This window comes from Neofelis nebulosa, chromosome 11, assembly GCF_028018385.1.
Source record: "Neofelis nebulosa isolate mNeoNeb1 chromosome 11, mNeoNeb1.pri, whole genome shotgun sequence".
Lineage (NCBI taxonomy): Eukaryota > Metazoa > Chordata > Mammalia > Carnivora > Felidae > Neofelis > Neofelis nebulosa.
In genome coordinates, this window is record NC_080792.1 from 17,537,148 (window position 1) to 17,967,288 (window position 430,141).

Genomic DNA, 430,141 nt, shown 5'->3' on the forward strand with positions numbered 1-430,141 from the left:
AGGCGCCCCACGAGATTGTGTTTTCAACAGCAGGTCTGTCGCTAAGGAGAATGGCAGAGATGTGATGCCTTCTTGCCACTGGGCATCGTGTTCTGGAGGGGTCTGGTTTGGGATGTGCAGATGGCTGGCTTGTGTTAATATTTCAGGTTATCTTACTGTTCCGGTGCCTCCCCAGCCACACTTCTGATAAGCCCCCTATTAGTGGAGGGTTTCAATAGATTCATAGTTAAAAGAATGCCAAAAGAAGCAACAGTCATTTTCTAGTTGTAAAGTGCTCTCTTTCCTAAGTATCCATAGTGTTTTGTGTGTGTGCTGGGCATGTGTTCGGCTGGAGGCACGTGGGAGGAGCCGGCCACAGCCCGGTCGGGCTCGGTCCTTTCAAGTAGGCTCTGTTCTGCTGACCTTGGGTGCAGAAGTGACCAAATTGGCATTTTCTCCCCCACTTAGATCTGCAGATGCCACTTGGGCTTAAACAGATTAAAACAATATATCAAAAAGATGCAAAACCTCTTCTGCCTCCCAGCCACAGGGTGTGTTTTCTGACTCTTTGCTGTAGCAGCGCTGAAACCCTTCTAGAGCCTGCTTGCGCTAAAACTGTTTGGTTAAGAGCCTCCGGCAAGATGGGCGCCCCGTTTGTCTGCGTGGTCACGTGAGCACAGACTTGCACTTAGTGATGCAATGAACAAATATTTACAAGCGCTCACTGTAGCACCAGATCAAGAATGATTCAAATTCTGCTTTCCACGAGAGGCCCCAGCGGTTCCAGCTAGAAATCATCTCAGAGGCTTTTGTCAAAATTCACATGTTCTTGATCGGATTTGCCCTTGAAAAGCCAGTCTGTCCGCTTCTATTTTAGGGGAAGGAAGTTTCCATCTTAGTAGCAGAAGCAATTCTGATGGGTAGCTCACCTCCACCTTCCTCTCCATTACATCACTTCCCCTTTCTGCGTCTACTTCCAGGAGGAGGTGAGAAGGCAGCGACTACTTCCCACTGGTAAGCAACCCACGGTATTTTCTCTGGCGTCTGTGTCAGTCTTGGGGGGCTGTCATAACAAGGGACCACAGACCGCGTGGCTCAAATAACAGAAGTGTATTGTCTTCCAGTTCAGGAGCCCAGAGTCCTAGATGAAGGTGTTGGAAGGGCCCCAATCTCAGGAGGTGCTGAGGAAGGGCTATGCTCCGGGGGTCTCTCCTGGCCTGGCCTGTGGCCGCACGACTCTGGTCTTTACGTGGTGTTCACCCCACGTGCACATCTGTGCCCAGATGTCTCCCATGTAAGGACACCAATCGTATTGGATTAGGGCCCACCCCAATGACCTCATTTCACTTGGTTAAGACCCTGTCTCCAGGGGTGCCTGACCGGCTCATTCAGAGGAGCATGCGACTCTTGATCTCAGGGTGGTGAGTTCGAGCCCCACATGGGGTATAGAGATGACTTAAGTAAATAAAAAGTGTAAAAAAACAAAACAAAACACCACTATCTCCAAATAAGGTCGTGTTCTGAGATCCCATGGGTCAGGGCTTCAACATATGAGTTTTTGGGGAGACAATTCAAGCCATAAGTGTCCCTGTCTTTCACTTCCCACATTCCTGGCCGCTTGCCTGGGCGAGGAAGGGCAGGCCAGAGGAAATAAACACAGACCTCACGGTGGGGATCAGCCCCTAGGAACTATCCTGGTTCTCTTGGAGCCCATCCACACCTCCAGCCCTCATCATTCCCGGAGAAAGAGCTTCATCTGGGTGCCTCAGTTTCCTCTCCCACGGTCTTAGAGGAATCTCTCCCCTTCTCAAAAACTGGAAAAGTAAGCATCGCCATCAGTAGCCACTGAATCCAGGGCCCAAGGGACTCTCCCTGCCCCGGCCCCCCCATGGCGTGACCCCCCCACATCCTAACTGAGCAAACCATCCCGGTGCCCCCTGGCTGCCCACCGATTTCAAACCGTGCCCCACCTTAACAGTGCTCATTCACGTCCTTTCTAGAAGCCCCCCTGTGCCCACATTCTGATACGCTGCGTGGTGGACTCATTTATTTTGTTCAGTGTTGATCTTCCCCATTGGAGTGTGAGCTCTGTGAAGATAGAGATCTTCGTCTTCTCTGTTTACTGCGGGATCCCTAACTCCCTGAAGTGCCCGGAACATAGTAGATGCTCAATAAACACTTGCTAAGTCAATCATGCCCAGATGTTCACGGAGGATGCTGTTTTCGGACTGTGATTTGGATCGTAGCTGCTTTCCGGTTTCTCTGTGTATCAGATATACTTCCGTATACTTCATTCTTTTTGTTCATTTCGGCAAGTTGGAGGATGAGGATTAGAGAAGACCCTCTTCTCCCCTCCCCCTATTAACCCAATTAGAAATGTGCTAACTCACCCGCCCACCCTCTTCGGCCTCGCAGCACCCCGAGGCCACCTCCTCTCCCATCCGGCTCCGGTTGGTTCTCCCCACAGGAGGCTCACCAGGTAAAACGCTTACCTCACTTGCGGCCTCCGGCCTCTGCCAGCAGCCGCTCCCAGCCTTCGTCCCCCCAACACCCTCTTTTGGTGGGTCTGGAAGCGACCCGCCAAACCCCGGCCTCGATCCTGTCTCCCCGTCCACCTGCTGATTCCAGGATCCCGAGGGATCCAGAGGCACAAAAAGGTGGACTTAATCTGGGCAGGGCCACCTCCTTGCCCAATTCCAGGGGCCGCCGTTCACCCAGGAGAAACGGGACCCTTGTCCCCCGAGCCGTGCCGCGGGCCCAAGCTGTGCCCTTGCGAACGGTCCCAGCTATATGCCTCCGACTCCGAGATGAGCCTCCCTCTGAACTCCAGACCCAACTATCCACTCGCCTGTTCAACGTCTGCCTCTGGGTTTCCAACTGGAGTCTCAAACCTTGTCTGCCCGACACGGAGCACCTGGCTTGACCAGAGCTGCTGCTCCCAGTTTCCCTCATCTCAGACAGCGGCAGCCCCAGCTGCCCTTCTAGGTCAGGCCCCGCACCGAGCAGTTATTCTGGTCTCTTCTCTCCCCCCTCAGGCACAGCACGTCACCCATCACCAAGTCCCATTCCCTTCCCTCTGAGTGTATCCAGAATTGCCTGTACCCCTGCCTTCTCGGCCCAAGGCTCCATGATCACCCGTCTGGCTTTCTGCGGAGGCCTCCTGGCCGGTCTCCTCAATTCTGCCCTTGAGTCCACCTCAGAGCGGCCAGAGTGACCCCAGGAAAACCAACATCCTAAGATGCTGTCTCCTCAGGACCCCCCAACACCCCGACAGCTTCCCATCTCCTGAGCGTGAAGGTCCGATCTGTTGCAGAGGCCAGCAAGACCCCACGCTCTCCCCCAAGCCCCCCGTCTCACCTCATCCCAGCACTTGCTCACGCAGGTCCAGCAACACTGGAGTTGTATTCTTCGAACACTCCCGCCTCAGGGCCTTTGCGCTTGCTGTCCCCTCTGTCTGGAATGTTCTTCTCCAGACACCCACCACCTTCTTCAAGTCTTTGCTCGAAAGTGATCTTCTCGGAGTCCTTTCCTGGCCACCTGCGTTTCAATGACTTCCCCTCCCTGATTCCCTTATCCCCCTTCAGGGCTTTATTTCTGTAGCTTTTAACACCATGTGACATAACATACATTTTACGTGTTTTAAACTTGCCTCTCTCCCTCGCACCAGAATATAAGTTTCCAGAGGGCAGGATTTTTTTTTTTTTCCTGGTTTATTCGTTGCTGCATCCCAATAGCTAGAAGATGTCTGGCACACAGAAGACCCTCTGACGAACCTTTGTTCGCTGCGCGAATATCTCCGACCCATCCCTGTGGCTGTTCTCCTCTGTAAACCTGAGTCATTATTGTAACGACTAAGCTTTCGCATATATTTTTAGCTCAGAACAACTATTTACCTGTAAATATCTCTCTTAGTTGTAATAGAAAAATGAGTTTTATAAATCATTTTACTCTTCCCTGGGAGAAAATAGCACCACACAACGTCACCTAAAATGACCCCCGGCTGGAAATGAACTAGATGTCCCCCTGTTGTTGATATTAAGAGAAAAATGAGAAGAAATCGTGCCACACGATGGGTTTATGTCATAGGCTTTTTCAGAGTTCAGTTTTTACAAGTCGTTTCACACTGTTTTATCAGTCCCGTGCTCAGAGGCCCCTCCATTAACCCCAGCCATCCAGTTTCTTAAGGGGGGGGGGGGGGATGAAGCAATCAAAGTTGTAATAACTTGGCTACACATCTCTTTGAAAAACTCTCACTTTCAAGCACCAGGCGCCCTCTCTGACTGGCAACGGTCCAGGAATTACCGACAAGCCCGTCTGCGTTACCTTCATGCCATTTTCAGGTGAGCGTGGCTTTGATCATCTTTCTGGAAGAGGTGAATTTTGAGCAGGGCATCAAAGGAGGTGGGGGACCAGCAGGGAGAAGAAAGGAAGGGAGCCCCCATGGCGGCGGGGGGCGTCTCAAGAACCCAAGTTCAGAAGCAAGGAGAACACCGGCCTTGGGCGACCCCGAGCGAACCTGCCTGAAAACACAGGAGCTGTTCCACTGAGAGAGGGAAGGAGAGGCAGGCTGGGGGCATGAATGGGGGCAAGGTCTTTGCAGATTTTGTGCGGGAATCTGGGCTTGTTTTCGAGGCTTCACAAGGCGCCGGAGGCGTAGCTAGGGACCCAGCCTGAACAGCTAGAACTTGGGGAGTGTAGTGCTTGCCCAGGAAGGAGGTGGGAGAGGAGCAGAGAGGAGGGCACCTCACCACGTGAGGCAGCCAACACGCAGAAGGCACCAGGTCACCTGAGCCCCGCAGGAGAGCGGGAAGGGTAGCCACTGGCTGAGCTGGGGGCTTCCCGGCAGCCTCTGCTGGGCAGATGAGTTTCACCAGCGGGAGCCACTGTTTACCGGGAGTCCCGGCTACTTCTCAGAATCAAGAGGCCACAGAGAAGTTCACCCTGGATAACCGATTCACTTGGTGCTGCTGTGGCTCTCCAGGACGCTGTCCTGCTTTGTCATTGCTCCAGCCTGCCCTCACGTCTGGGGGCGCTGGCCATTGTCTGATCCTCAGGCTAGCTTTACCTAAAGAGTAATCATTTTTAAGAGGCGAGCAAGGCATTTTTCTCTGAATTACTGGAACAATCCCTTCCACGCTTCCCTTTCACTGGATGTTTTTTTTCCAAAAACGTCTCTTGGTACTCTCCTTATCTTTTCGACCTTTAGTCAAGAGTCATTTTCTCCGAGTATTGTTCTTCACTCAACAACGAGGTTCTCAGCCTTATCTGGGCACTGCAGCATCAGGGGCTTCAGAAAACATAGACGCTAGGTTCCACCCCCCTCCCCCCACCCCCCAGACCTTCTGATTGAATTCTTCTGGGGTGTAGCCCTTGCAGGGGGATTTCTAGACTCACTTTCAGTTACTTTGGGTGGCGGGATGTGATGCAACCCTACTCAGGAGACTGGCCCACAGGGACCCCTCGCTTATATTCAGGGTTCAGTGTGTTTTCCAACACCAGCAAGCAATTCGGCAACACCAGCTGGATGTCCTACTATTTAACTAAATTCTGGCTTTATCTACACGGAGACAGCATCGGATCCCACAGGTTAAGAGCTCAGCCCCACAAGACGGACTGTCGATTGGAGGTCCCAAAGCCCTCACCCCCGCCTCGGGTTCCATTCATTTGCTAGAGCTGCTCCCTGAACTCGGAGAAGCATTTTACTTACTGGATCGCCAGTTTATTATAAAAGGATATAACTTAGGAACAGCCAGATGGAAGAGACGTTTAGAGCAATGTATGGAGAGTTGGGCGTGTGCAGTCCCCATGCCCTCTCCCGGGCACCCTTCTACAGGTTCACCAGCCTGGAAGTTCTCCTAACCCCATCATTTTGGGGTTTTATGGAGGCTCCATCACATAGGCAAGATTGATTAAATCATTGACCGTTGGTGATTGATTCAACCTCTAGCTTCCCCGAAACACACCACCCACCCCACCCCCCGGGAGGGGGGGAGAAGGTGGTAAAGGATAGGGCAGAAAGTCCCAGCCCTTTACTTACAAGGCTCGTTTCCCTGGAAACCACCCATCCTTAGACCGCCTATGGGCTTTCCAAAAATTACCTCATTAAAATAACCAAAGACGCCACGGGTGGCTCCCCTCTCTTCGGAAATTCCAAGGGTTTGGGGAGTTCTGTGCCCACCAGCGACAGACACAGGGACAAAGACCAAATATATATTTCTTATTCTAAATCAGTATCACAGAGTTGCACGTAGCTATGGCCAAAGCTTATCAGGAGTACCATCCCGACCCTGCAACTTTCCCTGAGATATGATAGCATAAGTGACCAGTACAACACCCAAGAGGACACCTCTGAGTGCCGCCGCCCTCAGCAAAGTCATCAAGGAGGCACTCCAGGTCCGGAATTCCCTACAAGGAAGGCAGTGACTTGGGTAGAGAACATTCCGGGAAGCAGCCCACACTCAAGCTTATTTTTCTGAAATTTCCGGTTCCACCAAACTACAAGTGGTAGGCAAGCAATGTAAGCAGCACTTTCTAAAAGTGAGAGAGTGTCTTCTGCGCAGTAAGGCACCGCCTGTGTGGCTGGAGATCAGGGGACCAAATGCTCACCTGTCACGAAACACTTGCTTTGTTCAGAAAGTCCCCCTTTGGGGTGCAGTGTGTTGCGTCTGGGAGAGGTGAGTCTCCCAGACTGCCTGGGAGAATCACCTCTGCCCTCTCCTTCCATGGATCGTTGGAAAGCTTGGCCCCAGGGGTGGTGGACCCGGAGATGTGGAGGAGAGATGGGAGCCCGACAGGAAAGCAGAATAACACCATCCTCCATGTGTATACAGCTGTCAATTCTTGACAGTGTAGACTATGCCATTTCAGCTTGATGACAGTGAGGGAGGACAGTCGTTCCGGCACCCGAATGCCTCCTTTCTCAAGATGATAGCTGAGTATGGAGAGGACGTTCAGTGAGTTGGCGGCGCTCATTCGTGGCTCAGCCCCGGGACCACCCCCTGAGATCAGATCTTCAGCTTCATCCATCGCTCCGCCTTCCAGGCAGGTGTTTTGGGTGATATACCCCAAAGAGAAGCCTAAAGCCCTAGCTTCTCGTAGCCCTAGGATCCTCTAAGAAGAATATCAAAGCAGGGGCGGGGTGGGGGGTGGGGGCGGGAGGGGGGTGGGGAGACTCACAAAGGAGACCACCCCCAGACCATCCTAGCTGATCTCTCCATTTTGCTGGGGTCCCACTGTCACTGCCCTCAAGCTGGCCTCTGAGGTCACTGGCCTCAGTGCTTCAGGTATGTTTATTGCCTTCACGCAGGGGGTGAGACTCAGAGACCTCCCTGGATGGGTCACCCCATTCGTCGGCATTACATCTTCCAGGGAGCTTGTGAGATGTTTCCCCAAAGAACCTTAGTGTGTTCTATTTTTATCCTTTTATCTTTACTGCACAACAGCTCGAGGGAATTGCCACAGTTCATGTAAATATATGTTCATGTAATTATAAACATAAATATATGTTTATATTTATACCACGTATGGATACACACGCTGTGCAGTCGGTCCTAAGTGCACAGCACGTGAGTGGGCGATTCAAACGTCACTCTGCCTTCTCCCAAAGTTGTGAGCCACCCCTTTCTCACTTTGTCTAAAGCTGGATGCTGGGCCTGACTGCCCGACAGTCCTCACACTTAGCCGTACTGGGGTCCGGGTCAGGGGACTTTGCCTTTCGTACCCTTCCTGCAGCTCTGATCAATGAGATCTCGGCAGGAGTCTCTAGGAGGGGCTTCCAGGAATGTTCTTCCAGAATCTTCCAGGGGATCAAGCTCGACTCCCTGGGAAGATGGCTGAGTAGGAGGAGCCTAAGCCCTCCGACAGAACATCCACATCAGTGTCAATAACCCAGAAAATGACCCAAAGAGAACACACTCTCCGCAGCCAAATGTACAGAAGAGGCCACCCTGAAGAGGCTAGGAAGGGCAGAGACTCGAGGGACTAGCCACAGGAGGGAGGGATGTGATGGACGCCGGGAGGGGAGAGGAGCAGACCCCCTCCTGCCCAGGCCCAGGGGGAACCAGCACAGAGAAGACGAATCCCCATAACGTTTGGCTTTGAAAACCAGAGGAGCCTAACGAGCAGTAGGGCTTATCACCAGGAATTTTAAAACCCAGCAGCTCCAGGAGAGCTGGAGGTGGTAGGAAACTGAGTCCTCGCCCTTAAAGAGACAGCACCGCAAACAGCCCTACAGAGACACAGCATAGAAGCAGCGGTTTGAAAAGCACCCGGAGTATTCCGGAAGGAGATTTACTTACAAAGGAGATTTGTTTCCTAATCTCGGAGCATGTGCTGGAGACACAGGCACCTCGAGGGGACCGCTCCAAGAACAGAGGAGCTGGTGGTGCCATTCCCTCCCCCTGCACCCAGCCTGGACACAGGGACACCTGCGGAACGGGCTCAGCAGGAACAGACTCCCCAGACTTGCTAAAAGTGCGTGCCCTGCCCCCACGTTCACACACACACACACACACACACACACAATGGAATATTACTCAGCCATGAAAAAGAATGAAATCTTGCCATTTGCAATATTATGGATGGAGGTAGAGAGTATGGGTGAAGCTAAGTGAAATAAGTCAGAAAAACCAAGCAAACAAAGAAAAAAAGAGACAAACCAAGAAACAGACTCTTAACTATAGAGAACATATTGATGGTCACCAGAGAGGAAGTGTGGGGGGAATGGGTGAAATAGGTGAAGGGAATTAAGAGTATACTTATGATGAGCACTGAGTAATGTAGAGAATTGTTGAATCATTATATTGTACACCTGAAACTAATACAACACAGTATGTTAACTGTACTGGAATTAAAATTAAAAATAAAAGAAATAATAAGGGGATTGAGTTAGCAAGCAGCTACCCTTTTTTGTCCTTCAGCCTTTAAGTTTTCCTTCCTGGAGAATGAAGTTGATAGCTGAAGCCCTAGCAACCACATTGTAACCATGAGGACAGGAAGGCATGGCCATCCAGAGAACCCAAATTGCTAAAGACATTGTAGAGCCGCTGCCCCAGTCCTAGGCTCTTTGCCTCCTGATTGTTTTTCTAAATGTTATTTATTTTTGAGAGAGAGAGACAGGGGGCAGAGGAGGGTCAGAGAGAGAGAGAGAGAGAGAGAGAGGATCCGAAGCCTGATACAAGGCTTGAACTCATGAACCATGAGATCATGACCCGAGCCAAATCAACTGACTGAGCCCCAGGTGCCCCAGCCTCCTGAGTTTGTTATTAAAGGAGAGAAAAACAAAGTTCCAGTTTGTCTCTCTCGCTTGTTACCTGATACATACATTTTATGTGTGTTTCTCCTATTTAAAAATAAGTTTTCCGTCATTCAAAGCAGAGGATCTCGTTAATACCTTCTCTTACAACTGCGGTGCCCAATTTTGGCAGTGCATTCGCGTCACCTAGCGTGCTTTAGAAATGTCCGTGGCTGGGTCCCACTCAGAGACTCCCGTGTCATTGTTCTGGGACTTGGCCTGAGCACTGGGGTTTTCAAAAAAACCCTCAGGGTGATTCTAAAGTGCAGCCAAGGTTGAGAACATTCTGCTGTTCTCTTTTCCGAGGCAAGAGGGACTGGTTGATTGATTCTCGTTGCTGTCTCATTAAACACTAATAAATGCCTCAGTGGGCCAGGCCTGTAGCTCCAGGATTCAGCAGAATTGCCAGGGCCTGGGCGGGCATTGGTGGTGGTGGTGGGGGGGGGGGGGGCGGTGTTCAAACACAGGCTGTGGGCCCCACCCCCAGAGTTTCTGCTTTAAGGGGTCTGGGCTGGGCCAGAGAATGTGCATTTCTAGCAAGGTCTTAGGCGATGCTGATGCTACGGGTCAAGGGTCACAGCTGAGGTGTGGTTTCTCTTGTCCCTATGCCTCCCCCTTTTGTGACTTTTTCTGGTTCTGCCGCCCCACTAGGCCCCAAGTGCTGTGTGGTTTGCTTTATTCTTCAGGCTCTGTTGAGAGCAGAACGAAACATTGGTTTCCTTTTAAAAGACCTTTAGGTGGTAGCACCCTAGACACCTATGCCACGACTCTTCCCTCCTCCTTTGTCTGAAACACCTCCGTTTCCACTTACATGTCACCTCCTCCAGGAAGCCTTCCTTTGAGCCCCACGTCTATGCCCTCAGAGCCCCTGATACCTCTATCTCCTTATCCTTGGGTGCAATGGCTTCATTGATTCGCTATTCTCCTAACGACGGAAATACGTCTTCTCTCCACATCCCCGGGGCCTGGCATGGGTGGGGACTCAGTAAGTATCGTCCCTGCATGAAGGGTAGGCGGGTGGGGTGGGGTGGGGTGGGGTGGTGGCTTCAGGCAGGTTGGGCCTCGAAAACAGTAAGGAGGAGCTGGGAGGGGTCCCAGCCGAAGCCAGAGCAGACAGAGGCCCCGGTGTGTCCCTTGTGACCCGAAGACGTCCCTGCCAAGCTCAAACCCGCCCTCTGTCCACCCCTCCCTGAGACCCTTCCCTGCACCCGCGTGGTCGCATCCCTCCTCGTGTTCTCTGACTCCCAGCCCAGCTCTGCCCTTGCTTCTCTCTTGCTCACCCTGCAAACATACTTTGCTGTGTGGGCCATTTGCTGTTATCGGACTGACTTCAAGATTGGTCTTCGCCAGCAGCCCCTCTGAACCTAGTGTCCTCCCTACCTCTCGTCCCGAAGTTCCCAGCCGAGAAGGACAGCTGCTTTAGGGCCGTGGTTCTCGACGGCGTGGGATGTTGTCCCCATGGGATATTTGTCTGCGTCTGGAGACATTTTTGGTTTGTCACAACAGGGAGGATTCTCGAGGCATCCGGTTAAACGTCCCAGGGTGCTCAGGACAGTCGCCAATAACAAAGAATTCTCCAGCCCAGATGTCTGCGGCTGCGGTTGGAGAGACCCTGGGGGCGCGCTTCCCTCCCGCAGCCTCAGGGAGAATGTGGACGGCACCCCCGTGTGCCCGTGTGCCTGGCAGTTCTGGCTCAGCCAGCTGGTGTTCCGTGGGGTCAGTCAGCCTGTAAGTCACAGCAGTCCCCGGGCTGGGCCCAGAGAGCCCCGGAACGCTGACCTGGAGGTGATTGAAATGGCAACAAAGGGCCAACCTAAGAGCAGGCCCCAGGGCACAGAGGGAGCTGAGCCGAGTGGGGGCCTCTGTCCTTGCCTAAGAGACTGCCAGCCGCTGCCTTTGCAGGAGAGCTTCTTGGAAAAGAAGACCCTGAAATCTGGGGACAGGGCCGAAGGGAGGAAACTTCCAGCAGCAGAGAGCATCCCAGTGGCACCAGCTTGAGTACTAAGAGCACAAGCATCCATCACCACGAGGTACTGGAGAGCGGAGGGCGCCCCACCGGGGGGCCTGTAACAGACTAGACAGCGTGGCTCACAGTTAACTCCCGTGGCTTAAAATCAGAGCTCCTCGGGCTTTCCGAGGGTGGAGGACGCTCTTGGCCATCAGATGACAGCTCATCCTAGCCAAGGGCATCGATGCATAAACTGTCATTTGCCGGCTTCACAGGTTGAAGAATCACCCTGATTCCACCGCTGGGCCCAGGATCCGTCCTTAGGACGCGAGAAATGGCAGCATCTCAGGTTGGCATCTGGCACGAGACATCCACAGAGCAGATGTGCAGATGGTTAAATACAAGGTGTTTGGCAGGAAAAGAGGCCAGTGGATGCCAGAGACAGGCAGCTATGGAATTGTAACAGGACCAATATTGGCCACAATAAAATATTGATTGGTGGAAATATGGTCCAATGAGTGGGGACATGGCCCTGGAGACACGCATAAGATTTTTTTTCAAGTTTATTTATTCTGAGAAAGAGAGAGAGAGTGCACGTGTGTGCATGCACATGCACGAGTGGGGGAGGGGCAGAGAGAGAGTAGAGAGAGAATCCCAAGCAGGCTCCACGCCGTCAGTGCAGAGGTGGATGTGGGTCTCGATCGCACAAACTGTGGGATCATGACCTGAGCCGAAACCAAGAGCTGACACTTAACCAACTGAGCCACCCAGGCACCCCCACGCATAAGATTCGTAACTTCACCAACCACTTATTTACCTGACAAATATTTATCGCAAACCCACCACGTGATCAGCACTGCTCTGTGAGCAAGGATAGAGCGAGGTCCCTGTCCCCATGTGCCAGACCTTCTAGTAGAGACGTAGAACATAAGTAAATAAGAAATGTCAAGAAGGAAAGAGTGTTATACTGAAGGCAAAGTCTTCGCTGAAAAAACAACTTTGAATTGAAACAGGAATGAGGTGAAGGAACGAGGTATGCATATATCTGGGAGACAGGGTCTGGATACAGAGAGCAGTAAGTGCAAAGGTCCTGAGGCAGGATTACGTTTGGCATATTTGGGGAACGGCAAGGGGGTAGGAATGGTGTGGAATGAGCCAGAGGAAGAGAAGGAAAAAGATGAGGTCTGCCTGAGAGGCAGGCATGGGATCTTATTCCCAGTAGGATGGGAAGCCACTGAAGGATCTCGAGTGGGAGAGTGACACAATCTAATTTAGGTTTTAAAAATGAATCAGCTTCCGATGGAGAAAATAAATAGGCATAGTCAACACGCTCATTAAAGTAACAATCAGTCATATTCCCTTGCCTTATCAGATAAATGATCTACGTTTTCATTGGTCTTGATCAGAGGTCAGCAAACTTTTTCTATAAATGGCCAGATAGAAATATCTTAGGCTTTTTGAACCATACGGCCTCTGTCATAACTACTCAAGCTTGTCATCGGAGCATGAAAGCAGCCACAGACAAGATGTAAATGAGTGAGCCTGGCTGCCTTCCAGGTGACGACCATCCCAATTTGCTCGGAACTAAGACGGTCAGTTCCCAACTGGGCCAGTCTGGGCCAATGGGAACGGTTGTAAATGCCAATAAAACTTTATTTATTAACACTGAAATTTGAATTGCATATGAATTGCACATGTCATGAGATAGTATTCTTCTTTTGACTGCTTTTTCAATAATTGAAAAACACAAAAATCGTGCTTAGTTCTTACAAAAGCAGGCAGCCATCTGAACTTGGATCCACAGGCTGGAGGCTGTCAACCCCGGGCCCTGATGAGCCATCAGCAAATTGTACGACCGTGAAAAAGTGATGGCCATCATGCCTGCCCACCTCACCTGTCCCTCCTCCCTCCTGCTGCCAGGGACGCCAGCCCCCCAGCCCCTCTCTAGCCTAATCTCGGCTTCCTAATCACACTTCTGCCACATCAGACAGCTTCACGCTCTTTGGCTGCTCCAAACTCTATCTCACTAGGACTTCACACATGTCAACTCCCTTCCCTGAGAATTCTTCCCCGACCTTTCCATCTGGAGAATGGATAGCCTCTGCTCGGAGTAAAGTCTACATATGAAGTCCTGCGTTAGACTTCCTCGTACATACCCCCTTCGTTTTCTCCTGCCCCAAAGGTTGACCAGCAGCCTGTCCTGGCTTAGAGGGAAAGCTCTACCCCAAGGGGAACACACAGCTTAACCGAGTCAATCAGTCCTGTGGCTCCGGGCTCCAAACTGGAGATACAGGGAGGAAGGAGTCACTTGTTGGCATGTAGAGAAACTGAAATGACACCACGCATGTCAGGCAAGTGGAGGCCGTTAAGTAGCGGGGGCCATTGAGACCCCAGAATTAGCAGAAGATATGAGAAAGTAGTTATAGGTCAGCAGAAACGGTGGGTAAGGATGGACAGAGATATGATAACAGGGAGAACAGAAAAAGGGAACAAAGGAATCACCTTAATGGAAGAGGCTTAAGTTACTTCTAATTTTTTTTTTTAATGTTTATTTACTTCTGAGAGAGAGAGAGAGAGAGAGAGAGAGGAGCAGGGGAGGGGCTGAGAGAGAGAGAGAGGGAGACACAGAATCCGAAGCAGGCTCCAGGCTCCGAGCTGTCAGCACAGAGCCCGACGCGGGGCTCGAACTCACAGACCGCAAGATCGTGACCTGAGCCAAAGTTGGAGGCTGAACCGACGGAGCCACCCAGGCGCCCCAGAGGCTTCATTTATTTCTAGAGCCTTGGGGGAGACCAGACACCCCAGTCCCTGGAGCACTCATGAATCCTGACTATCTGCCACTTTCTACGAGGCCCAACCTGGTGACCGGGAGCTTCTGGGGGATTCCCGTCCCTTTCGTGCTGTGTGGCCCCTGCCAAGAAATTTTCTGCACCTCAGTGCCTTATATCTAGCTGGTACTTCAGAAGCGCTGCCGTAAGAATGAATTGCTTGAGATAATCTAAGAAAATATCGCTTCTTGCAATCAAAATTTCCTGACACACGACCTGCATTTGGGGGTAGTCTGTCGCCACCTCCTTTTGGTTTCGCATACAGCGGCCCTTTCCCTGTTTTACCCAGTCCAGCATTACCCCTCCCTCCAATGGCTGAGATGGCCTGAGCTCGTGCAGAGATGTAAGCGAGACCTGGGAATTCTCAGGCGTAGGGCTCAGGGAGAGCGACGGTAAACACAGCATCCGGTGCATCCAAATAGGGGGAGATGACCTCCGACTTCTTTGCACCCAACTGGAATTGGAAGCCAAGTGGAAAAGTGAGACAGGGGGCGCTGCTTAGAAGACAGGCAGCCTTAAGAAACAGGAAGGGCTGTAATGAGCTTTTGTCCGGGCCAACTGTGCCAGCGAAGAGAAAAGGAAGGCACTTGTTCTCTAGGTGGAACCAGATTAGTTCTTGCCTGGTCCATTTAACAGGCCAGTGGACACTCGCTAGAACCACGGCTTCCGCTGCTCCCTCCGTCCCCTTCAAGCCTTTGAAAACTGACTTCTCAAAGATAACGCCCAATTCTGCTGTCAGGGAAGCTCTGAACGGAGTCAAGTGGGAACGCTGGGGTAGCAAACTTGAAACCCTTTGGGGCGCCTGGCGCTCTGACGTGCAGGGGCATATCCTACCACGAGGGGGCAGTATTCCCAAGTGCAGGGCATATCCTACCACGAGGGGGCAGTATTCCCAAGTGCAGGGCATATCCTACCACGAGGGGGCAGTATTCCCAAGCGTGGCCCCAGGCTCAAGGGGCGGGCGAACAGGAGGATATTCACTTCAGCCCAGGTTGGAGATCCACCTGCCGCCCCCCGCCCCACCCCCACCCCGTTCCTTGCTTCTTTTCCGTGAAAGGTGATTGGATGGAGGCATTTCTGAGAGGGAAAGTCCCCACCAAATGGATTCCAGGCTCATGATTCAATTGCTCTCCGGAGCAGAGAGGGGATTGCTGGGGAATGACTTGGAAACTTGAAGGTACCTCAAGGTGGAAACTTGTCGTGGTGAAAACGTCCATCCCTCACTTGCCGAGGTCCCAAGTTGCTCGTTAATTGGGCGGCTGTCCGGAGCGTCCGAGCGCTTCTGCGCTGGGAGCTGGTCTCCTTCTGGCGCTTGCCTTTCTGACCTGTGACCGGCGGTATTTCCTTCCTAAAGGCCCCCGTGACACCCCACACCTACCTCAAAGAATCTGAGGCTCGGCTCTGCCGTTACCCATTTGCCCGTCTGTGTCCTCACTAGGTTGCCAGCACTCTATTCTGGAGGAAGCATCTTATTTTTAAATTCCCAGAGACTAGCATAATGCCGGACACATAGTAAGAACACGGGGCTGAATGTTGCTTGAATGAGTGAATGAATGAATGAATGAATGAGTGCATGAATGCCTTGCTCATCTGTGCATCTTACGCACGGTGTCTAAGTATTCTGAGTACACAATAAATTTGTGTCACGTCCATCTTTTCTTTCAGGACACGTATGGTGACCCTGCCGTCTAAAGTAGGCTATCTTACGACCAAGCCCTTTGGAATTTTCAGAGGCCGTCTACTTTTTTTTTTTTAATTTTTTTCTAATGTTTTATTTATTTTTGAGACAGAGAGAGACAGAGCATGAACGGGGGAGGGGCAGAGAGAGAGGGAGACACAGAATCCGAAGCAGGCTCCAGGTTCTGAGCTGTCAGCCCAGAGCCCAACGTGGGGCTCGAACCCACGGACCGTGAGATCATGACCTGAGCCGAAGTCGGACGCTCAACCGGCTGAGCCACCCAGGCGCCCCATACTTTTTTTGTAAACCCGGATGGGCTTTGGAACCTTTCCTTTTCCTTCAGAAAGCTTGGAAGGAAACCGGGATGTCAAAGAGAAGCAATGGCACACCTTGGGTGCGTGGATTTGTACCCGGCAGCTTCCTCCAGCCTGTCCCAAGGGAGGGGAAACTGAGAGTGGACATTCTGCGGTGGTCTGGGACGAGGCTTTGTGTGGTGGGCCAGGGGGTAGCAAGGGAGGAATCAGCCTGATGGCCTGGTGGTGTGAAAATCAACGCCGACCGCACTGTGGAAGACAACCGGCTCACAGCCTACCCAGCTCCTTCCAGAAATACAGATTCCTCAGACACCGAATTGAAAAGTGCTCTACCCCATCCCCCAACCCCTGCGAGGGCCCCGTCAGCACTTCCTATGCTGTTCACCATGCTCCCCCGTTGCAAAGCAAAAGTAAAAAACCTTTATGCGCTCGGCACAGCCACCCGGTGTGCAACAAAGTGCCCTTTATCTATAGCCTGTTGGCAACTGTATCACCAAAATAAACGTGAGTGATTATTTTCCAAAAAGGAGTATAATGTCAAAGATTCAGTGTGTCTGAACCAGGGCCAGTGGGAACCAAAGGCCCTGTTCGCTCGAATACCTGCTCTCTGGTTCTGTGATGTTGTCTAATATGCTGAGGTCTTAAACGTCTTCGTTGAGACCACTGTCCAGCTGCTAGATTGAGAGCAGAGAAGGGACGCAGCCTCCTTTGTGTCCCCAGAGCTCGGTAGGTTACCAGACACAAAGTAACCAGTCAACCCACATCTTTCCAGGGAACGGCAGATGATGTCGGGAGCGGGGGGAGGCGAAGGTGGACCCATCCACCAAATTCTAGAATATCACACTCGGGAGGTCCCTTTGAAACCTAAAGGAGACAGTTCTCAGAGGAATAAAAGGAAAGGGGACTTTACAGGGCCTCCAGTCCCTCGTTCGGCAAGTACTGCTTGACCTCTCTTTGTGCTTATTCTTGGCAGGCAGTAGAAACACCAGAAAACACCACAGGCATGAGGTGGCGAAGCCTGGGCCCAGCTCGCCCACAGACGAGTTGACTGGCCTCGGGCACGTCCCTCAACCGTTCTGGGCTTCAATTTCCTCATTGGAACAAAGCCGAAACTGGTGTCCAGTTTAACATCCTAGTGTCTTCTGATTCAAAAACCACACCAAGTGGAAAAATTAAGAATTAAAAAAAAAAAAAAGGTGGGGCACCTGGGTGGCTCAGTCGGTTGAGCGTCCGACTTCGGCTCAGGTCACGATCTCTCGGTTCGTGAGTTCAAGCCCCGCGTTGGGCTCTGGGCTGACGGCTCAGAGCCTGGAGCCTGCTTCCAATTCTGTGTCTCCCTCTCTCTCCGCCCCTCCCCTGCTCAGGCTCTGTGTCTCTCTGTCTTTCAAAAATGAATAAACATAAAAAAAAATTAAAAAAAAAAAACCACACCAAGTGGAAAATATAGATTTAAGAAGAGTGCAGGGGAAAAAAATGTGTCGAAGAGCCAGTTCACAAAACTTCCTCTGGGGGCGGATGGGACATGGGACAGGCTCTAAGCGGCAACCAGCACATTCGCAGGTCACGTAGGACTAAGATGAAGCTCGTTGGCATGGCTCACAGGGTAAGACCTGTGTCCTGGGGAAGAAGGCACCTCAGCGCGGCCACCTGGGCCCTCTGCCGCCTCTCAGCTCGAGTGTGACCTTACCTGCATTTCCAAGTGGACCCTTGCCTCGTACAGCCTCTACTGGGAGTCAGGAAGTGTCCCCTGGGAATGCTTTATTGGCGAACCCTGCAGGAATCACGTCCCGGGCAGTAGGGGGGAAGAGAGCAGAGCCACAGAAGGATGCACAGTGAAAGATTTGAGCAGTGGGGTGGAGGGAGACAGGGCTCTCAAATGGGGAGTGGGGGCGCCTAGGGGGCTCAGTCGCTTAACCGTCTGACTCAACTTAGGCCCAGGTCGTGATCTCACTGTTCCTGAGGTTGAGCCCCACGTCGGGCTCCGAGCTGACAGCGCTTGGGACTCTCTCCCTCCCTCTCTGTCTGCCCTTCCCTGGCTCATGAGCTCAAGCTCTCTCACTCTCTCTCTCTCATCATAAATAAATCAACTTCAGAAATAAAATGGGGAGTGGGTTTGCCTTCTGTGTGTTCCTTAGAGATCTATAGGAAACGGTCCCCAATCTCAGATGCAGAACTAACCCAGGCAGGAATCATAATGAGCCACTTGGTGAGCCAACGGAGGAGAAAAGATGTAGAATGTCCTTCCGTTTGCTTCCTGTTTAATTTTGCCTGAAGAAAATCTCAGGGCAAGTGGGAATGAGGGACAGGGGTGCCTGAGGCCATCTCTGCATTGTCCCTGAGCCTGGGAATGGCCCACATCCTGAGACTCTGGGTCGGGATGTGCCACATCAGTCGGCCGGGTCACTCCGCGTCTGGGCAGTTAGGCCACCCCCCTCTGGACCCCGACACTAACTCTGGGATGTTCCCTCCCTTCCACTTCACGATTATGGTGTTTCGCTGCTTTTGACTTTCTCTGCATTATGAACTCTCCCAAGGAAACACTGTCATATGAGTCATCTCTTAGTTGACAGGCTGTCCCTCAGAGTCCCTTGACAGAGCAGACAGGTGACCAGCTTCTACCCAGCCTGGGCTATGAAGCAGGAGGTCCTGTGGAGTAATCAGGGCAAGGAGGAAGGCCACAGGTAAAGGACAGACCTTCGGATTTAGGAGACCCATGTTGACCTGCGGTTGCCCTTCTAGAAAACTCCAGGGCCGTTCTCAGTCTCAGCTTCTCACTGGTGGAAGGAACTCCATGCCTGTCATCTTTGCCGTGTTGCACGGATGGGACGAAATAGTGTGCGAGGGGGCGACCTGTATACCCCAGAGCCCTCGATCATCACTTCCTCAGTGAGTGATCTTTCCAGAAGGACAGACGAAAGAATGTCAGTGTATTAATTATTTCGGGGTGGGGGAGGCTGGCTCTCCTCCTGACAGTGGATGATGCCAGGAGGGAAGACGAAGGTGGAAGGAGAGGCCGGCCTCCTCTTTGGATGGAAGTTTCTCGGGACCTTGGAGCCGTTACAATGTATCATTGGTGTCTGGACTGCACTCCCCGTGGTGCCCTCCAGCAAGGGGCTTGGAGTTGTTTGGCACAGTTGGGCTCCTTGCTGGAAAGGATGTCAGACACATTTCACTTAAAAGTATCCGCAGGGGGGCGCCTGGGTGGCGCAGTCGGTTAAGCGTCCGACTTCAGCCAGGTCACGATCTCGCAGTCCGTGAGTTCGAGCCCCGCGTCAGGCTCTGGGCTGATGGCTCGGAGCCTGGAGCCTGTTTCCGATTCTGTGTCTCCCTCTCTCTCTGCCCCTCCCCCGTTCATGCTCTGTCTCTCTCTGTCCCAAAAATAAATAAAAAACGTTGAAAAAAAATTAAAAAAAAAAAAAAAAAAAAAAAAAAAAGTATCCGCAGGGCCTAGGGCAGAGCCAGGCACGTGGTAGCCTCTTAATACATATTTGTTTGATAAATGAATGGTTGAATGATCGAATGACCTTGTTTCTGAAGGTTGTTCCAAACCTTGCAGTTGGATTAAACATATACGAGCTCGTTTAGCCAAGTCTCGGGGAAAGAAGCTTCAGGCCCGCCCAGAACCCACTCCTTACTTTAAACGCCTCTCAGAGAAGAAAAAGAGAAAAAAAAAAAAAAATACAATGTGTTTCAAACAAGAACACCCAGTTGGTCCAATTTTCCCAGAAGCTGCTTGGGTTTAGAATGTTCAGATTCACTATGGCAACTCACACCCAGTTCATGTGTAATTTCCTGATGGTAATTCATTGAAACATAAGGAAAAAGAACCTCGCACGCGCGTGAGGTAATCAGCCTCGACCGTGGTGAAAATCCGTAGAGATCGAACACGTCCTAGAATTTCGGGAAGGTCAGTGAAGCCACGTGAACGTTTATTAGAAGATTGCTTTTGTGTGATGCAGAGTGAGGAACGCGCACGCCTTAATTTTGCTCCTAGAACCCTGTGGTTTATATAATCCTCGATTTGACCCACTTTTTGCTTCCACATCTCACACTTCGCTCACTATTCAACTCAACACGCACGGGTTGAACAACGACCGCACGCCTGCCCTTGTGGGGGGTGCTCTGGGGAGCACTGCCCTATTTTTTATTGACTCCAGAAATCAAGAAAATTCATCCTCAGCTAAAGTATTGAACAACAGTGCGTGAGGGGCAAAGTCTGGGTGATGTACGGGCTCTGAGCGCCAACAGGCCTGAATTCGCTCCGGGATTCCGGACTGGGAACACACACTGCTATAACATAAACCTTCTTGCCCAAACCGGACGGATGCCAAGGCGTTTATCGAGCGGAGGGCTGGCCTAACAGTAGCTATTTAGTGTGATAATGGCGTTTGACAGTTTGGACACAAACACCATTGTCACACTCCACAGCTCTGCTAAGGAAAATCTGTAGCCACGAAGGTGCTAACATCACCTCCACATTCCACCATTGCCCGTGGCCACCATCAGGGAAGCTTCCCAGCTCCACAGAGTGACCTGAGCAGAGAAAACAGGGGTCACGACCGGGGAGCGTCTTGAGCAACAGGAAGACAAAGGTGTCAGGCTTCTGTCGGGAACAGTTGAGCAACCAAAGGGACCCGCTGCCTTGTGCTTGGTTACCACCCCTGCCAAGGCCTCCCGCCGGCAGGAATGAGACACCCTATGCAAGTGGATGGGAAATCTGTTTGCATCAATTTGCTAAGAGGGTTAAGAGCCAGAGAATCCCTAGCAGGAACTGATTTTAGGAGACAAAGACTCCGTGGAAGACCGTATTATAAACTGTAATAATACGACAATAGATCAATGGGTCCTCCTCAGCTCTTACCTCCTCGTCGATCCCCATCCGTTGCCAGTAAATCCTGCAGTCTAAGGAGATTGGCATTATTTTGCATGGGGATGTGGCGTTTGAATGTGCTGTAATTCACTCTCAGGAACATGTATCGGATGCGAAGGCATCCGATGGTGCTCAGGTTTTAAATCTTATTCGCCATAGTCATTTTCCACCGTAGTAGTGGGTGGGAGATGAAGGGAGGTAAGGAGAGGGGGGAAATGGAGAGAGAGGAACTGTTCAATTTTTTGTTAATAATACTCATTTTCTAGCAAAAGGGAGCCTCCTATGAATAAATCCCTTCTGTTTTCCTGTTAAAAATGGTTTCTAACTGCTATTTGAACTCCTGCCCACGATGGAGAAGAAGAGGAAATAAACCATTTTCACCTAATCCTTTATTTTCCCCCAAATGCTAGGAAAGGCAAAGGTTGGGGGCCGGTTTCTTTTTTCCCCCAGGATAACTGAGTGGTTACCATTTGGCCAGAACCTTGCTGTGGCCATAAAACTGCCTCCTTTTTAACAACTGAATATGCACCCTTTGGCATTTTTTTTCGTAAAAATGGCTCTTATTCATATGCAGACCACGAAATCACCCTCTTCAACCTAGAATGTGCATTAGCACATTACAAAAGTCTCTCAGTCTCCATGGGATTGGAGGTTGAACCCTGCCTCCTTTTTTCCTTACCTTCTTGAGTGTGTTGATTTGCTTACCCTCCTGTGAAGCGACTGACTTCTTCTGGTTCAGTCCGAGACTCTCACTTGCCCTGACAGGGTGCGGTCATTTGCAAGGTAGCAGGAATGTGCCACATGGCCCACTGGTAGCCCTGCTCTCTTCAGACGGCTTTGCCATGACTCACACCGAATACAAACTCTAGAAGTCCAGATGGCCCCAGTCACGCCAACTCTTGGCACTCTGGGCACAGCCATGGTGGACACGCTCTTGTCATGAACTATCTCGGGTTCCTCCCCCATAGTCAGGCTCATCTGCTCTGGCTTTGCCTGCGGGACTTAGAACAGAAACCCCCACTTCCCGGCCTCTCATGGGATGTTGTTGACCGTGACAAGAGACTCCAGAAATGTCCTGGCCTCAGTTAGGAAGAAGCACTGGGAGGTGAACTGGAAGAGAACTTGCAGAACTCTCCATCTGGCAAAGGCTTGGACCCATTTCACCTCTCAGGCTCTTGCAGCGGGGTCTGAGCGTGTCTCCACTTTTCCGGGTGGCCCCCGTGTGCCTGAGGCGTCTCCACAATCTGCAAAAGACAGAGAAGGGAAGCAAGAGTAAACAGGGAAGAAGAGAGGAGGAAGTTCACGCGTTCCAGGTAAAGCTTGCCAAACCGCTTTCTATTTACCAAAACTTCTATTTCTTTGGTCCAAGAAACTGTCTCAAGGAAAAAGCCCTTGAATTTGGAGAAAAGATTTTCTTGTCTACCAATGTGTAGACAACCTGTAAGGTTGTCCACAGAGGCACTGTGTACAACAGCAAACATTACAAGCAACCCAAATGGCCAATGAGAGGAAAAAGGTAGGTAATATATGTATAATATAATCTGGTCATTGAAGGTGACATTGTAGAAAAACGGTTGCTGACTTGGAAAAAGAATCAAGGTATTTTATTGAATGAAGCAGGTAGTCTCCTTTCAGTGACAAGTGCATATAAGCCTGGGGCAAAAACATCAGATGTTAACCCTCGTTATCTCTGAGTGGTGGCATTCTAGTTTGGCTTTTTCGCCCTCCTTTTTGCTTCTCTGCCTTTGTTCATTTCTGCAATCAATGTGGTACTTTCATAATGAGAACACTAATTAGAATTCAAACAATTTTTTAAAGATTTTCTTTCTTTCTTTCTTTTTTGGCGGGCTCTGTAATAAAAATTCCTTCTTGCAAAAACACTGTTCTGAAATTGGGAGGTTAGAGCTTACGGTTCTTTGGGGACAAGCTTTCAAAGTTAGTGCTGTGCAGAGAGAGAAGCTTCAGGCTAATTTCCTGGCAAGTTATTAGTGAAAGACTTTATTATGCAGAACAACAATTTTATCGTCTCATTGCATCCATCGAAAAACACGTATTTATTGAGTGCCTATTATGTTCTCAGCCTTGTGAACGATTTTTAAACATAGTTAGAATGGCCCTCATCTTTCATTATTTCTTTGTTTCTGTAGGAGCGGTTAACATGTCAATTGGCAAAACAGTATAAACAAGCAAGTAGAATGTTTTCAGGTTTTTTCAAATGCCATCCAATAATATACCATAATTGAAAAAATTAGCAGTGGTTAATGCCAGGATCTACTTGGATCTTTTTTTTTTTTTTTTAATTTCAAAGACATTTCTCATTGGGCAGCTTGAAAAAAAAATCTTTTGTTCTAGTATTTTCAGATTTAACAACTGCCCTTAAATAGTACCAGCTAATAAAGAACAGGATGTTTAGAAGCAGGTTGGGAAATGATTACACCTGTTACTTCCTGTAAAAAAAAAAGTAATGCATGAGGCAAAGACGTTGAATGTTATTCAGGGTAACGTGTGCAAATGCCAGCAAAGTTTTCTGCAGCTGGAAAGGCCCTGAGGGGGGCGCCTGGGTGGCTCAGTTGGTTAAGCGTCCGGACTTCGGCTCAGGTCATGATCTCATGGTTCGTGGGTTCGAGCCCCGCATCGGGCTCTGTGCTGACCGCTCAGAGGCTGGAGCCTGCTTCGGATTCTGGGTCTCCCTCTCTCTCTGGCCCTCCCCTGCTCGTGCTCTTTCTGTCTCTCTCTCGAAGATAAATAAAAAGCATTAAAAAAATTAAAAATAAAATAAAAGGCCTGAGGGATCCTCTTCTGGAGAGAGGTCACGTGTGAAGCATTCCTAAATGGCTATTAAAATTAAATTTCTGTGCAGTGTCCCCCTCTCTTGTTCCTCACCATCCCAACCTGGACTGAACGTCTAGACATTTTTAGTTGCTGTGGTCAATTCAGAATGCAGTTTTCCCACTGAGCCCGGGGTGTGAAACACAGGCTAGCCTGGGTTTGCTCCCTTTTTTTATGTGATGGATTTCTTTTCATAAATGGGGAGGGCGAGTTCATTAAGGAAGAGGCCTTTGCAACTGTAACTATTCGTTATGCCTTGCGACTCCTTGCAAATTGTCTTAGATTCCAAAGTACCAGATAGACCCCAAAACTCGCCATTCTTTCTCACAACGGATCTGGGTGCGAGCAGCTTGTCTTTGCTTTTAGATTTTGTTTCCCACGGGCTGAGAATGTTCTAGAGCCAACCCCAGAGGACTGAGTGCTTGCTGGGTCTGTGAAGTGTCACCTCACTGCAAACCTAACCCATCAGCATTAAAACCAAACATTTCTTTAAAAGCAAAAGATAAATGGAGATGCTTTTTCTGAATTCCGAATTCACAATTACTGTCATTTCAAACAGACGTGTTAAAGGCATCAGCTTGATTCTTTTAGGCTGTTATAGTCTAGATAAAGGCAAAGGAAGTCAGTATCACATACCTGAGCCTTGTCATTTTGAAAGTACATGGACATTTTAAAATAGAATGTTCTTGTCAACAGAGAGCAAAGACCCATTTCTTTCTTTCTTTCTTTCTTTCTTTCTTTCTTTCTTTCTTTCTTTCTTTCTTTCTTTCTTTTTTTTTTTCATTGCAATCCATCTACAAGGGAAACATCTGGAAAGTTCCTTATGCCTGCATTTATTATCCACATTTATTGCCCACCAGGAGTGAGGGAAGGATCATCGGGAAAATTCTCAGGCAAGTTGGGGTCTCAACAGGCTCTTTTTAAAGAGAATTGCGGAGGCTTGGGGATTCCTAGAAACCGGTTTTGTTTCTGTGCAAGCGTCCAGCTGTTTTCAGGGCTGTCCAGGGAACCGTAGGCTGGACAGAACGACTCTGAGACTGGCGTTCCAGAAGCACCAGAACGAAACACGGGGAGCCTTGCTGGCATGCTAGCCCCAAAGCATGGGGAAGGGGTGGGATTCCTGGCCAAACCCCCTCATTCCAGTTATCTTGCTGGTGGGGTCTTGTTTGAAGGTCTTGTGTTATTGTTAAATCAGACCATCATAAAATAGGAAAGGGCTCCGTGTTGGCCCAAGGACACAAAAGTCCAGGCTGCCTCTGGGCCCTCGACTCCCCCCTAACTGCCCTTTCCGCTGCTGGAACCCCCAGAAAGGTCCGGCTTTCTCGGGCTTTCTGGAGAAACACAATCATCACTGCAGACAAATTCAAATAGGCTGTGGTTAGGTAACACTTGCCGCTGCTCAGGTGCTGTGCGGGGTCTTTGGAAACCCCTGGGACTCGGCACACCTCTGTTTCTGAGAGTCTGTGGCCCCCCCAAAGAACAGCTCGGTTCACACAGGGGAGTTGTTAGGTGCTCGGGGAGGGGACGCTTACCTTCCAGTCCGTGTCTGTCTTGCCTGGGCCTGGGCCCGGGCCCTTCTCTGGCCAGTGGACGGCACCTTCCACCCCCCCCCCCCCCCACTTCTGCTGGGCTGTGCCGGGCCGCCTGGGCGCAAGCCCCGAGCTTCTGTGGGTTTTAGGTCTTTCCCTCTCCCTTTATGGGATCCGGGGTTTTAAAGTAAACAGTTCTCTCTCTTTCTGATAAGTCACATTAAATTATTGATTGGGAGGCAGGGAGAGCATGACCTTAGCCCACTAGGTCATCGTCACCTTTGGTCAAACACGCTAAGCCAGACCGGAAAGCCCAGCGCCCGCCTCTGTCCTGTGGCAGCGTGAGCTACAGGCAGAAACGGAGGCCGTCGGGGAAAGCCGGCCCGTGGTTCCTGGTGAACACAGGCTTCCGCTCAGAAACCCCAGCGTTTTACTCTTTCCTTACAGGAAGACTGACGTTTATGACATTGGCGTCTCCTCAGATTTCTTAGCGTCAGAGAAGCCACTTGGTTATAGGAACCTATTAAATCAGAAGATATATTCTTGACTCATCCTACTTGGAGCTCTTGACCGATATTTGGCAGCCAGGCTCCTTCTCCTCTCGCACGGGTCATTTCTGACGTAGTTCCAATCTATTTGTTCACGCCAACAATTATTTATTAAACTCCTCCTTATCTGCTAAGCTCTGGTAATGCAATGGTGAGCCAGACTGACAGGGTTTACAGACTGGTAGGGGGGACAGTAAAGTCAACCACCGCGGGGGCTGCCGTCGGTCCTAAACGTAGTCTGTGAGCTGCTATGATTCTTATTTTTAAAATTCGTTTGTTTTTCATCCCCGTATAATGACCGTATAGTGTTGTATCAGCTTCCAGTGCACAACATAACGACTCAACGATTCTGCACATCGCTGCTGTTACTTTTAATGCCTCTGATCATTTCTTTCCCTCCTCGGGCCACGTTGTCATTCTGCTTTCTTGAGCTGTTTGTCACCCTCTCTGGTAATAAATGCAACGTAAAATGACGGCTGGTTATCCCAGTCCGAGCTCGCGGCGATCTGAGGCACTGTGCGGCCTTAAGTACTAGGTGTTTTCCTTTCCCCCTCCCCTAACTCTTAGATACCCCCCGTTTCTTTCCAGGTGAAAGCGAAGATGCTGTGGCATCGTTTCCTCTAAGAACTGGTCCCAAGAAGTGACCCCAAAGAGCTGCCTGCTGCTGGGTCCTGCCACTGCTCCCTAAGTGCCTGGGGGGGGGGGTCCCCTCCCCTGGTGGCCCGAGACCACCTGGGGTCACCCTGCAAACTCACTCCTAGAAAAGACCAATCTTACCCAGGAGGGCTGAGGGGTTTGGCTGTGACCTTCCAAAGGCCGACACATTCCTATGGCAAAAGCCCAAATACTCATCCCGAGATGGGAAGCTTCCGGAGGCCCGTGGAAATCGCCAGGGCCTGTGCGCTCCGGCTTTGTTCCACGGCTATGGCGGCAGCGTGATATTGTTAAGTTTGTGTGGCGGGCACTGCCTGTGGTTAACTTGCTTCTTAGTTTTCAAACTGTTCTCCTGGTTGCAACGATCGTATTTCTTTTCAGAATCACTGTTGGTTTTTCTCCTTTAAAGGGAAACGGGTTCCCCCAGAGCCTCCCATGGAGACATTCTTTCAAAGGGCAGGACAAATCCCTCTCACTCCCGAGCTTCACCGCAGAAAACATCCGGGTCGTTTTCACCAGCTTCTCTGGTCCATGCAAGTTGCATTTTTGCCGGGACGGTTTTCCCTTTGCTTGGAAAACCGTGACGAAGACGGATGTTCAACTTTTAGATGATTTCCTTGAAATTCCCAGGCATGGCATTTGCAAGGATTCTGGACTTCAGAGAAAGGATAAATTATGTCCTATTTACAATCTTTAACAAACTTCTTCCAGCAAATGACACAATCTCCACCTCAGCTGCCTTTAAAATTGACTTAAAAATTTTTTTTTTGTTTTATTTATTATTATTATTTTTAACGTTTATTTATTTTTGAGACAGGGAGAGACAGAGCATGAACGGAAGAGGGTCAGAGAGAGGGAGACACAGAATCCGAAACAGGCTCCAGGCTCCGAGCTGTCAGCACAGAGCCCGACGCGGGGCTCGAACTCACGGACCGCGAGATCGCGACCTGAGCCGAAGTCGGCCGCTCGACTGACTGAGCCACCCAGGCGCCCCTAAAAAATTTTTTTTTTAAATAAAAGGGGATGCATTCTTTTAAGATAAGATAGACTGAATCCTGCAAGGTTGAAGTTCAACTTGGCATGTCTGCCTCCCTAATGTTTGTACTCGGATACAGGCCACAAGGCAGGGCTTCTGGAACAGTGAAAAACAGAAGCAGGTAAGTGTCCCCTGGCGACAGCTGGAAAGACAGACCCCACCCCCTGTGGGTGACTCCATTTTCTTCTCTTTTGGCCAGGAGCAGCAGACTTTTGGAAATGGAAAACAGCCTTCCGTTTGAAGAATGCCGAATTTTGCCAGGAGGGAAGCAGAAGTTTGGGAGCTGGAAATCCTGGGTCTCGTGTGAGATTCTTTGCCATGTGGCTTTCTGCCTTTGGACAAGACACTTTATATTTCTGGGACATTAGTTTCCTCCCGAGGAGCAAAGCTGGGAACACTTACTTGCTTGTCATTCGCTCTGAAACCTTAGGTGAAACAGATGAATTGGTTTCTATTAATGAGTAGAGAAGATCAAAGATGGATAGGCAGAGAGCGATGACAAAGGGCGTGAGCTGTTGGACAAAGTGGCGCTTTATTGGACTAAGACAGGAAGAGATTGAAGGAGTCGAATTTACCCGGTGTGGGAAAGGACCAAGCACAGAGGGACGGGAAGGATGCCGAATTGTGACAGCCTCAGATTTACTATCTAGAGAATCAAGATCGTTTTCAGACCAGTGTCACGGTCCAGGGCCCCAGTGAAAACACACAGTTCTGACAGCGAGTACTGGTTTTTATCACTTTAAGTCCCACGCAGGTCACTTTCTCCCACTAAAGGTCCCGCTCTCATGGTGGAAACAGGCTCAGAACTCCAGGAGGCGTGGGGGGCAGGAGCCTGTCGGGAGTGGGTGGAAGGCTAAATTAACACTAATTCCCTAATAGCATCTCATATGTAGCTCGTTTTCAAATTTCCCAAGTATCTCCAAACTCTTTTGTAGAGCTTCTTTTCTTTTCTCCTTTCTTTTTTGAAAACTACGATCTGGTCAAGACTTATGCCTTGTCTTTGTTTTTTTTCCCCCTCACTGCTTACATGACAAAACTAATCTAGATGCTCACAGCCACTGTCAAATGGTATGTTTCCATGATAGGTTTTCCAGGCATTGGCCACTCCTCTGGGACTCCTAACGAGAGAGGCCCAGATGCAGACCCTTTAAGCCTTTTTAAAAATCTTTAGGGGAGTCTGGGTGACTCAGTCCATTGGACACCTGACTCTTGATTTCAGTTCAGGTTGTGATCTCACAGTTTGTGAGATCGACCCCCAAGTCAGGCTCCATGCAGACAGTGGGTAGCCTGCTTGATATTCTCTCTATCCCCTCCCCGCCTCTGCCCCTCTCCTGCTCGTGCTGTCTCTCAAAATAAATAAACATTAAAAAAAAAAAAAATCCTTCAACCTGGCTTCCCTCCGCCTCATGAAATTGAGCAAATACTCTCTAAGTAAATCTATAAACATCAAGCAAGAATCTCCAATGAGACCTCATTCACTTATTCATCAAAGAAAAACTTGTTGAAGGCCAAAATGTTCTCAGCACTATCCAGAATAATGCCAAATATTCTAGAGACTGGATATACAGCAGCGAAAACCAAGCAACCAACACTATCCACTGAAATACCTTCCCTTGTGGGGCGCCTGGGTGGCTCAGTCGGTTAAGCGTCCGACTTCAGCTCAGGTCATGATCTCGCGGTCCGTGAGTTCGAGCCCCGCGTCGGGCTCTGTGCTGACAGCTCAGAGCCTGGAGCCTGCTTCGGGTTCTGTGTCTGCCCCTCCTGTGCTCATGCTCTGTCTCTCAACAATAAAAAAATGTTAAAAAAAAAAACAAAAAGTGAACCCTGAGGACACCAGGGAGAAGAGCAATTCCAGGCAGTGGAACCTGCGTGCTTGGGTGTGTGTCACAGCAGGAGGAAGGTCCCTACGGCCAGCGTGGTAGGGAGAGGGGAGCGTCCGACATCCCTTACCCTGTGGGATCCAAAGCCGCCTCCGGGCAGACAGTGTTAGAACTGAATCGTAGGACATCCACCTGGAGTCTGAGAATTGCCTGGTGGTAGGGAACTCCCCCCCCCCCCCCCCCCCCACACACACACAAAACACACTCATACACACTGCAAACTTATGGCCAGGATCTTAACCCCACACTTCGGACAATCTCAAATGCACTCCAGGTTCAGAGTCTCTGCTACAATTTCTTGAAGGTCAAGGCCCGTTCACAAAGCAATATATATACTTGCATGGCTTCCTCGAAACGGAACCTCGGCAGGAAATCCTGAGCCATTTGGTCAGTGTAGTAACCCGCCCTCTGCCTCCCTCGAAGTCCAGGGTCAGGCTGAGAAGTCCGGGGGAAGATCCTGGGTACGTGTTCCTTTTATGCACTGGGGCCGGCGTGCTCACCCCTGAGCGTGTTTCTCAGAGACCCCGCTTTGAGGGAGAGTTCTCTAAGGGCCACCTCCCCCTGCCACACACACACACACACACACACACACATCCTTTTGTGCAGGTCACTTTCTCCCCCTTTTCCTCTCCTTGCTCCCTACCCCCCAGGGCCTTTCCCCCCCCCCCGCTGGCTGGCACAGGGTGGCCTTCGAGAGCTTTGACCTCCAACCCCGGGTCTCCCCTGAGGTCTGTCCACAGCACCTCCCAACCAAAGCTTCTCTACTCTCATCGTTTCCTCTTCAGCCCGCACCCCCTCACCACCTGGCACACTCAGGTTTTAATAGAATCAACCCAAGAATTACTCTAAATGAAAACGGAGTTTAAAGTGATTTTTTTTTAAATTAAGGTACTTTATTTGCCTTCCATCCTGGCTGCAGCTGCTTCTGTCGCACCTTCAGACGCGAGCGGAGTCGGCATGCGGTTTGTCTCGAACGACAGAGAGACAGAAGCCAGAACTCACTCAGCCAGGTGCCCAACTAGCTCTTCGATCGGTGGTCTTATTGTCACACTTGGACTCCTGAGACGGCTGCATGCTGTCCCCCTTCATTCCTCTCCTGTTCTTCTCTGTCACCTCCTGAGGTCGAAATGTCAGGCCAGGGGATCCGTGTGGTTACAACACAAATTCGGTTCAGGAGAGCTTGTGCTGAGCGCCCATCCTGGGCCTGGAGGTGGACTTCCTGGGCACAGGAGACAGACTGCCTGTGACTGCTCACATCAGAAGGGGGGCAAGGCCTCAAGGAGCCCCCCGGTGAATTCGAGACAGGGCTTTAGAACTGCTAACTCACCCTGTGTTCGAGGTGACATGCACACGAACCCCGCAGCGACTGGTAGGGATGGGACCCCGGGGTCAGAGCGGTGGTCTCGGACCAAGGTGCAGCCAGCCCTCCACGGGAGGGAGGCAGTTGTAAAGCCCGGGCCTGGGCTTAGGCCAGGTCATGCACTCACAAGCACAGATCCAAGCATTGCCCGGCCGTCAGGCTGAGGAGAAGGGCTTAATTCAGCCAGCCGTGGGGAGCTGCTGGACCCAAGGTAGCAATGAGGAGACTTTATCTGCTAATGGTGGGCACTGGGGATGATGGGAGGAACAGGGGGTTGTGGGTGTCACACGGGGCCGCTCAAGCGCTCCTGTTGTGAGCACAAGGCATCCTGGGAGGCACAGGGCTTTGTGGGAATTACACAGGGCTGAGCACCCGCCGTGGGCACAGGGCACAATGGGAGGAATGGGAGGTACCTCTTTCATAGTCTGCTTGGTATGTAAGTGGGAAGGGGAGGGAGGAGGCGGACCCAAGAAGCAGGAGTAAAATGCGAGTAGAGGAATTGGAAAGGAGTGGGCAGATAGCAGTCAGGGGTCTTTGTCCCGAGAAATGTACAAGTAGTGGTTAAGAGCAGGGGGTTTGTAGCCAGAGAACCTGAAGTTTTGAGTCCTGTTTCTGCCCTTTCCTCTCTGGGTGAACTTGAGCCTAAATCTCCTAATCTGTAAAGTTCAGATAATAACACCTACCGTTCCAGACTATGGCCAGGATTAAATGAGATGATGTACACAAAATGCTTAGTATGCAGTGGATAAATATTTACTACTCTTATTAAGCAGGTATTACAGAAGAAAGCTTGAGAGGAGAGACCCTCAGTTGGTTTGGGGCGGTGGTGGGTGGGGGTAGAAATGGTTTATCATCATGGGTGACCACGGGTCTATTCCTTAATGGCTCCTGCCTTCTCTGCAGCTGGGACCTTAGACACCAGTTGCTGAAAACTGCCTTCCTCACTTGGCTAAGGAAGAGAGACCCTTGGGTCTGAGGTTTGGAGCCAGCCTAGAGGGCAAATCGGGGTATTTCCCTGAGCCCCGAGGAGTCCCCTCTACCCGAGTCTCCCAAACAGCCAGGGCAAGTTCCAGATGATAGAGGAAATACAGATCACGTGGGGGCGTCCTTACCTGTCTGTTGATACCTTTTTCCTCCTCCTGTTGCTCAGATAGTTCCTTTGGCCCTTGAGAGGGACAGCCTGGGAGCCCCAGACACCGTGTGGAGCCTTCTCAAACTCTCCTTGCCTTCTTTAGCTGCCTGGATCCCAGCCTGGACTGGATCAGAAGTCAACAGGACAGCCATGGCGGCCACAGTCCCCAGTGCCGGGGTTGGGCTCTCCTCCCTCGTTCTGCCCCGGCTTCCCTGTCCCTGGTTAACTGGCCCAGAAACAAATTCATGATCTTCCATTGCTTTACTTGGCCTGTGATAGGCAATCTTTTTGCACATCTCTCAGTTACGAAATACAACAAAACATCACACCCCTTCATCTACTCGTATCTTCCTTCCTGGCTTCTGTAAAGCACTCGGTTGTTTTTGCTTTGCAAGAAAATATGTAGCTGTGATTGTTTCTCCGTGACAACAAGAAATTTTTTATCGCTAAAATAATATTTGGGTCCTTCTATTTTGTTTTCATGCTTCTGCATAGAAAATAACTTAAAATTTGTTTTAATGTTTATTTTTGAGAGACAGAGACAGAGTGTGAGTTGGGGGGCGGGACAGAGAGAGAGGGAGACACAGAATCCAAAGCAGGCTCCAGGCTCTGAGCTGTCAGCACAGAGCCTGTCGCGGGGATCAAACCCACAAGCCACGAGATCACGACCTGAGCCCAAGTTAGACGCTTAAATGACTGAGCCACCCAGGCGCCCGAAAATAACTTTTTATTTCGGTGACGAGTTATAACGTACTCTTGGAAGACATTCAAAATGGCAAACTCAAAACATGCTGTCCCAACTATGCAGGTCACTCCGTTGAGGAGACACCATGACCAGCAATGACGGAGCGCTCGTGCGCACACGCGTGACCATTACATCCTATCTGCCACCTGCCGCCTGTCCAAGAGCAAGGACGACGTGATTAATCCTAAAGGCATCCTAATTTCAGAGATGTTAAAACACGAGGGACAAAAGTGTGCTTTAAGAGACAAAACACAATTGCTTTTGCAAAAATATGATAGCTTGGCAACCCGTATTTTTCATTCAATATTCTCTCCTCAACATGCTTCCGTGTCAAGGAGTATCCGTATCAACACTCTTAAAAAATAACCTTGGATTCCATTTTATTTCATGGTGTTCCATTGGCTGAATTTATTATTCGCCAAAACGCTATTTTGGAGTAAGTCAGGGGCTCCCTTTTTTTTCCCAGAATTATTAACAATGATGCAAAGACCATCTCTACAGGTAAATAATTGCTCACAGCTTTTGTAATTTTTACGACTTTGATACATACTGTGCGATTAATGTTTAGTGTGATGTCACTCCTTGCTTATGAGATCTTAAGTGTTACATGGTGGGAATCACAAATTTGTTGTACCTATTGACAGTTTCTCCTCAATTAGAAATGTCAGATTTAGTAAAAAAAAAAAAAAAAAAAAAAAAGCACACAATACCCAAACTTTAAAATTTTAAATTAAATTTTAATTTCAGATGAATGTTTAGTATACATATGTCCCATGCAATATTTGGGGCATATTTATACCGAAACTTATTCATTATTTATCTGAAGTGCAAATTTAACAATATGCTGTATTTAAACATTTTTGTTAATGTTTATTTGAGAGAGAGGGAAAGAGTGTGAGCAGGAGGGGCAGACAGAGAAGGAGACATGGAATCCAAAGCAGGCTCCATGCTCTGAGCTGTCAGCACAGAGCCTGACGCAGGGCTCGAACTCACAAACCGCGAGATCATGACCTGAGCTGAAGCAACCTCCATTTCCTACAAAAAAAGCAGGGAATAACATCATGACTCTCCTCAGTCTTGCTACCTAAAACAGCAATGGGCTGATCTACAGAAAAGGTTTTTATGAACTGCAAAACTCCAAACTTTATAGTCTGAACGTCACGGTAGAAGTCCCATGATGCCAGAAACGTAGACATACTGAATCTTCCCGGGTTTGTGCTGCTGGGGTTTCTTCTAATAGTCACCTGCCCAGCACCCCCCATTCACCCCTTGCGCCCGCAAGTAGAAAGCTACTCCACGGGCCATCAGAAAAACACCCACGGCTCTTAGGAATGGTTCACCTGAAGGCGGGGCACGCAGAAGACCAAAGAACACTGGAGAAGTCATTTCCTCCCAAAGCTTTAAGAACAGCGTCCAAACAGATTCTTATGTTTGAAGACCAGGATTTTAATGAGACCTGAGTTTATGGGGTGTCTTCTTCAATCCAGGTTGTGTAAAGGGCAACAGAAAGTAGCCAATAACCTAGCTGAGAGTTTGGAACGAGGGGAAAAACAGATCAATTGACTTAATCTCATGTGTATTGGGTATTTTTTAATATTTATTTATTTTTATTTATTTTTTAAATGTAATTTATTGTCCAGTTGGCTAACATACACTGTATACAGTGTGCTCTTGGTTTGGGGGTAGAGTCCCGTGATCCGTGGTTTCATACAACACCCAGTGCTTGTCCCCACAAGTTCCCTCCTCAATGCCCATCCCCCATTTCTCCCCCTCCTCCACCCCCATCAACCAACTTGTTTTCTGTATTGAAGAGTCTCTTACGGTTTGCCTCCCTCCCTCTCTGGTTTGTAACTATGTTTTTTCCCCCTTCCCTTCCCCCATGGTCTTCTGTTAAGTTTCTCAATTTCCACATGTGAGTGAAAACAGGATATCTGTCTTTCTCTGCCTTATTGTGGCTGAATTTGTGAGCAGGGGGAAAATCCCAGCTAGCAAAAGGAAGATAGGCTGTCAGCATTCTGGTGAAGCTGTGATATCCCAAGGGGGCCAAGGAGCGCTAAACACTAGGTTGAACCTTCACAACTGCCTGCAGCAACTGTCCGGCTTGTGAAAATTTATAAAAATGTGTATAATCTGGGGCCAGGCAATGCATTCTTAGCAGCACGCAAAGCCTAAGACCAAGGATTTCTAACATTAGAGGATTAAAATGATAAAGTCAAAAGACAAAAAAAAAAAAAAAAAAAAATAGCAGTACAGCACTCGACTCCATTTCTTCTGTTTCCAGAGCATTCCTCGAAATCCGGATTGAATAATTCAACGTGAATATTAGGAAGGGATACGAACACGGAGTTTACAGAAAAAACAGGCCCATGAAAACACGGTCAACTTCACTTCTGACTGTAGAATGTAGATGATGTATCAATTCTCAGTGAGCAGCTAAGCAAAAATTAAAAAGCTGGTCAACATCCAGTATTGGTCAGGCCGCTCGCAGCCTGACCACTCTCAAACACTGTTGCCGGAAGTGTTGATGGTCTGCTTTTTATTTTATTTTTTTATTAAAAAAAAATTTTTTTTTTTAACATTTATTTATTTTTGAGACAGAGAGAGACAGAGCATGAACGGGGGAGGGGCAGAGAGAGAGGGAGACACAGAATCGGAAGCAGGCTCCAGGCTCTGAGCCATCAGCCCAGAGCCCGACACGGGGCTCAAACTCACGGACCGCAAGATCGTGACCTGAGCCGAAGTCGGACGCTCAACCGACTGAGCCACCCAGGCGCCCCGATGGTCTGCTTTTTAAAGGATAACTTGACGATATCTGTTAAAATCGCAAGTACCTCTCTCTTGGTCCAGTAGTTCTGTAACTGCAGATTTACCGCACAGGTATATTCACAAAAGGACACGAAAACATGGATAGAAAAATATTCACCGCAGCACCGTTCATAAGAGCAACAAATGGAAGCAAACTATCTATGGGAGACTGGGTAAGTAAATATTGGAGCCCTATGATATGACAACATAATAGTAGAGCTATGTCATGTAATATTGTGCAGACATTTAAACCGAAAAAGGAAAAGACTAGAAATTCGGGTAGGGATGATGACTAGTGCCGTGCTTCCCGAGTCCAGAATGTATCAGAATACATTTGGTATAAATAAAAAGGACCCGAAAAAAAATACTTAGGTGCATGTTGTATATGTATTTATTGGGTGGAAATAGTTTATTTTTCTCTTTCTTCCTTAAAAGACACAAAGAACTTAACTGGTGGTGGGCCTGCGGGGAGGGGCTGGGGCAGGGAGGTGGGGTGGGAGGCTTTTGCATTTGGGGTTTTACCTTGCTGTTCTTTAATTGCTCGGAGGGTCGGAAGCAGAGCTCCAAGGCCTCTGAACCTGGCAACAGATGCAGGAGGACAGGGTCTCTCGTCCGAAGCTGAGAACAGAGGCAGCAAGACATCAAAGAACTAGGATCTCTGTATAGACAAAGGCCGGGTTGGCTTGATGCGAGAGGTCACGGTGAAGCTGCAAACACCAGCAGAGGTGACCTCCAAGTGGAAGCAGAGGGCTTTGACCCTTGGCAGTGGGGGGGCCGCTCAGAGCTGGAGTTAGGGGAGCTTTAACTTGATCCAAAAGGGAGGCAGACAGCTCAGCGTGTTAGCAGTAAGTGTCGGGGGCGTCAGGGGGATGTACTTGGAGGCCTGACCTAGTCCTGGGGTCGTGAAACGGTTCGTCTAGGAAGCCGTGTTGGGCACGAGCCGCTGAAGGAGGCGTGGGAATTGTCTAGGCAACAGCAGGGACTGGAAAGATACCAGGTACAGGGAACAGCATGTATGAACGTCTGAGACGGAGACCAGAAGGTGAGCCGATGGGGTTGGAGCAAATCCACCGGAAAAAGGCGCAGGATGAGGACACAAGGTAGGCAGGGTGCTCTCCCATGGGACTTGGGAAAGCAAAGGTTTAGGGTTCATCGTTAATCCCAACAGCACTGGGAAGCTTTGGGCTTTTTCTGGGTTTTTTTGCTTTTGTTTTTGTTTTTGCTCTGGGAAGCTTTTACAGGGTGTTCATTTTACCAAGACAGGATCACTTAGCAGGGAGAAGAGGGGTGCGGGGAAGGATAAGAGAGGCAGTTTTGAGGCTCTGGTGAGGCCCGCTTGGGGGGGGGATGACCGCGGTGGGGACAAAAGAGCTGGTGCCACGTTGGGTAGAAGTTGATGGGTGTCCCTTGGGATCTCTGTTTCAAGAGGATGGCACCAGGTAGCACGACTTCCGTTCCGAGCTGCCTTGCAATGTGCTCGTGGGGATGGGCACCAAACGGGAAGGGGGGGGGGGAAAGATGCACAGATCTGAACACCGGTCGTGGGAGCTGCAGACTCTCTGAGACATCGGCCTGCAGCCCACATCCCCATCTGTGCTCCTGGCCTCCCTCTTCTCCCTGCTGACTAAGTGATCCTGTCTTGGTAAAATGAAAACCCTTTAAAAGCTTCCCAGTCGAGCCTGAATACACAGAGAGGGTGATTATTTTTACACATCAGCACTAGACTTCAGGGGTGACCAGCCACTAGAATGAGAACTGGTGCGTTCTGGGGGGTTAATTTCCTTTGCAGATATTGATTACATTGTTCCCCCCACCCCCCCATTTGAGCCTCATTCTTACTCTTCACCAAGCGTGAAGGACAGGACTTTCCCTCGGCAAAATTGTGAATTAGGAGAACCTGAGTCCCCCGGCTTTTGAAAGTTCTCTCCTGCCTTAAGTACATCATCCCTTCCGAGTGGCAGACGTGGGAAGCCTCAGAGAGGCTGCCAAGGCCTGAAAAGCCACATGCACACCAAGCCTTTGAATATATGTGGGTGCTGTTGTGATTGATGACATCGGCATTTATTGCAATGTCCCACTGAATTCAACATAACTTTGGTCATTATGCATTGTCTTAACCAATAGATTGGAAAAGTCTAACCTGTTATTATGTGGGTGGGGGGTTCTGTGGGTTTTTTTTTTAAGAGGTCATTAGACTTAAGAACTACTAGTCTAGGGAGAAGGATCTGGTATAGTAGGCCGATGTGTTATTCATTCCGTAGTTATTTCACGCTTCCTGTGTGCAGAGCACCATGCTGAGCCCTAGAGATACTCATGAATGAAACACACATAGCCTCTGTCCTCAAGAAATGTACAGTCTTGTGGGAGACAGAGGTCAGTCAACAGCAGTTAGGGACTGGCACACTGGCGAAAAGCTGGTTTTAAGTAGCAGATTAGGTTGAGTTTTAGGACTCAGGGACGTGATGTCCTTCCTCCTTCCTCGGGGATATGGATGTTGAAAGAGGATCCTTGAGAGGGGTATAAACATTAACACAAAGGTCTCCGTTCCTGCTGGTGGGATTTCAGGAAAGCCATTTAAATAGCTAGACTGGAAGACAAATCAGAACCTTTGCTAAAAGAATAAAATATTGTCCAGAGTATACATGTTAATAACCAATATCATCAACATACTACCCAGTTAGTGTCTGATATTGATTTATAGGCTGTGCCTGTGTGGGGGACTCTGTCTCCATATATTTAAAGATACACGTCTGAGAATTGCACCCGATGCTATTAGAATGTCAAAATAATGCTTACTGGGTCTGGAATGATGCTAGAGATTGGTGGCTATTAGCCGGTTGTTGGAATTTGAGCCTGACATGCACAGCAAGGAAAGCCCAGTGATAAAATTACCAATAATGGAAATAGAATCCAAAGCATTTTTTTTTTTTTTTTTTGTAGTGAAAAAGGATTTGGGACCTAGCTGACTGGGAAGAGATAGCACATGAGAGTAAAGCATCACGTGTTGCTGGTGGTAATAATACACGGTAGGGGCTTTCTTACTTAGACCATCAAGATCCTTCAAAAATCATTGAAATCGTCCTGAAGGGTATTCTTCCTAATTGATATGACTCAAAGTGTATTTTTGTCATTAACGATTATCGTGTTGGAAGGTGTTCACAATACTCCCACTGGGGACCTATGTGCCAAGGCATGTGCTCCCGAGGGAGGCTCATCTGAGTACCATTAAGTTTGGCTTGATTGGGAGAAGCATCCAGACCTTCCATAAGCCTTCTGTGTCTGCATTCATCCATTGGGTTGGTGTCATAGCATACTTGAAGGTGAAGGAGAATGTTTCAACCAGTCATCGTAAGGCGGAGAGGCCAGTTTCTCTGAAAGTCATACAGCCTTGCTGTGAGGCATCCCAGATCAGTGGAGGTCCTCTCTGGATGGTAGAGACTTTGCTCCGTGATGAGTTTCCCCCACCTGGCTGTCCTCAGTTTTCTCAGTGGTGACATGCAGAGACTGGTTGACATAAGCCTCCTGAAGCTCTAATATTGGGGTTTTCTGATTCAGTTACTCTGTGGCCAGTACAGTGCGCCTCTCACCCTCTCCTCCTAGCTTGCCCTTCTCCTCCCATGAATGTCGGTCGCATGGGGTGGCCAGGTTGGGCAGGGAGGATTTGTCACACAGAGAAGATCGAGATGCATTAGGATCCCTTAGCTGTTTACAGACAACGGTCCGTCGCTCGGTCATTCTCTGTCGGGGAGACAAGCCGTATCTTCACCTGTCAAACAGCATCGGGCAGGTAAGGGGTCAGTTCTGGCCCCTGACGCTTCACTCTGGTATCTAAGCCGCGACAGAGTAGACGTGGCTAGAAAATGGCCTGACGCTGAACAAGGGTAACAGCCAGCCTTGTCTTTAGAAAGCTAAGGAGAAGCCTGTCTTTGCTGACCAGAAGACCAGAAGACAGGGGCCAGAGGCCGTTACAGGGGCTCCAACACATCAAACCACCTTTGCAGGCTGTAGTGAGGGGAGGGGGGAGGCAAAGACGGAGACCTCCTCTCTCGGACCTCACGATCTTTTTGGACAAACCAGACCCCTGCCAGTAGGGAGAGCATTAATCATTGCTGGCACCTCACCAGGCTGTATGCGAGAGAGTCAACAGGCTATCCGGGCGTGGAGATCAGCAAACCTGGGCAAGTGCCTATGAGCACTTGAGATTGACTCACATGCTTGGATGTGACTCCCCCTCAATGAAATGCAAACATATCTTGGCACCAGCCTTAAGGTCATTGTGGATTCGGGGCATTTCTGCTGGCTTCACCCTGGCAGGACTGAGAGGTGGGTAGAGCTGGTCTCAGAGCTTCTCATGTCTCTTGTGGCAGCCACATTTCTTCTCCTGGGCAGCTCCCAGTGCCTTGAAGCTTCTCTACAGGCACCAGAAGCTTCTCTACTATCCACCCCACGCAGGCAACCCTCTTGCCTCTTGCCCACTGTGGAAACGTACTAGCTCGGGGCGCATGGCTGGCTTAGTCGATTGAGATTGAGAAATCGACTCTCGATTTCACCTGTAGTCATGATCCCAGGGTCATGGAATCGAGCCCTGTGTTGTGCTCTGCGCTGAGTGTGGAGACTGCTTAAGATTCTCTCTTGCTCTCTCTCTCTCAAGGAGAGAGAGAGAGAGAGACAGAGAGACAGAGAGAGAGAGAGAGAAATCTAGCTTTCTACAGTGTTGGCAAGGGTATGGGGAACAGGCACCCTCATCTACTGCTGGTGAGAATATAGACCAGTATGGATTGCAAAGCAAATTATCAGGTTTACAAAAGCCCATATCTTTTGACACAATTCTACTTTTAGGAATTTCTCCTACAGATGTGCCCCAAATCGCAGTATTGCTCACATAGAAAAAGATTAAAAACATACCAAATATCTATTAGAAAGACACTGGTCAAATAACATAAGGTATATTCATAGAGAGAAATATTCTGGGGCCATTAAAATAATGTCAGGTGTATTGGTGTTTTTTTTTTTTTTTTTTAAAGAAATCTGTGAATCAGTCTCAGAGATCTATTGTTCTGTTCAAAGTGTTAGTAAAAAACCCAGAATGCTTGGCTGTGTGTATAACCTGTTTCCATTTCAGTAGAAAAGGGAAAAGAGTTAACTATGTCTTTATTTGTCTGGCAGGATGTCAGAGAAGTTGCTCGTGGAGGTTGCCAGGGAGGAGGGCAAGAGATGCCTGGGGTTTGGGGAACGGTAGAGACATCTCGGCTAAGCCTTCATCTCCAGAGGCCCCTGGTAAGTTCCAGTATCTGGGCTGAGAGTATGACCCACTCATCCCTTAGCACTTCAAAGTAGACTGAGCATTGTTCCAGCAATAAAACAGAATGAGAAAGGATCAGATAGCAAATCTGGTAAGATTTCTGACACTACGGGGGGGTTGATATTAAATCGATGTGGCTCAAAACTGGAATTATAAAAGGCAGCATGCATCAGTTGGTGGGGGCTGGACGGAGAGAGGGCACATGGTGGGATTACTGTGTATTTCCGTGGCATCCAGTGGCTCCCTGTTCCCTTCAGGGCACGCGGCTCCCAGGAATGTGTGTGGAAGAAAGAATCACCCTCAGAATTACAAAAAGCACCTGAATCTGGTTCTCCGCTCTGCCACTTACTGGCTGTGTGACATGACTAAGGCAGCTCTCAGACCCAAGTGTCCTCATCTACAAAGTGGCTGTGGTGTTTCAATGAGACAGCATATGGCCAAGGATTTGTACATGAGTCTGTGAGCGAAATCCGTGCCCAACGGAGACAAGCGTTTCTCTACTTCTCCGCCTTTCCATAGGCTTTTGGGTTTTCCCTCTGGTTTAAGGATATTAAATCACTGGCACCTTTTATTGTAAGCTGTCTTCTTTAGAAGTTGGTGACACGTGGCTACCAACTTTGTTTTAGAACGTGGTAACACGCGTTTTCCCTTGGCTGGCACCGATGCCCTCTTCGTCTACTGTGCACCCCAAGTTGACGATGTCCGTTTCCTTGCTATTTTGTTCATTACTCTCTTTTGCTAAATGGATGTAATTTGGCCTCCTCTCTCCTTCCCAGCGTAGGGGAGATGCTTATCTCTAACTGGGTGGCTGCTTTGAACCATTCACAGAGGCCTTCACTGAAAGTGGGGCCCCACGTCCCATTCCCAAGACAACCATTGTTAGTTCTCGTGTAGACGATGAACATAGGCACAGGTATGTATGGTTTCGCCACCTTTTATTTATTTTATTTATTTATTTATTATTATTTTTTTAAACATTTATTTATTTTTGAGACAGAGAGAGACAGAGCATGAACGGGGGAGGGGCAGAGAGAGAGGGAGACACAGAATCCGAAACAGGCTCCAGGCTCTGAGCTGTCAGCACAGAGCCTGACGCGGGGCTCGAACTCACAGACCGCGAGATCATGACCTGAGCTGAAGTCGGCCGCTTAACCGACTGAGCCACCCAGGCGCCCCTCGCCACCTTTTAAATACAAATCCACGCCATAGTATCTAGTATTCTGAACCTTGCTTTTTTATTTCACAATGTATCTTCGAGATCACTTTGTATCAGTGCACAGAGAGACTCTTGACTCTCTTTCTTCGGTTGAGTAATAGAACATTGTGAATTGTTAAAGGAGTTGGAGTTTTACAGAGGACTGGACATATTTCAATAACAGAACCTTGAAAAATCTGCCCAAGTTGGCCTCAAGGGAGAGTAAAGGGAGATGATATATAGGCCAGCTGCAAACAATGATTTTGAGGGGACATTATGTTTACACCCCGTGAGACTTCTCCGTGGACCCCTTCCAGCCACCATGCATTCTAGGGGCAGGGTGGATCGTAATTTGTTTAAATAGGTCCCCGGATCCCTTCACCTGTTGCAGGTTCCAACAACCCTGCCATGTGATTCCCTACCCCAACCTGGAGCCACGTGTTTGGTTTGAGTCGACCTGCAAGGAAATTCTCCAGAGCACACCTCTGGAATTTTCTTAATCCAAACACGGCCCCTGCCTCTTGGAGGCCATTGTCCTTAGAACTCAAACCCTTTTGGCAGCTGAGTGCCCCAAAGCCAGACTGTCTGCTCCCCCTTGCTGGTGGCCTGAACTTGTTCGTCTCGGTGTGGGATTTGGGGGGCAGTCTCTTCACTCGGTCTAAGAGGGCTGGGAAAGGTGGAGTCCCAGGTCCTCCCGACAGGCCATTTCTTCCAGCGGCCTTGCTCTCGTCATTTTAGGGACCTTCTCCTCCCTCTGCGTCTTCAGGGGCAGAAAGCTAACTGTGGGTTCCCTTTGAGGTTGAGTTCCGGCTCCATGTTGCTTAGCGCCTCTTATGGAAGAAGGAGACGGTCTGTGACAGCCCAGGCTTTGCTTATGCAATAGACCAGAGTAAGAAACCTACAGGTTTGGTTGACAGACTGAGGGCCTCTGAATTCACTGATCTGTCTTGGGTGACACCCTCCGAGAAGCCACAGCAAACCCTGACTCACTGTAAGCACCTAGAAGAAAACCTGATGCCTATTTGAGGGGGAGCAAAGAAAAGTCAGCTGCTTTTCAGAGCTCGGAGCACAGCGGCCCCGTTCAGCTAGCAGGACGCCTGGTCATCTGACACTCGTCTGTCCCTGGGTCAGGCTAAGGGCAACACCAGGCACTCCCCCAACTATTGCAAAAATACTTGAATCTCACAGATGCTGCGGACAGACCAACGAATGACTTGACTTGGTTCTGAGGCACATGGAGTCCATCTGAACGTCTCCCATGCTGGAGTTCATTCTGATGCTGCACATACCCAGAAGCAGAGGCAGAGAACTCCCAGTAACCTCCAGAAAATCCAATTTCTGGCGATGTGCGACAAAACCACTATTTAATAGATGCAAATGTCAGGCTTGGATATTTTTAGGCTTTCTTGTCAGTGCGTGAGTCATTTGGAATGACAGATTGCTTTCAGGTGGAGGGGGGAGAGCAAGGATCTTCTCCGAACCCCATTCCTTCGCTGATTTATTGCGTACCTTTGACTCTCGTGAACCCTCTCGGCAATATTACAGGAAGCCGCCTGGCACTGACACCGCATCACAAATCAATTTACCAAATCAGTGAAACAGAACTGCGGCTCAGTTCCCTTTAAGGAAAAAGCAAGTACGAAGATCTGGTCGTGCCCTGTCTGCTCTGCACACGTTTCAAACTCTCTCTTTTTGGTGGCCCCAGACCCTGGAGGCTTTCGCTCGGGAGGCTCTGCTGGCCCTTTTGCCCGGGGAACAGGTGAGGGAGAGTGACAGTGTGACAGTGCTCGGTCACCCTGGCTCTCCTCTCTTTGCAGCGGGAGAGACGGTCTGAATAGTCCAATCAGGTAGACCTGGGGTCTGTGACTTCCACAGCTGTGCCTTCAAGTGATGCCTCTCAGCTTTTGCTGCTACATCATTCGATTCACTTGGGGAGATTTTTAAACTACCCATGTCTGGACCTCGGTCGCAGAGATTCTGTTATGACTCATTAGGGGTGACCCCACCCGCACTGTCCTTTCTGAAGGGAAGGGGGAGGAAGGGAGGGAGAGACCATGAAGGATTCCCATGGGAGCCCATCGAAGGAACGGACGAATCTTGTTATCGGTTCGTCCCCAGGTCCTGGCCCATCACTTGGTACCAGAAAATACTCCAGAAAGAACCAACAAGAGGCTGAATGGATGGTTGAGAATGGGAACTAGAAAGCTTTGAAGACAAGCAGGAGGCCAAACAGTGTGGTGGGAAAACGGCTTCGGGGGGAGCGAGCTCTGATTTAGTGCCGTCATTTGCAAACGGGGTGCTTTGGGTAAGAAGCCCCCCTCTCTGACTCTTAGTTTTCTCATCTGCAGAGCAAGGGGTTCGGAGCAGATAGTCTCTAATGTTCCTTCTCTGTTTCCAAAGTCCTCTGAGTAGATGGTTGCTATGCCTACCCATGGCATTTGGCTATTTTTATTACACCATGTGATTCCAGTCAGCTCTGAATTGGCTTAAGCTAGAGAGCGGTTGTCCTTGAACAAGAAGTCTGGGGCCATCAAAAAGAGGTTGCTTGGTGACGGTTTGTGCAGCGACGACAGACACCCAGTGTAAGGGGAGAAGGCAGGGTGTTCCAGAACATTCTCTGAGGCCCATGGTAATTCCATGGTGGGTGGGTGGGGGTGGGGAGGGAACACACAAGCCCGGAGCATTTCTTTTCGATGTGAGCTGCAGGTGTGCGGGTAGAAACACGGAGGCCCAAGCTGGCTTCAGAGACTTAAAAGTCCAGGTTGACTCTTCTCCTGACCCAACTCCCTTCAGCATTGCCCAACTCTCTCCAAACACTGCTCCATGGCTGTTTATGTGCAGATGAAGGAAAGCTCTCTGTTGACTCTATTTCCAAACCCTGCCTTTTGGAATTGACACAAGAAGAGGGCAAACTGCTCGCCAGGGTTGACCATCCAGTCAGCTGGCTCCAACCCCCTCTTCCAGCTTTCTGGCTCTGTCTCCTCAAACAAGCTACGGAAACAGACATCGATAACGCAGATAAAAAGCAGGGCCCCATGGGCTTTGAACCCCAAGGCCAAAAGGCTTATTGCAAACGGGTCAGCTTCTCTCTGTGGCTTCCAGCCCCCAGGGGTGAAAGACCAAAGCTCCCCTCCTTCCTTCCTTGAGACCCTCCCTGCTCACGGTTGGGTCCCCATGGGTGGGGGACCCGAGCGTGACCTGTACTTTCAGGGATGCTCCCTCGGTGCTCCAGGTGGCCAAAGCCTCAGGTCTGCTGTGGCCGCAGGGGAGAGGAAGGCCGTAGCTTGGGACACATGCCTCCATCAACGCAAAGGCAGTATTCCATTCCGGTTAAATGCGCAAGCTCTGTAACGAGAGTGCTCGGTCTATCTCTTACAAGTCCTGTGACCTTAGATGAGATTTTTCTTAATCCAGTCATCACTTTCCTTCTCCCATCTGAAAAATGGGAATAATGATGCACCTGTCTAGAAAGGCTGTTCAGAGGATTGAATGTGTTATTTCTAGGAGCGCCTGGGTGGCTCAGTTAAGTGTCCGACTCTTGTTTTTTAAATTTTGAAATGTTTTTATTTATTTTTGAGACAGAGAGAGGCAGAGCATGAGCAGGGGAGGGGCAGAGAGAGAGGGAGACACAGAATCTGAAACTGGCTCCAGGCTCCGAGCTGTCAGCACAGAGCCGGACACGGGGCTCGAACTCACGAACCGTGAGATCATGACCTGAGCCGAAGTCGGCCGCTTAACCGACTGAGCCACCCAGGCGCCCCTAAGTATCCAACTTTTGATTTTGGCTTAGGTCATGATCTGGAGGTTTGTGGGTTTGAGCCCTGCATCAGGTTCTGTGCTGACGGCTCAGAGTCTGCTTGGGATTTTCTCTTCTCTCTGTCCCTCCCCCGCTCATGTGCATGCTCTCTCTCTCTCTCTCAGAATAAATAAAAATTTTAAAATGTTCTTTTTTTTTTTAATGTTTATTTTTGAGAGACAGAGTGTGAGTGGGGGAGAGGCAGAGAGAAAGGGAGACACAGAATCACAAGTGGGCTCCAGGCTCTGAGCTGTCAGCACAGAGCCCGACACGGGGCTCGAACCCACCCACGGTGAGATCATGACCTGAGCCAAAGGTGGAAGCTTAACTGACTGAATCACCCTGGTGGCCCAAAATGTGTTATTTCTAAAGCAGCTTAGAACACAGCCTGGAAGATGGGGTGTCTCCAATAAATTAGTGGTTCTCAAACTTGAACACGAATAAGAATCTTCTGGAAAGAGTGCAACTGTAAATAGAGTCTGTAGGGCTCCACTTTCTGGGAGGCTTTGGGTGAGGGGTTCTTGGCTTTTGTGGGCACCGCCTGGTCCCTGCTGTGCCCGTATCTCCCAACCAGGCAGCACGACCCTGCTTCCCCGGCTATTGGCCCTGGTTGCCTCGTGGCCTGAGTCTTCCCAGATGGCTGTCTCACGTGCCCTGCAAAGTCCTTCCTCTTGACCAATCGATGCTTCAGATTTCAGCTCAGGCAATATCTCTTCCAGGAAAACTTCCTTACCTGACTTTTGGGACGCACCTCCGGGCAGGGGCACAAGCCCGTATTTGCCATTGCCAAATTCAGTTTTTATAAATGTGAAAGCAACCTCAGTGGGGGCAAAAACCTCATTTGAAAATCTGCATTCCAAAAATACACCTGGCCCCAAGAGCTTCGGATTGTGCATCTGTAGCACATTTTGCTCTGATTATTGGCTTTCTCCTTTGCCTTGCCACTAAATGAAAATCCTAAGGGCGAATGTTTGGTACAAATAATGATCAATTAGTATTTCTGGGTTGAATGAACGAATGCATGCATGTTTTTTTTTTTTTTTTTTTTTTGCAGGGAAATGGTCTTTCTTATCCTCTGTGGCATTCTGCACCACTCCATGATATTTGTGGTAGGGTTTGTAAAATTAATTTCACATGGCTCTTTGGTTCTTCCTCCTTGGGACCGGGACTGTAATTGGGTAGGCTGTCCCCAGGTTGGGATGGGTAGGGCCTGGGAAGAATGTGTTTCAAAGAGCTAGACTCTTCCATTCTCCATTTATTTGAATAGGGTTTTGATAAAGAGGGAGCATTTCTGGGGCATTGGCATGTCTTTCATAGAAGAACTTTCCAAGACTGGGGAGGACGAGTCGAAGTGTTCACTCCTGAGATTCTCTTTTCCTTCTTCTCCCCCAAGAGAAAACTCTACCTGTATCATACGAAAAGGAGAGGGGGCGCCTGGGTGGCTCAGTCAGTTGGGCGTCCGACATCGGCTCAGGTCACGATCTCACAGTTTGTGGGTTCGAGCCCCACGTCGGGCTCTGGGATGAGGGCTCGGAGCCTGGAGCCCGCTTCAGATTCTGTGTCTCCCTCTCTCTCTCTCTGCCCCTCCCCCACTTGTGCTCTGTCTCTCTCTGTCTCTCAAAAAATAAATACAAACATGTAAAAAAAATTAAAAAAAAAAAAAAAGAAAAGGAGAGGATACTCCACCAGACCCGCTCCTCTGGACTTGATAAAGGTCAAGAACTCCAGGGCAGGAAAGTGGGACAGATGCCTCGGCAGCTTCCAGCTGAGTTATTAGACAAGGAGAGGATGAGGAGGCCCAGACAGAGTTATGAGAGTTCTGGCTCCCAGTGTCCACGAGCTAAAGCATGCAGGCCTTTGGGATATACTGTGACAATGTGTTTACATTCTAAGTAAAGAAAAATGGGAGAATTATTAGACAACTTAAGTCCAAATCTCACCTTGGTCCAAACTGCCTTTGACCATGTGCAGAGGTTGCAAATTCACATGCTTACCTGGGCCAGGCAGGTACTCTAGGTGATGAGTTAAGTGGGCCAGATGGAGTACAAGAAGGAGTGGAGGGGAGTGTGGCCAACTGGAAGGTTTCGGCCCCTATTCAGCTCCCATCCGTTGACGGCAGGCCTTCGACTTTTTCATGAGAAATTGGGAAACCTGACTTTTGGGCGAAATGTTCCTCTTAAAAAAAGTCCTGGGAAGGCCAAGTAAAGTTCATGGGTAGTCAAACCCATCGCCATTTTGCAATGTTTGTTTCCATACGTTCCGGGTGCCGTATCTCGGGGAAGTCAGGCGATCTTGGGGAAGTCGGTGTGTGAATTCCTAAAATTTTCTGATCGCTCTGAGCTGCGTGGAGGCTCTCATTCTCCTCTGTAGCTCCTCACTCTACTCTCACACCAAAAGGCAGAGTAGGCTCCCCTCCTCCTTTTCCAAACACAAGGGCATTTTACCCATGCCCTTGGTCAGCACCCAAAAGAGACCACTGGGAAGCCGGCAGAAGTCACTTGCGGGGCACCTCTGCTTAGACGGCCCCGTGTGGCCGGGACGCCTGCAGGCCTCGAAGGAAACGGCCATCTCTCGAGAACCACGCACAGTGTTGCTTATGCCATGAGGCTTCAAGATCGTGTCTGAAAGGACGGGAAGCAGGGCGAAAAGGCCACACGTTCATTCCCTACCGTTTTAGGCAACCGGAGGTCAAGGCGGCATGACTCTCTTAGACCATTTTCGGGTTTCGGTCTTTTGCTGACCGTCTCCTTGTTTCCTCTCCTGTTCTCTTGCCAGAGACCCCACATGCCTTTGTTTTTTTTGCTTTTGTTTTTGTTTTTTTTTAACAATCAACCGGGTCTGCCTTCAAGGTCATGTGGTGGAAGATGCTGGTCAGCCTGGCCAACATTTGATTGTGATTCGGGGGGCGGACAGACGCAGGAAACAGTGAGCGTTCTCTGAACTGAAATCCACAGACAACCTCCAAGCTCGCTGCAGCCAGCAGCTTCACCCCACCCCCCAGATCGCTGTCCAGCTCCTGTTATTCCAGATTTCTTGAGCATCCAAGGTGCGGAGAACGCGGATAAAACCCTAGGCTACCCGGTTGCTTCTGGTGATGTGTAGGAAGGAGACCATTACGTCAAAAACCACCACAAGAGGCAGAAAGGGGCCAGGAAGGATGGAACTTCATTTGGTGGGGGTGCCAGGAAAGGTTTTGCGGATGAAGCAACATCAGAGATGGACGCTGAGGTCCGGGTAGAGCTGGATGTGTGTGGGAAGGTCACTCCTTGTAGGGAGGACAGTGTGAACCACGGCAAGAGGGGAGGAGTGCCCGGGGTGGGTGGGGAGATGCTCTCTGGGAGTGAACAGAGGGGCAGGAAGGGAATGTGAGTCTGGAGCCTGACCCTGGCTTGGAGTGCTTGGCTGAGGAGTTGAGATTGTCATCATGGGTGAGCACCGGTGGCTGTTGAGGGATTTCTGCAGGGGGACGCGGTGACTAGCGCTGAGCCGTGTGCCAACTGGATTGGGAACTGGGAACAGGGCGAGGAGGAAAAGGGGTGTGCAGTCAGGAGGTTACTGTCCTCACGGGGAGAGAAGTTTCTGAGGCTGGGAAGGTGGAGGTGAGGGTGTCTGCACCCTCCTGAGCTGGTAAGGGTGTTCCTGCTGTCCTCTGCCCCTCCGCCTTCTCCCGAGCCCTCACTCTGGTCAGGTGTTTGCCCCTGACTCCCCCCAGAACCTCTGCTGTTGAGATCACCAGGGACGCCCGGACGGCCACTTCCAGCGGGCATGCCTCAGTCGCTTCTTGGGGATCTTCCAGCAACACGGATCTTCCTCTACTCACGATGGGGTTACGTTCTGATAAACCCATCATGAGTGGAGCGTATCATTAAGTCAAAAATGCATTGCTACACCTGACCTATGGAACATCAGAGCTTGGCCCGGCCTCCCTCACCCATGCTCCGAACGCTGACACGAGCCTGCGGTTTGAGAACCAGGTGTTGACTGTCGCATGCGACGCGCCGACCCCGGCGCTGAGGTTGAAGAACAGGACGGCGTGTGGGGACAGACGGTTGTCAGTGTGGCGGTCATTGACCCTCGTGCTCACTGGCTGACGGGGGGCCAGGTCACTGCCCCCCTGCCCAGTGTCACCGGAGAGGCCACCGCATGTCACTGGCCCGGGGGCATGATCGATATTCTAACTTCCAAGTATGGTTTCCACTGAATGCGTGTGCCTTTTGCACGATCGTAAGGGTAAAAAATCAGTAAGTTGAGCCACAGTGAAGTCGGGACTGTCTGTAACGGACACACACAGTCTCCCCACCTTCATAAATAAGGTCTCTCCCTGTTTCTGGGACCCCACCGGCTCCCGGTTTTCCTCCCACCTCTGGCCACTCCATTCCTGATGGTCTCACCTTCCTGTCCCGGGACCCTCCTTTGCAAAGGCTCGGAAGGGCTTTAAATTCCGTCAACATGCTGACGGCACTTACGTTGGCATCTCCAGCCCGGACCCCTTCCTGAACTTCTGTGTTCAACTTTCCACTTGACCTCTTCTCTGGGCTAACAGTTGTCTCACGTTCGTATATTGCAAGAGGGCCTTGACCTTCCTCCCCCATCCTGCTTAGAGTCTCTGTGTTTCTGTTCTTCGTCCCCACGTGTGTTTCCCCATGGAGCCACGTGGCTCACCCTCCCACCTCCTTGAGGTCTTCACCTTGACCCACCCCCGTCTAGGCTTGGACCCTCCCACGCTGCCTTCATCCTTCCTCTGCTCGCTTTCCTTTCTTGCCTTCAACGTTTAAGGTCACGTGCATTTTATTTGTGTACGTGTTTCCCGTTTGTTTGCCTCCACTAGAATATACGTTTCCGGATGGAAAGGATTTTGGTTTTGTTTCGCTTTGAATTGCGGTATTCTTCCCCCCTCCCGACTCCCCCCGAGTATGTGGCCCATGGAGCAGTGGCACGTGCCTGTTTGCCGAATGAATGAGTCAATGGAAAACTGAACTTTTTCCCTCTTTGGACTTGGGGAGCAAAGCCACGTGGAAGGTCAAAGACGAAGTTCCAGTGTGGATGCCTGGAAGACACCAGGGTACAATTCCCAGAAATGTAGGAACAAGGGAGAAGTTTGAGAGTGGTGTCAGTTTAGACTGGGGCATGCTGAGATTTTGGATGTGAGAGTTGAGGGCTCTGGGTCAGGCTGGGGGAGGAGGTAGACTTGGGAATTGCCCACACAGAGGTGATGACTTTAAGCCATGAGAGGAGGAGGAGGAAGACGAGGGGGAGGAGGAGGAGGAGGAGGGGGAGGAGGGGGAGAAGGAGGTGGGTGGGGTGGTGGGGGGGGAAGAGAAAGAGAACCAAGACCAAATTATTGGGGAACATCATTCAGGGGAGGAGAAAAACCAGCATGAATAGTTAGGGGGAGAATAATCAGGAAGGTGAAATGTCATGGCAATCAAAGAGCATTTAAAGAAAGAAGAAACGGTTGCTAGTGTTGAACACTGTACAACAAGGAAGAGTGAAGACTGGGGAAAGGAGAGAAGCGGCCACCCCGAGACCTGCTGTCCTATTGCCCAAATACCCCGGATGGCCTGAGCACCAGGCAGGAGTACTGTGGGAACTGGTGGAGATTTTGTACATAGCAGAGCGGTGCAGTCAGAGCTTTGTTGGAGGCAGGCTAACAAGAGTACAGGTTGGCTGGCAAGAGGAGAGAAAGAAAGAGGACACATTCTAGAAGGGTAATTCAGCCATCCCAACTCGAGGAGTTCTGGAGTCCAACTTCAGGGTTGGTGGCTTCAGTGTTTAATGCTCGTAGAGCAAGCAAATGACTGGCCCGAGGTCCCTGGGGTCCTTGGGTTGCCCAGACCCTCAGGTTGGGTATGACCATCGCTCTTCCCATGTCACCAGCAATGGGTATTTCCCAATGCCATGGCCCAGCTTCCACAGCTAATATTTGTCCCTTATTGATCCAGTCGCCAGCCTGGTTATTTTTTAACCGGAGTCCAGGGTTCAAAGGCCTGACTTCTGTTTAAACACTCATTACCCTGGGGAGGGCATGTCCCTCTGATAATCTCAACTGATGAATAAGCGAGGATCTTCTAAGTCAATATAGACAGCAAAGAAGGCAAGAAGGGGTGAGGACAGAGGGGGAGGGGTTGGGGGTTGGGGGTTGGGGGTTGGGACAGTGGAAAGACCCTACTGGCAGAGGAGCCCTTAGAATTTAAGAGAGCTAAGTAACTAGGACTGGAAGGACCAATCCCAAACGAAACCCAAACCTTCTGTCACAAGTAATATTAAATATGTTATAAGAAATCCTTTATCAAATAGAAAGTCTAAAAAATATAACAACATCCTGGTGGTAGGGGTAGAGAAATCCTTCTTAGGGGTAGAGAAACCGGCCCTCAGGCTCTGGTCTGTTCCGGCCTTTCAAATCTGTCGGACAAAGGGGGGGTTTGTCTTGTCCTGGACGGTATCCGGAAAACACGCACTTGCTTTTGCGGGTGGAGAGAGCTCTGTCCTGTGGGCAGGTGGAGGCAGTGTGGCTTCCTTTGAGGGCCTGGGGTGGGGGCTGCTGCTGAGAACAGGCTGGCTTTTCAGGTGTGTGTCCCTTATGAATTTTACGGCCCGAAGCATGGCCCCCGCCCTCAAAAGTCCCCCTCTACTCGGTTTGCCGATGGCTAACGGCCATCGTTTCAATCTTTGCTCCTTTTCGTTTAAGCCAAGCAGCACCTCTGGAATTGCTTAAGGTGAAAATACTTCTGGTAGGGGTCATGCGTTCGGTCTTATCAATCATCTACATCTTGGTGGAAACGAGTGTGGTGGTTCTTCCCTCCGAGAGGTTTGGCGGAGGGGAGGCAGAGGGGCAGGGGGGCGCAGATCTGGCTGAATGGAGGCCTGCAGCCAGACGTTCTGGGCTCAGATCACCCCTTCGCAAGTCTCTTCACCTCTCAGTCTGTTTCCTTGTGCGCAACTTGGGCCTACTGACACCGGCCTCGTTAGGCTGACGTAGAGATCTATGGTAAGTACCCGTAGTCTTATCCTGAGAGTCAACCGAGGACTCCAAAAGCTTGGCAAATGGCAGCCAGGCCACCATTCCACGGGGAAATTCACTCTGCAAAGGGATGCCGGAGGCCCAAGATACACCAGGGCAGCATTTGGCTTCTTGTTCCCAGACTCCTTCACCTTTCCTCTGGGCACCACCAGAGATTTCCCAGCCTCCTTTGCAGTGGGCAAGTGGGGATGTCCCCCCTCCAGACTGGGCCCTCCTGCAGTCCTCCAGCCTCTGCTTGTGGGCTACAGACGACCGTGCCCCAGGGGATGGTGGACCCATGAGGGGAGGTGCCTGAGTTCCGGGGACTTTGGGAGCCGAGTGTCCCCTCTAAACTACACAGGGCCATGGGGAATAAGCCTTTATCTTAGTAAGAAGCCGCTGGGGGGGTTCCTTGTTACAGCATTAACTTGCCCTGACTGATAAAACTCCTGTCTCCTTCCCTCCTCAGGATGCATTCACGAGGAAGGGGGCCGGGGGGCTGGGGGGGGGGGCAATCCAGACCACCCTCTCCATCTTGAGGCACTGATGACCGACTGCAGCCAAACGTGCCTGGATTTCAACCTGTAAGTTCAAGACGATCGCTGCATGTAAACAACAGGCACGAACATCCTGCAAGGTGATTGCATCTGTTTGAAAAGTGGAGATTCTCATAATATATATGAAACAGGGGATACTATTTGGATATTAAACTGTTGTCTTTTTCATTCATGATGACCTATGGCTTCCCACCCATAGGCTTAATGGGTTTTATGGTTCTAAGGCCGTGTAGACACCTGCTAGAATTGAAAAAGTCACCGTAATAAGTCGCGTGCTTCCATTTCTATGAGATTCAGGAACAGGCGAAAACTAATCTATGGTGGAAAAAATTCAGAACAGCAGTTACTGGGGGATGGGGGGAGGGCACAGGAGTGGAGATTGACCAGGAGGCGACATGAAAGAACTTCCCGGGGCAATGAGAATTTGGGTTACATGGGTGCACGCCTTTGTCTAAACCCAGTGAATGTACACGTAAGATTAATTTCATCGTATGCGAATTTTACCTCTGTTAGAAAGGGGACAGCATACCCAAAATGGAGTCACTTGTGCCAAGACTTAATACCTGATTTAGGTGCAGTCTCATCCCCTCCCCGCACTCCCAGGAACGTGACCTTTAACCAGCTAACCTGGAACTTCCTGGGTCAGCACTAGGGGGTAATTCACGGAGACCCCTTCTGTTGCCCTTAGGAGGGTGACTTATCTGACACAATGCATTCTTTGCTAATAATGTCCTACCCCACCCCCCACCCCCCTTTAAAACCCTTCCATTTTGTACCGCTCCTTGGAGCTCTCTTTGTTAGATTGGATGCTGCCTGATTCATGAGTTGTTTAGTAAGGCCAATTATCTCTCCAAATTTACTCTGTTGAATTGTCATTTAACGCCTCCAAAGGAAAAAAAAAATGTAAATGATAAATCTAGTTAATGACAGGCATGCTGAAGGAATCGGGGCGGGGGGGAGACAACGGTCCCTGCAATTTACTTTGCAGGGCTCCAATAATCACCATGAATTAAAGGATCGGTAGAGAGGACTAGGTTGAGGCAAAGAGTGAAACGCAGCGGCAGAACTATGGGGTGGGGGTACCGTTGTTCACTAGAAAACTCTTTCAACTTTCCTGAATGTTTTCGTAACAAAATGTGGGAGGGGAAAAAAAGTCGTGCTTTGGGACTCAAGGCTGACGGTCCTTTAAGGAAAATGACATTGCCACGTTCTGATAAGAGGCAGATTTTTGTTCATTTTGATAAAAATGCATTTATTGTGAGATAGAAAAAGCATCTGATAAGAGGCAGATTTTTGTTCATTTTGATAAAAATGCATTTATTGTGAGATAGAAAAAGCACGAGTGGGAGAGGGGCAGAGAGGGAGAGAGAGAATCCCAAGCAGGCTCCACGCTCAGCAAGGACTCCGATGTGGGGCTCGATCCCATGAACCGTGAGCCCATGACCTGGGCTGTTTCGAGAGCCGGACGCTCAAAATGACGGAGACATCTAGGCACCCCGGTTTTTGTCCGCTCTTAAAGCTTCTCTAATCCAGAGCTAAATCTAGACGATTCATAGCTTCTACCTTTGGCTTGTATTGTTATTCAGTCTCCCCAAGGCCAAGCAGGACTGAAAATGGTTAATATCTGAATTCTGGGAACTCTGTGTACCACGTCCGTGGCAGGATAATACTTAGAAATTGCCCCAAAGTATACCACCCCTTTAATCAGAGGGATGTGCCTCTCACACATGGCTCTCTTCAGTGCCTCATCTATTTGATATGGGAAACAAAGGCAAAAGAAGACATTGAATTGCCTTACAGCTTACAGCCCACGGACGTGTTCTTCTTCCTCTACGAACTCAATTGCCTTGATGTTAATTCTTTGCTAGAGGCAAAAGGCAGTCTTAGCTTAACATTATCCCCACCTCCAGGATCCTGTTAAGTCTTACCATATAAAAATTCCTTGGTCTCTACCCCCCGCTCTTAAGATATAGGTCAGTGATCAACTCCAAGCATATGGCCCCCTGATATACATCATGATGAAGGTTCTACTAGACAGTAGCAGATGACCCAGGCCCTTCAGGGTCCTGAGAACTTTGCTTCCAAAATTCCCGAGACTTACCCTCTCCCTAACCCCCTCTCAACTTGAGGGTATACAAACCCGCCACCCATCACAACCCCAGGGCAGCTCTTTCTGCCCAGGGGTCCCCATGTGCTAATAAAACCACCTTTTTGCACCGAAGCGGTCTCAAGAATTCTTCAACCGTTTGCTCTGAACCCCAAATCTCCACATCACGTCTGTCTTGGCGTGCTGTGTGCCGTGTCCCACACCCCTTCCAAGCTAACTTGTCTGCAAGCCAGCTGCGCCCTTAGGGGGGAAACAGAGGCTCTCCTCAAACACTGAGGCAAAGCAGAAAAGCTTTGGGAGAAAACCGGTGCCCTCCTCTCCTGCCACTCTGGCCCCAAACCCCGGTCTCTGTCACTCTGTATCCTGTTCGAATAGGGAGCAAAGTGCCCAGGCGGCAGAACTGGCGATGGGGGCCTCATCCATGCGTGAAAACCGCAAGTTTGCTGGGCACCTGGCTGAGAGTGGGGTCAGGTCAGAACAGGCAGCTCACACTTCAAGAAGTCACTTAGGTGGACGCATCTCCCGTGGGGCTCTGCAGAGGGGCGGGCAGGGGTGGGGCTGGCGGAGTTCACCTTTTTTCCTGGTCTGGCCTGAGACAGTGCCACAAAGGGAAGCTTCCTTCTCACGAAGTCCCCACCCGTGGGCGTCCCCCAGGTCGTGACAGGGTCCTGCAATCTACTAACCAAGGAGACTGGGTCTTCAGTAAACTCCCCAGCAAGATGTTTTCCCGTCCAAGTCCCATAAAGACCTGCTGAGGGTCCGCCGCCTGAGTTCTGTGGGAACCTACCACTTCGTGTTCTCTCCGAGGTGAGGGATCTGCAGGTGGTTTTTGCGCTCTTACACCCGGGGACCATTGGCCGTGGCCCCTTCAGAGGCAAACCTCGGGGATGAGAACTCTCGGATCCCCGGCGCTGGGCACCGACGCTCCTACTGGGGGCTTTTGCCGTGACCGAGGGGCTCAGATCGCTCCTGGGCTTTGGCGCAGGTCAAGAGCTTATTAACCGAGCAACCGTGTAACGGATACACGAGAACTTCTTTCTTTATTCCACCCCTTGTCTTTTTCTCTAAGAAAGAACATCCGCAAGTCTGGAGCTGTGCCCCCCACCGGCACCTCCCTCCCTCGCCTGTGTGCATCCGGCCGGAGGAGGCAGGCCTGCCCAGCAAGGTGCCGTCTGCTGCTAAACTGAAAAAGGACTAAATTATGTCCTGCTTGGATGTTACCTCCTGGCAGTCCCTGAGGGGACAGGCGAGGGCCATCAAGAGGAGGCTTTTGTTCTAAAAAGGAACCTTTTTTTTTTTTTTTTTTTAATTTTGAAAGAAAACATTTTTAATGCTGACAAACACTAAAGGTTTAGAAAAAAATACAATAAAAAGGAAACGTTTTTGAGGAGGCTACCGTTTTAACCGGGAATTGACAGGAAATCTGGAATCTGATAGCATCTTTCTTCTGAGAACCTCTCTGGGCTTCATTACTGAGTCTTAGTAACTCACATTAAATTGAGAGTTGGTTGCTTAAAACCCAGGGGTAAAATATGCCCCGCTAGGGATGGACTCCTATGAATCATGCAAGTGTAAAGTCACTAATTCTCAAATTTAATAACAAGATGACAGATGGCTCAGAACAGATGCGCATTCCAGCGAGCGTAAGCCTTGTGCTTTGGGCAGACTTTAATGATTTTTTAAAGGTGTGGGGCTTTGAGGGATATTAAGGGAAAGAACGTCCTATAAATCTGCAGGCATTTAAAACCCCTGAAACAATTAAGACAATGCGTTCACCAAGAAGCTTCAAATCAAATCAGACAACCCGTAATACTCGGTGTAGAAAAACGTTCCAGCTTCCATAATTCTTTATTAAATATTTGACAAGTTGTATCACTTCTTTACAACGACTTCATTTTGTCACATTACTCTTTTGCTGTCAGGAAAACAATCTACAATTTCTCTTCAGATCTCTTAAGAAAAATGAAAAGCAAAAAGGATTTGTACTTAAAACTTTTCCTGTATCAAATTCAACCATATTTTAAAGCGATTCTGATTGTGAAAAGGAGCGTTATCCGTAAGTTGTCTTTAAAAAATTTCCAAGTAGTTTGGTTTTTAGTCACTGTATCAAATAGTACTTGGCTTTGTATTAGGAGGTGGGGTTTATAATAAAAAGTTACGAAACATTGAGAATTCATTTGGAATGCTTGAAACTCTTTTCACCTTAAAAGTCACTGTTGTTTTCATGTTTCATTTGGTAATAAATCCTGAATTAGGGAATGACAGCATATTAGCATCATTTTCCTGGGGTGCTCTCAGGCTCCGAGGGTCAGAAATCTCAGGACACGGCTTGGAGAAAACTGTAGAAGGACTAAGCTCTCACTCCCTTTCGAAACCAGATTGCTCAAGAAAGGTGTAAAAATGCTATACAAATATATACATATATATTTGGACAGCATACGTACGTATGTATGTATATACATATCACATAAGTAGTAGTAAAGGGAAAACAAAGTCACGCGAAGTTAACATGAAGGAAACCGTGACAATCTAGGTGAAATCAGTCTGAGTAAGAGGGCAAGCTGGCTTATACAGGAACACGGATGTCTGCAGACACAGGGTTATGGTCATCAGAAAGGCTTTCAATGCTCTGACACAAGGTTGGGATGCAGTACACAGAGGTCTGTCGCCAATGTCGTTAGGATTCCCATCGGAAACGTGAAACCGACAAACAAGACACGCACCTTAAACATGCGTTACTTTGCGCGTAACGCCTTTCACAAAGGACAGATGTCTAGGGAGAAGTTTTACTGGAAAATTTCATACAAACAGAAAGCGATCCTCTCCTGAAATAAAACAGTATACAAGCTCACGTCCTAATGCTACAGCATTGTTTCTGACACACTGAAAGCACGCCGGGGTGGGGATGTGTGTATGCAAGTGTATATACACTATTCATTAAGGCTTAGATAAATTAAAAAAAGTGGTCCAAAGTATATCACATTTTCTTCCCAGTTTTAAAATCTAAAGTACAAAGTGGAGTTTATCAGGAGTTTTAAAAACGCATCTCAGACCTGAAATTGGCAGTTTTGACATGACTTATCAGGATGTACCCCAAAGCCTGAATGAGACAGAGGTAGTGCTCAGATCTCCTGGGGGCCAGGGAGGGAGCAGGCCAGACGGTTACTCTGCACAGCAGCACCCCCTACTGACGAGGCAGGAAATGACACCGGACAGCGGTGACCTCTCCCTGTCAGGACACGGGGCGTGGAGTCAGCAGAAAAGAAAGAGGGTGCCTAGCACAGTGGGGAGGGGCTTGGGAATTGACGAACCCACGCTGTCTATAGATTTTGAAAGTTCGGAGGTGAGATACAAGACTTAGGAAAATGCTCGAGTCGGGTGTTAAACAATTAGTAACTGTTGGGGCAATCAGTAATTTGCTGCACATGAACGTGGCTTTCAAGAGAGCCGATCTGGATCTGGCAAGATCAAACAGCAATGGTACACGCTGTCTATTTAACAATGTGAGATGTAGAAAGTGGTTCAAATATTTTGCAAAATCATTTCTCCGAATCTGTCACTGCATCCTTATGTGGGAGGAATAACCCATGTCAGACGCTTTGGAGCATCTGTCATCTGACCATCAGGAATAGCTCATGTTCGACCAAAGGGCCTTGTAAACAAAAATTAAAGAAGCATCTTACATTCTTGTGATCTGGTACAGAATATAGAAAAGTCAATAACGGAAAATGCGTTAAAGCGGAATACAACTTTGAAACAGACAACTGCCTCATTGTCTCCTGTTCCAGAGGCAGCGGTGGAAAAGCAGCGCACTATGGGAAGCCAATCCAGACTTTCCAAATTCGCCTTCAGGCCAACAAGGCACGGGGATCGAAATCCTGTAGTTGTGATAACTCATGTCCATCATGCAGTTGCCCTGGAACCAGCTTCTTAACCTTGCGGCAAAATGACCCATAATAATGGTACCTTCTTCAGGAAACTTAAAACAAGCCAGACTCGGGGAATTTTTAAGAGAACGGGGGGTGGGGGTGGGGGGGGTACCGAGACCTTGGACTTGGGAGCAGGGCCACTGCTAGGGGTAACAGGAAGAGGTGGCCCACCCTCCCTGCCAGGCCTGTGGGTTCCAACGGTGCGTTTTCTTAACCACCACCTGTGACTCTGTCCTGGAGGCAAGGGACAGTGGTTGTCAGGACTTGGAGAAAACAAGATCTACGACTGTTTTAGACAGAGTGAAGCATCAAGAACTGCTGAGATTGAGGGAACCTCGTGTGTGGATTAAAAGCAAAACAAAACAAAAACAAACCCCAAACCCAGCACTATTCAGCCGTTACTGCAATCCAATATTTAGTGGTAGGTGAACTGAACCGTCATTCACAAATACGTCATTCAAGTATTCAAAGGGGTCCAGTTCGATAATTCTTATCTGCTCCTGGTACAGGAAGTAGCTTAGGATGGGTTTTTCTTTCACATTTTTAACACTTTGCCTAATTTGCATTTACTAAATGTTCTGATTTTTTGAGTATACAGTTTGCAAAATGACAGAATCCCAGTTCTTCAACTAGAATCGTAGGCTTTCTCCCCTATAATGACATGATCACTCTCAGAATCCATCCAAGCACTGGCTTTGGCGTGAGTCTAACAAGAAAGCCCTCTGGACAGTGAGGGGTTACACAAAGGGGGTTTTTTGCCATGCGACACTGGTTATATTGACTGTAGGGGGGAAAAAAATCCCACAAGTAGATAAAAATAATAAGCAATGTTATTTTTTCTGATTACTCGACATCTAAGCTCTCTGATCACTGTTGGGTATTTTTAAATCAATAGGAAAGGGGAGCCAATCCTCAGCTCTGCAGAAATCCTTCTTCTCTCAGACACCTCCGACCTCTGCACCTCTATAAGGCAGTTAGTTCATTTATAACCACAAACGTTCCTGGTTTCTCACGAGCCACCCGGAGCTGGGGAACAATGAATTTCTTACACCAAAAGGTCCTTCTTCCGTAACAAACGGGGAGGCCCTGAAACCACAATTTTCTGTCTTTATCTACGAGTGGCAAGGGATCACATCTCTAGAGTCCCCCCACTTGCGACGGGGTTTAGAACAACACAGGTTAAAAGGACAGCAGGGCTGAACTGCCCCGCTGCCTCAGGCTTTCTCTCAAAACACCAAGGAATCCCGCAACGAACGCTCACAAGTGCCAAAGGATCCCGACGGCGCGGAACCCTCCCCCAGGGCACCGCCAGCTTCGCAGCGCGACCGCGGGGGCCAAGTCAGAGAGTTCCTGCTCACTTTTAATACAGCACAGAACAGACACAACTCAGGCGGTACACAGTATTGAAGCATGCAACGTGTCCTAGGTGACAAAACCCGGTGAGGCGGAGTGCGCATTAAATTAATCTTGCTAGCGGGGTAGAAATCACAAAACAATTGGTGAGGACAGGTGTGTAGGCTCAGCTTTACATCCAGGTTTTATACACCAGCAGCCAGATTCACAATGGATAGATATTGCACCAGAAAGATGTGTGCAGGGAGAAGAAATCATCATCACATTTAATGCCTATGATTTACAAACAACGACCACCCATCAACAAAACCAGATACGACCCCCAGGGAGAACATAAAGTGCCTTCAGAACTGGTGCAGTTGGAACAAAAACTGGTTATTTAGCTACCGCTAGCCAACGCGTACAAACGGGACACGACACAGAGCTGGTTTCCACAGTTTCAAATCAAGCGAGTGTCGAGGCCCATTCAAATGTCTCTACGACGAACAGCAAAGAGTTTGGAAAAGGTAATGAAAGAATGGCTGTACAGCATCACGGAGGGTTAAGTGATTTCTCTAATGAGAAAGGACAGTCCGACCCTGCCTCCGATGTGTTCTAGCACACGGAATTACTTCTAAGGAATAACGGTGTGGTTCCTTCCTTCAAGCCAACACCAAATTTGTCATGCTATGTTACAATTCTCTCAGCCTGGAGCTATTACGCTAAATTTGCACACACACACAAAATGTAATATCCAGTTTGTTTTCCATTCTCTCAGAGTATGGAGAAAAGTAGCATTATGTCTAATGTTCTATTTTAAATTCTCTCAAAGTACTTGTCCGTAGGTATCTGGACCAAAAAAAAAAAACAACAACAACAGTCTTTCAATTCTAATAACATAGGGAGTGGGGGGGGGGGGTCAAAGTACTTCAAAAATAAAAATGTCACTGACATTAAACCTGGTATGAAATTCAAATACAAAAAAAATATGCTCACTTTTCCAAGTACACGAGACATCTTTAATTGTAATGAAATAAAATCTGAAGATCGGTCTAAATCATTTTAAAAAGTAAACATGAGTTGTAATACTATACCTGTAGAGTGATTAATCCCATTCATTGTCATTATAAAGTATGTAAAATATTTATTAAGGGCTTTGCCTACAGAGGCACAACATAAATAGAATAAGTCCTCCTGAAATGTTATTAGTGTACACATCAACCAGTTGATAATTCGTGGTGGAAAATGCAGGAACGCGGCCTGGGACCGGGCTCCCGCATCTGAACCTGGGCAAGTCGCGGGTGGAGGCCCCGCCCCGGGAGCCAGGCCACCATGTGCGGCCGCTCTTCCACCTCGGTCTCTGCAAAGTCAGGTGTTGGGCAAATGCAAAAGTGCAAGCAGGACTCGCTCGATGAACAACCACCCCGAGGAGGGGGGAGCTTAATCCACCCCCTCGAATCCTTGAGCGTTTTCCACGGCCATGAGAAGTTTCTCTCGTAAATCTTCGAAGGTTTCATACGGAGGTAAGTCAAGGCGATTAAAGCTGCAAGAGTAACAGAAAGAACAGGTAAAAAGGCAACCTTCTTGCCCTACAGTCACAACGGCATTTCCTAGGTTTGCCTAAGGAGGCATCTGGTACCTGAGCAAGAGCGTGCAGAGGTCTTCACCAACCATTCTGACTATCAACAATAAATGCCAGCGATGGGGGCACCTGTCGGTTAAGTGTCTGACTTCGGCTCAGGTCATGATCTCACAGTTCGTGGGTTCGAGCCTCGTGTTGTGCTCTGTGCTGACAGCTCGGAGCCTGGAACCTGCTTCGGATTCTGTGTCTCCCTCCCTCTCTGCCCCCCACCTCCCTGCTTGTGCTTGCTTTCTCTCAGAAATAAATAAACTTAAAAAAAAAAAAAAGGCCAGCAATGAAATCGTCCACGCCAAAGAGGCTGCAGAACCCACGGGGGAGAGTAAGGAATTTTCTGGGGTCACTGACATCCGTGCCAAGTTCCAAACCCTCGAACACAAAGAACTGACATGTTAGGGATGAACCAAAACCAAGGCTGAGTCTATTTCGAATGCTCTCGCTTATTCTTATTCTGTGCTAGCTCCCAAGCTAAGTGCTTTTCCCGGTGGTAACTCAGGTTGTTTTCATCACGGGCCTCTGAGGCGGGTAATGGTTTCTCTAGATTCAGGTCCTGGAGCAGAGAGGAAACGTCAAGGGGCCCGAGCTCTCATTCCCAGGAAACCAGGCGGCTGGCGTCTCCCGAATTCCAACGCTAAGCTGCCTGCTCAAAGCAAAGGCGAGCAAGTCATCGACATTTGGAGTGGAAAGCCGCATTTACAGCAAGCCTCCAAATATCTAGAGGCTTCAGCCTGGCGACAGGGAAGCCTTCAGACAAACAGTGGCCTCCGTGGGCGATGAGGCACACCCGTCTATGAGAACAGGTTCAGATACTGGCTCTGCGATGTGACCTTGGGCGAGCTACCTTACTCTGAAGGCGCTCGTCTGCTTTTTCTGTGCAACGGGGAAACCGCTCCCAGGATGCCAGGAAGGTCAAAGCAGAAGGCATGTAAGGTGTTCCTCGCGCCAAGCAAGTGCCCAAAGATGGCGACCATAGTTCTCTGTCACTCACCTCTCATCACTGAATGCCTGCATGGGGCACAAGGCGTTAGAATCGGTACCCATGGGGGTGCCCTGCTGACACGTACCGGTCATGAAGATGGCCACGTGCACTTGCCAAGGCTAGTGACGGTTGGAGTAAGAGGGAGTGAATGTGCAGCACGGCAGTCACCACTGTTAAGTACTCTTGGTCTACTACCTCAGTGAATGCTAGCAATCACCCCTATTCTAGAAAAGAGGAACGGAGGCACAGAGAGGTTAGGTAACTCGCCCAAGGTCACGCAGTAAGTGGGAAAACCAGGACTGTGCCCCAGGCTGGCTCCAACACCTGGCTCAGACCGCTGTGCCGCCCCAGCACTGAAAACTCCCTCCTGGCACTGACCTATGATTCCAAACATGAACAGCACGAGTCCTTATGTTTCAAAAACTAACAGTTATCAGCAGCCAGTAGAAGCGGACACACATCCACGGTGGGCCCTTTAGAGACCCTTAACATGTTTCACAAGACCCACCGAGCACTCAGACTTTTAAGTCGCTAAACGCCAAAGTTACAGCAGAGGACAACACGAGGCTTCTCAAACTGGACTTCCCAGAAGCCCAGGAATCCTGAAGACTAAGTCCAAAAGGGTTTTCAGTTTGATAATGGTCTCAAACGTTACCTTACCAGCTGTCACCACAGAGCTCCACGTTTGCAGACTGCACTTAGAAACAGCCTGTCACATGGGGCGCCTGGGTGGCGCAGTCGGTTAAGCGTCCGACTTCAGCCAGGTCACGATCTCGCGGTCCGTGGGTTCGAGCCCCGCGTCAGGCTCTGGGCTGACGGCTCGGAGCCTGGAGCCTGTTTCCGATTCTGTGTCTCCCTCTCTCTCTGCCCCTCCCCCGTTCATGCTCTGTCTCTCTCTGTCCAAAAATAAATAAAAAAACGTTGAAAAAAAAAAAAAAAGAAACAGCCTGTCACAGAGGCGCCCGGGTGGATCCGTCGGTTGGTTAAGTGTCTGACTTCAGCTCAGGTCATGACCTCACGGTTCGTGGGTTTGGGCCCCGTGTGGGGCTCTGTGCTGACAGCTCGGAGACTGAACCTCTTTCGGATTCTGTGCCTCCCTCTCTCGCTGCCCCTCCCCTGCTCACACTCTGTCTCCCTCTCAAAAATAAATAAATATTTTTTTAAAAAAGAAAAAAGAAAAAAACAAACCCCAAACCCCAGCCTGTCACAGAAGCTGACTTTAGTCTGACCCGCAGTTGGTCTTACACAGTCCGGGGCCTGTGATCCCTACGGGGCCTAGTGATGCATTCTCGAGGATCTGTGACCATCTTTCTGTTGTGTATGACCGTTGCTTCCAATTATCGTGATGGTCATAGGAGTTAACGCATCTAACGTGCTCAGGACAATACCTGGAACACAGTAAGTGCCTGGTAAGTGTCTGATGAGCCAGGAGCCTCGCTGGCTCTGACCTGCCACTGGCCAGCTGAGTGGCCTCCATATTCTCGGTGGGACCCGCTTCCTCATGTGGAAGACGTGTGGGCTGCCTGAGGTCATTTTCAGTCTCCAAAGAGTGGGTGGGTCTGTGAGTCTTTGAAAAGTATAAATATCCAAGCAGTGATCTTTGATGGGACAGTGAAATGAAGCCCTTTCAGTCATTTCATCTGCGAGGTTTATGAGCTCTCTGGGTAAATCGGGTTTTTATCCTGAAGCTTAATGGTCGATTTAACATTTTCACAAAACCTGGACGAAATCAGACCTATCTATAGCTAAACTGGACGGTGGCACTGCTGCTGTGGGCAGCCGGCCAAGTGCAGTCTGGGGGCCAGGCTGGGAGCAGAGCCACCCAGAGAAACAGGCCCACCCCTGCCAGCCGGTGCTGCCTGCAGCCTGCCCTCTTCTTCGCCGGGCGGGAGTCTGAGCATCAGCAGGCCGACGCCTGTCACTTGATTTCTGGGACCCACACAGGAGCAAAGAGGCTCCGCTAAGAGCCCACTGGGCTGCTTCCCTCCCGTGGGCAGACCTCCGTCCTCCCTAGGGAAGGGCAGGGGTTTTACACTCTGTGTGCCAGGGGCTCCCGGGGAGTTCTGAAAACCCCACAGCTCAGGCTACGCCCCAAACCAACTATGTCCAAATCTCTGGGGGCAGGACCCCGGCATCAGATTTTCTGAAAACTTCTAAGAGGTTCCAACGTGCAGCCGATACTGGGAAGCACTGAGTTCGGAGATCGTCTCTGGGCAGCACCACGTTTCAGATGTGATCCAAGCACACGGACTCGGAAACGGAAGAAAAGGTCAACAGTAAAGACGTCTGTCCACAGGGTCACGGAGGGACACAGGCCGGACGCTCGAGCATTTGGTTCTCTTCAGAGAGTCTCCAAAGAAAGCGAGCTGCAGCAATAAAGGCAGCACATCTAATGCCGTGGTTAGTGTGCAGATCCCGATTCTGGCGGAGCTGAGTTCCAATCCTGTGCTCTGGGAGTCTGTGAGCTGTGTGACCCTGGCGCAAGCATCCTGGCCGCTGATGGGGATGCCGGCATCCCGTGAGGCCGCCACCGAGACTCACCAGTGCCTGGCCCACACAAGACGGCTGTGCCGGTAGTTCAGCCCTTACTCCCACCTAGCTTTACCAGCCCGTGAGCTGGGGAGTTCTGCATCAGTCCCAGTGGTCCCAGGGCTCAGCGCAATGCTGCCTGCCTTCCAGACGCAGGCTATCATAACCCAGAAAACTTCACTGGGCTCGGACACTGTTTGGAATCCAAGCTCCAAACCACCAATGCGTTCTCCCTCGAGAATAAAGGCAGAGGATCACGGCAATCACCGCTTCGGAGAGCCACCAGCTTTAGGTGGAGTCAGCCTGCTTCCGAGCGTCGGATGGGCAAGGACCATGTTCACTGCATTCAGAGCCCCATGACTGGTATAAGCGGGGAGGCTTTCTCTCCAGCAAAGGCAAGGGAATCGAACGACCTCCCTCGGCCAATTTTCCGCAAACGCGCTTTCAGGAGAATTGCCGCCTAGTGGGCACGTAGAGGGCAGGGGGGAGTTTCCCCACGATAAGCATTCCCGGGCTCCCTGCAGCCCCTGGCTCTGGAAGGCCCCCTGCTGGTGAGGAGAGCAAGGCTGTGCGGCCCACCGTTTCCAGAGGGGCCACCTCCACCCGCTTCCTAAGAGCAAGACACGGAAGTCTGTGGGCGAAGCCGACGCCGGGAACGTCGCGCCTGGCTTAGCAAGAGCGCCCTGAGAGCTGCTAAGTGTCCTTCTTGTGCCGAGGGTTTAGGGGAGCCTTCGGAGACGGCGGGGTCCCCTCCTCCCGGCCCCCGCATCCTGGAGGCTGAGGGCTGCTGCCTCGCTCCCACCCCCGGGGGGACGTGGGCCTCTGTCAGACCTCTCCGGCCCACCAGCCACCGTCGTGCTGTTGCTCAATTCCAGAGCCTTACGAGGTACGGATGGTCATGAGAGGTCTTCTAAAACAGTGTTTCTCCAGGGAGTTTTAGCCCAAGTTCTGGGAATAAAAACCATCTTCAGGTTGCAGTAAAAACCCAGTCTGTCAACGGGGTCTGAGAACAGCCATGACCTTGTACGGTGAATACACGGTGCAAGGTGCGATCCGTACTTCTGGAGTACTGAGGAAGGATGGGGTCTGGGGGCGACGCCCACCAGCTTGGGGGGTGGGGATTGGAGAAGGAACGCCCCCCAGCATGGGGGGGTGGGGCCTGGGGACAGAGGTACCCGCAGGGGGGTGGGGATTGGAGGAGGAAACCCGCCCCCCAGCGTGGGGAGCAGTTAACCCTTTATGAGCCAAACACACCGGGTCCATTCAGACCATGGTTTGAGCTTTACCAGCCATTATTCTAGAATCTACACTTTGTCCGCTATCCGTGAGCAGGCAACATGGCACTCTGTAACCTCCAGCCCTGCATCGGCCCCACCTGAGCGTTTCAAACACGATGTGTGGACAACTGGGTGTTTTTGTCACTCACCACGTGTGAGCTCTGGGCAGTTTTTCAGGACTCCCCCATTGCTCTATTGTAAACAGCTGAGGACCATTGGAACCTAGGCGAAAAAAGAGAAATAAATGCTAAGCGTGCTCAAGGTGGGAGAGCAAAGCTGAGGTGGGGCCTGAAGGAAAGGGAAGGAGGTGGGCGAGCGTCGTGCAGGAGACGGAAACACCGTCCTGGCTCCGGGCAGCACTGAAGCCCGGCTGTCGGGAGTTACAGGGGCCTGCACAGCCTCGCACAGACCCTGCACCTCCTTCAGAATGGAGGGGCACCAAGTTTCACAGCAAGCCCCAGTGCAGCCGGCTGCAGCCTTTCAGCGGAGCCCGGAAAGCTTACACTTAAAGCACTGGGGGGAGGGGGGGCGGTGAACTCCAACCTTAAAGCAGAGCAGAAAGAGTGATTTCCTAACATCTATATAGTAAGCTCCAAGGGATTCTGTCTCCTGGAGGTAAGCAGTCCTTCAAGATACACCAAGATACGAAACGAGAGAGAGAGAAAAACGGGGCCCCTGGGTGGCTCAGTTGAGCGTCTGACACTTGATTTTTGGCTCAGGTCATGATCTCAGTCATGGAATCGAGCCCTGCACTGATGGCATGGAGCCTACTTGGGATTCTCATTCTCTCTCTCTCTCTCTCTGCCCCCCTCCCCAACTTTCATGCTCAGTCTCTCTCTCAAAATAAGCTTTAAAAAAAAAACAACAACACAGACAGACCAACTTTTTTCTGTACTAAACCCAAAGCCCTCTCCCCACGAGTCCTTTGACGGGACCTACGGGTGACACATTCTGGGAGGCAGAGCCGTGCGGGGCCGCCGCGGAAGCCTGGCTGCAAAGTCACAGGAGGAGAACTGAACCCATCGGTGCCCCGCTCACCATAAAGTTCGGCGAACCCATTCATGGGTACTCGCGACGTCCCCGTGACAAACTGCAGTAGCCGGATCCGCTTCTCCGCGTCCATGAGCAGCACGGCCTGGGAACGGAGGCAGAAGGTCGTTACACTGCGTGGGGCACCCGGCCTGGGCTGCGGTAACCCAGACAGGCCAGACGCAGTCATAAATACTGCAGCGTAAGACCGAGACCGCTGACTGAAAACAGTCTGTTTTTTATGGGCCCCAGAGTACCGCCTGTGTGATCTCAGAGAACGAGAGATCGCAACGTCTTTTTCTTCTTCTGCCGACAGGTCAAAATAAATGAAATACAAAGCAAACTCTTTGGTGGCACGGAGCTCAAGCTTCCGTGGGCGAGGCGTGCCAGCCCCCCCGCGGGCCGATCATACACCCCCAGTGTTCGAGAAGCGCCAACATCAGGAGGCCAGGTTAGGAGGGGAGATTTCAGACCCAGACAGATCCTCTAAAGGTAACATTTTAGAAAAAGAAAGGACAGCAGAGGCCAGGTCAGGCCTCTAGAAAAACCCGGGTATGCTACGCATCTGAATTATGACAAGAATTGTGTAGACGGGCGGACTGGGCTTTGAAGATCCTGCTTTTAAATTTTTCTCTCTCTTCAGTTGGTTGAGCGTCTGACTCAGGTCACGAGTCTGGTTTAGGCTCAGGTCATGATCCCAGGGATCATGAAATTAAAGCAAGTTTTGGGATTTCTTATTTCTGGAGGTAAATAAACAAGCTTTCCCCCCCTGAAACTGTTCTTTAGAAGGCAGTTTATGGTCTCTTGCCTGGACTTAACTCACTCCTATTTCGCTTCTCTCCTCAGCTAAAGAAAAAGCAAACGTTGGCCCTAAGACAGTACATCAAATTTCATTTGCATCCTTGACTGAAGGATATAAAATATCAAAATATTTGTTGGAATTAACCAAGAAAGGGGAAAATGATTTTTTAACCAAAAATGGCATCTTGGCACAATCTCAAAGCATGCTTTGCCCCGAGAAGCTTCCCATTCTCATTTATACTTTGGTGGACCAGTTCTGGCTCTCGAATCCAATTACCGACTTCATTGTACTCAGTGGGTTCCTCACATAAAGCCGCTTCAGTCAGGCGGTCAGGGAAGGACAAAGTACTTTGATAAGGATGGACCGTGTGCAGGATAACTGCTCACCAGAGTGATGGAAACACAGCAGGAAGGGCTGCTTTCTCCCCCCAGTGGCCCAAGTGCCAACAGAGTCTTGGGTTGCAGAAGTAGGACCACGGGAAGGCAGCACAGAGCCCTCAGGCCCAGGCCAGGCTGGGGAGAGGGACCGCCCCAGCAGCCACGGCCTTACCTTCCAGAACCACTGAATGACAGGGTGGTTTGGGCAATAGCCATTCTTATAGATAGAATGTTGTCTCCAGTCGTTCACGTCCACGTCGCCAAGGCCGCACATCAGCAACTAGGAGAGAGAAGGACCAGATGTGAACGGGCGCATGTGAAGGCCCAAGAAATCACCCACGGAGGAATGGCCTTTTCTCAACACCAGCACTTTGCCATGGGTAAAGCAGGTACGCCAGGAGCTCTTAAAAACAGGTGATGGGGACACCATTCTCCTCCACCTCAGGTAAGAGGCGGCGCGGGCAAGGAGGGGGACCCGGTTCTAACGCGTGTTCAGGCCACAGCCGCTCACGGTGCAAATGCCACTCCACGTCTGTCTCTTGCCCACCCCTCTAATCCGAGCTGGGTGTTCAGATTTCCTCGGGCTCCATTTACAGCTGCTCATTACTCCAGCCGTCTTCCCTTCGGAGAGGTTATGTGTCTCCATATCTGAAATGTCTCCCAACCCACAGGAGGACTTTACGGCAGCCAGAGCCCCGCTCAGTCGGCTTACTGACCAGAGCTGTGTGCATGCGGACCTGTCCTAATGTAGTGACCGGGGCAGTGACCGGGGCTTAGGGCTCGTCTTACTACCCGACCCCCCCAGCAGGAAGGATCCCTGGGCACAGGAGCACATGACGCTCCTGCAGAGGCACCAAAGAAAAACGGAAGGAGAGCTAAACCAGACGCCTGAGAATGGATCCTAGGCGTGACCGTGCCCAAACCTTGTCGGGTAAACGTGGGAGGTCATGAATTGCTCCCTGCCTCAGTTTCCCCACCTACTAAATGAGGGGATTACAACATATGACTCAACATCATTGGCCTTGAAGTTTCTATTTCAAGATAAAAGAACAGAAGGCTAGTCTAGGAGAAATGCTTCGCTGGATGTGGTGGCCTGGACAGACGGGGGACAGCGTCTCAGCGGACACGGTCTTCCTCCTTCTATTGTTCTGGGCAGAACGAAGGGTGAGAGATTCCTAGTTCTCACCTAGGTCAACACAAAGAAACTGAAACAATCCTGTACCAATGGCCTCCTGCTACTGCCCTGGTGTCTCCCAAAGTTCTCCCTTACTCAATGTGCACCATGTCAAGTCCACAGAGACACTGTTCCACAGCCCCTGGTGCTCGCGTCCTGGCCAAGGCCCAGTTCAGCTACCCCTGTGTGGGCGGGAGGCCCAGCCAACGGGCCGTCTCAACCGTGACTCTCTCAACAGCAATTCTCCTTACCCTGTGCACCTGGCCACGAACCCACCTCAGCTCAGCAGGCCTCTACTTGTCCCGTGTGTCCCAGAACTGCCCTCTCCTGGGTGAGGAACCGACAAGGGACTGCTTTTGCTACTCTCTCCTCTAAGGTCGACAAACACACCCCGTGAGAGACATATAGTGCAATCCATCTAAGCTCACTCCCTAAGACCTTGCGGACCAGGAAATAACATCTCATTGGTGAGGTAGTGAGGACCACTTTAAAAATACCTACTTTACAGAAAACGTTTAAAACACAAACCTCCAGCTCATTTTCATCGAAAATTTTAATCAAATCAATAGGAAGCAGCTCTGTGAATCCCTGAAAGAAAAAAAATCACCGTCAACACCTTTTTCCTTGAAAGAGACAAATTTCACAGAAAAAAACAAAGCAGCCAGGAAAAACATATCGTTCGCTGGTGATTTATGTGTCAGCGATAGTATCCGGTGACTGCAGTTCCGACACGAACAGCACAGTCACAATAGAAACGTCTTGAAAAGCAGGAGGACCTAGAGGGTTCGGATATTTGAGTAATCTCAGAAACCCTTGGAAAATATGGGTTACTGGAGGCAGGCGAATTCCGGAAGCCATCTATGACAGAGCGATGAGTGCAATGTGTCCTAAAACGCCCAAGCCACAGACGTGCGAGAGAACGTGTTTCGAAACAAGGTACGGAAGGCACAGAGAGGCGATACAAGAGGAGGTGATGTGATCCGGGACAGGAGAGAGGAGCACAGAGACTCGGCTCTGGCTCCCGGTTCGCACCGACCCCTGGAGAGCTCCAGAGTGGCCTGCTCCCTGCTGCTGGGTCTTGTGGGCAGCACCTGGTTCCTGGAAGTGGGATCCCTTGGGGCAGGGCCAGGAACCTGCCTCCTGGGTCTCTGACGTAAAGAAAGCATGAAACTCGCTGCCCTCTTGTACGTCTAACTCACCCTGTCATGCCGCAAGTCCCTGAATCTTGTGAGTGGCCTAGGGCTCTACTTGCTGCTGTAGGTGACCGAGCTGGGGCAAGCCAAGGAGGGCATCGCCTAAGGACCCCGCACTGGTTCGGTGTGCACCTGGGGCGTGGTCTCGTGTTCTCTTTACTAAAGCTGTTACCAAGGCTTCAAAAGGAATTTCGCTTTTGGTTCAAGTGAACCATTTTTTAAAAAAAAAAACCGATGAATCCCCCCCACCCTCCGCTAGGGGCTCGGGAGCACCGCTGACATCACGGATTTGGATCTGAGGAGTGTCTGCTTCACCCTCTAACAGGGTGAACGCTGGCCCAAGACGGCTCGGTGTTAAGATAGAAACCCAGCCTAAGCAAAGGTGTTTTACGTGTGCCTGGGTGGAAGTCTGTGAGGAATTCAGGCGGAAGCATAACAGGAGAACATCCATGAAAAGAAAGGGTGGCCCACGGGGTGAGCCGCGCAGGCCTGACCTTTCTGCCGCGCATCCCCACTCCCTCGCCATCTTGCGGTGTGCAAACAGTGCCCCCGTGCCACCCCACGGAGGAGAGCCATCCTCTCTCAGGCGAGGATTGGCGGCCCAAGACTTACCTCCAAGAAGGCGTTCATTTGCTTCTGGACCCTGTTCACAAACCTCCACTGGATGACTAAGCTGCAGGAGAAATGGGACAATTTGCATCCACCCTCGTCACCACGGGCACACATTCGTTTCTTCACACCTTCTCACAGGGGGAGGGGAAAGTGGAGAAACCCCACTTTTGATGGGGGGCAAACGGGAGGGTCTAGAGTTGATGCATTCATTCTTTCAAGGGTGACTGGAACATGGGTGGGAAACCTAAAGCCTGAGCATTTCAAAAGTAATTCATTCCCTCCAACCAAGCCTTAGTTTACCAAAGTTGCGTATAAATGCGACTATGTGGAGAAGTGGGATAAAAAAGGCTGTGGAGTACGGATGTATATGTGCATGGTACACGTATACACACGTGAACTCACATATACACACATCCACGTATACACAAGCATGTACATATATTTTCATTTTATTTTTTTATCTTAAGAGAGGGAGAGAGAGAGCGCGCGTGCGCATGCAAGTGAGCGGGGGCAGAGAGAGAGGGAATCCCACACAGGCTCCGCACTGTCAGCACAGGGCCCGACGTGGGACTCGAACTCACGAACCTCGAGATCATGGCCTGAGCCAAAGTCGGAAGCTTAACCGACTGGGTCACCCAGGCGCCCCAACATGTACGTTATGTTTTTAAAAGGAGTACTCAGTACAACATATCTCGTGAGACAGTTCATTCTGGAAGCGCTAGCCAGTGTACTGGTTTTCAACGACACATAACTTACCAGCAAAATGATTTACACTAACCCTTTAATACCAAAATTTGGAGGCTTAATGATAAGACCTCCTTAAATAACAGAAATCCACTGAAACCACCTTCTCCGTGACAATGTTTAGTGCACAGCAGAATTTACTGTTAGGTGAATCCACTTTAGACTCCGGCTCAAGTCCTGGAAATAGCACGAGGACCTTATCGGAAAGGCTCTCCCCTACCAGATGGTACCCTGGCAACCCTGGGCCGTCGAGGCCCAGCCCCACTACACAGCCACTGCTTGGCCACATCAGGCTTCCCCGCACCTGCTGTACGCATCAGCCCGAGAGCCTTCGTGCACTGGGGGAACCCATGTGTCAGGGGGCAGGTGGAGATTTTAACCATCCTGTCTTTTCCCACCAAATTTGAAACTTAAAAAGAACTGCAAAGGATGATGTACAACATGCATGACAATGTCCACACTCTCAGGCATCTGACCCCAATCCCCTTCAGGGCAGTGTTTTATTTATTTATTTATTTATTTATTTTTTTCAACGTTTTTTTTTTTTTTTTTTTAATTTATTTTTGGGACAGAGAGAGACATAGCATGAACGGGGGAGGGGCAGAGAGAGAGGGAGACACAGAACCGGAAACAGGCTCCAGGCTCCGAGCCATCAGCCCAGAGCCTGACGCAGGGCTCGAACTCACAGACCGCGAGATCGTGACCTGGCTGAAGTCGGACGCTTAACCGACTGCGCCACCCAGGCGCCCCCAGGGCAGTGTTTTAAAAAACCCATTCAAAGCCTGTACCTTCAAATGAAGACAATGGCATCCGCCAAGGTGTCACCCTGCCTGAGACTGTTCGAGTTCGGAATAAGTGTGCCAATTAATGTGAACAGGTAAGGACCGGGGTATCTTACTTCTAGTTTTTTTGTTTGTTTGTTTGTTTGTTTTTTTAAATTAAGCGCAGCAAGCTTTTAGCTTGTGAGGGGAGAAGTCTGCTACTTAACAGCGCATGGTCTGTCAGGGTCTCTAGGCAGAGGCTCCGACACTCTCCGTTTCTTGCTAATTAGGAAGGACAGGTTTTTCTTTGTAGAGGACGCTAAAAGATGCCAAGACTCTTGACCAATTCTCCAAGTTCAAGTCCTCTGACCGACAATTACGCTGAGAAGAGAGGAGGGAACAGGCTTGACGTAATGGAGTCCTGAATGCAGGTACGGGGCTCAGGCCACGGCTGCAACCGGCAAGAACCAGAAAGTAGGACCCGGGAACCAAACACCGGTCGGCTGCACTGACCCTCTTCCCTGCTCTGGGGCCAGCAAGGAGGATCCCGGACTTGTGTGCCAGAGGCAGACACATGTACCAAAGAGGGAAATGTAACGTGCCCAACAGACAAAGGCCTTCTGACGGGCAGAAATGCCCTAGGATGACTTAACAGTTGGATTTCCAAAGGACTAAACACGGTGTGCCACCAACTGAGGCTGAGAGTAGGTTAAGAAAATTATAGCTATCAGAAACAATTCATTATGTTTGCACATATGAATTTTCCTACCCATTTTAACTATGTTCTTACATTTTTATTATGGAAATGAGGTCGAGAGAGATGCAATATTTTATTTCTGGTTGTTCCTAATTTTACCCCACTGGCTGTTGACACTACGGTTCATCACTGCAAATCTCAATTTTAGACCACATACCCACGTACTCCCATGGCGTGTCTGCTGTATTACTCAATACCGTTTACTTTTTTCTTCTTTTGTGGCTCCTTTATACAAGGCAGCTCACTGAAGTCATGATACAAGTCAAACTTTCCAGCCTATAATTTGACTTCCCATTAGCCCAAGCCAGAAAGGAACTCATATTGTTGAAAAGTATGTCCCCGACACGCATGAGCTGTTTTGGCAAGGGACACGAACCAAATATGCCATTCAATTTAATAAAAAGAAGAGACTGTAAATATGTGTATACGTACTCAATATATTCCCTTTTGTTTTCATTTGTTACCATTATTTCTGACCCATTGGGCTTCAGATCCACTTGATAGGTCTGTAATTGCAAAGATAAGACAACGATCACCATCGTGAAATTATTCTGCACATCACTAATAACATCTTACTATAAAAGAAGATAAGCAAAATTCATTCGGAAACATTTCCCAGCAAACGGGCTCTGTGTACAAGAGATTATCTAATGAGGCTTTTATATTGTTGAGATGTTACACATTTAAAGATGTTATCATCAAAGGTGAATTATTTTGCGGTTATTTATGAGTTTTAATTGTTCTCGTACATGACCAACAATGGAGAAGAGCAACATTTTTTCATCTGCTATCATTCATTTATCAAGAAATTAATTAATTACATTTAACAGAAATGACAGGGTACGCTTATCAAGACTACAGAGATCCAAGTTCGAATGCACTTTGTTTCTGAGAATTCGATTTTATAATCATAAGAAAAGATGCATGGAGTTTCTTTCAAAAAGGCAAAGCACAGGGCCTTAAAAAAATAAAAGCAGCTTCAGAAGCAAGGTTGAGGGATGGATTTCCCTGCTGTTCTGAGAGGCCTTGGCCTTCTGTGTGCATCCAGACACATCCTCATCCACTGCCTGGGCAGGCTCCCTCCCGCAGGGCCACCCAGGATTTTAAGGGCAAAGAGGCTGGAAGCAAGCGTGGCCTTTTCTGCACTTCATGCCGGCCCTAACTCAACATCATGGCGTATAAAGCACTAACTAGCAGAAACCAAGGGAGGAGGGGACTTACTATTTTATAAATAAAATGCTTACTCTTATAAAAATTTTAGGGGGGGGGGAGGAAAAAAAATACCACCCCCAAGTCCCATATTCAACGACAGCTACGTTGATGTTTTGCTGGGATCCCTTTCTGCCTTTCACCCCCCCCCACCCCCATGCATAACTGGCTATTTCTGAGAATGAGCCAAGCCTGCGGAAAGGGTTTTCCAGAGTTAAGTTTCCAGGTCACATCCATCACAAGGGATAGATTGCAATCTGTAATGAAATCTTCTGCTTTGGCGGAGGTCCCCCATCAGTGAGGCCTCACCTCCAGGCCACACACACCCAGGGACAGACTGAGCCTCTCTGGCCCCGAAACTCAGACCTTGTTCTCTGGATTATGCACTTGATTACTGCTCTTGGTCATGATGAGATAGCTTTTTCAGTCAAAGCACATTGGTCATCCATTTTCCTCTCTTTTCTACTTCTCTTTCTTCAGGGAGGGATCTGGTGTCTCTATCACATGACTGAACTCCATTTTCTACCATGTTACTTCAGCTCTTTATTGTCCGCGATGTGGATTTTAATTGTTACTGAAGTTTTAAGTTTTCTTCAAGCTCTTCCTTACTTCCCACTTCCCCTTCTCCACGGCCATGGTCCTGTCTCCCTGGTTCTCCCTGCAGTTGTCTGCCCCTGTCCCGTAAGTGCCACGGCAATCCTCGAGGATGGTGGACGGTTATGTGTGTGGTTGAGATGGGCACGTTTCTTAGAAGACAACCTTTTCAGTTCTTTGACCGCTCTCTAGAGGTTTGTGGACAGTATTCATTTATCCTGCTATATTTTGTAATAAGCCCCCGATGGCTTTTCTTTTCTCCATTTATTCCTCCTCGAAGACTGCACTGCTGTTCCCTTTCAGTGATGGAGGCTCCCCATCACATTCACACCAAGCAAGTCAATACATCCAAGCCCAGTTCTTGGGACTGAGAGGTCTTACGCACAGTTCAGCAACACTAAGGTAGAATTTTTTCCGGGGGCTGCAGTTTCCAGAGAGTCCTAGAATGAGAAGATCAACCACAGGGAGAGAGAACGGGGCATGAAGAGGAGAAAAACACCTCTGGGGCCTCCAAAAGGAACACGTAGTGAGGAAAAAGAGCAGCCAGCCAGCAGGGCTGACTGGAGAGAAACAGTTCTTCCCCACTCTGCTGGTGGGAGTCTAATTACTTCAACCTTTTGGGAAGATCATTTAGCAACAGGCATCAATTTTAATGGGCACAGCATTCCCTGTCATAATACTTTTAGAATTTATACCACAGGGAAAAAACTGGTCAAATGTACAAGATGCATACTCCCAAGATTATGATCATTATGCTGCCTGTGTAGCAAAATAATGAAATAGCCTGCACGCCTAGCGATGGGGCCTGGTAAAAAAAATGCACGGTCTAGGAAATGGAATTCGGTGTAGCCACTTTAATGGAATACATCGACATCTCCTGACATGGAAAGGTATCTGGGATATATTCAAAGCGTATATATGCATCGTACAATTCCATTGTGTAAAAATAAAAAACCTTGTGTGCATGTGCTTACAAAGAATAATTCTGGAAGAACATCAAAATTTTAATCATGAACCTTCTCCAGGTGAGAGGAACTATGGGTGATTTTTATATATAGTTATTGTAACGGTTTACTACTTAAATTACTGTTTTATAATCAGATACATGAATATAATTGTTGTGCAAAGGGAAAAAAAGAGAGGGATCATGCTGTCTGTGCTAAGTAAGGAGGTCAAGCAAGCAGTGAATCTGTGGGCAGCTGTCTGGTTTCATGGTGAATTCTTTTTAATTTTTTTACTTTATTTTTTTGGGGGGAGGTGAGGGAAGGAAGGAGAGAGAGAGGTGGAGAGGGGGAGAGAGAGATAAACACGCAGAATTCAAAGTAGGCTCCAAGCTCTGAGCTGTCAGCATAGAGCCCAACGTGGGGCTTGAACCCATGAACCATCAGATTACAACCTGAGCCAGAGTCAGATGCTCAACCGATGGAGCCACCCAGGAGCCTCTTGTGGTCGATTCTGAGGGCGGGTGTCTCTGGGAGGCAGTGAGGGTGGTTTTCGGGTCTTGCTCCCAGAGCCTGGCAATCGGTGTCTGAGCCCAGGCTTTCGGTGTTCAATCTCCGTCCTGCTTGAGCTCCTCACAGACAGCACTTTAGTGGGTAGTAGGGGCTGCCGTTACCATTCCACTTTTTAAACCGGCTTCCACGGGCCAGACGCAGTTGGCTTCCTGTGGTCCAGGCACAGCGTTAGGCTCGCCACAGGGGCTATCACTAAACTATGCCAAAGAGGCACGTGCCATCACCTTCATTTTCTCACCGAGCAGGGGACTCCGCAGGAAGTGGAGAGAGCCAGGGTCAAGCCTAAGTTCATCTGACTGCGAAGCCCACACCCCGGGGGTGGCACCTGCCTGACCCTCTGCCCGGAGATTTCTCGGGCCAGCCTCCATCTGTGCCCATACACATCTAACCAGCGTCTTGAGCTGCTCTGTTCCCGGAGCTCCCCCCACTTCACACTAAGTTCAGACATGGTGGCTCCAGGAGGGCAGGGACTAAATGTGCTCTTGACTACTTTCTCAGCCTTTTTTCAAGCTCGACCCCTGAAGAGCCCCTTGAGACCCCCTCCCTGCCCCTTTCTTCCCATTAAATCTTAATAAACAGATTCACAGTATACCTCTGGTATATACTGTGTGGCCTTTTGGGAGCAGGGCCACAAACCATTGTAATGGCTGAGACTCTCTTGTTCTCTAGGAACTAGATTTTACCCCCTCCGGGGTGTTATCCCTTCAGTTGAGAATGTACACCTAACGTATGTCTGGCCCCGAAGAATTTTCCTGCAGGCTGCTGCCCATTCTGCTCCCCTCCCTCCTACACGGCTTTGTTAAGAGTCCACCCTTCCAGCGCCTCTGCAAAACCACTGGATCAGATGCTAATTTGCTGAGCAGGCGATGAAGAATTGCTACTCGTTGCAGCTCTGAAAAAGTGACCTCTCCTGCGGGGTATGGGTGCACCTTGTGCAGAAGTGCATGGTTTATTCTTCCTGCTTGGCACAGGAGGACGGCCCAAGAACTGAAATTTGTTCAGTGGCAACATTCATAGGAGGCCCCAGAAACCAGGGGCTCCAAATTCTCGCCAGCCAGGGTGTAACGACAGCAGCTGCAGTTTCTTTCCATGAAACGACGGCTGCCACCCAGCTTTGCGGCCCGATGTTTCCAGTTGTGGAAGGAAAACACGGCGAATGGCACCGAGGACGGCCCGCCGCGTGTGCACTCTGCTTGGGTGGTAACTTCTCGCCGTTGAAGAGAGTATTGTGTTTTGGCACAAGGGAGGCACGAGCTTCCTCTTGGGTTCCAATAAATGGCGACGAGTGGTGCCCAGTTTTGCAGAGGGCCGGGAGAGGGGAGAGGCTTGCACGTTGGTGGAGGCCCATGCTGGTTCAGTCGCTGTTTGGAGCGTCCGCTCAGCACCAGACGCTGCGCGGGTGAGCACACAGTGGTGAGCAAAATGTACACCCAGTGCTGCCACCAGGCTGCACTCAATGCCGCCACCGAATCACACAGATAAACGCACAGACATCCGTGCTACGTGCCACAGGGAGACAGGGACATACTCTGAAGGATTATGGCCGGGGGTCAGGGTCGGTTCCCTTGAGGAAGGGAGGTTTGAGCTGCAGGTAGGAGGCTGTATGTTCCCAAAAGATGCAACACCATGAGCAAAGGTCCTGAGGCGAGAAGGGACCTGGTGTGCTCAAGAAGTCCAAGGAGACCAGACCCAGAGAGCATGAGGGACAGCTCTGTGATGCAAAATGCCATCTGAAGACAGAGAAAATGGGGCAAGGCCACGCAGGACCCTCATGGGGCCAACAAAGAGCTGGATCTTTATCTTTCTGGCAGAGGAATGACACGACGATTGGTCCATCCCAAAAAGACCAGTCTGCCATTATAGGAGGCCACGCTGGAGAGAAAAGCCCAGCTAGGAGTCTACGAGACGAGACGGTAGCTTAGACGTGGGTGTTGGGGTGACGGGAAGGGAAGGACAGACGGATCTGAGAAGTATCTCGGAGTTGGAATGAACAGGGCTAGGGGAGGGACTGGAAATGAGGGATGCGACCAGTACGTGGCTGCTTAATTCCCTCTAAATTTCTTCCCAGAATGCAAAATAGGGAACACGAGTTCCCCGTTAATCAGGTTAGCACTCTGAAAGGGGAAGGCAGTCGTTCAACAAACAGGGCACCTGATCTTTCTCCCTCTCATCTTGTGAGTCTGTTTTCATTACTGTGTTACTCCACCTGATGCAGTCCTAAAGTCAGAAGAATCGACCACCTCAGAGGAGGTCTGAGAATTGTTTTTAATGAATAATTGATAGGGGCGCCTGGGTGGCGCAGTCGGTTAAGCGTCCGACTTCAGCCAGGTCACGATCTCGCGGTCCGTGAGTTCGAGCCCCGCGTCAGGCTCTGGGCTGATGGCTCGGAGCCTGGAGCCTGTTTCCGATTCTGTGTCTCCCTCTCTCTCTGCCCCTCCCCCGTTCATGCTCTGTCTCTCTCTGTCCCAAAAATAAATAGAAAACGTTGAAAAGAAAAAAAAAAAATAATAATTGATATGAACTATAATGATAATCAGAACGTTTATTAGAAGACTACTTAAGAATCCAAACGTCTTGTGCTTGGTTTTTGTTTATTAGGTGGAAACAGTTCCAATTTACCTGTAACCAAGGAAGCTTTCCCAGTGCATCTCTTTCTAACTCTGGCATAGCTAATGTCTTCTGAACTGTGTTATTTAAGTTAGTCATATGGTTTTCTATAAGTGGATATAAGTTTTTTTTTTCTGTCGACACACAAGATTAAGTCTTTCTGGGTTCCTTATTTCTACTCCTTCCTTCATGTGTTAAAAACGAAAGGAAGACAGTTCCAGGATGATGATCCACGTGTTTACCCTTTGAAAATTGGCAGTTAAGACCCTTAAATAGGTCCCGCTTAAAAAACGAAGTCATAGCAATTTCTTCTGTTTTCTCACACTTGGAGTTTCTGTTACTGATAACATTATTAACTAAAGAAGAGAAAAGAAAGAAAGAAACTAAAGAAAACTAGGTTAGTGCTATTCATTCATTTGCTTGGTTAGCATTTAGGAGACCTCCGCTGCATGCTGAGCACTGGAAATACCAAGATGACGTCAGGTTGAGGTCGGCTCACAGGACACAGTAGGTGGGTAACGATCAGGGGACCCGCTGAGAAGAGTTACAGGAGAGAGGGGGGTGAGAATGCGCAGGAAGGGGGACGGCGGCGCACAGACAGCGATCAGGCTCGGAAGCATCTCTGGGGACAGGGTTATAGGCACACAACGGTTGTCAAGGTGAGCAGACAGAGGGGTCAAAAGACAAGGCTAAAGGTGGGCAGCACTGGGTCACAAGCTATGCTTTAAAAAAAAAAAAGGTTTTAATTTAGACTGAAGGTCACAAGATGGTCAACAAAGAATTTTTAAGTGGAAGAATTACAGGATTGTATTTGCTCTCTAAGGCTGTGAACCCAAGAGGGCAGGGACCTGATCTCCTAGCTTCACCTATAAAACTGAGCACAGCAATGTATAAAGCCAGAGGCATTTTTTTGAGAGCAGAGTATACTTTTAATAACCTCTGGAGCAGTAAGGGAAATCAATTTCATTTTCTATCTGACCATCCTTCAGACGGGCTCCACGTCTCATGAATTTCAGGGTCATGTACATTTGGTCTGAGAGATGAGTTACGATCTCTGGGCTTTTGTGAAATGACAGCTACCAGGGTCGGATAATACTATTGAGAAAACCTCCCTAAAAGCACTGTTATCACCAGGGACAAATCAATCAAATGTTTCAGGTTTAAGACAAACACATCCTATGGAACTTTAAGATGAAACTGAAGGTTCCAAGGAGGCACCTGTAGCTTTGATATTGACCTTTATGATTAATTCAGCCTAATGACCGTGTGGGCGCAAAGCAAGATGGGAATGTTACAAAAACCTGAGCCTGCTGAGCCCCAGCAGACAAATTTCACCACGACGGCAGAACCGTTAGGCAGAGAGACCACCCCAAGGCCCCCCAGACATCAGCTATCCTGGTCATGTACTTACACCACTAAGTAAACACACTATTTTTCTGAAGTACTTAAAATTCTAAAACCAAGACCCAAACATTCACGTTCAGATTTGCTTTAGGTGAGAAGGTGTGCTTCAGGCCCCAGAGGCCTCAGAATCAATCTCTAACTTTGCTGGAAGACAGAACAGGCAGGATTTGGGACTTAGCTTCCTGGAAGGACAAGGAGGTACTGATATAAAGAGGTGCTTAATTAACTAATATCTGAAGCTCTCCGAGGTGGCTTCAATGGTCTAGTGAAGGAGTCCTGTCACAGCCCTTCTGTGAAGAAGCCAAGACCCTGAGAATCAAAGAGGGATTCCTGGGGATGCCAGCACCTACCTGTCCAAAATTTTCTTCATCGATACAGAACATGAGGTCCAGTTCAGTGGGATCATTTTCCAAGATCCATTTCAAAGAGTTGTAATATTCACTATCCTATGGAAATGACAGAGAAATTAAGTTCTCCCCAAATACCAATGCATTTGACTTCTTGAAATGATTAAGTCCTTCTAACATGAATCCATTCAGAATGCTCAAGAATTCTATTAGTCGCTAGCATGTTTCCTGCCCTGCTCCAAACCTCCTCTTCCCTTCATTTTAAAATACAAACAAACAAACAAACGTTTTGGTAGTAACAGGGGACTGCAGTTGAACCCTGTCCTCTGTAAAGCACAGAGGAAGCAACCTGCTCTGGGTTGGCAGAAATAAGATCATAAAGTTGAACATGTAGAGAGCAATATACTTCCTACCTTTTTTTTTTTTTTTTGCATTTATTTATTTAGAGAGAGAGGAAGTGCAAGAGAGGGAGGGGCAGAGAGAGAGGGAGGGAGAGAATCAAAAGCAGGCTCTGTGCCTGTGCACTGTTAGCACGGAGCCCTATGTGGGGCTCTATTTCACAAATTGTGAGATCATGACCTGAGCTGAAATCAAGAGTCTGCAGCTTGACCAACTGAGCCACTCAGGCGCTCCAATATACTTCCTATCTTTTTTTTTTTTTTTATTATGAAATTTATTGTCAAATTGGTTTCCATACAACACCCCGTGCTCATCCCAACAGGTGCCCTCCTCGATACCCATCACATACTTCCTATCTTTTAAGGGTAAAAACATCAGAGGAAAATAGGAAAGACAGAGAATGTTCTACTTAAACACCGATGGCTCAACACCCATTCCTGTGCTTTTGCTGTGCTCTCTGCAAGTCCTATAAGCAAACAGGAAGGCTGCTCCGGTGTCAAAGCCAGAACACAAGACCCAAGGGCTTGGATTCCTCTCTCTGGGGCAGGCCCAGGAGCTGCTGGGGAAGGACAGGACAGGCTCGGAGAATGTGTGCCCCAACTGTCAACCAGTGGGATAAAATTTAGACTCTGAAAGAAATCTCTACATTCCTTGCCTCCACATCATACCATAATAAAAGCACAGTGCACAAGTTAAGGTAAAAGCTGAAAAGAAATGTGGCGGATAGGTCTAGCAACTTGCCCACGGAAAAACCAGCTGAGGGGGTGTAAGTGCACGGCCGGATCAGCCTCTCCGTTCACCCAGAGACTGATGAGAACAGCAACTCCCGCTGGTAGGTAAGAAGAACGTGGCTCGTACGCCTAGCTATGGAAGAGACACGGTCACCACCCCCCACAGCAAGGCCAAGGGCTTGCAGATGCTTTCTGATCCAGTGACAGAACGTGAGGGCAGAGCTGCAAATGTCCCAAACGGACAGAGCCTCCTCATGGCCCCCGTGGGTGTGCCACACCCTGGCAAACTCCCACACCCTCGGAGCTGGGGGTGCAGGTGCGGGTAAACAGAAGCAAAAGGTATGTTAGGAGAAGGGTGTCACTTTTGTTTTTGCAGAAAAGCCTTTCAAACCCTAAAATGGTCGGCCTAGATATAGTGCCTTGTCCCATCATTGTCTAAGTGGCTTCCTCCCCTCTCCTCCGTCGGTCACTTCCACATCGGGGGTGACAGTAAATGTTTTTCCCTTCATCTACTTTTTGCCCCATCCCCTTGCCATTTTTTGAGACCAGAAAACAAAGGGACAGCGGATGAATCTCTAAACATCCACAGTAGCAATTTTCGATGGAAAGCAAGAGCTGCAGTGAGGCCCCCCGACGACCTTGGGATTTAATTCGGTCAAACCAGTTCCGGGTGAGTGAGGGAGCTGAGACATGGGTCTACCCACCTCAAGCACCACGGTTACAGGAAATGTGAACAAGAGTTTACTTATCAGAAAAATTAGGGAGATCAATGAACTTCCTGAATAAGTCAAGAACGCTCCCCGTTTCCACTGAATGGCAACACCCACAAAACATCCCTGCTACTGCAACATGGTCCCAGCTACAGTTCTCGAAGGCACGGTGGCCCCTGGGAGTGATCTGTATTTACTCACCACAGATTCCATGTCATTCAGGGTTATCTGCTTTCCCAGCATCATTTTGTAAAATGGTCTAATGAAGAAACCTACAATGTGGTGGAAAACCGTGGGTTAGCTCCAAAGCTTTGATACTGCTGTGCATCAGAGCGTGAAGTCCAAATTAAACTTGCCCTCAGGTTGAATGAGAGGCGGGGCCTGGCCTGGGGGGAGGCGGGGCTCAGGAAGGGGGGCAGCTACACCAGTAGAGATGGTACAGCAGGGAGGGGTCAAAAGGCTCCCGGGAGAGGAGAAGGGCTTCCTCAAGGCCAAGCAGGAGCCTGCAGAGCAAACAAGGCACAGGAACGGGAGGACCACAGAGCACCGGAAGGGGCGGGGCCGGGACTGAGACTAGCCAGGGGTGCGCCTGGGCTGGCGCAGGGCATCCTGGGGAGGGCAGGCCCGAGAAGGGAATGGCAAGCACAGCCGGCAGGGGGTGCTGGAGAGTCAGGCTGCTGCCTGGGTGGACCCAGCGGCCAGGAAAAAGCCAGCCGAAGATTTCATCTTCAACTGCTTTGGCAGTAATCGGGAGAAAACCGGGAAGGGGGCAAGCGGAAAAGAAGGGGACCACTCAGAGGCTGTGCAATCTTCCAGGGGACGGGGGATGAAGGTCTAAGGTGATGGCAGCAAGGCTCCACCACCACTCGTGTGTCCCACAGGGACCCCAACTCGCCTTGCCCAAGGGCAAGACGGCATCACCGACTAGCTCACGCGGGGCCCCCCTTCTCCCCCTCCACCCCGACCTGCTGGCCCATCTGATCTGCCACCGGCCTCTGCTGCAGGTTCCGACTCCTGCTGGAAACCCGCACAAGGGTGTCGTGGGCTGACCTGCAGGGTGCACATGCTCTGCCCACAGGGGCACTGACGTTCTGAGCATCACCCCTCCACCCCCACCCCCACCCCGTGCGCGCTCTGGCTCTTAATTCCTGAAGTAGTAGGTTGTCCCTTTAGCCGCAGTCTCCTCCACTCCCTGACTTGTTCCCGCTACTCCCTCCACTGAGCCTTGGCTCCAAAGCGATCCTAGCTTCTACACACTTAAATCCTACGCCACCATCGAGGCTGTGTGGGCACAGCCTGGTAAACACTCCCTGACCCTCCAAGCCAGGCCACCTTCTCCTTGGACTGCTCGCCGTTCTGTCTGCTAGTGCCTTGACTCTTCTGGTCCCCCCACCCCCAAAACACACACAGAGTAGAAGTTCACTGAGGTCAGGCTGGTATCTTCCACTTTCTATATTTCCCTGCAGCAACCAAGCATGTCTTCTCACTTGGCAGAAGGTAACTCAACTGACCTCTCAGAAGGGGGAAATAATCTATAGCATGACTCCAAGGTTGCAAATGAAAATATATTTATGCATACCATATATATGTTCATATATTTTGCATATACATAAATAATGACTGCAGTTTCCTTCCAATCAGAAAAAAAACTCTCTTTTCCCAACCAAAAATAAGATCTGCAGCGAGAGGATCAAAACCATCTAGCAATTACCAGCAAAAATATATTAAAGGAAAAAGTTCTGAGGGGACATCAATTATTTACCGGAAGGTCTAAGGTTCCATAAACATAATTAACACAATTCTTTGGTAGAGAATCTCCTTTTCTACCGCAATTACAACAACCTCAAATCTTACTCTCTGCCTTCTGTCCTCAACTGTTTCACACCCAAATTGCTCAGAAATATTTCTGACTCTCTTTCTTCACCGAAGATTTCTGTAATGCCCCCTTACAGGCACTTTTGAGGTGACCAAATGCGAAAGAAGCCTCTACTATAAGCCTACAGACCCAGCCAGGGAGGGAGCCGGACTTCTAACTTTGACGGTACGTTGAGTTTCTTCCATGACTTACATGCTCTAAATAATAATGAGATTATTCTGTACCATCTGTTTCAGTAGTGATCCCAGGGTCAAGGTCTTTGCCGAGTTATGGCATTGCTTTGAAATTATTTACAATCTCTTCACATTCAAAAATAATAATTTGGGGACAAATGGAACAATAGCAGGATGCTGGATGGATTAGATCATTTTAATTAACTGTTCAATTAGCTTTTCCATCTGTCACCAAATCTACCTCTTGCTAAAAACAAAAAACAAAAAACCACAAAACAGTTGTTCTGGAAAAGAGAAAATGTCCAAATACAGAATGTTTTGGGCTTCACACTGTAAGTTTAAAAAATTTTTGTTTTAACTGTATAGATACTATGTCTTCAGTGCTCAAATTAGCCTGACACCAGGGAAAAGCATGTCTTTTATGGGCAAACCATAAAAACAATTTATTGAATTACAGAGGGTCAGTGAAACATTTGCTTAAGATCGTGATGTGAAAGATCCAAAGCCTAAATAAGGGGCCGCAAACAGCCCTATCCTGTTTTGGTTACTTCGTGACATTTCAGTAACTTACCATCTAAAAGTTTCCCGTGAAACACTGCCAGACCAGCAACTCTTCCGATAAAAGTGAAGTAAGACAAATGGTCTTCATTACAGAGGCCTGAGTTGGGATTGATCTGAAGTGTGTAGTTGTCCCTTTGGGGAGGGAGAGAGAAGAAAAGTGCCATCATACTTTTAAAAGAGGAAATCCAAGAATCTGAATTCTCCTCTGCCATCCGTCATCACACGTCCCCAAGACACTTGCAAACGTTCTCTACCCAACGGGAAAAGGCATAAGCTAGAACGTGTTTAGTTAGCCCCTTTGTGACCGATTAAGGTCTACAAGAGGAGGGGCACGTGCCCTAACTTACACCATTAGAAACTGTTGATATTTGGCCATTTTTGCTGTACAAAAACGTCAACTTCATACGGGTCAGCCAAATATCTTGGGAGGATGAGAAACACCATATAACAGAGGGGCTGCACGTGGATTGCCAATGGCAGGAGTTCGGTGGCTTGTCTCTGTGAGGGAGAGAATTAATCCCTTTGAGAGGCTTTGGTTTGGAGATTAAAAATTTTCCAATGGTACCGACTCTTGGTCTGACCGCCCCTGTGCCCTGAAAGGCCCCGAGGGCACTGGTAGCAGTATTTGGCTCTCTCAACAACGCAAACCTCAAAATGCTCACATGTATCTAATCAACCTTCCTTGGTCTCAAAATCTGGAGGATCGGTGGCTTTCAAACTGGGCCCCACAGATTTCCCTGGGGGTCTCTGTGGGAATGTGGGTGAGAGGTAAGGGTCTCGCCTCTCCCCACCCCGCCCTCCACTTCAATGGTTTCATCAATGTCACGTAGGGGCTTTCTCACGGGACTTGGAACAACAAGAAACAAAATGGGAAATTCCTGGCTACAGAAACCGAGGTCACCGAAGCTGCCTTCCGAAAGAGCTCCCAAGAGTAGAGCACCAGGTAGACGGTGTGGGAGAACTCAAGTCCCTCAGAGCACAGGCTGCCTTCCAGCAAAGTCAACAACTACTGTACTGGGGTCTCGCATCTCGCCTCAGCCTTTGGAGACTCCACAGCCTGGAAAAGGAATGGCTGGCCTTGTAAGTCATTAGTGTTTTTGATCCTGAAAAAGCAACTACATCTGCCTCAGTTTCTATGTTTGACAAGGATGAAATCCTAGTGCAAGGGAGAATCTGTTTCTGCCCTTATTGGGCCAGGACATGGTCCTTTGGATCCCGAAGAACGGGTCCTCAAAGTTCGCATCATTTGCCTCTGAGTACTGTACCTTCAGAAACCGTTCTTGTTCGTAACATGATGATGAGTTTCTGAAAACTGACAATGACAGATTCTCCTGAATCAACATAACGTTACACATGAAAATTGCCTCTTGCTCTTTACCGTAAGTACCCAGCACATTTTCAATTTCAATGACATGAATCCAAATGACAAGAGAAAACTCATTTTTAGGTGTTCACAGAGTACATTACTTCGCCACGTAGAGTCAGAACCTGTTCTAGACTTACAGGGGGCGGGGGCAGGGACTGAAATCAACGGGTGTTAATTCATCTGGAATGACTGAGCCACATATTCTTCCATTAAGTTTCAATTCACTGCGAATAAAACTGTTTCAGTGGCGGTGGTGGGGGGGGACACATCCTGAGTGCACGCGGCATACTTACGTCGCAGAGTACTCGAAAAGCCCGTAGTAGGGGTTGAACATCTCTTTGGACAGTAGGAAGAACCACTCTCTGGCCACACCCCCATAGTCAAGACCCTTCTCCGATTCAAATTCGATCCACAGTCTAGCTTTCAGGACATCTGGTCTTTTCACAGACATGATTCTCCGATAGGACTCTTCAAAGATGTTATTTCTGTGAAGTTTCATCTCAAACCTATTCGGAATATCAGCCTACACGAAAGAAGAGAGCAAGCAGGTAATCATACAGTAAATATACACCTTACTTTCTAAAAGAAAAAACAACAACAAAGAGTAGAAATGACAACAGCCTTCAAATAAACAAGCTGTGACAAAGAGTTTCCAATGACGATCCTCCCCTTTGTGGATTTTCTTCACCCAGACAGCAAGCCAGCCGTCAGACTGGAGCCAGCAACACAGGAGGCACAAGAGACTACGCCGAGTAGAGGACAATCATCCCCTCCCCCCTTTATGAACAACTGTGGGGGCACTTCTCCACCCACCGGCAACTGAAATATGGTCAACTCTCGATATCGCTTCTGTCAAAAAAAAGAGAGGTTAGTCCGGGTAATCAAAACCCGTAGAACAATCCCCACCTGGTCGAGGTGAGAGCATGCTCAACCCTGGTAGGGCTTCCAGCTGGTAGGTATGATCCAGGATGCCTACAGGGCTAATTTCTGTTGCCACGAGAAGTGGGACCTTGATTATCATGCCACGTTCTGGGGAAGCATCCCAAAGGTCACAGTTCATAAATACGAAAATGAAAAAGCACTCGACTCAAGTTGTGAGTAACCGCTGCCTGGCAAAACGAGGGCCAGGGCTGGCCTTGCTACGACAGTGGATTTGCATCTGGCAAAACGAGGGCCAGGGCTGGCCTTGCTGCGACAGTGGATTTGCAGCGGGGAAGGGGGGCGCACAGGAGATACCACGGTGGAAGTGCCCGGGTGAGACAGGCTAACATCCACAAAGTTCCACTACTATCAGGGGAAATGTAGGTTCCTCACAAAGAAACACTACGTAATTTTATGTGTGCATATCTGAGTCATTTCAAAGGCTAGTATCCATGAGCTACTTGAATCGGAATGCTGGGAGAACAGAGCCCCCAAGTGGGAGCTCCCCGCGGTGGAGACTGTGTCTCCCGCCTCTTTGCATCCCCGGTGCCTTGGCCATAGCTGGGGGCCCAGGAACACTGTGGTGATAGGAGTTGTGGCCAATACCCGCTTCTTCCCGAGGGAAGCCAGGAAATGAAGGCCAGGGCAGGACCCATGAACACACAAATTGAGGAGACAACAGGGAAAACCTGTACCAGAGAGGTGAAGTCAGAGAGTAAAACAGAAGACAAAATGTTGAAGAACTGGGGAAGGTGTGTCAGTAGAAAATATAATTTTGTAATTTAAAACCACCTGTACAAACCTCGTCGGGTTTCCCAGTTTTGTAAAAATCTTACAGGGTTTCCCAAGAGAGAGTTTTAGTCTGAAAATTACACTTGGTCTTAACATGCCAAACATCACAATTTAGTATGGTAAATTCTATTTGTGTTATAATTAAAACTATAGTTTTGAATTTGAAGGGAAGGATGAGAACATTTTTCTAAGTAGGGTCTAGGTTTTATCCCAATGACCATAGGCAAATACACAGGCTTCTCCAGGTTTTTTCGATTAGGTTCTGAATTATTTTATATCCATGACAATCATCTCTATCTTTTCACGTATTACATAAGAAATGACCATTCAGGTGATTTGATATGTAATACTAAGTTAGTCTTCACTTACCATTTCTCTTAAAAAGAAAATTCAGATTGAAGATCCAGGTGGATCAAAATGCAATGGAGAAAGGAAGGTGATATTTTTAGTAAACACATAAAGGTAACACACAAGTCGTTCTCACTGAAGTAACTTTGGTAACTTACAAATGACTAAAACAGCATTTTTGGAAGACATGTTGTTACTCACAGGTTTCTTTAATTTCTTCCTAAAGTAGTCATATTTCTGCTTAAATTCTCTGGAGTAAGGAACAGCCTGGAAGATAAATTTATAAATACAGATAATGTAAATAATACATTTGAAATTTTATGTATACTGAGCCAACATTCAGAGAATTTTATGAATCATAAACCTTAAAACTCTCGCTCTCGAGATTATCACTGAAGTTTATATAATGTCTACATAGCACATGGGAAAATTCTAGAAATGACTGAGGCTAATCAGCATTGAGTGGGGGGCTTTCACCCCTGAAAACAACTGTATTGATATTCAAGAAATCATTTAGGGATATGCCCACATAAACCAAATACACTGTCCACGTGACTTTTGTCTAAATGGGAGTCAGGGTGTAATAATCTTTGTTTTCATTTTTTTGCTGTACGTTTCGATAACAGTTATTGACTATGATTCTTTAACACAAAACCCCAAATGACCGTATAGAGGTCATTTTGAAAAGACTAATCATGCTTTTAAAAACCATGGGGAGGAAATAAAAGGAGAAGGCAGGCCAGTGAACTTATACTGTTAACAAAGAATATAAAATCACGTAGACAGCATTATGGAAAACTCCTTGATTTGGGAGTCAGAAGGTTTGCCTCTTACTAGTTCGTAGTCTTGGGCAGGGATTTCTTTAAATCTGAACGGCTCATCTCTGAAGCCGAGTGATGGTACCAAAGGCATTGCGCTCGATAACTGACTTAGCTATTGTTACTCAAAAGTTCTGGAAATCTCTTCTGGCGAAGTAATAACCTTTTAATGTAGTCATTTAGATACTCTTTACGTGCTATGTTGTAAAGTAGCTTACGATATGTGAGAGCCAGAGCTCTGACTTCTGGCTATTGAAAAGGCTTATAATTTTTTCATGAAGGAGAAAAGACTGGCTTTTGCAGACACGTGGGCATGACTATGACAGCCTCGTATCCAGAAAACCTTGCTGCTTTTTTAGCAAATAGTATGAACTTGGGCAAGAATAGTTCTGCTGGTATCATTTTGGGCTAAGTTAATAAAATACACTGATCCATAGTAGAGTATCTCCAGACTCCAAGCCTTATACCTTACACTTTCGCAAAGAGAAGTGAGGAACAAAAGCTTCCCTCCTTCGTACTATTTTAAGACACAATCACACAAACAATAAGCCAAAACAAAAATAACCACTCTTATAGAAAACAATAATCATGTCCGTGTTCTGCTTTGTAATCCAACAGCGATAAAGACAATGCATTTATATATCCCAAGAACATTCTAAAGACAATTTACGGGACCTGTGGCCTTACTTTTAAGCTATTCTTCATTTGATTTTCCACTGAACGCTAGGTTTGACCACATATCCTATTTATTTTGGGCTGTGTTTAATCTGATGAAATCATGTGTGAATTCTGATTCTAGAAAAGGTAAAAATTTTGTCAATATCTGGACAGCCACCAATATGAGGAAAGGATAACAATGTTCTGAGATAAGCCAGTGAAGACGTTATCATATTTTTTGCTCCACCAACACTCTATCCCATCACAGACTAAGATTTTCTATAAAGCTTATTCATTCTTTGGTGGTTCCTCTGCTGTCTCATTCAACAGGTATCTCTTGAGCGCCTGCTCTATGCCAGGCATTCTTAGGTGCTAAGGAAATAATGGCACATCAACCAAAGATTTCTTCCCCTGTTCCCTCCTGGAGCTTTCAAGCTACTGTGAGTAACAGGGAGTAAGAAAGAAATGAGTGCATAGTGGTAAATGCTATGAGACTGAGCATCACTGAGAGAGAGTTCCTGGTAGGCTATTTTGTAGGGATGGTCAGGGAAGGAAGCTCTGAGGAAGGGCTATCTGGGCAGAACCCAGAGTGGCAGGAGGGAATAAACCATGACTGTGAGCAGTGAGTGGACTGCAAAGAAAAGTGTCTGGCTGATGTTCTTAGCTGTGGTTAACCGTGACAGAGGGACATTAAGCTGAGAAGTTATGTCCTTTCATTATGTCATGCTGGCTTTGGAAGACCTGACTTGTAAGGCAGACTCCAGCTCCAGCTAGCCCTGTGATGTAACTTCCCGACTACGGAATTTCTTCCCAGTTAAGCAGAAGAAACAGACTAGATGAATTCGAAGGCTCTTCCATTTCCAAAAATCCGTGATTCCCGGCAACTGTTTTTGGGTTTTGCTTCCCTCCTGGAAATGTTACAGAAAGGCTTAAAATGTGAGTTCAGGAGTCTTAAGTGACAGGGGGGAACGTGTTTTAAAATGTCGCTCCCAGCCTGTGCTCTCTGCTGTCTTATCTGACTTGTAACCTGGGGGGTGCTGACTGTATGTGGGTGGAAATAAGATGCTGAGATATTTCTGCTCCTATTGTGTCAAGTCGGTGCTAAATTTTTTCCTGTCCTTCTAGTCCAGCTGATGCTGCAGCCCCTTAAAGAAAAGAACTCGTGTCTGACATGGAGACTGGTGAGGCCGGTTACACTTGGGAGCTCTGGTCCCACTTCTGATATTTTCTGGAACGAATGGCAACACAGTTAGCCTTGTGAGCTTCTGACAGATGGGGAATAGCAACATCTTCCCTACTTTCCTGAGGGGCTTGCTATGAGTTTCAAGGCAGCTGATTATGAAGTTCTCGGGGAAGTACAAAGCGTTACACAAACATGAGATGGTATTCATAAGAGCAGCGAGCATGGACAGCACTTGGTCAACGCTTTCGCTGGTGATGCTTGTAACACAGAGAGCATACTGACTTAGAGTAATGCTATGCTGAGCTGCCACAGACAGGGACCCCACCCCGCCCCCCATGCCCCTAATCTGGGTATTTTTAAAACTTGGGAAAAAGAGAAACTCTAGGTTCCAGATAAGCAGGAAGACTTAAAATTAAAGAAGCGGGCATTGGACGTGACTTGGTGCTTGGGCTGGGGCTTTAATCCTTACGCTGGGACACAGAAGTTGGCCTACGGTCTGTATGACCTAGGGAGTAAGAACAGAGTTCCCTGTTTAAAAACCTACATCTGACATGGGGACAAGAAAGCGCTACCCACCAGCCCAGGAAAGTTGTAAGGAAGCTTACCTTCTGTCCAGGACCACAAACGAGAGAAAAACAAAAAGAAACAGACCTGTAATGAATTCATACTCTATGCCTACACCAAAGCGGGTATGAAGTCCACAGTTACATTAACTGGGCCTGCATGATCCCAAGCTAAGAAGTTAACAGTAAATACAGGTCAGGACTTATAAATGCCTCATGGTGGGGGGGTGGGGGGGGTGGGGGAAGATGAGCGCACACACACAAATCATACACTGAATTGGTTATAAACTGCACTGAACTACTGCTGAGGAAAGTCTACAGACATAACATGTGGGGGGATTTAGTGCCCCTATGGCCAGAGATAACAGAATCATCTGAAAGAGGATATGGAATATGCATCTGAAGAATGATCAGACGGCTGAGTATGAATAAAAAAATAAAAAAAATTAAAAGAACATGATAGAATAACAATAACTGAAAAGACCGAGCAAATTTAAAAACACCCAATAGAACAATGAGTGATTAAACACGATTACTGAAACCACAGACACAATGACCTGGGAAAGGGCTGATTATGAAAAGCTTAAAAAAGAATGAACTGGAAGAGCCAAGCCCACAGTACAGCCACAAGAGAGAGACAAAACACAAAGAGCGAAGAGGTGAAGACAGAACATAAAAGAGAATCACATACCCAGGAGGAGTTACTGGTACAGATAACCAGGAAGAACGGCAAAGATGTGGTATATGAAGAAACAACTGCTGAGAATTTTCCAGGATGGAGGAAAGACACGGGCCCCATATTAAAGGATTACAGTGAGCCCAAAGCAGAATAAAGAAATCCACACTGAGGTTCAGGACAGTAAAATTATACAACACCAAAAGTCACAGAGGAAATTCAAAACTGCCAGAGAAAAGGAGGATTTACCCACCCCAAACCAAGAATCAGATTGATAACAAGTTTCTCAACAGTTACGGGGGCCAGAGGGACAAGAAAGAATATCTCCAAAGTATTAGGAAAGGAATTGTTAACCAAAGGCTTCTACTATGGCTGACCTACCATTTAACAGAGAGGGCAGATAAGCCCTCTCCCTCAGACTGAGAGTTTCCCTGCTCTCGAGACAGTGCTGCCCGAGCAGAGGCTCTCAAACTTGAGCAGGCATCACAATCCCTGGAAAGGTTTGTCCAAATGTAGATTTTGCTGCCCCCCCCCCCCCATCTCCCCCGCCAAAGTTGCTGATTTTCAGTAGCCTGAGTTGGGACTCCTAAATTTGCATTTCTAACAAGTTTCCACATAATTCTGATGCTGCTGATCTGTAGACAAGACTCTGAGAACCAGGAACTATACTTCATTCAGAAGAAAACCTGGAAACAGCAGGTGCAAGAACCAATGGTGGGCAAAGAAATTCACTTACATGTAAGTGAAATAAACAAGCACTAGCTGTTGAAAAAAAAGGTAAAATGTTAATGACTGTTTTCTAAAGTTTTCAAATGTCACTGAACAACGCAAAGTGAGTGGGAAGAGCGGCGTGAGAGTTCCCTAAATCTCATCCTACTCAGGAAGAGAGAGTGATTAATTTTGACATTAAGGGTGTTGGTTACAAATTTTAACATAAGCACTAAGGAACAGAAAATACAACTTCCAAGCAAGTATAGAAAGTGAAAGAAAATAAAGGGTACTTTATCAATGTAATAGAAGGTTAAAAAAAAAAAAAAAGAGAGAGAGAGAGAGAGAGAGAGAGAGAGAGAGAGAGAGAGAAAACATAGCTAAAGAGGGGAAAAAGACATACCAGGCAAATACTAACGAAGAGAAAGTGAATGTCCTTGACGGACAAAGCCATGCTCACTGTGGGAGATTGTGACAGTCCTGTCTTGGTTAGACAGAACAGCCAGGATAAAAAGCAGTGACGGAAACGGATAATATGCTTGAGCTAATGGACATATAAAGAACTTTGTACCCAACAAAGACAGAATACACATTCTTTTCAAACACAGAAAGAACATTAATTAAAAAAAGGCAAGCTGACAAGGAAGTTTCAAATATCTGGTAATCAATATTTCATAGTATTCTCTGGCCACAATGCAATAAAATTAGAAAATTAGTAAGAAATGGACAGGCAAAAACCCTTCCATACTCCTGGAAACTAACAGCACATTCTAAATAGCTTGTAAAGTCAAGGAGAGAAAGAAATCATGGAAATTACCAAATATTCAGAACTGATGACAACCAAAGCCAGGTGTCTACACTAAGTCGATAATTACCTAAATACACATGCTCTTACTGAAAGAAGTATCTCTACTACTAATGAAAGCATAAACATGGCTCTTTTGTTAATTAAAAAAAAAAAAGATCTCTCTTTGGGTCAAATTTACTTGGACTTATGATGCTACGCAATTTTCAGTAGAAATCGGTAAGAACTGACAGCGTTTGAGTGAAGGCAGATGATCAGTAAAACGACAGAAATATCTCAAAAGGTTTCAGAATTATGTCAAAAGTCCTCTGTTGCTCGAAAACAGCATTGATTCTTGAATACCTTGTTTCTCATGACGTAGAAGAGAAAATAGGACTCTAACACACCTTCTTGTGAATGTGAAAATATCAAAAGGAAGCCATGGTAAGGCAGGTGTTGAAGGTACATAAAAAGCAGCTGTTTTAACTCAGGTATGATTGGGCACTTTGCGTCACACGGCAGCAAAGCAGCTGAACAAAGCCAATAAAGAAATCAACAAATTAAGGGGATGTCAGGTATTAAGGTGGGTTTGCATGATATTACCTTCTAGGATTTCAAACGGACTTACCTTTGTAATTCAAAACATAACGTGAACTGAATCAGATTAAAGCCACAAAAGTAGTATCTTAAACACGCCTGCTGGCCTTTTAGCTCAGCACTCAATATACTTCAGTTCCTTTTGCTCCTCCAGTTTCTAACAGATTCCCAAGTTTGCAATGCTTTGCTGACCCCACACACTTCCTGTAATTCCAAATTAGCTCCCCGCACTCATATCCACATGGACCAAAGACGCTGGTACGTTCCCTGCAGACCATGACCCATTCGACAGTCTGCTCACGGGTGTTCAGTAGCAAGTGACTGTTACTGCTCAGGGACAGGGGGGTTCTCGCTCTTCCTTATGAACACAGCGTGCGGCAGTATTTTAAAAGGGGGCTCTACCTAGCTTCCTCTCGCACCCGGCGTGTATGCGGACACTGTGAGAAAGTCAGTGGGTCAGCAGAGACAAAGGTTCTTAACCCTGCCAGCTCCAGAGGTTGGCTACAACCTCACCCAAACTTTTACAGACGTTCCGCGCTGGAAGAGATTCAGAATACAGCTTCAATCTGTTAGTGTACATTTACCCCGCCCCCCCCCTCCCCTTGGCCCCAAGAAAGGACAAAACTCTACAGATATAGGGCTCGGCTTCAGATAGAAGAGAGGACGTTTTGATTGTTATACTTTTAATCCACCTTTTTACAAAGGGGAAAACAATGTTTAGTTTTGGTTACCATTAGCAAAGCACTTTCTCTTCCTTTATAGTGAAAGCTCTTCGAAGAGGCAAATGCAGACGTACCCCCCGCCCGGGAACTGCAGTGAAGAAGAGAGGGGGGCGATGCTAACCTAGTCAACCATACCAAGCCCAGAGCACCAGGTAAGCAGTAATATACAAGGAATATGTGCTTAGGGACGCCTGGGTGGCTCAGTTGGTTAAGCGTCTGACTTAGGGCTCATGGTTTGTGAGTTCGAGCCCCGTTCTGAGCTGTGCTGACAGCTCAGAGCCTGGAGCCTGCTTTGAATTCTGTGTCTCCCTCTCTCTCTGCCCCTCCCCCCCCCCCCCACTCTCTCAAAAATAAACAAACATTAAAAAAAAAAAAAAAAAGAAAGAAAGAAATATGTGCTTAGATGCAACCCAAGTTTTACACTGAAGAGTTAAGAGGTTGAGGATACTGACCGGACCAGTAATAGCTGGATTCTGCAGTCTTGGGTCTTCCCACTGAGTAATTTTGCTATCTGAAAATGTTAAAATAAATAAATAAATAAAAAACAAAAAAATCAGCGTATTAGTTCAAATCTAGTCTACATCAAAAATGTCTTAAAAAGAATTATTTCTGGATTTTGCAAGAGCTGTCCAATCTCTCATACTGGTCCCCCAAATAAATCCCTTAGTGTTCCAGGGTTAGAAGAGAACATGGTATGTAGCACTCCACCCCTCATACTGTTTAGTTAAAAACACGCCATCAAAAAGGCAAAACTAAAGCAAAACCATTTATTCACACGGTTTTTGGCAGGAAATCTGCCAAAATTTCAGTTATAAACCCCTGTTCTCTCAAGGATTTATAACTTGATCTTGATGTTCCTTTAACTGAAAAAGGGCATAAGAGGTCTTAGTCCCTAAAAAGTGAAAACACACACAGGATTTGTCTCATTTCAAATACTTTTTTCTTGGCTTGTCGTGTTGAAAAAACCCATTTTCAATGAAGAACCCGACAATGAACCCATGAATAATCCATGACATGCGTCACCCATACGCACGCAAAAATCAAGGCAACTACGGCGGGCCAAAAAATGAGATCAGCTACAGCAGAGGAAGACTGCAGAGGAAGGTCTCCCTTTTGGCCAAGTTGGCAAGAGGAGATTTCCTTCTTCTAAGTGAGTCAATGTCAGCAAGACTGTTCAATGCTGCCTATACAACCACGTCAGGGGGGTAGGTGATAATGTGCAGTAGCTGCTCTGAATCACTTGGGTTTTGTGACTGTGCATGATTCAAGATTTTAGGAATTACTGTGGCGGGGGGGGAGGGGGGGGCGGGGAGGGACTTGCGTGAAAGATACAGGGAGGGCAGACTAGGAGAAAATGGGTTCTCCCTGGAGTTTTAGGGAATCTAAGTTGGCTAAAAAAAAAAAAAAAAAAAGGAAATTATTTAAGAATACGGATTCTGTTTATTTCCTGTATACTCTGAAAGAGGACTGAGAAGAATAGCTAATAAACTCAGTTTTAATGACCATACCAGGAAATTTTCCAAGTCTGACATAATTATTTTAATAAAAGGAGAGGTAAAGTTTTAAAATGAAACTACCAAAAGGCATTCTGGGTCCCTTACCTCCTGAACGGAAGACTCTGGAAAGTCAAAGTTGCCATTGTGATGGAGAATGGGAGAAAAGAAAACCAAATAAACAGAACACAGCTGAGTAACGGCTCCCTGGACTACAATCCCATCACCTGGATACTGTCGAAGCGGAAGTGAATCAATGAGCACCTACGCGTGGTCCGTCCAGACTGGAACGTCAAGCCACTGCCTCTCCCAGTGACCTCAAATCCAACTCTACTAAAACTGAACCCATCATTTTCCAGCACCCCAAACCCTTCCTGTGACTCTGTATTCCCGAATGCCAGTATCAGTGCGCTCACTGTTCAAACCCAGCGCTGGCCCCACGCCCATCCCCCCTTGCCATTCTCCTCTGGTGCTCCCGAAACCGTCCCGTCTCACTGAAAAAGCTGCTTTCTGGAGGGCGCATCTCTTCCGTGGACTACTCTCTATGCTTCCCTGGCCTCGGTCTCACTCGTCCCTGTTCAAGACCGCCTTTGTGGTTCTGCCAGATGGATCTTTCTAAAGAAAGGATTTGACCATTGTCACGCCCCCTTCCAGAAAATGCCTCAGGACCTCCCTCCTGCCTGCAGAAGGGACCCAAGCTCCCGTCCCTGGCGGGCACCCTTTGACCTGTGTGCCACGCCAGCCTCCTCTGCATGCTGGCCACGTGCACCCTAAGCACAGTTCTCTGACCGTGGCAGAGTCTGCAATACCTTCATACGCTCGCACGTTCTCTCCTTCCCGGGGTCGCTCTCCACCTGGCTTTCCTGGATACGTCTAACTCCTCATGTGGGACCCACCTGAAAAATGATCTGTCCCTGAGGCCCTCCTGCAGACATCCCAGAGCCCTAGTGCTCAGCCATGCACTGAGCAGGTATGGTCTTTGCTTCTGCATCTGCAAAACTGGTTCATTCCTCTACGCATCACTTTTGAAAATACCTCCTGGGACTAGAGGTATTTTCTAGAACAGAAGTCCCTCAAGGACAGGGGCTGGTGTTACTCATCTCTGCAGCCCCCTCTGCACCATGGAACACACTTCCTAGAATGTGACAGGAGCCTCGTATGTTATGTTTCAAATGACTGAACGAATCTGATGGCGAAAACAGATTCCCTCTTAAAACAGTCTAAGCCTTCAGAACCACGCAAGTTTCTGTGTGGTTATAATAAAGAACGATTTTGCAGCTAAGCATTGTCAATATGTGAATGTGCGGTGGCCGTTTGCTCATTTTTTTCCTAAAACTTTTGAATCTAAACTCGCTTTTGGTCCTCCAACATTGTATTCCAAATAAAGGGACAAGAATGAAGGAGAAGAGGGAAAAAACCACAGTTAATTTATAGCTATGATTAACTGGTTTGGTAAGACTGGTGGCAGGAAAGATGAAGGCAGGATTTTACAGCCTCATTGGAGTTTTATTTTCTCTTCTAGCTTTGTATCCAAGACACCTGTGGCCATGGACTTAGCCGCTGGACACACCTGGTCTTTAAGAAGAACCACAGAATCCTTGAGAGAGGTAGAGATTCAGGTCAAGATCTGCCTTAACTTTACTCCAGGCTGGAGACAGGGGCTACAGAGGTCCAGACTTGGTCTCTTCTGAAACTACCTCTTTAAATTTTTTTTTTTTTCAACGTTTTTTATTTATTTTGGGACAGAGAGAGACAGAGCATGAATGGGGGAGGGGCAGAGAGAGAGGGAGACACAGAATCGGAAACAGGCTCCAGGCTCTGAGCCATCAGCCCAGAGCCCGACGCGGGGCTCGAACTCACGGACCGCGAGATCGTGACCTGAACTGAAGTCGGACGCTTAACCGACTGCGCCACCCAGGCGCCCCCTGAAACTACCTCTTTAAGATGGCTGAGTATTTTTAATCTTAGAAATGTGTGACTTCTTAAAAGAGTTTTATGAAGCAGAAAATAAATAGCCTCGTTACTTAAAAGACAAGTCTACTGCGGTTCTTTGTCATTCATGCGCAGTCACACGTCCTGATCACGATGGAAGGTAAGAGGACTGTGAATCTCTCACACGCTGTGTGCACGTGTAAAATGCTACACGTACGGATGACCTGGTTCCTGTCCTGCACGCAGGACAGCAAAATGAGGTGAACTTTGTTAGAAATCAGATAGGACACGGGGCGCCTGGGTGGCTCAGGTGGTTAAGCGGCCGACTTCGGCTCAGGTCATGATCTCGCGGTCCGTGAGTTCGAGCCCCGCGTCGGGCTCTGTGCTAAGAGCTCAGTCGGGCTCTGCGCTGTGCTCTAGATTCAAGCTGTGCTGACAGCTCAGGCTAGAGCCTGTTTCAGATTCTGTGTCTCCCTCTCTCTCTGCCCCTCCCCTGTTCATGCTCTCTCTCTGTCTCAAAAATAAATAAATGTTAAAAAAAAAAATTAAAAAAAAAAAAAAGAAATCAGATAGGAGAAAACTGCTTAGAAGGAGAGGCTCATTTGGAAGGTGATACATTCCTAAACGGCACCTACAAGGTGATTAAATGCATTTTGGAGTACCCCTGCTGGCTTGAGAAAGCTGCTTAAAAAGACAGGTGTTCCTGCACTTTTCACAGACTGCATTTTGGTGAAAAAGCAGATGGATTTATTTTAATGGATATGTACCCTACTTTATAGCCTGTGACTGAGCAAACCTTGACAAACCAGGGAGAAATGGCAGAAATGTTGCATCTACAGCAAATGAGGTGATCGTAAACATAGCTTCTGCTCGCCTAATTTCCACTCTTAGTATCTGGTTTGGAGAACTTTTCTGTATGGTCGAGGCAGGGCAAACTTTCGTCTCCAGGTAAAGCACCACAAGGAGCACCTCTTTTTGTAGCTTAGATCAACCAGGCTCTGTGCCAGGCCTACACCATCCCCAGGAGCAAAGGGAAGCCTTCTGCAAGCTGTCTGTTCTGGCGAGAGGAATGTGGAGCGAGGGAGCTGTGCGTCTGGAGGGACCGGCGGACCCATTAGGAGTAAGGAACTGCCGAGGCATGCAGCAAAATCACCCTGTCCTGCCTCCTGGCAAACAGAAGGGGGTCAAGCCTCGGGCTGGAGGCACAGCTGCTTCTCTAAGGCAAGTTCTCTCCACCTGCTGACCAAGGACATCAACTTCCCCATGTCTTCACCACTGACCCTCCACGAATTAACATCATGTCACCATTTATCAAGCATCTACAACATACTATGGTAGGACTATGCACACCACTAGAAAAGCAGCCTGTGATCTTTATTGCTTCTAACGTCCACTAGGACGGCCCTCTGTGGTAACATTTTTCTGGTTTGGGGGCCCTTGCATTAAGAGTGTTTATAAAATTCTTCTCAGGTTGACCTGAACATCAGATCACCGGCTAGAACGTGGCCACAAGGTTGTGTGAAATGTTCTGTGCATAGCAGACCGAGGCTGTGTTACTGGTTAAGGCCTTATTTGAAGAGAAAGATCGTTATTATTCGTACCTACCTTTGAAAACTGAAACTGAAATGCATAAAAACTAAAAGAGAAATTATTTTCTGGTTTTGGTGGGAAAAAGAGGTGTGGCCCCTTCCTTATTTTAACAAATCATGTATGTGATGAGTAGAATTATAAAGACATATTAGAGAAAAAAGTAAGGTTAAAGCAGTTATGGTAGCAATTTATGCTCACTGTAAAATTCTGGAAAGCAGGCAAACCCTGGATACTTTTACTGGTCAAAGACAAAACTAAGCCTACGTACCCTTGAGATACCCGATTTTTACCAAAGGGTTAAAAGGGCAGCCCGCCCCCTGATCCATTTAAGACTTCCACTTTTGGTGTGATTGTGAGCCGCTGGGGTTCTTGCTTAGTTTATTCAGTTCCTGTGCCTCAAAGTGAAAGTGTACAGGACACTCATTCAGTAACCCCCAGAAGAGGCACAAGACCTAGGAGACAGTGGCACTCCCCATCCACGAGGAGTCCTTGTGGCCAGATTTCCCACCAGTGGCTCATCAGTGTAGTTTGGGTTAGTTAAGAGAACGTGAGGCTAGAGAAACCCGGCGTAGACTTGTGGTTCATGAACCAAATGAAAATAAAGATCAAAATACTACCAACTGCACACATTTGTAAATATAATTGAAAACTTCTTTTAAATACGTATTTTTCAGAAGTTTTAAGGGATACGCAAAAACATATATGCTCCCCTGGAGAACATGTCACTTCAAAACGACAACAACAACAACGACGACAACAAAAACAAAAAACCCACTGCCTAAAAGCAAAACCTTTATTAGTTTAACTTTTAGTTGAAATGAGAAACCACGCATTTATTCATAGGTGATGGAGCAAATATGCTATCATTTCAAGATACGAACTGTGTATGTATTAGTGCGTTGGGTGCAAAGAAGCATGCCATGAATAGAAAATAAGTCAGAATGGGCTTCTTGCCATAAGACCTTTGAAAGCAGTGTTTAAGAAACTTAACATGCTGCTTCAAGCACTGCTCACACAGATTTTCGACTCAATCATGACTTCTAAAAGCTTATTTTCTATTACTAGAGTGTATTTATTAAAAGCGCAGAAATCAAGGGGTTATCTAACCCCCCCAATTTTTTTAATAAAAAAAAAAAAGTTAATAGGCCACAAGATCAAATCGGGTGAAAGCCTGATGGGCTAGTTTAAAGCAAACTTAGATGAATGCACAGTACCGTACGAGGGCACTGATTCTCTGGGATCATTCTCTCCACATAACACCTGGCTGCCTAGACAAAGAGTGAAATGACAAACCTTTCACTATAATATTTGAATGACTCCCTGCCCCCCCATCCCTTTACCTGCAATGCCTACGTGTCTATAAAAGAGTCTACTTACTATGGTCAATATAAAACGTTCGGCCATCCAAGTGAATTCTTTCTTCCCAACCAGGCTGGTATTAGAAGGGGAGAAGGTGGGGGGGAGAGGGAGGGAGGGAGGGAGGGAGAGAGAATCCAAACATTAGCTAACAGTTCCAAAAATCAATGGCTAAATTTAAACACTCTAGGACACACTTTTTATTCTTCTCTTATAGGGGTGCAGTTTTAGGTTATAAATAAACTACAAACATTTCAAGTTAACTCTTGACCACATGTTCACTAGTCTTAGAAACCTTCACTCACTGCATGATGAACGGGAAACAGGGGTTCATATTTCAAAAGCTTCAAAGGGAAACTTCAGCATTCCATGCAACAGTCGAGTTTAGGATTGAATAAGCTCATTTAATTAAATGAATATTTACTGAGGACTGAAGGGAGGAGGGTTAATTTAAAAATGTCAGAGAGATGCTTTAGCCCTGTCACCAGGTGGCTGAAAGCCCTCATACAGAGATTCTCTGGTGTGGGCTCTACTATTGGGACTCAGGAACTAAATGGATTTGGGTATTTTTTCCAAGGTAAGGCTGGTGTGCCCTCATTGTCTCAACTGTGCCTACTTGCTATCGGAAACTCAGGAGTCCAACAGATCAGGACAACACGTTGCCTTTCACGTCTTAGCTGTCTCCGGCACTCTCTGGGTTCTTTCCATCTAAACCCAGGAGCCAAACAGATTCGGAGAGAGAGGGATATTTGTATAAAACCTGCTGAGTAAAGACTGAGCCCTACCTTTTCTAGATTCAAGTTGTGTCATAACATACCACACACCAGGCCAACAGAAAAGTTCTTGTGTTTGGAAGATCACCATCAAAGAACTCCCAGCACCCTCATTCTAAAAGCGTCTCAAGTCCTTGTCCGCCCCTGCCCACCTTCCTGCCCTTGTAAGGCTTTTGGACTTGGGGAGGGCTGAAAAGGACGTATGGCGCAAGTTTCGTTCAAAACCCAAATAGCTCAACTCCAACTTGGGCCCCCAAAGAGAATAAACTGATAAAAAGTTAAATTTATAAAACAGTCCTCAACAAGGAAGAAAAACAAGAAGAACAGGGACTGCAGGCTAAATGACTTACAGAAATGCTCTGTGATTACTTAGGCCTTTTTCTCCCACTGTTTTTAATGTGTCCATCCCAGTGGCTAAATTCGCAGTAAGGACAGAACTCAGTGGTTGCTGAGTTACAGACTAAATGCGCACTGCTCAAACTGTCATGTGTAGAGAATGTCCCTTACATCCTAGTTACCGAGTCTACTTTCTACTAGCTGCTAATAATACTGAAACCTCTTTCACAAGTACTGGGCATAAACTGTATGTACTATCAGAATTCAGCCATGCACCCATTCCTATTAAGAAACTACAGACCAGCGGGACCCCAAAAGCCTGGACAAAGGGAAGGCCTACAGGGGCTCCCCATCAACACCGGGCAGATGAACGGATACACATTTTCGGACTTGTCCACGCGTCTCCAGTGTACTCACAGGAAGAGGGCCAAGGTCATTGGGGTTTAAAGATGCCTTTGACCGCATATGAACTGGAAATTTCAGGCGTGGATCTTCCTGCAAAAAAAATGGACAAGGCAGAAGACGTTAAGAGTGGTTCTGTGTGTGTACTCACTGGTTCCTCCCCTTCTGGAGCTGTGTGTTCCAAGGCAACCAGGCTGCGCGTGCAGGGATCTGCACTCTTGCCTGCATGGGGGAGGGGAGGACCTTTCTTGGTGTAGGGAGGCTGGCTGACCAACTCGCAAGAAAGATTTTACTCTTCTTGTCCTTGGTGAAAGCAGGATGGTGAGAAGATTTAAACAAAAGGTTAAGCATTTTCCCTGAGACCTCGAGCAGGTGAAGAGGAAAAGTCCCCGCAGCGATGTTACCATGGAAACCAGAATGGAGGGCGCCAGTGAACGTGAGGCTCTACTCTGCAGAAGGAATAGGGACAGTGGTTTGAAAATCTCTCGGGTCTTGAGCTCTGTGTGAGGGCAGCCAGCCTTTCCAACGGTGCCTGGGTTTCCTGCTGCCCGCCCTTCTAACTCCTTGATCTAGAGCAGAGAATCTGAATCTGGGCTGACGGTCAAGTCATGTTTTGCCCATACGTAGATGGCCTCATCACAAAAACTTTCATATCCCTACTAGAGAACTTTCCTGAGAGTCCTGATCAAACTCTGCAAATTAGACTCCCATTTACGTCCTAATATTCAAAAGTTTGCCAAAGATTTTTCTTAAGGGGTATGGCTCATAAGATACTACAAAGAACCCACGAAAGAGAAATATATGTACCCTGACATCTTGGGTCGTGCTTTCTGACTTAGAAAGAACAGGCAGATGGATCATCTTGCAACTACCCTGCTACGAGCTGGGCACAGGATCTCTGTTGCTTCAGATGAGGAAACTGAGCAAGACAATGAGAGCATGCCCGAAGGCTCCGACCCAGAGTCTGGGAGCTGCCTCTCACTTACACAGACTCAACAAAAATGCGATGGAACGCTGAGAATTCCTATTTTCAACTCCAAAGATTAGAAAACAAATAAGACTCAGAATAGGACATTGTCAACCAAGTAAGCCTGAGATTGAAAACAAAACAAAACACCCAAAAACCAATTTCAATTACATTAAAACCTTTGTTGCTGTCAAAGTACTAAAAGGTTTTCTGCCTCAGCATTTTCCTAAGTCAACAAGAAAATGAAATAATCGGTATAAATATTGGAAAATAATAACTCACTTTGTGACTGATAATGGGTATGAAAATGTTCTAAAAATGGATTATGGGAATGGTCGCACATGATTGTTCAATGGTCTAAAAACCACTTGACTGTGTATTTTAAACAGGTGAACTGTATAACATGTGAATTATACCTCGAGCACGCTGTTAAAAAAAAGTCCCAAGTCAACAATATAAACTGTTAGTATCTGGATTACAACAAAGTTATAGATAGATTTTTTAACTGGCAAAATCTACAAAAAAACAAACCCCAAATCGAAAACTAAAGCCAACCTTTGCTTTCTATTAACTATAGCACACTACTACGAACTGAAGAAGTAAATCATGTTAGCGGTTTATGATGGCTATGGACCCTGAACCTTACGGATATCCTTTTTTAAAGGGGAATCAGGGGCATGAAACAGGCCCAATATTCCCTTGTGTACTGGGACACATACAGGACAAACGAATACACTAAGAGTTTGGATTTATAAGGTCCAATTAACTGATAATTTGGGTAAATATTTGTGATAGGGTGAAACTTGGAGCTCTAAGCTCCACAAAAGCCACCCGCTCAGGGATAGCTCACAACCACAGGGCCCCCGCCCCCCCCCCCCCCCCCCCCCGCAACCTCCCTAACCACCCCCAAGCCACTGACTATGCTAGCTTCTGGACACCGCACACAAGACCGGCCGTGCCTTGGAATCACACACACACACAGGCTACTGTGAAAGACAATCGGTAAAAAGCTGGTGATTTAAAGCACACACAAACAGAAAGAAGAGGCTGAAATGACAGAAAAGTGCCAGGGGATGGGGGCGAGGAGCATGAAGTATAAAACTCAATCTCACAGGTCTGCTGAAATGGCCTTGCATGGAAACCCAGACTCGGTAGAATGGGAGGGTTAGAGGCCCTCGGGGTCACATTATTTCATTACACCATCACAAGTCAGAATGACGGCAGCACTCGCTGCCTTCCACCAGGCTCTCAGGGCTAAATCTAGAGGGCACTATTGAGCCCATCCTCCCAGCATGTCCCCTCAACAAGGAGGTAGGCTCCCCAAGGTAATGGGGCAGGTAACAGCAGCCAAGGCCTCGCGAGACTGTGACAACTTTAGGGAGGACAGTAAGAATGCTGTTTCAAATGGTAGAAATAAAAACGAAAATAAATGAATAAAATACGCAAACCCCACTGGGTAGTTTCTCCCTGTCCCCAGGCACAGGAAAGCACATTATTTCACCATTTCACAACTCCTTCCCTCAATACAGTTGGAAGAGTTTTTAAACAGAAGGCGAAGACCATCATTTTAAAAAAGGGGCGGGGGGGGGGGGGCGGTTTCCTAGCAGAATTATTTAGAAACTTATAAAATCTGGGGACGCTGGCTGGTTCAAAAACCAGCTGTGGTTTTTTTCCCTTCCTGGAAGAGGTCAGCAACCATGCCTAGGCTACGCTGAGTCTTATTAGTTTGGACCTGGGTAGAAAACAAACCGGCAACTTCATTAAGGTACATTCTTGCTTGCTACAAAAATAAGCCAACGCTTTGTCCTGTAAGAGGCAGAGATACACTCTTACATACATGCTTCCGGCTGCTTCCTTAGCAGAAGAATGAACGAGTGAAGGCCTCTCGTAATCTCCCCTCGGGCACTTGGTGGCCTCCCGCATGCGTCCCTGGCCCTGCTGACCCAGGTAGAAACAGACTGATGCTCACTGGATGTGGCCTGACTTCATCCTAGACAGACCGCTGGCAGGCTGCCTGCATTAGTTGTGTTTGTGAAGGCTGTGTTTTATAAATAGACTTCAAAGGGAATTTTCCCCTATCGATGCATACAAGGGAAACACTGGCCTGTGTCTTTTCATGTTGCTGGTTAATCAAGTGCACCCAGGCTGATGGGGGCAGAAGTGGTATCTTCATTATTCTCAACCTGACCTACCAGTTTCTCTTCCTGTTTCCACTGCAGTGTTCACATTCTACGAATAGCTACGCTGTTCTCTTTAAAAACAAACAAAGCCAACCCCACACCAACTCCAAACAGATTCTAAGCTGAAAATTATCTTTCCCCTTCCCTCCATCTTTTATCATAATAAACCAGCAATGGGGAGAGTGGCTTCCACACAGAGCATTGTATACAGGCCTTTGTTTGGGGCGGGGGGGGGGGGGGGGTAGGCAGCCGTGTGCCGGGGCGTCTGACTGTAGGGAGGAAGGGTAGTAACTTGTGGAATTCCCAGTTGCTACCTTCAGGGTTTTCTACAGCGACAGCAGCGACAAAATACTGTTTCAACGCATTAAAATTTTAAATCGGTGCCATCAGTCAACACCAAGTATCTTGGGTCGAAGGGGGCAACTGGAAATTCAAACTGGGTTTCATTCAGCACCGATGCGGGCAATAAATAAAGCCAAGTGCTATTTAAAATAAAAGCTGTCCAGCGGCAGTCACAGTGCAGTTGTGGCGTGAGAGACTGAAAAGGTTAGGAGGCTGGGCTGCTAAGCTAGTTCAAATGACTCAAATCACAGCTTATGCTGGCAAGCCACAGCGGCTCCATACACTAATCCGTCTACTGCGACAGTATTTACCCCTATTTCTGGAGCTCCCCTGGCTGGCCGAGGGCTGGAAAGCCCAGCGGTGCTGGAGTGAGTAGATCACCGGCAGGAAAGCCGAAGGTTCTGTGTCCACGAGGGCAAAGACCTAATACCCAGTCTCTATTGTGTCTATTTGGGCACCAAACAGGTGCCCATTGTTCACTCTCAATGTGCCCCCCCAATCTGTACTTAAAAGGACCTTCAGGCTAAGAGGCAAGTCAAACAAAGCAACATGCTAGCAGATGCCTCAGCAGGGATCAGGAGCTTACTACATGAATGTCACCAGATCTAAATGACAGATTCCCCTGGCAGGCCACTCCTGTACCTCCAAAGAGGAAGAACTTTTAGAGTGGTTCTCACTAAGGAGTCTTGAGAATGTGTGGGGAGCATTTCTGGTTACCCCCCCCCACTCCCACCCCCAGCAGGGTGACGGGGAGGAATAGTGGCTTCAGGCTTTTCAGTGACAGGAGCCACGGACGCTAGATGCCCGGCAATAAAAGGCACGTTCCTGCCCCCCCGTGCAGAGAATGTCCTCGTAGAGACATGCTGCCTCACGATCCACTGGATTTTAGAGGGTGAGCCCTCTAGGGACTAAGTTAACATACACTGCGGGCAAAGTGTGAGTGACAATCCAGGTCACTTTGGTTCAGGTGTCTTTCTTAACACAATGTTTACTGCTCTACTGACTATACTACACTAAGGGTCTTCTCTAGAAATGGGGATTTTAAAGCGTGCGTTCACTGTTAGCCCAAGCTAACAACCACCCAAACTCAACCGGCTTTCACATAACGTCAGTTCTAAGCACGGATGACAGAGGTCAGAGTTAAGCTCTGTATCCAGAGAGTGAGAGAGGGATAGGGACAGGAAGGGACAGGGACAGGAAGGGGGCAAACCTCCCGCAGCATCGGAAATAGAAACAACAATACCAAGTTTGGTTTCATCATAGGTCCAGAGATCACATGACAGAAACAAACCGCTCACTTCTAAAAGGACTACGTGTGGTGTTAAATAAGGCACCGCGAATTCAGCCGAAGAAATGAAGAAATGACAGAGGCACGGAAAGTTCTACACAGGCACCTCTGATTAATCTCGTCATGCTCACACGGAGTCTTTCTCCTGGGGGATTCAGGGGCACGTGGAAGGGGAACAGGATGAGAACAGTCAATTTTGACAAGATGCTCACAAGGAGGGGCCATCAGATTTACAGCCGAACTCCTCAGCGCATCTCTTGACCCATAATTAAAGGACAGAAAACGCAGCACAGAAGTGCGAAACACCGACCCGATGAGGACGGTACAAACTTAAAAGGACAAACCAAATGAAGATGATCATGGCCCTAAAAATGCAAAAAGAAACTGATGGAAGAAAAATGATTAGCATGCTTAGAAAGAGATTAGGATACCTGATACAAGGACAGCATCGCGAGAAGTGAGGCAGTAACATCAAATCGCTGGCACTGGGGGGCACGACCCTTTTCCCCAACTACGGCAAACTGTCGGGCTCAGTGAGAGATTTCTCTGCGAGAACTACGGACACCGAGGAAGGAAACCCAGGAGTCCATACCAGACCTCGGGAGGAAAACGGAACCAAAGAAAAGCAGCAGCCTTACCCACGTTGTAGTCTTTGTGTTATGGTCAATGAAGAAGGGCCGGCCGTTTGGTGCTATCCTCATTTCCCAGCCGGGTGGCAGGAAGCTCTGTGTGACTTTGTGTTGTGGTTTAGGGGAGTTGTAAGGTGATGGCTGTGGGGACTGTGGATTGGAAAGGGTATCTTTCACAGCCCGACGTACGGGTGAATCCTTGGCACCCTAAGGAATAATAACGAGCATTAGAATTCTTACCACGAGCTAGCCCGGAGGGGTCAAAATGTACCTGGGCATCAACGAACGCCCGTCTTTGGAGAGGGACGAGGGAGAAGCTCCAAAAACCTGCTTTGGTCATTCATTTAACTTTGAAACCACTCTAACTTTCAAGGTTTTTTTTTGTTTTGTTTTGTTTTTTTTGGTTGACTAAACACACAACGTTAAGTACTTATAACCGAGATCCGTGGACAGCTATTCAGCACACACCCAAAATCTTGTTCTCTGTTGAACATGACGGATGGAAGGTTTACAGAGGCTGAAAAAAACGCATGCCCCTGCTCTTAATGAGCTCACAGTCTAATGCGGAATGGGTTGGCAGTTTTCAGAGCACAGAAAGAAAAACCTGGACCAACGGAGACAGCCACTCGGCCTTGCATGGCTGCTACCCGCTGAGAGCCCATTTGGACGAGATCACAGCCACTCCCAGTCATCAGCATCCTAAACCCAGGGGACGGACCCACGGCCATCTCTACGACACAGTCAAGTTCGGAGCTTCCAACATTTGCCCTCCGGCTTCTCTCACTCTGATACTGGTGATGTTAAGGGACGGCACGGACCCCACACACACAGGAGAGAAGCACAAGCAGGTGCCCAGCAATGGTTTAGGGACGCGAATGTGCATCGGAAACACGTATGCCCATACAATGACAGGCCCTACGGTCGAAAGGAAAGAAAATGACCAAAGCAACGGCTATGTTTTCAAACGCAATGTAAAGCATGGGTACTTGAAAGAGTTATTATGCAGTCAAGAGTGAAACGCAACAAGAATGGAGCAAGTTCGGAAGAGAGGCGCCCGCTTCCAGCACAAGGGACCGTGGCGGCAGCCGAATGAGAATGGGAATCAGGTGGGAGCCCACGGATGCGGACCAAGGCGAAACAGAGAAGCGTGAAGTAAGGCCGCACGAGAACACCCCGCGCCACGGACACAACGGCTGATCAGAGAGGGGACAGGGGCTGCGAAACTCAAATCCAAGGGAGGCGAGAAGAGAGAACGAGAAGTCCCGGGGACAGAGCGACCCGGTTAGACGAGGCAGCCTTCTCACCTCCAGTGGGGCAGATAAGGTTACAGTCGGCGAGCTGAGGCTACGGGGCCGGCGGATCTGAGGCTCGATTAGGTGGTTGTTACTGTTTGTGGCGGATCCGGACGCACCATCTTCTGCGAGCTATTTTGGAGGCAAAAACAAGTTAGCTTCGTAGGAGGATCCCCTGTGCATGTGATTGGGAGCGTGGACCCAAACAACAACACAGCCAGCAATAATGAGAGGTCTGGCCTCTTCGAGTGTGGAGGAAACGATTACACATAATAATGGGGGCAGGGATGGGGAAACACATCCAAAGGAAATAGAAATGAATCACTAGCCCAGCCTAAAAACCAGCCGCAGAAAGAAAGGGGGCTGGGAGAGAAGCTCTACTGTGACAGGCCCTTACTTTGAAAGTATCTTTCCATGTCACAGCTCAAAACCGCATCTAGGGATGGACCGATCTGAGGACCGAATTCTTCCTTCAGGGCGGTATTATGCTTAGAGTAACACGTTTTTTGTGGGGAGGAAAGATTTTCTCAGACGCGGGTTCTTTAGAACAACACATTCACATCGGGAACCCTGAGCTCATGTACACTTTGGCTCCCGTGGCCTGTGATTTTAAGTTGTAGGACGATCTGCATACCTGCATGATAGGTCGAGTCCAGGTTGTGGTTCGATTGTTATGATTGACATAGTATGTGCGTCCCTTAGCATCTTTTCGTTCTTCCCAGCCTGAAGGTAGGCCCGGCGTGGTATGTGCATAGGCCACTGATGGCTGTTTGTGTAAGAAATCATTATTATTTAATATCTTGCATTTGCTTTCCGATCAGTTTAATAAAGTCATATACACCCAGAGAATTACTTGCTCTAGACCAAGTAAGTTAATTTGACCAAAACATTAGTGTCTGGAAAAAAGGCAACGGATTTCCAAAGGCTTCACGTCTACTGTGAAATGAACCCCACGCTGCTAGGAGGTCCAAAAATCTTACCTACATCAGTTGTAGAGCCCTGAAGACTGAAACGTCAAGGGTTGTTGTTGCTAATGTGATCGTAAGAGAAATATACAATCTATTTCAGCTACTAAATTTTACTGTCAAACCGCATGTTACCCAGAGGGATTGTCCTGAACATTTTTTCCTCCGTATAGTTGCCACGGTGATCTTCTCCTAATTCCTAACCTCTTCATCGGCCTAGAGCCCTTCCTCTATAGCTTTCAGGGGAAAGAATACAGTCTCCTCTCTAAGAGGCCTGTATTTGCACCAGGGCATAGAATCAGGAGGACTGACCAGGACAGCAAGTGGCCAGGCAATGTAGGTTAGAATTCCAGAGGGTCCCCATAACCGAGGCAGCGTCTGCTCCCGTCCTCCCCTACGGCGGGTCTCTCTCTGAAAGGAGAAAAGGGGCTCCTGGCTGGCTCAGTCGGTTAAGTGTCCGACTCTTGGTTTCAGCTCAGGTCATGATCTCACGGTTCGTGAGTTCAAGCCCCACGTCGGGCTGTGTGCCGACAGTGCGGAGCCTGTGTGGGATCCTCTCTCTCCCTCTCTCTCTGCCCCTCTCCTGCTCATGCTGTCTCTGTCTCTCTCAAAAAAATAAGCTTTAAAAGGGTGCGTGAAGCACACATGGATCCTGGGTTTAGAGACATGTCCAGCAACAGAGTGACTGTATTTGGGCAGTCCAAGTTAGATTGCAAAAGGACTCCGGAGACACTTTTGTCTGTAGGAAGCAGTCTGAGAAGTGCCCTCTGGGTGGAGACACATCGGAACAACAAGGATGCCTCAGTGACTCCTGGAGGGAGGAGATGGACGTTTGAGGTGAGGAAGTCCTGTGTGTACGGAGGCCGCACAGGAGATCTGTAACTGAGAAAGGGGTGCTACCCTGAGGGCGGGGGCTCAGAGACAACAAGCCAATCGTGGCTGCCGAGACTCCTGGGAGAACGTACAAGAAACAAGAGGCCAAGCATCAGGAATAATCTCTTTCATGAGGTGACAGAAGGAAGCTTCTTCTTTTTGGGAACGGTCTTCCCTAATTAGGATCTTGTGACCGACAGGTGTTTTACCAGGGGCATACGGGGGTGAGGATGTCAATCTTAGCCCATCTCTTAGCATACCTCCGCGTGTGCATCCGATCGTTCACGTCCACTACCAACACTGTGCCTTGGCAAAGAGGATGGTCAAAAGCACGCTCAGTGACACTGCCACGTAACCTGGGGACCTCGGTGAATGAGGCTGAATATTCTGCTTCATGAGCTTGATGGCACGTTCTAGAGAAAAACTACCTGAGCCACGGAGCAGCTGCCTCAGTGTTTATTCCCAAAACGTTATTTACCGAGCAAGGCAAGAGTATTTGTAAGAGGACTTTCTGCTAAATCTGTAGCAACTATTTTCTTGGCATTCTTCCAGATTCGGTCCTGAAGGCTCTACAATGGTTAATTCCAAGACTGTGACCACATGGGTTCTGGATCTAGGTGTGGGGCCACCACAAGAGAGAAAGGGACATCAGCACGCAGACTCGATCCTTCCATGAGTATTGAAGACACATGACTTCACCTACAGCCTTCCCTACCTGAGGCATCAATTCAAAAGAGCTATTTCTACGGCTACTTTTCCCCGGGGCACTACCAAAACTGGACTCCGCTGAACTAAGTTAGAACCCACATTGGAACCTAAGTGGTCAATTCATATTTTTGGCCAATGTGCTATCAATCTAACCTCCTGCTGCTTATATGACGACCAAAAATGCTTGGGTTAAACGGGAGACTAAATGGAATCGGCTTTCCTCCTCCCTACCGAGTTAATTTGTGGGAGAGGAAATCAGATAGGCACTCAGAAAGCTCTACTCTGGAAACCATCAGGATAGCGTCAAAGTTAGCGAGTCCCCAGAAAGGATACTTATGAGGAGACTCATAGAAGAACTTGGATGTGCCGTGGCTAATCTCAGAACTGAACTCTAAAGCTGCAGAACCTCCAGCACCAGGTTCCTTTCACAGGTCCAGTTAATGGGACGAATCGGTTTCTGGAAACGAAGAGCACAGTGCAGGAGAGAACACTGAATTTGATTAACGTGTTCATTTCACCTTCCATTGAGAATTGAATTGGTGCCCTATCATCTAGTCCCATTTATGTGTGATGGTGCTATTAAATTCTTTCTTTATAGATTTCCTTCTAAATGACCTTGGAGAACAACTTGTGCCAGCAAGTCCATTTGTGACTCACAGCACTGCCCTCACCACAAGCAGCAGGGGAGGAGGCAGGACTCAGCTCTTCCAGACAGATCATGCAAGAGACCCAGCCCTGGAGCTGAAATCAGACTTCTGTTGTGAGAGAGAGAGAGAGTATGTGTGTGTGTGTGTGTGTGTGTGTGTGTGTGTGTGTGTTCACATGTGCATGCCATATGACCTCAAGGGACAAGTTCATTAATCAAGAGACAAGTTATAAACTGTTAGCTTAATTTAACAATTTCACAGCGTTTCATCTGAAAATACTATTGTGTTTTGGCATTGCCCAATAGCCAGTTAACGATGGCTTCCCAGTGGCTCCATTTATTTCATTAAGACGAAGAACTCAATTATGGATAAACTGTAAAAGTTTCAATATGCTTTTAAAGATGGCAAACAGTTTCGTACGATCACAGATTCTCCAAGATTTGCTCAAACCCTGCTATACCGTTACCTCAGTGTATTTTTAGGTACGTTATATACAGAAAAGTCCAGAAGGACTGTGCTATTCCCCTCCTTTTATCTCAGGGAGGGTTCCTGCTTGGCCAGCTGGAAAGGGACACTGGTGCGTATCATTTGTGTATATACGCCAGTGTGTATTCATAAACCAAAGGGCTGTAGTTCCACAGGTGAGGATCAGGGCTTGTTCATTAATGCACTTGTTCATAAAAGCACTACCATGGAAAAAGAGGTACGGTTAACACAACGTGGTGCATTGTGCCCAAAGGGTGGGGCGTGGGGGTGGGGCTGAATGTTCACTAACAGGGGAAGATTATATAAATTGAGGTGCATTCATATCACTGGATATTATCCAATTATTACCATGTCCCAGAGGAAGGACCGTAAGTGACAAATATCAAGTTGCTAACTGATGTGTGTAGAAGATCCCAGTTGTGTGTGTGTGTGTGTGTGCATGCACGAGGAGAGGGTGTGTAAAAGGGGGAAAAACTTGGTAAGAGAAGGAACTGGAAAAGATACTTTCAGAGCTGTCTCGATTTCTAATAGCCATCAGATAAGCTGGTTTATTGCAGCCGAATGATCACCAGATACGTGGGAGGCATGAGGGTAGGTGCAACACTTGGGAATGACTACTACTCAAGCCCTTAAAAATAAACAAATCCGAACTCATATTTTTAATTCACTGCTGGACGAGGGGGAGGGCACAGGCAGGAAGAACACAGCAGTGGCAGGGGCCACAGGACCTCGTTCAGATGGGTCACTCTGCCCTGCCAGTTACCTCTCACCATGGAGCCCAGTGCTCTCATAATTCGGTGCATCCTGCCACTTAATATCCTCAGCTATCACAACACTCCAACACTAATGGCAGATCCCATGGCCCATAAAATGCAAAAATGGATGGTAGAAAATGCTCATTAGCCCTGGATTCTATTAAAATTACTTAATGAAACGGTTCTGTCCACCTGGCAGCAATTCTGCTGGAGGCTGAGCCTGGCCACCTAGCACATGACTTTCACATACATCACAAGCTCGCTAGCTTCCACCGGGCTTGGTTTTGCTGACTGCCCATTTGATTTTCCTGTGTGCAGTGCTGAGCGTTACATTCTAACAATATAACTTAAGTTGGTCTTTTAAGTCCACATCCTGCAGAAAACCAGCAATTGTGTACGTATTTAAAGGTATTCTCGGGCGCCTGGGTGGCTCAGTCGCTTGAGCGTCCGACTTCAGCTCAGGTCATGATCTCAAGGTCTGTGAGTTCGAGTCCCGCGTCAGGCTCTGTGCTGACAACTCAGAGCCTGGAGCCTGCTTCCGATTCTGTGTCTCCCTCTCTCTCTGCCCCTCCCCTGCTCATGCTCTGCCTCTCTCTCTGTCAAAAATAAATAAACATTAAAAAAAATTTTTTTAAAGGTATTCTCAAGTAATAAGCAGTTATAACCAACCTAACAAGGGTGACACAATTAGGAAAATTCTTCCAAGAGTCACAGTAGCTCAAAGCATAAACTATAAGCTAGCCTGTTGTCTGGGATCATGCAAAAAACAGGCAATTAAAATACATAGTCCTGTTCAAGTTACCCATAAACATCAATACCAAAAGTTATTTAAAATAATGAGCAAGAGTAACAGATACTTGGCTTAGAGAAACTAAATTTTAAATTTCTTCATTATATTCCCTCCTCTCTCTCCCCCTGAATTATACGAATACTCGTTCACTCCTGTGAACAGAGCTCCTTGTAGCAGAGCAAGATTCACGCTCACCATACACAAATCTAACCCAGGGTTTAAAATCTGGTACAGGGAGCGGACGGGAGAGGTTGGCTGTGCGCACATCTGGGAATCCACAGGGACAACGGCATGTAGTTCCTGTGGCTTCCCTATCCTCTTCCAACCAAATTATTTTGCTCGGGCATTCTAACAAATCAGAAAAGCTTATCAGAAGTACAAACACTCAAGACAGAGATACATTCTAGTATATGTGCTGCCGAAACGAGCATGGCAGAAACACACTCCAAATGGTCAAATTAAATGCACTTAATCGAACCTTGACAGTATTCCTAACAAAACGATAGGGAACTAAAAATCGTCTCACCCAGTACCTCTGAACTACGTGAAAGTGAATTTCACACGTATAGCTCCGCGGCACAAAGAAGCTGATCTTACCCAAAAAAGAAAAAAGAGTACATTCACCATTGTGCACAATGTTAAAAACCAACCCACGGTTTTGTCGTGAATGTCTGATCAAGGGTATCATTACCGTTGGCTCCTCACCACCTGTGACAGTTGATGAACGCGCTCTCCTAGCTGGGGCACTTGGCTGTTGAATGACAATTTACATCAGTGAAATGCACTTAGGGAGACCACCCACTGCTTACTGAATCAGGAATCGCTGGTGATGCAGCCAGTAAGGCAGGTGATGTGGATCTGAATCCCTGAAATCCACCCTATTCAAATAAAGCTGAGCAACCACTCACTGATGACCAGAAGAAAAAGAGAAACGCAATCGCCTTCCCACCCAGAGAAGGCTCCGCTTGCAACATGATTCGGGTAAACAGTGAACTGACAACCTCAGAAACGTGAGATGTATTATTCGAAAAAAATTGAAAACCACCATGGTTTTGCCCCTACTGTTAAATAACTAGCGGATTCTTAAATCTGCCAAACTCGTAATTTGAATAAGAGGCCACTGGTGATCAGTGAGTTTACAGCTTTACAGGGTACAAGGCAAGAGGGAGGAATCAATAGTTTCCAGGAAAGTGAGCTTTTTGGGCAAATAAAATTGAAACTGATTTTGAAAAGGAGAGAAAGTGCCATTAATTCATCAAGGAAAGTCACGGAATCATCAGATTGAGGCGGATCCCCTCTCCAAGGATATCACAGCTGATTATTCTGGTTTTGGGGGACGCCCGTACTAAAACCATCCCAGAAAGCATGCGCTTGTCAAGCTTCTGATCAACCAGCCCATTCTATGTGCACCACAAACTCAGTCTGCCGTGTTGATTACTCACTTAACCAGTGTACTCATGAACCCGTTCTGTTACCATTAAAGACTAAAACCCAGGCAACAATACCCTTTGTAGTAAAAATATACACGACAGGGTAGATACCATGACTGCAAAAACTCTAAGTACGATCTTTTTTCCCTTTAATTTCATAGAAAAGTATTAATGCCAAAAAAATAATCAAGGATTTGTATTACTAAAAAAAAACCAAAAACACAAACAAAAACAAAAACAAAAAACCACACTGGATAAGGTCAGACAAGTTGAACATACTAAAACCACAAAACATTTTCTCCTCCAAAAGGAGAAATAGATTTACAAAAAAAATTGTAACGTAAACGCCAAATGTCTCTCGAGGCAGTCCTGGTCTGCCTTCCAGTTTGCACGTTCATTTTCATTTTTGTCCCATATTGGGAAACACAGGACATCCTTCCGTATTTGCTGCTAGTTCTAAACACTGCAGTAGAGGGGGGAGCAGAGTGTAGCCAGTTCAGTAGTCAGCAGAGCTGCGTTTAACAGAGAAAAGTACAGGCGCTTTGTGGGTTAAGAGCTTAGGCCATTAATGATGAGAAAAACCACGCCCTGCAAACCCGGAAGAGTTCTTCCTGTTCCAAGGGATTCCTGTGCGACTGGAGCACAGTGCTGGGAACTCAGTAAGTTTAAAAAAAAAACACCAAAAAAACCAACGAATTGTTAATACGCTTTTGATTAAGTAGTAAGCACATCAGAAGTGGTATTAATTTGGGTGGAAAAGCAAAGCAATGAAATTTTCAGCATTTCAGAGACTAATACAGCTCTTTGTATTCGGAATCCACTTTCCTTGGGCAATTTGCTAGGAAATCATCCGGTCTCTCGTTTGCATAGAGAACCGATTTACACAGGAAAAACTCTTCCTCAGTAGCCCAGATGATTTCAAACACAAGCCCCAAGGGCCAACCGGATGGCTGGCAAGGGGCGTGGGTTACCGGTGGTAGATGAGCTTGCTCGGCAACGGTGTCCGTCACGCTGCAGGACCGCAACCTTGAGGACGGTTCTCTTTGCTGAAGGGGGGAAAGGACACGAAGCGTCGTGAAAACACAGGCCCAGAAACAAGCTTCGTTGGTTTAAAAACTAAGTCACTCAAGCCTATTGAGTGTTCTTTCATGTGAGAAGATGATTCGGAGAGACACCGTCTCTTCTGGGCCATGAGAGTAATCCCTCAAGCAGTCGGGTGGGTAATCTTATGTGTCATTACGAGTGTTTGCAGCAGACAGAAATTCTGACTGGTCCTTAGGAGGAAGTAACAGCAAAAGTAGGAAAAAGAGGCCAAAACAGGACAGGGGACTCAAAAGGCCAGGGTAACACTCTACTGCTGCTCTAAGAAATGGCAGTAGGGGTGCCCGGGTGGCTCAGTAGGTTAAGCACCCGACTTCGGCTCAGGTCGTGATCTCACAGTTTGTGAGTTCGAGCCCCGTGTCAAGCTCTTGTGCTGACAGCTTGGAGCCTGGAGACTACTTTGGATTCTGTGTCTCCCTCTCTCTCTGCCCTTTCCCGGCTCACGGACTCTCTCTCTCTCTCTCTCAAAAATAAACAAACATTAAAAAAATTTTTTTAAATAAAAAAAAAGGGGGGTGGGGGCGCCTGGGTGGCCCGGTCGGTTAAGCTTCTGACTTTGGCCTGGGTCATGATCTCACGATTCGTTGAGTTTGAGCCCTGCGTGGGGCTTGGTGCTGACAGCTCGGAGCCTGAAGCCTGCTTCCAGATTGCGTGTCTCCCTCTCTCTCTGCCCCTCCCCTGCTCATGCTTTCTCTCTGTCTCTCAAAAATAAATAGATGTTATAAAAAAAACTGGCACTAGAGGGGCGCCTGGGTGGCTCAGTTGGTTAAGCACCCTGCTTTGGCTCAGGTCATGACCTCATGGCTCGTGGATTGGAGCCCTGCATCGAGCTCTCTTCTGTCAGTGTGGAGCCTACTTTGGATCCTCCGCCCCCTTCTGTCTCTGCCCCTACTCTGCTCATGCTTTCTCTCTCTCTCCAAAATAAACATTAAAAGGGGCGCCTGGGTGGCTCAGCCAGTTGAACATCCAACTTCAGCTCAGGTCATGGTCTCACGGTCCGTGAGTTCGAGCCCCGCGTCGGGCTCTGTGCTGACAGCTCGGAGCCTGGAGCCCGCTTCGGATTCTGTGTCTCCCTCTCTCTCTGCCCCTCCCCTGCTCATGCGCTGTCTCTGTCTCCAAAATAAATAAAAACAATAAATAAATAAATAAATAAATAAATAAATAAAACAGTAAAAAAAATGGCAACAGGAAGCTAGCAGTCTTGCGTTTTGCTCTGGGATGCAACCTTGGGGCAAACTCTAGTGTGATGTGAATAGAGGAAAAAATACTGATATAGATGGTTCTTAAACATTACTATTGACAAAGGATCAGTTGGAATCGAAGGCCAAAAAACTCAAATGTGGTCTTGTGCTACTTCCGAAGGGTCAGTTACAATTTTAGCTTCTGAATCGAGTTGAAGTCGCACAGAACAGGAATGAGGGAAAATAGCGAGGTTCCTCTAAAACATCTAGTGTGTGATGTACAGTGTTCCTCTCACTCGTTTGTATTTGTCGATCTTTTTCGAGAAACAGCCAAGAGACCCCATCATAGAATGGCAGTGGGTTACACACACAAAGGCCAAGTATCTAAGTGGCAGCAGATTCGTCCATGGGATAAGTCTGTAGGTACTCGTTTTTAATACTTCAGTACTCACTTTAATGATAAGCAAAAGGGGGTAAGGTCAAAGAAAGACTCTGTGACAGCGACGGGGGCCTATTCAGGCCCTTCCACAATGGTTAGGTTAGCACGAAGGATTCCTTCTTTAGTAAAAGTTCATGCTGCTGTCCTTGAATACAGAGTGATCCTGACAAGCGAAACTGAAAGAGAGTCTCGTGTTCCCTTTCCAAGACATTCTCACTGAACAGCTGAATCAGACTCAACACCATCTTAAAATAATACGGACTCTTGCACTTGGATCTTAAAGATATTGTGTGCAAGTTCAGTGATTAAATGCAGGTGGTCCCTATACAAAGAACTAGAGATGCTCACTTAATACTCATGCTGAAGAAAACGAGGAGTTTTTTCTTGGTAGGCTACAGGTGTGCATCTGCTTAGGTTCTTGCATTGCTTACGACATTCCACTGGTTTTCAATACACGGCTTCATTGCTTATGTTGTTTCCACAGCGACAGTTTTCACCAATTCAAATATCCCACATATAGCATTTTTCCCTGCCCTTTTAGTATTAGATTTTCATCTCAGTGGTCTGTCTCTTTCTGCAGAACATTTGCAAAATTTTAATATAAAACCACATTAACCGAGTAATCACTGCAACTCACATAATACGGGCCAATGGTAAAAACACCATAACCGACAGAGTAACAATCTTGTGAGCGCTTACTTGCTTTTACATCAGATGTAGTCCTCTTATCCGTGCACATTCAATACGGTTGTAATAATCACTATTTTTCTAGGATGCCATTTTCTGTGCAGTGACCACTGTCATTTACTGTTATACATCTTTAAGTTCAATTTCTCGAGAAACATGGAGAGTTGCATTTGTTCTCAACTCTATTCACAGGCAGGCATTTTTCTATGGACTTTTCATGCCCTTCCACGATGTGTTATCAAACATGGAGGTCTTCATGCTCACTGTGCTGCTTCTCACTGGGGCTTAGCCCTATCTGAAGTTTCTAGGAAGAGGCTCCCTGATGGTTAAGAACCCAAGTTCAAATGTTATCCTGAGGTCCGTGCCTCAGCTGCATAAGCTTTCTTAAGGATTCACACTCTGGAACTTAGGGGACGTCTTCCGTCTCCCATCCTAACTCTGTCTTGGATGGGTCCCTTAAACTTCATCTGCGAAGTGAGAACGATAAAGTGGGCAGCAGGGTACTTAAGAGGACTAATTAAGAGGCCCGATGTCTCCCAGGTCCCCCTGTGAAATAACCACCTTTGTGATGGAGGCACTATTTACGAGCCTCTGGCTGGAAGAGAAATTCAAGGTTAAAGGTGATATTAACAGAAATGGACTCTTCTGGAGTTCTTTACAAATCAAGAAAGATTCTCACCTGCTTGGACTAATTCTGTCCCCTGAGGAAGGGGGAACTTTGGAAAAGGTCAGAGTTCTCTGGGAGATGGAAGGACCTTGGTCATTATTTGCATACAAGAGTCTCTTAAAATGACAAGAAGTGATAAAATATTTGCTCAACTTCTCATTCAAACAAGACCATTACTTACGATCAAAGAACCAAACTGCTCCCCATTGGAGTCTGGAGTGATCTGAAGCCTTCTGCTCAGCTCCTCAGACAGCTCCTGAGGGCTGGTCCGGGACACTGGAGAGGACGGCGGAGGGGGCAGTGACAGACTGAGGGAGTCTCCAGTGATGTTCACTTCCTCGGAAATGGTCTCCCAAGGCTATCAAGGAACAAGATGCTGGGGTAAATGGAAGGAGCGTGGGATCCTCTCGTCACCTTGCCAACAACCACCACCACCGTGATAACTATAATTAACATTTACTGAGTATTTAAGGCGCACACAATCTTCTAATAACCCTGAGGAACATGTGACTACTACCCTAATTGACAGGTGAGGAAACCGAGGCACAGAGAGTCACCTGTCAAAGAGAACAGAGCTAGGAAGTGGCAGGGTCAGGAGTGGATCCAAGGGAGCCTGGTTCTAGGGGCTGTGGTCTTAACCCCTTTAAAACACCACCTCTCTGAGTGGTGACTTACTTCTAGTACTGGTTACTACATGGGTGGGTTAAAAATGTTCTCAGAAATTCATGGATGACTTCCATGGATTTTCTTTTACTGTAAGTGCTGAGGAGTCACTGTAAGAGCAGCGGAGATACTATAAGCTGTAATTAAACAGTGGTATTAAGTAACTTTTAGTGAACTCATTATGGCATCATTGATTTTGCTTTTCCAGTGTTGATCACTGCAATATTTTTATGAATGATCTTCATAAAACACTGTCTAAACAGAATGGATTTCTACTAAGTAAACACAGTTGTTAAGACCGCACAGAAGTAATTGCTCCACAACTGGTAACTGCTAATTTGTTGTTCAATTCATAATTCCCCCCCGCCCCCGCCCCGTAATTTACCATAAACATTTAAGGGGAAAAATAGTAAACGTTTCTGAATTCACCCAAATTCCTATTTTCCCGGCAATAAATCTCTTTCACGATGTCAAAACTCCTTAGTAGAAGTATTTGGTACCCAAACGAGGTACCCAAACGTCATTTAATTGCTCACCTATGACAACCACATTGCCACTCACTAAGATACAGTTAGACTCTGGGGGCAGGTAAATAATAAGGTGAAAATGTCTTCTGTTTTTTGTTTTTTTTTTTAACGTTTATATATTGTCGAGAAAGAGAGAGACAGAGCATGAATCCGGGAGCGTCAGTGAGAGAGGGAGACAGAGAATCCAAAACAGGCTCCAGGCTCCGGGCCGTCAGCCCAGAGCCCGACGCGGGGCTCGAACTCACGGACCGCGAGATCGCGACCCGAGCGGAAGTCAGACGCCGAACTGACTGAGCCACCCAGGCGCCCCCGTAAGGTGAAAATATCTTCAGATTTCCAATGTGTTCTAGAAACAACGTCAGTCCCTTCTGTAACAAACGGGTACACGTATTCATCAAACTTGACTTTTCCATGCACTTCCTAAATTGATATCCCAACGGTCGTCAGTTGGCTGTGAGGCCACCATCTTGAATTTTTAGACAGCATTTACCGTGAGAACCTATCAGGACACAGAATCCACGTGGAGCCCACGGGAAGGAGGAGCTGCGGACGGCAGAGGGTGCGTGGGGACGTCTTACCTCTGGGCCGTCTCCGCCCTCGCTGGGCTCCGGCTCCAGGTCCTCACTGATGTGTCTGCGTGAGCGGAAGCGTCGGTGCGCGGCCTCCTGGTTGATCTGCCTGATGTTGCTGTCCGACTCGGAGGCCACATCCCTGGGAGCATGGGGCGAGGGGGAGAGAGAGACGGGACAGCCGGTGTGGGTATCTGGCGCCTTCCGCCACAGTCCCGCGCTCGCCAGAGGCCTCCCACCCAGTAAAACGCGGCCGCCGTCGCGTCCGACACGGACCACCCGCTGGCCGTTACGTGTGGGAATTCGCCCAATACGAACTGGTTGGAGGATAGTTCTGGGTTCATCTCAGTCAAGGAGACAGCGCGTTTAAATGCATCAGCACAACGTTTTGAGTATTTCAGGCAAATAGCACAAAGTGTACTTTAGCGTTTAAGAAATCACAGCCCTCTGGGGCGCCCGGGTGGCTCAGTCGGTAAGAGTCTGACTTCGGCTCAGGTCATGATCTCACGGTTCATGGGTTCAAGCCTCACGTCAGGCTCTGGGCTGACAGCTCAGAGCCTGGAGCCTCCTTCAGATTCTGCGTGTCCCTCTTTTTCTGCCCCTTCCCCGCTCGCTTGCTCTCTCTCTCTCAAAAAAAAAAAAAAAAAAGAAAAGAAAAGAAATCACAGCCCTCCATCTTTTTGCTCTAGTGAGAAGGCAGGCTTCTCAAAGGACAGGTGACTGACTTGGGGCCAGTCAGTGGTGGCCCCTCTAAGAGTCCAGCAATGACGAGGCAGCAACTTTAGGTTGGTAACGATTGGCCAAGGAGCAGAAATAGTACAAACTCAAAGCCGGGATCTGGAGAGAAGTGCTCCTGACCCAACATGAAATTTTTAACATGAATTTTTTTTTAGCTGTGCGGATCTCATTTTGACAGAATCTCAGGATCATTCAGGATGACACTGTATTTCTCCCTATTAAACCACTGTAAAAAATTCACTCAGACATCAAGTGATCATTTCCCAAATCAAGTGGGATGTGAAGAACACAGCAACTTGTGTGTGTGTGTGTGTGTGTGTGTGTGTGTGTGTGTGTCATGTATCTCTCTTAATTCAGGATCTGAAAACATCAATTCAATCTTGAAAACTGCTGCAGTAAATTACAGGCAATCATCCTTTGGGAGAAATACTACTTGCCGGCTTTTAGAGTCGAAGTTTAAATGTCAAAATGTTTTGCGAAGAAAAATCAGACTCTTTCAATAAGACACCATATTCGGTTAACAGAAATGATGCTGCAAGTTAACATTTGAAAATATTTAAAAATGTTATTTCAGACTAATCAAAACATAGTATTAATCAAGGGCCCTCCTTATAGATTCTTCCTATAAAACATGGGTTTTTAAAAAAAAATTTTTTTTAATGTTTTTATTTATTTTTGAGACAGAGAGAGACAGAGCATGAGCAGGGAAGGGGCAGAGAGAGAGGGAGACACAGAATCGGAAGCAGGCTCCAGGCTGTGAGCCATCAGCACAGAGCCCGATGCGGGACTCAAACTCACAGACTGTGAGATCATGACCTGAGCCGAAGTCGGACGGACGTTCAACCGACTGAGCCACCCCAGCGCCCCTAAAACACGGGTTTTAAAACATTCTAATCTCTCAAACTTCTACTACATGCCAACAGAAAGCCTGCTGGCCCCCGTAATAGTAAATAGTTTGTGACTAGCAGCATTGTGTGCAAATAAATAGGGTACTCTTCATTGCCCCTTTCTGAGACAGTTTGAATATTTCCAACAAACACCTTTACATTTTTAACTTCTGGTAAACGCAGGTTAGCTTTCATGTAATCCACATTAGAATGATAATTACTTCTTAAAATCTGAGTCAGCGAAGTTTTGCTATTATCTGTGTACCTAATACATAAACCTTGGAACTGTCACAGAAATAACAATCTTGTGTATTTTCTAATTTTATTAAACTATAACTAGACTAAAAAATAGTACTTTGAGATACCTTCAGAGAAACTGACAAAACTATGGCTAGAGAGAAGACGATTAACACTAAGGGGCACAGAAGGATACCGATCCTTTTCTGAAACCACCGGAACAAAATGATAGAAACTGACACTTTGTCGGACAGGTGAGAGAATGGAATGTCGCATTTGTGATTTTGTGTTGCCACGGGTCTTTTTTGCTGTTGTTAATTTTTTTTAAGTTTATTTTTGAGAGAGAGAGCACGCGAGAGCGGGGGAGGGGCAGAGAGAAAGGGAGACACAGAATGTGAAGTAGGTTCCAGGCTCTGAGCTGTCGGCACAGAGTCCGAGGTGGGGCTCGAACCCACGAACTGTGAGATCATGACCTGAGCCGAAGTCGTATGCTCAACCGACCGAGCCACCCGGGTGCCCCGCCACAGGTCATTTTTATAGGACATTCAATTCTTCAGCACACAACGATTATGAAAAGTTAAGTTATTACAGAACAGAGAAATAGTTAGGAGGAAAATGACCAGAATGAAATTCTTTATGAAATATGTAAAATATTTTAGTAGTGTCTAAGAAGGCCAAGGAAACTTGATATCATCCTTTCCCTTTTTATTAAGGATGGAAGCAATTTCCCTTCCTAATGACTGGCCTTAATATATTTTATATACATCTATGAAAGACTTTCATCAGAATTTTAAATCTTCACTTGAAATATCATACATTCAGTTAGCATTTATTCAGTCAACGCTGAGTGACTAATGTTTGCATGCTGCCTGCCAGGGCCTAATACATACTTGAAGTGTTCCAGGGACTTCTGAAAGGTTAAGAGGAAATAAGGTTTTGTTATTACCACGTCTGCATTTTGTATCCCTTAGAAGTATATAAAATTCCTTATTCTGGAAGGACTTACTTTAGAAAGTGGGGGAGGGACATTTAAAATCAATTATGCAAATCTCCCTTATGCCACATGCTCATATAATTTAGTAATCAGCGTGAACCAGACACAACTAAATAGCATAGAGAGGTTGCCTCTGATTTTGAAATTCCAACCCTGGGCTTTTATGGTCTTCACTGATGAAGTGAAAAGAGTCACACAAGGGAGGCCTGCGTGTCATTAAGCAACTGAATGAGCTGAAACTAGAAACAGTCACTAATGGGAAGATGAACATTTAAAAATATTTCTGAGCTGACAGATTAAAGTAGAAAATTATTTTACTGGGGGCAAGAAAATATTTTAGGAAATAGTTATCTTAATTTTCTTCAGTCATTAATTTCATCTATCTATATTCTTCACTTGATTTAAAAAAAATTTTTTTTTTAACGTTTATTTATTTTTGAGACAGAGACAGAGCATGAACGGGGGAGGGTCACAGAGAGAAGGAGACACAGAATCTGAAACAGGCTCCAGGCTCTGAGCTGTCAGCACAGAGCCCAACGCGGGGCTCGAACCCACGGACCGTGAGATCATGACCTGAGCCGAAGTCGGACACTTAACCGACTGAGCCACCCAGGCGCCCCTAAAAAAAAATTTTTTTAATGTTTATTTATTTTTGAAACAGAGACACAGAGCACGAGCGGGGAAGGGACAGAGAGCAAGGGAGACACAGAATCCGAAGCAGGTTCCAGGCTCCCAGCTGTCAGCACAGAGCCCGACACAGGGCTTGAACTCTCGAGCTGTGAGATCATGACTTGAGCCAAAGTCGGATGCCCAACTGACTGAGCCATCCAGGCGCCCCTTCACTTGATTTTCATGGGCAATATGCAAGTGGCTAAAGACAGGATAAACCATCAATTTGTCAGGTTCAGTGTCAATTAAGATCAGTGTGTCAGATCACTGACACTCACCTACATTATGGACATTAGTACACACTAATGTGACGATGAGCCCAGTTACTGAAATGTGATTAAATTGTTGCTGAGACAGAAGATGTACAAAGTATTTTGCAAGAGAGGTAAGAGAGTTAAGTGTTTGAGTCTCTAAAGCGCATCTTCATTTACAGCCTTAATTCCGTTCCTTCACCATGTTTCTAAAATTGTGGGTTATGGAGCAAAAACCTTTCCGTTTACATTTAAACAGGGTCAGGACAATTCTAAAATCAGAGGTGCTTTAAAAAGCTGCCCTCAGACTTGAGAGTGCAGGGATCACTCTGTGGTCAGCCTTCCACCCTGCAGTTCCGTATCCAGCCTCACCGGTTCCCCAAACCGTGCGCCTATCATCACTTTGAGAAGCGATTCACTTGTAGTCATTCATTCCGTCACAAGGTACTTTTTTGCTGAGCTCCTACTCTGTGCCAGGCGCTAGGGGTAGATCTGTGAGTAAGAGAACATAGTCCCTGCTCACACAGGCCGCCAGAGTATTACATGCTCCCTGCTACCACGGGGGAAGCAGAGGTCCTTCACTGAGAGCTGAACAGAAGCGCGGTTCTCCCAGAGGAAGGTAGAGGCAGCCACAGGAAAGGGGACACGTTCTAGTTTTGTTTCGGTGGTTGGGCAGGGGGGGCATCGGGGCATCCACGGGGCCAAGAAGAGAGAGTGATCAGGAAGCAGCTGTGAACGGTCCAGCCACTTAATACACCGTAGGCTTAGGACTGTGGGTGGGGAATCTGGCAAGGGACAGGGTGGAGAAGGACCTTGTAAGGACAGCCGGAGGGCAACGAACTGTCAGTGAGGTTATTCAGGGGGTTGAAGTCTAGAGCACAAGCCTAGGGAACTGGGTAACACATGAGTTACAAGGACAGTCTTAATTCTTTCCTTCAGCACACGGCCATCACTTCTCTGTCTCATTTCCTCAGATACAGCCTTTTAATGCTTTAAAAAAAAAAAAAACAACATTTTATTTATTTACTTTTGAGAAAGAGAGGCGGGGGAGGGACAGGGGGAGAGAGTCTTAAGCAGGCTCTACACGCGGCACAGAGCCTGCCTCGGGGCTCGATCTCACAACCTGAGGCAAAATCAAGAGATGGGTGCTTAACCAGCTGAGCCACCCAGGTGTCCCTAACAGGCACTTCTTAATATCAGTTTCCCCCCAAAAGACTGTGGCAGTATTCTGTAAAAACTGAATTACGAAAATAATTAAGTTTGAATCAAAGCAATACTTTAGGGGTGCCTGGGTGGCTCAACCAGTTGAGCATCCGACTTCGGCTCAGGTCATGATCTCACAGTTCATGAGTTCGAGCCCCAAGTCGGGCTCTGTGCTGACAGCTCAGAGCCTGGAGCCTGCTTGGGATTCTGTGTCTCCCTCTCTCTCTCTGCCCCTCCCCTAGTCACACTCTGTCTCTCTCAAAAAATAAACATTAAAAAAAAAAAAAAACCATAATACTTGGCGAAATAAAGTTAAGGAGAAAGAACCTCAAACTCTCAAGACCGTTCGGGTGGGATGAAGAGGTTACTATGGAAACTAATTCTTCTTCCTTATCTAACTTTTCTCAGGATTTCTAGAAGACATGCCCACTGGAAAAGAGGCACTCCCCGGGCCCCACCTGAGCTCTGCCGACGTCCTTCCTGGTTCAGCCTCTTTGGCATAGCTGCCTCACTCATAGGGACAGTCATGCCACTGACCCCTCCCTAAACTACATGTGAACCTGAACTTGGATTAAGGGCTGCATTTTTCCCATGTCGTTCTGGACAACTGATGAGCCAGCACTGCACAAATGATCTCTTTTGTTTTGGGTTAGTTCTTTGGGCCAATGCCCCCACGGTAGTGTGTTTACAAAAACAATATGAAGTGTTTTCTCAGAAGTTTCCTCATTAGGGTTTCACAACTCTGGGAGGTAAGAAAGCAAGTATTTCCATTTATCCCAAAATAACAGACTTCAGTCTGCATGATTATTAATGAAGGTGAACTTTTTTCCATATATGCACTGGCCATTAGTATTTCTTTCTTTGTGAGCTGTTAGCGGTCACTTTGCTACAGTCGTAGGACACTCTGATCCCCACAGGGTGTTATGTGTTCAATAATGTTTAGCAAAGGAAGATAATGGTGCCTTGCTTAGGGTATTGCTACCAAAATTCTTGATTCAAGACTCCTGACCATTTACAGTAACCAATGTTACCTGGCGGCGGGGCAGGGGGTGTGGAGAGGGTCCAAGTTTTTTTTTTTTTTAAAAACATTTACAAATACCAAGAGTAGTCAAGTGGGTTCAAATGGTTTCACAACAGCTATGTTCAGTAATCAAAGGAAAACAGTAGAAAATAAAAAAATAAAAGAACGAAACCATTTCCATTTAGATTTCTCTGGGGGGTACAAAATTACAACAAAGAAGAGTTCATGATCATCTGGATGTGTGGATATTTACGCTGTCCTGTGAATAATGAGCCGGGTCCAAAGCCGACCAAGTGCATCTGAGCTTCAACGGAACCCACCTGGGGGCTTAGGAAGGACCGGCTATTCACGGATGCAGATCAGACAAGCTTTCTCTCCAACTCAAAACCTGGACTAGATTTCTTGGCTACCTCCCCCACCCTCAGTCATAAACAGAATCTCTCTGTAACCTCCAAAGATTAAAGGATTATTGACAACACTATCACCCATCACACTGCTGACACCACTTGTTTAAAAACCATCATGAGGGGCACCTGGGTGGCTCTGTCGACTGAGTGTCCGACTTCGGCTCAGGTCGTGATCTCACAGTTTGTGGGTTCGAGCCCCGCGTCAGGCTCTGTGCTGACAGCTCGGAGCCTGGAGCCTGCTTCACATTCTGTGTCTTCCTGTCTCTCTCTCTCTCTTGATAATAAATAAACGTTAAAAAATGGGCGCCTGGGTGGCTCCGTCGGTTGGGCATCCGACTTCAGCTCAGGTCATGATCTTGTGGTCCGTGAGTTCGAGCCCTGCGTTGGGCTCTGGGCTGATGGCTCGGAGCCTGGAGCCTGCTTTGGATTCTGTGTCCCCCTCTCTCTCCGCCCCACCCCCGTTCATGCTCTGTCTCTCTCTGTCTCAAAAATAAATAAACGTTAAAAAAAAAAAAATTAAAAAAAAAAACCATCGAGAGCAAATTTCCTTCAGAGTCTGGGTTAAAGAAAAAATGATCTCATCCAATATACGTGCTTTTATTACATACTGAAAATGATGTAATGCATTGATAATTACCCTCCTCATCTTGGCTGCTAGGAGCTCAAATTTCCCTCTTCCTTCTTTGAATACTTGTTTTGCCTTTTACTGTATGCTAATAGATTCAGGTCTTGCCATATACTATGATTTAGAAACAAGCTGCTACAAATCCTTTTCGAACATAGTTGAGGTTTAACTAGTGTTTATCCTCTACCATCAAATACAAAATTGTTGCATGAACAAAACAGTAATCATTTCACTACGGCCCTGACGCTGGTGAGGGATTAGAATACACAGTAATGACTAATTCTGAGTCTGCAACCCTGCCATGGGCGTCTAGTTAGATCACGGGGATGATTTATAGATTTCCCAAAGAGGAAAAAAAACCGTGGCATTTCCGAATTAAATAATTAAAGGGACTAAAAGCCAAAAACTGAAGAGAAGATTGCACAGCCAATCTGTTTGCCGTTTTCCAATCTGGGTTCGTCAGGAGAGGAAGCTGAAGACCAGGGAAGTGATATAACTGCCATACGTAAGATAAATGTGGGGAAAATAACTTCAGTATGTCAGGAACCTATGTAAAAGAGTGTATCCACGTTGTCTAAAATGAATTAGTTCATACCTAAAATAGGCAAACCTGATCCAGGGAAAAGAACTGCTTCTTTATTGTGCAAATTCCGACAGGCTCTCACGCTCTTTAAATGAAGAGTAACCCTGTTGTTCTACGTGTCCGCATGTAGGGCAAAACATCTTACGTTTTTCTGAGGCGAGGCGGAGTTCCCAACCTTGCCCCCAAGAGCCGCCACGGTCCAACCTCCAAGTACACGGACACATCCCCAGCCACGGCACGGTACTCACATTAAGCTTGGTCTGTGCCACTGAGTGGTCCGGTTGTTGTGGTTGACATAATAGGTACGACCCAGATTGTCCACTTTCTCTTCCCAGCCGGGAGGCAGTGGAGGCGGGGGAAGCTCCTCCTGGTGCTGGGAGGCCGAGTCATTCGAGTCCACGACCTCCCAGCCATGCTGCGGAATAAAAGCACATGAAGACCGTTGAGGTGGGCCCTTCACACACGAGGAAAAAACAAACGCAGTGTGCTCTGGGTCCCTCTTCCTTGCTCCTTCGCACCCTGGCTCTTTTGGTGGCTTCACATGCCACGTGGGAAGAAATTCGCAAAAAAAAAAAAAAAAAAAAAATCAATTCTAGTAGAGTCTCAAAAAGAATTCGGAGCAATGACCAATTAACTGTGCTGCCTTCTAACTTGACCGCACTGTACAGATCAACCCAGCTTTGGGTGTGTCCAGTCTGTTGTGTTAAGCCGCATTAGCCTCTTTTCATGCTCATGTTTGTTATTTTGACCCGAAGGCCGCCAGGGCCGGACAGAGCCATGCCAGCGACATGGGTCACGTTACAGCTGTTGTCTTTTGGACACCCCCACAAGGTAAAAGGGAGCTGGGGCGCCAAGCCATACTGCACGTGTGTTCTAACAGAGATCACGGCACGAGGGGCCAGGAGGCCCGGGCTCCATCGCTCCCCAGGGAGGACAGCGATGGAGGCAGGCGAGGCTCTCATTCTGCATCGAGTACAATCGCGAGAACCGAAGAAGTCTGGAAGTTGCTTTCCACTTAGGCGCTCCCCACTGGCGGCCACCACAGAAACAGGCTTCATGGTACCAGAGTTAAGAGTGACATTTTTGCCACACATATTTTAGGCATTAAGTATTCCTTCCTGACATCCCCTAGTAAAGTCACTGGAAAATTGAGTAATTCACTGGTTAGTGCAGTTGGAGAGCTAGAAGAGTGTAAAAAATTCCTTGGATTCGAGATAAAAATCTGTCGATGTGCTTATGAAATCTTCACATTCGTACATCCCTACCACCCACTTCAACTCCTCCCCGTGCAGAGGGATGAAGGCACCCAAGTGAAACACTGCCCGGAAATATGAACGCTTGGCCTGCGGAGGGTTCCGATAACTTGCCCATACACATAATTCACGTACCGCGTATATGCGACAGCTGCGAACAGATGTGGAAATTGGCCACAGAGGCGTCCTGGTTAACGGCCATTTGCAGAACGATACGGGAATCTAACAAAATAGCACCGCCAGGAGTGTGCGCTAACGTGCACTGGGACCCACGATGTAGGTATGTGATTAAGGAGTTTAAAGGCAGCTATGCCAGGAGGGGGAGAAAGAGAAAATTCCTCTGGACAGCTACTTCCCAAACGGTATTTCTAGAGGAGAGCTTTTCCTAACACATCACCTGGGGGCCCAACACATTAAAAAAAAAAACAACAACAACTTGGAAAAGACTTTCTAAACCATTTCATGCACTTTGAAGCAATTCCAAGCGCTGTGAGGAAATTTACAACGAGCTGAAAGTCCAAAGAAAGAAGGGAATGAAATATGTGCGCACAATTTCTCATCGGGGTGGGGCTATGAATGAAATATGGGTATGGCATTTTATAAGGAGAAGCCTCTTCCGTTATGGGTGCTGTAACATAAAATGAGAAGTTGACTTTTTTTTTTTTTTTTTTTTTTTTTTTTTTAACCAAAACCAAACATGTCAGTAGTTGATCACAGATGCACAGACTCAGTAAGTTGTTTTCATAGTTAAGCTCTATCCATTTTTATGTCCTTAAACTGCTAGGTCCTAAATAAGATACTAATATGATCTGGTGCAAGGAAAACAGACCGAGGCCTGTAGTTCTGCAACTTACCTCCATGTCCTCTCTCTGCTCACTGTTTTCTTCATCTTGACCTCCATTTTTTGGCATATAGGCCATTTTCAATCGCAAAAATCCCTTAACTCGAGATTTATGACTGCGTGATGGAAGAAAATTGGTTATAAAGGATACGGCTTGGTTATAACTTTCATATTTACGATGACTTTTTTTTTTTTTTAAACAAAAGATGCAAAGGGAAAAGAAGCCGAAATCTTCCTCAGAGAAAACCAATGACTGAAGCATGAAGGACACCAGCGCCCCAAAGCCTCACCTTCTTGGTCTAAGGAGAAAATCCTTAAATGTATAGGGTCGCTCCATGGTCGGATCTTCGGTCTACAGGAAGAAAAAGTAAGTTTCAAAACTCCTGATAGTCTCGTGTTTTAGATACACCAAACTGGATTACAGAGCACACACGTTCACGTTCTAGAACGTGGGAAGGGTGAAAACGGGGTTGGGTCTTCACCCAGTACTAGACAAGTAATTACCTTAGAGGTCATCTTAATCTACCCAAGATCCACTAGATGTCACTATCAACACCCACTTTCAGGAGCCAACCCCAGCGTTAGACAGATGACAAAATTATAGTCGTCACTGCCGAGTGTAATTTCTAACTACAGGGTGCAGGCCTCAATCTCACTGCTGATTGATCTCAGAACCCGTGGTCACTGGTACCTTCTTGTTCCCTGTGATCCAAGAAACCTAAAAATGGAGTTAACGGGAAAAATATCTGTGAAGGCAATTTTACTTTATTTTTAACATGAAAATATCATGTCATCAGCCTAAGATAACTGAAAGATTATCTCCTCCACAGAGACCATTCCAGGTAGCGCCATCAATCAGCCTCTTGCTGGTGCCTCGTCCATGAAGCTAGGAGTGTAACTGTGCTATTTTTAAAAGAAATCCGTACTCATTTTATTGTGCAGGGTTAGCTGGTCAAAGCAAGTAGAAAGTTGGAAAAGTGTTACTATTTCATTAATTTTTGAACACTTTATGCAGTAAAAATCCCAAATATCCAGGCTCTTTAATTAAAAACAATGTAAAACACTGACTTTGGTGGCAAGGGAGACAAACCGCCATACTAAGATGTACTGACGTACTATATTGGAGGGTTGTGTGTGCGTCGATATTTGAAACATCCCAGGTTTTGTGTCATCCGGCTTGAAACTCCACTGGCTTCCCACTCTGCTTATAATAAACTGAAAATGCTTTCCTACGGCCGTACAAGGTTAAACATGCCCTGCCTCCTAACTACCCATTACCTCACTGTGAGCCAGTCTCTCTGTCCTGGCCTCATCTGTCCTGGTGCACATCACATCCAATCCTGCCCCGGCAGGTCCTTCTGCTACACAGCTCTGGTTCCAAATGGCCACGGCTGGCTCCACTCTGAACCCAGGTGTGAGATCCCAGGTCGCGCTCTCAGGCGCTGCATCACCCTTATTACCATGAGCCCCCCCTTACCACCCTCTATCATAGTCCCCCTTTTCACTATCTGACATTATCTTGGTCATTTACTTACTTACTAATTTGTCGTCCACCACTTCTAGAATTAAGCTCATGAGACGAGACGCTTGGATTTGCTCACCATTAAATTCTTGGTGCCAAGAACACTGCCTGGCTCAAAGCGGGCACTGGTACAAGCAGCTGATTAATTCGTCTGATCTACCATGAACTACTGAAGCCGTGAAAATTCCACCATTGCTGAAGGAAGTCAATTACATTCTCTCTAGACTGTCCTCTTTAAGGCGACGCAGTTAGGCATTTTGGAAACATTTTCTAAAAAAAAGGCTTCCAAATGTATACATACCACTTATCATGGAAAATTTATTAATTAAGAATATTATTCCATTCCTTCCTTTTCTCATTTATTCAACCACAAAGAGCTTTAGAACGAAACCCACGTGGAAGATGTGCGGCTACGACACGGCACCTTCCCTTAGAGTTACAAGGATGCGTTGCAGGGGCCATGCTATCAACCGGTAACTTGAACCTAAGGTAGAACAAATTCACGGACATGTGGAGATCACATTCCACGAGACCTAGGATGGAGGGCAGCGACTGATTCTCACTTGGGGATCGACGTGGTTTGCGGATATGTTCTCTAAATTCGAGATGAATGGGCAAGTGTGGACAGGTGGGGAATCGGGAGGAAGGGTGGTTCAAGCCGAGGAATTCGGCATGGGCAAAACCACGGGATGCTTAGCAGGCATGAGTCGTCGAAGGGACGCAGAGAACACAAGAGACGGTGAACAGAGGAAACCACAGAGCCTAGAGGACTCCTTTGATAATGGACCCACCCACGTACTGTGTGGTTTAAATGACAACCACCACACAGATCGAGAGGCAGGCCTCCTAGGTCTGTGTCCTGGCTTCCTTATGGACACAGCTGTGTGGCCAAGCGCATAAAAAATGGAAATTCACCTCCGTGGAAATCCTTGCATGCGAACAAGACGGTGATCTTGTAGACACGGACAGGATTCTTCTTGGCATTACACAGGGTCCTACCTGATCCTATTTGCTGGAAAAAAAGCCCAGTGGAGACCCCCAGGACAGCACTGGGAGAATGGCATCTCAAACGGGCTGATGCCGACAGCATCACTAGCCAAAGTGGACACCACTGCCCCCTGTTCTGGGGGCACTGAACATCCCAAAGAAAATCTTTTGGATACACAGCACTCTCATCTTAAAAAGAGTAATTGCTTTCAGGAGAACTGTAGTTACTAAGACATACAGCGAAACAGCTCTGTGCGCAAACGGAAGCAAACAGCCTTGCCGAAACCCTAGGCTCAAAACCTGCACGTGACCACCAAGAGCACCCAAGCCTTGGACTGAGCGCCCTGCAAACGCCCGCCCGGGGCCCCTGAGCACATTGCACAGCAATACTGGAGACCCAGAGTCTGGTCCAGCACTGCCTCCAGCCTAGTGATCACTGGGCAAGTTACCTCCCTGTCTGGGCTCAGATGCCCTCATCTGTAAAATCTAGGGAGTAGACAAAATGGTCTCTGAAGCCCCTCTAAGCTCTAGGACGCTGAATTCTATGCATGTGAGCAGGAATCACTACTCTTCTACCAGCCATAAATATAAAATATATAAAAGCCAAAAATACAAAAACTTATCATCTGAGTTACCTTACAGTACCGCTGCGGCACCAAAAACAATACCACCACCCTGAAAAATGCTTCGCTCTCGAGAAACGGAAATTCAAAAGTTACCGTGATTGCCTAGAGCAGCACTTGACTATAATAGGAGAAATTCATGCTTTTAAAATAGCTCTCTCTACCCCAGTGTGTTTCCCACGGATACAGAGATTGTGTAGCTGAAGGGGATGTGTGGGCTTGGGGCTCAAAGGGCAGGGGAGATACAGCTGAAAGACGAGTCAAGAAAAATTTCACAGGCGTTAACAGGCAAACAGCTGCCAGAAAATGTCCCTCTGTTGTTACTATAAGTCTTGGAGATGGATGGCCTCTAAATAATTAGTAAAGGCAAGTCATAAAATTTGAAGTCCTAAAACTTGAACGTGAAAGTCATGAACTTTTGGGGCGCCCAGGTGGCTCGGTCAGTTGAGAATCCGACTTCGGCCCAGGTCATGATCTCACGGTTTGTGAGTTCGAGCCCCGCATCAGGCTCTGTGCTGACAGCTCGGAGCCTGCAGCCTGCTTCGGATTCTGTGCCTCCCTCTCTCTCTGCCCCTCCCCTGCTCATGCTGTCTGTCTCTCAAGAATAAACACATGTCAAAAAAAATTTTTTTTAGAAGTCATGAACTTTTAAACTATCCACTGGCTTTAACAAACAGATACAAAAACGGTAGCTCAAGAAAAATTGGCAAGAAGAGCAGAATTACAGTTAAATTTACTGCTGGTGCCCCCCCTACCAGAGCAGGACAAAGGGCGGCTTTGTCTCACCGGGAGGACAGATGTCAGGCAGGTAGGCCAACAATGACCTCCCTCAACTGCAGTGTCTCGCCAACCCCACGCACCTCCAGCGAGCCCCGCCGCCCCAGCCCACCGGGTGACACACAGTCATCGCGGTCGCCCGCACCTCTGCTGAGTGAGCCGCGGAGCAGCTGCGACGACGTGGTCTCACGGAGCTGGATGGAAACCTGGGGTCGCCCGTGCGCATGCCCTCCTTCTACAGGTGACAACACAGAGGCCCGGGAAAGATTACTAACTCGTTAAGGTTGTCAAGGCGACCGGCCTGTCTCCCACGTCCAAGTCAACGGTTCTGGAGAGCTCTTTTAAAGCCCGACCTTTGGAGACTTCTGTGAGTACGGATTTATGTTTTCTTAATTCTCGGATCTGCACACAAGGCGGGACTACCAACCTTGTTTATTCTCCCCTGCTTCTTCTCCTTCCTGCCCGCACTCCTGTTCTCAAAAATAAATAAGGAGGACAAGAAATATTAAAGGTGAGTGGCAAATTCAGAATGGGAACAAAGGAAGTAGAGGGCCCTACCGTCCTGAACTCCCACGACCTTGGACTCTGAGGGCCGAGGATGAAAATGCATCACAAGTCTCAACTGAATTGCTTTCTTCTGGAAGCATTTGAGGAGTGTGAAGCACGGAGGCACCCATCATCAGAACGGGGAGAGGAAGCCTGTTTTCTTTCACACGACTACTCCTTACTCTTTCCTGTTGAGGGGACAATGACGGAGCGGACACTGGCCTCCTCTGGCCACTGTGCTGGATAAGCGAGGTAGCGACTCTGACCCGCAGGGCACCTGGCCTCACACAACCCTCCCCGCCCCGCCTCTGTTCTGACTGCCTCCTTAGTTTGTCACCCTGGCGGAGCTCCAACTCAGCCCCTCGCCACAGCCCACGGGGCCCAGCAGGGCCCACGCGTGCCAGATCCGAGATGCCAAGGTGCTTGTCAGTTACGCCGTGCACCCCTGGAAGGGTGGGTTCCTAAACCTGTCCGCTGAGAGGAAGGGTTGCTCTGACCCTCCAGTCTTCCTGGGGTCTGAGCATTTACAGCTGCAGGTGAGGACGACTTAGGTAAGCCACTCCTGAGATCCTGAAAGCACGATTTTACACTGCAAACCCCAACATCCACTGGCAATGAACCCAACATGCCTCTAGAATTTCATTTGTCAAGGGAAGAAGGTTCTTCAGCAAAAATCAATTAATGGGTCTAAAATATTTATTGTTCAAACATACGTGAAACAGGATTTAAACGATCAAAAATCATTTGTTAACCATCATGAGAGATTATTCTAAGTTCGGTTCTGCTATCTGGGATCTTCTCCATGAAGCTCCTGATTTAGAAAAGAGCTTCATTCAAAAATTAAGGCAATAATTTCTTAGACCAGAGTCAAGACAGATTTTTTTTTTTTTTTTTAGGAATAAAGGTTCGTGATATCTTGAGGCAATAAGATAAAGCCTCACTCTTGTTTAAAATGCCCTAAAATAGTAGTCTCTTGGGTGGCTCAGAGGGTTAAGTGTACGACTTCGGCTCAGGTCACAATCTCTCTGTGGATTCAAGCCCTGAAATGGATTCTGTGCTGACAGCTCAGAGCCTAGAGCCTGGAGCCTGCTTCGGATTCTGGGTCTCTCTCCTTCTCTGCCCTTCCCCCACTCATGCTCGCTCTCTCAAAAATAAACATTAAACAAAAATAAAATAAAATGCCTTAAAATAAACAAATGGGCATGTATGTGTGATAATTATCTATATACATGAGATATACATATATATCAGCATGAAGATATATGCTATTAGGTATTCTGCTAATACAGATTTAAAAAAAACTCTCTTCAATTTCTAGGATTTTAAACATTTGGGCTTTTTCTTATTACCTAAATTAAATGATCTTGGTGTATCAGATGCATAGAACACAGATGCATGCCTCAGGTAGGGGGAGATGGCTGAATGCAAAATCACTAACTAAATCTGGTGGGGGTTTAGGAATCCCTCTAATAGCCAGAATTAGTATCTGAGGCAATGGGAATCTGGAATCATAAATTATTTTTTACCCAAGCCAGGGAACACTGTCTCACCTTCACATGTGCCCCCAATATGGTGCCACTTGCCACACGAGGCTTTTTCAATTTTAATTCATTAACATGAAAGAACGTGAAAGAACATTCTAAATTCGGCTCCTTAGTCACATCGGCCACCGTTCAAACGCTCAACTACCACGTGGCTACTGTAACAGGTGACAATGCTAGGCTACATGCGGAAGAAAGCTGCTTCGCCGGATTCTTCCTCAGAGATTAGCATCATATCCATCAGCAAACAGCTGTTGAAGGATACATTCTCTATCGGCTAACGGGCCTGCATGAAATTAATAACCAAACATCCAATCAGATACCTTCAATCTCGAAAGGGCCTGCGTGGGTTAGAAACGGCAAATGTCCCACATTACTGCTCTCCATTATCTTCTCTCATCACTGATGACACCATTTTCCTATTTTATCTAGGATTTTTTGATTTTGACAAATATTGACTCTACCGGCCATATACATAACCTGCCTTGACAACGGGCACGGAGCTATCAAGAAAGGAGCAACCGTTACTGACTTCACAAAATACGTCCAAATGCTAACGTCCATTTCTCACACCCACGCTTGTGTTCCACAAAACAAAACGACACCGTGCAACTTTCCCACGAGTGCCCTACACATAGGGTCAAATGCACCCACGATAGCACCTCAAACCCTGAGCCCGAAGGCCATGTCCATTCAGAATATGCTACTTGGGTTCTACCACCACTTAGAAGGCGAAGAATGCACCGCCATGCCTCTGCATGGCTTCCTCTGTGGTCCATTTCCCAGACTGCAGCTGGCTCCACGAACCTAGTCGTCCATCGTTAAGGACGAAGACTGCTGCACTCCAGCATAAGCCAATCGTGGGGCAGGTGTAAAACCGGGCAGCTCCACTGCTCACCTGGCTCGGGTCACACACAAGTTCTCAGTGTCCTCCAGGCATTCGCTGTCTACCTTCTTCCATCGGCTGGTTTCTATTCCAGCCTCCAGCCCTGGCACCAGCTCATCCTTTCGAAGCTCACTCTTGCCTCCACCCAAACCCAGAGCTAAGCTATTCCCTCTACTGAGGAACGCTGTTCCATTCCGAGCCCCACCCAACCTTTCCAAACCAATGAGCACTCAATCAACAGTCAAACGGGGGACTGTTGGAGCAGGTTGTTTAAAACATTCCACTCACACCTCTTCAAGAGTGTTAGCACCTCATCTGCCTCGACAGAGATGTGGTTCTTCTGTCAGGGACAAGGGCGGTTAGGGATAACCATGAAAGAACTGGCCAACCAACAAAATACCGCCTGAAAACGTCAGCGGTGGCTTCAACCTGAAGAGCACAGACAGAAGGCCAACGGATGCAGGAACACGTGAAGAGTCTTTCCGTGCAAACGTGGAGACCTCCACACCCTCCCCATGTGACTCTGAAAGGGCAACCAGGTTGGCGAAGGCTTACGTAGTCGGTCCCGTGCAACCCACGCGCCCTCTGCAAGTACCTGCGAGCTTCAGGTTTTTATACAGAATAATGTTTTCGTGACATCACTTTTCCTTCCAGTCTTTGGGAAGGGAACGCGCTCGAAACCTTCCTTCCTCAATAGCTCCCCTGAGTCAGTAAGAATAAATTGCTTGCTATCACAATCCTTTCACAACATCTCTTCAGAGCTTCCTGGGTAAGACACAGTCTTTCTTGGTATTTAACATATGGTAACAGCCACCATTTCAATGCAGCAGACTTGCACTAGGCAGTTTAAGTCACTTTGGTTTATAGACTGTTGATGCTATTTGCTCACAAAGTATTTAAAAAAAATTAACAAGGGGGAGTCTGGGTGGCTCTGTTGGTTAAGCCTCTGATTTCGGCTCAGATCATGATCTCTCGGTGGGTTCAAGCCCCGTGTCGGGCTCTGCGCTGACAGCTCAGGGCCTGGAGCCTGCTTTGGATTCTGTCTCTCTCCCTCTCTCTCTCTGCCCCTCCCCTGCTTGTACTCTGTCTCTCTCTCTCAAAAGTAAACATTTAAAAAAAAAACTAACAAAATTAACAAAATGGCCTTGGAAGGCAGAAACATTTGGCTTACCCTCTCTGAGATACTATTTGAGTCACTTTGTGCTGCCCTATGGAAGAAGGAGCAGGAGGGGTGGGGACGGAACAATCTGGAAAACCGTAGCTGAAATTCGAGCCAACCTGCCTTTCCCCAAGGCCTCCAGGTCAAGTCTCCCCAGGCTACCTACATCGCCTCTGAACACACAGAAGACACCGTTAGCCTCAGTCATCGGTCACAAACTCCAACTGTTCTGCGACTCATCTGAGCAGAAAGCAATGGCAACAACATCACACGGGCTAACTCAGTACAGTTTCTAAGGCTGCGGTGGGTGACGCCAGCTGACAAGTTCGCCCAGAACCAACAGCTTCTTTTCTCTGGTCTCCCTGCTGCCTGAGAAAAGCCACACACCCCAATCTGGGAAGCGCTAGCTTGTATGGATGTAGCCCAGGAGAAGGAGCACGTGTAATTCTACACAAAGACAACAAATGTCTGAGTGGCCCCAAAGGGTGGATTTGCAAGCAAAAACATTCCGGTGACAAGGGCGAGGGTTGGACGGAGAAAGGGAGCTGTTTTCCATGATGTGACAAAGGAAGCCCAGAAGAGAAAGAGGCGGGTGATGCAGACAGGCATACTTGGATGACTCAGATACGCCCGATTTTCACAGTTAAGCTCTCTGCCATCCCCCCGAAGAGACTGCTTTCTAGAAAGGGCCAGGGTCAGCGTACATGCCCTTCATGTCAGCCTGCTCCACTGCCTTGGGGAAATACTGCTCTGAAATACACCCAACCGGAAACAATGAAAAGCACTGCTCACGGCATGCACCACGAAGCAGGTAATGGTCCTTACCGGGAGATGATTCAGGGGTATGTCCACCTGTCCCAGGAAGTCGTCTCGGGTCTGTGGAGAAGAGAGCAAAGAGTTAATGTCCCCATTCATCCACTGAGCGTCGGTATTCTTTAAAATGTTTAATATGTGGGGCGCCTGGGTGGCTCGGTCGGTTCAGCGTCCGACTTCGGCTCAGGTCATGATCTCACGGTGCGTGAGTTCGAGCCCCGCGTCAGGCTCTGTGCTGACAGCTCGGAGCCTGGAGCCTGCTTCGGATTCTGTGTCTCCCTCTCTCTCTGCCCCTCCCCTGCTCATGCTCTGTCTCTCTGTGCCTCAAAAATAAATAAAACATTAAAAAAAATTAAAAATAAAATAAAATATTTAATATGTTTCCTTAACATAATGATTCTGTGTAAGTCACGGGATGAAACGTACAGCCTATAGTCGTGGCACCGTAACAACGTTGTAGGGCGACAGAGGGTAGCTACACTTGTGAGCCCTGCAGGAGTGAGGTACGGTGTCATCACCATGTCGCAGACCTGAAACTAACGTAACGCTGCGTGCCAACGATGCTTCAGTTAAAAAAAAAAAAAAAAAAGTTTCTTTATAAATAGAAAGGGCCAGGGCCTGACACTGGAGTGCAGCATCCGTGCGGATGCGTGCAAGGCAGAAGGCCCTGATGAGTGGCAGACAGACGTCGCCTGGGAGATGGGGAGGAGCCCAGGGCGTGGTCCACCAGAACCTGAGCTGCCCGAGCCCCTGCAGGGTGTCCGTGACCCCCCAGAATGGAAACAAATCGGGTCTTGGAACTGGGGAGCATGTGATCAGTACGGGAAGGGACACGCGGGACCACAGAGGGTTTGGGGGCACAGCTGGCCCAGTTCACACAGGAGACAGTAGTGACATCTTGGGGAACATCCTAACAAATATTTAAGTGCTACAAAGAGCTTCCTGAGAGCTGAGAGTCCAGGGAGAGAGTAAAAGTCTAATGATTAATAAATCTTACAAATTACTTCTCATTAAAAAATGGCCTCAAACTTTCACTCTTATAAGTACACTACTCTGGAATCCCAAGTTCATGGATTAAGTTTGCTGGTTAATTTCGGGACACACCGTACTTCTTCCTGTCTCTGTCCTACCACACAGCATTCATCTTTCTGACGTGAGACCTAGATGAAATTCATTTGGAGGAGCTCACGAACCCCCTTTCAGACCCGGGAAGTCCTAACTCAGGTCCAGGGGACACTGGCCTGGACCACAGGGTGTTCAACAGGTCTTGCTGACACTACGTCCTGTAAAGGTGCTTGTGTCATGGCTTGGGACATTTAGGTGACCCTGGCGTAGAAGTCTGTTACCCTCTTATAAACACACGCAGCTTCTTACCATATTCAAAATGCCTAAAAGCTGGAAAGTTCTTCGGGTGAAATCCGACCCGTCCCACTGCTAGCCTGAGGAAAAGCCCAAGAGAGAATCCAGCCCTCCTAACCCAAAATCCTGGGTTCTTGTTTTCACTCCTTGCTGGTTTACCAAGGAATTTTCTAATTCACAGAACCTTTTTTTTTTTTTTTTTTTTTTTAATGTTTACTTACTCTTGAGAAAGGGAGAGAGACAGAGTCAGAGCGTGAGCGGGGCGAGGGCAGAGAGAGAAAGAGAGAGAGACACAGAATCCAAAGCAGGCTCCAAACTCTAAGCTGTCAGCACAGAGCCCCACGTGGGGCTCAAACCCACAATCCATGAGATCATGACCCGAGGGAAAGTCGGACGCTCAAAGTCACCCAGGCGCCCAGAAACTACTTTTTAAACGTACTTGGAAAACTTCTCTTCTTGCATTTGAAAAGAAGCAGTTGGTAACCATGAACGAGATTTACTGAAATGATTTACTCCAAGCTCAGGATTTCCTTCTAGGTCATTTAAAAAAATTTGATTAACTAGATAGCTATCCGTCTCCTCTAGACGACGCACAGCAAAAAATCAAAGTCACCACTGGCCAGGTGTACGTAAAGCAGGAGACTAGCCCCAGTCCTCATGATGCGATTCTCCCGTACTTTTTTTTTTTTTTTTTATCTTGGCTACTTTGGCTACAACCCAGCACGCAAACACCTCATCTGGCACAAAGCTACAGGTGCCAATTAATGCTGTGGATCTCAACAAAAGTAGCCATCGGCAGAAGGTCCGGAAAAGGCAGACATCTTTGCTGCCCAAAGTGATGGGGAGTGCTCTTGCTCTCCATCTGACGAATTTAATTATAAAGTTAGTGTGAATGTTAACAAAAACCAGAAGCGTGTTGACTACTGACCATAAACTATTTGTCTACCTAACGTGAGTAGTGTGGTATTGCCACTTGCCCCCGTCCCCTCCTGCTACCCGTGAAGGAAACGGCCATGGGATACAAACATCAGAGGAAGACGGGCTCCCTTGAAGGGGCTTGATGCCCTCCTATCTCTGAAAAGCGACGCATCAATCGTTCACCTAAGTGCATCTTAATAACAAGTCGCAAAAACACCGACGTGCCCATGCTGCTTTGCTGGGGAGATGTTATCGGAGTTGTAAACCGGTAAAGTGCATGCAGCTTTGCCCAGGCACCTGCCGCTCAGGGCTATAGTAGTAAGGCAGGCGCTGCACTCGGGCCCCTTTGTATCGGAGTCTGGGCTCCAAACTAATACCCTGCCCTGCGTCTCACTAACTGTCGGGAAAGCAAAGCGGTACGCCAGCTCTGTGCTTCTCACGGGGACAGCGGCTCAATACGGTGTCGGTGGGAAGAGATTCTCATGATAGCAGTTTGAGGAGACTTTGTGGGGCTCTATTAAAATGCCCATTTGGGGCGTTCTCTTGGCCAATACCTCCTGTTCAGACTCTGCTGCTGCTGCCCACAAATGGAGCAGGTGACAGAATCCCCGGGGCACTCGCTGTCACAGTCAGCAGCTTTGCTTGTACCTTCCCAGGTTTTCGCACTTGACTTAATACACAATTTCTAAAATAGCCAAAGATGAAGCAACTTCCCGAACAGAGCAAACGGAAGGCTCTTTCTGGTTTACATCAAGGGTGATTGTAGTCAGACCACATTTTATTTTTTTTTAATGTTTATTTACTTTTGACAGAGAGAGACAGAGCATGAGTGGGGGAGGGCCAGAGAGAGGGAGACCCAGAATCGGAAGCAGGCTCCAGGCTCCGAGCTGTCAGCACAGAGCCCGATGCGGGGCTCGAACTCACGGGCCGCGAGATCATGACCTGAGCCGGAGTCGGACGCTCAACCGACCGAGCCACCCGGGGCGCCCCCACATTTTAGATAAAACAGGGATCGAGTATGGGACAGCATATGGTACGGAGAAATTGGCTTAAATGTTTCACCAGTCAATGGAATGTGATGGGTTTGGAAACCCAGCCCACCGTCGCCAGAACGATAGAAGCTTCAGGAGATGTAAAACATGTAGGCTAATGAGAACATACCAACTTTAAAACACACCTTCAGTTCCACAGGAGGGATCTAGTAGGGGGTCGGAGAGCCCATCAGTGGCCTACATGCCGGCGAAGGGGAGTGTCTCAAGGATGCCGGACTGTGCTGTTGTGGCAGGATCCCCACCCACGGGCCCCGGAGAGACCATGTCTGAGGCCACTGCAACGTCCGGACGTTGCTGAGGCCACCTTACGCCAGTGTTGTGAAAATACAATAATCAAATCAATTTTTGGCAATTTCTATGACACAATTATTTCCATCAAGCATCATGCTGACTATGAGCCTATGAAAACCAAACTGATTTCAGCTCACACTGGTGTTTCTTGTGCTTGTTTGTAAGTGGTAAATGCTGTCAGTTTCAACCTTAATTGCCTGTCCTGTTCTAGAGGCTGCAAATGTGCAAGTCAGTAACACAATTATAAATGCTCCCTTCTGACAAGCCACCAAATATTTTCCAACCTAATGACAAGGCAAAATGGAGCCCCTGAAATGTGTCAATAGAAGGTGAAGCAAAAATCCATATTCCATTACTGGAGAAGTAAAATACATACACCTGACAATGTCTTAGAGCTTCCTCTCTAAATGATGATCACAGTATACTGAAGACTGCCCCTCTCCCCTTTAAAATAATTATCCCCATTTAAATATTTTATTAAAACTTTAAAAAAAATGTTTATTCATTTATTTTTGAGAGAGACAGAACATGAGCAGGGAAGGGGCAGAGAGAAAGGGGGAGACACAGAATCTGAAGCAGGCTCCAGGCTCTGAGCTGTCAGCATAGAGCCCAACATGAGGCTCGGACCCATGAACTGTTATCATGACCTGAGCCGAAGTCCGAGGCTTAACTGACTGAGCCACCCAAGCGCCCCAGGACAGTCATTTTTAAACACGAATTGCAACCCTGCTGGCAGCTCATGAGAAGCACTTTTTAAAAAATAAATATAATAAGGGGCGCCTGGGTGGCCCCGTTGGTTAAGTGTCTGATTCTTGATTTTGGCTCAGGTCATGATCCCAGGGTTGTGAGATCGAGCCCCATGTCAGGCTCTGCACTTGGCATGGAGCCTGCTCAGGATTCTCTCTCCCTCTGCCTCTTGTCCACACTGTCACACACACGCTTGCTCACTTACTCTCTCTCAAAAAAAAAAAAAAAAAAAAAAAATTAAATAGGAGATAGAAAATATCAGTGCCTCGCATGAAATGTACATACAGTTTCAAGACAATGGGTTCTGTTAACACACATGAAAGAACGTGTACTAAGCTATGATCTGAAATTAATTTCCTTTTGCGTGTTTGCCATCCCAGGTTTAAAAGCCACTCAACCTCATTAAATGGAAACCATCCAGTGCTACCAACTGCCTGGGGTTTTATCCTAGAAATTATTAAGTAGTGACTTCCAGGAAGACCATAGTTAGAATTTCTCAAGCCACACGGAAGAAACGTATTGAGGAATCAGAATATAAGCTACAGAAAAAGAATTTAAGAGTAAAGCTATAGCGTGACTAGTGCTGTGTCTCTTACAAGTTGAAGGTAAACCTCACAACACTAAGTCAAAAACAAAAACAAAACCCATTCGCTTTCCCGCTAACCCATGAAATGTGACTTCCCCGTCTGCTTCCTCCCAGAGCACGTGGCCCACGCTCCGGCACCAGGACCGAGTTGATGGGGGCAACAGGTTCTATTTTTCGAGAGGTACACACTCTGAATAATCTAAATAATGAATGGCTTGAGAGCCTTTTACAGAAGCTTTTATTTTTTTATTATTTTTGTTAATGTTTATTTATTTTTGAGACAGAGAGAGACAGAGCATGAACGGGGGAGGGTCAGAGAGAGGGAGACACAGAATCTGAAACAGGCTCCAGGCTCTGAGCAGTCAGCACAGAGCCCGCCGCGGGGCTCGAACTCACGGACCGTGAGATCACGACCTGAGCCGAAGTCGGACGCTCAACCGACTGAGCCACCCAGGCGCCCCTACAGAAGCTTTCAGACAAAGGCTTACAAATACCCTAACTCCTCAACAGTTAGTGTCCGGGAGAGTCACCTGAATGTCAATTTGCATTTAGTTGTAGGTGCTGTCTCATTCCTCACTAAAGCATGAGGCTGGCTTTGTCGCCGCACGGAAGGGAGGAAGGACTGTCTTGTTTCTCCTTGCGCTTGTCCCAGACATCAGCCTCCGCCACGCGGACGGCGCGGCTGGGGCTCGCAAAGACCGAGTGAGTCTGGCCTCCACCCACACCACACGCTGCAGAATCCGATGTGTCACCACCTGGTGGCCTCTGGCTTTCGGGGTGACTTGCCTTAAAATAGGTCACCGAAGTTGCCTTAATCCAAGAGCCAACTGGCATTCTGCTAGAAATAAAAAGGTGCAACAATGAAACGCCCTCTGAATGCACACGTGCTTGCCAAAATTCACTCGGGGGCACCAGAACGTAAAAGCAAACACAACTGGACACTCGCTCAGAAAGACGCACGCCACGTTCATGCTGCCCGCCCCTCTGCCATTTTAGTTTTCTAAGCTGAGGAACAAGACCTCCCGTTCACGAAAACAGGGCAAGGTAGGTCCTGGAGACGCCAGCCCTTATTTATAAAAAACAAATGAGCCTTCCGTGTCAACGAGATGTCAGAGCAGGCCCACGGGACCTTTGCAGGCTCCTAGAACACCACACTGGGAAGGCGGGCAGAATTTAATCACGGCGGATGAGTGTGCTATCGTGAAGAGTATTTATTTGAAAGGACGCTCTGCTCAAAGCTCAGACTGCAAACCAGAAGCGGTAAACAGAGCAAAGAACCACCGTACTGGCAAAGACTCAAGCGGGCTTCGCAAGAGCGGCGTGGCTTCAGTCCAGGAGAGGCCGAAAAGTACACACCGAGCCGTGAGAAGGGACTCGCGTGTGGGCTCAGAGGGAGTTCCAGCTGCTGCGGGGACCCAGTCGTCACGGGAGGGGATGAGATGTGCTTAGTGTCCCCTCTTTCCTCAGCGGGCGGAGGTGGTTCAAGAACATTCAGTCCTCTTTCTGCTCTAAACAGAGGCATAGTCCAGGGCACAGGTCAAAGGAGGGCCACGGAAATCACAGCTCGTTGTAGTACAAGCACTTGATAATCTGAATTTAGGGCCCAATCACCTCTAGGGGTGTAAAAACTGGGAAAGAACTCTGGGGACGAGACGCACAAGATGGGACCTTGTAAAGGTGCAGAGACAAGGTGCCCCGGTTTCCTAGGGAGAGAAACTAACCAGCCTTGTGCGACAGAAGGCGAGGCACCCACAGAATTTGAAAAATTCTAGTAGTCACAGTGAAAAGTGGAAGACAGATAAAATTAATTCTCAGAATTTATTTTAGTTGAGCCCATTCCTCCAAAATGTTATCTCAACGTGTAACTGAGAGAAAGATGGCTAGTGAGCTATTTTACGTTCTCCTTTCACGAAATCGGTGCCCATCCCTGGCCTGCAGCACACTGTGGTGTGGACCATCCACATCCCCGCTGCTCAGCAGCCACGGGCGGCCAGTGTCTGTGCAGCTCCACGAGGCAGGCACCACGCACCCCAGCCGCTGCTGCGTATCAGAGGCACGGACGGGATGCCTCGGGCCCAGCACAGAGGGAGGGACTCCATCTGCCAACGGTCAAGGGCAAGGACACCTGCACAAAGGAACTTGAGCAGGGTCACGAAGTAGGAGTTGGCCGGGGGGGGGACGGAAGGGGGTCGCGAGGGAAGGGTGTGCAGCCAGAGGCGCCGGGCTAACGCTGTGGATGTGGGCACGTGGCAGGAAAAGAGAACAGGGGCCACTATGAAGGGAACGACTGGCAGGGACTGCATTTTAGAAAGGTCCCCTGCCAGCTGGAAGAAGTGGCTGCAGGGGAAGATGCCGGAAGAGAGAGGGTAGGCTGTCCGGATGAGGCGGTGCAAGGGTCTGGACCAGGCAGGTAAGGGGAAGGCTCAGTGTTAGTTCAGAAGCGCCCTGTTCCTGGACTCTCCTGGTCACTGTGGAATGAGGGAACGGGCAAGATCGTGTATGCCAAGTCCTTACCATGGGGCCCAGAGGAGCACCTGGGAGCCAGTGTTAGTGTGAACCCAGCAGCGACAAGAACAGAGACGTCAATGCACAAGATGGTGGAGGAAAAGGCCCGGGGGGTGGGGTGTGAGGGGAAGGTGTGAGGGGAAGGTGTGGCCGGGCTGCTGTCCCATCTCAGGCAGTGGGCCATCTGCGGGCGCAGGGTCATTACCTGCACCGTGTGCCACCCTGATGTTCACCTCCTCTCCATTCCTGTTTGCAAAGAGAGGTCTTCCCCCTCATCCAGACAAGCTTAGTGACATACACCTAGGAGAACGGACCATCACCCGCAACCATCTAATCTTCCAGGGAGGGAAGAGGCCACAGCCCGTCACCCTACGTAGTCTGGGGCACAGCCTGGCATCACGATTATCCCTTACACCTGCTTCAGAGCTGCCCAGCCTCACCAATGACCCTGACAGTTTCTTGTAAGGAGAGTGTATCTTTGTAAATAATGCAAATGCAGAGAAACATTAGGCATTACGGTCGTTCTTGGTAAAAGTTAGTTGCTGAATAAACTAAAACATTTTAATGAATATAATCTGCTAAAAATAAGGTAAACAATCATACATATTCTCCTTCCTACAAAGCAAACTGATCTGAGATTGCATTTCAAAGTTAATTTAAAAGGAAAACGTGTGGGGCACCTGGCGACTTCAGCTCAGGTCACGATCTCATGGTTCGTGGGTTCAAGCCTGGTGTCAGGCTCTATGCTTACAGTTCGCAGCCTGGAGCCCGCTTTGGATTCTGTATCTCCCTGTCTCTCTACTCTCCCCCCAACCCCTGCCCCCCTCTCCCTCTCTCTCTCGGAAATAAACATTAAAAATAAATAAATAAAAGGAAAATGTGTCACTGGGTTCATTTAATGACACCATGTTGTTTAATTTTGTGCTTTTGATTTTATCCTACAACTTCCTAAGATTTCAATTGCCTGAGATTTCAGAATAATTTCCTCAAGACTAGTATCTCATGTCTTAGGAAGTTTTAAAATCAAGTTTCTTTGCAAGAAATTTAAATAATAGATTATATGTATAAAAGAGAAAAAAAATAAGGCAGAGACACCTTTGGATTCTGCGGTTTGTCTCTGAACTCAGCTACCAAAGAAGAGACCTTAATAAATCACCTGCAGAAGTTCACGACAGATGCCCTTAGTAGCCAGAACAGGGTCATTGGGATATTCGGGAAAAGGGAACCTAAGTAACCTCAAGTTCAATGTCTGATTCATTAGCATGCTCTTCCTCATACATCTCAGGGCATCTGAAACCAGCAGTCGTCCATCTGTCGTCTCCTTGCCCGGCCAGCCAATGGCTCTGCAGGTGTGGGATAAGGTACTCAAGCAGACGACGAGGTTACATGGAACTCAATGTGGTCTCGTTCTTGGCATTTCAGCGAGTGACAATCCTGAACTGGAGTTCTACAGGTTTCCACGAGGACATTGACTGTTCATAAAGGCGCCATGAAGACAGCCTGGAGTTGAGCTTCGGCAATCCCAGGCCCATCCTGCTTAGTACTCTCTTTTCGGCACTGGCCATACTCTGGCCGCAATCACATCTCGGGCCAGGGGACTCCAGTGAAGCTCGCCGGGGGGAGGAGCTCCAGCCATAGTCTGGTAAAGGGCTTCGAGACTGCAAAGCGTAACAAGCTACTGCGTAGCTCTCCCATGATGGGCCAGAGACTATTGTCTGCAGGTTGAGGAACTTGCCCAAGGTCACTGAGTTGGTCAGTAGTAGCCAGAATGTGACCCCAAGCAGTCTGGCTCTGGAGCCCATGGCCTCACCAGCACAGTACAGAGCGGACAACTTCATGTACAAGGGTCTTAAGGAAAACCCTGCACAGGCTCCTCACTTGCCCTCAGGAAATCCCAGTTTGCTATGCTGTGTCCTCAACTCCGCGTGTCCTCAGGGTGACACCTGCCAGGTTCAGTTCTTGCAACCTGCAAACTCCTACGGGACGTAATCTCGGATTTGTCACGTGCATATTCTTGCCTATGTTCTTCTCTCATCTACAGGTCTTTTAAAAGATCTTATCTTCAATCAATCCCCACACTCAATGTGGGGCGTGAACTCACAACCCCGAGACCAAGAGTCATCCGCTGACTGAGCCCGCCAGGCGCCCCTCATCTATATCCTAATAAACGATGAAATGAGCAAGGTATAAGTTTGAAAAGGAAATGAAACGGAGTGATTTTTATTCTTACTAAGCACCCCCTTCCTATCTTTCAAAGTGGGACTCTCAAACCGGAGTGTGCCCGCCTCTGTGGATACACAAAGACCTTCTGAGAAGTTGGGCACGGGCGGTTTTAAAGAAATCATGTTCTACATCCTGCCATATGTTCTCTTCCCTAAACCCCATCTGCCCGAGAAGCAGTGACTTCTGCTGCTGCCTCTCCTTCCCTACCTGCTTTTACCTAAACCACAGCTCCCCTTCCCCTGCTTTCCAAAGAAAGGTTTACTCCTCACCCTTCCCGCAGCTTACCGGCACGCATTTGGCCGGGTGTAAAAAGCACGGGATGAAGGGAGGCTTTGAAAACGTACCGCCCCAGAGGGAGCAAAGAGAGAAGACAGAACACGAGAGACACATCTTTCACCACAGCCTGGGGGACAGGCTCCTTGAAGACACCGAATGGCAATGTCTCCCATATCTACAATCTGCCCAATTTTCCTTTGATTTGATTTTTAAGATGAAGCCAGATTTTTAGGGATAGGAAATAAGCCTCCTATGGCTGACTGTATTAAATAATAAGGAACGATCGTTAATTTTGTGGCAGATATTTTCCATAAAATGAGCCATGTCTGTAGTTGCAAAATGAAAAAAATCCAAATTTTTCATACACTCAATACACTAGAAATTATATCTCCTGCAGCTACTGGGCTAATAACTTACTGAGCTACTGATAAATTACAGGTGTCAAAAATGTATGAGAAAAAAAATTTTTTTTAATGTGCGAGACACCGTTCTTCAAAATTCTTCATAAGGTTCACTAAGCAAAAATGTCTGGAGACTACAGTTCAAGGCACATAATCCATCATAAGGTGTCAGGTCATTAACTGGGTTGTTATTAAAAAGTTTCCCTCAGAGCTCATTAAGTATTTAAAGCTTCTTCCTCTAAGGTACAGACAGGATTTTTTAGACGGCAACGGAAGTGAAAACAAAAAACGAAAAGTTGAAAATGAAAATCACCCCCTTCCTATCTACGGTGTCGGTGAGAAACAGTCTGGAGAGGAAAACTTCCAAGCTTTGCAAAAAAATTATGCAAACAATTACCGGCCAATTTAAAACACGAAACGTGGAGGATGAGGAGAAACTTTTGTTAATTGAAGATTCTGACAGGTGTGAATTCAAGACCAGAGTGTGTCCCCTCTTCCGCTCCCTGCAAGATACGGAGGACACAAGCCCTCCTTCCAGTCTCCTGGAGACAGAATCATGTCAACAGGTACCTGAGTTACGTCTTTCTGAGCATGATGGGCAGGACTGAAGTGTGGAGTTAACCAGGGGTTCTCCAGGCCTCGATGGACATTAGAATCTTCTGACAAGCCCTAACAAGTCAGGTACCCAGGCCTCTCCCGAGATAATGAAATTTCTGGCAGACGGGCTCAGACACACGTGTGCTTCAAAAGCTCTCCGGGTTACTCTCATCTGTGGCCAGGGTTGACAGCCACTGAGTAAAGTTCTCGGTTTTCCGTGTTCACGAGAGAAACTGCACTTACCTGCGAAACTGGCAGAATTATGCTGATGAGCAACCTGACATCGAATTGCAATCTTTCTAAAAGTTTAAATAGTTCTCCCTGCCTCTCCTCCTCTTCTCCCCTCATGTGTGCCTCTACAGTCCTCCCACAGGACAACCGGCTGGGCCCATTTACATACGTTGGTAAATTAACTCCGTGGGCCTAGAAGGTGGATGAGATAGGGGGAAGGGGAGGCATTTTGGCTGCTCCTGTTCAGAGACTTAGCCTTCTGGTCCGACAGTGCCGGGATATTAGTAAGACTCACAGGTGTACAAAACACAGGGATTTCACTGGTCATGGCCACGAACTACCTGCTTGCCACTCTAATGCCGTAAAAAGACGAATCCCATTTCAAAATAGAAATCAGAGAATGAGATTCTCAGGAGGGACCTCAAAAGTCACTTGGTGCAACATACATCTGAGGCTAGTGGATCTATCTGTCCCTCCCCAGCAGGCGCTCACTCTGCTTGGTTCTGACCATCCACGACGGAGCTCTCACTACCTAGGCCAGCAGAAAGGATAACCGCATAACCAAATTACCACCAAAGGTCAATCTTCTCACCCGTGAAATGGGACATCTATGAAATAGTCACTGGATATAAGCGGGGACAATTAGATTCAATAAATGTTATTCGTAACTCAAGGTTTCTCAATCTCATCACCACTGGCATTTGGGGCGAGATAATTCTTTGTCTGACAGGCTATTTTACATTCTGTAGAGTTTCTAGAAACACCTCTGGCTTTTACCCACAACGTGTAGTGGCAACTCCCATCCCCCAGCTGTGACAACCAGACGATGTCTCCAAACACTGTCAAATGTACGTGCGTGGAGGCGCGGACAGGACCAGTTGAGAACCACTGTCTAATTCCACTTCCCTCCTCCTACACGCTCTGTAAGGTGTTCACGCCATCTTTGGACAATTCTGGAAAGAACGTTCTGGTAATCCGCCGATTTTCCAACTCCCCTAACGCGCCAGGGCGCTTCTGGAACTAGAACTTCCTCTAGCTAGAAAGTGTCAAAGCTGAGACTTGAACTAGAATCTCCGTGACTCAAACGCAGTAGATTTGTTTCCACAATATTGTGTTGCTTCCTAAGGGATAATCACTCTACACAGGGAATGGGACAGCTCGATCACTTCTTTGAAGAAAGTTATCATGTCCTCATCCTTCAACTGGCTTCCCTTTCACCTCCCGCAGGATTTGTGTTTGTTGGTTTTTTAAAGAGAGGTCTGCAAGCAAAGCTACACGCACTAGCCTATTTTCCAATTAATGGGATGCGCCGAGAGCGTGACATAGTTCACTCTGCGGGTGCCAGGAAAATCCTGAGGAACGGAGGCTGAAGGCTGAGTCCCTGCCTGAGTTGCGCTTAAAAAAACAGCAGCAAAAACTATGCAGTTATCAATCAGGAAGGAAATGAAGCTCCGGGCCGAAAACATTCCCGGAACAAGGAGCTGTGCTGCACAGGGAGCTGGTGCCCAAGCCAGGGGTCCCAGGAGCTCGGGAGAGGGAAGTCGTGCCTCTTTCTAAGCATCACAGGGGACCACCACTCATTCGGGTGCCCACAGGCGGTGCGAGAGGCAGATGCCAATCCATGTGGCCCGTGAAACCCACCGGAACCACGATGAGCCCAGCAAGGCCGCCGGAGCAGGGGGTGATGGTAGGACTCCCAATTCTGAGCCCTCACGCCTCTCTAAGGCCCCACCTTCGTCCTGGCCCTGAAACCCACACGTGTGGCACAGTCTGCCTCGCATCAACTGACTCAAAGAAGAGGCAAGTGCTACCTCTGAGAAGTGCCCGGTCTAGAAGGAGGTCTTCTAAGTTACGGGTGTGGCTCTGAAGAGTACCAGGGCAAAGAGCCCTCAGAGGCGTGGCGGGGGGGAAAGACTGCCGGGTGCCGACCTGGCTCAGGAACGAACTAGCTGGGTGACTTCGGGCACTGAGCCTTCCCTGGGACCAGGTTCCTCACTCGGAAAACGGGGCTGTGACCACCTGCACCTCCTATGTCGTCAACGGTTACACAGCTCAAAGGTCAGTGCATGTGGAAGCCTTGTGCAAGTTACTACTAAACGCTGTGAGGCTTCTGCTACTAGTGAATATTTAAAACAATGAGAGCTGAGAAACGGGAGAAGTGGGGTCCCTGCCAATCCTGGCCAACTGGAAAGCCAACAGCTCTTTCCAGAAACTCGGTGGTTTCCTCAGTCTGGTGTCCGGTCAAAAGCCTTTTCTTGAATTGCCAAGAGTTTATAGCACATGCAGTTCGAGAAACCCTGCTCTATCCTGTGAGGGCAAAGATGGACAAAAGAGCTTTAAAAACAGAGTGAGCTCTTGTAAAATTAACTCTCCCTTAAAAAAAATAAACACATGAAAATGAAATGTAACGTTAAGGACCAAGATGAAGGAACAAAGACTATAAGCTTAGTCCAAGCTTAGAAATGGCCCCTGCTTTGTTATTCTAAAAAGTTGATCTGTTGTGAGGCTATTCAACTGGCAAAGACACCCTCTGGGTGTCCAGAGCGCTAACCCCATAATCCTGAAGAAAACTAACACAGGCAGGATCCCAGGGCCACACAGCAAAACCCAACAGTCTGTGAAGGACCCGGGCTTGAGGAGGCACTAATCCCGGGACTTCATACTCACACCCAGCTCCTAATACTCCCCACTAGCAGGGGCGACAAAGGGACATGATGAGTCCTCACTGACATCATCACGTTGTCACCAACCCCCCCCCCCCCCCCACACACACACACAAGTGCACAACGGTGAGCTCTGGAGGTCACCTGCAGGGAACAGCAAGCAGGGCATGGGGGGAAGTGACTGACAGCAGAGATGAGTCACCTCCAGAGCTGGGTTCGGGTCCAGGGCAAGATTTTTGGTCACCCTGAAGGTTCATGGGAATTCTGCATTCAACTCCATGATACTTCCGTGGCTTAAGAGTTATGATTTTTTCCCCACAAAAATCTCTAAGGAAAATTATGGTTTCGTGATAGTAGGCATGTTTTAATTTTGTGATTTTCAGATATCAGCTTGCAATGCACGACCGCCCCCCACCCTGCCCCCCAACAAGAGCAGAAACCCTGACAGAATTGTTCTGGGGCTTTCTCTCTGACCCGGAACAAAGTCCCTGTCCCTCTGGGCATCTCAAAGGGGAGGGATGTGAATAGATATAATCCAATGCGTTATTACTATAACTGTGAAGACATTTAATAAAGGAGGTGCCTGGCAAGTAAACTGTCATTCTACGGTGTACTTCCCCCAAAGAGAATACCAGAAAGAGTCACAAATTGGAGACTGTCCTTGGGAGTCGGTTTATGTGTTCACGACCCTCACTGAACACAGGTCTATACAAAAAAGGCCCATGAAAATATAATTACATTCCCACGTAATTCCTAACCTCCTCAACTCATCAAAGCCCATTCATCCAAGCCTCTGTTTCCTCATCTGCAAAGTGGGGATAATATAGACACTGAGAAGCGAATGTCAGGATAAGCAGTAACTTTTGTGGGGAGAAGAGAGATGTATCAAAAGCAACAGATGGGAGGCAGGATTAAACCGATGGGAGGCAGGATTAAACCGAGATACATTTCTCAAGGGAACAAAGTGCAGGAACAATCTTCTACGTAAGCTGGTGCAGTCAACCTTCCTAACTGCAGGACACGGCTCACTTTCAGCTGTAAGTCAACAATTAGCATATTAGCACATTCTAAGTGCTCCGCACAACTCGTCTCCCTTCATCCTTCTAACATCCATTTTACAGACGAGCAAACTAAAGCAAAAGAAGGCTCAGCAAAATTTGCCCAAGATCAGAGAGGTGCTAAATAGCACAGCCAAGATCTGAATTCCTACTCAACATGTATGGACATTCTGAAAGTCACCCAGCCTTGGTTGCCTATATTCAAAGTAAAACCTCCAATTCTTGTAGCTTTTCATTTTCTGCTGGATAAAAATTTTAAGTTTATTTATTTTGAGAAGAGAGAGAAAAGAAAGAGTGCCTGAGAGCAGGGGAGGAGCAGGGGAGGGGCAGAGAGAGAGAGGAAGAGAGAGAATCCCAAGCAGGCCGCGTGCTGTCAGTGCAGAGCCCCGTCTGGGGCTTGAACTCACAAACTGTGAGATCGTGACCTGAGCCGAAATCAAGAGTTGGACGCTCAACTGACGGAGCCACCCAGGCCCTCCGAGAGTCTCTTCTAAAGTGTCCACTACCCTAATCCCAAATTATCTCTAAAAGGGGCCAGTGCAGGGAAGGCAGCTGCTTATCAGTTTATGAAATACAACTTAATTACATCTGTTTCAAGACCTGTAAAGCTGTCAAAGTGTGGTTCAGTGGGGTCTACCACCCACAGAAAATAATTGGGGGCCTTTCAAAGGCACGGTGATGGAGACCAGCTTCAGAGTTCAGTTTTCAAAAAGAAACCAAAATACATTCAATTCATACAAAGGTCCCGGAAAAGGTTTTTGATTCATTAGGACGTACCGCATTTCTTTTTATGCATCGTCGATTAAAAAAAAAAAATATCTTGGTGTCTATAGCAGCCAAGAAACCTATCACAGTCACCCATTTCAGTCAGACTTGGCCTCTGTCCCTCTCCCTGCAAAGGGGACTTCAGACACAAGTTGGCCACTGGACAAAGGCACTGTGGGGTGACACCTTCTCTCATTGCTTCTCCTGCATGAGTGGTTTAGTGTGGAAGGAATCTTTTTACTTGAAATTCAAGTCAGGATTTTAATAAGGCAGAATCATGAACTCCAGAACAACTGTTGTTCGACCTAGACCAAATTGTGTTCGACCGCATGCTTTCCGCAACCTTCTCGCACACACGGATGCGTGTGTATGCGTGTGCACGCACACGTCTGCACACCATAGTTGAGAAGCAAAAGTATATGCAAGCATTTGAGTGATCTGATTAAAGGTAAGTATTTAGAAGGCAACTGTCATCGTTAAACGTAACGGCTCTTTAATCCTCGGCCACGGTACAGATCATTATTAGCTACAGTCCGCAACTTAACCATTTATTTATTTCATTTCGAGTTTGACTGGACGGAACATGCTATGCTGCAATTCAAGAAGTCCCAGGGACGAAAATACAGGGAGACATTGTCATATAAAATGTAATTTAGAAGCTTGGTTTATATTCCGAGGTGAAATGGTATCCCAAGAAATGTTGAATTTGTCATCATGTGCTCGCTGGGTGGGACCAGACAGGACAGTGTTTGATTACCTGGGGTGGTAATGCTCAACAGAGCCAGTAAATAGACTTTTTTTTTTTTTTTTTTTTAAAGAAAAAAGGGGAGAGAGAAGGAAAAGACAGACTTTAAGGCAATGGTCTCAACACTTCATATGCATCAGCTCATTTAGTCATCCCAGAAAGCACGAGGTAGGTACCATTATTAGCCCTATGCTGAAGATGAGAAAAGCGTGCTTTAGAGAAAAGTTAAGTAGCTGCAGTCGCCCATAAGCAGGGCCACGTCCAGGGAGCGACAGACCCAGCATTCAAACTCAAGCTTGCTTTATCTTTCCAAGCGGTCCCTGCAGATTGAGACTTAAGAGGACCAGGGTCGCAGAGATAAACCCAACACCGGGCATCCCTGAATTCTTATCAGTGTCATGCATGCCCTTGGCAACACAGAGAAATCCGGGGGCCCTTTAAAACACATCCAGAAAAAATTACTGTCCTTTTTAAAAGCGTATTTCTGCATTTTCACTAAGACATGTAGCGTTCATGCAGGTGAATTTAAATGACCCCAAACGGTGTAAAAGGACACTGTCGTAGATTCTACGGTAAGCTCAAGTTTCACTGATTTTATTCTTCTCTATCGCTGATTCGCAGAGCCGATTCCACTCGTGCTTGTTCGCACAGACGCATTATCTCTGGGTGGTTTCCCTTCAAGAATCTGAAGTGCTATTTTACTGGAGAAAGAGAAACTAAAGAATAGACAATGCACCGTCGAGCACAACAAACAGGAAAGAACATACACAGGAAGGCACGCTTGCAGGAGGCAGCTCCTGGGAAAAGACCCAGAGACCGGAAAAAACGATGGGATGGGAAATAGTCAGACGGGGGTGGGAGGTGGGCGGGGGGCTGGACGCGAGGATCCCCATATCCCTGGGGTCAAATGTTCCAGCGCACAGAGAGGTACATGCTGGGTACGCGGGCCCAGAGGCTCAAACGGTCGCGGCCTGTACCACTTTCTGGTTCTCAGGCTCGAACGCGACCTTCGTCCCGGGACTCATTTTACATGTACCTGTCTTCTCCTTCAGCAAAATCACAAACAACCCTGGGGCGGGCCTAGTTTTATGTGTCTCTGTCTTAGCAACAGCACCAACATATAGTATGTTCTCAATAATCACTGTTTAATTTCGGAGTAAAATGACCCCGGAGGATAGAATCTGAACTCTCTGGCTCTCTCCAGACGCCGTCCCAGTTGTCAAAAACGGGGTTGTAGCAGGCTGGAAAGAAAAAAAAAAAAAAAAAAAAAAAAAAGGGCCCGCGAACGTATCAGGTCCTCATCCCTGGAACCTGTATAGGTCACGTTATGAGGAAAAAGGTCTTTGCAGATGTGACTAAATGAAGGATCCTGGGGTGGGGAGATTACCCCACAGCATCCAAGTAGGCTCGAAATGGAATCACAAGTGTCCTCAGAAGAGAAATGCAGAGGGAGAGCTGACACAGAAGAGGTGGCGACAACATGACCACAGAGACAGAGACCACGGCCACGCAGCCACGTGAGGTGGGAGGAGGCAAGTGATGGATTCTCTCGCAGAAGCTCAAGTGGGAGCGCAGCCCTGATCTCCTCCAGTGCGGTTAATACTGATTCTGAACTTCTGGCCTCCAGAGCGGTCAGAGAATAAATTCTTGCGTTTTTAAGCCACATTTGTAGTAACTGGTTACGGCAGCCATAGGAAACGCATAATGGGCAAAGACCAATCCAGAAACAAGTTTAGGAGGAAGAGAACTGAAGGTCTAGGAGGTGCCCTGCCCTTGGATCCACTGACCAGACGGTCCGGCAAAGCCTGGACTGCCTGGGGAATTCCATTCTCACCCAAAGAAATTCCTGACTAACGGTGTTGTGAGGGTCGTACAAACCTTTATTCTGGGCACCGCCCTCCCCCGCCCCCACCAAAATAAAAAGGTTATCTCCGTGGGCCAAACTCAAATTCTGCAAGAGAGATCAGGAGACTGTCTGAAGGTCTGCCCCAACATCATTTTACGACTTCATTAACAGGGTCGAGATGCACAACACTAAATTTCCCGTTCTGCCCAATGCTTTTCATCTGTACTCACACATCAGGAGGAACTTTCTTCCTGGAAACACATAAGAAGCCATAAGCAAAAATGAAATACCTTTCTCCATTGCAAACCCCTTCAAAGGTCTGTTTAAAACAACTATTCCCCAACCACCCCCCATAAAACCTAAAGGATCCTTGGACAGAATCTCTATTTTCTGCCAGCAATTTCCTTGCTCAGTAGCTGAAATTCTCCCCTATTTTCATTTGCCTCTCCTGAGTGCCCATGAACAGCCACTGCTGGTTGTACATCAACTTACACAGAAGTTTGTTACAACTGCCTTTCTTCAAAAGGTTAGGACACAGGCATATGCTGTAACATCCATCATGATTCTGTGCTCCTTACACGGTCTCTGAAGCCACGAGATTACCTGAGCTATTTGAGACTATTGAGGGAATAAAGTTCTATTTCAACCATGGTTTCTTTTAAAATAAAGTTCCCCTGGCCATTCAAATACTTGAGGCTTTTGCTGTGGCTGCTGTGTTCCTGTTTGGTGTTTTAGCGCTATTTAATGAGAGTGACCATCAGTTAAGAACAGAAGACAAATACACAGTGTGAAATCACTCCATGGGCTTTCACCTAGGATCTCAAAAACTGAAAGAAAAAAGGAACCTGGTCTAGTAGTTTAATCAAAGACACGACAATGAGAAGATCTAAGAAAAACAAATACTTATGGCACACAAGTCACATGTTGGCAGCTGCTAGTTTTTGATAAAGCAGCTATTTCGTTCATTTCAGAACTGTCGTATTTTTATTTAGCCACTTCCTAAGAAATCTGTATGAACAGCTGCTTGGCTAAAAACTAAGGCACTGAAATTGGAGCCATTCAGTGAAAAGTGTTTCCCCTCAACCCCACATGCAATTTATTCTAAAAAAAAAAAAAAAGTGGGGGGGGAATCCAAAAATGAATCCGAATCAAACCGAATTCAAGAGTCTTGAGAAGATACCCCGCCATGAATTATGAAAGTCTTCTCATTGCCTTGGTTATCTAAATTAAGTGAGAAAATATTTCCAGAAGGTGGCAGGAAGGGGAACCCTTTAGCTTATTTTGAGAAAAAGCAGCAAGCAGAAAGCGTGACATGCATTTCTGTAATGTTGATTCATTATCAGATTTCCCTTGTGCTAACGTAAAAAGTCGACATAAGGTTATGAAGTTCAGTATGGCCATTCACGTCACTGAGGACAAATGGTATATGAAACCTTTCCTAAGATCAAAATTCCCTTACCCAGAGTAAATAAAAGACTGCCGAAAATAAACAAATCACAACCCATTATTACACACCAGAGGATTCGGGAGTCAAAAGCACTAAGATTTTTGCAAAGACTAGGTTCTGTTAATTAAAACGTTAAATAGGTAAGAGTGTAAATAGAGACAAGTTTATTATTACATGATCACAGCACAGGGCTGATGTATTCTTAAGAAGAGCTTTATTGCACACAACCTGGGTTATTAAAATCGCTGTGCTTTTTAATGACATGATAATTACCCCGTGTGCACGAGTTGTCATTTTCTTCCTATTGGAAGGGGGATGTATTATTATTTTAGAGGTAATTTGTTCTTTAAAACGCAGCTAGACTGGTACAGTAACTACAATGGCACTGATTTTGCCAAGAAGAGAACGGGCCGGTTCTCATCTTACCATCGTAAAATCATTTTATTAAGAAACATGATCCAACAGTTAATGAAGAATCCACGGTGCAACTATCCCACAACTGAAAAACAAATCTGAGCACCAGGTAATCAGTGACCAACTTTGCTCTGGGTCAAGTACAAATTTTCCTGTCTTGTTTGACCGATTTCTCTGAACCACTGCTCTCAAATCCCTGGACATCACCCAGCTGGATCAGATAAAACCCAGCAAAATGATTCAAGGGAAAAATAGGACTTTAGGTATCCCCTACCCCAAGTACAGGTTAGTATATTTTCGGCTGCCATAAGCTAAACTCCTAAAAGAGAGTAAAAAATTACATAGGTGTCAGTTCATGTGTTTTAAAGATGAAAATTCTATGGACAAAAAGATCTCGCTTTCCGGACTGAATCCTACTGTACAGGCATTCATCTTTCTAAGGGCACTGTGTGTAACATAAGCATCCAAAGAATGCTGGGGGAGCTAACGTTCCTTAGACTTATTTGTACTAGAGAGTAATATATAATGAATTCATTTAAAACCCAATGAGCATTTAGTCACATTATAAAGCATTACGGCGAACAACACGAGGTATGAGAAAATGGCAAAACCAAGTCTTACGTCACAGGGGCTTAGAGAAAAGGAAGAGGGGACAGGACATCCACAGAAGTAGCTGTAACTACAATAGAGCGGAACCACATAAATCACTACAAGACAGCAAGGCTTGCGGGGAGGCCCAGAGAGGGGCCAAGGGGGCCCATGTGAAGGGGAGAAAGACCGGGATGGGGAGGCAGCAGAAAGGAGCCCCCAGCCCCCAAGACACGGCCAATTCCTTGGAATGGGAAAACCCAGGAGAGCCCAAGGGAAGATGCCTTGGAAACCTGAGCAAGCAAGGCCCAGAGAACCTTGAGGCATCTGGAGGGAAATGGGAAGTCACGGAGGCAGCGGTGAGGACGGAGGGGGAGGAAACTCACTCCAGGCCAGCTCATCCTCCAAGTCCAGGCCTCCCTGCGCGCTCTTGGAGGTGAAGGCCACTGGTCCTCACCGCAGGGGACGCTACCTAACACCCGCGAGTCTGGGTTCTCACAGCGCCTCCTGGGAACCCCCAGGTCTGTGTCCTAGCATGCTGCCTCTCCCACCTCAGCTTATAGGTAACTGACCACCGGACCGCTTACGCAACCTAGTTTCTTAGTTGGCTCTGTCCCGTGTAAGAGGAGGACTTGGATTTTTTTTTCTTCCTAAGTAAGCAGGGAGAGGGTGCGTGCGTGCGTGTGTGTGTTGTTGTGGTTTGTAGGAGGGGCAGGAAAAGGAAAATTAAGTATTAAAAAAAATATTTTATGTTTATTTTTGAGAGAGAGAACGAGAGAGCGAGTGCAAACAAGGGAGGGGCAGAGAGAGAGAGAGAGAGGGGGAGACACAGAATCCTAAGCAGGCTCCAGCCTCCGAGCTGTCAGCACAGAGCCTGACACGGGGCTCGAACCCACCAACCGCGAGATCATGACCTGAGCGGAAGCCAGCCGCTTAACTGACTGAGCCATCCGAGCGCCCCTGGAAAATGAAATACCTTTTATCTTTGCCATCCCTAGCTGCTGGCAAACATTCACTACATCCAGGGGGCAAAATCCTTGAAAATTCCTCTTTATCAACAATTATCAATGGCAAGCTTTTTGTCCTTAGTTTCACCCAGTCATGTTTCACTTTTAAGGATGGACAGATGAGCATCTTGGAAAATACCAAACATAAAAACGAGTGCTTTCTTAGGCAAACATTATACCACAGGCAAAAATCCATTCGTTGTGTGCCAGTAAATTGGTACAGCGGGAAATTAGCCAGACTCTGTTATTTCTGGGGGCTCAGAAAGTAGTCAATTGACATGGAATTTGACTTACTTAAATCAGCCCATTAAAAAATGCGCCTATGGTGAAGGACTTCTTATAGCATACTCTCGCTGATTTTAATACGAAAATATTACCAATCGCCCAGGTTGCTCACTGCTTTTCAGTTCTCGCTCCTTCCTAGACACGGAGAAGACTATGCTTCCCAGGCCTCTGGCAGCCAGGCAGGGACAGATTACTAGTTTTGGCCAATGCCTTCAGACAAGAGGTGACAAGTGTCACCCCAGAGTGGAGGCTGGGAAGCACTCTTGAGCAATCATCTGCTGGGCTGGGTCTGCGTGACCGTCTGGATCGGAATGCCTGCCGACCTGGGCTGGCAAGGAGCACGGGTGAGAAGCAAACCCGCGGCGTGTTCAGCTACTAAGATTCGGGGGTGTGCTGATGCACCTCTCCTTTTCAATGACCATCACCGGCGGGTTTCTCAGTGGACATCCGGCGGAAAAACAGGGCAGAGGACAAGTCTCTACAAGACAGAGCGGTGCACGGCTGCAGGAATCAACGGTTTCTGCTCATCAAAGAGAACCTGGCTATGGTTTCAGTCCCCGGTCCAGCGGTACTAATCCTGCGCCTCAAAGTGACACTAATTTGTTTGCTCGCTCCCAACGGCAGAAGACACCGCAGACATTCTTTTCTCACACGTCATTTCTAATAGTGTTGCTTCACATAAACACTATTTTCATGGGCAACAAGATAAGGGATTACTTCTCTATTTTTAGATGCTCTACCAGCTCTGGGCCTGGCCGGCGTTGTTTATATACATTTGGAGTGACCTCCGAGTTTTCAGGCCGGCTACCAGGCCACATTTGCCAAGGGTGAGATTCTATCGGCGAGAGCAGGGCATCGTGTGGATGACAGGGATTGACGTCTATTTTATCGTGCGTTTATGAAGCCCAAACAATCGGTCTGGATCTATTTTAGCTTGGCCCAACAATAAACGTGGACCTATTTTTATAATATTTTGTGCTAAGATTAGCAGAAGAAATCTGGACACCGTACTTCCCCTAGTGAACTTCCTGTTACTAAGCCGTATCATCAGTGGTTGGCCCGTTAGTCATTTCTTTGCCTATTCATTCAATCAACAAACATTTATGGCGCCTACTTTGCGCTAAGCACGTAACCCGGCTCCAAGCATCCGGAGTCTAATGCCAGCCTACCGGTTGGTAACACTACTAATTTATTAAAATGTCTGTCCGACCACTAGAGAGTTGGCAGTTAGGGGTATTTTGTTCTAATAACACAAACAGATGGATATCTTAGTTCTGTTACATGGGAACTTGACGGACAAGGAATGATGTTCCTGAAAGTCAACTCAATTAATTTTACCAAGGAAATTATGAATATCAATGTTATTATACATACAATGCTGGGGTAAGACTTCGGATTGATGAGAGCCATTAAGGTAGAATTTCATTGAAGGTAGAGTCTGAAGGGTGCCTGGCTGGCTCAGTCAGGAGATCAGGAGACTCCCGACCTCAGGGGCTGTGAGTTTGAGCCCCACATTAGGTACAGAGGTTATGTCCTCACAGACAGACACACATAATTTAAGGTAGAATCTGAAACCTTGTAAAGAGCTGTGTAGGCATTTATACCGAGGCACATACACATTTCAAGGGATTTTATAACGCTGGTAGTCCTAAAATAGGTAAAACCCACAGAAGACCTTCTCCTGCCTTGGATACTAAGGACGCTTTATAAAGACTTGGCGGGGACGAGGTGCCAAGTAGAAGCTTCCTTCCCTCACGACTGCAGGCCTCTCCCGCTGGGGTTCTAGCACGCTCACCGTCCCCGTGTGTGGGTAGAGACATGGGCCTCTGAGAGCATGGAGGACTCCTCTTAGGCCTTGAGAGGCACGCTCTTCGCAGGCTGTGTGCAAACCACACTTCTGTTCGCAACCTTCTTTCAAGAGCCACTTTAAAAAGCAGATTCTAAAGGCGCCTGGGTGGCTCAGTCGGTTAAGCATCTGACTTCGGTTCAGGTCATGATCTCACGTGGGTTCGAGCCCCGTGTTGAGCCCGCTTTGGATTCTGTGTCTCCCTATCTCTCTCTGCCCCTCCCCTGCTCATGCTCTGTCTCTCTCTCTCTCTCAAAAAGAAACAAACATTAAAAAAAAAAAAAAAAAAAAAAGATTCTAGTAACCAAAATATGAAGAATTCAACAAATGGAATGCTTTGGGCTCATTGGTTCTCCACCTTTCTTCCTATCCAGACGGGACACTGGTATTAGCCATGCACCCCAAGGCTGTAATCCAGGAGCACCCAGGGTTACCAGCGATTTCCTCAGAGAAAACTATTCATTTCCCACTGCCCCTCTCACTCAGCGCCTTTGGAGATGCACCTGAGGATGAGGTTATCAGAGAAAACCCTGGACTGTGAGCTACTTTATACACAAAGTGATCCTTTGTAAATACGTGCAATTTGCCGTCAAATTTACTCGGGGAACCGTTCACAAGTGAGGCAGCTCATTCATTCTCACAGCTCATCTAGATAAACGCATGTGCAAATGAACTTAGTAGGGCTGCAGAAGAAAGGTGTCCGTCCTCAGAATAAAATAGCAAACACTTTACGTTATACCTACGCTCGGACCCAAGATACGGTGCCTAATTATGGGCCTTTTCTTTTGTCTGTACACTTATTTTTACACCCCTGGATATGTGGTGTAAGGAATCAAGCGGAATCTATATTGAGCACATGGCAACACTGGCAGACTTTGTTTATCTGATACTTCTCTCTTCTAATTGGAGAAGGGACAAACCATGAGTTATCTGAGCCTTTCGGGGTTTTGGTAGCAAGACAGGAACATTTAGACCATGGAAAAAGTTATACAAGGAATGTTTGAAGTTTAAAACACTTTTCCTAGAACTTCCTGGTACTTTAAAATAAAATGCAAAACCCCTACGATGGTGCTGCTGATACCTATTTGGTTAGCATCCACCAGCGAGGTTTAGAACTAAAGTCAACACTGAATCCAAATTTCTTTTACGCTGCAAAGGGCGGACCGCGGTCTCTGTAGACAACTGAACACGGTTAAAAAATCACTTTCTTTCAGGATGGAACAAAGTTCTGTCATCAAATTATTACTAAATCATGTTAAAGTCTACCTCACAGCCTTACGTAAGCTGTCTGACATTTATCTCTACAGTTGATTGCTTTTATAATTTTATTTTACGACATGAAAATTTATGGGCGGTTTTCTTTCAAACATCCTACAGTTAAAAAAAAAAAAAAGAAAAAAAAAGAAAGGAAGAAAATAGAACCCAGCCTTTCAGCAGATGCTTTCTTTCTCTTCGTGGTTTGCCAGATAGATTTGTGTTCTCTTTTGTTCATGATATCTTAAGATACAGCACTGTATTTTTCAAAATAAACCTTGAAAGAACGAACGTGAGCTTTCCCCCAGTCTACGGTTACATTTTTCTCCAAGTCAGTAGGAGAACAGCAAGATCTCAGGAAGAACCACTTACTGGGTGGGCAAATTCGTCAGGCATGAACTGGCAAAGTTCTACCGTAATTCGATTTTAAAAGCTTATTTCCTTGTAATAGTCAAGATCATGTTCAGCTGTAAAGGAACCCAGAGTATGAACAGGACACCTGATTATCATTATTGCTTTGGTCTGTTTTTTTGTTTTTCTTTTTTTTAATGGTTCAAAGAGAATTCTTCCCACCATCTTTGTTAGAAAGAGCAAAAGAACTCTATCCTTGGCTCACTCATTGTTCTTCTCAGCAAAATACAGGCATGTGCGCGCGCGCGCGCACACACACACACACACACACACACACACACACACACACACACAACTTATAAAAGGATATTCACCAGAATTAAAACCCCAGCACACGGCCTCAATTGTCTACCAAGTCTGAGGTTTTCTATTTGACAAAAACGCATGATGCATAAGGAAGGAAGTGGAAATACTCACTACAAAACTCATTTAGACTTCAGTTTCAAAAATATTTATAAAATCGAAGATTTGTGGGCAGCCTGGGAACATGAAAAGCAGTGTGAGCTGGGATTTCGATTCTGTTATATAAACTCAGAACCTACTTAATTTGTTCAGAAATGTCCTGTAGTACAGAGAGGAACCCCTGATCAGGAGGACAAATGTCACCCGCAGTCTGATGCCATCCTCCAGGGATGCCTACCACAATGCCACTCTGTGGACCCCACGATCAGGAAGCACATACTGGAAAAGCAATGGTATATTCTGCTTCCTCACCTCTTGCCAACTCATTTTACATGATGTTTACTATTTTTGAGACAGAGAAAGAGAGAGAACGAGTCGGGGAGGAGCAGAGACAGAGAGGGAGCCACAGAAACTGAAGCAGGCTCCAGACTCTGAGCTGTCAGCACAGAGCCCGACCCGGGGCTCGAACTCATGAACCGCGAGATCGTGACCTGAGCCAAAGTTGGACGCTCAACCGACAGAGCCACCCAGGCGCCCCTCAGCTCCATCTTTTAAACACAATCACTGACCAAAGCTTTGTCCTCTATTTATCTGTAAGTCAAGCATGCAGTTGTCTGAATTCTTTGGCAGTGGGCAAACAGAAATAAAGGAGAATGGAATTTCATGCTGGGTTAAGAGCTGCCTTTTTGATCATATAGACCTTTATTAAGCTCCTCAGCATTTGCACAAGATAAGTTTAAATGAGAACAAAGTTAAACCTGAACAGTGCCAAACTGTAAGGGTCCAGTAAAAAAGTTAAAGAAGCGTTTTAGAATAGCTCTCCTAGCTCTCCAATTAAGCTTCAGCCAAATTCCTTGTGTGTCCAAGTCCGTGCCAGTAAAAAGGTAATATATTTACAGTCAAAGGACGATGAAATGAGCCATGTATCCCTGGCCTTCTGGGAAAATCTCCACTGGTCCCCATACATGAGAATCCCCCAGTGCAGGTAAATGCACATGAGGAAGAGCTCGCGTCTTCATCACTGCAGCCCCAACGGGTCACACGGACCTCAGCGATGCTAGCATTCGAACCCTTATTCAAAGGGACCCGTCTCGATTAGCAGTACTGCGTGCTGTAGATCAGCCACCAATTCGATACCCCAGAGCTGCTGGGACTATCGTTAACTTTGTTTTCTGCTGCTAGACGCCACGCTATCAACAGGATAAAGAATATAAACTATGCGGGCGCCTGGGTGGCTCAGTCAGTTGGGCATCCGACTTCGGCTCAGGTCATGATCTCACGGCCCGGGGGCTCGAGCCCTGCGTCGGGCTCTGTGCTGACAGCTCAGAGCCTGGAGCCTGCTTCGGATTCTGTGTCTCCCTCTGTCTCTTATCTCTCTATATAAACTCTATAAAGATAATTTGTTATTTTCATAGAAGGCCTTTGTTATCTTTTTTTTTTTTTTTTTTTTTTTTAACATTTATTTGTTTTTGAGACAGAGAGAGACAGAGCATGAACGGGGGAGGGTCAGAGAGAGAGGGAGACACAGAATCGGAAGCAGGCTCCAGGCTCTGAGCCATCAGCCCAGAGCCCGATGCGGGGCTCGAACTCACGGACCGTGAGATCGTGACCTGAGCCGAAGTCGGCCGCTCAACCGACTGAGCCACCCAGGTGCCCCGGCCTTTGTTATCTTTAAGACAGCCCCCACAGACACAAGTCTGTGACTAAATTAAATGCAAATAGGTAAAAAGAAAATAAAAATAACATGGTAGTTTACACAGACTATTTAAGAACTACTTCACATCAAACTCCTTTTCCAGAGACAGACGGCACAGTTTCACAGATGGCAAACAAATGTCTCCTGGGGTGCTGACGGTTCCCCCAAAGTCTGCCTAGAGAGGTGTCTCCCACATTCTAAAGAACCTAGCACTTCTGCACGGACACATGCAGCAAATGTTTGGAGAGCTCACCTTACATACTTCGATCAGCAAAAATAATTTAGAGTTGACTATATAAAGGTTTCCGTGATCAAAACGTGTATTCTTTCCCACCCTCGACTTTTAAACACATGGACGCCACGTGGGTCAGAGAGCGTGCCCACAGGCAAAGCGCTCCAGTATTTCTGAAAGGCACATCAGTGCTGAAGAACGTGAAGGTCTGGGAAGGGTGCACAGCTACCGAGAAGTTCGTTTTTATCGCAAGTGAGGAGACTGCACTTAATAAGTGTTCTATTTACTGTGTCATCAAGGTAACAGCTCATTAAATAGGCTGTTTGGATAAGATGTATAGGGTCAAGTGCTGAAAAGAATGAGGAAGCAGGCCGCGAGAAATTCAGCTCACCTAATACTTACGTTCATTTCCACATTCTGTTTTCATGAAAGAGCTTAATGAAAAGGGTTTGATTTTGGGGAAAAAAAAAATACGAAAACAAGAGGACAGGTTTTAAGATCCGTGTTTTAGAGTGGGAAAGTCCACTTTACTAACCGGACTAATCTAAAATTTCTCCTAGACGGATGTTAGAAACTTCCAGTATGACTGAATGAGAGTTGACTATTTATTGTATGGCTTTCATAGGTCACCTCCAGGATTGATTTCTTTCTACCTTAATTGAGCAGTATCAGAGCCCGGCCTCAGGAGAAGACTGAGGGCATGGGAAGTAACCCAATGTTAGGGAAATTGACAAGGCAAAAGATGTCAATTTGCCTGGTGGATTTTTGTGTATTTTCCAACAATCCTAACAGACAATTTAGAACAGTGAACATCATTTATCTAAGGAGGTCCTCCCACCCCCAACCCTTCTGACAACAAAAGTAACAACTTCTAGTAACTCCTAGAATGTGGCAAAGTTGAGGCATTCAGGGAAAAACTTGATGATCTAAAAGGCCATTTTCCTGAAACAGACATAGGAGTAAGGGCTGCCTTTTCCTGTTAAGAGTCTCAGGCGGATTTTGTTCATTCAGTCAGTCAGCAAGTATTTACTGCCTGTTATCTTCAATACACGGCAGCAGGTACCAAGTGACGTGATGCTGGATCCATGGGTAAAAACGAGGTGAAGAAAAGACCAGAAAGAACCAGCATGGAACCCAGAAAGTTACTGGGCATCTTCATCAACACTCTTTCCATTTACAGACTTCCTTCCTTTGTGATGTGGGTAATAATGAAAACGGAAATGTGTCAATGGCTCCAACCAGAAGAAAGTTAATTGGAGTTCACCAAAATGACCATGCCATCTTATGACTTCTCTTAAATTGGAAATATTGCAAATACTTCTGCCTATGACCAAACATTACAAAGAAACGCCATTACTATCAGATGTGAAGTCACGTTCATAGGCTTACTGGAAAAGGAAAACACGAAATCAGTATAAACTCAAAATATCAAGGGGCTCCTGGGTGGCTCAGTTGGTTGTGTCTGACTCTTGACTTTGGGCTTAGCTCATGACCTCATGGTTTGTGAGGGGGATTCTCCCTCCCCGCCAAACCCTGCTTGTGTGTGCACTCTCTCTAAATAAACTTACACACACACACACACACACACACACACACACACACACACCTCAAATCATCAAACCTTACAGCTATCAGGAAAACTGTATAAAGCTCTGGTAATTTACTGCAGTATGAGCTGGGATTTTATATTTTTTCCTTATTTATTTGAAGTAAACAAGAGGGTTGGGATTGGATACGAGGGCAGTATTTACTCTCATCATTAAGGCAAAATGTTTACAGGATAGGTCTAAACATACTATTTCCAACATAGGCACACACACACCTACAGACTTTAATTTTGGTAGAATTCCAAAAACGAATATGGATTTTCTAAGGTTTGGTATGCAAGCCTTATCTTTTCAGATAGCACATCCATTTCCTGAGCACAGGGTCCATTCCTTCAACTAAATACTAACGCTGCAGAATATTAATAAAATAGTAAGAACGCCATGAGGACCTGCTCATTACGGCTGCAGTAAAACTCTCCACCTGTGGGCGCGTACAGTGCTACTTGGGTATGGCTCTACTCGTTGGTTATATAATGGAACAAATTAAAAATAGGAACCCAAGGCCACGATAAAGCCAAGGGGTATCTGGCGAAAGGAGAGAAAAAGATTCCATAGCCCTTGGTATATAATAATTCTCTCCGTGGAAAAGGACACGAGGGAGCAGAAGTACACGTTCCCCCTCAACAAAGGGGATGATTTCGTGCCCAATGGCAGTCCTGATGTTGTACAAAAAGAAATACGTGAAGACGCTTGAGATCTACTTCCAAAGAGCATTATGATAGCCCGAGGAAATCTATTACCAGTGTAAGGATACCAAGTCCGGGGGCACCTGGGTGGCTCAGTCAGTTGTGTCCGACTCTTGATTTCAGCTCAGGTCATGATCTCAAGTTCGTGATCTCATGATCACGAGTCCGATCCCCACGATCGATCCCCATGATCATGATCACGAGTTCGAGCCCCACGTGTTGGGCTCTGTGCTGACAGTGAGGAGCCTGCTTGGGATTCTCTCTCTGCCTCTCTCTCAAAATAGATTAAAAAAAAACCAACCAACAACAACAAAAGGATACCAAGTCTGTTATTTCTCAAAGCAAAGAGATTTTCCAGGGTTGCCTAGGTGGCTCAGTTGGTTAAGTGTCCGACTTTGGCTCAGGTCATGATCTCACTGCTCATGGGTTCCAGCCCCACGTCAGGCCCTGTGCCCACAGCTCAGAGCCTGGAGCCTGCTTCGGATTCTGTGTCTCCCTCTCTCTGCCCCTGCCCCCTTGCTCTCCTTCTCAAAAATAAACATTAAAAAAAGCTTTTTTAAAAAAGAGATTTTACAATCCCTGAATTAAATTGTCCTTGTCACTCTCCCTGCCCTAAGTGACTATGTTACAATTCCCTGATTGAGTCAGTAGAATGAGGAAGAGCCCATCAGAGCGCTTGCCAAGTTTTTGTGTTGAAAACCACCTAGCCACAGACCAATGTGCAGATCAATTCTCCTTTTCGCCATCAAGAGAAACTATAAAAGGTCCCAAAGTAAAAAGAAGTGGCCCACTGAATTCTTTCGGTCATCATTTAGCCTGCTAAATCTCGGAAACTTGGAAGTCAGTTTCTGCAACATTACAACCAAGAGATGCCTTCCCATTAAGTTGTGAAAAGGAGGATAATTATGTTTGCCTTATAATGCTCTCTCTCCCCTCCAATGAGTTCAACTGCTATTATTACCACTCTTTCAGCACAAGATGAACCAATGTGTAGCACGTATTTGACCCCTGGAGAAGAAAATCTTCAACAAGTACTCTTGCTGTATATTTCTACGTCGTCGGTGGCCATAAAGAAAGTCTCAAGTATTAAGCTAATTAGAAGAAATAAAGCATTTCAACAGTTTGGGTGGCGTATAATGTCAGGATAGCTCATGTATCCACAAAATAGATCAGAATTTACTGACTTTTAACTCATTAACTCTAAGACAGTTAAAGAATTAACCAATACAACAGTGTTTACGAACTTAAATTTTTTTTTTTTTGACCTTTATTCATTTTTGAGAGACACAGACAGAGTATGAGTCGGGGAGGAGCAGTGAGAGAGGGAGACAGAATCCGAAGCAGGCTCCAGGCTCTGAGCTGTCAGCACAGAGCCTGATGCGGGGCTCGATCTCAAGACCGTGAGATCATGACCTGAGCTGAAGTCATAAACACTTAACTGACTGAGCCACCCAGGCGCCCCAAGTGTTTACTAACTTTAAAAAGTACTTATTGTGATGGTTCTACAAAAATAATTAGATATGAAGTGTCTTAAAAAAAAAAAAAAAAAAGACCCAGCAAAATAAAGAAATAAATACCAAGTTTTACCAGACCATCAGAATGCATCTGGACTTGAGTAAGAATTCTACCATTTTGAGATGTTCAATTTCACAGCACACCCAATCTGTGGACAAAAGGGCATCGAGAACACAGGTTCACGTGGAGTTTGTGTTCTTCAAAACACTCCTGGGTACAGCATTTCACTGCTGAATTGACTTCCCGGTGATCGCCAGCGTGATCCATTTACTGGAGACACAAACCACTTTACCACCGGCCAGTAGGCCCCAGCACCAGAAGCATATGATAAGAAGACACACAAGTCTGGTGTTCACAGGCAATAGGAAGGGGAGAACTTCATCTGGGGAAAACGGGACAGCTTGGTAAGCACTTCGCACCTCCTTCTCCGGCGCTGTCCAATTAAGCAATCCTTTGCTTAAAGCATCTACTCAGAGGGCGCCTGGATGGCGCAGTCGGTGAAGCGTCCGACTTCAGCCAGGTCACGATCTCGCGGTCCGTGAGTTCGAGCCCCGCGTCAGGCTCTGGGCTGATGGCTCGGAGCCTGGAGCCTGTTTCCGATTCTGTGTCTCCCTCTCTCTCTGCCCCTCCCCCGTTCGTGCTCTGTCTCTCTCTGTCCCAAAAAAAAAAAAAAAAAAAGCATCTACTCAGAATTTTTAATACCCTGTGGATCCTGACCCTGAAAGATGTTAGCACGCATTCCAGGGACAGACTGGGTGCAGACGTGCTGTGTGTAGAGAGAGGAAAGAAAGCACAAGAATGCAAGAGCACAAGAGGTCACCAGCACCTAGAAGTGAACAGCCTGGTACCCAGTCACGCGGCAGGCACCAGCTCCCAATCTGGTTGCGTGTAACCTGCAGCTCCGTCGACGGGAGGCCTGCCGGCGTCCAGAGCATCCGTCTCCACGGCAATAGTGAAAAAGCAGGTGTATACTTAACAAGATATCCAGACATACAGGTTAGCCACGTGGTTTAACTTGTAAGCATCAATTACACAAAAGTTTTTCAGAGTAAGGAAATTAAGTGCTTGGCAAAACATCTTTGCTGAGAATAACGGATGAGGCAGAATCAGCCTGCCCCGGAGACCAGATGTTGCCACAAGGGCCAAGCGCTGATGGAAGCTGCCAGCACTTTCACCTACGTCCAGTTCTTCCTTCCCCCATCACTGGTAAAACCAGCTCCTGTCCCCAAGGCTTTTTACCCCACCAAAACATTTTCTCCTGGATAGCCACCCGCAGCAGTATATAATACAGACAGATCATTCATATTTTTCCTCCAGTCCCTGAATTCGTCCTCTTGCTAATGCTAAGTTTACACTAACATGTTTTACCCTTCATGTCCAGGGCTGGGACATGAGAAACATTTGCTGAAAGCTACTTCCAGATGAGGTGGAGGGCTGGGGGGGGGGGGGGGGGGCGGGAACCGAGGAGATTACTCCAACAGAATTTCTCTGCAAGCAGCGTTAGACTTCATCTTGGCTAGGACCCAAATTCCCCCGACGGGGCCCTTGGTTTGACTTCCCCAGTAGCGGTGCTTGCCAGGACCGGGAAAAATGCTAAAAAGTATGCTGATGAATGGATGAGTTTGTTAAGGTTGAAGTATCACAGCCTGCGAAGCTTCAGCAACAGAAACTCTGGTCTCACAGTTACAGAGGCTGGAAGTCTGACCTCCACGTGTCAGCAGGGCTGGTCCTGCGGACAGACGTGAAGGAGCATCGGTTCCACGGTGCCCCCCGGCTCCCGGAGGTTTGCCGCCAGTCTGTTTTTGGCGTTCCTTAGCTTCTGTTTTGTCACCCTGCCCTCTGCCTTCCTTGACGTGACATTCTCCCTACTTGTGTCCCAATTTCCCTTTTTTTATAAAGACACCAAGCATACTGATTCGGGGCCCACCTGAATGGCCTCGTCTTAGCCTGCAAAAAGGCCCTATTTCCAGATGAGGTCACATTTTTATGCTGTTGGGGTTAGGACTTCGACCGCTCTTCCACCCCTAACAATTGGCCAGGTAAGCTACTCTCTCAAAAGGGATTTTTTATGAATCAAGTGAACGGTTTGTAGTATCAGCAGGGGGCTGGGGGGGACTGCCTGCCAGGACTTCCTTAAGAGGAAGGATTTTTTTTTTTATTGCTCCAAAGTCTCATGTTCATTAAGGTGGATGCATGAATGGGGTGTGCTGTGGTCACAAAGGCTGTTCTCAAATATCCCACTTCTTCTCCTTCTAAGCAATGGCCGACATTCATTTCTCCAATGGGAAGTTGGGCAGAAGCCTTCATGAACAATGTGCAACGTGTTACATTCCTTTCCCCTACGGCAGTGATGGTGGAAGCAAACGTCATCACCGTGGGGACTCAGTGACCACAAAGAGCACTGTTCCCCAGCTAACGACTGCTGGACGTGGGTCACGAAGCAAGGGACTAAATCTCTGTGGTCTAATGCACTGAGATTTTGTCTGTTTCTGAAGCACAACCCAGCGTGATGCAGATGAGAATTCCCTATGTTGAATTCTTGCTCTGTTCCCTTGGGCTTCTCTTTGTTACGTCATCAGGAAAGGGAAGTCCGTCACATGCGTTCATATAAAGTGACAGGCCTAATGGCAGAATGTCACGTCAGTCTGAGCCACCCTGCCCCAGGCCCTGAGAGCATTCACACTCAACCGGGGATCAAAACCCACAAGAGAGCTGAACACGTCAAGCCACAGTCGGGTCAGCTCAGAGGGATAAGCCACACAAAGCAAAATTCGTTCGTTCATTCGTTTAGCCATTCGGTGGGTGTCAATTGTTTATTTAAATCAATTGATCTTATCCAAAATGTACGGACTTACTTTATATTTAATTTCAGTCACTGCAAAGAGTATTTTATGGATCTTTTTTTTTTTTTTTTTTTTTTTGCGATTCATTACATTCATTTACATTTCTTGGAGTATAAATTTTAGTGGCATTTGAAATCAAACAGATGAATAAATGGTTCCCTTAAGATCATGAGAAGTGGTCAATTCTTTTTAGAAAAAAACTCCTGCCTCTACTCTGTGGTGGCAGAACCGGATTTACCAGCTACAGGACAGAATTTTAACCAGACTAGAAGACATTCCTTATTGCCAGGAATGCCATGAACAGATGGAAAAATAAACAAGCAGAAACTACAGACTACTCATTTTGACATTTTGTTGGAATTGTAAAATCAACTTTACCTTTTAACGAAAAATTATGTTTCTTAAGCAATTTAAAAATTGCTCTAATGGGTCACTGTAGTGTCACAAAGGGGTGGGGTGGGGTGGTGCATTTTATTCTCCAGCACAATTTTCCGAAGGTTAGGGAAAATTTTTGTTGACTTGTGCAGGAAACACCGCTCATCTTAGCACTGTATGCAGGCATGGAGGGCTAGGAGAAGAAAGGATGACCTAATGATTAAAAGAAATGTTTGAAGAAGGGAACCATGAGGTCAAAGTTAAGACAAAAGCATAATGAAAAGTAGGCAGAGTCACAAGAGGAAACAAAAGCCACCTCCATAGGGTTTAACATTCTGCACTCCACGGTAACACTAACAAATGTATTCCCCTGGAAGTCTTCCCATTTCCTCGGGGCTATTCATTCCTTCCAGATTAAAAAAAAGAAAAAAAGAAAAAAGGAAAAGAAAAAAAAAAAAAGAATTGAAGCTGCAGCAGAGTTTAGAAAGCATCACAGAAGTGGAAAGTGGTTAATTATGACGTAACTCATTTTTTATTAATCTTTCACTAAGTTCCATCGTCTATTTTTTATTATTTTTAGAGACAGAGGGAGACAGAGAGAGAATGAATCTCAAGCAGACTCCACATTGAGCAAGGAGTCTGAAGCAGGGCTCGATCCCACAAGCCTAGGATAATGACCCGAGCTGAAATCAAGAATCTGATACTCAACCGACTGAGCCACCCAGGCGCCCCTAAATTCCATCTTTTAAATGCCTCTCAAGTAGGCAGCAGAGAAGGAATACTGACTGGCTCTGGGTGATACGAGAACAAGCGATTCTGGTTTTCCTGCTTCTGAATTCTTCTACAACCAACACGTATCGATTTTGGTTGCATACAGAGAAAAGACGTACTTCATATAACTTAAGAGGACTATGTCTCAGATTCACCCCTCATTTCTAATTGCCTCTGCCCCCTGCCTCCACCTCTGCCGCTGTAACTGCCTACTGACAACACATCAGCAGCTTTCTGCAAAGGCTCCATGAGTCAGCCTGTCCGAGTGGTTAAGTCTATACAACTTACCACCCCCCACAGACCTCTATTTATGCCTACCTCCCCCCACCCAACCTGCTTCTGGAGTGCCCACCAGCTTTTCTTTGTTTGTTCAAATCAAACCGAGAACCCTGGGGGGCGCCTGGCAGGCTCAGTTGGTTAAGTATGCAACTTCGACTCAGGTCATGATCTCACAGTTCGTGAGAGTTCGAGTCCCGTTGTCAGGCTCTGTGTTGACAGCTCGGAGCCTGGAGCCTGCTTTGGATTCTGTGTCTCCCTCTCTCTCTGCCCTCCCCAGCTTGCACTCTCTCTCAAAAATAAGTAATAGACATTAAACTTTTTTTTAAATTGTGTACACATGAAACAAAGGAAAACAAAACCCAAGAACCCTGGAGCCCCGCTCATACCTTCTCTTTTCTCTACATGGTACCCTGCTCATGGCCCTGCAGACCAGGCCCACCCCATCAGTTCTCTCTCGGCTACACACGAGAACAAGTGGAAAACCACATCGTCAACAGAGGCACACTACAAAGGCCACGTGGAGGAGGCCTTTTCTAACTTAAAAGGCGATGCCCACAGCACCTCCTATACAGTACAGATTCAAAGCTGGAACGAGAGTCCTGTTCGCAGAACACGTTTCGCGACGAAGGGGGCGGAATCCTGAGAACAATACTTGGCCTCGCTTCGAGCAGAGACCAAGAAATTCCGAGAGGCTTCCTCTCCAACAAAATCTGTGTACTTCACAATCAACAGTGTATAATGTGGTCTGTTTAAACAGACTCTCAGTAGAGGCCTGACCTATTTTACTATCTGGCAACTTCAAAGTTTACGATCCACAACTTTACAGAAAAAGTTGGCCGACTCCCGATTTAGAACATAAAGCAAATTCTCGTCAAATCAAGCAGTCAACTGTGTCCAGCATCCTGGTCAACAGTGCCAAAACTTCGCCCTCAAACGGCACAGATGTCCTCCCAGGCCCTCGCCCCGACCAAAAATCCTGACACCCTAGGCAACAGCATCTCTATACACCCTTGCTTCTACCTCCTTCTCCAGTCTTTCCTCCTCTCACCCAGCACCTCATTTCCAACACTGGCCTACTCACCTGCGATTTTGTCTCCACGCCTCTTGCTAGAACGCCCTCTCCGTGTGTCTAAGTCCCGTGCGCTCTTCCAGATCCATTCACACCTCTCTTCCTCCGCAGCCCGTCGGCTTTTCCTCAGTTGTGAGAATCCACGGCTTTTAGCCCCATCTTCCTCCAGCTTTGAACGTTCACTACTTTGATGAGTACACGCTGTCCTGCCCGCCTCTCCCCTTAGACAGTAAGCTCTCAGCCGGGGCGGGGGTTGGCGGGGGGGGGGGGGAGCATCCCCTTGGACTCCCTCACCTTAACTACAAATTAACAAACGTTTCTTAGAGTGAAAGAAGCCAAATATACTACACTTGATCTTAGCCAAAAGGCCGAGAAGCGATTGAAAGAAGCCAAATATAGAGTCACCGTGTGAACAGTTCATTCCGAAAACCTCCGACTTCACGTTGAAACATTTTCAACTTCGTTTGAGAGAAGACAGATTTGCAAACATCAGTGGGGTGGGTGGAGGGAGGAGTGGGGCCCACTGAAGGGACAAGGGTCCCATTAGTGGGGGACTGAGCAAAAGGGGAGGGAGGGCATCCTGAGCAGAGAGGCCGGGGGGGAATATGGGTGGGCAGAAGTATGCTCTATCAGAGGATGTCTGTGGGGACAGGGGAGCCGAGCCCCACAAGGTGGGAAATGCAAACAGATTTATTGCAGTGATAAGAGACCGCCACTCTGGGGTTGCAGCAAAATGTGAGCCGATGTTTACAGTTCAGAAGACCACACTCCTGGGCTACAGTGTGCAAGATGGATGAGAGGAGTCAGTCTAGAGGTGATCAGGAGTCTTACCAGTTAGGAAACTACTGTCCCAGATAGGAACTTGGCCACAGCAGTGGTGGGGAGTGGGGGCGGGGGGGGGGGGGGGGACAAGATGGGAGAGGCAGAATGAGCAAGGCCTTGACACGATGTAGAAAAAGAGTTAAGATGCATCCAAAGTTCCTCTTTTATTTTTTTTAAATTTTTAATGTTTATTTATTTATGTTTGAGAGAGCGAGTGAGTGCAGACAAGTAAGTGGTGGCCGGGCAGAGAGACACAGAATCCGAAGCAGGCTCCAGGCTCTGAGCTGTCAGCACAGAGCCTGGCACGGAGCTCGAGCTCACAAACTGTGAGATCGTGACCTGAGCCGAAGTTGGATGCTTAACGGACTGAACCACCCAGGCGCCCCATGGTACGTCCCAAGTGTCTCATCTTCAATTGGCTTTGGTCAGAAGTCAGACCCCAAACTCCAGAACTGACTACATTATACGCGGTTAGTTGTGAAATACACAGGTTTCCAACGAAGAGAAAGCCTGTGAACTTTTTAGGTCTACCTGAGGTTCAGTGCTATCAAAGAACCACATGGGATTACAGACACACTTCAACATTTTTTAGTCATTAAAAAAAAAAAAAAAAAAAAAAGGCCAACAACACTGCAACTGAAAGTAAAAGCTAGGGAGAAAATATTTCCGAAGTTGCCAGTTTTTAGGAGGCACTGTGCAACATTTCTTAGACTAAGGTTTTTCAAAGTAGACCACGGACCTCCAGGAGTGCTTAGACAAATTGGAAGTTTTTGACCACAACCCACCGAGCTAATCCAACCAGTTAAAACATCACAGTGGCCCAGAAGTAGTTAAAAATAGGCTAGCAGAATATACATACCAATGGATTTCAAATAGCACATACAGAATCTCAAGATATAAAACATACTGCTAGGATATTTTATCATTATACATTTTATATATTTTCATGTAGGATACCCATCTTCATAGTTGCTCAAGGTTAAAGATAATAAAAAATGAAATTCAGGTTAATTTTTGCAAACCCTTAGAAGCAACCTTGGGAGCCGGGTCTGAAAGCCACGGGTCTTAATTACTTCATTTATACCCACCCGAGGGCGGGCCATAGATGCAAACGTAACCGAGGACCTACCGAGCCATTAGTATCTGGCAACTACCTACTAGAAAGGGATGAACGGTCACATTACAAGTCAGCATCTACCACATTGCCTGGCCGACGACCTTTTCACTGCTACCAGCCTCCTCTGACGGGACACAGTCCCGCCCCAGAGCACCCACTCCAACCACACACCCCGTGCATCCCTCCCCGGGGAACCAAGCTCCCGACATTCAGGCTAGAGCTTGCCTCTCGCTGCCACCTCGGCGATTTTTCCACAATTACCATCCTCGATTTTATTTGTTGCTTCTAGCTGGAAAGCATTTTTTTCATTCCTTTCCCCCCAGATTAGAGTGTTCAGATCAAAGCCCCCAAGGACAGGGTGGGCCCCGAGAAGCCAAGGCTAACATGCTTCGCCTTCCAAAGCCAAGTACCTTTGCTTCTCAACAAGGGTTCTTACCCAGACCTGTCATGAACTCCCTCCCTTCTGACCTGGCTGCATGTCTGGCAGGCCTCGGGTAGCACAGCCAGCCTGGACCCTGGCACTGAGAAATATACTCTCCAGGGAAAAAAAACAAAGTTCCTCTACACAGAAATGTTTGAGCAACTGCAGGACATGGTCTACCGGATGAAAATGCCCTAGCACGACCGCACCAAAGTTCCCAACCACAGACACCCGGAACGTTCCGACAATGATATACCCAGGGCCGGCGACGTGCGCGCAGTTCAGATCCACTTTGTTCGTGACAACGTGTGGCCTGCCTTAGCTGCATCAGCCTAAAATCCTTCTCGGGTCATTTTTTGGGGGAAAAAAGGAACTCTTGACATCTTCTAGTAAGGATTTTATTATCATTCACGTAATCAGCCACATTAGTAAAGCCTATCCTCTTCAAGTATGCCATTTATTCCTCCCAGAGACTCTAATGCAAGTGTAATCATCTTACACACTCAGAGGTGGACTCAGAAGACTGTAATGGCCAGGGGTCACGGCAGTGGCTGAAAAAGGACCTTAAATCTCACGCGTTATTTACAGAATACACTTCAGTGGGCTATTTTTAAGACTCCCAAAAAAATCTAGACCTAAAGCCAGTGTTAGTTTTTGTTCCCAATGACTTGAAAAAGAATCTCTAACAAAACATTAGTAGAAGAAGCGTGGAAAGAAGCCCAAGACTTTAAGTAACAACTTGTTGCTGCCAGTGCTGGTCCAGAAAGTGCCAGAAAGAGGACGGACAAGCGGAGACTCCGTCACTGCTGCCATCAGCTGCCCCCAGGTGAGTCTAACGAACAGCCAGGGTTGCAAGTGCGTGATGCTCAGTCTTCCTGCCCTCCTCCACCCCGTCCTTCTCCAAATCAAATACCTGTGACCCACAAGTCTGGGTCAGTTAACAGGTAAGGGGTCTGGCCCCACGGTTGTTGAGGTTGCAGGGACAGGCTGGCCATTCGGCAGCAGCCCTCACTGCATGCAGGTGACTCAGGCGGTGGGGGGGGGCTGGGGGCGGGGCCCTGACTCAGCTGCCAGACTGTGACTCCCTGAGAATGAAGACAGAACATCAAGCTGCCCTACGACACACAGCTTCCTGCTCAGGATCTAGGACTTGAGCTGCGGATCGTTTCCAATTGCTCAAAAGATAGGAAATCCTTTGCTTGTCAAAAAAAATGTTTTTCTGGTCTAAAAGTGTGTGTGTGTGTAGGTGGTTAATCACATAACATGGAGAAAATGAGTTAACGTACGGAGACATGGTTTGCCATGGACACTGTTGTGATTTTAAACAGAACAACAGATTCTGCTTCACAGTCAGCTTAGTTAAATCACATGTAACATGAATCAAATCACTGTCCAAACTGAAGTGATCCTATTTACTGAGGACCTACTATACGTAAGACATTTTATTTACTGTTCTAGCTACAAAGGCCTACAGAACATGGTAAATGAACGTTTCCCGAACGCTGAAACCCCCTGGCATTGGAGACGGAAGAAAACGAAGATCCCACAGTAAGCCATTCTTTATTATTTGGAAGAAGTCCCTCACTACTCACCTATGAAACCAGATTTTAACAGATTTTAGCCCGCGTCTCTGTGCAGGCCCAGGCTAATAACACTCCTCCTGCTGCGACTTCTGAAAGTATGACGCATTTCCTTGAACTAGCTCTCCCCTTCAAGCTGACTAATTGCACTCCTGAGAGCAAACCCCCCACTCCCCCTCCTCCTCCGGGCCCCTGCAGTTGTGTTTCAGCTGTCCGCACCAAGTGTATCCCTGAGCTATGTGGCCTGCTCCTCCTGTGCGCGGCCACCCCCTCCGGCTTCCGGGAAAACAGCTGCCCGGGGACTCGGCCACCCCACACGGCCACCCCACGCTCCCAGGCTCACCTACGGGAGGTGGCCCTGCTGCCCGGGCCAAGTTTAAATTCCCCGGGGGCTAGCGATTAAAGGCACTGTCCGTTTTGGTTATCCGCTGCTAACAACCCACCCGGCAACTCAGGGGCTTAAAACCACAACGGCCATGTGTTCTTTCTCACGCGTCTGTAGACTTGACCGGGCAGCCCGCGGTCTCTCCGGGGCTGTGGTCAGATGCGACCGGGGCGGGAACAGCCAACGCCGTTCGCCCCGTCCGTGTGGCATTCTGGTGCCGGGGGGGCGGGGGGGACGGAAGCGCTGGAACTCGCATGCGGCTAACGGGAGCCGCTTCTCATGGCAGCGGGATCCTCAAAGCACACATTTCCCAAAGACAGGAAGCAGCAGCCGTCGGTCCTTGAAAGGCTTCAGTACGGAAGCAGCCCAGCCTCACTGTCACTGCATTCGCGGGGGACAGAGAGGCATGTGTGGGATCTTCTCTGCCGCACCGTCTTCCGTGTGTCCCCTGAGCAGGGTCCATGGATGGCACAAGCCAACCCTGGCTGTTCGTAAGACCATGGTCTCAGGGCAGGAGCTAAATGCTGCGCTGACGGTCACCCAGCCTACCATTCTGGTCCGGAGTAAAGCACCTTGCAAGGTATCCAAGAGCAGAGGGTACGTGGCAGCAAAGCCGTATCAACGCGTCACCCAACTGTCAACCACACAGCGTCTGCACACTGGCACTATTAGTTGTGTCCGGAAAATGAACAACAACCCAACAAAAACAGCTCAAACTTCTCTCCCAACTGCCTCAAAAGCGAAGGTGGAGTCTAAAGATGTGGGTGGTCTCACACACACTCCTGACTATACTGTCTCTACGATGGTATCTCAGTAGAGACAAAATATACAGCATAGAATTTCGAAAGAAACACGAGAAAGTGGCTTCTCATCATCTGTAAAGGAGCGACAAGAGGAAGAGACCCTCTGTGAATCTCAAAGGTGACATTAGATCAGGACTTTTTTCTTCTAGAAATTCGAATAATTTTTTTTTAATTTTCTAAGTTTTATTTTTATTTATTTTGAGAGAGGGAGAGAGAGAGAGAGAGAGAGAGAGAGCGAGCAAGAGAGCGAGCACGAGCGGGGGAAGGACAGAGGCGGAGAGAAAATCCCAAGCAGGCTCCACACTGTCAGTCCCGAGCCTGGTGCGGGGCTCGAACCCAAGAACCGTGAGATCATGACCTGAGCTGAGGTCAAACGCTTAACCGACTGGGCCACCCGGGGGCCCTGATTTCTACTTTTCCCAGCAGCTCCTTTATTTCCCTAGGTTCCAGAGCAGCAGAGTTAATTCAAGTTATTTTTATCTACCAAGGTGCCTCCACGTTATTAACAATCAGACAAGTGGACACATTCTGTGGCGTGAATGGTCTAGGGATCTAGACTGTTCTTTCAAGTCATCTTGGACCACTATCCCCTTCACTCCCTGCACTCTCCAGCAGCACCGGGATCCCTTCTGTGCCTGACACACCCAGCCCTTCCCTTAGAGCAGGACCTCTGTGCCTTGTGCCCAACTGCACTCCACCCACGTGGCCCCCCGCCTCCTTCTCAGGCGGTATCAGCCTCCGTCAGCGCAAGAGGGGTTTGTCCCGGGCACCTTCCTTCAAGCAGGCCTCCCTATTATTCTGTCTCAGCTTCCTGTTTACTTCCTTTGGCATGCTTATGAAAATACGTAATTATTTTACTTATCAGTATCTTCTTGCTATTTATAATGACTACAATAGCTACAACGTAAGTCTACGAGCCGTGGCCACGTCGTCCTTACTCAATACTTCCATCTCCAGAATAGTCCCTGGAATGTAAAAGGAGTGCCAAAGGGTCACTTATCCTGCCTTCCAATGTTTATAAAACGCAAACCACACGCCCTCCCGGACGCTAAACTGGGGAGGCAGAATTAAATAATATTAATTTTCTGCCTGCGTTATCAGTGACCTGTAGCCTATTTCACAGCTATTACCTACTGACTCAGGTGGGGGACTGGATATTAGACTTCCTACTGAATCAGTAAAGAATTAACTTACAGACTTAATATTGTAATACCTTAGCCTAAAGTAAGTCTGGACCGAAAAGCTACCTATAATCTCAGAGACCACTTTAAGCATCTTAAGAGTATATGAGGAAGGTCCATCAGAAGGAGAAATATCAAGAGTAATGAAGCTTTAATATTTTTCCTAAGTTTGGGATTTATCTTCCACACTGGGGAGGGTGTCCAATTGTTGAACTGCAGTCCTACATTTGAAGTTGCAATTTGCTGACAATCTCATTTCAAGCACATCCAAAATTAGCAACTAATTCTTTACACACACTTTATTAATAGACTCCTGAAATTCAGAGATTAGAGAGCAGCGCATTCAGCGTAGAGAGGGGGAAATGTGCAAAAAAGATTTTAATGTAATTCTTATCGATCAAAGATAATCAATAAGGGAAACCACTGAACTACATTTTTATCTTCCTCAAAAGCAAAATACACAAACCAGTGCGATTACATGACTGTTGAAGAAGTTCTTGATCCACAATCACCTGCACATCTTATGATTTGGCTTTAAAAATTTATAGAGATCTAAAGGGTAACCCTTTTTTTACTTTAAAATTTATTTTTTGACAGTGAGCGGGTGCACGAGCAGGGGAGGGGCAGAGAGAAAGGGAGAGGGAGAATCCCACACTCATCACGTAGGGCTCAAACTCATGAACCATGAGATCTTGACCTGAGATGAAATCAAAAGTTGGACACTTAACCAACTAAACCACCCAGGCTGCCCTAAAAGGTAACTCTTAAATCATGACAATTCTGTGTCGGTTTAGTGAAAATCAGAACTTTTTCAGAAATACATTCAGGGGAAAGGCAGCCATTACGAACAAGTGATCTTGGTTTGGCCTTTAAAAAAGAGAATAAACCACCCAAGACTTTAAAGTCCTTTTAACTTAAGTCGTAAAAATAAAAGTGGCTGGCACCTGTTAGTCTAATGAATCATAAAATCTTCTTTAAGAATGCTTTTTATTGATTTTTTTTCACAGTTCTTATATTCCGTACCGTAGAAAATTTACTAACCCTAAAGGAGAACAAAACCCAGAGAGCATTTAAAAAACTCAGATAAACTAAAAACGTGCTTGCCAATATAAATTTAGCGGATAGGTTCTCTGCTTATCCAACCCCTTACCATCTGTGGAGAATTTACATCTCCTCCTTCAGAGGGAACAATAAAGACAGCTAAGATTTATTAGGCACCAATCTGTGCCAGGAACCATGCTACACAGCTGGCACAGATTATCCTATTGAATGTTTAAACTTAAATCTTATAATAACCTATCTGATTCCAGACATGCTCCAAGGGGACAAAGAGGAGTGTTAACAGGCAAAGTGATGTGGGGGAGAAAGACACCAGACAAATCAAGACACTCAATTCAAAAAGAACACCTCAAATCCCTAACCTCAGCTATTCTTCTTTTATAAACAACCTTAACAAGAATACCCAAATACCTTCTAGTCCTTAGCAGATTGGACGCAGCCAATTAGAAGAGGGAGGAGGGCTACTGCAGTGACAGCCCTAAGAAGGGGTAACTGATCAGCAAGACAGGAGAAATGAGCATAAACAGCAAATTTATCTCCTGGATCATGGGCGTCTTGAGAACTTTAATCACCAAGTCTTGAGAACTTATTACACCCTGATGTCATAATTAAAAAATATCTGGGGTGCCTGCGTGGCTCAGTTGGCTGAGCGCCTGACTTCGGCTCAGGTCATGATCTCGCAGTTGGTGAGTTTGAGCCCTGGGTCGGGCTCTCTGCTGTCAGCTTGCTTCCAATCTTCTGTCCCTCTCTCTCTCTCTCTGCCCCTCCCCCCGCCAGAGCTTTCTCTCTCAAAATTAAACAAAATAAATAAACATTAAAAAAAATAGGTATTTACACAAGGAAGACTAGATTAGATAATACTCCATGGCTCTGAGGGTAACAGTGAGCCCCCCAAATTCCCGAGATATGCTCAGAGTGTTCTTCTTAAGAAGGCTTGAAAGAGAGCACTAGAACAGTGTGAACTCTGAGCAGCCCATTTGCAAAAGACTCCAAACGGCCAAGATTTAGCTATAGTTAATACTCTCCTGTGCCAGGGAGTGGGGTTGGGGGTGGGGGGAGCAGGAAGATCCGTGGTTTGGGCTTTGGGCCACCCGATACCCAAGCTATGCTACTGCCTTCCTGTGTGCCCTTGGACAAGACGCCACACTTTCCTGTTTAAAATATGAGGCGCTGGCCCATGAAACCTTTCAGTCCACTCACTGCCTTTTTAATCCCCTGCTTCAAACACTGTAGAGACCGTCTATTACCACTTCTCTGAAATTCACGAATACCAGGCAACTGGTCAACACTTTCAAGGGGAGTTTTCAAAAGGCACAAAAATGCATGCAGTCAGTATTTACGGAAGGAAGCTACTTCAGCTGCCTGGAGAAAAGTGGTATTTGCATGTAAGAGGTTAACAGGATAGACCGGTCTTGCCAGTCTGGAATTAGAGTGCCACTTTCACTTACTTCTTGCAGATGGAAACAAGGAGAAAAATTATCCCTTGCATTCTCCGCTATTTTGGGACATAAGCTTTTTTTCCATACCCATTGCAAATATGCAACTGGAACATTCTGTTGTTCTTAATGCACAGGTGGTATTGCACAGCCTCATTTGAATTGAAGGGAAACTTATTTTGTGGGCTGCTGGCGGAGGAACATGTGATCAATGCACCAGATCAGCACTGACACCAAGGCTTGCTAGGAACATCAAGATTTAGTTTGTTACTGGCATTAACCGATTTAGTTTGTTACTGGCATTAACCTCGTATACTAGCTGTTCCCGCCCTGAGTGCACGTCAGAATCATCAGGGTAAGTGTCCTCCACAACCCTCTCCCCCTCCAATCGATCCACGACGGGCCAGAGGATCCTTTAATGAGCCGGATAATGAGCATCAGTGAAATTCTTTGTATTCAGTCTGTATTATCCTTGGCAGATTCCATTCCACCAAGGGTCAACCTGTGAATACGCAGAAATAGCAGTAAATTAAAATAAACTAAACCTGATGAACAGTGGCTAGCCCTGGGCAGGAGATAAATAATTCTTTCTGCTTTTAAATACCATTCTGAACGCAGGGTGGGAGATGAAAAACAGCCATTCGACAGGCTTGGACATACTTGCCTGAGAAAACCTAGGAGGGTTTTCGGAGACTCGTAAGGCAATGCCCTCCCTTCTATAGATAAATATGGTTTAATCCCACGCCTGCCTGCACGACCTGCCTCCCACTTCCTCTCCTCTTCGCCTCCCCCCCCCCCCACTTCGGGTAAACCTTCCTGCATCTGTTTTGCTTGGCAACACACACCCGCATTCCAAGAGATGCCACCTGGCCACCGAGAGCCAATTGCAACATATTAGGCCAAACAAGAAACCTGCTCAAAAGGAAAAGCAATCTGCAGTGAGGTTTCTGGGAGCAAAGATTACTGGAATTGCAGGGCTCCACTGGGTAAGGGAGGAGGCCTGGAACCACTTCACGCCCTACCCTGCACATGACCCTTTCACGGCCATGAGACTGACAGAACATCCCCAAGTGTGTTCTCTCTAATGGCACTTTCTGCTCTCCGAGGACTCCATCGGCCCCTCCAAATCCAGAACCCCCGGCCCAGGCCTTAGTGGGTCAATTCAGAGCAAGGAGGATAAATTGGCTGCAGACTTCAGAACAAAGCATGGTGTCTGGTATTTCCTTCTGTTTCAACCCACAGCATAAGAAACATTCTCTTTCGGGAGCTGAGCCAAACGGGCCTCTATTTCCTTAGCAGCAACCTGTAAGTTCTCTCCCCATCTCACATCTTCTCCACGGACGTGGATCGTGTCGGTCTAAGTCCTCAAACCATCAAGGAAACACACGGTTGAACCAGAGAGCAAAAACAATGACTTCAGAAACTAGGGAAAACAGACGGACAAACCCCTGCTCCTGGACAACACCTTCTGCAGGGGCTGCCTCTCTGGGGGTGAGCCTCGCGGGATAAATGAGCTATTTTAAAGGCTGTGGATCTGCTCTGTAGCCCACACATTATTCATCAATGGACAATATGCCTTATAATAAACGCAATCTGCAAATCAGAAGCAGACTCCCCGGTGCAAAACTGCAAAAATAAATCCGCCCACGCCCTGGCATGACACAGGCAGCAGAAAGCGTCTTGAAATAACACTCGCTTGAGGAGAATAAAAGCTTCCCATTTTCTAGGCACGGCCACATGAAAATGACAGTCTAAGTATGAAGGTTTGACAGTCTAAGTACTAAGGTTGGACGAACTGCTGAGAAAATTGATGACTGCCCTTAGTATCTGGAAGAACAAAGGTTCGGAGGGGACAGCAGCACAGGCCAGAGCCCGGGCTCTGCCACCTCTGAAGTGACCCGTACTATGATGGCCTCCCTGCTCCTGCCTTGCAGCCTCAGGACGGGAGCCCGTGCCCAGCATGGTCTGCGAAGATATAAATGGGGTCACCTCACTGCACTGGTCAAGCCCCTCCTTGTGGCCTTCCACCCCCACGACCTCACAGTGGCCCTCCACGATCTGTTCATCCCCCTGACCACTCTGTCTTCCAAATCCTTGCGTCTTCTCCCCGTGTGCCCATTCTGGCTACGCTGGCCCCCATGCTGGCACATGTGGACCTCAGGACCACCATACTGGCTCTCCTTCCCCCTCCCCACCGTCTGGAATGGTCTGCTCCCAGCTACCTGCCCGGCTTGCTGAGCATCACCTCAGGGAAGCCTTCCTTGGCTTCTCTGTGGAAAATGTAAACACAGCACTCTGCACCCCCTTTCCCTGCTCTTCCCTACGGCACTGATCCTCATCCAATATACCGTATTCCTCCTTATTTTGCTCGTCTGTCTCCACACTTCCCGAATGTAAACCGCATGAGGGCAAGGGGTTCTTGGGTGTGTTTGCTGCTGTATATACCTAGAACTTAGAATGACGTCTGGCAGGAAGGACCGGATAAATTCACGGTGTAAACACTTGTCTCCTCTACCGGCAACCTCACAGAGGATTTTTATCAGTCTCCAGACAGCCCAACTGGAGATTCCACCCACTTGTTCTAACAGCAAAAAGAAGTTCCATCTAGGAGACGCAGGCTTCTTAGGAATGTACAAATATTCTGATTCCATAAGTCAGAAACACAGGAGCATCTCCTTCACCCCAACATCAGCCCTAAAAGACTCTTGACAAAACAAAGGCGCTGAAATGGAGATCATCAAAGTCTAGAACACTGAGTGTTGTTCTGCTCTCTTACCAGGACATAGATAGTAAGCGCAGAACTGCATGAACTTCATTGCCTGGACCCTTAGGTCAGGTCTGTTCTTTAATGCGGAGGTAATACTGACTGTGGGAATGGGTAGGACATCAGATTTTTCTAGCATCTGCATGAGAAAAATGAACCACGGAAAATCTTTCCCCAAAAAAGTCCTAATTGGTACTTGACTAAAAAGAGAGAGTGAGAGAGCGCACGCAGAGAAGATCCTAAACCTTTTTTTCCTTCTGGATTTTTCCTTCCGGGCCCAGGAAACTTTGACCTCCAAGGTGAATGTTTTTGCTTTCTTCCAGATCCCTTTCCACAAGCCGTCTTGTCCATCAGTCACAACTACCTTTGGCTCTGGAGAGTCACAGAATGGCCTTTTCATGATTTCTGCCGCGTCATGGTCCCCAGATCAATATGTATCTTTAATCCCTAAATATGGTCCCCTTCCAGGGTTCCCCAGATGAGACCAATAATATTGTTGTTGTTTTCTTATCTTTCTCAGTGTTCCTGGGTTAGACCAGGAGCACTCAGAGAGGCAAACAGGCCACTTCATGGGACCCTCACCACTGTCTTTCATTTGTGGGATTCCCCTCTTCTCATCAAAAGGATCCGCTCCTTGGGGACAGAGGTATCCCCCAAAGTCTCGGCCTCCTTCACAAGTTTAAAATGTTATGTCTCAGTCTGTGAGTTCGAGCCCCGCGTCGGACTCTGTGCTGACAGTTCAGAGCCTGTCTCCCTCCCTCTCTGACCCTCCCCCATTCATGCTCTGTCTCTCTGTCTCAAAAATAAATAAACATAAAAAAAAATAAATAAATAAAATGTTACGTGTAAAGTAAAGCATCTCCCTGCCACGACACGGTACATTACTTGTTCACTGAGCTCCCTAGGGATGCAAGTCTCAGTCTCTCAGGAACGGTCTCCAATTCTAATAACTGACTCTGGCATTACCTCTTAAAGGCAACAGTCTTCATTTAAAGTGCCATGGGAGTTTAGGCTACTTGATTTTCAAACATGAAATACCGAAAATTTTCTGTGTAAACTGCCAAGTAATAAGCTCCAAGCTGAGTGGCGATCAAAAGTTAGGGGATTAATCCAACTAGAACGGGAACATTTTTAGAGTGCTCAATTATGTTAAATTCAGGAAGCATATTCTGTGATGTCAGTTTTCATAAGCAAAGAATAATGATATGTACAACTTGGTTTAGCTATTTCGTAGATGTATTTACTCAAAAGAAAATTTCAAGTTTAAAAATTCTGGGTGACAAGTGTACTCAAGGAAGGATCAAAGGAGCATTCATAATCCAGAAGGTCTAATGGCTGAGACCTAACTACAGCTGCGCGATCACCAAATTATTTTAACGGGAGCCAGTAATCTTAACAGGCCTTCTTTCCATCCATCCGTTCTTTGTAATGGGTACAGAGAGCAACCTCCTTAAAAAGTAGAAAATAAAAGCATCTATTTAGCAAGGCTTCTGTTTAGATTTGTAACTTCTTCTGGATTAACTCCAATGTTTCAAAACACAAGAATTCCAGTACCTATCATTTGCCTTATCGTTAAAAAAAAATTTTAATGTCTGCTTCTTTGTGAGAGAGACAGGGCACAAGCAGGGGAGGGGCAGAGAGAGGGAGGGACACATAGAATCAGAAACAGGCTCCAGGCTCTGAGCTGTCAGCACTGAGCCCGATGTGGGGCTTGAACCCATGAACTGCAAGCTCATGACCTGAGCTGAAGTTGGATGCTTAACCAACTAAGCCACCCAGGTGCCCCTCCTTATCATTTTTAAATGCTTAAATGTATGAAACTCATTCTAAAGTCCTATCCACACAGAGTGATGCAGCTTGGAGGGTGAGCTCTTATGTCTTTGTCGTTCATCCCTCTGGGTTTTACTACCCGCCCTGCGCCTACTTCCCGGGGCAGAGGTGGGAGAATCAGGAGAATGAGGAATCTCGCTATGTTCCTAGTATTTACTACAACTTTTGCAACGCAGGCATTAACCTGTTAGCAAAATTATGTACGTACAGTCACAGACACTGAGAAGAGATACCGTGAGAGAAAATCAGGTTAATCGCTAAGAAAAACATCTGTGGCTTTCCCGAGTTAATTTTTCTCACTGTTCAGAAATTTAATCCTTTCATTTAGCGGAGTCTACCCATCTTGGTGATTCCCTTCTCTCCTTCCATGGTCAGGAGTGTTACCATCCTTCACAGATCTGATTTTTTAACTGCTTCTTATTCCATGGTTTGGAACAATTTATATGAAATTATTGAAACCTAGATTTAAAATCTCGAGCTTATTTTAGTGCTTGGTTTAGGTTTTAGATCCAATCATTATTATTCATTTTATTTAATGACTGTATCCACATATAAGTGAATATGGTTAATCCGCATGGTGGAAATGGGGGTTATTTTCTGGATATGTTTTTTGTTAAGTCAAAATGGATACAAATTCAAGCGTAAGTACTACACATAATTAATACAACGGTTCCCGTGTCATAATGTAGAGTAAGGATCAGCATGTTCTTATGTCCAACTGTCATTTCAAACAGAAAGAAGGGGGGCGCCTGGGTGGCTCAGTCGGTTGAGTGTCCAGCTTCGGCTCAGGTCACGATCTCACGGTTCGTGGGTTCGAGCCCTGCGTCGGGCTCTGTGCCGACAGCTCGGAGCCTGGAATCTGCTTCCGATTCTGTCTGTCTCTCTCTCTCTCTCTCTCTCTCTCTCTCTGCCCTTGCCCTGCTCATGCTCTGTCTCTCCCTGTCTCTCAAAAATGAGTAAATGTGAAAAAAAAAATTAAAAACAAAAGCAAAAACAGAAAGAAGGGCAGAGTGATGCTGAAAATACTCATTTCTTCAGCCTTTCTTCTGGGTAAATTCTCCAGTGCCTATGTAAATAATTAACAGAGGCAAGCCCTATAAATCAAGCTTACTCATTCCTGTTCAGGTTATGGCCCTACGATACATTAAAAGTGACAGGCCCCGCTTTAACTCCTGTTACCACCACTCAATGGCATGAACTGTCTTGGTATCTTTCTGTCCTCGACCTGACCCAGGCAGGTGCTTATACAAGAGCTCTGTGGAAGGGCAGAGGACAGGCAAGGAAGGAATTCATTCAGCTCAACGTTTGACGGGAAAGAGAAGAATTATTCATGCTGACGACTGCACCCCAAAGTTCTTCCACAAAGTTTCACACCGAAACACAATCTGAAACTTGCCGATCGCGATCAAGGAAATTCCTGGGCCAACACAGGAAGCCCATCACGGGCAGTCCCTTCTACGTTCAGTCTCTTGAACAAAGCCCCTCCCGCTGATCCACTGACAAAACTCCCGGTCATCCTTCCAGATCCGGTTCCAATCTTCCCCTCCGTGACATCGATGGTTCTCGTCCCCCCTGACCCACAGTGTCCCATCCCGTGTGTAAGCAACCTGCCACCCGCCGCCTATGCAGGGCCCGACGCTTCTGCGGGCTACGCCTCATGTCCGCTATCCCGTCTGCCATCTGGAAAGCTCTAAGAAGTAAGGCTTCCCAACCTCTTGGGTTTCTAACACCAAGTAGTAGCTGCACGTACAGAAAGGGCACGTGCAGTATTAGGAAACAATCACTTCACACTTGTGAGATACAAAGAATGTTCTCTGGAACCGCAAAAATAATGCTCAACTTCCTCATCTTAAAGCCGAAAGGAACTGGCCGACATAATTCCTAAGCGAACACACAGCTCTCTAAGTTTATGAGTAGAAAACTCAAGCACGACTCCTGCACACGTTAGCTAGAAGTCAGTGCCGGATTACAAAATGCAGGAGCACCTCTTGCTCGTAGGATTTCAACGGAGGGTGCAGGCAGCCCCTGAGGCACACTGTGTTTATACAAAACTATTTTTACTGCTTTGTCCTTTATATAATACCCAGGCACCCTAATAATGCATGTGAATGTGTAGAATACCGTGCCAGAATTTTTTTTTTACTTTTTAAATAAAATTTTTATAATGTTTATTTATTTTTAAGGGGGCGGGGGGAGCGCCTGAGCAGAGAGAGAGGGAGACACAGAATCCGAAGCAGGCTCCAGACTCCGAGCTGTCAGCGTAGAGCCCGACCCAGGGCTTGAATTTACGAACTGTGAGATCATGACCTGAGCCAAAGCTGAACCCTTAATCGACTGAGCCACCCAGGCGCCCCCCACTCCAATTTTTTTTTTAAGCATGGTTTCTACTACTGTAAGAGGTTGAGTCAACTTAAATATTAAGACTGCATCAAAAGTTCAGAGTTTTATTACAATGTAGTGTCTCTTTTCCCCCAGTGGAAAATACAATCAGTGCATATCTACTGAACTGAATCTAAAATTAAGGCATTGTCACTGATGAGGAGAATAAGAAAGAACCCCAGAGCTGTGCTGTCAGTGTGCAGGGTCAACTCAGCCAAAGTCCTTAGGGAAGGGGCAGGGAGTTGTTGGCTGAACAACAGAACTCCTAGCCAGAAGCTCCCTGCTTTGAAGAAGTGCTAGGTTTTTTGGCTGGAGCTTCAGGTACACATCTCGATATTTCTGCTGTAGCTCAGCTTTTCTATTCAATTCAAAAAAATCTGAATTTCTATTCAATTCCAGAAAAGCAGCTTTTTCCCCCCTCCCTCAAGAGTCAAGTATCTAATCATGTATTTTAAAAGAATATGAAAAAAAAAATGTCAAGAAAAACACATGATTATGAAAGTCTCTCGAGGAAATAGATATGACATGTGGGTCATTAAATATACTTTAAAGGTCTATCAGTTCTGGATTGGCCTACAGAGAGAATAAGAACTGTAAATCTATCCAACTGTTTGAATCATCAAATGTTTACTATGCCTAGTACCCTCCCTACCCTTTCTTAGCGCCCCCCCACCCCCCAGAAAGAGGTAGGTAACAGGATGAAAGATCACAGGTTGTAAGCAGATTCCTCAAAATTAGGAGATGAGGGCTGTAAAAGCCTCGTGACTCATTCTGATCTGTAACAAGTCAGTCACAAAAGCAGGCTGTGTAAATAAATTCCAGGGGCTCCGCAAGGCAGATTTGCTGGGGGAAATGCTGGTCTCGTCTCCCTGGAGTAAATCCACCCTCCGTCCCCTGCCACTTTCTGCTTATCCAGTAAGGAGAATATGGCACAGCACTTAACACTAAAATAAACACAGGATGGTTTCAAAGAATAGGCAGCAGGGGCACCTGGACGGTTCTGCTGGTTGAGCGTCCAACGCTTGGTTTTGGCTCAGGTCATGATCCAGGGTCGTGGGATCGAGCTCTGCGTCCATCAGACTCCATGCTGCGTGTGGAGCTTACTTAAGAGTCTCTCTCTCCCCCTCTGCCCCCCTCCCCATTGAGTGCTCTCTCTCTCTAAAACGAAACAAAAAAGAACAGCTAGTTAAGGCAGGCTCCTCAAGGAATTGACCCAAAGGATCTGAACACGAAGCGTAGCAACGGCAGTCAATCTGAAGGAAAGACGACCCCCTCCAACCCAATTTCTGGTACTTTCATTCCAGGACCCCTCCCTTCCCACGAAGCACTTGATTCCAAAGTGTCAGAACAGTTCATGGTTCTAAAATGATCGGGGTATAAAAAGCAGGCTTCTTGAAATTCAATCTCTCCCAACCTCCGTACCGAAAGCCCGACTTCCTGTTACAACGTGGTGATGCCTGGAGACCACCAAAGTGTCAACTCAGGACAGCACAGAACCGGTGAGGACGTCAACCGCTTACTTGGAGGCCACCTGTTTTACTTGTTTTTTTATAGCCCTCGGTACTCCAGTTCGCCCAAATAAGCTGGAGTGGAATAATAAACAAGGTTCAGAAAGGAACATTCATTGAGAACATGTATTCATCCACGATGCATAATGAGAAAAGCTAAAAATCTTTCAAGAACCTCCATTTGCCCAGAAAAAAATCACAGACCTCCTGAAATACATATTATAACTAACGTTTTCAACACCCTATCCCTTTAGGCCCTTTTAATCTTTAAACTGGAGCTGGGTGTATATAGCAGGTAGACTGTCTTGGGGTTCTCTTCTCTCTTGGGTAGGACATGGTTGTATTATGATGCGTGGTGGAAATCAAGGCAACTGGATGACCAAAAACAGGACATTAAACCTCTCAATAATCCCCAGGCAATTCTGGAACTCTGTTTCCAAAGCTTCTTTTAGCAATTATAGTGGAAACTTGGATATTCTGGTATTTATGCATTCGATCAATAGTTTTGACACCATCTGTCAATTTCCGGCTTTTTCCTCATTATTGCAAATGTATTGGTAGTATTATTAACAGCTAAAAAAATAATAATAAAGTCAAAGCATTTAGGGCAGTAACCTAGCTCAGCAATAATAATATGCACTTAGGGGCGCCTGGGTGGCTCAGTCGGTTGAGCGACCGACTTCGGCTCAGGTCATGATCTCGCGGTTCGTGGGTTCGAGCCCCGCATCAGGCTCTGTGCTGACAGCTCAGAGCCTGGAGCCTGCTTCTGATTCTGTGTCTCCCTCTCTCTCTGACCCTCCCCCACTCATGCTCTGTCTCTCTCTGCCTCAGAAATAAATAAACATTAAAAAAAATTAAAAAAAAATAATATGCACTTAATTATTTTTGTTAAAAATGTGCTTCATCATCTCAAGTTGTATAAATACATTATCGTTGAGATTAGGCTCAGTTTTAAACCATCAACTGTACAGACACCCAACATTTCATTATGTTTTAAGATAATTCTTACGTGCAGTAAATTTCTTCTGGTATTGTGAACTTTTAGGTAGAGGTAACAATTTTCTTATTAACATGTGTTACAAAATTATAGATTAATTTCAATGCCTAGGAACTCTGGCACCAGGCTTAGCCAAGAGAGACAGCTGCAGCATTTATGAAAACCCTCTGAAAGGCAGTATCTGATAAGGCCTATTCCCAGATACTATCCTCATTTCCAAATCATACAATGCAGAGATTTTGTACAGATAACATCAGTGTTGCTCAAAAGCCTCAACCTTTAAGAAGGAAAAGTAAACTCAACCAATGGAAAAATCACAGCAAAATGATACAAAAATATAGCGTGTCTGAAAAGCCAAAATAGATGTTTCAGAGTTTCAAAATTCAATACAGCAAATACAACTCCAAGTCCTTTTCTACAATGCATAGCTCATGAATTCGATTTTTTTCAAGGACTGTCGTCACAGGTGGCGTTAGGGATCTGGGATTCTGGGATGCTGATTATCCGACGGCCAGAGACTCGGGATAGATGAGATGACAGCAGGAAGGACATTTCAAAGCTAGTTATTAAACACTTCCAGGTATGCCTTAAATCCATGCTGTGCCTAATGCTGATCAAAAACTGTTCACAGTTAACTTAATTATCCTCCTCAGAGAAAAATCTGTGTATTACAAATACTTGGTCAAGAAGGAAAACAACCCCTATATTAACACCAATCAGGAACTTCCACATTTGTTGTCTCTTTTAAACCTCACCACAAACCTGTGAGCTGTTTAACACTTTTACCCTCATTTTTCACCTATGAGCAGGCTCAGAGACGGCTTCTGACCGCCCCCCAGACACGTCAATCAACTGCCCAAGCTGCCTCTGTGGGTCTCCAAAGCTGCCCCTCTCTCTGTGAAGCTAGTGCTGCAAGGCACCGAATGGAGGCACCGTCTCCAAAATTTTCAGCAAAAACGTTACATCATTAGAAGCATTTAACTGCTTGTTTGGCTACACGGACTTTTAAATTGTGCAAAGGTGTTTTTTTAAATTCCCATTATGCGCAAACAAAGTGATCTGATATGCTAGTCTCCACACCTAATGACAGCATCACATACCGTCACATCAAACAGGAAAACAGCACTATTTCACATGATAGCAGGGAAGGCTGAGAGGCAATGCTTCTGCAATGGGATGTCAGTGACAGTAAATGAAGGCATTTTTCAAGGTGAAGTGCTACAGAGAGACAGGAGATTCCACTGCAAGCATACTTGTCTGTGTGTAAAAACTCCTATCTGTGTCAACACTGGGGGATGCGGAAACAAAACACCCATAAAAATAGTTGAAATTTTGTTACATGGTATCGGAATATTCCCATGTGATCACATGATCACATTAAGAAACTGTTACTATATTCAAGGGAAAAAATGTTTATAGGATCCAATCAGACACCAAGGGAGCCGTGCCTGGGTGGCTCAGTCGGTTAAGTGTCGCTCTTGGTTTCAGCTCAGGTCATGGGTTTGAGCCCCCCATTGGGCTTTGCACTCACAGTGCAGAGCCTGCTTGGGATTCTCTCTCTCCCCTTCCCCTGCTCTCTCTCTCAAAAATAAACTTAAAACAACAACAACAACAACAATAACACCCAAGGGCATGAAAAGAATACTAGCTTTTTTCTTATTCATTACGCTGCTGTTGACATGTTTTTAAACAAAGGGGTGGTTTATACATATATGCATAGGAAAGTGACACCAGCTAATACTATTGTTGAGATTTTTCTGTACAGTAAAATCATCTTCTCTAAAAGAGGTTCAAACTAAAATTACTCCCCCCGACCAACAGAAATAGTTGGGGTATTCCTTTGTCATTTATAGTAAAGTGAATGTTTAATCCCAACAGATTGTTATTATTACACTGCTTCTGTGAAGTGTAGGTCCGCTGAGAGGGCGCATGGAAAGGCAGAGACCCTAGGGTGGAAGTAAAAGGGAAACACTCCCTTCCCTGATAGTATACGTAGTGGGTGGGAGAATACCTGTTTTGGCCCCCCGACCCTCCTCCCTCTGTTTCCGCTGGAAACCATGTCCACAAGCAACTGGAGACAGCCTCTGAAACTTTCCAAGCGCCCAGTGTATCGTTGTTACATCCACAGTGGACCTTGGACACTTAACTTAATGGGATCAGAGAACTTAGCTGGTAAAATACAGAACCTAGTTGTGACTCTGCCTGAAACGGTGTTGAACAGGGGCACCCGTACTGGCAAACAGTGATCCTACCTCCTCGGAAAAACTTGAATACAGTTAAGCAGTCTGTAAGCAAACCAAGCAACTTAAAAACTAAGAAAAGAAGCTCTCCTTTATTTTTTTTAAAAAATTTTTCGTGTTCATTTTAGAGACAGAGAGACAGAGCACAAGCTGGGGAGGGGCAGAAAGAGCCAGAGACAGAATCTGAAGCAGGCTGCAGGCTCTGAGCTGTCAGCCCAGACCCCGACATGGGGCTCGAACCCATGAACCATGAGCTCATGACCTGAGCTGAAGTTGGACCCTTAACCGACGGAGCCACCCGGGAGCCCCCAATAAGTTCTCCTTTAAATGACTGGTTCATAATGCCACAAACAGGATAGCTCAGTTCTAAGCCCTCTGAAAGATCATAACGGATGACTACAAGAAGCAATTCGACTTCAGTGCAAGGGTGGTGGGCCAGATGGAAAAACATCAGCGCAATGGGTTTCCGTGTATTTTTCTTCCCCAGGAATCTAGCTGGTTAACATTTTTTGAAGTCATGTTACATGTGAGGTTTACTCCCAATAGGATGTGTGGGAGCAGAGACACAGAAAAATACTCAACAGGATAACCTTGTACTAAGGTCGAAGGCACAGACTATACAAGATGAGCACATTTGTAAAAGGAATCCTGAGTGGTCTGCCCAACAAAGCAAGATTTCTCACGTCATTTTAAAACCAGACTGCAAAGGATTTTAGTCAATTTCTCACGTGACCTGGTAATAAAGTACCCTTTCCACCAAAGCAGCAGATATGTGAACATGAAGAAAGCCTGGTGGCAGCCAGACTGCAGACGTCCAAGTGAATGTTCTCCCTCAAGATAAATAAGGCCAGGGTCGCTGCTGCCTACGCCGAACACCCCTGCCCGTACGAAACGCGGACAAAGTGCTGAATGGGGCCGACAGGTCCCTTACGTGACGAGTTTTGTTTTTGCTTCATAAAGAAAAAAGTTGTTGCTTAGAAAGCACCAGCTGCTGACCAACAATTTACCGATTCATGTATGTGAACAAAAATACACAGATATATAAAAATTCACATATGAGCTTTGCGCAGTGGCAGTATTGTAGCCAATGAGGTTTATCCGAGGCGCGATTATTGCTGATTAAAAACTCACATGTGAAAACCACACCTATAAAACTGCGACCAAACTTGTTCTCAAGAAAAGCTCTTTATACTAGATCTTAAGTTTCCAAATTTGAGGAAATCTGTTTCCCACTTTAATAGCTCTTTCGAGGGCTAGCCCTTGTATCAACCCATAATTTTTAGAATATTCTATTTATTTTCTAATTACATTAGAAATCTCAAGCCAAATGAGACTTTATATAAATCCCATCTAACGCCGACATCCAACTACAAAATGGTTTAAGTTTTTGGCAATAGAACCGAAGAGTTATCAAAACTTTAGGAATGCAGGGTCGCTGGGGTAGCTAAGTGTCTGACCCTTGGTTTCGGCTCAGGTCATGAACTCACGGTTCACAGGTTCAAGCCCTGCGTCGGGCTCTGCCCAGTCAGCAAAAAGCCTGTTTAGGATTCTCTCTCTCCTCCCGCCTCTGTCTCAAAATAAATAAAAGGAAAAAACAAAAAGCTAACTTTAGGAATGCATTTTGCTTATCAAACCTCAGCTGGTAGGTGGTCCAAGTTCAGCATGGAACTATGTCGCCCAGTGACGCCTACAACTGTTTGACACACTTTCTTGGGATGAAGGTTAGAAGTATTGTAATATCAAAATGCTACCGAAATGTGTACAATTATATAAAAATGGTATTGGCTGAGTTCAAGACTAAGCACTTAGACATGTCCTAACAAAAGGGTTAGATATTAAAAAAAAAAAAAAAAAAAAAAGTATGGAAGAGAACAGAAGAAGAAACATTCATATGATACCAGGAAAACTATCGTATTTGCATTTAGCATCTGATTACATCCTCAAAATGGTGACAACCAATGATGGAGCAGTGTGATACAGTTTGCTTGAACAGCCAAAAACATTTCTGAACACACAGCAACAAAAGAAGATACAATCCCACAGTAATACTCAGCCATGAGCTTTGAAAAGTCACAGTGCGCAACTAAAACCCAAACAAAATGTTCCCTACATGTTTCATGACCATGTCCTCCAAACCAGTCATCCCACAAACCCGGGGGGTGGGGGGGGGCGGTGGGGAATCCAATTCAACAGACAAGGAGCGTGTTGTTGAAACAGAGCCCTCAGTGGCTGGTGATTACCAGGGAAGGGAAAGCTAACTGATGCAACGCTTTTCACCCCACTATCAACCATGAAAGCTGCAGAGTCATCATTTGCTTGGTGAAGTTAGCAGCTGTCTTCTCGCACTCCATTTCACGGAAAGGGAGACCGCAGGAATACAAGAGAAATAAAGGCCAAAGTCTGTTCTAGGGCGTCTGTTTCCACAGCTGGAGACAGGGCACTCGCTATTCTATACGCAGCGTCTGGCTTAGACACTCAAGTGGCCAGTGTTCAGCTGCGCGGCCACTGCCACCTGACCATTAACAAGTCCCCAGGCAGTTTTGCCCAGCCCTGGCCCATGAGCCCATCTGCTTCAAAAACACACTTCTTACTGTCCCATTAGCGTGACTACTCTTCTGCAGTACTCCTTAATGGGACAAAAACCCAAAGACAATAAATTATATAACCAGGGCCAACCCTCCACAGCAAAAGGGCCATTAAGAAGAACTGATCAGACTTTACACGCACTTAGTTAAGAGCCGCCACTCAAGTGTTGCAATATTCTCTCACCTTTGTTAGACCTGATTATTTTTAAATAAAACTGTTATCACAGGCTACGCGCGCAAGTGACTGGCTTTTAAATGCGTTTCCAATGTCAACACGTTGAGTCACTGGCAGATTAAAGTAATAAGTTTTAAAAATTCTTTTATTCAGAAGGTGGAAAGGGGTGGGGGTGGGGGTGCAAGGATTGTGCGGATCTTCAAAACTTCTGAAGTCAACGTTATTCGACTTTTAGGATCTAAAGAAACAGTATCTTCTTAAACGCTAGCTAGTTTTATGGGCCTCTACCAAATACGGGGCTACAAATCATGATCTCAGAGCTCGGCCAGACATTGTTACATTGGCCCGAAGGAGGGAAACTCCCAGAAAGGAAGAGGATGAAGTCTGTTTTAATTAGGCTGCCGAAGAAGCCTTCTGGCTTGACTCAGTCCCTGCAGACCCGCGGTCACACCGACACGCACGCCAACTTACCGGGGCGCCAGCTACCGTGGAACCGGGGCTGCTGGCGTTATTCTCCTCGGGATTCTGGGGGGCTTCTTCCGGCCCCCGAGTCACGAGAATTCTGAAGTGCTGTTGCCCCGCGTTTTGATCCTGCCTGATCTTAAACGTGCAGCCCTGCCCCTGTGGCGTCCTTTCCACCGAGTTCGTCCTGTGGATTTCGGGAGCCCCCCTGCGGCCCCGAGGCGGCGTCTCCGGGTGACCCGGGTGGCCTCGCTCTTCCGTGGGGCTCCCGCGCTCCGCTCGGGGCTGCGTGGGGTACGAGGTGCTCCTCTCCAGCCGGATGCGGGGGTACCTCACCAGCCGGTCGCCCTTGGTGCCGGTGAAGCCGAAGTTGAAGTCACCGCCCAGCCCCGGAGCGCCCGGTTGTGGCTGCTGCAACTGGAAGACGAAGCAGCGCTTCCCAGAGCTTCCAGAAGCATCCGGAACGTGCTGCAGGGACCAGCGCCTGGGCTCCGGCGCCGAAGGGCTGCTCTGGCCGTCGGCCCCGAAGGGCGTCAGCCTCACCTGGCGCACATCGGCGCTGGAGGCGCGGTGCTGGATCCGCAGCCCGCCGCCGCCGCCGCCACCCTCGGGGCCCCGGGCGGCCTCCTCGCGGCCTTCGCAGGCGGCGGGGCCCGGCGCTTGGCGGCCGCACGTGCCGTTGAGCTGCGGGCCCGGGGCCCGGGCGGCCCTCGGAGGCGAGCTCCCGGGGGGCTCGGGCTCCGGGGGCTCCGGGCCGCCGGCTCGAGGTGCCGAGCCCGCATCGCCGTCCAGGCCCTCGGGGGGCGCGCCCGCGTCGGGGGCGCCGTCGGCCGCCTTGCGCTGCAGCGAGATCTGCACGGACGAGCTGCGGGTGGGCCGCGCGTCGAGCGGGCCCAGGAGCTGCGGGATGAACATGGACGTGCTGCGCTTGAGCGCGCCCACGGCCTCCTGCAGGCCGCCGCCGTCCTCCGCTCCGTGCTGGGCGAAGGGGTGCGCGCCGCTCCTCCGCGGGAGCGTGTGGAATGCCATGAAAAAGTCGTCTTCCCTCTCCTGGTCTAGGATCTCGGACTCGGGGGCTGTGTTGCTGCGCCCAGAGCCAAAATGAAACCGAAGCCGATGGGCCATGGTGCCCAGGGGGGCAGGGAGGGAGAGGGCGAGCGGCAAAGGCAAGCCCGGCGCTGCCAGAAGTCAAAAACCGAAGGCACAAACTCCAAGAAAAAGTGTCCCATCTGCCAAACCGTTAGCACTGCGGCACCAAGAGCGACAGATAGCAGAAATAACCCAAGTGGCAAGCGGCATTCCAGGCATGATTGGATAAGAGCAAAAAGCTCTCATCCACACTGTGACAGAGGGTAGGATGGCCAGAACCACATGACCACGGTCTCCCCCTCCAATGCCAGCTTGTGGACTTAGTGGAGTTTTTCCCCCCTCTCCTGCTCTCTCTCTCTCTCTGTCTTTTTTTTTTTTTTTAAACAGCAAGAGCCTGAAACAGCACCTTCCCAGCTGCTGCTTTTCCATCAGACAGGAGTGGCCCCAGCAGGGAGCTCTCACAGCTGACTAAGGCAGCAAACACAGTCCAAGCCATGCTGCTATAAATCTAAACCGCATCAAATTCACGGGACAGTTCTTTCCGAACGAGGCAGGGCGCTGGGACTCTCTAACCAATGCTCGAGACCGGGAATTGAACACATGAGCACACACTGTTATTTCCCCACCTCCCCGGCAAGCCAAATTAACGACAAGGAAAAATTCCCTGGCTGCAGGAAAACCCTTTCACAAGCATTGGATATTATGTTTCTCTGTTATTTATGATATCACCACATTACCACGATGGAATGCAAACTAATAAAAGGTACTATAAATATGATTACACACCCCACAGGACTAGTGTCCCTTTATGCTAAATAATTAGACCATGATCTACAAGTAACAAAATAGCTAAGTGGAGGGAGGCACAACTCAGAACGCTGTCAGTTAGCTCTCTGCCTCCTACTACTGTATTTTTCATTGAAAAGGGCTGGGGGTGGGGGGTGCGATCTCACACATAATATGACTGTCAGACATGGAGGTACCAGGGACAAGGAGCGCAGCTGGAGAAAACATTCTCTTCTATGCCAGATGGGAGGGAAAACAATCACCGTCAAGCCCCCCCCCCCCCATCCCCACCAGAAAAGGAAGGAAAATTGAAGAAGGGTGTGAATGTGGTTTTTGTAGTGAGTTAACTTAAATACCATACAGAAAAAAAGGCTGCCCGGAGCTGTTTTCCGGTGAGAAGTCAGCAGTATTATCACAAACATGGAATCTTACCATTTTTGTGCAGAGCCAAAATGGACCTAAGTAATAAAAGCCCAAGTTCAAAAAACTGTCGTCGGATTTGTAGTCAACTTGGATATATTCTGTGTGTTTCAAACTTACTATTTTTCGTGATCCAGAAACGTCAGTTAGTTAACAAAGAAGCTTATTTAGAAGGCAGTAGAAAATGGGAGGGAAAAATACCAAGCTGTAAAGAGTGACAAAAAGTTTATTTTAAAATCCGCAAAGCATGACTTTGTCAACAGCTCTGGAATTGAGGGTGTAGAGGATTAACCCTGTGTTTACATGCATCCAAACCTGTTTTCTAAAGGCTTGTGTTTAAAAATGCCAAAAATGATCTCCATGAGAGAAATGGAAACTGGTTTGTTTAATGCTGAAAATGTCAAGTACCGCTACAGCCATGGATTATCTTAGCTGGATTAAGAGCCAATGAAGCAAGGAACACCACCACCAGCATTCAGTGCCTGGTGACTACACTGAAAACAGCCTGGGGCCAAGTTAGGGAGCAGTTACCATAAAGCACAATTTTGCAGACCAAGCGTCTATTCATTCACACCTGATTGCTTAGAGCTCTGCATTCAAAGCCCTTTCGGGTTTGGAAGGATAGTTTAGGGTCCACAGCAAGGTCATCTCAACAACAGTCACTGTTTTAGACAACGGAGATGGGAAGTGACTTTTTTTACAGCGAATTTCTCTTTTAAAAAGAAAAATAATGAACTGCAACGCATCTGCCAAGGGGCAATTTTTCCTCGATGCTGAGCCTTTTTTCACTTTGGAGAGGTGTTTTTATTCTCAGTACACGAGAGAATAAGGATTAGTATGTGGATGTATCTATGCCTCCACAGACTGACACTCTACTGAACATTGCCTGGTTCAGTTATTTGCTGGATGAGACACGGAGCGCTAACAGGCGTGCCCTCCTCTGAATCTCTCATTCAATTTAGTAAGAAAGTAACTTCAGACACACAAGCAGAAGAAGTGACTTCGTTATTCGGCATTGCCACCTTTCTTACCTTCTCACCTAAGGTAAGAAACGCTGAGTTCAATGTGAAGCCATCAAGACTCCATATATTCCAATAGAAAATGCACCAGTACCGTAGGCCAGAATTGGTTGGCTTTCCAATTTGAAGAATAATACCAAGGCCAGGAGATTAAATATCCTCCCAAGTCCCATCATAAGGCTAAAAGGCCCGGCTATTCACCACCATCGGCCTGAGGACTTAGGAGGACAGCAGACCCCACCACAGTGCTACCCCTGGCTGACCTGTCTCAATTCGGAAAAGGCTCTAGGACTCGCTCGTCTCATGTGCAAGGGCAGAGAGTTAAAGGCATTGCATTTTAAGGCTCCTCCTCAAACATTCTATTAAGTTTAAGCTGCTCAAAAACTTGGGAGTTTCAGCTTAAATCAGCAGCAAGAAGGATTCATAAGACCACTCCTTTGTTTCAAGTTTTTGCTTAAGTTCTAGTTAGTTAACATATAGTGTAATATTGGCTTCAGGAGCAGAGTTGAGGATTCATCGCTCAAATACAACACCCAGTGCTCATCCCAAGTGCCCTCCTTAATGCCCATCACCCACCCACCTCCCTCCATCAACCCTCAATTTGTTCTCTATAGTTCAGCATCTCTTTTATAAGGTCTACCTTTTTTTAAACAAGAACACTCCTTTTAAAGAAATATATACAAGTTTCATGGAAAGTAAATTTGAATACAACTGACAATAGACTACAGTGACTTATGATACCACTTTTGAGAGTTCCTTAAAGGCTTACACAGAACATAATTATGTTCCTCTTCATAGCTGGAGAACATTTGGCTTGTGGGTACCTTATGAATACACTCCACTCTAGTTAGCTGATTCTGCCAAAAGCCTTGAAGCCAAATTTGCTTCTGAAATTTCATTTTTAAAATGAAGTCTCAGTCATATATATTATATAAATAGATATGTAATATGGCCATATCTCACCTATCAATCTATATATAGAATATCTGTATGAGTTTCACGTTTCAGGCGTATCTTTGGTTCTTTAAAGGTACCTTCTATGAATTTCCCTTGAGAAGGTACCACTTTTCAAATACAGCTTAATTCTGCCTGCTAAATATAGACACGCTTTTTGCTATATAATGTTAATTAGATTTTTGCTTTCCCAAAGAGAATCACCATAGATTTGCTATTGAGTGGGTAAAAGGGTTGTAGTCTGGCTTATATTTAAAAGTGCCTGAAAGGTTTATTTATACGAGTGATGGCTTCTTTACAGATGTGCCTACTGTTGGATAGCCCCAATATAACAGCATAGGCGTAGGCTCTGATGTATCACTAGTGTGATTTTCATTGGTACAGACTGTGATGAAAACATGCATATATACAAATAAATTTCCTGTCCTAGCCATACGAAAGTATTTGTCGGAATCATAAAACAGTAACAGGACAAAGACGGTCTTGGCAGTGGGGGTGCATATGTACTACCGGAAATACAATACAGATGATAGAATTCGAAAATGCTGCTTTAAAATTCAGTTTTTAAAAAATGAAGCAAAGATCGAGAGCTAGGACCCACTTACCAATCTGTTTTCATCAAATACTTCAAACAGGAGTCTGTGATTAGATGGGTTTACCTATAAAGGGGACACAAATATTATTTTCAAAAACAGGCAGGAATGGTTCAAAGGTTAAAAGAAGACAAAGAATAAAATGCTTTATTATGCACCCAGGTCACTTGTGTAATCTAAATAATTAGCTTCCCCTTTTGTAAATCCTGTATCTAGTAAGTCACGTTTTCTATTATTGATTTCTGTATTATTCTATGCCTATTCTATGCTATTCTGTAGGTGTATTAGCAGAAAAAGCTTTCAGCTGCAAAGGAAATTTCAAATAGTTTGAGGGAGCTTCTAAATCTCCTCTACAGGGCCGCCTGGGTGGCTCAGTCGGTTAAGCGTCCGACTTTGGCTCAGGTCATGATCTCACGGTCTGTGAGTTCGAGCCCCGCGTCAGGCTCTGTGCTGACAGCTCAGAGCCTGGAGACTGTTTCGGATTCTGTGTCTCCCTCTCTCTCTGCGCCTCCCCTGTTCATGCTCTGTCTCCCTCTGTCTCAAAAATAAACGTTTAAAAAAAAAAAAATTTAAATCTCCTCTACAAAGACATGGAGACCAATGTGACATCTTCACAAAGGTCTAGGCCTCAGGAAATCTCTTAAGCCTATAACGATATCGATAATAGCCGCGACAAAAATGAAGAAAATAGCAAAATGAGCTATTTACCCCTGCATGCTCATTTTGTAAGGCACTGTCTGCTTATTAAATATTAAAAACACATGATCTCATTTAATCCTGACAGCAACCTATGATGGAGAGCTGTTCCCCCAATTTTGCAAATAAGGAGCGAAAGTAACGTGCCCAAGAGCCCACAGCTGGTATGCACAGCAACTAAGGACCCCAACCAGGTCCGACCTGCTGGTCTCCAGAGCCCATGCTTTGAAATGAGAACACAGAAATAAAAGATGTCCTCACTTCCAGCAACCATGGGGTCAACGTCTGAGCTCCTGGGCTTTCAGTATGTTTTTGCTTCTCTTTACCAAAACCTCACCAAAATGGCAGGAATCATCATTCTGGCTCGATAGCCATTTATTTATGACCAATCACATGTGAGACATGGCGGTGAGCACACTTATTTACATGATCGCATGTAAATCCTGCAAACTACCCGATCAAGCGAGGACTTCTCTCTCCTACGGGAGAGGTAAGGAACCCACAGAGAATGCGTCCTCAGATGGAGTTCTAGGGTCACAAAAGTTGTGGGTGGCAGAGCCAGAGATGGGATTCAGGTCCACTGTGATGAAGTCTGGGCTGCTTCACGTGGGAAGCGGAACGAAATACAGTTTGAGAGGACAGCGCAGCACGGACTGCATTACGGGCTTCTGGCCCCGTGGCCTGGCCTCAGCTCAGTGATGGAGCAAGCAGATGGATAGGGGGTTTAGGATCTGTCTAGAAGCTCTGTGAAGGTCATGCATCCACAGGCCCACAGGCTGTTGCAGGAGCGGCCCACAGTAGGTGCTCGGCAGAGATCTGCGGACTGAATAAAACAAAGCCCTCCTTCCTTGTTTATAAAGCCAAGAAAAATAGAATTGACAAACATCTATAGCCAAGATAAGTTGACACAATCTTGGATGGACTAAAATTTACATAAATGTGACCCAGGTGTTAAGCTAAAAGGAGTCTAAGTAATTTGGAGTTTTACAAGTGGAAAGCTGTATCTGAGACTTAACGAAGGGCCAATAACATCTATCTGGCCCCATTAGCTTTTCAGTCCTTCATGAAGTAATTTAAAAAGCATCTGGTAGAGGCTACACATAGGATCCACCGAGTATTAAAGTATCGATGCCATATTTCAGCTCTGAACATAACAGAAAACAGATGTCGTATACAGAGACCTAAGTTTGCGCACATAAAATACTATTGTGATTGAAAGGAAAAAATCAGGACCAATTGTAACGGGTCTAATGGTAATATCGTTCTTTGGGAATCTACACCAATCTGCAGATCTCATCTGGAGCATTTCTGGAGTTAAATCAGTTTTTAATATAACAGCTACACAGACAAAATATATTTATTTTGAAGAGATTAAGAAAAAAAAAAAAACCTTTCTTTCAATAGCTGAGCAGTTTAGTATTTCCAAAATTTTTAGTAGAAAAAATATAGGAACCACCACAAAAATTCCTTGAATAGTAATCTGTTAATTCACAGAATTAAGTTACTTCTACATATAACTCTTCTAGGTGTTATAGACACAAGGTTGAGGAAATTTTACCAAATACAGTGATATTTAGAAGTCCAAAAGCAGTTTTATCCTACACTCATCCATGCACACCACATATTTGAATTACAAAACTCTCCCTTCCTAACTGGGACAGGACTGGTAAAGTTTAGGATTCCTTTTAATCATGTTGCCTCTATTGCTTTATTTTATTTCTAAAATCATTCATAATCCGGGGTGCCTGGGTGGCTCAGTTGGTTAGCATCCGACTTTGGCTCAGGTCATGATCTCGCGGTTTGTGAGTTCAAGCCCCGCATCAGGCCCTGTGCTGACAGCTCAGAGCCTGGAGCCTGTTTCAGATTCTGTGTCTCCCTCTCTCTCCGCCCCTCCCCCACTTGCACTCTGTCTCTGTCTCTCAAAAATGAATAAACGTTAAAAAAAATTTAAAAATAATCACTCATAATCCATGCCTCATAGAAATAAGCCATTGTTTTAATTATATTTTACCTTATTGTGAAAGAAACCTTTGAGTAGAAAAGCTAAAATACGGTACTTAAATAACTTTCTTTTTACTTCTCTAAAATATCTCCAAATGAAACAAGTCTAGATTTTGCTACTCCAAGTCAGTCTTTGAAAATTAGGCCACGTGAGGTGGCTACCAGGGCGGGTCTCGAAAAGAATTTCACATAAAATTTACCAGCTTCCACTCAATTTGAATCTGTAGTGATAAGCTATCAGTCTAATTAACAGTAAGTTATTATTACAAGAAAAATGGAAAACTTACTCTAAAATAAAATTCTTCATTCCACTTTGGGTTCAGCGTCTGGAAGAGAAATTATCTTGTAATATCTTTTACAGTCTTTGAAACATGAACAGTTACTAATACAAGGCAGTCCTTATAATTTGCTTGAACATTTTTTTGTGATTAAAAATAATAGCTAAGAGATCTTCAAAATGGCAATAAAAAGAAACAGTCAGTTATTTGAGACTATTCTATAAACCAAACTAGATGGGAAGGGATGTATTTATACAAAAGATGATTCATAGATAAACCACAAATTGCATGCTATGCATCAGAATAATGTCAGGGGCCTACAAAGAGCCATCATCATGAAAACATAAACATATCCTTCAAGAAATTCACATTGCTATCATTATTTCATCAAGAAGTTAATGAACTTTGTTCACTTCCCTCAACCTACCACAAATCTGTTCTGGAGAGCAAGGAAGCAGGTGGCAGAAAGGTGAAAGTATTCACTATTTATGTAAACACTGAAACCTGAGGAATATTTCATAAAGAACAGTACTGATGATCAGATTATAGTACATGAAAAAAAACCCGCCAGTTAGGAACCAAAAGTGAATTTTCCCATTTCCCCCCCAAGTAACCAGTTTTTAAAAAATCTTCACCCCTCTATCCTTCAATCCTTCTGTACCCATTCCTCTGTCTGTCCATCTATCCATCTCCATACCCATCTATCTAAATATTTATCTCACAAGGACATGGAGAGGATACTTTTGTCCTCAGTATGGACAAAAGGGGGACCGCAAGCATCCCTTGAAATGACGATGAAACAGACACTGTGAAAGAATACACACATACACGTTCATGCATTTGGACACGCATAACACTCTTAAGTACATCTCTCAAAAACCGTATCTAAAACCTGAGACTGAAAAAATCACCACCTCACCGAAGGCTGCGTGCGTTTCTAGTCTGAATGAGATTTGCCTTTATCCATCTATATCCTTTCACGCACTAGTACACGAAGGAGCAGAGACGGAACACAAACGAAACGCACCATAAAAAACAACAAACACAGAATTCACACAACACCGAACTGGCTTTTTTCTTCTTTTTCTTTTTCTTTCTTTCTTTTTTTTTTTTTTTTTTTTTTTAAACTCAGCACTTCGCCCACCCACAACTCAGGAGGGAATCCGATCCGGATCCGAAACGACGGGGCTTCGTACTTCTCGCTACGAATGGAGCCGGGGATGGTAAGGAGTGGCAGAGAGCAGAGAAGAAGGGAGAGGTGCCGGGCAGGCGGCTGCAGAGGCAGGGCAGGACCGGGCCTGCCGAGGGCTGCTGCGGTCCCCGACCCCGGCGGCCCCCAAATGCACGGAGCGACAGGCAAAAAGACAGGTGAGGGAGGAGCGCACCAAGGACCAGGCGGCCGGCCACGAGGCAGGAGGAGGACGGCAGTTCGGAAAACCGAGCGAACGCGCGCAGCACAGAAATACTAACCCGGAGGCTGCGAGCGAGCGAGGCGCGGCGGCCCCGGCTGCGGCGCTCCACCCGCTACCCTACCGGGGCGAGGAGGGAGGCGGCGGCCCGCCCCGAGCACGAAAAGCCATCTCGGTATCCCCGGGCGCGGCGCCGCTCGCTCGGGGGCCGTGGTTCCCCGCTCCCTCCGCGTGCGGGCGCCCAGCTCCCCGGCTGGCCCGCGCCGCGAGGCCCCGCCAGGCGGGCGCCCCCGCTCCCCGCGCTGCCGGCTGCCGCGGGGACAGCGCCTAACTCCGGGGAACAATGGCCTCCGCGCTTCGCGGGAGTCCTCCCGGCTAAGCGAAACCCCGGCTCCTGTTTGCAAAACAGATTTTTAATGCCGGTCACAATGCCAGGTGGAGGACGCTCAACGGTAAGCGGTGCCTTCTACATACACAACGACCCCCTCAAGGAGCTCCGGTGTCTGCACAATAGGAGGAGAGTTAGCGTTTTGTTAAAGCCACCGTGTTCTCCAGGAAATGCTTGTCACCCAAAGTAGCAGAGGATCCACCCCACAGAGGTGATAGGGAAAATACTAGTAATGGGTAAATCCTGAAGCGAAAATGAAAACAGTACTTTTGATTTTTTTAAAAAACCTACACTTTCAATAAGTGCCCCCAAATACGGAGCAAAAGCTTATATTTACACACACACACACACACACACACGCGCACACACACACAAGCACGCACACACGGAAACGTATAAATAAATTAAAATATAATTATGGAAACATCTGTAATGAAATCGTGTAAGATTTAGAAAACAGATACACATAAATGTATAGTTTGTTAATGGTTTCATGGAACTAAGCAAATATTTTACTTCCTTCGGTAATATTTGTTTCAAGTAAAACGATTACTTTTGTGCCTACCGATTTCACAAGCCACTCCACTCCGTTCCATTAAATGTGTTTTAAATTATTTTAAATGTCTTCATGAAAAACAACAAGCCAACCAGAACGAACCCTTGCTCTGCTGTATTCTTTGGAGAAAAGATTGCTACCTGTAATAATACTTATTTTTAAGAATATTGGTTTTAAAGTCATTTAACTAAAAGCCAGAATGGATATCTTCAGATAATACTGAAAAGCTTGGTGGTCTATGTTAAATTTATAGATTATAACTGGGAGATGCTTAAAATATTGCCAAACTTAAAATATCAAATTCTACACAGCCAAAGTACTTAATGCAACTGTATTAAATTATGACTTACATGAAATTTAATTAAGGATGGGCACCTACCTTTTTAATTGTTTTTGTCTGTACCAAAGCGAGTTCTCTGTTCTCATCCGCAACGTACAATGAAAGTTTCACATACGGATCACTGTAAGAAAGTATTTCAGGATTTAGAGGGATGATACCTTTCATTTAAAAAAAAAGTACAAAAAGAAAGTAGACAAAACCTAAATGAAAATGCAAATATCAGTTAATGGCCCAGCTTATGTAAATTCTACAATCTAGACAGTCACATTTTTAAGATGCCCACTACGGAAATTACACAGTAACATTTTCAACATGCCAACTAAGGAAATACACAAGAAAAGTTTCTATTAACAAGAGTCAGTGATGCTTATTTAAATGCAAAATTACCACGAAAACACATGAAACATACACTAACTTTTGATCTTTCCCATTAATTCAAAAGAACGAATCTGCCATATTTCTTTTCCTAAACAGATTCTGAAAAGATTACAAGAAAGATTATTAAAATGGCATATGAAATTTTCTCAGACTAGCAAAACCTAGCAAAAAAAGTTAGTTTGCATCTGATTTATATTCTGATTTCCACTCTATAGGTAAAAATGATTGTTCCTTTAATGAAGGTACAACAGGCATTGATCATCTAAACCAACACCTATCATTTTCCAGATTCAAACAAAAACTCAAAACCGAAAGAAGAGTCCAGGAAATCAAAAGAGATTTGCCCAATGTTGTAGATTTCAGTAAAGCCTAGATTAACTGAACACTTTTAGCAAAAAGTATATTAAAAGGACTATTTACGGTAGACTTTCTCCTAAGAGTCTAATTAAGTCCAGTCACATGTTCTGAAAGTCTTACTAACACTGGGATAGCTCAAATCTAGCCAAGCCATCTACCACTCTTTAAGCGTTCAAAACCCAGGTTCTTCTGTTTCACACTGGAGGTCCTGAAAATCATAGATATGGCTCTCATGCATTCAACCCCCAAATTTCCACGCTTCTAATGACATGCAACATGATTTCTATCCAATTTGAAAATAATCCTTTAGTGGCTATGCCAGGACTATTAACCCTTACCTTGCAACTTCTAGGATCTTTCCAAAGATTACCTAGAGCATCATAAAATACTTTAGATTGATTTTTATTCAATACCTCAATAAATATGCCATGAAATCCTTTAAAGAGAGAGGTGTCATATAATTAAGTTTGGTAATAATAGGACTCCATATCCAAAACAGAAATCAAAAGTCAGTGACCGTTGGCAGATATAGTATTTATTACCCATAAAACGCATCTTAATGGAAGCTACAACAAATCTCTTGCAAACAAATAAAATAAAATAAAAACCAGCAACAGAATCTGCTTGGTTATATTGTTATCAGTAAGTATTGTTAACATTCTAGTTTAGAAGATGGTATTAGTCATCCTTTGCCTCTTATCCATCAACGATAGATTTATTTGATTAAAGGACATCAAACCCAATGTACCTAGTTCTCCTTATCTGGACACCGTCAGCCTCAGAATAAAGATGACTCGAGAGCTAGAACCCAATCTAGGCCTCCATTCCCCAAGAGCACCTTCCTAATTAGGACCGTGGTCTGGTGATGAATCAGGAAGCAATTTCTAAGGTCGAGGCTCTCAGGCTTTAGCTTACCAGAACTGCTGGAGGGGAGGGGGTAGCAGAAACATGGATCGCTGGGCCCCCCTTCCAAAGACCCCTCCAAAGATCTGGTTAGTCTGAAGTGGGACCCTAGAATTTCTATTTCTAATAAAGTCCGAGGGATGCTGATGCTCTTCAGCTAGGAACCACACGCTGAAAACCGCTGTTCCAGGTAGTATTAGAAAAGACGATTTTTTACCTATAGAAGCTGATTTTCTATTTCCAGCCACCAAGCTGTTGCTAAGAAAAGCTCAAGGAAGGTCTGATATCTCTGTTACCTCAAAATCAGGCTCTGAGTCTGCCATGAAGATGAATGTGTGCCCACGCCACGCACACACACAATCCCAGGCCATAGAGAACACCATCAACACTGCTGACTCCCTCTCTCGTTTTCATGGCCCTCGGCTACCACGACTGCTGCCTGTTACCTAACTGCAGTAAGGACTTGAGCATTCACTTGAACGACGTGCACACTCTTCTACTAATCATTTATTTGCTCTGGTTTGAATCCCCCCAAATAGTTCACAGTAAGTGACGGGCGCAGTTGGGAATTGAGAGTGTGTTCTCTGAGTGGGACAAGGTCTCCCAGCTGTGACAAGAAGACCCGTCTATCCATGTCCCGAGTGCTCATCCAGGCTGAGGTAGGTACTAGGGTGTCGGGATGAAAGAGCAACCAGGAAGCTCCCCGGAAGAGAGTGCTGCACGAAGAGAGAGTCACAAGTGTGGGAATTGGTAACAAGAGATGTTTAAGGGGAGGGAGCACAGGGCACAGGAAGAGCCAAGTTCGAGGCTAAGCAGAGTCACCCACACTGGCTCCAGGTTCTTCCTCCCTTTCTGATGGTACAGCATACCCTTCATAGCAACAGACATTTAATGAGCACCAACTACCTTCCGAAGACTCTGCTAGGAGCAGAGAGGAGTGAACAACAAAAAATGATTACAACAACGAAGGTCATTAACGGGCATTTACGCGTGGCCCTCAGCTGAGTGAGGATGACGGCACTTTCCCATTTCAGCAAGGTGAACGGTAGGTACTAGAGCACAGAGCTGCGATATGGGACGGGGCATCGAGCGTCAGCACCTGAGCTGGAAGACGCCAGAGCAGCCTGAACAGTAATCGATACCACCTCAACTGTGAGCACGAACGGCACCAGTGCCACCGTTACAGCCGCCAGTTCCACAAGCCAAGCACGTCACCATCAAGCACCCCGTCTGTGCTGTCGCACGCGAGACGTGCGCGGTATCTCATCGGATCCCCGGTGCAGGCTTATTACGTTGTCACGTTTCCCAGGTAAGAAAAGGAGACGGAGAAATCAAGCTTGCCCGAGGTTACAGAGTAAGCAGGGGAGAGTGGGAAGGGAGGCAAGTCGTCTGCTCCAGAATCCGCCTCTCCGGGTGCGTGCTACGCAGCCCTGTGGCAATCCGCTGTTGCTGACCACCAACAGAGCCGGCCGGGAGGCACGTCTAGGGGCAGGAGTTCCCCAAAGTCTGCCAAGTTGGAAAACATTTTGTACTGTGACTGCTACAACGACCTAATTTTTATCTTTGCTGTTGTCGTGCCTGGTGGAAGATCAAGACGCCCGGGGCCGAGTGTCTACTTTGGGGAAGGCCACACCTGGAGATCTTATCTGCTTCTCAACACCCCCAAATAACCAGCTGGGTACCTTGGACAAGTCACTTTAACGCGCCGAGCCTCAGTTTTCGTTATCTCCAAAATAAAGGGGTTGGACTCAATCAGGGGTTTGCAAACTGCAGACTCTATCTACAGAGCCTTAGTTTTTGCATAACCCTCTCAGGATAACTACAGGCGACCAGTTCTGCCATAATCTGTTTTCTCTATTGGGCTTCCAAGTTAGAATTTTTTTGGACAGGGTCCTGTAATTTTTTTAAAAAAGTTTTAAACTACTGGACTGCATGATCTCTTTTAGTTAGAATATTCTGAACCTCAGAACAATTCAAACTCGCTTCTCGTCACTCGGTATAACTACAGCCCATCCCATCCTAAGTAAACACAGCTAGATACAGGAGGAATAGGGAATAAAGCCTGAATCTCTACTAAGAGGTTTTCTCAGAGCATAAAGGGTGAAGCCCACAGTTTTGAGTTCAAGAAATCACTCTCGATCAACACCGGGCTGAATCTTCCAGAACATGTTACCAGCTTCTAGCCAATCTACCTGCTGGGTATCAAAAACATATTACCTAAGCAACAAGCACAACACAAGAGGCATGTGTAGGTGTATGTTTGTGCATGTGAGTCCAGGGCAAGGGAATGAAGGCCATCCGGGGTTAAAACAACACCTGAGTGTTTGAGAAGAAGCTGGTGGTGACGTCTGCTGTCCCTGGACGGCCTTCATTTCTGAACGTGACGTTCTGCAGGAGTGGAGAGAGGAAGAATTCCATTTCCAGAGTCTTTTTCACACCTGACTCCACATAAGCCCTCCAGTAAGGACAGCAGTTCTGGAAGACTCTCTGCCCTCTGAAGTTCTACCTCCATATATTCCCTACCTTTGCAACAAAAGGCTAATTGAGTCTGGAGGTCAAGGCTTAGTTAAGACTTACTTCTCCATCAGGACATTTAGGAAAGACACCCAAGCAGCTCATCAGAAGCTACCATTAAGAGGCATAGATATGGGGTATAGGTTTAGGGGTAGAGAGCTCTGGTTTTCATGTGACTACTTATATGCTGGTAGATGATTTTGTTGTTGGAGGTAACCATCAATACATACGACTTTGAGAAGAACAAAACAGGGGTGCCTGGGTGGTTCAGTCAGCTGAGCATCCGACTATTGATTTCAGGTCAGGTCATGATCTTGAGGTTTGTGAGTTCGAGCCCCATGTTAGGGCTCTGTGCTGACAGCACAGAGCCTGCTTGGGATTCTCTCTCCCCCTCTGCCCATGCCCTACTGATGCTCTCTCAAAATAAACAAACTTAACACACACACACACACACACACACACACACACACACACACACACACACATACACACACAACCAGAATAGGTAGGACATGGAAGGAAACAGGCAGGAGGACCATCCCTCCCTCCTCTGATGGTGCTTCTTCTCCTGATGCCCTTGACCATTTCCACTGGAGTCTCAAATCTCAGCTGCATCAACTGAGTGACCTTCAGACAGTCACTTGACCACTCTTAACTTCAGACTGTTCACGCATGAAATGGGAACAGTTCAGAGGGTTATATTAGTATTAGCACACTCAGCACCAGGCACACAGTGTAAGTGTCTTACCAACGACAGCCATTCTAATCCTGAATCCGTGCTTTGCTTTCCTCTCTCGTGAGACTTCTGAGGTTCTCTGTTGCTCCTTCTGACCCCCCACTTCTGCTGTGATTGCTGATTTGACGGGCCACTGACTACCTCCTAGTGCAAACTGGGGGCTGGCCAACCCTGACACACCAGGTTCCATGCCTCCTCATTATCCTACTGCGGGGTAGCCCCACGGGCATCTGGGTGGGGACAATCAAACTGCTCATCACAGTTACGGCAAAGCTCAGAAGTCACTCCTGGCAACTAGTTACTATCCTGGTGGCTGATGTTTAGGACAACTCAGGGCCAGCATGGCCATTACTCTCCGAGAAGCTCAATCCTTGTGGACTAGGAGAGACATTCCATTTCACAAACCTTTGGCCTTCTCTGCACAGTAAAGTAGTTTAGGCACCACATTCTTTCTTTTCAGCCTTTAAAAGGAGATGACAAACTGATAGGATTTAAACATCCTCTTTTACTGAGTGACTACTCTATTCCCAGGCAAGGAGACAAGCAATGAATATGAAAGACACTGTCCCTGCCCCCATCTGAACCGGACACAGAGAATTAAAGCAATGACTCAGACAGGGTGTGCCAGGTACCCAGGAATACAACACTCCACAGCAGTGGTTCCTGACCTTGTGCTCACCAGGGTTACCTGTCGTCGGGTGCCTGTCCTCATTCCAAGCCGCCCAGATCAAAATTTCTGGGGTTGAGACTTGGGATTCTGCATTTATCATATGTCCCGCATGATTTCCGCGCATTGGTCAATGTTGTCGCCCCTCCCAGAGGGGCATCTGAGGCCAAGAAGGGGAAGAGCATAACCAAGGGTCCAGTGGCAGGCTGGAGCCGGGGGGGGGGGGGGGGGGGGGGTGCGGCAGCTGGAGAGTGCGCCCTGGCTCAAACCACAAGAAGCCTTGTATGCAACTAAAGAGCTGGCCACTGCCACTAGGGGTCAATCCTGGCTCCCCTTACTTGTAGCTCTAGGACTGCTGAAAGCTTATATAGCCTCTCTGTGCCTCAGTTTCACCATTTATGTAATGGGGATAATGGCAGTACTTGCTTTTATTACAAGGAGGCTGTCAGTAAGATTAAAACGGCAATGACACCTGCCATGTAGGAAGCACTCCACACACATTAGCTGCCTCTGCCATGACGTCACTATTAGTATTGAGTTGCTGAAAGGGAAGATTCTCGATCAGACTCATGACAAGGAGATAAAGCAGCAGCGGGCACACCAGCTGGAAGGCTTCTGCACCAAGGACTGACAAAGGTCTAAACACAGCAAGCAGCAAGGACCAAAAACAAAGGACTCGGAGCAGCCGGGAGGCGTGCTCCAAAAGCCGGGGTGGTCACTGAAAGCGGCGAGGAGGTCAGTTGATGAGGGTTGCCAACTAACTTACGGGCCTGGGTGACCGTGCGTAGTAGTCTCAGGCTACAGACCAGTACTGGGGCTTTAATCCCTTACTGGGCCAGCAACATCACCCACCGAGGAGGGGTATGCACCCGCTGACAAGGCAGCTCTACCCTTTGGAGAGAAGCCCATGAATTCCAAGGCACCACCTGTGACCTTGGCTTTATAACCAAGGTCTTTCACACAGCTCTTGAAATTTTAGGCCATCACACAAGAGGCCCTGAATCTTTTGCTTCCTGCCCATGATGGTGCATTTGTGCTTAGGTCTGCAAGGGCATATCAAACACTAGGGTCTGTCCTCAGAATCCTAAGGATTTAATGTTATTCACGTGAGGAGTCTGAAAGTTAGAACTGGCCTCCCGAGGTCCATGTCTGAATTGGGCAAACCACAAAACGCATCTGAAGGCTCTCAGGTTCTTCTGTATTTTTCACAGTATGTAAATTTCAGAAGAGAAAATGAGCCGGGAGAGTCTGGCTGCTCACTCACCAATAAGACCCCTCACATGTGCACAGATGATTTTCGAGGGAAAAAACTGAAAGGTGTTATCACTGTGTCTTGCACGAATCAGATACCAGAAACTGCATGAAATCAAAGGCTAGAAGATAGATCCTGTGAACTGGAATGAAATCTTTAGGAGTCTAACAAAAGCCGAGGTGCTCGACCAAAAAATTCGCGAGCACCTGCTCTCTCCCGAGAAGTCACTAAAACACCTTGGTCGAAAAGCCCATCCTGATTTTGCAAAACTGCTGAGCACAGAGCATTGAAATTGTTGTCCCATTCGCCCCCAGCATGGAGCCCAGTGCTGAAAATTCTGTTTCCCCTCTCCTTGGGTCTCTTTTCCACTACTCTTTAAGGGACAGGAATTCAGAGACGGGTCTCATTCCACCTTCGTCACCATTAGGCAAAAACAAAACAAAACACTTATCCCAGCGAGGACAAGCCCGTTTCTCAGGGAGAGATGAAAATAAGACCACCTGGGTTTGCCTACTGCTCAACCTTTAGAGCGACCACGAGCGAGGACAGTTAGTCTGAGGCAACATTAATGGAACGATGCTTGGCCCTCTCCATCTGGCAGACTCACATGTTCCATAACAAACAAGAATGTGTAAAGGCTAATCCTTTTGCACAGATTATTTACTTATTTTTGTCAGACTAAACAGTCTTTGTGGAGATCCATACGTTTTAAAGGAGGCAGGGCAGTGAGGAGGAGAAGGGGCAGGAGGGCAGGGCTGCCTCCACTGGGCAGAACATTCAAGATGGAATACGTTCGGGCTGCAGCCAGGTTGGAATGGCATGGCCTCTTCCCCCAGCTATAAAAGTGTCCTTCTAAGATACTTGGATATCAGAGGAGTAATGAGAAAGGTCTTCATTTTTCAACCATTTTTCCCTCCTAAGGGAACACCGAACTATAACCTAAAGGAAGCAAGAATTCTGTCCTGTAACAAAGAGGTTAAGTTCATTGAGGTTATGCTCCATATGCGACTGGGACAGCCTGTCCAAGGGTTGTGTCTATTTTCCCTAACAGCCAAGAACAGAGGTCTCGAGTAGCACATTATATCGTGCCATTCACCATATTTGTTTGGACTCCCTGAGGCATCTGACAGAGACTTAGCTGACCCAGAGAAAGTCTCATTGGAAAACCTATTTGCTGAAGATTTTCCTCATTCTTTTCCCCTGCTACTATTACAGCCAGTGTTGCATAAATTACTGACATCTACAATCAAGAAACAGCACAAAATAAGGAAAGATATTACCTAGAAAGTGTGAGAGAGTAAAACACAGGAATTTAGCAATACTATTGAAACTGAAGATTTTACTCTAACAAATTGCCAGAGATGCAAAAAAGGGAGCACTTTCTGAAGAGGCAGACATCTTAATGTTCTACTACTGGAAAGAAATTCTTACAAGGTTTCTGGAAAGCAACATGGCAGCAGGTATCCAGTACCAAGAGTTGACGCCTTTGATTCAACTTATTTCTAAGGATTAATCCCAAAGAAATAACCGGACATGCAAGCAAATACTGACGTGCAGAAGATACTCACTACAGCATCATGTATAAAAAGAAATTAGAAGCAAACTTTCAGCCCAATAGGGAAGTGATTCAATAAATTATGGTGTAATCATGTGCAAGCATATGAAACCATGAAAATCATGTCTCAAATAACGTTTTTAAAGTTTATTTATTTTGAGACAGAGAGAGAGAGAAAGAGAGAGAGAGAGAGTGTGCACGCAAGACAGAAAGAAAGAACGAGGTGGGGGGGGTGCAGAATGAGAGGGAGTCAGAGGATCAGAAGCTGATTTGTGCTATCAGCACAGAGCCCGATGCTGGGCTTGAACTCACGAACCATGAGATCATGACCTGAGTGGAAGTCAGGTGCTTAACTGATGGAGCCACCCAGGTGCCCCTCAAATATTTTTAAATGGGAAAAAATAATCATAGTCTAACACTAAGGAATAAGCAGGACCTAAAAACGTGGCTAATTCTACATACACATACAAACAAAGTAATGGAGGGGTCAGTTGGCTGAGCGTCCGACTTCGGCTCAGGTCGTAATCTCACGGTTTGTGGGTTCAACCCCATGTCGGGCTCTGTGCTGACAGCTCAGAGCCTTGGAGCTTGCTTGAGATTCTGTCTCTCTCTCTCTCTCTCTCTCTCCCTCTCTGCCCCTTCCCTGCTCGTGCTCGGTCTGTCTCTCAAAAATAAATGTTAAAAAAAAATTAAAAAAAAAAAAAGTAATGGAGAAAACCATAGCTAAAGTTAATAGCTGTTCTCTCTAGATAAGTTTATGAATTATGCTGATTTTCTTCTTCATAGTTTTTTTTCTGAATTTTCTACTGTGAGCAAGTACTATTTTTATAAATGCAAAAAAGTTATGAAAATACCAATAACAGTTACACATATGCTTCAACCATAACAAACTCTTTGACGAGGCAGTGAAACCTGTAATTTCATTGCTAGTCTACATTTCAGTAAAAACCCAAAAGGGCTTCAAAAAGATTTTTTTTCTACCCAGAAAATTGCCTTAAATGGATGACTACTGAAGATTCTTGAAAGAATACGCATATACGTTCCAGTCTTTGAGACGTAATGAAAGGCATGAAAGGTACTTTGAAATACATCACTCGTTACCAGTAATGGCAATGACTTACTCTGTACGTTCTTTCAACAAATACAAGACAGCAGTGGGGCAGTTTAGAGACCAATGAATTCTTATGTTGGCTCAAGGCAGGTTAAGAGAGGCATTACAATTTTACAGCTCAGGCATATTCTGTGAAACTGCTGAAAAAGAATACGCTTTTCAATGCTTTAGTTGTGATTTTGTGGTTGGGAACGACGAGGGACTTCACCCTATCCTACAACCTTTCCCATCTCCTAAGCCTTGAAATTGCTAGTCGGGACTGACTCTTGGTCCCATGCCATCTACAACCAGTCGCGGGGGTGGGGGGGCGGGTGTCTCAGATTGGGGTCCCTGAGAATCCTGAAAGCCTAGAAGGGTCGGGGGGTGTAACTGCAGGCCCAGCTGTCTACCTCTAACACATATATACATAATTTGTTGACATCTCTGTAGACATGGAACAGCTCCTGAAAACACTTAAAAGAGTTTGTTTAAAAAAAACACAAAACCAACTATTTAAAACCAATGTTTTCTTACGTTCTAAGAGTATAACTATTGTTCACTTCATATGGTCACCAGAAAAAAAGTTTCACCTATAAATTGTAAATTTTCATACAGTAGCCTTTGTCTCCAGCATACTCTATTATGTATTTTCCCCACATACAGGCAACTATCAAAGGTTAAGAAAACACTTCCTTCTAGTAAAGCTTTAACAGAGTGGAGAGCAGCTCACAAAGCCATAAAGGAGGGACAACAAAAACAGCTCCCTTTTCAGAACCTGTCTAGTAAATGATTTAATTCCTCAAATAGTCACTGAGCGTCCACCATACACAAAGGACTATGCAATGGAGGAGGTCAAAGAAATGGGGGGCAGGGGAACAGAGACAAAGAGTCACAGAGGAGATGAGGTAGTCTCAAAGAGGTAGTCTACCCTTCCCCTCCACAGAAAACAAAGTCAGACAAGAAGGAAGGCACATACTGCAAATGCTGCCTTTATGAAGTTGGCCGTGCATATTAAGAACTCAAAGAAGTGGGGCCCCTGGGTGGCTCAGTTGGTTGGGTGTCCGACTTCAGCTCAGGTCATGATCTCACGGTTTGTGGGCTCGAGCCCCACATCAGGCTCTGTGCTGATGGCTCAGAGCCTGGAGTCTGTTTCGGATTCTGTGTCTGTCTGTCTGTCTGTCTGTCTCTCTCTCTCTCTCTCTCTCTCTCTCTCTCTGCCCCTCCCTGGCTCGCACTGTCTCTCTCAAAAACAAACATTTAAAAAAAAAAAAAAAAAGAACTCCAAGAAGCTGTAAGTTTTTATGATTATTCTAAGACAATCAGAAATGCAGGGAATATCTTATGAACAGAGGTAATAACTTCCGGTATCATTTATCAAGTACTTCCTGGATGAATGGCATTGTATTTTGTGTCTTATGTATATACCATCTCTAATCCCTGAAACAGTCCTGGCAAGGAGGATGTTAGTAACCCCATTTCATGAATGAGAAGAAGATATCCTTATATTTGTGTGTGTGTGTGTATGTATATATATATACATATATATATATATATATATATATGTATATATATACATATATATACATATATACATATATATATACATATATACATATGTATATACATATATACATATATATACATATATACATATATATATGTATATATATATATATATATACATACACACACACACATATGAAATGCTATGGAGCCATTAAGACGGTATTAATGAACTTGATTTAGTTGCCTGTGCTTTGTCTAAAAATAAAGTTAAAATTGTATATCATCACAACTATAAACGCAAATATAGCTACGGCATTATAAATATACCAAACTATAAAACAGTATTTATTACTATATTAAGGAGACTGTGAGGGATTTTTTTTTCCTTCCTCTCATTTCTCCATAAAGTCCAAATAGCAGAGCTATGTTACTGTTCAGTTGGGATGCCGAGACTGGAGGTCACAGCCAGTCCCAGAGTGGCCACCGCCATCCCACCACCCCCACCCCCGCTCCAGAAATGGTCCCAAATGGCAGCAACTAGAAAATTCAAGTTAAAAATATCATGTGTGTGCCGATAAAGTAGGTATAGAGGCATTTATGGCTTTCGCCTCAATCCCTGATTTAACAGCCACCTTCCTTTTTAAGCAACAGAGTAAAGACGTCTCAAAGGGCCTTGAAAGAAAGGTCTGGAACACCGTAAGTGGAGTGAAAGGGACTATCTTAATTCCCATAGTATCTCTGCTCAGTGTCCTGTTGGAGAAGTCTGCTTCATCGTCATCGTACCAGCACGCGTCTTCCTGTGGGGCCCATGCCAGTGAAGCAATGTGTAATGACTAGGTCACAGCACCTTTGTGTTATCTCTTTAGGAGGGTCTTAAAATCCACTCTGCCAAAGGCCTCAACTGTTAGCCCCCATGCGCATCTAAGGGAGGGAGCAATTCAAATGTGTGCTTTTGAGAGACATTACCCATTTTCCCAACTGATGAGCTAAGACTTCGCACAAGAATCTATCTTCTGAAAAAGTAATTCAGGAATGCGGGGGCACAGGCACCTACTCACATGCAGGGAGCGTTCCGCAACCTAAGAGTGTTTGGAAAGTTGAGGGGGCTTACCGCCTAATGCAAGTGCATATCCCACAATAAACCATCTAGAGATCAAAAGATCTGCACTTCTCAGACTAGAAATGGACCAACAAAATTAAAACTCCTCTGACCGTCCTCAAGTAGTACAGTAGTATTGTCTTTCTTCTTTTTTTTTTTTAATGTTTATTTATTTTGAGAGAGAGAGAGAGAAAGAGAGACAGGGAGCAGGGGAGGGGCAGAGAGGGATGGAGAGAATCACAAGCAGGCTCCCAGACAGCATGGAGCCCGACATGTGGCTCAATTCCATGAACCGCAAGATCATGACCTGAGCCGAAATCAAGAGTCAGACGCTCAACCAACTGAGCCACCCAGGCGCTCCGATGTTGTCTCTTGATAAGCAATGACATTACGAAAATCTTCAGCCAAACAAGACCATTATATCGAACATAATTACAATTATCACTAATTTCAAGTGGCCATGACAGTTCAGAAGTATTTTTAATCATTGTCTTCAACCTTCATAACTAGTCACATTTGTAACCTCTCCAGGACTAGCCCGGCATAAAGCAGTAGACAATAACCCAAACATACAGGGGCCCTAATTTTGAGGATCCGGGGTAACTGTAACCATAGAGTACGCACACTAAAAATACGTAACTCGGGTTCACTTTGTATAAACTTTAAATACTCCTCAGATGCCCTGGCTGAATACAAAGCTATGTAATGAATCATCTCCCCATTCCTCCCCTCCCCTGCCCCCAGCCCACCGTCTCAGATATGGTTCCATGAACAAAAATTCTATCTGGAAAACACATTTTTTTTACCTGAGCACCCATTTTTAAAAACGCATGCGCACACGCAAAAAGCCCTACTACTGTTATTTAAGAGAGTCTATGGTCTTTATCATTAAATTATCTGTGGCATCTAATTCATTTAAAAAAAAACCCAGGAGAATGTCCATGCATAATAAACCCATGTGATAGTATAGCCTCGCTATAGAAACACACTTTCAAATTTACAGTGAAATTCTGTCATTATCAGTCTTCACCGATCTTAAAGATTTAAGTAGCTATTCTATGTATTTAACTGAGTAATCAGCAAAACCCCAAAGCCTTACATTTTCAAAGACCAATTTATCTCTACCATGCTTGCGTATTCACTGACCACACGCTCCATAGAATTCATTCCTGCCTGCCAAAGTGTTATCAACTCTAAATGTTTATGTAAATAAATATACCTTTGTTTTGCACAAAGGGTAATGAGCTTCCAGAACTCCAAAGAAGAAAAATAGACAGGAATTCCAAGTAGTTCAGGCAGAAACTCTCTGGGCGGGGCAAACATGTTAATAACAGGTGCATAAATGGCTATCAAGAAAGAGTGCAATCCACCAGGCTCTCCCACGTAGCAACAGAGAGGAGAGCCATATCCTCTCCCCAGTACCTTCCTCCAGGCTCCCGCTGACAGAATCCTGAGCTGGCTGAAAATAGGCTTCAATCTTGCAAGTCCTTTGGATCCTCAGTGATCGTGGGCCTAAATGCTAAATCATCCCCCAAGAAGTTCTTTGAAAACCATACAGTCCGACTCTTAGGATTTAAGCACCTTTTATAGTCTAGTAGAAATAGAAATTGGCTCCATCTATCAACCGTCCAGGCCAGAGAAGGCAATCTATGTGGGGCACCACGTCACCACATAAGAACTCTTGTGGCACAGAGGATACCGCTCCAACAAAAAAATTAGGAAGTTGGCGAGATTTATCAAGGAAACCTTCTAACATTCCCCACGTGTGCTGCCCATCCTCTCACAAGTTGGCTCCCCCTCGCCGCACCCCCTCCCCGTCTACGCTTCACCTTTGTCCAGGTACCTACTTCGATCTTGCTCTCACTTGGCAGTCCCTATACTCTGATGGTGTCTGCCCTCCATAAATATTAACCAGAGCAACTGAGAATACGTACATGTGCCCTGTCTGTCGTACGTGCACCATGAAGAAGCCTCAAAGGCAGATGGGTCTGTTCTCTAGCACACAGCATCACCACACTGACTCTGACCTGGGGATTAGAAATTCCTAGAGCAGAGATTCTCAAACCATGGTGGCCATCGGAATCACCCGGAGGGCTGACAAAAACACAGGCTGGTGGGCCCCCGTCCGAGTTGCCAATTCTGACCCAAGGTAGAACAGGACGATACTCTGCATCTCTAAAATTTGCTCATCTGGGCACCACACTTTGGGAACCACGGAGACTCCACTTTTCCTCTTTGTTTCTCCAGGATCCAGGAGCACAATGGGTCCGTTCAACTCAGTTTTTCCCTTCCCACTATCCAATCACCCCTAGAGGGTGGGAAGAGGGTACAGCCTCACCTCTACTGGATGCCAAGGTCTTTGACACCCGACCGCGCCCTTGTTTACTGGGGTGTAGGAAGGGCAATCTACAAGGCCTACCTGTCATTTTCATTAACCAGCCAGTACTGCTTTTTGTTTATTTTAGAGCAAAGGTGAGTGGGTTCTTGCCTGTTTAAAAACACACCATTGTCTAATGAGAAAACAGTTACAAGTACCCTGGAATAACACAAGCCTGTCAGGCATTCTGTTCTAAAGGAAATAAGGCAGGGGAATCTGAGAGGTGATGCTTCGGTCAGCCTCTCTGGTCTTACATGAGGCAGGTAGGATGCGGACACCTGCTCATCTACTTCTCTCATGGTTCGAAAGAAAAATCAATCCAACTCAAACTTCAAATGAAGACTAAAGATACATTCTCTTTTTTTTTATACATTAGTTCCCTTTACCCCCAAATGTATCTAGTAGCCTTAAAACACAGGTGCACAGACACGGAACGGCACTGAAATCAGCCAGTGTGGGACCAGACTTCCAGTGTCATCGCTCTTCAGGAACATTGGGGTCAACTCCTTGGCTAATCCCACCTGTGTCTTTGTGCTCGTGAAGGAACACCGCTGGTCCAACAGAGGAACTTGGAACTCAAAGCCAAAGCAGAATCAACACTGAGCCGTGCCAACCTGGGAAAGACAGCCAATTCTCAAGTAGAGAACTACTCAGGGAGCTCGGCCTTTATTAACTAAACAGAGGAAAGGATACTTTTAATGAACTCGGGAGAGCGTTGGCTCCCACAGCACAGCTGGGCTACGCCTCTGCTGTCATGGTCACCGCACGCTTCGGGACACTGGCACTGAAGGGGACACACGGAGACAGGTGTTCAGCACCCCTCTGGCCGCCACAGAGATGGTGACGGCCGAGACCCCCGTGGTCTCAGGAACAAAGGTCGGGCACAGGGAGGTGCCGTGTGGACCGGTAAACCGCGGGTCTGCTGAGAGCAAGCCTCGGGCAAACAGGGAAGCGTGTGGGGAGAAGGGGGACCCGAAGCCAGCTGTGTATTCTGCTCAATGGGTCCTAGGCACAGAAACACTAACCTCTCTACCCCGGAGCATTTACTCTGTGCCCAGCACTTTCTGCATGATCTTTCCTTTAACCTACTTAGTAAGAGTGTAGACTTCTCAGGGTGGGAGTGACCGCAGTCCCGGTCGTACCTCAGGAGCCAACCCTAAGTGCAGCTCTCGCTACAAGAATCTTTCTTCTCGCACGCAAGACTCTCTGAGAAAAGGGGTTCCTCCCTCCCTTGAGGTTAGCAGGAGACGTGGAAGCTTCTGAAGTCTCAACAAGCAGCCCCAAGAGTGGTGCCCCTTCAGTGACATAGCTGCCAGGGATGGGGAGCACCAGGAAAGCCCTGAGGCTGAGGTCTTGAACTTGGCACACACCTGAACACAGAAAGAAGGGAGTAGGTCATCTCGAACTATTCCCTGGGTTATAGGCTAAATCGTGCCCCACCCCCACGACAAAAGACAGGTAAGTTGAAGTATCCCAGTATCTGAGAATGCGACCTTATTATGAAAGAGGGTCTTGGGGCACCTGGCTGGCTCCATCGGTTAAGCGTCCGACTTCAACTCAGGTCGTGATCTTGTGGTTTGTGAGTTCGAGCCCCGCATCAGGCTCTGTGCTGACAGCTCAGAGCCTGGAGCCTGCTTCGGATTCTGTGTCTCCCTCCCTCTCTGCCCCTCCCCTGCTCGTGCTCTGTCTCTCTCAAAAAAGGAATAAAATGAAAAAATTAAAAAGGGCCTTTATAGAAGTAATCCAGTTAATATGAGGTCATCAGGGTGGATCCTAATCCAACAGGATAGAGTCCTAGTTAAGAGAAGATTTGCACAGATGTGCACGTAGGAAGACGATGTGAAGACACACAGGGACAGAGGGACGCAGCTACAGGCTGAGACATACCGAAGATCACCAGCCAACTCCAGAACGGAGAGGAGGCACGGAAGGAGGTTCCCCCAGAGCCCCCAGAGGGAGCACGGCTCTGCTGACACCTGGATTTCTGGCTTGCAGCCTCCAGGACTGTGAGACAATGCATGTCTAGGTTTTAAGCCACCCAGTCCGTGGTTCTTTATTACAGCCCTAGGAAGTCACCACTCCCTTAAAGCCGGTCTTTATCAACAACACTTGGAGCCGAATGTGTTCTAGAATGCTCACTCCTTTCTCGTTTTAGAAAGATGACTCTATTTGAATTCTGACCTAACGTTCCCAGGAGGGGCTTGGGGCAAGCCCCACAATCAAATGTTAGATCTGTGCAGTATGTATGAATAGTTCTATCGAGTGTTCTACATAAACACCAGTAACACTCAAATCTGCTCAGGTCCGGTGTTGTCATCAAATGAGTTTCCTACAAACTTACAAAAATGTTCCAAGTTGCCAGGGCTTTTTGGGTTTTGGAATTGCAGGTAAGAGATTACGGGCCTGGGGCGCGTGGGTGGCTCTGGCAGTTGAGCATCCGACTTCGGCTCAGGTCATGATCTCACTGCTCTGAGTTCGAGCCCTGGGTCGGGCTCTGTGCTGACAACTCAGAGCCTGGAGCCTGCTTCCGATTCAGTGTCTCCCTCTCTCTCTGTCTTCCTCCACTTGCGTTCTCTCAATCTCTCACACAAAAATAATTTTTAAAAATTTAAAAATAAAAAAGATTACGGGCCTGTACCAAGTTGTAGAACATTTAAAATACATGCCCTTTAAAAAAAAATTTTTTTAAATGGTTTATTTATTTTTGAGGGAAAGAGACAGAGTACAAGCAGGGGAGGGACAGAGAAAGTGGGAGACACAGAATCCGAAGCAGCTCCAGGCTCCGAGCTGTCAGCACAGAGCCCGACGCGGGGCTCGAACTCATGAACCGTGAGATCATGACCTGAGCCGAAGTCGGGCGCTCAACCGACTGAGCCACCCAGGCGCCCCAAAAATACATGTACTTTTAATGCCACCCTGCCAATCACGTTCAGACTGCTCACCAAAACACAGCTGCCTGTGAAATCCTGCAATCCAAGGAAACAAAAGTATGCCCTCAACTCTTAAATACTAATAATCTGCAAAGTCATTTTTAAAAAGTTTTCTCTCCAAGGCTAGTACGCATGTAAACAAACCACTAGACATTTGGCCTGCCCATTACGCTGAGTTCTGCACTGTATCACCACACGGCCTTTCAAAGAGTTTGAAAAGAGAGGCAAAACAATGATGCTTCATGGTATTATCACAGGAAGAAAAACAAGTATCAACAGAAAGAGGGCCAGATGATGATAATGCCTCACGCCCCCCAACGCTAGCAAGAGAGAGGAGTGTCACAAAGCACACGGTTTCTTCCCCCGGTTATGCAATAAATATATAGCCGATACTCACACTTGGACCCCCTGGGCCCATGTGTTGTCAAGAAGAAAGGGAGTTTATAGAAGAAACGACGCCTTCCCGGTGTTCAGACATCTTAAAATCCTCCCTTAAGTCACTGTGTCAGAGGAGACTGGGTATCTATCGAAGGACTTCTAAAGAGAGCCTAGGGTACGTTCTAGAACAGTTAATAGGTATTGGTCCTACCTACACCACCATATGTCACAGAGGTGTGTGTTTGAGCGTTACGGTTTATACCTCTAAATGACTTTGTCGTACAGATGCTTCCCCTTGTCCCTGGGACCCTGAAGTAGGGTTAAATAATCATGGGGGGGAGAGCACACGGAACAAAGAGCACCTTTCCCATAAGAACTGTAGTAGTCGGACCTCTATTACGCTCAGATAGGACATGGGATCCTTGTTTTACTTTATGCTTAAGAATTTCTATCAGGCAGTAAGTGCAGAATCTAATGAAACCACTTGTCCCCACCATCCATACCTGTTTGATTCCCTAAATAGGCCGATCTACTATCTTCCAAGTTTTCAGCCCCCTTACCCTTGGAGCACGCTCACTTACGGGTGACCATGCGTTCTCCCCTCCAAGGGAAACCCAGGTCGTCAGCACTGCCTCTCCCTCCTCTTCCCAGAACAAACCACCCTAGACCAACCAGCCTCTCCATGCTCTACATTCCTGCAATCGTGCCTGTTTAGACCTTCGCCCCTGAAATACGTGGCCTTCCTGTATCGTTTGTCCTTTCTCAAGTGTGCCTTAATTCTCTTTTACTATTTGCACTTCTCGCTTAAGACCACTACCTACGTTTTAGGCTTGTCTGCATTTTCCACCCAACGTCCCACAGAACAAATCCCTCAGTAAATATTTCTCGGTTGCCTGACTGCCTCCCCCCTCGTTATTGAGAGGCTCACTTCGTCCCAGGGTCACACATTCCCAAACACGGTCTTGCCTGAGTTGCCAAAACATGGATTTCTCAGTTTGTCTCATACGTGATCATGATCAACTGCATACAGAATGTAGTTTCCATGTAAATCTCCTTTTCTTTACTTTCTTCCCTTTTTCACAAAGTGGGAGCCACGAGGTCATTCCCTAGAGTGCCCTCAGTAAGAGGCTCAAACACATTCAAAGAAACAACAAAATGGAGGGAAAAAAGTTTCAGTCAACCTCATTTCAGCAATCATGTTAACCGGTAGCAAACACGAACATCATGAGCGACTTTTGATCAACTAAACATAAAAACGTTGAACAACTAACTTACGGCATCAACACACACTTGTAAGAAAAACTCAAATATTGAAATCTAAGAGGACACAGAAATACCAATGTTTGAGGACCAAGTTAGGCAGAAACAACAAACGAGTTAACTCCAGAAACCTTGATTAGATTGTTGACAATTACCAACTGGAAAGGGAGGTATTAAGAAATGTGTCACCAGTTCCCTACGTGCCATTATAAATTTTTATTCCAATTGTGTCATTTTTCATGCCTTTGTAATGTGTCGCAGATTTTTACCCAATCCCAAAAAGGTTTGCTTTTTGAAACAGAGATGTGTACTGGGGTGCCTGGGTGGCTCGGTCGGTTGGGTTTCCGACTTTGGCTCAGGTCATGATCACATGGTTCGTGAGTTCGAGCCCTGCATCAGGCTCTGTGCTGACAGCTCAGCACAGATTTAATTTAAAAAAAAACATTAAAAAAAGAAATGAAGATGTGTAAGACTCCATATAGATGAGAATATCCACACGCCAAACTGCCCTTACAAAAGGCACGTGTTGAGAAAACATTCATTGCAATTAACCTCAAATTTTTATGCAGCTGATGTGGACTGAGATACCATGAAACAGCGATCACACGAAAATAAAATCCAGTATATGCCACTTGTGGATGTAGCAGGTGTCGCCACAAAACAAGACCCGATCTGTCCCTTCACTGAGTCACTAGGGGACAAAGTATGCGAGGTTACCCCTAGCAAGGTGAACACACATATGACTTCCCCATTCTGCAGGAATAATATTCAGGAACTATATTGAAAAAAGCAGTTGGAAACCTTGGCAATTAACGTAAAGATAACAGCATGACTCCGTGCGAGTGAACACAAAACCCTAGCCAGCCACATGCAATCTAAATTTGAGAAACGGACTGTGTGGGGATAACTATGTATTCTAGCCAAATACCAATTATTAGCCACTAATTAGATTTATGCTCTGTATTCTGTAGTCCATAATTTTTGAGGACCTAAGGCTTGAGCAGTAGGCAAACAAATGACGAAATCTTCTGGCCATCCAAACTCAGTGATTAAAAACACCTCCAGGATGAAATTCACTGCAAGCCCCAACCTCCTCTCCTCATCTTGTTAATGCAGCCAAATATTAACTCCATCACCCAAGTCCAACTCGTAGCAATCACCCAGCCTGAATCCGTTCTTTGTAACCTACAAGGCGAAGTCCGGAGAATGCACGGTCTGCCTGGCTCTGGTGCCTGCCTGTGCGATGCCATCACCCATGTGCCTTACACACTTGGCCAAGGGGGACGATCTTTAGTTCTCCAAACATACCATGTTTTCCCCTCTGCTAGAAATGCCCTGCGCCCACCTTGCCTGCACGTGACCCTTATTCAACCTTAAAGGTCAGCTCAACTGTCTCTGAGAACACTGCCTAACCCCAAACCCCACTCCTGTCAGGAGAAGTCAATCAGTATAGCAATCATTTACTTACATGTCCGTTTTTGCTACTGGTCTGGAAAATCCTTTCTAACAAGCCATCCACGTCTCGGTCACTTGTGTACAGAACATTCCAGTTACACATAGGTCTGCAGTAAGTAATTGCTTCATAGGGTATCATGATGGCCCAAGAGCAGGTTAGGCATATGAGGTACTTAAGATAAATCTCAAGCTATCTGGTAGGCAGATCCTGGAAGATATCCATGACCATATCGTGGAACATGAAAAGCTCACAGGCTGAGCAACAGCTATCTCTAGCATTCTAAAGTCAAAGACTGCTAAAATAGGAATAAACTGGATGGAGGCAAAACAGCCTCATTTGCAATTCCTTGGTTATTTTTCTTAAGTCATGACTGAAAACAAAGAAATTCACTGGTAATGGAGAAGCCGAAAGTGAAGGATAATCTGCTCTTAGGGAGTTTGAACAAGAGGTAATTAATAAAGGATTAAGGCGAAGCAAAGCCACACAGGAACACGTAACTGCAGCACACTGAACGATGAAAACCAGAGTGGCAATTAGATAGGAAACACCCTCAATGGGTAAAAACATTTGCTTCATCAGTGAGGAGCTGTGCGGAGCGTCACAGAGCTATTCCTCTGTGGATATACCTCTCTGTGCAACAGAAGCTGGGAGGCTCAACTCTGACCCTTAGCAAAAAGCATGTAAGAAAGTCTCCCATTAGACTCTCCTCTTGAAGGAATGAGAGCCACCCAGCGAACCCCGTTATGCTAATGCAGGAAGGTGGGGCGAGATGACCTACAGACAACTCACTTCAAAGTATCAACAGCTCAGAAGAAACCACAGCCTCTAACAGACCAAAGTCAGGACTGGGAAAAGCCCATGGGGAGGCTCCTTTCACAGACCCTCCCCATTCCTTCATTCAACCAATTTTCACTGAATACCGACCATATGGTCTAGGCACCTCAGAGACCCCAGGGAAGAAACACTTAGAGTTCCCTCCCTCTGTGGAATTTACACTCAGGCAGGTGGAGATAGTTGGTAAATACAATAAAAAATACAATAAAAAATACAACAGGGGCGCCTGGGTGGCTCAGTCGGTTGAGCACCCGACTTCGGCTCAGGTCATGATCTCGCGGTCCATGAGTTCGAGCCCCGCGTCGGGCTCTGTGCTGACAGCTCAGAGCCTGGAGCCTGCTTCGGATTCCGTGTCTCCCCCTCTCTCTGCCCCTCCCCTGCTCATGCTCGGTCTCTGTCTCAAAAATAAATAAAAACATTAAAAAAATTTTTTTAATAAAAAATACAATAATAAAATAAGTAAATTAAAAAATTAAATAAAGTAAATAAAATAAAATAAAATAAAATAATAGCAAAGAAGAACGTGGCAGAAGATAACACACTTCAGAGAAAGGACTGATGCTGGGGCCTTTCGGAAAAGGTGATTTTGATTGAACGGTCACTTGAAGCAAATGAGAAATCATTAACCGGAGGTAGCGGGGCAGACCCTCACAGAAATCAAACAGTTGTACACTTGACAAAGATAGGGTAACACAGCAACGCAATGAAGGGCGTGAGCTCAGCAGGAGGGCACAGCCGGCCGCCTTCCAGTTCCGCCACTTGCAACTGGAAATCATTAGATGCCACGGTCTCTAGCAGCTAACATCCGTCAGTGGCCAGGCTTCCACACCCCCTGCCCTTAGCTCTTGGTCAGCTGCTGTCGTCCTCATCAGCGTGCAGACCGCAGGAGGTCCCCAGGGCTTCCCCTCCAAGCACAGCACAGGAACTCACACAGCCCGGAAACCGGAGTAAACTCGGGACGTGTTGCCTCATGCTCCACGATGCTGGCTTATGAACTTCGGAAGTATGGACCACGCTCGGCAAGTGCCCTGCTCTGCACGTGGTCACATTCCTCTTCCCTCTCAGTATTTGGCCTCAAGTTTGCAAACGGTGACAGCTTACAAGGTTTGGTTCCCTAAGTCGCTATCATAAATCCCGACTTGAGAAAAAAAAAAAAAGTTATTGGAGGTCACCTGGCAACTCCACTTGGCAAATGACAAAACCTGTGTCGTGTCAATGATACAGCAAGCCACGAGTTCAACCTAGGCAACCTAGGCTGCCACACCTATTGTCAGAATAATTCATTCTTAAGGCTCCACAGATGTGGGTATCCCTCATTTCCAATCAGACCAGATGATACTTAAATATGTTTGACGGGTGGAAATCTTTTTCCAGGAAGTATCTGTTCACTTTGCTCTAAGGTGAACGACTGCTTACTCTTCTAGGCACAATAATGTATACTTTTCCACGCAAAGGACGTCTTAAAGGACTTTTAAAGGAACCACTACCCTAGAGCTGGCCACAGCTTCCACACTCACCCAAACCAGACCTACTGGAAAGCGTCAGGAGCTCCCATGCAAAAGAAAAACAGATCACCCATCCGTATAATGGTCACTCCCTCCTCCTGATTTCATTTCTTTAAAGACACTCACACTGCCTCCAATTACAGGATCTGTTCACCTGGTTTTGGGTCTCCCCCACCAGGCGGTAGGTCTCCAAGGGGAGTGGAAGGGCCAGGTGACCGACCGCACAGGGCTGTGCAGCCTGCCCAGCACCTAGAACCAAAGCATCCCCTCAGGTGCTCAGGGCGTATTTGTTGAGTAAATAAGTTTCACCTAAACCCCGGGGGGCCATTCAGACTTTTAACTGGCGCAGGCTCAATTTGGGAACATTTCATTTTGTTCTCTGCCCACACATCTCCCCTCCCTTAGAAAAAAAGCAGCAGAGCCAAATATAGATGTGCCCAAGCACAACAAAAGGGCAATTCAATGATGACGCAGGTAGCACCTAGGATTAGCCCAGGGCCTGCTGCTCGGGGCAGGTGACAGGTGACAGGTGATGAGGCCGGAGGCTCCCGCCCAGGGAGGGGAGGGGGCTGCAGGCTCGGAATCTCACTGCTGAGTCTGTGGGTCTCATTCCTCAACAGGTTATTGATAAAGCGAGATGCTGGCTTTGTCATCAACACTCCCCCATCCTACGTCATGCTAAGAATCAAATTTAAATAGCAGTATCCCTGCAGAAGGAGTGATCTGTCATCTGGGAGTTGCAGCTCCTTGGCAGGTGACAGGGCCTCCGCGCCTCATCATGTTCCCTCTCCCTCTCTCTGACACGCACACCTCTCTGCTTTACATAACCTTTCTAGCCATTGAGTTCTTCTTTTTCTTCGGGAACAGAGTTCCACTGGCACACGCCGATGAAAACTCCTCTACCTTTCGTACGTGGCTTCCCAACAGTGAACAAAGAATTGAAGAGAAATCTTTTTTTTTTTTTTTAAACCAGCTAACATGATTAACAGTGAACAAAGAATTGAAATCTTTTTTTTTTTTTTTTTTTTTTTAAACCAGCTAACATGATTAGGGGACGTGTTTTCCTGGTCTCATTAATCTTACAGATCAATTAAGTCTTAATCGTCTTTGATTGCCATCTTCACTCAGCCCAGGGCGTAACGGCTGTTAAAGTCTATTTATAAAATACATCAAGTGAAAACAATAATGGGGGTGGGAATGAACCTTGAAAAAGTGTTAACGCAGCAAAAACTGCCAACTGTAGGGCGGAAAAAGGAGTACCTCTCAGTATGTAGCACAAAGACACTTAGTAAGTATTTGGTAACTGACAGACGGAAAGAATACGAGGAACCATTTTAAGGTAACGAACAAGACGTTACACCTGTGCTAAACGGCCATGTCAAAGAGTTCAAATAGTCACACAAATAGACCAGACGCGACAGTGTCCAAAGAGAACACACCTCTTTCAGATACACCGCTTGCTGATGAACACAGATACAAACCTCAACACAAAAGGGCAACAAGGGAGAAGAATATATTAAAATACCTTGAGGCCACCACCCCATTCCCTGTAAAGAAGCTAGGAATCTCACAGAGTCGCTTAACATGGCAGATCTTGGCCGGAATGAACTCCCGGACCTTGTTAATGGAGCCGAGGGTTCAAACCCCCACACTGGCACATGCTCCTGGAGATCACAACGTCGGGACTCCACATGGCCTCGGCTGCAGAATCTATGCCCAAACGCCCCAATAACGTGACGGGGTTTCCAGGCACTGGCCTGAGTCACAGGTGGTTTACCTGCATGTGATCCCTTGCCTACAGCAGGCCCCGTGAGTAACAGTGACACGAGCAGGATGGCCCACATCACTGCAAGTCGTGCTTTTGTACGTACTCCTAGGAAGCTCCGTCCACCCAACTCGGATCTCTCATCTGAGTTTCCACCTGGTGTGAAATGACACTGTTAACTGCCTCTGGGGTGTGATGGTATGTCACAGGTCTCACGGGCCGTTCCAAAAATGTCCATGGAGGCCTCTGTGCTCTAGAAGAAAATCAATCCTTTGTTTTCGGGGATGATGCCCGTCAGGCGTTGGTTTTTATTTTATTTTACTTTTTTTAAAGTCAAGTACCATTAACACACATTATATTAGTTTCAGGTGTATGACATAAGGATTCAACAATTCTATACATTACTCAGGGCTCATCACAGTAAGTGTCCTCTCAGGAGGTGGAATTTGCACTTTTCTCCCAGCAGCTACCTCTGAGATGAATAAGCAAGGCACAAGTCCCAGCTGAGAGGGCACACAGCCCGTGGTTACCTGAAAAGATCTTAGGATTATTTGGGCTGATCCAGTTTTGGCAACAACAGCAGGGCAGGGCGAGTTTTCTAAAAGATCCAGAACCTCCGGCTTTTGCAGGAGTCGGAAATAAAGTCCCCTTTGATTTCAGGGGGGCAGCTAGCTGGCGGTCTCCCCTAGGCCCGACCTGGTGGGCAGGTGGGCAGGATCGCATAGGGAGCTACCTGTGCTCCCTGTTCACCTGTGCTCCCGAGAAAACCAGGCCAAGCACACAGGGAGCGTAAATATTTACAGGAGGTCAAGGTGTGCCAAGTGACTCTCTTTGGAATTCTGAGCCACTGAGAACATAGTTAAGGTATATTCTGGAAACACCTGAGAATGTGTGCTGCTGCCATCGCCCCAAAGATGAACGACCTCAGAAGTCTCTGGGATCCCAGGGGTGAGATTAGCTGGCTAGCTCTGAGCTGACATACAGAATCGGGCATCCTCTACATTGCTAGGACATTAAATCATTGCTAGCTAACCCAAAACACCCGAGGAGGGAAATCACGAGGAAGGAAAAGATTTCGGCCAAGGTGGAGGAAATTACATGTAAATGACCTGAAAGTTGATTTGGACAAGCCCCACAGAGCACAGATGAGATTGCCCGGAATTAAGTTCAGACATCGTTGAAACAACCTCACCCCCCTCCCCCCAATCCCAACACAACTGCCATAATTACAAAAGCCTCTGGTTTTTGTCTTTTTAAATATTTATTTATTTTGGGGAGAGCGCAAGTGAGGGAGGGGCGGAGGATCCAAAGTGAGCTCTGGGCTGACGGGCTGACAGGCTGACAGCAGGGAGCCTGACCTGGGGGCTTGAACTTACAAACTGCAAGATCATGACCTGAGCTGAAGTCGGACACTCAACTGACTGAGTCACCCAGATGCCCCACAAGAGCCTCTGTTTCATCAACTATGTCTAAGATGTGGTCAAGAAGTCTACAGGGTTCCCCACCATACCAACCACTTGACGATAAAATGTTTATACTCTTCCAGCAGCAAATTCCTATCATTCCATTCCTGCCTTCATTTTGCTTCTTATATTCCATACTGACAAAACAGCGTCCTAAACATATTGTCTTAAATCAACATTCAGTGGCAAGACCAAAAAAAAAAAAAAAAAAAAAAGTAACATCTGTGAAAATCATTCCCCTTTTCTCCTGATTAAATAAAGCATTTCCCACCCCCCTCCTGATTTGACAAGCTTACTCACATTCCTTTGGGAATTAAAGTTCACCTTGTCCTCCCCAAGATCATGGAAAGGAGGGAGCGCAATACCACACAGCTTCTTTAATTTCCCTTTTCTAGTCTGGCTGCTTGTTCTCATTTGTCTGATTGGAAATCTAACTCAAACACCTGCGGACCACAGACTTCTCGATGTGAAATGAAGTATTTTATTAAAGAGTAACTCCCGATTTGACTGTTGGCTTTGCCGCTTCTCATCATTGACCCATTTTTACTGAATTGTCTTAAAATTCCACCCATCTTACCATTGAACATGAGGAATGTTTATTTGAAAGTACCCTGGCTCATTAATAGAAAGGTGTGGCCTGCACACTGATACACACTAACTAGTTCGCTAACAGTTTATGAATCACCATCAAATGAGACAGTAAAGAAACAGAAAAATCACGTGTTAATCATGAAGTATATTCATATGTATGAGTAGTAAGGGTGGGGAAAAGGACAGCAAAACCTAAAGGAAGCAGTTGAATATGGGCTTTAATTTTTGTTCTCAAACCAACCATCGTCATAATCATCATCATTAATGCATTCAGAGTAAGTTATGAAAGCCAAAAATAAGGGGGAGAAAGATTTCTCTCACTACCAACAATTCAGATAAAACCATACATCATTCTCAAGCCAACCATTTCCAACCTAAGATGTTATTTCATCCTGAAGCCAAGTACAGCTGGGGTCTCCTTCCTCTCCAGTGAGATTTCTAAGTCAGAAAGAGAGAGAGAGAGACCCAAAACGGAACAAGAACACCTGCTTCTTCCTAAAACATGGACTTCCGAACCAGAGAACATTCACAGAACCTGAGTGGTCTACATTTTCTATTATTTTTTCAAAAAGAAAACAAAGGCATCCGTCGTGCATTCGTTTTGAGAGTAAAAAGTGTACGTTTTTCTAGTCAAGGCAGAGATAAGAAAGCAAAAGGGTTAAAAATAAGGAGAACTGACATCCTAATTCTTTCCCCCGAGTTTCATTCTTTGCCCACCATTCCATCTGTACAAATCAAGGGTAAAACTGATCAACTACAGCTAACCCTGAACACCGAAAACAAGTCATTTATCCTGGAAAATCTTGGGCTGTGTTAGAATAATGCCACTGGTATAAAAACGGCCCTACACGAAGATCAAACTCCGTGCCAACAGACGTTACACATTCACATAACACACATACAGTGGCGTCTTTGTTCTTACCTATAATTGTCCTCAAGGCTCACGAAAAACAAGCCATCTGTCCTGCCGGGAAGCGTCTGCTTCGGCTAGCTTTGCGGTCACACGGCTGGGAATCTACCTCGACGACCCTTGGGCTCCTGGCCTCCTCTCCTTCCTTCCCCGTGATGAAAAGCTGCCGACACACACCTCTGCCCGAACTCGGGGACCAGCAGGAAGTTTTCACACAACTGGGGAGGAATCCGGGGAGCTTGCTACTTATACTGATGATTCACTTCAATGACAGCTAGAAAGAAGTGCTTGTTGGTGGAAAAGCAGTCAAGCTCCACCCCCACCATAAGGATTAGCTAACTCCACCCAGCTCAGTAATTCGTTTCAACAGCCACAGAGCGAGGGTAAGGTAACGTTAGTTTACCTGCAGCCTGGCATCTCCAAGCGGCAACTGTCAAAGGGGGAAAGAAGGGCTGACGGTTTACCAAACAGGACAGGCAATAACCGGAGAGCACAGGGTGCTCTTAATCACTGTAACTTGTGCTGGGCTGTTGTTTTTCTTTTTTCTTTTAAAGCTGCGTCCCGGTTTTCTGGGGAAGACGGGCCGTAGGGGTCTGCTCTTCACCTGCACAATGAACTTGGCTTCTCTCCAGTTCCTGTGAGCGAGGCTCCACACCAGGTAGGCTAGAGAGCACCTGGGCCCTCAAAAAGCTGAAAGCCTTGAAGGGGCAAGAGGCCAGGGCAAAGGTAACTGTGAGCCAAACTACAACTCCAAACAGAACTGATGGGGGGCGGGGGGGCGGGGGGGTGGGGGTGGGGGTGGAGAGGAGGTGTTGATCTGGTGTCACAGGACAGACAGCACCACCCTATAAACCAAACCACCATGTCTGGTGTGCAAACCCAATTTCAGATTAACCAGCGGGGGTGTCCTTGAGGTACAGACCAAAAGCACAGAGAGGGCCAGTGGGGCTCACCTTGGCGCTTCTTAAGCACTGGGTCCCACTGGAGGGGCACAGTTTACCGCCCTTACCGGACTCCCCGAGACCAGGTAAAAGGTGTGCTCCTTCTTTGGCTTGCGACTGGCACTAAGCTCCGCCTCTTTGCTCGTGCCCAAAGCCAAGTGGAAACCCACTCTACAAGCCCAGCAGTTGTGGCTGAGACAGGAAGTGTCCCCACTTGTAGCAAAAAGCTAACTTTCTACATTAACTCCAATCTGGGGGCATGGTCACTCATGAAGCGTTCCTGGCACGTCAGCCAAGAACCTCTAAACTAGACTTTCAGGTTCCCACAGGTGCTCAAAGGCTGGGATTCCCGGAGGTGCTGGGACGAGACAGGTCACCAGGGGAGCCGGTGGCCTCTCGTGGTTAGCAGCATCACCGAAGCCTTGCTGGGGAACCTGTGAACCAGGCTACTGCCAGAAACCCCATCCCCAAATACACTCTCCGCACGCAGGCTGACAGTTCGAACCATTTTTAGTAGGGATCTCGAAACGACAAGGGGAAATACCCTAAGCGTTTAGTATTCAACAGGTGAGGACACACAAGTACCACATTTAAGAGCAGCAACTCCACCCCTGACTACATCTAAAATTACAAAATTAATAAGCTGGCTCACATTTATACACCGGCTGGAAGGTTAAAAACCTAAGAACCACAGTACAAGAAAATACACCTTAGCAAGCTGAAGAAGTTTCTCAAGGGTTTGCCTATTCCATTAAAGATAAAAGGCACCGGGGCACCTGGCTGGCTCCGCTGGAAGAAAGTGCAACTCCTGCTCTCAGGGTCGTGGGGCCGAGCCCCACGCTGGGCTTAGAGATTACTAAAAATAAACTTAAGAAAAAGATAAAAGGGGAAGGGGCGGCCTGGGTGGCTCAGTCAGTTAAGTATACAAGTCTTCGTTTTGGTTTGGGTCATAATCTCACCGTTCATGAGTTCGAGCTCCACATCAGGCTCTGCGCTGACAGTGAGGAGCCTGCTTGGGATTCTCATTCTCATTCTCTCTCTCTCTCTCTCTCTCTCTCTCTCTCTCTCTCTCTCTCTCTTTCTCTCTCCCCCCACCTCCGCCCCTCCCCAACCCACTCTCTGTCTCTCTCAAAATGAATAAACTTAAATATATACATATATAAAAGGTACCTATACTTCTCATCCAATGTTACCCAACTGTTACGGGTTGAGAATCGTGTCTCCCCCCGCCCCCACCCCCCATTCTTATGTTCAGGTCCTAACCCTGATTTCCTCAGCATGTGACTATGTTTGGAGACGGGGTCTTCCAAGAAGTAACCGAGCTACCATGAAATCTTCAGGGTGGGCCTCTAGTCCAGTATGACCTGTGTCCTTACAAGAGAAAATATGGACATAGGTGCATAATGGGAAGGCCATGTGAAGAGACGGGGAAGTGATGGCCACCTGCAGGCCAAGGAGAGGGACTTCAGGAGAAACCAACCCACTGACACCTTTGCTCTCACAAGTTCAGGCCCCTGAACTGTGAGAAAATGCATCTGTTGCGGTACTTTGTTATGGTGGCCTTAGCAAGTTCATACACCAATGCAAGAATCACGTAATTCAAATTATTAATATAAAAAATGCAGACAGATCTCAGATTTCTCATTAATAACCGTTCTCCCACAGCCAAGCGCTTCATTTTAGTACTTTTACTCCCTCCCGGTCTACTGAGGCTCTGCCTTGAATAATGCACAGAAAACCTTATACTGGCTGAAGGGGGGGGGGGGGGGGGATGACCTTTCCAACTCCAATTTTGCCACTTCCGTTTATGGTCCATCTAATTGACCAAGGGACCTACCTGCACATCTTTCTCCCCCAAACCCACAGAAATCAGCTTCTGCTCAACCGCCACTAAAACGCAATTAAATCTACCGACAACCATCTTAGCACTGAATTAAGAATTGTTCACAACGGAGGAAATGCTGGAAGGTTTAGTTCAAGTCCCTCTGTTTAGAGGAGGGACCACAGAGGCACCACAATCTAGGAATAAATGCTAATACAGATTCAACCCAAACATTCAGTCCTAATCTAGTGTTCCTATCCCCGCTCTCACTGTACTATTAACCGAGGATAGCCTGAAATGATCAAATCTCTCTATTATCTCCAAAAGGAAACCCACTGCCCTACAGAGCAGCTGTAGCACAGAGAGACCAGGATGCAGACACTGGCTAACTGACGGAGTGTGGCCAAGGTCGGTGGGTATGTCAAAAGGCAGGTTTTTTGAACTTGGGCTACACTTGGGGTTGGGTAATTCTTTGTGGGGGCTGTTCTGTGCACTGTAGGATGTTCAGCAGCATCCCTGGTGCTCTCCATCCACGAGACAGAGCTCTTCCTGGGTGTGACAACCCAAAATATCTCCAGATATTGTTACGTTTCCCCTGGGAGGCAACGCTGAGAACCACTGGGTTAAAAGAAGAGGCCTTTGTGCAGAGCGAAGGAGGTGGTGGCCCTGGAGAAGGGGTGGCAGAGCCACTTCTGAGGTGCCATAGAAGAATAAAGGACAAGTGCTGTTGTAGACAGGGCAGGGGTGAAGAACAGCAAAGAGCAGTTTATTCTATTTCTCTCTCTGAGGGTTGCTTTTCGGTGGCATCTACCCCCCCCCCCGGCCCCCCGCAAAGGAGAAGACCAGGTCATGGGGCTGAGAGTGAGGGAATCACAGAGTCAAGAGTCAAGAATACTCAAAGTCTGGAACAACTGGAGAGCAAAAGGGATCAGAGCAGGGCTGAGTCGAGCACGTCGAGCAGCTCTAAAGTCTGATGGAAGACAGTCCCATAAACTCAGAGTGGCCCCATAACGGGTGACGCTGCAGGTTCCACCCCCCTCCCCATGCACGAGGATCCAGGAGGAAGGTATGAAGGCTGGTTGGACGAATGCAATGGGCATCCCTAAAGGGAGGTGGACACACATAGACTGTGGTTTCCCAGGCCACTGTGATTAGCAGTGGACACAGTAACCTAGAGTTAACAGAAGCTAGAAACAAGGAATCTGCTACAGAATAAAGATGAAGAAAGCCTCAGAAGAGGATCTCGCTGAGAAGGAGTTCAAGATCCTACAGACAATCTAGAAGACTAAATACACTCATCCCCTTGATTTAATAATCCCAATCCAAGGAATCTTTCCTAAGGAAATAATCAGGGATATAGTGAAGCAATACTGTACCTTCATTAAACTAAAAACTACAACCTTAAATCACCAACCGTAGACAAAACAAATTACAGATACCTGTATGTTCACATCCTCGAAAAATACTTTTCAACCTGAGAAAACAATCAAAATTTAATTTTCAGAAACAGAAGCTGTAAAGCAATGTATAACATAGTCCGATTTTTTAATTTTACATATTTACATGTATACATTTTTTTTTTTAATTTTTTTTTCAACGTTTTTTATTTATTTTTGGGACAGAGAGAGACAGAGCATGAACGGGGGAGGGGCAGAGAGAGAGGGAGACACAGAATCGGAAACAGGCTCCAGGCTCCGAGCCATCAGCCCAGAGCCTGACGCGGGGCTCGAACTCACGGACCGCGAGATCGTGACCTGGCTGAAGTCGGACGCTTAACCGACTGCGCCACCCAGGCGCCCCTACATGTATACATTTTTATAGCTTGTGAGTTTTAATCTCCATTAAGGCAACAGCAGCAACTGCCATTAAGGCAACTATGAGACTCGCAAGGGAAAATAAATCCTAAGGCAATAATTTGAGTCCTGGAGAAGACATAACAAAAGGAGTGGGCAGAGAGGAAAGGAGAGCCAGGAGCCAAGAGAGTTAAGGGTCAAGGGCTACATAAAGGTTGAAGAAGAGGGTGCTAAGCAAACGTAGTGTCTGGATTTGGTGAACAGGAAGTTGTTGGTGTCTTAAGACAGATAATTCAGTTCCACAGTGTGGACAACACGCAGTTAGCAAAGGGAGTGGAAGGGATAGTAGTCTTTCCTGGTATTTTCCCACGTACTTCCTGACAAGGAAAGGCCACGGGAGGGAAGCCTGTGAATGACCAGGGGGCGGGTCTACCAGAAGTCTGTCAATAGGAAACGCCGCTTCCAGTCTCACTCATATCCTTTGGGGACCTTTTGTTCCAAATTTAAATTTCGAAAATAATGTTTACAATTCATGGCAATTCTTTATTCTGCATTGCTTATGATTAAATGTACATTTTTACGGCTCCCAGCAATTCTGACATATTACCAAAAAAAGTTGTCCGGTATGGTTTACTACACTTAGAAGACTGGGATGATTTGTAAGGTGGGATCTTACGAAACACCATAAAGGGTCACAATGGATCAGTATGTTCCAATGGAAAGCAGAGGAAGTACATAGAAGGTACATTTTAAATCAGTGTAACCAAAGGGAATAAGAAAAGTGTGATGGCCGATTTCATTCAAAATAAGATCTTATTATGAACACAAAATTTAAACCTCAGAGTAGGATTCCAAAGGCTTCTCAGTGCTTTTGTTTTTGGTTTTAATCTTAGCAGGACTTGCCACTTACTGAGATCATCTTGATTTTTTTTTCCCTTAAAAGCCACTGTGAATCTGCCCATGCTCTGCAGCCTTCAAAAGTCATCTTTCTAGGGGCGCCTGGGTGGCGCAGTCGGTTAAGCGTCCGACTTCAGCCAGGTCACGATCTCGCGGTCCGTGAGTTCGAGCCCCGCGTCAGGCTCTGGGCTGATGGCTCGGAGCCTGGAGCCTGTTTCCGATTCTGTGTCTCCCTCTCTCTCTGCCCCTCCCCCGTTCATGCTCTGTCTCTCTCTGTCCCAAAAATAAATAAAAAACGTTGAAAAAAAAAATTAAAAAAACAAAACAAAACAAAAGTCATCTTTCTAAAAACAGCATTACAATAAAATGTTCACCTTAAAATACTGGTTTAAAAGCACCATTCCAAACAATATTATAGCACTATTCCAAATAAATAATGTCCATGTACATATATAAATAAAGCCAAAGGACTAGAAGAAAAAAAATGGCAACTAATTCTCTCTCTCTCTCTCTCTCTGCTTATTTGTTTACAGATGGATCAGTTTTATAGTTTATCTTTCCCAACGTCTAATTCTTTTAGAACCAGGAAAAAAGAATTTTAATTGCTGAGAATGTATTATCATTTATTTTAAAACAATGTGTAACCAAATGAAGAATACAAATGCTGGGGTGAAGAAAACCCAAGTTTCTCTGTTTTGTTCAAAATCAGCTACAGGAGGGGGGGAAAAAACTGGGACGCTTGGAGGGGGAGGAATACATTGAACGAAACAAAGATGAGATGACACAGGAAAAAATCTTTACATAATGCAGGCAAGGTTTGGGGATTATGACACAGTCTTGAATTTCCCCATAAGGTCGTAAATCCGCCTAACTTGGATTAGCTTTTTCTCCCAATGCTACAAAAGGAGACAATGTATAATTTACATATTTCACAGGTTAATACAATCGAGTCACTAGTGACTTTATCGAAACATCTGAAAAGAAAATTATGTCCTTAAGAAGGGGAAAGGTATCTTGAATCTTAGTTATAACTATCAGTCAGTAAACATTATACGGTGAATCTCTCCTCCGCTCAAGGCACTAGCCAACACCCAATGACTGATTGGTATCCTCAAGCATTTATAACCCGACAGCTTACAGACAGTTCCCTGACTCATGAAATGGCTGTGGTTCCGAACATTCATTATTTGAGGGCAGTTACTCGGGATCCTGAACATTTTCACATTGAAGAAATGCCTCAACCTTCACCATCCTGTCCGGTCCCTTTGGCTGCAGAGAGCACCTAAATGCCAAGGCCACCCGAAGTCCTACGCAGCCAGCACCTGACCCTCAAGTTCTCACTTGCCATCCTCTTCACGTCTTCACCTGGAGGTTGACAAGAGCTGACTCCAGCTTCTGAGTCTGCCTCTGCACCTGTTCCCCATCTCAGTGGCCACAAGCCAGCTGGCTGTTCGAGCCATAATTTTCCTCAATGCAACTCTTGTTGCAATGTTGCAATGTTGCAACGCAATGTGTGTGGATCCCTCACACATCCAGCCCATGAATACACATTCTCTACTAAAGGCAAGTAAAAGGAAAACACCGAAATATTAAGAATGATGTTCCTTCTCTGGCTGGTAGCTTTTGCCTTCTAATTTTTCACAACTGTTTTTCAGATTTAGAAAACTGTGTATGTACAAGCTTTCACAGGTAGAGGGGGAATCTCATTTTTAACATAAAGATATAATGCAATGCATAGTTATTAGCTTTCTAAGACACCCCAGGAAAGACATATTCAAAAACACAATGTTAAAATTGAAAGCTTCTATACAAAATACACAATAAATCAAATGAGACAAACCCCATTTCCAAGAACCCTTACAAAGCAGTGAAAAATTACCAACCGGATGGAAAATGGACAAAGGATACACATTAGCACTTGTAAAAGAAGCAAAACAAATATACGAAGAGATACTCAACCTCACGGATTAAAGACGTGAAATGAGACACTTTCACCCTCCTAAGAGCCAAGACTAAAGGACGGATGAAACAGAGTACTACTGAGGGCGGGAACGATTGGTGCCAGTGGGAACCAGTGTAATATCTAGGAGGGTAATTCCCTGGTATCTCTGAACATCATTTAAGTGATGTCCTTTCATCCAGGAAGTCAAATGTGGCAATTTAACTACAGAAACACCAACACACAGATACAAACACTGCAAGAGTTTTTAAAACACGGTGTCCAAATGGTGTCAGAAGACATCCCGGCCTAACAACCGGGAAGAAAAACCATGTCGCGATCTGGTTTATCTGGTTCAAAAACCATTTTTGAAAACAGCAACTGACTTTCATGGAACTCTTGCTATACGACAGGCGCTGTTCTAAAGTCTGGAGGGCATCACTTACTTTGCTCCCCACTCTGCCCCTTGGAGACAGGTACTATGATTTATTATCCCTGCTCTGCAGGTAAGAAACCTAAGGCTGAGAGATAACAGAAGTTTATATTTAGATGCCCCCTGAGCGCACATTTCTACCTTCCTTCTTCCATACAGACCGAATATCACATCCTTACGGGTCCTAGGGGAGTAGGAAAGATGCATCACTTGAACAGAAACGGGGTGGGTTGGATGGGCAGAGCCCATCACTGTATGTACGGGTGGAGGTGTTCTGCGGGTGCCAGAAAGGCCCCAGTCAAGTGATGGAAGGGGCTGGAGAGACCCGGGGGGCAGCAATCGGGATGACCAATCAGAATGCCTCATTTCCCCTGCAGGTAAAGGCAGCAGCACTCCTGAGACTAGAAATCCAAGTAGATGACCAGGACGAACATACAGTAGTCAACCTGACAAACAGTAGTGACAGGCCACTCTGATGAGAAAGGAGCAAACAGGAGTCCCAAGGACAAAGGCCGGCAGACAACAAAGAATCCCCCAAAGGTGAAAAAAACGTGCCCTGTGAAAGAGGGCACACGTACGCAAAAGAAGCAGGCAGTGCTGGAAGTGGAAGAATTATAAATATGCACAGGTAATATTCTCATCCAATCCGAGAGCGTATCCGGTGTCAAAACCACCCTAGACGGGTAAGGAGAAAGAAAAAGATCTAAAGAAGCAACCGGGATTTTTAACTTAAAGCAAAACACTGTGCAGGTTCCTCCCTCGGGGGGGGGAAAACGGCATGTGGTGGGCACTGAACCAAGGGTGGGTTTTTACACGTGAGCCGGCATGGAAATCCCTTCTCTCCCCACCCCTCCTGCCGCCCTTATCAACCTCCACTCCCCTCTCTTAACTTGGACAACCAGGGTTTTCGTCTGCTTCTCTGTGCTCCCCCAGTCATACATTGGGGCAAACATACAGAGACCTGGTCATCGCCATCACAACTGGGTATTACATACTTTCTGAACCTTCTTCACCAATTTTCCATAGAAACGCCCCCTCCCCCCATCAAAGCCAACAGTCATAGAGCTCCAAGTCTTTTCTGCTTAGTGGCTGCATACTGAGCCATGGGGTACAAATGTCCCAGAAGTCAGCCGCTTTTCAAGTGAGGAACATTTGTATTTTCAGTATTTTGCCGCTACGATGGTACAATGAACATCCTTATACATACGACTTTGTGTACACTTTTGTTTCTAGGAGACAGACATCTGGGAAAGAGGCTTAGAAAGGTATATTAATTGTTAGCTTAATATGCATTGCCAGTCTGCTTTCCAAATAAAGCAGGGTAATTCACATCTCCTTGCTAGCAACAAGTGTTAGTCTCCTCTATTTTTACCCATCTCATGGGTTTAAAGGAATGGCTCATTGTTGTTTTAATCTGCATTTCCCTAGCAAATGTTCATTATTTTTCAAAGGTTTGCTTTCTATGAATTGCATGTTCTTGGTCCATTTTTCCTGAGTTATGCTTTTCTTGCCAATTTGTAAGTTACTGGTATTATAGACAGTGACCCCTTTTTTTTTTGCCATACATATGATAAATATCCCTCCCCCATGTGCCAGGCTTGAGAATATCAAATCGTGCTTAAGAAGTTCTCTCTCGCCCTAAGACTATGTACGTGGATTCTTAAATTTTCTTCTAAATTTGAACTGCTTGTAAATTTTTTAAGATTCTGGTATTTCTGATTATATGCAAGATAGAGATCTACCTACCTTGCCACCCTAAAGACTGCGTCAGTATACGAATATTACCCGCTAAATAATATATTCTTTTCTCAACATTATTACATATTAAGTTCTCTTACTTAATGGAACATGGCCTTGGATTCCCTATTCTGCTCCATTGAACGATGTATGTAATTCTTTATCAATACCACACTGATTTGGTCAAAAGGCCACTGATTTGGTCTCAGTACATCATGGTCACTTCTAAGTCAAGTTTGCCCTCACTGGTTTTCTTTGCTACATTTGTCTGAGCTCTTCTCAAGTCTTAGGCATTTATTCTTCTACATCAATTTCAAGATTATTTCATTCAGTTCAAAAAGAAAAAGGAAAAAAAAAAACCCACTGCTTTGGAAATTCTCAGTGGAATTGCAATAGATGTATTAATTTTGGAATAATAGGTATATATATGTTACATATTTTTATTTCATAGTCTTCACTAAAAAGGATACAGGTCCCATGCTTGTTCAGTGTTTTCCTAGGTCATTTGCTGCTGCTGAAAAAGGGAATATGTAAACTTCCATTTCTAGGTGCTCCTTTTCAAAACAGAAATGATCATTTCTAGATTTTTTTTTTATCCAGCTACCTTGACAATTTTTCCTATTGATTTTATGTGTATACATATACATTTCTTTAACCTAGAGATTTCTAAATTTTCTAGACATACAAACATTTCATTGTCTTACTACATTCAGTAGAACCTCTACGACAATGATAAATAATTATAAAGGCAGACATCATTTTAAAATTCTTAATTACAATTGAATTAGTTTTAGTGTTTTGCCATTTCAGGAAAACATTTACTATTGAGGTGTTTTTGTTAATATTGTAATATATAGCCGTTTTATGTTTAAGTAATTTGTTTTTATTCCTATTTTGTTTCTTTAGATTGTGTTATATTAAAAATGGCTGCTTAACTTGATCAATATGGCTTTTAGTCTCTCTTGAGCTGGTCTTTTCTCCTTTACTATGTTGGAGGTACAATAATGGATGACGGTGATCAAAGTTCCTAATAATCACCCTAGTGTCACTGGAATAAACTATTGATCATAACGCGTTAGCCTTTTGATGCACTCAAAAGTCTGATGAATTATTTTGAATTTTCGCATTTACTTTTTTTAAAAAACGTTTGAGCGAGAGCGAGCGTGTAAGCAAGGGAGGGGCAGAGAGAGCGAGGGAGAGACAAAATCCCAAGCAGATTCCACACTCAGTGCAGAGCCTGATTTGGGGCTCGATCCCACAACTGTAAGATCATGACCTGGGCTGAAATCAGCTTAACAGACTGAGCCACCCAGGGGCCCCATGCATTTACGTTCATAAATAATATTGGTCTATACTTTTCTTCTTTAAAATTTGTCAGGTATTAAAATTATGCTGGTTTTCTAAAATGAACTACAAACCTTTTCATATTTGCTGCATCCCCTAACAGTAGAAATAACACATTTTCTGTTTTGTAAAGGTTAGATAAGACTCAGTTGGCAAATCGTGGCACCCTGGTGACTTTTTCCAATCCTAATTGTCAATCACATATGTAATCTCTCCTATACTAATAGGCTTTGTCAAGTTTTCCATGCTCTTTGGATCAATTTTGGTCCTTTGCATTTTACTAAGAAATCAACCCTGTGTTTTTCAAATGTGTTGCCAGAGGACTAGAGGTAAGCGTTTCCTAGAGTCTGTTCCTTCCTCCGTATCCCTCATTCCCGTCACCTGTGTTTGCTCTCCCTTTTTTCTCGGGGTAATGAGGCCCTTTCAAGTAACCAGCTACGGGATTTATTTACCCTTCAACATTTGTTTTCTGCTTTATTAATTTTAACTTTTACCTTTGTTATTTCATCATTCCTCCTCCCTAGCTTTTTGTTTGCTTAGTTGTTCTTTTTCTAAGTTCTTATGATGCATACCCCACTATTTTTCATCTGCTTTAAAATTTTTTTTTAATGTTTATTTTTGAGAGAGAGACAGAGTGCAAGTGGGGGAGGGGCAGAGAGAGAGAAGGAGACACAGGATCTGAAGCAGGCTCCAGGCTCTGAGCTGTCAGCCCAGAGCCCAACGCAAGGCTCGAACCCGCGGACCGCGGGATCGTGACCTGACCCGAAGTCGGATGCTTAACCAACTGAGCCACCCAGACGCCCCTAATCTGCTTTAATAATGAAGGCAGCTTTCCCGTTCTAGGGGATATTCCCTTTCTAGGTGATCTACACTATTTCGACTTTCTTTTAAAATAAAGAAAAACACCTGAAACGAAAATTTCAGAGCCATAATGCAAGTAAGCAATGGAACTAAGTGGGCATGCTAAGAGCAGGAGATTAGTAAACCAGCAGGACAGGAGGAAAAGTCGTCCCTATTTCATTAGTACAGGCCCGGTTTAAACAAAATTCTCTTATTGTGTTGTCAGGTTTTCACCCTGCATGTCACATTTTGGGAAAATGACTGGATTCATATACCGGTTCCAAAATTACCACCAGAAAAGGGGCACCTGGGTGGCTCAGTTGGTTAAGCATCGACTTTAAAAAAATTTTTTTAACGTTTATTCATTTTTTTGGGGGGAGAGACAGACAGACACAGCATGAGTGGAAGAGGTGCGCAGAGAGAGACAGAGACAGAGACAGAGACAAAATCCAAAGCAGGCTCCAGGCTCTGAGCTGTTAGCACAGAGCCTGACACAGGGCTCCAATCCACGAGTCGTGAGATCATGACCTGAGCCGAAGTCAGACACCCAACCGGCTGAGCCACCCTGGCACCCCAGGCATCCGACTCTTGATCTCAGCTCAGGTCATGATTGCACAGTTCATGGGATCAAGCCCCGTGTGGGGCTCTGCGATGACAGTGTGGAGCCTGTTTGGGATTCTCTCTCCCTCTCTCTCTGCCCCTCCCTTGCTCATGCTCTCCCTCCCCCTCCCTCTCAAAACAAACAAACTTAAAAATAAATTTCCACCAGAATAAATGCTGCAGTCACTATACATTCAGCCTAGTATTAAAATTTCTATCTGTAATCAGAACAGTGTTTCAAATCCAGAGCCCCACAGATACTGCACCGACAAAAATGGGCTCTTACGTCACAACAGTGAACTTACCAATCCAAGAACGTGGCCTGATGCCTTTGAGATGCATCTTTCGGTCGGGCTGATGTAAACCTTCCCAGGTAATAGAAGAACTCATCATCCAGAACCCACGCCGTTTCCAGGTTCAGCAATGTATCATGTAAGCAGCAACCTCTTCTGTGTGATTGTCTCAGACAGCAAATCTTAAAAATCGATGCCAAAGGGACAGAAAGAGGGTCTGCGTATCCCAGTGTGAGTGGCTCTGACCTAATTAGAAAAGTGTCTGAGGCCAGAAGCAAAACTGCTACTGTTTCCTTAATCCCCACTACAGGGAACTCTAGAGGGCTTACAAGGTCCCAATCTGGCCTGGGGAAACTGAAAAGGACACTCAGATAAAATCACACTCATTTATGCTCTACTAATTCAGAATTATTTTTATGATCTGGAAAGGTTTGGACTCAGGTTTCCATTTTTAGACCCTATGACAACAGGCAGAGAAGGAGGCTCAACCTACTTATGGGAACAAATTTTAGAAGCTCTGACTCATGTGTAAACAACCAATGTGCTAATCATTTATCTGTTGGTTAAAGCAAAGACTTCTATTTGGGTTGCTAACCGAAGTCCTTTTTGAAACCAAAAAGAAATTAACATTCTCTGCATTTAATTATTTTCTCTTTGTTCCTGAACGTTTTCCCCAGTGAATCCTAGTAAATAAAAGGTTATTATTAAACCCCCATTAGAACAGGAACTGTTTGGTGGTAGGAACCACTTAATTGTTCCCGAAGGTCTTTCAACCAGCGAGGAAATGCATCCCTTCTCTTCAGGCGATCCACACTGCTTCCGAGCAAGCGCCACGATTCCACCTGACGTGAACATCCAGTTGAAGCAACCTGCACATCCTAATCGACAACCCGATGGTCAGACGCTAGCACGTGCGTTGGTGCAGAAGCAAGGTCATGTGTATGACTGCACCCCGAGAACGTGATTGGGAGGTGGGCCTCTTGGAATCCACTGGCTGGTTGTGCACTAGAGGGGCAACCCAAGCACCTTCGTAGGTTCCTACTTCCTGTCATCTGAGTCCTGGAGACAATGCCCCCGACACCTAGCATCTCCTAACCGCCTTTACCCCATTCTTCAGGGGGTGAGCTACTATGCCAAGAATTAGGAGTCACAGTTCACATTCAAGGCCCGGTACCGGCTGTAAACAAATGGTTTCCAATTCCCCAGAAAAACCCTTACCATGGGGTATTTGGTGGGCTGTGTTCTTTCTGCATGGCACACCGCTTTTCATCTGTCAAAATTAAGTGGGATAATCTGTTTTCCGAGGTTCAATGGCAATCAGCTACGTGTTGTGCTTCAGAAATCATCTGGTTGGGCCAGATATGCTCATATTATCATCTGAAATACTTAAACGTCACTTTCTGGCGGAAATATTTCTAACCCTTCTTATTCTTAGCAAACAACTACATGCTAAGGCTCAAAGAGAAGGGAGGCGTATTTCACAGCGCAAAGGCCGGGGGGTGGGGGCAGGCCCGTTGAAGAGGCTTCTGCTTGCGTAAGGTGGGGTGGGGAGGCTTGTGTGTGCACATCTCCCCCCATTCCCATCACAACACGGTGCCTGGAGGAAGGGGAGAGGTGAGGGGGGAGGTGGAGAGCGGGGAATGCAGGCACTCCTGCTGCCAGGCCTTGTGGGGTCAAGGTCACATGGACCATCTGACCTCCGCATGACCACTCAACGCCCAGCTTCACCAGCCACTCCGCTGTCGCCCTAGTGGTGTAGTCTGTCCCCCTGCCTCCCACCTGCTCTCTCTCTACTTTGTACTGTTTCTCCCGCAAATTTTAGCCAGGACGCCAGATCTCAATGCCGGAGTTCCTGCGTCAGGTATAGATGGATTCATCACTCCGCTGGCAGTGTGCGTCCTCCAGGGGCTGAGGGCAGTCGGTGGCGTTCCCCCTCTGCCCCCGGCCAGCATAGCTCCTCCAACACAGTACGGGAGACTGGTGTTGTCCAAGTGGAAAACCTGTGTGATCGTTAAACCGACTTGGCCAAGCTCAACTGTGGCGCACTTAGGCTGGAAGTTTTGGGGGATCCTGCACTCTGTGCACAGGGAACAACTTCAACTCTTCCGAGAACCGCCTTCTTGCAGTTACAAGGAATGAAGGAAGCCTTTGTAGAGAGGTTGCTCTCTGAGTGAGGCCTCACCAGGTAAGCAGGGCTCTCTGTCTCTCTCTCTCTCTCCTTTACTCACACACACATACCCCACTGGGTGAAGAATGGCAGGGGAGGGGGGAATCAAACATATAGGCGACCTGGGCAATTCAGCTTGGGTGCAGCAAAACAGGTGGAAAGGAAGTGAAGGGAAACTGGGCTGAACCAGAATTACACTCTACCTGAATACCAGGAAAGGGGTATGGGGCCCGTTTTTTCCACAATACTGTCCTTTCCTTTCCTAATTACTAGTGATTTCCACCATTTCTCTGTGAGTCTTCAACTAATGACTAATGAAAAGCCCTGAGGTTTCACAATTCTACTTCCTACTTGTTTTCTATTCTTATTCTATACCAATTAACTTATTCATCGTGTTTCCCTCTCCCAAATGACAAATCCACAGGCCCTACCTATCAGCTGCCTCTCCCTCCCCCTTCCCACGAGTCAAAACAAGCCAAGCTACTTATGATTATAAAACAAACTTTCAAATATTTTTACCAAAAACATTTCTCCTAAATATAACTTCCATTATTTTGGAAAAGGCCAAATATTTTTGCCAGGTGACTATATTTATCTCTCTTTAATCTCTGTTATTCCTTTGGCCATTTGGGAACACAATAAGGAGTACTGGCTCAGCGCTCTACTGTTCACATTTCTACCGACCCACGATGCTTAAGTACCAGCTGGAAGGAGCGGACCATAAAACCACATTAGTTCCCTAACAGTTCGTGAAGAGAACTAATGATCCACACAAAGTACCAGGAAACACAAATAGGGCACAATACACGAGGATACCTAAAATTGACTCTATCTCACTTATCAGGTAGACCATCTTAGAATATCTGGTGATTATCCGTCAAGTGATATTTATTCAATTAGTTTAACTCTCAACCCAAATCTCTTGTGTTGAGGTGCTCACAGTCTAGTGGATACACCTTCTGCTTGATACAATGTTGAGTTCCTCTCTTTCCCTTTTTTTTTTAGAAATTTTCTTCTCTTTCTTCATTGCATTCTATCCGATTCCAGGGTTGGCCAGTTTCATTTCACCTCACAGACCATGCGATCCCTTTTGCAGTGTTCTAGCGCCTTCTTCCTCTTGCACTTCTGCATGTGGCTCTCAGAAAGATGTACAAAATTTATGAAGGCTTTTGTGTAATGAATGTCTAACACTACAAACATTGTGGAAATTCTAAAAAAAAAAAAAAAAACAATTTTAAAGACTATTTAAAGTCAACCACCTATGCAATACCCATATATCGTGACCTGTCACCAGTCAACAAAATGTCAAATATCTGTAAAGTTCTGAGTAATTTTCATCTATCTAGATGCCTACACATTCCCTTGGCTGTAACGACCCCATGGAGCCCTGCCCAGAGGAAATGTTAAGGTTTCTATTAGACTGTAAGCATCTTGAAGTCAAGGGACTTACACCTCTTTGTATTCCATATAACCACCTGCCATATGTACTCCAACAGCAAAATAAATGCTTACTGCAAAGAAATCAATCATCCTTACCTATTTTGAAAATGTCTGAGTACATAAAAAGTGAAGTTCAGGGGGGCTACCATGACGAATCTGGTAGTAAAGTCAACTACGCCTTCAAACTCAAAAGAGCCTGAATTTTTATTAAAAGTCCTTCTTTGAAACTGGCTGTTTTCTACAACTGGAAACAATAGAAACAATGGCTTTTTCATAGCAGCTGATGTGAACTGCATTCCCTTAAACCAGGCTAAGATTCTCCTAGTGCAAATTTTAAAGTACTGAAAAAAAAAAAATTCTTTAATTAATTTTGCCCTTACAAATTGCCGTACATAGTCGTTATTTTTCACTAGTTTTTAGGGTCTGATTCACTAGGGATCTTCTGAGACAGTCTGGCAAGACTTAATTTATTTGAGAGATCAACTACCAAATGGAGAATTTCATATAATTATATAAAAAGTAAAGGGAATCTGAAAAATGTTTTTACCAGTCATAGTTATTTTAACGTATACTAATTTGGGTATCGCTAACATAGTTTAGAAAAAAAGATCATCTGCTGCTTAGCATAAAAAGCTGCCTTTAAAAGAAAACTACTTTTCCTTGTACATTTACCAACAGCACATATTATACAGAAATCTTTCCTCCAGGGTGCTAAACCTCAGCACTGAATCTAGATAATCACTTCCACTTTCCAAAAATTGACCTTCCAAAACTGAAATGTAGGAGAGACTGGAAACACTGAATCCAACGGTAAAGGATTTTTTTTTTATTATGCTAATGATTTCCAAAGTGTAGTCACTTTAACTGCCAACCTAGTTTGTGGATAATTTAAGGAGTCATTTCCAATTAAGGTTTTATTTAAGTATGCATGGAGGCCTAATATTATCAGTTACACACTTACACACACAACCACAGCAGCGGCAGAGGAGCTAATAATAATGGAAATAATACCAATGATGATGATGAGGGAAGTCTTACGTGGTGCTATATGCTACTAGCAAGAATTTTAAGCCCCTTAACATTGGTGAGCAAGTGCATAATAAACTAAAACTAAAAAAAAAATAATAATAATAATACCCAAATTAGCAGGAACAGAGCCATGAAATAAAAGCAAAGGTGCTTGCCCAACATGTGCCACATGACAGGAGACAAATCCAGAAGGATGAAGGCTGCGTATACGGGGGAAATGGAAGGCAGAACCAGCCAGGAACGACTTTGCCCCTGAAGAGATCAATTCCCAACCCCGTGCACAGAGAGGACGACCCAGGGCAGGGACCAGCAGACTGGAGAAGGGCACCAGGAGCGGGGAGTAGACTCTGTTTGTTGGGAAGGAGCCTGTACTGTCCCTGGTGATAAAACACAGCTTCGTCCCTTCCTGGCGGAGGCCGTCAGACCAGCCCTCCCAAAGCAGAGCACGAGGGAGTTACCTGGAAAACCAGTGAAAAACAGACTGATTCCGTATGCCCGGGCAGGGTCAGAGAGTCTGCTCATCGAACAAGCTCCCGGCTGATGCTGCCGGTCCGTGGACCACACCTGGAGCAGCTGCCCTGGAGGGCAGCCCAGCCGATGGTGGGCAGAGAGAGAGAGTTTAACAGAAAGGCCATCACCTGCTGGGCAGGGCACAGGCCAGTTGGGCTCACGCTCTCCCCTCGTTTCCTGGGTCTCCAGTCCTTCACCTGTAGCACCAGGAGGAAGAGTCCATCTCTAAGGTCTCTTTCTAGCTTTACATATTTGGGGCACAGACTGTAGCCTGAAGAGCTTACACCTCCTAGGTCAGGTAGTAAAGAGGAGGGCAGAGCTTCAGGCAACGGGAGGTTACCCAGCAGTTGCACTTGTCCCAGACAAGACTGGAAGAATTTACATGCTGCTGTCATCTTATCCCTTTATCCCTCGTGGAATGCCCAGACAGAAATACAAAATGATGTGTGCACAAGGCTATTTACTGAAGAACAACGGACAAGTCTGGGAATAACCCGAATGTCCGTCAGTAGGGGATCGACTGAATAAATCTGATACATTCATACCAAGGTGAATATATTAATACACGAGGAGATGTGAAAGAGATCTAACGGATGTAAAAATACACGAGGAACTTCTCTGTAGACTGGTCAAAGTTCTCTATATGCTGATGCTAAGAAAATTGCAAAAACAAAAACAACACTAACAATATATGAAGTTGATATTGCAATCATAGAGAAACATGGTCTCACTTGACTTTAAAATGTGTTTTTAGGGGCGCCTGGGTGGCTCAGTCGGTTGAGCCGCCGACTTCGGATCAGGTCACGATCTCGCGGTCCGTGAGTTCAAGCCCCGTGTCGGGCTCTGTGCTGACAGCTCGGAGCCCGGAGCCTGTTTCAGATTCTGTGTCTCCCTCTCTCTGACCCTCCCCCGTTCATGCTCTGTCTCTCTCTGTCTCAAAAATAAATAAACGTTAAAAAAAAAAATTTTTTTTAAATGTGTTTTTATTGTACATCCCTGGTGGGATCTAAGATAAAAAGAATTGGCAAGAAATATTAAACCGCGGTAATAAAGGTGGCAAAATTTTAGGGGTGCCTGAGTAGGTTAGCATTGAAGTGTCCAAACTTCAGTTCAGGTCATGATCTCATGGTTTAAGTTCGAGCCCTAGGTCAGGCTCAGTGTGATAGCTCAGAACCTGGAGGCTGCTTTGGATTCTGTGTCTCCCTCTCTCTCTCTGCCCCTTCCCCGCCCGCTCATGCTCTCTCTCTAAAAACAAAACAAAACAAAACAAAACAAAACAAAACAAAAAACAGATACTAAAAAAAAACCTTTTTTTTTTAAATGGCAAAATTTTAGGAAGTGTTGAAGTTGGGTTATAGGATTTCATTATGCTCTTTGCCATCATGCAGTTTTCTCTATTTTTGAATAATTTTTTAAAAATCAACTTTCCAGGGGCGCCTGGGTGGCGCAGTCGGTTAAGCGTCCGACTTCAGCCAGGTCACGATCTCGCGGTCTGTGAGTTCGAGCCCCGCGTCGGGCTCTGGGCCGATGGCTCGGAGCCTGGAGCCTGTTTCCGATTCTGTGTCTCCCTCTCTCTCTGCCCCTCCCCCGTTCATGCTCTGTCTCTCTCTGTCCCAAAAATAAATTAAAAAAAAAAAAAACGTTGGGAAAAAAAAAAAAATTTTAAAAAAAAAAATCAACTTTCCAGAAGTGCCTAGGTGGCTCAATCAACCGGTTGAGCATCTGACTCTTGATTTCAGCTCAAGTCATGATCTTATGGTTGTGAGATCGAGCCCCGCGCCGGGCTCCTCACTAGGCTTGGAGCCTGCTTAAGATTCTCTCCCTCTCCCTCTGTCCCTCCCCCTGCTCACACTCTCCCTCAAAAATAAATAAATAAATAAATTAATTAATTAATTAATTAATTTTCCTAGTAACCTTTAATATTAAGACACATGCACACCAAGTAAGAATGTAAGAAAGAGCACAGATGAGCAGCAAAGCCAACTTTAGGCCAAGGTGAACGACAAGGTTCCTAATATAAAATGTACACACAAGCAGGCAAGCGGGGGGTGGGGCTGACCCCACTACAACATAACATAGTCCACATCTGTAAGATTTTACTGTATTCAAATACATTTTATAGGATCTCATTCTGTGTTCACAACAAAATTTCCCGTGACTGTTTAGCACATTTATAACTAAGGTAATTGACTCAAACTGGTTCAAACCCATGTTATCCGATCTCCAAGTCCAGGGCTTTCATACACTGTTCCCCAGTACCCACACCAACAGAGGCGTGGAGTGAGGGCCATGGCCTAACAGCACTGCCAGCAATTTCAAGTCCAAGTTTAAAAATTCATGCTGATTTCCATTTCCTTCCAAATACATATGGGTTGAGCACTTTTAGTGATTTGTCAAATGGAATCGACCCACATGTATACTTTGTACCTTTATGAACCCTGGAAGCACAATTCCTTATTCCGGCTTCAGAGGCATTCAATTACACCAGGCTGCACTGGGACCGTGACATCTGTCACCCGGATGCCTTTGGAGGCCCAGCAACAAAAAGAGACACGTCCCATTGTCCAACTAGCGCATTGCTGGTAGCATTCCCAGCCGATAATATTTCAATCGGCACCTACAAATACACTTTCTGTTGATGTAACTTTTTAACCTGAAAATTCTGTCTAGTCTTTTAAATATACCACCTAGAAATGAGTCAGTGCAATGGCAGGCAATTAAAATCACATAACATGGTTTGCAATTGCTCAAGCTGACTCGGGCGCATTCTGGAAAGAGGCACTTCATGGCTATCCTGAGCAGAAAACTGCGAGGTGAACGAGGAACTCAACTTCACAGCAGCCTATTTCAAGCGGGGGAAGGTGAGAGGACAGTAACATTTATGAAATGGTAAGGTTTTTTTTTTTTTTTTTTTTTTAAGAACAGTTTAGACTCATAGCATTATTCTAAAGATAGTACAAAGAGATCCCACATACCACATATCTGGTTTCCCCAACTATTAACATTTTACATTAGTATGCTACATTTGCTCAATTAACGAATAGAGGTTGATACATTAACTGAAATCCAGGCTTTACTCAGATTTCCTGTTTCTCCCTAATGTCCTTTTCCTGTTCCTGGATGCAATTTTGATTTTTCTTACAATTTAAAATTCACCATAGGAAGACGATTTAAGCACATATAACAAATGCAAGCATAAAAGACTAAAACAACGCTTCTCAAAGCAAGAAAAATTCAAATATTGGATGAAACACCAACAAGATCGGCTCGTCAACAGACCAACCTTGACCTATATATAACTCCAGTAACCACCGTCTTAGAGAACTTGCCAAATAGGGAGTGAATTTCCAGGTGTGAAAAGTGAGCTGTGGTATGGAGAACACCAATCTGAAAGTCAGGTTCCGATACTAAGGCTGGGTCAGTCATGCTAATAAGCCTACGTGTCATTTCAATCAGGTCCACAAATAGCTTGCTAGGGTCAGAAACCTACAAAATACTTCTGTGGGTACTACAGGCACCCAAAGTATGTGAGCCGTTGCCCATCTCCAGTCCGTTTGATCCAATGAAGGAGTTAAGTAAAAAGCACAGAAAGATGATCTTAAAGATTTCAAAGAGCAAGGCAAGATGACAGCCAATGTGGAGGAAACGAGCACGTGATTAACTGGAAGTGAACTCACTAAGGGCTTAGGCAAAAACTGCCGTAAGAACTGAAGCAAGAAGGGAGAAACCATGTCAGAATGATTGTAAAAGGAAAGCCAACCTTTCCGGGCTAGAGTTCGTCTCAAGAGAGAAGGTATTAGACGAAACTGACTCCTGAAATCCCCTTCGGCGTCTCTAACTCCGCCATTCCTTTTCATTTCGGTCTCCAACAACGCAGCGAGGTTAGCAGCAAGGATACCCTGGCCTGTCATCAGCCACAGAGGGCCTTAGAGGACCACAAGCAAGTCTCCCCACCAGCTGCCACCGACAGAGAGCTTTTTCCTGCCTGACAATGAACAGGAATCCTCCGTTCAGGTGGATGATATTAGCAAACTACTAAGTAACTACTAAAAAAAAAAAAGATGTTAAAATAAGACACTTTGCCAATTAACTCGAACTTAAAAGAAAGACATTTTACTATCTTGAAGCTATGTTATATAAACCACATGCTCCATTTAATCCGTTCACTCAACCAGGCCCAATTGAGCCCTTCTGCAAAACAAGCCAACAAGAAGCTTTTAGTCCTTTACGGAGAGGCTACAGAGATTTCGGCATTTCTATGGCATTTTAAAGTTTGGACATCCCTTTAAAAGCAAGGTTTCTCAACAACCGTGGCACTGCTGACACTTTGCGTGGACACGTCTTTGTGGTGCAGGGCTGTCCCATACACTATAGATACACTACAAAAGGCTGAGCAGTATCCCTGGCCTGTCCCCACGGAAGGACAGTCAAAAAGGTCTCCAGACATTGCCAAGTGTCCCCAGCTGGCAAAATCGTCTCTGGTTGAGAACCTCTGCCTTAAAGTAATTCGTGACATGTATAAATAAATGCAACATGGTTTCAACAGTAACATGAGATTTCAATGTGGATTAAGTGACATTTTAAGAAACCTTTCAGAAATCACCAATCAGAAAACATAATCACAAAAAAAAAAAAAAAAAAAAAGCAAAAGTATGGGTTCCCCTCCCCGCAGCTGTTAGGAAATCAGTACTTTTAAAACAATAAATAAATGTAACGTACAGACTTGCTAACTCCCCAGAAGCAAGGAATCTGGGTTAGAAATCATCTTCAATCCTCCCCGTTCCGGGATTCGAAAGGAAACATCAGACTCTACCCACGGCGGCCAATCGGACCGAGCACAGGCAGAAGGTGGTCTGGGCAAGACGCCAAAATGGGACACCTCGTGACCACCGAGTGCCGCCCCAACCTACCACATTCCCACCTCAGAGGACCACGGGCGCACCACCGAGAATCATTTTTGCCACCAGCGATGAAAACAGACCCCATTCCCCACAAGAAGATTAAGGCCAAGGAAAGAGGAAAGAGCTCATGAAAGTATGTGCCTTATAAATGCCTTAGGCTGATGTCTGGAGGTTTCCAACTTGTCACTCAGCTTCATTTGGGGGCGGAGAGGAATACTTCTATAAACAACAGGACTAGTAAGTTCTTCAGGGAAACCCGAGAGAACGCAGGTTCGGTGCCACTGGCTTTTTTAATAATTGGCTGTAAAAGCTGTTTCTTAAAAATCATTTAAAAAAAAAAAAGACATTCCTCATTTTTGTGGTTACGGAAGCTCTTTCTTCTCCTCTTTCAGGTGTCAGCGTGAACATGTCAACTCACCACCATAACAGATTTAGGTCGGAAGAAAACGGCTAACTCTACCCACCCTGTAGGGGGCAAGGCCACCCCGATGCCTTTTTCTTTCAAGAAGCGATGCCAATGGATAGTCTCTCAGAAAGAAGGGAGCGGATGGCCGCCAAGGTGGCTTAGAGACCCAGGCAGTTGGCACCTGAGCTGGGAGATGTTGATCGCCCAACACCCCCACCACCCGCACAGTGTGATCAGCCCTCCCTGAAGCCGGCTCAGCGCAAAGGCTCGCCAGACGGGTCTCTGGATTGCAGGAGCCGTCCGCCACGCGGTGCCCTGGGCAGCCGCCCCCTTCCACTGACTGCGGTTCCATGACTGTGGTTCCACCTCCTCTGGCTCACACCCAACTCACTCCCCCACCCCCAAGGGGAAGAGCACCCATAGGGAACTGGTTGTGCCCGGTTTCTACAGGTGGGCAGATGGCTGGCAGAGAGAAAAATCACAGGGGAGGACCAGGGAGTTCAACCCGCGGGGTACTAACCGGGCTAAATGTTAATCACGGCATAGGATCGTCTACATTAAAGATCATTAACCAGGCGCTCGGGCCTCTTGGCAAAGAATGAGGGTTCACCAGCTGAAAAAAATGCATTTAGAGAAAGTAGCAGCCTCTTGTTGCCAAACACAGCGTTTAGGTCATTTCAGGAGAAGGGCACCTCACTGGCGCAGAAGGAACAGAAGCAAACAGCGGGGGGGCTTTGGCGAGGGTGGGGGGCACACTTCTTTCTCTTCTTCCAGAGCGGTTCTCCACCCATAGCTGCAGCTTATTTTCCGTTCTTCCTCATCCCTTACGAGGTGTAACCGTGACCTCACATGCAAGGGCGTCTACAGGTGAGGAATTCTCAACAGGTCAGGTCTGCAGAATCTGTGTCTCCAACTGTCCATTTCTAGGGGGCAACGTCTCCTTTTAAGGTGATGGTTTAGACTCTACAATTCCGAGCCACGCAGAAAAAGGACGGCGTTTCCCTACTCATTCATTAAGCTGCCCTGCCTTTCCTCCCACATCCAAGGGACCCAATGCCACGCCATTCTCAAGCAAAACAAGAAGTCGCCATCAAGCAAACAGGGTCACAAGTTCAATTTCACACATTACCAACGGCCACGGTTTTGAAGGCTTCTGACAAGTGTTCTTTCTGACATGCTTCAAGCGGCTGCCCAGGGGCAGGCTTACCGCCCCCCCCCCCACCCCCACCCCCACCCCACCCCCACATACACCCTCCTCCACCGCTCAGCCCAGCACGGGCTCCACAGCCAGCCCTGGTCTGAGGCAGCCTGAGAGTCTCTTGTTCTGGACTCGCCCAAAAAGAGCAAGCACCACCCTGCCTTTCCATTCCAGTATTACATAAGTCAGTTTCCCTCCAATTATCTATTGGCCACACAGCATTATTTGTGACCGAAGGATGAAGAAAAGAGAAGAAACGGAGAACCACACTAATTCCTGCTAGCGAGATGAACCTGAAATGGAGACGCCACAGATTCCCGGAGATTCGTTTCTATATGTGACTTTAATCACCTTTAACCTGAGTACTCTAACTTAGGGTCAAGAGAACGGAAGTGCCAGTTTTATTGCCTCTTAAAGGGGATACCCATTCATATGTCTGGAGGCCGGCAAATGTGGGGGCAGAGATTATCAGACACTTGATTGACAATTCTGACAAGTTCCAGATTGAATACCCAGCCACAGAAGAGCAAAATCATTTAACCCGGGTGAACACGAGGGAAAACTCAACTTGGGAGTCATGGGACTCCTCCTCCCGCATTTCCTGTAAAGGTTATAAAACAAATAAGGGAGGCGTTCGTTTAGCAGGAGATGAGCCTAAAACAACGAACAGGTACACCTGTCCCACCGTGGCCTAGCTGACTGCACTCACCGTGTTTAAACTGAACAATGAACTCTAAAAAGAAAAAAAAACGTTTCAAAATAAAAAATCTAGCCTCACTTCACCTGGAGTTCTGTACCAAATTCCCGAACTCCGCACGACAGATCCCTTCGCTGGGTCTATTTTTGACATTTCAGGAACACAGTGATGACAAATGCACTAATTTATTCATAAAAGGGGGGTGCGGGAGAGCAATCTCTAGAATAGTTTTTCAGAGCACTAAAAAAAAAAAAAATAGGTCTCACGCCAGATGACACAGGTTAAACACATACTTACAAATTTTTACTGGATGTGCTTTGATTTTGGAAGCGGGCGAAAAACGTTTAAGTGACACGAAAGGAAGAAAGAAATCAAATAATTCCCCCAATCCTGGCAGATTTAGATTAAAGCTACCAAATCCATTAGGAGAGAACGTTCTCCCGACGTGAACCAAGGAAAACGGAATCCTTTGTGGCACTTACCAGATTCGGAGCAGGAAGACCTCGCTTTAAAAGGGGAGAGAGACAGAAAGGCTGGTCTAGATGCAGATGATTGTCTGTTTCCCCTAACAACAGCAGCAGCGAGGAGAAATCCTGGTCTCTGCCGGTTCCCGTTGACAGGTGATCAGCAGCCCGGAGCTGGAGGCACTGTGCCGTGTTTGGTTGGGGGGGTGGGGGTGGGGGAGGTTTCCAGGGGAGGGTTCTGGAAGCAGCGACCGCCCAGGTAGGGCCCCGCTGAGAGCCACCCACCAGGGACACCCTCGAGCTGTACCGGCTGGTGCCGTGCTGAAGCCTGTCTGGGCTGGAAGCTGTTGCTGCTGCCTGCGCCTTGATCGAATCAGGAGCAAATTCCAAAGTGGGGAAGAGAGGAAGTTGCTCATCTGAGGCGGCGGAACCAATGACTATAGGAGGAACTTTGTGGATTCGAGAGACACCAAGCACAGGACACAGCCCCCAACGCTGCCCGTGCGGCAGAACCGCATCGGGAAAGTTAAGAGCCGATTTCCAGGAAGAAGGGCGCACACCTAGCCTAGCTGAGGTGACCGTGCAACCTGAGGAACCCTAAGGCACACAGTGTCCCTTCTTGAAAATTAATGGCGTTTTTCCCCCCTAAATGTTCATGCCGATGTTGAGAGGACATTCAAGAAAATGAAGGAATCTTTTTGGGTACTAGTGTTTTAAGTAACTGATCAATTGCCCTCCTCTGGATGGAATGAGCACGTATTTTCATCACTAGCTTTGGATTCCGTCTCCACCACTTTACCAGCAGGGGGTCCCTGGGTTAAGTATGACCCGCCCACTTCTAGCTTCCTCATCTGTTTAAAAAAAAAAAAAAAAAAAGGAGACTTGAAACCACCTTCACGGATTGTTATGAGGAATGAGATCCTGGGGGGTGGGGGGGGGGGTGGGGAGAAACCCACAGTCCATAGTCAATGGGCCTGTGCCCCATCCACGTCCCCATCTCCTCTAACAGCTTGTGGCCCTAAGTCAACCACAGCCACCCCCTCTTACCTACCTTCCATTTAAAAAGCGATCCAATGCATACCCAACAGCAAAAGAGGTTTCTCCTGTTCTCTTTTAACTAATGTCTCCAACAGGTTAGGAGACCAATGTAAAAACCATTCTAGCACTCAAAGGTCAAAGCCAGATCATGTGGCCCCTCAGCCCAAACCCTGAGAGGTAAACCAACTTGCGGCCCAAGTTAGAAGAGGTCTCTGACCCTAATTCCTTGGCAACATCCCACTGCAGAGCCAAGAACACTTGGCGTGCTCACTTCTAAGAGTCAAGAATGTGGAGGGGGGAAAATAGGCACTTAACTGAGCTAGAAGTCTTTTTCCTTAATGCTTCCTTTGAAAAGGCAGTGATTTCTTAAAATGGAATTCGCAAGTTGCTTATTATTCTACTCTTTGACAACAGCTCAAGGAACCCTTCAAGGCAAGTAGAGACCTTCAGTGGGAGGGGGAGCCCCAGAGGCCCCCTGGGGCCAAGAAGCCGCCATCACCATCTGGTGGTGGCTCTTGAATACTGCAGTCACGAACCCCACACCATCTTTAACCCATTCTTCAAGAAGCGGCGTGTCCGAATTTCTGCTTTACTGACTTTCTGAAAGTGAGTTTCGCTGCTCAACTGACAATCGTGCTTTCACACCACAACTTCTTCCCCGCCTTCGTTCTTTTCCACTGACTTCTGATCAGGCCGCTAAACACAAGAGGGAGGACCAAAGTTCGGTTCTTCCCTATGGCTCCTGTCCCCAGTTCGACACCTGGTGATTTGGTTACAAAGGATGAAATTCCCAGAGGAAAGAGAAGCAAAGAGAAAACACTGAGAAAAGAGAAGCAAAGAGCCGGTATGTTCCCCGAAGGTAACAGCCAAGAACCAACTGGAAAATACGAGGCAGGCATCTCTACCAAGTAAAGAGGCCAGTTGTAGACCCAGGACGTAACAAAGACGAGGCAGCACGGCCCTGGCCAGTGAGCAAGTCTTGGGTGGGTTCGGGGAAGTTGTTCTGTGCCGCTGGAGGACAGAACGTGCTGGAAATTGGCTCACAAAGAGCAGCCTAGCAGGTAACGTTTGGGAAAAAAAAAAAAAAAAAAAATGCTCCCAACCACTTCACTCCTCCAAAGCCTTTATCAATCTCTGGTGAATAGATTTAGGTCCGGGAGGCTCTCAGAAGCAGGTAACAACTTCAGGGAAAATATGCCAGAGGAAGCGAGGGCCCCGGAATAGAAATTGGAAATTTATATTTAAGTGGCATCACTGGGATATGCTCTAAAATGATACTAGGGATTTCTAAGCAAGTAATAGGGGAAGACCGTACATATGGGTTTTACACGCAGCTGTACAAAGGCCTGGGGACCAGCTGGCACATCTTTCTTCGTATAGTAACAACATCTGCTTGGAATAGAATAGAAGAAAATGTCTCCTTTAGTTACAAATGAAGATTGGAATTTTCAGGACTTTATTTACTACGTAAAATGTCCTTCCTTTTTTTTTTTTTTTTTTTTTTTTTTACCTACATCAGCCCAGTAGGTTATTTGCAACAATTCTAAAATTAAGGACCTGACTGACATTCACTTCAATTTTCTCTAGGCATACCTTGGAGACATTTCGGGTACAGTTCCAGGATGCCACAATAAGCAAACATCAAAATAAAGGAGTCAAATGAAGTTTCTGGCTTTCCAGTATGCATAGAAGTTATGTTTATATGATACGGGAGTCTATTACGTGTGCAATAGCATTACATCTAAAAAAAAAAAAAAAAAGGTACGTACCTTAATTTAAATTTGCTTTATTGCTAAAAAGTGCTAATCATCATCCGAGCTTTCAGTGAGTCACAACTGCACATCACAGATCACCATAACAAATGTAACAATGAGGAAGTCTGAAGTATTGGGAGAATGACCAAAATGTGACACAGGGATGCACAGTGTGCAAATACTGTCGGAAAAAATGGCGCGAGTAGACTTGCTCAACGCAGGGTTGCCACGAGCCTTCAGTTTGTATTAAAAAAAAAAAATCTATAAAGCACAATAAAGCAGAGCACAATAAAACAAGTTATGCCTGTCCTAGACTAATTCAAGAGGTATGTCTCAGTACATTATCTTCCAATCAAATGTACACTCTCACGCATAAAAGAGCACACGTGTAAGATAGCTCACGAGTATTACTATTAGCTCTTTCCTAAACGCTTCCATGGATATCAACTGGCAAAAAGATAAAATGAGATAAAATACCCTTTATCAAGAAACACAGTCCACATAGAACACCCCCTCCCCCATGACACAGGCCTTGCTGTCTTTTCGGCCACTTTACTTTAAAAACCTCGGTAACCGTCACAAGCACACCCCCGAGGTCCCACAAGCTGCCGTGCTGTGATGGAACACGACAGGATCTTTAAAACAATCAGAAATCAAGCAAGCAGAAGGACAATTCCATGCATTAACGCATCCGCCCCCCCCCCTTTGTAAATGACCCGTGTTCTAGGGCCATGCTGAGCTCAAATGAGCCGCTTTTGACAAACTCCCAGAGGCCCAAAACTCTGTGCTCTCTGGCTCCCAGCACACCGCCTTGGACCTGAATAGACAGTTAGTAAATTCCGCTGAAAGACAGATGCGAGCACCCGTGAGTCGTATCCCCGCAAACTAACCCTGCAAAAAGCGCAGTCACTGGTGTTCGGCTAGGCAGGAGACAAATGAACCGGAGCACGTCAAGGCAGCCTAGTAAAAAACCATTACAAGTGAGGGGTACGCTGTCAAAGGGCTAACATGAATCACCAGACTGGGTAAGCCAGGAGTCGGGACACCTGCAGACTAACCCTAATGGTGCCATTAACTACCCCCTTTGCTGGACTTGAGGCCACTTCACGTATTAACCTTGCTTAAATCCTCAAATGTCTCACAGGAAAGGAGTAGGGGAACTTGCCCGCCATCTCCTCTCATTATTAAATCAACGGGTACCTTACACCCAGTCGGTAGTGCTGAGGACTGGGAATCATTTGTGCTCCTGAGCCCCAATTTAATCTCTTGATCTCGGAACGGTGCTATGTAAGGCAGGTCCTTGTTCTACGGTTTCTAGATCCAGCCTCACGTAGTTAAGAACCCAGGCTTGAAGGCCCAGCTCGGATGCTGTCTCATTCAGCAAGTATTTAGCAAGCTCCTACCACATGCCGAGTAGCACGAGTACCACAGGGACACTAGGGCTTCCGGGATGGAACGGCCTGGCCTCTTACTGCCCGTCCAGGTCTTATTTTGCTGAAGCCTTCAACACCTGTCATCTGTGCACACGATTAACTACTTAGCTTTTACACGGAGTTCTAGATTGATGTAATTGTTTTCTAATGAGCCCATCTCACCAATAAAACTCTACGCTGCTACAGAGGAAGGCCAGTGTCTTCCTTAGTAATTTACTAATTATCTTGGAGCCAGTCTTCTGACAGCCTCAGCCGAGGGAACTCAGCTGCAAAACCCAAATAAAGCGAGAAAACAGCTTCTGAACTCTGAAACAGCAGCACTATCACCGGGCTCTTGGGCTCAGAGCTTCACTTACTCCAACACCATTCTGAACAAGCTTCATTATTTTGCTTCCCATTGCAAAGATCAAGTTTCTAATCTCATTAAAGTGCAGTAAACAGCAGTGCTACTATAAAAATCTAAACACACCAATAAAAAGTATTCATTGATACAAATAGCAATTAAAAATCTCAGCCATTATAATTATCAGCCCAGTGAGCAACCAGTTCATCATTTAAAGCTCTTTTTTATCATTGCTTTAATTCTCTAGAAGGTACAAGAGGATGGCTTCAACAGTTGGGGTAAAAAGGTCTATTCTGAGGCTCAAATCACAGGTTCTCACCCAGTAAGAGGCATTTTTATTTTCTAAAACTAAAACTTTTCCAATTTTTATGAAAGCAATGTAGATTTTTTTTTTAAGTTCATTTATTTTGAGAGACAGAGAGAGAGAGCATGCGGAAGAGGGCAGAGAACGAGGGAGATAGAGAATCCCAAGCAGGCTCCATGCTGTCTGTGCAGAGCCCAATGTGGGGCTCAAACCCATGAACTGTGAGATCATGACCTGAGCCGAAATCAGGAGTCAGATGCTTAACATTCTGATCCACACAGGTGCTCTGCAATGTAGATTCTTTACGGGAAAATTATACATACAAACACAGGAGAAGGAAGAAAACCTACACCTAGGAATCCCTTTCTCTAATGCTATATACATTAGCACGTTACCACCCTTTCAGATTGTCTATATTTCTGTTTATTTTTAGGTTTCTTACAAAAAGATGGGATCAGGGGCACCTAGGTGGCTCAGTCAGTTAAGCGTCCGACTTTGGCTCAGTCATGATCTCACAGTTCGGGAGTTCGAGCTCCACATCGGGCTCTGTGCTGGCAGCTCAGAGCCTGGAGCCTGCTTCAGCCTGCTTCTGAGGCTCCCTGTCTCTCTGCCCCTCCCTTGCTCACACCAGGTCTCCCTCTCTCTCATAAATAAATACATACATACATACATACATACATACATACACACACAAATGTTGGAGGAAGAAAAAAAAAAAAAAGATGGGATCAAGGGTGCCTGAGTGACTCAGTGGGTTGAGCCTCCGACTCTTGATTTCAGCTCAGGTTGTGATCCCAGGGTTGTGGGATCAGCCGGCATTGGGCTCCATGCTGCTGGGCGTGGAACCTGCTTGGGATTCTCTCTCCCTCTGCCCCTCCCCCTGCTGACACACAGGCTCTCTTAAAAAAAAGGGGTGCTGGGGGGGGGTGTCAAATTATACAAATCAATCTGCCACTTACTTTTTCACTGAATGGTATGCTTCCTTGTCATCACATATCTGTATCATTTTTAAGGGTTTCTTACTATTCCTTTTTACAGACCTACCACAGATAAACTATTTTAGATTGTTTTAATGCTATCTTATGATAGACAATGCTTTGTAGGGGCCAAGGGCAGACCGCCCCAAAATATGGCACTTTAACATGAAGATTATTTTGAGTTAAAAAGCAACCAAAACCCAACATATTCAGGAAAAGTTCTTTACCTCCCCCCATACCTGTCTAAAAAGAATTTAGACAAAAGACCTGCTCCAGGAACAGAGCTATCACCATAGATAACTACATTATTCTGTGAATTAGGTTTGGTAGACAGGGAGCAAGGCCTATTTGATCAAATCCTGTGTCCCATTGTTTTTTTTTTTTTTTTTAAATTTTTTTAAATATTTATTTATTTTTGAGAGAGAAAGACAGAGTGTGAATGGGGGAGGAGCAGGGGGGGGGGGGGTGACAGAATCTGAAGCAGGCTCCAGGCTCTGAGCTGTCAGCACACAGCCCAATGCAGGGCTCGAACTCCCAAACCGTGAGATCATGACCTGAGCTGAAGTCAGAGGCTTAACCCACTGAGCCACCCAGGCATCCCTGTGCCCCATTGTTTCTAAGATGCCCAGTAAACATGTTTACCAAACATTTACTTTTTTTTCATCTCGTCGGCGTTCCTTCCGTTTGAAGTCCCAGACCCCTATCCCCTATCTCCTTAGTTCAGAATGACACATAGACCTCATGGAGCCTGAATGCTTTTGGAATTTCCACGTCCATGCGAATTCCCTGTAAGTATGCTACTAAATTTGATTTTCTCCTATTAACCGGTCCCGTGTCAACTTGATTCTTCATCTGCCCACAAGGACCTTGAAGGGGACATGACGTTTTTGCTCCTTGACATCTTCCTTACAGCCAATTCTTTGGATACATATGTAAAGTATATTTTATAAAACACATGCATTATACGTATGTATCCTTAGAGTATATATCTAAGGATATAATACATTCCTATTTCCTTAGGAGGAGTTCCTAATGAAGTATGTTAGCTAGATCATCAGGCATGTACACTTTTCTCTATGGCTGATAACATTCAATAATACACTTACTCAGAAAAATTTAGAGAATATAGAAAAATAACCCCGATATTAAAATATAAAATTAAAATACAAAAAAAAATAACTACCACCCCGATACGGGGTTAATATTTTGTTGTGAGCCCATTCCAACCAACCTTTCCTATGTGTATACGTTCTTCTTTTTCCCAATTTTAGAATAGTTTTGCCTAAATGAACACTTAGTTGGTTTTACTGCAGTTTTTAGAGAATTCCCTATGAAATATTCATGCATCTGCTTTCAATTTAATAGCTTGAATCCAAGCTTTCAATAAGTCCTATTATCGACCAAAAGAAAGCCAACCTCAAAGTAGGTGAGTAAATGCTTTATTCGTGGTCTTCCTGAGGACCGTGGCCCCGGAGACATTATTTCAGATTGCCCTGAAGGCTGATTACACACGCAAAAGGCGGAAACAGGTATACGTGCTTGTGAGCAGGTCTCCAAATATTTGCATGTCACAAGGTATAATTTGGTTGTAAATATTGAGGTTTACTGATTTCCACACAGGCATGTGAAAGACCCTTAGGTGATCTTAACACTTTTCTATCATTATCTGATTGTTCAAAAGGATTGCCTGCATGTTTCTGCTTCACCGGTTTTCTGGCTCTTCTTGTTTCTGGCGTCACCTTGAGGTCACTTGAGAGGGTCACAGAAGGCTGACAGCCACCTACGGCAGTTCTAATGCACACGATCAAATTCAAGATCGTTCCGTTCTCTTGCGTGGCCCATAAGGAGAGAGAGGGAGGCAGAAAGCAAGGACAGCACAACGGTGAGGAAACTGGAAAAGGCCAAGAAGAGAGAAGATGGAAAACTGCCCCTCCCACTTCCCCTGGGTTGCCGGCTTCGCGCTGGATTATCGCTGCCTTGAAAGTCACACAGTCAACCATTAGTTCCGACCTATGGGTTGATGTAAAGAAAAAAGCCAAAACCCTTGGCCAAAGAGATCACCCCAGGCTGACCAGAATGTGCTCAAGACCCTGGCCAGGGCTTGATAGCTCCTATTGCCTGAAGCGAGTAAGCATCAGGTTCAGGTATACCTGTCCTGAACTTGGCCAGCCAACCGCAGGGCCCAAAACTCAAACCAGTCCAGCTGACAGGTTCAATGTGTCCAGCGCTGATAGGCAGTTCCTATCATACTGATAGACATACTGATTCATTGTCTGCTCTGAGGTTCAATGCTTAGAAGTAGCTTTCTTCCCCTGGTTGTATAATTTCAACGACACCGATGTAAAGGTCAAACCTGTGGTTTTGGTGTTGGTCAGAATGGAGGGAGAGATACATCCCAGAGCATTCCAGGGTTTGCGGCTCGGGTGGGGGGAACTAGCTGGAGGGTGCTGAACTTTTCAAGACAAAAGATCCTGGTGCCTTTCAAACAGCAGGCTAGGCAGAGAGAAAGGCTTTATAAAGTCTAAAAATAGGCACCTGCAAGCAGAATGGTTTCTTTCCTGAGAACAATTTTAAAGATTCCCAGGAGGTGTCAGGTGTTGAGTAAATATCATAGGAGAATAAAGGCTTTCTGAGCTGAGCTGTAGGGGAATTGCAAAGCCTGGCGAGGGCTTCCTTCGCCTCCCGCCTCCCCCGGTGCCCTGGACAGGTGACATGAAAAGTCTTTTGTTTCCATCCCTGCTGTATAACAAAGGGGCCTGGGAGAGAAGGTCAGGGCTTGGTTTCTGATGCAGGAGAGCAGTGCGGAGAAATAACTTAACTCCCTGCTTCTATCTGGCCACAACAGAGTGGCAGGCAGACTATTAGACCACGCTGCTGTTTTCATTAGAAGGACAATGAATGAATTTACCCATTTGCAACACTAACGACAAATAGAGGTAAATAAATACAGATAAGTTGTGGAATAATAAATACAGATTGCTATCCACAGTACAGGCTCAAGTGGGCATTAACTCAACTTCCATCATTCACAACAAAGTGCAGGAGGTCAGTAAGCCTGTCCAGCACCCTGTCCAGAAGTGTGACTGCTTGGAAGGTCAAGAGAAGACTATGGGATCAGGTTAGTGAAGACTGATGCGGAGAGGAGATACCATTCGCCCCCTGGGTTGGCCTGCCCATTGGATGCAGGTCCTGGCTCTGGCTGGACCACACCCCCCACCCCCACCCCCGCCAATGGCTCTTTGTCCCACTCTTTTTATTTTGAACTAGCTCATCGCCAAGGACCCATCTTTTATCCCTCAGAAGACATCTTAAAATCCCTACTATGCAGCTCTCTCTGGATTAAGGGAGTAGCAAAGATGCACCCAAGAAATCAAGCAGGCCTCACACACACACCCAACTCTTTAGAAAGCAGCAACGCGGCCGCCCTGAAACATCCTCTTCCTATTCTCTCTGCCAGAACTCAGACCAAAGATCAACGAATCACACGTTGGGGCGCAGGGAGGGAGGGTTTTCTGATTTGCTAATGTGGTTTCCCTCTCTGCTTCCAGAACAGAAATTCTGTTTCAGAGCAGAATTCGGCTTACAGAGCGTTTCATCATCTCTGAATATCACTAACATACATTTCTAGCTCAAGTGTCTGGTGATGTGACTTTCATAATTAATCTTAAAATGTACTTAAGAGGGGCGCCTGGGTGGCTCAGTCGGTTAAGCGTCCGACTTCGGCTCAGGTCACGATCTCACGGTCCGTGAGTTCGAGCCCCACGTCGGGCTCTGGGCTGACGGCTCGGAGCCTGGAGCCTGCTTCCGAGTCTGTGTCTCCCTCTCTCTCTGCCCCTCCCCCCTTCATGCTCTGTCTCTGTCTCAAAAATAAATACACGTTAAAAAAAAAATTAAAAAAAAAATGTACTTAAGAGAACACAGAAATCTCATGGCACACACGAAGGAAAACAAAAGTGGTCCCGCCTTCCGTACGTTACTCCGCTACGGAAAATATGAAGTACAATGTTCATTTGTAATGAAGTGACGGAACCCAAATCCTAATCACAGGTTTTTAATGCTGAATTTCTTATTTATTCCTTTTCTGATTTCCGCGAACCTGAAGAGAGGACGTTTCTTCCTTCCTAACCCTCCTTCTCAAGCCCCCTACCACTTGTGCAGCTCTCTGCTTCCTTCCTGCCCCCACCGCCCCCAGCTCCCCAATCTGGTTGGGCAACTTCTCTGAGGAATGAGTGCAAAAAGCCAATGGGCAGAAGAGGAAAACAAACCAGTCCCCCAAAGTTCCTCCTGGTTTCTCAGGCCCTTCTAGAGCCACCTCATGGGAAACCAACTACTGCTGACCAATGAAGGCCCATCAGCCAGAGACAGGGAATGGGGTACTTTCTAGAACCCTGAAGGCACCAGGCGCTCTGCCCGTCCTTCCTACATGGGGGGGGGGGGGGGGGGGGAGACCCTGGCCACTGTCTGCTGCTTAAATTCTTCCCAAGCTGATCTCAGAGATCAGGCTCTCGCGTGAAGACAAGCCTGGCAGTGTGAACGACAATTCTCAGCCTGGAAGGAGAGCGCCAGGGATCGGAGCCTTTTCCTGCATGAAAACCATTAGTGCAACGTCATCATTTTCTGGTGGTGTGAACCAATGGGTCCCAGCTCTGGCTGCTCATTCCGGTCACCAGGGGCAGGGGGCTGTAAACACTGCCCCCCCCCCCCCCCCCCCCCGCCGATGCTTCCCAGGCAGGGAGGCAATCTCTAACAGCACACTCCGGTCCAGCCCCAGCTCTGCCATTTACCCGCTGTGCCCTCAGACAAGGGGCCTCACCCCTTCTGATCCTCAGTGTTTCTCATGGGGGGGGGGGGGGGCAGGGGGAGGCAGATAACACCTCCTGAGACTGATGTGGTGATTATGATTTCACCTTAACATACAAAATTGCAGCGTCTCAAAAACACAGTAGGTCTCAAACTCCGCTGCTTCCTTTGAAAATGGTGGTTAACGCGGGACAAAGTTCTACTGGGGAACCTCAAGCGGAAAGGCAGGCGGGAGGGGCGGTGAGTCACAGAGCTGGAGCTTGTCTTTTAATGTAAATAGTCGCTCGCTACAGGTCAACATCGAGGACATTCCATTCCCCTGTCCACAGGTCAGGGGTGACCCAGTAAAAGGCAAGCCCCAAACTTTGCCCGGGGTCGTCCTCTCTCTGCTGAGAATGAAAACTCAAGGCGGCCGTCAAACAGAAAACCCGGCTGGGAATAGAACCAGCAGAACAAGCAGCCGAGGGGAGAGAGAAGGCGGGAGGAACAGAATCAATGCTGTTGTCCCAGCCCAGGATCTAGCTGGTGTCAGGAACGTTTCTGTTACTCTGCATCTTTTCTGACTGCATCAGCGGGGAACGCCTATTCTGTATGCCTTTCACTTCACACAGGTGCATGTGTGTCTGTTGGAGAAATGGACAGAATCGGGAAGGCTGGTCTCTGGGTGACAGGCATCGGTCATGTTGATACATTTTCCTAAATTGCTAGAGGCTCGACCACCCACACGTCCTCTAATGGTTTAAAGCTAGCCATTTGCTCACATCCCTGTCCACGTACCTCACTATTGAATTTTTTCAAATTGAAGTTGACACACGGTATTGGGTTAGTTTCAGGTGGATAACACAGCGATCCAACATCTTTATACGGTACTCAGAGCTCACCATCATCCGTGTACTTCCATCCATCACCACATATGTCATTACGGTATTATTTATTGACTACATGTGCTATTAAAAAATTTAATCTTTGGCAACATGATCTTTGAAAATGGTATTTCAGTGGATTTTCTAATTTGCTGTTTCTTTTATTATCGGTGAGGTTAACTGTTGCCACGTTTCGTCACTGATATTCCCTTCTCCCTGAACTACCTGTACCCTCTGATCATTTTTCAATCAGCTTATTGGTCTTTCTATTGATTTGTAGGAGATCATTACACATTAAGGAAATTAGCTCTTTCTCTGTGATAGAAACTGGCATTTCCCCCAGTATGCTCCCTTTTGAACTTCACGGCATGTTTTCTGCCATGCCTACATCTTTTGAGACCAATTTATCAATCTGGTTATTCCTACCTTCGCTCATTTTTTTGTCGAGACGAGACTGTAAACTTTTTTTAAAAACTCTTGAGGTTGTGGACACTGTTCCTTTTTAATTTTTATTAAGTAATCTCTGTACCCAATGTGGAGCTCGAACTCACAACCCCGATGTCAATAGTCGCATGGCCCCCCCCGATCGAGCCAGCCAGGTACCCCGGACGTTGTCAGTTTTAACATGTTTGTTGTAGGAAAAGATACTAGGCGCTTTTTGAAATCTGGTTCCAGAGACCCTTGCTCACTCTGAGCTCAGTAGCAGAAACTCACAGGGAAGGGAGCCTCATCTGGGCCACAGATGCGTGTGATCTCACCCCGCGTCCTATCACAGTCAAGGCCTCCCTAACCTTTCCGGGGGCATCTCCCATGAACCTGTGCTCCTCGCTGAACCCCCACACTGCCCTCTAATGCAAGTGCCTTGAGAACAACGGCCACCACTAAGGGCAATAAGTGATTGGCACCAACGGCACTAAATAAACCGTAAGCAAACATGGAACCCAACCCTGTCTCTCCAGCAAGGTGCCCTACGGGAGAAGGGTGAGCAGGGCTTGGCCAAAGAACACCTTCTTGTACTCAAAAACAAAAACAAAAACAAAACAAACAAGACTCCACAAAAAACATTTCTGGAATACGCTATGTCACTCCTCCAGAGACACTTTAAAAACTGACCCAGCTCCTCTAGGAAACTTCTTGAACCACCACCCCATGGGCCCAAGATCATCCTGGCAACACCTCCAGCAAGGCCCTCAGCTCCATATTCAAAACCCCCCTAGAAGGCTGCTAGTGAGAAACCAAGAGCAGGAAAGCCCTGTGAGAAGGGGAGCCAGCTAGGACACCTCAGGCCCTCCTTCCCACAGGAGGCCACTCCACAATATGGCAGCTCCTGAGACAACGGGGACACGTCTCCTCCTGACACACGCGATCCTGAAGGCCGCGACACACAGACCTACCTCCTTTAGGCAGCTGTTGCTGCTTTTACAGCGAATGTCCTTCTATAAATGAACTTGGGATTTCTCTTGACATCGGAAGTTGACATGAGTGAAAAGGGCTAAAGGTGGAAGTAAAATATTTTTCCAAAAAAAACAAAACAAAACACAACACACAAATTTTTAGGTTAAAAGATGCTTTGGCGAGCCTAAGTGAGCCTAAGTAAAACTGAAGAAGCGATCTGAAAGGATGCCCGCAGGTACCAGGAACAGCCAGCTGTGGGTAACAGGCCCCTGAGCGCAGTAGAGAGACTCCACGCGAGGGCTCGGTCACCTGGAGAAGGTGCTGGAGCAAGAGCTGCCGGCAAGGGGGCGTCCTGCGGACGAGGAGCCGTGGCTCAGGGCACAGGCGATGGCACCCACCAGCCTAGAGCGCGCTGTAAGACGCTGCCGCCGATACGGGCCCACTCCCAACATGAGCACACCTGTCTGGGCACCTGCTGGAACCAAGGCTGGCTGGCACAGTACAGGCGACCTCCATCTGGAGCCTTATTTATAACGAGGAGCACGGTAACGCAGTAAGCTTCCTCCGGCCAGGTCTCCCATGGCAGGGGGGGTCCCGGCACGAAGGACTGGGGGGGGGACATCCTTCAAAGTGGCTTCCTCTGCAGCTGGCCCAAGACTCAACAGGTGGAAGGCACGGAATTCGAGCAAGCAGGGACCCTAACTAAGTTCTTCTCCTGAGTGCGTGGAACACTCAGGAGCTCAAAAAGTAACCAAAGACTCAAGGTCAGAGCTGCACATGTTCACCTGCGGCAATCAAGGCCACTGAAGTCACCTGGGCCCAAAGGAACTAGGAGGTCATTTTTCAAGCCAAGTCCTGTCTGCACTGGGGCCTGAGCGGGGCAGGGGCGGGGGGGGGGGGGGGGGGGGGGGGGGGCAAGCTGCCCTTGAGCACAGCATCTTTCCAGCATTCGCAAACTCCACCTGGCCGCAGAAAAGGTCGACGGAGATACACAGGACGAGCTGGAAACCTTTCCACAGGGCACTGTGGACTTTACAGTTAATAAAACCGCACAGCGTGAATCTGTGCCCCCCTGTGACACACACGCACAAAAAATTTCACAGGGCGGGGGGAGGGGCGGTTGCTATGCTCAAACTGCCACAGTTGGTCCGTCGTGGGGGCGGGGTTCGGGAGGCCCAACAAAAAGGGCTTTTATTTCCTGCCTCTTGCAGTTCCACTGAGATTTCCACAATAAACATGCATCATTTTCCGGATCACTCAAACATGCAAATTTAAAAGTAAACAAAAGCGCTCACATCAGCCTTTCTCATTATTATACTGGAAAACGACCTCTGATGTGCTGCTGCCCATGCGCAGTGCTGGGTTTCTTTTTTGGGGGGTACAGAGGGAACACAATAGGCCCATCTCTTCAATGGACTCTCAAGCTGTTCTCTTCGATACGGACGTTCTTAATATTTCCACCCGATTTCAGGCCCTCACAGTACGTATAACCTCCATGAGGCACAGCCACACTTCTTTTGCCATCCTGTTATTTGGGACAGTCTGGTATACTCTGAGATCCGAGCCTCAGAGTCTCCACAAATGCCCAAGAGGATACAATGAAGCAAGAGAAAGGCCGGAGGGAAAGCTGGGTGAGGGTGTGAACCGTGGGATGAAAGCTTCCCTGGTGATAACCATGGTCAACGTCATCAGGTCTGCTGACCATCTCTCTCTCTCTCTCTCTCTCTCTCTCGGGCTTTATAGCATCTTCTTCTCAGCTGAGAGGGTTTTTCGATTCCTGGTTTCTTCACCTGCCTGCTTCGGAGGCTGGTTTTGTTCAGGGGGAGGTGCCCAGAAAAAACAGTAGGGCCTTGTATTTGTAGAATACAAATTATCAGAGACTGTCACATGAAAACATGATCTCACAGGGACAGCCCTAACAGCTCCGAGAATGAATCTCAAGGTCTTCAACTGAAAAGAAAATAAACAATTTTAAAATCCACTCAAACTGACATTTTTCTCCCTAACTTTTCTCCCTGGTGGCTCCCATTTCTTCTGTCCCACTGAGAGCATCAACAGCTTTCCTCTGGCTTTTGTTTCCTGCCAGTTAGCTGCAGACCTTAAGAAACGGCAAAGGGAGAGTAGAACGTTACTGCAAAATGAGTAGAGAAATGACCTATGCACGCCATTTGCCTCTGTGGGTGTCTGAACCACCCTGACTCTGTTTAAGTAAGTCCTTTACTGAAACGTAGGCAGACTGCCCACGACAACTTTAGACTCTTTCCCCTGCCCCTGACAGAAATTTATCAAAACATAAACACACACACATAAACACAAAACAAGAACAAAAACCTCCAAGCATACCTGAGTGCAAATGTGTCAATTTTGCATTTAAAAAAATATTTTCAAGTGCTGTTCCTGTTCTTTCAGGGTTATTACCAATCTGAAAACTAACGCTGTACGGGTGCATCATTACAAATTTAGTCCTGGGGGGGGTGGGGTGGGGGGTGGTACCTGGGTGGCTCAGTCAGTTGAGCGTCCCAACTCTGGCTCAGGTTGTGATCTCACGGTTCCCGAGTTCAAGCCCCATGTTGGGTTCTGCAGTGACAATGTGGAGCCTGCTTGGGGTTCTCTCTCTCCCCCTCTCCCTCTGCCCCTCCCCTGCTCGCTCACTCACTGTCTCTCAAAATAAATAAATAAACTTAAAAAAATTAGCTCCAGAAGAGAGGAAAAGAGGAAATTAGCTCCAGAACAAGAAAAAAAAATTTTTTAACCTCTCTCATGTTTTCTGAATGTGTTTTTCATGTCATGAGTTGCTCTAGTAACTTCTCTGTAGCGCTAAAAACTTCTAAACAACCTCCAAATTATATTGCAAAGTGTGTTTTCTTCCTTCCAAAGCCAAATACAAATATTTTTGAGATGATCTATACCTGTTTCCCATTATTAACATGGATACAGGTAACATTTAAAATAATTTTTCTAGGGGCGTCTGGGTGGCTCAGTCAGTTGAGCGTCCGCCTTCAGCTCGGGTCATGATCTCACAGCTCGTGAGTTCAAGCCCCACGTCGGGCTCTGTGCTGACAGCTCGAAGCCTGGAGCCTGCTTTGGATTCTCTGTCTCCCTCTCTCTCTGCCCCTAACCCACTCGCATTCTGTCTCTCAAAAAATAAATGAACATTAAACAAATTTTTTTAATACAATAATTTTTCTATATTAACAATGTCAGCCTGGAAATCCCTTTCTTATTTTATTTATTTTTGAAAGACAGAGAGCAAGCACACACGTGTGCCCAAGGATGGGGGCGAGGGGCAGAGAGAGAGGGAAAGGGAGAATCCCAAGCAGGCTCCATGCTGTCAGCACAGAGCCCAGTGTGGGGTTCCAACACAGAAACTGTGAGATCTTGACCTGAGCCGAAATCAAGAGTCGGACGCGTAACCTACTGAACCACCCAGGCGCCCCCTGGAAATTCCCTTCTTAAAGAAAACAGAGTACTGAAGTTCTGATCCCTCAAAGTGTGAAGCTAAAAATGCGTTATAATTCATTTTCTCTATGAATGCTGTCTATTCCATAGTGGAATACAGTATCCCTCACTGGAAGAATTTCCTTTCTTCCCAGTATCAGTTATTTATTCCTTTGCAATTTGTAGCATTTTATTTTGATGATGCTGCAACTTTAGGAAATTATTTGGCAAGGAAAGGGAAAAGGGGGATATAAAGTTAAAGGGGGAAATGCTACTCAATTGCCTACTTCAAAACTATGTAAAAAGTAGGAATTGCTTAAAGTAAAATCATTCTTTCCTGTGTGTCACTATTTGAGAATGACTTCAATACCTGCTAAAGCAAAGATGTGGGTTAATTTTAAAAATCAGACAATTCTGATTTAAAAATCAGAAAGTTATCTCAAAAATAAATAAAAATGTTTAAATAAATAAAATAAATAAAAATCAGAAAATTTAAAAGAACGCCAAAGGGGTGCCTGAGTGGCTCAGTTGGTTAAGTGTCCGACTTCGGCTCAGATGATGATCTTACAGTTCGTGGGTTCGAGCCCCACATCGGGCTCTGCCGACAGATCGGAGCCTACCGCCTGCTTCGGATTCTGTGTCTCCCTCTGTCTCTGTCCTTGCCCCGCGCTGGCTCTGTCTCTCTCAAAAATAAATAAACGTTTAAAAAATTTTAAAAGAAAAAGAACTCCAAAGGATTATCAGATGTGAATACCATTTTTACAGTCCAGAATGAAAATGCACCTGAAGATATGGCCAGCAGAGGGAGCTCTAACTCCCCAATACATCCCTGTGGACACAGGAAGAGCCCTCCATGTAGCCTGTCACGGTCAGGGATGCTCACGGTTCATCTCCTCCAGTGAACTTCACGTGGACCGAGGAGTTAAGGATGAGGAATTCCTTAAAGTCTAAAGCATTTGTAGCCACTTTAAAGTAAGAAGGAGCTGGATATAACATATGTGTGCTGGTTGAGAATTTTTAGATTCGTAAAATTTCATACTGTAAATCTGCATACGGTAAAGAAAGAGGACCTTAAAAATACATACAGAATAAGATAAACAAGAGGTGAAATGAGAGGGTAGGGGAAATACGGGTGTGTATAAATCACCCAGAGAATACACAAGCAGGAAAAATAAACTCAGCCTAGTGGCAGGGAGGGTGCCAAGAGCCAAGGGGCTGAGAGCAATGTGCGATAGTTTGCCAAGTGCATGCGGAGAGGAGGTAATGGCAGTCATGGATTTGGCGGCCCTGGGCCAATGTGGGACCACAGCAGGGTACAGAGGTAAAGGTCCAGAGGAAAGTCCCAACACCACATGCTCAGTGCACCCGTGGGCAGCTGCACAGGGTGAGCAAGCAAAGCCAAGAGCCACCATATCTGACCCAAGTGGGCAGAGGCGGGGAAAGCTGCCTGGGGGTGAGCTCACGGGGTCGGGGCTGGGGGGTGGGGTGGCGCGGGCCTCTGGTGTGAAGGACAAGAACAAGTCAGCTGTGCAAAAGAGGGAGAAGGTGGTCGTCCTGGGCACCAGCAAAGGCACAGAGGAGGAGGAGGAGTGTGGCCTCTGAGGGCAACTACGGGACTCGGTACGGCTGCTTGGGAAGGTCAAGGCCAAGAGATGCGCTGGAGAGGCACACAGAGAGCGCTTCTGTCAAGGTTAAGCAGCTGGGACCTTAATCCACAGCAATGACTGATCACCGAAGGGTTCTGCCAGGAGCAGAATGAATTCTGCGTATGGGAGGGGGGATGGGAGGAAGCGGGCAGATATGAACACCACTGGGGAAGTCCCCTACACAACCACTGAGACCAGGCTGGGGACTGCGGGGAGGCATGAGAACCAGGGACACGTCCCACCTCCCTAGCTCTGACGCTTAGGGAATCGGTGGAGCCACCGGCTAAGACAGATCATTCCAGACAAAGAACAATTTCAAATATAATACTGTGACATTCCAGGCCGAGAAGCAGCGTCAGGGCAAACAAAAGGTCCTGACTTACATGGTCTCACCAGTCACTCAAATCTGATTTCTAGGACAAGATGGTTTGACTCTATTAAATAACCAAATAAAATCATGCTACGAGGAGCCAGGAATCCATTCTGGAAGAAAGGAATTTGTAAATTTCTTTTTTTTTTTACGGTCTCGACTGTCTAGATACAATTTAAAATCACTTCAACAAAATTGAAACCACTGTTCACAATGAACTCCCAAGAGTCCACAAGTCAGAGACGGAGAATATACAGACCCAACACCACCATTTTCTCACTAGCAAAAAAAAAAAAAAAGAAGAAAGAAGAAACTTTGATCAAGTGTTAAGATTCACCCCATTTTGATTTCCCAACCAGTTGCCTCCAAACTTGAAATGTAGCATTTCTTTCAAATGCTTCTCTATTTTCTGACCATGAATGCTTAATTTCAAGCGTCTAAAAATAACAGGCTTGAAACAATAATCAGTCCTTCAAAAGGGAAGCACAACAGTGTACCTCGAACAAGGAAGGGAAGAAATGCAAACCACCCTTGAAACATTCACTACCTGTTCCTGTCCGCACGCCAGAAGGAATGCTGGGACACACTCATTAAGGGGCAAGGCATAGTTTATATCACTTGTGTTGATAATATACAGTAGAAATGCCAGCTCTTTTAATAATTTACTGAGGAGTTACGCACTGCAGATTCCTTATTAAACATTACTTGCACTCAGGTCCTAAGTCTAAAAAATATTCCGGGGAAGAAGAGGCAATATTTTTATTGCAATATGCTAATTTAAATTATGTGACTGCATATTTGCTTGATATAAACTCAACTTTATTATTCATGTATGTATATACAAAGCAGTAAGAATCGTTTTCTCTAGGACAAAAAAAACATTTTTACAATTGTAGTCACTTGTAGATTTCAAAATCCACAGTGTCTCTCTAAAAGGTTCCATAAGCTATACTGTACGCATGCTTCCCCTTGAAGAGAGGAGAAAAACAAAAACTCCTGCTATATCTAGAAACCCCACTCCTCCACGCCCAAGAAGTCAACACTGGCTCAATTCCTGTCTGCCACTGACTAACCAGCACCTCTATGTAACAGTTTAATCTGAAAATCATGACCAAATAACACTGGCACTCCCAGTTCTAAATATATATATATTGTAGAGAATCAATAGCTTATGCTCTCAGGGGTTGGCAAACTGGGGCCCGTGGGCCACTGGCAGACAGCCACGCCCTATCCTATACTCTGTGCTCTCTCAGGGACAGAAAGTCCTACTGAGCCTAAGCTCTTTTCTATCTGGCCCTTTGCAGAAAAAGGGTGCCAGCCCCCAATTTAGATAACCACCTACAGTACTTAGAGAAGGTTCTACTTCCCACGTAAGAACCTGCCAGCTCACGTGTCAGCCATCTTAAAAATCTTACCTTCCAGGTCCCCCCCCCCCCCGCACAAATGTTTCTATAATAAGGAGAAATAATTTTATGAAACCTAAGACAGTGTTTCTTAGAAGATGAAGTATTACAACATAGGAGATTTGGATCTGAGAAATCTAACACTTGGGGATTCCAGAGAGATGTATCCATTGTTTAAAGCATAACTCTTAGGTATTATACCAGAGTATTTTCACCTTCAGTAACAGCATTTTTGTCAACGAAGATGCAGAGTGGGCCTGGAGACCACTGTTCTCAGGCCTCTCCGAGGCCCAGCCACCGAGAATGGGTTGGCCAGGCACTTTCGCTGCCTAGAACATGGGAACCACTGACTGACAGAGGGACCTCTCCCACCCGTTTGGGAGGCAATGGTAGTGGAAACCCTCGGCCATCCCAACGCCAGACCTCCCCTCACACGGTACGTTCTGTTTTCCGAAGGCCTGGCTGTTAAGTTCAACTTTTGAAAAATACGTATTTTCCTCACTGTTTTACATATTCAGGACTGCTTTCGTTTCTGACTCATGTTGGCACATTGCCTTCCTTATACTTTAGCTTCTTACACTCTCTCCTACCTCCCCCCAAAAAGGAAAACGGTGAGACAAATCTAGAATGCCTTGGGATAAAGCAAGGGTGAAGGAACCGGGGTGAGGGCCAGAAGGCATGAGAAGAGGAAGGAGCAAGGAGGGGTGGGCTGCTGGGAGGAGGAGCGAGGAAGGGGCAGCCCCCCCCCCCAACACACCCACATCCGCAGACATCACTTCACCAATCCCCGGAGGCGCCCCCTGCGATTACATCGGTTGATTAAAACACTGCCCATGGCTCTTCAGCAGCTTTAATCATTCAGTTTTCTCAGGCTCCACTCTGGCCAGATGAATAAAATTGATCAAGCCTCTACTCTGTGCTGCGTGCCCCTCATCTTCCCGAAACACATCCAACTTTCTGCCTCATACAGACTCAGTGACCAGACAGCATCAGTCTGGACTCCGACAGCAATGAGGGCAAGGTGTCCTGCAACTTTCCCTCGCACTCTGTTGGACCTTTGGGCAGAGCAAAGTCTCCTTTGACGGGACTAACATATTCGTGCGTCAGGAGTGAAGGCAGGGCCGTCTGGGTGGCTCAGCTGGTTAAGCATCTGACTCAATTCCCACTCAGGTCATGATCTTGCAGTTTGTGAGTTCGAGCCTGGCATCAGGCTCTGCACTGACAGCCAGGAGCCTGCTTAAGATTCTCTCTCTTTCTGCCCCTCCCCTGCTCGCGCTCTTTCTCGAAATAAATTAATAAATTTAAAAAAAAAGAGTGAAAGCAAAGCAGGAAATGCTGAATGAGAGATCCACATGAACACATCAGAGAATATTACGTAAGTGTGGCCCGTCGGGTTCGCTCCTCCGTTTACCAGAACTGGGGTGACACAAAGACCAGTTTATACAGATATCGTTTTAAATTATCGAAGACATTCCCTGCATAGCACGGCCTTTTCAGTGATTCGAGATCATTCTAAATAATGACACTGGCTGCGGCAGAGCAAGCCTTAGGGCCTAACGCAGAACACAAACAGGCCGGCCCTGCACGCCGACCCATTTGCCACTTCTGACGTTTCCCTCTGGGGAACCGCGTGGCCCGAATGGTGTGCGGGCCACCCCTGACATACTTCATTGGGACGTCGCGTATATCCGTGCGCTCGGGAGACCAGGAGGTAAACCCGAATGCACAAAGAGCTATGTCCTTGTCACAGGGCAAGAGGAGGTTTTTTGTGGGGGAGGAGGAGGGGGAGATCCCGGCAAGTCCCATCAGGGTTCTGGGGTGGTCGGGCGGGACATTCTCTGCGGCTCTCACAAGAGTAACCGTGTGAGCTCTTAGGTGCAGGGGTTTTAAGGCAAATACTTTTCGGCCCAGAGGCCGTTAGTGGTGACGCTGTGATTCTCAGAGGTGCCCCAGAGAGCGAAGCCTGCTAAGGCGCGCATCACAGACGCGGTCTCCGCAGAGTGTCAGGTGCCCTGTACCCACCTAAGGAGGCACGTGTGCCATGGGGGAGGGTGGGGGGACAACCAGCTTTACGTGCTCCAGACCAGCAGCGTGGGGGTCAAAACCACACACGGGCCCGTCCCTCAAGGGCTCTCGCTATGCCAGTGGAGGCAGCCAGCTGCACAGAATACGACAGACGTGGGCTCCTTGGGGGGCCAAAAGGTCACGGCCCCATTTAAGAGTGTATCCAGCAGATGGCTCCAGCTGTGCCACCTCGTGTTGTCTAGACTGCCGAGATTTTCCAGAAACCTTGGGAATCTGGATTTTTGATACGAAATCTCCCCAAATGCTGGCTCGGGATTTTTACTTGCCTTTAGTGTTCCCTGGACCCTTCATAAGCACATGTGTGAGTTCAGTCTAGTCCACAGGGACCAACAGTTGGCCAGTTCTGGCCTAATGATGTTCTAGAAGTCCTTACAGTGTATCGAGGGGGCTCTCAAGGTACCTGGAGCCTCAAGGTCTCCCCACTGAGTAAAGTGAAACTTATTTTGTACAAGGTTTAAAAAAAAAAAAAAAAGGCAAAAAAAATCCTAATTATTTGGAGAGAAGGTGAATTAATAGCTAAAATTTACATGTGTACAGTGCATAAGCCGAAACATCGCTCACCCATTTCTTGCCCGTCACCTGGGGGAAAAAGTAGTGACAGTGGGCGAAACAGACTGGCCCCACATTAAACCCAGGTTCCTTTTTATTTTAGCACCACTGGTTATAGGACAACCAGACGCCGTGTTCCTCCTCGGCAGACAACATCCCATTGCCGTCCCCAGTGTGGACACCGAATTTGATCAAGCCTTTCCATGCAACTGCTCATATACAGGAAACCCAGGAGAAGGACACTAAATGCTACAACAGGAAACAATCAAATGTGATGAGACAACCGGCTGACAATTTCAGGTTCATTTAAAAACAGAAAAGGGGGGGCGCCTGGGTGGCTCAGTCGGTTAAGCGGCCGACTTCGGCTGAGGTCACGATCTCGCGGTCCGTGAGTTCGAGCCCTGCATCGGGCTCTGGGCTGATGGCTCAGAGCCTGGAGCCTGCTTCCGATTCTGTGTCTCCCTCTCTCTCTGCCCCTCCCCTGTTCATGCTCTGTCTCTCTCTGTCTCAAAAATAAATAAAACGTTAAAACAAACAAACAAACAAACAAAAAACAGAAAAGGGGAAAAGGCTACTATAGGAACCGGATTTTAAGAGACCTAACAACTAAACGCAATGCACAGTTCTCCGTTGAATTCTGCTCTCAAACGGCCCAGTTGTAAAAGGCATTGTAGGGACAGCTGGGGGGATTCAGGGAATGGAAAAGGTAACAAGAGTCCTTTAGGCAATTATTGGTAATTTTGTGAAAATTGCATTGTGGCTATAAAGGAATACGCTGCTTTCTTCGAGATGCAGGCTGATGTATTTAGGGGCTGGATGTCATGATGTCTAGAATTCACTTTTGAATGCTTCGATTAAAACAAATTGATGGGGCCCATGTAGCCAAATGTTAACAACTTAAATACAGATAACTGAGGCGAGGTGGCATCACAGAGCTATCACACCGTGGCAGTAAGTCCCCATCAGTCTCAGTCACTAGCAGACAAGGATTTTTTGCAGCATCTTTCCAATGCCCTTGGGTTCGTGTGTGTTCTACATTTTGAGTCAAAAGAAAAAAATGACCGCAACCTCCACAGGTATAATTCGACGCTAAGAGTTCCATGCACAAAATACAGAAACGAGAGTCTTGAAATCTTCCATAGGAAATTCTACAGTGAGTTTGTCTTAGCCAGCATAGCTCAATTTAAGGATCCACTTTACGGTTTTAGATGATTCTAAGTAACCTCAAACGAAGACTGATCACAATCAAGGAGGAAAAGGGGGAAGGTGGACCTAAAACTTGTATTAAAATGACCCTATTCAGTTACTACTTAAGCCTATGACAAAAAGTTAGAGATCCTGAGATACAAGCTTACCTGAAGAACACAGTTTGAAACTTATAAATATTCTAAGTTTAAAAAAAAAAAAAAAAACCTTAAGATCTTACTTAGCAAAGTGCATCTCTTCTAAATCAAATTACCTCACGGCATTCACTTAATTCTAAGAGCTTGGTCAGCCGCTATCAAATACAATGGGCAGTTCTTGCAATCTGCTTTTAAGAAGTATTCAGCCAATCGATTTCAAGTTTTAGAGAGACCGGAACAGTCATCTAGTCCAATGGCTCATCCAGTGGCTCAACTTTTGTCATTCGTCAGGAAGAGTATTAACCTGCCATCAGAAAGAGCAGTCAAATCTGATAAATCTGGACAGACAGGGGTGGGGCCGAAGTAAGGGGCAAACCGGACCAGACAGGTTGGCATGAGCCGTCACAAAAGGACTTGAATCCTACACCTTAACGGGAGCCTGGGACTTTATTCCACAGGCAACTGCAGATCAAACCATGCAAGGAGAGGAGTTATCAGCACTGGGTTTCCAATGCACATCTTGAGGTATTCCCCGTAATTCCTTTTACCCCGCTGCTAAGAAACGATGACACCTCTTTTCATATAAAAGGTAAAAACTCAAGGCTCGGGCGCGTCTGGCTCTTCTAAGATTTGAAGCCTCATCGCACTACCAATTTTTAACCTCAGATCCTCTTAACAGGCTGAGAAATGCAATCTGAATCCATTTCATTTTTTTTTTTATACAGGGCTTTGGTAAAAACAAAACAAAAACAATCAAAATGAACGTCGCTGACATTTTCCAAACCCAACTTCTTCCCCTTCCAAACTATATAACATGTATGGGAAAGAGTGAGAGCAGCAGACATTGTTGACGTAAGAGCGCAGTTTACTGGTCAGTGTGCAAGTCTTTCAGTTAAAAGGCAATCTGCCCAGTCTTGTTCTTGGGGTTCTGGAGGGTCAGCAATCAAAGGGAGAGGTCTCAGTCTCCTGCGAGTTTCTAATCTAGTAAGACACAGACAAGTCAAATATTAGAGCGTTCACACAGGCACAAGGGCAACCACTCGGTGAGACTCCACGGTCAGGTGAGAAGGGGCCCGCAGGTGAGATGTGCTTCCCTCCCACACCACCAGCGACTAGGCAGGTGTCGGAGCGTGTGCGCGAGGTTGGCGTGACGGCTCGGATAGCTAACCCTCCATTAGTCATCTGAGGCACACAGAAGCATGGGGGTGTTTTGAAAAAGATTTCATGAGGGGCGCCTGGGTGGCTCAGTCGGTTGAGTGCCGGCTTCGGCTCAGGTGATGATCTCGCGGTCTGTGAGTTCGAGCCCCGCGTCGGGCTCCGTGCTGTCAGCTCGGAGCCTGGAGCCTGCTTCCGCTTCTGTGTCTCCCTCTCTCTCTGCCCCTCCCCTGCTCATGCTCTGTCTCTCTCTCTGTCAAAAATAAATGAACACTTAAAATAATTTTTTTTAAAGATTTCACAGATATTATCCTTGCATCAACTTTATGTATTTTTAACAACTTCTCTAGTTGCTACTGTAGTTAACTTCACGGGATGGGAAAAACTAAAAACGGACATGAAGATAGGACGGGAAATAAAGAGGTTTGCCCACCAATGGCAGGGAAGGGCTTGTGCTGGGCGAGCAGGAAGATGAGGTGAGCTGGACAGAACGAGTCCCTGTTACAAGAGTCGCCAGTGTCACACTGAGGTCCTGAGGCCAGACGGTGACTGTGGGCAACAAGCAGGGGGGCTGACAGGATGAAATGAAATTTTTTTTTTAATAAACTTCTTTTTTTTTTTCTTTTTTAAGTTTATTTGAGAGAGAGAGAAAGAGAGCACACCAGGGAGGGGCAGAGAGGCAGAGAGAATCCCAAGCAGTCCCCACACTGTCAGCACAGCGCCTGACGCAGGGCTCGAACTCACGAACCATGAGATCATGACCTGAGCCGAAACCAAGAGTCGGACGCTTAACCGACTGAGCCACCCAGGTGCCCCTGAAATGAATGTTCTAACGCAAGGACTCTGGCCACAATTAACTGTCCCCAGAAGCCACCACGGCCCTCACGGCTCAACCTCACAGGGTCCCCATCGTGAACAGAGCAGGGGGCAGGGGGCCTGTTCCAGCACTACAGGCACGTGAGACCTGGGCAAGCAGTAACCTTTCTGTATAAAGTCGTGTCAACCACAGAACAGACAAGTCGCACTGGAACGTCTCTAGTGTATCCTCTATGTCTGAAGTTCCAAAGGTCTTTGTTCCCCCAAATTTGGTTCAAATCCCAGGTCTAAATGGCTCTAACCTCATTCTGCTACTAGTCCAATAACTCCACCCAACACACTACAGAGAGCAAAGGAACAAAAGAGCTGATTTCAAGACTCAGGATCATCAGGCACAATACTCAAAATGAAAAAGCTAAAGACCCAGACAGACCAGGCTGCTGGTGCTTCCAGAAAAGGTACAGAAATCACCAAATTCACCCCCATCAGCAAATCTCTCAATTCTGATTATAACATGCCAAAGAATACCCAGTTCTACTAGGAACAAAACAACACCTTCATGTCTCCCTAAATTTGGGATGTTTTTAAAGGAATGTATTAATATGAATACATTGGGATTTCTTTTTAAAGGAATGTATCACAATGAATACATGTTCCCAAGCTTTATTTTTCTACTGAGAAAAACAGTCATATCAGAATCCAGCTCCCCCAGGAAATCAATCCGTAAGGAGGGCTAGGAACCTGCACAAAATACGGTCTCTGGACTGGCTGTGTCAGCATCACCTATTCCATCAGAAACTCGGGAGGTGGGGCCCAGCTGTTTTAAGGCTTCCAGGTAACTGATGCACGCCTGAGTCTGGAAAGTGCTTGCCGAACTCGTCAGAAGCCTACAAAAAACAAAACCCAAAACACCAAAAACCAAACAAACACAAAGCAAACATACCTGGCCCCAAAGATGTCCTTTTTGGCGAGATCAATTCCAGAAACAACCTTCACTCTGAGAATACGTGACTCGCCCTGTTGGAGGGAAAAAAAAATTTTTAAAGTTTAAGAAATGGACCTTCAATGGGTCACTGTCTCACCCAATATCCAAAGGTAATGATTTCCTCTTTAGACCCGTACTGGGACACAGCACCAATCGACGCAAGCACAGGTGATTCCTCCTTACGCTGAAAGTTCAAAAGGTAACAGTCCAGACTTAAAATCCTATGACCCTAGAAATTTAGAGCATTCGGATTAATTAAGCTTAAGTTTAATTCAAACTACGTCATGCAGCTCAAAGATGTGGGCCAGTGAAAGATGTCCCAGTGCTACCAAGAACATAAACGCACATTTGAAATCACCTAGATAAATGCCCAGGTGCTTTAGGGTACTGTAAATTTAATAAATAATTCCTCTGTGGAAGTTTATACATTTGTGTGCGTGGCCCGAGACAGAAATTTCATGTTGTACAATATTTCCTCAAAATTACAGGATCACAACGTTGGTACGAACAGGCGAAAATAATCCTTTGGCTCCAATAAAAAAACGAAAACAAAAACAGAAAACAAAAAGCATCACCCTAAATGGAACTCTACTCAACCCATCTCAGAAATCACTCATTCATTCCTTCACCGGCATAGTCATTCATTCCAACATGTCCTAAGCAGTTCCTGTCGCACTGGCCGTTGAACAAGGTCTTGAAATATGGACACGAATATGCTCCAGGTCTCCTAAGGGGGACGGCCAGGCAACAGTGCAGGACCCTGTGATGGCCCCAAGCCCAAAGGCACAGGCTGGAGAAGTAGTTAGGGGCTAAGACGCTCTGGCGAAAGGAGATGGCTTGTGGGGAGTAAAGGGGGAGGGTAGGCAGAAGTCTAGGACTGTTCCCAAGTTTTTGCTTTGGGTCACTGAGTGTCAACATGAACTGAAAGGCAGGGAAAAGTCGAATCCAAGGTGTCTACGAAACAACCGGGTGGGGGGAGAACAAAGAAAACGGGAGAGACGTCTGGTGGGGTCAGACTGGGGAGCGATCGCAGTTGGTGGTTGTAGAGCCACGGTCGGTGGTTAGGGCTAGAGACGCAGAAGCACATACCCGGGAAAGGCGAGGAGGGGAAATGCCAGGGCTGGAGCCCCTGGGGACACGGGCAGCGAGGGGCAACAGAGAAAGTCATCTATCCATGTGCTCAGTCATGACCTGGGTGAAGGAAAGAAAATCCAAAAGCTTACGTACACGACGTCCAAGGAGGCAGGGTAAAATAAAACCCAGAGAGAGGAGGACGAGGAGCCCTGGCCAATTAGTGGCACACTGGGCGTGCGTGTGTGCCACGGGGACCGTGCTTGAACCAGGATTCTCCATCCATTCGACCATCCCTCCAACCATCTACTCCTGACACAAGGCTGCCCCAGACACACATACACCGCAGAGAGACACAATCGAGTTTAAAAAAAAAAAGGTTGCTCAACGTGTGTGTGCTTAGGATCCCCTCTGAAATGAGAACTGTACTCAAGTTTGGGTTTCACGTGCTTGGCAGGCTTCGCGAGAAGACAGAGACAAGCCAGGGACCTTGCGACAGCACAGCAGTGTCTCCGAGTGCTTACCAAAGCCTCCCCGTCAAGTGCCCCTCAAGGGTCAAGTGCCCTTCCCTCGGTTCCCCCAAGCAGGCACTGACTGCCCTGACCCTCCTCTCTTACGCTCACATCACAGACCAGCCATCAAGGACTCTTTGTCAACACAGGGGTTATCTAGCCTGAGGCTCTCTGGTTTCTCAGGGCATGTGGCACCCCCAATGCCAATGGCATCTCTCCCTGCTCAACTCGAGGAATACCACAGCGGAAAGCATTTTGCACGCATGGATCAAAATTCAGGGGGCGCCTGGGTGGCTCAGTCGGTTAAGTGTCCGACTTCGGCTCAGGTCATGATCTCGCGGTCCGTGAGTTCGAGCCCCGCGTCAGGGTCTGTGCTGACTGCTCAGAGCCTGGAGCCTGTTTCAGATTCTGTGTCTCCCTCTCTCTGACCCTCCCCCATTCATGCTCTGTCTCCCTCTGTCTCAAAAATAAACATTAAAAAAAAAAAAAATTCAGTTAGCACCTCTGTAGTGTTCACGGGACACCTGGCAAGAGTTCACCACCCACGAGTGCACACCAACTGACGATCATGGGTAAAAAGAAAATCCTTGGCTAAGGGGTTGAGATTTTACCCGCCAGGGAAATGAGGAACCACTCACAAGAAATAAGGACGGGGAACAGCTGGAGAGGAGCACACTTTTTCTGCCTCCCTGCCTCCCCTCCCCCCCATCCCAGTTCTCTGCCCTCCTCCCCCCACCCCCCCCCCCCCAAGACAAAGACTTCCAAACAGCAATTCTCCCCTGACACCACTGGGCAGAGAGCGGACCTCCTTTGGAACCCACGGAAGGCGGATACTGTCAAGGCCAAGTGTTAAGTCTCCAGGGCCAGCGCTGGGTGTCGGCCGGAGGAGACAGTGCATCTGGTCTCCGAGGCAGAGACGACCTCCACCACCAGCTCAGGTAGAGCGGTAGGCTTGCACTTGGACTGAGCTGGGGAAGATAAACCAGGAACTGGGTCTTGGATGGAAACCAACATTCAGTCAGTCACAGAGCAAAAGACAAGAATTCTGGTGAGAAACTGTCTCTGTCTCACAGCCCCTGGGATTCTCAAAAATCCTGGGCGGTGTCCTGAACTTTCCACCGACTTGACAGGGGGCTCAAAACTGCATCTTGTCTGGATTCTAAGGACTAAGATATAAGCCCAACTTACACCCGGTTCCCCTAGGTTTATATCAACATTGGGTGAATGTTCTTACACTGGGCAGACCTACTTTCCAAAAGCATACACTTTAAAGTCAGGGAACATTTATAGGAATAAATGAATAAAAATAAACTTCACTAAAGGAATAACTAGAATTTTTTTCTTCTGGAAACTGATTTATTCATTAAGCACAAGTGCCTGTTCAGAGATCTAAGGACACAGCAATACAGACAAACCGCCCTACCCCCACCCTGTCCCACCCATCTTTCTAGTGTTCTTGAAAATACACTGTTTACAAGGGCTCTCAACTACATGGGGACACAAATTGGGGGTCTGAAGGACAAAGGGTAATACATGACATATACTTACAAATTTTGTACACACACCCTTTTCACTAAACAAATTCTCATTTAGGAATCAATCCCAAGAAAATAAGCACAGATCTGTGCATGGAACGAACCAAAAAAAGAACTAAAAGAATAGTCACCGAAAGATCACTTTTAATCAGGGGAAAAAAATGCAGAAGTCCCTCAAAAGCAGGGATGTGCATGGCAATCCCAAGCAATGAGCTACAATACTGTCATTAAAAATGTGTAAGATTATGGGGCGCCTAGGTGGCTCAGTCGGTTGAGCGTCTGGCTTCGGCTCAGGTCATCATCTCGCGGTCCATGAGTTTGAGCTCCGTGTCGGGCTCTGTGCTGGCAGCTCGGAGCCTGCAGCCTGCTTCGGATTTTGTGTCTCCCTCTCTCTCCGCCCTTCCCCCTCTTGTGCTCTGTCTCTCTCTCTCTCTCTCTAAAATAAAACATTAAAAAAAAATTTTTTTTTTAATGCGTAAGATTCTGTCACCACCTTCACTCATTCCACGAATGTTTACTAAGTACCCACTATGTGCCAGACATATTATCTGTGGGTATAGACAGGAGCAAGACAGAGTTCCTGCCTCAAGGAACCTACAATCCTGAAGGCAGACAGAATATAAATATATATCGCAAACAAGCAAGAATTCCTGATGGTGGTAAGTGCTGTGACGACACGATGGGAGCTAAATAAAAAGTAACTAAGTAGAGGAACAGGGGAAGGAGGTTAAAGGCTGGTGGTCGGGAAAGGCATCTCTGGAGAGCAGACACCTGAGCTGAACCCAAAGGAGACAGAGGGTGATGCAGGCGGTGGGGATTTTCATGCAGAGGTGACAGCAAGTCCCAAGGCCTTGGGGAGCAGGTCTGGCATTGAAGGGAGAGGCAAGAGTGGAGGGAGTGGTACAGTGGGGCCAGAAACCTGAAAGGTCAGCTTCCATAGAAAGCATTATTCCAATCATCTCTGGAAAGTTTTCAGCAGGGGAGTGACAACAGTTGACCTGACTTTTTAATAACTGATTTTTTTTTTAAGTTTATTTCTTTATTTTGGGGGAGGGAGAGAGAGAGAGCATGCAGGAAGGGCAGAGAGAGAGAGAGAGAGAGAGAGAGAGAGAGAGAGAATTGTAAGCAGGCTACGCACTGTCAGCAGAGAGCCTGACACGGGACTCAAACTCACGGATCATGAGATCATGACCTAAGGCAAGAGCCAGACGCTCAACCGGCTAAGCCACCCAGGTGCCCTTTGACTTGAATTTTTAAAAGACCACCTTGGTTTGCTGTGCAAGATCAGACTACAGGGGAATAAGAACAAAACAGACCAATCAGGAAGAGATCTGGCAAGAGATGGGAGGGGTTCCCACAGGACTGAGATGGAGAGGTGCCCATGTTGCAAATAAACAACTTGATTTATAAAAGAAAGTTTCAAAAATGGGTTACACAAGGAGTACCTTGGGTGGCTCAGTTGGCTAAACGTCTGACTTCGGCTCACGTCATGATCTCATGGCTTGTGGGTTTGAGCCCTGAATCGGGCTCTGTGCTGACGGTGCTTGTCTGCTTGGGATTCTCTCTCTCTCCCGCCTCCCCTGCTCATGCCCTCTCTCTCTAAAAGTTAAACTTTAAAAAAAAAAAAACTGGCTTATACAACTGAGCTAGAAATAAGCAAGGTGGTCACCAAGCTGTTTGCCTTTTCCACTCAGACTACATTTCCCAGCATTCCTTGCAGTTAGGTGGTCACGTGACTAGGTTCTGGCCAGTGGAATGTGCACGGATATGATGTGTGCATTTTCCAGACCTGGCCCATAAGACCCTCCCATTCACCCTCCCTCCATTCTCTTCCCCTGGCTCAACAGAGAAAATCCTGAAGGCAAGAAGGGGAAAAACTCCGTGAAAGGAATGTAGAGGGAGGGAGCATCCCTACCTCATCCTGCCCACTTCACCATCACCTACTGACCTTGCCAGGACAGTGAGCTGGAAACAGACCCGTGCTGTTTCTTCCCACTGAAAACTGCAGGTTGCTTTACAGTTAGCTTCGTATATGATTGTATCCTATACGATACAATCAATTTTCAATAAATACCTATTATGCATATATACAAGAGAGAAAGCCGTCAAAAGGACATTAGCAGTGATTATCTCTGGATACCGGATAACTTTATGATTATCTACATTTTTTCCTTTTGAAACATTAAATATTTTTGTCTGGAAATTAAATTTCTGTAGAAATGCCAAAAAAAAAAAAAAAACCCTAAGAAAAATTTAAAATCACAAGCTTAGGAATCTAGGTTTCTGTATTTCTAAAATAAACAAGCCTTCTTTTGTCGTAATAAAAACCTACAAGTTATATTTGCACAAACTCATAAAGGCATATGTAGCTGCACACCTGGGAGATGTGAAAAGGACACTCTTATGTAATATGCAGGCAACAGTTGGGAGATGAAAAGAAGAGAGGGCCTTTATTGAACACTTACTACTTACAAGCAGCTGTCAAAGGAAATTTCACCTCCCTCTGAGGCTATGGGGCAGAGGAGGAGGAAAGAGAATGCTACTCTATAAAAATAGTTTTTACACATGAGTTTTAGATCTTCAGCAAAAACTTCTTATCTGTTTCCTCTAGATAATACGTGTGCATACCGATCAACAGCCATCGTAGTTCTGTAAGGAAACACATGATCAGGTGTGTGACTCATTTATCAGATGCAATGGGTTCCAAGCCAAGCAAATGGGACCTTCTGAAGCATTTTATGACTTTCATAAAACCTACGCATGACATTTCGGTCCCTGGTTATGCCTCTGGTAGAATTCAATATTTAACTAAGGCGGCTTAGGACCACGAAGGTATTATGTGGAGTTGGACAGTGCAATGCAGAGAAAGCACAGGCACAGAAGAGGTGAGGCCAAACAACCAGAGGTATCCTCACGACGCTCAGGGTCTCTTCCTGTGGATGTTCATCCATTGCTTTTGTGTTGTTATTGCACAACGGGGATGATCCTATGCCCTTGACGTGTGTTTTTCTTTTCCACTTCGTTGCCTAATTCTTCCTGAAGGCCTAAAACAAGATAAGGAGCCCAAGTCCCGGATGGGTGGCAGAGCGGAAGTCCCCGCTTCTGAACAGGTGGTATTCCAAAGGTTCATGCTTAAGATGGTGTGGTTTCCAGCTCAGACACACACCTGCTCATATAAACGGTGTATACGTGGTTTCCAAATTTCCGTGCCTACCCATATCATATACATAATCTGTCAAATTTGCTCCTGTGATAAAATAAACCTCAAATCCCAACTCAAAGTAAGCTGCTAGGATTGACCTTTTCTCCTGTGAATCTGCTCGGAGAAGGTAACTTTGTATATTTTGTCCCTTAATCTCCACAATGGCGGCTGATCTCACTCCCAAAAGGGGACAGCTGTGTTAGGAAATAGTATTCTTTCTCACACATCTCCAGTGAGCCCAGGTATCACATACACCAGCCATTCAAGCGGACAAGGATAAGACCTAGGTCAGGGACTTGTACATCTTCGTCATTCGCCCCTAAATTAATTTATGTGTTTACCTTCCATATTCTGCAGTGTATTTGTAGTTCAAACTATTACCCATAAACTTTTCAGGCTCACAGTAAACACTCCCTGGTGTAAAGGGATGATCAGTATCTTTATGCACTGAAATATGGAAGTTTCACAGAGGTCAATTAACTTCAGTTGCTTTAAAAAAGTAAATAAGCTTGAAGCGCCTGGCTGGCTCCACTGAGAGATACTCTTGATCTCAGGGTCATGGGTTCCAGCCCTGGGTTGGGCATAGAGCTTACTTCGACTTGAAGTGAAATTAAGTAAGGTAACATACAGAAAGTGCCCCCGCTGTGCCTACTACACGGCAGATAACCGTTAATCTTCCCACTCCTGCCTGCTCTTGCTTTGCTTATGAGCCAAGATCCTATTTCATACCTCGTTTTAAATCTACTCTCCTCCCTGACCTCATCCCTTATTCCTGTCCTCTTCAGCTCTGCCTTTTCCACCCTGATTCCTACTCTCTAAACTCTCTCCCCTCTTCACTCCCTTGACGGGTCCCCCGCCTCACACGGCTGCTCCCTCTCCTAACTTCTTTTTTTTTTTTTTTTATGTTTACTTGTTTATTTTTGAGACAGAGAATGCATGAGCAGGGGAGGGGCAGAAAGAGGGGGGGGGGGGGAAGAGAAAGAATCCCAAGCAGATTCCACACCGTCAGCGCAGAGCCTGACACGGGGCTCGATCCCACAAACCCGTGAGATCATAACCTGAGCCGAAACCAAGAATCGGACGCTTAACCGACTGAGCCACCCAGGCACCCCTACCTCTCCTAGTTTCTTGCATGCGTTCTCTCTCCCCCTCTCTCTCTCCCTCTCTCTCTCTCTCTCTCTCTCAGTTCTCTACTTCAACCTTCTGTTTATTCAACGAAACTGTGATGAGCACATCGTGTTCACGCGCTGTGCCAGCAAACAAGAAGAACACAAAAGTCATCAAGACAACTTCCTCTCTGCCCTCGAGGGGCTTACAGTCAATTGTGGAGGTCAGACATACCCATGCCTGTCATGCACCTGTAACACAGGGGTGGGACAGAAACCTAAGATATGTGTGGTGAGGACAAAGACACGGGATGTCACAGGAAAGGAGCCCAACACTGGACCGCACGTCCACCTCAAGCTCACGTAGTCCTGTTGACGGCAAACAGCCCCACCTCACAGTTCCATCCTCTGGATCTGCCTGCCCCGGTCAGCCCCACACAGAACATCCTCAGCAAGTGCAAGTCCCAGGGCTATTGGCTCCTGAGAAAACTGCAGAAGCTGCAGACTGTGCATACCCTAAATGCCTCAACCTCCGCCAGATTATGGCTGTCATCATGCCACCGAGAGAAGTTCACGTATGGGGACCAGGAAAAGGATGGCCTCACGGAGCAGACTTGTAATTCTAATGCTCAAGGTGACAAACTTCCAGAAGTCAGACTGCGCGGTTTTAATGTACGTCCGCATGGGGTACCTGGCTCGGTCCGGTAAGTGTGTCCAACTCGGATTTCGGCTCGGGTTGTGGTCTCACGGTCCATGAGATTGGGCCCCGAGTCGGAACCACCCAGATAAGCTGCTTTTGTTGTTTTACACTGACAAGTTTGGGGGGCATCTGTAACGCAGCAATGGAGAATCAAGGCATGTGGAGAATCCCATGTAATAATTGCTGTCTAATTTATCTCTCGGCTAAGTCAAGGTTTTCTTATGTACTGGGGCAACGTTCAAGACAAGGAAGGTACCAGTGAAAAAGTAAAGACTATTGCTTATGTTTTCTATCGTGTAAAAAGCAGTGGCCTTTATAAGGTAGAATTAACAGAACTTAGTGACGTGTTCAATATAGGTGCAGTGGCTGTATTGTTTTTTTAAGTACAGAACCAGCACCCTATAAGTACAGTCGATATTTCAAACTGAGACCACTCCCGAAAATTCAGGATACATGATCATCAGTATGAATTTTTTTTAATGTTATTTTGAAAGAGAGTAAGCACACACACATGGGGGAGGGGCAGAGAGAGGATCCCAAGCAGGCTCCACGCTGTCAGCACAGAGCCCAACGTGGGGCTCGATCTTCGTGAACCATGAGATCATGACCTGAACCGAAATTAGGAGTCAGACACTTAACCGACTGAGCCACCCAGGCGCCCCTGAATTTTTTTTAATTCTGGAAAGAATAACAACATTGGAGAGGAGCTGTGAAACTTCTGTCTGCCTTTAAAACAACTCTCAGTTCACCCCTTCTTCATCCCACAGCCTCAATTTATCACCAATAGTGGGAGGATTCAACACCCACCACCGGAACCTCAACTGTTCCTTTTTCCGCAAGCTACTGGGCGTCTATTATGCGCCATCCCGAGTAGCTGCTGTTGATGTGTGGCAGCTTCTCTCCGTCCTAATTCGCCTGCCACCTCATTAGTCCCACCTTCCTCACTGCCCCTGCCCGCACAGCACCCGTTCATCCCCTCTGGTGCGCTCACGTCCGTGTAGTCAGCGAGCCCCGAGTGCTCACCCCGCTATGAGCACGGTACATGGAATATGGAAACAGTAAGACAGAGTTCAAGCCTACACTTCTTGTGCCGGGAGAACCACACACACACACGCGCGCGCGCGCGATCACAAGATGACGTGGTCAACTTAATAGCAGCAGTGAATGTTAACCCGCAGGAATTCAGAGGGAGAAATTAATGCAGGTGTAAGAGGCGGGGAGAAGGAAATGGGCCGGAAAGTTGGGGCAAGCCTCAGATGAACAGACATTTGAGCCAGGCCCCGAAGACCGAGCAAAAGGGAGGAACGTATCTTTTGGACAAAGAAGAAACATGAGGGCACCTTGAGAGGGAGGGCAAGGGAGAGAGTGAAAAAGACCCCAGAGTGTGTGGATGATGAGGCCAGAACCGTAACCAGGTTGCTCAGGCTTGCGCAGTATTCATGGGGAAACGTATTCAGAGGGCGAGAAGAAGAGAGGTAAACCCCCAAGAGGCGTTCTTGGTCGCTTTAAGAGAAGGCGATGTGGATAATACTTGGAAGGAAAGGGCACGTAGGAAACTCAGATAAGGGCTAAGAGCTGAGGGCTAACCACGGAGGGAGCAAGAAGGAGGCCTGCGGAGGCGAGCAGTGGGAGGAGACGGCTGGACGAGGGAGGAAGCCACATCCACTGCTCCACAAACACAGGACTGTTGCTGGAGGAGCACCTGTCAGATTCTGTCGGGTCTCTTGCCACAGCTTAGGCTGACTCCTGCAGGTGCGGTCCCCTCCCCACTCCTCCTACAACTACGTGCAGTTTTGACCTGTGCCTTCCAAGTGCTAGCTTTGCACTTCTTTCTTTCAGTGACAACAGACGTCTTTGTTTCTGACTTCTGAGTAGAGCAGGGCCGTGGTATTCTGTGTGGATAGCGCTAACCTGCACCATTTCACCTGGAAAACCAATCTCTAAAGAAGGGGACAAGGTGGGGCCGGCGGTAGGTTGAAGTGTTCACGGCGGGTGGTGGCTGGGATCGGTCACATGCTAAGGGACATTCCCACTCCCGTGGGCCTCAGACCGAACAGGACTCAAACGTACACCACAGCAAGAATGCAAATTCTTCCAGGTGTGGACAGATTCTCAGAGAGGCTCTCCATGAGCAACACTCAATTCTTGGATGCCAAAAGTCCACAGTAATTCAGTGATTGTGGAGACAGGAAAGGAGGGTGCCACTGAGCAGTGTCCATGAAATGAATGAGCTGGCAAGAGTTCCAGCTCAAAGGACATAGTCATTCTCTTCCACTAATTAAAAATTCTCTTTTTACCAGAAGAGTTGGTAAAGCTCCATGTAAAAGGTCTTCAAAGAATCCACTTATCAATGGTTCTTTTGTTCCAGACCTCGAATCATAAGACAGGAAACATGTTTAAATTCCCCCAAGATCACTAATGCAAGAATTATCTTATGTTTATAGTTCTAAAAATGATCATAATAAACTGCACTTTGTTGAAAGCCAAAAATCATAGCTCAAAATCTAAAATTCTGTCTTTTCCATGGCGCTCAGAACTGTGACCTCTCCCACTGGAGTGAAGAGTCTGGGTTTCTTGGTGGAATGTGTAGTCTGACTAGAAGGCACTGGAAAAACTCTGGGTTTCAGGCAGTGGGGGCTACAAAGGACCCCCAAGAACACCATCCACGGAGTGAATTCCATGCTCCCAGGTCGGACTCTCCCCACGTAGGATCAGAAACGTGACTTGCGGGGGTGCCTGGGTGGCTCAGTCGGTTAAGTGGCCGACATCAGCTCAGGTCATGATCTCGCAGTTCACGAGTTGGAGCCCACATCAGGCTCTGTGCTGACAGCTCAGAGCCCGGAGCCCGCTTCGAATTCTGTGTTTCCCTCTCTCTCTCTCTCTCTCTCTGCCCCTCCCCTGCTGTGCTCTGTCTCTCTCACTCTCAAAAATAAATAACAAAACATTGGAAGGAAGGAAGGAAGGAAGGAAGGAAGGAAGGAAGGAAGGAAGGCAGACAGACGTGACTCGTATCCATCTGTGCACCAAGGGCTCCCAAAAGCTCAGAGAGGACACATATGAACAGGGCTGATAACTCATTTTAGTGTTGAGTTTTAGATTTTATAGTGAGGAGATGGCCCACTACATGGATCTGAAGCCTCAGGACGGGCATGTTTACTCTGCTGGCAAGTCGAACAAATGCACATTATAATCACTCAGAAGCCTGCCTGGTGAGAACAAGGCTTAGTTTGAGTATCCAAACGCATGCTGAGCTCATCTCCCCAACAGGGTGACCCTGCCACTCACAAGTGCTCAGGCTCCCGGGCTCCGGACCGGTCTTCAAACAGCAGCACCCAACAGAAACCTCTCCAGGCTTTCCGTCTCCCGAGCTCCAGCCCACCCAGGCCCTCCCGTTCCCAGGCTCTGTTCCCACCGTGCCACACAAAAGGACGAGGCTCCCCCTCCGCAGACTGCAACCAAACTCCACGCCACCTCCCGGAGATGGCACCCAAGTCGCCTCCACTGGAGCTGTGGCTGTTCCTCAACTCTCCAACCACATACTTCCAGACCATTTCTTGGTTTGCTCCCACAAATACCTTATTTGCTCCTGGCTTCATCCTCAAGAGGTTACTCTCCCCGACTCCCGGACAGAGATGAAGATCTTCTGACGTAACATCCACTCTTGTGCTACAGCTCTGAAGCCTTCCTGCCCTCATGCTTCTGACTCCATTTGAGGCCAGCGGGAAGGAGCCTGGGAGACCCAGGGCCTCGAAGCAGCAGAACCAGAATGGTGCCAGGGACATCCTGGCTCTACAGCTTGTCCTGAGCCACCTCCCAAAGTGGCTAAGAGAACCTGCCAACACCCCAGAGGAACCAGACACAAGGGTTGGGCAAATGTCCCAACTCTGAGGGAAAAGAAGCTATGGATCATACTATGAATCATGCAGCTTGGGCTGGGGACACCTTTACCCACTGCCAGAGCCACCAAGTGGCTATTTGGTTCCTATCTCCTACTTGTCCTTCAGCCCTCCGCTAACACAGCACGTTTTCTGAAAATGTCTTTCCAGGGCTCCTAGACTAGTTAGGTCCTCCCACAAAAGGTTCCCACAGTGCCCTGGATTTCTTCTCTCATCCTCTGTTGTCGTTGCTTTTAAAATTAGCTGTCATGCCAAAGACGACGCTCTCAGAAGGCAGGGGCTAGAACAGCGGATCACAGGGGCCGCAAGAATAATGCTCCACATGCAGCCGGTCAAAGCCAGAGAGCCAGAGGGCAATCCCTCGGCTTGCTTAGCACGGCTGTCCAAGACTACTAAAAGAGCTCGGCACCCACATGTCCCAAGGGGAGTAAATGACCGGGTGAAAAAATGACATCAATCCAAAGCAAAGTTCTAGAGTGAATTACTGAATAGTTTGCGAGCATTTAGGACAGGAAAACAACCTACAGGTAGGGTTTGCCAGGAATAAGACACGAGAACTTGTTTCCTTTTTGCTCCAGGGTATGCTGCATACCTAGCGGAGAGAGACTCTGGCCAAACCATGCTCATACCCTTCCAGACAAGATGACGACAAGAGGGTGAACGGATACTGAAGTTGGGTGAAGCTTAGTTGTGCACAGTTGTTAACTCCTGTCTAAAGCATCACCATTAGAAAACTCCAGGGAGGTGGGGGCGAAGGGGCGTGTTATGTCACAGGGTTCTAATATTAACTCCGTCCTGGGCAACATGGTGAGCCTGGAAAATTTGGATGAGGATTCTGATGGCAGCTACAAATCCAATTTGCGGCTGATATGCAAGTGGATAAAATGTCAGAAAAGTAGATCAGAATCCAAAAACATTTCATCAGAATGGGTGATGGGCCAAATCTTGAGGATGGAGTTTTACAGTGGTGCGTGTGCTCAGCTGCCAGAGCCAATGCAGAGGGCAGGAGGGAAGAGCATCAGAAGTGGGGGGGGGGGGGGGGGGGGGGAAATCTTTGGGGGTTTTGGGGTGACTGGTTGGCTCAAGGGGTGCAGCACGTGACTCTGGGTCTCAGCGTCATGGGTTTGAGCCCCACGCTTGGCACAGAGCTTACTTTAAAAAAAAAATCTTTGGGGTGGATATAAAAATGCTAATTCGAAGGGGCACGTGCACCCCAATGTTTAATAGCAGTGCTATCAATGATAGCCAGATTATGGAAAGAGCCCAAATGTCCATCGACTACACACACACACACACACACACACACACACACACACACACACACACAAAATGGAATACTACTCGGCAAGGAAAAAGAATGAAATCTTGCCATCAGAGCAAGACAGATATCCTATGTTTGCACTCATGTGGAATCTGAGAAACTTAACAGAAGACCATGGGGGAAGGGAAGGAAAAAAAAATAGTTACAGCAAGGGAGGCAAAACATTAGAGACTCTTAAATAACAGACAACAAACTGAGGGTTGCTGGAGGGGGGGGAGTGGGGAGGATGGGTAAAATGGGTGACGGGCATTAAAGAGGGTACTTTTCACGATGAGCCCTGGGTGTCGTATTCACGAGATGAACCACTGGGTTCTACCCCTGAAGCCAAGACTGTCACACTGTATGTTAACTAACTTGAATTTAAATTAAAAAAAAAAAAAAATCTTTGGGGTTTTATCTCAAGCTCAATATGACTCAACGCTGTGACAGTAAACCGCTTGTATTATTCAAAGTCCAGAGCAGGGAATGCCGTCATACTGTACCCTGGGCCAGCATTATGTTCAATTCCAAGCTGCATGACTCAGGGGGAAGACTGTTGTTTTGCTGTGTTTGGGGACAAAATCTACACAACAGAACGCTAAACAGCCATAGGAATGAGAATGCGCTCTACATGCAGCTTTGCAAACCCAAGCTGTGTCCTGTGCAAAGACCAGGTGGAGAGCACTTCGTGGGGTGCAGCACCCTCCACGTGAGGAGAAAGGAGATGTGCCCATACGTCAACACAAATATTTGTTTGCGTGTGCGTAAACTCTGTGAAGACACAGGAAACTGAAACCACTGACTGATTCTGAGGACAGAAACTAGTTGCCTAGGGCCAGGGGGGTGGGAGACAGACAGACACATGGACAGGTCTCACGGCACAGCCTTCTTGCTGCTTTTAATTTAAAACTCTTTCAACGTATTAACTCAAGAAAATGTTTTTGAGAATCCAGGATAGTTAATAAGCAAGCAAATGTCACATGATGACTTAAGAATGTTTAACCTGGTTTCACAACGACAAAACACGACCAGATTCGTTCTGTTCTGTCGGAAGGGGGTGGGGTGGCAGAGGCCAAGTCATTTACGAGGCTGCGGACGGCAAACCTCAAACCAAGGAGTGAAGGCTGCAGGAAGGCAGGCGCGCCTTTTGGAGGGAAGGAAGTTCTGGTTGCTAAGCCCGGTCAGGGGCAGAGTAGCTGGCCCCCTGACGCCCAGAGCCGGCCGCTTAGCACCAGAGCGAGGGCAAAAGCCTGCCACTTGCCAGAAGTATCGTCAGGTAGCAAGAACGAACCAGACGGTCTGTGATGTTCCTTCCCAGCTATGAGATGGGAGTTTAGACGACCTGCGCAAGAGGAACCAAGAACTCAGACCAAGGGGATTTAGGCAAGATCACGCAACACTTTCTATACACCTGCAACTTCTCCAAGACAAATAACAGTAATTACAATCCCCGTCTCCCTCCCAGTGAAACACAAAAGATTACTCGTAAGTCAGAATGCCTCTTTCCTTGCCACCAGGTTCAAAACATCATGAATGAAATAACCAACAGAAAAACGAGAGCACGTGGAATTGGTGTGTCTTTTGGTTCTGCTTGTTGTTCTTATTCCACACCTGATGCCCAAATTGATTTATGATGGCTAGCTGGCTCTATACCAGATGTTTCAAACTCCTTTTATAAAGAATAGCAAAGGGGCACCTGGGCGGCTCAGTCGGTTAAGCATCTGACTCTTTTTTTTTTTTTTTAATGTTTATTTATTTTTGAGACAGAGAGAGACAGAGCATGAACAGGGGAGGGGCTGAGAGAGAGGGAGACACAGAATCTGAAACAGGCTCCAGGCTCTGAGCTGTCAGCACAGAGCCCGACGCGGGGCTTGAACTCACGGACCGTGAGATCATGACCTGAGCCGAAGTCGGACGCTTAACCGACCAAGCCACCCAGGTGCCCCAAGCATCTGACTCTTGATTTCGGCTCAGGTCATGATCTCACAGTTCATGTTCAAGCCCCACATCAGGCTCTGTGCTGGCGGTGTGGAGCCTGCATGAGATTCTCTCTCTCCCTCACTCTCTGCCACTCCCCTGCTTGCTCTCTCTCTCACTCTCTCAAAATAAATAAACTTAAAAAAAATTAAAATTAAAATTAAAAAAACAAAAAAGGATAGCAGAACTTCTAAGATGGGCTCATCACTAGACATGTTCCAAGAGAGAACACGATGTAAAAGGGCACGAGGTCACCGGTACGAGGGGTGGCCGAAGTCAGCCGGGTCGCTACAAAAAGCTAAGTGGGACCAACACAGAAAAGCATCAGCCACCGGCTCCAAGAGAGTGTTGAGATGATACCTAGGGAAAGGCTGCAAACGGAACTGAGCCGTCCCCTAAGAAACTTCCAGAAGCCACAGCACCCAGGGCCACACACCTAGGAGAGAGCTGCAGGTGTCAACCACAGGACGGCGGATGCTGGGGTGACAAGGCAACCATTCATGGCCAGAGGCCTTCCTGGGCAGCCCCTTACTTCGAACCCGTCCTAATTCCTCACCCCACCTTCTGTCACCTTGTGTGGCTGAAAGCCAGCCACACACCATGAGCAACGTTCACTCCGTACGGTAATATCGAAGACGAAATCTTCACGGTCACTGGCTCCACATATCAAAGGAGACAAGCATGCTAGATTATCGTTTTGCACTGGGCAGAATCACTGCTTGTTATAAGGCAGAATTTACGGCCTTCAAACGTGCAAACGTGCATTATCAGATTTAACGTTTCCGCCAAGCCTCATTATCCAGCAATGCCATTTTATTACAAATCCCAACATTAATAACTCATTAACATAGTGGCTGAGAAATTCTATTTCCTGGCTTATTGGAATTTTAGCTCGTGTTTTGAAAAAAATAATACTTTTAAAAATAGCAAGGTTATATTTTTCGGTTTCCTCAAAGAAAAAAAATAAGACTAAAGAATTAACTTTGATTTTTTTTTTTTTTCCTGAGAGCCAGAGAGTGAGCGAGCGAGCGAGCACAGGGGAGGCGGAGAGGGAGAGAGAGAGAATCCCAAGCAGGCTCCACACTCAGCGTGGAACCCGATGCGGGGCTCAACCCCATAACCCCGGAATCATGACCTGAGCCAAAAATCACGAGTCGGGGATGCTTAATTGACTAAGCAACCCAGGCATCCTCCCCCCTTTTTAAACTTAAAACTATCAGAGTCAAGCTTTCTAACCTTCTTCCAAACTACAAAATAATCTCAATTACTTTATGGGTTTACACTGCTTCAAAAGAGATGTTCAACTACGCAACACCAGAATATTACAAATGCTATTTCCCCTTCTGGAGGGGGAAAAAGAAAACCAAACAGGAATGGTAAGGTATCCTTTAAACAACAGGGTGCTAGATCGACACAGTGTGCTACTTCTCTGAAAGATCACCTGAAATACAGGTTTGTTGTTTTTTTTTTAATTTTTTTTTCAACGTTTTTTATTTATTTTTGGGACAGAGAGACACAGAGCATGAACGGGGGAGGGTCAGAGAGAGAGGGAGACACAGAATCAGAAACAGGCTCCAGGCTCCGAGCTGTCAGCACAGAGCCCAACGCGGGGCTGGAACTCACAGACCGCGAGATCGTGACCTGGCTGAAGTCGGCCGCTTAACTGACTGCGCCACCCAGGCGCCCCGAAATACAGGTTTTTTAAGTGTATTTATCTGAGAGGGAAAATGTGAGTGGGGGAGGGGCAGAGAGAGAGAGAATATATGTATCCCAAGCAGGCTCCTCACTGGCTGCACAGAGCCCACCGCGGGGCTTGATCTCGGGAACCGAAAGATCAAGACCTGAGCCGAAATCAAGAGTCGGAGGCCTAACCAACTGAGCCACCCACCCAGGCGCCCCTGAAACACATTCCCTTCACCGTAATATTTTATGAAGTTTGATTATTTTTGAGTCGTCATCATATGGACTTCTCCTGGGAGGAGAGAAATTCCTAAAGGAGGCAGCTCTGTCCACAGTGCTCGTACCCCTCTACCTGCACATCTGCACACACTTCTCCCGGGTCAGAACCTCGTCCGATGCACGGGAGGCCCCACGGCACACCGCGAACGGTATCTGGACTTAACCCATCCTGTCCTGGCAGCAGCTTCCCTGCTCCAGATGGTGGTTGGGACTTTACCGGGTGTTAAAAGGAGCTGTGATCGTCACATCGCTCCGCCCCTTGTGGGTACCTCACGCACCCTGTGTTTCCCTTCTCATCCTGCGGGGCTCTCGTTCTGGAAGGGAGTTCTACTCGAGAGAACGGCAGAGGGTTCCACGTGGCCTTGCTCCAGCCCTGCACCGACCCAAGTTCATTCACCACACAATCGTGCAAAGCAACGACCGACGGTGTACAGTTTTCACTGCAGGGAACTTTCTTTGGACTTATGACCCCTTTTTAAGGCCCACATCACACGTTCATGTTTGTTGTGGGGTTTTTTTTTTTTAAAGGGTTTTCTACCGGATTTTTATTCCATTCTTTTGTCCATCAACCTCTGCTGGATGTTGTATTTCCCTGTTATTTGAAATTAATGTTGAATTTCAATGCCAAGCACTCGGTACTTGGGTTTTGACTCTTGATGCTTGATGATGTTTACAGACTTGCCTTTCCTTCACATCTCCCAACGTGCGCCTTAGGAGACACAAATGTCAACCTCTCCCCCACTAGTAATTTAAATCTCTTCAACAACAGGCCCTGGGACACACTTTGTACCTTTTACAAAGCCTCCGCTATTGTTGAGGCCCAGCTATAAAGAGCCGGTTATATTTATGAGGGTGACTTTTTAGAATTATTACCAAATGAGAGACTGTAAGGAAGACAGACACCGATTCATCCAGAGGATAATAAAGCTTCTGATGTAAACCATCCCAACCTACGGGGCGTGGACCCAGGCCCCTCCCACGGCCTGGACAGGCTCATTTCGTCTCCTCTCCCCCAGAACCCCGAGGACAAAGGAAGAACGTGAGCCACCCTCCAAGGGCTGCTCACGGTCGGTCACAGAGCGCTAACACCAGTCACACGGCCTGTGCATCTCCCACCCTGGACAGGTGCTAGTTCCCTGCACGATTCTACGCAGGATCATGTACTAAGAAGCCACGGGACCGGCATGGAGCATCTTCTTGGAGTACCAATTTTTCTGGAAGTCTCCATGGGGAGGACCGTGCTTCTCAGAGTGTGGACCCCTGACGACCAGCACCAACATCAGCTGGCAACTTGGCAGAAATGCTCAGGCCCCACCCCGACCTCCAGAATCAGACTCTCCGGGCTGAAGCCCAGAGATCTGTGTTCGCAAGCTCCCTGGTGATTCTGAAGCACGATCAACTGAGAGGAACAATGTCATGTGAAAACGAATAAGGAAGCACCATGGAGCAAAACGAGCCATTTGCACCGGTTTTAAAGATTTCCTTGCAACTGGTGGCTTCGGACTCATCCGCAGGGACAAGGGCAGCGCCCTCCCTCCAGGGAAAACTCAGAGGGGGATGTGTGCGGACAGCCAACAAGGCTTCTACAAGCAGAGGACTCCCAGATCTGCGTCTCCAACCCAACCCCCTTCCTCCGGCAACCCAGCCCTGAACCTCCGTCCCTCCCCCTCGCTCTCGCGCGCTCGCGCTCTCTCTCTCTCTCTCTCTCTCTCTCTCTGAGAAAGGAACGCTGGCAGGAGTGACTGGGGTCTACACGGAAAGCTGAACAGACCCCGTGTTCCTCAGTCCTCTGCTCCAAGGCCTGGCAGGACCCCACTAAACTCTCACCAAGAATCCCTCCTGGAAAACTCACCCACCAAACGTTACCAAAGGTTCCTCTGCGGGGCGAGAGCAGGCGAGGCTTCCACTTTGGGTATAATTTTCTATCCTGTCTGCGTTGTTTCACTTCCCTTTATTCTCCCAAAGAGCATTTATTACACTTCCAAAATAAGAAATTAAATTGTTTTCGTGAGGAAGTAGAACCACTTTATTCATGCCTCAATAGATTCTTTTTGTGTCACCCAATATGTACTGAATCCTGCTGATTCCATCCTTCTGTCCCACGGACTAGCCTTGGTTTCATCCAGTAGGAGCGAACGGTATCCCTCGCACCATCCCTCTGCCTACGGCAGTGACCTCATGCTCTTCCCGGGTCCGGCCAGCAGCGCTCCGGCACCCTGGTCACCCGGGTCCAGGGCTCTCCCCTGCATGTGGCCCGCCCTCCACGTGCTCACGTGGCCTCCTCTTTGCTCTCTCATACCACTCAAATTACTATTCACACCTGACCCTATGTGCCCAGGGCTACTTAAATTTTTTTTTTTTTAACGTTTATTTATTTTTGAGACAGAGAGAGACAGAGCATGAACAGAGGAGGGGCAGAGAGAGGGGGAGACACAGAATCCGAAACAGGCTCCAGGCTCTGAGCTGTCAGCACAGAGCCCGACGCGGGGCTCGAACTCACGGACCGCAAGATCGTGACCTGAGCCGAAGTCCGACACTCAACCGACCAAGCCACCCAGGCGCCCCTGCCCAGGGCTGCTTAAAATACCAGTAAGCCTTGTCCAGGCTGCCCCTCTGTATGTGTGCTTGCACGCACGCGTGTGCACACACACACACACACACACACAGTCCGGAGAGGCCAACCCCAGTCTACAGCTGTACCCCTCACAACTATCCCTTAAATAACCAAGCCGCGGTGAGTTCTGTATTTCCACACCGGTTCTGGCCCTTCGTTCTGGCCCTTCGTATTTAGCAACCGTTACTACGAACCTGCTACGCACTGGAAATTTAAATTCGAAGTTACTACAACTCACCCCTGACCTGAAGCAAAACCATGACACGGGGGACATCAGAACAGAAGGAATAAGAGTAAAGGACCTGGACGGAAGGGTCCCCCACCCCCACCCCCGGCAGCCAACGGCACCCTCTCCGTGCCAGTGGTCTGTGTGTAGAGGCCCCATCAGTTTGAGAATCGGTTTAGGCGAGCATGTGAGGAATGCACATTTGGCAAAGGAAGGCCTCCAAAGAGTCAAGTTTAGGCAGCAGAAAATGACACTCTAGAAAGTTATGAAATCCCCTGTAGGGGTTTTTAAAAAGTGGATTTAGATTCTAATCTCTCTGCCTGGCGGAGGTGTGGCCTGAATTCCCTAAGAGTCAAAGTTCAAAGTCCTCTCCCAGCTGGGGGAGCCTCTCCCAGCTGGGGGAGCCTGGGGCTGCAGCGAGCTTACCAAGGGCAGGGGAGGGAAGTGAGGGGAGATGGCAGCGGGCAGGGCATCACTCTGAGCCACCACCCCTGATGAACGGAGGCCCCCAGAGCGGAAACCAGTGCCCTGGCCTTGCCGCCTGCCAGCCCCGGGGCACAGTGGGACAACGGCCAGCAGGCGGGGCCCGCCAGCTCACGGACGGGCCAGTCACCTGGAAGAACACCAGTACCCTCCTCAGGAAAAGAGGGGTCCTCTGTTCCCCCCTACTCCTAAGGAAACAAAGCAAAGCAGCTCTCTCAGATCTACAATGCTTTGTCAGGCCACATGGTTGGTGCTTTTAATTTTCTCCCTTCACGCACTGGGAACAAAGGCCTCGAACCAGTAGTGAGAATTTATCAACACAAAAGTCGATGGCCCAGGCCAGCAGGGCACACAGCAGGTAAATGGACAGGTTGATTGCAGAACGGAAATGCACCAACCCCTTCACACAGAATGCTGTGTGATTCAGCCATTTTCATGTAATTTCTCATCAAAATCTTTTAGCAAATGAGGAAACCTATAAAACCTAAAACAAAGATCTGCCTTTCTTCCATAAAGTAATCTAATAATTCTATTCAATATTCAATACTAGGAAGAGACTCACTCAGATAAAATGCACTGAAATAAATTACCATTCCCAGTAAAGCTTCATTTCTCACTAAACAATTTAAGAGAAACACTCACAGATGCACATTTCTTCCTCCAAGAAAAATTCTCAACTTTCACAGTGTTCGTACATTCTATGAGAACGTGTGCAAGCAGCAGAGAGGGGCGGAGGGAGGTGAGGTGGAGGGGGTGGGAGTGAGAGAGGGAGGGAGAGAGAGGGAGAGAGAGGGAGAGAGAGGGAGACAGGGAGAGAGAGAGGGAGACAGGGAGAGAGAGAGGGGGAGAGGGAGGGAGAGAGGGGGAGAGGGAGGGAGAGGGAGGGAGAGGGAGGGAGAGGGAGGGAGAGGGGGGAGAGGGGGGAGAGAGGGAGGGAGAGGGAGGGAGAGGGAGGGAGAGGGGGGCAGAGAGGGGGAGAGAGGGGGAGAGAGGGAAGAGAGGGGAAGAGAAGGAGAGGGAGGGAGAGGGAGGGAGAGGGGGAGGGAGAGGGGGAGGGAGGGGGAGGGAGAGAGAGGGAGAGAGAGGGAGGGAGGGAGAGAGAAAGGGAGGGAGAGGGGGGGAGAGAGAGAGAGAGAGAGGGAAGAAGAGAGAGAGAGAGGGAGGGAGGGAGGGAAGGAGAGAGACAGAGGGAGGGAGAGAGAGGAGGGAGGGAAGGGGAGGGAGGGAGAGAGAGGGGGAGGGAGGGAGGGAGGGAGGGGGGGGGAGAGAGAGAGAGAGAGAGAGAGAGAGAGAGGGAATGAATCTCAAGCAGGCTCCACACGCAGCACAGAGCCAGACATGGGGCTTGATCCCATGACCCTGGGAGCATGACCTGAGCTGAAATCAAGAGTCGGATGCTCAAACAACTGAGCCACCCAGGCACTCCAACGTTCATCCGTTTTAAATCCACTCATTTTCTTAAAGCCCTGCCCCCCCAAAGCAACATCTGCATTTAAGAAAAACAATCAGGCCCATTTAGACTTGTTCCTTAAAAAGTTCCAGACTCTGAGGTCTGAACAAAATCCTTCCAGAAAGAAGAAAACTAGGCCAAGTATGTTAGAGAAGAATGACCAGCTCAGGAACCTCGAGGTAACGTACAACTGCCCTGCGGAAGAATGACCAGTTTTAAAGCCCCAGCAAAGCTCCCTCCCCCACCAAGCAAAGTCTTACCAAGTGGCATCAATTCCTCACATGTGAAACCTCTCCTACAAATAGGCTACACATTACAGGTGAGATAAAGCTGGAAAACCCAAGGCACCAGCAGTCCCGAACAGCGTGCGGAAGCCTTGGCTGCCACTGAGGTGACTTTCCACGGCCAGGTGGCAAGGTGAAGGGACAGCACCTTGAACTCGACGCCCAGGAAACTGCCTCAGGTTTGCTCCTCTCCAGGAACCCGTGCGCTTGTCCCATCTCACTTCCTGGCAGGTGCCTCAGGAACCCGGCCACCTGGATGCCAGATTCTCCGAGCCCTGCAGAGCAGCCTCTTCAGGAAACGTTAGGGCTGCGACCCAGAGCGCTTGGCGGGGTAACCTCGGCTGTGTGTGCGCCTCCGCCTTCGGTCAATGTCTAGAGGTACACCCTGTCTTGCGGCAATGCTTTCCACGGTCATCGCTTCCCTGGGCAAAGTCTTCCCCTCCGGCCACTTCCAGGTGATGCAATCGCACCACTGGCTGAAGGTTTCCCAGAAACTGTCCCACTCGAGGCAAACGCATCAGGTTGCTTGTACATAAGGAAGCATCATATGGTCAAGCGACATGTACATGCTTAACCGCCTTCTTAGAAGCCATCAGATAACGAAGTCTTAAAATACCCAAAAGGACTCACCTTTCTTCTAGGAGAAATCCAATAATCCACGGCACACCGGTCTCACAAAAAGCGTAAAACTCAGTTAGTGTCATGGGCTGAACTGTATGGCAAGGTCCACCTCTTCCCCCAAATCCATGTTGAAGTCCCAACTAGATGTATCAGAATATGACTAGATTTGGGGATAGGCCCTTAAAGGCGTGACTGAGTTACAAGGAGGTGGTTAGTATGGCCCTAATCCGACCTGACTGGTGTCCTTGGAAGAGGCAATGCGGACACACAGAGACGCCAGGGGGCACACACACACACAGAGGAATGACCACATGGGGTCTTTCCACAGGCCAAGGAGAGAGGCCCCCGAAGAAACCATCGGCTGGCACCTTGATTGTGAACTTCCAGAAACAAATTTCTGCTCTTGAAGCTCCCCCCGGCCAGTGGTATATTTTGTTCTGGCAGCCTGAGCAGACCAGCAGAACTGGAAAGAGAAATCGGGAGTTAAGTGACCAATTAGTTAAGCAAGACAACAAGCGTGAGAAGAAGTATCAGTCAAAACTGACTTCAGATGGATGGGTGACTCTAGGGGAAAAGGGGTGAACTGCTTACCCTCCTGCTTACTCCTTCCCCGGGGCCGCACACCTGGACAGACAAACCACATGGTCCACCTGGCCCCGTCCGCAGGGCACAGCAGATGTCACCAGGCCCAGGAGCAGACCTTGCAGGTGAGGCGGAGAAGACACCTGACAGGGTGGAGAAGGTCTGCTGGCAGAGAAGACGAAGGGGAGCGAAGAGAGGCCCCATGCGTGAAGAGAGGACATTCAAAACCCCGGCCGAGAAAAGAACAACAGAAATCTGGCCGATATGCAAGAGGAATCGAGCCCACAATATATAATTAGCAGCGGCGCATTTGAAATATTGGCCAATCTCCCTCATCCCTGTATTCAAATAAAAACATGACTTAATCTCTCTTCATTTAGGCAAAATGAATCATTTCAACAACGTGGGGGCGCCTGGGGGGCTCAGTCAGTTGAACTTCGGACGTCGGCTCAGGTCACGATCTCGCGGTCCGTGAGTTTGAGCCCCGCGTCAGGCTCTGTGCTGAGAGCTCGGAGCCTGGAGCCTGCTTCGGATTCTGCGTCTCTCTCTCTCTCTCTCTCTCTCTCTCTCTCTCTCTCTCTGCCCCTCCCCCATTCACGCTCTGTCTCAAAAAAAAATAAACGTTAAAAAAAAATTTTTTTTTGAAAAAATAATTTCAACAATGTTATTTCTGCAACACCGAGCACTCAGAGCAGTGCTGTTAATAACCACCGTGATAATTCGCGGACAGGAGCACTGGGGTTCAGGGAGAGAGAGATCTAGAACAGGCCCAAGATCGCCTGCATGCGAGGAAGAGGCTAGGTAGAACACTCTGGGCTTTCTACAACGGTGCTTCTCAGCTGGGGCTAACCCGGCTGTAAACGGGGAACCGGGCAGCGCGCAGAGACGTTCTCATTGTCACGGCGTGGGGAGGTGCTACGGGTACCTGCTGGCATCTACACAGAAGTGTGGCGCCCTAAGCGGCTGCAGCGACACCCGCCCCCCTCCTCCCCCCTCACCAAGACCACCGGCACCCCCTTTCTCCTTCATCCTTCCCCACTGGGCTCCCATGCCTGTGCCGCACCTGAAGCTTGGCTCTGCACAGAACACGGGCCCGGGGAGAGCAGGGGTTCCCCCCCACACTTCCCAGGGCCAGGGCCGACCGCTACGCCAGAACTCTGCGGCAGCCTCCAAACCCGTGCTCCTCCGGCCGTCAGTAAGAGCCCCCTCTTGCCACGTTAGCTGCAGACCACCCGGCCCATGGCTCAACACCCTTGTATCCTATCCCTTCTTCAGAGGTGACACTGGAACCTGGGTTGCCACCTTCCTTTCTGGCCCAAGTCCTGCATTGTCCCAAATGGCGTCAAGGCCCACGGCCACGGGACACCCTCGGTTCCCACATGGCCTCTGAACCCCAAGCATCTACACCCACGTTCCACCTCAACCACCCACAGCCAACTCCCTAGAACTGCTCTGCCTCTGCAACCCTGACCCCAGCGTCCCCCTCCCCCAATTTCCGGTCTTCCCAGATCCCTCTCCTGAGGGTCAACAGACCAACCACACTGAGCTGAAGTTAACTCAAAAGTTCTAAAAACCCACCGTTGAACACAACAACCCAGACGAGTGGGTCAAGATATATCTCCAAGAACAGTCAGCCAGGGAAAGACCAATTCACTAGACATCATCTAATGGGACTGGGTAAATCCACTGGACTCAGAACTGTCATTACCATTGCTATCATTGTCACACGGGTCAGGGTGGGCCCCTCCCGCTTTGACGTAGCTGCATTTAATGCTCACGACTCGGTGGGCTTTACAAAGAAGGGAAATGTTGCCCGTGTCATAACATAAACTGGCCAGTCATGCCCCGAATGAGGAGTTCGGCTGGAATCAGACTCCAGAATCTGCACCACAGAGGAAGGTGAGGTGGAGTTGTGTCTGCCGATACGGGAAAATGCCCTTGACGTGTTATTCACAGTAAAAATAGAAGCGACGTTGGAACAGAGCAGAAGTTGATGCCAGATCTAATTCTTTAAAACGACACGCAGTGCTGGCTACTCCCTGCCTCAACTCCAAAGCCACCCGTCCCTTCTCTGCTCTGGGACACCTGGCCTAGCCCCCCGCCCCTCAAACTGCATTTCCCGACTCCCTTTCTAGCCGGTTCCCCTGTGAGGACCCAGAGGAGGGGGTGTCCTCCTGTCTGTCCCCATCTTCCCGCGGTCAGCGTTGCCTGCCATCAGCAGTGACATCCAGCACTGTCCTTGAGCCCCCCGCCCCAGAGGCTCCGTCCCCACTAGGCCTCCTCACGCCCCTGTGCTTGGGTCACCCCGGATCTTCCCTGGTTCCTGCGGCCCTCGGGGTGGTGCCTTTTTCCTGCAGATACCCACTCTGGGTTATCTCGGGGGGACCCCCTTTTCCTTCAGGCTCTACACCTGTGAGTTCTCCAAGTCAGGGCCCCGCGGTTGGAGCCTGAGACCAATGCACCCACTGGCACCCAGGTGCTCCACAGGGGCAAGTCCCCAGCTCCTACCTCACCCCAGGGGCTCTTCCCAGGTCCCTGGGACACAGGCCTGGAAAGACAGGGTGTCTGTCTCACAGGCAGGTCTGCCTGCCTGCAGAGAATGGGGTTCACAGATCCTACGAGGAACTGTTCACACTTGAGTCGACTGACGAGGTGGCTCATTTTTATTTCTTTTTCTATGGTTTCCGGGGTTTTTTACATTTACCTTTATAATCAGGAAACTCAATCGATAAATGATTTAAAAAGAAAGCAGAAAACCTACCTTCCTCTGCGAACTCCGTTTAATGTTTCAACCAGATCAGTGAGACGACCTTAAGGCTAGACTGGAAGATAGGAGACACTGCTCTCTGTATAGAACCACAGTCGTGAATTGGGGCAGAATATTTTCTGTTCTGGCCAGAGGGAACAAAATCAAAAGAGATCCCAGATGCCATCACAACAGTAACAAATACACACTGAAGTCCCCGCTACTTCTAAGCAGAAAGCTAGGACTCAACACGGCGAGTGACAATTTAGACACTCGACGTCACACCACAGAGGAAAGTCCTCTTTTTGAGATCGACCAACTCTCTTCCTGCCTAGGCGTGCCACAACAGAGCTTCATAGTACTAGACCAGCACCTGAGGATCTGGAAGCTGGCCCTCGATCCCGCCCTTCTCCCTTCCCCGGACAGCTGTGGCTTGCCGGTCCCAGAGCCCACGGCTGTGGCTGCTCCGTAAGGACCACCCACAGGAAGGACCAGCTAGTTCTCACTGCCTTCATTCACCAGACCATCCACAGCCTCCCCGCAGACGTGACACAGAACACAGACCCGGGAAGTTCCCGGAGGTCCCGGAGCATAACTACCCTGCTGCACTCTCTCGCGTTGGCTTAATTCTGATCCCGGAACAGCACCGCATTATTACCGGCACCGGGTCTGCGAGAAAAGAGATCTTTCAAGTCTTCCAGAGCCTGCCGTCATCGCTGCAGCTAAGGAGGAAGTCCGGAAGGTAGCAAAGCTGCCTTTTTGAGAATACTTCTGAGAATTACTGAAATGTCCAGTTCAGGAGATACGACGATCGATGATGTGTCCCAAACCCTTTTTGAGAGATTAGGCAGCGCTGGTCTATCTAACAAGGTTGAGTCAAGGGTTGCAGGTGAAGTCAATCGTGGAGAGGTATTTTTCAGCTCTGTAACCTTGGGCACATTACTAAGCCTCAGTTTTCCTATCAGCAAACAGGGATATGATCCTCTATCTGGAGGCGTTGAGATGACACTTATATAAAAAAGCCAGGCCAGTCAGCTGGCACATGAGAGGGTGTCAGTACATGTCATTTCCAAGTCAAAACCTCTAACCAGGAAGCGGCACATTCTGCCTCTTCTCCGTCAACAGGGTGGTTTTCAATTCTGATCTAACCATGTAGTCTGGTCTCCCCTCTGCCAATCTCCGTGTCTTTTTTTTATTTTATTTTTTTACTTATTTCCTATTTTTAAAAAATTCTTTTTAATGTTGGTTTTGAGAGAGAGAGACAGGCAGAGCATGAGCAGGGGAGGTGCAGAGAGAGAGGGAGACACAAAATCCGAAGCGGTTCCAGGATCTGAGGTGTCAGCGCAAAGCCCGACGTGGGGCTCGAACCCATGAACTGTGAGATCATGATCTGAGCCGAAGTTGGAGGCTTAAACGACTGAGCCACCCAGGCGCCCCTCCCAATCTCCGTTTCTGAAGACTCTGCCTGTATCCAAATATTGGTGGTTTGATAATCAAACGCCTGAGATAAAGATTCCTCTTACGTAGAGCTAAAACCATTAGAAAAAATAATGAAAGGTGAAGTCTATCATTTTCAAGCAACTTCAGCTGTTGCACAAAAGGTATAAAATTAAATTCTCATTTCAAGACTACATTATCTGGGCCCCAACATTCCTTAAATAACTGGCATTAGAATGGTAAGTGGAAAGATCTTTTCCTGAACACAGAAACTTGGTTAAGCCAATAATGAGAAATAGATTAAATGCAGTTGTTTCTACAAAACAGAGTTCAAGGTAAAATTCCCAAAACTCCTTTTATATAGCTTGAGTTTAAAATTCTCCCACTCAGAAACCATCTGAGGTTTACAACATGTGTGAGCCCATGTGCCAGGCTACAACATGTCAGAGGAATCTGTAAACATTATTTCCTAAACACCCCAGTAGGAAGACACAGGATTTTCCTTCTGAAAACTGAACAAAATTGCAGACATCAAGTCAGAATCAGAATTTAAAAATGGGTGACTCAAATTCAATTAGAAATTGGGGGGGGGGGGGGCGGGCAACCTGGGTGGCTCAGTCAGTTGAGTGTCCAACTTCCACTCAGGTCACCATCTCAGGGTTCGTGGGTTTGAGCCCCGCCGCGGGCCGGCTGTGATTAGCGCAGAGCCTGCTTCGGATCCTCTGTCCTCCACTTCCCCCCCCCCGCCCCCCTCGCCCGCCCCCCCCCCCGCTAGTTCTCTCTCTCAAAATAAATCAACTTTTGAAAAGAAATTTTGTAGGGGGCAAGAAAGACAAACCCGGAGGCTGCCTGCATTGCACTGCTCTGGAATCTGCCGTGACCATGACCTCACACTTGCTTTCACAGATCGATGCCCCGTGAAGCAGCCTGGAATGTGAGCACCGAGCCAGGCTGACCAACCACAAGAGCAGCCTCCAGGATTATTTCATTTTCAATTTCAAATTCAGGGAAATTCTCAAATATCCCCATTAGGTACATTCAATCTAAATGATAAATATATACACAAACACACACACATTCACAATACTAGCCGCAACACACACATATATACACCCATCACACTAGCCTGGAGGGGGAAGTACCACTTCGTATCAGTTATAATTATTTGTACAGGGAAATGGGGACGTGCTTGCACATTCAGAGTAGGAATGATGAGACCAGAGGAAACCATCACCACGAGAAGTGATCTAGCGCTTTGCCTCATTTCCACGCTACCCCTGATGGATTAGAGGAATTTTATTTTATGCTGTAACTCAAGGTTGTTTATTTCGCCACAGCCCAACAGACCCTACTTGCCTTTCTGTGATAATACCGTGCCTGAGCTCGTACTTTCTCTAATCTGAATAATTTATAGTGTTTTCTCCCATAGCCTCACGGTTGAGAAACAGTCAAAGCTGCTTTTAAAATACACCACCATGGGGCACCTGGGTGGCTCAGTCGGGTAAGCATCTGACTTGTTTTTGTTGTTTTTTTTTTTTAATGTTTATTTATTTCTAAGAGAGAGAGAGAGCACTAGCAGGCAAGGGGCAGAGAGACAGGGAGACACAGAATCGGCAGCAGGCTCCAGGCTTCGAGCTGTCAGCACAGAGCCAGACGCGGGGCTCGAACCCATGAAACGGGGGATCATGACCTGAGCCGAAGTCAGACCCTTAACCGACTGAGCCACCCAAATGCCCCTAAGTGTCTGACTCTTCAGTTTGGCTCAGGTCATGATCTCACGGTTTGTGGGATCGAGCCCCGCGTCCGGCCCCGTGCTGAGCGTGGAGCCTGCTCGGAATTCTCTCTCTCCCCTGTGTACTCTCTGTACCTCTTCCACTTGCACTCGCTCAAGCTCTCTCAAAACAAATAAATAAAAATAAAACGTACCACCACATCCCCACTAAGGTGAAGGCGCCTAACACGAGCAGGGAGGAGAGAAACGCCCATCTGCTGATGAGCGCTGATCAAGGCATCAGTCACCTATGCCAAGACCATCTCCCCAACCAGCCCTTCAGGAGAGTGTTAGTGTCCTCCTCCTGCGCAGGGGGCCCGGAGGAGAGGACAAGCCTAAGGAACCACGGCAGGGTAGCTGGTCCCTGAACCCAGGTCTGTCTGCGCACAAAATCCACATTCCTCCCCCAAGGTGCTGGGTCATCGGGATCAGTTACCACCAACGTGACAGTCGTCAGCAGCATGACAAAGTACTCAACGGTTCCCCCAAGGCCTGCGATAATCTCAGAAAAATAAGCAGTGACTCAGAACAAAGGCAATTCCACCTGGTTCATCTCCAGCAGCGACAAGCGGGTGGCGGAGAGCAGCACAATGGATCCCTTCAAGAGCAGAACTTTGCCACAAAGCGGGGACTGGATGGATTACACGAGGAAGGCATTCCTCCCCGAGACAAACACTGAAAATACACTACTAAAAATGGAAAGCAATCCTTTGCTCGGAAGTGGACAAAAGGATCCATTGATTACTATACAAAGGAACCAATCTGATCGGAATTTTTACAGCATGCAGCACCAACCTGCATTTCTGTAATATGACGAGGGAACATACCGTCTACTTCCTCTCGCTGGCAGTCCTTTGCAGGGCCAACGGTACGCTTTTTATGAGCCTTGGGAATTATGACTTTAATCAAGTAAAAAAAAAAAACAAAAAAAAAAACCCCCACTGGTGGAAACTTGAGCAGTTCCTTGATCTTTGCAACTGAATCTCCCTGTTACACATTTGCCAGGAAGCCCTCTGGGGCCAGCAGGTGCAGTCACCTTATAGCTGCGTCCACCTTCTGGAGGCTCCCACCTGTTCCTCACCTGGATGACGTGCCCGGCTCCTAGCGTGTGTCCCTGCCTCTGCTCTTGCCCTCCTTCAGTGTGAGGAAGACAGGACAGTGTGAGGAAGACGGGCGGGGGAACCCAAATATAAATGTGAAATCAACACCCTGCCAAGAACTGCATCTCCAGGGGCCCTAACGGTCCTCAAAGCCCCAACCTCGCCTGTATAACTCACCAGCCTCGCTCTGTCCCTTCCATCCCATAACCCTGTGTTTGGGCCATAGCGCCCCCTCTTCTGGAAGCTAGCAAGGAAGCAGATGCGTGAACACAGCTGCTCGGAGGCAGTGCTCCTTACACACAGCTGCCTCTCCTCAGCCAGACCGACGCAGCTCTACCAGAATGTGGAGTGACTTTGCTATCGAGGAACTCAGACAACAGACGTCTTTCATCTGCCCCTAGCAACCACCGGATTTAGGGGGTTTTCACTTCTTTTTTTTCTTTTTTCTTTGATTTTTTTTTTTTTGACAACAAATACGCATTACTTTCAATATACTTTTTATTATAAAATGGTAGGATGTATTTATTATAAGATGGTAAAATGAATGGATTACCCTCTATCAGTCCCTTCCTCTCCATGTCATCAAAACCGAGTTTCAGTCCATTAAGGATTATGTCCCTTGAAATAAATGACTGAGGGTACTGACAAAGGTAGTTGAGAGTCTCCTGTTCGGTCAGGGAATCCTATTATCTACTCCAAATCATCCTCTCCTCCCAGCTCGCCCCTAGGAAATGTGCAGCTCTTGCCTTATCAGAGAGAGTAACGCAGAGTTTAATTTGCCGTTAAGTGACCGCTGTATTAAGCAAAAGTCAGCGAGTGTGAGCAGCTCAGCTTTTAAGGGCTACACAGGTGATCTGAAGGGAGAGGACCGAGGACAGGAGAGCAGTTACCGGGCTCCGGTGATTTGCAGCTCCTGTGAAACCAGACGGTGAGGTCTCGTGAGATCCTGGCGTCGTGCTGTGTCAGCCATATGGCACCTGGTCCTGTCCCTTAGCCAAGGAGCAAGAAGGCAGGGAATGGAGACACTTACTTCCCACATGTAGTAACTCATCAAAAAAAGTAAAGGGACTTACTTCTCAGGCCAGGTAAGTATCAGAACCTCAGACGCGCACCTGTGCACGTGCTGCGCCCTTCCGCTTGGAGCATCTTTCCCCACACCACCCCCTGCACGCACCCTAGCACCCTGCGCCCTCAGTCAACACAATGATGGCAGAGCTGGTGGCGGTGACGCCATCATTTATTTCCTCTGTGATTCTGAACTCTGCTTCAGGGAGATGGGGGGAGGTGGGGAAAAGGGGAGGGAGGGGAGAAGAAAGGGGGAGGGAGGGGAGGGAAGGGGGCTCAGAGGGGAGAAGAAAGGGGAAGGAGCTGGGAAGAAGGGGAGGGGGGAGGGAGGGAGGGAGGGAGGGAAGGGGAAAGGGAAATGGGGAAAGAGGAGGGTGGAGAGGAGGGAAGGGGAGAAGGGGAGGCACGGGGGGAGGGGGATTCACCCCAGCAGTGTTACAGCATCACCGTTTGCGGTCGTCTAGTTCACGGTCGTCTAGTTCGGTGTTTTTCAGCGACAGGGCCCACAACACGTGGTTATGGAATCAGCGTAGTGGCTCCTATTTAATGAAATCGACAGAACAGAGGAAATGAGCAGCACTAAGCCAGAAAGCGTCGGAAACCAAGGAAGAGAAAGGAGCCATCCCCCAGGGGCCCCAAGGTCAGAGGGAAGCCAGGGGGATTCTCAGGGCAACGTCAGCACAGGGCTCTGTCCAGACTTCACCAGCACAGAACGCCCGGCGGGTCTGCGATGCTGAGGGAAAAGCTGGGGACCCTGAAGCAAACGAAACACAGCACAAGACAGGAGAAGGCAGAGTCGTGCAGGGACGACGTCACAGCACAGTCCCCGGGTCACAGTGCGCATAGAGTCACCGCAAGGTAAACACGGAAAACCCACGTGACTGGTAGGGCACAGAACCAGGACCCTACTGCATGAGGGAGGGCCGGGGCTGTGTGCGCAAGAGAAAGGGCAAGCCCCGAACTTCCAGAACAGTAATCCAGTTGGAAAAGTCAAGTAGCAGCAACCAGATCGTGTTGAGGAGACGTGGAAACACACAAGCTCCGAGAAGCGGTCAGAGGAGATTAAAGTAGTCGCCTCTGACAAGTGGGAAACAGACACGCATCTCGAGGCTCTCGCCCTTTCCCTCCACATCGTCCTCACCCCTGTCCACTGCAAGCCTCTCTTCCCGGCTTTCGAGGCCTTTCCCAGAGAAAGGACCACGTCCACCAGTGCCCACCCTCTCCTCCCTCCTCCACTCAGGCTTCCACAGAGCCCTAGGCCAGCACACCCTCCCTGCCCTGCCCTCCGGAACCTCCTGTTCTTACAGGGGAGCCCCCCCCCAGCCCCCCCACTGCTTTAACGACAAACAACTCATTTCTCTGGTCTTGCAGATGGGTTGAGGGTACGATCTGGAGTTTGGTTACCCAGTTTCCTATAATGACAAGTGAAGCCACAAGAGTTACATGGCCCATGAGTCACACGGGGTGCAGTTCTCTCACCAGGCTAACCCCAGGGCACAGCCTGCATCCTTGAGGGGAACTTGCACCCGTTGGGGTATAACTCTCCTAAGAGTCAAGGTGCTCTTTGCTTTTTGAAAGCCACCAAATATTGCCTCATTACTGAAAGTAATTGTTTTTGCCAGATCAGACATCTTATTACCCTTGAATTCAACGTAAACATAAAGTCCCCAACTTACAGTTACAATGGTTCTCAGAACGGTCCGACTTAGGATTTTTCAACTTTAGGTGGAGCGAAAGCCATACACATTAGAACATACAGTAGAGGGGTGCCTGGGTGGCTCAGTCGGTTAAGCGCCAGACTTGAGCTCAGGTCATGATCTCATGGTCTGTGAGTTCGAGCCCCTCATCGGGCTCTATGCTGACAGCTTAGAGCCTGGAGCCTGCTTCAGATTCTGTGTCCCCCTCTCTCTCTGCCCCTCCCCTGCTTGCTTTCTCTCTCTCTCTCTCTCTCTGTCCCAAAAACAAATAAACATTAAAAAAAATTAAAAAAAAAAAAAAAAAGAACATACAGTAGAAAGCCTCCTTGCAAGTCTGAATGTGGATCCTGCCCTGGTCCACCAACATGCCCCACGACCCTCTCCTGTGACACTGGAGGGAGGGAGGGAGTCAATGGAAGAAAATGTGCCCAAAGGAAACTAGTAGAACAGAAGCTGGGTCTGGAACAGCGTCTCCTCACACGCCCAACATGTCCGTGGTTTATTTCCTCAGCTTGTCTGGGTCCTTCTGGAACGCCCTTGCTCCTTCGCTTTAACCTAAAAAGTTTCCTTAAATCCCTATTCCGTAAGCCCTCCCTTTGCTACTTCAGACCCTCTTGAGGTCTCCCTCTGTGACTGTCCACTATGACCACAGGCTCCCAGCCGTCCATTCTCCTCCAGCTTCCTGCCAGCAAACAATCACTTCAGGACCCAGAACCTCACCCCACGCCCGGCTTGACTTCTGGGGGGAGAGGGCACCGAGGAGCACACCGACAAGCGTTTGTGCCGGTCCCCGAACACGCAGCCCGTTGGTCGTTAGGACCACTTTGCCAGCAGCTTACTCGGGAAGAGTCCTCCCCACTCAGGGGCAGGACCCAGAGGAAAATTCTGCCTTGAAAGCCCACTTTCTCTGTTCGCGTAGAACAATTCCCCCTTTCTTTGCCAAGTGATTAAATGTAGGAAACTGCTTCCCACGGAGAGCCAAAACTGGTATTAGCATCCACAATGAAAACACACGAAACCCCCTCAGCGTGTGAGCTGCTCCCTTCACTATTGACTTGCTTTACCTCTAAGACACAAAAAGCTTCAAACGGAGTCCACATTTATAATCTCCCTTGGAGTCCCTAGTGGATGCAGGGAGTACTGGGTTTCCCAGTCCAACAATTACCAGTGTTTAGCCATGGCGGTGGGGGGCAGGGCAAGCGCTTAGCTCCTGGCCAAACGAGGGGCATTTATACCAATGAGCCAAATGAAAATCCAGTGTCGTCTTCAGGAAACGGGCGAGGACTCTCTGAATAACCTGGGATGTCCCTACAGCGGACCCGCTTCCGTTACTCCCCTACTCGGTCTGGCTTCACTCTCGCTGTGTGACCCAAAGAAGAACAAAACAACTCTACAAATCAAGGGGCGAAGAAACATTCAAGTCCATGCACCAGGAATACCAATGAAGAAAACTTTCTAAATGTGTTAATTCCAGAAGAAAAGCCAAGAACCAGTGGGGAATTTACTAGAAAGAGGTTGGCTGCAGCCAAGTATGCCAAAGGTTAGTTTTTGCAGAATGCCTCGGATCGAGACTTGGAATTTCACACTCTGCACTAACAGAGCTTCTGGAAAAAAAAAAGAAAAGAAAAGAAAGTGATGTTTATCTCCGAGTTCAAGGTCAGATGGCCTCCACCTCAATGTTAATTGATAATCAGAAGGGCAAACGAAAAAAGAAGGCACCACAAACACAACGCAGCTCTGCCTCTCAGAAGAGGCATAAACGCTCATGTTTACAGCAAACTGCAGTTTAAAAAGCGCATTCCCTGAGTAAGAGAGTGTCACTAGACTACAGCACGAGGCACTCAAGACACTGGGAAAATCAACCACATCATCAGTCCTTCCCTCCTCGTCTCTGGAAAGGCTCAACAACATTCACTTCTCGTTTATTCATTCATCCCACAGCACTGATTGATCACATACTACTGTTGGAGGCTCAGTCCAGACAGGCATCACAGAAAGGGGTCACTGATGTCAAGGAGCTGGAAACACGTAGGCAGGCAGTGGGACACCCTTGATTTGAGGACCCAAAGGGCACAGTCCCCTCAGGACATCGCTAGTTCCAAGTGGGAAGAAAAGGACATTTCGAAACTTCACTTGGGAAATGGACTTGCTTTATCTGAGCGACACAGGGCAGCAAAATTAAGAATACGAAGTTCAGGGGCGCCTGGGTGGCGCAGTCGGTTAAGCGTCCGACTTCAGCCAGGTCACGATCTCGCGGCCCGTGAGTTCGAGCCCCGCGTCGGGCTCTGGGCTGATGGCTCGGAGCCTGGAGCCTGCTTCCGATTCTGTGTCTCCCTCTCTCTCTGCCCCTCCCCCGTTCATGCTCTGTCTCTCTCTGTCCCAAAAATAAATAAAAAAACGTTGAAAAAAAAAATTAAAAAAAAAAAAAAAAAAAAAAAAAGAATACGAAGTTCAATTCTCTATACCTGACAATCTTGTCCCCCCAAAGAGGATAAAATTAATACTGAGACTTGTTAAAGGAACTCGCACTCTACGTGTAAAGCACTTAGAACACAGAATAGCAGAGTGAGCGCTTAAGATGTCAGCATTTTAATCATCATGAAACATACATAAGGTAGACTATGTGCATGAAAGGAAAAAGATCACGTTTGCTTCACTATGAGTATCAGTATATCAAGGACTTGCAGTTTAGTTTAACTCCCTACTTAAATATATGCACTTTTTTCCATGTGTATGCGCGCGCGCGCGCGCGCGCGCACACACACACACACACACACACACACACACACACACACTGGTTAATGCTGAGACCATACGATCTAAAGTAAAAAGATCTGAATTCAAGTCCTGACCCAGCCACACATTCTGGCACATCAGTTGTCCCCAAGCTTCTTTATGTTCCTCTGAGCTCCAACCTCATCTATACAAGGGAAGGGACATCCACCTCCCAGGGGCAAGATTCAATGAGGGGCCAGAGAAAACCCTTTGTAAACAATGGGGCTGGGCAAACATTAGACAAGTGAGAACAACAGGCACAGAAACTTCAGGAGCTCATTCTCCTAATTAGCCCTCTCCTCAAAGCTTCAATGTATTCAATAAACAGTAGCACTTCGGCATAAAAACCCATGAGAATTCCATCACGGTCAAAACTCTGGATTCTCCCAAATAAATCAGGAAAGACATCCGACTCTCGGCGGTTACTCGCATTCCATTCGTTCACTCAACAAATGTTTACGGAGCACCACACATCAGACATGTAAGAGGGGGAAGTCGTGTAACACCGTGAATAGCCAAAATCCGCAGAGAAAAGTGTCCCTCCATCTGGTTTTGGAAGGCACCACGTGGTTTCTAAAGCCAGGGTAAACCTCCTAAATGTGACTCAACTCGTACTGCTATTAGAGTTTAATGACTTTCTTTTTTTTTTTTTAATGTTATTCTTTTTTTTTTTTTTTAACGTTTATTTATTTTTGAGACAGAGAGAGACAGAGCATGAACGGGGGAGGGTCAGAGAGAGGGAGACACAGAATCTGAAACAGGCTCCAGGCTCCGAGCTGTCAGCACAGAGCCCGACGCGGGGCTTGAACTCACGGACCGCGAGATCACGACCTGAGCCAAAGTCAGCTGCTTAACCGACTGAGCCACCCAGGCGCCCCACAATGACTTTCTAACTGATTTGTCTCATCTCTTAATCTATTAAGGTTCATAAACCTCTCGCTACTACGTCTGTTAAAAATCACTTTTCAGACTGCCTTTGAACTTTGACATTTTTCACAATAATGAGTCCAAATCACAGATACGCTCATCATCTTCAAGAAACAAGTCAAACCAAAACAAAGCCAAAAACCCAGAAAATAGTATCAACTGCTCAAAGTCCTCGACCGCTCGGAAAGGCACCTGGGGTCAGTCTGGGCACCTGCCATTTGCCGAGCACCATGTACTTAACTCACTCTTAGAAATTTTGTAACGTTAAATCCTATCATAATGCCACCTGACGGATGAGGAAAGTGAAGACTATGATAGATTCACTAAATTACTGAGAGCACTCGCAAACAGAGTAACCATATCAATGCCCTACCTGACAAAAATTCAAAAGGAATGACCCTATTAAAGTACTTTTTGCTATGCTGCAACCCAAAAGGAAAATATTCGCTCCATCATCGTACTATATATACTAAATTCACATCTGCAAAATAATCATTTAAATACCACCTGCCTTATATCCATCCTATGTGGCCACCCCACATTTAATTCATCCTATGAAGTCCCATAGGTCTTTCTTTCCTCATTCCCTTTCCAGTGGGGGGCAAAAACCAAAGGAGAACAGAGAATCAAAACCCTTTTAAGTGTTAACAGCCTACAAGAGGGGATAAGGCTGAAAGGCTTTTAGAACTTCCAGTAAGGGAGAAGTGAACCTAGAGACATGGCCAACCAGCCACAGATCTCATTTCCAGCTCCTCCCGTTTACCTGGTGCTTTCAGAGTTACTTAGTCTCCATTGAACCCTCGGCTCCAGCAATGAGAAGAGAGAGCAGGGAGGAAAAGGAGGCAGGGCCAATGGAAGGTTCTGCTGGTAAAGAGAAGGAAGAGGGCTGGTCTTAGAACAGAAAGTGTAGGTTTTCCCCCATCTTTTCAGAATATATTTGCACGAGAACGTGCCTCGAGTGATATGATCAAACTTGTGAAGACACACGTTCAAATACATTGGTCTTCCCACAACATTCCAACATATCCTACGTTTCCAAGTCAACACGGGAGACCAGGAAGCATCTGTTCGTAAAATAACACGAAACAAAAATTCCAAGAGCACGGCTTGGGGAAAAGCTCTACAGTCAGCAGTTCAGCCAACACTCAAGCAAGCACATGACAGTGAAGCCACAAGTGTACAGAATGAATCTGGCCTGTTGGGGGTACAAGGTCCATTTGGGGGGTTGGGGCTTGCCTGTGACAAATTTTCCAAGAGTTACATTAAGAACGCACACGTACACAGTTTAATGTCCTCATTGGTTGGTCCTCTCTTCCACTAGGATCCTCACTTTAAACCTGTAACACCTAATGGGCCAGAGAGAAAAGTAAAAATTAAGTCGGGAGCGTGGCTCAAGTGGAGGAGCTTCCAGAAGGGAGGAGAAGATGACGAGGCAAAATGATAAGCCAGATGAACTATGAGTTTCCTTTCTTCTATCTGATCCCAGGACATGATGCACACAGCTACTCTTGAATTTCAGGGCAGCGCACGCTGAAGCCAGAGGCTAAGGACTCTGTTCCTCGTTCTGAATCAACTGTTTTGTTTCCCTACTGTTGGTAACTGAGAACTGAAGGCCTAAGAAGCCTGAGCTACCGCAGGCATGGCCTCCTCGGTTAGACTTTTGTGGAATGAACCACAAGCGACTGGCCAGACAACTTTTACGGGGCCTTCTCCATCAGCAATCTGGGCTGAGCCAAGAACACATATACGTGTTCAATAAAACGATCAAGCACACGGATTTCTTAAATGCTCACGGGTGTCATCTGAGTCGCGTACTAGAAAAATCTAACCCCCTGCGAGAAACCTCCCCTTCCGGTAAGAGAAATCTTGTCCATGCATGACAGGAGCTTCATAGCTCGGAACGAACCGCACGGTGTTAGATGTGCGCAGCAGACCTGGTTACTGTAGGTTGGAAATCATTAACGGAGTACAGTGTTCTCCCTGATCCAAAGGCCTCAACCAACCAGGAAAAACAAAAGCATCGCTGCCCTCGACATCCAAGAGAGGCTGCCTTTTACGCTCAGGCATTTCAATGTGTTGTTCAGCCACAGTACAGTGACCAGGGAACGTTTTGATCCATGGAATCCCAGCACTGTATCGTGGTAACACCCAATACTGTCAGGCCATACCGGTCTCCAAACCTAGAAAGCTGAACCCAACACTCAGAAGATCTGTGGCCATGGAAAAACTACTAAACCTCTCTGTGCCTGAGCTTTCTTCTCCGCAAAATAGGTTATTACCAGCTCTCCTCGTACAGGTTAATACACTCTTTTTCAAATGCTTGGAATAGTGCCTGGCACAGTAGATGTTCAAGTGTTTTGTGCTGGCTACTGGATGAGGAATACAGGAGATGGTGAGAAAGTAGGTCTTTAACTGATAAACTGGGTAGGAGTTGGCGCCATCTAAGGAGGACGGGCAAGACTCGGGGGGATGGGAAGGGAGTCACTGTGGGAGGGACCAGAAGTAGTTCTACTTTGGCTGTGCTGACTTTTGAGACCTCACCGGTCATCCAGCAGAAAGGTCACAGAGCTCGCTGGCTCTCCACGTTACTCGTTCAGAAGCAAGGAGTCCATGCGGACAACACAAATTCGAGACTCAGCAGCTTCCGGGGAGCGCTTAAAGCTCGGGGCTACGTGGAACATCATGAGGCAACGCGGAAGGAAAAGGAGGGTGCAGGCAGACCGCTGGAGCCTGCAAACGTTCAGAGGTCTAGAACCCAAGGACGAACCAGATGGTGACTTCGAAGGAATGATGGGTGATTCGGCAGAAATGCAGACCAATGGGGGACACGGGGAACAAGAAAGGGCCTCAGAAGGAGAGCACCGATGTCTCAAATACATCCCCAGATTGACAACAGAGCACACGCGGGTCTGACCAGAGGTGGGTCCCTCGCAGGGTTGCCCAGGACAGCGGTGTGTGGGCACGGAGGCCTGGCGTCCCCCCACCCAGGGAACCTCCCTGGGAGCTGTCACAAGTAATCAGGGTGGAGACTCTATGTGGAGCTGGTCAGGGTCTCAGGTTGGTTACAGGTCTTCGGAACTCTCAGTCGTCAAGTGCCAGATTCACGTAGAAGCCTGGGAATACGAGACTGTGGAGTAGGATGCTTTAGATCACGATTCTGATCCCGATCGGGACGACGGCATCTAAACAGGGTTGTTAAGATGAGGTGGGGCGAGGTCACTGGAGTCGAGGAGGTCAAGAACTTGCGAGGCCAAGTTCCTGGGTCGGGGGATCATCAACGCGTGGGCTGAGGTTTCCACGCACGGTGAGCGGGGTGGGGTTGAGGCGGCAAAGAGGTCATCCGTGAACAGGGGGCGCTGCCCAGGAAGCAAGGACGGAAGCAGGCGGGTGAAGGGGTGCTCCAGTTGGTGACGCCAGTTCCAACGGGGCTCAGGTTTTACAGAGGGAAGAAGATGGCTTGGTGGGAAACAGCGATAGGGAAAAACTGCTCCTTGAGGAGACTGGAAGGGAGGTGGTGGCCTCCGGGGACAGCCAGTCTGGTCTTCGTCAGGGCGAAGGAGTAAAGCCAGGGCAAACAGTCACTTACATGTAATCGATGGCGCCACTTTAAGTTGGGTTGGGGGTGGGCAGTTAACCAGTCAGGTAGAGCCTCCTAATCCCAGGTACCCAAGCAAGGCCTCACTTGAGCAGCTGCCTACAATGTGAAGTCTCCCCCAAAAGGCAGGCTGCAAGGAGAAAGGTGACAGTAACTCCAGATCTCACCAAAGGACGGCAGCAACTGAAAACAGCCAACGCTGTCACCAGCCTGTTGACCTTTACCACCCCAGGCCTACAGCAGGATGGCCGCTTTAAACCAAAGTCAGCCACCACTAGAGGGCGACACAGCCCAAAGACCTGACCAACTCCCAGGCACGGATTTTAAGAAAACAAAGCTGTAAGCAGGAGCCAACTCTGGTTGAAATTTAGCTCAAGTTCAAACGTCACCGGAGCAGGGAATACTATAAAAACACAAAGGACCACGTGCATGGATATGTACAGAAAAAGGTCTCAAAGCCTTTACACCAAACTGGGGAACACTGGCTCACCTCTCTGGCAAAAGGAAGAACAGGCGGCTTTGGGGGAGACGGCGCGCGGAAGGGCTCACTTTCACCTTCTCGTCCACGGGCTATGTTGAGTATTTTTCAAGAATGTACTCACATGCTGTACCACTTAAAATACATTCAAAATTAGAAGGCAGAAGTTACAGGCGGAAAGCCTATTACAGACAGCAAACTTCAGGAAAAGACAAAGCAACAGAAGACCCCATTCACCACAGACAGACGCTTGGAACCACAGTACTCAGACAGGACCTAAAATCCATCTCATCTCATTCTATATTCTGTCCGGGAGAAAAATAATGCCCCAGAGGTGGGGGCGGTGCCTGGGTGGCTCAGTTGGTTAAGCGGCCGACTTCGGGTCAGGTCACCATCCCGCGGTTTGTGAGTTCGAGCCCCGCGTCGGGCTCTGTGCTGACAGCTGAGCCTGGAGCCTGCTTCGGGTTCTGGGTCTCCCTCTCTCTCTCTCTGCCCCACCCGTGGCCATGCTCTTTCTCTGTCTCTCAATAATAAATGTTAAAAAAAAAAAAAAATTTTTTTAAAGCATTAAGTAATTTGCTCCAAATAACAGAGGCAAAATTAAAGTAACATCCAAATCTCACCTAGGACCCTAACACGTGGGAATCCTGTTTCACCGTCTATTAAAGACGTTAGTGTTTAGTGTTCATTCACCAAGTCTGTACTTCTCTGAGTCATTCCCACCTCTTTTCTTCCCCTCCAAAACCAGGGGTTGGTGGGAGGGGCGGGGGACGACACTTAGAGATCATGTACCTGAAACAGTGTAAGTCTTCCCTTGGTTAAATTTAATTTTAACAAATACTGGTTGATCTTTTCATCTCTTGGTGGAAAACACCACGATCACTTGATTAGAGTACATAAACACTGAAAACCTACCTGGTCCTCATCTTCAAATTACCTGCAGTTTCTTAAAACAACATGAGCAGAATATGGCAATGAATGTTTAAGCACAAAGGGACTCAACAGGGGGTGAAATATTATATGTTATTGCACCAAGGGAACATCTTCCTGAATTTGAAGGTAGGAAAGGACGTGTTTTAAGGAGCATCTGCTGAGGGGTGCCTGGGGCTCAGATGGTTAAGCGTCTGACTCTTGATTTCGGCTCAGGTCATGATCTCGTGGTTCCTGAGATCGAGCCCCACGTCAGACCAAGCCCCACCGTCGTCAGTGCAGAGCCTGCTTGGGATTCTCTCTCTCTCTCAAAATAAACAAACTTAAAAAGAAAAAAAAGGGGGTACCGTGCTGAGCACTCTGGGCTGGGCATGTGCTAAGGGCACTTTAAGCTCTTACTCCATCCTCAAAAATCCGATGTGGTTACTTGATGAATTTCCTTAAAGAGGGAGGGAAGCCACAGCTGGCCAATGAGGAGCAGAGTCAGGACTGAAAGCTAGGTCTGCCCCATCTCCCCCTTCTCTAGCGGTAGCCCTTGGCAAGGAGATCAGAGGACAGACACCCTCTTTACTTCCCCTGGTATGTACCTCATTTTCGCCCCAGCCCCTCTCTGCCCTTGCTTTCACAAGATTGACATTTTTACTTGGATTCTCCAATGTGGCTGATATCAGTGTGGGCAGAAAAGGGGGCATGGGCCCAGATTCTGAAGACAGCAGGTGAGGCACGGGGGGAGGGGGGGGGATCTGGAGGCAGGCAAGGGTCAGACGTGGTCAAGAAGATTTCTTCCTCAAGGGATCAGCAGAGATCTTAAAAGATCAGCAGTCCTCTTATAGGAGGACTAAGTAAGAGTAGACAAGAATAGACCTTGTCTCTCAACTCGGGCTTCTTAGAGAATCACCTGTGCAGCTTCTAAACACACCCACCAAGCCTGTCCTGCCTGCCCCTGACCAGTGATATCGGGACCTCTGGGCACAAGCCCCAGGTCTTCGATAAAGTTGCAAACCTCCCCCAGGTGACGCTAATGTGCAGCTAGAATTTAGAACCACTGGGCCAAACCAACCGCTAAGAGGACTGAAATCAGACAGTAACAAAAGACAGGCAGGCAGGCCTGCAAAGTCTCAAAACTAGCCCAAAGTTAGCGGCATGCACTTGTTATAATGCCACACAACTTAGCTTAGTGACCTTCACCAGAATTTTTCTGCAGCTAGAAGAAAACGGCAAGGTTCTCCAGGACAGCAGATCAGTGGGGTCAGGAGTTAAAGAGTATGGAGTGAGTGCAAAGGCACTGTGGCAGCAGCTGATGAAGGGAGCCCTGAACATGGAGGTGAGGCCACAACACAACTAACAGAATCCAGAGAGAGTCCAGACTGGAGCAGGCAGGGAAGTCAGAATGGCCGTGACACCTTTACAACAGATAAGTCACACCTGCCCTCTATACCCCCCAATTATCCTGGCATTTGGGAAGGTCTCCCGGGTGTTTGAGACCCCTGTCCCACCGAGACCACTGAGAGAGTAGGACAAGAGAAAGGTGGAGCACAGAGGTCAGACCAGAGAGGGAAGACTGCAAAGGCAACAGTGGCTTAGAAAGCCCATCCACAGGGATCTCAAAGGCCCTTAAGAGGATGCAGGGGCCCAGGCAGTGTGTAAACTGAGGAAAGGATACAGAGGTGGGGCCCCAGGAGAGTGTACCAAGTGGAGTGAGGTGAAGTCAGGATCTGCAAGAGAAGCCCTGGCCCAGAGTGGGGGCCAAAGGTGATCTGGAATCAGCGCTGGAAGACGGTAAGCATGTTGGCAGGAGGAGAAGGCTTCGTGGGAGAGAAGGAGCAGCGTCCTGCCTAACAGTTATTTTAGGCGGAAGGAGTAGGAAATCAGCTTCCCTTCTGGCCTAGTGGCCTATGGCTGCATAGGTATTTCAAGAAATTGTGGAAGATGTGGTGAAGAGATTGTTTGACCTAAACCAACAACAACGAAACAAAACCAAGGGGTGCCTGGGTGGCTCAGTCGGTTAAGCGCCCAACTCTTGATCTCGGCTCAGGTCATGATCTCAGGGTTCGGGAGTTCGAGCCCCGTTGTCAGGATCTGGCAGTGGAGAGCCTGCTTGGGATTCCCTCTCTCTGCCCCTCCCCTGCTCACACACACACTCACACTCACACACACACACACACACACACACACACACACACACACACACATTCTCTCTCTCTCTCTCTCTCTCAAACAAAAGAAATTAAAAAGAAATACAAGTTTACAGAGTGGTGAACAGGCCTAGAAAAGGACATAGTTGTGAGAACTCTTTTTTCACCAAAGGGAATTACTCTGTCCTAAGAAAAACATGTTCTGACTATGCAAACTGTTGTTTTAGCACATTGATGAAGCAGAACCGCCAGTGAAACCAGCAAATGAGACGGAAGAAAAATATGAAAAGCCAAGTTTGCTTTGCCAATTCAGCTTCCGTGTATCCGTACATACGTGTTTCAGGCAGCACACGCTCAGTCACCAGCCTCACCCTACACGCATGGGGGGCGCGAGGAAAACACTGGACACGCGGGTGATGGAAAGTGCACCGGGCAGAAGCCAAGAGCGCGTCCAGGTTGGTAACGACACGTTCCACGAACACATCCGTGTGCTAACAGAACAGACGTGAATTTATAAAGCATATCAAGTTGTAGGTTTCTTGGAACTCTTTTGTAATTCTTGTTGTGCTCCGGGGAACATTTCATGAATGAGAAGCAGTGAGCTAGTTAGGGACATCAGAGGACACAAAGGGCTGTGGGGGGGCACAGCCTCCAGCATCAGGTGTATTCCTTTGGCTCATTCATGGTAAGTCTGGAGCAGCTGCTGGGAAGGGAAGGGAAGGAAAGGGATAGGGGAGGGGGGTGGAGGGAAGAGGATAGGGGAGGGGAGGGGAAAGGGAGGAGGAGGGGGTAAGGGGAAAGGAGAAGGGGAGGGGAAGAGGAAGGGGAAGGGAAAGAAGAAAGAAAATAAAAATACTTGAATGTAAGAGAGGCCGCTATTATCTAGAGGCTGAGAGAGAAACAGCTTCTACTAACAGCATTAATGAGGAAAGGAGCATTCTTTCTGTGCCACAGGCAAGGACGTTGGGGTGACCAGAACCAGAGTCACATCCTTCCAAACAATCAGAGGGGAACATGCAAAGCTAACTGTGAAACAGTAATTTTTCATACTTCCAGACCCCGTCTCATGAGCACATCATTTCATCCTTTTCACGACGACGGGGTTCCCCAACAAAGAGCAAAAAATGCCTGACGGCTTCCCTGTAAATAAAGATTGACATACAGGAGCAAACATCCGAACTCAAAAATGTATTTCAATCAAATTCGGGAAGGATTAAAAAAAAAAAAAAAAAAAATCAACTGATGACATGTTATCTGCAACGTAAATTATTCTGGTTGGTAGTAAGGATAGGCTGTTTCTCCTGCTCAGAGGCTACACCTGGGCGTAGATAAATTCCTACATCCTCAACCACTTATGTGCTGATTTCACTGAGCATCTGGAACCATGACCTTACGTGTACCTGGAGAAAGCAAAGCTTTTCCGTAGTTCTACACATGCTTTGCACTGGAAAAATCTAAGGTTCCTAATTCTTCGCTCCTTCCTCAAATATTTCCTCGGCACTGGTTTTCTCCCAGATACGGAGGCTGGGCCAGACTGCCTTCCCAGCCCTGGAACCCCCTTCTCAGGGAGGGACACCCAACAGCAGACCGCTGCTTCCCCTTCGCTGGCGCTCCCCACCCCGCCAGGCAACAAATGCCCCTGGAGGGTGGATAAGGAGCCAGGGTGCCAAGCCGAACCCCTTCCTCTGGTTCCATCTGACCCGCCACATAGAGACCTTCCCTCTTCCCTCGACTGGGGAGGAGACCCAAGCCCATGATGGCACTGACCATCATGGTGAGGGGGTGTTAAGTCTGCCCAATTCTGCATTAGCAAGTCCACTGGCCGGGCCCTGTGAGCCCCCTTCTCCTGTGTCAAGCTTTAGCACTAGTAAAGACGAACTATAAATTCTTCCGCTATTTCTCTGACGGGGTGTATCTGCCGGATGCTCTTGAACACTAGCACTGTGCTGATGTGCAGGCCAGAGTTCAGAGGTGAAGGAGGTGGCTCCCAACGTTCAGTGCAAACACCTATCTAGAGAGAATTTTTTTTTTAAGTTTATTTATTTATTTTGAGAGAGAGAGAAGAGAAGAGAAGAGAAGAGGAGGGGAGGGGAGGGGAGGGGAGGGGAGAGGAGGGGAGGGGAGGGGAGGGGAGGGGAGGGGAGGGGAGGGGAGGGGAGGGGAAGAGAGAGAGGTAAAAAGAGAATCCCAAGCAGGCTCCACACTCTCAGTGCAGAACCTGACATGGGGCTCAAACCCACAAACAGAACCATAAGATCATGACCTGAGCCAAAATGGAGAATTCTTGCTTAACTGACTGAGTCACCCAGGTGCCCCTTGGAGATACTATTTTAAGATGCAAATTCCTGAGCCCCGGACCCAAAGACTGGGATGTAGCAGGCCCGGGAGGGCTCAGGCATCCGCACCTCAGATAACCACAGCTAGACCAAAACCACACTCGGGAGAAATCCTTGGGGGAAGTTCACGGCTCTTCCCCTCCGAGCTTAAAAGCACAATGTGTTAATAATAAATCTGAGTTTCCATTTCTGTAAAATGAAATGATCTTACGGTCAATTCGGTGACCCACAGAAAATGCTCACAAGACGGGAAGACGGCGGGTGAGAAATGAAAGCCTGAGCTTGTGCAAATAACCGGACAGGACAGCTCGTCACCAGCTCAGACGCCAGCCTGAGTCACCCGCAGCCCAAGGAGGCGGGCTGCAGAAGGCGGCTAGTCCTCACCCGGGCACAGAGACCCCGGAGAGGAGGCACAGCGGTTCTCAGGAGAATTTGGCAGTGCTGGGTGTGATCAACTTACCTAAAAATCATTGGGTCTAAACGTCTTTCTCCTCCCACAACCCCGGATCTCCAACCCGAGGGTGCAGTTCACAAAGGCAGCGTCGTCTGGGGCCTGCCAAATACACACACACAGCACTGATATTTCTAACCTCTTAGCAGGGGGAAAAGAATCCTATTCCAAGATCTGTGATGTCAAGATCGCACAAAAGATCAAGTCAAAACTCACAAGTCTGCACGAATACCACTCACGGATGTGCTCCCACTTATCTCCGTTCACAGCTTGCGTCCCCACCGTCCTATCTAAATCGCTGGACGTCACGTTAAGGACACAACTCCCTTCCAGCTAAGGAGCGATGAAGCCAAACAATGAAAGTGTAAGTCATTCCTGGGGTGGCTCAGTCGGTTAAGCGTCCAACTTCGAGCTCATCGTTTGTGGGTCCGAGCCCCCGCATCGAGCTCTGTGCTGACAGCTCAGAGCCTGGAGCCTGCTTTGAATTCGGTGATTCCCTCTCTCTCTGACCCCCCCCCCCCCCCCCCCGCTCACACTCTGTGTCTTTCTCTCAAAAATAAACATTAAATAATTTTTTTAAAAAAATCTTCCAACCGATTCTGATAGAAACAAGCACCTTTACCCTACAAATACTGGCCCAGCAGCAAAACTGTCACTAGAAGCCACACGTCAGCTCCCGAGTGTTAGAAGCTTGCGAGAACACATTTGCTAATCCGGTTGAGGAGCTTTCACCACGGAAGGGTCACTCAAATATTTGTTCTAGAGAAAGCTCAGCCCTGGAGGTTCAAGAATAGCTTCTGCCTGCTCCTCGCTAGTAGGTCGGCAACCGTTGACGACACCCGTCTCGGAGACGGCTCCCCGTGACAGAGGCAAGCAGATGGGACCTGGCACCAGCATGAGTGTGTGTGTCCTCACGGAGAGTGAAGAACAGAGCAAGATGCCAGGGCCCCAACCTGCAGTCCCCGCCCCGATGCCTCCAGCTGGGTCCCCGGGCAGGTGGATCCCTGACCCTCTGGCTCCCTCCACCCACTCTTGCCACCCCTCCCACCCCCAAATGGCAATACAGTTGACACGCAACAACCAAAGTGGCTTTTTTTAAATTGGATGATACCATTCCCCTGCTTAAAACCTCTCAGTGATCTCTCACTGCGTTTTGAATACTGTCCAAGCGATCAGCCGTGTCCACGAGAGCCCTGCCCAATCTGGCCCTTCACAGCTTCCTCTCTTCCCAGCCCCCACCCTCCAGCCACACAGAGTTCACTGCACTTCCTCTAACCTGCCAGAGCTGCCCTGCCTCCCCCTGTCACCGCGCCCCTCCCCTTCCCCTGCATCTAGGATGAAGCGTCACTTCCTCATGAGGTCCTTCCCAACCCATCCCCCCACCAAAATAAGTAAAACTCAACTTGGGAGCCCCCCCCCCCATTCTCCTATGGAGGACCACTTTCTTTCACAGCCCTTTTACGATCTGTAACGCCGTTATTCCTGAAAGGTCTGTCCCCAGACAGACCTGACCCTCCACGAAGGCATGGACCCTGCTCAACCCCAATGGCAGACTCATCGCTCAAAATGGCGTGTTGGGGCGCATGGGTGGCTCCGTCGGTTAAGCATCCGACTTCGGCTCAGGTCATGATCTCATGGTTTATGGGTTCGAGCCCCGCATCGGGCTTTGTGCTGACAGCTCAGAGCCTGGAGCCTGCTTCAGGTTCTATGTCTCCCTCTCTCTCTGCTCCTCCCCTCCTCGTGCCCTCTGTCTCTCAAAAATAAATGTTAAAAAAAAAAATTTTTTTTTAATGGCATGTTAACTTAGCACATGAACTGTAGGGAGTTCCCACTTTTAGAATCATGCCCATTTTTAGAAACCATGTGGTTTTACAACATGAATATTCAAATATATACGTCTGACTTTACTGCCACAAATTGAAGTCGACTTGAAGAGTGAAGACAAACAGGAACCACCACCAAAGTTCCTCACTTAAGCGACAGGAGGTGATCTTTGTACTAACATAGGACTAACTCTCATTTCAGCTGAAGCTTGACTGGTCCTCAACCAGAAGCCGGTGTGGGCTTGCCAGCTGGTTGAGGAGGAGAACCCGACACGGAACAAAGTACCACAATTTTAAATTCTTTTTTTTTTTTAAACGTTTATTTATTTTTGAGAGACAGAGACAGGCAGAGCGTGAGTGGGGGAGGGGCAGAGAGAGAGGGAGACACAGAATCCAAAGCAGGCTCCAGGCTCTGAGCTGTCAGCACAGAGCCCGACGTGAGGCTCGAACCCACGAACCGCGAGATCATGACCTGAGCCGAAGTCGGACGCTTAACCGACTGAGCCCCCCAAGGGCCCCCAAATACCACATTTTAAAGTGAGAATGTAGGTGTGTCGGTAGAAGGTAAGCATGTCCCTATGCAACATACACATGGACGACGCTAATAACTCAACACAAAGTGACAAAAGCACGAGCTGCCTCAGGAAGGACCTGTGAAGACAGGAAGGCGGAACCGTGGCATCTAAGTTTCATGTTAAACAATGTAAAACAGGTGACACCCTCCAGGATGGCTACAAAGACAGACGGTAAGCAGTGTTGGTGGGGACACGAAGAATCAGCACCCTTACCCGCTGCTGGTAGGGACGTGAGTTGAGGCACCCAGCCTGGCAGTTCTTTAAACAGTTAAATGTAGAGTCAGCGTTAAGACCCAGCAATTCCACTCACAGGCGTAAACCCAAGACAAATGAAAACACGTTCACAGAATAACTTGGACGAGACTATACGGATGTTCCCAGCGGCCCTATTCGTGACGGCCAGAAAGTGGCAACAACCCAAATGTCCGTCAACTGATGAGTGGGTGCCCACGACCCTAGAGGGGTCAGCCCTGTTTCCACCTTTAGGAACCATGAGGTTTTACAATACACTATATTCCATACCATGGGATGTTTTTTGGTAGCAAAAGCAAGAAAACAGTGATACAGGCTGCGACATGGAGGAGCCTTGAAAACATTATGCTAAGTGGAAGACGCCAGTCGTGGAGGACCATCCGCTCCAAGACTCCATGTAGAGGAAATGTCCAGAAGACACGGATCTACACAAAGCAGATTAAGGGTGGTCTGTGGCTGGGGAGGGAGTGTGTGGGAGGACTGGGGAGTGGGGTAATGTTGGGGGTAACGGAAATGCCGTGAAACTGTGGTGATGTGAAGTCACCTCTCTGTGAATCTACTTAGAGCCACAGAACTGTAAACTTTCAATGGGTGGATTGCATGGCAGGCGAATTCTATCTCTGTAGAGCTGTTTTCTAAAAAGAACATGTGAGTTTCTGACATTTAATTCATTTAAAAATACTGGTGAAGGTAATAACAGTGACAAAGAAATGCTTTCGGTTGCAGCTGTATTTCTCTATATGTGTGCGTGTTCATGCACGCGTACAGGCACGTACTGGCCAAAAAGTCCGTTCAAGACTGATCTATAGTCCAGAAAAGGACAATCAGCGAGGTTGAGCCTCTTGTAACACAACGTGAGGAGGGGGCCAGGTGACGGTAGAAAGCCACCAGCGACATCTCAGCATCTCAGAAGCTTATAGCAAAGGTTTCTTCCTCAGTGCAGGGCCATCTGGCGTCTACGTGAGTCCGGTCCGTGCAGGTGCTGACCTCACTCGGGGACCCAGGCCCACCACTCAGCCGAGCGGCCCTGCGGAACGTAGCCAAGAGCCCTCGGCTGAGTGTTGTCTTGGCTCAAAATCAACAGGAGTCTCACGTGTTCACCTTCTAATTCATCTCCGGGTGGTCATGTGAGCACATCTGAACTCACTGGGGCAGGGAGCTATAATTCCACCACCTATCCTAAAAAAGAAAGGTCCAGATATGTGTGAGCGATTGTAACCACTACCAAAGACATCAAATCTCAAGGCAGGGGTCTTGCCTTCTTCTACCCCTTAGCACTCAGCCACTGGCTGGTGCTCACACTTCTTCGCCGTTGTTAATGAACTAATCCAAAGTTCATCGCTATTTATTTACCTCTATTAAAACCTCTTTTTAAAAGACCCCCAACTCACCCAGCGCTACCTTCCTTCGGGTATCGTTTCTGAGCGCTCGCCATGCGAAAGACACAGTGCTAGAACCTTCCCATACGCGACTGCAGATGCACACTCTCCATCAACCCAATGAGGTACGTATAATTATCCACTTCTCACAGCTGAGAAAACTGAAGCTCTGCCAATTTATGTCGTAGGATAAATCTGACAAAGCTAATAAGGGACAGAGCCAGGATGCAAGCCCAGTCAGTCTCGGCTCCAGATTTAATCTGTACGACTCCACCATTTGTGGTTTAAAAGTAACATTTGTTAACCGAATTAAGCCATCGTCAAGAAATCTAATTTCAGAGTTACATAATCTGTGTCTCTACAACCACACACCGAAACGATTCTGCTGTCGGAAGCTACGCCAAGGGATCCACCCAGAGACCCAAACCGTCTCCCCGCTGACGAGAACTGCACTGTGACCCTAGACGTGAGGTGCTCTGTAAATACGTGCTCAATAAAGGACGCAAATGCCTATCAAACCAAAATACAGACTTCTCAGGCCCACACTGACCAGGCCGTCAGCTACCCGGTGCGTCTTCCCGTTCACCCGGCTCCAACCGAATCCCGCGTGCCTACAGACCCCGCTCGGCTCGCCCCAGGTCGCTGAGTTCTTGGGGACACGCTTCTCACCGCCAAGTCCACTCCTCTTTGTCCTTTGAAAGCCGTGCCTGAAATCAAAACTCAAAAACCACGGAGACCAGCCCCCTGCTCCATCAGTTCCAATGCTGCCCGCTCTGTCCTCACTCCAGTTCCTGACACAGGTATCCGATCCCTCCGATTTTGCTACTAATCCTCCTCTCCTGTTAGGAGCGGAGCTGTGTCTCCCGAAAATTCGCGTTCTGAAGTCCTAACTAACCCCTGCACCTCAGAACGTGGCTGAATTTGAACGCAGGCTCTTTAAAGAGGTGATTATGTTAAAATGAAGTCCTTCAGGGTGGCCCTAATCCAACATGACTGGTTGTTCTTATAAGAGGAGGGAAGCCAGGGGCGCCTGGGTGGCTCAGTCAGTTTAGCGTCTGACGTCAGCTCAGGTCAGGATCTCATGGTTCGTGGGTTCAAGCCCCGTGTTGGGCTCTGTGCTGGCAGCTCAGAGCCTAGAGCCTGCTTTGGATTCTGTGTCTCCCTCTCTGTCTCTCCTCCACTCACTGTCTCTCTCTCTCTCTCTCTCTCAAAATAAAAAAAAAAAAGGGGGGGGAGGGAATCTGGACACAGGTATACAGGAAAAAGATCACATGAGTGCAAAGGGATTAGACGGTGTCCACAAGCCAACGACACAGCTTAAGAAGACACCAACCCTGTGGACGCCTTCATCTTGGACTTTCAGCCTCAGATCTGTGAGAAATAAAGGTACCTTGTCTCAGCGGCCAGGCCGTGGTCCTTTACCACGGCAGCCAGAGCGGGCCAACACATTTCCTGATCTTCTCCTGCCAGGGCAGTCAGGAAGCCCAGAGTGAAGGGTTTGGGGCCAAGTTCAGACCCCGCCCCAGCCCCTTTCCAGTAGTGTGACTTCTGCCACCCGGCCAAGACGCTCAACGAACAACAGCTGTGGCCCCACCTCCTCTGCAAGATCGTTGGGGGTTAAATGTGACCAGGAATTTTAATACTCTAGTTCTAGGGTAAGAATCTTGTTTAAACACTTACCACCTGTGGGGCACTGCTCTCAACACTTTACATACGTTACATTGGCTAATCCTTGAAACAACACTGTTAAGAAGGGTCCTTCATTAGCCCAAAGTCCCATCTCACCTGACAGGCAGGAGGACAGGCCTTCTGGCCGGTGACCACTGACCCAGACTCTGCCACCCCCGAGCGCAGGGTCTGGGTCTTGCGCTCCCTTGAACCCACAAATCCCTGGCGCTCGAGAGACTGAACAGAGGGGGACTGTAACCTCCCCAAGAGCAGCAGTCTTCAGGGATTTTTGTCGTCGTTGTTACCTTTGCACACAGTGATAGATTCAAAATTATCTCCAATACTTACAGACACATTAGGCTTCTCGTAGGATTTTAAAAACCTCAACGGGAGGTGGAGGCAAGACTGCAGAGCGGGTACAAAAAGGGACTTCCCCAACCGCAGGATAAATTCCACCTGCCGTTGTGGACACAGGCTCCCGGTCTGCGAGCTGATGTGGACGGTGTCCCGAGGGCCTCAGGCCATCTCTGCAGCAGGAATGCCCCCACACAGGCGGTGTGGCCAGCTGAGGGCCACCTGACACCCGGGATCAGGCCTCTTTCGCTGGACACCCATCAACAGCCAGCCTAGGAACGGTTTTCCTTCTGCACGGCAAAACGGACTTCGCTCCACGGCTGGCTGCTGCAATCATTGCTTGCTGGGTGTTCTAGAGTTTTCTTTTTCAAGACAGTTCCTGAAATCTCAACGCTCTGGAAGGCTGGCCCCGGAAAAGGCAAAGTGCGTGCTTTACGAGCACAGCCGAATCACAGACTATGGCCCCCACCGGGTAATTTCTTGTGGGCTGGCTTTCGTATTTTTTTTCCTTCCAAAAAGCACCATGTGAAAATACGCACACTGTAGAAGACACGTGTCAGGATTCTTGCTGGAAGAGTGAATGGTGTATATTGTAACAACACGCTATAATGAAGATGTACAAATACTACATATACCTGTGTACGTGGTAAAATATGTGAGCAGGCAGTCCTCAATTCTTCACAGTAGGAGGAGACCATACAAATGGTCACACGAGCGGTGCCTGGGTGGCTCAGTCGGTTAAGCATCCTTGGTTTCGACTCAGGTCATGGTCTCTCAGTTTGTGTGTTCGAGCCCCGCCTCAGGCTCTGCACTGACAGCAATGAAGTCTGCCTGGGATTCTCTCTCTCCTGCTCTCTCTGCCCCTCCCCTGCTCGCTCACTCTCAAAATAAATAAAATAATAAGCTTAAAAAAAAAAAAAAATGACCGGGGCGCCTGGGTGGCTCAGTCAGTTGAGCGTCTGACTTCAGCTCAGGTCATGATCTCACAGTTCGTGGGTTCGAGCCCCGTGTCAGGCTCTGTGCTGACAGCTCGGAGCCTGGAGCCCGCTTCGGATCCTGTGTCTCCTTCTCTCTCTGCCCCTCCCACCGCTCATGCTTTGTCTCACTCTGTTCCTCAAAAATAAATAAATGTAAAAAAAAAAAAAAAATGACCATAGAAGATGAAACCACGCTAAGTGACCCTGGTAATTACCAGGAAAAGTTGCCATCGTCTCGTGACCCTTAAACGTGTGTCAAAACATTGATAACTCACTGTTACTTATAAATGTACAGGGAAAAGAAAAAAAATAATCAAGCTAATCTTTCAGTACCAGGTCATTTAGCACATTAGAAATTAAAGTGTTTGATTTCTTTGTAAAAAAAAAAAAAAACAAACATATTGATAGTTGAAAAGTGCTGTCATCCTGAAGCGTAACTTACAATACAAAGAAAGCATCTTTACCTTCACAAATTGTCATACTCTTGGAGGTGAAATTCAAACAAGAAGCAAATCAAAATGTTTACTTTTAACTGTAGTTAGTTAACATACAGTATAATATTAGCTTCGGCGTATAGTATAGAGATTCAACACTTCCATACGATACCCGGTGTTCGTCACAGCAAGTGCACACCTTCATCCCCATCACTTTTTCACCCATCTCCCCCACCAACCTCCCCTCTGGTGACCATCTGTTTGTTCTCTGTATTTGAGTCTTTGTTTCTTTTTTCTTAAGTTCCACATGAGTGAAATTATACAGTATTTGTCTTTCTCTGACTTATTTCACTTAGCATTATTTCACTTAGCATTATACTCTCTAGCTCCATCCGTGCTGTTGCAAGTGACAAGAATTCGTTATTTTTTATGGCTGAATAATATTCCACTGTATAAATACACACCCCATCTTCTTAATCCATTCATCAGTTGACGGACACACTTGGGCTGTTTCCATAATTTGCTGCTATACACAGTGGGGCATGTATCCCTTTGAATCAGTGTTTTTGCATTTTCTTGGGTAAATACCCAGTAGTGCAATTGCTGGATTATAGGCCAGTTCCATTTTTAACTGAGGAACCTCCATATTATTTTCCATAGTGGCTGCACCAGTTTGCAATCCCACCAATAGTACAAGAGGGCTCCCCTTTCTGGACATCCTCACCAACACGTTTCTTGTGTTTTTGATTTTAGCTGTTCTGACAGGTGCGAGGTGATACCCTCACTGCGGTTTTGATTTGCATTTCCTTGATGATGAATGATGTTGGCCACCTGTAAGTCTTCTTTGGAGAAATGTCTATGCATGTCCTCGGCCCATTTTTTAATTGGATTATTTGCTTTGGGGGTGTTGAGTTGTAGAAGTTCTTTATATATTTTTGATACTAACCCTTTATTGGATACATCATTTGCAAAGATCTTCTCCCATTCGGTAGGTTGTCTTTTAGTTCAGTACTTCCTTTGCTGTGCAGAAGCTTTTTATTTTGGCATAGTCCCAATAGTTGATTTTTTAGTTCCCTTGCCTCAGGAGACATATTCAGAAAAATGGTGCTACGGCCGATGTCAGAGAAATTACTGCCTATGCCGTCTTCTATGGTTTTTACGGTTTCAGGTAAAAGTAAACACTCTGAAGAATTCAGCGGCATTTAAGCACATTCCAATGTTGTGTAACCACCACCTCTGTCTAGTTCCGAAATATTTTTGGCACCCCAAAAGGAAACCCTGGACCCATTAACCACTTACCCCTCCCTCCCCAGCCCACCATGACAAGCACCAATCTGTATTCTAGCTCGATGGATTTACCTCCTCCAGGCTGTTCATATAAATGGAATCATACAGTACATGATCTTTTTACACCTGGCTTCTTTAACTTGGCATGTTTCCCAAGTTCACTAATGCTGTACCGCGTGTCCGTACCTCATTCTTTTTATGACCAAGTAATAGTCTGATTGTATTTATAGATCACGATTGGTTTATCCTACCATCCATGGACGGACACCTGGGTTGTCACCACCTTTTGGCTACCACGAATACTGTTGCACTGTAGTCCATGGTCCTTCCCAACACCGTACTTCTCTTCTGCACTTTCCATGTTGGAAAATACCTGAGAGTGCCTTTAACGTGAACTTTGCTTTGGTCTGGAAGCTTCACTTCCTCTCGGGTATCTTTACTCCCTTCTTCACAACCACTTCCCTTGTTTATGTGGATAGTTCACCCCCCTCACCTTGCCCAGGCTGCACGCCCCGTCTCTCCAACTGTGGCTGGAAGAGCAACGTTCTCAGTAAGAAAGAGAAAGCTAATTCTTCTCCAACTCCATGTAGGTTATGAATGTCACTTTCAACATTTTTAACTTGTTTGATGCAGGTTCACCTTTGGTGGCCACGTCCCTCTCAATCTGTGGTATTTTCACCAAACGTCCTATTGGTTTACTGCTGGAAGACAAGAAGGCAACCGAACTACGACTTTGCCACCTGTGCGTGTACAGAGTGACATGTGTAGTGGCCAATCACGGACGGACTTTGAAAGAAGGGCGGGTCACTGGTTACCGATCACCATGCGCACCTGTTATATATACGTACAGCGACTCGTGGACCGACCCGCTAGCCGCAAAGTTTGTGTACTTTATGCGATCAGTTAACACACTGGGGGTAACTGAAATTTGAACTGTGTTGTTGGGGGACTGGTTTTTTAAAAGGACGGTAACTGAAATTCCTAATATCAGCGCTTTGCAAAGTGAGGGCTGCCCGTATATGTGGGCATGTAGTAATACAAACATATATGTGCACATATATAAGCACAACGCGTATATTACTAATTATAGTAAACAGCTTGAGGATAAGTAGCATTGCAATAAATCAGGGACACCGCTGCTACGCAGAGAAAGAAACATGCAAGGTGCAGGGCCTCCCCTCCATTCTATTCGCCTCGTTCTGGGTACACAGTCGCTGAGCACCTACTACGTGACACGCCAGGACAGCCCCCCCACCCTCCCTGCAACTCTTCTCATTCGTTGTGATCTCAGACACCAAGTCATGAGCTGGATATGAGCGTGCACACAAGGGCTGAGCAGCTTAGAAACAGCGACTGCTACAGGATCAAAGGTTTAGTTACATTTTACACGTTTTATTTTACATGTCACATTTCTAAGAAGGAAAACAAAATGATGTCAAAATTGGTCCTACGAGAGAGCCCGGAGACTTATCTGGAAGAAAAGTGCACGATGGGGGCACCTGGGTGGCGCAGTCGGTTAAGCGTCCGACTTCAGCCAGGTCACGATCTCGCAGTCCGTGAGTTCGAGCCCCGCGTCAGGCTCTGGCCTGATGGCTCGGAGCCTGGAGCCTGTTTCCGATTCTGTGTCTCCCTCTCTCTCTGCCCCTCCCCCGTTCATGCTATGTCTCTCTCTGTCCCAAAAATAAATAAAAAACGTTGAAAAAAAAATTTTAAAAAGAAAAGTGCACGATGTTTAGCGTACAGAATTTTGTCCTATTTTTCAGGGGCCAATTTTGTTCACTTTCTGGTTCTGATCGGGTTGCAAAATAAGCATCAGGTAGCTGAGCTGTTAACGCCAGTTGGATTTTTTTCTTTAAGTCAGATTTCCTAGGACCTATGCCTCTATAAATAGACAGGCCACAGTTCTCCAAGAGCTCAACCTCCCCTTGGTGTTAAGACTATCTCTCGCACAACAGGAATGTCATCAGGATGGCAGCAGCAATGAGAGGGGAAGCGGAGGCAGGGGGGGAAGGGAACTATATACATGATCCTATTGCAAAATGAATTACTGGAACCTTGAAAGAAAAAACAGGAAAAAGGATAACATCAGGTAGGCTTGGAGTTACTTAAGTAGATACATTAAAACAAAAACAAACAAAAAAACACGACCAACAAGGAGCACATCGCGTAGGCTCTAAAGTCTCCTGGCAGACAGATCAACACTAGCTGCTTAATAAATGGGTTAACCATTTGCTTCTACACCAATTTAAAATAATGCCCTCATTCATTTCATCATGAATAATTCACCCACTTTCCAAGAAGCACCCAACATGATCCCATTCAACAGAAAGTCTTCCACACTGGCTCCTCCCATTCTCTTGGTTTATCACTGACCCTTGCGATGAAGTAATTGACAAGGGCAGAAACGAGCATCTGAAGAGGTTTCAGACGACATCTGCCCTAGAATGAAAATGCATGTAATAGGGACTCAATTTCCATTTGCGAATATAGTTTCCCCTTTCAGGATATCATCCTGTAACCTAACGATTTGAGAGTATGCAAAAATCTAATTTGTAAACGGAAACTCGCAGGACCTCAGAGCAATGAGCGACACAGCCGCCTGTTACTCAAATAACACTTGACACTGGGTAAACCGAGAAACACTGATTTGAAACCTCAGCCCTCATTACCCAAAACAAAGCACTGGCTCTTTCCATCACCAGGCACTCCAGACACCAAATGCAAATTAAACCAACAGAACAAAAACCGTATTCACACAGCACAGATTGCAAAAGCCTTGTTCTAAGTTCAGCCATTCACAGACCCTAAGGAGGACAACACGGGGAGAGAAACACAGCTGGGTCTCGCTGAACACGCCGAGAAGCCATGCTCCTTCTACAGCCAGAGATGTCTGATTCCACTTATCCAAGTCGCCTTAATATTTTTCTTCATCTTGGTTGGCTCTATCCTGCTGAAAACATAAATTTCACCTAAATTTCCTGAGATTTGCATGAGGTTGCATTCCCGGCTGGCACTTTTTGAAGCTATAACTGAACTTCCTAGGTCTAAAGTCAGTGGTTTCCTTTTTTCACCCTGATCAGAGCTTCCTACTCCAACATTCACTTGCATCACCTCCCACATCAGCAAGCGGGGAGGAAAGTACTCCCTCCAGGGTTCGCATGCAAGTCAAAAAACAGGGTTCTGTTCTAGGCCTTTCCCATCACCAGGGAAAGTCTGGTTCATCAGAGAGAGGCACAATCTCTTCCCCAGAAGAGAGATTTGAAATATTTCGGCCAACCTCCAATAGGCCAGGACAGAGAGGTACTCAGGACCAGAGCCCCAGGCAACATTCTTTGTGTGGGAAGGGTTCCCAAGTCCTACCCATAAAACCTGGGTTTAAGATAATGGGCTGGCGTGGAAAGATCCTTTGGCGTCTGTTCAACAGAATCACCTTGGCAAAGTCCCTTGACCACCACTTAGCTCTCACAAGCAAGTGCCAGATCATTTTCATTGTACTCACTCATTACTCTGGCCTGCAGGGAAACTAGCTTTGGAAAGCTACAGTCTATAACACTATTATCCAAGCGTACTATTGTCCTCCTTCCAAGAAGAACTTCAGAATCAGCCAGGATGCTAAGGGGCCTTAGTGACTCTGCTGGCCCAAGGATGTACCCCACCTCCAGCCCCCAGGTGCAGGCTGGCGAAAGACTCCAGCATCTATTCCCATGAACCCGCGGCAGCCTGCAGGACGTGGACCCTTCCGTGCCTGAGAACGCATCACCCCAGCATGCCGCTTTCTTTGTCCTGGCGGCCAGGAGACTCCTAGTCACCTCAAATCCATTTTACGTGTCCCTTCCTTCCTCATTCCATCAATCATTCTGATTTTATTTGGCCTATACTTTCATTATAAGCTGTCTCAGGTTATTTTCTATGACAGGCAAAATACTGAAGAGCGGATATGGAATCTTACCTCTCTTACTTGAGGCCAGCTGTCCTTCAAGAGATCTTTCTCTGTCGTGTGTGGGTACTAACATAACCACTCAAACCATCCCGAGGTCGCAAAACTCTAAAGGGGCCACCTTCCAGGTCTTAGGGTCTACTTCTGATGCCCAGATTGGGTTCTCCAACTCTTTCAATGTACCAACCAACCGATGAAGCCAGCCTCCTGACTACAATGTGGACAACACCCCCCCGCCCCCACCCGGCACCATGCAATATGGTGGCCTTGTTTAATGCATACGTGAATATTCCCTTTAACATGCGATTGTCCTGAGGCACCTGGCTTGGCTCGGTAGGGACAGCATGTGACTCTTGATCTCAGGGTGGTAAGTTCGAATCCCATGCTGGGGGCAGAGATTACTTAAAATCTTTAAAAAAAAACAAAAACGAAACAAAACAAGAAAAAACATGTGACTGTCCCGAATGGTCGCTTGGTGACCTGGAATATTACAATTCTGTCCTCACAGAGAAGAACACTAAAAGAAGCAAGCTGCTGGCTGGTTCCACAGCAGACATTCAGTACTTGCCCGTGAGAACCCAAGCATGCTTAGTTTTCCATAAACAGTTTAACATTTATTACTGAACAATAATAAGTGCATTCAAAAACATTTTCCTGGGGCGCCTGGGTGGTTCAGTGGGTTAAGCGTCCGACTTCAGCTCAGGTCATGATCTCGTGGTCCGTGAGTTCGAGCCCCGTGTAGGGCTCTGTGCTGACAGCTCAGAGCCTGGAGCCTGCTTCCGATTCTGTGTCTCCCTCTCTCTCTGCCCCTCCCCCGCTCATGCTCTGTCTCTCTCACTCTCAAAACTGAAAAAATGTTAAAAAAAAAAAAACTTAAAAAACATTTTCCAGATGCCTACTGTGAGCAAGGCACGGTGCTAGGAGCTACCAGGGAAATAAAAATGAGTAAGACAGCACGGGTGCAGGCCTTAAGGAAGCCTCCTTACAAGCTACTGGGGTGGAATGAAGTCAAAATAACCGGAATGTGGACAAAACTATATCCCAGATATTCAAAGGCGACCCCCGTGGCAAATACCCGCAAATAAGTTCACTTGACTCCATCATATTACCTGTCCCAATTCGGGGGCCGAAAAGAAGGTCATCGCCACAAGTAGAACCCAAGCTGGACAGGAAGATTAGTCAGGACACATAATCTAATGAGAGCGACATCGAGGACATCGGCTCGCGCTGTGCTTTGGCATTTACTAACAACCGCGGTGGCAGTCACGTGAGCAGGGGATCCTCATCCCTCCCAGGAAGGAGAGTAACTTGACAAGGTTTCAACTTACAAGGTGAGTCCTCACCAGCACCGAATCTGCCAGCCCCTTGACCTTGGGCTCCCCCGCCTCAAGCTGTGGTTTATAAGCCACCCAGTCTATGGTATTTTTGGTACAGCCGCCCGAACGGACAGACTGGAGAAGAAATCCAGAACAAAGGGTATCCGTTTCCTTTGGTGGGGCTCCAGAAATGATTCACGGAAGGGTATGGGTTTGTGTGAAAGGACAGAGGATGAGGGTGGTGACAGCTGACAGCTGTACGTCCCTGAAGGACAGGTACCGTCAGGATCTATTTTACAGTGAGGAACCGGGGCAGAGTTCACAAGCTGGGAAGAGGCGAGGCAGGGCTGCAACCCAGACCACCGCTTGGGGAATCGCTCCCAGCCAGTCGGGAGGAGGCGGCTGCATTTGTATTCAAGGCACCCCATGGTGAAAGGCCCAGGGGCGGAGCATATTTGGGAAACAAAGGAAACACAACCTGAAGAGGGGACAGAGGTGGGGGCAAGGCTCCGGGAGGGTCTCCTAGGCTCTTACAGGCCCAGGAGCCTGAGCCTCATTAGGCAACAGGGGGCCTGAAGGGAGACACCAGAGTGACATCTGGTGTCCTGGAAACGTGTTTGTGGCCATCGCGTCCGTCTTTCCCACGCCAGCAGGACGGAGGGACACTGACTAACCCCCACAAATGTCGCTGGCCCCTCGCGATCCCCACATACCACCAGGCCCCTGAGAATGTCCCTTTTTACTTCGAGCCGGGTCCTCCTCTGGACCGTGACCTGACAAGTCCCCTCCCTTCTCACGGCGGCTCCGCACCCTGCCTTTGCCAGACTCCTCCCCACTATTCTAGGACTATTTTCCGGATCAAACTAAGGCTCTGGGGGGAAGCCACTCACTGGTACGGCCATTGTTTCATGCTTCTAAATGTTTCCTGTACACCTCCAGCTCACAGCTACCCCAGGTGAGTATCTGCCGCTCATCTCTTACGCTTCCCACCTGCACATCTCACTTCAATGTGTATCCATTCTGTAGTTAAGGTTCCCCCGGCTCAAGGAAAACTTCAGATAACATGCCACACAGCCCACCTATAGAACTGAGAATTCCTACTCCTGGGCTGGAAGCAGCTGAGGATAAAGCTTGAGGCTCTGACCTTTTGTCTCTGATGACCTTCACCGATTCGATGCTGATCCTTTGGTCTGGGTACAGTATTAACTAAACACACGTTTGCGTCAGGTTCGCTGCTCACCCATCGTGGGACTGGAATGCTTCTCCCGCTTGGAATGGTCCCCGCATAAAGCCCCTGCCTGCCAACTGCAAATTGGCCCCGGGAGGATTCAGCAGCTTCTCTAACATTCTAAATAGCACTCAGCACAGAGCTGGCACTAAAATATTCTCCCTGACGGCAAGTTACAATAGCTGCATTTCCTTCCCATCAGAATAAAAGCCACAGAGCCTGTCATAAGTCTCAGAAACAAAACAGTCATCATGCACCTTTTTTTTTTTTCTCGGTAATTTAAGGAAGAATTCTAAATGGTTTGCCTTTTGAGGTGCCAATGGTTTGATCTGAAATTTTACAAAGCACTGACCTTAATGGTCTGAGATGAGAGCCTTAAACGGCTACCGTGAAATGTATAGAGGAGAAAAATCTCTAATCGCCACCTGCTATATTCTTCCACACGCCAATTTACCACACTGATAACGATTTTGCAAGGCTAAGAAGAATCCACATCCCGACACACTGCATTCCATGATTTATGGGCCTTCGGGGCAGATCGACTGCCTTCTTCCCTTGTCAAGGATACACCCATTGCAGCAAGTGGAAGCACGGACCTGGTTTCTGAACTTACTGGCGTCCTCGTTTTAAACGGACAAAAGAAAGACCACAATGTGAAATCTACGATTCACGGTAAAGCAGGGGTGAGTTTTCCATAAGGACAACCACAGAATGACCTACCATGAAACCACCCTGATGCACTCTTCCAAAATCATTCTGCCATGTTTCCGAAGACATAGCTGTTGGCTATACAGCACTCTTGCAGAGGAAAACAGTATCAAAAGCGGAGCCATACGCTGATGTTAGATTCTACCAAGGAGTTCCCATTGGCAAGAGGCGAGCTCGTCCCCGCAAACGCCAAGGGCCGGCATTCCCCAAACCTAAAGCCTAGAACTCTAGACCATGTAAGTCAAGAGCTTTGCGGCAGAATTTAAAGTGTAAGGCACATCTTGTTTTAGGTGCCGTTACGAGAAAATGCTCGGAAGAAACAGAAGAAACTATGGAAACCCTTATGGCGAACTTGTAGAGATGTCAAACCCTCACTGGGGATTTCAAGCCCTGCAGTCTCCAAGGCCGGGAAGAGGAGGATTCCAGGTGATTCTGGCTGACCTCCTACCACAGATGCTCTCCCGAGGCCTCTCCCTTCTGCCTTCAGGCCAGCGAGTCCCGCCCATCCGCCCAGGCCTGCTCTCACCCCCACTGCCCTTTCACCATTCCCTGAAGGGACCCCGTCCCTTCTCGGGCCTTCGAAGCTGTGCCTGTACTTAGCTACCCACAACCCATCCTTTCACCTTTCAAATTCCTACCCGCCCCGCAAGGCCGGCTCAGACACAGCCCTGCCTTCAGGGGCAGGTCCTCCCTCCCGCCCCAGCCTGCCCTGGCCTCTGTGAGAGCACAGGTGTGCAAGGCCAGGTGAGTGAAGCCACGTGTGAGGCTGAGACAGTGAGCAGGTGTGAGCAGTAGGGTCCACCCCTGACTCACGTCCTGCGGACCCTGCGAAGCCAGCCCTGAGCAGCCAGGCCCTCAGTAAGAACCTGCTGAATACCTCTGCCCCAATACCTCCGTGACCCAGCAGACGAGCATGGCTCGAAGCACAGTAAAAAACCAGCAGATAACCAGTCTCTCGGGAACGGACAGCTGAGATCAGCAGCATCACACCGGGGAGAAGGAAGGAAGAGGAGGAATAAAATAATGATCACCTCACGGCATCTTAATTTCTAGAACATCTAGGAAATGTCAGAATCTACGTGAACACACGATCCTTGGGCACCTGACATCCCGATGACACGCGTAGCCCCTTCTAACCTGTCAACCCAGCGGTCAGGAAAGCCCTAGAAGACACCTACGTAGAAACCACCGCCAAGCGCTCATTTTTAAACTCAGGCCACGAACAAGGAAATCCCGTCTTTGGATTTTTCTTGTAGGTGTTCTTTCTAGATATTCACAGAAGAGGGAGAAGCAATAAAGCCGTACAACCCTACGCGTCTCGTCCACACACTCAGACATCTTCACGGGCAAAAGGTCTGCCTTCAAAGCCGCACCCTGACCGCCTGGTTTCTAGAGCCTCCAAGACCCTCCCCTCCCCAGTCTGGCCTCCCGCCATGAGATCCCCAGCACTCCACCCACCAAGAAGAAAGTCCACTCGGCAGAGGGGGGGGTCCGCGGAGAAGAGGATAGCAAGATGGGCCCCGAAGGGCAATCAAGGATGAGCAGAGTCCATCCGGTGCACAAGGAAGGCACAGGGGCATACCAGGCGGGGGACGGGGCTAGAGCATGTCAGGTGCATAAGAGTACCCGGTGATGTGGGAGTAGCGGTCCAGTGAGGCCAGGGCGGCCAGAGGTAAGGGCGCAGGACTCAGAGGGGGCTGCAGGTGGGAAGGGCCTTGGAAGCTGGACCAGGAATGGTGCCCTTATTCTACAGAAAGTGCAGAGATGTGGCTCAGGCCACATCTGTGCCATAGGTGTTCCTACCTGTGGCAACACAGAGGAAGGATGAGAGAAGGGAGCCAGGCTTCCCGAAACCTTACCACAGTCCTGCCTCAATGGCTGTGGGAGCACCCTGGATCGGGGCTGTGCGTCCTTCTCTGTCATCACGTGGGACATAAGGCAATTTTTAAGGAATGGCTCCCATTTATGGAGCCACGGTGATGGTGGGAGTTCCCCAAATGTAACCCAGCTTAGGTCTTATAGATCACTCATCTACAAAATTCCATTTCCTTCAGTGGGTCAAAATGTTTATTATGTTTTGAGAGCGGACGGGAGAATTCCCCACCGGCGTGATTTACACAGTGCTGACCTCTGCATTGTGTCATCAGACAACATGAAACCACGCCTCCAAAGAGGGCAGGGCCACCACCCCGTATCACATTTCTTTAGCGATGACAACGTTTCTTCACATGAACTACTGGCCCTGAAAAATGAACACACACACACACACACACACACACACACACACACACACACCCCACAGTGGCTCGAGCGTATCCCCTTTCACTTTGGGTGGGGTAGCCGGGGGTTTTGTCCCCCAGCCTGGAGATAACTATTTGCTATTCCTGCTTTTCAAGAAAAACTTGCTAAGCTACAATACCAGTCTGTCTAAGGGACCAGGACAATTATGAAATGTTATTACTAACTGACTATGCTACAGCAGAAAGAACATCTTACACGTTTCTCACCAAACATCTTGCTATTTCTCAAGATCACCATGAAATAAATACTTGTTGAAAAACACCTATGTGAAAGCACCGTGCCAGACATCATGAAATCAAAAAAATAAGTCACTGTATTTAGCAAAATCCGTGTTCCCAAGGGCTCACAACCTATGGAGGAAACTACTCCCATCTCCGTGGCACAGAAATGTCCTTTTGCCTAAGTGACGCTGTAGTACAAACCCTCCCATTTACCTTAAAACTGAATCTGAACCTATTTCGGAAACACCATTCAAGAGAGGGAATATACGGATCTTTTTCCTTTGCCAACAGGGAGGGGACTTTTTTTTAATCTGAATTCTTAAAAAAATTTTTTTAACGTTTATTTATTTTTGAGACAGAGAGAGACAGAGCATGGGGGAGGGTCAGAGAGAGGGAGACACAGAATCTGAAACAGGCTCCAGGCTCCGAGCTGTCAGCACAGAGCCCGACGCGGGGCTCGACCTTACAGACCGTGAGATCATGACCTGAGCCGAAGTCGGCCGCTTAACCGACTGAGCCACCCAGGCGCCCCTGAATTCTTAAATTCTACATAAACTGAAATTCTGGCAATTTGTACTGCATGTATCTGAAGTTCTATGGCGTTTATGCTTTTTGACGGCAAGCTCTTCTAGTCGCTGCCGCTCCCCCGCCCAGACATCTGGTGGGTGCAGTGCTGGGCCAGGTGGCTGGTAGAATCCCCTCTACCCTTCCAAACAGGGCAGGAGCATTTCCCATAATGTTTGTACCTCGTTATCCCATGTCAGTCTCAGTCCTCCTCCCACTGGTCTTGACCCAACGTCTTGTCCAGCACCATGATTTCTGCTATGCCCCTGGGGTACCTGGGGCCTACGCCTGTAGAGACCCACCAGCCCCAGCTCTGCCTCCCAACCCCAGATCTGAGATGCTCGGCAGTCTTGGCTGTGTTCTACACACAATCCGGCCCGCCAACTCCCCACACAGAGATCCGACCCGTCTGTGAGCAGTGGTCCCCGTCATCCGTCACCCCTACAAACCCTTCCGGTGGTGTGGTCCGCGTTTTTATCTCCTATGTTGCCAACACCCTCCGGCTAGTCTCCCCAGATTAAGATCTCAGTCTGAAAAGAGAACACAGGTGGCAAGCCGCAGTGCCCTGCCTGGATGCCTGTCCTGGGCCACCACCACCGCCACCACCCCTTCCCCCCCCCTCCCCGGCCGCTTTTACCCACACCTTCAACGTGAAGCAGACACACAGCAACAGAGAACACCTAATGCAGAATCTCAAGTTCCAGAGATGACATTTAACTGATGAACGTGACAAGCCATACTTGGAGCCAGAACCCAGTGGGGTTGGGGTTGGGGTAGGGGTATGGGAGGAGTTAACACACCTCCTGGGGCCTGAATCTCCTAAGAGTGAAACAAGCCCCCAGTAGTATGTAGCTGCCAAGGGCCCTTTGATGTTCTCAGGCAACATTCACGACAACATCATGTGCTTACTTACATGAAGACAGAGACTCAGGCCACGGTGTGTTGGTAAAACACAGCCTGCAAGTTCAGGAAACAGATCCGAGAGGCCTCCAGTCAGACAGAAACCCGGCTCCCCCTCTGACTAGCCACACAAGCACGGGCAAGTCACATAATCTCTTCGGCACGCAGATGCCTCACATGTCCAGTGGGGACAAGGTTAACAGTTACACTTCCTCTGGAGTGAGGGTGAAAGGGTGAATCGCGTCAAGCCCTCAGCAACAGTACCTGGTACAGAGCGAGGCAGCCCGTGAACAGAACGGCTGCCAGCTGCTGGTCATTCTACACTGGGCACCAAGTACAGCCCAGTCCCCATCAGGTAACGGGCACACATTCTCAGCTCACTTCATTTTACGAAGGAAGAAACGGAGGTCCAAGGAAGTTCAATGACGTGTCTAAGGGCAGAGAAGTGCCAGTGACCTCAAAATCTAAAGAAACTCCAAGGCCTGAGCTCCATCTCCCCTGCTGCACTGACAGGCTCTGGAACCTTCCTTCACTGTGCCAAGTTCTGATCACCACACTTGAAGAAAGATACAGACAAGCCGGTACCCAGCCAGGGAAGAGCAGGGAGGACGGTACAGGGCCCTAGTTCCGGGGGGGAATCGTACGGGGGAGCAGGACGGGTCTTGGAAAGGCTCAGCCTGGTTCTCTTTTGGCTAACAGGACGATTAAAGCTCAGTGTGTGAAGTTCCCAAGAGGACGGATCTGCCCCTGTTTTGGTCTCCTAGGGCTACCGTAACAAAATGCCACAGACTGGATGATTTAAGCAACAGGAATTTCCTTCTCACTGTTCTAGAAGCTAGAAGTCCAAGAGGTGTCAGGCAGGTTTGATTTCTTGTGAGGCCGCGCTCTTGGGTTTGCAGACAGCCGCCTTCTTGCTGTGTCCTCATGGGGCCTTTCCTTCGTGACCCTTCCAGCTGTCTCCTCCTCTAAGGACAGGAGTCAGATTAGATTCCGACCCACCCTAATGGCCTCATTTGAACTTAATCACTCCTCTCTCCAAATACAGTCCCCAGATTAGGGCTTCAATGGGGGAGGGGGAGCTAATTCAGCCCATAACAACCCCCAAAATAAGGAAGACCTTTTTCCATCCATGACCGTCCTCCAAGGATAGAATAACGTGCTTCAGGAGGTAGCAAGTTCCCAGTCGGCAAGGATAACCATCGGCAAGGATAACCATCGGCAAGATGGCCAAGATAATCCCTTCCGGGAGAGGTCGCCTGCTTGGATGTTAGGCTGCAAAATCTTTAGGCTCTGACCTAAGCTTTGAGAGTATATAGAATCAGTGTACTTTAGGTGGTTGTTCTGCTTTGTTTCTGATATTTATCTATTTATTTTGAGAGAGGGAGCACATGCATGGGAGTGGAGGAGGGGCAGAAAGAGAAGTGGGCAGAGAATCCCAAGCAGGCTCCGCGCTGTCAGTGAAGAGCCTGATGCGGGTTTTGAACTCGCAAGTTGTGAGATCACGACCTGAGCCGAAACGAAGGGATGCTTAACCGACCGAGCCACCCAGGCGCCCCAAGGTGGTAGTTTTTTAAACGACATACCTCTGTAGGAAAACATCCTCCAGAGGGAACAAGAGACAAAGTTGGAAATCACAAATGCAATGAATCACAGGTCCTATCTGGATGATATCACAATGATGGGAAAGGCTTGTTCACCCAAGAAAACAGAAGGAACCAACCGAAGTTCACAGAAGGTCATGTCCCAGAGAAAAGGAAAACGTGGCACCAGCTGGGCTCCACACATGCATGACCCAGTGACAAGGACTTCTATGTTCCCCACTCCTGTAGAAACTGCTACTTAAAGCAGTACCTTCTACCGGGCCCCTCCACTGTTCACATACAGTTTCGACCAATCTGCCTTGAGAGCTGTGGCCGATGACCACCAAGGAGGAACACAACCTCAAAGGAGGAAGAGGAATAACAGTCCTAAAATCAGGAACTGAGTCATGGCCCAGGAGGAGAGCACAAAAACCCACAGGTCTTACAGTCCAAAGGCTAGTCACTCCTACTGGGACCTCTTATCAGCAACAGATAGTGTCTCCCATTACCTATTGCCTTCCTGAAATGCATTTCCAACCATTAGAACTTGGGACCGCCAAAGATTCAAGGTCATTATTTTAACCATCATTATTTTATGATGCACCCACAGCCACTTCCAAAAGCCTTCTTCAAACTCAGCAGCTCGTATTGGTTACATTTTCTCCCATTTTTTTTTTCCCTATGACTGATAGAATCATGAAACAAAACCTGAATGGGTAAGACAGCAACATATGAAGTAAGCTTTCTCTGAGGCCAAATCCTCATAGAGCAAAGGAGAGTATTTTTTCTTACTACACTGTGAGGTAGATGACAGTGGGGCCTCAACTGCTTGCACACATCGTATCTACAGCCCCTGGAACATAGTCCAGCAAATTAGTGGAGCTCAAGAAATATTTGTTGAATTTAAGAGTATCTGGTTTTGGGGGTGCCTGGGTGGCTCGGTCAGTTAAGCGTCCGACTCTTGGTTTCAGCTCAGGTCACGATCTCACGGTTCATGAGTTCGAGCCCCCATGTCAGGCTCCACACTGTCAGCGTGGTATTCTCAGTCTCCCTCTCTCTCTGCCCCTCCCCTGCTCGCTCTCTCTCTCAAAATAAATAAACATTAAAAAAAAAAAAAAGAACATCTGGTTTCTATCCCCACAAATCAATTGAAATATCTCAGCAAAACATCAAGTAATAAGAATAGAAATACGCAAGTTAGTAGGATCAAGATAATGGCCACATTCGAACAGATATCACATTTAGTTTCCTCCCAGCCAAGGTAACAATGGACACCAAGATTTTGCCTACACTGATTTCTGGAGAAAAATCATTCCTCTAAGGAATTATACAATGGACACCAACTAATATAATAAACAATGTGCCCATCTGCATTTATCAAAAAATCGTGAAGTTCATAGGATGCTTTCACATGGCATCCGTTAAGAAAACCTGAGCGCTTCTAAGTAATATTAGAGAACCCCGATGGCCTGTTTTTAAAGCAAGACATTTTCACAATCAGTGGACATAAATCCCTGGATCTCACAGAAATGGTGTTAGCCAGCCTCCACCTCCACGATGGACCGCATCGTTTCGGCGCCTCCTGAGGGGGAGGCGAATTCACACCCTCGCACGGTCACCTTGCACAATAAGCAGTCCTGATCTAGACTCAACAGGGTATCGTGGGAATGACCAAGTGTGACTTCTGTGATTAGGTCACAGGGCAGCCCTCACCTGGCTCTCTTGGAGCTCACCTTCCAGGGAAAGGTAGCTGCCATGCCACGAAGTCCACGTTCAAGCAGTCCAAAGAGAGGTCCACGTGGCAAGAAACCGAGGCTTCCTGCCAACGAGCAGGCCTGGGGGGAAGACCCTGGGAAGCAGGAACTCTACCCCATTCAAGCCTCCAGGGCACTCTAGCCGCGGTCAAGGTACCACCACCTCAGGAGAGACCCTGAACCATCATCACCCAGCCAAGCGCGACAGCATCCCCTGACCTGCGGAGACTGTGAAATAATGATGACCATTGTTTTAATCCGTGGAGTTTGGGACTAACTTCTTCTGCACGATAAATGAATAATACAGATTCTGGCAACTGGAATTGACGTGCTGCTCTAAGAAAAACCTGACATGTGTGAGTGGCTTTGGAAGCTGGCAATGGAAGGAAGCTGGAAAGGACTTGAGTGTTAGCCAAAGCCTGAAGCGTCCTGAGAAAGCTGAGCACGGTCCCCGGGGTCTTCCAGGAGGCTGTGAGGGGTGGTGTAAAGCGAGGGGAGGGTCAGAAGCTGGAATAAAAGGAATCCTTGTTACTTAGAGAAAATTTGGAAAATTTAGCCATGCTGTTGCCTATGGTAACGTGAAAAGTAGAAACGTATGTAAGGAAACAGGACCCACCTAAGGAGACATCCACGCAGAGTGTTCAAGGTGGGCCATCCATAAAGCCTTTTTAACTACGCAAACAAAACAAAACAAAACAAAACAGAACACAAGCCCTGGGAGATCCACTGAGGCCAACAAAAAGGCTTCTGAGAGGTAAAGCCGCTGTCCTCAGCACTCGGCAGAAGCCCAGTGTAGAGAACAGCTGTTCTCTCCCGCAGATCTGTGGGTGTAGCTTTTGTCTAATAAAGTGAGCCCCCAGTAAGATTCATAGGGCATCCACAACATTCTTAAAGGAATTATACTTGCAGAAACAGCTTGAACTGAAAGGCACAGAGACAGTAGAAAGTAAAATTCCTTCAGCCAGCAGCTGGCTGAGAAATCTACTGAGCTAGAAACAGAGGTTTTTATAGAAAAGGAAGAACAATGTGTGACACGACTGTTTTAAGATGCTAAATTTTGAGGTTGCTTAGCACCGTATGTTAATAATATACTTTTTCCCCAAAGCATAGAATGAACCGTTACTCCTCTATTTCCCTTGGATTCAAAAAATGGCTTTTTGATTAGAAATGAGTAAAGTAAGTGAATTTGTAGACAGTCTGGTTATACTGAAAACATAACAGGCACGTGACCCTCTGTCCTGTGTGATATGGTCCCCCTCCCCATCCCCCCCAAAAAACCTGAAAACCAAGGACTCAAGAGTTATACGAAAACATTTTTAGATAGTGAAATTGTTTTCTTAAATTAGCATACCCATATAGTTCAAAAAAATACGTAAGATGATACGCAACAAAAACACCCCTCTCTCACCCCGACCTCCGTCCTGTCAGCCCCCACCCCCATCCCACCCACACACAAAACCCCACAGGAAACCACTACTGCCGGGTTTCTTGGGAATGCTTCCAAAGTTTCTTTTTACACGTAGAAATGTGAAAAGCTCATCTGTTCTCCCTTCTGACACAAGCCATTATCTGGTCCCTACTGTTGTATATCTTTAGGGAGCTTCGGATTAGCTGGAGAGCTGTTCACTCAAGCCTCTCTACTCGGACAAGCATCTGGATGATGATTCTTCTACAGCGCTGGATGTGCTTCAAGTCAACTGTTTTCAAGGACTTAAAAGTGAAAATGACAGACCTATGGAATCCAACAGCTCAAACGGCAATACATATATAAGCAAAATCGACCCAAACCAAGGAGTATACCCCTGTGCTCTGATGGTTGTAAACAAGGTAAAATCGAAAATGGTTAGTGGGAATCCCAACCATCCCTTGTTAAGGAACCAGCTGGAAAGTTTTCTAAACTATACGGTATTAACAATGCAAGTGATTAACAAATACGCTGGTCTCCATCTGACCCCTACGGTCAGGTTCCCGAAAACCCTTAAGAGAATCTGGTTGGTTAGTGTAAAATAAAAGTCTCTCTTTTTAATGGAGGAAAAAAACAACCGGTTGCAAAGATTCATAGCGGAAGAAAGCTACGTACACGATTACATTTCTACTTTAACAAAGAGACTGAGTAAATAACATTTTACAGGCCTTCTCAACAATGGGACCTAGAGTTTCATTTGCCTACATTTCCCTATTTCACATTACTCTGTTTGCCAAAGTCAGGTTTCAAACTCTGAAGTCGACTCAGACTCCCGGGCTCTGAACCCTGCCGCCTCTGCAAGGCCTTCGATCCTCGTGCCTTTCTAGGCTTGCCTCATCATCTTGTACTTACCTCCCTCCTTCCAGCCTCTTCCTTCTGCTGCTGAGCAGCGCAAATTAATTTTCCTGAAGTTTGCTTTCACAGATCACTCACTCCCAGTTCATCCAACCCCCCGGCGACCCCCCCACTGCCTGGAGACCCAAGTCCACGCTACTGATGGTGGCACCAGCCCCCCACAAACTGGCCCAACCTCACACATCCAAGCACCGTTGGCATTGCTGTCAGTCCTGTGGCCCCAGAAAGATCTGCAGGGTCACTGGCCCATACACCCTTACCCCTGCACTTCCACTCACATGGGTTCCTCACCTCAACCAGGTAACCACTTTAATGGGCTGAACTGTGCCCCGCCCCCCCCAAGTTCATATGATGGAATTCTGATGCCCAGCACCCTCAGAATTTGACTGTATTTGGAGAGGGAGCCTTTAAGGAGGTGATTAAATTAAAATGAGGCCATTAGGGTGGCCCCGATCCAATCTGACTGGCATTCTTATTTTAAAAAGAAAGAAAGAAAGAAAGAAAGAAAGAAAGAAAGAAAGAAAGAAAGAAAGAAAGAAAGAAAGAAAGAAAGAAAGAAAAAAGGAAAAAAAAATTTTGGCCACACAATGAGACGTTAGGGATGCACACACACAAAGCAAAGGCCATGTGAGGACACAGGGAAAAACGAGGCCATTTGCAAGCCAAGGGGAAGAAGGCTTCAGGAGAAACCAAACCTGCCAGCCCCTTGACCTTGGACTCCTAGCCTACAGAACTGCGAGACAATAAATTTCTGTCACTTAAGCCAACCAGTCCATGGTGTTTTGTTATGGCCGATCTAGCCAACCATTCATACCCTCCTTCTATATCATGCTAAACCTCACCTGATTTTTTTCTTCATTTGAAAATATGCCACAATTTAAGCATACCAACCGTATGGCAAACCACACGTACCATATAATTCGCCCATTTAACGTGTATTAATGGTTTTTGGTGTATTTACAGAGTTACATAAACATCAAAACTAATTTCAGACCATTTCGCCACCTGAAATAAAAACTACACCCATTTCCCTCTACAACTACCCCTAAACAACCATGAATCTATTTTCTGTCTCTATGGATTCACCTACTCCAGACATTTCATGTAGATAAAAGCATACAATATTGGGCCTTTAGTGACTGGCTCCTTTCCCTTAGCACAATAGTTGCAAGGTCTACCCAGGCTGTACTAAGTATCAGTACTTTCATTGCCAAATAATACTTTATTGGATGGATATACCGCACTCTGTTCATCTATTCATCAGTTGACGGACATTTTGGGTAGTCTCCAATACGGAAGCCCAACTAATTTTTAAGTCTTACTTCCTCCCCAGCATGTGAACATTACAAGCGGATTCTCGTCACTCCCAAAATCCCACGAGACAACATATAAATCACTTAGGTCACTATCCAGTGTCACACTGTTACACAATAAGCATTAGCTATTATCCTATCATGAACCGCTGCTGCACTTCCTGTACCTACAACCGGTCAATTGTCTTCGTTCAGTCAATAAACATTTGTTAAGCACCTCCTACATTAAGGCACCTACATGTACATGTCCAGTTAATAGAACAGATGCCTTGGGGCACCCCAGTGGCTCAGTCAGCTGAGCATCTGACTTTAGCTCAGGTCATGATCTCGTGGTCCGTGAGTTCGAGCCCCACGTGGGGCTCGCTGCTGTCAGCCTGCCAGCACAGAGCCCGCTTTGGATCCTCTGTCCCCCTCTCACTCTGCCCCTCCTCGCCTGCTTACACTCTCTCTCTCAAAAAATAAATAAAACATTTTAAAAAGTTAATAAAACGATAAAAAACAAATAAAACTGATGCCTTATCTAATCTTATAAATCTTAATCTATTGTGTGCTACTTTCTATAGTTGACCCTTGGACCCAGGTTTGAACTACGTGGGTCCACTTATATGAGGATGTTTTTCAACACAGTACTGTAAATTCATTTTCCGTATGATTTTCTTAGTAACTTCTTTTCTCTAGCTTACTTTATTGTAAGAATACAGTATATAATACATGTAACATCCAAAAAAAATGTGTTAACTACTAATAGCCTACTACTGACCAGAGGTCGATTAAGTTTTTGGGAAGTCAAGTTACATGGGGGGGGGGGGGGGGGGGGGCAGTTTTGCAGAGATTTTCAACTTGAGTGGGAGGGGTGGGGGGCTGTCAGCGAGTCAACTATACTTCAGAATTAAGTTCCTCCTAAAAATGAGTATAGTCTTTGGCTCATCAAGAGAAACTGATAGTAAACGATATCTGAAAGGAAAAGAATGTGATGAATAAAAATGCTTCCCACAGCCTCTTTTGTAATACGGGAAATACCAGAAATGACCCAAGTCCAAAAATACATAATAGACAAATAAATACAAGAACATCCATATAATGCAATATTTTACCATTTTCTAAATATTTAAGTAATCTCTACACCCAACATGGGGCTCAAACTCACAACCCCGAGATCACAAGTCACATGCTCTTCTGAGCCAGCCAGGCGCCCCAATATTTTATCATTTATGATGTTTACTAAAGTCTTCTTTTAAAAGAACTGCTGATTTTATAAAAAGGTAATGTAAAAACTGCATCCACAGCACCATTTCAATGTGTAAAATATTCATTAGAAAACTAATAGAGGCATTAAAAAATTGTAATATCCATCGGCTCTGGTTGTTTGATTTTTTTTTTTTCTTCTTTTTCCTCTCCCATTTCTCCAGCTATGAGAACGTATCTCTTAAAAACATCAGGCTGTTTAGAGGCGCCCGGGGTGGCTCAGGCGGTTGAGCATCTGACTTCGACTCAGGTCATGATCTCATGGTGCGTGGGGCTCTGCTGACAGCTCAGAGCCTGGAGCCTGCTTCGGATTCTGTCTCTCCTCGCTCTCTGCCCCTCCCCCACTCGCACTTGGTCTCTCTCTCAAAAATAAACAAGTGTAAAAAACTTTTTTTAAAAAGAAACATCGGACTGTTTGGAACTGGAGTTTCTATCTAAATCTGAAAGCTCTGGAGCGAAGGAGTCAAGGGGATGGGGCGGTGAAGAACACACGGGGTCCTGGAGGCACATCTAGGCTGAGAATTTTTGTTTTGTACGCTTCTCCGTGTATTGTATCTTACAGTAAAAAGGTCCAAAGATGTTTAAGGTATGCTCCTTAAAGGCAGAAATCATCACAACTTAAGTCATCACGTTTCCCACCTCCTTTGCACATATTACTACCACTACTCTACACCTAAGAGACACTATATGCATTTAATAAATGCATTATCAACCAATTCTGACATTGGAAAAACTGTCCCACTTAGTCTCCTGTGACACATAACTTGCTGTTTCTGCTGTGATTTTTTTTTTTTTTTTGAGCAAAAAATTCCATGTTACGAGCTCCCCCCCTCCATGAGACCACCACCTGGTGTTTTTACAGTGTGCCTCTTACCTCTGTAATTCAGAGATCAATCTGCACTACCAACTCCTGGAAAAGTCCTGTCTCCCAAATCACAGGTCACCAAGTAACACAGCAAATATGACAAAACGTAAGAAAAGCAGAATGTACAGGAACAAGAACGAAGAATGGAATGTACAATGCTAAGGAAGGAAATCAATAAATTATGAATACATTTCCCCACACTAAAGCTAAAACCACTTCTCAAAGTCCAGATAAGCAAAGAGCTGAGATTTCGAACTGCATTTCCAGTCCTAGGTTCCAATCATTTTCTGTACCATGCCTTTCTAAAATGAAAGAGGTGGGGCGCCTGGGTGGCTGTGTCGGCTGAGTGTCCGATTTCAGCTCAGGTCATCATCTCGCAGTTCACGAGTTCGAGCCCCACAGCAGGCTCTGTGCTGACAGCTCAGGGCCTGGAGCCTGCTTCCGATTCTGTGTCCCCCTCTCTCTCTGCCTCTCCTCTGCTTGCGCTCTCTCAAAAATAAAACAAAAACATTAAAATGAAAGAGATGTTTTTTTCACTCTTAAAATATAAATAGCCTGTCAAATACAAGGGGAGATCATTAGATTAGGTAGTTAACCACCAACTCTAAGTAAGGTGTCACTGGGGAAATAGGGAATCTGGATTCAATGCCTAACACATTTGCTAGGGAGAATGGCCTGGAAAAAACAGCAAGTAAAGCAGAGTCAGCCAACTCTTAGTCGTTTAGTAATTAAGGTAAATACTCAGAGACAGGTACAAGGGTTCACGTGTACCATGCAGGTTCAGAGGAGGAGTGGAGAAAATGAAAATAAACAAAGCTTGTAGTTCACATCAGGGCGGAGGAAGACACGACGCTTTACGTCTGTGTTTTATTTTGTTTTGACTGTTCGTTCCAGCATTCAGCTTTCCACATGCGTTCAAAAGTCCCTCTGTACGAATAACAATAAATCCCCTGCTTCAAAACACCCCAAAATTTCATTGGTGAGCCCTTTTTAGTTATCTGAAGCTTGGACTCCATTTCCTCAAACACAAATGAGTTGCCAAAGCTGGTCCACACCTGCCTTTTCAACTCACAGTATAGCTGAAAACATCAGCGGCTCTCAGTCTCCGAGAGCAGCAGAGAACAATGTTATGGTAATAATTGATACGTACAGCAGCTGTAAAAGCCCAGACGATCTGTTATTCCCGGAGCTGTGACGCTTAGGAGTCGGCCTGCTCACATGTCTCAGACAGGGGCTCCCTCCGCCACCACTCACCCACCCCAACCCTACCTACTCTCCCCACCTCCAGCCAAGTTTTGTTTTTTCAACTGCCCTGTAGGATCACTGCTCTCTCCTCCTGGAACAGGTTGTGAGGGGAGTCTGGGGAAAAAAACAGTTGCCTCTGGTCGCCACCAACGGGGCGAGCCAGCCACCAGAACTTTCCATCACACCTCACACAAGTCAGCTGGCCGGGACAGCCCCCCAAGCTCCAATGCCCACTCTATCACTTACTGAAGGACTGTTTTCTTTTTCCTTTTTCTTTCTTGCTTCCTTATACCTGAGGGCTAAAAACAAACCAAAAACTCCTGTTTACAGCAGCTCGATATGGCTCCTCCTATCACATGGGTGGCTCTCTCCAAACGAGCAGCAGGTACAGGCATGAAGCACCCCTTGCTGTGCCCCTCTCATCCGGGCTCTGCTCTCTGGAGTGACACAAGTCTCCCTCTTCTCCCACAACCCCTCCATGACGTGGCTCATGCTAACGAATACATAGCTTCTCACACCTTTCTAGACCAAAAGTGTCTGTAGGGCAACTGGGGTAGCTCACAGAAGGAATCCCACTTTCTTCTCCACATCAAACCCACAGGCTTCAGTTTATCCAACATCAGCAAGAATCAAAAACCTCCAAGGCGATAGGTCAAACCTAAAACTTTTACCAGAACTCAGAAGAAACCTGAGTGAAACACGGCTCACCTGAAACCACTGAGAATGTGCGGGAGCCAGCTGTCCAGGTGGATCTCCTCCACCATTTAAAGGGAGCACTGGACCCCACGTCTTCTCACTCCCCAGGGGCCACCTCCCTGCCTCATTCCCATCCCCCTCTCCACGGACACATTCTCTCAGTATTTAGATACTCGCACCTCGACTAGCTTAAAACAAGCATAACTTCTATAACCCCACCCACAGCCAAAGGGCTCCTCAAATTCTAAACACACACACACACACACACACACACACACACATACACACACACACACACACACACACACACACACCATCAACCCTCATCCCTGAACCTCACCAGGCCCCCAACTCCACAGACTTCCCCAGGGACCTCAGGCACTGGAGGTGGCCAAGTATGTAAGATCCCAGAAGCAGACTACGTGCCTTCCTAGCTGTGACCAGGGGCAAGTCACAAGCTTCTGGGCCTCGGCTTCCTACTCTGTATAATGGGCATAATAGTACCCACATTACAGGGTGTTAAAAACGATTATTTTTAAAAGTCCTGAGCGGAGGGCCTGGAACACCGTAAGCACAGTGTCTATTAAGGAGATGAGAACGTGTATGCACAGGGCCATTTACTACCACTCGGATCATTACTCCCTTTCCATTCCCAGAAGCTTTTCTTCCAGAAAGCTCAACACCACTGCCTCCTAAAGACAGAATGATCTTTCAGATGATCCAAGCACCTCCATTTCAGATATGAAGACATGAAGCCAGGCAAGAGACACTAAGTCGCTTGCCCCAGGACCCATCCTAATTAAACCCCAGAGGGGAGCCAAGACTCGCAGGGAGATTACTGCATCGGCACCCCCCGCGGCACACTCAGCAGGGTAGCGTTCGTCCGCGGTGACCCAGGTATAACCTGCACACACCCTGCAGGTGCAGGCGTCTTCGTGCATTGCCACTCGCAGCCCCAGCCGCTCCCCCAGACCAGGCACAAGAACACCTTCCGGCCGCGGTTAAGTGCACAGTACGTTCCATCCACTCTCACAATCGTCGCTCGCTCAACCCTGCCACAGCCATAGGGCATCGTTCTTTTTCCTCAACGTAGACGGGAAGCGGTGAGATGAACGGACCCATCCAGAGACGAAGTCCAGCTTCCCCCAATCCAGCCAGCTTTTCATTCCCACCGTGTTGTCGCAGGTCCCGAAAACCAACGGAGCAAGAAGGAATGTCTGACCCGACCTTGCTTGTTCACGCTCATCCTCCTGCTCTTTCGCGGGGCCAGCGCCAGCCCTGTCCCCCACCGGACCAACCGTTCTCACCTCAGAAAGAGACCCCCCCCCCAACTTTGTTAAGCCCTCATTTTTATATTTTGTTTGAAGACTGGTAGAAGATAAGCAGAGCATTTCTAGAAATGCCTCTTTATCAAGAGACATTGTGAAGTCAAATCAGACTTTGTGAAGAACAGCCCCACCGGCTTCTGAAGCCCTGGAACAACTACTGAGACGCCCCCCCCCCCCCCCCCAGTGTTCCTTCATCCACCACCACCGTTGCCTGCCCACCCCCATGACAGGCCCCAGAATACAGGTGCCCGTGAGACTGTTCTGTTTCATGCTAATTACCGCAATCCCGAAACACTGTTTCCCCTGCTTATATTTTTTAGATTAAAAGAAACTTACAGGTCACCGAAAACACTACTTCTTTCAGGCAAATTCGCTCAAAGTTTGAGATAACTGACCTTTTTAACAAGCTTTTGGAAATCAGATTTTAAATTAGGAGCTTTCTGGAGCATAAATCTGTATTTGGTGGAGAACAGGCAGATCCTGACTACAATACTACCTCTAATGGTCCCATCCAACGCTTCAATCCATCTTGTGGTTTAATTTTCTCTTAGGGAGAAAAAAAAAAAAAAAAAAAAAGTTTCTCAGTCTCAGCAACACTACCATTTCAGTCCGGATAAGTCCTCACTGTGCGGGCCGCCATGTGTGGTAAAGCATTTCACAGCATCCCTGGCCTCTGCCCGCTAGATGCCAGCAGCCCCTCCTCCCCAGGTAGGACAACCAAAAACATCCCCAGTTGACAACTAGGGTTGCAAGCAAAAGATCCCCAGGAAGCCAAAAATGGAGCTCCATGGAGAGGAAACAGGCAGCAATCCAGGACCACATTTTAGGTGAAGGTTAAAGCGACCAGGAAGAGCTTCCTGGAGAAGACTCCAAGCCTGGGTCACCATCAGAGGCACCTGGGAGCTTTTCAAAGTACAGATCCCTGGGCCTGTCCCCACCCTTCTAACTCAGCAGCTTTCATGGTGCCTAGGAATTTAATTTTGAAAAGAATTCCTGGAAGACAGCCATAAGCAAATACTGAACCATACTTAACGACAGGCGCATTCAACACACAGGACTAAAGTGTACTGATGTGGATCGTGGAGTTTAAAACCGATCCATACAGGAAATGGACAGAGGGCATAAATAGGTAATAGAGCCAGTGGAGTAAAATGTTAACTGTAGAATCCAGAAAGTGGGCACATGGGTGGACATTCTTCCCACTTGTCTGTAGACTTGAAAGGTTTTCATATTATGATGTTGGGGGGTAGGCCAAAGCACGTCTGGTGGATCAGTGGGATTTGAAAAACCACTGATAGAAAGGGAGTCCAACTTCTCTCTCGGTTGAGAGACACAGGCCTGATCTAACCGCTCACTTTACCCATTCCGTAGTAAGCCAAGGTACCTAAAGAAATTCACAAAAATGGACCCAAACCTCAAACAAAATTTTTAGAAGTCTGCTGGCCCTTTTCTCTCTGTGCCCTGAAACATTTTCATGGAGCATGAGAATACAAAGCAAAACAAAAATTTTTTTTTTTTAATTTTTTTTTTTCAACGTTTTTTATTTTTGGGACAGAGAGAGACAGAGCATGAACGGGGGAGGGGCAGAGAGAGAGGGAGACACAGAATCGGAAACAGGCTCCAGGCTCCGAGCCATCAGCCCAGAGCCTGACGCGGGGCTCGAACTCACGGACCGCGAGATCGTGACCTGGCTGAAGTCGGACGCCTAACCGACTGCGCCACCCAGGCGCCCCTAAAGCAAAACAAAATTTACCATCTTGCCTAGTTTGTTGAGTTTTTCTTGTTAACAGCCCCAAGCCGGAGGCACAGCTCTTCACTGGTTTGTCAATCCTTCACCGTGCCCAGTTTTAGAAAGGAGGATGTCCTATTGTAGATTAAGGATAAAAGGGTTTGCTTTTCATAAGACACTAGCCACTAACTCTGCCTCCCTACACTGCAGTTTATACAACTCAAATTACCGTGACCGTGTCAGTCTGGCTTCATCCCAAAATACACCATCCTCGGCTCACATTATTTGTGGGCTTCTCAGCTTACCAAGAAATCCTGACCACAAAAAGTGGACAGGTGACATTTCCACTGAACCACAATTCAAGCGATCACGGGAAACGCTCTTGACTAATTCAGCGCACACTGTGTTTATCAAATGGCATAATCATCTCTCTTGGTCTCAGCAATGGTTATTTTCCACAGCACTTTGTGCCAACCTAATGATTACTTTGTGCAGCTCGACAAGAGGAAAAGCAGTAATGAAAGACATGATCAGCTACCGGAGAAAACAGTCCTTAGAATAACCTCATTCCTTTTATCCCCTTTCGTTCTCTTCTACAGGAAATCCCTGCTACTAGGATCTGTGGTCCTGAGACTGACAAATGGGACCTGTACAAAACATACACCCTCCCAACAGAGTGATGGGGAAGATGAGTCCATAATAGAAAGCACTTGAAACAAGGAAGATCGTTACCGAACGAGGAAGAGGTCAATCCAACAAGAGGATATAACATTTGTAAATATTTATGCACCTAACATAGAAGCATCTAAATACAGAGGGCAATATTAACAGACCTAAAAGAGAGGAATGGACAGCAATACAGTAATACTGGGGGACTTGGGATACTCCACTTACATCTATAAATAGATCACCCAGATAGAAAATCATTAAGGAAGCATCAGCTTTAAATGACGTTATTAGACCAGATGGACATACTGAACACGCCATCCAAAGCAAGAGCATACCTTCTCAAGCGCACAAAGAAAGCATGTGAAGGGTATGCAGATTTATTATGTCCTAACAACTGTCTGCCCATCCAACTCTTCACCAATAGAGAAGTCTCCCTTTTCCTGCCCTTCCTGCTTTCGTATTTCCCAGCATCCTCTTACTCTAAGCCAACCATGTGTCACACACTGAAACGTTTATAGCCAACACTGGCTGGGATGTCTTTGCATCTTCTATGTCCTTGTCTAATATTACGGCTTGGTCTCCTGGTCTTAATACACAGCACCGTTTCCTCCCTGAAGAGAACTAGCATAAAGGACAAGAATTTGTGTTAGTGTTTAAAACAAATTATCCTTGTTTACTCTGTAATCACCTGATTGCTCTGTAATCACCGCTGGGGTCTCACAGCCTCCATCAGACAGAAGTTTTTTGGTAGCCTCAAATTACCTAAGAACATCTCTATAGCTTTCTTCCCCCTCATTGTGCTACTCAAATTTTTTTCTTCACATGACTACTGGCATATGCAATTCAGTGATTTTTAATTGAGTCACAAAGCCAGGCATCTATCACCTTTAGGGAATCCAAACAATTAGCACCACACCAAAAGAAACTCTATACAATTTACAGTTACACCCTATTCCCTCCCTCCTGCCACCAGCCTCCCGCAAACACTAAGCTACCTGCCGTCTCTATGGATTTGACTATTCTGAACACTTCCAGTAAATGTGTGGCCTTCTGTGCCTGGTTTCTTTCACCTACTATTATGTTTTCAGAGTTCATCCACGTTGTACCATGTATCTGACCTCTATTCCTTAATGGCAGAATAATATTCCACTGCACAGACGGAACACATTTTGTTTATTCATTCACATCCTAGCACCCTTTGTTAGAAAACAATAGACCATAGAGAACAAACTGAGGGTTGATGGGGGGGTGGGAGGGTGGGTGATGGGTATTGAGGAGGGCACCTTTTGGGATGAGCACTGGGTGTCATATGGAAACCAATTTGACAAAAAACTTCATATATTGAAAAAAAAAAAAAAGAAGAAGAAGAAGAAAGAAAACAATAGACCATAAATGTAAGGACTTACTTCTGGACTTTCAATTACTCTGTTGATCAATGTGGCTTACCACTGTAGCTTTGTAGTTAAGTTTTTTAAATTGAGAATTCTGATTCCAACTATGTTCTTCTTTTTGGAGATTGTTTTAGCTATTCTGAGTCCCTTGCATTTCCCTGTGCATCTCAGGATCAAGTTTGTCAATTTCTACAAAAAAGCCAAATGGGGTTTTATAGGGATGTCGCCGAATCCGTAGATCCATTTGGGAAGTACCGCCACGTTAACAATGTAAGTCTTCCAATCTGTGAACTTGACAACGTTCCACACGTCTCTAAGGTTCTGTCTGTGTTTCTATTCTTTTTTTTTTCCTCACACTGGAAAATCGCAATGAACCTGCCTTCAAATTCACAGATTCATTCTTGGGTCAGCTCAAATCTGTTGTTGAGTCCCTCTAGTGAATTTTTCTTTTCAGTTACTATACATTTCAACTCCAAAATTTTTAATAATCCCTACCTTACTTACATCCACTATTTGGTGACAAATCACTCCATTTTTCCCCTTTAATTCTTTAAACATATCTATCACAGCTGATTTAAGCATATCTAACATATCTGATCATAGCTGATCCAAAATCCGGGCTTTCTCCAGGACAGTTTCCATTAACTGCTATTTTTTTCCCGTTTGTATGGGCCACATCTTCCTTACCTTCCAAGATATCTTGCAATTTTCGGTTGAAAACTGAACATTTTAAAGAATATGATGTTTTAATTCTGGAAGTCAGATTCCAGAATTGTTGTGGATCCCAGAGTTTGTTGTTGTTACTGTTTAGTGATTTTCCTGCACTAATTCTGTAAAGTCTGTATTTTTGTCCCACGCAGCCACTGAAGTCTCTGCTTAGTTCACTTAGTGGTTTGCTAATGACTGGACAGAGATTCCTTAACTGCTCTGAACAAATAACCTTCCAGCCTTTACCAAGAGCTTCTATGTATGTGCTGGGATGTGCCCTCAACGCTCTGCCAGACAGTTTATAATTCTCAGTCTTCACTTCTGCTTGCACAGAGCGTCAAGGTCAGCCAGAGGTGAGAAGTTAGGGTCTTCTCGGGTCTTTCCTGGGCACATGCAAAGCCTTGTAAGTTCCCAGAAATATGCTGGAGCTTTTCAAAGTCCTTGATGGACATTTCATTCCAAGGGTTTTTTTTAGTATATTTTGGTCAGTTACTTGTTGGCTCTGACCACCAAGATCATGTCAGGGGGCTGTGATTAAACAACTGCATCTGATTCTTTCCAACAAACGCTCAGTGAGTAGAGCCCCTTACGCAAAGTGAGCTCGGAGTCAGGTCAAGTGAAGACAGGCTCTAAGAATGAAGCTTTCAAGCAAGCTGCAGGCAAGTCCAACAGTGACTTATTTGGGAGTGGGCCTTTTAGGGAGTTCCAAAGTTCTGTTCGGCCCCATCCAGTGGCTGCTAGACTACCGTTTTTCACAACTACCAAACTTACAAGGCTGCTAGCTTTCAAGGCCACTATGCAGTTGGGGTAAGGGAGGGATGGGATTAGCACAAGTTAAAACATCACCGCTCACTGGTTCCTGCTGAGAGAGCTCATTGTTTTTCTTGAACAAGTATTCCTCAAATGTTGCCAAGTCTTTAAGTTCTGAAAAAGTTGGTATTGATAGCTTTTGCCGTTGTTCTCAACGCATTTATGGCAAAAGTTTTCAGAGGCCCTTACTCTTTCACTCTGGAATTCTAGGGCCCTTCTCTTTATTTGTGCATGAAATCTTAGTGGAACATTCACCATCATTTAAAACTCACTATTACCGCATGACCCAGCATTACAACATTAACACTTCCTGTTCGTGTTCTGAGCAATTTGCTACTTCTTGAACACAATGCACAAGAAAGATGGGGAAAATTTATCATCACTGCTTTCTATCTAGTCAAACTTCCTTCCAGGGGAATCCCTACGACCATGTCCCCACACTGAGCTTAGGAAAGAGAAAAATGATGAGAAGATGGAGTCCCCATCATCATTTTCCCACCCTGCTAGATTTACACGGACTTCAGCTTCCAAGAGCCCGTTCCCGGCATGGTGGTCCGGAGTGCAAGTCTGTCACTGCTGGTGTTCAGCGACTTGGAAAGTTGTGGAAATAAAGCCTTAACAGTTGTGCTCACCATATGCTGTTAACACTTGCTGAGGAAGGGCAGAGGGAGGTCATCCCAATTCCTGATAAACCATTCTAGGGAAGAGTAACAAAGAGTTTCAGAGAAACACATCCTTTCCAAAAGGAGAAATAAAGATCCAGTGCTCTCAGAGGCCCACCCCACTGTCTCCTACAACTAGGACATAACCATCACTTCAGTGCCAAACCTGGTTCGGGGCCATCCGCCTCACTGACCTCTCTTAAGTGTCTTCCTTTCCTTGATGAGTAATGGAAAAAAAAAAAAAAGAGAGAGAGAGAGAAAGAAAAAAGAAATAGGAAGTTGGGAACGGACATCTTCCCTTGTAGGTTTCCTTTCAGTCTGTCGTAGAATTCTAAGGCGATGCGTCGCACCTAACACAAGACAGTAATCAGGGGTGCCTGGCTGGCTCAGTGAAGCATCCAATGCTTGGTTTCAAGCGCACGTCATGATCTCACGGTTCCTGAGTTCGAGCCCCACATTGGGCTCCGTGCTGGCAGCACGGAGGCTGCATAGGATTCTCTCTCTCCCTGCCCTTCCCCTGCTCTCTCTTGCTCTCAAAATAAATAAACTCACCCCCCCCCCAGCCCAATGCCCCACCTGGACACGGACCGCCTGCGCTCCCCGCTCCCCGCTGCCTCCCCCAGCTGTCATTTAGCATCCCTGCACTCCCAGACTGGCTCCAAAGTGCCGACTTCCCCGGTCCCCTCAGTTCACCTCCTATCTGCAAAACACCGTAAGACCTTTCTTCCTCCAGCTTCCACTAGGCCACAGCTCCACTGGGACACGAATTAGATATTTGAAAGGACAATCTATGTGGGCAGTCACAAAAGCCCTGAAAGTGCTGCAGAATTCCCACAGAGCTACTCTCTTTACTCCCTAGCTTAGACTCACTTCTTGGCTAAAAGACCCTATTCCCTGGGAACTGTAAGTTTACCAGGAGGTCCAGGTGTACCCCAACAGCCCCCAGGGCCCCCGCCCGGTGTGCTAGGGGCAGCAGGAAAGCCAGGCGTGCCCTCACCAGCCCTCACGGTGACTCACCCCACCTGACCCCCAGCCATTGCTTTAACCAGAAAATGTCAACTTAGATCACTTCCCGATAACCCCTGAAATAGGCACAGCAAACAGGTATCCAAGCAGGGATACTAGGATGATACCCTATCATCTCCCTTTATTGTCACTCTTCACGGCCTGAGATCTCTGTGATATTAGATGCACATATGTGTGCTCAAAACTGGGCTTAAACATGTGCAAGCGTGATATGTGAATTTGGACTTTCATCCAACCAGTTGTTCTCTCTTGGCAGAAACTGAAATGCATTTAAGTTCACTTTAAAAGAAAGGGCCTGAAAATGCTTACACTGGTGAGCACATCAAGGATCATTTAAAGACAGCACATTCTGAATCCACTGTGGGTGTGGATGAGGGATCTAAGTTTAGAAACCTCACAAAAATCAACCCAATCCCCAAACAAGCTTGCGGCATTCAAAGAGAAAAACGCACTCTCAGCCAGTTACTGAATTTCTTAGTGCCTAGAAATCAACATCCCAAGAAAAACCCCAAACCACCTAACTTCTATGAAAACGGAGGCTTAAAAATGGGATTTACAAAAGCCTTCCAAAAATATCATGAGATGTAACAGGAAACAAACAACTGAAGTAATGAGGCGGGGCGGGGGGGGGGGGTGTGGATTTGTATATATTTCTATCGTACAAAAATTCAGTAATTTCTGCCTCCACTTTTGTTAAAGATTTATGCTAAGTTTCTTTCCTGATACTAACTCTACAAGATCTGCATCTTAGAGAATGTGCCTGGTTCTTTCCGAATTCAGCACCAAGAACTTTTGGCATGGCATTCCAGCCACCCTGGGACTCTAAACACTTACTTCAACAGAAAGTCATCATTCAACACCTTCTCAGACCTTCCCTACTGGAGGAGTTGCCATCAGAGCCCATATCCCGTTACACCCAACACCCTGAGTGGTGGGCAAGCATGCTTTCCCAGGGGATAAATTATATTCCTAGAAACGGCCTCAAAGCCAACCACAGTGAGTAAGAGGAGTGTTGGATGCAGTTAAGGCCATTTTGATGAGGTGTTACTGTAAGGTAATGAGGCTGATGTGAACAGTAACCTGGCTGAGAAGGCAGTGTTGACAGAGTAAGGATTACCAAAAAATTCACTGACCTACAGTTACCCTGTGAAGAGTCAAGGCAAAGGCCTCTCAAGAAACCACCTTGAATGGCAATACTCATTCTGTTAAGAAAGTAAATTGTTCCTTATTTTATTGTCATCTCCAGTTAAAAGCAAAGGGAGAAAGGAATTATTTTCATTCAAGAATACCAAAGCTATTCTGGAAACTTGTACAACTCCATGTATAGCTGAGGTACCAGTTATGGATTTCTGGTTGCCTTGAAAAAAGATAACAAAAAAAAAAAAAAAAAAAAAAAAGAGAGAGAGAGAGAGAGAGAGAGAGAAGAAAAAATATAACAAAAGCATTTACTACTTGGAAAACCAGCAAGGTCATCTGATGGTGAGAGTGGACAAAGAGTTGCTAAGGAATGGCTAGAGGAGACTGAATGGTGTTATCTTATCAGGGAATTTTTCAGTCCTGAACTATCTTTAAAAGACAAGATCTGTGCAAGATCAAACAGCAAGAAATGCTTAGGATGTGGTTGATGTAATTGACAAGCTCAATGCAGCCACATGACTGGAGCCAGGTGAGAGTCACCCACATTCTGACACGTCACAGCAGAGCCAACAGAATACAGCAGCTTTCCAAAGAGGCTCCCCCACCCATCACAGGAATTCCCTCCCAGCTTGAGAGCAAGGACCACACCTTGCACAGAAAGCCTCCAGCAACGATGACCTTCATACCTTAATACAAGCACATTCTAGATCATCTACACGGCCACTTCATGTAGCTGCGTACTCTCGCTGATTTCTGGAGCTTCCATCGGCACTTGTATGCGTGGTCTAGATGGCAACAGTAGTTCCCATGGTGTCTCCAGCTAACTCGACTTTAAGTCAACGATGCCTTTGTGCTCTAGCACAAAGTACAATAAAAGTCTGAATAACGGAAGTAAAGGAAAACAGGATAAATGATGACCCCGCCCCCAACTCCACTGCCTGTGGCAGGTCAGGAAAAAAACTTGTCTTAGCAGCCAGACTTCCTGAGCACAGAGGATGGCTGTGGTTTTAGCCAAACAGCATCACCTATCACATTAAAATCATAGTTCAACTGAATTAGGGTGGGAATTAGATTTATAATGAATCTGTGTATTGGTTCTCATGATCACTATGGTGATGCACGTACTATAAACGTGTTTATTCCTTTTTATGTTTGGACACATTTTAAGAAACGTTATAATAAAAAATAATTTAAGGCAACACGTGGAGCCCTCACCAATGTTTTCTCTCTAAAGGAAGTCTACTTCACAAATGCTTTAAAAAAATACTAGATCAGGGACGTGTCGGGGGCTCAGTCGGTTGGGCGTCCCACTTCAGCTCAGGTCATGACCTCACAGTTGGTGAGTTCGAGCCCTGTGCCGGGCTCTGTGCTGACAGCTCAGAGCCTGGAGCTTGTTTCAGATTCTGTGTCTCCCTCTCTCTCTCTCTCTTTCTGCCCCTCCCTGGCTCGCACTGTCTCTCTCTCAAAAATAAATAAAAATTTATTTAATTTAATAAACATTTAATTTAAATTAAAAAAATTTTTTTAAATATTAGATCATGTTGCCTGCGGTCTTCCCATCCCAGAAAAGGAAACACAATTGATTGTTCTTCCCAAGGCAAGCAATATAGAATAAGGTCTTCCTCACTGGGGCATCTTGGGCCAAAAAAAGCTAAGCCCACTCAGGCACTGACTAACGTTAACAATATAATGAACAGACATTTGTTATTTTGATAGTTATGCCTCGATATTGAGCTAAATTTAGAAGGGTTCCTTTCACTGATTGTGCCTTTGGTTTATTTGTCAAAACTTCCTAGGACTACTTTTGAGTTATGCACGTGAACCTCAACAAGGGATGTGAAAGGCAGCAACTATACAAGCAAGTTCAATGTTGAAAGTGGTATAATCCAGGCTAGCAACTGCTTGCACCAAGATGGCGGCCAACAACCAAGTATGAAGCCCTCCTGTGCCCATCTGCCCTCTGATTTTCTATCAATCTGTACCATAATGAAAACATGAACTCTCCAACATAAAGCTTGCGACTCTGCCACTGGCTTGCCCAACTCCGTGAACCCTTCAGGTTCCCTTCAGGACCCTCTTAAGCACCTGCTTTCTAGCAAGACTGGCAACAGATTCGAAGGTCACAACCCCCCAGAGCATTGGCTGGACTCAAGAGTCTCATCTGTTTCAGGATAACAGATCCAACGGGTGAAGGACAAACTTCGCGCTCACCGAATGGTCCCAACAGCCCAAGCACCAGGGCACCGTGTGGCTTCAAAATAATAAGATGACACAGCACAAAGCTGTTTTAAACAGACAAATCATGTCCATAAAAGTTCCTATCCGAATTTCAGTGACGCAGTCCCCTTTCACATCACCATCCAAGACTGTATCTTCAAATACATAACCTTGAAAATATCAATAGTACGATAGTATGAAGAGTTCAGCTAGGAGAACTCGGTCCCAAATCTCTAATGTCATGAGCTACCCAGGAAGGCTGCTACATACATCCAAAATCTGGCCGGGAGCTGGATAAGAACCAAAGTGGGCAGCAGCCGACAAAATTAGAAACCCCGTTAGAAAATTAGCAACTGTACCCTGAGCTACCAAAAGCTGTCTGGTCATTCTAGACCACGCACTGAAACAAACGGACTCTCTAAAGGGCTCCTTACCTCTGGCAAATCAGTGTATTCTTTTTACATTTGTCTTTAAATCCAGAGCAGTCCTAGGTGACCCTCCAAATTCCCCCTCTTCGTGTTTATCCCTTCCCACAGGGATACTTAGTAATTAAATTAGTAAAAGACAGCCAGCAATAGTTCATATGCACAGGGAATAAATAGGGCTTGCAATGACAATTTTTGCATTTTATCTTACCGTAAATTAACAGTATTTTTTTTTTTTTTAAAGGAGAGGATAGTACGTGTTCCCATATTTAGATCTGCAGGGGGAAGCCAACATCTAAATGATCATATTTCTGTGAAATCTTCACTGTAAGACCTTCAGGATCGGAAAACGCAGAGCTATTCGATCCTATGCGGAGCGGAGTATAAATAACCACCTTCCTTCCTGCCTCCTCCAGTCTGGAGCCAGCACTACAGAAAAAGCACCCCCCAGCCCGACGCGCCTCTTCCTTTGCAGCACCGTTCGGAATAAAAGCAGCAGGGGGAGAACTGAGAAGGCATGTCTGAATCCTACATCCAGAAGACGGGGGTTCAAATTCGGACTCGGGAACTTACTAGCTCCGCGGCTTGGGTCCTGTTCCCCTCTAAGCCTTCATTTTGTCATTGGAAAAATGTGACAGATAGGACGTACAACAGCTCATGACTGGTCCATGGGTTAAATTATATAGCTCTATGTACAGCTGGTAGGCCTCGGAGTGGGATTGCTCAACCCTGGCAATAGTGGCATTTGGGGCCGGGTATTTCTTTGTTGTGGGGGACGCTGTGTGCCTTGTAGGATATTTAACAGTGACCCCGGCCTCTCCCCACTGGATGCCGGGAGCACCTCCCACGTTGTGACAACCAAAAATATCACCAGGCATAGCCAAATGTTGGAGGGGGGATACCCCCCAGTTTAGAACCTTTATACCAGGTATTTACTAAATGTGGGTTTCTCCCTTCCTCCCATCCATGTAGCCCTCTGAAACAAGAAACCTGGGTGACTATTCTAGACTCCTTCCTTTTTCTCACCTCATCGACCAATAACCAATCCAATGCGGCCTGCCCCCTAAAATGCCTCCTGCATTTATTTATCCCCCTTGCTGGCTTCCACTGTCATGATCACCGTCTCCACCCGGCCAGCTGCAGGACCACCTATGGTTATTCACCTCAAACCCACTCTCCCCTTGCTGCACAGCAAGCACCAGAAAAGCACAAATCACACAGGTCTCCCAGAGTGCCTCCAAGGATGGGGGACCCAGTTCCTGGACAAGGTTCCTCCCTGAAGAACTGCCCTGAGACACCAGGGTGCTGGGTCCACCCACGGTCTTGGGAGCCAGACTGCCTCGATTCAAGTCCTGGCTCTGCCTCTTACTAGCTCTGTGACCCTCTGGGCAAATCAATTAACATCTTTGTGCCTCAGTTTCTCTCCCGACCCTATAAAAATGGAGAAAGACGTACCCACCTCAAATCGCTGAGGTGAAGACGAGGCGAGTTCGTTTTTGTTAAGACCTTTCTGTCAGCACCGAGCATGTAGAAAGTGCTCGAATTTTGGCTGTTCGCTTATCTTTATCTAAAACTCAGCTCAGAGCTCACTGTTCAAGGCTGGATACCCCATCTTTTCCACCTATCTTTACGCCCCAGACCCAAAAGCACTGCCCTGGAGAGCTGTTTCTGCTCCTTCACGGACCACCACGTGCGATGGTCGTTTACGCAGCTGTCTCAAATCGGTCAGAGCCTCTCACCATCCCAGCACAACATCAGGCCCCACGAGTGTGCCGTCCATCCAAGACACCTGCAGATCAGCCAAGCCCAGCAGATCAGGTGCCCCCCCGCCCCCCCAAAAAATCATTTTTGAGATCTTCCTGAACCCTAATTTGTTCATGCCACAGAGGTATTACCCCTTTTTTCTAGTCCATAGGATTAACTTAGAATTGGGGAAAATGGGGAAGAGTGAAACTCTAAGTGAAAAGATCTCCTGCCTCTCCAAGTCCCAAAGAGGCAAATACACTCCACAGAAGGGCGCAGACTCGCCTTTGAGGCTTCAACACCCCTGGGCTTTATTTTCCTCAGATTCTTAAAAGGGCAGAGAAACCGCAGAAACTATCCTCGTCCGTACCAGGGCACCGGCCTGAAATGTCATGTTGCAGACTCCATAATCCAAAGCGCCTGGCAAAGAAGGGCACACACAGTCTTTGTGGCCCGGGAGTTAAAATCGCCACAATAATAAGCCCGGTAAGCTGAGAAGCTGCTCCTTCCTGGAGCGACAGGGCCGTTATGGAACTCGGACGGGCCAAACCACCTCGTCCTATCCTTACGACTGTCCATTAGCGGGCCTTCCGGTCCCTTCCTGCAATTATCAACCTGTTTGTGTATTGACACCAACCTGATTCCAACAAGCCTGAAGTCTCTTTTAAGAAGATATACAATTTAAGACAATAAAAGTGTTTCAAAGCATCAGGGCAATGGGACGGAGAAGGTCAGAGGACACCAGGAGGTCAACTGGGGCTCAACCACGAATTAGAACAGTACTTCTGAAGCTCGGCATTCCACTGAAAAGGTGAAAAACGTCTCTCAATTCGCCTCTCTGCTGACTTACATTTTTTGGTTGTGATTTCATTTAGTAGGTCTGCATCCCGTGGTGCTGGCTGCCCCGAGGCTGGCTCCTGGGCCCTAGGACAGCTATACTACCTCCATGTTTGGTGCTGACTCATTGTTCCTGTGCCTTTTCAGCCCTAGGGAAATGTACACTCATTACCCACCCTCCCACCCCACGTCCACCATTGTTTGGCTTCACTGGGCAGGAGGAGGAAACCACTGACCCCTTACCACCTCACCTCCTCGGCCTGAGGCAGCCGAAGGGTCACCGATGCCAACACAACCAAAGGTGGTTTCCGACAGGCCCAGAAACCCCAAAGCAGTGACCACACCAAACCCACTGCGAAGGCAGGCTCCCTTTCTGCGTCAATCTCTCCCTCTCCGCACACAAATACACCCTGGTGTCTCCCAACCTCAGAAAACATCCTCCAGGACCCAGCCCTCGCTCTGCGGCAGCCACAGGCCTCCACGCTCGTTCACAGCAAAATTCCTCCAAAGGGTGGCCTCCCCAGGGCCTCCGTTCCCACTCCTCCTGACACAGCTCCTACCAGGGCCACCAAGGCATCCGCCTCATCCTCCCGTCACTTGTCCCCTAGAGTGCCAGCCACCCTCCTCGCCCAGGGCCTGGCCTCTCCTCCACCCCAATCCTCACCTTCCCCAAGTTCACGGCCTCAAGTGTCAACTAGCCCATCCCCGCCCTGACAGCACGGCTGGGTTCTACATGCTCATATCCACCTGCCTGCTGGTGTCACCCGGATTCTTAATGGACACGTTACTTTTAGCCTCATCAGCACAGACCTTTTTGCTCTCCCGATTTCCCCGCCCGCTGCTACACCAACATCCCAAGTCTCTCTAACGGTCCAGTCCCAGCCAATTCCTCCAAAACCTATGGCCGGTCCCTCCATTCTGCCTCCCCCTGCTGTGCCCCCCCCCCCCCCCCCGCTCGAATCCCGGCTTGCCACACCTCCTACCCAACCAGTCCCGGAGTTCCCCGACTGGCCTCCCTGCCTTCATTCATTCCTGTCCTTCCAACAATCCTTTCTCCTCCAGTTACTTCAAGCCACAAATCAGATCCCTCTACTCCTCTGCCAGAAAAACGCTCCAACGGCTTCCCACTGTGCCGAGGAAAGCCCAGCCCTCCACAGTGGCTGTCCAGGCCCTCCTGATCTGTCCCGTCCCCCCTCTCTGACCCTGCTGCCTGCCAGTCCCCCCCCAGGCTCCAGCCACTCTGGTTTTCTGTCATTCCTCCAGCTCATTTTCATCTTGGGGCCTTCATGTTTGCTACTCCCCACCCGCCCCCCCGGTCTGGAATATTCTGTCCCCAAAGCTCAAGCAGCTGACAGCACCTCAATCTCAAATGAATCCCTCTCCAATATCTCCAAGGACACCGTAGGTCCCTGGGGAGCACCTGTAAACCTACAGCACCTGGGGTACACTCAGCAACCCCCCCCAACAAGGACACAAAATTTGCAAAAATATGTCACGGCCTCTCCATGATGCAGGGATGGCAAATGCTCAAAACACACACCGCCTCGCCTCACTATCGCAACCACTCAATCCACATTTATAACGGGCCCGATCCACGCTTAGCTGGGTCTTCTTTTAGGGAGGGGGATGCTGATGCTCCCTTGGCCCCTGCCGCGGCCGAGGCCGAGGCCTGGCTCTCCAGCTGACAGCATCAGAAACCAATTCCCATGGGGGGGGGGGGGGGGGGGGGTGTGCTCAGTGTGAGATCTGGTGGGAGGCCAGGCCCACCTCCCACCACTGAAACCGAAAGTTTAAAAAAGGAGGAACAAACCCTGCATCCCCCTCCCGCGGCAGCAAGGGTCGCCGGCACGGGCCTGAGACTGGCCATCGGGGACGCCAAGAGGCAGCGAGCAGGTCGGAATTGGTGCAACAGGCCCAGACCGGTCTCCTTAGAAAGGCCCTCTTTCGAGGCTGGCCTCCCGCCGGTGTCTGGAAACTTGAACGGTAAACAGTTCCTTCTGCAGACAGTGCAACATTCCCCGAACGAGACGTGTGCCTCACTGTGCCCAGACTGTGCCAGCCACGTGCTTCACGCCCAATTCCGAGAGTCTGGAAGTGCGCGTGCTAGGCGGAGGGCATCCCACAGCCAGCCCCCGACAAAACCCAGGGCTCGGAGTCCCTCGTGAGATTCCCTGGTGGACAACGTCCCACACACGCTGTGACACACGCTGTCACGGCTGCTGCTGGAGGAACTCTGCACACGCTGCGGGCCACCACTGGGAGAGGACTCGTGGAAGCCGGCGACCTGGTCTCCCCCAAACCTCACTCCACACATCTCTTCCTTTTGACTTTGCTCTGTGCCCTTTTACTATAATAAACCGTAACTGTGAGTACGACAGTTTCTGGGTCTCTGTGAAGGAATCACTGAGCCCGAGAGTGGTGGTGAGGACCCCCGACACAGGTAAGCAAGAGGAGAGGGACGCAGCCACGGCAAGGGGGTTGCCCCCACGCGGCACCCAGAGACGGGTATGGAACGGTGTCAGAGGTGGCATTCAGTGTCGGGGGGCCCCGGGTCCTTCATTGTGATTTGGGGTGCCCAGCCTCCCTTGGCCCCTGCCGCAGCCTACGCCCGGCTCTCCAGCTTGACAGGCACTCCTGTGCCATCCAAAATGCCTTCAATAAATCCCTTTCTGCTTAAATTAATCAGAATCGGTCACTGTTGCTTGCAATCAAGAGCCCTAACTGTAACAGATTTTGTATAAAAAGAAGTGCTATAAATAAGATTGAAATGGTGGAGTCGGGGGCAGGCGGAGGGTCCTGTGAGCCCCACCATCCCAGCCTGGGGAAGTTGGGCATTCTGACTAGGCAGAGCAAAGACAGAGTGGGTTCAAGCGCCCAGCCGTCCGTTGGATCCAAACGGTGTGCCTCTTCATGTGAGGCTAACTTCAAACGGCTCTGAGGCAGAAGCGAAGGGGATGAACAGGGCACGGAGACCATTCGCTAGGACACAGAAACTCCCAGAACCAGAGACTTCATCTAGAAAAGGTCACGGGCTGTTGTTACCAAGTCAAGGTATTGACCAGATGCACAAACTCAGTACCAAGTTTTCACAGGAGCAATATTGCCAAATACCCAGATCAGCCAACACTAGCCTGTGGCTGTTTGATCCCTAGACACCCAACCCTGAAGCCCCCAACTCACACCCAAGCAGGACCCAAGAAGAGGCAGTTTGCCAGGACCGGCTGCATCCAGGTGCAGCTGTAGAGGACAGGGACCCTGCGAGAGTCTCACAATGGGCATAATCCAGCAAAGCCATGAGCTGCCAGGCTAGCGGACCAAGCCAAGGATGCCTTGCTATTCCTGATCCAGCGACCAGCACGCTGGGAGTTTTCCTATTTTCACCCTCTCCAAATGGGAGGTTTATGGTAGCATCCTACTCTTTCTTCACCATTGCAGGCTGATGTTTTGGGGGACCCAACCTATTTAGCCATACCATCACTGGACCATTAAAAACAACTCCTTTCAGGGGTAAGAGAAGGGACAGTGTATCACCCAGAGATCCTTGCAATACTCAGATGAAAATATGGGTTGCCTCTCTAGGGAAAGGGAGCATGTGATTTCAGGAAGCCATGGGTATTTCTGAAGGTGAATATATCTGAAGGTGGATGAATTATCCAGTGGGTGGACTGTGGGGCCTTCATGGGCTTCACCTCAGCTCAAGGGGTAGACCCTTAGAGCAATAAAGGTAACCCCATCCCCTCCTTGCCAGCAGCTGGTTAAAAGATGAGCAGATCAAAGCCTCCGTGGCCAATGGGACACAAGACATTGCCTAGGTATTTCTGGGAATGAAATGTCTTTAATCTTAACAGAAAGACCCAGGAAGCCATTCTCTTTCCTCTGCAAGTAGGAAAAAAGAACATAGCTCTGGTTGCCACTCTCAGACCAAGAAGGTCTCTGAAAAGGGTCAGGCCTTAGACCGTGGAGTAAAGAATGGAACCCGATTCCTTGATGACGTCACCGAGCTGGCACTCCTCCTTACTGTCCAGGTGGCTGCTTAACAGACACAGCATTAACTGAATAAGAAAGATAACGCCGGTCTCCATGACAACTATCAATAATCTACCATAACGCACAGGCCACCACGATACACAAATTGAGATTGGCCAACTCAAGCACTACAATTCTGAGATACCTGCAAACTGTAACTTTGGGGGGAGGAGGGGGGGTGGTATGAGTGCAGGGAACCCACCACCACATTATACACACACGTCAACTGCAAGATGCATCCTCGGGTCAGAAATATTAAAAGCGGCAGCAGGGAGAGGGACACACAAAGACAAGTGTCAGATCAGACATAACATAGTATTTGTCAACTGCACCCTTTTGTTCGGGAAGGGACCACCATGAAATGTACTCAGACGTACCAATCCTGGATGTACGTTACAAGTCACCTCGAAGGCAAAATAAAGAGCTGCTTCCAGATACTTAGATAGTCGCACAGATGATCACAGCTGTGTCCAAGTACCTTTTCGAGATCTAAAACTAATCAGTACTGCAACAAGACTGAGTCAAAACCCAAAGACGCAAAAGGAGAAATAGATTTCAGTTTGGTTTTTATGGCACACACACAGGCCCCAATTTCATTGTGCACACAAAAATTTCAGAGAACGTAAAACACAACTAATGATCTAAATTACTTTTATGCAGCTGTGATGCACAGAAAGATGAAAATCCAAATTTTAAGTGTCCGTGACAGACAAAATGAAACCTCTGTACTGCGAGTGAAAGTAAGTCTAATTTACTCATTCCCCACCCCACGCCTTTGTTTTGGAAAAAAGTCTACTCCTTTTTTCACCTATCCCGCAACTTCCCACATTGGTAGGGAGCTCCTAAAAGGCAAGAGTGGCAACGCACCGACCTTGATATCCTTAAATACAAAGCACACAGCAGGGCCCTTGATGAACATATGTTCATCACCCTATCAGTATCTGTTCTTTTTTTTTTTTTAATTTTTTTTTCAACATTTTTTATTTATTTTTGGGACAGAGAGAGACAAAGCATGAACGGGGGAGGGGCAGAGAGAGAGGGAGACACAGAATCGGAAACAGGCTCCAGGCTCCGAGCCATCAGCCCAGAGCCTGACGCGGGGCTCGAACTCACGGACCGCGAGATCGTGACCTGGCTGAAGTCGGACGCTTAACCGACTGCGCCACCCAGGCGCCCCTCAGTATCTGTTCTGAACAAGTGCTCTCATTTTTTACCCAAAGCCTCTTGAATTTGCTTTTATATTAAGAAAAAGTTCACCGTAGAAATATAGAAAAATATAAGTAAAATACAAAAAGATGATGAAAATTACCCATAATCCCTTTACTCAAAAATAACTGTTATTATCTTGATATGTACCCAGTTACATTTTTTCTATGCATAAACACATACACACATGCACGTGTGTGTGTGTATATATATACATGTGTATATACATATACATATGCATATATATGTATATATATACACATATACATGTGTATATATATACATATATATGTATATACACACACACACACACATATATATAGTTTGTTTTTTTCACAGTAGTCTTCACATCCAGCACAAAGCCCAACGCGGGGCTTAGATCCACAACCCTGAGATCAAGACCTGAGCTGAGATTCAGAGTCAGATGCTTAACTGGCTGAGCCACCAGATGCCCATCTATGCATACGTACTTTTAACCACAAGAGGACTGTATGGCACCCCCCGTTTTGTAACCCACTTTTTCCAACTATATGAGTGACATCTCCACATTATTAAGTCCTCTCCAATATCTCCCCAACCCACCAGCCACCCCCATGGGTGGTGCACGCTCTTCTCTACCTCACTTCTCAAAGGAAAGGAAAAGCTCTTACTCTGAGTTCAGAGTGTTCTCTTCCACTATTAACAGTCGGCGGAATTAAGACATCATTTCCAAAGGCAGACAGCACGGCACATACCAATTTCTCGATTATGGGGATAAACATACTCTACAACACAGAATCAACCCAGGGTTCAGCTCCCGTCAGAGTGCTTCATTCAAGAGCCACATCTGTTTATCCTCTGGAGTAACTAACAAATGGGGAGGAAGTACAGACGTGTAAAAACAACCCGACTGTAGTTGTGTTTGCATCCAATTATCACACACAATTCACGAAGCACAAAAGGAACTGGAGAATGATAAAAGGAAGCAAATGGAGTCCCAGTTTTGCTTTTTCTTGAAACCTCACACTCCTTCCCCTTTCCAACCCAAACCGCCGAAGATCAAGTTGGCGCAGTGATGGCACGTGGAGATGAATCACTTATTGAGAGAGAGAGAGAAAAATGGAGCCTTAGAAAAGGAAGTCAACATACACCGGTTCTAAAGGTAGTCGGGAGATTGGAGAGTAAGTAGGTGGCTCTCCAAATTCCGCGACGTACACACTGAGCGCTTACTAAGCAAATTCTCTAAATAGCTTAGGCTTGCTTTTGTTTTCTGGAAGGGGTGGAGGGAGGACCACCAGACCGAAATAACTTCCAGCGTTTAAAACAAGACTTAGGCACGTTGAGTAAAACTAACCCATTCAGAAAACATCTTCATTTACGCAGGAAAAACTAATAGAGAAGATCTTCACCTTCTACGTCACCTCTGACCCAAGCCTGTCTTCACTAGAGCCCTCACACTGGTGACTTCCAACAGGTGCCAAAATGTACATTAACACTTGAAATCTTACGGATCATGGAACAAAACTAAGTTTGCATTTTAAGACGTCAATTCCTAACAGATGTTCCACGGAGGCCCGCCAGGTAGGAGCGTGCATCCTTCCAGCCACGAAGGCCACCTCAACGCCTCACCCGCAGTGCAAGGCCAGCTTCGCAAAGTGCCCTCAAAGACACGCTACAAAACAGGACCCGGAGCTTCATCCAAGGAGACCGGGAAAGCCAGGCCTTGAATGCCGCTGAAACTGGGAAGTAAAATGTGCAAATTGTGCTAACAAAGGCCAAGACCGAGGCTCACACACACAAGTGAGCCCTTGTCACTGCACCACAAGGTCCCCCCTCAGTCTGGAGGCAGCCAGTCCCGCACAGAGGCAGAAAAAGCACACGGCCTCCCCCCCGGTGGACAGGAGGGGGGTGGACACATACCTGAGTCACTCCAGTGCACCTGGGAAGCCATGGTCCGCCACAGCTGACATCACAGGTGATGGGACACCACCCTGACCTGTGATGGCCAGTGCATCCCCATCATGGACCACTATCCCCACAAGCCACCCTAAGTGCCTCCTTTACAGGGTGGCTTTCACATCGCAGCATTTTACACTAAGAACAAAGTCACTTTTCAATGGCCCCTTTTTCTTGAAGAGGCGGCATAAAGATACAAGATCTCTCAGTGGATCTCAGTGACTGCCAAGAAGTCACCCAACACTGAATGTGGTGACAGCGAGGGAATCGGATAGTCTCACCATCAAACTCGGCAAGTTCTGAATCAATACAGGACCTTGGAGTCAGGGACAAAAAGTCGACCTGAGTGTCACATCTAAGCTAGTTACCCCAGATACACTTATGTAATGTGGCTTTCCTCACCTAAAGGTATTACGGTAACAGCCAGCATTCAGGCCACTCAGGATCAGAACAAAACATTACAGCTATAACGAGGTCCTATATATTCATAAAAGAAGTGTCCCGGATCTTTATACCACCGATTTTCTCTCTGCTAGAACCTGAGCTACAGTCTTACCTCAGGAATCAAGAAGATCTCCAGCAATCAAGCACCCAGGAGTGGCGAGAATTATTAGTTCCTTCTCAAAGCCCATGATGGCCATTCTGGAACAGTCCATACAGAACCAGCATTATTTAGAAGTCCCTAGGCACCCAAGAAAGGACACGGCAGTGTTTCTCGAAAGGACCATTTCCGTGTGTGTTTGTGGGTACCCCCCCCTCAACAACCAGCACAACCAGGTGCCTTCCCTCTTCTAAATTTAACAGGCTCTGGAGAAGGGCGAACCTTAGAGAAAGGATGATGCTTGAAACTGATCACGTTGACACACATCACTTTAGGTATTGTTACCCAACTAATTTTTTCTTTTTTCAGTTTGTAGGAAGATACTGGTTTCTTAAATCTACGTGATCTTCATCTCTAAATTCGGCTCCCATTTCTACATTCCCCCAACAAGCAACTCCCAACCAAGGGTAACATCATTAAACAGTACAAACATTGCCACCTATAGTCAGAAAGTGAGATCTATTTGTTTATACGGTGACCTGGAAGAGAAACAATACAAAAACAGAAAGTAACATTTGGTCACCCTTCTCCCAGCCTCCACCAAGCCTAACATCCGCATACTTATTTTCATCATTACAGTATGCATATATCATGTTGATCCTCTTTAATATGGATTGTCAAAAGATCACGTAGTTGGCTTTATTATCGATTAAATAGATCACTAAGGCAAAAACACGTCAAAGACCCAGAGTCTGTTAAAACAGATCTTCTAACTCAAAATAAGAATTGTAAGAATGGTAAGATCTCGATGTCTCGAAACTGATTGGTTTCTCTACTACCATGCTGCTATGTTTAAGAACTGCACCATGCGGGAAGGCTATTAAACAGGCAGTGAGCATAAGGTTTCTCCCCTCAATGGCGTGTGACATCATTCTCTAATGCCCGGGATTTCTCCCTGGAGATTCCTCCTGACTACACGTCAAGCATACTGATGCTCCCAAAATCACAGAACCACCCTGCAAGGAAGTTTCCTGGTGATGTGGGTCCTCACCGCACTGAGAAGATGCCCAGCTACCATTCAACCTCTTCCCTTTAAATTCTGCCATGGTAGGGGCACCCGGGTGGCTCAGTCGGTTAAGCATCCGACTTCGGCTCAGGTCATGATCCCACAGTCCGTGAGTTCAAGCACCGCGTCAGGCTCTGTGCTGACAGCTCGGAGCCTGCTTCAGATTCTATGTCTCCCTCTCTCGACCCTCCCCCGTTCATGCTCTCTCTGTCTCAAAAATAAACAAACATGAAAAAAAATTTTTTTTTTTTTTTTTTAACAAATTCTGCCATGGTGAAGAAACCAGGATTGTCTGACGATTCCTGTTTTAATGCTGTCCTTACCCCTTTGGGCAAAATTATTTTTATTCCTTAAGGAAACTGCTTTTCAGTAACAGGAGAATTCAGAACATTCTGAATAAATAAAACTGAAGAGGATATAAAGTGTCGATTTCTACAAATTCCATTGAACTCCTGAAAAAAATAAAAAATCTAACGAGAGTAGAATTTAAGACAATGTGTTATATTTGCCCATTTATAAAACTGCTTTTAGGAATGCCTGGGTGGCTCAGCTGGTTACGATCAGACTTTGGCTCAGGTCATGATCTCACAGTTCGTGAGTTCGAGCCCCACGTCGGACTCTGTGCTGACAGCTCAGAGCCCGGAGCCTGCTTGGGATTCTGTGTCTCCCTCTCTCTCTCTCTCTGTCCCTCACCTGCTCATACTCTCTCTCCCTCAAAAATAAACAAACATAAAAAAATATATAAATGAAAAATAACTTCTTTTAAATATCACAATAAAACCTAGGCCCTTTTAGAGTTTTTCTTTTTTCTTTTTTTTTTTTTTTTCTCAACGTTTTTTATTTATTTTTGGGACAGAGAGAGACAGAGCATGAACGGGGGAGGGGCAGAGAGAGAGGGAGACACAGAATCGGAAACAGGCTCCAGGCTCCGAGCCATCAGCCCAGAGCCTGACACGGGGCTGGAACTCACGGACCGCGAGATCGTGACCTGGCTGAAGTCGGACGCTTAACCGACTGCGCCATCCAGGCGCCCCTAGAGTTTTTCTTAAATGTTACCAATCATGATGCAGGCTGTCACCGGGGTAAGCCCGTGTCCTGGGCACAGAGCACACCAGCCAGCACTGCTAGGCCTGATTCAGGCGTTTGGACTTGGAACAAATGGGCAAGTCTTATCTCCCTCTACAAAACTGCTTTTCAGCATCCACCCTTAGATCCAAACAGTATCTAAACTAATTTCCAAAAGCAATCTTGTGATCGCTTTTACACAGCCTCAGAGACAGCATGCAGGGTTTCCCAAGTGATCTCTTGAAAACACACACGGACCACTTTTTAAAAAATTAACGACTCCTGTGAATTACTTACAGATGGCTATTCAGGTGGCCTCTCTTGTGGGCTCCCTGCTTCTTCTCTGCCAATGTCCAGTCAAGACCATTTCCCACGTGCTACCCCTTTTCGCAGTAACAGAAAGGCAAAAATCTGACTAGCAACTGACTTGAAAGTGTTGAATGACTGGCGTATTATTTGAAACTGACGGCCCAGGGTTATCTCAGGTTTCTAATCGGAGTCACGAATTCTAAAACACCCCGAAATAAGGATGCTTCATGAAATTAATGGTATAACACGGTGTGACAGCAGTTTTTTTTCATTCTTTCTTAGTGGTACGTAAAATAATGGTGCATCTTCAAGTTGGCAGCCTCTTAAAGAAAACAGACCTGCGCCAACCTTCAGTGCTTGTTATGAAGGAGGTAATTATATGCAAGCGAATAAGGAGAAGCCTAGAATAGGGTGTAGGGGACATCTCCAGGGCGACGCCTAGGACCCACTAATTGTTGCCAGGTAAGAATGGAGCCCCAGTGAGGTCAGATTTTTACCATTTTCTGTAAAAACTCCCAAGTTTTAAAACACAATGGAGACCATGCTAAGAAAGCCTCCAGGTCAATGCAGACCTAGAGGTCATTCAGTTTACAACTCCTGATGTTTATCGCCATTGCAAATTAACCTCAACAACCCAGCTATGAAGACCTTTCAAGACAACTTGGAAGGGAGGAAGCATGTTCAAAGCTAGGGCTGTGTGATCAACAGAACGGGGTTCAGGGCCCAATTCCGTAACTTCCTCGCTGTGTGGCCTTATACAGGTCACTTAACATCTCTGAGCTTCCATTCCTCACCTGTAAATCTTAGCACGCCTCACAGTGGGTTCATGAGGATTGAATGAGACAAGTACATCAAGGCCTAACATGGTGCTAGGTATAGAGAAAGCATAAGAAACCGTCGCCAATTACGCTGGTTTGCATAAATTACAGACGGAAGGTGTCAAAGGACTATCCCACGTCAGCCTGGCCTTCATTTCTATGCCATTTACCTCCCCGTAACCACCCCAAAAATGCCACATCTAATAAGAAAGCGGTCATTGAGACTTTAGTATTTCACCCAGCAAAAATCTCTTCCATAAAGGATTTCCAAAATCTTAGAAAGGATGTTGTAACAAAAGATTTCAGGGGCGCCTGGGTGGCGCAGTCGGTTAAGCGTCCGACTTCAGCCAGGTCACGATCTCGCGGTCCGTGAGTTCGAGCCCCGCGTCAGGCTCTGGGCTGATGGCTCGGAGCCTGGAGCCTGTTTCCGATTCTGTGTCTCTCTCTCTCTCTGCCCCTCCCCCGTTCATGCTCTGTCTCTCTGTCCCAAAAATAAATAAATAAAAAAAAAGTTGAAAAAAAAAATTAAAAAAAAAAAGATTTCAGAAGACCAACAGTAACACTCCCAAGTAAACTGCCAAAATGTGCTACGGGATTGCCATTAAATAAATAAATACACAAAGCAAAACAAAAAACTGCCAAGGAAGCGCGCCAGACACAACTGGTCCAACCATTCGGATTCCCAACCCAATCTGATGCTGGGCCCAGAATCACAAAATTTGGCCAATCTGCTCATCTAACACCCAAAGTCCTTCACCTGACGGCAATGTCAAATTTGGCTTCCTGAAGGTGACCCGATTTAAACCAGTAAATAGGAATAATAACTCACTGAGGAACCTCAGCCGGAAAGACACAAAAAATAAACAGTACGTGCATTCACACAAAGTCCACATTTAATCCCTTCCGTTCTACAAGCTGGAGAGACCTAGGAGCAAGGTCCTCCGTCTTGGCATCCACTGCTTCAGCAGCAGCACCTACAGCTAAAGAAGCTTTCTGAGAGGGGACACAAGACCTGGGTGCCCTCCAAACACACAGTGCTCTCCCATCAACTTCCAACGAAAAACACAAACTTACTTCTAAGAAATGTGCCAGGTAGGGACACCTATTTTGCTAAGAGGTGCACAAGACAACTGTGTGGCAATCAAAACCTCCTCCTGTGTGATGTCGGGCAGCACATCGAGTGCCCGAACTGAGGTACACCCATATTTAATACGCCTGGAAAAAACAGCCTCAGCCAGTCTGCTTTCGGAGCCTGTGAAGATCGGTCATCTGTTTCCTTACCCAGGCTAACTCAGAGAGACCAAACAAACTGTGCAAATGCCACAATTTGTTAATATTCTACGAAGGCATTCCCTGATTTTCCAAAGGGTAACCTGACAGTGCAAAATCTCCCATAAAAAGCAAATACCGTGGAAATGGGAAGTCATCAAAACAGCCCTGCCTTATTTTCTCACTGGCGGGGGAAGCTGGAAAAACACAACAGATGTGAGTTGCCTTTTGTAATACAACGTGCGGGGGGTGGGGGGGGGGGGTGGGGGGCATGGAATCTCAGTAGTTTTAGCGACACAGCCATCACTCAATAAAATGTCTTCGTCACCTCGTGCTGCTCCCCATACAGCCCCAGACATCCCTCTAGCAACATGCAGGAATGAACCCAGTCATACATATACACACAAACCCCAATGCTGTTTGTATTTCATCCTTCACTCTCACACTGGACACCAGTTAAGAAGATCTGTGTTAACTCAAGCGGCAAGATGCACTCTAGGCAGAAGGGGACACTGCATGTACATGTAAAGAAAGATTAAACAGGGATGTACACAGCATTCCTTGATCCCGTTAAATTTCCCAAAACACTCTTAATAGTAATACATTTTTTTCAGGGAGCTTTGAAAATCGTGTAAAAAAGAGAGAGAGACCAAAGATGAAATGCAGCGGTCTTCCCCCACAATACCTCAAAAGCCCTTTGTTTAGGAATGTCTGTATCTCAGCACCTTCCTAAAAGCTCGCTGCCTGCCATCTACTGCTGCTCATTAAATGGAGAAGTGGAGGGTGAAAGGGGAAGCTGTGGCAGAGGAGCCTGCCGGGGAGATGGAGCACCCCCTGGGTAAAAAAAAACAATGGTCCTTTCACCCATCCCCAGGTGACTGCTCCAAAAAAGGAAATTATTTTACCCGAGCACAGCATGGCAAAATAATCGAAAACGTAAATCACACATGATTTGCATTGCGATCATTCTTTGATAAAATACACACCACAGCAAGCTTTACCTAGCTGTTAAGGAAAAAAAAAAAAAAAAAAAAAAAAGCCATACCCCCAAACACCCTCCCCACCCCAAGATAACTATTCTATTACACAGTTACAAAGCACGCGCGCGCACACACACACACCCCATACCAGAAAGCTGGTGAGAGAGAAGCCATAACGTGGGCAGGTCTAGATAATAGCCTTCCGTGAACCCCACCCCCAACCCCGGAGAAAGAGGGGACCTCAGAAAAGAAAGGAGAGGAAGAAAGAGAAAGCCAGAAATCCTCGGGTTTCCAGGCATCAACTTTTCATGAAATGAACAACCAGGATAGGAAATACCTCCCTGCTGAGTAATGCTTCATGGGTTGTAAATTCACCTCTCGAAAGGGGAGCCAGACCTGAGCGCGCACCCCGCCAGATGGCAAACCCCTCCTACCTGCTCCATCCAGCCTGCCGGTCACGCCGCGCCAGCGACAGGCCTCCCACCCCCCCCCCCCTTTTTGGCCGCGCAACACACCAATAAGAGCCGAGCGTGGCTGGTCGAGAGAGGGCTCAGCAGCGATTTACCAGGATCGCTTCGAAAAGGAGGAGTGGGAAACTGCGAGGAGTGAGGGTAAAAACAAAGCTCTTTCCAGTCGAACCGGCAGCCTTGGAGGCGTGGCTTATCTGGTTTGCTTTATTAATAAAAGAGATCAATTGAGCTTTTGTCTCTACCCCGGAGGTGCCGGGCTTTAAATCCTTGGGAGGAAAGAAAAAGGGGGGGAAAAAAAATGGCAGGGCTGCAAGCTTCCCCCAAGTTTCCAGTAGCACCTGCCACCACGCCAGCCGTCCTCCCCCACCGAAAAGACCCCGAGATCCACTCTCCTGGTTTCGACTCTGCAAGCCGAAGGGACAGACACACCCAGCTCGAGCGTGTCGCCTACTCCCACCGTGATAAGCACACATTCATCAAGAGCACTTGCTGACTCGATCGCTGGAAAGTTCCAAAGGGGAAACAATTCAGGCTCCTCCGCGGCCCCGGGCTCCCCCGCGCGGCGCGGGCCCCCAGCCGAGACCCAGACGTGACATACATCATGGACTCTCGGGCTGGAGGGGCGAGAGGCGGAAAGTTGCCCAACAGCCCGGGAGACGCTGCTGGGAGAGGAGGGGGAACAGGCGGCCAGAGAGGCGCACGCGTCTTCCTCCCACTCCCAAAGCAGGGAGCAGCGGGGCGAACCCCGGCTCGAAGGGCGTAGCGCCGCTTTATTTACAAACAATGCGCACGGCTAGGGTTTGGGGGCGCAAGCGCCGGGCGGAAGGGCCCGAAGACCACCCCCCCGCCCAAGCCGGGCCCCAACCGCAGAGCACACCCGCCTTTGAGGTTCCGCCGCAGGCGCTGGAGACGCGCACCCGGGGGTCGGCCCGATCCCCACCCCCTGCCGGCGCGGGACAGGAACTCCCCGGGGAGTCCCAGGAGGGAAGGGACACCGCTCACCTCATCTTCCGAAAGTCCGTAGATCTCCTCCCCGAGCCCGGTCGCCATGGAGCCGGCGCCCCGCGAGGGCTCGGAGGCGCTCCCGGGCGGCTGGGCTGCGGCGCGGGCGGCCGGTCTTCTCTCCTCCTCCGCGCCCGGCCTGCGCGCGTCCCGCCGGGGGAGCCGCCGGACGCCGGCAGGTGAGGGAGCCCGAGCGCGCGCTGCGGCCGCCGCCTGCGCCGCTTCTTCCCGGAAGGCTGCGGGGCCGTACGGGCTGGCGGTCCGGAGAGCGCGCCGTGCAGCGGGCGGCGGCGCGGAGCCCGCCGGGCTTTCCCTCCCGGCTCGTCCGCCCGCAGCACTCCGCCCCTCTCGGAGCCTGCTCTCCGATCTCCGGAACCCGGCTCGCCCGCCCCCTCGCTCGCTCCCTGCGGCCCCCGCTCTCTCCGCCCAGTCCTCCGCCTCCTCCCACCCGGCGCCCAGAGGGGACCCTCCCCGCCTCGCCGGGGCGGGCACACGCGCCCCCCAAGCCAATCACAGGCCGGACTTGGGGGCGGGCCGCGGGCTGCGGGGTGGCGGGGCTCTGCCCCCACGCCCACCCCACCCCCCAGGCCTCCAGCGTGGCTCTCCCGGGCTCACCCGGCCGCAGAGCGGGTCAGCCTGGGGCGTGGGTTTGGCCTTCCGAGCTGACCCACCCTCCTCTCTCGCTTGCCCTCTGCTTTGGGGAAGGGGCGACCTGGGCATTTGGGGGGCGGCAGGGGGTGGGGAGGCTGAAGGCATTTTCCCCGGGGGGGGGGGGGGGGGAACTCCACTCAGTTCATTCTTCTTCCCCACGGGCTTTTTACCCAGAGCCCTGAGCTCGCAGTAAATGTTAAAGGAGGAAATATGGATGTTTCTAGACCCCTTTAAATAATCTTGGCCACCCCAGCAAGCCGGACTTGACTACGGTGTCAGTTCCCTGGAGCCGATCCGCCGGGCCTGGCCGCCTGCAGGGGAGAGGCCGCCCCGGTGTGGCCGCGAGTCGCCACTGCCTGTGTCAACCTTACAGAGCACAAAACCAACACAGCGCCAACTCTGGGTACACACCCACCCACTCGAAAACAGACAGCTTGGTTCTTTGAATAAAAGGCAGCTCATTTGTGAGCTGCAACGTGAAATATCAAACTCAAGTTTAAGGTTATCCTCTGCATATGCAAACTATTACGATGTCTTATTAGCCACCGTAAGATTTCTTCCTCACTTCCAAGCTACTGTTTCTTCTACAGCAAGCAGTTCATTTTAATCCTGCAGATTTACAAGAACGCCAGAGACTACTTTAAATAAATGAAAGAAATTCATCACTCGACTTTTTTTCCAGGAAGCCTTTCCTTAAATTTAGATGGTAAGTGCAGTTGGGAGTTAAAAAAAAAAAGAAAAAAGAACAGGCCATTTTCCTTTGAAAAGAAACCTCGGAATGCCTACTTGGGTATTAACTGGGTGCTTTTAGAATTTTTCAAGAAGGAACTCACGTGATCCTAGAGAATCGTTATGCCTGTTCCCAGCTACTTTATTAAAATATCTGCCGTATGCCCTGCTAGATCATTTTCTGATCTAGCAGGAAGAAAATGGACATATCCAACCTCACCTAAACTCTTTGCCTCCCAATGACATTACACTGGCTTAAAACAATGTGCTCTAGGTATAATGGGTCTCAAGGCTTAGCCCCATGGAGTTAATACCTCTCAGAAGACTTCTTGTCCAGGAATCATGGGCCATTAAATCAACAGTACTTAGATACCACAAAAACCCAATTGAGGGGGGAAAAAAATCATCTTTACCGAGGAGCACTTAAGACAGATCTCTTCATTCTTTGTACACAGCCCCAATTCTAACATGCTCTTCACGGAGCCTGAGACTCCTATAGGATTCACTGCTTCTTTACCTCACTAGCCAGGCCTTTGTCAAACTTTGTTACCTTTATAGGCGGCAGGGGACAAGTACTCGATTTTCAAGTTTTCTAATAGAGAATTGAAATTTCTAACAATATTCCTACATTGTTAGGTGTAGTTCAATAGGTGAACTATGTGCATAGTTCCAAGCGTTATCCCTGGGGGAGACCATAATGTATGGGAACTGTAGAGGTGGGTCATATTTCCTCCCTGGTTCCTGCTCCCACACCCCCACCCCAACGGCCTACACCCACCCCCCGGCACTCTTGGGTCATGTCCTTGGCTTTCCCTAAGGAAAGGCTATTAGAAACTACAAGAGGAAACTTGCCATATATGTCATTTATTGTAGGGGTGTTTATAAAACTGTGATTCATAACATCATTCGATGACTCCTGTAAGAACACTCGTAACGTTTCAGATCTGTGAAGAAAAGTTTCCTTGGGGCGCCTGGGTGGCTCAGTCGGTTAAACATCTGACTTCTGCTCAGGTCATGATCTCATGGTTCATGAGTTCAAGCCCCGTGTCGGGCTCTGTGCTGACAGCTCAGAGCCTGGAGCCTGCTTCAGATTCTGTCTCCCTCTCTATCTCTGTCCCTCCTCCGCCTGCACCTGCTCACTTACACGCGTGCTCTCCTTCCCTCTCTCTAAAATAAACATTTAAAAAAAAAATTTTTTTTTTTTTTAAAGAAAAGCTTTCTTTCTTCCAAGGGACCTGGAAGCTTTTACATATGGATGACAAGAACTATTTCAGATGATTATTTTTCTATTTACCCTGGCCACCAGGAAACAGAACCAATCTTCTGGCCTTAAGCGATAAAAGAACCCATAAAAAATGAAATCAGTCCCCTTCGTAATTACGTACCAGCTTTCCCCCAGTGCAATGGTTCTGTATGCTGGATGCACATTGTTACCATCTGGGGAGGTTTAAAATTACCCAGTGCCCAGTAACAAGGGCTCAGTTGTTAGTATAGGAGACCATGATTGCATTGGTTCAGAGTAGGCACACAGGCATCAGTAGTTACAACGGCTTCCCTGGTGAGGCTAATGTGCATGTTAAGTTGCGAATGATAGCCTCTGCCAGTGGTTCCCAAATTTTACTGCACATAGGAACACCAGGGGAGATTTAAAACTATTATTCTCTACCTTCTTCTCCCAGCCACTGATCTAACTGGTGTGGGGTGCCACGTGGGCATCAGGAGTTTTAGAGGCTCCCCCCAGGGTTTGTCAAGTACAGCAAAATGTGCGGACCTCTGGCCCAGACTACTATTCCTATTCTTCACATATTTTCTATGATCTTGATTTTTTAACGTAGAGACCATTGCAGATTATAAACATACTCAAATCCTCTGTGGAATGAGGTAGGGTGTAAACGAATGTACTTAATGTGACTACAATTGCTGATGAGTCCTACCTGCTAGGGCTCTGAAGTCTCAGAATAGCAATCCAGTGTTTTGGAAAGGAGTAGTGTGGGGAGAACAACCCCTGAGAGAAACTCTCAGGCAAAGCAAAATCACTCTGGCATCCTCTGGGCAGGTTCCCATCTACCCAACATAGATCCTGACTTTATGTTGTTCTCTAGAATTGGTTCCATTTTGTTCCCTTTGGAGGCTGCCTGTAGAACATTGAAGATTTGATGCTGTGGGTGTTTGGTAAACGCTCTTCATCAGATCATCAGAAATGAAAAATTAGCAAGAACAATTTTAAAGTACAACGGGTGATCACAGATAGGGATCATTTTCCTGTGACACCTCTTTACAAATTTTAGCTTACTGTGCCTTTTTTTAATTTTTTAATTTTTTTTTTTTTTTTTGAGAGAGAGGGAGAGAAAAACGCGTGAGTGGGGGAGGGTAAGAGAGAGAGGGAGACACCGAATCCAAAGCAGGCTCCAGGCTCCAAGCTGTCAACACAGAGTCTGTCGCAGGGCTTGAACTCAGGAATCGTGAGATCATGACCTGAGCCAAAGTTGGACGCTTAACCGACTGAGCCACCCAGGAGACCCTAACTATGTATGTCTTAATCAAGCCTAGGAGGTACCCAAAGCTGAATAATCCATAGTGTCATATATTTACATAAGTTTCATAAAAATAGCACAACAGTTTTCTACTCAGTTTTGGGTGACTTGGGTTCTTTAAAAAGAAAGCATGTGAAATAGGCCTTTTAAAAATGACCACGTACCTGTAAAAAAAAAAAAAAACCTGATGTCGTCTTGGAACTTAGCAGCATTCATGGACACATAGAGAAAACTCACAAATTTAAGGTGTTTCTGATTATACAAGGAAATAAACCATCTTTCAAACTTTGGACAAGTATAGAGGTGAGCAGCAAAGAGGGACTTGTAAATAGCTAATCTTTTTGTACAAAAATAGCTAAGCTTCTTAAGAATCACATCTTGAACACCTGTGTGCTGTTCTAAAACACCTGCGTGCACTCTAAAAATATCTGAAACATAGATATCGGATTCCTAATTTTTCCCAGTCTGACTCAATACTTGCCTCTTAACTGGCTATGTTACCTATTTTCCTTTTAAAACAATATTTCTAAGATACCTAAATTTGCTTCCACATTTTTACTGTATTTTTCCTTACTTTTAAAGGAGTCTTTTCATTGAATTGTGCTAATGTTGTTTTTTTTAATTATTCTATTTATTGGGATGTTCATCAATGCATCTCCTTGTTGCTTCTTAGACATTCTTCTGACGTCACTTTCCTTCTTCTTGAGGAACATACTTTTAAATTCTTTTAGTAAAGGCCCACTGGTGATAAACTCTCAGTTTCTGTTTATCTGAAAATGTCTATATACATAGAAGATGGTAAACCACATTCAGCAGACTGAATGTGGTTATGGAATGTGGAATGTTCTTAATGTGACTATTCTCACTGATCTTACCCAACCCCACCACTCTAAAGTCTGAAGTCCATAAATTATTCTGACGGTAATGGGGGGGACAAAACAACCCTTAAGAAAAACTCTAGTCTTACCCAAGTGAAAATGATGGTCTCATTCTCTGCACTTTGAAGATGCCGTTCCTCTGATTTCTGGCTTCCGTTGCTGGTGATGAATGGGCAGCTCTTGCTTCCTTGGTAGGTCATTTGTCTTCTCTTTAGCTCCTTTTCATTCTTGGTGTTCTGAACATTCTATGATGTGTCTATATGTGGCTTTCTTTTTATTTATCCTGCCTAGTATACCTCGCACCTTCTCTGTGGATTGAAAGTTTTTCTTATTTGGAAAATGCCCCGCTTTCAACTCAGGTTCTCCCTATCTGTCCCTCTGGGATCCCAATTAATCACATGTAGGCCTTCTCATTGTATTGTCAGTGTCTCTTACCCCCTTGAACATGTACTTCACATTCTTCTCTGTGCTCTATTCTGAGTGCTTTATTCAGAGCTCTCTTCCACTTTCCTAAACCACCATTTTGTTTTCTTGTGTTTTGGTTTTAGCCCATCGATTGAGTTTTTATTCAATAACTATGTTTTTCATATCTAAAACTGTTTTTCTTACCAGCCTCATCATTTTGATTTCGTTTCCCAACTTCATTAAATAAGTCATGACTAAGTTTTGTGCCTTACTAATTCTAAGATCTGAAAGTTTGGAATGTGTCTCTTCTTTCCGCTCTCACTCGCAGGGAGTGAGTGACTTCATTCCGTGTGTTTGTCATAAACTAACATGGCTGTGGGCTTATTTAATCCTAGTCTGGGGGAATCCAAGATGGATCTGTGTTTGCTTCTGCCAAGAACCACTTTTCTGACTTGTTTCAGAGCCACGCTCTCATACGGAAGGCTCGGGTTCAGCCACTTGTCCGAAAACTACTCCCCCCTTGATTGTGGTGCTGGTGCAGCATTTATTCGCTGCTTACTGCTGCATTCTTTGGTTTCAGCTAACTTTTTCAGGCTGGAGGAGTATGACCCATTCACTACGGTTCAGTGGTCCAGCGAATACTCACTTCCTCACCTCTGGGAGGAATACATGTTCCTACCCCAGGGATATCACACTTGACCATGTGACGTACTCTGTTCGCTAGCCTAGGGGTAGAAGGCACAGGCGGCCAGTTCAAAACAAAGAGGCTTTGCAAGTTGTGCCACTTCTTCTGCGCTCCCACCGTCCACCATTGAGAACGTGACATCCCAGCTGAGGGTTGCTCCTAAGCCTGGGTCTCAGAATGACACAAAGAAACAGACCCGAACCTTAACCTCAGCCTAGAGCAGCGTCACCCAACTTAGCTGCCCATATGCTGCGTGTATTAGAGATATAGGTTATCGTAGCCGCTGTGGTTTTTGAGTTTTTTGCTATGCACCGTTATTGCAGCCTAAGCTAAAATGCGGAACCTCTGGGGACTAAATAACTGCAAGCCTAACAACCCGTTTTAAAAATCAAGATAGTGGGGCCCCTGGGCGGCTTAGTCAGTTAAGCTTCTGACTTTGGCTCTGGTCATGATCTCCTGGGTTGTGGGTTCAAGCCCCGTGCCGGGCTCCGTGTTGCCAGTGCAGAGCCTACTTGAGATTATCTCTCTCTCCCTCTCTCTCTCTCTCTCTCTCTCTCTCTGCCCCTCCCAGATGAGTGCTTTCTCTCTCTCTCAAAATAAATAAATAAACTTGAAAAAAAAAAATCAAGACAGTGTATAGTAGGGAGACCCTTCTGAGCAGCTAGACCAGCATCACACCCAGCTGAGAAAGCTGTTCATCTTATATACAGACAAAGCACTTGAAATTTAATATAGTTTTTCTGCCTAAAAGAGGCAAGTTTTGTTGTTTTAAATAATGCCTTTACGATCTCATTCGTGCCTGGTAACTTAGTCAATTTTAAAATCAGAGACCAAGCTCTGATTTCCTAGAAACTGGAGACTGTATTAGTTTCCAATGGCCACTGTAACACGTTCTTATACGCTTGGTGTTTTAAAACAACAGATGTCTGTTCTCTTACAGTTCTGGGAGCCAGAAGGCTGAAATCAGTATCAGTGGGCTGAAACCAAGGCTCCCGAGGTTCGAGGGGAGGATCTTCTGAATAAGGTTAACATTCCCAGATTCTGGAGGCTAGGACCTAGACTTTTTGCCTTTTTCTTTTTTTTTTTTTTTTTTTAGTTTATTTATTTATTTTTGACAGAGAGGAAGAAGTGATGATCGGCAGAGAGAGAGGGAAAGAGAGAAAAATCCCAAGCAGGTTCCACACTGTCAATGCAGAACCCCATGTTGGGCTTGAACCCCAGACTGTGAGATCATGACCTAGGCTGAAATCAAGAGTTGGACAATCGACCCACTGAGCCACCAAGGCACCCTGGACCTAGATATTTTTGGAGGCAGTTATTCAGCCAACCACAAAAAGTACGGTGATAAATTTCAGTCTAAACTTTTCCAGATGACACAAATGCTCAATTATTTGATCCGATTTTTTTGTAGAACGAGGAATATTTTTTTCCTCCTTACGTTGCATTTTCATTTGCCAGAAGCAAAATAAATTATGTCCTTCAACTCTGTGGTAGACCATCTGAAACGGCTCCTTTAATTAACAATTTTAACAAGTTCACTGATTGTGTTTTTTAAAAAAGTATCTGAGTGGCCTGAAAAATCTCTACTTACTTTAAAAGGTGAAATGTCTTTTCATTTTAGAACTCCTTTACCCTGCTGGTAACCTTTTAAAAGAGTGTCTTTGAAATGACATTCTTTACATTTATTATTTTATTAAAAACAGGTAGATTGAGAGAAACTCATTGGACACCTCAACCAAGGGTGCCAAAGATTTCCCTAACAATGTTGAAATAGCTTTCTGCTGTGTGCTGGAAGAAGGACGAATTGGAGGAGTGGCGTTGGGATTATTTCTAGAAGGATCTAGTTCCCAAAGGACTGGAAAAGAGAAAGACAATTTCACAGACTAGAAATCTTGAATTACCCGTGTTTTCATACTTTATGAGTTAGGGCTTGAGATAAATCCAACCAGCTCACACAGCTATTAGCGGGGAGCAAACATCTTAGGTTTTTCTCCACAATTTGTTTTCCGCCTCTCACCTCCAAATGCAATCCCCACGGTGCTCCCTGCCATCACTTCCCCCCACTTCTCCTCCTATCTCTTTCCAGTGTTGTGTGCTGTTCGTTCAGTATCTCTGGTCCGGTCGTAATCTGATCCTAAACAGGGAGGACTCCTCCACCCGCTCTAGGGTTGGCTCACCCGCGTCTCCAGAACCCAGCCTCCGGGAACGTCTCACCGTCTTATCAAGTTGATGCCATGGATACCGGTAAGAAACTTCTCTGCCTTTCCAAGGAGAGCAAGACTTGAGAGCACAGGATTGGAATACCAGAGAGAAAAAAAAAAAGCCGAAGGTTTGACAACAGACTCCGTCGGCAAGACTGTGGAGACACAACATTTTCACACATTCCTGGTGGGTGTATGAAATAATCCCTGTGAAGGAGAATTGGTCCGCATCTGGCAAAAATTACACCGGTACAGTAATCCAGTGATCCCACGTGTAAGACTAACACCCTTGGGAGAGCACGAAGTGTTGTGCATTTGAAACATTGAAAGATTGGAAAATGACCCCCATCTCTATTGATGCCCCTCAAGAGACAAGTGGTTGAATCAATTATGGATACGTCCACACGATAATTGTAAGAATGGAATTCTATGTAATTGTACGAATAAATTGGGATGCTCTCCGTCCGCCGATGGGGGGTAATCTCAAGGATATGTTGTTTAACTAAAAGGGAGAAAAAAGCCAAGTGCAGAACCCTGTTTCTCCTGGGCTACCATTTGTATGCAAGTAGGAAGACACGCCTGAGTCCAGGAGCACAGATAATGTCACCAAGGGCTCTGACGCTGGGTTCTGCTTGCCTGTGCTTGTCTTGGCTCTGCAGTCTGGTTCTTTCCGATGACCAGATTGCTTGCAGCCCAGGCTAATCAATCAACGGAGGAAGGCCTGGGTCACAGGCCCGCCCCTGTGCAAGGAGGAGAAGGGGACAGAGTGGTGACAGCCCCACCAGGACCGTATGGCATGAGGGCGGGGAAGGTCCCTGAATGAAATGGGGCCACTGAACACACAAGGACAAGAGAGGCCCACTCCAGGCTCAGAGCTCTAAGACAACGGGAAGAGACCGTCTCAAAGTTAGTCCGCGTTTCAAAATTCTGTGAAACAGCTGAGCCTCCTACCCCGGGGGGGGGGGGGGGGGGGCGTATCAGATGGAAGCAGATGTAAACATTTCTTAAAACTTCATATCCAAGAACTCATAGCAGTTTATGGAATTCATTTTGGGGCTGCGTCACAGTTTGCTTCTGGTTTCTCCACTTGATCTAGTAGATTTTTCTGGGAATCCGAAGCCTATTGCCTGGAAACAAAGCAGGAATTGAGAAAGTGAATTCTGAACGGTGAAGGTAGAGTGGAAACACCAGGACTGGAACGTGTACAAGGACAAAACAGCTTTTGGTGTTATGTTTCACCCCCAGGGAGCTCTCCCTTTGCTTCCTTGTGTGGATGCCACTGGAATTCTCTGGGGCCGGCTGTAATGGAGAGCTGTAAAGAAGGGGCAGGCACTGCTTATTGGAAGAAGGCTAATGACCTCAGAAGCTCTTTAGGACAAGCAGAGAGCTTCCAGCGAGAGCCTTGTAACACAGGCTGCTGGCTCAGTCTTAGCATTTACAGAGACTGGCAAAGCTTCCAGAAGAAAGCAAAATTTCTGGGCATGCAAAGGTTGTGATGGCTAAGAAGCTCAGATTATCTGGAGTCTTCCCTCACCCCCCACCCCCCCCCGTTTCAGTAGGAAGGGCATTCTTGTAGAATTGTCCAAAAACAGTTTCTCTTCCTTTCTTACCCCTTCTCCTAAAACCAGACATCTCGGCATCATGTGTAGAGAAATCTTCTGCTTCCCATGGTTGAAAGTGAACCTGGGGAAATTGCCTTGTTACCTTTTGAGAAATAATTCCAGTAAGCCCACTCACTCCACACGGTCCCCAGGATTTGCTCAGTGGAGCCTCTACTCCAATCTATATGAAACAAACAACACCCCTATTCTCCCAGGACAGAACTTTCTCATAATTACAGAAATTCAGGTTCTTTTTCAAAAGACAGAGATCTGCCATTTTTTTTTTAAACATCGATTGCTCTTTGTTAAAATTACAGCACATTAAAAACACATTCCGTTCCATTTTTTAGTTTACCATCCAAATTTCATACTGTAAGTCACTTCTCTGAGGCCTGTGTCATTGTGCGTCTCTTTCTTCTTTTTTGTTGTGCTCTACAGATCCCTCCGTCCATGCACCCATACTGAGTGAAGACGTTGGTGACCGATTCACCATTATTCTGTCCACCTCAACACCGGGGCTATAACGTGCCAAGGATATGATGATCGGATGGGGAGATGGCCCGTCCAGGCTCCTGGCTTCTCCAGTCCTTGAACTCCCTGTTTCGAATTGCCTTCTCCTCCACATCTCCTAGATTTTGTCAACACTCCACACTGCTCTGCCTCCAAAACACAGTGATTCAAACACCCTCTCATCAGAGACTCCTCCCACCCCACTTTAGGCTCCCACGTGTCCTTTCGCATCATCAAGATCATTGTCCCCTCCACTGCGGGCCACCTCTGAAACTCTCGGGCTTCGTGCGCCACCTTCCTGGTCTGGCTGAATTTCTAACCTCTCTTTCTCTCCGTTGCTCCCGAACTGTGTCCCCCTCTTTTCCCTGCTGTTTCTGCTTTATCCCAGCCTGAACCTGGGTAGCTGAGAATCGCTGGAGAAAGTAAAGAAGCTCCCGAGTTTCCCCGCCCTGTGAATTCCCAGGGGCCAACTTTAACTGTGCTCCCCTGTTCACGACCTCCCTTCTACCCCCTCCCCCTCAGGGGATGGCTTTGCTTCCTGGCTCTAGAAAGGGTTCTAGGAGAAAACAGAAACCATCAAACGGGCTCCTCACTGTCGCACCTGCAAACATCTCCTCATCCACAGCCGGGTCCCACTGTCACTTCCTTCCTTCTGTTCTGGATCAGTCATCCCAACACTGCAAGGGAACCCCTGGCTCCCAGTAATCTCCTCTCTCGCCCACTGGATCCTTTCCATCAGCATTTAAATTTTCTTCCAACCTAAAAGAACCCAACCAACCAACCAACCAACCAACAAAAAGACAAAGCTCTCCCTGGACTTCACATCCCTTTCCAATTACCAGCTTGTCTCGATTTTTCCCTTCACAATCAAAAGTCTACACCTGCTGACAACACTCCCTCCCAACCATTTATTTCCTGACTCCTCCAGCCTGATTCTCGTTAATTTCAACAGCGGCATGCCAGTGGATACTCTTCCATCTTTTTTATTTGTTCTCTCCATGGCATCCACACAAAGTTCTCTTCTTTTCTCCGGAAACTTCTGGGCTCATTGACGCACACTCACCTGGTTTCCCTTCCACTCTTCCAGCTTCTCCTAGTCTGTTTCCATCACGTGCTCTTTCTCTTCTAGCCAGTGAGGTCCCAAGGTGCTCCTTGCTGGGCCCTCTTCTCTTCCTACCCTTTATGAAGTCCCCTGTGATCCTGTTTTTTCCTCTGCTTTCAATTACTATATTTTCACCAAAGACTCCGAAATATACATCTCTGTCCCAGGCGTTCTGTCTGATTTCCAAACCTGGGCGTTTGCTTTAAAAAAAAAAAAAAAAACAAAACTGCAAATATTGGGTGCTGGGCTGGCTCAGTCAGTAGAGTGGGCGACCCATGATCTCAGGGATCTGAGTTCAAGCCCCCACATTGGGTGTAGAGATTACTTAAAAAAATAAAATCTTAGAGAAAACCAAAACCCTGAATGTATGTATATAATCCAACTGACTACATAACTACTAAAGGATGTCTCAAATTTTAGGATGTCCCCACTGAGCCTACTTTCTCCCCACCACCAACCATCCCCCAAATAAACTCCAGACGGAACAGGTGGTAGGCTCAGAGACCCGGAAGTCTGAGTGTGATATCTGCATCTAGGAGCTGTTGGTGATTCTGCGAGGGTATACATGCTGGGAAATGATAGAAGAAAGTGAAGAAAAGATTTTAAACAACTACTTAAACATAAGCCTACCCTTTTCCTGCCTCACAGAGAGGCTGCGCCAATAAATCAGACGGTATTTCTGAAGGCCAAACTGTATTTATAAATTCCAAATACTCGGTTGACTTCAGGGTGTTTTTATTATAATACGCCTCCAACCCAATTCCCCTACGTGATAACTACACTGTGTAAATGCTTGATATAGATGTGTTTTTATGTAAGACTACCCTTGAAAATGGTAAATCTCCAGCCCGGAAAAACGAAGGGTCAGATTGAAATGAAGGAAACCTATAAAATCACGAACGCGTGAGAGACAAGTTGAGTCTGTTCGTAAAATTCCAGAACACCCAAGAGCACATTCCCAGAGGACACCCGTTGAAGCGTAAAATAAGTCGTTTTATATCAGACACCCTGGACAGCGAGCTTCTGAAACTTAGCCCCAGAAGTGATGCAGCCTAGAATGAAGATAAACTCAAGAAAATGTTTAGTTAAGTGAGTGGACAACAGACTTAGAGGGGGCTTGTATCATTTATCGTCACAGCAAACACCTACTGAGTAACACAACCTGTTGGGGTCCTCATCAGGGCCCTTCAACGTTTCGAAGTTCACACCACGAGGGCAATTACAGCGTCCCACGGCATGGCCTCCTCGTACCGTTCTTAGAGCACTGGCTTGGGACCCAGCAGTCTGACCTAGTACGATGACCTCTTTGTTCTTGCCCTTCAACTCCAGCATTATAAAGGACATTGTATGAACGATTTATCATGCTATGAATGCTCCGAGTTTAGACAAACCATTCCTGTCTTTCTCTTCAAGAAGAAATACGATCCTTTTCCTATTTTGTTCTAAGCCCAACTCTGTGAACACACATATATCTGTATGCTACAGATACGTGCACCTTTTCACATCTCATTTTCCGACACAAATAAGCATGAAGATATAGGCAGCAGCCTGACACATATTTTCTAGATTCACAGTCTCAAAAGCCAACTATGCACACTGACCCCTCCTAGACAGCACCCAGTTCTGGAGGGGTTGTGAAAAATCTCAAAACAAAATTCATTTCTTGTTTAATCTAGTTTTGCAAAAAGATGCACACCAAATAGAGCTCAGGAGCTGGGAGGGATACCGTCTCAGAATGAAATAAAACAGGGGCGCCTGGGTGGCTCAGTCGGTTAAGCGGCCGACTTTGTCATAACCGACTTCGGCTCAGGTCACGATCTCGCAGTTCCCGGGTTCGAGCCCCTAGGCAGGCTCTGTGCTGACAGCCCAGAGCCTGGAGCCTGTTTCAGATTCTGTGTCTCCCTCTCTCTCTGACTCTCCCCTGCTCATGCTCTGTCTCTCTCTGTCTCGAGAATGAATAAACGTTAAAAAAAAATTAAAAAAAAAAAAAAAAGAATGAAATAAAACAGTGTAGGAATCACAGATCCAGGCATGAATTAAGACAGCACTTCAGTCTCCCCCTTTTTATTCATTCAGGATATAAAACATTCCTGCTCATAACTGAATTTTGTGATTCCTCGTACACACTGCGTTTCAACAGCACTGGGCAAGGAAGAAGAGTGTTTTTGCAGTGGCTATAAAATCATACAGCGGTCAGTTCCCCCAGGAATCAAATGAATGACTATTATCAGTTAACAAAATCATTTGATTAAACAGCAAGCAATGGCCTGAACTGCCTGCAAAACATCATCAATTCCCAATGTTTGGGGAAAGTAGTCTCTAAGAGATACCATGGCATTTCCAGTAAACAGAATCTTCATATTTATTAGCTGCTCAAAATAAAACAAGACTTCTGCATGGAAAACAATCATGGATTTAGTGTATTTGGTTTGGAAGGAGGCAGAGATCTAAGCCAGTTAGCAGAAAAAACCGTGGTTGGAGCACATAGCCGAGCTTCTGGAAGAGTTCTTTTATTCTCTCCTGAGAAAATGCACTTGGGAAAGCTTTGTAATGTAGCCCATTACGAACCTCACTTCTATCATAAAAGACTTTGCTGGACTTCAGTTAATCTGCTTGTTTATGACCTGCTTAGATGCCGGCAATTGAAGGACAGGGGGAACTGAGATATTTCCATGGCAACGATTTTTATGAAGGGCAGAAAATGCCAGAATTCTTTCTGATGACCAGACTGTTCTGAAATAAAGAATTGATCAATAAAGGTATTCAACAGTTGTTTTTCTTTGACCCACACAATGTTTCAATGTTTAGTTGAAACTGAAGATTAATATCCAAGGCCCCTGGCCCCTAATTAAATATGTCACTCTATATCCCATCCTCCTAGCTAGAAATAAGAGGGCCTGATAGCAATGTCATACAGGGGTAGTTTTAAGATTATTAGCTCCTTTAAGATTTATTAGCTTTTAAGATTTATTAGTTTTTAAGATTTATGTAAAGTGTGTTTTGAGGGAGTAAAATGAAAAGTATTACAAGATTTTATAGTGCCATTGTCACGGCTTTGTAAAAAAATCAACATCAAAATCTAATGTCCTTTGCTCCCGTTGGGTAATTTATGGATTCTAACTCTTATCTAAATTTTTTTTATTTCAGTGGCGACAAGCTCATTTTCAAGTTATTTCATCAGTATTGCCTGAATCCTAGTTTAAGACACACACGCACGCCCAGTCAGCTCCTCACAGTCTTGACCTCGACACAGCCCCACTCTTGCCCGGGTACCAGGCACCCCCAGTTTGCCACAGCCACAGATCTCAGGCGCAGAGACTCATCACGCCGTCCTCAAGTTCAACCCTCCTCAGAGATGAGCCAGGCAGACGGAGACGTGGAGCAGTGCCCAAGACTGTATGTATCAGAGCTGGGGAGAAAGCGTTGCCCACCGACAGGGCAGGGAGAAATGAATGAAATGTGGAAAGTCGAGGAGAAGCAAACAGTGGAAAACAGGAAGCTGACGGTGCCTGAGCAAACCCCCAAGGCGTTGTCCATCATGGTGCTTTGAACTGGGGCAGAGACACAGTCTCCACGTGTGAAGGTGCAAACGGTTCCTGCACAAAGACAAGGCGGTTCGTGAACTTGCACGTCTGACACGCTTAAAGAGTAATATAATGGAAGCTGAGAGAGAACCGGGGCGAGGGGACGCTGGACCCCAACCTAGTAACAGATATTTTGGTTCCGTAAATAGCTACTATATTTTTGAAACTTAAAAAAATAAATCATGACATGCCTGAGGACTAAAACAAGCATTCTTGGGAAGAATGAGACAAACCATTTAAAAACCTTGACTCACCCATACGATACAGGAGGTGTGGTGTCCATATACACACAGGGACACGCAGCCTCCAAATGAGGGAGCAGCTATAGTGCAGTCAGTGACCAGAGGTCAGGTGTGGGTGCTGTGTGACCTTGGTCACCTCACCCCATTATTTTCCCCAATGTTTGTTTAGCACATGGTCCGAGGGAGCGCAGGAAACATAAAGATGACTGATTCTCTGATTCCTTGTTGACTCATTTCAAATGAGGTCCTTCTGTAGCCCCAAAAATTTGTGATTCAAATGTCCTTCACTGAGGATCAAGGAAAAGTTAAGAAGTGTTCTCCTCAAAGGTATTTATCACATTCTGAGACTGAGCGGTGATGAATCTAAAACTTGATTGGGGCGCCTGGGTAGCTCAGTCGGCTGAGTGTCCGACTTCGGCTCAGGTCACGATCTCGCGGTCCGTGAGTTCGAGCCCCGCGTCGGGCTCTGGGCTGATGGCTCGGAGCCTGGAGCCTGCTTCTGATACTGCGTCTCCCTCTCTCTCTGACGCTGCCCCACTTGTGCTCTGTCTCTCTCTGCCTCAGAAATAAATAAACATTAAAAAAAATTAAAAAAGAAAATACCAACAACGGGAGCCCTACCTCCATGAAGCAGATTTAAGCCAATCAGGGGTGGGGCCTGGGCATCAGCGCATTTGAAAATCCCCTGCGTGATTCTAATGTGCAGTTTAGGTGAGAAGGGCTGCTCTCCATTCATTTTAAGGACAGTTAGTCCCATTGGGTTTGAATACGATGATTGCTCAATTTAAAGCAGCATTTTTAAAAAAAATTTTTTTTAACGTTTATTTATTTTTGAGACAGAGAGAGACAGAGCGTGAACAGGGGAGGGGCAGAGAGAGAGGGAGACACAGAATCTGAAACAGGCTCCAGGCTCTGAGCTGTCAGCACAGAGCCCAACGCGGGGCTCGAACTCACGGACTGTGAGATCATGACCTGAGCCGAAGTCAGACGCTTAACCGACCGAGCCACCCAGGCGCCCCTAAAGCAGCATTTTTAAAAAGCTATGCAAATACCCACAAGTGTGCTCCTTCAGCCCTTGGGCTGCGACTGGCCTCCAGCTGGCTGGCTCAGGACAGAGGGGCGTTCCTCCAGCAGGAAGAGGACAGGTCGTCATTCGTGGGTTGTTTTTTTTCTTTTGGCTTTGTTGTGGTGTGTTGCAACTCAAATAACCACCATCATCCAGTCTTGATACAGGAGAGCGTTACCGTTTTATATTATTTCTCCCTTTTCCTTCAGACCACGAGGTCTGCAATCCACCCGGCCTGAAATCCACCTGCCGGCCAAACTCACTCTCGTAACATCCCCAAATCAGGCAGGTAGGATACAGAAATCTGAGTGGAAGCTGGCAACATCGCCCTGATGGTGACATCTGAAATGATAATGAATAAAGTCCACACAAGTGAAAGTCCACTAAACCTTAGAGCTGTGGGTTTATAAGACCTGTCTGAAGGCTGACACACAGAAAAACCATAGTATTTACAGCTTGTACTTACGGTGGCTAGGATTTTACTCCCCAAAGGCCCGGGAGGCATGTAGTCCCAGCCTGAGAAATTGATTCCCTTCTTCCTCTTCCTCAGGATGCTCCATTATTTTGCCCTGGTGATTTTTATAAAAGTTTATGATCCATTTCACTAAATGTGAATCAAATGGTGAAACTTGATGGCATCTGCAGAAGAGCCCCAAGCTCTTTCTATAAATGTGTGTACACTTTCTCTAGTTAGGCGTTAAAGTAACACCCTGGAGAACGAAAAGAATAACACCACAGGCTCAGTGAGAAACATGTTTCTGCTTTTCGTCTAAACACTGTGTCCCACACATTTTCAGAAACGAGAAAAGCTAAGACATCGATGTACTCCACCTTTCCGGATGATCCCTGGTCCTTATGTTTTTAGCGCATGCTTTCTTAAAGTGGACCGTTTTCTTGGGTGACCAGACAAGGAAGGACCGTGGAAATAATTCCAGCGGGCAGTTGCAGGAAAGCAGGAGCCAGCTCACACTCTGTGCCCGCATTGTGGTAAGCACCGCACTTTTGTTATTTTATGTATGTTTCACAACTATTATTGTCTCCATTTTACAGAGGAGTAAACTGAGCCCAGATAGGTTAAGTAACCTGTCCAAGGTCACACACTGAGATCAGACCTTCGTTGCCAGTAGCAAGGCTGACCAGAAGTTCCGGCTGGCCCTCCTGCAGACAACAACTAAAAATAGCCCGGATGAAATATATATTTAAAAAAATGCTTGAGGGGCGCCTGGGTGGCTCAGTCGGTTAAGCATCCGACTTCAGCTCAGGTCATGATCTCACGGTCCGTGAGTTCGAGCCCCGCGTCGGGCTCTGTGCTGACAGCTCAGAGCCTGGAGCCTGTTTCAGATTCTGTGTCTCCCTCTCTCTCTGCCCCTCTCCTGTTCACGCTCTGTCTCAAAAATAAATAAACGTTAAAAAAAAATTTTTTTTTAAATGCTTCAAAGCATATAACAACTGACATGACGAAAAAGCAGCATTAAGCTAAAATCTAAGTAAAGGCAGAAATCCAGATAAATAAGCAGAATACTGAGCATGCTTTTTCACTGACAGTGTGTTTTCGAACTTGAACTGCAGTTGTCGAGGCCTCTTGGATAAAATTCACAAAAGACAAAGCCTAGACGTCTAGTAGGACATCTTCTGCACATTAAGTTGAGATCCTCATAAGCTATATCCCTGATGTCTAATGATGAGCCAGAAATAACACAACCCTTCCATTCTTACTCCTAAGGAAAGTTTTCTTGGACCTGAGTATATCAGGAGGAATTAAACCCCCGGCCCAGAAAAGCTGTGGTAGAAAACAAGTTTTTCTGTGGATCCGTGGGCCAAATTCACATCCCCTGGGTATTCCAGAAAATGTCAAGCTACGACTTCCATTTTAAAGTTGTCCTAGATGGTTAGTATCTTCCATGAGCCTGGCAGAAGCAAATGTAAATTTCAGAGGACCATGCTTTTGTCCTTGGCCTCAAGCAATTTCCTCGAATAATTTCTTAAGGAAAATGCGTAGTTCACAGTAATAAACGAATGAATGAACACACATTCAAGTAAACTAGATGCCAAGAGGGAGAACCAATAGAAAACACCAGGCAGAACAGACCTGTAAGATTTCAAATGTTGAAATTACCCCAAAGAAATAGTTCTTAAAGGAAATTATTTTTAAACATACTAAGCCCACTCTACTAGGTGAGACACTGACAAGTTTGAATGTATCCTTAAGGAATAGGAAACAATAGTAAAACAATGACAGATATTTTTGTTTTCTTTTTTTATTGAGATATAACTGGCATATAACATTGTGTGCGTTTAAGGTGTACAACCTATTCATCGGATACACCAATATGATATAATTGCCATTGTTGTGTTAGTTAACATTATGTCACGTAAATGTAATTTCTGTGGGGTGCCCGGGTGGCTCACTCAGTTAAACGTCCAACTCTTGATTTCAGCACAGGTCCTGATCTCACGGTTCATGAGTTTGAGCCCCATATTGGGCTCATGCTGACAGTGCAGAGCCTGCTTGGGATTCTCTCTACCCCTCCCCCCGTCTCTCTCCAAAGAAATAAACTTTAAAAAAATACATAATTTCAAAAATACATACATCATTTCTTCTACTAGTGGGAGCAATTAGCATAGCAGATTTTAAAATGAGAACTCAGAGAAATAAAATCGATGATCGAAATTAAAAACTCAGTGGACATATTAAGCAATGTATTAGGCGTAGCTGAAGAAAGAATTAATGTACTGCAAGATTGGTCTGAAGACATTACGCAGAACGTAGCGCAGAGAGATGGAAAACATAGGTGGGAAATTAAATGATACGGAAGACAGGGTGAAAAGGTCTCACGTTTGTCTAATCAGAGTTCGAGAAGTAGAGGAGAGCAAGATTGGGGCTATAATATGGAGCCTGAATTTAATTTGAGAGCAACAACCAGTGAAAGATTTTTAGGTAGAGCACTGAGTAGGGTTGTTATAAAAGATAATGTTGATTCACTGCCCAGAGGTGTCCGGCTGAGGGGGCAAAGGGGCTGAAATGTGGCCTGTGTTTCATTTACCAGGACACTGATGAGGGGTTGCATCTTCCTGAAGATAGGTGAGCATTTTTCTAATTTCCGCAGGCAGCATGTGGTGATTCACAGCCTTGGACCTGGCGTAATGGGTTTCAAGTTTTTCCTCTTTGGAGGTAGTATAGAAAATGGGTTTTCCCAAAGAGGAGCGGTAACAGATCAGTTTTTCCATCATTTCTGCGAAGGTCAGATTGCCAGACTTTTCTTCTCCGTATGCAGCCAAAGGGTCACACTGGTAAGAAACAATAACGCATCCATGTTTATTTTTTTCATAGGGACGGATTTAAGCCATTTTCGCCCTTGATCTGGACTCTGCCTTATGCTGAGATCTGTTACTGTCTTCCTCCATAGCAGCTTTCCCTCTCTTCTCATCCCTCCCGAATACATTGTGGGTGGAAAAGAGAATTTATTTTCTTTTCCATCTTTGCGGAGTATTTAATGCGATATGGGCATGACTTTATGTTCTGGAGCATGTAAGTTATTTTCTTTAACTATCACCTCCAAGAGATGGTCTGTGTTCACGTCCTCGTGCATTATTTGAAGTCTCTGATCAAAAGAGAAGTTTGATATTTCATCAGCTAATGCATTATTTTACATATGTTTTAGTGATGGCTGTTAATGGCTCAGCTTCAAATTACAAGAGAGGGACTCTTAGGGTCGAGATAGTTTACAACCCTCAGAATAGGAATTAGTGGTAGAAAATAAAGACATTAATGTGGTACTAATTATATGGAAGGAAAGTAAAGCAGGAAGTTGGACATCCCTGTGGCGTCTGTTAGGACAGAGAAGCTGGGATCTGGGTAAGGAGTGGGTCCCTCTGTAGTTGAAGTTAGTGGGAACAGGGTTAAATCTGCACGGTTCTGGGTCTTGGTGGAGGGATTTGAGAAATGTCTACTGAACTAGGCTAATTAGAGGACACCAAATCTTCCAGATCACTCTTGTGAAAGACCCAGGGCCCAGCCCCTACGCATGAGATCAGAAAGGCAGCAAGCCCTTGCTTGTCGAGAGCCAGCATCAGGAAACCAAAGCATCTTATTTGCAGCAAATCAGAACAAATGTACAGCATCTCACGCGGGCTGCAGGGGAGGGAGAAGTTTCCACTGAAGAAGGGATGGTAACTTGAATTAATTACATGGCACCCATTAGCACTGAATAAAGGTAGTGCATGGTTGGTATTTTCTTATTTAGGATGCTCTCAGCTGCCCATTTTCTCCCTGTGAACACAGAAAATATTAGTAAAGGCTTTCATAGAATCACTTTAAACTTTGGAATCCAATTCTCCTTTTACCAAAAAGCTGAAAGTGCTTACCCTCCTGATTTTCTTTTTTATGGGGAAATCCCGAGTCTTGCTTACAGTTGAGGTCTTACTGTATTTATATTTATAAAAAACAGCTTGTTAAATCCATCACTAAGATATTTATCGGCAGGGTTGTCCTGCTCTACTCTGCCATCCCTCTTCCCCAGAAACAACAAAAGGATACGCTGAACCGATGACCGTTGTGTTCTGCACCAAGAGAAGTGATGGTGAATAAGACACAAACTCTTCCTTTAAAAAGGGCACCTGGCTGGCTTAGTCGGTACAGCGTGCAACTCTTGATCTTGGGGTTGTGAGTTTGAGCCGCGTGTTGGATGTACAGATAACTAAAAAAATAAATAAATAAAAATTTGGGACACCTGGGTGGCTCAGTTGGTTAAGTGTCTGTCTCTTGATTACAGCTCAGGTCATGGGATCCTGCCCTGCGTCAGCTCCGCGCTGAGCGTGGAGTCTGCCTGAGGTTCTCTCTTTGGTCTAAGGCCATACCACCCCGAACGCGCCCGATCTCGTCTGATCTCGGAAGCTAAGCAGGGTCGGGCCTGGTTAGTACTTGGATGGGAGGTTCTCTCTTTGTCCCTCTGCCCCTCCCCCATCAAAAAAAGAAATAAAATAAAATAAAATAAAATAAAATAAAATAAAATAAAATAAAAATATATAGCACTGAAAGGGAAATAGACATGTAAATAAATAATATAATTCATTGTGGTGAGTGTTCAAATAGATTATTGAATATATTTGAAGCACAGTGGAAAGCGTAATTGATTCGTTTTTAAAGTATCTACACAGATACACAGATATTTGTACACAGATATTTATAGCAACTTGATTCATATTTACCAAAACGTGAAAGCAACCAAGGTGTTCTTTATCGGGTGAAAGGATGCCATGAAAAGACATGAAGGAAACTTAAATGCCTATTACCAAGAGAAAGAAGCCAATCTGAAAAATTTATGTACTGTATGCTTCCGACTATGTGACATTCTGGAAAAGGCAAAACCAGGGAGACAGTAGAATCAGGGGTTGTTGCAGGGAGGGAAGAACAAAAGTAGGGCACTGAGGATTTGTAGGGCAGTCAAACCACTCTATATGGAACGATAATGATGGATACATGTCATTCATTGTACGTTTATCCGAACCCATGAAACACACAATGCCAAGAGTGAACTTAATGAAAACTATGGTCTTTGGGTGATAATGATGAGTCAGTGTAGGTTCACAGATTGTACCAAATGCACCAGTCTGGCGGGAGACGTTGGTGACGGCAGAGGCTGTGCATTCACGTGTGTGTTCGTGGGAGCGTGCATATGGAAAATCTCTGCACCTTCCTCTCAGTTTTGCCGTGAACCTGAAATTGCTTCTAGAAAACAATTAACGTTTAAAGCATTTACTAAGTACCCACTGTGTACAAAGCACTACGTTAGACATTGAGAAAGACGAAGGACTAACACAAATTCTTGTACCCTGTCTTCGTGTGAAGCCGGCCTGAGAAGAAAAAAAATCTTTTATAATCTCCTAACAGATCCTTCTACTTTGGGCCCCCTGGGAGAGAAGAGAAATGGAGGAAAGAAGCCTGTCTGCCGGCACTTATGGCCCGAAGAAGTCTCTTACTCCAGGAGCTAGGATGTGTTGGGTCAGGCAGTTAATTTCTCCTGATGTTCCAGAATACTGCAAAGACACATGGCCAAATTAGATTCCTTTTTTTTAAGTTTATTTTTTGAGAGAGAGAGAGAGGGAGACTGGGGATCCAGAGTGGGCACCGCAGAGAGCCTGACGCGGGGCTCGATCGCACAGGGCTAGAACTCGTGGGGCTCCAACTCCCGAAATCATGAGATCGTGACCTGAGCCGAAGTCAGACGCTTAACTGACTGAGCCACCCAGGCGCCCGAGGTTCACTTTTATCAGAGATCCCTAGCAGGGCTTTCGGCAAATGTTTAACCACAAGGTTTGCATTTTACCAGGAAAAGAGTTGCCACAACCTCTCCTCGCTGTCAGATTTGCTGATCAGAGGTCAATAAATATTGATTTATGAAGTCAGGTATTCCTGGGTCCTTGCCAGTCATAGATTCCATTCCTCAGCCAGATTAACTGGTATGGGGTAGTTACCACCTGGAGAAAGGAATTCTTCTAAACCCCGTTGTATAATAGAACTGTAACAACAATGCGTGTTGCTGACATCTGATTTCATTCAACACCCAGATTAATTGCTTTTCAAAGAACATGTTGACTTTGCCACCACCTTAGTCAGTATTTACTTTGGAATCAATAGCTCGAGTCCAAACTTTAAAGGTGGAGCCGAAAGCCTCCAGATTAAAGAAACGCTCGACAGAGAGGAACTGAAGCAAATGTAAGGAGAAAACCGAAAAAATCACACACTGACTTTTAATGGCAACAACTCTGCTTTGGAAACTTGAGCCCGGATTCCTGGTGAAGCCAACACCGGCCTGACTCTCAGGGTTTTCTTTTCTTTTCTTTTCTTTTCTTTTCTTTTCTTTTCTTTTCTTTTCTTTTCTTTTTTTTCCCAGAAGGAAAATTAGACACCGGCTGCCCAATTCAATGAGTTGTGCGATGCGTACAGTTGCTTTCCTGAAATAGGAAGTAAATGATAGTAAAACGGGTGACTCACGTTTTTACTACTAATACTCAGTTCATTACAACAGCTTGTTAACCAAAGCCTCCGTTGATGCTCGAGGAAGCTGGTCCTCGGAAAGTTTAGGTCAACTTTGTAGGACTCTGGGGTGTCTGTCCTCCATCTACTCGGTAACCCTTTGTGCCGCCCATGGCTCCACCGTTAATGGGAACACAGTGTAGACCAATGCCTCTCCAATGTTACCTGCACGCAAGCCCCCTCGGGAACTTGGGAAATGAACATTTGATGCAGTAGGTCTGCAATGGACCCGAGATTTTGCATTTCTGACCAGCTCCTGGGGGTGTCGATCCCAGTTGGCCTGCGACCATACGGAGCAAAAGGGCTGTAGATGTTATGTGCTCTACGCTGCTCTGCCCCAGCTCGTTATTGTCGTCATCTGTGGTGCCCTTTTCCATCTCACTGTGTGTGGATTTTGAACTTGTTGTGGTCTTATACCAAGTATTGAATCTGCTGCAGGCTCTTGCCTTCTGAAATAATGCTGGAAAGTTTCCTTTATTATCTCTTTGGGAGATTTTGAAAGTGTCTTTAGGCCATTTTTTTCTTTAACATCATTCCTGCTTACTGTTGAGACATGTCACCGTGGACTGGGACTAAGGACCAAAATCTGACAGCTGAAGGCAAAACACTGTCCCGGTTTATGGGAAAAAGAGACCAGGTCTTGTGAATATATTTTGGGTCGATGCTGAGATGTATTTTTCAGAGATACAGTAGAGAGGAAGTGTTGTGAACTTACTCTCGGTTCCTGGACTCCAGTGTCCCTCTGTCTTTGTCCCTCCGCCCTTCCCACGTAGTCGTGTGAGCCTGGGCTCCAGCCCCCTCGACCTCGTGTCCTGGATCTGTAAAGGGATAGGTTGAAAGAGATAATCTGGAAGGGCTCTTAAATTCCAAAGTTGTATGGTTGGTGATGATTACCACGTTCCTGCCTAGACTGCCTATCAAAAGATGTGATGGAAATGTTTATCAAAGAAAGGTTTTGTCTGATCAAAGTTGTTTCACGTGAAGTGCCTGGCTCAAAATGGAAGAGTACAAATGGCAAGACTAACATTGTCCTCTGCTCATGTCTTTGCATTTTCCTCTTTTTCAGTTAAATAAATATTTTTATTGAGATGCAATACATATAATGTAATGTTTAAAAAGAAGAAGAAGAAGAAGAAGAAGAAGAAGAAGAAGAAGGATTTGCCAAAGAAACAGAAAGCCATTTATCCAGTTGGATAACCAGGAAGACTTTGCTGAAAAGGACTGGTAAGTATAAGCCAAGTTCTGGCTTCGTCAGCTTGCTTGTTGCTATAGCAGTTACAGATTAGAAGATAGACAGGCTGTGTGACATTGGGCAAGTTACCTCACCTCTCGGAGTCTGGTTCCTCAACCAGAAGAATGATGGGATCACACTCACATCCGTTTGGGTCAACTGATCCATACGATAAATGGAAACAGTTACAAAATTCTTGAACCCAGTTTTCCTTTCTCCTTAGTCATCCACGTCTAGCTATGATGGAGTAGGTAGCTCCCCGACCACACCCTCTGGCCTTATGCACGGAGCAAGTATAAACTCCTAAAGACAAAGACAGATTTTATTTTCCACCCTGCCCTCCGTCCTTTGAAGAGTTGGTGCAATGAACGAATGAATGAATGAATGGGCGATTGCTACCACAGGACAATAGGGAACCATCAGACTCCCTGACGCCAGGCTGCCTCCTGTCTCCAGCACAGAAGCTGTTGCCCAGAGGGCATCGAATGGCACTTGGAGATGAGTCAGGGAAGGGTGCTATTAGCAAAGCTACAATGGTGCTAAGGACCCCAGGAGGGAAGCAAAATTAGCAGATTCGGGATCCCCTCTGTAGTTTTTATTTCTATCCCTAACGCTACATTTTAATTTGAGTTGGGGATTTGGGTTTCATCATAAGCGATTCCACAGGGGAAAGAACCTGTGAGATTAGAACACATGTGGGGCTGCCTCGCTGGTTTCAAGAGAAAAATCCAATCTTGCAGGGAGGCTATGAACGTTTGGGAATTGTGGGCAGATATAATTAATAGAATCATAAATGTTAGCGCAGGAAAGATCCTCGCAAATTAGTCCTACCCTTTGTTTGCTATTCTTCTCAAAGGCAACCTTGGACGGCGGAGAAAGGACAAGAAAATTCACCACAGGAGCGTGAGAAGGGCAGCGAATGCCCTTTGTGCATTTACTCTCGTTTTGGGGCCTTGGGTAGGGCCAGGGATGTGCATTTTTAGCAGCTGCCCAGGCGATTCTCAGAGACCAAGTTTGAGGACGTGGCTTTGAGCGGCTGCCAGTCATTCATGCATTCATGCGGATAGATTTCAATTTCTTTCCCTACGGTCCATTGTGTTTAGTTAAGATGAAGGAGAAGATACTATAGTTAAATACAAGAGGGGGTTTGGGAATGCGCTGGAGGGAGGTAAATTTGGGGGGGGGAAAAGCAGCACAAACGGGAAGGCAAGGCAACGTGCATGGGGAAAAACCTTTCTACCCAAGCCTTTCACTGTTAGCTTTGACGTACAAGTACTTGAAAAAAGAGCTCAGAATCAAAACACCCCTTTAAAGATGTTTCCAAACAACGAGGAAATGGAATCAGTCTTGGATTCACCTAACCAGATCAGCTCTTTAAACTTCTTCCACCGGGGGTGAGGGAGGAGGAGGGAGGCCCTTGAAGACATTTTCTAAGACCAAACCTTCCACAGAACTGTCCATGCATCTGTGAGCGCGGCCAGGAGCCTCAGCCCGCGTCTCTTGATTTCTTCCTCCTACTCCTCGTGGAGACAGATTCCTGAAAGGAAGAAACTTCGTCAGACATCCAGCCGCCCTCTCAAAAATCACACGTTGTGTCTTGAGAGCAGTATCGACAGACACCCTTTCAGGTTAGACTTTTCCAAGGCCTGGCAATGATTTGCACACAGGGGCCTCAGGAATTTGGGTATTTAGGGAGGATGAGCAGAGTCCCTCTCTGGGGACTAGCGCTACTCAAGGAATATAGAGGACACGAAATGCAATGGAGCCAGGACTTTTGTAGCACGAGGAAATAAGTTCTGCCAAATACCTGAATTGGCATATTTCTCCCAGTTGAGTCTCCAACTTGAGTGCAGCCCCACCAGCGCTTTAATTGCAGCCTTAGGGGACCCTAAGCAAAGGACCCAGTCAAGCCATGCAGACCCACAGGGACTGTAAGGCAAATGTGGGTTGTTTAAGTCACTAGGTTTGAGGTCATTTGCTCTGCGGGAAATGGGTACACCCGGGCATGCTGAAGTTACCACTCTGGAGAGACCGTATGGAAAGGCCACACAGAGATAAACAGACAGCCCCCAGCCATTTGCCTCTCCCCAACATCAGCCACCAGACTTGTAAATGAGCCTTCGGATGATTCCAGTTCCCAGAGCTTGAGCCCCCTCAAATGATGCTGAGTAGAGCAGAGACCAGCTATCCCCACTGAGCCACGCCCAACTTGTAGATTCATGAGCAAAAGTAAAATTGTTGTCGTTTAAAGCCACTAAATTTGGGGGTCACTTGTTATGCAGCCATAGTAACTGGGACAGATATGGGTGATTTTCTGGATCGGCTCCCCACTTAAATTTACCTGCTGGTGCATTTCCTTGACTTTCTATATATTTTTTCCCAATGGCTTTTCACCTCTTGGTGTTGGAGACCCATCAGATCTTGCTTTCTGACTTCTGGACCTTGGTCACCAGTCTGGCGGTCTTCCCTGTGTGTCCCATCCCTTGTATGCTAGTCTCACTTCGATCCAACAGAATCATTCTTAGACCACAGGTAAGATTCCGGCAGCCCACAACACTCAGTCTTAACTCTTCTTTGTATTTATTATAATGTGTTCTCCTATTTCTGTATCTATTAGGCCCATCAGACCATGAGCTCCTCCAGATCAGAGTTTTTGTCATTCTGGATCTAACTCAGGCTATGCATGCTCAATCTGCTGAATGAATGTATGAATGAAAAGATCTAAGTTATTTTGCGGTGTAGAAATTCAACATCCGTATGATAAGATCTTCGCCCATGAAGAACTGCCCGTCCAGTGGGAAAATACATTGCCCAAGTTATAAATGCAAGGAAAGAGAGTAGTATTGGCTTGCAAGGCTGCAGAGAAGAGGAAAATCTTGAACTTGACATCAGGAAGAGGCTCAGGGGATTTGGGTGAGAGGAAAGGAGACAGGAAGGCATTTCAAACCAGGAGAACAATGAGAAAATTATGTAGGGGTGAGGAGGATGAGCAGACTGGCAATTTAGGGACCATATAGACACGCTCCTGTCAGAAGCTCTCTTCTGGGGAGAAGTAGTAGTCTTAGCCTGTTGCTTCTACTGACGTTTCACAGCTACTGTATTTCACCAGCCCTTGTTTATTTGCGTGGTTCCAACTCCGTAGTCTATATCACACTGAGTATCCAGAGTTTTCGTTAGCGGAGACAATAAATTGGTGGAATAGTCATTAATCTATACGTACATTCATTCTGTATCACTCCACCCCGGGTGAAGCTCCAATTCATTACCATGCAGATTAATTTGACATATGAAGCAAGGTCTACAGATTGCAAAACCAGAAAACTTCCATTTCCTAAGCACTGAGGGCTACAAATAAAGTAGGATACCACGACCAAAGCCTGCCCACACCTCTTGGGACTTAAAGTTCATGTAATCCTAGGTATTACAGTGTTAATCATTCTGACCTCGCCAAAGCCGGTTGTGGCGTGGTAAGAATAGCAAGTGTGTGTGTGTGTGTGTGTGTGTGTTCACTTGGAAAAACCTGAGTTGCATGGTTGTTATGGAAACAAGTACTACACAACTTATGTCAGAGGTTTGCCATGATATAAAAAAGGAAACAAGTCCATCATCATGGAATCTAGATGTTCAGCTCGGTGGAAAAGCAAAACTCCTAAAGTAGGAAGAGTGATCAGGCCACACGGCCGGGGCAGCAGAAACGATTCACCCGAGGAGGAACATGGGATCGGAGTGGAAGGGCCCAGCAGGTTACACGAGACAGGGAGGTACGTCCTTACATTCAGATGGCAACTAACCAGTCAGGGTAAACTGAGTCACGCTGCGGGACCAGCTCCAAATCGTAGGGGCTTAAAACTACAGAAAATGTTGGTGGCTCAGCCTGCTTATCTGCCATCGGTCATCCGAAGGGGTCTGTTCTGCTTTGCCCTCATAAACACACAGGCTGAGGGGAGCCCCATCTTTGTGTTCCCAAGACTTCCACGACGGTCAAAGCAGAAAACAGTAAACGCGGTATTGCGCACTGGCTTTAAAAGTTTTTGCCTAGAAGCAACACGCATTGCTTCCAGTGAGATTACGTTACCTAAGCAAGTCAGTGACAAGCACACTGACATACCCCAGCTGGCCTCTCATCCCGGGCACTAGTGACATTTGGCCTGGAAACTTCTTTGCCGTGGGGCTGCCCTGGGCATTGTAGGATGCAGCCCAGAATCCAGACGGGCTGCTAAGAAGTGCCAAACATGGTCACAGAGGGGAATGGGGGAGAGTCAGGGTCCACTCAAAGGCTAGATCCCCCAGCAGCCAGCCTAAGCCTTTCTCTTTAGAACTCTCCTACTGGGGCGCCTGGGTGGCTCAGTCGATCCAGCGTCAGACTTCAGCTCAGGTCATGATCTCGAGGTTCGTGAGTTTGAGCCCTGCGCAGGGCTCCGTGCAGACAGCTCAGAGCCTGGACCCTGCTTTGGATTGTGTCTCCCTCGCTCTCTGCCTCTCCCTGACTCGCACTCTGTCTCTCTGTCTCTGTCTCTCACGCGCGCGCGCTCAAAAATAAATAAACATTAAAAAAAATTTTAGAGCTCCCATGTTGCTGCAGCACCATTGAGCACACCTTGACTCAACGTCTCTTCATTTGGGTGGCCCTGGTTAGAGACAAACCCTGGCTGACCCGTAATAGCTGCTAAGTGTTCGTGTAGTTAAAGAAAGACACCATGCTTTGGAACCAGCTAGCTGTGGGAGGAGGAGGAGGATGAAAGGAAACTCGTTTTCCATCTGGCGTATGAGAGGATGGGGAGTGCATCTACTTTGGCTGCCTCTTGAAATCTCGTTAAAATGACAGTGGAGGGATTTTTTTTAAAAAGACATCAACCCACAGGAACAGGGAGCATGGGACTGGAGACAGCAGCGGCCATACTTTGGAAGTTGGGGAAATGGCCGGTAAGGAAGCTTCACAAAGCCAAAAAAGGTGAATTCTAAGCTGACAGTGGGGAAAATAAAGACCTACTCTGGTTTATAATATAGAATGAATGACTGCTGTGAAAATTCCCAAACTGGCAGCAGCAGGGACCTTTGAAACTGAAGG

The 430,141-nt window shown here is 47.1% G+C and overlaps 1 protein-coding gene, 2 long non-coding RNA genes and 2 pseudogenes across 16 annotated transcripts; 3 read left to right on the plus strand and 2 right to left on the minus strand.

Annotated features, from left to right (window-relative positions):
- The first annotated feature begins 35,967 nt into the window (after positions 1 to 35,967).
- On the plus strand, positions 35,968 to 41,507 carry LOC131489763 (uncharacterized). The gene is made up of 3 exons (XR_009250723.1): positions 35,968 to 36,527; positions 40,594 to 40,704; positions 40,987 to 41,507. It is a non-coding gene; the product is annotated as an uncharacterized LOC131489763 (long non-coding RNA).
- Positions 41,508 to 57,213: 15,706 nt separating this feature from the next.
- NEDD4L (NEDD4 like E3 ubiquitin protein ligase) lies at positions 57,214 to 401,012 on the minus strand. Of its 14 annotated transcripts, XM_058691969.1 has the most exons (32): positions 400,619 to 401,012; positions 293,305 to 293,378; positions 213,712 to 213,793; positions 210,989 to 211,027; positions 208,017 to 208,070; positions 142,422 to 142,472; positions 133,846 to 133,907; positions 133,569 to 133,671; positions 131,710 to 131,876; positions 123,856 to 123,988; positions 122,269 to 122,445; positions 118,984 to 119,058; positions 117,274 to 117,333; positions 111,993 to 112,124; positions 111,371 to 111,490; positions 110,076 to 110,273; positions 104,676 to 104,753; positions 103,171 to 103,225; positions 103,008 to 103,061; positions 97,231 to 97,289; positions 90,272 to 90,337; positions 88,303 to 88,532; positions 86,654 to 86,775; positions 84,235 to 84,305; positions 82,197 to 82,292; positions 74,951 to 75,024; positions 72,257 to 72,317; positions 70,980 to 71,039; positions 69,450 to 69,557; positions 68,108 to 68,204; positions 67,219 to 67,291; positions 57,214 to 62,188 (listed from the first exon to the last, which is right to left on the minus strand). In XM_058691969.1, exons 1-32 carry the CDS (start codon positions 400,664 to 400,666, stop codon positions 62,086 to 62,088), a joined length of 2,982 nt encoding a protein of 993 aa, XP_058547952.1. In that variant the 5' UTR covers positions 400,667 to 401,012; the 3' UTR covers positions 57,214 to 62,085. The 14 variants fall into 14 exon arrangements, with proteins under 14 accessions (XP_058547952.1, XP_058547953.1, XP_058547955.1 ...); XM_058691970.1 differs by lacking the exon at positions 103,008 to 103,061 and having other exon boundaries at positions 400,619 to 401,011; XM_058691972.1 differs by lacking the exons at positions 293,305 to 293,378; positions 400,619 to 401,012 and adding an exon at positions 241,211 to 241,233.
- LOC131490687 (U2 spliceosomal RNA) lies at positions 179,648 to 179,779 on the minus strand (annotated as a pseudogene).
- LOC131490693 (U4 spliceosomal RNA) lies at positions 200,980 to 201,054 on the plus strand (annotated as a pseudogene).
- LOC131490022 (uncharacterized) lies at positions 212,199 to 217,062 on the plus strand. Its single transcript, XR_009250908.1, has 2 exons — positions 212,199 to 212,840; positions 215,618 to 217,062. It is a non-coding gene; the product is annotated as an uncharacterized LOC131490022 (long non-coding RNA).
- Positions 401,013 to 430,141: the final 29,129 nt, after the last annotated feature.

Excerpts from the sequence above, each read along its gene's own strand:
- NEDD4L (XM_058691969.1), bottom strand. The coding sequence starts at position 400,666 with ATGGCGACCGGGCTCGGGGAGGAGATCTACGGACTTTCGGAAGATGAG. Across the intron at positions 213,794-293,304 it reads AAGGACATCTTTGGGGCCAG|TGATCCGTATGTGAAACTTT; the intron begins GTATGTTTGCTT and ends ACTTTCTTACAG. Across the intron at positions 131,877-133,568 it reads AGCAGAGAGAGGACATGGAG|CATGGCTGGGAGGTCGTGGA; the intron begins GTAAGTTGCAGA and ends TTTATTCCGCAG.